The 460,501-nt window shown below is 48.7% G+C and overlaps 4 protein-coding genes and 1 long non-coding RNA gene across 11 annotated transcripts; 1 reads left to right on the forward strand and 4 right to left on the reverse strand.

Annotated features, from left to right (window-relative positions):
- Positions 1–70,695: 70,695 nt before the first annotated feature.
- On the reverse strand, positions 70,696–78,474 carry LOC148146156 (uncharacterized). Its single transcript, XR_015760797.1, has 3 exons — positions 78,401–78,474; positions 76,637–76,721; positions 70,696–71,222 (listed from the first exon to the last, which is right to left on the reverse strand). It is a non-coding gene; the product is annotated as an uncharacterized LOC148146156 (long non-coding RNA).
- A 48,051-nt stretch (positions 78,475–126,525) lies between these two features.
- Positions 126,526–190,113, reverse strand: LOC148146157 (coiled-coil domain-containing protein 183-like). Its single transcript, XM_087998697.1, has 9 exons — positions 190,032–190,113; positions 175,401–175,522; positions 174,033–174,110; positions 170,212–170,379; positions 147,693–147,797; positions 142,972–143,094; positions 138,572–138,682; positions 135,378–135,447; positions 126,526–126,653 (listed from the first exon to the last, which is right to left on the reverse strand). Exons 1-9 carry the CDS (start codon positions 190,099–190,101, stop codon positions 126,526–126,528), a joined length of 975 nt encoding a protein of 324 aa, XP_087854823.1. The 5' UTR covers positions 190,102–190,113.
- Positions 190,114–197,424: 7,311 nt separating this feature from the next.
- tmem141 (transmembrane protein 141) lies at positions 197,425–203,251 on the reverse strand. 2 transcript variants are annotated; one of them, XM_087998585.1, is made up of 5 exons: positions 202,871–203,251; positions 201,725–201,791; positions 201,548–201,631; positions 200,542–200,649; positions 197,425–198,649 (listed from the first exon to the last, which is right to left on the reverse strand). In XM_087998585.1, exons 1-5 carry the CDS (start codon positions 202,877–202,879, stop codon positions 198,567–198,569), a joined length of 351 nt encoding a protein of 116 aa, XP_087854711.1. In that variant the 5' UTR covers positions 202,880–203,251; the 3' UTR covers positions 197,425–198,566. The 2 variants fall into 2 exon arrangements, with proteins under 2 accessions (XP_087854711.1, XP_087854710.1); XM_087998584.1 differs by lacking the exon at positions 202,871–203,251 and adding an exon at positions 202,016–202,168.
- Positions 203,252–216,781: 13,530 nt separating this feature from the next.
- On the forward strand, positions 216,782–270,852 carry traf2b (Tnf receptor-associated factor 2b). Of its 5 annotated transcripts, none has more exons than XM_087998586.1 (12): positions 216,782–216,908; positions 218,931–219,230; positions 221,478–221,710; positions 227,793–227,871; positions 229,853–229,951; positions 241,974–242,135; positions 245,693–245,767; positions 246,414–246,488; positions 253,417–253,851; positions 255,380–255,557; positions 269,300–269,448; positions 270,200–270,852. In XM_087998586.1, the coding sequence occupies exons 3-12, from the start codon at positions 221,508–221,510 to the stop codon at positions 270,416–270,418; spliced, it is 1,674 nt and encodes a 557-aa protein (XP_087854712.1). In that variant the 5' UTR covers positions 216,782–216,908; positions 218,931–219,230; positions 221,478–221,507; the 3' UTR covers positions 270,419–270,852. The 5 variants fall into 5 exon arrangements, with proteins under 5 accessions (XP_087854712.1, XP_087854716.1, XP_087854717.1 ...); XM_087998590.1 differs by having other exon boundaries at positions 218,931–219,219; XM_087998591.1 differs by having other exon boundaries at positions 218,931–219,086.
- Positions 270,853–276,266: 5,414 nt separating this feature from the next.
- Positions 276,267–460,116, reverse strand: fbxw5 (F-box and WD repeat domain containing 5). 2 transcript variants are annotated; one of them, XM_087998593.1, is made up of 9 exons: positions 460,002–460,116; positions 321,275–321,491; positions 310,029–310,186; positions 308,980–309,154; positions 299,358–299,506; positions 285,189–285,654; positions 282,681–282,828; positions 282,337–282,549; positions 276,267–277,279 (listed from the first exon to the last, which is right to left on the reverse strand). In XM_087998593.1, exons 2-9 carry the CDS (start codon positions 321,465–321,467, stop codon positions 277,042–277,044), a joined length of 1,740 nt encoding a protein of 579 aa, XP_087854719.1. In that variant the 5' UTR covers positions 321,468–321,491; positions 460,002–460,116; the 3' UTR covers positions 276,267–277,041. The 2 variants fall into 2 exon arrangements, with proteins under 2 accessions (XP_087854719.1, XP_087854718.1); XM_087998592.1 differs by having other exon boundaries at positions 285,129–285,654.
- Positions 460,117–460,501: the final 385 nt, after the last annotated feature.

Below are 460,501 nucleotides of genomic sequence, written 5' to 3' on the forward strand. Positions count from 1 at the left end.
CATTCAGTCCATCTCATCCATGCCGACCAGATATTCTCATATAATCTAGTCACATTTGCCAGAACTTTGCCCATATCCCTCTAAACCCTTATTCATATCCCCATCCAGATGTTTTTTAAATGTTGTAATTGTACCAGTCTGCACGACCTTCTGTGGGAGCTCATTCCATACACGGGTCACCCTTTGTGTGAAAATGTTTGCCATTAGGCCCATCTAAAATCTTTCCCCGCTCATCTTAAACCTATACCCTCCAGTTTTGGACTCCCCTACCCTGAGGAAAAGACCTTGACTATGCATCCTATCCATGCCCCTCATGCTTTTATAAACATCTATAAGGTTACCGTTCAGGATCCGATGCTCCAGGGAAAATAGCCCCAGCCTATTCAGCCTCTGCCTGTAGCTCCAACACACTGAAACAGCTCCTGATGAATCTAAAGGACCCTGTGCCAACAACCAACAAAAGTCATACACAAAATGTACTGCAAGGACTGCAACAAATGTTACATCGGAGAGACTGGCAGGACACTAGCCATCAGGATACACAAGCCCCAACTAGCCACCAAAAGACATGACCAACTATCATTAGTATTCTTACACACAGAGAACAAGGGACACCAGTTCGACTGGGACAATACATCCATCCTGGGACTGTTACTTGACAATTGTCAGTTCAGGTCTTGATGCTGTTGGGTCTTTCTACATTTGAACAAGGACTACTTCATTGTCTGATGAGTTGTGAATGGTACGATCATTAGTGAACATCTCCACTTCTGATCTTCTAATGGAGGGAAAGTTATTGATGAAGATGGTTGGACCAAGGGCACTACCCTGAGGAACTCCTGCAGAGATGTCCTGGAGCTGAGATGACAGACCTCCACAAACCACAACCATCTTTGTATGTGGCAGGTATGATTCCAATCAGAAGAGAGATCCCCACATCTTTCCATTCTCCTCAACCCATTCCCATTGACTCCAGTTTTGCTAGAGCTTCTTTGTGCCCCACTCAGTCAAATGCAGCCTTGAAGTCAAGGGCTGTCACTCCCACCTCACCTCTGGAATTCAACTGTTTTGTCCATATCTGGACCAAGGCTGAAATGAGGTCAGGAGCTGAATGGCCCTGGCAGAACTTAAACTAAGTAGCACATGGACAGGGTGGATAGCAGCTATTCCCCTCAGTTGAAGAGTCAGGAACAAGAGGGCACAACTTGAAAGTAAAAGGCAGCAGGTTTAGAGGGGGTTTTAAGGAAAATGTTTTCACTCAGAGGGCAGTGGAGGTCTGGAATACCTATCACATTTCCGACGCCCCTCCCCCAAGTCCCTCCTCCCTATCTTTTATCTTAGCCTGCTGGACCAACTTTCCTCATTCCTGAAGAAGGGCTAATGCCCGAAACGTCGATTCTCCTGTTCCCTAGATGCTGCCTGACCTGCTGCGCTTTTCCAGCAACACATTTCCATCTCTGATCTCCAGCATCTGCAGACCTCACTTTCTCCTCTGGAATACATTGCCTGGGAGGGTTTTTGAGACAGTAAAGACTTGGTCAGCCAAAGGCCAAATTCTACGATTATATGATTCTGCCATTCTACGTTTTATTGCTGAGCAAGTTCCACTTGATAGCATTATGAAGGACTCACTTTCCTGATGATCACGGGTAGAATAATTGGGCTGTAATTGGCTGGGATGAAACTGTCCTGCTTTTGGATGGGCCTTTCCTGGACAATTTTCCACATTGTAGGGTAGGTGCCAGTGTTGTAGCTAAAGGGGTCTTTTTCAGGATGGCAGCTGGTGACTAGTTCCACAGGGATCAATATTGGGACCACAGGTATTCATATTGTACGTGAACGACCTGGGTGAAGGAAATGAGGACATTGTTGCTAGGTTTGCAGGTGACACAGTGATAGGTGGAGAGACAGGCAGTATTGAGGAAGCAGAGTGTCTGCAGAAGGATTTGGACTGGCTGGGAAAATGGGCAAAGAAGTAATAGATGGAATACAATGTAGGAAAGTGTGAGGTTGTGCGTTTTGGTAGGAGGAATAGAGATGTAGATGGGGAAAGGTTTAGGAAGTCTGAAGCACAAAGTGATTAGAAGCCCTATTTCAGAATTCTCTCAAAGTTAATATTCAGGTTCAGTTGGCAGTTAGAAAGGCAAATACAATGTTAGCATTCATTTCAAGTGGGCTAGAATACAAGAACTGAGATGTACTGCTGATGCTGTATAAGGCTCTGGTCAGACCGAATTTGGAATATTGTGAGCGGTTTTAAGCACTATCTAAGGAAGGATGTATTAGCATTGGAGGGGTCCAGAGAAGATTTATGTGAATTATCCTGGGTATGAGGGGTTTGTCATATGAGGAACAGTTGAGGAATCTGGGTCTGAACTTGTTGGAGTTTAAAAGGTTGAGGGAGAATACTGAGAGGCCTGGATAGAGTGACGATGTTTCCATGAGTAAGAGAGACTAGGACTCGAGGATAAACCTGAGAGGGAAGAGATGACCCTTTTGAAATAAAGGGCATAGGTTCAAGGTGAGAGGGGAAAGACTTAAAAGGCACAGAAGGGTCAACGTTTTCACACTCATATATAGAATGAGCTGCCAGAGAAAGTGGTGGAGCTGGTACAATTTCACCATTTAAAAGACATTTGCACAGGTACATGGGTAGAAAAGGTTGAGAGGGATATGGCAAAAGTGAGGATTGCAGATTCTGGAGATCAGACTTAAGATTAGAGTGGTGCTGGAAAAGCATAGCAGGTCAGGCAGCATCCGATGAGCAGGAAAATCGACGTTTCAGGCAGGAGCCTCAGGGTTGGAGAGATAAATTGGGGGGGGGAGCTGGGAAGAAGGGAGCTGAGAGTGCAATAGGTGGATGGAGGTGGTGTAAAGGTCAGGGAGGAGGTGGAGCGGATAGGTGGGAAGGGAGATTGGCAGGTAGGACAGCTCATGGGGACAGTGCTGATCTGGAAGGTTGGAACTGGGGTAAGGTGGGGGGAGGGGAAATGAGGAAACTGGTGAAGTCCACATTGATGCCCTGGGGTTGAAGAGTCCCGAGACGGAAGATGAGGTATTCTTCCTCCGTGCACCTGGTGGTGAGGGAGTGGCAATGGAGGAGGCCCAGGACCTGAATGACTTCGGCAGAGTTGGAGGGGGAGTTGAAATGTTGGGCCACTAGGCGGTGGGGTTGATTGGTGCGGGTGTCCCGGAGATGGATATGGGCCAAATACAGGTAAATGGCACCAGTTCAGATGAAGAAACCTAATCGGTATGGACAGGTTGAGCTGAAGGGCCATGACCTTATATATATGCTGCTATAAAAAGCCATGTGGGTCCATTGCCTCTTCTCCGACAACATCTATAATCTGAGAAAGGGTCACTGAACCCGAAACCTTAACTCTGATTTCTCTATACAGATGCTATCAGACCTTCTGAACTTTACTGGCAATTTCTGTTTTTGTTTCTGATTTCCAGCGTCTGCAGTTCTGTCAGTTTTTACATCTCTTTTCTTTCCCTGGTCTCTGTGTCCAGAAGTGTTGTTGTGGGAGGCGATGGCTCAGTGGTATTATGACTGGACTGTTAATCCAGAGATCTGAATAATATTGTGGGGACCTGGATTTGAAACCCGCCACGGCAGATGGTGCAATTTGAATTCAATAAGTATGTGGAATTACAAAACTACTGATGACCATTAGATTATTGGAAAAGCCCATCTGACTTCCCCATCTCCTTCAGAGAAGGAATCTGCTATTCTTACCTGGTCAGGTCGACATGTGACTCCAGACCCTCAACAATGTGGTTGACTCTTAACTGGGCAATAAATGCTGCCTATTCAGCAATGCCCTCAACCCGTAAATGATTAAACAAAAAGTTGTTATTGATGTCTTGGGAAGGGAGATGTGCAACAAACAGGTGGGAAATACAAAGTATGGCCAGGGATTAAGGGCCTGCAGATCTGAGTGCTGTACTGTGCATGGGTCAGTGTGTGATGTATCTTGTTTTAAAGGGCCTCAGATGCTGCAGCCCCCTCCCTCACAGGTGGAGACACTTACCCTGCTGTGGCTATGGTCAGTGCCATTTTCTTACCCATTACGTCCATTTGATTTCCAGCGTGATGGAAGGCCAGTGGCTTCCAGCCTCTCCCTTCATTCAGGGGATAGGCCAGCATTTATCACACACAGGGGGCAGTTAAGAGTCAACCAAAATTGCTGTGGGTCTGGAATCAGGTGCAGGCCAGACCAGCTAAGGATGGAGTTTCCAGTTTCCTTCCCAAAAAGTCACATCAACTAGATGGTTTTTTTTCTGACAGTTGACAAGTTTCATGGTCATCATAATTCCAGATGTTTAAAAAGTACAAGTTCCACAGTCCGCCTGATGAGATTTGAACACAGGTCCCCAGAATATTATCCAGGTCTCCAGATTAATAGTTTGCTGATAATGCCACTGCATCATTGCCTCCCCTCAAAACCAAAGTGTTCCTGACCGTGGACAAACTCCTTAGAATTGGCAACTTAGAATCCCGACAATGTGGAATCAGGCCCTTCAGCCCAACAAGTCCACACCGACCCTCCGAAGAGCAACCTACCTAGACCCATTCACCTACCCTACATTTACCCCTGACTAATGCACCTAACCTACACATCCCTGAACACTATGGGCAATTTAGCATGGCCAATCCACCTAACCTACACATTTGGATTGTGGGAGGAAACCCGAGCACCCAGAGGAAACACCACACAGACAGTTGCCCAAGGCTGGAATTGAACCTGGCTCCCTGGCGCTGTGAGGCAGCAGTGCTAACAACTGAGCCACCATGCTACCCACTATCCTGTCCTATCCTGCATTATCCTCTTTCCATCTATGTTTTACCATATCCCTCCTTACGGATATTGTTGCCCCTCTGCTTCCCAATTTCATCCCCTCTTCTCAACACCCATAGCCCCCAGTCCTGAAGAATAACCTGTAGGTGCCAGTACAGATAGACAAGGTGGTGAAGAAGGCAAACAGGATGTTTCTGTTCATTATCGGGGCATTGAATATAGGAGTAAGGTAGCCTTGGTCCAAACATACAAAACGTAGGTTAGGCCACAGATGGAATACTGTATGTGGTTTGCGACCGTATCAAAAGGACGTGATTGCACTGGAGAGAGTGCAGAGGAGATTCACCAGGATATGGCCTGGGATGGAAGATTTCAGTGATGAAGATAGACTGGCTGGGCTAGGTTTGTTCTCACTGAGATGAGGCTCAGATTGAGGTATACAAAGTTATGACAAGCATAGTCAAAGTAGATCATGAGAATCTCTTGCCCATGGCAGCTGTGCCTAAGACCAGAGGGGAAAAGCACAGCAGGTCAGGCAACATCTGAGGAGCAGTAGAATCGATGATGAAGGGCTTATGCCCGAAACGTCGACTCTCCTGCTCCTCGGATGCTGCCTGACCTGCTGTGCTTTGCCAGCACCACAATCTCGACTCTGAGCTCCAGCATCTGCAGTCCTCACTTTCTCTGAAGACCAGAGGGTACAACTTTAAGAGAAATGATTGAGAAAAGATCGGAGAAAAATCGTCTGTCACCCAAAGGATGGTAGAAATATGGAATGTGATGGCTGAGAGTGGTTTGGCAATGCTAAATTGCCCATAGTGTCCAGGCTAAGTGGATGAAGGATTACAGGGATAGGGGAGGGGTGTGGGTCTGGGTGAAATGCTCTTCCAAGGGTCAGTGTTCACTCGATGGGCTGAATAGTCTGCTTCCACACTGTAGGGATTCTCTGATTCTATAGGAGGGTGGTGGAGGCAGGTACTCTTAAAATGCCAGGTCATAGTAAACTACAGATCTAGTGCGGTGAAGTGGGATTAGTATAGTTTAGTGTTTGGTGGACATTGACATGGTCAGCCAAAGGCCGTGCCCAAACCCCAGACTGGTGCATGTACATCTCACAGAGAGGATTTAGATATAGTTCAGACAGCTAAAGAGATTAAAGAGTATTGGGAGAAAGAGGGAACAGGGTACGATGTTTCCATGTCCCCAGTCACTCGTCCACTCATCTCACTGTCCCCATTCACTCACACTCTCATCTCACTGTCCCCATTCACACACACACTCATCTCACTGTCCACATTCACTCACACTCTCATCTCACTGTCCCCATTCACACACGCTCTCATCTCAATGTCCCCATTCACTCACACTCTCATCTCACTGTCCCCATTCACACACGCTCTCATCTCAATGTCCCCATTCACTCACACTCTCATCTCACTGTCCCCATTCACACACGCTCACATCTCACTGTCCCCATTCAGTCACACTCTCCTCTCTCTGTCCACATTTACACACACTCACATCTCACTTCCCTCATTCACTCACTCCCATCTCGCTGTCCTCAGTCACTCACACTCTCATCTCACTTCCCGCATTCACTCACACTCTCATCTCACTGTCCTCATTCACTCACACTCTCATCTCACTGCCCTCATTCACTCACACTCTCATCTCACTGCCCTCATTCACTCACACTCTCCTCTCACTGTCCTCATTCACTCACACTCTCCTCTCACTGTCCTCATTCACTCACACTCTCATCTCACTTCCTTCATTCACACACACTCTCATCTCACTGTCCTCATTCACTCACACTCTCAACTCACTGTCCTTATTCACACTCACACTCCTCTCACTGTCCTCATTCAGTCACACTCTCCTCTCACTGTCCTCATTCAGTCACACTCTCAACTCACTGTCCTTATTCACACTCACACTCCTCTCACTGTCCTCATTCAGTCACACTCTCCTCTAACTGTCCTCATTCAGTCACACTCTCAACTCACTGTCCTTATTCACACTCACACTCCTCTCACTGTCCTCATTCACTCACACTCTCCTCTCACTGCCCACATTCATTCACACTCTCAACTCACCGGCCTCATTCACACACACTCTCCTCTCACTGTCCTCATTCACACACACTCTCAACTCACTGTCCTCATTCACTCACTCTCATCTCACTTCCTTCATTCACTCACACTCTCATCTCACTGTCCTCATTCACTCACTCTCATCTCACTGTCCTCATTCAGTCACACTCTCAACTCACTGCCCTCATTCAGTCACACTCTCAACTCACTGTCCTCATTCACTCACACTCTCAACTCACTGTCCTCATTCACACACACTCTCCTCTCACTGCCCACATTCATTCACACTCTCAACTCACCGGCCTCATTCACACACACTCTCCTCTCACTGTCCTCATTCACACACACTCTCAACTCACTGTCCTCATTCACTCACTCTCATCTCACTTCCTTCATTCACTCACACTCTCATCTCACTGTCCTCATTCACTCACTCTCATCTCACTGTCCTCATTCAGTCACACTCTCAACTCACTGCCCTCATTCAGTCACACTCTCAACTCACTGTCCTCATTCACTCACACTCTCAACTCACTGTCCTCATTCACTCACACTCTCCTCTCACTGTCCTCATTCACTCAAACTCTCATCTCACTGTCCTCATTCACACACACTCTCATCTCACTGTCCTCATTCACTCACACTCTCATCTCACTGTCCTCATTCACTCACACTCTCATCTCACTGTCCTCATTCACTCACACTCTCATCTCACTGTCCTCATTCACTCACACTCTCATCTCACTGCCCTCCTTCATTCACACTCTCATCTCACTGTCCTCATCCACACACACTGTCATCTCACTGTCCTCATTCACTCACACTCTCAACTCACTGTCCTCATTCACTCACACTCTCATCTCACTGTCCTCATTCACTCACTCTCATCTCACTTCCTTCATTCACTCACACTCTCATCTCACTGTCCTCATTCACTCACACTCTCATCTCACTGCCCTCAGTTACTCACACTCTCATCTCACTGTCCTCATTCACTCACTCTCATCTCACTGTCCTCATTCACTCACTCTCATCTCACTTCCTTCATTCACTCACACTCTCATCTCACTGTCCTCATTCACTCACTCTCATCTCACTTCCTTCATTCACACACACTCTCATCTCACTGTCCTCATTCACTCACACTCTCATCTCACTGTCCTCATTCACTCACACTCTCATCTCACTGTCCTCATTCACTCACACTCTCATCTCACTGTCCTCATTCACTCACATTCTCCTCTCACTGTCCTCATTCACTCACACTCTCATCTCACTGCCCTCAGTTACTCACACTCTCATCTCACTGTCCTCATTCACTCACTCTCATCTCACTTCCTTCATTCACTCACACTCTCATCTCACTGTCCTCATTCACTCACACTCTCATCTCACTGCCCTCAGTTACTCACACTCTCATCTCACTGTCCTCATTCACTCACTCTCATCTCACTGTCCTCATTCACTCACACTGTCATCACACTGTCCTCATTCACTCACACACACATCACACTGTCTTCATTCACTCAAACTCTCATCTCACTGTCCTCATTCACTCACACTCTCATCTCACTGTCCTCATTCACTCACACACACATCTCACTGTCCTCATTCACTCAAACTCTCATCTCACTGTCCTCATTCACTCACACTCTCATCTCACTGTCCTCATTCACTCACACTCTCATCTCACTGTCCTCATTCACTCAAACTCTCATCTCACTGTCCTCATTCACTCACACTCTCATCTCACTGTCCTCATTCACTCACTCTCATCTCCCTTCCTTCATTCACTCACACTCTCATCTCACTGTCCTCATTCACTCACACTCTCATCTCACTGTCCTCATTCACTCACACTCTCATCTCACTGTCCTCATTCACTCACTCTCATCTCACTGTCCTCATTCACTCACTCTCATCTCACTTCCTTCATTCACTCACACTCTCATCTCACTGTCCTCATTCACTCACTCTCATCTCACGTCCTTCATTCACACACACTCTCATCTCACTGTCCTCATTCACTCACACTCTCATCCCACTGTCCTCATTCACTCACACTCTCATCTCACTGTCCTCATTCACTCACACTCTCATCTCACTGTCCTCATTCACTCACACTCTCCTCTCACTGTCCTCATTCACTCACACTCTCATCTCACTGTCCTCATTCACTCACACTCTCATCTCACTGCCCTCATTCACTCACACTCTCATCTCACTGTCCTCATTCACTCAAACTCTCATCTCACTGTCCTCATTCACTCACACTCTCAACTCACTGTCCTCATTCACTCACTCTCCTCTCACTGTCCTCATTCACTCACACTCTCAACTCACTGTCCTTATTCACTCTCACACTCCTCTCACTGTCCTCATTCAGTCACACTCTCATCTCACTGTCCTCATTCAGTCACACTCTCATCTCACTGTCCTCATTCACTCACACTCTCATCTCACTGTCCTCATTCACTCACACTCTCATCTCACTGTCCTCATTCACTCACACTCTCATCTCACTTCTCTCATTCACTCACATTCTCATCACACTGTCCTCATTCACTCACATTCTCATCTCACTGTCCTCATCCACACACACTGTCATCTCACTGCCCTTATTCACTCACACTATCATCACACTGTCCTCATTCACTCACACACTCCTCTCATTGTCCTCATTCACTCACATTCACATCTCACTGTCCTCATTCACTCACACACTCATCACACTGTCCTCATTCACTCACACTCTCATCTCCCTGCCCTCATTCACTCACTCTCCTCTCACTGCCTACATTCATTCACACTCACATCTCACAGCCCTCATTCACTCACACTCTCCTCTCACTGTCCTCATTCACTCACACTCACATCTCACTGTCCTCATTCACGCACATTCTTCTCTCACGGCCCACATTCACTCACACTCTCAACTCACCGGCCTCATTCACACACACTCTCCTCTCGCTGCCCACATTCATTCGCACTCTCAACTCACTGTCCTCATTCACTCACACTCTCATCTCACTGTCCTCATTCACTCACACTCTCCTCTCACTGTCCTCATTCACTCACACTCTCAACTCACTGTCCTCATTCACTCACACTCTCCTCTCACTGTCCTCATTCACTCACACTCTCATCTCACTGTCCTCATTCACTCACACTCTCATCTCACTGTCCTCATTCACTCACTCTCATCTCACTTCCTTCATTCACTCACACTCTCATCTCACTGTCCTCATTCACTCACACTCTCATCTCACTGCCCTCAGTCACTCACACTCTCATCTCACTGTCCTCATTCACTCACTCTCATCTCACTTCCTTCATTCACTCACACTCTCATCTCACTGTCCTCATTCACTCACTCTCATCTCACTTCCTTCATTCACTCACACTCTCCTCTCACTGTCCTCATTCACTCACACTCTCATCTCACTGCCCTCAGTCACTCACACTCACATCTCACTGTCCTCATTCACTCACTCTCATCTCACTTCCTTCATTCACTCACACTCTCATCTCACTGTCCTCATTCACTCACACTCTCATCTCACTGTCCTCATTCACTCACTCTCATCTCACTTCCTTCATTCACACACACTCTCATCTCACTGTCCTCATTCACTCACACTCTCATCTCACTGTCCTCATTCACTCACACTCTCATCTCACTGTCCTCATTCACTCACACTCTCATCTCACTGTCCTCATTCACTCACACTCTCTTCTCACTGCCCTCATTCACTCACACTCTCATCTCACTGTCCTCATTCACTCAAACTCTCATCTCACTGTCCTCATTCACTCACACTCTCAACTCACTGTCCTCATTCACTCACTCTCCTCTCACTGTCCTCATTCACTCACACTCTCATCTCACTGTCCTCATTCACTCAAACTCTCATCTCACTGTCCTCATTCACTCACACTCTCCTCTCACTGTCCTCATTCACTCACACTCTCATCACACTGTCCGCATTCACTCACACTCTCATCTCACTGTCCTCATTCACTGACACACTCATTCTCACTGCTCTCATTCATTCACACTCTCATCCCACTGTCCTCATTCACTCACATTCACATCTCACTGTCCTCATTCACTCACACTCTCCTCTCACTGTCCTCATTCACTCACACTCTCATCACACTGTCCTCATTCACTCCCACTCTCATCTCCCTGCCCTCATTCACTCACTCTCCTCTCACTGCCTACATTCATTCACACTCACATCTCACAGCCCTCATTCACTCACACTCTCCTCTCACTGTCCTCATTCACTCACACTCTCCTCTCACTGTCCTCATTCACTCACACTCTCATCTCACTTCCTTCATTCACACACACTCTCATCTCACTGTCCTCATTCACTCACACTCTCAACTCACTGTCCTTATTCACACTCACACTCCTCTCACTGTCCTCATTCAGTCACACTCTCCTCTCACTGTCCTCATTCAGTCACACTCTCCTCTCACTGTCCTCATTCAGTCACACTCTCAACTCACTGTCCTTATTCACACTCACACTCCTCTCACTGTCCTCATTCCGTCACACTCTCCTCTCACTGTCCTCATTCAGTCACACTCTCAACTCACTGTCCTTATTCACACTCACACTCCTCTCACTGTCCTCATTCACACACACTCTCCTCTCACTGCCCACATTCATTCACACTCTCAACTCACCGGCCTCATTCACACACACTCTCCTCTCACTGTCCTCATTCACACACACTCTCAACTCACTGTCCTCATTCACTCACTCTCATCTCACTTCCTTCATTCACTCACACTCTCATCTCACTGTCCTCATTCACTCACTCTCATCTCACTGTCCTCATTCAGTCACACTCTCAACTCACTGCCCTCATTCAGTCACACTCTCAACTCACTGTCCTCATTCACTCACACTCTCAACTCACTGTCCTCATTCACTCACACTCTCCTCTCACTGTCCTCATTCACTCAAACTCTCATCTCACTGTCCTCATTCACACACACTCTCATCTCACTGTCCTCATTCACTCACACTCTCATCTCACTGTCCTCATTCACTCACACTCTCATCTCACTGTCCTCATTCACTCACACTCTCATCTCACTGTCCTCATTCACTCACACTCTCATCTCACTGCCCTCCTTCATTCACACTCTCATCTCACTGTCCTCATCCACACACACTGTCATCTCACTGTCCTCATTCACTCACACTCTCAACTCACTGTCCTCATTCACTCACACTCTCATCTCACTGTCCTCATTCACTCACTCTCATCTCACTTCCTTCATTCACTCACACTCTCATCTCACTGTCCTCATTCACTCACACTCTCATCTCACTGCCCTCAGTTACTCACACTCTCATCTCACTGTCCTCATTCACTCACTCTCATCTCACTGTCCTCATTCACTCACTCTCATCTCACTTCCTTCATTCACTCACACTCTCATCTCACTGTCCTCATTCACTCACTCTCATCTCACTTCCTTCATTCACACACACTCTCATCTCACTGTCCTCATTCACTCACACTCTCATCCCACTGTCCTCATTCACTCACACTCTCATCTCACTGTCCTCATTCACTCACACTCTCATCTCACTGTCCTCATTCACTCACACTCTCCTCTCACTGTCCTCATTCACTCACACTCTCATCTCACTGCCCTCAGTTACTCACACTCTCATCTCACTGTCCTCATTCACTCACTCTCATCTCACTTCCTTCATTCACTCACACTCTCATCTCACTGTCCTCATTCACTCACACTCTCATCTCACTGCCCTCAGTTACTCACACTCTCATCTCACTGTCCTCATTCACTCACTCTCATCTCACTGTCCTCATTCACTCACACTGTCATCACACTGTCCTCATTCACTCACACACACATCACACTGTCTTCATTCACTCAAACTCTCATCTCACTGTCCTCATTCACTCACTCTCATCTCACTGTCCTCATTCACTCACACTCTCATCTCACTGTCCTCATTCACTCAAACTCTCATCTCACTGTCCTCATTCACTCACACTCTCATCTCACTGTCCTCATTCACTCACACTCTCATCTCACTGTCCTCATTCACTCAAACTCTCATCTCACTGTCCTCATTCACTCACACTCTCATCTCACTGTCCTCATTCACTCACTCTCATCTCCCTTCCTTCATTCACTCACACTCTCATCTCACTGTCCTCATTCACTCACACTCTCATCTCACTGTCCTCATTCACTCACACTCTCATCTCACTGTCCTCATTCACTCACACTCTCATCTCACTGTCCTCATTCACTCACACTCTCATCTCACTGCCCTCATTCACTCACACTCTCATTTCACTGTCCTCATTCACTCAAACTCTCATCTCACTGTCCTCATTCACTCACACTCTCAACTCACTGTCCTCATTTACTCACTCTCCTCTCACTGTCCTCATTCACTCACACTCTCAACTCACTGTCCTTATTCACTCTCACACTCCTCTCACTGTCCTCATTCAGTCACACTCTCATCTCACTGTCCTCATTCACTCACACTCTCATCTCACTGTCCTCATTCACTCACACTCTCATCTCACTGTCCTCATTCACTCACACTCTCATCTCACTGTCCTCATTCACTCACACTCTCATCTCACTTCTCTCATTCACTCACATTCTCATCACACTGTCCTCATTCACTCACATTCTCATCTCACTGTCCTCATCCACACACACTGTCATCTCACTGCCCTTATTCACTCACACTATCATCACACTGTCCTCATTCACTCACACACTCCTCTCATTGTCCTCATTCACTCACATTCACATCTCACTGTCCTCATTCACTCACACACTCATCACACTGTCCTCATTCACTCACACTCTCATCTCCCTGCCCTCATTCACTCACTCTCCTCTCACTGCCTACATTCATTCACACTCACATCTCACAGCCCTCATTCACTCACACTCTCCTCTCACTGTCCTCATTCACTCACACTCACATCTCACTGTTCTCATTCACGCACATTCTTCTCTCACTGCCCACATTCACTCACACTCTCAACTCACCGGCCTCATTCACACACACTCTCCTCTCGCTGCCCACATTCATTCGCACTCTCAACTCACTGTCCTCATTCACTCACACTCTCATCTCACTGTCCTCATTCACTCACACTCTCCTCTCACTGTCCTCATTCACTCACACTCTCAACTCACTGTCCTCATTCACTCACACTCTCCTCTCACTGTCCTCATTCACTCACACTCTCATCTCACTGTCCTCATTCACTCACACTCTCATCTCACTGTCCTCATTCACTCACTCTCATCTCACTTCCTTCATTCACTCACACTCTCATCTCACTGTCCTCATTCACTCACACTCTCATCTCACTGCCCTCAGTCACTCACACTCTCATCTCACTGTCCTCATTCACTCACTCTCATCTCACTTCCTTCATTCACTCACACTCTCATCTCACTGTCCTCATTCACTCACTCTCATCTCACTTCCTTCATTCACTCACACTCTCATCTCACTGTCCTCATTCACTCACACTCTCATCTCACTGCCCTCAGTCACTCACACTCTCATCTCACTGTCCTCATTCACTCACTCTCATCTCACTTCCTTCATTCACTCACACTCTCATCTCACTGTCCTCATTCACTCACACTCTCATCTCACTGTCCTCATTCACTCAATCTCATCTCACTTCCTTCATTCACACACACTCTCATCTCACTGTCCTCATTCACTCAAACTCTCATCTCACTGTCCTCATTCACTCACACTCTCCTCTCACTGTCCTCATTCACTCACACTCTCATCACACTGTCCGCATTCACTCACACTCTCATCTCACTGTCATCATTCACTGACACACTCATTCTCACTGCTCTCATTCATTCACACTCTCATCCCACTGTCCTCATTCACTCACATTCACATCTCACTGTCCTCATTCACTCACACTCTCCTCTCACTGTCCTCATTCACTCACACTCTCATCACACTGTCCTCATTCACTCCCACTCTCATCTCCCTGCCCTCATTCACTCACTCTCCTCTCACTGCCTACATTCATTCACACTCACATCTCACAGCCCTCATTCACTCACACTCTCCTCTCACTGTCCTCATTCATTCACACTCACATCTCACTGTCCTCATTCACGCACACTCTTCCCTCACTGCCCACATTCACTCACAGTCTCAACTCACCGGCCTCATTCACACACACTCTCCTCTCGCTGCCCACATTCATTCACACTCTCAACTCACTGTCCTCATTCACTCACACTCTCCTCTCACTGTCCTCATTCACACACACTCTCAACTCACTGTCCTCATTCACTCACACTCTCATCTCACTGTCCTCATTCACTCACTCTCATCTCACTTCCTTCATTCACTCACACTCTCATCTCACTGTCCTCATTCACTCATACACTCATCTCACTGCCCTCAGTCACTCACACTCTCATCTCACTGTCCTCATTCACTCACTCTCATCTCACTTCCTTCATTCACTCACACTCTCATCTCACTGTCCTCATTCACTCACTCTCATCTCACTTCCTTCATTCACTCACACTCTCATCTCACTGCCCACATTCATTCACACTCTCAACTCACTGTACTCATTCACTCACACTCTCATCTCACTGTCCTCATTCACTGACACTCTCCTCTCACTGTCCTCATTCACTCACACTCTCATCTCACTGTCCTCATTCACTCACACTCTCCTCTCACTGTCCTCATTCACTCACACTCTCCTCTCACCGGCCTCATTCACACACACTCTCCTCTCACTGCCCACATTCATTCACACTCTCAACTCACCGGCCTCATTCACACACACCCTCCTCTCACTGTCCTCATTCACACACACTCTCAACTCACTGTCCTCATTCACTCACTCTCATCTCACTTCCTTCATTCACTGACACTCTCATCTCACTGTCTTCATTCACTCACTCTCATCTCACTTCCTTCATTCACTCACACTCTCATCTCACTGTCTTCATTCACTCACTCTCATCTCACTTCCTTCATTCACTCACACTCTCATCTCACTGTCTTCATTCACTCACTCTCATCTCACTTCCTTCATTCACTCACACTCTCATCTCACTGTCTTCATTCACTCACTCTCATCTCACTTCCTTCATTCACTCACACTCTCATCTCACTGCCCTCAGTCACTCACACTCTCATCTCACTGTCCTCATTCACTCACACTCTCAACTCACTGTCCTCATTCACTCAAACTCTCCTCTCACTGCCCTCATTCACTCAAACTCTCCTCTCACTGTCCTCATTCACTCACACTCTCAACTCACTGTCCTTATTCACTCTCACACTCCTCTCACTGTCCTCATTCACTCACACTCTCATCTCACTTCCCTCATTCACTCACACTCTCATCTCACTGTCCTCATTCAGTCACACTCTCATCTCACTGTCCTCATTCACTCACACTCTCATCTCACTGCCCTCATTCACACACACTCTCCTCTCACTGTCCTCAGTCACTCACTCTCATCTCACTGCCCTCATTCACTCACACTCTCATCTCACTGCCCTCATTCACACACACTCTCCTCTCACTGTCCTCATTCACTGACACAATCATTCTCACTGCTCTCATTCATTCACACTCTCATCCCACTGTCCTCATTCACTCACACTCTCATCTCACTGCCCTCATTCACTCACACTCTCATCTCACTGCCCTCATTCACTCACACTCTCCTCTCACTGTCCTCATTCACTCACACTCTCATCTCACTGTCCTCATTCATTCACACTCTCCTCTCACTGCCCTCATTCACTCACACACTCATCACACTATCTTCATTCACTCACACTCTCCTCTCACTGTCCTCATTCACTGACACTCTCATTCTCACTGTCCTCATTCACTGACACTCTCCTCTCACTGTCCTCATTCACTCACACTCTCATTTCACTGCCCTCATTCACTCACACTCCCATCTCACTGTCCCCATTCACTCACACTCTCATCTCTCTGTCCTCATTCACTCACACTCTCATCTCTCTGTCCTCATTCACTCACACTCTCATCTCTCTGTCCTCATTCACTCACACTCTCATCTCACTGCCCTCATTCACTCACACTCTCATCTCACTGTCCTCATTCACTCACACTCTCATCTCACTGTCCTCATTCACTGACACAATCATTCTCACTGCTCTCATTCATTCACACTCTCAACTCACTGTCCTCATTCACTCACACTCTCATCTCACTGTCCTCATTCACTCACACTCTCCTCTCACTGTCCTCATTCACTGACACAATCATTCTCACTGCTCTCATTCATTCACACTCTCAACTCACTGTCCTCATTCACTCATACACTCCTCTCACTGTCCTCATTCACTCACACTCTCATCTCACTGTCCTCATTCTATCACACTCTCCTCTCACTGCCCTCATTCACTCACACACTCATCACACTATCTTCATTCACTCACACTCTCCTCTCACTGTCCTCATTCACTCACACTCTCATCTCACTGTCCTCATTCACTCACACTCTCATCTCACTGTCCTCATTCACTCACACTCTCATCTCACTGCCCTCCTTCATTCACACTCTCATCTCACTGTCCTCATCCACACACACTGTCATCTCACTGTCCTCATTCACTCACACTCTTCTCTCACTGTCCTCATTCACTCACACTCTCCTCTCACTGTCCTCATTCACACACACTCTCAACTCACTGTCCTCATTCACTCACACTCTCAACTCACTGTCCTCATTCACTCACACTCTCCTCTCACTGTCCTCATTCACTCACTCTCAACTCACTGTCCTCATTCACTCACACTCTCATCTCACTGTCTTCATTCACTCTCACTCTCATCTCACTGTCCTCATTCACTCACACTCTCATCTCACTGTCCTCATTCACTCACTCTCATCTCACTTCCTTCATTCACTCACACTCTCATCTCACTGTCTTCATTCACTCTCACTCTCATCTCACTGTCCTCATTCACTCACACTCTCATCTCACTGTCCTCATTCACTCACTCTCATCTCACTTCCTTCATTCACTCACACTCTCATCTCACTGTCCTCATTCACTCACTCTCATCTCACTTCCTTCATTCACTCACACTCTCATCTCACTGTCCTCATTCACTCACTCTCATCTCACTTCCTTCATTCACTCACACTCTCATCTCACTGTCCTCATTCACTCACTCTCATCTCACTTCCTTCATTCACTCACACTCTCATCTCACTGTCATTCACTCACACTCTCATCTCACTGTCCTCATTCACTCACTCTCATCTCACTTCCTTCATTCACACACACTCTCATCTCACTGTCCTCATTCACTCAAACTCTCATCTCACTGTCCTCATTCACTCACACTCTCCTCTCACTGTCCTCATTCACTCACACTCTCATCACACTGTCCGCATTCACTCACACTCTCATCTCACTGTCATCATTCACTGACACACTCATTCTCACTGCTCTCATTCATTCACACTCTCATCCCACTGTCCTCATTCACTCACATTCACATCTCACTGTCCTCATTCACTCACACTCTCCTCTCACTGTCCTCATTCACTCACACTCTCATCACACTGTCCTCATTCACTCCCACTCTCATCTCCCTGCCCTCATTCACTCACTCTCCTCTCACTGCCTACATTCATTCACACTCACATCTCACAGCCCTCATTCACTCACACTCTCCTCTCACTGTCCTCATTCATTCACACTCACATCTCACTGTCCTCATTCACGCACACTCTTCCCTCACTGCCCACATTCACTCACAGTCTCAACTCACCGGCCTCATTCACACACACTCTCCTCTCGCTGCCCACATTCATTCACACTCTCAACTCACTGTCCTCATTCACTCACACTCTCCTCTCACTGTCCTCATTCACACACACTCTCAACTCACTGTCCTCATTCACTCACACTCTCATCTCACTGTCCTCATTCACTCACTCTCATCTCACTTCCTTCATTCACTCACACTCTCATCTCACTGTCCTCATTCACTCATACACTCATCTCACTGCCCTCAGTCACTCACACTCTCATCTCACTGTCCTCATTCACTCACTCTCATCTCACTTCCTTCATTCACTCACACTCTCATCTCACTGTCCTCATTCACTCACTCTCATCTCACTTCCTTCATTCACTCACAATCTCATCTCACTGCCCTCAGTCACTCACACTCTCATCTCACTGTCCTCATTCACTCACTCTCATCTCACTTCCTTCATTCACTCACACTCTCATCTCACTGCCCACATTCATTCACACTCTCAACTCACTGTACTCATTCACTCACACTCTCATCTCACTGTCCTCATTCACTGACACTCTCCTCTCACTGTCCTCATTCACTCACACTCTCATCTCACTGTCCTCATTCACTCACACTCTCCTCTCACTGTCCTCATTCACTCACACTCTCCTCTCACCGGCCTCATTCACACACACTCTCCTCTCACTGCCCACATTCATTCACACTCTCAACTCACCGGCCTCATTCACACACACCCTCCTCTCACTGTCCTCATTCACACACACTCTCAACTCACTGTCCTCATTCACTCACTCTCATCTCACTTCCTTCATTCACTGACACTCTCATCTCACTGTCTTCATTCACTCACTCTCATCTCACTTCCTTCATTCACTCACACTCTCATTTCACTGTCTTCATTCACTCACTCTCATCTCACTTCCTTCATTCACTCACACTCTCATCTCACTGTCTTCATTCACTCACTCTCATCTCACTTCCTTCATTCACTCACACTCTCATCTCACTGTCTTCATTCACTCACTCTCATCTCACTTCCTTCATTCACTCACACTCTCATCTCACTGCCCTCAGTCACTCACACTCTCATCTCACTGTCCTCATTCACTCACACTCTCAACTCACTGTCCTCATTCACTCAAACTCTCCTCTCACTGCCCTCATTCACTCAAACTCTCCTCTCACTGTCCTCATTCACTCACACTCTCAACTCACTGTCCTTATTCACTCTCACACTCCTCTCACTGTCCTCATTCACTCACACTCTCATCTCACTTCCCTCATTCACTCACACTCTCATCTCACTGTCCTCATTCAGTCACACTCTCATCTCACTGTCCTTATTCACTCACACTCTCATCTCACTGTCCTCATTCACTCACACTCTCATCTCACTTCCCTCATTCACTCACACTCTCATCTCACTGTCCTCATTCAGTCACACTCTCATCTCACTGTCCTCATTCACTCACACTCTCATCTCACTGCCCTCATTCACACACACTCTCCTCTCACTGTCCTCAGTCACTCACTCTCATCTCACTGCCCTCATTCACTCACACTCTCATCTCACTGCCCTCATTCACACACACTCTCCTCTCACTGTCCTCATTCACTGACACAATCATTCTCACTGCTCTCATTCATTCACACTCTCATCCCACTGTCCTCATTCACTCACACTCTCATCTCACTGCCCTCATTCACTCACACTCTCATCTCACTGCCCTCATTCACTCACACTCTCCTCTCACTGTCCTCATTCACTCACACTCTCATCTCACTGTCCTCATTCATTCACACTCTCCTCTCACTGCCCTCATTCACTCACACACTCATCACACTATCTTCATTCACTCACACTCTCCTCTCACTGTCCTCATTCACTGACACTCTCATTCTCACTGTCCTCATTCACTGACACTCTCCTCTCACTGTCCTCATTCACTCACACTCTCATTTCACTGCCCTCATTCACTCACACTCCCATCTCACTGTCCCCATTCACTCACACTCTCATCTCTCTGTCCTCATTCACTCACACTCTCATCTCTCTGTCCTCATTCACTCACACTCTCATCTCTCTGTCCTCATTCACTCACACTCTCATCTCACTGCCCTCATTCACTCACACTCTCATCTCACTGTCCTCATTCACTCACACTCTCATCTCACTGTCCTCATTCACTGACACAATCATTCTCACTGCTCTCATTCATTCACACTCTCAACTCACTGTCCTCATTCACTCACACTCTCATCTCACTGTCCTCATTCACTCACACTCTCCTCTCACTGTCCTCATTCACTGACACAATCATTCTCACTGCTCTCATTCATTCACACTCTCAACTCACTGTCCTCATTCACTCATACACTCCTCTCACTGTCCTCATTCACTCACACTCTCATCTCACTGTCCTCATTCTATCACACTCTCCTCTCACTGCCCTCATTCACTCACACACTCATCACACTATCTTCATTCACTCACACTCTCCTCTCACTGTCCTCATTCACTCACACTCTCATCTCACTGTCCTCATTCACTCACACTCTCATCTCACTGTCCTCATTCACTCACACTCTCATCTCACTGCCCTCCTTCATTCACACTCTCATCTCACTGTCCTCATCCACACACACTGTCATCTCACTGTCCTCATTCACTCACACTCTTCTCTCACTGTCCTCATTCACTCACACTCTCCTCTCACTGTCCTCATTCACACACACTCTCAACTCACTGTCCTCATTCACTCACACTCTCAACTCACTGTCCTCATTCACTCACACTCTCCTCTCACTGTCCTCATTCACTCACTCTCAACTCACTGTCCTCATTCACTCACACTCTCATCTCACTGTCTTCATTCACTCTCACTCTCATCTCACTGTCCTCATTCACTCACACTCTCATCTCACTGTCCTCATTCACTCACTCTCATCTCACTTCCTTCATTCACTCACACTCTCATCTCACTGTCTTCATTCACTCTCACTCTCATCTCACTGTCCTCATTCACTCACACTCTCATCTCACTGTCCTCATTCACTCACTCTCATCTCACTTCCTTCATTCACTCACACTCTCATCTCACTGTCCTCATTCACTCACTCTCATCTCACTTCCTTCATTCACTCACACTCTCATCTCACTGTCCTCATTCACTCACTCTCATCTCACTTCCTTCATTCACTCACACTCTCATCTCACTGTCCTCATTCACTCACTCTCATCTCACTTCCTTCATTCACTCACACTCTCATCTCACTGTCCTCATTCACTCACACTCTCATCTCACTGTCCTCATTCACTCACTCTCATCTCACTTCCTTCATTCACACACACTCTCATCTCACTGTCCTCATTCACTCAAACTCTCATCTCACTGTCCTCATTCACTCACACTCTCCTCTCACTGTCCTCATTCACTCACACTCTCATCACACTGTCCGCATTCACTCACACTCTCATCTCACTGTCATCATTCACTGACACACTCATTCTCACTGCTCTCATTCATTCACACTCTCATCCCACTGTCCTCATTCACTCACATTCACATCTCACTGTCCTCATTCACTCACACTCTCCTCTCACTGTCCTCATTCACTCACACTCTCATCACACTGTCCTCATTCACTCCCACTCTCATCTCCCTGCCCTCATTCACTCACTCTCCTCTCACTGCCTACATTCATTCACACTCACATCTCACAGCCCTCATTCACTCACACTCTCCTCTCACTGTCCTCATTCATTCACACTCACATCTCACTGTCCTCATTCACGCACACTCTTCCCTCACTGCCCACATTCACTCACAGTCTCAACTCACCGGCCTCATTCACACACACTCTCCTCTCGCTGCCCACATTCATTCACACTCTCAACTCACTGTCCTCATTCACTCACACTCTCCTCTCACTGTCCTCATTCACACACACTCTCAACTCACTGTCCTCATTCACTCACACTCTCATCTCACTGTCCTCATTCACTCACTCTCATCTCACTTCCTTCATTCACTCACACTCTCATCTCACTGTCCTCATTCACTCATACACTCATCTCACTGCCCTCAGTCACTCACACTCTCATCTCACTGTCCTCATTCACTCACTCTCATCTCACTTCCTTCATTCACTCACACTCTCATCTCACTGTCCTCATTCACTCACTCTCATCTCACTTCCTTCATTCACTCACAATCTCATCTCACTGCCCTCAGTCACTCACACTCTCATCTCACTGTCCTCATTCACTCACTCTCATCTCACTTCCTTCATTCACTCACACTCTCATCTCACTGCCCACATTCATTCACACTCTCAACTCACTGTACTCATTCACTCACACTCTCATCTCACTGTCCTCATTCACTGACACTCTCCTCTCACTGTCCTCATTCACTCACACTCTCATCTCACTGTCCTCATTCACTCACACTCTCCTCTCACTGTCCTCATTCACTCACACTCTCCTCTCACCGGCCTCATTCACACACACTCTCCTCTCACTGCCCACATTCATTCACACTCTCAACTCACCGGCCTCATTCACACACACCCTCCTCTCACTGTCCTCATTCACACACACTCTCAACTCACTGTCCTCATTCACTCACTCTCATCTCACTTCCTTCATTCACTGACACTCTCATCTCACTGTCTTCATTCACTCACTCTCATCTCACTTCCTTCATTCACTCACACTCTCATTTCACTGTCTTCATTCACTCACTCTCATCTCACTTCCTTCATTCACTCACACTCTCATCTCACTGTCTTCATTCACTCACTCTCATCTCACTTCCTTCATTCACTCACACTCTCATCTCACTGTCTTCATTCACTCACTCTCATCTCACTTCCTTCATTCACTCACACTCTCATCTCACTGCCCTCAGTCACTCACACTCTCATCTCACTGTCCTCATTCACTCACACTCTCAACTCACTGTCCTCATTCACTCAAACTCTCCTCTCACTGCCCTCATTCACTCAAACTCTCCTCTCACTGTCCTCATTCACTCACACTCTCAACTCACTGTCCTTATTCACTCTCACACTCCTCTCACTGTCCTCATTCACTCACACTCTCATCTCACTTCCCTCATTCACTCACACTCTCATCTCACTGTCCTCATTCAGTCACACTCTCATCTCACTGTCCTCATTCACTCACACTCTCATCTCACTGCCCTCATTCACACACACTCTCCTCTCACTGTCCTCAGTCCCTCACTCTCATCTCACTGCCCTCATTCACTCACACTCTCATCTCACTGCCCTCATTCACACACACTCTCCTCTCACTGTCCTCATTCACTGACACAATCATTCTCACTGCTCTCATTCATTCACACTCTCATCCCACTGTCCTCATTCACTCACACTCTCATCTCACTGCCCTCATTCACTCACACTCTCATCTCACTGCCCTCATTCACTCACACTCTCCTCTCACTGTCCTCATTCACTCACACTCTCATCTCACTGTCCTCATTCATTCACACTCTCCTCTCACTGCCCTCATTCACTCACACACTCATCACACTATCTTCATTCACTCACACTCTCCTCTCACTGTCCTCATTCACTGACACTCTCATTCTCACTGTCCTCATTCACTGACACTCTCCTCTCACTGTCCTCATTCACTCACACTCTCATTTCACTGCCCTCATTCACTCACACTCCCATCTCACTGTCCCCATTCACTCACACTCTCATCTCTCTGTCCTCATTCACTCACACTCTCATCTCTCTGTCCTCATTCACTCACACTCTCATCTCTCTGTCCTCATTCACTCACACTCTCATCTCACTGCCCTCATTCACTCACACTCTCATCTCACTGTCCTCATTCACTCACACTCTCATCTCACTGTCCTCATTCACTGACACAATCATTCTCACTGCTCTCATTCATTCACACTCTCAACTCACTGTCCTCATTCACTCACACTCTCATCTCACTGTCCTCATTCACTCACACTCTCCTCTCACTGTCCTCATTCACTGACACAATCATTCTCACTGCTCTCATTCATTCACACTCTCAACTCACTGTCCTCATTCACTCATACACTCCTCTCACTGTCCTCATTCACTCACACTCTCATCTCACTGTCCTCATTCTATCACACTCTCCTCTCACTGCCCTCATTCACTCACACACTCATCACACTATCTTCATTCACTCACACTCTCCTCTCACTGTCCTCATTCACTCACACTCTCATCTCACTGTCCTCATTCACTCACACTCTCATCTCACTGTCCTCATTCACTCACACTCTCATCTCACTGCCCTCCTTCATTCACACTCTCATCTCACTGTCCTCATCCACACACACTGTCATCTCACTGTCCTCATTCACTCACACTCTTCTCTCACTGTCCTCATTCACTCACACTCTCCTCTCACTGTCCTCATTCACACACACTCTCAACTCACTGTCCTCATTCACTCACACTCTCAACTCACTGTCCTCATTCACTCACACTCTCCTCTCACTGTCCTCATTCACTCACTCTCAACTCACTGTCCTCATTCACTCACACTCTCATCTCACTGTCTTCATTCACTCTCACTCTCATCTCACTGTCCTCATTCACTCACACTCTCATCTCACTGTCCTCATTCACTCACTCTCATCTCACTTCCTTCATTCACTCACACTCTCATCTCACTGTCTTCATTCACTCTCACTCTCATCTCACTGTCCTCATTCACTCACACTCTCATCTCACTGTCCTCATTCACTCACTCTCATCTCACTTCCTTCATTCACTCACACTCTCATCTCACTGTCCTCATTCACTCACTCTCATCTCACTTCCTTCATTCACTCACACTCTCATCTCACTGTCCTCATTCACTCACTCTCATCTCACTTCCTTCATTCACTCACACTCTCATCTCACTGTCCTCATTCACTCACACTCTCATCTCACTGTCCTCATTCACTCACACTCTCATCTCACTGCCCTCAGTCACTCACACTCTCATCTCACTGTCCTCATTCACTCACTCTCATCTCACTTCCTTCATTCACTCACACTCTCATCTCACTGTCCTCATTCACTCACACACACATCACACTGTCTTCATTCACTCAAACTCTCATCTCACTGTCCTCATTCACTCACACTCTCATCTCACTGTCCTCATTCACTCACACACACATCTCACTGTCCTCATTCAGTCACACTCTCAACTCACTGCCCTCATTCAGTCACACTCTCAACTCACTGTCCTCATTCACTCACACTCTCAACTCACTGTCCTCATTCACACACACTCTCCTCTCACTGTCCTCATTCACACACACTCTCAACTCACTGTCCTCATTCACTCACTCTCATCTCACTTCCTTCATTCACTCACACTCTCATCTCACTGTCCTCATTCACTCACTCTCATCTCACTGTCCTCATTCAGTCACACTCTCAACTCACTGCCCTCATTCAGTCACACTCTCAACTCACTGTCCTCATTCACTCACACTCTCAACTCACTGTCCTCATTCACTCACACTCTCCTCTCACTGTCCTCATTCACTGACACTCTCATTCTCACTGTCCTCATTCACTGACACTCTCCTCTCACTGTCCTCATTCACTCACACTCTCATTTCACTGCCCTCATTCACTCACACTCCCATCTCACTGTCCCCATTCACTCACACTCTCATCTCTCTGTCCTCATTCACTCACACTCTCATCTCTCTGTCCTCATTCACTCACACTCTCATCTCTCTGTCCTCATTCACTCACACTCTCATCTCACTGCCCTCATTCACTCACACTCTCATCTCACTGTCCTCATTCACTCACACTCTCATCTCACTGTCCTCATTCACTGACACAATCATTCTCACTGCTCTCATTCATTCACACTCTCAACTCACTGTCCTCATTCACTCACACTCTCATCTCACTGTCCTCATTCACTCACACTCTCCTCTCACTGTCCTCATTCACTGACACAATCATTCTCACTGCTCTCATTCATTCACACTCTCAACTCACTGTCCTCATTCACTCATACACTCCTCTCACTGTCCTCATTCACTCACACTCTCATCTCACTGTCCTCATTCTATCACACTCTCCTCTCACTGCCCTCATTCACTCACACACTCATCACACTATCTTCATTCACTCACACTCTCCTCTCACTGTCCTCATTCACTCACACTCTCATCTCACTGTCCTCATTCACTCACACTCTCATCTCACTGTCCTCATTCACTCACACTCTCATCTCACTGCCCTCCTTCATTCACACTCTCATCTCACTGTCCTCATCCACACACACTGTCATCTCACTGTCCTCATTCACTCACACTCTTCTCTCACTGTCCTCATTCACTCACACTCTCCTCTCACTGTCCTCATTCACACACACTCTCAACTCACTGTCCTCATTCACTCACACTCTCAACTCACTGTCCTCATTCACTCACACTCTCCTCTCACTGTCCTCATTCACTCACTCTCAACTCACTGTCCTCATTCACTCACACTCTCATCTCACTGTCTTCATTCACTCTCACTCTCATCTCACTGTCCTCATTCACTCACACTCTCATCTCACTGTCCTCATTCACTCACTCTCATCTCACTTCCTTCATTCACTCACACTCTCATCTCACTGTCTTCATTCACTCTCACTCTCATCTCACTGTCCTCATTCACTCACACTCTCATCTCACTGTCCTCATTCACTCACTCTCATCTCACTTCCTTCATTCACTCACACTCTCATCTCACTGTCCTCATTCACTCACTCTCATCTCACTTCCTTCATTCACTCACACTCTCATCTCACTGTCCTCATTCACTCACTCTCATCTCACTTCCTTCATTCACTCACACTCTCATCTCACTGTCCTCATTCACTCACACTCTCATCTCACTGTCCTCATTCACTCACACTCTCATCTCACTGCCCTCAGTCACTCACACTCTCATCTCACTGTCCTCATTCACTCACTCTCATCTCACTTCCTTCATTCACTCACACTCTCATCTCACTGTCCTCATTCACTCACACACACATCACACTGTCTTCATTCACTCAAACTCTCATCTCACTGTCCTCATTCACTCACACTCTCATCTCACTGTCCTCATTCACTCACACACACATCTCACTGTCCTCATTCAGTCACACTCTCAACTCACTGCCCTCATTCAGTCACACTCTCAACTCACTGTCCTCATTCACTCACACTCTCAACTCACTGTCCTCATTCACACACACTCTCCTCTCACTGCCCACATTCATTCACACTCTCAACTCACCGGCCTCATTCACACACACTCTCCTCTCACTGTCCTCATTCACACACACTCTCAACTCACTGTCCTCATTCACTCACTCTCATCTCACATCCTTCATTCACTCACACTCTCATCTCACTGTCCTCATTCACTCACTCTCATCTCACTGTCCTCATTCAGTCACACTCTCAACTCACTGCCCTCATTCAGTCACACTCTCAACTCACTGTCCTCATTCACTCACACTCTCAACTCACTGTCCTCATTCACTCACACTCTCCTCTCACTGTCCTCATTCACTCAAACTCTCATCTCACTGTCCTCATTCACACACACTCTCATCTCACTGTCCTCATTCACTCACACTCTCATCTCACTGTCCTCATTCACTCACACTCTCATCTCACTGTCCTCATTCACTCACACTCTCATCTCACTGTCCTCATTCACACACACTCTCATCTCACTGCCCTCCTTCATTCACACTCTCATCTCACTGTCCTCATCCACACACACTGTCATCTCACTGTCCCCATTCACTCACACTCTCAACTCACTGTCCTCATTCACTCACACTCTCATCTCACTGTCCTCATTCACTCACTCTCATCTCACTTCCTTCATTCACTCACACTCTCATCTCACTGTCCTCATTCACTCACACTCTCATCTCACTGCCCTCAGTTACTCATACTCTCATCTCACTGTCCTCATTCACTCACTCTCATCTCACTGTCCTCATTCACTCACTCTCATCTCACTTCCTTCATTCACTCACACTCTCATCTCACTGTCCTCATTCACTCACTCTCATCTCACTTCCTTCATTCACACACACTCTCATCTCACTGTCCTCATTCACTCACACTCTCATCTCACTGTCCTCATTCACTCACACTCTCATCTCACTGTCCTCATTCACTCACACTCTCATCTCACTGTCCTCATTCACTCACACTCTCATCTCACTGTCCTCATTCACTCACACTCTCCTCTCACTGTCCTCATTCACTCACACTCTCATCTCACTGCCCTCAGTTACTCACACTCTCATCTCACTGTCCTCATTCACTCACTCTCATCTCACTTCCTTCATTCACTCACACTGTCATCACACTGTCCTCATTCACTCACACTCTCATCTCACTGCCCTCAGTTACTCACACTCTCATCTCACTGTCCTCATTCACTCACTCTCATCTCACTGTCCTCATTCACTCACACTGTCATCACACTGTCCTCATTCACTCACACACACATCACACTGTCTTCATTCACTCAAACTCTCATCTCACTGTCCTCATTCACTCACACTCTCATCTCACTGTCCTCATTCACTCACACACACATCTCACTGTCCTCATTCACTCACTCTCATCTCCCTTCCTTCATTCACTCACACTCTCATCTCACTGTCCTCATTCACTCACACTCTCATCTCACTGTCCTCATTCACTCACACTCTCATCTCACTGTCCTCATTCACTCACACTCTCATCTCACTGCCCTCATTCACTCACACTCTCATCTCACTGTCCTCATTCACTCAAACTCTCATCTCACTGTCCTCATTCAATCACACTCTCATCTCACTGTCCTCATTCACTCACACTCTCATCTCACTGTCCTCATTCACTCACACTCTCATCTCACTGTCCTCATTCACTCAAACTCTCATCTCACTGTCCTCATTCACTCACACTCTCATCTCACTGTCCTCATTCACTCACTCTCATCTCCCTTCCTTCATTCACTCACACTCTCATCTCACTGTCCTCATTCACTCACACTCTCATCTCACTGTCCTCATTCACTCACACTCTCATCTCACTGTCCTCATTCACTCACACTCTCATCTCACTGCCCTCATTCACTCACACTCTCATCTCACTGTCCTCATTCACTCAAACTCTCATCTCACTGTCCTCATTCAATCACACTCTCATCTCACTGTCCTCATTCACTCACTCTCCTCTCACTGTCCTCATTCACTCACACTCTCAACTCACTGTCCTTATTCACTCTCACACTCCTCTCACTGTCCTCATTCAGTCACACTCTCATCTCACTGTCCTCATTCAGTCACACTCTCATCTCACTGTCCTCATTCACTCACACTCTCATCTCACTGTCCTCATTCACTCACACTCTCATCTCACTGTCCTCATTCACTCACACTCTCATCTCACTTCCCTCATTCAGTCACACTCTCATCTCACTGTCCTCATTCACTCACACTCTCATCTCACTGTCCTCATTCACTCACATTCACATCTCACTGTCCTCATTCACTCACACACTCATCACACTGTCCTCATTCACTCACACTCTCATCTCCCTGCCCTCATTCACTCACTCTCCTCTCACTGCCTACATTCATTCACACTCACATCTCACAGCCCTCATTCACTCACACTCTCCTCTCACTGTCCTCATTCACTCACACTCACATCTCACTGTCCTCATTCACGCACATTCTTCTCTCACTGCCCACATTCACTCACACTCTCAACTCACCGGCCTCATTCACACACACTCTCCTCTCGCTGCCCACATTCATTCGCACTCTCAACTCACTGTCCTCATTCACTCACACTCTCATCTCACTGTCCTCATTCACTGACACTCTCCTCTCACTGTCCTCATTCACTCACACTCTCATCTCACTGTCCTCATTCACTCACACTCTCCTCTCACTGTCCTCATTCACTCACACTCTCCTCTCACCGGCCTCATTCACACACACTCTCCTCTCACTGCCCACATTCATTCACACTCTCAACTCACCGGCCTCATTCACACACACCCTCCTCTCACTGTCCTCATTCACACACACTCTCAACTCACTGTCCTCATTCACTCACTCTCATCTCACTTCCTTCATTCACTCACACTCTCATCTCACTGTCTTCATTCACTCACTCTCATCTCACTTCCTTCATTCACTCACACTCTCATCTCACTGTCTTCATTCACTCACTCTCATCTCACTTCCTTCATTCACTCACACTCTCATCTCACTGTCTTCATTCACTCACTCTCATCTCACTTCCTTCATTCACTCACACTCTCATCTCACTGTCTTCATTCACTCACTCTCATCTCACTTCCTTCATTCACTCACACTCTCATCTCACTGCCCTCAGTCACTCACACTCTCATCTCACTGTCCTCATTCACTCACACTCTCAACTCACTGTCCTCATTCACTCAAACTCTCCTCTCACTGCCCTCATTCACTCAAACTCTCCTCTCACTGTCCTCATTCACTCACACTCTCAACTCACTGTCCTCATTCACTCACTCTCCTCTCACTGTCCTCATTCAGTCACACTCTCAACTCACTGTCCTTATTCACTCTCACACTCCTCTCACTGTCCTCATTCACTCACACTCTCATCTCACTTCCCTCATTCACTCACACTCTCATCTCACTGTCCTCATTCAGTCACACTCTCATCTCACTGTCCTCATTCACTCACACTCTCATCTCACTGCCCTCATTCACACACACTCTCCTCTCACTGCCCACATTCATTCACACTCTCATCTCACTGTCCTCATTCACTCACACTCTCATCTCACTGTCCTCAGTCACTCACTCTCATCTCACTGCCCTCATTCACTCACACTCTCATCTCACTGCCCTCATTCACACACACTCTCCTCTCGCTGCCCATATTCATTCACACTCTCAACTCACTGTCCTCATTCACTCACACTCTCCTCTCACTGTCCTCATTCACACACACTCTCAACTCACTGTCCTCATTCACTCACACTCTCAACTCACTGTCCTCATTCACTCACACTCTCCTCTCACTGTCCTCATTCACTCACACTCTCAACTCACTGTCCTCATTCACTCACACTCTCATCTCACTGTCTTCATTCACTCTCACTCTCATCTCACTGTCCTCATTCACTCACACTCTCATCTCACTGTCCTCATTCACTCACACTCTCATCTCACTGTCCTCATTCACTCACACTCTCATCCCACTGTCCTCATTCACTCACACTCTCATCTCACTGTCCTCAGTCACTCACTCTCATCTCACTGCCCTCATTCACTCACACTCTCATCTCACTGCCCTCATTCACACACACTCTCCTCTCGCTGCCCACATTCATTCTCACTCTCAACTCACTGTCCTCATTCACTCACACTCTCCTCTCACTGTCCTCATTCACACACACTCTCAACTCACTGTCCTCATTCACTCACACTCTCAACTCACTGTCCTCATTCACACACACTCTCAACTCACTGTCCTCATTCACTCACACTCTCATCTCACTGTCCTCATTCACTCACTCTCATCTCACTTCCTTCATTCACTCACACTCTCATCTCACTGTCCTCATTCACTCATACACTCATCTCACTGCCCTCAGTCACTCACACTCTCATCTCACTGTCCTCATTCACTCACTCTCATCTCACTTCCTTCATTCACTCACACTCTCATCTCACTGTCCTCATTCACTCACTCTCATCTCACTTCCTTCATTCACTCACAATCTCATCTCACTGCCCTCAGTCACTCACACTCTCATCTCACTGTCCTCATTCACTCACTCTCATCTCACTTCCTTCATTCACTCACACTCTCATCTCACTGCCCACATTCATTCACACTCTCAACTCACTGTACTCATTCACTCACACTCTCATCTCACTGTCCTCATTCACTGACACTCTCCTCTCACTGTCCTCATTCACTCACACTCTCATCTCACTGTCCTCATTCACTCACACTCTCCTCTCACTGTCCTCATTCACTCACACTCTCCTCTCACCGGCCTCATTCACACACACTCTCCTCTCACTGCCCACATTCATTCACACTCTCAACTCACCGGCCTCATTCACACACACCCTCCTCTCACTGTCCTCATTCACACACACTCTCAACTCACTGTCCTCATTCACTCACTCTCATCTCACTTCCTTCATTCACTGACACTCTCATCTCACTGTCTTCATTCACTCACTCTCATCTCACTTCCTTCATTCACTCACACTCTCATTTCACTGTCTTCATTCACTCACTCTCATCTCACTTCCTTCATTCACTCACACTCTCATCTCACTGTCTTCATTCACTCACTCTCATCTCACTTCCTCCATTCACTCACACTCTCATCTCACTGTCTTCATTCACTCACTCTCATCTCACTTCCTTCATTCACTCACACTCTCATCTCACTGCCCTCAGTCACTCACACTCTCATCTCACTGTCCTCATTCACTCACACTCTCAACTCACTGTCCTCATTCACTCAAACTCTCCTCTCACTGCCCTCATTCACTCAAACTCTCCTCTCACTGTCCTCATTCACTCACACTCTCAACTCACTGTCCTTATTCACTCTCACACTCCTCTCACTGTCCTCATTCACTCACACTCTCATCTCACTTCCCTCATTCACTCACACTCTCATCTCACTGTCCTCATTCAGTCACACTCTCATCTCACTGTCCTCATTCACTCACACTCTCATCTCACTGCCCTCATTCACACACACTCTCCTCTCACTGTCCTCAGTCACTCACTCTCATCTCACTGCCCTCATTCACTCACACTCTCATCTCACTGCCCTCATTCACACACACTCTCCTCTCACTGTCCTCATTCACTGACACAATCATTCTCACTGCTCTCATTCATTCACACTCTCATCCCACTGTCCTCATTCACTCACACTCTCATCTCACTGCCCTCATTCACTCACACTCTCATCTCACTGCCCTCATTCACTCACACTCTCCTCTCACTGTCCTCATTCACTCACACTCTCATCTCACTGTCCTCATTCATTCACACTCTCCTCTCACTGCCCTCATTCACTCACACACTCATCACACTATCTTCATTCACTCACACTCTCCTCTCACTGTCCTCATTCACTGACACTCTCATTCTCACTGTCCTCATTCACTGACACTCTCCTCTCACTGTCCTCATTCACTCACACTCTCATTTCACTGCCCTCATTCACTCACACTCCCATCTCACTGTCCCCATTCACTCACACTCTCATCTCTCTGTCCTCATTCACTCACACTCTCATCTCTCTGTCCTCATTCACTCACACTCTCATCTCTCTGTCCTCATTCACTCACACTCTCATCTCACTGCCCTCATTCACTCACACTCTCATCTCACTGTCCTCATTCACTCACACTCTCATCTCACTGTCCTCATTCACTGACACAATCATTCTCACTGCTCTCATTCATTCACACTCTCAACTCACTGTCCTCATTCACTCACACTCTCATCTCACTGTCCTCATTCACTCACACTCTCCTCTCACTGTCCTCATTCACTGACACAATCATTCTCACTGCTCTCATTCATTCACACTCTCAACTCACTGTCCTCATTCACTCATACACTCCTCTCACTGTCCTCATTCACTCACACTCTCATCTCACTGTCCTCATTCTATCACACTCTCCTCTCACTGCCCTCATTCACTCACACACTCATCACACTATCTTCATTCACTCACACTCTCCTCTCACTGTCCTCATTCACTCACACTCTCATCTCACTGTCCTCATTCACTCACACTCTCATCTCACTGTCCTCATTCACTCACACTCTCATCTCACTGCCCTCCTTCATTCACACTCTCATCTCACTGTCCTCATCCACACACACTGTCATCTCACTGTCCTCATTCACTCACACTCTTCTCTCACTGTCCTCATTCACTCACACTCTCCTCTCACTGTCCTCATTCACACACACTCTCAACTCACTGTCCTCATTCACTCACACTCTCAACTCACTGTCCTCATTCACTCACACTCTCCTCTCACTGTCCTCATTCACTCACTCTCAACTCACTGTCCTCATTCACTCACACTCTCATCTCACTGTCTTCATTCACTCTCACTCTCATCTCACTGTCCTCATTCACTCACACTCTCATCTCACTGTCCTCATTCACTCACTCTCATCTCACTTCCTTCATTCACTCACACTCTCATCTCACTGTCTTCATTCACTCTCACTCTCATCTCACTGTCCTCATTCACTCACACTCTCATCTCACTGTCCTCATTCACTCACTCTCATCTCACTTCCTTCATTCACTCACACTCTCATCTCACTGTCCTCATTCACTCACTCTCATCTCACTTCCTTCATTCACTCACACTCTCATCTCACTGTCCTCATTCACTCACTCTCATCTCACTTCCTTCATTCACTCACACTCTCATCTCACTGTCCTCATTCACTCACACTCTCATCTCACTGTCCTCATTCACTCACACTCTCATCTCACTGCCCTCAGTCACTCACACTCTCATCTCACTGTCCTCATTCACTCACTCTCATCTCACTTCCTTCATTCACTCACACTCTCATCTCACTGTCCTCATTCACTCACACACACATCACACTGTCTTCATTCACTCAAACTCTCATCTCACTGTCCTCATTCACTCACACTCTCATCTCACTGTCCTCATTCACTCACACACACATCTCACTGTCCTCATTCAGTCACACTCTCAACTCACTGCCCTCATTCAGTCACACTCTCAACTCACTGTCCTCATTCACTCACACTCTCAACTCACTGTCCTCATTCACACACACTCTCCTCTCACTGCCCACATTCATTCACACTCTCAACTCACCGGCCTCATTCACACACACTCTCCTCTCACTGTCCTCATTCACACACACTCTCAACTCACTGTCCTCATTCACTCACTCTCATCTCACTTCCTTCATTCACTCACACTCTCATCTCACTGTCCTCATTCACTCACTCTCATCTCACTGTCCTCATTCAGTCACACTCTCAACTCACTGCCCTCATTCAGTCACACTCTCAACTCACTGTCCTCATTCACTCACACTCTCAACTCACTGTCCTCATTCACTCACACTCTCCTCTCACTGTCCTCATTCACTCAAACTCTCATCTCACTGTCCTCATTCACACACACTCTCATCTCACTGTCCTCATTCACTCACACTCTCATCTCACTGTCCTCATTCACTCACACTCTCATCTCACTGTCCTCATTCACTCACACTCTCATCTCACTGTCCTCATTCACACACACTCTCATCTCACTGCCCTCCTTCATTCACACTCTCATCTCACTGTCCTCATCCACACACACTGTCATCTCACTGTCCCCATTCACTCACACTCTCAACTCACTGTCCTCATTCACTCACACTCTCATCTCACTGTCCTCATTCACTCACTCTCATCTCACTTCCTTCATTCACTCACACTCTCATCTCACTGTCCTCATTCACTCACACTCTCATCTCACTGCCCTCAGTTACTCATACTCTCATCTCACTGTCCTCATTCACTCACTCTCATCTCACTGTCCTCATTCACTCACTCTCATCTCACTTCCTTCATTCACTCACACTCTCATCTCACTGTCCTCATTCACTCACTCTCATCTCACTTCCTTCATTCACACACACTCTCATCTCACTGTCCTCATTCACTCACACTCTCATCTCACTGTCCTCATTCACTCACACTCTCATCTCACTGTCCTCATTCACTCACACTCTCATCTCACTGTCCTCATTCACTCACACTCTCATCTCACTGTCCTCATTCACTCACACTCTCCTCTCACTGTCCTCATTCACTCACACTCTCATCTCACTGCCCTCAGTTACTCACACTCTCATCTCACTGTCCTCATTCACTCACTCTCATCTCACTTCCTTCATTCACTCACACTGTCATCACACTGTCCTCATTCACTCACACTCTCATCTCACTGCCCTCAGTTACTCACACTCTCATCTCACTGTCCTCATTCACTCACTCTCATCTCACTGTCCTCATTCACTCACACTGTCATCACACTGTCCTCATTCACTCACACACACATCACACTGTCTTCATTCACTCAAACTCTCATCTCACTGTCCTCATTCACTCACACTCTCATCTCACTGTCCTCATTCACTCACACACACATCTCACTGTCCTCATTCACTCACTCTCATCTCCCTTCCTTCATTCACTCACACTCTCATCTCACTGTCCTCATTCACTCACACTCTCATCTCACTGTCCTCATTCACTCACACTCTCATCTCACTGTCCTCATTCACTCACACTCTCATCTCACTGCCCTCATTCACTCACACTCTCATCTCACTGTCCTCATTCACTCAAACTCTCATCTCACTGTCCTCATTCAATCACACTCTCATCTCACTGTCCTCATTCACTCACACTCTCATCTCACTGTCCTCATTCACTCACACTCTCATCTCACTGTCCTCATTCACTCAAACTCTCATCTCACTGTCCTCATTCACTCACACTCTCATCTCACTGTCCTCATTCACTCACTCTCATCTCCCTTCCTTCATTCACTCACACTCTCATCTCACTGTCCTCATTCACTCACACTCTCATCTCACTGTCCTCATTCACTCACACTCTCATCTCACTGTCCTCATTCACTCACACTCTCATCTCACTGCCCTCATTCACTCACACTCTCATCTCACTGTCCTCATTCACTCAAACTCTCATCTCACTGTCCTCATTCAATCACACTCTCATCTCACTGTCCTCATTCACTCACTCTCCTCTCACTGTCCTCATTCACTCACACTCTCAACTCACTGTCCTTATTCACTCTCACACTCCTCTCACTGTCCTCATTCAGTCACACTCTCATCTCACTGTCCTCATTCAGTCACACTCTCATCTCACTGTCCTCATTCACTCACACTCTCATCTCACTGTCCTCATTCACTCACACTCTCATCTCACTGTCCTCATTCACTCACACTCTCATCTCACTTCCCTCATTCAGTCACACTCTCATCTCACTGTCCTCATTCACTCACACTCTCATCTCACTGTCCTCATTCACTCACATTCACATCTCACTGTCCTCATTCACTCACACACTCATCACACTGTCCTCATTCACTCACACTCTCATCTCCCTGCCCTCATTCACTCACTCTCCTCTCACTGCCTACATTCATTCACACTCACATCTCACAGCCCTCATTCACTCACACTCTCCTCTCACTGTCCTCATTCACTCACACTCACATCTCACTGTCCTCATTCACGCACATTCTTCTCTCACTGCCCACATTCACTCACACTCTCAACTCACCGGCCTCATTCACACACACTCTCCTCTCGCTGCCCACATTCATTCGCACTCTCAACTCACTGTCCTCATTCACTCACACTCTCATCTCACTGTCCTCATTCACTGACACTCTCCTCTCACTGTCCTCATTCACTCACACTCTCATCTCACTGTCCTCATTCACTCACACTCTCCTCTCACTGTCCTCATTCACTCACACTCTCCTCTCACCGGCCTCATTCACACACACTCTCCTCTCACTGCCCACATTCATTCACACTCTCAACTCACCGGCCTCATTCACACACACCCTCCTCTCACTGTCCTCATTCACACACACTCTCAACTCACTGTCCTCATTCACTCACTCTCATCTCACTTCCTTCATTCACTCACACTCTCATCTCACTGTCTTCATTCACTCACTCTCATCTCACTTCCTTCATTCACTCACACTCTCATCTCACTGTCTTCATTCACTCACTCTCATCTCACTTCCTTCATTCACTCACACTCTCATCTCACTGTCTTCATTCACTCACTCTCATCTCACTTCCTTCATTCACTCACACTCTCATCTCACTGTCTTCATTCACTCACTCTCATCTCACTTCCTTCATTCACTCACACTCTCATCTCACTGCCCTCAGTCACTCACACTCTCATCTCACTGTCCTCATTCACTCACACTCTCAACTCACTGTCCTCATTCACTCAAACTCTCCTCTCACTGCCCTCATTCACTCAAACTCTCCTCTCACTGTCCTCATTCACTCACACTCTCAACTCACTGTCCTCATTCACTCACTCTCCTCTCACTGTCCTCATTCAGTCACACTCTCAACTCACTGTCCTTATTCACTCTCACACTCCTCTCACTGTCCTCATTCACTCACACTCTCATCTCACTTCCCTCATTCACTCACACTCTCATCTCACTGTCCTCATTCAGTCACACTCTCATCTCACTGTCCTCATTCACTCACACTCTCATCTCACTGCCCTCATTCACACACACTCTCCTCTCACTGCCCACATTCATTCACACTCTCATCTCACTGTCCTCATTCACTCACACTCTCATCTCACTGTCCTCAGTCACTCACTCTCATCTCACTGCCCTCATTCACTCACACTCTCATCTCACTGCCCTCATTCACACACACTCTCCTCTCGCTGCCCATATTCATTCACACTCTCAACTCACTGTCCTCATTCACTCACACTCTCCTCTCACTGTCCTCATTCACACACACTCTCAACTCACTGTCCTCATTCACTCACACTCTCAACTCACTGTCCTCATTCACTCACACTCTCCTCTCACTGTCCTCATTCACTCACACTCTCAACTCACTGTCCTCATTCACTCACACTCTCATCTCACTGTCTTCATTCACTCTCACTCTCATCTCACTGTCCTCATTCACTCACACTCTCATCTCACTGTCCTCATTCACTCACACTCTCATCTCACTGTCCTCATTCACTCACACTCTCATCCCACTGTCCTCATTCACTCACACTCTCATCTCACTGTCCTCAGTCACTCACTCTCATCTCACTGCCCTCATTCACTCACACTCTCATCTCACTGCCCTCATTCACACACACTCTCCTCTCGCTGCCCACATTCATTCTCACTCTCAACTCACTGTCCTCATTCACTCACACTCTCCTCTCACTGTCCTCATTCACACACACTCTCAACTCACTGTCCTCATTCACTCACACTCTCAACTCACTGTCCTCATTCACTCACACTCTCCTCTCACTGTCCTCATTCACTCACACTCTCAACTCACTGTCCTCATTCACTCACACTCTCATCTCACTGTCTTCATTCACTCTCACTCTCATCTCACTGTCCTCATTCACTCACACTCTCATCTCACTGTCCTCATTCACTCACTCTCATCTCACTTCCTTCATTCACTCTCACTCTCATCTCACTGTCCTCATTCACTCACACTCTCATCTCACTGTCCTCATTCACTCACTCTCATCTCACTTCCTTCATTCACTCACACTCTCATCTCACTGTCCTCATTCACTCACTCTCATCTCACTTCCTTCATTCACTCACACTCTCATCTCACTGTCCTCATTCACTCACTCTCATCTCACTTCCTTCATTCACTCACACTCTCATCTCACTGTCCTCATTCACTCACACTCTCATCTCACTGTCCTCATTCACTCACACTCTCTTCTCACTGCCCTCAGTCACTCACACTCTCATCTCACTCTCCTCATTCACTCACTCTCATCTCACTTCCTTCATTCACTCACACTCTCATCTCACTGTCCTCATTCACTCACACACACATCACACTGTCTTCATTCACTCAAACTCTCATCTCACTGTCCTCATTCACTCACACTCTCATCTCACTGTCCTCATTCACTCTCACTCTCATCTCACTGTCCTCATTCACTCACACTCTCATCTCACTGTCCTCATTCACTCACTCTCATCTCACTTCCTTCATTCACTCACACTCTCATCTCACTGTCCTCATTCACTCACTCTCATCTCACTTCCTTCATTCACACACACTCTCATCTCACTGTCCTCATTCACTCACACTCTCATCTCACTGTCCTCATTCACTCACACTCTCATCTCACTGTCCTCATTCACTCACACTCTCATCTCACTGTCCTCATTCACTCACACTCTCATCTCACTGTCCTCATTCACTCACACTCTCCTCTCACTGTCCTCATTCACTCACACTCTCATCTCACTGCCCTCAGTTACTCACACTCTCATCTCACTGTCCTCATTCACTCACTCTCATCTCACTTCCTTCATTCACTCACACTCTCATCTCACTGTCCTCATTCACTCACACTCTCATCTCACTGCCCTCAGTTACTCACACTCTCATCTCACTGTCCTCATTCACTCACTCTCATCTCACTGTCCTCATTCACTCACACTGTCATCACACTGTCCTCATTCACTCACACACACATCACACTGTCTTCATTCACTCAAACTCTCATCTCACTGTCCTCATTCACTCACACTCTCATCTCACTGTCCTCATTCACTCACACACACATCTCACTGTCCTCATTCACTCAAACTCTCATCTCACTGTCCTCATTCACTCACACTCTCATCTCACTGTCCTCATTCACTCACACTCTCATCTCACTGTCCTCATTCACTCAAACTCTCATCTCACTGTCCTCATTCACTCACACTCTCATCTCACTGTCCTCATTCACTCACTCTCATCTCCCTTCCTTCATTCACTCACACTCTCATCTCACTGTCCTCATTCACTCACACTCTCATCTCACTGTCCTCATTCACTCACACTCTCATCTCACTGTCCTCATTCACTCACACTCTCATCTCACTGTCCTCATTCACTCACACTCTCATCTCACTGCCCTCATTCACTCACACTCTCATCTCACTGTCCTCATTCACTCAAACTCTCATCTCACTGTCCTCATTCAGTCACACTCTCATCTCACTGTCCTCATTCACTCACTCTCCTCTCACTGTCCTCATTCACTCACACTCTCAACTCACTGTCCTTATTCACTCTCACACTCCTCTCACTGTCCTCATTCAGTCACACTCTCATCTCACTGTCCTCATTCAGTCACACTCTCATCTCACTGTCCTCATTCACTCACACTCTCATCTCACTGTCCTCATTCACTCACACTCTCATCTCACTGTCCTCATTCACTCACACTCTCATCTCACTTCCCTCATTCAGTCACACTCTCATCTCACTGTCCTCATTCACTCACACTCTCATCTCACTGTCCTCATTCACTCACATTCACATCTCACTGTCCTCATTCACTCACACACTCATCACACTGTCCTCATTCACTCACACTCTCATCTCCCTGCCCTCATTCACTCACTCTCCTCTCACTGCCTACATTCATTCACACTCACATCTCACAGCCCTCATTCACTCACACTCTCCTCTCACTGTCCTCATTCACTCACACTCACATCTCACTGTCCTCATTCACGCACATTCTTCTCTCACTGCCCACATTCACTCACACTCTCAACTCACCGGCCTCATTCACACACACTCTCCTCTCGCTGCCCACATTCATTCGCACTCTCAACTCACTGTCCTCATTCACTCACACTCTCATCTCACTGTCCTCATTCACTGACACTCTCCTCTCACTGTCCTCATTCACTCACACTCTCATCTCACTGTCCTCATTCACTCACACTCTCCTCTCACTGTCCTCATTCACTCACACTCTCCTCTCACCGGCCTCATTCACACACACTCTCCTCTCACTGCCCACATTCATTCACACTCTCAACTCACCGGCCTCATTCACACACACCCTCCTCTCACTGTCCTCATTCACACACACTCTCAACTCACTGTCCTCATTCACTCACTCTCATCTCACTTCCTTCATTCACTCACACTCTCATCTCACTGTCTTCATTCACTCACTCTCATCTCACTTCCTTCATTCACTCACACTCTCATCTCACTGTCTTCATTCACTCACTCTCATCTCACTTCCTTCATTCACTCACACTCTCATCTCACTGTCTTCATTCACTCACTCTCATCTCACTTCCTTCATTCACTCACAATCTCATCTCACTGTCTTCATTCACTCACTCTCATCTCACTTCCTTCATTCACTCACACTCTCATCTCACTGCCCTCAGTCACTCACACTCTCATCTCACTGTTCTCATTCACTCACACTCTCAACTCACTGTCCTCATTCACTCAAACTCTCCTCTCACTGCCCTCATTCACTCAAACTCTCCTCTCACTGTCCTCATTCACTCACACTCTCAACTCACTGTCCTCATTCACTCACTCTCCTCTCACTGTCCTCATTCAGTCACACTCTCAACTCACTGTCCTTATTCACTCTCACACTCCTCTCACTGTCCTCATTCACTCACACTCTCATCTCACTTCCCTCATTCACTCACACTCTCATCTCACTGTCCTCATTCAGTCACACTCTCATCTCACTGTCCTCATTCACTCACACTCTCATCTCACTGCCCTCATTCACACACACTCTCCTCTCACTGTCCTCATTCACTGACACAATCATTCTCACTGCTCTCATTCATTCACACTCTCATCCCACTGTCCTCATTCACTCACACTCTCATCTCACTGTCCTCATTCACTCACACTCTCATCTCACTGTCCTCAGTCACTCACTCTCATCTCACTGCCCTCATTCACTCACACTCTCATCTCACTGCCCTCATTCACACACACTCTCCTCTCGCTGCCCATATTCATTCACACTCTCAACTCACTGTCCTCATTCTCTCACACTCTCCTCTCACTGTCCTCATTCACACACACTCTCAACTCACTGTCCTCATTCACTCACACTCTCAACTCACTGTCCTCATTCACTCACACTCTCCTCTCACTGTCCTCATTCACTCACACTCTCAACTCACTGTCCTCATTCACTCACACTCTCATCTCACTGTCTTCATTCACTCTCACTCTCATCTCACTGTCCTCATTCACTCACACTCTCATCTCACTGTCCTCATTCACTCACACTCTCATCTCACTGTCCTCATTCACTCACACTCTCATCCCACTGTCCTCATTCACTCACACTCTCATCTCACTGTCCTCAGTCACTCACTCTCATCTCACTGCCCTCATTCACTCACACTCTCATCTCACTGCCCTCATTCACACACACTCTCCTCTCGCTGCCCACATTCATTCACACTCTCAACTCACTGTCCTCATTCACTCCCACTCTCCTCTCACTGTCCTCATTCACACACACTCTCAACTCACTGTCCTCATTCACTCACACTCTCAACTCACTGTCCTCATTCACTCACACTCTCCTCTCACTGTCCTCATTCACTCACACTCTCAACTCACTGTCCTCATTCACTCACACTCTCATCTCACTGTCTTCATTCACTCTCACTCTCATCTCACTGTCCTCATTCACTCACACTCTCATCTCACTGTCCTCATTCACTCACTCTCATCTCACTTCCTTCATTCACTCTCACTCTCATCTCACTGTCCTCATTCACTCACACTCTCATCTCACTGTCCTCATTCACTCACTCTCATCTCACTTCCTTCATTCACTCACACTCTCATCTCACTGTCCTCATTCACTCACTCTCATCTCACTTCCTTCATTCACTCACACTCTCATCTCACTGTCCTCATTCACTCACTCTCATCTCACTTCCTTCATTCACTCACACTCTCATCTCACTGTCCTCATTCACTCACACTCTCATCTCACTGTCCTCATTCACTCACACTCTCTTCTCACTGCCCTCAGTCACTCACACTCTCATCTCACTCTCCTCATTCACTCACTCTCATCTCACTTCCTTCATTCACTCACACTCTCATCTCACTGTCCTCATTCACTCACACACACATCACACTGTCTTCATTCACTCAAACTCTCATCTCACTGTCCTCATTCACTCACACTCTCATCTCACTGTCCTCATTCACTCACACACACATCTCACTGTCCTCATTCAGTCACACTCTCAACTCACTGCCCTCATTCAGTCACACTCTCAACTCACTGTCCTCATTCACTCACACTCTCAACTCACTGTCCTCATTCACACACACTCTCCTCTCACTGCCCACATTCATTCACACTCTCAACTCACCGGCCTCATTCACACACACTCTCCTCTCACTGTCCTCATTCACACACACTCTCAACTCACTGTCCTCATTCACTCACTCTCATCTCACTTCCTTCATTCACTCACACTCTCATCTCACTGTCCTCATTCACTCACTCTCATCTCACTGTCCTCATTCTGTCACACTCTCAACTCACTGCCCTCATTCAGTCACACTCTCAACTCACTGTCCTCATTCACTCACACTCTCCTCTCACTGTCCTCATTCACTCAAACTCTCATCTCACTGTCCTCATTCACACACACTCTCATCTCACTTCCTTCATTCACTCACACTCTCATCTCACTGTCCTCATTCACTCACACTCTCATCTCACTGTCCTCATTCAGTCACACTCTCATCTCACTGTCCTCATTCACTCACACTCTCATCTCACTGCCCTCCTTCATTCACACTCTCATCTCACTGTCCTCATCCACACACACTGTCATCTCACTGTCCTCATTCACTCACACTCTCAACTCACTGTCCTCATTCACTCACACTCTCATCTCACTGTCCTCATTCACTCACTCTCATCTCACTTCCTTCATTCACTCACACTCTCATCTCACTGTCCTCATTCACTCACACTCTCATCTCACTGCCCTCAGTTACTCACACTCTCATCTCACTGTCCTCATTCACTCACTCTCATCTCACTGTCCTCATTCACTCACTCTCATCTCACTTCCTTCATTCACACACACTCTCATCTCACTGTCCTCATTCACTCACACTCTCATCTCACTGTCCTCATTCACTCACACTCTCATCTCACTGTCCTCATTCACTCACACTCTCATCTCACTGTCCTCATTCACTCACACTCTCCTCTCACTGTCCTCATTCACTCACACTCTCATCTCACTGCCCTCAGTTACTCACACTCTCATCTCACTGTCCTCATTCACTCACTCTCATCTCACTTCCTTCATTCACTCACACTCTCATCTCACTGTCCTCATTCACTCACACTCTCATCTCACTGCCCTCATTCACACACACTCTCCTCTCGCTGCCCACATTCATTCACACTCTCAACTCACTGTCCTCATTCACTCACACTCTCCTCTCACTGTCCTCATTCACACACACTCTCAACTCACTGTCCTCATTCACTCACACTCTCAACTCACTGTCCTCATTCACTCACACTCTCCTCTCACTGTCCTCATTCACTCACACTCTCAACTCACTGTCCTCATTCACTCACACTCTCATTTCACTGTCTTCATTCACTCTCACTCTCATCTCACTGTCCTCATTCACTCACACTCTCATCTCACTGTCCTCATTCACTCACTCTCATCTCACTTCCTTCATTCACTCTCACTCTCATCTCACTGTCCTCATTCACTCACACTCTCATCTCACTGTCCTCATTCACTCACTCTCATCTCACTTCCTTCATTCACTCACACTCTCATCTCACTGTCCTCATTCACTCACTCTCATCTCACTTCCTTCATTCACTCACACTCTCATCTCACTGTCCTCATTCACTCACTCTCATCTCACTTCCTTCATTCACTCACACTCTCATCTCACTGTCCTCATTCACTCACACTCTCATCTCACTGTCCTCATTCACTCACACTCTCTTCTCACTGCCCTCAGTCACTCACACTCTCATCTCACTCTCCTCATTCACTCACTCTCATCTCACTTCCTTCATTCACTCACACTCTCATCTCACTGTCCTCATTCACTCACACACACATCACACTGTCTTCATTCACTCAAACTCTCATCTCACTGTCCTCATTCACTCACACTCTCATCTCACTGTCCTCATTCACTCACACACACATCTCACTGTCCTCATTCAGTCACACTCTCAACTCACTGCCCTCATTCAGTCACACTCTCAACTCACTGTCCTCATTCACTCACACTCTCAACTCACTGTCCTCATTCACACACACTCTCCTCTCACTGCCCACATTCATTCACACTCTCAACTCACCGGCCTCATTCACACACACTCTCCTCTCACTGTCCTCATTCACACACACTCTCAACTCACTGTCCTCATTCACTCACTCTCATCTCACTTCCTTCATTCACTCACACTCTCATCTCACTGTCCTCATTCACTCACTCTCATCTCACTGTCCTCATTCTGTCACACTCTCAACTCACTGCCCTCATTCAGTCACACTCTCAACTCACTGTCCTCATTCACTCACACTCTCAACTCACTGTCCTCATTCACGCACACTCTCCTCTCACTGTCCTCATTCACTCAAACTCTCATCTCACTGTCCTCATTCACACACACTCTCATCTCACTGTCCTCATTCACTCACACTCTCATCTCACTGTCCTCATTCACTCACACTCTCATCTCACTGTCCTCATTCAGTCACACTCTCATCTCACTGTCCTCATTCACTCACACTCTCATCTCACTGCCCTCCTTCATTCACACTCTCATCTCACTGTCCTAATCCACACACACTGTCATCTCACTGTCCTCATTCACTCCCACTCTCATCTCCCTGCCCTCATTCACTCACTCTCCTCTCACTGCCTACATTCATTCACACTCACATCTCACAGCCCTCATTCACTCACACTCTCCTCTCACTGTCCTCATTCACTCACACTCACATCTCACTGTCCTCATTCACGCACATTCTTCTCTCACTGCCCACATTCACTCACACTCTCAACTCACCGGCCTCATTCACACACACTCTCCTCTCGCTGCCCACATTCATTCGCACTCTCAACTCACTGTCCTCATTCACTCACACTCTCATCTCACTGTCCTCATTCACTCACACTCTCCTCTCACTGTCCTCATTCACTCACACTCTCAACTCACTGTCCTCATTCACTCACACTCTCCTCTCACTGTCCTCATTCACTCACACTCTCATCTCACTGTCCTCATTCACTCACACTCTCATCTCACTGTCCTCATTCACTCACTCTCATCTCACTTCCTTCATTCACTCACACTCTCATCTCACTGTCCTCATTCACTCACACTCTCATCTCACTGCCCTCAGTCACTCACACTCTCATCTCACTGTCCTCATTCACTCACTCTCATCTCACTTCCTTCATTCACTCACACTCTCATCTCACTGTCCTCATTCACTCACTCTCATCTCACTTCCTTCATTCACTCACACTCTCATCTCACTGTCCTCATTCACTCACACTCTCATCTCACTGCCCTCAGTCACTCACACTCTCATCTCACTGTCCTCATTCACTCACTCTCATCTCACTTCCTTCATTCACTCACACTCTCATCTCACTGTCCTCATTCACTCACACTCTCATCTCACTGTCCTCATTCACTCACTCTCATCTCACTTCCTTCATTCACACACACTCTCATCTCACTGTCCTCATTCACTCAAACTCTCATCTCACTGTCCTCATTCACTCACACTCTCCTCTCACTGTCTTCATTCACTCACACTCTCATCACACTGTCCGCATTCACTCACACTCTCATCTCACTGTCCTCATTCACTGACACACTCATTCTCACTGCTCTCATTCATTCACACTCTCATCCCACTGTCCTCATTCACTCACATTCACATCTCACTGTCCTCATTCACTCACACTCTCCTCTCACTGTCCTCATTCACTCACACTCTCATCACACTGTCCTCATTCACTCCCACTCTCATCTCCCTGCCCTCATTCACTCACTCTCCTCTCACTGCCTACATTCATTCACACTCACATCTCACAGCCCTCATTCACTCACACTCTCCTCTCACTGTCCTCATTCACTCACACTCACATCTCACTGTCCTCATTCACGCACACTCTTCTCTCACTGCCCACATTCACTCACAGTCTCAACTCACCGGCCTCATTCACACACACTCTCCTCTCGCTGCCCACATTCATTCACACTCTCAACTCACTGTCCTCATTCACTCACACTCTCCTCTCACTGTCCTCATTCACACACACTCTCAACTCACTGTCCTCATTCACTCACACTCTCATCTCACTGTCCTTATTCACTCACTCTCATCTCACTTCCTTCATTCACTCACACTCTCATCTCACTGTCCTCATTCACTCATACACTCATCTCACTGCCCTCAGTCACTCACACTCTCATCTCACTGTCCTCATTCACTCACTCTCATCTCACTTCCTTCATTCACTCACACTCTCATCTCACTGTCCTCATTCACTCACTCTCATCTCACTTCCTTCATTCACTCACACTCTCATCTCACTGCCCTCAGTCACTCACACTCTCATCTCACTGTCCTCATTCACTCACTCTCATCTCACTTCCTTCATTCACTCACACTCTCAACTCACTGCCCTCATTCAGTCACACTCTCAACTCACTGTCCTCATTCACTCACACTCTCAACTCACTGTCCTCATTCACACACACTCTCCTCTCACTGCCCACATTCATTCACACTCTCAACTCACCGGCCTCATTCACACACACTCTCCTCTCACTGTCCTCATTCACACACACTCTCAACTCACTGTCCTCATTCACTCACTCTCATCTCACTTCCTTCATTCACTCACACTCTCATCTCACTGTCCTCATTCACTCACTCTCATCTCACTGTCCTCATTCAGTCACACTCTCAACTCACTGCCCTCATTCAGTCACACTCTCAACTCACTGTCCTCATTCACTCACACTCTCAACTCACTGTCCTCATTCACTCACACTCTCCTCTCACTGTCCTCATTCACTCAAACTCTCATCTCACTGTCCTCATTCACACACACTCTCATCTCACTGTCCTCATTCACTCACACTCTCATCTCACTGTCCTCATTCACTCACACTCTCATCTCACTGTCCTCATTCAGTCACACTCTCATCTCACTGTCCTCATTCACTCACACTCTCATCTCACTGCCCTCCTTCATTCACACTCTCATCTCACTGTCCTCATTCACTCACACTCTCAACTCACTGTCCTCATTCACTCACACTCTCATCTCACTGTCCTCATTCACTCACTCTCATCTCACTTCCTTCATTCACTCACACTCTCATCTCACTGTCCTCATTCACTCACACTATCATCTCACTGCCCTCAGTTACTCACACTCTCATCTCACTGTCCTCATTCACTCACTCTCATCTCACTGTCCTCATTCACTCACTCTCATCTCACTTCCTTCATTCACTCACACTCTCATCTCACTGTCCTCATTCACTCACTCTCATCTCACTTCCTTCATTCACACACACTCTCATCTCACTGTCCTCATTCACTCACACTCTCATCTCACTGTCCTCATTCACTCACACTCTCATCTCACTGTCCTCATTCACTCACACTCTCATCTCACTGTCCTGATTCACTCACACTCTCCTCTCACTGTCCTCATTCACTCACACTCTCATCTCACTGCCCTCAGTTACTCACACTCTCATCTCACTGTCCTCATTCACTCACTCTCATCTCACTTCCTTCATTCACTCACACTCTCATCTCCCTGCCCTCATTCACTCACTCTCCTCTCACTGCCTACATTCATTCACACTCACATCTCACAGCCCTCATTCACTCACACTCTCCTCTCACTGTCCTCATTCACTCACACTCACATCTCACTGTCCTCATTCACGCACATTCTTCTCTCACTGCCCACATTCACTCACACTCTCAACTCACCGGCCTCATTCACACACACTCTCCTCTCGCTGCCCACATTCATTCGCACTCTCAACTCACTGTCCTCATTCACTCACATTCTCATCTCACTGTCCTCATTCACTCACACTCTCCTCTCACTGTCCTCATTCACTCACACTCTCAACTCACTGTCCTCATTCACTCACACTCTCCTCTCACTGTCCTCATTCACTCACACTCTCATCTCACTGTCCTCATTCACCCACACTCTCATCTCACTGTCCTCATTCACTCACTCTCATCTCACTTCCTTCATTCACTCACACTCTCATCTCACTGTCCTCATTCACTCACACTCTCATCTCACTGCCCTCAGTCACTCACACTCTCATCTCACTGTCCTCATTCACACTCTCAACTCACTTCCCTCATTCACTCACATTCTCATCACACTGTCCTCATCCACACACACTCTCATCACACTGCCCTTATTCACTCACACTCTCATCCCACTGTCCTCATTCACTCACTCTCCTCTCACTGTCCTCATTCAGTCACACTCTCATCCCACTGTCCTCATCCACTCACACTCTCCTCTCACTGTCCTCATTCACTCACATTCACATCTCACTGTCCTCATTCACTCACACTCTCATCTCACTGTCCTCATTCACTCACTCTCATCTCACTTCCTTCATTCACTCACACTCTCATCTCACTGTCCTCATTCACTCACACTCTCATCTCACTGCCCTCAGTCACTCACACTCTCATCTCACTGTCCTCATTCACTCACTCTCATCTCACTTCCTTCATTCACTCACACTCTCATCTCACTGTCCTCATTCACTCACACTCTCATCTCACTGTCCTCATTCACTCAAACTCTCATCTCACTGTCCTCATTCACTCACACTCTCCTCTCACTGTCCTCATTCACTCACACTCTCATCACACTGTCCGCATTCACTCACACTCTCATCTCACATTCCTCATTCACTGACACACTCATTCTCACTGCTCTCATTCATTCACACTCTCATCCCACTGTCCTCATTCACTCACATTAACATCTCACTGTCCTCATTCACTCACACTCTCCTCTCACTGTCCTCATTCACTCACACTCTCATCACACTGTCCTCATTCACTCCCACTCTCATCTCCCTGCCCTCATTCACTCACTCTCCTCTCACTGCCTACATTCATTCACACTCACATCTCACAGCCCTCATTCACTCACACTCTCCTCTCACTGTCCTCATTCACTCACACTCACATCTCACTGTCCTCATTCACGCACACTCTTCTCCCACTGCCCACATTCACTCACAGTCTCAACTCACCGGCCTCATTCACACACACTCTCCTCTCGCTGCCCACATTCATTCACACTCTCAACTCACTGTCCTCATTCACTCACACTCTCCTCTCACTGTCCTCATTCACACACACTCTCAACTCACTGTCCTCATTCACTCACACTCTCATCTCACTGTCCTTATTCACTCACTCTCATCTCACTTCCTTCATTCACTCACACTCTCATCTCACTGTCCTCATTCACTCATACACTCATCTCACTGCCCTCAGTCACTCACACTCTCATCTCACTGTCCTCATTCACTCACTCTCATCTCACTTCCTTCATTCACTCACACTCTCATCTCACTGTCCTCATTCACTCACTCTCATCTCACTTCCTTCATTCACTCACACTCTCATCTCACTGCCCTCAGTCACTCACACTCTCATCTCACTGTCCTCATTCACTCACTCTCATCTCACTTCCTTCATTCACTCACACTCTCAACTCACTGCCCTCATTCAGTCACACTCTCAACTCACTGTCCTCATTCACTCACACTCTCAACTCACTGTCCTCATTCACACACACTCTCCTCTCACTGCCCACATTCATTCACACTCTCAACTCACCGGCCTCATTCACACACACTCTCCTCTCACTGTCCTCATTCACACACACTCTCAACTCACTGTCCTCATTCACTCACTCTCATCTCACTTCCTTCATTCACTCACACTCTCATCTCACTGTCCTCATTCACTCACTCTCATCTCACTGTCCTCATTCAGTCACACTCTCAACTCACTGCCCTCATTCAGTCACACTCTCAACTCACTGTCCTCATTCACTCACACTCTCAACTCACTGTCCTCATTCACTCACACTCTCCTCTCACTGTCCTCATTCACTCAAACTCTCCTCTCACTGTCCTCATTCACACACACTCTCATCTAACTGTCCTCATTCACTCACACTCTCATCTCACTGTCCTCATTCACTCTCTCTCATCTCACTTCCTTCATTCACTCACACTCTCAACTCACTGTCCTCATTCACTCACACTCTCATCTCACTGCCCTCAGTCACTCACACTCTCATCTCACTGTCCTCATTCACTCACTCTCATCTCACTTCCTTCATTCACTCACACTCTCATCTCACTGTCCTCATTCACTCACTCTCATCTCACTTCCTTCATTCACTCACACTCTCATCTCACTGTCCTCATTCACTCACACTCTCATCTCACTGCCCTCAGTCACTCACACTCTCATCTCACTGTCCTCATTCACTCACTCTCATCTCACTTCCTTCATTCACTCACACTCTCATCTCACTGTCCTCATTCACTCACACTCTCATCTCACTGTCCTCATTCACTCACTCTCATCTCACTTCCTTCATTCACTCACACTCTCATCTCACTGTCCTCATTCACTCAAACTCTCATCTCACTGTCCTCATTCACTCACACTCTCCTCTCACTGTCCTCATTCACTCACACTCTCATCTCACTGTCCTCATTCACTCACACTCTCCTCTCACTGTCCTCATTCACTCACACTCTCCTCTCACCGGCCTCATTCACACACACTCTCCTCTCACTGCCCACATTCATTCACACTCTCAACTCACCGGCCTCATTCACACACACCCTCCTCTCACTGTCCTCATTCACACACACTCTCAACTCACTGTCCTCATTCACTCACTCTCATCTCACTTCCTTCATTCACTCACACTCTCATCTCACTGTCTTCATTCACTCACTCTCATCTCACTTCCTTCATTCACTCACACTCTCATCTCACTGTCTTCATTCACTCACTCTCATCTCACTTCCTTCATTCACTCACACTCTCATCTCACTGTCTTCATTCACTCACTCTCATCTCACTTCCTTCATTCACTCACACTCTCATCTCACTGCCCTCAGTCACTCACACTCTCATCTCACTGTCCTCATTCACTCACACTCTCCTCTCACTGTCCTCATTCACTCATACTCTCAACTCACTGTCCTTATTCACTCACACTCTCCTCTCACTGTCCTCATTCAGTCACACTCTCCTCTCACTCTCCTCATTCAGTCACACTCTCATCTCACTGTCCTCATTCACACACACTCTCCTCTCACTGCCCACATTCATTCACACTCTCAACTCACTTCCCTCATTCACTCACATTCTCATCACACTGTCCTCATCCACACACACTCTCATCACACTGCCCTTATTCACTCACACTCTCAACTCACTGTCCTCATTCACTCACACTCTCATCTCACTGTCCTCATTCACTCACACTCTCAACTCACTGTCCTCATTCACTCACACTCTCCTCTCACTGTCCTCATCCACACACACTCTCATCTCACTGTCCTCATTCAGTCACACTCTCCTCTCACTGTCCTCATTCAGTCACACTCTCAACTCACTGTCCTCATTCACTCACACTCTCCTCTCACTGTCCTCATCCACACACACTCTCATCTCACTGTCTTCATTCACTCTCACTCTCATCTCACTGCCCTCAGTCACTCACACTCTCCTCTCACTGTCCTCATTCAGTCACACTCTCCTCTCACTGTCCTCATTCAGTCACACTCTCATCTCACTGTCCTCATTCACACACACTCTCCTCTCACTGCCCACATTCATTCACACTCTCAACTCACTTCCCTCATTCACTCACATTCTCATCACACTGTCCTCATCCACACACACTCTCATCACACTGCCCTTATTCACTCACACTCTCATCCCACTGTCCTCATTCACTCACTCTCCTCTCACTGTCCTCATTCAGTCACACTCTCATCCCACTGTCCTCATCCACTCACACTCTCCTCTCACTGTCCTCATTCACTCACATTCACATCTCACTGTCCTCATCCACTCACACTCTCAACTCACTGTCCTCATTCACTCACTCTCATCTCACTTCCTTCATTCACTCACACTCTCATCTCACTGTCTTCATTCACTCACTCTCATCTCACTGTCCTCATTCACTCACTCTCATCTCCCTTCCTTCATTCACTCACTCTCATCTCACTTCCTTCATTCACTCACACTCTCATCTCACTGCCCTCAGTCACTCACACTCTCATCTCACTGTCCTCATTCACTCACACTCTCCTCTCACTGTCCTCATTCACTCACACTCTCAACTCACTGTCCTTATTCACTCACACTCTCATCTCACTGTCCTCATTCACTCAAACTCTCATCTCACTGTCCTCATTCAGTCACACTCTCATCTCACTGTCCTCATTCACACACACTCTCCTCTCACTGCCCACATTCATTCACACTCTCAACTCACTTCCCTCATTCACTCACATTCTCATCACACTGTCCTCATCCACATACACTCTCATCACACTGCCCTTATTCACTCACACTCTCATCCCACTGTCCTCATTCACTCACACTCTCATCTCACTGTCCTCATTCACTCACACTCTCATCTCACTGTCCTCATTCACTCAAACTCTCATCTCACTGTCCTCATTCACTCACACTCTCATCTCACTGTCCTCATTCACTCACTCTCATCTCCCTTCCTTCATTCACTCACACTCTCATCTCACTGTCCTCATTCACTCACACTCTCATCTCACTGTCCTCATTCACTCACACTCTCATCTCACTGTCCTCATTCACACACACTCTCCTCTCACTGCCCACATTCATTCACACTCTCAACTCACTTCCCTCATTCACTCACATTCTCATCACACTGTCCTCATCCACACACACTCTCATCACACTGCCCTTATTCACTCACACTCTCATCCCACTGTCCTCATTCACTCACTCTCCTCTCACTGTCCTCATTCAGTCACACTCTCATCCCACTGTCCTCATCCACTCACACTCTCCTCTCACTGTCCTCATTCACTCACATTCACATCTCACTGTCCTCATCCACTCACACTCTCAACTCACTGTCCTCATTCACTCACTCTCATCTCACTTCCTTCATTCACTCACACTCTCATCTCACTGTCTTCATTCACTCACTCTCATCTCACTGTCCTCATTCACTCACTCTCATCTCCCTTCCTTCATTCACTCACTCTCATCTCACTTCCTTCATTCACTCACACTCTCATCTCACTGCCCTCAGTCACTCACACTCTCATCTCACTGTCCTCATTCACTCACACTCTCCTCTCACTGTCCTCATTCACTCACACTCTCAACTCACTGTCCTTATTCACTCACACTCTCATCTCACTGTCCTCATTCACTCAAACTCTCATCTCACTGTCCTCATTCAGTCACACTCTCATCTCACTGTCCTCATTCACACACACTCTCCTCTCACTGCCCACATTCATTCACACTCTCAACTCACTTCCCTCATTCACTCACATTCTCATCACACTGTCCTCATCCACACACACTCTCATCACACTGCCCTTATTCACTCACACTCTCATCCCACTGTCCTCATTCACTCACACTCTCATCTCACTGTCCTCATTCACTCACACTCTCATCTCACTGTCCTCATTCACTCAAACTCTCATCTCACTGTCCTCATTCACTCACACTCTCATCTCACTGTCCTCATTCACTCACTCTCATCTCCCTTCCTTCATTCACTCACACTCTCATCTCACTGTCCTCATTCACTCACACTCTCATCTCACTGTCCTCATTCACTCACACTCTCATCTCACTGTCCTCATTCACTCACACTCTCATCTCACTGTCCTCATTCACTCACACTCTCATCTCACTGCCCTCATTCACTCACACTCTCATCTCACTGTCCTCATTCACTCAAACTCTCATCTCACTGTCCTCATTCACTCACACTCTCAATTCACTGTCCTCATTCACTCACTCTCCTCTCACTGTCCTCATTCACTCACACTCTCAACTCACTGTCCTTATTCACTCTCACACTCCTCTCACTGTCCTCATTCAGTCACACTCTCATCTCACTGTCCTCATTCACTCACACTCTCATCTCACTGTCCTCATTCACTCACACTCTCATCTCACTGTCCTCATTCACTCACACTCTCATCTCACTGCCCTCAGTCACTCACACTCTCATCTCACTGTCCTCATTCACTCACTCTCATCTCACTTCCTTCATTCACTCACACTCTCATCTCACTGTCCTCATTCACTCACTCTCATCTCACTTCCTTCATTCACTCACACTCTCATCTCACTGTCCTCATTCACTCACACTCTCATCTCACTGCCCTCAGTCACTCACACTCTCATCTCACTGTCCTCATTCACTCACTCTCATCTCACTTCCTTCATTCACTCACACTCTCATCTCACTGTCCTCATTCACTCACACTCTCATCTCACTGTCCTCATTCACTCACTCTCATCTCACTTCCTTCATTCACACACACTCTCATCTCACTGTCCTCATTCACTCAAACTCTCATCTCACTGTCCTCATTCACTCACACTCTCCTCTCACTGTCCTCATTCACTCACACTCTCATCACACTGTCCGCATTCACTCACACTCTCATCTCACTGTCCTCATTCACTGACACACTCATTCTCACTGCTCTCATTCATTCACACTCTCATCCCACTGTCCTCATTCACTCACATTCACATCTCACTGTCCTCATTCACTCACACTCTCCTCTCACTGTCCTCATTCACTCACACTCTCATCACACTGTCCTCATTCACTCCCACTCTCATCTCCCTGCCCTCATTCACTCACTCTCCTCTCACTGCCTACATTCATTCACACTCACATCTCACAGCCCTCATTCACTCACACTCTCCTCTCACTGTCCTCATTCACTCACACTCACATCTCACTGTCCTCATTCACGCACACTCTTCTCTCACTGCCCACATTCACTCACAGTCTCAACTCACTGGCCTCATTCACACACACTCTCCTCTCGCTGCCCACATTCATTCACACTCTCAACTCACTGTCCTCATTCACTCACACTCTCCTCTCACTGTCCTCATTCACACACACTCTCAACTCACTGTCCTCATTCACTCACACTCTCATCTCACTGCCCTCAGTCACTCACTCTCATCTCACTTCCTTCATTCACTCACACTCTCATCTCACTGTCCTCATTCACTCATACACTCATCTCACTGCCCTCAGTCACTCACACTCTCATCTCACTGTCCTCATTCACTCACTCTCATCTCACTTCCTTCATTCACTCACACTCTCATCTCACTGTCCTCATTCACTCACTCTCATCTCACTTCCTTCATTCACTCACACTCTCATCTCACTGCCCTCAGTCACTCACACTCTCATCTCACTGTCCTCATTCACTCACTCTCATCTCACTTCCTTCATTCACTCACACTCTCATCTCACTGCCCACATTCATTCACACTCTCAACTCACTGTCCTCATTCACTCACACTCTCATCTCACTGTCCTCATTCACTGACACTCTCCTCTCACTGTCCTCATTCACTCACACTCTCATCTCACTGTCCTCATTCACTCACACTCTCCTCTCACTGTCCTCATTCACTCACACTCTCCTCTCACCGGCCTCATTCACACACACTCTCCTCTCACTGCCCACATTCATTCACACTCTCAACTCACCGGCCTCATTCACACACACCCTCCTCTCACTGTCCTCATTCACACACACTCTCAACTCACTGTCCTCATTCACTCACTCTCATCTCACTTCCTTCATTCACTCACACTCTCATCTCACTGTCTTCATTCACTCACTCTCATCTCACTTCCTTCATTCACTCACACTCTCATCTCACTGTCTTCATTCACTCACTCTCATCTCACTTCCTTCATTCACTCACACTCTCATCTCACTGTCTTCATTCACTCACTCTCATCTCACTTCCTTCATTCACTCACACTCTCATCTCACTGCCCTCAGTCACTCACACTCTCATCTCACTGTCCTCATTCACTCACACTCTCCTCTCACTGTCCTCATTCACTCACACTCTCAACTCACTGTCCTTATTCACTCACACTCTCCTCTCACTGTCCTCATTCAGTCACACTCTCCTCTCACTGTCCTCATTCAGTCACACTCTCATCTCACTGTCCTCATTCACACACACTCTCCTCTCACTGCCCACATTCATTCACACTCTCAACTCACTTCCCTCATTCACTCACATTCTCATCACACTGTCCTCATCCACACACACTCTCATCACACTGCCCTTATTCACTCACACTCTCCTCTCACTGTCCTCATTCACTCACACTCTCAACTCACTGTCCTTATTCACTCACACTCTCATCTCACTGTCCTCATTCACTCAAACTCTCATCTCACTGTCCTCATTCAGTCACACTCTCATCTCACTGTCCTCATTCACACACACTCTCCTCTCACTGCCCACATTCATTCACACTCTCAACTCACTTCCCTCATTCACTCACATTCTCATCACACTGTCCTCATCCACACACACTCTCATCACACTGCCCTTATTCACTCACACTCTCATCCCACTGTCCTCATTCACTCACACTCTCATCTCACTGTCCTCATTCACTCACACTCTCATCTCACTGTCCTCATTCACTCAAACTCTCATCTCACTGTCCTCATTCACTCACACTCTCATCTCACTGTCCTCATTCACTCACTCTCATCTCCCTTCCTTCATTCACTCACACTCTCATCTCACTGTCCTCATTCACTCACACTCTCATCTCACTGTCCTCATTCACTCACACTCTCATCTCACTGTCCTCATTCACACACACTCTCCTCTCACTGCCCACATTCATTCACACTCTCAACTCACTTCCCTCATTCACTCACATTCTCATCACACTGTCCTCATCCACACACACTCTCATCACACTGCCCTTATTCACTCACACTCTCATCCCACTGTCCTCATTCACTCACTCTCCTCTCACTGTCCTCATTCAGTCACACTCTCATCCCACTGTCCTCATCCACTCACACTCTCCTCTCACTGTCCTCATTCACTCACATTCACATCTCACTGTCCTCATCCACTCACACTCTCAACTCACTGTCCTCATTCACTCACTCTCATCTCACTTCCTTCATTCACTCACACTCTCATCTCACTGTCTTCATTCACTCACTCTCATCTCACTGTCCTCATTCACTCACTCTCATCTCCCTTCCTTCATTCACTCACTCTCATCTCACTTCCTTCATTCACTCACACTCTCATCTCACTGCCCTCAGTCACTCACACTCTCATCTCACTGTCCTCATTCACTCACACTCTCCTCTCACTGTCCTCATTCACTCACACTCTCAACTCACTGTCCTTATTCACTCACACTCTCATCTCACTGTCCTCATTCACTCAAACTCTCATCTCACTGTCCTCATTCAGTCACACTCTCATCTCACTGTCCTCATTCACACACACTCTCCTCTCACTGCCCACATTCATTCACACTCTCAACTCACTTCCCTCATTCACTCACATTCTCATCACACTGTCCTCATCCACACACACTCTCATCACACTGCCCTTATTCACTCACACTCTCATCCCACTGTCCTCATTCACTCACACTCTCATCTCACTGTCCTCATTCACTCACACTCTCATCTCACTGTCCTCATTCACTCAAACTCTCATCTCACTGTCCTCATTCACTCACACTCTCATCTCACTGTCCTCATTCACTCACTCTCATCTCCCTTCCTTCATTCACTCACACTCTCATCTCACTGTCCTCATTCACTCACACTCTCATCTCACTGTCCTCATTCACTCACACTCTCATCTCACTGTCCTCATTCACTCACACTCTCATCTCACTGTCCTCATTCACTCACACTCTCATCTCACTGCCCTCATTCACTCACACTCTCATCTCACTGTCCTCATTCACTCAAACTCTCATCTCACTGTCCTCATTCACTCACACTCTCAATTCACTGTCCTCATTCACTCACTCTCCTCTCACTGTCCTCATTCACTCACACTCTCAACTCACTGTCCTTATTCACTCTCACACTCCTCTCACTGTCCTCATTCAGTCACACTCTCATCTCACTGTCCTCATTCACTCACACTCTCATCTCACTGTCCTCATTCACTCACACTCTCATCTCACTGTCCTCATTCACTCACACTCTCATCTCACTGCCCTCAGTCACTCACACTCTCATCTCACTGTCCTCATTCACTCACTCTCATCTCACTTCCTTCATTCACTCACACTCTCATCTCACTGTCCTCATTCACTCACTCTCATCTCACTTCCTTCATTCACTCACACTCTCATCTCACTGTCCTCATTCACTCACACTCTCATCTCACTGCCCTCAGTCACTCACACTCTCATCTCACTGTCCTCATTCACTCACTCTCATCTCACTTCCTTCATTCACTCACACTCTCATCTCACTGTCCTCATTCACTCACACTCTCATCTCACTGTCCTCATTCACTCACTCTCATCTCACTTCCTTCATTCACACACACTCTCATCTCACTGTCCTCATTCACTCAAACTCTCATCTCACTGTCCTCATTCACTCACACTCTCCTCTCACTGTCCTCATTCACTCACACTCTCATCACACTGTCCGCATTCACTCACACTCTCATCTCACTGTCCTCATTCACTGACACACTCATTCTCACTGCTCTCATTCATTCACACTCTCATCCCACTGTCCTCATTCACTCACATTCACATCTCACTGTCCTCATTCACTCACACTCTCCTCTCACTGTCCTCATTCACTCACACTCTCATCACACTGTCCTCATTCACTCCCACTCTCATCTCCCTGCCCTCATTCACTCACTCTCCTCTCACTGCCTACATTCATTCACACTCACATCTCACAGCCCTCATTCACTCACACTCTCCTCTCACTGTCCTCATTCACTCACACTCACATCTCACTGTCCTCATTCACGCACACTCTTCTCTCACTGCCCACATTCACTCACAGTCTCAACTCACTGGCCTCATTCACACACACTCTCCTCTCGCTGCCCACATTCATTCACACTCTCAACTCACTGTCCTCATTCACTCACACTCTCCTCTCACTGTCCTCATTCACACACACTCTCAACTCACTGTCCTCATTCACTCACACTCTCATCTCACTGCCCTCAGTCACTCACTCTCATCTCACTTCCTTCATTCACTCACACTCTCATCTCACTGTCCTCATTCACTCATACACTCATCTCACTGCCCTCAGTCACTCACACTCTCATCTCACTGTCCTCATTCACTCACTCTCATCTCACTTCCTTCATTCACTCACACTCTCATCTCACTGTCCTCATTCACTCACTCTCATCTCACTTCCTTCATTCACTCACACTCTCATCTCACTGCCCTCAGTCACTCACACTCTCATCTCACTGTCCTCATTCACTCACTCTCATCTCACTTCCTTCATTCACTCACACTCTCATCTCACTCCCCACATTCATTCACACTCTCAACTCACTGTCCTCATTCACTCACACTCTCATCTCACTGTCCTCATTCACTGACACTCTCCTCTCACTGTCCTCATTCACTCACACTCTCATCTCACTGTCCTCATTCACTCACACTCTCCTCTCACTGTCCTCATTCACTCACACTCTCCTCTCACCGGCCTCATTCACACACACTCTCCTCTCACTGCCCACATTCATTCACACTCTCAACTCACCGGCCTCATTCACACACACCCTCCTCTCACTGTCCTCATTCACACACACTCTCAACTCACTGTCCTCATTCACTCACTCTCATCTCACTTCCTTCATTCACTCACACTCTCATCTCACTGTCTTCATTCACTCACTCTCATCTCACTTCCTTCATTCACTCACACTCTCATCTCACTGTCTTCATTCACTCACTCTCATCTCACTTCCTTCATTCACTCACACTCTCATCTCACTGTCTTCATTCACTCACTCTCATCTCACTTCCTTCATTCACTCACACTCTCATCTCACTGCCCTCAGTCACTCACACTCTCATCTCACTGTCCTCATTCACTCACACTCTCCTCTCACTGTCCTCATTCACTCACACTCTCAACTCACTGTCCTTATTCACTCACACTCTCCTCTCACTGTCCTCATTCAGTCACACTCTCCTCTCACTGTCCTCATTCAGTCACACTCTCATCTCACTGTCCTCATTCACACACACTCTCCTCTCACTGCCCACATTCATTCACACTCTCAACTCACTTCCCTCATTCACTCACATTCTCATCACACTGTCCTCATCCACACACACTCTCATCACACTGCCCTTATTCACTCACACTCTCATCCCACTGTCCTCATTCACTCACTCTCCTCTCACTGTCCTCATTCAGTCACACTCTCATCCCACTGTCCTCATCCACTCACACTCTCCTCTCACTGTCCTCATTCACGCACATTCACATCTCACTGTCCTCATCCACTCACACTCTCAACTCACTGTCCTCATTCACTCACACTCTCATCTCACTGTCCTCATTCACTCACACTCTCATCTCACTGTCCTCATTCACTCACACTCTCATCTCACTGTCCTCATTCACTCACTCTCCTCTCACTGTCCTCATTCACTCACACTCTCATCTCACTGCCCTCATTCATTCACACTCTCAACTCACTGTCCTCCTTCACTCACACTCTCATCTCACTGTCCTCATTCACTCACACTCTCATCTCACTGTCCTCATTCACTCACTCTCATCTCACTTCCTTCATTCACTCACACTCTCATCTCACTGTCCTCATTCAGTCACACTCTCCTCTCACTGTCTTCATTCAATCACACTCTCAACTCACTGTCCTCATTCACTCACACTCTCCTCTCACTGTCCTCATCCACACACACTCTCATCTCACTGTCCTCATTCAGTCACACTCTCCTCTCACTGTCCTCATTCAGTCACACTCTCAACTCACTGTCCTCATTCACTCACACTCTCCTCTCACTGTCCTCATTCACACACACTCTCAACTCACTGTCCTCATTCACTCACACTCTCATCTCACTGCCCTCAGTCACTCACTCTCATCTCACTTCCTTCATTCACTCACACTCTCATCTCACTGTCCTCATTCACTCATACACTCATCTCACTGCCCTCAGTCACTCACACTCTCATCTCACTGTCCTCATTCACTCACTCTCATCTCACTTCCTTCATTCACTCACACTCTCATCTCACTGTCCTCATTCACTCACTCTCATCTCACTTCCTTCATTCACTCACACTCTCATCTCACTGCCCTCAGTCACTCACACTCTCATCTCACTGTCCTCATTCACTCACTCTCATCTCACTTCCTTCATTCACTCACACTCTCATCTCACTCCCCACATTCATTCACACTCTCAACTCACTGTCCTCATTCACTCACACTCTCATCTCACTGTCCTCATTCACTGACACTCTCCTCTCACTGTCCTCATTCACTCACACTCTCATCTCACTGTCCTCATTCACTCACACTCTCCTCTCACTGTCCTCATTCACTCACACTCTCCTCTCACCGGCCTCATTCACACACACTCTCCTCTCACTGCCCACATTCATTCACACTCTCAACTCACCGGCCTCATTCACACACACCCTCCTCTCACTGTCCTCATTCACACACACTCTCAACTCACTGTCCTCATTCACTCACTCTCATCTCACTTCCTTCATTCACTCACACTCTCATCTCACTGTCTTCATTCACTCACTCTCATCTCACTTCCTTCATTCACTCACACTCTCATCTCACTGTCTTCATTCACTCACTCTCATCTCACTTCCTTCATTCACTCACACTCTCATCTCACTGTCTTCATTCACTCACTCTCATCTCACTTCCTTCATTCACTCACACTCTCATCTCACTGCCCTCAGTCACTCACACTCTCATCTCACTGTCCTCATTCACTCACACTCTCCTCTCACTGTCCTCATTCACTCACACTCTCAACTCACTGTCCTTATTCACTCACACTCTCCTCTCACTGTCCTCATTCAGTCACACTCTCCTCTCACTGTCCTCATTCAGTCACACTCTCATCTCACTGTCCTCATTCACACACACTCTCCTCTCACTGCCCACATTCATTCACACTCTCAACTCACTTCCCTCATTCACTCACATTCTCATCACACTGTCCTCATCCACACACACTCTCATCACACTGCCCTTATTCACTCACACTCTCATCCCACTGTCCTCATTCACTCACTCTCCTCTCACTGTCCTCATTCAGTCACACTCTCATCCCACTGTCCTCATCCACTCACACTCTCCTCTCACTGTCCTCATTCACGCACATTCACATCTCACTGTCCTCATCCACTCACACTCTCAACTCACTGTCCTCATTCACTCACACTCTCATCTCACTGTCCTCATTCACTCACACTCTCATCTCACTGTCCTCATTCACTCACACTCTCATCTCACTGTCCTCATTCACTCACTCTCCTCTCACTGTCCTCATTCACTCACACTCTCATCTCACTGCCCTCATTCATTCACACTCTCAACTCACTGTCCTCCTTCACTCACACTCTCATCTCACTGTCCTCATTCACTCACACTCTCATCTCACTGTCCTCATTCACTCACTCTCATCTCACTTCCTTCATTCACTCACACTCTCATCTCACTGTCCTCATTCAGTCACACTCTCCTCTCACTGTCTTCATTCAATCACACTCTCAACTCACTGTCCTCATTCACTCACACTCTCCTCTCACTGTCCTCATCCACACACACTCTCATCTCACTGTCCTCATTCAGTCACACTCTCCTCTCACTGTCCTCATTCAGTCACACTCTCAACTCACTGTCCTCATTCACTCACACTCTCCTCTCACTGTCCTCATCCACACACACTCTCATCTCACTGTCTTCATTCACTCTCACTCTCATCTCACTGCCCTCAGTCACTCACACTCTCCTCTCACTGTCCTCATTCAGTCACACTCTCCTCTCACTGTCCTCATTCAGTCACACTCTCATCTCACTGTCCTCATTCACACACACTCTCCTCTCACTGCCCACATTCATTCACACTCTCAACTCACTTCCCTCAATCACTCACATTCTCATCACACTGTCCTCATCCACACACACTCTCATCACACTGCCCTTATTCACTCACACTCTCATCCCACTGTCCTCATTCACTCACTCTCCTCTCACTGTCCTCATTCAGTCACACTCTCATCCCACTGTCCTCATCCACTCACACTCTCCTCTCACTGTCCTCATTCACTCACATTCACATCTCACTGTCCTCATCCACTCACACTCTCAACTCACTGTCCTCATTCACTCACTCTCATCTCACTTCCTTCATTCACTCACACTCTCATCTCACTGTCTTCATTCACTCACTCTCATCTCACTTCCTTCATTCACTCACACTCTCATCTCACTGTCTTCATTCACTCACTCTCATCTCACTGTCCTCATTCACTCACTCTCATCTCCCTTCCTTCATTCACTCACTCTCATCTCACTTCCTTCATTCACTCACACTCTCAACTCACTGTCCTTATTCACTCACACTCTCATCTCACTGTCCTCATTCACTCAAACTCTCATCTCACTGTCCTCATTCAGTCACACTCTCATCTCACTGTCCTCATTCACACACACTCTCCTCTCACTGCCCACATTCATTCACACTCTCAACTCACTTCCCTCATTCACTCACATTCTCATCACACTGTCCTCATCCACACACACTCTCATTACACTGCCCTTATTCACTCACACTCTCATCCCACTGTCCTCATTCACTCACACTCTCATCTCACTGTCCTCATTCACTCACACTCTCATCTCACTGTCCTCATTCACTCAAACTCTCATCTCACTGTCCTCATTCACTCACACTCTCATCTCACTGTCCTCATTCACTCACTCTCATCTCCCTTCCTTCATTCACTCACACTCTCATCTCACTGCCCTCAGTCACTCACACTCTCATCTCACTGTCCTCATTCACTCACACTCTCCTCTCACTGTCCTCATTCACTCACACTCTCAACTCACTGTCCTTATTCACTCACACTCTCATCTCACTGTCCTCATTCACTGAAACTCTCATCTCACTGTCCTCATTCAGTCACACTCTCATCTCACTGTCCTCATTCACACACACTCTCCTCTCACTGCCCACATTCATTCACACTCTCAACTCACTTCCCTCATTCACTCACATTCTCATCACACTGTCCTCATCCACACACACTCTCATCACACTGCCCTTATTCACTCACACTCTCATCCCACTGTCCTCATTCACTCACACTCTCATCTCACTGTCCTCATTCACTCACACTCTCATCTCACTGTCCTCATTCACTCAAACTCTCATCTCACTGTCCTCATTCACTCACACTCTCATCTCACTGTCCTCATTCACTCACTCTCATCTCCCTTCCTTCATTCACTCACACTCTCATCTCACTGTCCTCATTCACTCACACTCTCATCTCACTGTCCTCATTCACTCACACTCTCATCTCACTGTCCTCATTCACTCACACTCTCATCTCACTGTCCTCATTCACTCACACTCTCATCTCACTGCCCTCATTCACTCACACTCTCATCTCACTGTCCTCATTCACTCAAACTCTCATCTCACTGTCCTCATTCACTCACACTCTCAATTCACTGTCCTCATTCACTCACTCTCCTCTCACTGTCCTCATTCACTCACACTCTCAACTCACTGTCCTTATTCACTCTCACACTCCTCTCACTGTCCTCATTCAGTCACACTCTCATCTCACTGTCCTCATTCAGTCACACTCTCATCTCACTGTCCTCATTCACTCACACTCTCATCTCACTGTCCTCATTCACTCACACTCTCATCTCACTGTCCTCATTCACTCACACTCTCATCTCACTTCCCTCATTCACTCACACTCTCATCTCACTTCCCTCATTCACTCACACTCTCATCTCACTGCCCTCAGTCACTCACACTCTCATCTCACTGTCCTCATTCACTCACTCTCATCTCACTTCCTTCATTCACTCACACTCTCATCTCACTGCCCACATTCATTCACACTCTCAACTCACTGTCCTCATTCACTCACACTCTCATCTCACTGTCCTCATTCACTGACACTCTCCTCTCACTGTCCTCATTCACTCACACTCTCATCTCACTGTCCTCATTCACTCACACTCTCCTCTCACTGTCCTCATTCACTCACACTCTCCTCTCACCGGCCTCATTCACACACACTCTCCTCTCACTGCCCACATTCATTCACACTCTCAACTCACCGGCCTCATTCACTCACTCTCATCTCACTTCCTTCATTCACTCACACTCTCATCTCACTGTCTTCATTCACTCACTCTCATCTCACTTCCTTCATTCACTCACACTCTCATCTCACTGTCTTCATTCACTCACTCTCATCTCACTTCCTTCATTCACTCACACTCTCATCTCACTGCCCTCAGTCACTCACACTCTCCTCTCACTGTCCTCATTCACTCACACTCTCAACTCACTGTCCTTATTCACTCACACTCTCCTCTCACTGTCCTCATTCAGTCACACTCTCCTCTCACTGTCCTCATTCAGTCACACTCTCATCTCACTGTCCTCATTCACACACACTCTCCTCTCACTGCCCACATTCATTCACACTCTCAACTCACTTCCCTCATTCACTCACATTCTCATCACACTGTCCTCATCCACACACACTCTCATCACACTGCCCTTATTCACTCACACTCTCATCCCACTGTCCTCATTCACTCACTCTCCTCTCACTGTCCTCATTCAGTCACACTCTCATCCCACTGTCCTCATCCACTCACACTCTCCTCTCACTGTCCTCATTCACTCACATTCACATCTCACTGTCCTCATCCACTCACACTCTCAACTCACTGTCCTCATTCACTCACACTCTCATCTCACTGTCCTCATTCACTCACACTCTCATCTCACTGTCCTCATTCACTCACACTCTCATCTCACTGTCCTCATTCACTCACTCTCCTCTCACTGTCCTCATTCACTCACACTCTCATCTCACTGCCCTCATTCATTCACACTCTCAACTCACTGTCCTCCTTCACTCACACTCTCATCTCACTGTCCTCATTCACTCACACTCTCATCTCACTGTCCTCATTCACTCACTCTCATCTCACTTCCTTCATTCACTCACACTCTCATCTCACTGTCCTCATTCAGTCACACTCTCCTCTCACTGTCCTCATTCAATCACACTCTCAACTCACTGTCCTCATTCACTCACACTCTCCTCTCACTGTCCTCATCCACACACACTCTCATCTCACTGTCCTCATTCAGTCACACTCTCCTCTCACTGTCCTCATTCAGTCACACTCTCAACTCACTGTCCTCATTCACTCACACTCTCCTCTCACTGTCCTCATCCACACACACTCTCATCTCACTGTCTTCATTCACTCTCACTCTCATCTCACTGCCCTCAGTCACTCACACTCTCCTCTCACTGTCCTCATTCACTCACACTCTCATCTCACTGTCCTCATTCACTCACACTCTCCTCTCACTGCCCTCATTCACTCACACTCTCAACTCACCGGCCTTATTCACACACACTCTCCTCTCACTGCCCACATTCATTCACACTCTCATCTCACTGTCCTCATTCACTCACACTCTCATCTCACTGTCCTCATTCACTCACACTCTCATCTCACTGTCCTCATTCACTCACACTCTCCTCTCACTGTCCTCATTCACTCACACTCTCCTCTCACTGTCCTCATTCACTCACACTCTCATCTCACTGTCCTCATTCACTCACACTCTCCTCTCACTGTCCTCATTCACTCACACTCTCATCTCACTGTCCTCATTCACTCACACTCTCATCTCACTGTCCTCATTCACTCACACTCTCATCTCACTGTCCTCATTCACTCACACTCTCCTCTCACTGTCCTCATTCACTCACACTCTCATCTCACTGTCCTCATTCACTCACACTCTCATCTCACTGTCCTCATTCACTCAAACTCTCATCTCACTGTCCTCATTCACTCACACTCTCATCTCACTGCTCTCATTCACTCACATTCTCATCTCACTGCCCTCATTCACTCACACTCACATCTCACTGCCCTCATTCACTCACACTCTCATCTCACTGCCCTCATTCACTCACACTCACATCTCACTGCCCTCCTTCATTCACACTCTCCTCTCACTGCCCTCATTCACTCACACTCTCATCTCACTGCCCTCATTCACTCACACTCACATCTCACTGCCCTCCTTCATTCACACTCTCCTCTCACTGTCCTCAATCACTCACACTCTCATCTCACTGCCATCATTCACACACACTGTCATCACACTGTCCTCATTCACTCACACTGTCATCACACTGTCCTCATTCACTCACACTCTCAACTCACTGTCCTCATTCACTCACACTCTCATCTCACTGTCCTCATTCACTCTCACTCTCTCTCACTGCCCTCATTCACTCACACTCTCATCTCACTGCCCTCATTCACTCACACTCTCCCCTCACTGTCCTCATTCACTCACACTCTCATCTCACTGTCCTCATTCACTCACACTCTCATCTCACTGTCCCCATTGACTCTCACTCTCATTTTTCTGCTCTTCATGCCACTTAATTCATCACTCAGCCTTCACTCTCTGGTCACCCTCTGATCAAGTTTCAATGAGAGTCATAATAAACGTGCACAACATTCCCACATTTTTGCAACAGGCACTTCCACGGCATGTTGAATCGATGTGTTATTCAATTATCTGATTATAAACTGTCAACCCCACCCCCTGTTTTGGTGGTATTTTGCCTGTCCATTTCAACCACCTGTGGGAAGAAGTTTGGATTCCTCACTTGTTCCGACACCATTTCCTTTGACTTTTACTATCAACCTTTCTATGTGTTCATCTCTCCCGCCTTCTAAAGCATTATTGACCTTGCCTTTTGGTTTCTTTTCTCACCTCCACCCTCCCAGTTTTAAATCTGTCACATCCCGGACAGTGCCCAGTTCTGGTGCCTCAGCATCGATATGAAACATTCCCTCTGTTTCTCCCTCCACAGATGTTTCCTAATCTGCTGAGTATTTCAAGGATTTTCTGTTTGAAATTCAGATATCCATCATCCACAGTGTTTTGCTGTGGTAACAAGGAAGAAGCGGTTTGTTTTCAAAGTAAATAGACAGCCGTTTATTTTCAGTGTTTGGGACCGAGCTGTTCTCACAAACCCATATCACAAATGATTTTCTTCTTGCTGACATAGCGTTTCCTGCCCTTCTTCTTCACTCTCCTCACTATCCGTGTCTTGTCTTGCACGAGAAGTTCACTCCGTCGTTTAATTTCTTCTCTTGTGAGAATACCGTCCGCTCCTGCTGCTAAAAAGTCTAAATCATCTGGAAGAGAAGAATAGCAGGATTGGACACAATTCCCAATGGTACTGAATTCTGGACTGATTACATGGTGCTCTGGACTAGTTACTGGGGGCCTGAGTGAATGGTACTAGCACCATACTTTGTTATATAGAGAATACTGAGGCTATCAGTTCTGACAATTAATCAGTTGTAAATCAATTCCAGCAGCACACCATTTGCTGTTAAAAAGGCAGAAGTCAGGAAATTTGGGAAGGTTCCCTGCTCCTCCAGATGCTGTGCTGCAACAAGAAGGTTGGCTTGGGCAGGGTAGCTTTTTGTAGACCAGTACAGACAGCATGGGCTGGCTGGCAGTAAAGTTCGCATAATAACTACAATAACAGAATCTTACTGAAACAAATGGAAGAGTGTGGAGTTGGTATACAAATGTGATAGGTAGCCACAAAATGCACATAAAAAGAAAGAGTGTGTGTCACATTCAATCATTGTAATTAGTAGCCTTATGAACGGTAATAACCCTTACAAGGCCCATGGAGAATCACTAATTAATCTACCTGTCGAGCTGTTCCCTTGGTAACAGGCAATAGCCTGCCCACCTCAAACTCATCACCTGAGCCTGGTTTGGGGCCCTCTTGTGGCACAGTGGTAACATCCCTTACTCCTGCATCGGAGGTCTGGGTTCAAGTCCACCCTGTTCCAGAGGTGTGTAATGATATCTCTGAACAGGTTGATTCAAAAAAAAAGGTAAGATAAAAAAAATAGAAAATGAGGTCAGGATGAGGGCACTGTTGTGGTACAATGGTGGTATCTCTATCCCTGGACAGGAAGTTTAAAGTCCTGCCCATTTCCAAGGTGTGTAATAACACTCTGAACCAGTTGATTAGAGAAATAGGTTAATAAAAAATTAAAAACATTAAAGAGCTGTGTTCTTCTCCTTATCTCTCCCTGGTTTGCCCTTCTGCAATTTGCATGTAAATTAAGAAAAAAAATGAGGCCTGTGTTAACGGCTTTTGTCGCGTGGTGGTAGAATATCCTTGCCTCTGAGCTAGGAGGCCTCAGTTCACATCCCATCTGCTCCAGTGGTGCATAATGATATCTTATGAAATAATAGAATCCTTACAGAATGAAAGCAGTCCACTCAGCCCATCGAGTTCACACCAACCGTCTGAAGACCAGCCCACCCAGACTTACTCTTACTCTGTACCTGTAACGCTGCATTTCCCATGGCTGCACAGCCTGAACATCCCTGGACACTCCGGGCAATTCAGCATGGCCAATTCACCAGACCTGCACAGCTTTGGACTGTGGGAGGAAACCGGAGCACCCAGAGGAAACCCACGCAGACACGGGGAGAATGTGCAAACTCCACACAGACAGTTGCCCGAGACAGGAATCGAACCCGGGTCCCCGGCGCTGTGAGGCAGCAGTGCTAACCACTGAGCCACCGTGCTGCCTCTCTGAGGAGGTTGATTAGAAAAAAGTGGAAATCAGACCCAGGTGGGAGTCTCTCGGAGTGCAGTGGTAATGTCCCTGCCTCCAAGCTATGAGCCCTAGGTTTAAGTCCCACCTGCTTCAGAGGTGTGCCAGCATGTCTCTGAACAGGAGGATTTGAAAATATTATAAAGCAAACCCAGACGCAAAAATAATACAAAGTAGACGCAGGGAATGGACTCTTGTGATCCAGCAGTAATGTCCCTACCTGGGAGCTTGGCAGCCTGGGTTAAAATCCTAGCTGCTCCAGAGGTGTGTTATAACATCTGTGAACAGGTTGATTCAGAAATAAAGCCAACCCAGTGATGGGTCTGCAGGCTGTGACAAACCTATGCCCACCACGATGAGTGGCTCTGATTTTGTGTTCAATCAGAAATGACATTCCTTTTCAGTCAAGTTTCCTTACTCATTTATAAAAGAATCCCTATAGTGTGGGAACTGGCCCTTCAGCCCAACAAGTCCATACTGACCCTCCACAGTGTAACCCACCTAGACCCATTCCCTTACCCTAGGATCCTAAATTTAGACCCAACCACTGCACTTAACCTACACATCCTTGAATACAGTGGGCAATTTAGCATGGCCAATTCACCACCCGGCACAGCTTGGATTGTGGGAAGAAACCCACACAGACACGGGGAGAATGTGCAAACCCCACACAGATAGTTGTCCGAGGCTGGAATGGAATCCAGTTCCCTGGTGCTGTGAGGCAGAAGTGCTAACCACTGAGCCACCGTGCTGCCCCTTGTTATTACATGAAGAATAGTAATTTTATTTTAGAATGAATTGAAGTTAAAAGGTCAGAAGATCTTTTCTAATACATGTCAATATACATGAAAGTATAAAAGACCCTAGAACTACAACAGATGTGCAGACTTCTCAGTGTCAGAGTGAAATTCTGAAGAATAAATGAGAAAGAACCCTATTCTATCACAATGAGATGTGAGGGGGTGAACTGTGAGCCCTATTGTGTGTCAATGGTCATGGGCCCTTTGTAAGGACAATGAAAGTCACTGAATCACAGAAGTGTTACAGTGCAGAGGTAGCCATTCAGCCCATCCTGACTACACCAGCTCCTCAAGTTAAGGTTATTACCAGGTGCCAATTTCTTGCTTTTTCCCCATATCCCTGCACACTATTTCTGACCAAATAATCATCCAACATCCTCTTTAATACCTCAACTGAACCTACCTCTACCATATTCCCGGGTAATATATTCCATTATTTCTAGACTGCATTTGAGATTTTTCAAAGAAAAGCAGAAAGGCTTGATGACGGTAACACTTTTCAAAAATATATACACAGATTTCCAAAAGGTGTTTGATAAAGTACCACACAACTCTCGTGTATGGAATGTAATAGGTTATTGCATAAAAGGTAAAGTAGCAATGATACAGTAGCAGTCGCTACAAAATTGGCTGAGAGATGTGAAACAGAGATCTAGGACCAATGGATATTTTTCGGGATGGAGGAACGTTTGCAGTGGAGTTTGCCAGTGCTTGGGACCTTTGTTCTCCCTGAAATATATTGATGATCTAGATCTTGGTGTGTGTGGGACAGTTTCAAGGTTTACGGATGACATTAAACCTGGGAAGAATTGTAGACTGGGAGGAGGACAGTGTGGTGCTCCATAAGGACATTGACAAGTTGGTGGCGTGGGCAGGTGAGGTTCAACGCAGAGAAATGTGACGTGGTGCACTTTGATCAGAAGAACATTGAAAAACAATAGAAAATACAGGGTACAACTCAAAAGGGAATGCAGGAGCACGGGGACCTCCCACAAGGGGGTTTGCAAATGGGGCCAGCCGGGTGGTGGATAATGGGAGTAGAATATTTAGGTGGTTAGTTTTAACTGGCACAGATGTGATGGGCCAAAGGGCCTTTATCTGTGGTGTGGATCTTGATGACTCCGAGGTAGCTGTGTACGTGTGTGCACAGACCAGTGAAGGTGGCAGGCAGGTAGAACGGATGTCTTAATGCTGAACTAACTCTCCGGCTCTTACAACTGTACAGATTCAATCCTTCAGATTTGAATTATTTTTGAAAAAGCCAAAAGAAAGGGGTGGTACAGTGGTTAGCACTGCTGCCTCACACCTTCAGGGACCCTGGGTTCAATTCCAGCCTTGGGCGACTCTCTGTGTGGAGTCTGCATATTCTCCAGGTGTTCCGGTTTCCTCCCACAGTCCACAAATGTACAGGCTAGTCGGATTGGCCATGTTTCTAGGGATGTGCAGGCTAGGTGGATTAGCCGTGGGAAACGCAGGGTTACGGGGATGGATGGATGTTCTTTGGAGAGTCAGTATGGACTCAATGGGCCAAATGCCTTGGCTTCCACACTGTAGTGATTCTATGAAGTGTTTTTCTTATTTTTCATCTCTTTTATCTCTCTCTGTCTCAACTGTCTGTCAACAAGCTGTTGTTTGTACATTATCTGGAAGTATGAAATACTTTAAAGCCAAGAGTGGGCAGTGATACACATTTTGTATGAAACATGAGCAAAGATGTTGCGCTGTATCCTCATGCCATTCTCCTGGAGGACATTGGGAAGAATTGGAAGGATTTGCAGTTTGATTCAGAACGAAAGTCCAAAACTGAACGACAGCAAAGGAACAGCCTTTCAGCTCTCCAAGCCTGTGCCAATCATCATGCCCTAACTAAACTAATGAACAAACCTCTGCCCTTATTCGGTCCCTATCCCTCTGATCCCTCCCTATTCATGTCACCGTCCAGATGCCTCTTAAATGTCACCAAGGTACCTGTTTCCACCACCACTTCTGGCAGTGTGTTCTGGGCTCCTACCATTCTCTGTGTGAAAAACTTCCCTCGCACACCTCCCTTAAACTTTTCCCTCTCTCACCTCGAACCTGTGCCCCCTCATAATTGAGACTTCAATCCTGGGAAAAAGCCTCAATCGACCTTAGCTATGCCTTTCATAATTTTGTAGATTTTTATCAGATCTCCTCTCAGCCACTGTCTTTCCAGTGAAAACAATCCTAAACGTTTTAACCTTTCGTCATAGCCAACGCCCTCAAGACTGGGTAACATCCTGGTGAACTTTCACTCTCTCCAAAGCTTCCACCTCCTTCTGGTAGTGTGGTGACCAAAACTTCATACAGTTCTCCAAATGTGGCTGAACAAGGGTTTTATATAGCTGCAATGTGGTTTGTCAATTCTAATAATCCATACCCCAGCTGATGAAGGCAGGCACGCCATATGTCTCCTTAATCACCTTGGCCACATGTGCTGCCACTTTTAGGGAATTGTGGACCTGCATGCCCATATCCGTCTGCATGTTAATGTTCCTAAAGGTCCTGGCATTTACAGTATAATTCACACCGAAATGCGATCCTCCAAAATGCATCATCTTGCCTTTGTCTGGATTAAACTCCATCTGCCATTTCTGTGCCCAAGTCACCAGTCTACCTATATCCTGTTGTATGCTTTCACAATCGTTGACACTATCAGCAACACCAACAATCTTCGTGTCACCTGCAAACTTACTCATCAGACCACCCACATTTCCCTCCAGATCATTTATATATGTATTACAAACAACGCAGGACCTAAGACTGATCTCTGTGGAACACCACTAGTTACCGGTCACCATTCTGAAAAACACCCTTCCACTGCTACCCTCTATGACCAAGGTGGTTTTGTATCCTTCCAGCCAACCCAACCTGAAGCCCATTGATTTTAGATCTTGTACCAAAAAGTCTGTTAAGGTGAAATATGAGCTCTCCATCCAGGGCTGAAACCATCTTTATCCCTTTAGGTCTAGACAATGAGGATTTTGCATGGTCTCACAAGCCATACTTCAGGGGCAGGGGATGAGGCAGGAGGATGAAATCATTCAACGTCGTTCCATGCATCTTCATGAAAAAAAGAATAAAGAGACAGCTCTAATTGTACATCAGCCCTCGGTCTGGGAGACTGTGTGGAACACTCACCGTGGATTTCAAAGTCATCTACATCAACCATGACATTTCTGTTCATTTCATTCTCACCAAATGTCTTCTCAATTAATTCTGTTAACTGAATTAGATAAGAGAGACAAGTTAATTCTTATCAACTTGACAAGTTAATAAAGGATAGGTTAGATAGTCAGTTTATTTTGTAATTGGTATATTTTGTGACTGGATGACTGGGATGATGTTGCAAATGTTCATATCTGCAGCTGAGATAGGTAAACTGTGTTTGACAATTAAGTCATAAAACACAGTCTCAGGCTGCACTAATCTTGAGTTTTCTGGATCTTCTAAGATGTATATTGTCTACTTTGCTGTCCTCTCCCAAGACCCAATATTGGATTCAGACACCTTGGAAGTTAGTTAGTAATGAACATTTGCTCGGTAAGATTCTACAGCTGGTTCTGAAGACTAAAACCTCCTAATCGCACACTCTCCTAAAGTTGTTAAAAACTATTACACTCTGCCCCAAACCCCTTGCTCATCTTGTGTGAAATAGTTTAAACTAATTCCCTTATGCCTTTCTGTTTAGGGGCTGTGTCCCGCTGTTTACAACAATGTCGAATGTGTCAGCAGAATCCAATTATCCATTTCCTTCAAAATCTCCAATGCGTCTCTATGTCTCTGAGATTCTTGACTTCCCCAACAATGACCTAAAGCTGGCTGAAAGGAGATTTACTGTCATTACTTTGGGATGTGGAGTTTGTAGTTATACAGCTGAGGACCAATGTATTACCTTGTCCTCCTACTCTGGAAGTCTTTTGCCCTTCTACTTTTAAAACTTCCCCATTTAGTGTATTCCTTCTGCCTACTAAAACATAAAGGGCCCAATGGCAGCACAAGTCCCTCACTCACACTGGAATTAAACATCATCAAACACCAAGTTACAATTTGAAAGTACAAGCTTTCGGAACACTGCTCCTTCATCAGGTAGCTAATCGGGCAGGACACATAGCACACAGAATTTACAGTAAAAGATCAAAGTGCCCTCGAACTGAGGCAATGTGTTACACCAACCTAAATGGCTGTTAAGTCTTTGATCACTGAGAATGGGGATGCAGGTTTTGACTGATTGATTTATAAATCCCAGAATTTCTTTCAAGTCACATCACTGAGATAACTTAAGGTTTTATCAGTATATAAAAAAACGGTGCCATCTCAGCTCAGACAATACATTAAAGGTGAGAGGTTAGAGCCTGTCTGTATCCCAACCTACAGTCAGACTGGTTCTATTTCCACAGTAGGAATTTATACAATGTTACATGGACTGACTGCCTACAGATTGTGCGCTTTTTGAACAAAATAGAATGTACCTGCAATTACAATTCAGCAAATTCAAATTCGCCCCATCGACGGGAGTGTGTGTGTGAGGGAGAGGGAAAGTGTTTGTGTGGGGGAGAGAGAGAGTGTGTGTGTGTCTCTGTGGGAGAGAGGGAGAGAGTGTATAAGTGCATGCATAATAACATACTCCCACTCTCTCCCTCACACGCACATAAGTCAGTTGTATGTCACTTTGACCTTTTACTTATAAATTCTGTGTCCTATGTATCCTGCCCCATTAGCTACCTGATGAAGGTGCACCACTCTGAAAGCTAGTATTTTCAAATAAACCTGTTGGACTATAACTCAGTGTCGTGCGATTTTTAACTTTGTCCACTCCAGTCCAACTCCGGCCCCTCTCCTCACACTGAGGACAGTTCAGACCAGGGATACAATGAGATTCACGGTAACGTGACTGCACATTACCTTCTGTTGTTCAGTTGACATCCACTCGTCAATGACGAAGTTTCTAACTTTGTTCTCCAAGAAAATTAACTTTTCCTCACAGATTTGTAACTTCTCATAGGTGTCCTGTGGTTCACCAGTAGATATCTGAGACACAAAACAGAGCCAGCTGGATTGTTTACTGTAGGTACAGTTCCATTCAGAAAAAGCAATGACCATCTTCAATAAGAGACAATCTAACCATTGCCCCTTGTCATTCAATGATGTTACCATCGCTGCGTCCCCCATTATCAACATCTTGGGAGGTACCATTGACCAGAAATTCAGCTGGCCTCACCACATAAATACAGTGGCTACAAGAGCAGGTCAGGGGCTAGGAATACTGCAGTGAGTAATTCCCCTCCTGACTCCCCAAAGCCTGTTCACCATCTACAAGGTACAAATCAGGAGTATAATGGAATACTCCCACTTGCCTGAATCAGTGCAGCTTCAACAACACTCAAGAGGTTTGACACCATCCAGGACAATGCACCCCGTTTGACTGGCACCAGATCCACAAGTATCCACTCTGTCCTTTTTTTCTAGATTAGATTACTTAGATTAGATTACTTACAGTGTGGAATCAGGCCCTTCGGCCCAACAAGTCCACACTGACCCGTCGAAGCACAACCCACCCAGACCCCATTCTCCTACATTTACCCCTACACCTAACACTACGGGCAATTTAGCATGGCCAGTTCACCTGACCTGCACATCTTTGGACTGTGGGAGGAAACCGGAGCACCCGGAGGAAACCCACGCAGACACGGGGAGAATGTGCAAACTCCACACAGTCAGTCGCCTGAGGCAGGAATTGAACCTGGGTCTCTGGCGCTGTGAGGCAGCAGTGCTAACCACTGTGCCACCATGCTGCCCACACTTTCTTCCACCGACGTTCAGTAGCACCAGTCAGTACCATCTACAAGGTGCACTGCAGAAATTTGTCAAAGATCTTTAGACAGCACCTTCCATGACCACTTCCATCTGGAAGGCAACGGCAAAAGATACATGGGACTATTACCATCTTCAAGTTCCCCTCCAAGCCACTCACCATGCTGACTTGGAAATATATCGCTATTCATTCATTGTGGCTGGGTCAAAATCCTAGAATTCCCTCCCTATTAGCATTGTGGGTCTACTTACAGCACAAGGACTGCAGTGGTTCAAGAAGGCAGCTCACCACCACCTTCTCAAGGGCAATAAATGTTTCCTGTTCAGGTGCTATTCCCCAAAACTAAAGTGCAGTAAACGCCTCATGCAGAAGAAATCAATTAAAAGTACAAGAAAGTAAATACCCCCAAAAAATGAGGGTTCTTGTGCACAGCTAGTGTCCCATCCTCTGGGACAGAAGATCTGCATAGAGAGGCATATCTTAAACTGGATGAGCAAATTGGTTCCATATGTCTTCAAAAGATGAGGGACTAGGGGTATGGGTGTGACTGGGGTTGAGACACGTATTAGCAAAACTGCACCCCAGTGAGTCAATGCGTCTATGACTGTATCCCAGTGAGAGTCAGTGTGTGTGGGACTATACCCCAGTGAGTCAGTGTGTATGGGACTATATCCCAGTGAGAGTCAGTCAGTGTGTGTGGGAGTGTACTCCAGTGAGAGTCAGTGTGTGTGGGACTATACCCCAGTGAGAGTCAGTGTGTATGGGACTATACCCCAGTGAGAGTCAGTGTGTATGGGACTATATCCCAGTGAGAGTCAGTGTGTATGGGACTATATCCCAGTGAGAGTCAGTGTGTGTGGGACTATACCCCAGTGAGAGTCAGTGTGTATGGGACTATACCCCAGTGAGAGTCAGTGTGTATGGGACTATACCCCAGTGAGAGTCAGTGTGTATGGGACTATACCCCAGTGAGAGTCAGTGTGTATGGGACTATATCCCAGTGAGAGTCAGTCAGTGTGTGTGGGAGTGTACTCCAGTGAGTTAGTGTGTGTGGGAGCCGTACCCCAGTGAGAGTCAGTGTGTGTGGGACTATACCCCAGTGAGTCAGTGTGTATGGGACTATATCCCAGTGAGAGTCAGTGTGTGTGGGACTATACCCCAGTGAGTCAGTGTGTATGGGACTATATCCCAGTGAGAGTCAGTGTGTGTGGGACTATACCCCAGTGAGTCAGTGTGTGTGGGAGTGTACTCCAGTGAGTTAGTGTGTGTGAGAGCCGTCCCCCAGTGAGAGTCAGTGTGTGTGCGACTGTGCCCCAGTGAGAGTCAGTGTGTGTGTGGGACTGTACCCCAGTGAGAGTCAGTGTGTGTATGGGAGCAGTACCCCTGTGAGGGTCAGTGTGTGTGGGACTGTACCCCAGTGAGAGTCAGTGTGTGTATGGGAGCAGTACCCCAGTAAGAGTCAGTGTGTGTGGGACTATAACTCAGTGAGTCAGTGTATGTGGGACTATACCCCAGTGAAAGTCAGTGTGTGGGGGACGATACACCAGTGAGAGTCAGTGTGTGTGGGACTATACCCCAGTGAGAGTCAGTGCGTGTGGGACTGTACCCAGTGAGAGTCAGTGTGTATGGGACTGTATCCTATTGAGAGTCAGTGTGTTTGTGGTACTATACCCCAGTGAGTCAGTGTGTGTGGAACTATACCCCAGTGAGAGTCAGTGTGTGGGGGACGATACACCAGTGAGAGTCAGTGTGTGTGGCACTATACCCCAGTGAGAGTCAGTGCGTGTGGGACTGTACCCAGTGAGAGTCAGTGTGTATGGGACTGTATCCTATTGAGAGTCAGTGTGTTTGTGGTACTATACCCCAGTGAGTCAGTGTGTGTGGAACTATACCCCAGTGAGAGTCAATGTGTGTGGGACTATACCCCAGTGAGAGTCAGTCAGTGTGTGTGGGACGGTACTCCAGTGAGAGTCAGTGTGTGTGGGACTATACCCCAGTGAGAGTTAGTGTGTGTAGAACGATACCCCAGTGAGAGTCAGTGTGTGTGGGACTATACCCCAGTGAGAGTCAGTCAGTGTGTGTGGGACGGTACTCCAGTGAGAGTCAGTGTGTGTGGGACTATACCCCAGTGAGAGTCAGTCAGTGTGTGTGGGACGGTACTCCAGTGAGAGTCAGTGTGTGTGGGACTATACCCCAGTGAGAGTTAGTGTGTGTAGAACAATACCCCAGTGAGAGTCAGTGTGTGTGGGACTATACCCCAGTGAGTCAGAGAGTGTGGAATTGTACCTCAGTGAGAGTCAGTGTGTGTGGGACCCTGTACCCCAGTGAGAGTCAGTGTGTATGGGACTATACCCCAGTAAGTCAGTGTGTGTGGGATTGTACCCCAGTGAGAGTCAGTGTGCATGGGACTGTACTCCAGTGAGAGTCAGTGTGTGTGTGTGGGAGCCGTACCCCAGTAAGAGTCAGTGTGTGTGTGACTGTGCCCCAGTGAGAATCAGTGTGTGTGGGACTGTACTCCAGTGAGAGTCAGTGTGTGTGTGGGAGCCGTACCCCAGTAAGAGTCAGTGTGTGTGGGACTGTATCCCAGTGAGAGTACCCCAGTGAGAGTCAGTGTGTGTGGGACTGTACCCCAGTGAGAGTCAGTGTGTGTGGGACTGTACGCCAGTGAGAGTCAGTGTGTGTGGGACTGTATCCCAGTGAGAGTACCCCAGTGAGAGTCAGTGTGTGTGGGACTGTACGCCAGTGAGAGTCAGTGTGTGTGGGACTGTACCCCAGGGAGAGACAGTGTGTGGGACTGTACCCTATTGAGGGTCAGTGTGTGTGGCACTGTACCCCAGTGAGAGTTAGTGTGTGTGGGACTGTACCCCAGTGAGAGTCAGTGTGTGTGGAACTATACCCCAGCGAGTCAGTGTGTGTGGGACTATACCCCAGTGAGAGTCAGTGTGTGGGGGACTATACACCAGTAAGAGTCAGTGCGTGTGGGACTGTACCCCATTGAGAATCAATGTGTATGGGACTGTATCCCAGTGAGAGTCAGTGTGAGTGGGACTGTATCCCAGTGAGAGTCAGGGTGTGTGTGGGACTATACCCTAGTGAGTCAGTGTGTGTGGGACTGTATCCCAGTGAGAGGCAGGGTGTGTGTGGGACTATACCCTAGTGAGTCAGTGTGTGTGGGACTGTATCCCAGTGAGAGGCAGGGTGTGTGTGGGACTATACTCCAGTGAGTCAGTGTGTGTGGGACTGTACCCCAGTGAGTCAGTGTGTGGCACTATACCCCAGTGAGTGTCAGTGTGTATGGGACTATACCCCAGTGAGTCAGTGTGTGTGGGACTATATCCCAGTGAGAGTCAGTGTGTGTGGAACAGTACCCCCGTGAGAGTCATTGTGTGTGGGACTATATCCCAGTGAGATTCAGTGTGTGTGTGGGACGATACCCCAGTGAGAGTCAGTGTGTGTGGCACTATACCCCAGTGAGAGTCATTGTGTGTGGGACTGTATCCCAGTGAGAGTCAGTGTGTGTGGAACAGTACCCCCGTGAGAGTCATTGTGTGTGGGACTATATCCCAGTGAGATTCAGTGTGTGTGTGGGACGATACCCCAGTGAGAGTCAGTGTGTGTGGCACTATACCCCAGTGAGAGTCAGTGTGTATGGGACTATATCCCAGTGAGAGTCAGTGTGTGTGGGACTATACCCCAGTGAGTCAGTGTGTATGGGACTATATCCCAGTGAGAGTCAGTGTGTGTGTGGGACTATACCCCAGTGAGTCAGTGTGTGTGGGAGTATACTCCAGTGAGTTAGTGTGTGTGAGAGCCGTCCCCCAGTGAGAGTCAGTGTGTGTGTGACTGTGCCCCAGTGAGAGTCAGTGTGTGTGTGGGACTGTACCCCAGTGAGAGTCAGTGTGTGTATGGGAGCAGTACCCCTGTGAGGGTCAGTGTGTGTGGGACTGTACCTCAGTGAGAGTCAGTGTGTGTATGGGAGCAGTACCCCAGTAAGAGTCAGTGTATGTGGGACAATACCCCAGTGAAAGTCAGTGTGTGGGGGACTATACACCAGTGAGAGTCAGTGTGTGTGGCACTATACCCCAGTGGGAGGCACTGCGTGTGGGACTGTACCCAGTGAGAGTCAGTGTGTATGGGACTGTATCCTATTGAGAGTCAGTGTATTTGTGGTACTATACCCCAGTGAGAGTTAGTGTGTGTAGAACGATACCCCAGTGAGAGTCAGTGTGTGTGGGACTATACCCCAGTGAGAGTCAGTCAGTGTGTGTGGGACGGTACTCCAGTGAGAGTCAGTGTGTGTGGGACTATACCCCAGTGAGAGTTAGTGTGTGTAGAACGATACCCCAGTGAGAGTCAGTGTGTGTGGGACTATACCCCAGTGAGAGTCAGTGTGTGTGGGACTATACCCCAGTGAGTCAGTGAGTGTGGAATTGTACCTCAGTGAGAGTCAGTGTGTGTGGGACCCTGTACCCCAGTGAGAGTCAGTGTGTATGGGACTATACCCCAGTAAGTCAGTGTGTGTGGGATTGTACCCCAGTGAGAGTCAGTGTGCATGGGACTGTACTCCAGTGAGAGTCAGTGTGTGTGTGTGGGAGCCGTACCGCAGTAAGAGTCAGTGTGTGTGTGACTGTGCCCCAGTGAGAATCAGTGTGTGTGTGGGACTGTACTCCAGTGAGAGTCAGTGTGTGTGTGGGAGCCGTACCCCAGTAAGAGTCAGTGTGTGTGGGACTGTATCCCAGTGAGAGTACCCCAGTGAGAGTCAGTGTGTGTGGGACTGTACCCCAGTGAGAGTCAGTGTGTGTGGAACTGTACCCCAGTGAGAGTCAGTGTGTGTGGGACTGTACCCCAGTGAGAGTCAGTGTGTGTGGGACTGTACGCCAGTGAGAGTCAGTGTGTGTGGGACTGTATCCCAGTGAGAGTACCCCAGTGAGAGTCAGTGTGTGTGGGACTGTACGCCAGTGAGAGTCAGTGTGTGTGGGACTGTACCCCAGGGAGAGACAGTGTGTGGGACTGTACCCTATTGAGGGTCAGTGTGTGTGGCACTGTACCCCAGTGAGAGTTAGTGTGTGTGGGACTGTACCCCAGTGAGAGTCAGTGTGTGTGGAACTATACCCTAGCGAGTCAGTGTGTGTGGGACTATACCCCAGTGAGAGTCAGTGTGTGGGGGACTATACACCAGTAAGAGTCAGTGCGTGTGGGACTGTACCCCATTGAGAATCAGTGTGTATGGGACTGTATCCCTTTGAGAGTCAGTGTGAGTGGGACTGTATCCCAGTGAGAGTCAGGGTGTGTGTGGGACTATACCCTAGTGAGTCAGTGTGTGTGGGACTGTATCCCAGTGAGAGGCAGGGTGTGTGTGGGACTATACCCTAGTGAGTCAGTGTGTGTGGGACTGTATCCCAGTGAGAGGCAGGGTGTGTGTGGGACTATACTCCAGTGAGTCAGTGTGTGTGGGACTGTACCCCAGTGAGTCAGTGTGTGGCACTATACCCCAGTGAGTGTCAGTGTGTATGGGACTATACCCCAGTGAGTCAGTGTGTGTGGGACTATATCCCAGTGAGAGTCAGTGTGTGTGGAACAGTACCCCCGTGAGAGTCATTGTGTGTGGGACTATATCCCAGTGAGAGTCAGTGTGTGTGGCACTATACCCCAGTGAGTCAGTGTGTATGGGACTATATCCCAGTGAGAGTCAGTGTGTGTGGGACTATACCCCAGTGAGTCAGTGTGTATGGGACTATATCCCAGTGAGAGTCAGTGTGTGTGGGACTATACCCCAGTGAGTCAGTGTGTGTGGGAGTATACTCCAGTGAGTTAGTGTGTGTGAGAGCCGTCCCCCAGTGAGAGTCAGTGTGTGTGCGACTGTGCCCCAGTGAGAGTCAGTGTGTGTGTGGGACTGTACCCCATTGAGAGTCAGTGTGTGTATGGGAGCAGTACCCCTGTGAGGGTCAGTGTGTGTGGGACTGTACCCCAGTGAGAGTCAGTGTGTGTATGGGAGCAGTACCCCAGTAAGAGTCAGTGTGTGTGGGACTATAACCCAGTGAGTCAGTGTATGTGGGACTATACCCCAGTGAAAGTCAGTGTGTGGGGGACTATACACCAGTGAGAGTCAGTGTGTGTGGCACTATACCCCAGTGAGAGTCAGTGCGTGTGGGACTGTACCCAGTGAGAGTCAGTGTGTATGGGACTGTATCCTATTGAGAGTCAGTGTGTGTGGTACTATACCCCAGTGAGTCAGTGTGTGTGGAACTATACCCCAGTGAGAGTCAATGTGTGTGGGACTATACCCCAGTGAGAGTCAGTCAGTGTGTGTGGGACGGTACTCCAGTGAGAGTCAGTGTGTGTGGGACTATACCCCAGTGAGAGTCAGTCAGTGTGTGTGGGACGGTACTCCAGTGAGAGTCAGTGTGTGTGGGACTATACCCCAGTGAGAGTTAGTGTGTGTAGAACGATACCCCAGTGAGAGTCAGTGTGCGTGGGACTATACTCCAGTGAGAGTCAGTGTGTGTGGGACTATACCCCAGTGAGAGTCAGTCAGTGTGTGTGGGACGGTACTCCAGTGAGAGTCAGTGTGTGTGGGACTATACCCCAGTGAGAGTCAGTGTGTGTAGAACAATACCCCAGTGAGAGTCAGTGTGTGTGGGACTATACCCCAGTGAGTCAGAGAGTGTGGAATTGTACCTCAGTGAGAGTCAGTGTGTGTGGGACCCTGTACCCCAGTGAGAGTCAGTGTGTATGGGACTATACCCCAGTAAGTCAGTGTGTGTGGGATTGTACCCCAGTGAGAGTCAGTGTGCATGGGACTGTACTCCAGTGAGAGTCAGTGTGTGTGTGTGGGAGCCGTACCCCAGTAAGAGTCAGTGTGTGTGTGACTGTGCCCCAGTGAGAATCAGTGTGTGTGTGGGACTGTACTCCAGTGAGAGTCAGTGTGTGTGTGGGAGCCGTACCCCAGTAAGAGTCAGTGTGTGTGGGACTGTATCCCAGTGAGAGTACCCCAGTGAGAGTCAGTGTGTGTGGGACTGTACCCCAGTGAGAGTCAGTGTGTGTGGGACTGTACGCCAGTGAGAGTCAGTGTGTGTGGGACTGTATCCCAGTGAGAGTACCCCAGTGAGAGTCAGTGTGTGTGGGACTGTACGCCAGTGAGAGTCAGTGTGTGTGGGACTGTACCCCAGGGAGAGACAGTGTGTGGGACTGTACCCTATTGAGGGTCAGTGTGTGTGGCACTGTACCCCAGTGAGAGTTAGTGTGTGTGGGACTGTACCCCAGTGAGAGTCAGTGTGTGTGGAACTATACCCCAGCGAGTCAGTGTGTGTGGGACTATACCCCAGTGAGAGTCAGTGTGGGGGACTATACACCAGTAAGAGTCAGTGCGTGTGGGACTGTATCCCAGTGAGAATCAGTGTGTATGGGACTGTATCCCAGTGAGAGTCAGGGTGTGTGTGGGACTATACCCTAGTGAGTCAGTGTGTGTGGGACTGTATCCCAATGAGAGGCAGGGTGTGTGTGGGACTATACCCTAGTGAGTCAGTGTGTGTGGGAATGTATCCCAGTGAGAGGCAGGGTGTGTGTGGGACTATACTCCAGTGAGTCAGTGTGTGTGGGACTGTACCCCAGTGAGTCAGTGTGTGGCACTATACCCCAGTGAGTGTCAGTGTGTATGGGACTATACCCCAGTGAGTCAGTGTGTGTGGGACTATATCCCAGTGAGAGTCAGTGTGTGTGGAACAGTACCCCCGTGAGAGTCATTGTGTGTGGGACTATATCCCAGTGAGATTCAGTGTGTGTGTGGGACGATACCCCAGTGAGAGTCAGTGTGTGTGGCACTATACCCCAGTGAGAGTCATTGTGTGTGGGACTGTATCCCAGTGAGAGTCAGTGTGTGTGTGGGACTATACCCCAGTGAGTCAGTGTGTGTGGGACTATACCCCAGTGAGAGTCAGTCAGTGTGTGTGGCACTATACCCCAGTGAGTCAGTGTGTGTGGGATGGTACTCCAGCAAGAGTCAGTGTGTGTGGGACTATACCCCAGTGAGAGTCAGTGTGTGTGGGACTATACCCCAGTAAGTCAGTGAGTGTGGAATTGTATATCAGTGAGAGACAGTGTGTGTGGGACCCTGTACCCCAGTGAGAGTCAGGGTGTGTGTGCGACTATACCCCAGTGAGTCAGTCTGTGTGTGATTGTACCCCAGCGAGAGTCAGTGTGTGTGTGGGACTGTACCCCAGTGAGAGTCAGTGTGTGTGTGACTGTGCACCAGTGAGAGTCAGTGTGTATATGGGAGCTGTACCCCAGTGAGAGTCAGTGTGTGTGTGGGACTGTACCCCAGTGAGAGTCAGTGTGTGTGGAAGCCGTACCCCAGTGAGAGTCAGTGTGTGTGTGGGACTATACCCCAGTGAGTCAGTGTGTGTGGGACTATATCCCAGGGAGAGTCAATGTGTGTGGGACTATACCCTAGTGAGAGTCAGTCAATGTGTGTGGGACTATACCCCAGTGAGTCAGTGTGTGTGGAACTGTACCCCAGTGAGAGTCAGTGTGTGTGTGACTATACCCCACTGAGAGTCTGTGTGTGTGGGACTATACCCCAGTGAGTCAGTGAGTCTGGAATTGTACCCCAGTGAGAGTCAGTATATGTGGGACTATACCCCAGTGAGTCAGTGTGCATGGGACTGTACTCAAGTGAGAGTCTGTGTTTGTGTGGGAGATACCCCAGTAAGAGTCAGTGTGTGTGTGACTGTGCCCCAGTGAGAGTCAGTGTGTGTGTGTGACTGTGCCCCAGTGAAAGTCAGTGTGTGTGTGGGACTGTACCCTAGTGAGAGTCATTGTGTGTGGGACTATAACCCAGTGAGTCAGTGTGTGTGGAACTATACCCCAGTGAAAGTCAGTGTGTGTGTGAAACTGTATCCCAGTGAGTCAGTGTATGTGGGACTCTACCCCAGTGAGAGTCAGTGTGTGTGGGACTGTACCCCAGTGAGTGTCATTGTGTGTGGGACTATACCCCAGTGAGAGTCATTGTGTGTGGGACTGTACCCCAGTGAGAGTCAGTGTGTATGGGACTATACCACAGTGGGGATCAGTGTGTGTGGACCTATACCCCAGTGAGAGTCATTGAGTGTGGGACTGTATCCCAGTGAGAGTCAGTGTGTGTGGAACTGTACCCCAGTAAGAGTCAGTGTGTGTGGGACTGAACCCCAGTGAGGGTCAGTCTGTGTGTGGGACTGTACCCCAGTGAGAGTCAGTGTGTGTGGGACTGTATCCCAGTGAGAGTCAATGTGTATGGGACTGTACGCCAGGGAGCGTCAGTGTGTGGGACTGTACCCCAGTGAGGGTCAGTGTGTGTGGCACTGTACCCCAGTGAGAGTTAGTGTGTATGGGACTATACCACAGTGGGGATCAGTGTGTGTGGACCTATACCCCAGTGAGAGTCATTGAGTGTGGGACTGTATCCCAGTGAGAGTCAGCGTGTATGGAACTGTACCCCAGTAAGAGTCAGTGTGTGTGTGGGACTGTACCCCAGTGAGAGTCAGTGTGTGTGGGACTGTACCCCAGTAAGAGTCAGTGTGTGTGTGGGACTGTACCCCAGTGAGAGTCAGTGTGTGTGGGACTGTACCCCAGTGAGAGTCAATGTGTATGGGACTGTACCCCAGTGAGAGTCAGTGTGTATGGGACTGTACCCCAGTGAGAGTCAGTGTGTGTGGGACTGTACCCCAGTGAGAGTCAATGTGTATGGGACTGTACGCCAGGGAGCGTCAGTGTGTGGGACTGTATCCCAGTGAGGGTCAGTGTGTGTGGGACTGTACCCCAGTGAGAGTTAGTGTGTGTGGGACTGTACCCCAGTGAGGGTCAGTGTGTGTGGCACTGTACCCCAGTGAGAGTCAGTGTGTGTGGGACTGTACCCCAGTGAGAGTCAGTGTGTGTGGCACTGTACCCCAGTGAGAGTCAGTGTGTGTGGCACTGTACCCCAGTGAGAGTCAGTGTGTGTGGGACTGAAACCCTTTAGGGTCTTCCATGCGCGAAGATGAAAGGACCACCAAGTTGTCAGGAACTTGACAGGGTCGGTATCGGAAGTTGTTACCCCTTGTGGGAGAGTCGAAGGACCAGAGGGTACAATCTCAGAATCTGCCCCAAATAAAACAGAGATGAGGAGCAACTTCTTTTCTCAGCAGGTAGTGAATCTGTGGATTCTTTATCACAGAGGTCCGTTTATACTGTGTCGTTAAGTGTATTAAAGGCCTAAATTGTCAGACTTTTCATCAATATATGTATCAAAGGTCATGAGGAAAATGCAGCAAAGTGGAACTAAAGATGATCAGATCAGCCCTGAGCTCACTGAATGGCGGAGCAGAGTTGAATGGCCTACCTCTGCTGCTAAATCTTATGGTCTCACAGCAGGAGTGTGTGGGCAGTTTTTCAACACTGTCGTTATCTCAGCTTTAAATCAACAGCAGAAAAGGTTCACCATTCACCACATAATTTTTTACCAAAAGGGTTTTGAATCCTAGGGAGAATTGGAGCTCTAAAGACTGAAATAAAAGGCTTGGCTGTTTGTTGCACCAAGGGCTCAGGAGAAATTATCACAATTGGTTCAGATTAGGGTGTTGCTGGAAAAGCACAGCAGGTCAGGTAGCATCCGAGGAGCAGGAAAATCGATGTTTCGGGCAAAAGCTCTTCACCAAGAGAATGGGGCCATTCCTGATGAAGAGCTTTTGCCTGAAATGTCGATTTTCCTGCTCCTCGGATGCTGCCTGACCTGCTGTGCTTTTCCAGCACCACCCTAATCTTGACTCTAATCTCCAGCATCTGCAGTACCCACTTCTGCCACAACTGGTTAAGTAAAGTTGAGGGTATTCACAACTTGTGATCTAATTGAATGGCAGAGCTGGAAGGACCGAATGGCCTCCTCTAGTTCCAATGTTGTCTCTTGGCCCAGTTATTGTATTGTATTATTCATTTATGGAATGTGAGCATCGATGGCTGGGTCAACATTTATTGCCTGTCCCTAGTTGCCCTTGAGAAGGTGGTGGTGAGATGCTTTTCAAACTGCAGCAGTCCATGTGCTGTGAGTTGATCCACAATACTATAAAGGAGGGAATTCTAGGATTTTGACCCAACAACAGTGAAGGAATGGCAATATATTTCCATGATTCGGAGATGCCGGTGTTGGACTGGGCTGTACAAAGTTAAAAATCACACAACACCAGGTTATAGTCCAACAGGTTTAATTGGAAGCACACTAGCTTTCAGAGCGATGCACTATCACCTGATGAAGGAGCGTCACTCCGAAAGCTAGTGTGCTTCCAATTAAACCTGTTGGACTATAATCTGGTGTTGTGTGATTTTTAACTTAATATATTTCCAAGTGAGGATGGTGAGTGCCTTGGAGGGGAACTTGAAAGTAGTGTTGATCCCATATATCTGCTGCTTTTGTCTTTCTAGATAGAAGTGGTCATGGGTTTGGAAGACACAGTCTGAGGATCTTTGGTGAATTTCTGCAGTGTATCTTGTAAATAGTGCATGCGGCTGCTACTGAGCATTGGTGGTGGAGAGGGTGGATGCTTGAGGAAGTCATGCCAAGCAAGTGAGCTGCATTGTCCTGGATGGTGTCAAGCTTGTGTGTTGTTAGAGCTGCACTCATCCAGGCAAATATTGCACCTCAGTATTATGGTTGACAGGATGGTAAATGTAACACTGAATATTTTCTTTCACAATAACGAATGGAAATGATGTTACCCAGTGGTACAGCACAGACCTCAGTGGTACCAGGAATGCCGTATAGAGTGTAGTACAAATTGTCAATCCCATTCTCAATGGACAAGAGGAGATGTTCACTGTTGCACAGCTGCGTTAACACACTCGCAAGCTTCTCCTTTTCAAGCTTCAACTGTTGTTCCGTACCCGCCTTTAAAATGGTCAGGCTGATAAGACAGAAACACAAAGAATATCACCAAACCAGTCAAAAACCACTTTGAGGCAACTTTCATTGCTGACTTGTCCTGGCTGCTCCTGAAGCCAAGAGTTTTAAATTGGAAAAGCAGTTAGGGCATTCTTTTTAACAGAGTCAATTTGTCATGTAGCTTCTCCACAGTACGGTGGGAAATTAGTGCTTATTGCAACAAAATGGAATATAGAATTTGAGTTTGATATGTTGTCACATGTACCGAGGTACAGTGAAAAGTGTTGTTTTGCATGCTCCACAGACCAATTGTACCGCTCAACGTGCATCAGGGTAACATTCCTGAGGAAGGGCTTTTGCCCGAAACGTCTATTTTCCTGCTCCTCGGTTGCTGCCTGACCTGCTGTGCTTTTCCAGCATCATTTTAATCTTAACAGAATAGATTGCAGAACACAGTTTCACAACAGCAGAAGAAGGTGCAGAGAGACAGAGACATTAACATTTGAGAGGTCTGTTGGAAAGTCTGATAGCAACAGGAAAGAAGCTGTACTTGAAGCTGTTTGGACGTGTATTCAAACTTTTCTACCTTCGGCCCAACAGAAGAGAGTATAACTGGGGTGTGAGGAGTCTTTGATTACATTGATTGCTTTCCAGATGCAGCAGGAAGTGTAGACAGAGTCAGTGGATGGAAGGCTGGTTTGCATGATGGACTGGGTTGTATTTCACAACTCTCTTTTTGCGGTATTGGGAAAGCAGTTGCCCTACCGCGCTGCGATGCAGCGAAAAAGGATACTTTCTATGGTTCATCAACAAAAACTGGGTAAGAGTTTTTGTCGACATGCAGAATTTCCCCAGCCTTCTTTGGAATCAGAGGCGTGGATGTGCTTTCTTGACCGTTGCATCCACATGGATGGACCAGGACAGACTGTTGGTGATCATCATTCCCAGGAACTTGATGCTCTTGACCATCTCCACCTCAGCACCACTGATGCAGACATGGGTGTGCCCTCCACTTCCCTTCCTCAGGTCAATCACCAGCTCCTTCATCTTGCTGACATTGAGGGAGCGATTGATGTCTTTACATAAGGCCACTAAGTACTCAGTCTCTTTCCTGTCTTCAGTCTCATTGTTGTTTGAGATTTGGTGTCGTCAGCAAACTTGTAAATTGAATTAGGACAGAATTTGACCATATAATCATCAGGATATAAGGAGCAGAGTAGGGGGCTTCTGTAGGTATGGTAGGTAGCCTTTCAGGGACCAGTGTTGAGGATTATGGTGGAGGAGGTTTAGTTGCCTATCCTTACTGATTGTGGTCTGTGGGTCAGGAAGTCAAGGATCTAGTTACATGGGGGGGGAGCCGAGACCTAGGTCTCAGGGTTTAGAAATAAGCTTATTTGGAATTATAGTGTTGAAGGCAGAGCTGTAGTCAATAAGTAGGACCCTGAAGTAGGTATCCTTGTTATTATGCATATGTGGCCAGGAAGATGGCATCTAATGTGGACCTAATGCGCTGGTAGGCGAATTGCAAAGAAGTAGGGCAATTTGATAGGCTGGAGTTGATGTGAGCCATGATGAACCACTTGAAGCACTTCATAATCATGGAGGTCAGAGCCAGTTGGCGATAGTCACTAAGACACTTTGCATGAATTTTCTTTGACACCGGGATGTTGGTGATCTTCTGGAAGCAGAAGGTGACTTCAGATCATAATAAGGAGGTTAAAAACATCCGCGAATACTCTCGCCAGCTAGTCCACACAGGATCTGAATGCACGGCCAGGAACACCATCCAGGCTGGTCGCTTTCTGTGGGTTCACTCTCAAGAAGGCCAATCTAACATCAGTGGCAATGACTGGAGGTGCATCCTGCAGTGGGAGAGGTGACATCACGTCAATGACTTTCTGTTCCAAGTAAGGTTTTAAGGTACTTAATTCCAGCTGTTCTGTGATCTCTCAAACTTTGACTCAGTTTGTAGCTTGCTCTCTCCTGAATGTCAGCCCTTAGTCTCGCTGTTTCTCTCTAACCTGAAGCATTGCCGTTCCTATATTCTGTTGGAAAAATCGACTTTAAACCTGGACTCCGCCTGAAGGCTTTGCACATTTATTAATGCATTTTCTGTTGTTAGGTCGAGTAAAGGTGTGAAATTGTCTTTTAAGATACAGATTTTAACTTTGGTGGAGCAACTGAAGGTTCAGCAGCTTTCCTGTTCCTATACATGAGGTAGAAAGAGGCAAAGAATGAGGAATAGCTGTAGTGGAAGGGAACATTATATTGTCTGTATGGAGGATATTTCTGGAGTTAGTGCTGAGGGGGAGCTTTTAAAATTCATTCATGGGACATGAGTATCACTGGCTAGGCCAGCGTTTATTGCCCATCCCTAATTGCTCCAGAGGGCAATTAAGAGTCATCCACATTACTGTGGGCTTGGAATCACATGTCGGCCACATCAAGTAAGAATGCAGATTTCCATCCCTGAAGGCCAGGAGTAAACCAGATAGGTGTTTCCGACAATTGACAACAGCGTTGTGGTTATCGTTAGGATTCTTAATTTCAGACTATTTTAGTGAGATTCAAATTCCCCCATTCACTGTGGCAGGATTCAAAACCAGATTCCCACTCTCTGGATTTAGCAATTATACCATTAGCCACTGCCTCGCTTGCAGAGACCCCTGAGACAATTCCTGAAAGACATTTCAAAACAGGTGATGAGATAACAAGGTCTGTAATCAACTTCTCACAAAGGGTTCCAGTGAGCGGCTTGTACCTGGCTATTGTCTTGTTGGGGTCAAACTTTAGCTCAGCATGTTCTAGCAGCAGATCGTCCAAATCCTTGTTCAACTGATTCCGCTTCTCCTTCCGCTGCCTGAGTTTCCACTGCAAGTAGTCACTAGTCGCACCCTGCATGTTTATTCTCTGCTCAATATCCTGTGTAAAATAAATTTCAAATCTTAATATTGTTAGCCCTCTACCATATTGAATTTGGGCTCCAACAGTCACCAAGGAGATAACAGCCTTCCCCACTGAAGCCACTCTGTTTGATTGTTTAAGTCATGGGATACAGATGCTGTTTACCAGGCCAGTATTTATTGCCCATTCCTCTTGACCTTGAGAAAGTGGTGCTGAGCAAACTTCTTAAACCGCTGCAGTGCATATGCTGCAGGTAGACACATTACGGAGGGTGGGGTCCAAGGATTGTAGCCCAGTGACATTGAAGGAATGGCAATACATTGCAAGCCACTGGCTTGGAAAAAGTGCAGATGCTGTTGTTCAAATCCATGTGCTGCCCTTGTACTGAGGAAATATCATGCTGTCATAGGGTTAGTACTGAGGGAGTACAGCACTATCAGAGGGTCAGTGCTGAGGGAGCGCTGCACTGTCATAGGGTCAGTACTGAGGGAGTGCTGCACTGTCAGAGGGTCAGTGCCGAGTTAGTGCTGCACTATCAGAGGGTCATACTGAGGGACTGCCGCACTGTCAGAGGGTCATATTGAGGGAATGTCACACTGTCAGAGGGTCAGTACTGAGGGAATGCCGCACTGTCGGAGGGTCAGTGCTGAGGGAATGCCACACTGTCGGAGGGTCAGTGCTGAGGGAATATCACACTGTCGGAGGGTCAGTGCTGAGGGAATGCCGCACTGTCGGAGGGTCAGTGCTGAGGGAATGCCGCACTGTCGGAGGGTCAGTGCTGAGGGAATGCCGCACTGTCGGAGGGTCAGTGCTGAGGGAATGTCACACTGTCGGAGGGTCAGTGCTGAGGGAATGTCGCACTGTCGGAGGGTCAGTGCTGACGGAATGTCGCACTGTCAGAAAGTCTTTTGAGGGAGTGCTGCACTGTCGGAGGGGTCAGTGCTGAGTGAGTGCTGCACTGTTGGAGGTCTCTACCAAGCAGGTATAAAAGATTCCATAGCACTATTATGAGGAAGAACAGGGGAGTTCCAATTCACTTATAACTACAGTTTCAAAATGACAATTAGCAGAAAATGTCTTCAGGAAATGATCTCTCAATTACATCCTCATCACCTTTTCTGCTGTAATCCACATTATAACGATTACGCTGTCTGATCCTGGCCACTCCACTAGTACTGTCCTCAGCTCTGCTGTTCCCCTCCAACTAAGATACAGTGTTGACAAATTTAGTTATCCAGTATCATATCTGGGTGGACTATATAAAGTATCATCATGTCCTTCTCTTCCGTCTGCCAAAGCTACTCTCTACTGCAGTTTCCTTTACAAAATGAAAATATTGTGGATGACGGAAATCGGAAATACAAACAGGAATGCTGTACTGTAAATACGCAGCATTTCCAACAGTAGTTGTAGGGAGAGACAGAATTAACATTGCAGGTCTGAAACTTCAGCTTCTCTTCTAGATTACAAACTTCTCTTTTAACCTCTTCCACCCTCCCTTCCAATATGTAAAAGGAGCTTGTCAATGGGACTGAAATGCTGCAATCAGCTGCCTCAGCCACATCCCTTCCTTCCCTGAGCTCACAGGATCAAACATCCTCTCAGGACTCCCTCTGCCTGAGCGCTGTACTTGCACCTGTCTTTAGTTTCTCTCCTGTGTTTCCTCCCATCTCCTCCAGACTGATCTCTTGTATACGACACATTTTCCTCTATTTATCGTATTCTTATTATTTATTTTTCATTCCTTTCCAAAGTCCTTGAAATATTGTTACCTCCGAAATCCATCTCCACAGGTGATCCCTCCAATCAGGTTTCCCCTCCTGCCTCAGAGTTGAAACTACATTATTAAAGTCATGGATGACATCCTGAACGACTGTTGGAAAGGTAAACATTCCTGCTTAATCCTCCTTGCCTGTCTTCAGCCTTGGACATGGTGATCATACTTTCCTTCTCTAGCAATTTTCCTCTATTGTCCAGTTTTTTTAATATAGAATTCCTACAGTGTGGAAACAGGCCCTTCAGCCCAACAAGTTCACACCGACCCTACAAAGAGTAACCCACCCATACCCATTCTCCTACCCTATATTTACCCCCAAACTTACACATCCCTGAACACTAGGGCAATTTAGCATGGCCAGTTCACCTAACCTGCACATCTTTGGACTGTGGGAGGAAACCGGAGCACCCGGAGGAAACCCACAGAGACACGGGGAGAATGTACAAACTCCACACAGACAGTAACCTGAGGCTGGAATCAAACCCGGGTAACCACTGCACTTAGCTAGATCCATTCTTACCTAACCAATTGTAGCAGAGAATTACTTGTAATCCTGCTCATGCATACCTCGGATGGCCCTCAAAGATCGATTCTTATTCCACGTTTATTTCTTAACTACATCCACGTCACTATTTCAAAACACAATGTCATACTCCAGACAAACACTAACAACACTAACTCTATCATCTCCTCACATGAAAAGATTGCTTCCCTGACAGTCAGTAAAGGTTGAGCAGATATTTCCTCCAATTAGATATTGTCACCTCTAGACTTGACTCTTCCAACACATTGAGTCATCCCCCAATTTTGTACCATCCCATACTCTGCTGCTCATGTCCTCATTCACACCCAGCACCATTCACCATCCATCCCTGTGCTTGCTGATTGATATTAGCTCCCGGTTAAACAATCTATCAAACTTTAATCTTCTCATGCTTGTTTGCAAATCCCTTTATGGCTCACCCATATCTACTTTTATGATGTCCTCCAGCCCTACAACCCTCTGAGATATCTGTTGTTCTTCCAGCTCTGGGTTTTTTCTCAACAATTCCAGTTGTATCTGCCCCACCACACTCAGCTATATTTTCAGCTGCCCAGGCTGAGGAACTTCTTTCCTAAACCTCGCCAACTCTCAAACTCCTTTACTATTGAAAGGTCAGTATCCGTCACCAAATCACCCTTTATTTACTTGTGGACAATACAGTGGCTGTGCCCAGCCAGCTTGGTATACTATGCCTAAACTGAGGAGATTCTCACCTCTTGGCTATATGAGTAGTCAGCCAATCACTACGTCCTTCACCCAACATCCCACCCCCCCCCAACCCCCCCCCCCAAAGTCCAGGGATGTAGGCCTAGTCTTTGGCTTGTAGTTTCTCCTGTGATGTTTTCACTCCAAGTTCCTCTGATTCTGACTCTGACACAGGTGGCCGGTACCAGTCTATGGCCCGTCTCTTGTGTTCGGAGCATCGCATGAGAGTCTCCTCCTCTTCTTCTGGGGGTAACGGTATCGAGACTGCATCTATCTCGGACTCTGAGGTTTGCTCGACATGAGACAGAGGGGGAGAACCAACAGTTCCTGACAGGCCTTCTGGCTGTTCTGAGGGGCCAGGTAAGTTTTGCTCTTGTCTCTTTTGCGAGGTAACAGCTTTGAGTTGATCCCTGTGTTTCTTCAGGACTGTATCACTGACCTGATCTTTGTAAGTGACGGGACCTGACCTCGCATCAACGTAGCCTCGTAGCCATACAAGACCATTTCCATAGTTCCGGCACCAAGCTTCATCCCCTGAATTACGTTGTCTCTCTCACCTCGAGGAGGCATTTGGCCATCATTGGTACTCCTGCTGGCATTTCACCCCCCCAACCCTCCCCCACCCTGCCCCATGTCTGGGAATATTAGGTTGAATCTGGTTGGGAGTCTTCTCCCCATTGACAACTCTGCTGGAGCTATCCCTGTTGTTGAGTGTGGGATGATCCTATAATCAAACAGAAACCAGGACTTGGAGATACCGGTGTTGGACTAGGGTGTACAAAGTTAAAAATCACACAACACCAGATTATAGTCCAACAGGTTTAATTGGAAGCACACTAGCTTTTGGAGCGACGCTCCTTCATCAGGTGATAGTCACCTGATGAAGGAGCGTCGCTCTGAAAGCTAGTGTGCTTCCAATTAAACCTGTTGGACTATAACCTGGTGTTGCGTAATTTTTAACTTAGAAACCAGGACAGTTTGGTATCAAGTGACATTGTAGGCTGCTTCTTTAAGCCTTCCCTCAGCATTTAGACCACTCTACCTGCAAGACCATTGGATGATGGATGGTATGGAGCCGTCCTTATGTGCTGAATGCTATTGGACTTTGGGCAGCACGGTGGCACAGTGGTTAGCACTGCGGCCTCACAGCGCCAGAGACCCAGTTCAATTCCCGCCTCAGGCAACTGTCTGTGTGGAGTTTGCACATTCTCCCCGTGTCTGCGTGGGTTTCCTCCGGGTGCTCCGGTTTCCTCTCACAGTCACAAAGATGTGCAGGTTAGGTGAATTGGTCATGCTAAATTGCCCGTAGTGTTAGGTGAAGGGGTAAATGTAGGGGAATGGGTATGGGTGGGTTGTTTTTCGGAGGGTCGGTGTGGACTTGTTGGGCCAAAGGGCCTGTTTCCACACTGTAAGTAATCTAATCTAAATATTCAGATTCCCTGCTGATAAATAACGTCCCATTGTCTGTGACCAATACTTCTGGGAGTCCATGTATTGCAAATGATGCTGGCAGCTTCTCAATCATCATCCCTGTGTTTGCCAAACGAATTATATGCCAACCACTATGAATGGGCATCCACAATGACCAGGAACACTGAGTCCAGGAAAGGACCGGCATAGTTGAAGTTAGGGCAAATGAGAAGCAACAAATAATCCAGACTACTTGCAGACCTGCAGCATTCTCGGTTATAAGGGGCTTAACTATCCAAGAGGCATCAGAACCTAAAACCTTCCAAGAGGTGACATTCCTGGTTCAGGAACGTTACCACCCCAAGCCTTCTCTAATCCTGAGATGGTATTGGTTTTATTTGGCTGTTAGAGAACTGGGGGAATTCATATCAGGGTTTTTGACAAGGTTAAGATGACATGTGATTTTCAGCTAACACTGAATGAGATTACATTAGATTAGGTTACTTACAGTGTGGAACAAGTCCACACCGACCCGCCGAAGCACACCCACCCATACCCCTACATTTACCCCTTCACCTAACACTACGGGCAATTTAGCATGGCTAATTCACCTGGCCTGCACATCTTTGGACTGTGGGAGGAAACTGGAGCACCCGGAGGAAACCCACGCAGACACGGGGAGAACGTGCAAACTCCACACAGACAGTTGCCCGAGGCGGGAATTGAACCCGGGTCTCTGGCACTGTGAGGCAGCAGTGCTAACCACTGTGCCACCGTGCTGAGAGACCGTTTGGTATGTGGGATTAATGACATAACCATGCAGAAGCGCTTACTGGCTGAAACCCAACTGGATCTCAAACAGGCACTGCAGCTGGCCTGGAGCATGAGAAAATGCAGCAAGTGGAGCATGGGAGCTATATCGTATCCCAATGGGAGTGGACTCACTCACCTCTGGGACTGAGCTTGGAGAACATCCCCTGAGTGTAGGCAATTGCAGAGCCTCACTCAGGGCATATGCTGAGCAGAGGGACCCTAGGCCAGCTCACAGCAGAACCCCACAACAAAGCCGAGCCTTGGCCAAGTGGCTACAAATTTACTTCAGGGCCAGCAAGCCATTGTCGTTGTTGCCAGTATGTGGATTCAAGACAGTAAGGGAGTCCCACAAGGCCTGACATGAGTAACATAACTGCACAGAGGCTGGTATCCCATCACCAAATCATCCTTTATTTATTTGTGCACAGTACACAGGCTATAACCAGCCAGCTCAGAGACCTATGCCTGAACTGAGGAGATTCTCATCTCTTGGTTATATATATTTTTCTCTTTCTCTGAAGAGATTCTAATCTCTTAGTTAATCTCCTGGTTCTAGGTTTTGTTTTACTCATAGTTATACAAAATATAATATAACAGTAACAAGACACAAGAGAAATAGGGACCCAAGCATGAAGTGCCTGAAATCTCACAAACAATACTACATAAAACACACATAATCTCCTGGTTCTTTCTGTTCAAGTGCAGAAAACTTTATTCGTTCAGGTTATAAGTCTGCTTGCTGAGCTGGAAGATCCGTTTTCTGACGTTTCGTCACCATACCAGGTAATATCATGAGTGAGTGTTTGGTGAAGCTCTGGTGTTATGTCACTTTCTATTTAAGTGTCTTAGTTTCTTAAAGTGAGTAATATCATTTCTGGCCCTTTTACTCAGAGGATGGTATATGGGGTCTAAATCGATGTGTTTTTGATGGAATTTCGGTTAGAATGCCAGGTCTTCAGGAATTCCTGTACGTGTCTCTGTTTAGCTTGTCCCTTGATGGAAGTGTTGTCCAATTCAAAGTGGTGTTCTTCCTCATCTGTATGTAAGGATAGCACCACGAGTGCATAAATCTTTATTTATATTCCACCACCAAGAAGAACGGAAACACCAGAGTGACCTGGCTCCATTAGTCAGCCAGGGCTTTCCCGATTGGCCTAGTTTAACAACCCCGATCAATGACCTCATAGTTAACGAGGTCAACCTGGACCCAATCACCACATCTATCCTTTATGACACTCATTAAAATCAACATCTTTAACCAAACTTCTTCAAGGTCTACTGCCTCCTTTTGGAGCCACTGATAATGCTCCTTTGAAACACAATTTATTACATCAAAGGTGCTTTCCGAACAAAATACTCCCCGCCCGTCTCGTTCAGTTAATCGATGTCGTTCTGTATATGTTTTTGGTGATGTTGTGGTATCCTGGTAAAACATTTATTACTCAAATAATGTCAATAAAGCACATTTCCTAACTTTTTTTATTGTTATATTGTCTGGAAAGAGCTAGGAACTAATTATAGGTGTCAGTGTTCCATTGGGCAATGTGCACAGCTGCATTGCAGAGTCAGCTATTGTGCACAATGTAATATCAGCCTAGGCAAATCTCCTAGCCAGAGCAACGTGACAAGATAGAATTAAACAAAGAGCTCTCATCTTTCAATGCTTTAATATTGGTGACCATTGTCATCGAGTCATAGAGTTAGAGAGATGTACAGCATGGAAACAGACCCTTTGGTCCAACCCGTCCATGCTGACCAGATATCCCACCCAATCTAGTCCCACCTGCCAGCACCTGGCCCATATCCCTCCAAACCCTTCCTATTCACATACCCATCCAGATGCCTCTTAAATGTTGCAATTGTACCAGCCTCCACCACATCCTCTGGCAGCTCATTCCATACACACACCACCCTCTGTGTGAAACTGTTGCCCCCTTAGGTCTCTTTTATATCTTCCCCTCTCACCCTAAACCTATGCCCTCTAGTTCTGGACTCCCCGACCCCAGGGAAAAGACTTTGCCTATTTACCATATCCATGCCCCTCGTGACTTTATAAACCTCTATAAGGTCACCCCTCAGCCTCCGACACTCCAGGGAAAACAGCCCCAGCCTGTTCAGCCTCTCCCTGTAGCTCAAATTCTCCAACCCTGGCAACATCCTTGTAAGTCTTTTCTGAACCCTTTCAAGTTTCACAACATCTTTCCAATAGGAAGGAGACCAGAATTGCACGCAATATTCCGACAGTGGCCTAACCAATGTCCCGTCCTGCCGCAACATGACCTAAATAAACCAAAGAAGTACACTGACAACCTACTGAGGTAGTTGGTTGGACTTGTAGTGTGGAGCACTTGCATGAATTGGAAGGTACCTGTATTCACACACATTTCTCTGTAGATAGAGAGAACATTTCAGAGAATAACTGAAGAACACCTGCAGCAATGTTCTCGAGTTGAAATGATTAATCTCCATCTACCACAACTATCTCTGCTGCCGTGACATTGACCGCCTCAACCTGTCCACCCCTCTCACTCACTCCAACCTCTCACCCTCAGAACACGCAGCCCTCCACTCCCTCCGCTCCAACCCCAACCTCACCATCAAACCAGCTGACAAGGGAGGCGCGGTGGTAATTTGGCGCACCGACCTTTACATTGCTGAGGCTAAACGCCAGCTCGCGGACACCTCCTCCTACTGCCCCCTTGACCATGACCCCACCCCCCACCACCAAACCATCATCTCCCAGACTATCTATAACCTCATCACCTCAGGGGATCTCCCATTCACTGCCTCCAACCTCATAGTCCCACAACCCCGCACCGCCCGTTTCTACCTCCTGCCCAAAATCCACAAACCTGACTGCCCCGGATGACCCATTGTCTCAGCCTGCTCCTGCCCCACCGAACTCATCTCTGCGTACCTCGACACGGTCCTGTCCCCCTTAGTCCAAGAGCTCCCCACCTAAGTTCGGGACACCACCCACGCCCTCCACCACCTCCATGATTTTCACTTCCCTGGCCCCCAACGCCTTATCTTCACCATGGACATCCAGTCCCTGTACACCTCCATCCCCCATCATGAAGGACTCAAAGCCCTCCGCTTCTTCCTTTCCCACCGTACCGACCAGTACCCTTCCACTGACACCCTCCTTCGACTGACTGAACTGTTCCTCACCCTGAACAACTTCTCTTTCCAATCCTCCCACTTCCTCCAAACCAAAGGAGTAGCCATGGGCACCCGCATGGGCCCCAGCTATGCCTGTCTCTTCGTAGGATATGTGGAACAGACCATCTTCCGCAGCTACACTGGCACCACCCCCCACCTTTTCCTCCGCCACATCGATGACTGTATTGGCGCTACCTCGTGCTCCCACGAGGAGGTTGAACAGTTCATCCACTTTACTAACACCTTCCATCCTGACTTCAAATTTACCTGGACCGACTCTTCCCTCCCCTTCCTAGACCTCTCCATTTCTATCTCGGGTGACCGACTCAACACAGACATTTACTACAAACCAACCAACTCCCACAGCTACCTAGATTACACCTCCTCCCACCCTGCGCCCTGTAAAAACGCCATCCCATATTCCCAATTCGTTCGTCTCCGCCGCATCTGCTCCCAGGAGGACCAGTTCCAATACCGTACAACCCAGATGGCCTCCTTCTTCAAGGACCGCAATTTCCCCTCAGACGTGGTTGATGATGCCCTCCACCGCATCTCCTCCACTTCCTGCACCTCCACCCTTGAGCCCCACCCCTCCAACCGCCACCAGGACAGAACCCCACTGGTCCTCACCTACCACCCCACCAAACTCCAGATACATCGTATCATCCTTCGTCATTTCCGCCACCTCCAAACAGACCCCACCATCAAGCATATATTTCCCTCCCCTCCCCTATCAGCATTCCGGAAAGACCACTCCCTCCGCGACTCCCTTGTCAGGTCCACACCCCCCACCAACCCAACCTCCACTCTCAGCACCTTCCCCTGCAACCGCAAGAAATGCAAAACTTGCACCCACACCTCCCCCCCTCACTTCCCTCCAAGGTCCCAATGGATCCTTCATATCCGTCGCAAATTCACTTGCACCTCCACACACATCATTTACTGCACCCGCTGCACCCGATGTGGTCTCCTCTACATTGAGGAGACAGGCCGCCTACTTGCGGAATGTTTCGGGGAACACCTCTGGGACACCTGGACCAACCACCCAACCGCTGAACACTTTAACTCCCCCTCCCACTCCGCTAAGGACATGCAGATCCTTGGCCTCGACCATCGCCAGACCCTGGCCACACGACGCCTGCAGGAAGAGCGCCTCATCTTCCACCTAGGAACCCTCCAACCACAAGGGATGAATGTAGATTTCTCCAGCTTCCTCATTTCCCCTCCCCCCACCTTATCTCAGTCCCAACCCCCGGATTCAACACCACCTTCTGGACCTGCAATCTTCTTCCCGACCTCTCCGCCCCCACCCCCTCTCCGGGCTATCACCCTCACCCCCACCTCCTTCCACCTATCGTATTCCCAGCGCCCCTCCCCCAAATTCCCTCCTCCCTACCTTTTATCTCAGCCCGCTTGGCACACTTTTCTCATTCCTGAAGGGCTTATGCCTGAAACGTCGATTCTCCTGCTCCTCGGATGCTGCCTGGCCTGCTGTGTTTTTCCAACACCACATTTTTCAACTCTGGTCTCCAGTATCTGCAGTCCTCACCTTCTCCCAGTATCTCTGTTTGTGCTATGGATGACTATAACCAGCAGAGAGATTCCCCTCTGATTACCAATGACTCCAGTTTTGCTAAAGCTCCTTGACACCACTGGTGAAATGTGGCCTTTATGTCAAGAGCTGTCACTCTCACCTCACCTCTCGGATTCTGCATCATTATCCGTGTTTGGACCAAGGCTGGAATGAGCTCAGGAGCTGAGTGACCCTGGCGGAACCCAACTTGTGCATCACTGAGCAGCTTATTGCTGAGCAGGAGCAGTTTAATCACATTGATGATGTCATCTTCCATCACTTTACTGATGATCCAGACTAGACCGATGGGGTGATAATTGGCCAGGTCGGGATTTATCCTGCTTTTGGTTTACAGAACACACCTGCCCAATTTTCCACATTGTTAGGTAGATAACAGTGTTGTAATGGTATGAGAACAGCCTGGCTGTGGGTGTGAATCGTCCTGGATACAAGTCTTCAGTTCTATTGCCAGAATTTTGTTAGGGCCCATATCCTTTGCAGCATGCAGTATCTCCAAATGTTATTTGCTATCACGTGGAGTGAACCAAATTGGCTGAAGACTGTCATTTATGATGTAGGGAACCTCTGGAGGAGGAGATAGATCATCCACTTGGCACTTCTGGTTGAAGTTTGTTGCAAATGCTCCAAACATGGCTTTTGCTCTATGTGCGGGACTCCCCTGTCATTGGTGTTTTGGATATTTGCAGGGCTTTCTCCTTCTCCTATTAGTTGTTTAATTGTCCACCAACGTTCATGACGAGAGGTAGCAGGATTGCAGATCGAATCCATTGTTTGTGAAATTACTTTTCTTTTAACTCACTTGTGGGAAGTGGCCATTGCTGACTGGCCAGCATTTATTACCTGTCATAAATTTGTCCTTGAATAGATGCCATCTTGATGTGCTGGAGTCAAGGTGTCGTGGGTTGACCTACAATGCCTTTAGGGAAGGAATTCCAAGATTTTGACCTAGCGACAGTGGAGAAATGGTAATTTATTTCCAAGTCAAGATGGTGAGTGGCTTGGAAGGGAAGTTGAAGGTGGAGGTGTTCCCATGTATCTGCTGCTGTTGTCCTTCTGGCTCTTTCACTTGCTATTTAAGCTGTTTGGCAAGCAAGTAGTACCTTCACCAGGTTGACACTTCATTTTCAGATATATCTGGAGCTGCTCCTGGTATTCCCTTCTGCACTCTCCCGTGAACCAGGGTTGAACCTTGGCTTGATTATAATGGCTGAGTGAGGATACGCCGGACATGAAGTTGCAGATTGTGGTTGAATACAGTTCTTCTGCTGTTGATGGCAGTATGAATGTCTCATGGATGCCCAGTCTTGAGATGTTATTTGTTTTAAGTCTATTCCATATAGCACAACAATAGTGACATACAAGATGACGGAGGGTATCCTCAATGTGAGGATGGTACTTCGTCTTTGCAAGGACTTTATACGGTGGTCACTCTTACCGACAATGTCATGGACATCTGCAGCCAACAGATTGGTGAGGATGAGGTGAAGTATATTTTTGCCTCTTACTGGTTACCTGAATAATGTGCACAGACTCAGTCTAACTCTACGCTGTCGTTTATGACTTGACAGTACAGTCAGTAGCACTGTTGTCACCGAGTCACTCTTACTGGTGAATACTGAAGTTCCTCACCCAGAATGCATTCTGTGCCCTTGTCACCCTCGGGTCTTCCTCTTCAATGAAGAGGAGCACTGTGGAAAAGCTGAGGAAAAGTGATAGATGGCAAGGGAAAATACATCCTGTTTTTCTGAGGAACGTTCTTATGGGGCTATGTTTTGGTTTCTGTGTTCCTTTATCTTTCTTCAAATATAGCAGAACAGGTGGATAAGGTGGTGAAGAAGGCATATAGGATGCTGTCCTTCATTGGGCAAGATGCTGAGTACAGAAGTAAGGATGTAATGTTGGAACTACACAAGATACTGTTCGGCCAAAGCTGGAGTTTTAGGTGCAGCTCTGGCCACAGGAAGACACTGTCGAGGTGATTTTCAAAAATGCTGCCTGTGTTTGAAAACTGCAACGATGAGGAGTGACTGGGTAGGTGAATTGTTTTCTCTGCAACAGAAGAAGTCGAGGGGTGGTTTAATTGAGGTGTACAAAATAATGAGGGGCTTGGATAAGTGGACAAGAAAACCTACTTACCCAAGTGAAGAGTTCAATTAATGGGGCACAGATTAAGGTGGTTGGGAGAGAGTTTAGAGGGGACATGAGTTAAAGGTTTTCATGTGACCAATTGCATTGGACCTGAGTTGGGTGAAGTCATCAGTCACTGCCTGTCAATGTGTTGATGCTGGAAAGGTACGCAGCCCCTGTTTATTTCTAATTGCAAATGCAGCTGAACTTTATTTTTCACCTTTCTCTGTTGTTTAATGAAAGTTGATGTTAAGAACTGATGCAAGCCTTCACAATATCTGATGCTCCTTCATTTAAACTTGACAAGTGGAGTGAGTGGTCAAATACACGATAGAGGCAGTATATGTTCGGTAACTATGAGGTTTTCCACTTTGGGAGCAAAAGCAGGCAGCTGGAATATAATTTGAATGGCTATAAATTGAGAGAGAGGAACGTGTGCAGCATTTTTGGAGCAGCAGGAGGAGCTGTGAGGGCGAGGACCGGGGGCTGCTGGGAAGGTAAATTAATCCTTTAATAACTTATCTCATGAATAGGCTGAGCGCACGCTGAGGAGGATCAGAAAAGGGACTGCTGAGGAAGTGAGGTAATATATTTGAGCAGTTGCTTTACCCAAAACACTACTTTGGTAGTGTCTCCCACCCATCCTCGTCCTCTAACCAAAGCAAAAGTTTCTGTGTGCCGATTCTGTAAGGTTCCTAGTTTTTTTTAAAATACTCTCTTTGGGAATTCAGAACAGTGGGAATGGATGTTATGAGGAATGCATGCTCCTCCTGTAGGATGTGGGAGGTAAGGGTCAACACTAGTGTTCCCACTGACTTCATCTATGGGAAGTGCACCCACGGGTCCACAGCACCTGTGTTATGGAACTGGAGCTGGAGCTGGAGCTGGATCATTCAGGAGGTGGAGGGGGTAACAGAGGAATTACAGGGAGGTAGTCTCACCTCAGTTCAGGAAAAAGGTAGATGGGTTACAGTCAGGGGACGGAAAGGGAAGAGGCAGACAGTGCAGGGAACCCCTGTGGCCGTTCCCCTCAATAGTAAGTATACCATCTTGGATACTATTAGTGGGGGATAACTTACCAGGGGAAAGCTATGGTGGCTAGGTCTCTGACACTGAGCCTGGCTCTGTGGCTCAGAAGGAAGGGAGGAGAATAGAAAAGAGCTAGTGGTAGGAGACTCAATAGTTAGAGGAACGGACAGGAGATTCTGTGGTCGCGAACAAGACTCCAGGAAGGTATGTTGCCTCCCAGGCGCCAGGGTCCAGGATGTCGAGGATCCAGTCTACAAGGTTCTGATGGGGGACGGTGAGCAGCCAGAAGTAGTGGTGCACATTGGCACCAATGACATAGCTAGGAAAAGGGATGAGGGTCTAAAAGGTGATTTCAGGGAGTTAGGGTTGGAAGCTAAAAAGCAGGATGAGCAGAGTAGTAACTTCAGGATTACTACCGGTGCCACATGCTAGTGAGAAGAGAAATAGGGAGCAAATGCAGCTAAACACGTGGCTACAGGGCTGGTGCAGGAGGGAGGGCTTCAGGTATGTAGATCATTGACGTACCTTCTGGGGAAGGTGGGACCCGTACATGAAGATGGGTTACACTTAAACTGGAGGGCACTAATGTCCTGGGCAGGAGATTTGCTGGAGCACTTTGGGAGGGTTTAAACTAGTTTGGTAGGGGGATGGGAACTAGAGCAACACATCAGAGGAGAGTTGAATGGGCAGAAGTAGAATGCAGAGAGTCTGTCAGGAAGGGTACACAGCAGATAGGGCAAAGGGATGGTTTAAAGTGGGTCTGTTTTAATGCAGAGTGTGTCAGGAATAAGAGTGATGAACTTAGAGCATGGATCGGTACTTGGAACTACGATGTTGTGGCCGTAACGGAGACATATGTTTCAGAGAGCAGGAATGGTTGCTGGATGTTCCAGGGTTTAGATCTTTTAAAAAGAACGGGAGGGGGAGTGGGGGGTTAAGAGGAGGGGGAATACTATATTATTAGAGAATGCACCATAGCTGCAGAAAGGAGGTTGTTGAGGAGAGTTTGTCTACTGAGTCAGTATGGGTGGAAGTCAGTAACTTTATTGGGTTTTTTCTCTAGACCCCCCCCCCCCATAGCAGCAGAGAGATTGAAGAACAGATTGGACAGCAGATCTTGGAAGGGTGCAGATGTAAGACTTGTTGTTACGGGTGACTTCAACTTCTCCAATATTGATTGGAAGCTCCTTCGTGCAGATACTCTGGATGGAGCCAATTTTGTCAGGTGTGTCCAGGAAAGATTCCTGACTCAAATGTGTAGGTAGGCTGTCTAGGGGGTCAGCTATATTGGATTTGGTGCTAGGCAACGAGCCAGGCCAGGTGTCAGATCTCTCGGTGGTAGAGCATTTCGGTGACAGTTACCACAACCACATCACTTTTACCATAACCATGGAGAGGGATAGCAACAGGCAGTATAGGAAGATAGGTGAAAGTGAGCACTGCAGGTGCTGGAGATTAGAGTTGAGAGTGTGATGCTGGAAAAGCACAGGTCAGGCAGCATCCGAGGAGCAGGAGAATCAACATTTCAGGCAAAAGTCCTTCATCAGGAAAGATATGGGAGCATGGTAAGATATTTAATTGGGGGAGGGGAAATTATACTGCTATTAGACAGGAACTGTGGAGTATAAATTAGGAACAATTGTTCGACATGAAATGCACAACAGAAATGTGGAGGCTGTTTAAGGAGCACTTGTGTATGTTGAATAATCTTTGTCCCACTGAGACAGGCAAGGAATGGTAAGGTGAAGGAGCCTTGGATAACAAGAGCAGAGGAGCTTCTCATCAAGAGGAAGAAGGAAGCTTACTTAAGGTTGAGGAAGCAAGGATCTAGCACAGCTTTAGAGGGTTACAGGGTAGCTAGGAAAGAACTCAAAAATGGACTTTGGAGAGTAGGAGGGGGCACAAAAAAGTCTTGGTGGGAAGTATTAGGGAAAACCCAAAGGTATTCTACACACACATGAGGAATAAGAGAATGATCAAAGAGAGGGTAGGGCCAATGAGGGATATTGGAGGGAACTTGTGTCTGGAGTCTGAAGAGGTAGGGGAGGTCCTAAATGAGCTTTTTTGCTTCAGTATTCACTAGAGAGAGGGACCTTGTTAATGGTAAGAACACCGTGGACCAGGTTAATAGTCTTGAACAGATGGATATTAAGAAAGTGGCTGTGCTGGAAATTCAGGCAAGGATCAAAATAGATCTGTCCCCAGGGCATAACCAGATATGTCAAAGGTTACTACGGGAAGCCTTGGTGATGATCTTTGCATCCTCACTCTCCACGGGGTCAGTACCGGATGATAGGAGGGAGGTGAATGTTGTTCCTCTATTCCAGAAAGGGAATAGGGAAGTCCCTGGGAATTACAGACCAGTCAGTCTTACGTCTGTGGTAAGCAAGATGCTGGGAAGGATTCTGAGAGATAGGATTAATGACTATTTGGAAAAACATAGTTTGATTAAAGATAGTCAGCATAGAATAGAATCCCTACAATATGGAAACAGGCCCTTTGGCCCAATAAGTTCACACCAGCCCTCTAAAGAGTAACCCACCCAGACCCATTCCCCCTGACTAATGCACCTAACCAAACATCCCTGGATGCTTTGGGCCACTTAGCATAGCCAATTCACCTAACCCCCACATGTTTGGACTGTGGGAGGACACCGGAGCAAACCCACACAGAGGCGGGGAGAATGTGCAAACTCCACAAAGATAGTTGCCCGAGGCTGGAATCGAACCCAAGTCCCTGGCGCTGTGAGGCAGCTGTGCTAACCACTGAGCCACTGTGCAATATAATAGATAAGCCGACTAGAGAGAGGCCATATTGGATTTGGTGCTTGGCAACGAACCAACATGGCTTTGTGAGGAGCAGGTCATGCCTCACAAGCTTTATTGAGTTCTTTGAGGATGTGACAAGTTGACGAAGGTCAAGCAGTGGATGTGGTGTATATGGATTTCAGTAAGGCACTTGATAAGGTTCCACATTAGGCTCATTCAGAAAGTTAGAAGGTATGGGATACAGGGATATTTGGCTGTTGGATACAGTACTGGCTGGCCGAAAGAAGACAGATTGTAATAGTGGATGGAAAGTATTCAGCCTAGAGGTCAGTGACCAGTGGTGTCCTGCAGGGATCTGTTCTTGGGCCTCTGCTCTTTGTAGTTTTTATAAACGACTTGGATGAAGAAGAGGAAGGGTGGGTTAGTAAGTTTGCTGATGATACAAAGGTTACAACAAAACATTGACAGGATGCAGAGCTGGGCTGAGAGGTGGCAGATGGAGTTCAACCTGGCTAAATGAAAAGTGATTCATTTTGGAAGGTCAAATGGGGTCCATGTACATGGATGTCTCAAAGTTGCCAGACACGTTATTAGGGTTGTTAAGAAGGCGTAACAGTGGAACTGAATTTAAGAGCCACGTGGTTTTGCTGCAGCTCTATAAAACCCTGGCTAGACCACACTGAATACTGTAAAAAAAAGACTGCAGATGCTGGAAACCAGATTCCAGTGGTGCTGGAAGAGCACAGCAATTCAGGCAGCATCCGAGGACAGGCAAAAGCCCTTGATCAGGAATAAAGGCAGAGAGCCTGAAGCGTGGAGAGATAAGCTAGAGGAGGGTGGGGGTTGGGAGAGAGTAGCATAGAGTACAATAGGTGAGTGGGGGAGGGGATGAAGCTGATAGGTCAGGGAGGAAAGGGTGGAGTGGATAGGTGGAAAAGGAGCTGGGCAGGTCGGACAAGTCCGGACAAGTCAAGGGGACAGTGTTGAACTAGGATAAGGTGGGGGAAGGGGAAATGAGGAAGCTGTTGAAGTCCACATTGATGCCCTGGGGTTGAAGTGTTCTGAGGCGGAAGATGAGGCGTTCTTCCTCCAGGCGTCTGGTGGTGAGGGAGCGGCGGTGGAGGAGACCCAGCACCTCCATATCCTCGGCAGAGTGGGAGGGGGAGTTGAAATGTTGAGCCACTGGGCGATTTGGTTGATTGGTGCGGGTGTCTCGGAGATGTTCCCTAAAGCGCTCTGCTAGGAGGCACCCAGTCTGTGTCCAGTTCTGGGGATGTTGCTTCTTTATAGGAAGGATGTAGATGCTTTAGAGAGGATGCAGAGGAGATTTACCAGGATGCTGCCTGGATTGGAGGGCATGTCTTATAAAGAGAGGTTGAGTGAGCTGGGGCTTTTCACACTGGAGAGAAGGAGGAAGAGAGGTGACTTGATAGAGGTGTACAAGGTAATGAGAGGCACAGATAGAGTAGATAGTCAGAGACCTCTCCCCAGGGTAGAAATGGCTGTCACAAAGGGTCATAATTTTAAGGTAATTGGAGGAAGGCATAGGGGAGATGTCAGAGGTAGGTTCTTTACACAGAGTGGTGGGTATGTGCAATGCACTGCCAGTGGTGGGAGTAGAGTCAGAGACATTAGGGACACTTCAGTTACTGCTGGACAAACACATGGACAGCAGTAAATTGAAGGGTCTGTAGGTTATGTTAATCTTAGGTTAGGATAAATGCTAGGCACAACATAGTGGACCAAAGGGCCTGTACTGTTCTATGTTCTAAGACTTGATGTCCTTATACACTAGTCATTAAAGGAAAGCAAGCAGGTGAGGCCACACTTAGAATACTGTGTCATTTGCTCTCCTTATCAGAGGAAGGATGTTCTTGCTCTCAAGGGAGTGCAGTGAAGGTTTACTAGGCTGGTTCTGGAGATGGCAGTATGAAGAGAGTCTGACTGATGAGGATTACATCCACTTCAGTTTAGAAGAGTAAGGGAGATCTCATAGAAACCAAGAAAAATCTAACAAGACAAGTGAGGATGGATCCAGAACCAAGGGTCACAGTCTGAACATACATGGTAAGCCATTCAGAACTGAAATGAGGAGAAATGTCTTCACCCGGAAAGTAGTGAGCATGTGGATTTTGCTACCACAGAAACAAGTCAGAGTTAAACCATTTGATTTCAAGGAGGCGTTGGATACAACACTTGAGGCGCAAAGTATACGAGGGAATAGCAGCAACAGGCTGAGTTGGATGGTCAGCCATGATCATAATGATTGGGAGCAGGCTCAAAGGGCTGAATGGCCTACTTCTACGATGTTTTACACTAGTATTGGTGCTATGTAAAGAACGGCTATCCTTCAGTCAGTGTCACAGCGTCATGTGGTGCATAGGGTGGCTATCCTCTCTGCCTTCCTTCATATAGCTGTAGCTGACATGAGAATTGCTGATACAGGTGACCAAGCAAACAGCTATTTTTTTGCAAACAAGTTGTTTTTAACCATTGGCAGAAAAGAAACACAATCACTAACTTAAAATTTCCTAGAATTGAAACTCTACCCTGTTTAAAAATTAAAACAAACTCAAGGAAAATAAAAATACAAACGGGCACAGAAAGAGACAAATATTACAGATTAGGAAGAGACAAAATATCAGTGAAGCAAGTTGTGAAACCAATCCAGATTACAGGCATCTGTTATGGGCCAGACAAGACTCCTCAATATATATTAAAAACATAGCCGAAACCGTAACGGTTTCTTGTTTTAAAGGTAAAGGTCAGGTGCTGTGTTCCAGATGCAATTTGATTGGTCAAGCTACTTGACATTAAGTAAAACATAATTTCTTCAAAAACTACAGTTAAAATACAACAAAAAAAAGAACATGGAATTAACAATTCTCTTAGAAAACCTAATAGCATAATAGATACAGTGACACACCCTTAATTAACACACCCTTGGCAAAACGACAAATTCAGAAAACAGATTACCTCACCTGTAATTCTCTAATCCAGGAGCAAAGAACATCGAAAGACAATTCAGAGAGATAGTGTGTGGCAGCCAGGAGAGATTCACTGCCTTCCCAATCCTGCTGAGACCCCAACAGCAACTGCGAAAAGCTAACTAAAACCCTGGATCTGTGAGAGCTTGACCACACCCATTCAGGCTGCTTCTAATGTTCCAGTTAAAAATCACACAACCACCTGATGAAGGAGCAGCGCTCCGAAAGCTAATGCTTCCAAATAAACCTGTTGGACTATAACCTGGTGTTGTGTGGTTTTTAACTTTGTCCACCTCAGTCCAACACCAGCAGAAGGCTTCACGGGTTGTTTATCTTCACATAGACTGCTTGACACCTGTCACCCAATGTCTCTCTAGAAAAAAAAAGGACAAAACACACCTCTTAAAACTACAACATCATCGCACATCAATGAGAGGTTTTCCTTCAGCTCCTTTACAATTCCTCATGACATTTTGAGGAAGACAAAAGGTTATGGACACAGGATTCATTTTATGGTTGAGTATTTGCCCTTTTATTGTCTCTGGAGGTTTCCTTTTTGATTTTTCCCTTCAAGAAGGCAATTTTCAGACAGACAGAGTCTTACTCTTTTGTGAGTGGAAGAGTAAAAGAATAAAAGAGATGTTTTCTCTTTCACAGGCTGGATGATTTTGCCGTTTTGTCCAAGCACAAAACTGTTTTCACGCACTCAGGAATTAATCAACAAGTTGTTATTAAGCTGAAGACACATTTCTGGTCCTGATGAAAAAACAATCAAAAGTTTGTCACTGGGCAAAACTGCCCTGAACACACTGGACAAAACTGCCCACATAAGGAACAGAGGTGTTTGGCATTCTACTCCACTGTTTGAATAAAAAAAATCTTATAGATACAATGCACAAGTTATTTTTTTAAATTGCAAAATTTTCTTTCCTACTCAATTGCCTTAAAGCAGTAATTTTTCACATTCCACAGTCAAGCAAAATAAAAGTGGTCTTCACAATATTTCAGAAGGTAAGCAATGTAAATTTGCACAAGAATATTTGCAACAGTTTACAGAGAGAAAATGTTAACGGATGGACACTAAGTTGTCCCTGCAAAATTTGGGAATATACAACAGTGATTCATTTCCCTGTTCAGTGACAGTACGTACAGTCCAGTACAGTGGGCTTATATAACTGCAGTGACAGTGGGTACATTCCAGTACAGTGGGCTTATATAACTGCAGTGACAGTGTGTACATTCCAGTACAGTGGTCTTATATAACTGCAGTGACAGTGTGTACATTGCAGTACAGTGGGCTGATATAACTGCAGTGACAGTGTGTACATTCCAGTACAGTGGGCTTATATAACTGCAGTGACAGTGTGTACATTCCAGTACAGTGGTCTTATATAACGGCAGTGACAGTGGGTACATTCCAGTACAGTGAGCTCATATAACTGCAGTTACAGTGGGTATATTCCAGTACAGTGGGCTTATATAACTGCAGTGACAGTGGGTACATTCCAGTACAGTGGCCTTATATAACAGCAGTGACAGTGGGTACATTCCAGTACAGTGAGCTCATATAACTGCAGTTACAGTGGGTATATTCCAGTACAGTGGGCTTATATAACTGCAGTGACAGTGGGTACATTCCAGTACAGTGGCCTTATATAACAGCAGTGACAGTGGGTACATTCCAGTACAGTGAGCTCATATAACTGCAGTTACAGTGGGTATATTCCAGTACAGTGGGCTTATATAACTGCAGTGACAGTGCATATATTCCAGTACAGTGGTCTTACATAACTGCAATGACAGTGGGTACATTTCAGTACAGTGGGCATATATAACTGCAGTGACAGTGGGTACATTCCAGTACAGTGGGCACATTCCAGTACAGTGGGCTTATGTAACTGCAGTGACAATACGTACATTCCAGTACAGTGGTCTTACATAACTGCAGTGACAATGGGTACGTTCCAGTACAGTGGGCTCATATAACAGCATTGACAGTGGATACATTCCAGTACAGTGGGCATATATAACTGCAGTGACAGTGGGTACATTCCAGTACAGTGGGCTTACAGAACTGCAGTGTCAGTGTGTACATTCCAGTACAGTGGGTTTATATAACTGCAGTGACAGTGTGTACATTCCAGTACAGTAGGTTTATATAATTGCAGTGACAGTGCGTACATTCTAGTACAGTGGTCTTACATAACTGCAGTGACAGTGGGTACATTCCAGTACAGTGGGCTTATATAACTGCAGTGACAGTGGGTACATTCCAGTATAGTGGCCTTATATAACTGCTGTGACAGTGGGTACATTCCAGTACAGTGCGCTTATATAACTGCAGTGACAGTGTGTACATTCCAGTACAGTGGGTTTATATAACTGCAGTGACAGTAGGTACATTCCAGTACAGTGTGATTATATAACTGCTGTGACAGTGGGTACATTCCAGTACAGTGGGATTATATAACTGCTGTGACAGTGTGTACATTCCAGTACAGTGGGCTTATATAACTGCAGTGACAGTAGGTACATTCCAGTACAGTGGGCTTATATAACTGCAGTGACAGTGGGTACATTCCAGTATAGTGGGCTTATATAACTGCAGTGACAGTGGGTGTATTCCAGTACAGTGGGCATTTATAAAACTGCAGTGACAGTGGGTATATTCCAGTACAGTGGACTTGTATAACTGCAGTGACAGTGGGTACGTTCCAGTACACTGGGCTTATCTAACGGCAGTAACAGTGCATACATTCCAGTACAGTGAGCTTATATAACTGTAGTGACAGTGGGTATATTCCAGTACAGTGGACTTATATAACAGCAGTGACAGTGGGTACATTCCACTACAGTGGCCTTATATAACAGCAGTGACAGTGGGTACATTCCAGTACAGTGAGCTCATATAACTGCAGTTGCAGTGGGTATATTCCAGTACAGTGGGCTTATATAACTGCAGTGACAGTGCATATATTCCAGTACAGTGGTCTTACATAACTGCAATGACAGTGGGTACATTTCAGTACAGTGGGCATATATAACTGCAGTGACAGTGGGTACATTCCAGTACAGTGGGCACATTCCAGTACAGTGGGCTTATGTAACTGCAGTGACAATACGTACATTCCAGTACAGTGGTCTTACATAACTGCAGTGACAATGGGTACGTTCCAGTACAGTGGGCTCATATAACAGCATTGACAGTGGATACATTCCAGTACAGTGGGCATATATAACTGCAGTGACAGTGGGTACATTCCAGTACAGTGGGCTTACAGAACTGCAGTGTCAGTGTGTACATTCCAGTACAGTGGGTTTATATAACTGCAGTGACAGTGTGTACATTCCAGTACAGTAGGTTTATATAATTGCAGTGACAGTGCGTACATTCTAGTACAGTGGTCTTACATAACTGCAGTGACAGTGGGTACATTCCAGTACAGTGGGCTTATATAACTGCAGTGACAGTGGGTACATTCCAGTATAGTGGCCTTATATAACTGCTGTGACAGTGGGTACATTCCAGTACAGTGCGCTTATATAACTGCAGTGACAGTGTGTACATTCCAGTACAGTGGGTTTATATAACTGCAGTGACAGTAGGTACATTCCAGTACAGTGTGATTATATAACTGCTGTGACAGTGGGTACATTCCAGTACAGTGGGATTATATAACTGCTGTGACAGTGTGTACATTCCAGTACAGTGGGCTTATATAACTGCAGTGACAGTAGGTACATTCCAGTACAGTGGGCTTATATAACTGCAGTGACAGTGGGTACATTCCAGTACAGTGGGCTTATATAACTGCAGTGACAGTGGGTACATTCCAGTATAGTGGGATCATATAACTGCAGTAACAGTTTGTACATTCCAGTACAGTGGGGCTATATAACTGCAGTGACAGTGCGTGCATCCCAGTACAGTGGGCTTATATAACTGCAGTGACAGTGGGTACATTTCAGTACAGTGGGATCATATAACTGCAGTGATAGTGGGTACATTTCAGTACAGTGGGCATATATAACTGCAGTGACAGTGGGTACATTCCAGGACAGTGGGATCATATAACTGCTGTGACAGTGGGTAAGTTCCAGTACAGTAGGGTTATATAGCTGCAGTGACAGTGCGTATATTCCAGTACAGTGGGCTTATATAACTATAGTGACAGTGCATACATTCTAATACAGTCGGAAAATATAACCGCAGTGATATTGGGTACATTCCAGTACAGTGGGCTTATATAACTGCTGTGACAGTGGGTACATTCCAGTACAGCGGGATTATATAACTGCTGTGACAGGGTGTACATTCCAGTACAGTGGTCTTACATAACTGCAGTGACAATGGGTATGTTCCAGTACAGTGGGCTTATATAACAGCAGTGACAGTGGGTACATTCCAGTACAGTGGGGTTATACAACTGCAGTGACAGTGCGTGCATCCCAGTACAGTGGGCTTATATAACTGCAGTGACAGTGGGTACATTCTAGTACAGTGGGATCATATAACTGCAGTGACAGTGGGTACATTCCAGGATAGTGGGATCATATAACTGCTATAACAGTGGGTAGATTCCAGTACAGTAGGGTTATATAGCTGCAGTGACAGTGCGTATATTCCAGTACGTGGGGTTATATAACTATAGTGACAGTGCATACATTCCAATACAGCCGGCAAATATAACCGCAGTGATATTGGGTACATTCCAGTACAGTGGGCTTATATAACTGCAGTGACAGCGTGTACATCCCAGTACAGTGGGTTTATATAACTGCAGTGACAGTGCGTACATTCCAGTACAGTGGTCTTACATAACTGCAGTGACAATGGGTATGCTCCAGTACAGTGGGCTTATATAACAGCAGTGAGAGTGGGTACATTCCAGTACAGTGAGCATATATAACTGCAGTGACAGTGGGCACATTCCAGTACAGTGGGGTTATATAACTACAGTGACAGTGGGTACATTCCACTACAGTGGGCTTATATAACAGCAATGACAGTGGTTACATTTCAGTACAGTGGTCTTACATAACTGCAGTGACAGTATGTACATTACAGTGGGATTATATAACTGCTGTGACAGTGGGTACATTCCAGTACAGTGGGCATTTATAACTGCAGTGACAGTGGGTAGATCCCAGTACAGTGGGATTATATAACTGCAGTGACAGTGCGTACATTCCAGTACAGTGAGCATATATAACTGCAGTGAGAGTGGGTACATTCCAGTACAGTGGGTTTATATAACTGCAGTGACAGTGCGTATGTTCCAGTACAGTGGGTTTATATAACTGTATTGACTGTGTGTACATTCTAATACAGTGGGTTTATATAAATGCAATGTCAGTGAGTACATTTCAGTACAGTGGGCTTATATAACTGCAGTGACAGTGGGTGTATTCCAGTACAGTGGGCATTTATAAAACTGCAGTGACAGTGGGTATATTCCAGTACAGTGGACTTGTATAACTGCAGTGACAGTGGGTACGTTCCAGTACACTGGGCTTATCTAACGGCAGTAACAGTGCATACATTCCAGTACAGTGAGCTTATATAACTGTAGTGACAGTGGGTATATTCCAGTACAGTGGACTTATATAACAGCAGTGACAGTGGGTACATTCCACTACAGTGGCCTTATATAACAGCAGTGACAGTGGGTACATTCCAGTACAGTGAACTCATATAACTGCAGTTACAGTGGGTATATTCCAGTACAGTGGGCTTATATAACTGCAGTGACAGTGCATATATTCCAGTACAGTGGTCTTACACAACTGCAATGACAGTGGGTACATTTCAGTACAGTGGGCATATATAACTGCAGTGACAGTGGGTACATTCCAGTACAGTGGGCACATTCCAGTACAGTGGGCTTATGTAACTGCAGTGACAATACGTACATTCCAGTACAGTGGTCTTACATAACTGCAGTGACAATGGGTACGTTCCAGTACAGTGGGCTCATATAACAGCATTGACAGTGGATACATTCCAGTACAGTGGGCATATATAACTGCAGTGACAGTGGGTACATTCCAGTACAGTGGGCTTACAGAACTGCAGTGTCAGTGTGTACATTCCAGTACAGTGGGTTTATATAACTGCAGTGACAGTGTGTACATTCCAGTACAGTAGGTTTATATAATTGCAGTGACAGTGCGTACATTCTAGTACAGTGGTCTTACATAACTGCAGTGACAGTGGGTACATTCCAGTACAGTGGGCTTATATAACTGCAGTGACAGTGGGTACATTCCAGTATAGTGGCCTTATATAACTGCTGTGACAGTGGGTACATTCCAGTACAGTGGGTTTATATAACTGCAGTGACAGTGCGTATGTTCCACTACAGCAGGAGTACATAACTGCAGTGACATTCCAGTACAGTGGGCTTATATAACTGTATTGACAGTGCGTACATTCCAGTACAGTGGGTTTATATAACTACAGTGACAGTGGGTACATATCAGTACAGTGGACATATATTACTGCTGTGGTATTGGGTACATTCCAGTAGTGGGATTATATAACTGCAGTGACAGGCGTACAGTCCAGTACAGTGGGCTTATATAACTGCAGTGACAGTGGGTACATTCCAGTACAGTGGGCTTATATAACTGCAGTGACAGTGGGTACATTCCAGTACAGTGGGCTTATATAACTGCAGTGACAGTGGGTACATTCCAGTACAGTGGCCTTATATAACTGCAGTGACAGTACGTGCATCCCAGTACAGTGAGCTTATATAACTGCAGTGACAGCAGGTACATTTCAGTACAGTGGGCTCATATCACTGCAGTGACAGTGGGTACATTTCAGTACAGTGAGGTTATATAACTGCAGTGACAGTGGGTACATTCCAGTGCAGTGGTCTTATATAACTGCAGTGACAGTGGGTACATTCCAGTACAGTGGGCTTATATAACTGCAGTGACAGTGGGTACATTTCAGTACAGTGAGGTTATATAACTGCAGTGACAGTGGGTACATTCCAGTATAGTGGGTTTAGTTAACAGCAGTGACAGTGGATACATTTCAGTACAGTGGGCTTATCTAACAGCAGTAACAGTGCGTACATTCCAGTAAAGTGGGCTTATATAACTACAGTGACAGTGGGTACATTCCACTACAGTGGCCTTATATAACAGCAGTGACATTGGGTACATTCCAGTACAATGGGCTCATATAACTGCAGTGACAGTGGGTACATTCCAGTACAGTGGGCTTATCTAACAGCAGTAACAGTGCATACATTCCAGTACAGTGGGTTTATATCACTGCAGTGACAGTGGGTACATTTCGGAACAATGGGGTTATATACCTGCAGTGATACTGGGTACATTTCAGTACAGTGGGTTATATAACTGCAGTTACAGTGGGTATATTCCAGTACAGTGGCCTTATATAACTGCATTGACAGTGGGTACATTCCAGTACAGTGGCCTTATATAACTGCAGTGACAGTGGGTACATTTCAGTACAGTGGGCGTATATAACTGCAGTGACAGTGGGTACATTCCAGTATAGTGGGCTTATATAACTGCTGTGATACTGGATACATTCCAATACAGTGGGCTAATATCACTGCAGTGTTAGTGGGTACATTTCAGTACAGTGGGCATTTATAACTTCATTGACAGTGGGTATATTCCAGTATAGTGGGCTCATATAACTGCAGTGACAGTGGGTACATTCCAGTACAGTGGGCGTATATAACTACAGTGAGAGTGGGTACATTACAGTACAGTGGGCTCATATAATTGCAGTGACAGTGGATACATTCCAGTATAGTAGGCTTGTATGACTGCAGTGACAGTGAGTCCATTTCTGTACCGTGGGCATATATAACTGCAGTGACAGTGGATACATTCCAGTACAGTGGGCTTATATAACATATTGACAGTGGGTACATTCCAGTATATGGGCGTATATAACTACAGTGACAGTGGTACATTCCAGTACAGGGGGCGTATATAACTGCAGTGACAGTGGGTACATTTCAGTACATTGGGGTTTTATAACTGCATTGACAGTGGGTACATTCCAGTACAGTGAGCTTATATAACTGCAGTGACAGTGGGTACATTCCAGTACAGTGGGCTTACAGAACTGCAGTGACAGTGGGTACATTCCAGTACAGTGGCCCTATTTCAGTACAGTGGGCATTTATAACTTCATTGACAGTGGGTATATTCCAGTACAGTGGGCTTATATAACTGCAGTGAGAGTGGGTACATTCCAGTACAGTGGGCGTATATAACTGCAGTGAGAGTGGGTACATTCCAGTGCAGTGGGCTCATATAATTGCAGTGACAGTGGATACATTCCAGTATAGTAGGCTTGTATGACTGCAGTGACAGTGAGTACATTTCTGTACCGTGGGCATATATAACTGCAGTGACAGTGGGTACATTCCAGTACAGTGGGCTTACATAGCTGCAGTGACAGTGGGTACATTCCAGTACAGTGGGCTTACATAGCTGCAGTGACAGTGGGTACATTCCAGTACAGTGGGCTTTCAGAACTGCAGTGACAGTGGATACATTCCAGTACAGTGGGCTTTCAGAACTGCAGTGACAGTGGGTACATTCCAGTACAGTGGACTTACATAACTGCAGTGACAGTGGGTACATTCCAGTACAGTGCGATTATATAATGGCAGTGACAGTGGGTACATTTCAGTACAGTGGGCTTATATAACATCATTGACAGTGGGTACATTCCAGTATATGGGTGTATATAACTGCAGTGACAGTGGGTACATTCCAGTATATGGGCGTATATAACTGCAGTGACAGTGGGTACATTTCAGTACAGTGGGGTTTTATAACTGCATTCACAGTGGGTACATTCCAGTACAGTGAGCTTATATAACTGCAGTGACAGTGGGTACATTCCAGTACAGTGGGTTTATATATCTGCAGTGACAATGTGTACATTTCAGTACAGTGAGCATATATAACTGCAGTGACAGCATGTACATTCCATTACAGTGGGTTTATATACCTGCAGTGACAATGTGTACATTTCAGTACGGTGGGCTTATATAACTGCAGTGAGAGTGGGTACATTCCAGTACAGTGGCTTTATATAACGGCAGTAACAGTGCGTACATTCCAATAAAGTGGGCTCATATATCTGCAGTGACAGTGGGTACATTCCAGTACAGTGGGTTTATATCACTGCAGTGACAGTGGGTACATTTCGGTACAATGGGGTTATATAACTGCAGTGATAGTGGGTATATTCCAATACAGTGGCCTTATATAACTGCATTGACAGTGGGTACATTCCAGTACAGTGGGGCTATATAACTGCAGTGACAGTGGGTACATTCCAGTACAGTGGGCTTATATAACTGCAGTGACACTGGATACATTCCAATATAGTGGGCTTATATCACTGCAGTGATAGTGGGTACATTTCAGTACAGTGGGGCTATATAACTGCAGTGACAGTGGGTACATTCCAGTACAGTGGGCTTATATAACTGCAGTGACACTGGATACATTCCAATACAGTGGGCTTATATCACTGCAGTGATAGTGGGTACATTTCAGTACAGTGGGGTTATATAACTGCATTGACAGTGGGTACATTGCAGTACAGTGGACTTATATAACTGCAGTGACAGTGGGTACATTCCAGTACAGTGGCCCTATTTCAGTACAGTGGGCATTTATAACTTCATTGACAGTGGATATATTCCAGTACAGTGGGCTTATATAACTGCAGTGACAGTGGGTACATTCCAGTACAGTGGGCTTACATAGCTGCAGTGACAGTGGGTACATTTCAGTACAGTGGGCTTATATAACATCATTGACAGTGGGTACATTCCAGTATATGGGCGTATATAACTACAGTGACAGTGGTACATTCCAATACAGGGGCGTATATAACTGCAGTGACAGTGGGTACATTCCAGTACAGTGGGCGTATATAACTTCATTGACAGTGGGTACATTTCAGTACAGTGGGGCTATATAACTGCAGTGACAGTGGGTACATTCCAGTACAGTGGGCTTATATAACTGCAGTGACACTGGATACATTCCAATACAGTGGGCTTATATCACTGCAGTGATAGTGGGTACATTTCAGTACAGTGGGGTTATATAACTGCATTGACAGTGGGTACATTGCAGTACAGTGGACTTATATAACTGCAGTGACAGTGGGTACATTCCAGTACAGTGGCCCTATTTCAGTACAGTGGGCATTTATAACTTCATTGACAGTGGATATATTCCAGTACAGTGGGCTTATATAACTGCAGTGACAGTGGGTACATTCCAGTACAGTGGGCTTACATAGCTGCAGTGACAGTGGGTACATTTCAGTACAGTGGGCTTATATAACATCATTGACAGTGGGTACATTCCAGTATATGGGCGTATATAACTACAGTGACAGTGGTACATTCCAATACAGGGGCGTATATAACTGCAGTGACAGTGGGTACATTCCAGTACAGTGGGCGTATATAACTTCATTGACAGTGGGTACATTTCAGTACAGTGGGGCTATATAACTGCAGTGACAGTGGGTACATTCCAGTACAGTGGGCTTATATAACTGCAGTGACACTGGATACATTCCAATACAGTGGGCTTATATCACTGCAGTGATAGTGGGTACATTTCAGTACAGTGGGGTTATATAACTGCATTGACAGTGGGTACATTGCAGTACAGTGGACTTATATAACTGCAGTGACAGTGGGTACATTCCAGTACAGTGGCCCTATTTCAGTACAGTGGGCATTTATAACTTCATTGACAGTGGATATATTCCAGTACAGTGGGCTTATATAACTGCAGTGACAGTGGGTACATTCCAGTACAGTGGGCTTACATAGCTGCAGTGACAGTGGGTACATTTCAGTACAGTGGGCTTATATAACATCATTGACAGTGGGTACATTCCAGTATATGGGCGTATATAACTACAGTGACAGTGGTACATTCCAATACAGGGGCGTATATAACTGCAGTGACAGTGGGTACATTCCAGTACAGTGGGCGTATATAACTTCATTGACAGTGGGTACATTTCAGTACAGTGGGGCTATATAACTGCAGTGACAGTGGGTACATTCCAGTACAGTGGGCTTATATAACTGCAGTGACACTGGATACATTCCAATATAGTGGGCTTATATCACTGCAGTGATAGTGGGTACATTTCAGTACAGTGGGGTTATATAACTGCATTGACAGTGGGTACATTGCAGTACAGTGGACTTATATAACTGCAGTGACAGTGGGTACATTCCAGTACAGTGGCCCTATTTCAGTACAGTGGGCATTTATAACTTCATTGACAGTGGATATATTCCAGTACAGTGGGCTTATATAACTGCAGTGACAGTGGGTACATTCCAGTACAGTGGGCTTACATAGCTGCAGTGACAGTGGGTACATTTCAGTACAGTGCAATTATATAATGGCAGTGACAGTGGGTACATTTCAGTACAGTGGGCTTATATAACATCATTGACAGTGGGTACATTCCAGTATATGGGCGTATATAACTACAGTGACAGTGGTACATTCCAATACAGGGGCGTATATAACTGCAGTGACAGTGGGTACATTCCAGTACAGTGGGCTTACATAGCTGCAGTGACAGTGGGTACATTTCAGTACAGTGGGCTTACAGAACTGCAGTGACAGTGGGTACATTCCAGTACAGTGGACCTATATAACTGCAGTGACAGTGGGTACATTTCAGCACAGTGGGCTTATATAACTTAATTGACAGTGGGTACATTCCAGTATAGTGGGTGTATATAACTACAGTGACAGTGGTACATTCCAGTACAGTGGGCGTATATAACTGCAGTGAGACTGGGTACATTCCAGTACAGTGGGCTTATATAATTGCAGTGACAGTGGGTACATTCCAGTATAGTGGGCTTGTATGACTGCAGTGACAGTGAGTACATTTCAGTACAGTGGGCTTACATAGCTGCAGTGAGTGGGTACATTCCAGTACAGTGGACTTATATAACGGCAGTGACAGTGTGTACATTCCAGTACAGTGGGCATATATAACTGCAGTGAGAGAGGGTACTTCCAGTACACTAGGCTTATATAACTACATTGACAGTGGGTATATTTCAGTGCAGTGACGTTATATAACTGCAGTGACAGTGGGTACATTCCAGTACAGTGGTCTTACATAACTGCAGTAACAGTGTGTACATTTCTGCACAGTGGGCGTATATAACTGGAGTGACAGTGGGTACATTTCAGTACAGTGGGCTTATATAACTGCAGTGACATTGGGAACGTTTCAAGTCGTGGGTTGAAGTCCCACTTACTCTGGAGCAGTGCTGTACCATGTGTGCTCTAGGCTGCAGTGTAATTTCCCTCAGTCCATGCCTGCAAATGGCAGTTTTGAATGAAGAGCTGATATCGAAAGGACCTTGGCATACAGTGGTAATGTCTCTACACCTGGGCTAAAAGGTCATGGTCCAAGTCCCTCCTATTACAAGGTGTGCCTAAACAGGGTGATTAATAACATATGAATTGATTTCTGCTTGGGAAGGGAGCTGATCTGGAAGAGAGTGGAATAGTTCGGGTTAGGGTTCGCTATTGCATTTACGCTGGGCTGTGAAGTTAGTACAAACAAATGTGAAAGACAGACCGGCTCCTATTTCATGCAGCAGAATGAGAATTAGTTTTATTATCATATGTTCTCAAATGAGTATTGTGAAAAGTTTACAAGTTGTCACTTATGTGTAAAGGTACCCAGGTACAGATTCTTCAGCACAAATTATTCGGGGGAAAACATTAGAAAATTAAGGCAATGACAAGTCCAACATTACGGATCATAGGAATAAATTTTAAAAATGATGAAATAAAAAGTTCTTCCAACCCAGTCCACGTCGACACCTCACCTCTTGTCCACACCAGGCCTTGATTCCAGACCATGTTGGGCTTCACCTTGAGGCTCTCAAAGCTGGGAGAACGCTCTGGATTGACCTTGAGTCTGGAAGTCCACGCTGAGACCATGTTACGCCGAGAGACCAGGTGGCTGGGCAACCAACATGCTGGGTCAAGAGGCTGCCACGCTGGGTCCACAGCGCATTAAAAACAATGTGCTTACCTGCTCCCCTGCTGTGAGCTCTCCAGGTTCCTCCAAATTCAGCTGTGAATTTCACTGTTTGGTAATTTTTCCTGGACACACTCTGATGTCCAGAGACACTTGAACTCAAACAGCAAAGGCAGTAACTGTGCAGATTCACTGCTGTGTCAGACAGCAGTGTTGGCTTCATTCTCGGACCGTGTGGTCTCTACCTTTGTCTGTCTTCCTCCTTTTACAAGTGCTGCTGTTGTGATCTTTTTTTCCCTCAAACTTCCAAAACAATGCAACAACTTATAAAACAGTAAGTGCTGCTCCTGAAATTTGAGGAAATCGCATCCAACACCTAAAATAGCTTTAAAAAAGGAGCAGTTCTTACAGCCACAAATTTTTCCCATCCTCCATCTTAGTCAGAATTGTCCTGTGCATTTATCACATTTACCTGTATCTTTGAGCAGGTCATTAGTTCCTTCAGCTTGTTGATTTCACTGATGACTGTAATTTCAGCTCCAGTATGAACGCGGCTTCCATATTCTGTGGAACAAAGAAACCATGCCTAAGATTGGACTCTCCACAGATACTGCAGACCTACTGAGTTCTCTCTTCATTTCTGTTTTTGTTTGTTTGAGGAATTACTTTTGTTATTCCTGTCTCAATGCTAAATGTGAGGTTATCCATTTTGGAAGTAAAAATAGCAGAGCAGTGTATGATTTAAATGGTGAAAGATTGCAGCATGCTGTTGTGCAGAGGGACTGAGGAGTGCTCGTACATGAACCGCTAAAAGTTGATTTGCAGGTGCCACAGATAATCAGGAAAACAAATGGAAGACTGGCTTTCATTGCTAGAGGGATTGAATTTAAGAGCTGGGTGTACAAGGTGTTGGTGAGGCCACACCTGGAGTATTATGCGCATTTCTGATCTCCTTACTTGAGGAAGGATATCTTGGCTTTGGAGGAGGTACACAGAAGGTTCACCAGGTTGATTCCAGAGATGAGGGGGTTACCCTATGAGGAGAGGTTGAGCTGCCTGGGACTGTACTCGCTAGAATTTAGAAGAATGAGAGGGAATCTTAGAGATATAAAATTACGAAAGGGATAGATAAGATCGAGGCAGGCAAGTATTTTCCGCTGGTGGGTGAGACTAGGACTACAGGACATGGCCTCAAGATTAGGGGGAGTAGATTTAGGACAGAGATGAGGAGGAACTGCTTTTCCCAGAGAGTAGTGAATACTTGGAATTCTCTGCCCAAGGAAGCGGTAGAGGCAGATTTATTAAATATATTTAAGGCAAAGTTGGGTGGGTTTTGCATCGTAGCGCAGTTAAGGGCTATGGGGATAATGCAGGTAGGAGGAGCTGAGAGGATGGATAGATCAGTCATGATCTTAATGAATAGCGGAGCAGGCTCGATGGGCCAAATGGCCTACTCCTGCTGCTATTACTATTACTATGAACTGATGAATTCTTCCTACATAACCATTTCTAGTTCATTAAAATGGACAGATGTTGCTAATTCTGATTTTACTTTGGGACTAAAATCCCAAAGGGGATCTTGTGGTACAGTGGTAGAGTCCCGACCTTAGAGCCAAGAGGCCTGAGTTCAAGCCCCACCTGCTCCAGAGGTGTGAATAGCATCTCAGAACGTGTTGATTTGGAAAGAATCGGCCGAAAATACCAATTGGAAAGATCATGGATAATAGCCGGAGAAGACGTTGATTGGGAAGTCTTTAGCAATTTAAGAAGTTTTGGCAGGGCAGTTTGGGCGGCACGGTGGCACAGTGGTTAGCACTGCTGCCTCACAGCGCCAGAGACCCGGGTTCAATTCCCGCCTCAGGCGACTGACTGTGTGGAGTTTGCACATTCTCCCCGTGTCTGCGTGGGTTTTCTCCGGGTGCACCGGTTTCCTCCCACAGTCCAAAGATGTGCAGGTCAGGTAAATTGGCCATGCTAAATTGCCCATAGTGTTAGGTAAGGGGTAAATGTAGGAGTATGGGTGGGTTGCGTTTCGGCGGGTTGGTGTGGACTTGTTGGGCCGAAGGGCCTGTTTCCACACTGTAATGTAACCTAATCTAAAAAGTTCAGACTCATAGAGGGCATGACCTGTTCCATTCAGGAACTCTTCACCTCACAGGCTTGTTGCAGTGATACCAAAACCTGAGCAATGGTGCAATTGCTCGACTATTAATCCAGAGACCAAGATAACGTTTTAGGGCTGCCTTTGGCAGATGGTAGACATTTCATTCAAAGTTTTTGTTGAATTTAGTGTCTAATGACGACCACAAAACTGTTGTCAACGGTTGGAAAAACCTATCTGGTACATTAATATCCTTTAGGAAAGGAATCTGTTCCCCACATCTGATCTGGCCTACATGAGACCCCAGACCCACATCAATATGATTGACTCTTATCTGCCCTCGATGGAATTAGGGATGGATAATAAATGTTGGCTTCGCCAGCAACACTTACATCCTGTGAATCAATAAATTAATCGGAAATAAACTTCCAGGTTAAAGGCCATTAAATGTCAGGGCTCACTCAGTTGGGATGAGGATGGACCCTGTAACTGAGTCACATAGTCATAGAGATGTACAGCTCGGGAACAGACCCTTCAGCCCAACTCGTCCATGCCAACCAGATATCCTATATTAATCTAGTCCCATTTGCCAGCACTTGGCCTCTATCCTTCTAAACCCTTCCTATTCTTTTAAGTGTTGTAATTGCACCAGCCTCATTCCACATACAATGGCAGCTCATTCCACATACACACCACCCTCTGTGTGAAAAAGTTGCCCCTTAGGTCCCTCTTAAATCTTTCCCCTCTTACCCTAAATTTATGCCTTCTATTTCAGGACTCCCCCAACCCAAGGAAAAGACGTTGTCTATTTACCCTATCCATGGCTCTCGTGATTTTATAAACCTCTTTAAGGTCACCCCTCAGCCTCCGACGCTCCAGGGAAAACAGTCCCAACCTGTTCAGCCTCTCTCTACAGTCCATCCCACCAACCCTGGCAATGTCCTTGTAAATCTTTTCTGAACCCTTTCAAGTTTCACAACATCTTTCTGATAGGAAGGAGACCAGAATTGCACACAATATTCCAAAAGTGGTCTAACAAACTTCCCATACAGCTGCAACATGACCTCCCAACTCCTGTACTCAATACTCTGACCAATAAAGGAAAGCATACCAAATACCTTCTTCACTATCCTATCTACCTGCGACTCCACTTTCAAGGAGCTATGAACCTGCACTCCAAGGTCTCTTTGTTCAGCAACACTCCTTAGGACCTTACCATTAAGTGTATAAGTCTTGCTCTGATTTGCTTTCCCAAAATGCAGCACCTCACATTTATCTAAATGAAACTCTATCTGCCGTTCCTCAGCCCATTGGCCCATCTGATCAAGATCCTGTTATAATCTGAGGTAACCTTCTTCGCTGTCCACTACACCTCCAATTTTGGTATCATCTGCAAACTTACTAAGTATACCTCCTATGTTCACATCCAAATCATTTATGTAAATGACAAAAAGCAGTGGACCCAGCACCGATCCTTGTACACCTCTGGTCACAGGCCTCCAGTCTGAAAAACAACCCTCCACCACGACCCTCTGTCTTCTACCTTCGAGACAGTTCTGTACCCAAATAGCTAGTTCTTCCTGTATTCCATGTTATCCAAACTTCCTAACCAATAAGGAACCTTGTCAAATACCTTACTTAAGTCCATATAGATCACTTCGACCGCTTTGCCCTCATCCAGCCTCTTTGTTATTTCTTCAAAAAACTCAATACAGTTTGTGAGACATGATTTCCCACGTGCACAGCCATGCTCACTGTTCCTAATCAGTCCCTGCTTTTCCAAATACATGTAAATCCTGTCCCTCAGGATTGTCTCCAATCAGTGGCCACTACTGATGTCAGGCCCACCAGTCTATAGTTCCCTGGCTTTTCCTTACCGCTCTTCTTAAACAGTGGCATTATGTTATCCCAACTTGCAGTCTTCCAGCACCTCACCTGTGGCTATCGATGATACAAATATCTTAGCAAGAGGCCCAGCAATCACTTCTCTAGCTTCCCACAGCTAGAGATACTGGGGATTTATTCTTCCTCTGTAATATGGACATTTTTCAAGATGTCACCATCTATTTCCCCACATTCTATATCTTCCATGTCTTTCTCCACAGTAAACACTGATGCAAAATACTTGTTTAGTATCTCCCCTGATTTCATGAGATTCCACACATAGGCTGTCTTGCTGGTATTTGATGGGTCCTATTTTCCATCTTGCTACCCTTTGTACTTAATGTATTTATAAAATCCCTTTGGATTCGCCTTAACCCTAATTGCTAAAGATATCTCCTGTCCCCTTTTTACCCTCTTGATTTCCCTCTTAAATATACTCCTATTGCCTTTATACTCTTTCAAAGATTCTCTCTATCTCGTGCTGTCTATACCTGACATATGATTCCTTCTTTATCTTGACCAAACCCTCAATTTCTCTAGTCATCCAGAATTCCCTGCACCTACAAGCCTTTCCTTTCACCCTTAAGGGAACATATTATCTCTGGACTCTTGTTATCTCAGTACTGAAGGCTTCCCATTTCCCAGCCGTCCTTTTATCTGCGGACATCTGCCCCCAATCAGCTTTTGAAAGTTCTTGCCTAATACTGCCACCAATTTAGAATTCAACTTTTAAATCCCATTTATCCTTTCCCATCACTATGTTAAAACGAATAGAGTTATGGTCAGTGGCCCCAAAGTGCTCCCCCACTGACACCTCAGTCACCTGCCCTGCCTTATTTCCCAAGAGTAGGTGAAGTTTTTCACTTTCTCTAGTCAGTACATCCACATACTGAACCAGAGAATGTTCTTGTCCACACTTAACAAATTCCTCTCCATCTAAACCCTTAACACTATGGTCGCCCCAGTCTATGTTTGGAAAGTTATAAACCCCGCCATAGCCACCCTATTATTCTTCCAGATAACCGAGATCTCCTTGCAAATTTGTTTCTCAATTTCCTGCTGACTATTGGGCAGTCTTTAGTACACTCCAATAAGATAATCATTCCTTTCTTATTTTTCAGTTCCTCCCAAATAACTTCCCCGGATGTATTCCCAGGAATATCCTCCCCAGGTGCAGCCTTTATCCTTATCCTTTATCAAAAACGGTTCCCCCCACCCCCGACTCTCTTGCCCCCTTCCCCCCTCTTCCAAACCCCCACTCCCTTTCTGTCCTTTCTGTAGCATTTATATCCTGGAACATTAAGCTGCCAGTCCTGCCCATCCCTGAGCCATGTTTCTGTAATTGCTATGTAATTGCCAGTCCCATGAACCTAACCATGCCCTGAGTTCATCTGCCTTCCGTGTTCGGCCTCTTGTTTTGAAATGAATGCAGTTTAATTTACCTCATTCTCTACTTTGTCCCTGCCTGCCCTGACTGTTTGACTCGTTCCTTTTCCCAACTGATCTCTTTCCTCACTATCTGTCTGAGTCCCACTCCCCCACCTTAAATCCTCCCAAGCAGCTCGAGCAAATCTTCCTGCCCGTGTATTAGTCCCCTTCCAATTCAGGTGCAATCCATCCTTCTCGTACAGGTCACTTCTATGCCAGAAATGATTGCAATTCTTCAAAAATGTGAACCCTTCTCCCCTGCACCGGTGTCTCAGCCACGCATTCATCTGCTCTATCCTCCTATTCTTATCCTCACTAGATTGTAGCACAGGAGTAATTCAGATATTACTACCCTCGAGGACCTCCTTTTTAAATTCTTGTTTAACTTTCTGTATTCTCCCTTCAGAATCTCATCCTTTTCCTTTCCTATGTCGTTAGTTCCAATGTGAACAACGACCTCCTGATGTCTCTCTCTCTCCTCTGAGAACGTTCTGCACCCTCTCTGAGATATCCTTAATTCTAGCACCAGGGAGGCAATACACTCTTCTGATTTCTCAAATTTGGCTGCAGAAATGTCTGTTCGTGCTTCTAACTAGAGAGTCCCCTATCACAATCGATCGCTTGGAACCTGACATATCCCTCAGATCCCATAGTAAAACAGAACGTGGTCTGGAAGTGTTGGCACACCATGGGAGAACTTCTGCAACATGATGTGTGGTCAAGAGGGATATGGGCCGGGTGCTGGCAGGAGGGACTAGATTGGGTTGGGATATCTGGCCGGCATGGACGAGTTAGACGAAGGGTCTGTTTCTCTATGACTCTATAACTCTGCAATCATTACAAACAATGGTGACCCTGAAGCCACAGGGTCATCCATTACACTATCTCCCCATTTCTCAAGGAATGGAAAAGCATATGTCCAAGGATAACTGCTCCTGTTGTTGTTGTAGCTACCTTTGACTAAAGTTGACAAAATGGCCCCCTGGGACTTTTTAGCTGATACAAGATGGCCGAAAGACATTGGCAGCTACATATAGCTAACTTTCACAGGCAGACTTGTGATGTCCATACAGAATTACTAGATAAGATCATGAAAGCTCCCTTCAGTATCCTAAAAGTGTACAGATGAGAAGAAAAGACAGGGAATTTAATCAGATTTTTGCAGACAGTTCTAAAGACATAAACATTTTGAAAAAGAATATCCTTAAAAGGATTAGATTAGATTACTTACAGTGTGGAAACAGGCCATTTGGCCCAAAAAGTCCACACCGACCCTCGGAAGAGCAACCCACCCAAGACCCATTCCCCTACATTTACCCCTTCACGTAACACTACGGACAATTTAGCATGGCCAATTCACCTGACCTGCATATTATATGGACTGTGGGAGGAAACCCACGCAGACACGGGGAGAATGTGCAAACTCCACACAGTCAGTCGCCTGAGGCGGGAATTGAACCCGGCTCTCTGGTGCTGTGAGGCAGCAGTGCTAACCACTGTGCACCGTGCGGCAATAAGTAAAATTTCTGCTCTGTCAACTGAGGCAAAAACAGTAAATGGTCAGGTTGTAAGTTTGCTCACTGAGCTGGTAGATTTGTTCTCAGATGTTTTGTCACCATGCTAGGTAATACCATTAGTGAGCCTCCAATGAAGCACTGGTGTTATGTCCCTCTTGCTTTTTGTGTGTCTTGGTCTGTTGTGGTGGGTGAAATCACTTTTGGCTCTTTTTCTGAGTGGATGGTAAATGGGGTCCAAATCGATATATTTGTTTTCAGTTTGAATGTATTATTAGTATCCTTACACACAGACGAAGACGGACACCAATTCGACTGGGACAATACATCCATCCTGGGACAGGCTAAACAAAGACACACATGGGAATTCCTAGAGGCCTGGCATTCAAACCAACCAAGATACGTAAATAGGAAGTGGGACAGAAAGCCAGCGCTTCACCGGAGGCTCACTGATGATGTTACCTAGCATGGTGACAAAACGTCTGAAAACGAACCTTCCAGCTTAACGAGCAAACTTACAACCTGAGCCACAAACCTTCTCAAAAATCGCAAACAGTAAATGGTGTAAACACAAGTAAAAGAGCAAAAGAGCCTGTAAAGCATGGAAAATAAATAATTGCTGCTTAAGTACAGATCAGTGCATCCAAAGATCAAGGGAAAAATGGCAGTGACAATTTATAAGATAATAGCGACAGTGACATCATGACCTTGAGAATCCAAATAAGTTTCTTTTAATGACTTGTTAAGTTGTGCAAGTAATTGAATTTCACTCTCATCAATGGAATTCGAAAACATGCTGTCTTATTTACTAAAAAGATCTAGTTTGAAATAGAGACAGTAAGATTTATAAAGAATTAACCTTCTGGTTTAAAACCAATGTTTAGCATGGAAATAGCAGGGGTCGTAAAATGCAGCAACTAGGAGACAGTGAGCACTGCAGATGCTGGAGGGTCAGAGTCAATATAGTGTGTCGTAGGAAAAGGCACAGCAGGTCAGGCAGCATCTGAGGAGCAGGAGAGTTGACATTTTGGGCAGGATTCTGCCTGAACAGTTGATTCTCCTGCTCCTCGGATGATGCCTGCCCTGCTGTGCTTTTTCCTACGACACACTTTATCAACTCACAAAATGAAGCTACAAGGCAGAAAGACTGTATTTGTTTGTTCTCCCAGGTTCAAGTGAAAGAGAAGCCGACTCATCTTCCGCCTAGGAACTCTCCAACCACAAGGGATGAATGCGGATTTCTCCAGCTTCCTCATTTCCCCTCCCCCCACCTCGTCTCAGTCCCAACCCTCGAACTCAGCACCACCTTCCTAACCTGCAATCTTCTTCCCGACCTCTCCGCCCCCACCCCCTCTCCGGCCTATCACCCTCACCTTAACCTCCTTCCACCTATTGCGTTCCCAACACCCCTCCCCCAAGTCCCTCCTCCCTACCTTTTAACTTAGCCTGCTTGGCACACCCTCCTCAATCCTGAAGAAGGGCTTATGCCCGAAACGTCGATTCTCCTGCTCCTTGGATGCTGCCTGACCTGCTGCGCTTTTCCAGCGACACATTTTTAAGCTCTGATCTCCAGCATCTGCAGTCCTCACTTTCTCCCAGTTTGTTAGCCTTGTTAAAGAACTACAACATTAGGCGTAACTATGTAACTTTATATTAGAACTGAGATAACAAATTTTATATCAGTCTGTAGAATTTAGCATGCTTTTGTATCATTTGTAATAAGGTTAGTCGAGATTTTGGAAGAGTTCTTAGTGGTAAGAAAGTATCCGGTTTTTTTGGCAATTAACATGATGCAGCTGACGAATGTCTGGAAATTTGTATAAGTGTCAGATGCATTGTAAGATCCAAAAGACAGATGATGGCGGTATCTGTTGAATATTAGGAGGTCCATAGATTTGTCCATCATTGATTGTGCATTTATAGGATTGGACGTATAGATTTGGGGATGTGGCTAAAAATGACATCAATGTTGCATGTAATTATTGTAATGCACAATGTATAGAAATGCTGTACATTGTTCAAGGAACCAGAGCATCCTATAGGGGTCCTCTGCCACACAGCAAAGTAAAGAGCTTTGAATAAAGGTCGATTTGTCCTCCTCAACATGGGACACAGCACTCCCCTTTGATATCTCCCTCCAACATTGCAACTGTCGGATATTATTGGACTGAGTCAAAAGTAGCAGCAATGTAGTAGGGAAAAGAAGATTTCAGGGCTGTCTCTCTCGGGTGGTTAAGACATTATTTCACATGCAACTTCATAATTACATTATCCAGTATTAATATAATTCCACTCATATACTTAATAAAATAACAAACACAGATTATCTGATATTTAACATAATTCTCGATCTTTTGTTACCTGTAACACTTTTTCTTGATTTTAATCCACCAGCTGATGACTGTCCAGATCTGAGCGAGGAAGCATCAATCTAAATGGGATTAGATCATTCATGAGAAATATTTATAGTATGTTACATTTATTATTTCAGAGAAAAACAGGCTTGGGTGAACTTGCTACTCTGCCACAATCTAATCTGTACTTCAACTACATTGTTCCAACTGTCTTCAATTGTCCTAGATACCCACACACAAGATTCTATATTGTCAATGTTCACATTGTAATTGCCCACAGCACCCTTTGCCTTCAGGGAAGTAGGTACAGGAGGCCATTCAGCCCCTTGAGTTGGATCTACCATAGAGTCATACATCATGGAAACAGACCCTTCAGTCAACTAGTCCATGCTGACCATGGTCCCAAATTAAACTAGTCCCATGTGCCTATGTTTGGTCCACGTCCCTGTAAACCTTTCCAATTCATGAATTTATTCAAATGTCTTTTAAATTTTGTAACTGTACCTGCATCCACCACTTTCTCTGGTAGTTCATTCTACACATGAACCACTTTCTGTGTAAAATGGTTACCCCTTATGTCGTTTTTAAATCTCTCTCCTCTCACTTTAAAAATATGCCCCCTAGTGTTGAACTCATCCATCCGAGGGAAAAGACCTTTGTAAATAACCTTATCTATGTCCCTCATAATATTATAAACCTCAATATGGTCACCCCTCAACTTCCGACACTCCAGTGAAAGCAGTCCCAGCCTTTCCAGGCTATTTTTATATCTCAAACTCTCCATTCCTGGCAACACCTTGGTAAATCTTTTCTGAACCCTCTCCTGTTTAATCATATCCTTCCTATAACAGGGAGTACTCCAGAACTCCAGTACTCCAGAACTGCACGCAGTACTCCAGAAAAGGCCTCACCAATGTCCTGTACAACCTCAACATGACATTCCAACTCCTATACTCAAAGGTCTGAGCAATAAAGGCAAGTGTACTAAATGCCTTCTTAACCATGCTGCCTACCCATGACAGAAATTTCAAAGAATTATGTACCTGAACCCCTTGGCCCCTCTATTCTACAACACTATCCAAGGTCCAACCATTAATTAAAAAAAATCACATGACACTGAGATATAGTTCAACAGGTTTATCTGAAACTGCAAGCTTTCAGACCACTGCTCCTTCCTCAAGCAGCTGGTGAGAGAGAATACATTGGACACAGAACTCATAAGTAAAAGACCAAAGGCAAATGTATTAAACAAACCTAGATCGTTATTAAGTCTTTGATCAGTAATAATGGAGATGCAGGTTTTGATTCATTAATATGTAAATCCCAGAATTTCTTTCAAGCCAAAGCCCCGAGACAAGTTAAGGTTTATCAGTAGAAAGGTGACATCTCAGATCAGGCAATGCATTTTGGGTGTGAGGCCTTGTTTCAAGTCTGTTTGTGTCTCAACCTGGAGTCAGACTGGTTTTATTTCCAAAGTAGGAATTTATAAAATGCCACATTTATACAGACACTTACAGACTGTCTACAGATCATGTCCTTTTTGAACAAAATAGAATGTATCTGCAAATGTAAATTCACTCCATAGACTTAAGTGTGCATGCACATGCATGTGTGTGTGTGTGCACGCTTGAGAGAGTGTGTGTGTGTGTGTGAGGGAATATGTGTGAGTGTGCGTGTGTACATGCATGTGAGTGTGTGTGCTTCAGAACGAGTGTGCGCGAGTGTGAGGGAGTATTCACCTGTGAAAGTGAGTATGAGAGTGTGAGTGGATGTGCATGTCTGAGAGAATGTGTTTATGAGAGAGGGTCTGTGTGTGTGTATATGTGTCCATGTGTGAGAGTGTGTATAATGTGGTAGGGTCACCTGTAGTGTGACATGAACCCAAGGTCCCAGTTGAGGCCAATCATATGGGTACCGAACTTGGCTATCAGCCTCTGTTCGGCCACTCCACATTGTTGCGTATCCCGAAGTCCATCTTGGAGGATGGTCACCCAAAGATCCGAGGCTGAATGTCCCTGACTGCTGAAGTGTTCCCCGACTGGGAGGGAACACGTCTGGCAATTGTTGCGCCGTGTTCATTCACCCCGTGGTTGTAGCGCCTGCATGGTTTCACCAATATGCCATGTCTTGGAGTATCCTTGCCTGCAGTGTATGAGATGGATAACATTGGCCGAGTTAGCTGAGTATCTGCTGTGCATGTGGTGGGTGGTGTCCCCACATGTAACAGTAATATCCATGTCTAGGCTTTGACATGTCTTGCAGAGGTTGCCATGACAGGGTGGCATGGTGTTGTGATTGGTGTTATATTGAAGGCTGGGTAATTTGCTGTGAACGATTGTTTGTTTAAGGTTTGGCGGTTGTTTGTAAACAAGAAGTGAAGGCACAGGAAAAATCTTGGCAAGATGCTCATCATCATCGACACATGCATTACCGGCTGTGGAGAACACGGTCTCTCTCTCCCTCACACATACATATAAGTCCATGGGGTGAATTTGCATTTGCAGATTTGTATTTGCAGATACATTTTATTTTGTTCAAAAAGCACACAATCTGTAGGCAGTCCATGTGACATTTTATAAATTCCATTTTGAAAACAGAACAAGTCTGACTCGAGGTTTGGATACAGAAAGATTCTAATCTCACACCATTAATGCATTATCTGAGCTGAGATGTCACTTTCTTTTTATATACTAATAAAACCTTAAATTATCTCGGGGCTGTGACTTGAAAAAAATTCTGGGATTTCCATATTAATCAATTGACACCTGCATCCCCATTCTAAGTGATTTAAGTCTTAACAGCAATCTAGGTTTGTTCAATATATTGCATCAGTTGTACGACACTATGATCTTTTGCTATAAATTCTGTGTCGTATGATCCAGCCCCACTAGTTACCTGATGAAGGAGCGGCGCTCTGAAAGCTAGTCCTTTCAAATACACCTGTTGGACTATAACCTGGTGTCGTGTGATTTTTAGCTTTGTCTACCCCAATCCGACACTGGCACCTCCATATCATGTCTAAAAATGGCTCTTGTATGGCAGTGGTAGTGTCCTTAACTTTGAACCAGGAGACCTGGGTTCAACTCTCACCTGTGCCTGTGAGGTATGCAGTAACATCTCCGAACAAATTGGTTAAAAAACATTCTTTAAAAAGACACAGTCCAAGACACAGCAGCAGAAGCAAACGAATGCTATCCTTACACGTTTCAGTGCATATTTTTCTAAGTTCAGTAGCTTCCTCCTATTAGAAAGTAAGGTTTCTCGCTCTTTCTTCTCCGTACTGTATGACTTCTCCAGAACATCCAATTCAATCTACATACAGCAGAAATAAAAAGTAAACAACTGCAGCTTAACACAGCGGCTGAAAGTTTTTGGGATCGTCAGTTATTAGGAAAATTTTTTGGTCTATTATAAAGGATGTAATAGCAGAGCATTTGTGAAGTGCATATACAATCAAGTACAGTCAGCATGGTTTCATGAAGGGTAAATAATGCCTGACAAATTTACTGGACTTCTTTGAAACGAACAGGACAGATAAAGGGGAAGGAGTGGAGATAATACATTTGATTTTCGGAAGTCATTTGATAAGGTACCACAGATTATTCCAATTGTTCCACAGAAAGGGCACAGCAGACATGTGGAGACTGTTTAAGGAGCAGTTGCTGCGAGTGATGCATGCATTTATTCCTGAGACAGGTAAGAAGGGGTAAGATTAAGGAACCTTGGATGACGAGAACAGAGGAGCTTCTCATCAAAAGGAAGAAGGCAGCTTACTTAAGGTGGAGGAAGCAAGGATCTAGCACAGCTTTAGAGGATTACAGGCTTGCTAGAAAGGAGCTCAGAAATGGACTGAGGAGAGCCAGGAGGGGGGCACTGAAAAGGCTTGGCGGGAAGGATTAGGGAGAACTCAAAGGCATTTAATTCATACATGAGGAATAAGAGAATGATCAGGGAGAAGGTAGGGCCGATCAGGGATGGCTGAGGGAACTTGTGCATGGAGTCTGAGCAGATAGGGGGAGCCCTAAATGAGTTTTTTGCTTTGTTTTTTCACTAAGGAAAGGGACCTTGTTGTGAGTGAGAACTTTGAGGAGCTGGGATACAGGCTTGAACAGGTCAAGATTGATGAAGTTGATGTGATAGAAATTTTGGCAAACATTAAGATTGGTAAGTCCCCAGATTTATCCTAGGTTGCTCTGGGAAACAAAAAAGGAGGTTGCTCAGCTGCTGGTGAAGATCTTTGCTTCCTTACTCTCCACGGGAGTCTTACCAGAGGATTGGAGGGAGGTGAATGTTGTTCCTCTTTTCAAGAAGGGGAATAGGGAAATTCTGTGCTGTATTTTTCTATGTTCTACAGATTGGGCTACTTAATACGGTAAGAGCCCATTCTGTTGGAAGCAGTACATGAGCATGTATAGAGTACTGACTAACTAATAGAAGACAGAGACTTGGGATAAGGGAAGCATTTTGGGGATGGCGATCTTGTGGAGAGCACCACCAAGCGCAGTGCTAGGGCCACAGTTATTTACAATATGTATTTATGATCTGAATGAGGAATGTACTGTGGCCAGGTTTGTGATCACACAAACGTAGGTCGGAAAGCAAGTGGTGAGGGTGATATGAAGAGTCTGCAGAGGGATGCAGTCAGATTAACCACGTGGACAAAGATTTGGCAGATAGAATATAATGTGAGGTTATACATTTTTGCAGGAAGAACAGAGGAGTAGAATATTGTTTAAAAGGACAAAGACTGCTGAAAACTGCATAACAGAGGGATTTGGGAGTCCCCATGCATGAATCACAAACAAACTGGCATCCAAGTTCAGTGGCTGGTAGGGAAGGAATGTTGGCCTTCAAGTTTCAAAGGGAATGAAATATAAAAGTTGGGAAGTTCTGCTAAAGCTATAAAAGGCACTAGTCAGATCAGAACTCGAATACTGTGAACCGTCTTGGTCCTCTTATCAAAGGAAAGATATACCTGCATTGGACGCAATCCAGAGAAGGTTCACTAGGAGGATACCAGGTATGGAGGCCTTATGAGGAGAGGTTGAGTAGGTTGGGCCTGTAAATTTTGGAATTTCGAAGAATGAGAAGCAATGTTATTGAAACATACAAGATTCTTAGGGGACTTGATAGATTGTTTCTCCTTGTGGGCTTCTCCCGAGGGTATTGTCTCAGAATAAGGGGTCACCAAAGAGGAATTTTGTCTCTCAGACAGAAGTGAACCTATGAAATTCTTTTGCGTACAGGGCTGTCAAGGGTGAGTTGTTAAGTATGTTCAGGGTTAAGACTGATGCATTTTTAATCAGTAAAGGAATCAAAGGTTATAGGGAAAAGGCAAGGAAGTGATGTTGAGGATTATCAGATCTTATTAAATAGTTGAGTAGCTCTGAGTACAGAGATTAGCTTTTATTTGTCATTTCTACCATAAACAACTGATACAGTAAAAACGAGACAGAGTTCCTCCAGGACCAAGGTGCTACATGGACAGCACAAACTACACAATCGTTCACAGGGCGACATAAACTGCAAAACACGCAAGTCACAGTGTAATAAGAGAAAGATAATTAATAGACATTGTTCAAGCAGCAATTCAAAGTCGTGCAAACAATTTCATATGAAAAAGAGTCTGATCATATAGCGTTAAGGAGTCTGACGGCTTGAAGGAAGAAACTATTACAGTCTGGCCATGAGAGACCAAACGCTCCGGTATCTTCTGCCAGATGGCAGGAGGGAGAAGAGTTTGAGTGAGAGGTGTGTAGGGTCTTCCACGATTCTCTGAGCCTTTCAGATGCAGTGTGTGTTGAAAATGCCTGTAATGGTGGGCAGAGAGACCCCAATGATCTTCTCAGCTTGTCCTCACTATCCATTGTAGGGTCTTACAATCCAAGACAGTGGAATTCCCAAACTATGCTGTGATGCAGCATCTGAGGGTACTCTCAATTAACTCTCTATAGAATGTGGTGAGGATGGAGGGGGGAGGTGTGGGAGGTGGACTATACAGAAAGGAGAGGTGCTGTTGGACTTACTCGGCTATGGAGCTGGTGTTCAGGGTCCAGGTGAGATTGCCTGCCAGGTGGATGCTCAGAAATTTGGTTCTCTTCACGATCTCCACAGGGGAGTGATCGCCCCATGCCCTCCTAAAGTCAACAACCATCTCTTTTGTCTTGTCCACGTTCAGAGACAGGTTGTTGGCTCTGCACCAGTCCTATAGCCGTTGTACCTCCTCTCTGTGTGCTGACTCGTCGTTCCTGCTGATGAGACCCACTACAGTCGTGTCTTCGGTGAACTTGATGATGTGATTCGAGCTGTGCGTTGTGTGTCAGCAGGGTGAACAGCAGTGCAGCAGACTTGTGGGCTCAGCAGCCCACTTCTGTCTTACGTCTTCTGGTTTTGTAGGTTCTATTGCAATTGCAAGATAGTAATTTTGGAAATTGAGGCTGATGGTATGAATGGCTGGATGTAAAAGGGGCATAGCAAGGCTTTAGCCCAGAAATCTTAGCTGGAATCCCATTTCATTTTCCACTTATGCAATTGTTTGGACATAGCCACATGAGCCGCATATCAAAGTCTTCTGGAGCAAGCATCCAGTGAGGAGGAATGCAGGACGATTACAAGTACACAGACTTACTTAGAGGGCAGATATTGTTTAAAGCTCAGCATTATGAGAGAGTCCATTCTTGGGAAAAGGAAAAGTGCAAAAAGTCTAAATGTCTGAATTGTTAACAGAGAAACAGATGAGTGACTTCGGCCATAAAATTGGAGTGCTGGCACAAGAAGAAAATGGAATTCAAAACTCTTACAGAAAACATATAAAAGCAAAGAGACAAAGCAAAATTGGCAGAAGACATTGATGAGACCTGAATATTGTGCACAATCCTGAGCATCAGGTTCAATAGAACACTGTTATCTTAACTGTGCCATACGTGCACTTAAGAGTGTTTGACAGGGACAATGAAGAGAAAATTTTACTGTGTTTAATCCAATGCTGTGCCAGTCCTGGCTGAGTTTGATGGGGACAGTGTAAAGGATCTTCACCCTGTATCTAACCCCATGCTGTCGCTGTATTGGCTGGGTTTGATGGGGACAGTGTAGAAGGAGCTTTATTCTGTATCTAACCCCATGCTGTACCTGTCCTGGGAGTGTTTGATGGGACAGTGCAGAGAAAGCTTCACTCTGGGGAGGAAGACAGTGGTGTAGTAACAACACCACTGTACTAGTAATCCAGAGGACCAGATTAACGCTCTGGGAGTATAAGCTCAAGCCCCAACACAGTATGTGGAATTTGAATGTAATTAATTAATCTGGAAGAGAAAGCAAGGCTCACGGCAGTTGAGCATCAGAATTATCATCAGTTGTTGTAAAACCTTATCTGGTTTACTATTTTCGTTTAAGGAAGCAACTCTGCAATCCTTACCTTTTAGAGTCTACACATGACTCCAGCTCCACAGCTCTGTGGTTTACCTTTAAATGGAGCATACAAGGCACTTTGTTCAAGAGCAATTAGGAATGAGCAACAATTAGCAACTTTGCCAGTAATGCCAAAGTCCACTGAAAGAATATCAGGAGCATGCCTGTTGTGTCGTAGGATTTCTGGTCCTTACCCACATGTTCTTTCGGGCTTCTGCAGCTTCTCGAGACACCTGGGCTAATGCAGTGAGCTCAGCTTTGTGTGCATCCACAATCGCACTGAAGCTGTCCACTCTCTGAGGTATATATGCTGCATCCTGAAACCATATAACAACAATAACACAAAATCTGGAGTCATAAATAACCACTCAATTCATCATGTCTTCTGAGATAACAGATCACAGCAGAGGAAAGGAACAAAGTCATTAGGGCATTGTTAGTTATATGTTGGGAGTGGGGGAATCAATTTTAAAGCTAGTCAGTAGATACAACAGGTCTTAATTTCTTCAAATTTCCCAGACTAATCATTAACATCAAGGAGGAGAAAGTGAGGACTGCAGATGCTGGAGATTAGAGTCAAAGAGTGTGATGCTGGGAAAGCACGGCAGGTCAGGCAGCATCCGAGGAGGAGGAGAGTTGACATTTCGAACATCAGGAAAACCTGGAGTAATAAGTAGACACGCAATGCATCTTTTCTCCTGAGATAACAAGCAGAGAAAAGGAATAAAGTCATCAGCAGGATGAAAACAGAATCCACATAGTAAAGGGACAATGATGAAGGGCTTATGCTTGAAACGTTGACTCTCCTGCTCCTCAGATGCTGCCTGACCGGCTGTGCTTTTCCAGCACCACACTCTCGACTCTGATCTCCAGCATCTACAGTCCTCACTATCTCCCATTTGATTATAACCTTACTGCGAAGCCTCTTCCAAGGATGCCTACCTTGAAGAAGTTCTCCTCCTCCCCTAACCGTTGAGATCAGTCTGAAGGGTCTGACTTGAACACACAGCTATGGATGTCTTCAGAGGTGTCAGAAGTAATTGCCCATCAGAAATTCAACTTCAGATGCAATTCTATTCACTCCACACAACATCAAGAAATGGTTGGAGACACTGGATACTGTCAAGGCTACGGGCCCTGACAACATTCCAGAAATAGTACTGAATATTTGTACTCCAGAATTTGCCATGACTCAAGCCAAGCTGTTCCAGTCCGGCTACAATAGTGGCATCTATGTGGGAGATTCCAACAATGCGAAAGATTCCCCATGTATGTCCTGTGGACAAAAAGCAGGACAGATTCAACCCAGCAATCATGCCCCATCATTCTACACTTGAACATCAGCGAACTGATGGCATGTGGCAACAATAGCGCAATCAAATGGTAATGACCTGCTCACTGATGTACAGTTTGGCTGCTCAGCTCCTGACCCCATTACTACCTCGGTTCAAACATAAATAAAAGAACAGAATATTCTAGAAGTGAGGTGAGACTGACTGCCCTTAACAACAACGCCACCTTTGATGGAGTGTGACATCAAAGAACCCGAGCAAAACTGGAGCCAAAGGAATTTGAGAAAATCCTTTCAACTGTTTGAATCATACCTGGCACAAAGGAAGATGGTTGTTGTGGAGGACAATCAACTTAGTCCTAGGATAATCTCTGCAGGCGTTCCTCAGGCTAACGTCCCAGGTCCAACCATCTTCAGCTTCTTCAGTGATATTTCCTCCATCGTAAGGTCAAAAGTAGGGATGTTTGCCGTTGATTGCTCAATGTTCAGCTTCTTTCAGAAAGCCTGATGTTGAAACATTCCATTTCCAAATTCAGCAAGACTGGGACAACATCCACATTTGATGATTAGTTGCAAGTAACATTCTCACCATGCAAGTGTCAGACAATGGCCATCCACCATTACAAACATGAGAGAATCCATTTATTATTCTTTGGTGTTCATTTAGCATTACCATTACTGAATCCCCCACTAACAACATTCTGGGGGTTACAAATGAGCAGAAACCATATTTATAACCATATTTATATGGATTCTAGCTACAAAAGCAGGTCAGAGGTTGACAGATCTGTGGCAGACAACTCACTTCCTGATTCCCTAAGCCTATCCACCATCTACAAGGTACAAATTAGGAATATGATGAAATATTCGACAATTGTCTGATAGTAGATTGTAGGTTGTAGCTAGATAGCACTCAAGAATTTTGCCGCAATCCAGGACAAAAAGTCTGTTTGGTGCGCACACCATTAACCACTTTAACATTTATTCCCTCCACACTGACACTCAGTGTGTACTATTAGATGCACTGCAGAAATTCACCAAGACTCCTCAGATAAAACCTTTTATGACCACCAACATCTAAAAGGCTAAAGGCAGCAAATACACAGAAATACCATCACTTTCAAGTTCCTCTCCAAGCCAAACATCCTAACTTAGAAATATATTACTGTTCCTTCAGTGTCATTGAGTTGAAATCCTGAAACGTCATCTCTAGCAGCATTATAAGTGTTTGTACACATCAATTCGGGATGGGCAATAAATGTGAATTCACCTAGCAACATACATATCACATGAAGGAACAAAAATAAAGACATTAACTCATATCAATGACGGTCAACATAGTTTCCATCACCAAGAGGAACAGCAGAGCAATTTTTCCTATTTCTTCCCCTGATTGGCCTTGAGCTTTTCATCAGCTTCTTCACCTTTCCCCTAGACAGTACTTTAACGCAACCCATAAGACAACATTGCAGGACCTATATGCTGAAGCTTCCTCCTTGTTTGAGATTAACTGAATGAGCTATACAATCGTGGATCACTGCAGTGTTCAAGACATCTCGCAGCAGAGTGTATCTGTACTAAGTGAATTTTAAAGACATTTGCAGACATATTGGAAGCATCCACTTATGATCAAGATTAGATCTCAATTAATCACAGCGAAGTTTGGAGCTCAAGATTGTGCAAGTCATTGTCAGCTGCCTGTCTCACTTCAGTCTATCTTGGTATTCTTGGCCAGTCATGACAAGGTTGTAGAGGTCTTCAGCACAAAAAAATGCCTTTTGACCCATCAAGTATGTGCATCTTGAAATATAAATTTGTCACCTCACCGTGGTAGGTCTGACTCTTGCTCACGTGACTCTTAGCTTTCTGGAGAAAAAATGGAGGAAGCAGTCTTTTCAAAGTGACTTTAGCCAACTTGTTACGGACATCAATAATTACTATGGAGTCACCGATAGTTCTTTTAACTTTTAAACATATTGATAGTCTTTGGTATCTTCCAAAACACTTGGGACATGTGGGACAATGTTAATCATTTGGAGGTGACACTACATAAAGCAAACACAAGAATTATGCTGAATGTTATAATGTTAGAGATCTACAAACTGAATAAATTAAGGGAGAGCAATCTGTAACCTACAAACCTGGAAATAGTAGGAAGTGATAGTAGGAAGATGAACATTACTCTGAAGTAAATCACTCATAAATTGGGTACAGACTACCTAGCTAAACGTAAATTTTCTTTGGGGGGGGTGTGGGGTGGCATCCAGCAACGATAACCTGTAACTCATGGAAGGTGACAGGAGAACTTCAGCAAACAGAAGAGGAGATACAAGCCCAGTAAGCCAGAGGTCATGAGCAGGCATCCCATTGTCAATCAATTGAATCCATTGCCTTAATTTATCATTCTTTATGATTAACTTAATAAATTTCAACCAGACCCAACCAATGTCAGTGACAAATCTTTCCCCACCAATACTATACCCCAGTGTTACACAAAGACAGACCTGATGCACCTGTACTGTACCTCAGTGTTATATGGTCACAGACCTGTGTTAGCAAGTCAATGTGCCCATCAGAACTGTACCTCGATGCTGCGGTGGTAGACCCATCCCCACCAGACCTTCTTCACACATACCATATCCCAGTGTTATATAATGAAAATGTGTTGCTGGAAAAGCGCAGCAGGTCAGGCAGCATCCAAGGAGCAGGAGAATCGATGTTTCGGGCATGAGCCCTTCTTCAGGAATGATTCCTGAAGAAGGGCTCATGCCTGAAACGTCAATTCTCCTGCTCCTGGGATGCTGCCTGACCTGCTGCGCTTTTCCAGCAACACATTTTCAGCTCTGATCTCCAGCATCTGCAGTCCTCACTTTCTCCTTATATAATGAAAGATCCAATCCAATCAGCACCATACCATAGTGTTATACAGTGACAGGCCTGCCCACCAGTACTGTACGCTAGTGTTATGCAGTGTCAGACCTGCCTTTTCAGTCCTATGCCCCAGTGTTATACAATGACAGACCTGTCCCCACCAGCACCATGCCCAGTGTTCTATGATAGACAAGCAGGAGGCTGGAAGAACACAGCAAGCCAGGTGCCATCAGGAGATGGAGAAATCAACATTTCGGGTATAACCCTTCTTTGGAAATGGAGATGGGGATATGGGGAATTGCAGATAAAGGGAGGGGGGGAGGGTTTTGGGTGGGGAGAGGAGTAGAATGGTGAGGTGGTGATAGGTGAATACAAGTGGTGGGGACAACCTGGTTGGTCGATGGGGGGGGGGGGGGTGGTGAATCTGGTTGGTAGCTGGAAGGAAGGGTTGGCAGATGGAATGGAAAGGAAGTGGGGCTGGGAAGAGAGTCAGGGAATGGTTGGGAAGGTTATGCTGTGTTGTACAGTGACAGACTGATCCCCACTAGTACAGAAACCTATTTTACATTGGTCAAGTTTGGAGGGACAAAATATTTAACTGTTCTTGTTTCTTTTCTTCATGATGCAAGTTGCAACAACAATATGTTAGTATTTAGCAAAGAGATGGAGGTGTCTAACTGGCTGCAGCTGGCACAGGCTACACTGACCATTGGAAATGGGTTGAAATCCCGGGCTGCACTGTGGTTTACTCACCCGCTGCAGACACTCCAGGATGTTTTGATACATTTGATAAATCTGTTTTGCAACCTGCACTTTAGTATCCATCTTCTCTATCTTATTCTCAATCTGACGAATAATCTATAAACAAACAAACAGATCTTAGTGTTTCTTCTACAAAGTGCATGTAAAAAGAAGCAACTAGAGATAGTGAGGAAAAGAAAGGTGGTTTGGAACGCTGAGAGGATTGAAAAATTTGAGTAGTTATCTGGTTGGTATTCTGGCAATCAAGATTCAGAATAGTTTTTGTTGAGTAAAGGCTTCAGGGATTATAGGACCTAGTCAGGTGGAGTAACAATACAGATTAACCTGATCTCTGTAAATAGCAGACAGGGCTAGAGAGCTGAATTAAATATTTTGATCAGATGTTTGATAGTTTTCTCAGTATCTGAACTTGAACATGCAAAGGACAGGATGTCAGCCATTTGTTCAGGTAGCATGGACAGGAGACACTGACAGTGGGCAGTCAGGATGGTTGGATTTCAGGTTTGCACCTCATGTACTTTGTTGTGAGATAAACATATATTGAACGTTTAAGCACAATTTTTTTCAAACAAAAAAACGATTATACAAGCCCAAAAATGACTGACAGTATAAATTTAGTAGGCGAAAGTGGAGACTGCAGATGCTGGAGATTAGAGTCGAGATTAGAGTGGTGCTGGAAAAGCACAGCAAGTCAGGCAGCATCTGAAAAGCAGGAGAATTGACATTTTGGGCAGGAGCCCTTCATCAGGAATAAATTAAGGGACTGAGAAATCCCTTTGAGGATTACATACATTCTATTGAAATATGCACCTGAAAAGTGTCAAGGAATCTTTACACAGCAACACTTGAAAGGGAGAGTTGCCATTCAAAAACTAGACAGTGATCCCCTGTGACTACAGGGGTTATTAGAGTTTGTAAGCAGTAATGTAAGCAGTTCTGGATTCCCACACTATAAAAGTAATGTGATTGAATTGGAGACGGGGCTGGTGAGATTTACCAGGATGTTGCCTTGGCTGGAGAGTTTTGGTTATGAAGAGAAATTTGATCTATTGGAGTTGCTTTCCTTGGAGCAAAGGAGACTGAGAGGGGGACATGATTGAGATGTTAAAATTATGAGGGGCTTAATCAGGAAGAAACCTTGGTGGAGGGAGCAATGACCAGGGGGCATAGATTTAAGGTAGGGGCAGTCAGTTTAGTGAACATGTCAGGAAAATACTTAATCACCCAGAAGGTGATGATAATCTGGAACTCATTGCCTGTAACGGTGGTGGAGTCAGAGACCCTCCTAACACTGATGATGTCTTTAGCATATGTGTTTGCAATGCCAAAGCATACAAAGTTATGGGTCAAGTGCTAGAAAATGGGATTACAATAGTTAGGTAGTTGATTTTGATTGGCACATATTTAATGAACCAAGGGATCATTTTTCTGTGCTGTCGACCTCTGTGACTATGAATGTCTCTCTCTCTCTCAACAGAAAGTAATCTTCTATGGTTTGTTTCCCAAACTGTAGACATGAGAAAGGTAGTTCTGGGCAAAAGGTATCTTTATGTTTTCCTCTTCCAAGAATACACAAGAAGTGTGATTTAATACCAATTGCAATCCCTGGTGTTTTGGCAGTGGTTCCCAACTTTTATAGTGTCAAGGTACACTTTAATGAGACAATTTTATGGCTCAACCACTTTGATTGATTCTAAACAGAACACTGACTGCATTTATTATGGTTACAGTATTTCTAAAGACATTTGTAATATAATACACAAATAAGCAAACGTAGGATCAGAAGCAATAATATTTCAAATCCACCACAAGGTGGTAATCCTCGGACAGGCTTGAGAGTTCCATTGATCCTGAGAATGATGCTGTCTGGTGTTCTCAACTCCTGGAAGTGCCACCTATGACAGTAAGATCAGAGCAGAGGAACCAGACAAAACACAGTTCAAAATAAGTCCTCAACGGCGATCCAGGCAGAAGATCTTCATGTGATAGCAATGGCTGGGATGGTGGACGATGGCTCTGGCAATAAATAGGGAGATCCACTGTGTTGAGGTTTCTGCCAAGGGTCATGTGACTGCTGATGTGCAATAGCACTTCCACATTAAAAGATGTCCTGCACAAGGTGTCTACCTGCGGGAATTCGACTTCCCAAATACACACAACACAAGCCCTGTGGTGATTAGCCAGAGGTGGCAGGGATATGATCATGAGATCTGGAAGTCCTTAGCTTCGGACCGGCAAGTAGGCAAGTAAATAGAATTTAACTCTGTCATTTCACTCTTGGAATAGGAACAGGAGAGTGTATCAGCAGCTTTATTCATGATTGAGCAGCCCTCTTCAGGGTCCAGTCTGCGCACCCTGCATGTGTAAGGGGCGAGAAGAGCTAGAAGCATAAAGTCATAAAGCTATACAGTATAGAAACAGATCCTTTGGTCCAACTCATCCAGGCCAATCAGATATGCTGCCCTAAAAATAATCTGTTCCGTCACCAAACATGCTGGAAAAATGCACCCAATGGACTCATGTACTGTGGTCTGGAAACTAAAGTCAAACTCGTTCTCAAAACTTGGAATGTATAAACCTCATGTATAAATGGGCAAAGCAATTGTGTGCAATGAAGAACTGCACTTGTGGCCTGTGATCACAGGCACTTCAACACTGACATCACTGTCCTGCAGGAGACTTGAAGAGCAGCTGAAGGGCAACTCAGCGAAGGAGGGACTGGTGACACCTTCTTCTGGAGAGGAAAACCCAGAGGATCAATCAGAAGAATTGGTTCGCTATCAAGAATGAACTCATGAACCAAGATTAGTATAGATTACTTACAGTTGGCCCTTCGGCCCAACAAGTCCACACCGACCCGCCGAAGCGCAACCCACCCATACCCCTACATTTACCCCTTACCTAACACTACGGGCAATTTAGCATGGCCAATTCACCTGACCTGCACATCTTTGGACTGTGGGAGGAAACCGGAGCACCTGGAGGAAACCCACGCAGACACGGGGAGAATGTGCAAACTCCACACAGTCAGTCGCCTGAGGCGGGAATTGAACCCGGGTCTCTGGCGATGTAAGACAGCAGTGCTAACCACTGTGCCACCGTGCCGCCCAAACTGCCCTGCCAAAACTTCTTAAATTGCTAAAGACTCCCTGTTGGTGTCAATGATCATTTCATGATTCCAACTGTCACTTGCTAAGAACTAGCAGGCTACTGTGTGACTGTCTATGATGCTACAGATGACTCTAAAGAAGACTCCTATTCCACCCTTGTCACCATACTAACCAATATCCCAAAGGAAGATACAATGATTTTCCTTTGACACCTCAATATCAGGGTTGGAAGATACCCAACTCTGAAAAGGAACCATCCGAAAGGAAGGATACAGTACTGGAATTGCCATTCCAATAGGATTCTAGAGTTCACAAAATGTGTGGAACACCAGCTGGTCATCACCGACATAGTATTCCACCAAAAAAACAAGTTTAAGATTCCTTGGAGGTATCCATGATCAAAATGCTGACACACGATCGATCACATTAGCTTTCAATCCCAAAACCGGAAGGATGTCTCCATTACCAAAGCGATGAATAGTGCAGATGACTTCTGTTCAGGCCACCAGCTCGTCGATTCTTCAATGTCTATCAAATGCCACCAAAAGCAGCGAAAGACAAAGAAACTGTTTAGAAAAAAGCTCAAAATTGAGTGGCTTCAAGAGCTGAACTGATTAGCGAAGTTTCAGCAATGCTTTCACCAAAATCTCCAAAGTGTTCATTTTACCGCGTGGATGAAATCTGGAAACAGCTGAAGACAGTTATTGTCTCATGCCATGAAGAAACCACTAGCTACAAGATCAGGAAATATTAAGACTTGTTCAACAAGAATGTCCACATCATCCAAAACCTCATTCACAAGAAGAGGAAAGCTCTCCATGTCTGGCAAAAAAATAACACCAACGAGGCAAAGAGGACAGCTTGTCAAACAGCAAAGCTGGAGTTACATAAAAGGTCAAGGGATATCAAGAATCTGTTGTGGATTGAGAAAGTTAAGGAGCTGCAAGTTCTTGCTGACAAACACAATACCCAAGGTTTCCTCAGTTCCATCAAGGCAATGGTCTCAGTGAGACAGCATTTTGGCGATAGTGATCACAACTCCTTGACCTTTACTATAGTCACAGGAGCAGACGGTATGGGAAAGTATTTAATTGGGGGAGGGGGACTTACAATGCTATCAGGCAGGAACTGTGGAGCATAAATTAGGAACAGATATTCTCAGGGAAATGCACAACAGAAATGTGGAAGTTGTTTAGGGAGCACTTGCTGGATAGGTTTGTCCCACAGAGGCAAGGAAGGGATGGTAGGGTGAAGGAACTGTGGATGGAACATCCAGTCAAAAGGAAGAAGGCAGGTTTCTCAAGGTTGAAGAAGGAAGGATCAGAGAGGCTCTAGAGGGCTAGGAGGTAGCCAGGAAGGAACTGAAAAATGGACTTAGGAGAACTAGAAGGGGGCATGAAAAAGCCTTGGCAGGTGGGATTAAGGAAAACCCTAAGGTGTTCTACACTTGTGTGAGGAACAAGAGGATGGCCAGAGTGAGGGTAGGTCCGATTAGAGGTAATGGAGGGAACTTGTGCCTGGTGTCGGAGGAGGTAGGGGAGGTCCTTAATAAATATTTTGCTTCAGTATTCACTACTGAGAGAGGCCTTGTTGTTTGTTAGGACAGCGTGAAACAGGCCGATATGCTCAAAAAGGCTGATATTAAGGAGGAGGATGTGCTGGAAATTTTGAACAACATAAGGATAGATAAGACCCCTGGGCCAGATGGGATATATCCAAGGTTACTACAGGAAGCAAAGGAAGAGATTGCTGCACCTTTGGCTCACTGTCCACTGGAGTAATACCAGATGATTGCAGGGTGACAAATGTTATTCCCTCATTCAAGAATGGGAATAGGGATAACCCTGGGAATTATAAACCAATCAGTCAGTCTTACATCTGTGGTGGGTAAATTATTGCAGAGGATTCTGAGAGACAGGATTTATGATTATTTGTGAGGGCAGGTCATTCCTCATAAGCCTTATTGAATTCTTTGAGGATGTGACAAAACACATTGATGAAGGTGGAGCAGTAGATATTGTTATGAAGTGTAGGCATGTACCTTACCTTTAAAAGAGTTGAAAAGCTGGCAAAGACTGACTGCAGGTACAGAGTGTGCTGAAGAAGTTAAAATGTAACATTTGACTGTAAACCCAATAGTGTAGCTGAGTTGCCATGGTACACAACAAATTCGAATTTGGCCAATCAGTTTAAAATATGCCCCAAGATACCAAAATCCAATCAAATTTGAAATGCAATATTTTGATGACATCAAGCCAATGAGATGGTCTGATGCTTTGGGGGAATAAAATTGGGCATTTTGAGCAGTTAGCCAGAATGGTAAAGAGCACCCACAGATTTGCTCACTGAAAGGTACCTGTTCATATGAAAGACCTGTGAAGCAGAATACTGAAGAAAAGATGACAGAGGAAAATCTACAGAGGAAGATACAAAGAGAAGATTTGACAGCTGGCTGGTTTTGAAGTTTGAATTTTTTAAATAAATTTTCATCGGGGCTTTTATCAGACTAGAATTATAGAGTGGGGAGGTTAACTAGGTTTAAGAGAAAGGAGTTGAAATAGTTGTTAAGAAATAAAATTGGTAAGTTTTTTCTTCAAATAGTGATATTTGGGATAATTCTTTGTCACTCAAAGTTATGGCGCGAGGTGAGCTTTTCCGTGTGTCTGGTTTAAATTTGCAGAGGGGTTTACCCCATGTCGCAACAATGTGGTGTACAAGGATTTTAGGAAGGCATTTAACATAGTTCCCCATGGTAGGCTCATTCAGAAAGTAAGGAGGCATGGGATAGAGGGAAATCTGGCTGTCTGGATACAGAATTGGCTGGCCCATAGAAGACAGAGGGTGGTGGTAAATGGAAAGTATTCAGCCTGGAGCTCGGTGACCAGTGGTGTTCCACAGGGATCTGTTCTGGGACCTCTGCTCTTTGTGATTTTTATAAATGACTTGGATGAGGAAGTGGAAGGGTGGGTTAGTAAGTTTGCTGATAACGCGAAGGCTGGTGGAGTTGTGGATAGTGTGGAGGGCTGTTGTAGGTTGCAACAGGACACTGATAGGATGCAGAACTGGGCTGAGAAGTGGCAGATGGAGTCCAACCTGGAAATGTGTGAAGTGATTCATTTTGGAAGGTCAAATTTGAATGCAGAATACAAGGTGAAAGACAGGATTCTTGGCAGTGTGGAGGAACAGAGAGATCTTGGGGTCCATGTCCAGAGATCTCCCAAAGTTGTCACCCAGCTTGATAGGGTTGTTAAGAAGGCGTGTGGTGTGTTGGCTTTCATTAGCAGGGGGATTGAATTTAAGAGCCACAAAATTATTCTGCAACTCTATAAAGTCCTGATTAGACCACACTTGGAATATTGTGTTCAGTTCTGGTCGCCAAATTATAGGAAGAATATGGGAGCTTTAGAGAGGGTGCAGAGGAGATTTACCAGGATACAGCCTGGACTAGAGGGCATGCCTTATGAAAAAAGGTTGAGGGAGCACGGCCTTTTCTCATTGGAGTGAAGATGGATGAGAGGTGACTTTATAGAGATGTACTAGATGCTGAGAGGCATAGATAGAGTGGATAGCCAGAGACTTTTTCCCAGGGCAGAAATGGCTATCATGAGGGGGCATACTTTTAAGGTGATTGGAGGAAGGTTTTGGGGAGATGTCAGAGATAAGTTCTTTACACAGACAGTTGTGGGTGAGTGGAATGCACAGCCAATAGTGGTAGTAGAGTCAGACACATTAGGGATATTTAAGCAACCTTGGATAGGCACATGGATGATAGTAAAATGAAGGGTATGTAGGCTAGTCTGATCTTAGAGTAGGATAAAAGGTCGGCACAACACTGAGGGCTGAAGGCCCTGTCCTGTGCTGTACTGTTCTATGTAATATATGGATCCAACACCCTGGGCCTCAAACTGGTGCACAGTAAAGAGACAGAGAAAACATCAGCTTCTGATGGAGAGAACATTTCAAAGAATTCCTAAACTGCAGTGCAATCACTGATGAGGAGGTTGTTGAGGAACTACCTCAACTCCCCATCAAAAATGATCTTGGATTCCTACTGAGTGTGGCACAAGTTGAAGCACCCCATTTGACACATGGAAAATGGGAAATCTGCAGGAGTAATTGGAGATATTTAAACATGGACAAGCAAAGCTTGTCATCTCCATCTCCATCAATTGTTCCTGAACATCTGGGACAAATAAGAAATCCCTGATAATCTCAGGAATGCTGCTTTCACTATTGTCTTTAAGAAAAGAGACAAAATGGACTGTGGGGAAACACTGAGTAATCTCCCTACTTGCCAACTAGGAAGATCATTTCCCAAATCCTCGCTCGGCATTTTTAGCAACTCCAAGAGAAATGCAGGAACAACTCCAATCAAACTACACGGCCTTCATTGATCTGACTAAAACTTCAGACTCAATCAATTGGAAGACTCTGTCATGGAAGACCCTGTCAAAGATCAGCTGTCCAATGAAATGTATCAACATTCTCCATCTCCTCCACGACAAGATGTCCTCACTGATGTAATATGACAGAATCCTTTGAGATCAAGCAGGGATGTGTCATCAGCACCACCCTTTTCTTTACCTTCACTGCAACCATTCTTCATCTTGTCAAGACAAGCTTTGCAGTGACATGGACATTTTCTGTCGGATGGACAACCTTTCAACCTCAATCGGTTGCAGTCCAAGCGAGAAAACACCATCAGCCTCGTTTGTGCAACTTCAATATGTGGATGACGACATCATCTCCACGCTCTCAGAAGAGAACCTTCAAGCTTTGCTTAGCGCCTTTGTGGAAGCATACCTAAGAATTGGTCTCAGCCTGAACTTCAAGACGACTCAATGCTTAACCAACCTGTCCCAGGTCAAATTCTGGTCCATCCATCCATTAAGATCAATGAAGAAATCCTCCCAAACATGGAACATCTTCCTTATCTGGAAAGTTACCTCTCATCTGAGGCTGATATCCATGTCGAGATTCAACATCACATTCAATCTGAATGCTGTCTTCAGACATCGAAGGATGAGAGTCTTCAAAAACTGTGAAATCCTTGCTGATACCAACATTCTTATGTATATCCTTTGGACTCTTCTTTATAGCTCAAAACTTGGACTATGTATAGATGCCTTCTCAAGACCCTTGTGAAGTACCATCAACACTTTCTGAGATGGACTCTCCACACCAGCTGCAAGGACAAGCATACTGACATCAGTATCCTTCCAATAGCCCCAACCAATAGCAGCTGGTAGCACCAGCACAGAGGCCATGATCATCCAAAACCAACTCCGTTGAGTTGGCCACCTTCTTGGGATGCCCGAGTTACAACTGCCAAAGCAAATCTTCACACAGCTCAGGCACGCTCTCAAATGACAAGAGTTCAAAGGGAGCATTTCAAAGACTCCCCGAAGGCTTCCCTCAAGAAATGTATGGGAGACCCTTGTTTAGAAGTAGAATTAGAATAAGAATCTCTACAGTGTGGAAACAGACCCTTTGGCCAACAAGTTCCACACCAACCCCCCCCCCAAAGAGTAACCCACCCAGACCTATTCCCATAGCCCATATTTGCCCCTGACTAATGCACCTAACCTACACATCCCTGAATACTACGGGCAATTTCCCACGACCAATTCACCTAACCTGCACATCTTTGGATTGTGGGAGGAAACCGGAGCACCCGGAGGAAACCCACACAGACACAGGGAGAATGTACAAACTCCACGCAGACAGTCGCCTGAGGCTGGAATCGAACCCGGGTCCCTGGCGCTGCGAGGCAGCACTGCTAACCACTGAACCACTGTGCCGCCTTAGAAGAGACCAATTTGGCGAAAACCGATGTAAGAAGAGGCACAATTCTTTGAGAATACCCGGCAGCAAGAGGAAGTGCAGAAAAAGAACTGGAGAAAGGAATACTAATAATCTCAGGGCCAAGGACCAATTCCACCTGTCCAATATGTGTCGGGGATGCAGCTCTAGGTTCTGGCTCATCTACCATATAAGGACCCACAGATCCCATGACCAGTGACATAGAATTTCCTCGGTAGTCAATTAAATTCATACGATTACGAGGACCATTTCAAATCCACTGGCAAAAACACACCGTCTTTGACTGCAAGCAGACACATTTGCAAAATCTATTCAACTCAACTATTTCTAACTGTTCATGAACAATGGATCATAGCAAAGTACAACAATTGCAATTTATCAGATTAGTAGGAGTCCTGCTCGTGCTGGTGTGCACAGAGCCTTTTGAGCTGGACAGGAATTGAAGAGAGGGCCACCCGCAGATCTTGCTCCTCGAACAAGTGCTACTTCTTGTTGTTTTTCATGTACAACACTGCTGAAACTGGTCGCTCCCAGAGGTTTGTTGTTGCAAACAGCAAGAGTACAGGAACAGCATTGTCAGAGATAGTCAGATATTCAGCCAGACCATGGAGAAAGACACCTCTCCAAACTTCAGCTTCATCATGTGGTCAATCCGTAGCTCTGTGTATTCCTCTTCCTCTTTTGACACCAGCTTTTGTGATAATGACAGTGAACCAAATGGTTCACGTATCTAGTCAGAGTCTTCCACATTTGCTATGTGGAGTTAGAATTTGAATTTCTCTTGCAGTGCTTTGAGTTGTTCGAATATGAGGCTGTGCATCCTCACAGCTGCACCGGCTGTTGACAATGTTGGTGGGAACATCTCCAGTGAACCCCCTGAAACTGCCTCTTGCCAAAGGCCCAGTTTTGCCCTGAAACCCTGAAGTTAATCAATGATGGTGAGGATCGTCTCATTCTTTCCACTACATGTTAGCATTCAGATGGTTGAAAATGTCTGAGAGGCATGCCAGCTTTTCCTGCCTGCAATTATCAGATAGGAACTTTTTATACATTGTTGAAAACTCTCTCAGTTCTGTCCGGAGTTCATGAATATTGGAGAGAATCTTTCCCCATAATAGCCATTGCACCTCACTGTGTAACAGTAAACTCTGATGCTCTGCTCCAACTCTGCATACAAAAAGAGTGAACAAATCTGAACTTGTGATTTCCATAACTTGCTCTGGGTTTGTACGTCAGGAACTTATTGACCAATCCATTGATTTTCTCCCAGTCATTGAGGCTGCTCCATCTGTACAAATGCTCCAACACAGGCATATTTGTTTTCCCTCAAAAAGCTGTCTGTTCCCCAGAGTACTTCTTCACCAGTCACATGGTAGCTCCTTACAGAGGAAACATGTTCTGAATGGAGTTACCATCAACATCTCAGCAGCTGGTAATGTCCACCACTGGGTAACTAGCCTCTTGAGCTTTATCCAATATCTACACACACTTCATCAGATATTGGATCTGCTTGACATTTTCTTCTCTAAACCTCTTGAAGTACTGAGTATGTCTGTTCACAAGAGATGAGTGTTTTTGCCCATTAATAGCATCTTAACATACTTGGTACCATCGTAGTGTTTGCTAGTTTCTCTCAGCAGATGAGACATTCAGGTAAAGGGCAAATGGCATTTCCTGTCCATGAAAAGTCAAAGGTCAGCTAGCTCTCGCTGTACTGTCTCTGAACAGTTCTTGCTTTTTTTCAGATGTTTCATCAACTGATTTAGCAGAGCAATTGCCTTTTTTGACAATAAACTTATCCATTTCTTCTTAAAATCTAAGGCATAGATAAGTGGTGCAAGGTCAAAGAATACCAAAAATATTCACTTTAAAATCTGTGCTAATGTGGAAATGTGTTCAGACAGGCAAGCCTGTTCAACAGCTGTTTCAATCGCCTCTTTACAGCAGACATGCAGTTTCTTCAACTAGGCAAAAGTGAGGACTGCAGATACTGGAAACCAGAGTCTAGATTAAAGTGATGCTGGAAAAGCACAGCAGTCAGGCAGCATCCAAGGAGCCTAGATTAGACTCATGCAGTTACTTCTCATTACCAATCTCTCGCGAACAAGTATGATTGTCCACTGAGGAAATTTCTTCTCATAACGAATGTTTGGTCTTATGTAAGCGCAGGTGCCAAATCCCTGCAGCAAACTGGTTGAAAATCTTTGTTAGCGTGCTGATGTGCTAGTTTGCTCATTTCAAGTTCAAGTTCCACTATGCTAAATTGTGCAGTGAAAGGTACAGCTAAGAACTTTGTATATATACAGGTAAAAAGAAATATAGTCTCTCTCTGATTGCTTAATGCTAGTCGTCAGCAAAGCCACTACTGCCAGAAATCAGACAACTCAATGGACCCGACAGTGGAACCAAACATCTGCAAATAACTAGGAGGAGAAAGTGAGGTCTGCAGATGCTGGAGATCAGAGCTGAAAATTTGTTGCTGGAAAAGCGCAGCAGGTCAGGCAGCATCCAGGGAACAGGAGAATCGACGTTTCGGGCATAAGCCCTTCTTCCTGCTTCTCCTGTTCCCTGGATGCTGCCTGACCTGCTGCGCTTTTCCAGCAACACATTTTCAGATCTGCAAATAACTAGTCAACTGCCAAGGTCAGTTCAATAATCACCCATCTCAGATGAGCCAAAGCCTTCTTTTGACTTTTTGGATGAACTTCTTTGAGTTCCTTCGGCTTTCTGGATGGACTTCTCGTTTCTAATCTGTGTGCATGAGAATTATGATTTATTATCTTCTTGTGTGGTGTGGTAGCTAATAAATGCACTCTTTCATAACCCAAGAAAACCTGGTTAAATTTGCTGTAAGACCTTAATGCATTGGGATGGGAAAAGATATCCATGAGGGAAGGGGTCATTTCTAAAGTAACCATGCTGTGACCAATGAAAGGAGGAACTAAATAAAGAAGGGAAGTCAGATCATCACTCCTCACCCAGGTCTTTAAACGTCTGGGCTATTCCATCAGCAACTGTAATGAATTGGGGATCATTGACTGGAATCAAATCCAGCCATTCCTGAAGAAGGGCTTACGCCCGAAACGTCGATTCTCCTATTCCTTGGATGCTGCCTGACCTGCTGCGCTTTTCCAGCAACACATTTTCAGCTCTGATCTCCAGCATCTGCAGACCTCACTTTCTCCTGGAATCAAATCCAAACAACTTGGAACTCTGGCAGCAGATGTAATAATGCAAGGCCCTGATATTTGCCCTGGGATAATCCAGGATTTTAACAAGATGTTCTGCTTCAAGCAAACAGAAAGACTGGTTTCCAACACATCATTAAAGGCATAATGTCCCTGCTGCTTACAAGCTGCAGGGGTGTCTATTGGAAGCTAGATTGCATACTGGTAAGGAAACTAGGCAATAATTAATTCCAGTAACAGAAATAGAAGTTGCACGATTCTGTCTGTGATCTGGATCTACAAGGGAGGGAGGCATTAGTGGTGAATGAGGGGCCAGGAAGTCAAGATGATGAAGGCGATAGGGCTGTGGAGTAGCTAAAGCAAATAACATGGGGAATAGCTCAGATTAAAGGCTGAGTGAGAATAAAGAAGCAATGATTTTGGCAAGGTAAGCAATGAGGTGCTCAAATGAGTAAAGATCCAGTGAAACAGCTCAGAGTAAGTGGCATGGTAGGTCAAACAGAGAATGTGGAAAATGTAGCTGGGTCGGATTGTCTTGGTGAGAGAGACAGAATTGACAGGCCAACTAAGTGTTGGAATGTAGCACAGTATAGCACAACAACAGGCCTTTTGGCCCGCCATGTCCATACAGACCATGATGCTATTCCAAACCAATCCCATCTGCTAGAACATTGTCCATATCCTTCTAATCTTTGCCTGTATAAGACTTTGGTCAGGCCACAGTTGGAGAACTGTGTGCAGTTCTGTTTGCTGCACCACAGGAAAGATGTGGAGACTTCCAAGACCGTGCAAAAGAAGTTTACCAGGATTTCTCCTGGACTGGAGTGTCCTCACTTTAAGAAAAGGTCGGACAAACTTAGATTGTTTTTGCGAGAGCCTCGAACGCCGAGGAGTGACCTGCAGCGTAGAAAGCACGCTACCTGGATGCATCGCAACTTGGTATGGCAACTGCTCAAAACTGCAAGAAATTACAGAGGTGTGAACACAGCCTGCCCATCTCACAAACCTGCCTTCCATCCATTAACTCTGTCCATATGTCTTGTTGCCTCAGGAAAGTAGCCAGCATCATCAAAGACCCCTCCCACACTGGTTCTACTCTCTTCCACTCTCTTCAATCGGTACAAAAGTTTGAAAACACATACAACAGATTCAAGAACAGCTTCTCTCCGCTGTTATCAGACTTTTGTATGGAATTCTCATGTATTAAAGTTGATCTTTCTCTGCACCTTCTCTGTAGCTGTAACACTATATTCTGCATTCTGTTCTATTACCCTGATGTACTTATGCAAGATGTGATTTGACTGGACAGCACACAAAGTAATACTTTTCACTGTTTCTCAATACATGTGACAATAATAAATCAAAATCAATCATCTTTGTCATTTCCTCAAAAAAATCGAATCAAGTTTGTGAGATATGACCTCCCCTGCATAAAGCCATGCTGATTATCCATAATAAGTCCGTTCTTTTCCAAATCCCAAGTAAATCCGGTCCCTAAGAATCCTCTCCAAACATTTCCCACCACTGATGTAAGGCTCACTGGCCTATAATCAGCATTTTCATCCAAGGTAGGGAGGCGATACTGATAAAAGATGTGATATTTTCAGGGAGATGTAGAAATGATGGGACAGAGGTAGTTGCAAATTAGAGGTAGCTAGAAGAAATTCACTTAGTGGTCTGGGTAGCTCATTATCGGAAAATATTCAAGCATTGGACAAGGAGAAGAATAAAAGTTCACAAGAATGCTATCAGGCGCAATAAATCATAGATATGAACAATCAAACCATATGGAAATTTCTGTTGGCCTGGACGTGAAATGTGGATGAACTAGCTAGTTTCAACATTACAAATGCTTGAGAAATAAATAGTGGCGGTTAGTTTCCACTGTGATGTTCAGTCACAAGGGGACACAGATTGACTGATAGTCACAAGGGACAACAGCCATGTGAGGACATAAAATGAGAAACAGTCACAAGAATCCCAAGTGGGCGGCACGGTGGCACAGTGGTTAGCACTGCTGCCTCACAGCGCCAGAGACCCGGGTTCAATTCCCGACTCAGGCGACTGACTGTGTGGAGTTTGCACATTCTCCTCGTGTCTGCGTGGGTTTTCTCCGGGTGCTCCGGTTTCCTCCCACAGTCCAAAGATGTGCAGGGTCAGGTGAATTGGCCATGCTAAATTGCCCATAGTGTTAGGTAAGGGGTAAATGTAGGAGTATGGGTGGGTTGCGCTTCGGCGGGGCGGTGTGGACTTATTGGGCCGAAGGGCCTGTTTCCACACTGTAAGTAATCTAATCTAATCAACTAGTCAGGGAGTAACAGTCATAAAGGGACACAGACCAACTGTGTCTTGGTGGGGGGAGGGGGGGGGTCAACAGAGGCTCAGTAGCTCACTCCCCATCCTGTCACCCTCTAAAATTCTGTAATATGGGCAGCAGAGTCTGCCTTGACTCACGGATTAGTGAGATCCCTCACTTGAGTGGGAACTGCCTAAAGTATTTCATAGAATAGATTCCCTACACTGTGGGAATCTGGCCATTCGCCCAACAAGTCCACACCAACTGTCCGAAGAGCATCGCATCTAGACCGATTCCCCTACCCTATTACTCTACATTTCCCCCGACTAATGCATCTCACCTGCACATCCTGGGCAATTCAGCATGGCCAATTCACCTGACCTGCACATCTTTGGACTGTGGGAGGAAACCCATGCAGACACGGGGAGAAAATCCACGCAGACACGGGGAGAATGTGCAAACTCCACACAGATAGTCACCTGAGGCTGCAATCGAACCCAGGTCCCTGGTGCTGTGAGGCAGCAGTGCTAACCACTGAGCCACCATGCTGCCCAAACGAGGGAAATGAGGAAAGGGGAAGGAATGGGATCTGAGTAGATTGGCTGTAGCTGATAAGCATGAACTGAAGCCTCCCTCCTGTGCTGACATACTCATCAGTAACCTTTTTTTTTGTGTGTATTATAGAACCATGCATTGACATGCATTTTCCCAATTCAGAAGGCACACTACTTTCAAAATTAACTGACCACTTCACATTCTCTCCAACTACCACCTCAACTCTTCCAAAGGTTTTAGCAGCTCCACTCTATCCCAGCATTCCCTGGATGAAACACGTCCATTGTGCTCCTGTCACAGAACCAAATCCCCATGAATCAAAGTCATGGAATAGTATCTTTAAATACCAACAGCCAAGTCTGTGGCATCACGGTTGGCTCTGCTGAACAGCAGTGGAGGAAAAAGACTGGGACAGCTTTAGTGAAAGGGGACTTGATTGTAAGGGGAACTGACAGGCAGTCTGTGGCTGCAAGTGAGACTCTCAAATGGTGTGTTGCCGCCCTGGTCAGGGCTGTCTCGGACCAGCTGCAGGGCATTCCAAAGGGGGATGGTGAACAGTCAGCAGTCATGGTACATGTCAGTACCAACGATATGGTGGAGCACATTAAAAGCCGGGGAGGCCAGTCAAAAGTATAGTGTGCGTCAGAGATTGCTTCAAAAAGAAATTAGGAAGGCAAAGAGGGGCCATCCAGTCTCCCCAATGTAGAGGAGACCGCATTGGGAGCAACGGATACAATAAATGATATCTTTGTGAGATAGGAACAAGGAAAACCCCAAGTATATGTAAGTATATTTAGAGGAAAAGGATTACCAAGAAAGGGAAAGATTGGGAGCTATCAGAGTACAAAGGAGCAACCTATAGGTGGAGCCAGAGGTCCCGGGTGAAGCCTGAAGTGAATATTTCTCATCTGTATTTCCAAAGAACAAAGACGTTGCAGTGGAGATTTCAGTCAGGATAGTGAGGTTTCAAAGTATATTCAGATTAATAAGGAGGAGATATTCAATGTTTTAGCGGGTACACATGTGTATAAATGGAGCTGCTGAGGTTTATCCTAGGCTGCTATAGGAGGTGAGGGAGGTAAAAACAATGACTGCAGATGCTGGAAACCAGAGTCTAGATTAGAGTGGTGCTTGAAAAGCACAGCAGTTCAGGCAGCATCCGAGGAGCAGGAAAATCGATGTTTCGGGCAAAAGCCCTTCATCAGGAATACAGGCAGAGTGCCTGAAGGGTGAAGAGATAAATGAGAGGAGGGTGGGGGTGGGGAGAAAGTAGCATAGAGTACAATAGGTGAGTGGGGGAGGGGATGAAGGTGATAGGTCAGAGAGGAGGGTGGAGTGGATAGGTGGAAAAGAAGATAGGCAGGTAGGACAAGTCATGGGTGCAGTGCTGAGCTGGAAGGTTGGAGCTGGGGTGAGGTGGGGGAAGGGGAACGGAGGAAACTGTTGAAGTCCACATTGATGCCCTGGGGTTGAAGTGTTCCGAGGCGGAAGATGAGGGGTTCTTCCTCCAGGCGTCTGGTGGTGAGGGAGCGGCGGTGAAGGAGGCCCAGTACCTCCATGTCCTCGGCAGAGTGGGAGGGGGAGTTGAAATGTTGGGCCAAGGGGCGGTGTAGTTGATTGGTGCGGGTGTCCCGGAGATGTTCCCTAAAGCGCTCTGCTAGGAGGCGCCCAGTCTCCCCAATGTAGAGGAGACCGCATCGGGAGTAACGGATACAATAAATGATATTGGTGGATGTGCAAGTAAAACTTTGATGGATGTGGAAGGCTCCTTTAGGGCCTTGGATGGAGGTGAGGGAGGAGGTGTGGGCGCAGGTTTTGCAATTCCTGTGGTGGCAGCGGAGGGTGTCAGGAAGGGAGGGTGGGTTGTAGGGGGGCGTGGACCTGACCAGGTAGTCATGGAGGGAACGGTCTTTGTGGAAGGCGGAAAGGGGTGGGGAGGGAAATATATCCCTGGTGGTGGGGTCTGTTTGGAGGTGGCGGAAATGTCGGCGGATGATTTGGTTTATGCAAAGGTTGATAGGGTGGAAGGTGAGCACCAGGGGCGTTCTGTCCTTGTTACGGTTGGAGGGATGTTGTCTGAGGGCTGAGGTGTGGGATGTGGACGAGATGCGTTTGAGGGCATCTTTAACCATGTGGGAAGGGAAATTGCGGTCTCTAAAGAAGGAGGTCATCTGGTGTGTTCTGTGGTGGAACTGGTCCTCCTGGGAGCAGATACGGCAGAGGCGGAGGAATTGGGAATACGGGATGGCATTTTTGCTGGAGGTAGGTTGGGAAGAGGTGTAATCCAGGTAGCTGTTGGTGGGTTTGTAAAAAATGTCGGTGTCAAGTCAATCGTCATTAATGGAGATGGAAAGGTCCAGGAATGGGAGGGAGGTGTCAGAGATGGTCCAGGTAAATTTAAGGTTGGGGTGGAATGTGTTGGTGAAGTTAATGAATTGCTCAACCTCCTCGCGGGAGCACGAGGTAGCGCCAATGCAGTCATCAATGTAGTGGAGGAAGAGGTGGGGAGTGGTGCCGGTGTAATTATGGAAGATGGACTGTTCTACGTAGCCAGCAAAGAGACAGGCATAGCTGGGGCCCATACGGGTGCCCATGGCTATCCTTTTGGTCTGGCGGAAGTGGGAGGATTTGAAGGAGAAATTGTAAGGGTGAGGACCAGTTTGGGAAATTGTTAAGGGTGAGGAGACTGCTAGGGTCCTCGGGGAGATATTTAATACATTGCTGGTCACAGGTGAAGATCCAGATGTCTGAAGGACAGCTAATGTGGTTCTTTTTTTCAAGGAGAGTGGCAGGGATAGGCCAGGTGGACCAGTTATTCTGATAGGAATGGTAAGGAAATTATTAGCAAAAGTTCTGAGGGACAGGATTAGCTAACACTTGGAAAGGTAGGGTTTGATCATGGATTTGTGAGAGGGGGACTTACTTACGTGTAGAAACAGGCCCTTTGGCCCAACAATTCCACACCGACCCGCCGAAGCGCAATCCACCCAGACCCAATCCCCTACACTTATCCCTTCACCCAACACTACGGGCAATTTAGCATAGCCAATTCACCTAACCTGCACATTTTTGGACTGTGGGAAGAAACCGGAGCACCCGGAGGAAACCCACGCAAACACATGGAGAATGTGCAAACTCCACACAGTCAGTCGCTTGAGGCGGGAATTGAACCCGGGTCTCTGGCGCTGTGAGGCAGCAGTGCTAACCACTGTGCCACCATGTCGCCCAAACTGTACCTAATTAATTTAATTGAGTTTTTTGAAAAGGTGACTTGATGTTTGATGAGGATAATGCAGTTGATGTGGTTTACATGGACTTCAGTAAGGCCTTTAGTGAGGTCCCACATGGAAGGCTGATCCAAAAGGTAAAAAGCCAATGTAAGTTGGCAAACTATTTCCAAAACTGGCTTACCATTAGGAGGCAAAGGATAATGTTGGAGGATTGTTTTTGTGATTGGAATCCTGTGACCAATGGCGTACTGCTGGGACCCTTGCCATTTGTTATGCACAGTAATGATTTGGGTGAGAATGGAGGAAATCTAATTAGTAAGTATAATTAGCAGATGATTGGAGGTGTTGGTAGTGAGGCTACAGTCTGATATTAATCAACTGGTAAATTGGGACAGCAATGGCAGATGGAATTTAATTCTGATAAGTAAGAGGTGATGAATTTTGGAAGGTCTAATAAGGGGAGACAATACATAATAAATGGTGGGTCCCTAGGGAGTACTGAGGAACAAAGAGACCATGGTGTACAAGTCCATGGATCCCTGAAGGCGGTCAGTGCAGGTACATTCAACAGGGCGAAGAACATCGGAGCAAGGAAGTCTTGTTACAACTTTATAATATGTTGGCTTGGCCACAGGTGGAATACTGAGGGTAGTTCTGGTCACCACATTATCAGAAAGATGGGTTTGCAGTGGAGAGGGTGCAGAGGAGATTCACCAGGAATTTGGCAGAGTTGGGAAGTCTTAGTCATGAATAGAGATTGGACAGGCTGGGTTTGTTTTCCTTAGAGCAGGTGAAGCTGAAAGCAGACCTGATTGAGGTATACAGAACGAGAAGAGGCATGGACAGAGTAGATCATGAGAATCTTTGCGGAAGTGTCTCAGACAGAGGGAATAAGTTTAAGGTTAGGAGGTGGATTAGAGGAGACAAGGAAGAAAAACCTTTTCACCTAGCGGATGGTAGAATTAAGGAACGTGCTGCCTGAGAGAGTGGTGGAGGTAGAAACTCTTACAACATTTATGAATCGTCTGGATTAGCACTTAAAATGCCGTGCCACTGTAGGCTCTGGACCAAGAGCAGATAAATGGGATGAGTATAGTTTGGTGTTTGTTGGTCAGCATAGACATAGTGGACTGAAGGATCTGTTTTGATGCTGTTTAACTATGACTCTATCAAACATTTCATGTCTTTGTGCCTCTTGTCCACAATTAGACTCAGTGATGTTGGGGTCTCCTGGTACCACACTAACAATCACTTACAATGTTTCATGACCTCAGCTAAACCCCAACGGTCCAATCTTGAACACTTCATCTTTAGTATTTACGTCTGAGGCCCAGGTGATGTTATCCAGAAGCTTAAAGGGATTTTTCACTAAGTCCATGATGAACCTCCCATCAATCTTACCTCCTCTGTCAACTCACGCCTTATTTATTAAAGTCTTTCAAACTGCATCTCCAATATTCCTTAACTCAATCATTTTAAGCTGGAAGTTTTTGTTGCAAACGTTTCGTCCCCTGGCTAGGCGACATCATCAGTGCTTGGGAGCCTCCTGCGAAGCGCTTCTTTGATGTTTCCTCCGGTGTTTATAGTGGTCTGTCCCTGCCGCTTCCGGTTGTCAGTTTCAGCTGTCCGCTGTAGTGGTTGGTATATTGGGTCCAGGTCGATGTGTTTGTTGATGGAGTTTGTGGATGAATGCCATGCCTCTAGGAAATCCCTGGCTGTTCTCTGTCTGGCTTGCCCTATGATAGTAGTGTTGTCCCAGTCGAATTCATGTTGCTTGTTGTCTGCATGTGTGGCTACTAAGGATAGCTGGTCATGTCGTTTCGTGGCTAGTTGATGTTCATGTATGCGGATTGTTAGCTGTCTTCCTGTTTGTCCTATATAGTGTTTTGTGCAGCCCTTGCATGGTATTTTGTACACTACATTCGTCTTGCTCATGTTGGGTATCGGGTCCTTCGTTCTGGTGAGTTGTTGTCTGAGCGTGGCTGTTGGTTTGTGTACCGTTATGAGTCCTAGGGGTCGCAGTAGTCTGGCTGTCAGTTCCGAGATGCTCCTGATGTATGGTAGTGTGGCTAGTCCTTTTGGTTGTGGTATGTCCTCGTTCCGTGGTCTTTCTCTTAGGCATCTGTTGATGAAGTTGCGCGGGTATCCGTTTTTGGCGAATACCTTGTATAGGTGTTCCTCTTCTTCTTTTTGCAGTGTGTTGTGGCCCTTTTGAATAGTGTCCTGATGCAGCTTCGTTTGTGTGTGTTGGGGTGGTTACTTTCATAGTTTAGGACTTGGTCTGTGTGTGTGGCTTTCCTGTGTACCCTTGTAGTGAATTCTCCGTTCGGTGTTCTCTGTACCATCACGTCTAGGAATGGGAGTTGGTTGTCCTTTTCTTCTTCTCTCGTGAATCGGATTCCTGTGAGTGTGGCGTTGATGATCCGGTGTGTTTTTTCTATTTCCATGTTTTTAATGATTACAAACGTGTCATCGACATATCTGACCCAGAGTTTGGGTTGAATTTGTGGTAGGACTGTTTGTTCTAACCTTTGCATAACTGCCTCTGCTATGAGTCCCGAGATTGGTGATCCCATGGGTGTTCCGTTGATTTGTTCGTATATCTTCATCAATATCTCAGTCATTGTGTCATCAAAACTGCTTCCTTTCACATCGAAAACATTGACTATCTACAGTCCAGACCTCTACTGCTCTCTAAATCATAACTTTATGAATTACAGATGGAATTCTGTCTAAGCCTCTCTAATTGGCTAACCTCTCTGATTTTATTAAATACAAATGTCCTCTCCCATAAACACCATTAATCAGTCACTGCCATCACTAAGCTCCACTGACTTCCTGACAATTGATATTCAGAACTCTCAATGTGCTCTTCCCCCTCTCTCACCTCGTGCACCTGCTGACAGCATCTCCTGCCTACTCTCCACAATTGAAACTGTGCTTTCAGATTCTACCTATACCCCATCCTTGCCATCTGCAACTCCATATTCCTTCTTTCTTCACTCCCTCCCTCCTTACAAACACCTCCTCCTCTGCTTGTTTATTCAGTTGTCACCGTATGTAGCTCTAAGAATTAGAACTTGTTCACCCTACTTGGGCATTTTCCTCCAAGTTTCATTTCATCATTCCCACCTCCAAAATAGCTGACATTCTTGCCATATGAAATAACTCCACAGAGGCCGGTATCCCATCACCAAGTTACCATTTATTTACACGTAGACAGTCCTTGACATGAATCCAGCTCTCTCAGAGTGAACAGAACCTCTGACACTCCTGTTTATGTCTGCCAGCCAGGGTTCCCTGATTGGACCAGATTAACAGCTCCAATATGGGAACTCACATTCGACAAGGTCCATCCTTGTTACAATCACACCATAAGTCACCATCCTCTTCATCCTTACAGTGTATTGTACATACCCTAGTCGGACAGTGAACAGCCTCTTGGTTTTATCATTCCAAATCACAGCATCATAGAATCCCTAGAGTGTGGAAACAGGCCATTCAGCCCATTGAGTCCACACCAACCCTCCAAAGAGCATCCCATCCAGACTCACTCTTCTACCCTATCCCTGCAACCTTGCATTTCCCATGGCCAGTTCATCTAGTCTGCACATCCATTAATTCTATGGGTAATTTAGCATGGCTAATCCACCTAACCTACACATCTTTGGATTGCTATTTGATATTTTAGTAAAAGTCTGGGTGGGGTAAGAATGCATGCAAACTAGCAGTGATATCTCTCATAAACATGTTTAAACAAAGATTGAGAATTACCTGGAAGAAAAGCTAAAAGAAAAAAAATGAAGGAGTGTGTCATGTAAGAAAAACAGAATTTCAAACTGAGTAGGATTTTTATTTTGTTTTTCAAAAATCAGCTTAATATTGAGCTTGCGCATCAGATTGTTCAGATCGATGGTATCGGCATACACTGTTTATCTTGATTACAATAGTATCTTGGAGATTAATCTTCAATTCTGAAATAATCCTTCAGTGTTACATTTGTGTTAGCAACTGTCTAAGATATATATCACCCTGCACCTTACATTCTTCACTCTGTAAAGATATATCTCTATACCGAATATACATTCCTCTGTACCTAACATTTACCTGTAAACATAAATCACTCTGTAAATAGACATCCCTCTGTACCTAACATACATCCCTCTGTACCTAACATACATCACTCTGTACCCAACGAGCAGTATTTCCAGTTCATGTTAATCTGCACCTTTTGACATAGTGATACAGATGCACTGATTGACAAGGGAGATGAAGGGATCAATGTTTAAAATATGAAGGAAAGTGTACCTGAAGATCATTGTGCTCTCCTGCGTCAAATTGCGTCTCCTTTTTAACTGACCTCAACGTTTGCATAAGGTCCATCAAAATCTTTTGACGTTTCTTAACCTCATAGCAGTTCAGATTGTAATGGTTCACTGTGTCATACAAATGTTTACTTAGCAACTCTTTGGAACCCTAGAAGGTCAAAAATGCAGTGAGTTAGAAATCCAGAAATTGGGATATATGGTAGCAAGTTTAATACAGTTACAGGTTAAATAAACCTCAATAAACCTCAGGCTGTACGTTTGCTCGCTGAGCTGGGAGGTTTGTTCTCAGACATTTCATCACCATACTAGGTAACATTATCAGTCAGCTTCTGATGAAGCATTGGTGTTCTATCCTACTTGCTATTTATGTGTCTGGTCAGTTGTGGTGGGTGATAGATTTGGACCCCATTTACCAACCTCTCAGAAACATAACTGGAAGTGATATCAAAAGTTCACCAAAGAGGAAGAGAACAACAACAGACTCCCCTTCCTAGACATCACAGTGCAATGAAAAGCCAACGGCTACAGACCAATATCTACAGGAAAGCCACACACGCTGACCAGATACTTAACTACAGGAGCAATCATCCTAATACCCACAAACAGAGTTGCATCAGGATATTATTTAAATAGGTCGAGGTATATCAGGAATAAAAGAATGATGAAAGAAAGATTAGGGCCAATCAAGGACAGTAGTGGGAAGTTGTGAGTGGAGTCCAAGAAAGTAGGGCAAACGCTAAATGAATATTCTTCGTCAGTATTCACACTGGAAAAAGACAATGTTGTCGAGGAGAATATGGAGAAACAGGCTACTAGATTACATGGGATTGAGGTTCACAAAAAGGAGGTGTTAGCAATTCTGAAAAATGTGAAAATAGATAAGTCCCCTGGGCCAGATGGGACTTATCCTCGGATTCCCTGGGAAGCCAGGGAGGAGATTGAAGAGCCTTTGACTTTGATCTTTATGTCATCATTGTCTACAGGAATAATGCCAGAAGACTGGAGTATAGTATATGTTGTTTCCTTGTTCAAGAAGAGGAGTAGAGACAACCCTGGAAATTATAGACCATTGAGCCTTCCTTTGGTTGTGGGTAAAGTGTTGGAAAGGGTTATAAGAGATAGGATTTCTAATCATCTAGAAAGGAATAACTTGATTAGGAATAGTCAACACGGTTTTGTGAAGGATAGGTTGTGCCTCACAAACCTTATTGAGTTCTTTGAGATGGTGACCAAACAGGGTAAAGCGGTTGATGCAGTGCATATGGACTTCAGTAAGGCGTTTGATAATGTTCCCCACGGTAGGCCATTGCACAAAATATGGAGACATGGAACTGAGGATGATTTATGGATTGGATCAGAAATTGGCTAGCTGAAAGAAGACAGAGGGTGTTGGTTGATGGGGAAATGTTCATCCTGGAGTTCAGTTACATGTGGGGTACCACAAGGATATGTTTTGGAGTCACTGCTTTTGTCATTTTTATAAATCACCTAGATGAGGGCATTGAAGGATGGGTTAGTAAATGTGTGGATGACATTAAGGTTGGTGGAGTTGTGTAAATTGCTGAAGAATGTTGCAGGTTACAGAGGGACATAGATAATCTGTAGAGCTGGGCTGAGAGATGGCAAATGGAGTTTAATGCAGAAAAGTGTGAGGTGATTCACTTTGGAAGGAGCAAAAGGGATAAAGAGTACTGGCCTAATGGTAAGATTCTTGGTAAGGTAGACGAGCAGAGAGATCTCTGTGTCCAGGTACATAGGTCCCTGAAAGTTGCCACCCAGGTTGATAGAGTTATAAGGCGGCGTGAGCTTTTCTTGGTAGTGGGATTGAGTTTCGGAGCTATGAGGTTGTGCTGCGGCTGTACAAAATTCTGGTGCGGCCGCACTTGGGAGTATTACATACTGTTCTGGTCACTGCATTATAAGAAGGATGTGGAAGCGTTGGAAAGGGTACAAAGGAGATTTACCAGGATGTTGTCTGGTATGGAGAGAAGGTCTCATGAGGAAAGGCTGAGGGACCTGAGGCTATTTTCATTAGAGAGAAGGTTAAGAGGTGACTTAATTGAGACATATAAGATAATCAGAGGGTTAGGGAGGGTGGACAGTGAGAACCTTTTTCCTCGGATGGTGATGGCTAGCACGATGGGATATAGCTTTAAATTGAGGAGTGATAGATAGGACAGATGCCAGAGGTAGTTTCTTTACTCAGTAGGGGCGTGGAATGCCCTGCCTCCAACAATTGTAGACTCGCCAACTTTAAAGGCAATTAAATGTTCATTGGATAGACATATGGACAAGAATGGAATAGTGTAGGATAGATGGGCTTCAGATTGGTTCCACAGGTTGGCGCAACATCGAGGGCCGAAGGGTCTGTACTGCACTGTAATGTTCTATGTTCTAAATGAGCCACAACACACTGCAGGAACTACAAGAAGCCAAAGAAAAACACCTATACAACGTATTCAGAAACAACGGTTACCCGATAAGCACAGTGCGCCAATTTCTGCACAACAAACTTAAACAAGAAGACACAACGCACCCAGAGACTCTAGCTACCCTGCCATACATCAAAGAGATCTCCAAGATGATGACCAGATTACTCCGGCCCCTCAGCATCATGGTCGGCCACAAACCTACCATCACACTGAAACAGCTGCTGATGAACTTAAAGGATCCTGTGCCAACAACCAGCAGAACAAATGTCACACACAAAGAACCCTGCAAGGGCTGCAGCAAACATTACATTGGACAGACAGGCAGGAGGACTAGCCAGCAGGATACACGAGCACCAACTAGGCACCAAAAGGAGGTGGAAGAGCCAAAGCTTTTTCACACAGAGGGTGTTAATTGCCTGGAATGCACTGTCACAGGAGGTGGTAGAGGTGGTATACAATAACAATGTTTAAGAGATATATTGACAGATTTGTGAATAGGTACGGAACGGAGGGATATGAGCAGTGTAGAGGTAAAAGGTTGTTAGTTTAGAAAGGCATCATGTGTTGGTGTAGCTTTAGTAAGCCAAAGACCCTATTCCTGTGCTGTACTGTTCTTCGTTAAGTCGTGGCACCCTGTATTACAGATATATCATTACATACCATGTCCTATGTTCTATATGACTTGACGACAAAGATTGGTACACCATTTCAAGAACCTGGGGACTTGTGTAGCTTATCAGTTTATTCCAAGTGCAAACCCAAAATGGAGGCAAGTCATCTGTCCTTTGTGTTTTACTGATAAATTTAAGCGAGAAGCTGTTCTGAATTTTGTTCCAATTGTTAATGCTTTTGTGCAATTATCAGTGTAACCGTGTCAATGATACTGAGTGCTGTGTGTTTTATGTGCCACACCCTGTGAAAGCAAAACAAACCCAAAGGTGAATGGTAGTCATACCTGGCACATTGCGTCACTGGTCATAAACAAGTTCCTCAGTCAATCAGTGACAGGAGAATTACATACATCCTCAAAGAACAAACTATTTCAAAGCTATGTCAGGGGAAGAGGAACTGGATCCATCACTGCTGCATAATTCTATGAGAGTACAGACTGAAATGGGGAATACTGAATCTTATTCTCAGTAGCCTCTTTGTCAAATTCTTACTTTGGGAGTAGAGTCTTTGATTTGTCATCAAATCCACTGGTATGTCAACTGTGCAGCACAAACATGGACTGAAACAAGAACTATTTGAAGCCTATACAAAGATTGTGCACCAAGTGTGAATGATGTGTTTGCCCATGCTCTACTGGGAATCTACTGGGAGTGAGATTGGCGCTGATGCGTGGAATTAAATGGTCTGACTGTAATACCTCAATGGTCGCTTTTGCTAAGCAGAGTCTCAATTCCTTTCGATCCTCACATTCTCGACTAATGATGTTTTCGACCACCTGCAGGAAAAGTAGAGAGAGTGAGGGAAGGACCAAATGCTTAAAACTATCTCAATCTTATTCAAAAATGTACCAGACCTTGAAATTCCCTGTTAAGTAAAAGTGAGGAGATCTATAGATCCTAATGAACATTCCTCAGTCTCCCAGATCACAGCACTGGAATAATGTCATTGCTCTGCACGAACCCACATTGTTTCATCTTCAACTGCACACTGCAACAATGAGGGCTAAGCTCACAAGCTAATGGCATTGTCCATTATTCCAACAGAATGGTCAGACTGAGCAGGAACCTCTCACTGACAGTAGCTGAATAACTCCAATAGGTGGAAGACTGACAAGTATGAGAAGACAAGCAGTGCAGAAGAGAAAATCCAATGTGGGGATGTTCCTGACTCACTGTACTGAAGCACCGGACAATTGGAGATGAGATTTCACTAGGGCAGCACGGTGGCTCGGTGGTTAACACTGCTGCCTCACAGCACCAGGGACCTGGCTTTGATTCCAGTCTCCCTGTGTCTGTGTGGGTTGCCTCTCGATGCTCCAGTTTCCTCCCACAATCCAAAGATGTGCAGGTTAGCTGAATTGGCCAAGGGATCTGTACGTTAGGTGCATTAGTCAGGAGTAAATGTACAGTACTAGGGTGGTGGAACAGGTCTGAGTGGGTTACTCTTCGGAGGGTCGGTGTGGACTTATTGGGCTGAAGGGCCTGTTTCCACACTGTAGGGATCTATTCTATGATTATCCATAACAGAGGACACAGTACGTATTGTGCCTCCCGTATGGTGTTTAGTTGACAGTGCTAGTCACTGCGATTGGCTGCAGTGGTTAGTGACAGCAAGTTTACTGCTCTTGCCTGTAACATGTTGAGAGAGATGGTCGGAAGGACACAATGGGTAAGTGAATGGCTCTCTGATGGCCGTGGAGAAAGTGAGGACTGCAGATGCTGGAGACCAGAGTTGAAAAATGTGGTGCTGGAAAAACACAGCAGGTCAGGCAGCATCCGAGGAGCAGGAGAATCGACGTTTCGGGCATAAGCCCTTCTTCAGGAATATCTTCCTGAACGGCTTATGCCCAAAACGTCAATTCTCCTGCTCCTCGGATGCTGCCTGGCCGGCTGTGTTTTTCCAGCACCACATTTTTCATCTCTGATGGCCATACCATGGTGAGTGAGCAATCTTTCATTGGCCTATCAATCACATTTATACATGTTAGGTTCAACATGACCTTTTTTATTCCAGAAATATACTTCATTGATAAAATTTACGGCTACTTATGTGACATTTCACTCACCCGATCAGCTTTCTGAAATTTAATGCTCTCCTGCATGACCTCCTTGCGCATTTGCCCAAGTTTCTCTGCATTTTGCGCAATCTCTTTTTCTGCTGTTTGGTAATAAGCATTCTTGTATTTCTCTGAAAATGAATTCAAAAGCATCAATGGATCATCTCATTGATTGTGGAGAAATCTAGAATGTTCTGCTCCACAATATTCTGAAGCAGACAGATCAATTTTTATTCAACCATTGCAATGGCAATTCAGAGAAGTCGGTTTGTTTACGAGGCACTGATTACTCGGTGAATATGTGGAGAAATAACGTGGAACCGCAAAACTATAAAGGGCTTAGTAAGTAACAAATTGAACGTTGACTGGGATTGAGGGGCATATTCTATGTACAGAGGACAGGGACCAATTGATGTAGAGGAAAGTGGCTAGGGTTTCTGGGCACATTTTGTCTGCTTGTTTGGGTTTGTTGCAGAGAAATTGACAGACTGTGTTTATTGGGTGGCATTCTTTTTGAATACCTACATCAAAGACATCTCGGAAATGACTGCCAGACTACTCACACCTCTTGGCATCATGGTAGCCCACAAGCCCACCAACCCACTAAAACAGCAGCTAATGAACTTAAAAGACCCTATATAGATAATAAGCAAAACAAACGTCATTTACAAAATACCTTCAAAGTTTGGGAGAAGATTTGTAGCTCGGGTGCTCATTGTTGTGGTTCTGTTCGCCGAGCTGGGAATTTGTGTTGCAGACGTTTCGTCCCCTGTCTAGGTGACATCCTCAGTGCTTGGGAGCCTCCTGTGAAGCGCTTCTGTGATGTTTCTGAATCACTATAAATGCCGGAGGAAACATCACAGAAGCGCTTCACAGGAGGCTCCCAAGCACTGAGGATGTCACCTAGACAGGGGACGAAACGTCTGCAACACAAATTCCCAGCTCGGCGAACAGAATTACAAAATATCTTGCAAGGACTGTAACAAACACTACATTGGACAAACAGGCAGAAAACTAGCCACCAGGATACATGAGCATCAACTAGCCACAGAAAGACATGACCCACTCTCACTAATATCCTTACATATGGATGAGGGAGGACATCACTTTGACTGGGAGAACACATCCAGCCTAGGACAAGCCAAACAGAGACACGCACGAGAATTCCTAGAAGCATGGCATTCCAACCGGAACTGCAACTCAACAAACACATCAATTTGGATCCCATCTACCGCCGTCTGAGAAAAAGAACAGGAAGTGACACCACCAACACAGGAAATGACATCACCACAGGAAATGGCACCACCAACCCAAGAAAACTAAACACATAAATAGAAAGCGGGACATAACACCAGTTCTTCACCAGAGGCTCATTGATGATGTTGCCTATTATGGTGATGAAATGGCTGCAAACGTTGTACTCTTTTAAGTGCCTCGTAGGTTTATAAACAAATAAACTGCTTGATCGATTGGCTCCAATGGTAGATTCCATCACAGTGATGTTAACCTTCAATCAGTCAATGTTATTTTGACTCTTGCTCCCTTTATGTTGAGAGTGTGGGGTTGTAGATGGTGTCTTCAAGTAAGTTTCATTTCACGGTATGGGAATGCCAGAGAGCATCTGGTCAAACAAGTTGAGGAGCTGCTGTTAGTATCTGGGTAGGCAGCGTGCCTGATGCTCATACTAGGACTGTATTTCTGCCAAGAATGAAAAACCTCCCAGTGTTGTATCCTAACCCTGGTGGTTACTAAGATGTGAGCTGTATCAGAGTCAGCACTAAGGCATCTGTTTGTGTTGAGAATGTAGCTCAGAGAGACATGTCTGGTGATGGTCAGATCTAGCTGGTTCCAATGTCTTGAATTTCAATATCCCCAGAACACCTTGTTGCAGCTTCCAAAAGAAGGTGCTAGTTACACAAAGCTCATGGTAGCAGCAAAGCTCAAATTGCCTCCGTTTTCATTTATCTTTCCAAAGTCATGATGTCAGAAGCAGGAGGGTCAGGCTCCATGTTCCTCTCTCATTCCTGCACTGAAATCCCGTTATAGTTAAGGCTGCTTACTAATTTAGGAATTCTGCTGTTAGCAGTGTCAAACTGCTCTGTCACCAACATTTCTTTCTACATTGCACCTTTTGCAAATGGGGAAACGGTTATGGTCACTATCCACTTTATGCCCCATAGCAACACCCTGACTATAGAGAGTCTGACTTTTTTCAGTTCTCTAAGATGGATGTATATCAGTCCCTGTGCCAATCAAGGTCCAGCTCCTCACACTGCATGATCAGTGTTCCCTTTCTAAGGTTGAGAATGCCTGTTGACACCCTGAAACGATTCTCAGTAAACATGTGCAAAACATAATTGTGGAGAACCCCCGTTGGTACTGACAACGACATCATTTCATCTACTTGCTCATATTTATTGGGCTTTTTTCTGGGGCGGGGCAGTGCAGACCTTTCTGCATGTGTAATGTAAACCCTTCAGGGGTGTCAGAAAGTACACCCTTCTGAGTGTGTGTCCTTGCATCCCAGTCCTGATGAGTGTAAGACTGAAAGCTTCATCTTTGTGAGTTATTTTTAAAGTAAAAGACTTTTGTTCTACCAGGCAGTTAAAGATTACTGAGGTGGTGAGTGTGTATACGGTCAGGAAACTGTGCGCAGAAATCCTCGGATTTTATGAGGAGGTGGTCACTGGAAATCCTGTCAATGGCATGCATTTAAAAACTGGACCCATAGCATAAAGAAGGCTTTATCAGCTGTGATGCATGAATGAGTTCACCGTTAAAGGTAATATGGCACAACAGCGACTAGAACCTGACTCAGGCAATGGATCCCTACCATTTCCACTACTCTCCACATCAGCCAAACAGAGAAACCAGATTATCATCTAAATATGGAGACAGGTATTGTGTGCAAAACACTATACTGCAATTCCTTGTTCAGGGAAAACAGTGTCAGTCTTCCTAACTCCACACCATTTTCACCTGGTGTTTTTTGGTTCTGGAAGGCTATTGGTACAAAACATATGCAAACTTTTTCCAGATCTTCGGAATTCCTACAGTGAGGACCACTGGAGAAAACTACTTCCTCTCAGCCCTTAAAAAGGGCACCGGGAAGAGGTTGTGGTCACTTGGGAAGCCTCTTTAGGAGCTAGAAACATTCTGTAACATAGGCATAAAATGTCAGTGCTAGACACGGAGTGATAATGAGTGTGTTTTACTGCAGTGATTCAGATTAGGATTACCCTGAGAAGGCATTTGACCTTGACAATGACCAGCATGCATGACAATACTTTACATTTGTTGGAGCTGTGATAATTCACTTTAAAAAAAAGTTTTGAAAAGTCATTCCAGCCTCTGCTATCAGCTAATGTGATGGGATTTATATCAACAGATAGCTCCAGCTGTTTAAAAAAAACCCTGCCTCTGAAAGTGGAAAAATGGTTCTGTGCTTGCTTCATTAATTTGCAGGCACACGAGTTTGAATTGGAAATGTATACCATTCTGTGTATCAGTTTCAAGCAACACAGCTGTACGTTTTTATGACATCTGTAGTCATTATGAATGCTCAGCTCAGTTTCCAAGTTACTATTAGGTTCAGTTCAGCAGGTCAGTCCCTGATTACTAATGTAATGTGTTTACTGCTTGGATGAAGAGAGCTAGTGTGCTTTTTTGCCTTTGTGCTAGTTTGTTTCCCTTCTCATCCTGGATAACATAAAGACAGCTAATATGCAAGTTTCTCCCTGTCAATATACAGCTCTCCCTAATGATAAGGCACAAAAACTGTTCCTCATTATTAACTCCATTATGTTCAGAGAGCTGAAGGCAAAGGGAGTAAAGCTTGACTAAAGATATGGAATGGATCCCAAAGGTGACAAAAGTCTAAATATATCACTTTTCCGACAACGTCTGCAGCCTGTTCAGCACCGAACACAGTGCTGTGCACTTCTTTGGATTCAACGGAGGAGGTTGAGAGGGCACTCCAATGTTTGCAGAGCCGAAAGGACAGAGCATTGCAGTTTTACTGCACAGCAGGAAAACACAGGAGTCAGCAGGTATGACCTGGCATTGAGAACAGCCTATCCCCAATGACAGACAGGACTATCAGCTCCTACTGGTCAGCCAGCACCCACCTTGTGTCAGATAGCCACTGATGAATGGCCAGTGACTTCAATGCTTGCTTGAACTGAGAGCCACGGCCCAACAAGAGTAAGGAATACACCAAACAAAGAGGAAGATGTTGATTAGGTTGGAATATCTGGGTCTGTTTCCATGCTGTACATCTCTATGACTTGCCGGTGGAGGTGGGTATGATCAACACTGAAATTGAGGAGCAGAACTCTGTCAGAGTTTCTTCCCAACAACAGCCCAGGCTTATCAAAATCAGATAGAGCATAAACATTCCACATGCATCTAGCAGGGAGGGAGTTCATAGGAAATGTGGAGACTTCGCTGTAAGGAGCTTGTTATTTACAGTTATAGAAACCCGCCCACAAATGTTTCAAAACATGTTCCTTTCATCCGTGTCTTGACTGAAGCAGTTAGCTTCATGGGGATCTCCGCTTCAACATGTTGTATCCCCTTCAACCCTGCTTTGCAGAGGCGACAGGCCAGTTTACAAGCAGTTGGCACTGTTTTCAGCAGAATCCCTGAATTAGTAAGCAGCCTTAAATACAGGAGGTTTCAATGCATGAACAAGACAGGAACAGGGGGCCTGACCCTACTGCCTGTGACACCAGGGCCTTGCAAAGATAAGTGAAAAGTGACACAATTTGAGCTGTGCTGCTACCATGAGTTTGGCAGAAACACAGTCTTCATATCAGCATCAGGCACAATGCCAGTCCAGACAGTTAAAGTCATCGAGATCTACAGCACTGAAACAGACCCTTCAGTCAGATATTCAGAATAAATGTAGTCCTATTTGCCAGCACCCAGCGCATAACCTTTCCTAATCATATACTATCCAGATGCCTTTTAAATGTTGTAATTGTATTAGCCTCCACCACATCCTCTGGCAGCCTATACATGCAGCACCCTCTATGTGTAAAAGTTGCCCCTTAGGTCTCTTTTTGCCTCTCACCCTAAACCTATGCCCTCTAGTTTTGGACTCCCCCTATTCGGAACAAAGACCTTCCCTATTTACCCTATCCATGTCCCTCATGATTTTATAAACCTTTACAACCCTTGAACAGATAATCTCTAGCATTCCCATGCAGAAGTGAAATGAAAATTACTTGAAGACACCACCTACTGCTTCACTTTCTCAACAGGTAGGAAGCAAGAGTCAAAGCACTCGGACTGATTGAAGGTTAACACAGAATCTGCCATTGGAGGTTAACAATCAAGCAGTTTCTTATTTGTTCACAAACCTAATAGGCACTTAAAGGAGTACAATATTTTAAGACTGTAAAGTATTTTTACTTTGTGTAAAAAGAACAGGGTCCCATATTTTAATATATGTAACTTCTAGTCTGAGTGAGTGAGTCACACTGTGAACCTGATTGTCTTAAGTTGATATCTGGGATAATCCTTAGCATGAGAGGGTGTCGGGGTGGGGGGGTAGGTAGAGAGAAAGGAAAGAATGTATTTAGATTAGACTAGATTACTTACTTTGTGGAAACAGGCCCTTTGGCCCAACAAGTCCACACCGACCCTCCGAAGAGCAACCCACCCAGATCCATTCCACTACATTTACCCCTTCACCTAACACTATGGGCAATTTAACATAGACTTTCACCTAACCTGCACATTTTTGGAATTTAGGAGGAAACCGGAGCACCCGGAGGAAACCCACACAGACACAGGGAGCTATTTATTTGGAGCTAAAGAAATTCTAGAGGCCACTGTTTGGTTGGGATGAAACGACTCTTGGATAGGCACATGGAAGTTAGTACAGTGAAGGGTATGTAGGTTGGTCTGATCTCAGAGTCAGATAAAAGGCCAGCACAATGAGGGCTGAAGGGCCTGTGCTGTACTGTTCCATGTTCTATATAAAGAAGACTTGCATGGAAATCATGGTGAGTGGACAAATCCATAGTATTATCTTAAGGACTAGGAAAGTAATGGTGTAAAGAGCAGAGAGGGGGACAGGTTTCTGATATATATTCAGGAGCATTTTCTTGGCTAGTACATGTGTCACCCCATTTTGAAAGACCTGATCTAGTCTGGGGAATGAGGGAGTCCTCAATTGGATCAAGTGTCATTTCAGGGTACATTTAGGAAACAGTGATCACAGCACTAAAATCTAAAGATTAGTATTCGAGGAGAATATGGGACAAGCTAGAGGAAAAATATTTGATCTGTGGTGAGCTTATTTCAGGGGCTGTCAAATGAATCTGTCACAAGTGAAATCAAAGATTGGCAGATAAAACTGTAATGATAATGAACTTAAGAAATTAGATTCCCTACAGTGTGGAAACTGGCCCTTCGGCCCACCAAGTCCACACTGACCCTCCGAAGAATAACCCACCCTGACCCATTTCCCTCTGACTAAAGCACCTAACACTATGGGCAATTTAGAATGGCCAATTCACCTGACCTGCACATCTTTGGACTGTGGGAGGAAACCCATGCAGATACAGGGAGAATGTGCAAACTCCACGCAGACAGTTGCTCAAGGTTGGAATCGAACCTGGGACCCTGGTGCTGTGAGGCAGTAGTGCTAACCACTGAGCCACCGTGCCAGTGTAATAAGTTGTAGGAGCCCCTTGGCTGCTAAAACACAGATAAGTTGCTAAGTTGGCCAAACAGTAAGGGATGCTGGGTACATTGGCCAAGTAAAACTCTGAAATCACAAAGCCCGCACACCAGACACCATAAGACATAGGAATGGAAGTAAGGCCATTTGGCCCATCAAGTCCACGCCACCATTTAATCATGGCTGATGGGCATTTCAACTCCACTTACCCGCATTCTCCCTGTAGCCCTTAATTCCTTGTGACATCAAGAATTTATCGATCTCTGCCTTGAAGATATTTAGCGTCCCGGCCTTCACCGCACTCCGCGGCAATGAATTCCACAGGCCCACCACTCTCCGGCTGAAGAAATGTCTCCGCATTTCTGTTCTGAATCGACCCCCTCTAATTTTAAGGCTGTACCCGCGGGTCCTAGTCTCCCCGCCTAACGGAAACAATTTCTTAGCGTCCATCCTTTCCAAGACACAGTGCAAACACAGCAGCCAGATGTTAATTACATTACGACAATGTAAAAGACAACAGTTATCCTGGTCAGACATATCCCCAACAACTGATCCACTAAACTTCCACTTTGGAAGGTTGAACTTATGCAGAATATATAGATCGAGGCAGGATTCTCGGAAGTGTGGAGGAACAGAGGGATCTTGGGATCCATGTCCATAAATCCCTCAAAAGTTGCCATCTAAGGTGATAGGGTTAAGAAGGCATTTGGTGAGTTAAGGGGGGGGGATTGAGTTTAAGAGCCACGAGGTTATGCTGCAGCTCCACAGAGCCCTGGCTAGACCACACTTGGAATATTGTGTTCAGTTCTGGTTGCCTAATTTTGGGAAGGAGGTGGAAGCTTTAGAGAGGGTGCAGAGGAGATTTACCAGGATGCTGCCTGGATTGGAGGGTGTGTCTTATGAAGCAAGGTTGAGGGAGCTAGGGCTTTTCTCATTGAAGCAAACTTGATAGAGATGTACAAGACGATAAGGGGCATTGATAGAGTAAATAGCCAGCTACTTTTTCCACCAGGGCAGAAATGGTTATCACAAGGGTGTATAATTTTAAGATAATTGGAGGAAGGTTTAGGAGAGATGTCAGAGGTAGGTTCTTCATGCGATAGTGGTGGGTGTGTGGAATGTACTGCCAGCAATGGTGGTAGAGTCAGAGACATTAGCGACATTCTTGGATAGGCACATGGATGATAGTAAAACGTAAGAGACGTAGGTTCGTCTGTTCTTAGAGTAGGATAAGAGGTCGGCACAACATCGAGGGCTGAAGGGCCTCTACTGTGCTGTACTGCTCTATGTAAACGTCGGATGTGTCAGAAAGGCACCAGGTCCTGCTACACAAAGAGACAAACAGTAGCATGCTATCCAAGTGACTGACACAGTTTCGAACGATTAAGTGTATCGCCCTGATTGGCCAGAACTATAGAAGGATCCAGGAAACCATCTAAAAGGTACAGAAAACAGGGTTCACCTGCAGACCTTCTGCTTGAATCATTCAAACTCTCCCGAGCAGACCAGGTGACCATCCAGGACAGAGATAGAGAGAAAGAGAGAGAGAGAGAGAGAGAGACACGATGTAAATCTATAAGAGATTCAAGAAGTATTGTAATTTTAAGGGGCCAAATAGGATTAGAGATAGTATGTTTAGTATCAAAGGTTATTGTAACTTTGTTCCTAATAAAGTTGGGACTGTTTTGCATTAATATGGTTTGTGTTCGTATTGATTTGACCGCTTTGGTATTATGGGACACCTGGGAAAGTTTAAGGTGAGACTAGACAACAAAGTCTACAAATGCCAATACTAAAACCAGCTTCCAGGCAAGGTTCCTGGAGTTATGATTCCAGACAGAATATTCCTATTTGTCAAGCTCCGAGGTGAGCAGGAATGAACAGGCTCCCCTTCTTTCTCACCCGAGTCCCTGGGTTGGTCACAACAAGGTTAGTTTAAAAAGTATCCCCCTTCTTTGTCAGTACTTTCACCCATACCCAAATGAGTTTTTCTTAAAAGAGAGACAATTTAAGGTTTGTGAAAAGATTTGTAGCTGGGGTGCTGGTTGCCATAGTGGTGAGTATGTTCGCCGAGCTGGCAAGTTGATTTGCAGATGTTTTGACCTCCGTCTGGGTGACATCTTCTGTGCTTTGGAGCCTCCTGTGAAGCGCTGTTGTACCCTGTCTTCGGAATTTATTTGGTTCCGTTCCTGCTGCTTCCCGTTGTCGGTTCCAGTTGTACGTTGTAGTGGCCGATATACCGTATTGGGTCCAGGTCTATGTGCTTGTTGATGGAGTCCATGGATGAATGCTATGCTTCTAGGAATTCTCTGGCTGTCTTCTGTTTGCCTTGTCCAATGATCATTGTGTTGAACTTGTGGTCCTTGTCATCTGTGTGTATGGCTACTAGCGAGAGCTGGTTGTGGCGTTTACTGACTCGTTGGTGTTCATGGATGCGGATATGTAGTTGTCTGCCTGTTTGTCCTACATGGTGTTTCGTGCAGTCTTTGCATGGAATCTTGGAATTTACGTTTGTCTTGCTTGCAACGCTAGCTTCCATTAAAAAAAATCTCAGAATTGACAGCCAGACTTCTGTGACCACAGGGATTCATGAAAACCCATAAACCGACAGCTATGCTCAGACAACAACTCCCCAGGACAAAACACCCTCTACCCATCATATGCAAGCCAAATGTCATTTACAAGATTCCATGCAAAGAGTACACAGAACAGCATATAGGACAAATTCGACTGGGAAGACACAACGATCATAGCACAAGCCAAACAGAGGAGAGCCAGAGGATTTCTAGAAGCATGATATTCATCCACAGACTCCATCAACAAGCACATAGACCTAGACTCAATATACCAGCCATTACAACGAACAACTCGAACTGGCAGCAGCAAGAATGGAACCAAATCAATTCCAGAGGACACAGTGCAGCAGTGTTTCACAGGAGGCTCCAAAGCACTGAGGATGACACTTAGACAGGGGATGGAAAGTCTGCAAATCAATTTCCCAGCTCGGTGAACATAACCACAACTACGAGAGACAATTTAACCAGCACATTGCTGGAGAAACTCAGCAAGTCAAGCAGCAACTGTGGAGACAAAATCGAGTCCATGTTTCACTTCCAGTGACCCTTCTTGAGAACACAATTTAACCAGGCTTTCTTGAGTTAACAAAAGAACAAGTTTATTTGTTACCAAGCGCGAGAAGAAATAATAACGCAACAGATATGCACACAGATTTAAAGGAAGTAGCAAGTTCAAAAAAAAGTTATAAGATGTTCAGGCCAGTAGCTGCACTGTTCGTGAAGACTAAATCTGAGAACACTGACAGTTGACCAGTCAATTTCAAGATTCCTGGCTTTGTAGGTCGGTTAAAATATGTTGGTTCTGTTTCCTTTTAAACTAGCTTTCTAAGTGGCTTCCAGCATTCAAAGGAAGAGAGTCTTTTGCCCGCAACGCAGGAGTGACTGCGTTGCAACTATGACCTTCACAGCACACTTGTGCTCAAATCCAGGCTCGGCCACGTGAGTACCTTAGCCCACTGGTACACACAGAGCAGGGATAAAACTCCCTTTTAACCCCTGTATTTTTAAAATGCAAACATCTCTCATTGCGACTGCTGTTGTTTTTCCCCAACAAAGTCACAGTCCGAGCTACCTATAGTTTAGTTTGTACTGCATTTCTCCTTTTGATGTTTTTTGATAGATTGATTTATTTATTGTCACTTGTACTGAAGTACAGCAAAAAGCTTTCTTTACAAGTCATACAGACAGACCACAGTAAGCAAGGATGTACAGAATAAAAGATTTAGACAGAGGCCTACAGATAACATTGTACAGGGTGTACAAGAGAGAGCAATATAAGCAAGATCAGCATTATTTGAGGCTACATTTAGTAGTGTAATAACAACCGGGAAGAAATTGTGATGCATGTGTTCAGGCTTCTGTATCTTCTGCCTGATGGAAGAGGTTGTAGGAGATCATTACTGGGGTGCAAAGGGTCTTTGATGATGTTGGCAGCCTTTCCACGCCAGAAAGCCATATAAATGAAGTCCATCGATGGAAGGTTGCCTCCTGTGATGGCCTGGGCTGTGTACACTACCTTCTGTAGTTTCCTACAATCCTAGGCAGAGCAGTTGCCGTACCACACTATAATCTAATCTTAAAAAAAAAATCCATAGCTGCCTGTTCCCTCACGGGCTCTACCACAAGCTGCTCCAGATAAAATCTCATAGACATTCCACAAGTTCCTTTCCTTGAGATCTGCTAATTGTCCCAGTCCATCTGCATTTGGAAGTCCCTTTGACAACTGTAGTAATCTGTTTCTTACAGGGCTTTCCGATAGGCCTTGGATTTATTTTCTTCCTCACATCCTGACTACTGTCAGGAGGCCTGTACATACTTCCCAACAGAGTATTATTTTCCTGCAGTTCCTCATCTGTGCCCACACAGATTCTATGCCTTCCAACCCCATATTACTTCTTGCGATCGCTTTAAATTCATTTCTTACTAACAAGGCAACCCCCATCCCCTCTACCCATTCTTTTGATAGGACTCATATCCTTGAATATTTATAGAGTCATAGTTTCATACACACGGAAACAAACCCTTTGGTCCAACTCATCCATGCTAAACAGATATCAGAAACTGATCTAGTCCCATTTGCCATCATTTGGCCCATAAACCCTTCCTATTCATGTACCCATCCTGATGCCTTTTAAATGCTGTAATTGTACCAGTTTCCACCATCTCCTCTGCTTAGTCCATACACACACCATTCTCTATGTGATAAATTTGCCCCTTAGGTCCCTTTTAAATCTTTCCCTTCACCTGAAATCAATGCCCTCAAGTTTGGATTCCACTACGCTGGGCAAAAGACCTTGGCTGGTCACGCTATCCATGCCCCTCATGATTTATAAACCTCTATAAGGTCACCCCTTCATCCAAAGCTCCAGGGAAAATAGCCCCAGCCTCTCCCTATAGCTCAAACCCTCCAACCCCAGCAACATCCTTGTAAATCCTTTCTGAATGCTTTCAAGTTTAACAACATTTTTCCTACAACAGGGAGACCAGACTTGCACACAGTATTCCAAAAGTGTCTAATGTTCCGTACAGCTGCAACATGACCTCCAAACTCCTATAGTCAATGCACTGTCCAATTTAGGCAAGCATGGTAAAGGCCTTGTGCAACACCCTGTCTATCTGTGACTCCACTCTCAAGGAACTATGCACCTGCACCCTCAGCTCTCTTTGTTCAGCAACACTCCCCAGTGCCCTACCATTACCTGTGTAAATCCTGCCCTGGTTTGCCTTACCAAAATGCAGCACCTCACATTTATCTGTATGAAACTTCATCTGCCACTCCTTGGTTTATTAAAGTCCTGTTGTACTCTGAGATAAGCTTCTTCACTGTCCACTACATCACCAACTTTGGCATCATCTGCAAATGTACTAACCATACCTCCAAGATTCACATCAAAATCATTTATATAAATGAGAAAAGCAGTGGGTATCCCAGTATCCTGAAAATCATTGATATCCTTGAGGCACAATGTAGTTCCCAGCCCTGAGCCTCTTGCAGCCACACCTCTGTGATGTCCACAATATCAGACCTGCCACAAACTCGTTTATCTTGTTTCATATACTGTATGCATTTAATTAAGTACAACACCCTCAGTCCTGCATTGACTCTCCTGCTTCTTGTAGTTCAGTTTACCTGCTGCGCCTAAGTTAAATTCCTGACTCTTTCCATGTTCTTCCCACTACTTGTTCTAGAAACATTGCTAACCTCTGCTGAGCTCTCCCACCCTTTAATTTTTTTGCATAACTTTCCATACAACTGAACCCCCTTACTATTTAGTGTAAAGTCCTAGCTTTGTGATTCTGGTCCCAGTCTGATTCAGGATCCCATCAGAATAGCTCCCTCCTTCCCCAGTACTGGTGCCAATATGCCAGGAATTCAAACAGGTTTCTCCCACACCAATCTTTGAGCAGCATGGTTCTCTCTTTAATCTTGTTGACCCTTTGCCAATTAGTTCATAGCTCAGGTAGTAATCCTGAAATTAGTACCTTTTTTTGTTGTGCTTTAATTTGGCCCCGAGTTGCTCATATTCCCTCAGCAGAACCTCTTTCTCCCTATAAGACCTTACAAACAAGATGCAAAAAAAGCTAGCAAACTACACTGCTTCTCTCTGCACCGAATTGCTATGCTGCCTCCAAAGTTCCCAAACATATCCTCACTTGGGCTGTCTCTCACTTTGGATGCGATCCCACTTTCCTGACGGAGAGAAGCTTACTAGTTGTGTGCATTCACCAGGCCCTCTCTCAGATAGGGTTGACATGAGCTGAAAGGACTCACGTTAGTTAAGCTTTAATAGTAATCAGACTGACAGAGCAGTTTTATCCCTGCTCTGTGTGTACCAGTGGGCTAAGGTACTCCTCAGTCAGCTACCCAGATTATTTTTCACCAATCGTTATGCTGTGATTGTTGTAACAAACTCAAGAACTGTGATTGCTGGAGATCTGAAACAAACTAAAATAGTAGATGCTGGAGAAACTCTGGAGAGAAAACAGTTAACATTTTAAATCCAATGAGCCTTCTTTAGAAGAATTCAGGTGCAAGGTTTCTGGAGTCAAGAACGTGATCTCTGATAACGTTACCTCAGGTCCAGTATGGCCACTTCCCGAGCAGGACTATTTACATAACGTTATTGATTCGAGAAACCCTGCATCAGAACTCCTCTACTAAAGGCTCATCGGATTGAAAGCATTAACTGTTTTCTCTCTGTAGATGATTATAGACCTCCTGAGTTTTTCCAGCATCTTCTGTTGGGAAAGTAAATCTTAGCAGGACTTACACAGTCAATGGTAAGGTCCTAGGGAGTGTTGCTGAACAGAGAGGCCTTGGAGTGCAGGTTCATAGCTCCTTGAAAGTGGAGTCGCAGGTAGATAGGATAGTGAAGAAGGCATTTGGTATGCTTTCCTTTATTGGTCAGAGTATTGAGTACAGGAGTTGGGAGGTCATGTTGCAGCTGTACAGGACATTGGTTAGGCCACTTTTGGAATATTGCATGCAATTCTGGTCTCCTTTCTATCGGAAAGATGTTGTGAAACTTGAAACGGTTCAGAAAGAATTTACCAGGATATTGCCAGGGTTGGATGATTTTAGCTATAAGGAGAGGTTGAATAGGTTGGGGATGTTTTCCCTGGAATATTGGAGGCGGAGGGGTGACCTTATAGAGGTTTATAGAATCATGAGAGGTGTGGATACAGTAAATTGACAAAATCTTTTCTTTGGGGTGGGCGAGTCCAGAACTAGAGGGCATAGGTTTAGGGTGAAAGGAGAAAGATATAAAAGAGACCTAAGGGGCAACCTTTTCACACAGAGAGTGGTACGGGTATGGAATGAGCTGCCAGACGATGTGGTGGAGGCTGGTACAATTGCAACATTTAAGAGGCATTTGGATGTGTATATGAATAGGAAGGGTTTGGAGGGATATGGGCCGGGTGCTGGCAGGTGGGACTAGATTGGGTTGGGATATCTGGTCAGCATGGACGGGTTGGACCGAAGGGTCTGTTTCCGTGCTGTACATCTCTATGACTATTTGTCTCTCCACAGATGCTGACATAGACGCAGATGTAGAAACTAGGATTAGGAGGGGGGTGGGGGTTCATGGAAGCTGGGCAGGGTCAGGGTAGGGTGAAGGATGAGCTGGGGTGGTCCGGGTGTGCTTAGGGATGAGTCGGGGCAGAGGGGTGGGGGTCACAATGAGCTGGGGACTGGGGAGGGGCTGGGGTTCTGGATGGGGTGGGGTTAAAGGGTGAGCTGGGATGGCTGGGCCTTGTATGGTCTGGACTGTTAGGGTGAACAGTGTCGAGTGGGGTATATTAGGGGTGACCTGGTGGGATTGGGGCAGAGACAATGGTGAATCCCCCACCGTCGAGCTCAATGAACTTTACCTTCCAGGTAGATTTTATTCCGCAATTGAACTATCTGGTCGCGACTGTTCCATTGCTTAAAGCACTCCATGCCTGCAGCACACAGCCGCAGTAATATCAGGATGAATACTGCTAACAGCCCCTGACAAGGACCACACTCACAACCTCCACCTCACCCTACACCCGCTCGAATGGCCGAGAGCCGCCTTCTCCCGCCTTTTATACCCGGCACACGTCACACTGCCAGCTCTCTGAGCGCACAATGCCCGGCTCGCGGGAGCGCGCGGGGCCACAGCAGGGAGGAGGCGGGGTTACACCAGGGGTGGGCGGGGCTCACAGCCGCGATGTGGGCGGAGCCTCTCCGGGGCTGGGGGTTCACATCGGGGAGGTGGGCGGGGTTCACATCGGGGAGGTGGGCGGGGTTCACATCGGGGAGGTGGGCGGGGTCTCTCCGGAAAGGGGGGCGGGGTTCACACCGGCAAGGTGGGCGAGGTCGCTCCGGGAAAGGGCGGAGTCTCTCCGGGAAGGTGGGCGGGGTCACTCCGGGAAGGGGGGCGGGGTTCACACCGGGAAGGGGGGCGGGGTCTCTCCGGGAAGGTGGGCGGGGTCCATCCGGGAAGTGGGCGGGGTTCTCACCGGGAAGGTGGGCGGGGCCACTCCGGGAAGGGGGCGGGGTTCACACCGGGAAGGGGGCGGGGTCTCTCCGGGAAGGGGGCGGGGTTCACACCATCGAGGCGACGGGAGCCCTCCTGCTGAGTGGAGGGGGCGGATCTCACGCAGGAGAGGGAGACATGGCTAACACGAGGGACGGCGGGATTCAATCAGGCGAGGGGTCGGGGGTCACATCGGGAGGGACTCTGCCATGTGGGAAGAGGGTAACCTCCAGAGGGGGGCGGGGCTCCTTCCGGGGATGGGGCGGGGCGTATTCCGGGCAGGGGGCGGGCCTCATCCGGGGAACGGCGGGGCACTCAGTGCGAGGGGCGGGGCTCAGACTGGGGAGTGGGCGGGCCTCTGCCGCCTCGGGTCTTTCCGAAGTGGCGCTGCTCTCCTCTAGAGGGCGCCATTGAGCCCTTGCGGAGCTGCCTGCTTTATGGGAGTGAGAGAGCTGGCAGTGTAGCACTCCTGTTTCACAGCCCTTTATATGGCTTTTATATGGTTAGAAAATTCCTTTTGAAAGTTGCAATGAATCAGTCTCCACCATACTCTCAGGCAGTACCTTCCAGATCACACATATGCTCAGCCCTGATTAGATTTTGTCTTAAACCATCAGCAGCACATAGATCATCTTCCTATGACCAAAATTAAGTTCCACACTTGTCCACATTTTACACTCTGTCATCCTGTTGGCCATTTACTGAACCTATCTCTTTGCAGCCTCATTATGTCCGCTCTATCACTCATTTTACCACCAGATTTGGCATAATCCACAAATTTAAAAATATTACTTTCTGAATTATTAACGCTGATTATTAGCAGCTGATGCTCCAGCATTAATCCTTGCAACAATCTGCAGTATGTCAACATGTAAATGCCACCACTCTGATCAGTCAGTGCAACTGATCCTCAGAAAATGTGGATATATTGCTTCTAACTCCAGAAACTCTTGTCTTGACAATTAACCCTTACTTGGAGAAAGTGAGGTCAGCAGATGCTGGAGATCAGATCAAAAAGTGTGGTGCTGGAAAAGCACAGCAGGTCAGGGAGCTTCCAAGGAACAGGACAGTCAACGTTTCGGGCATAAGCCCTTCATCAGAAATTTGGGGGTGGGGGGTGGGAGGGTGCGGGTGGGGTTGAACTGGGACTCCAAAACCTGTGCCCACATCTCCCCCCTCCCCTCTCCAAAGGATCCTTCCACATCTGACAGACATTTTCCTGCACATCCACACACCTCATCTACTGTGCCTGTTGCTCTCGATGTGGTCTCCTCTACAATGGGGAGACAGGATGCCAACTCATGGAATGTTTCAGGGAACATTTCTGGAACACACCCACCAAACTACCTCACTGCCCTGTGGCCGACCACTTCAACTCCCCCTCCCATTCTCCTAAGGACATGCAAGTCCTGGGCCTCCTCCACTGCCAAATTCAAGCCACCTAACGCCTGGAGGAAGAACACCTCATCTTCTACCTTGAGACCCTCCAACCATACAGCATGAATGTCAACTTCACCAGTTTATCTCCCCTGCCCCACCTCATCACAGATCTAACCCTCCAAATCGGCACCGCCCTCTTGAACTGTCCTACCTGTCCTTCACACCTGTCCGCTCCAGCCTCTCCTCTGACCTATCACTATCACTCCCCACCTGCATCTGCCTTCCCTCTCCACCCCACCCCCATCCTCCTATTTATCTCTCAGCCCTTCTCCCCTCCCATCACCCCACCCCCACATTCCTGACAAAGGGCTTATACCTGAAACGTTGACCCTCCTGCTCCTCAATTGCTCCCTGACCTGCTGTGCTTTTCCAGCACCACAATTAACCCTTACTGCAACAGCTTGTCAAACATCTCTTGGAAATCCTGCTTCCATGATCTTGCTGGACACTGTAGTCACTCTCCACTCTTTAAGCCTCCAAATATTAGCCTTTCTCCAATCACCAACTTCCCAGTTGTGGCCTTTTCCCACTGCCAGACTTGACCTATACATGTCTTCACTCCCCTGGCCTTGCGTTTCTGTTCAACATCCAGATTCAACCTGAAGCTGTAACTCTAATGTCAGGGAAGTGAGAATCAACGAGATGTAGGAACTGGAATAGGCCATTCAACCCATTATAACATTTTCCTCTGAGAATTGAGAATCTTTGGAATTCCCTTCATCAAGTTTTTGCCCAGTCAAACATATCCCTCTGCAGACTCTTTATGTCATCCTTACCACTTCCAAATTTATTAATTAAATGTTGTTGCGATGATGAGATTAGACCAGAATGTATGACCAGAACATTAGCCTGGTCCTCTAGAATAAAAGCTTTGGGACTTGTACAATTCATGTCATTTTTTAAGAGAAACTCCATCCTGACACAGTCTCTTGATTTGCTCTGCAATTGACACTAATTGTTGTACATTTAGGAATGCTCAACATAGCAACAAGCCTGATTCGATAGGTTGCAGTTTAACACAGATTGTGACAGGAAAGTGACAGACAGAAGCAAGCAACACCTCCTGAAGGTGGAGACTTGGAAGTCAACATCAACAGATGTGAAGCTGGAAGAGCACAGCAGGTCAGACAGCATCCGAGGAGCAGGAAAGTCAACGTTTCAGGACCGAGACATCGACCTCCTGAAGTTAGCTGCATCAAACTTTTTCTCTTTCCCTTTTCTCTGTAAAGTTCAACTCTCCAATTATATGTCAAAAGATTTGTGAAGGTTTGTAGCTCGGGTTGAGGTTTAGGGTGTAGGCTTGCTCGCTGAGCTGTAGGTTTGATATCCAGCCATTTCATTACCTGGCTAGGTAACATCATCAGTGGCGACCTCCAAGTGAAGCGAAGCTGTTGTGTCCTGCTTTCTATTTATATGTTTGTCCTGGATGGGGTTCCTGGGGTTTGTGGTGATGTCATTTCCTGTTCATTTTCTGAGGGGTTGATAGATGGCAGATAGACAGATCTAGATGCCATCTATCAACCTCTCAGAAAATGAACAGGAAATGACATCACCACAAACCCCAGGAACCCCATCCAGGACAAACATATAAATAGAAAGCAGGAGACAACAGCTTCGCTTCACTTGGAGGTCGCCACTGATGATGTTACCTAGCCAGGTAATGAAACGTCTGGATATCAAACCTACAGCTCAGCGAGCGAACCTACACCCTAAATGTCAAAAGATAGAAATCTACATTGAGATGCTGAAATAAAGAACTCTCAAACACAAACAAAGATCCCAGTACAACTCACAACCAAGTGAACTGTAGACTGATTCTCACTGTGCAGAGTATTGAAATATCAGCCCATAGAACCATGAAGTCATCCAGCACGGAAACAGACCCTTCAATCCAACTCCTCCAAACTCAACTAGTCCCGTCTAATTTTGTGATTTTGGTCAGATGTTACAGAACTGTGTTCCCTTATCTTCTTCCTTCCACACATATTTGTGTTTTTCTGTTTGTGTGTCTATCTCCACCTGTGTTTCTCAGCAATTGAGTGCCTGCTCATGTATTTCTAATATGTGAAGGTCTGCTTTAAAAGGAGTAACATTTGAGATACATAGATTAGAAATCCTATTATTTTACTGTTCTGGTTAATGTTAAAAGTGTTGCAATAATTAATTATGTTTTATTGTTGCTGAAGGAATCTGGTGTGGTTTGTTCCTATCCTGGGTGGCAATCAGAGACAAATTCTGAGTATTTTAGTATTTTATTAAATCTGAGATCATTCTGGGGATACTACAACTTGATTTCCAGCACTTCCCCAGTGAGTCGTGATGCTTTCCTCATTGGCCCAGTATGTAGAATAGGGGAAACACCATTTAACAGGCCAGGAAGATCAGCAAAGCTGCCTATATATGGAACCACAGGAAATGGGTGAAATACAGAACGACTATTTTGCATCAGTGATTATCGTTGAGAAGGTTATGAAGCTAGGAACTTGAGGGAAATAAACAGCAATATTTTGAAAAGTGTCCATATTACAGAGGAGGAGGAGCCGGATGTCTTAAGAAGCACAAAGGTGGATAAATCCCCGGGATAGATTACGTGTAACCTAGAAGTCTGTGGGAAGCTAGGGAAGTGATTGTTTGATTGTTGGTCCCCTTGCTGAGATATTTGTATCATCGATAGTTACGGGATATAGTTAGTGTTGGAAGATTAGAGGTTGGATAACATTGCGCCACTATTTAAGAAAGGTGGTAAGAAAATGCCAGGGAACTCCAGACCACTGAGCCTGACATCGGTGGCATGCAAGTTGTTGGAGGGAATCCTGAGGATCATGTATTTGGAAAGGCAAGGACTGATTAGGGATAGTCAACTTAGCTGTGCGTGTGGGAAATAGTGTCTCACTATTTTGATTGAGTTTTTTGAGCTGACAAGGAGGATTGAGGAAGGCAGAATGGTAGATGTGACCTATATGGACTTCACTAAGGCATTCAATAAGGTTTTGCATAACAGACTGGCAAATAAGGTTTGATCACACAGAATACAAGGTAAAAACAATGACTGCAGATGCTGGAAACCAGATTCTGGAATAGAGTGGTGCTGGAAAAGCACAGCAGTTCAGGCAGCATCTAAGGAGCAGGAGAACCGATGTTTCGGGCAAAAGCCCTTCATCAGGAATACAGGCAGAGTGCCTGAAGGGTGGAGAGATAAATGAGAGGGTGGTGGTGGTGGGGAGAAAGTAGCATAGAGTACAATAGGTGAGTGGGGATGGGGATGAAGGTGATAGGTCAGGGAAGAGGGTGGGGGGAGGTAGCAAAGAGTACAATGGGTGGATGGGGGTGGGATGAAGGTGATAGGTCAGAGAAGAGGGTGGAGTGGATAGGTGGAAAAGGATAGGACAGGTTATGGGGACGGTGCTGAGCTGGAAGTTTGGAACTGGGGTGAGGTGAGGGACGGGGAAATGAGGAAACTGGTGAAGTCCACATTGATACCCTGCACCACGCTATTCCAAGGAGAATACAAGGAGAACTAGCCATTTAGATTTTAAAAAAGACTCGAAGGTAGGACACAGTGGGTAATGATGGAGGGTTGTTTTTCAGACTGGAGGACTGTGACCAGTGGTGTGCCACAAGGATCAGTGCTGGGTCCACTACTTTTGGTCATTTACATAAATGATTTGGAAGTGAATGCAAGAGGTATGGTTAGTAACTTTGCAGCTGACACCAAAATAGGTGGTGTAGTGGACAGCAAAAAGATTACTTTGGGACCTTGATCAGATGGGCTGAAGAGTGGCAGATAGAGTTTAATCTACATATATGCGAGGTGCTATATTTTGGTAGGAAAAATCAGGGCAGGGCTTATACACTTAATGGCAAGGTCCTGGGAACAAAGAGACCTTGGAGCGCAGGTTCATGGTTCCTTGAAAGTAGAATCGCAGGTAGATAATATGGTGAAGAAGATGTTTGATATGCTCACCTTTATTGGCCAGGATGTGGAGGTGCCATAGTTGGACTGGGGTGGACAAAGTTAAAAATCACACAACACCAGGTTTTTGCTATATATTCCGTGTCCTATAATCCTACTCCACGAGCTACCTGACAAAGGAGCAGCACTCAGAAGGTCTGTACTTCAAAATAAACCTGTTGGACTATAACCTGGTGTCATGTGATTTTTAACTTTATTGGTCAATGCATTGAGTATAGGAGTTGGTCATTCTCTGACAGTACAGGACATTGGTTAGGCCACTTTTGGAATACTGTGTTCAATTCTGGATTCCCTGCTATAGGAAAGATGTTATGAAATTTGAAAGGGTGCAGGAAAGATTTACAAGGACGGTGCCGGGGTTGGAAGGTTTGAGCTATAGGGAGAGGCTGAATAGGCTGAGGTTATTTGCCTTGGAGCTTTATGGGCTAAGAATGACCTTATAAGAGTTTATAAAATTATGAGGGGCATGGATAGTCAAGGTCTTTTTTCCCAGAATTGGGGAGTCTAAAACTAGAGGGCGTAGGTTTAAGGTGAGAGGAGAAATATTTAAAAAGAAACTAAGGGGCAACTTTTCACGCAGACAGTAGTGCATATATAAAAGGAGCTGCCAGAGGAAGTGGTGAAGGCTGGTACAATTACAAAATTTAAAAGCATCAAGATGGGTATATGAATAGAAGGAGTTTGGGCCAAATGCTGGCAAATTTCGTGCTGTACATCTCTATGACTCTAAATGGGACAAGGTTAATTTAGGATTATCTGGTCAGAATGGACGAGTTCAACCGAAGAGTCATATAACACAGAAACAGACCCTATGAATCATAGGGTTACATAACTTAATGGAGAAAGTGAGGACTATAGATGCTGGAGATCAGAGCTGAAAATGTGTTGCTGGAAAAGTGCAGCAGCATCCAAAGAGCAGGAGAATCGACGTTTCGGGATTCCTGAAGAAGGGCTCATGCTCAAAACGTCGATTCTCCTGCTCCTTGGATGCTACCTGACCTGCTGCGCTTTTCCAGCAACACATTTTCAGCTTACATAACTTAATGCTTGTTATTACATTATGCAGTTAGCTATAACAGTCATTTAATACTATATGTTCTGACATATATCGTTATGCTATAGATTACAACATTCCATGATTATATTGTCTAACAATTCTCTCATCTCTTGAAGAATCAAGATTGAAACCTGGTGTTTCCATGATCCAACAATCAATGTGCAGACTCCCATTCCTTGCCTCATTGGTGACCAATGTGCAACAGATATTCTGTTACCAAAACATTAATTACAAAGCAAAGAGATAATATTGTCAGTCAAGATGAAAGGATGAACTGCAACACAGTAAAACTTGTCTCTTTATATACATTTATTGTGTTAAACAATTCAATACCCTACTCAGGATACCTGCCATCCAATAGAACAGTCATGTCATTTCGTGCAGCATTGAATTGCCCTTATATAACATTGGTCTGCAGTTCCACAGAAGCATTAACAACTAAATTCTGACACATCAAATGACCAACAGCTTAAAAGAAAGGGATGTAATGACACAGAGAGGGAGATACAGAGACTAAGAGGCTATGTCAGGGAATTCTGGTACTTTGGCTATAGGCAGCTGTAAACAATATTCCCATTGGTGAATGGATTAAAATAAAGGCTGCCGAGGGAACAGAATTAGGGGAAAACCAAGGACTCTGAAGGTATTGAATACTTTGGATCATTTGACAGCAGGGTTGAGAATTTAAAAGAAATCACTTCAGTGTTTTTTACATAGGACTCACATCACCATCATGTTCTGCCCAATTGCAGATCTGAACAGAAGATTTTTACAGCCACTTGCTTCTGAAAAAAGTCATGGTGGATTCCCTTGTTTTCTTCCCATTTCTTATCTTCAAAGTACCTTATCCTCTGACCAACATCCTCAGTGAGAAGATAACTAGTACTGGGGTGGAAAGTTTAAAGTAATTTGGCAAGAGGTTGAGCCCCAAAATTTGATATTATAAAGTAGAAACCAGGACAAGGCTTGCACTATACAAAGTGCACTTCATAAGGGTTAGTGAGTGGCTGTGCAGATAGCCACGTGAGGACAGCATTGTGGTTATCTGTCCCTCAGGGAGACGGGCTTTTGTTGTGGGTCTTCATGTGACTGAACAGACCACGCATGAGCTCAGTAGCAGCAAGCAGAAGAAAAGGCGAGATTGGAGGAGCTGTCCCTCGGAGATTCAATCACTTTCACGTACATTTCTCTGATCGGTCGCTCCAGTAATTGAACCGTTTTTTTCAGGGTTCCTAGGGTGCATTCACTTAATGCCTTTGTGTATTTTCACTCATGACTCGATGAGGTACTAAAATAACACCTTCAGGAAGAGATAAACAGAAGTAGGGCGTGGAACGAAAGTGAAATGAAAATGGTTTACTGTTTAAGCTGGAGTAAAGCAGGGAACATTTCCTCTTCCTGCACATTACTTGAATGAGGTGACAACTCAGCAATTAATCCATTATGTCTCCATATCGAGTTTTTTTTCTTCCAATGTCAGTGCTTTCCACAGAGCCATTATTTTGATCCTTTGTAACTGCAAAGACAGGAGAATTACGGAACCATGCAGTACAGTTGACCATCTTGTTTGTGTTTGAACCAGCTAATCAAATAGTCTTACACCCTTGCAAACTTAAAGTAGTAGCTGATTGCCATGGGCGCGGATTATTGCTGGAACTTCAACTATTTACAATCTGTTTTAATGACCTAAGATCATAAGACATAGGAGCAGAAGTTAGGCCATTCAGCCCATCATGTCTGCTCTGCCATTCAATCATGACCGATACATTTCTCAACCCCATTCTCCCCACAACCCTTGACAATCAAGAACCTATCTATCTTCGTCTTAAATACACTCCATGACATGGCCTCCACAGCCTTCTGTGGCAACAAATTCCAAGTGGGCGGCACGGTGGCTAGCACTGCTGCCTCACAGCGCCAGAGACCCGGGTTCAATTCCCGCCTCAGGCGACTGACTGTGTGGAGTTTGCACGTTCTCCCTGTGTCTGCGTGGGTTTCCTCCGGGTGCTCCGGTTTCCTCCCACAGTCCAAAGATGTGCAAGTCAGGTGAATTGGCCATACTAAATTGCCCGTAGTGTTAGGTAAGGGGCAAATGTAGGGGTATGGGTGGGTTTCGCTTCGGCGGGTCGGTGTGGACTTGTTGGGCCGAAGGGCCTGTTTCCACACTGTAATGTAATCTAATCTAAAAAAAAAGATACTTGGAGAAAGGGATGGACTGTATTGTGTCCAAACTGGTTGACAATACAAAGATCAATTGGAAAGCAAGCTATGAGCAGGGATATAATGAGTGTGCAAATGGGTTAAGTAAAAACATGGCAGATTGAAGTATAAAAATGTGATCTTTCAGTAAGAATTGAGCATGTGAATATTATTTAAATGGAGACTGTACAATGCTGCAGTCCAGAGGGATCTGGGTGCACTTGTTCATGAATCACAAAAAGTCAGCATACAAGTAAAGCAAGTAGCTAAAACTAATGAGATGTTGGCCTTTGTTACAGGGAGAATGGAGTGTCAAAATAGGGATGTATTGCTACAAGTTTACTGAACAATTGCAATAACTACAATGGAATACTATACACAGCTTTAATCTCCTCATTTAAGTTGGATCATGTTTCCATTGTCGAATGTGATGCTGGAAAAGCACAGCAGGTCAGGCAGCATCCGAGCAGGAGAATCATAAGCTCTTCATCAGGAGCCCTTCATTATGTCTGAAACATAGATTCTCCTGCTCCTCGGTTGCTACCTGACCAGCTGTGCTTTTCCAGCACCACACTCTCAACTCTGATCCCCAGTCCTCACTGTCTCATGTTTCCATTGGAAACAGTTCACAGAAGGGTCTGGACTGATTCCTGGAATAAAGAGGTAGGGTTGAGCAGGTTTGGCCTATTTAATCTCAATGTGATGTACAGATGTCCAAGGGTGCTTAAGTGCACCCAGAGTTCCATAAGCTGTCACATTTTGGATAGCCCCTTGTGTGAGTCCTTATGAAATTCCTTTTAAGTCCACATAAGTATCATCACTTATCTATCAGATGTGAAATCAAAATGTTTCTCCAGCTTAGTCAGATATCCTCTCGTATATCCTGCTGATTCACTGATTAGCTCATACTTATCCAAATGCTCAGTCACTCTGTCTCTGATGATAAATTCCAGTAACTCCACCAAAACTAACTTGGAAATGAAAAGTCTTTAATTCTTGGTTATTGTCTTTCCTGTCTCAAACATAGTGACTAAGGTGAAAAGCCAGTTTAACTCATTGCCTCACCTAAGTTACAATCAGGCTTACCTTTGTTTAAAACTATATCTTTTTATATATCTCAAATAAAAACACTTTTCCTCCTTCCCGTGAGAATACAGGAAAGCTTTCCCACACTCGGCGCAGTTTTATTCTCACGCTTTTCCTTCTCACCTTCATCAGGGCGATGTGGTATTGTTCCAGTCTCAAGGTAAACCCACAGATTTGAGCACTTCTGAGTCTCTAGGCGTGTCACTACGTAACTCATCAGTGAACCTGCCACTGTGCAAAAGGAAACAGTAATTTATTAAACAATGACCAAGTGTAGCCTGTCCACAAAAGGAGGAATAAATTAAACCCAGCCATGATGGCACAGTGGTTAGCACTGCTGCCTCACTGCGCCAGGGACCCGGGTTCAATTCCAGCCTTGGCTGACTATCTATGGAGTTTACACATTCTCCCTGTGTCTGCATGGGTTTCATCTGGGTGTTCAGGTTTCCTAACACAGTCCAAAGATGTGCAGCTTGGGTGGATCGGCTATGCTAAATTGCCTGTAGTGTGCAAGGACGTGCAGGTTAGGTGTATCGGCCATGCTAAATTGCCTGTAGTGTGTAGGATAGATGGGTTAGCCAGGGGGAATGCAGGGTTACAGGGATAAGTTTGAGGCGTGGATCTGGGCAGGATGCTTTTCAGAGAGTTGGCGTGGGCTTGATGGGCCAATGGCCTGCTTCCACACTGTAAGGATTCTATGAAAAACTGATGTATTAGTCTCCTGTCTATGATCAGAAAGTATGATTGACAGCACATTGATCAGCAATTACCTGCCCCACTGCCAGGTGCCTGTTGCTCTCACGGTGGTCTCCTGGTCAATACCTAGGCTTTAACCAAACTTTGAAACAAATAGTTGGTCATTTATCTAACTGCTGTTTGTGGGACCTCTGGAACTGGTTGATCAATGTAGCAAGTAAGTAAATATTAGCTGCGAGGTGCTTTCATTGATCTGGGGGACGCTGTTATTTTCATTTCTAAAAGCACCAGGACAAGTATCTACGTTGCAGAAACAGTCCCAGGCAAAACTGAAGCTTCCCAGGAAGGCAGCAATGCAGCAAGAGTTACTAATTAATTTGCAAACTTGTGCAATGCAATATTACTCAGTATGAGAGCCAGTACTGACACTAACCTACAGACAGCAAAACGTTCCATTGCAATGGGAAAGGGAGCTTCTTACTCAGCAATCTCTGCGTGACAAACACCCCACTGGTACCTGCAGAGGTTTTATCAAGAAAAGTAAAGTTTAAAACCATGAACTCAGGGTCCTCAAGTGCGACATCGTGAAGTTTCAAAATTGCATAATTACCTAATATAAATGTGCCGATGCCCTTCATGAATGCGTGCGACTGGCAAGCAGCATATTCCTGAAGAGCCTGCAGACGAAAGGAGGGGTGTTATTAGCTGGAGGTACAGTGAGAGAGCCTGGAGTCACACACCGCAAAATAACTACAGACCCACAGCGCAAGCAGCAGCTCACACAAAATGCTGCACCAGCCCAGCTCACCCTCCACAGGTTACCATGCAAGACCCCTGCTGTGGGGTCTGTCAAGCCTCCCCTGACCAGGCTGGCCGGAGGGGAGGGGAGGGGGGTCTTTACCGGGTGCTTCGCGGCCACCGAGTCCTCCAGCCGGCGGACACCCAGATTCACCATCTCCCGGTCCCAGCGAGAGAGACTAATCCCGGCCTGGAATCTCACAGGGATCCTGGAGTTTTGGGGAAGGGATCCTGGAATTTGGGGGGGAATCCTGGAATTGGCGGAAGATCCTAGAATTTGTGCGGGGTGGGGAATCCTGGAGTTTGGGGGTGGGGGGTAGGGATCCCAGAATCTGTGTGTGTGTGTGTGTGGGGGGGGGGGGGAGATCCTGAAATGGGGGGGGATCTTGGAGTTTTTAGGGGGGAGTCCTGAAATTTAGATGGGATCCTGGAATTTGTGGGGGATCCTGGAATTTTTTGGGGGGGTAGATCCTGGAATTTGTGTGTGTGGGGGGGGGGAAGATCCTGGAATTGAAGGGGGATCCTGGAGTCTGGGGGGGGGGGGGGGGGGATGAATGTCGTGGAGTTTGGTAGGGGATCCTAGAGACTGTGGGGGGTGGGGAGAGATCCTGGAGTTTGAGGGACGGGAGTGAGGAGGGGATTCTGGAATCTCGAGGGGGGGGGGGTCCTGGATTGTTGGGAGGGGTGAGCAGTGGGTATCCCTTGAGTTTGAAGGTGGGGGTTAGGATGGGGTGAGAACCTGGAGTCTGAGGATAGGTCTTGGGGGCTGTATGTGTTGTCTGAGCTGATCCTGAGTCTTAGGGAAGGTGGGGAAACCCGGCCTGGATTATAGAGAGAGGATCCTGGAGACGATCATGCAGGGTGGGGATGCTGGAATTGGGGTGGGAGGTGAAGAGAATCTGGCATGATTCCGGGGAGGGGGGAATTGCCTTTGTGCCTCTCCAACTCCTCCTCTTACCTCTTCCATAGGCTGAGATAAAGGTTCCCTGACTGTTAGAAACGAAAATCGCTTCTCAATAATCGCTCTAGACAAATTCAGGAAAACAAAGTTTTATTAACAAGTCAAGTCTGCAGAGTCGGGCACCCTTAAAGAAAAGGCGCGCAGAGGCTTACAAAGTTCTCGTTTAAATACAGTATAAGCTCCTCCCCTCTATAGCTCCAAAGAGCCACGAGGTTCACATTTTTAAAAGAAATCATTATTTTAAAGTCTGTAACAAATGTCTCCAGACCCTCCCCTCCCTGGCTCTAATGAGCTATAAGGTTCACATTCCTAAACTGTCACGATACTCCAATTTTCACCCTTATCTCAAAGTCCGCAACAAATGTCTTCAGAGTCTCTAGAGTTGTTGTTTTTCTCACCCCGTAGTCTCATTAGTCAAAGACCTATTCTTCTTTGTCTGTCTAGGGTCTTATCAGCAGATGTTTTCTGCATTAATTTGTAACTGATGTCTTCTCGAGTCGTTTCGCTATCCTCAGTCTTATCAGCCAAGGTCTCATTCTTCCCTGTCTGTGTTCATCAATCAAGGGCCTGTTTGTTCTTACTTTGCAGCTTGAATTGTTAGACACTATTCTACTTTTAAATATATAAAATGTTAAAATGTTCTAAAGGAAACACAAGCTTTGCACATCTACTTTTGAGTATATAAAATGTTCTAAAGGAAACACAAGCTTTGTCTTTTCTGTGGTTCAGGCACATCTTAAAGTTCAAACCAAAATCACTTCTCACAATTCCACCCTTTTCTTTCTTTAAGATGTGCCTGACCAAGATAAACCCCCCTTTTCAAGGGCCCGGGAAATCCTAGGTCTTTCGCAGTAACATCACTTTAAGTTCCCGCGTCCCATGTTGTGGAACCACCACTGCCTGGAGTCGGGAAATATTTTTCTGAATTAAAAACTGAATACAGGGAGTTAGGCAGGGTAATACGAGAAGAAGAATCATGCCTCCCCCAACCACCAGCAACGCTGTGCGCCACCAGCTACCACCTAGGAGACCATCCCACCATCCGATGCCACTAAGAGGACGCCAAGATTGTACTGGCACATGGGCCAATCTCCGGATTTCATCGGAAATTTTCAGAACCGCTTTACCATTATCGTCAATTTCTAGACAGCAGTTTGTCAGGTTAAATTTCCCGCACACACCCCCCTCCGAGGCCAACAGATAATCCAAGGCAAGTCGGTTTTGATATATAGCAGCCCTCATCTGATCCTGCTGCTGAGCCAACAGCTCTAGGGCCAGGGCAGTCCGGTTAGTAATGACCTCTACGACTGCTTGGAGCCTGATAATTCGATTTAGCATATAGATAGGAGTACGATATCCCCATGATCCGTCCTGTGCCCAAGTAGCCGGCCCATAGTATTCAATAATCCGGGCCGGTGGCCACTCATCCCCCCAATCACCGACTTGGATATCCCTTGGCGACCTACGCAGGGAGTCAAAGAGTTTAACTCCCAAATCATCGCCTTCCTCCCGGGGTAATAGGAAGAACGCAGGTCGTATTAGACCCAGGAAGCATACCCCAGCCCATCCCATGGGCAGTTTGGAGTATGCCTGATTACCGCATATCCAAAATAGGCCATCTGGAGCAGGCCCTCCCTGCCTCACAACGTCATCCCACAACTCCTTTACCCCAGGGACGCCCTCATAAGGACCAGGACCACTGCAATTCCAGTATTCGGATTGTTGACCCCGTGGCAGAGTCTGGACAGGATTATTCCAGCATTGATTCCCCTGACAACCACCGCTCCACACTCTTTTCATGCCATCGGAAGGGTCAGCACTGAGCTCGTAAGAGGAGGAATCAGAACGTAACCGAATGCAATTTTGATGATCTCGGTTTGCAATGTACCAAGCAATATTCTCAGGCCACCATACTCGCGTGGTTGCATCCAATATATTCTGACAGGGGCTAATCCCTACCTTCACGGTCCCCTTGCCTTCAATACAGAACTGGCCCTCAGGGCTGTTTGTCAGTCTCCACCCCTGGCTTTTTCTGTCGTTGTCACGAGTCCAAGTGGTTTGCAGCAATTCCCCTATGTCTAAGCTTTGACCAGTCCACGGCCATTGTTCCGACATATGCGGCCCCCCACAGACCCAGCAATTGCTAACATTTAAAACAGTGGCTATTCTAGAGGTGAGATCAATAAACAGGTTTTGTGTAACATCAGGGAGTTTAATCTGTCCTTCTACCTCTTCGTATACAGATGGCACTTTAGGGAGCACGACCGTTCCCTGTCGGTCTTGCTCTTTCCCCAACCCCCGATCAGGGATCTGTATCTTGGTCTCCTTGACTCTGTCAACCTGCTCCCTGAGCAACACGGAGGATAGGTCCCGCCTCCCAGTTTTGCTAATACACACCCAGCGGTCATTTATAGGGCATCCATGGATTTTGCCACCGTATCCTTTATTATATACCTGATAATAGGGTCTCCCATCCTCCCAACATTCATGGCGTGCACTCACATCGTAACACCTATCGTCCACATAGGAATGGGACACAAATGATCCCGAATAGATTCGAATCCCAAGTCTTACTGTAGTTCGACATTTGTCACATCTCCCCTCACCCTCCCCCACATACAGGAGTAAACTGATCAATATCACCACCAATACAGTCCAAGTAGAGTTCATTATTGCTGTCTTTTCAGTTTTACCACCAACGGCTTGTCCCCTTGCTCGCATGTCCAGGTGCTTTCTTCTTCAGGCGGAACGGGCCCCTTTATCCTTGATGCGTGGACCCACCCTTTTTCTTTCGTTCGAACAGCTGCCTCAGTTGTTAACAGAACCAGGAACGGTCCTTCCCACCGCGGCTGGAGCTTTTCGGCCTTCCAGGTCTTAACAAGTATCCAATCTCCGGGCTCCACCTTATGCAGGAGGAAGTCGAGCGGCGGAGTCTGAGCCAGGAGACCTTTCCTTCGGAGTTCTGCAAAAGAACGGGATAAGGCCAGTAAATAGGTTCGGATAAATACATCCCCCCCTTGTAGAGTGGGACATCCATCAACCTTACTCCAATACGGTAATCCGAAGAGCATTTCATAGGGGGAAACCCCGACATCTCGGCGAGGTGCCGTACGTATCCTCATTAGGGCAATGGGCAGACACTTTGGCCAGGGTAACTTAGTTTCTAACATCAGCTTAGTCAATTGGGTCTTGAGCGTGCCATTCATTCTCTCAACTCGACCCGAACTCTGAGGATGCCAGGGTGTGTGGAATTTCCATTGGATGCCCAGGGCATTACAGATCAAATGGTGTAGCTTAGAAATAAAATGCGTCCCGCAATCGGAGTCAATAGATTCCATTATGCCATATCTCGGGATTATGTTCTCTAACAACAGTCGGGCCACGGTTGGTGCATCGTCTTTGGCAGTTGGGAAAGCCTCTACCCAGTGAGTGAAATGGTCTACTATTACTAGCAGATATTTCCATCTCTGTACTGGGGGTAATTCTGTAAAGTCAACTTGGATCCTCTGAAATGGCCTAATCGCTAGGGGCTGACCACCAGCTGGCATAGAACGCATGGTTTTCTGATTAATACGCCGGCAAGTGGGGCATCCGACTACCTCTTGTTGGGCTAATGTGTATATCCCCCTGCATACATAGTCTCTCAGGATTGTGTCACACATGGCTTGCACCCCCCAGTGGGTCTGATGGTGTAATCGGTGCAGAATACCCCGGGTGATCTGTTTGTTCAGTACTTGTCTCCCATCAGGAACCGTCCACTTCCCGTTAGTTTCTAGCCGGGCACCCAATTGATCCATTTTATCAATCTCCCCCTGGGTGAAGACGGGTTGTTTAGCGAGCCCTTCCCTCAATGGTATTAATGTTAATAATTGGACGGCTTTTTCGACCGCTGCCCACTTGGCTTCCTCATCTGCCAGCCGGTTTCCCACCGCTTCCGGTGTCGACCCCTTCTGGTGACCGGGTACATGGACTACTGCGAGTTCTGTAGGCAACGCCAGGGCTTCCAACGTTAGGCTGATCATTTGTTCGTGAGCTAATTCTTTTCCCCGGGAAGTTATCAATCCTCGCTCTTTCCAGATTTTCCCGAAAGTATGAACGATTCCGTATGCATACTTTCAGTCAGTATATATGGTCCCCACTTTCCCTTCCAATAACTTCAGGGCCCTCTGGAGGGCGTACAACTCACAGGATTGGGCTGACCACTTCCCGGGCAGTCGTCCAGACTCAATCGTCCGTTTCGTTGCACCATCTATAACAGCATAGCCACTGTATCGTACTCCACTGATGCACCGGGAGGACCCGTCGATATACAGTTCCTGTCCCTCACCCAGCGGGGCTTCTTGCAGGTCCTCTCGGCTTTTGGTCTGCAAGTCCACAAATTCCACACAATCATGCTCCTGTTCCCCGTCTGCAGGACGTCCGTACAGAAACTGGGCTGGGTTGCAACTGAGATCTTTTGCAAAATTGAGATCGTTCCCGGTCATCAAAATCGTCTCATACTTTAGGATGCGAGAGTCTGTTAACCAGCGGTGAGCCTTCTGAGCCAGTATGGCACTAACCGAATGTGGGGAGTATACTGTGATCCTTCCTCCAAAGGTAAGTTTTCGGGCCTCTTCTACTAACATTGCCGTAGCTGCCACTGCCTGTATACAGGTCGGCCATCCACGTGACACAGGGTCTAACATTTTTGACAAAAATGCAACCGGCTGACGTTTCCCTGCCCGCAGCTGAGTGAGCACACCCTGGGCAATTCCGCCGGCGCTATTAACATATAACTGGAACGGTTCCTTCAGGGTGGGTAAAGCCAATACCGGAGCTCGAATCAGTTTATTTTTAATAATATTAAATCGCTGCTCCTCCTCATCTGACCAGTCCACCTTTTGTCCTTCTTGTCCCAGTTTGTCGTACAAAAATTTTACTAAAGTGGTGTAACTTTCAATCCATATCCGGCAATACCCTACTAGTCCCAGGAATTGCCTGACTTCCTTCTTCGTCCTGGGTATTGGCATACCCGTAATTCCTGATATTCGTTCTGGCGTGATACGGCGGTGCCCCTTACTGACTTGATGGCCCAGATATCTTACTTCTCGCTCCACAAACTGGAGTTTTGTCCTGGAGACGCGTAGACCCTGTTTCCCCAGGAAGTTCAACAGGGCAACGGTGTCTGCTCGTACCTCCTCGTCTCTTGGTCCTGAGAGTAAGAGATCATCGACATATTGGAGCAATTGATTCTCCGCGTTACACTGAAATCCTTCTAAGATCTGCTCCAGTATTTGTCCAAACAAATTGGGTGACTCCGTGAATCCCTGCGGCAAGACCGTCCATCTTAACTGTCGCTTTCGTCCTGTGAAGGGATTCTCCCATTCAAAGGCAAAAAGGTTCCGACTTTCTTCGTCAAGGGGGCAACTCCAAAAAGCATCCTTCAGATCTATTACGCTGAACCATTCATGTTCGGGGGGAATTTTACTCGTTAACGTGTAGGGATTAGGTACCACCGGGTATCTAGCCTGGACTACTTCATTCAACCCCCGCAAGTCTTGCACCAGCCTATATGTCCCATCCGGCTTTCTCACAGGGAGTATTGGAGTATTGAAAGGGGACATACATTCCTCCAGTAGTCCATCTGTGATTAATCTTTCTATCACAGGTTGTAACCCTTCCCGTCCTTCCATAGCAATCGGGTACTGTTTCCTTCTTACCGGGCCTCTTCCTGGTAACATGGTGATTTGGAGAGGTTTGATGTTTAGACCCCCTCTGTTCCCCTCTCGGTACCAAACTCCCGGGTCTATTTGTTGATCATCTTCTTCGGTGAGGGCGAACAACCTTACCACCATTTCCCCGTTACTTGGTACCGTTCCGATCCCTAGTTTGACCTGCAAGTCTTTTCCTAACAAATTAAACCCCGCCGATGGCAGTAGAAGGAAGTCTCGTTTAGTAGTTCTGTTTTCATACCCAATTTCCATGTCCTCCACTACTGGGACTTGCAATGTCTTTCCTCCAATGCCAGAAACCCCCATAACTGTTCTTCCTGCTCGGGTGCCGGGGGGTATTTGGATTATACTTGATCTTTCGGCTCCCGAGTCCACCATAAATGTGATCTCTGACCCTTGGGGCCCTACTTTCAAGTTTACCAGGGGTTCCTGTCGATAGTCCTTTTGCCCCAAGGGTAGGAACCCCCAACCTCCCTAATCTTCCTCCATCAGGGCGTACGACCGCACTTCCCGCTTGTAGCGGGGGCACTCTCGCTTAAAATGTCCCTCTTCATTACAGTAGTAACATCTGAGTATCCTCCTCGTTTCCCTGTCGCGGCCTCGAGTTCCTCCACCCTTCCTTTGTTCCGGCCATGGTCCTCTTTTCCTCTGCTCTTGCCATGACTCTCCCCTTTCCTGTTCCTGCCACGGCTCCCCCTTTTCCCTCCTTCCAGCTGTCACTTGTTGCGCCATCTGCATCATTATCTTTGTCGCCTTCTTTTGCTTCTCATCGTCCCTTCTCACAAACACCTTCTGTGCCTCCCATAGTAGTTCACTCAGAGGTTTACTATCCCAATCATCCATTTTCTCTAACTTCTTTCGTATGTCCGGCCAGGCTTTTGATACAAACTCTACCCGTATGAGTTGTTGTCCCACTTCCGTCTCAGGGTCCACACCAGCGAACTGCTGCAAGTTCTTCCTAATTCTGTCTAGGAAGTCTGTAGGGGTTTCCTCCGGGTTTTGATGATTCCCAAAGGCCCTGGTAAAATTGTGCCCCTTCGGGGCTGCCTGCCTTATTCCTTTTATCCAATATTCCCGCATGTGCCTCATGTTGCGTCGTCCTTCTTCCGTTTGCTTATCCCACCCGGGGTCGGTGAAGGGAAATTTCTGCTCCCCTCCTGTTCCTCCCTCTCTCTCCCAGACCAACAGCGCAGCTTGTCGTATCATCTGTCGCTCCTGGCTAGAGAACAATGTTCCCATGATGGAATACATCTCATCCCACGTGTAAGTATTTGGCCCCAGGAACTGATCTAATTGTTCAGCCAGGCCCATGGGGTCCTCCAGTAGGCCCTTCATCTCCCTCTTGTAATTCCGTACTTCAGTACTCGTTAAGGGGACGTTCACATATCCCGTCCCTCCTTCCGCGCCTCCCATGGGCACTTCCCGGAGTGGATTCTTTCTTGCAATCGGGACAGAGTTTTGTCTGTGACTCTTTTCAGCTTGAGATCTAGTCTGTACTCCTGAGGCACCGGGTGGTCCCACCCCGCTTTCTTCCCCTTCCCCTGAATCGTCGCCACCCGAAGGACTATTTTGCGGGGCAGACGGGGTCACATAGGGCGGCGGTAAGTGATCTAAAGGTTCCCATTCTTTCTGCCCTTTCGAGTCTTCATTGGTTAACTTCATTTTGCAAGATAGTGCGACTGGTAGCCAACAAAGGGCGTAATCACTTTCCCCCCGAGTAACATTAGGCTTCGAATTGACATATAAAATTAGAGCTTGCCGGACCCAGTCTTCATCAGTGCCGAATTTAGGCCACCACACTGAGTCTCCCTGAATAGGTTTTTGGGACCACGTTTGACAGTATCTCACCATCTTCTTTCTAGATTTTCCTTTTCTCCTACCCTGATCCCAATTATTTAACATCATTCCTAACGGACTATCGTCAGGTACCCCGGGGTATTTTTCATTGTCTACGCTCAAGCCTATCTTTCCCTTATTCGCCTTGGATCCCTTATTTCCCATTGCCGAGGACTTTGTAAAATCGGAGATTCCTGTATTATCCCGTGATAATCTATCACTATTTAGCCAATTCCTGGACCTTCAGTCCCGTGATCGCCCAGGTCCCTTTGCAGGCACCCCCGGTCTTTGGATTCCTGTGTCCCACGTCTCTGTAGAAAAATCTACAGGCACTCCGCAGGTCCACGTTCCTCTGCAAACACGGTCTCTGCAAAATCTCGCACAGACGAGCCCCGGTCTCTAGATTCCTGAGTCCCACGTCTCTGTAGAAAAATCTACAGGCACTCCGCAGGTCCCCAGTCCTCCGGAAAGACGGTTCCCGCAAGTCTGTTCTTACCTGGGTTCGGTGCACCGAAATTACTCGATCGTTAACCGTCCCCACTACCTCAGGTACACCCCTCCTTTGTTCTCCTGAGCCTTCCGGATATCACTCGCTCAAGCCGCGCGGGGCGACAAGCAAGGAATCAGGGACTGCTGAACTCAGCAGGGTGCACCTTCTCCGATATCCTTCCTCAACTCCCCTTGCGGCCGGAGTGTTGATCCCGGATGACGAGCCCCCAAGTTTGTTAGAAACGAAAATCGCTTCTCAATAATCGCTCTAGACAAATTCAGGAAAACAAAGTTTTATTAACAAGTCAAGTCTGCAGAGTCAGGCACCCTTAAAGAAAAGGCGCGCAGAGGCTTACAAAGTTCTCGTTTAAATACAGTATAAGCTCCTCCCCTCTATAGCTCCAAAGAGCCACGAGGTTCACATTTTTAAAAGAAATCATTATTTTAAAGTCTGTAACAAATGTCTCCAGACCCTCCCCTCCCTGGCTCTAATGAGCTATAAGGTTCACATTCCTAAACTGTCACGATACTCCAATTTTCACCCTTATCTCAAAGTCCGCAACAAATGTCTTCAGAGTCTCTAGAGTTGTTGTTTTTCTCACCCCGTAGTCTCATTAGTCAAAGACCTATTCTTCTTTGTCTGTCTAGGGTCTTATCAGCAGATGTTTTCTGCATTAATTTGTAACTGATGTCTTCTCGAGTCGTTTCGCTATCCTCAGTCTTATCAGCCAAGGTCTCATTCTTCCCTGTCTGTGTTCATCAATCAAGGGCCTGTTTGTTCTTACTTTGCAGCTTGAATTGTTAGACACTATTCTACTTTTAAATATATAAAATGTTAAAATGTTCTAAAGGAAACACAAGCTTTGCACATCTACTTTTGAGTATATAAAATGTTCTAAAGGAAACACAAGCTTTGTCTTTTCTGTGGTTCAGGCACATCTTAAAGTTCAAACCAAAATCACTTCTCACACTGACCATCCTATTAGCTGAGAAATGGACTATCAACTTATAGAGGAGGAATATAAAAAGGTGTCAACACAAGAAAGTCTGTGCGAGCTTTTAGAATTCTGCTCATGAATAAACATCAATCATGCGATGTTTATTAAAACAGAATTGAACACAGAACATAGAGCAGTGTAGCACAGTACAGGCCCTATGGTCCGAGATGTTGTGCCAGCGTTTTAGCCAACTGTTAAGATCTGACTCATTGGATTAGTGAGGACTGTAATTGTGTTGTATCATTTGTTCACACAAGACCCGGAATACACAGCAGGCTACATGTGCAAGAATTAGATAAATGTTTATCTATAAATATTTGAACAGGCATATGGTCAGGAACGAATTATTATTCTTCCTGTGAAACTATGGTGTCCTTAGTAGTAGTAGAGAGAACTTCAGACGAACCCTCATATCAGTTAATACAGTATGTCCAGTTCTGCAGAAAGTCGCTGGACTCTATTTTCTCTCCACAGGTGCTGCCAGGTCTGCTGACCTTATCCAGCAATTTCTGTTTTTGTGTGTAATATGTTCAGTACTGAATAATCAGTGTACCATTTTATACACAGGCATGTTGATGTATTTTATATCAAACAGATTATATATGAGAATTTGTGACTGTCTTTCAGGTACAGTTCCTGCCCCCATTTCGATTTTGTAAGTAATATTTGAGATGAACCTGTTATCACATAATGAGTGTCACAGAGATGATCTATATTAATAATCCACTCGGGGCACAATTTCAAAAGTACTATAGACTTAAACACTTAATGGTAAGGTCCTAGGGAGTGTTGCTGAACAAAGAGACCATGGAATGCAGGTTCATCGCTCCTTGGAAGTGGAGTCACAGGTAGATAGGATAGTGAAGAAGGCGTTTGGTATGCTTTCCTTTATTGGTCAGAGTATTGAGTACAGGAGTTGGGAGGTCATGTTGTGGCTGTACAGGACATTGGTTAGGCCACTGTTGGAATATTGCTTGCAGTTCTGCCTTCCTATCGGAAAGATATTGTGAAACTTGAAAGGGTTCAGAAAAGATTTACAAGGATGTTGTCAAGGTTGGAGGGTTTGAGCTATAGGGAGAGGTTAAATAGGCTGGGGCCGTTTTCCCTAGAGCGTCAGAGGCTGAGGGCTGACCTTATAGAGGTTTATAAGATCATGAGGGGCATGGATAAGAGAAATAGACAAAGTCTTTTCCCTGGGGTGGAGGGAGTCCAGAACTAGAGGGCATAGGTTTAGGGTGAGAGGGGAAAGATTTAAAGAGACCGAAAGGGCAACTTTTTCACACAGAGGGTGGTACGTGTATGGAACGGGCTGTCAGAGAAAGTGGTGGAGGCTGGGACAAGTGCAGCATTTAAAAGGCATCTGGATGGGTATATGAAAAGGAAGGGTTTGGAGGGATATGGGCCGGGTGCTGACAGGTGGGACTAGATTAGGTTGGGATATCTGGTTGGCATGGACGAGTTGGACCGAAGGGTCTGTTTCCGTGCTGTACGTCTCTATGACTCTATGACAAAATTTAGAGTCTTTGACTGTGAGAATGATAATGATAGATTTCAAATGGACATAATACAGCCGATACAATGGCAGTTGGAATTTAGAGCATATACACGTGAAGTGATACAGTTTGATAGGAAAGTCAAAGCCATAGAAATGTGACCATGCTGTCACTTTAAATAGGTTATTTTGTCCTTGGGTTTTTTTTGAAGAGAGGTTGTAAAGGCAGAGGCTGAAGTATCTAGTTTAACAATGGAATGGGCATGACTGGTTCTCCCAGTTCAGCTTTTGTTTTAGTTTGTTTTAGCTGCAACAGTCATAAGATGTGTGATTCATGGGCAGTTGTAAGCATCAGTAAAGAATTCCTCTGACCTCCATCAGAAATCTCTGTCTGGATGCTGCTCCCTCCTGCCTGTAACAATCTTTGAATATACCTTTTTTGCTGAGGTGTGTGTTTATGGGATGTTACTATATTGGAGCAGTTAATTAATTAAGTTGCTGTATTGAGTTCGGTTAAGTTTGCCAATAGTTAAGTTATTCTAAATTCTGCTTTCTTTTGTTTGTATTTCAACTGCAGTGTTTAAATAAATTGTTTTGCTTAAAGTTTAGAAGTTTAACCAATTGCATCACACCTGGAATATTCACTTCACATCTGCTTTTAAAATAAAATATGTTAGGGTCGAGGCTACCTTCTTAAAATATTTTGAGGGAGTCTGGCCTGGTCCATAATAGAGAATAAAGGGAATGATTCTAAAAGATATATAGAAACATAGGGATTGGGGATAAACATGAGTAAACTAATGGTGGCAGGATAAGTTGAGAATGTGCTTTGAAATGTGTATATCCTAGTGTTCATGAATGGGGCAGTCGAGTACAAAACCACATGAGGTAACCAAGAGGATAGATTAGGGTAGGGCAGTGGATGTTGTCGACATGGACTTCAGTAAAGCCTTTGACAAGGTCCCACTCAGCAGGCTAATCGTGAAGGTTAGGACACATGGGATCCAAGGAGAGCTAAAATCTAGATTCAAAATCGGCTTGATGATAGGAAGCAGAGGGTGATGATTGAAGGTTGTTTCTCGGACAGGAGGCCTATGACCAGTGGTATGTCACAGAGGTCAGTGCTGGGACCTTTTGTTATTTGTTATTTACATAAGTGATCTGGAAGTGAATGTACAAGGCATGATTAGTAAGTTTGCGGATGATACAAAATTAGGAGGTATCGTTGATAGCGAGGAAGCTTGTCAAAAATTACAGAGGGATCTTGATCAGATGGGGAAGTCGGCTGAAGCTTGGTAAATGTAATTCAATACAGGTAAGTGTGAGGTATTAGACTTTGGAAAGTCAAACCAAGGTAGGACTTATTCAGTAAATGGCAAGGTCCTGAGGAGTGTAGTGGAACAGAGGGACCTAGGTGTATGAGTACATTGTTCATTCGAAGTGGCGTCACAGGTAGACAGGGTGGTGAAGAAGGCATTTAGCATGTTGGTCTTCATCAATTAAGGCATTGAGTGTAGGAGTTCGGTTGTCATGTTACAGTTGTATAAATCGTTGGCAAGGCTGCAATTGGAGTACTGTGTACAGTTTTGGTCACCCCGTGATAGGAAAGACACAGTTAAATGGAAAGAGTGCAAACAAGATTTACGAGGATGTTGCCAGGACTAGTAGGCCTGAGTTATAGGGAAAGGTTGGTCAGGATAGGACTTTATTCCTTGGAACGTAGGAGAATGAGGGGTGATCTTATTGAAGTGTATAAAATCATGAAGGGCGTCGATAGGATGAATACATATAGTCTTTTTCCCAGGGATAGGGAACTGAAAACTACAGGGCATAGATTTAAGGTGAGAGCAGAAAGATTTAAGAAGGACCTGAGGGGCAAACTTTCCATGCAGTGAGTGGTGCAAATGTGGAATGGGCTGCCAGAGAAAATGGTTGAGGCAGGTACAATAGCAACATGTTAAAAAACATTTGGATAGGTACATGGATGAGAAGGGTTTACAGGGATATGGACCAAATGTAGACATTGGGAACTAGCTGAGTTGCCACCATGATCAGCATTGAGCAGTTTGGGCCGAAGGGCCTGTTTCCATGCTGTGTTACTCCAGGACTGTATGTGAAACTTATCAATTTTGAGGGCCATGGACAATTTGGGGTGACTGGGTTTTTGAAGGTGTTGGTTTATCTGGAGATTTGGAGGACATGGGGGTGCAGGTTTTGGGGATTGGTTAGTTTGGAATTTTGGCATCTATTTGCAGAAGATCGCTCGATGTTTTCATTGAGCTGTCGGTGCTTTGGGGTGTCTTTGTTTCAAAGGAAATATACTTGATTGTGGGTCTTGATTGTTACGGGAGAGTTGGTGTTTTGGGAGACTTGTGGATTATCATTTTTTTGCGATCATTATCCTGTTTTTGAAATTTATTGAGATTGAGCTAGTTTGGGGGCATTGTTGGATTTTTTTGGGAATTGTTGATTGTTATGGGATTATTATCTGATTATTGAGATTCTGAGCAGGTTTGGGGGGATAGTTGGGTGTGGTTTTGGGACTATTAATTTGTTTGATGGTATTGTTGATTGTTGTGGGGATTATTAGCTGTTTTTGGGATTATTATCCGGTTCATGGGTGGATTGTGGGGTGTTTTGAGCAGATTGTTGATTGTTGTGTGGATTATTAGCTGTTTTAGGGATTATTATCTGGTTCAGGGATGGATTGTTGGGTGTTTTTAGGGGGGTTGTTGATTGTTGTGTGGATTATTAACTGTTTTTGGGATTATTATCCGGTTCATGGGTGGATTGTGGGGTGTTTTGAGCAGATTGTTGATTGTTGTGTGGATTATTAGCTGTTTTAGGGATTATTATCTGGTTCAGGGATGGATTGTTGGGTGTTTTTAGGGGGGTTGTTGATTGTTGTGTGGATTATTAACTGTTTTTGGGATTATTATCCGGTTCAGGGGTGGATTGTTGGGGTGTTTTGAGCAGATTGTTGATTGTTGTGGGGATTATTAACTGTTTTTGGGACTATTATCCGGTTCAGGGATGGATTGTTGGGTGTTTTTAGGGAGTTGTTGATTGTTGTGTGGATTATTAACTGTTTTTGGGACTATTATCCGGTTCAGGGATGGATTGTTGGGTGTTTTTAGGGAGTTGTTGATTGTTGTGGGGATTATTAGCTGTTTTTTGGGATTATTATCTGGCTGTGGGGGATTGTTGGGATGTTTTGAGCAGATTATTGATTGTTGTGGAGATTATTAGCTGTTTTTTGGGATTATTATCTGGCTGTGGGGGATTGTTGGGGTGTTTTGAGCAGATTGTTGATTGTTGTGGGGATTATTAGCTGTTTTTTTGGGATTATTATCTGGCTGTGGGGGATTGTTGGGTGTTTTCAGCAGGCTGGTTGATTTCCCCCTCCTCCAGTGCCTGAGCCCCGGGCCTGGGTTTTGTCTCCGCCCCGCTCTCAGGCTCCGCCCTGGGCTTTGTGCACATCGCCCAGAGAGAGCGGCCTGCAGCGGGCGGTGAGTGTGCTCCCGATCCCAGCGCCAGCCTCGGGGGGCACGGGCTACCCTGCAGCACCCGGGACCCGGGCCTCGGGCCGGCTCCGCGCTGTCCCTCACCCAGGCTCAGGCTCAGGCTCAGGGCCGAGGGCCGAGGGCCGGGAACGGCCCCGAGAGACTGCCCCAGGCCCAGGGACCCGGGGGAGCAGGGAGCTCCGACAGGGAGTGGAGTGGGATAAGGAGGAGGGGGTGAGGTGATCAGGGTGGGGGAGTGGGGTGTGAGGGTCAGGGAGGGGGTGGGGTGAGGTGATCGGGGTGGGGGAGTGGGGCGTGAGGGTCAGGGAGGGGGTGGGGTGCAGGGGGGGTGAGGTGATCGGGGTGGGGGAGTGGGGTGTGAGGGTCAGGGAGGGAGTGGGGGTGTAGGGGGGTGAGGTGATCGGGGTGGGGGAGTGGGGTGTGAGGGTCAGGGAGGGAGTGGGGGTGTAGGGGGGTGAGGTGATCGGGGTGGGGCGTGGGGTGTGAGGGTCGGGGAGGGAGTGGGGGTGCAGGGGGGTGAGGTGATCGGGGTGGGGGAGTGGGGTGTGAGGGTCAGGGAGGGAGTGGGGGTGTAGGGGGGTGAGGTGATCGGGGTGGGGGAGTGGGGTGTGAGGGTCAGGGAGGGAGTGGGGGTGTAGGGGGGTGAGGTGATCGGGGTGGGGGAGTGGGGTGTGTGGGTCAGGGAGGGAGTGGGGGTGCAGGGGGGTGAGGTGATCGGGGTGGGGGAGTGGGGTGTGTGGGTCAGGGAGGGGGTGGGGGTGCAGGGGGGTGAGGTGATCCGGGTGGGGGAGTGGGGTGTGAGGGTCAGGGAGGGAGTGGGGGTGCAGGGGGGTGAGGTGATCGGGGTGGGGGAGTGGGGTGTGTGGGTCAGGGAGGGGGTGGGGGTGCAGGGGGGTGAGGTGTTCGGGGTGGGGGAGTGGGGTGTGAGGGTCGGGGAGGGGGTGGGGGTGCAGGGGGGTGAGGTGTTCGGGGTGGGGGAGTGGGGTGTGAGGGTCGGGGAGGGGGTGGGGGTGCAGGGGGGTGAGGTGTTCGGGGTGGGGGAGTGGGGTGTGAGGGTCAGGGAGGGGGTGGGGGTGCAGGGGGGTGAGGTGTTCGGGGTGGGGGAGTGGGGTGTGAGGGTCGGGGAGGGGGTGGGGGTGCAGGGGGGTGAGGTGTTCGGGGTGGGGGAGTGGGGTGTGAGGGTCGGGGAGGGGGTGGGGGTGCAGGGGGGTGAGGTGTTCGGGGTGGGGGAGTGGGGTGTGAGGGTCGGGGAGGGGGTGGGGGTGCAGGGGGGTGAGGTGATCCGGGTGGGGGAGTGGGGTGTGAGGGTCAGGGAGGGAGTGGGGGTGCAGGGGGGTGAGGTGATCGGGGTGGGGGAGTGGGGTGTGTGGGTCAGGGAGGGGGTGGGGGTGCAGGGGGGTGAGGTGTTCGGGGTGGGGAGTGGGGTGTGAGGGTCGGGGAGGGAGTGGGGGTGCAGGGGGGGATGAGGTGATCGGGGTGGGGGAGTGGGGTGTGAGGGTCGGGGAGGGAGTGGGGGTGCAGGGGGGTGAGGTGATCGGGGTGGGGCGTGGGGTGTGAGGGTCGGGGAGGGAGTGGGGGTGCAGGGGGATGAGGTGATCGGGGTGGGGTGTGAGGGTCGGGGAGGGAGTGGTGTGAAGCTGAGGTGGGATGGGGTGGGGTGGGGTGGGGAGGAGTGTGAAGATTATTGACCAGATCATGGAAATTGGGAAAGGCTGAAGTGAGTCTGTGAATGGAGACTGCCCGGTCATGGTTTTGGACAGATTTGTTGTAGTTTAACTAAAGGAGATTGATTATGGAGAAACGATGTGATAGCACATAGACTGTGAGGGTATTATTTTCTGATGATATCCCTAAGACAGGACTGAGCTTTATAATGGTGGCCCTAACTATCGGTGCTTGTTCCTGCAAATTTATTGCCAGCCTTTGGATAAGAGACAATCAGACTTTAGTTCATTGTGGTTTGAAGACAAACCATCTGGTTCTCAATTGTTTTACATGTGTGTCTAGGTCCATGCGAATGTGTCACAACACATAAATTATGACTTCAGTAAACTACAACCTTGGTGCTGAGGGCAACCAGACTGGAAGGTTTTGAAGAGCTTCTGAAGAATTGGGCACATTGCTGACAAATGACTCAATGTTCAAGGACCTGAAGACAGAACGGTAATCTAGAAGACACAGTTCTAAAGGAATAGTGGATGTGTTCTGATTGTGGGTTCAGGTGGAGTTTTGTGGTGTGGGGATATTGACGTCTGAGGATATGGACATTTAACACCACGAGAGCCCAGAAAGGGAGGTGAGTAGAAGGTGAGTCGAGTATATTATTCAGGTTTGAAGGGTATGTGGAGGGAAGGAAAGGGAAGAAGCTGCAAAATGTTGGGGGTGCAGGTTTGAAATGGGTTGAAGGGGTTTGGGGCCAGTCAAGAGATTTTTTTTGATCTTTTGATAGGATGAAAAAGAGAGCTGGTGTTCATGCTTTGGGCAGAAGGTGCAGCTGAGGATAGGTTTACAGTTGTTGAAACGAAAGAACCCGAAGTTTGAGAGATGCCTCGGTTGATTCAGTGGAAATGGAGGCAAATGTCAATAGCAGCAAAGATCAAGATTGACAGAGGGCCTGAAGTGGAATGTTATTGTGTTAGACCAATATGAGATTTGTGGCAATCATTCTCTACAGGGTTAAACTGTGGGGAGAAGAATTGGATTGTTGGAGAGAAGTCAGGCGGGAAAAAGAAGAAAATAGAGATATCAGTAACCAAGATCACAAAATAATAATATTGTGAAAGACAAATGTTGGGGCACAGTAAAGCTCCCCATAACTGGTCTGTATCAAACACTGTTTTAAATTGAAAGTCAATTACTTTTAACACACTGTCCCTATCAAACACTCCCAGAACCAGGTCAACACAGGGTTAGATACAGCATAAAGTTCCCTCTCCTCTTTTAAACTGGAAGTAAACTGAAAGTGAAGTTCTCTCGAAACTACCCGCATTAATAATCCTGGGAATTACAGATCAGTCAGTCTTAGGTCTGTGGTGGACAAAGCACTGGAGAGGATTCTGAGAGACAGATTTATGATAACTTGGAAAACCATAGTTTGATTAAAGATGGTCAGCATGGCTTTGTGAGGGGTAGGTCATGCCTCACAAACCTTTTGAATTCTTTGAGGATGTGGTAAAAAACATTGATGAAGGTAGAGCAGTGGCTGTGGTGTACATGAATTTTAGCAAGGCGTTTGATAAGATTCCCCATGGTAAGCTCATTCAGAAAGTAAGGAGACAGGGATACAGGGAAATCTGTCTGTTTGGGTACAGAATTGGCTGGCCCACAGAAGACACAGGGTGATGGTAGATAGAAAGCATTCAGCCTGGAGCTCGGTGACCAGTGGTGTTCCTCAGGAATCTGTTCTGGGACCTCCTCTTTGTGATTTTTATAAATGACTTGGATGAGGAAGTGCAATGGTGGGTTAGTAAGTTTGATGGCATGATGGTTGGTGGAGTTGTGGATAATTTGGAGGGCTGCTGTAGGTTGCAACAGGACATTGACGGGATGTAGAACTGCACTGATAAGAGGCAGATGGAGTTCAACCTGGAAAAGTGTGAAGTGATTAACTTTGGAAGGTTGAATTTGAATGAAGAATATAGGTTCAAAGGCAGGATTCTTGGCAGTGTGGAGGAACAGAGAGATCTTGGGGTCCACGTCCAGAGATCTCCCAAAGTTGCCACCCAGCTTGATAGGGTTGTTAAGGCGTGTGGTGTGTTGACTCTCATTAGCAGGGGGATTGAGTTTAAGAGCCGCAAGGTTATGCGGCAGCTCTATCATGCCTTGGTTGGACCACACTTGGAATATTGTGTTCAGTTCTGGTCACCTCATTATAGGAAGGATGTGGGAGCTTTAGAAAGGGTGCAGAGGAAACTTACCAGGATGCTGCCTGGACTGGAGGCCGTATCTTTTGAAGAGCGGTTGAAGAAGCTAGGGCTTTTCTCATTGGAGCGAAGAAGGATGAGGGGTGCCTTGATAGAGGTGTACAAGATGATGAGAGGCATAAAACGAAGAAGCATAATTTTAGGGTGATTGGAGGAGGGTTTAGAGGAGATGTCAGAGGTAGGTTCTTTACACAGAGAGTGGTGGGTATGTGGAATGCATTGCCAGGAGTGGTGGTGGAGTCAGAGACATTAGGGACATTTAAATGTCTCTTGGATAGGCTTGGATGATAGTATAATGAAGGGTATGTAGGTTAGTCTGATCTTAGAGTAGGATAAAAGGTTGGCACAACATTGGGGTCCAAAGGGCCTGTACTGTTCTATGTTCTATTAAACATTCCCAGGAAAGGGATAGCATGGGATTAGATAGAGTAGAGATCCTTCTTCTATAAATGACTGTAGTTCTGTGAGGGGAAGTGTTGTGTTAACCAGACACAAGCCAGATTTGGAAGAATAGAATGTAGTCTAAAGTTTTGCACAGTTTAATTGAACTCAGTTTATTCATGTTTGCTCTGGTGCCACATCTTTCAAATCTACTCAAGTTAAAAATCTTTTTATTTCTTCCATTTTCCAGGAAAACTGACAGTTGAGGAGCTTATAACACATGGCAGCAAGGAGTGAGAGGAGCCCACCAAACTCATTAGAATCCCAAGCTGCGGGAAATCTGAGTGGTTTTCCAAAAGAACTTTTGGCAACAAAAGTCGAGGGGAAGTACCTGTGCTTTGAGTGTCACGGAATTCTCAGGAAACCATTCCAGGCACAATGTGGTCACCGTTATTGTGCATCCTGCTTGAAGACGATTGTCAGGTAAAAGACTGCAAGTTGCTGATTCCCAAACCTGCATTGCTGAAAAAAAAACCTCTCACAGCAGTTTGGAGATATTAGAAAAAGTTCTGTTTTCTTCCCTTCTTACCCCAGCTTAATTCTTGCTGACACCGTTCAGTCCCGGTGTCATCCAGTAAATAAACTCTAGACTCTTTGACTGTACGAACATCAGGTGAAAAGTCCTGTTACCTGTAGTCTTAAGACTGAAGAATAAAAGTCCCTATTTCTGGCTTATTGTATCAACGTCATGCACATTCAAATTCATTAGGTTTCCCTGGATTTTACGTCAACTCTATGACTCTGTCCCAAACTGCTCCATTTCTTCTAGTTTTCCACACCATTAGTGGTGTGATCTTTTGCATCCAGCTCTATTCTTTCCTCTAACTGACCTTATAGAGGTTACTAAAATCATGAGGGGCCTGGATAAGGTGAATAGCAAGGGTCTCTTCCCTAGGGTGGGGGAGTTACTTTGTACTAATTACCCATAGTAGAGGTTGAGGTTAAATGCAGATACAATGAAAAGAAGTAAATTGAGGGCAGAAACTAAACAGGTTGACCGAAAGGAAAAAAAATGGAGGAAAATATAAGATTTAAGACAAAGTCCAGGACCAGTGTTAACTTTTTTTTAAAAATATGTATAGCCCTTTTATTTTTGCCTGGCTGTGCACACTTGTTAATTTAGAAAGTCTGGGTTAAATAGAGACTCTGGTTGCTGCGAGACCACACAGCTTGGAGGGAACGCTAATATGGTTCAGATTAGCACCAACACCACAGGTTCTGTTGCTGTCCCAGTTGAGGTAGATTTGGGGCCTGTCTCCTTGCTTTTGTTCTGAGAGCGAGGCTATGGTGAAACATGACTGACAAAAACTGCCAAGCTCGGATCTTCCAATTCCTCCATCTCCGCTGCGTCTGCTCAGACTGCATCCCTTTTCCACCCGGTATTCTGCGAGACCTCCATCCTGTTCTCCAAATTCCTCAGCTTCCGCCGCATCTGCTTGGATGAGGAGATATTCCACTCGTGAACATCCCAGATGTCCACCTATTTCAAACAACATGCCTTTCCTCCCTCTGTCATCCAGACAGCCCTCCGCTGCACCACCTCCATTTCCCGTTCCATTGCTCTAAATCCCCATCTCCCAATGCAATAAAGACAGAGACCCCTTTTGTCCACCCTACCAATCTCCACATTCAATGCATTACTCTTAAACACTTCTGCCAACTGTAACTAGACCCCACCAGCAAGAACATCTTCCCCTCCCACTCCTCTGCCTTCTGCAAGGACCATTCCCTTTGACAGGTCTTGGTTCGCACAACTGTCCCACTTGGCACCCCCCACCCCCCCAACCGAACCCCCCCCCGGGTACTTACCCTGCAACCAGAAAAGATGCAAAACCTGCCAGTACCCCAGCCCCCTTTACCTCCATCCAGGACCTCAAACAGTCCTTCCAGGTGAGACAGAGGTTCACCTGCCTCTCTTCCAACCTCGTTTACTGTATCAGGTGCTCCTGATGTGGTCTTCTCTACATCAGGGAGACCGAACGTAAACTTCGGGAATGGTTCACCAAGCATCGCAACCGGGCCCGCTGCACCTCCCAGTCACCGCCATTTTAATTCCCCTATCACTCCCTTTTGGACATGACCATCCTTAACCTCCTCCATTCCACATTGAACCAAACCGCAAATTGGAGGAACAACACCTCATCTTCTGCCTGGGCAGCATACAGCCCGGAGGACTCCAATTTCAAATAACCTTCCTTCCCAGCGCCTCCCCCTCCCTTCCCAACCCCTCCCTGCCACCAACCGGATTCTTTCCTTCCATTGAGCAACCAGCTAGTACCCTCTACCTGTCTTCACCTATTCCCACTTCACCATCCAGCCTCCCCACCCCTTTTATCTGCAGCTCCCCTTACACCCACCCCCAGTTCTGAAGAAGGGTTATACCTGAAATGTTGACTTCGTGGGCGGCACGGTGGCACAGTGGTTAGCACTGCTGCCTCAGAGCGCCTTAGGCGACTGACTGTGTGAAGTTTGCACGTTCTCCCCGTGTCTGTGTGGGTTTCCTCCGGGTGCTCCGGTTTCCTCCCATAGTCCAAAGATGTGCAGGTTAGGTGAATTGGTCATGCTAAATTGCCTGTAGTGTTAGGTAAGGGGTAAATGTAGGGGTATGGGTGGGTTGCGCTTCGGCGGGGCAGTGTGGACTTGTTGGGCCGAAGGGCCTGTTTCCACACTGTAATGTAATCTAATCTAAAATCTAATCTAATCTAATCTCCACCTCCTGATGTTGCCAGGCTTGCTGTGTTCTTCCAGCCTCCTGCTTGTCTACCTTGGATTCCAGCATCTGCAGTTTTTCTGTCTATTGAGACATCGGAAAGCAATCCAAGGACTGTCTTTAGGCAGAACACGGATAAAGGGGAGTAAAGTATTGATGTGTCAGAAATCTTCCAAAACAATTTTGATTCAGGAATTGAAAATTGTAGGCCATTCAGCCCGTCAAGTGACCCTGCCATTTAATATGATCACCATAACCCTGTATGCCACAGTAATTTGAAATGTATCAATCTCCACATTAAACATCCTCAGAGTTCAATTCTCTGTGAGAGAGAATTCCAAAGATTCACAACAATGAGGAAAATAATTTCTCCTCGTCTCTGCACTATGTGGTTATTTCAACCTGTGTCCCTTGGTTTTAGCCCCCCCCCTCCCCACCAAGCCAGAGGAAACATAGTAGCTGCATTTACCGTGCCTATCCCGTTAAATCACTGTAGATGAACTACCTGAATGTTTAGAGAAGTACAATTCCCTCACTAGAGAACTAGTATAGATTGTAAAGTGTTAACTCCTGTCCAGAGAAGCCAGTTGAATCTTTTGGTAGAGTGATTAACATGATTAGTAAAGGAATGCTTGTATGCATGAATGTTATTTATATGAACTTCCAGAAGGCATTCTAGAAGTTCTTAAAAGAGACTTTGAACTCAAAATTGAGAGCATGTGTGCCTGGAGGTAACCTTTGGTTTGGGGGTAGGAGGCTAATGGGAATGTTTTGAGTAGCAGGCACAAATTAGTGCAGATCTTGGAGTCTGTACTGACAACAAAAAGTGCTGGGTATCACAGTGGGTCAGGCATCAGTGGAAAGAGAAAGAGAGAGAGAGAAAGCAAGCTAATGTTTCAAGTCCACATGACTGTTTATCAGAGCTGACATGGTGCGGAGGGGACAGCATTTGTGCGATAGTGTGTGGGTGGAGTGCTGGGGGAGGAAGGGTGCTGACAGTGCAGGTTAACTGATCGGACTGTGGGAATGGCAGGACAATGGTGAGTCTCAAGTGTTAAATTGGAAAGAACAGCTTGAGTGGGAGTAGGAGAGAGGATACATGGTGACAGAGAATACAACAAGTAAAGCTAAAATGAAGGGAAGAAATGCCAGTGAGTTCACAATCTGAAGGTGTTGAACTCCATATTAAGTCCAGAAGGTTGTAAAGCGCCTGGTCTGAAGATGAGATGTTGCTCCTCCAGCTTGTGTTGTGATTCGCTGGAACATTGCGGAACGCCAAGAGCAGACAAGTGGCATGTGAGCAGAATGCTGTGATAAGATGATCAGGAGGTCAGGGTCATGCTTGTGCACAGAACAGAGGTGTCCTGCAAAGCAGTCACCCTCTCTATGATTGGCTTCTCCTGTGTAGAGTCGACCATATTGGGTGCAGCTAATTAGAGGAGGTACAGGTGAAATGCTACTTCACCTGGTGTTGCTGGGATTATAATTCTCCCTGTTTTCCATGAGCCAGGATGTGACATCATCAATGCTATGACATCACTCCTATATTACAGGAGGCTTGGAAGGTTCTTCCACAATTTTGAACCATATTCTTCCTGGCCTGGGTGACTGATGCACTTTAAATACTGCCAAACATTTGAGCACCTCTTTGTTTTTATCTTATTCCTCATTTTATTTCATTTCAGGTATGATATTTCATGTCTTGACCAATCAGAGTCATCCAGCCTGGGTTAAATTTAAACTTGGCAATTAAGTGTCAGGCATCATCCAGTTGGTGCATTTCCCCATGGCAACATCTTTCAGTCATAGTTCACTTGCCAACCAATAGTATGCTCTTGTCATTCAGTATAAAACCACTGGCCCTGTGGGCCTGGGGCACAGCAGTAGCGCGTCTAACTCCAGATCAGACCGTTGTGCGTTCAAATTCTGTCAGGCTCGCTGAAGCTTAGTTCCTTGTATTTCAAATCAAGCAAGGAGTTCGTTCACTCCGGGTATCTGTTGAGCCAAGTCTTCTTTCTGGAAGCTTTCGATCACAAGTGAAGTTTTATTTTGATTTAATCCCTGCCCTCCCCTTCACTGTTTGATCACACAGCATTGCCCTTTGATGTGAAGGGCACTGCTTGTCACTGGCCACTCGGGTGTTTCCTTTCTTCCTGGTGGTGGAAACTGAATAAAGATTCGTGCACCTTGTGTCTCTCACTATGTCTCACACCTGCACACACACAACATGGTGCTGGGGAAAAAATAAGCACTACCGCAGTTAGGCGAAAAACAAAACAAAAAAAAATTAAAATAAAATAAAACCGCTGTCCCCCTTTACACCGGTAATTCTTATGCATTGTCCTGGTGAGTGTACGATGAAAAGCTTGACAAAATACCTTTTGTTCAGAAGCACTCAATGTCTGTATTACCAAATCGTCATGTATTTTTAATCTCATTAATTATCTAATAATATCCATTTACCGTAAGTTTGAAATTATTTTCCTTGCTAAAAACTCATTTAGTTTATTGACCATGCCTCTGTCTCCAGCATTACGTCTCTGTTTGACTTTGAAGGACAATCATAAATGTGAACCGCAATGGACTTGAACAATAGATAATCTGCTGCTTTCAAAATTACTCTGCAGGGTGATACTTTGCCATTGTAGACCATTAGGTGCCTGTGACTAATTGGAAATCTCGGTGCAGCTGGTTAGGATATTAGTAATATCTTCCATAAGCCTCAGGCATTTTAAACATCCCCATGCCTTAAGTTGCACCAAGTCCCGTTCCCAAAGCCTTTACACTTCCTACTCTGTTTCCTTCTTTAAGATGTTTGGTGAGATGATCAGATATAAAGCAGACTGCAAGTCTTTTTGATCGTGAACTCAAACTATGAATGCTTTGCTGCCTTGGTTACTGCATAGTGATGAATACTCTTAAGTAATGTGCCTGTAATTGCATTGTGAGAGTATACATTAAGCATTTTACTGAAACAAATATTGAACTCCAATAAGATTGGACCATTGATCAAACACAAATTGCTGTGTTGAGACAAGCTGTCAACACTCAAGATTGCTGCTCTGTTGAAAGAACAAAAGATGAAAGTACCGATTTCAGTAATGTGCAGATTTAAAGTTATCATTGTTAGAAAGCACAGATGACTAATCCTGTCGAAGTGCTCCTGCAGTTTCCAAAGTTGCAATGTGTTACTGTTGGGCAAGTTAGAGCTGCTAACTCATGTGAAATCCTCAACAATAACTTATGGGGCACCTTCAGTAAATCCTAAAGCATTTCAGAGTATTGCGAAGTAATATCCTTCTGAGTCTCCATGCAATATGTTAGGTAGATGGTCTATATTGAAGAGGAGGGTATTTATGTGATTGGAGCGGGGTTTGACAAGCGCAAGTGCTCATGAACGATGTGTTTTAATGAAGGGAAGTGGGGGAAGAGATTGTTTTTGGAAGGGGCGGTGTGTTCGGTGGGCACACCTCTGGTTTGTGTACATTTGTTGTGGGAAATGTGTGGGTATTTTCTATTGTGGAGAGGTGGTCTGACGTCTCTTGAGTGTGCTTGGAAAGGGTTATTTTAATTTTTTGGCGAGGGCAAAACTGTGTGCAAGGTATCCTAAAGTGCCAGAGTGACACCTTCTACTGCCCCTGAACAACTGCTGATGTCTGGTGAAGAATGGGTGCAGATGTAAAAGAACGAGGCAGCAGGAGCCAGCATCTCCAGGCAAAGGGGAATTATGGTTGGGGAGAAGGAATCCTGATGCTGCTTTATTGGGATTGTTGATTTCTGTGTTTTCTTTTCCAGTACTGGCTCACAAAAATGTGCAGCTTGCATCCAAGAAGACATTTATGAAGAACCGTTGTCTGTTCTGGATGCCAGCTCAGTAAGTAATGGCCCACCAAGATTTGAATGCTGCAAACAATAAACATTTGAAGAGTTGCTAGAAAACCTAGGATTATGGACAACATTCTGCATGGGTGTCCCAGTCTGTCTCAGAGAATGAGTCTCCAATACAATGGACTGGGTAATGGAGAGTACAGTGCGATAGTAACAGATTGAGGAGAAGCCCGTCCAGCTCATGTGTCAACATTAGATTAGATTAGATTCCCTACAGCGTGGAAACAGGTCCTTCGGCCCAACCAGTCCACACCGACCCTCCGAAGAGTAACCCACCCAGACCCATTTACCTCTGACTAATTGATCTAACACTATAGACAATTTAGTGTGGCCAATTCACCTGACCTGCACAGCTTTGGATTGTGGGAGGAAACCAGAGCACCCGGAGGAAACCCACGTAAGACACTGGGAGAATGTGCAAACTCCACACAGAGAGTCGCCCGAGGCTGGAATTGACTTTTATTATTGGCATTATTCCCTCAATGCATCTTTCATTACCCTGAATCTCAAAGTTGATAAGCTTCCACTTGGGTCGAAATTCTGCTCTGCAAACTGATCAGTTTTCTGTAAAACAGTTCCTCTTGCATTTCCTATTTAGAATTTTCTCTTTTTGTAAGGATCAATATGGAGCAAACTGGCTGTACATAATGTTGGTCTGTGACATCATTTGGGACTATTTTCTCCTCAGTTCAGGAATGTATCTGTCTCTATAATCACCTGCATTCCTACAGGGTCCTGTCCTAAAACTCTAGTTTCCTCTGATTCTCGCTGACTATTCCCAGTCTAACCACCTAACCATTCACCACTCTGTTCGCTGCTATACCTTCACTTCCTATTTTGAAATTCTCTCCTTCCGTCTCTTCAACTCTGTTTCCTCTTTTAAGATTGACATCTTTGCCGAAGTTATTGGTTATCATCTTGATTTTTCTCCCTTTTGGTTCCATGTTCATTTTCCCGACTGGAGCCCTCCGAGCATTTTGGGGCATTGCTTCCACATTAAAGCTGCTGTGTTATTTGGAGAAAGTAACCAAGCGAATATGATTAGGAGCGAGGGTTACCTCTGTTTCTGGGTAATGTTTGATTGAGAATCGAGAGGTTTGTCAAAACAGCTTGTTTTTTTTCCTGTTGCTGGTGTTGACCTTGGAATGGGGTGAATCAGAAAGCATTGATCCCCAGCTTCCCAGCCAAGTCTTCCTTTATTCAGTTGATGGGAGAGCAGAAGCTTTAATCTGCTGACAATAACCTGAGCTAAGACTGTGTGTTGACAAAAGGGAAAGTTACTTTTACACTGAAGTAGACGAGTAGGCCCATCATTGAGTGGAGAAGTGTGGGGGAATGATTAGAAGTTTTGAAGTAAATCAGGTTAATTTTTAGCTTCGTTGTATATTGGCATCAAGCTGAGTAACAGCAGCAACAGTTTGTAAACTTGCTGTGTATTCTGCTGTGTATGTAGTTGTTAAGATACATTGTTCAGGCTATCCTGTTCGATCCATCTGGAAGCTGTTTTGCTGTTTCAGGATTTCCCACATACCCTAGATGCTGCTGGCTGACCTGCCTTGATTTCTTTCCCACTATTGGGAGCCTAAAATTTGGGAATTTTAATATAACATATCCAATAGAAAATTCAGAAGAGTGATTAAAATCTACAACTCAATGTAACATGAATTAATTAGGGTGAATACCTACTTCTCGAGTGCTAGGTAAACACTTGTGCAAAGGATTAGAAAAATGTGCTCATCACTAAGTGGCACGCGATGGAAGAAGATTAATGAGGAAGATGAACATTGTTTATGTGTATGTTTGTTTTTATGCCTGTTCAATAATCTGTTTGAAAAAAATGTCAAGTGGTGCCCTTTAATCTTTTAGCCACTGATCTCCCCGTTTCAACAGTCTTGACTCAGCTGACTGGATAAAGTAACCTGAACAAGTGACTGAACTCCCCCTTGTATTCTTCTTTCTTTGCTTAGGCTTTCCCCGACAATGCAGCTCGCAGAGAAGTGGAAAACCTGCCTGCAGTTTGTAACAATGAGAGTTGTACCTGGAAAGGCACTGTTAAGGAGTATGAGGTGAGAAGAAAGATTCAACACAAAGGCGAGGAATCTTCAATGAAAACTAAAGGAAGGGGTTCCTTGGATACCTTGTTCTGAGCTGGCAGGGAGTTAGAATATCAAGCAGAGTTTCTCCTCATTGTTGTCACGTGTACCTAAGTACGGTGAAAAGTTTTGTTTTGCGAGCAGCACAGGCAGATCATAGCAAACAAAGGCATACAGATTATAGGGCGCTTTACACAGAATGAGGCACACAAAGCAAGATCGTTGAATTTGAACTTAGAGATCATTGAGTCATGCAGATGTCCAGCACGGAAACAGACTATTTGGTTCAACTCTTCCAATGCCAATCAGATATCCTAACATAATCCATTCCCATTTGCCAGCACCCGGCCCATGTCCATCTAAACCCTTCCTATTCATATAGCCATCCAGATGCCTTTTAAATGCTGTAATTGCACCTCCAACACATCCTCTGGCAGCTCATTCCATACAAGTACCACCCGCCAGGGGAAACAACCCCAGCTTAGGGACCAGCAGGTTCATAGCTCCTTGAAAGTAGAATTGCAGGTATAGGAGAGTGAAGAAGGCATTTAGTATGCTTTTCTTTATTGGTCAGAGGATTTAGTACAGGAGTTGGGAGGTCATGTTGCAGCTCTACAGGACATTGGTTCGGCCACTTTTGCAATATTGCATGCAATTCTGGTCTTCCTATCGGAAGGATGTTGTGAAACTTGAAAGGGTTCAGAAAAGAGTTACAAGGATGTTGCCAGGGTTGGAGGATTTGAGCCACAGGGAGAGCATCTGAGGCTGAGGGCGACCTTCTAGAGGTTTACAAAATCATGAGGGGCATGGATAGGATAAATAAACAAGGTCTTTTCCCTAGGATAGGGGAGTCCAGAACTAGAAGGCATAAGTTTAGGTGAGAAGGGAAAGAGCTAAAAGGAACCTAAGGGATAACTTTTTCATGCAGAGGGTGGTGCATGTATGGATTGAGCTGCCAGAGGAAGTTGTGGAGGCTGGTACAATTACAACATTTAAAAGGCATCTGGATGGGTATATGAATAGGAAGGGTTTGGAGGGATATGGGCCGGGTGCTGGCAAATGGGACTAGATTAGGTTAGGATATCTGGTTGGCATGGACGAGTTGGATCAAAGGGTCTGTTTCTGTGCTGTGTATCTCTGACTATTCAGCCTCTCCCTGTAGTTCAAATGCTCGAACACTGTCCACTCAGCAGTCTAATAACAGCAGGGAATAAGCTTGTATTGAACCTGTTGGTGTGTGCGTTGAAGCTTCTGTATCATCTGTCTGATGGAAGAGAGCATTACCGGGTGAGAGGGGTCTTTGATGATGTTAGAAGCCTTTTTGCGGCAATGAAAATGTAATTGGAGTCATGGATGGGAGTTTGGCTTCCGTGATGGTCTGAGCTGTGCACACAACGTTCTGTAGTTTCTTATGGTCCTGGGCAGAGCAGTTGCCAGACTAAGCCATTATGCATCCGGATGGAATGCTTTCTGTGGTGCATCTGTAAAGGTTGGTGAGGGTCCTTTATAGACATGCTGAATTTCCTAAATCGCCTGAGGAAGAAGAGGCATTGTTCTGCCTTTTGGAACGTCGCATTTACATGTAAGGTCCAAGATGTTTTGTTGATTATCGTCACTCCTTGGAACTTGATGCTGTTCATCACCTCAGCTCTGTTGATGTAGATAGGGGTGTGTCATCCTGCAGTCAATGATCAGTTCTTTTCATTATCATCCATTGCTGGTTCAGTTAGCAAACCTGGACCTGGGCTAAGGTTAGAATTAAGTTGACATAATGCTTCAAATTTCCCTTTCATGAATCACTCACTGTACAACACACGAAGGAAATGTTCCTCCCATCCTGGAAATGTCTCATCTCTGGAGATTTACATCAGGAGAATCTTTTTTTAAAGAACTGCAAAATTTAAGAGAAGTGGGAGAGAGTAATATGGAGCAGAGTTGTTGGGCTTGTAGCAGAGAACCAAACTGATTGTAAAGTACAGCAAAGGTTCAACATGGGGAATATGAAGGGAAACGAGAGCACATGATAGCTAACCTAAAAGGAAACTCCTTTTATGTAAATCTATAAAGAACATAATGGTAGTCAGGTTGTGTGTGGCTGGAAAAAAGGCTTTTGTTGAAGTATTTTGTCTTATACTTGTCAGGACAACTCACAAGAACACCAATTCATGGGGAAAGTCAATGTTTATACTACCCAAAAGGCAAATGCTCATTGGTTCGCGAGTGGATTCTGTTTGGTATATGTGTTACTATGGAGACTGTACCAGTTAATGATGATTGACTATTTACCATCTGGCTTTGTTTAAACCTTGTGGTTGATTCTGGTCAGGGATTGCTGTGAGGAATGAACCAGTAAATGGGCTGTTACCTATATTAGGAGAAAGTGAGGACTGCAGATGCTGGAGATCAGAGCTGGAAAAGCGCAGCAGGTCAGGCAGCATCCAAGGAGCAGGAGAATCGACGTTTCAGGCATAAGCCCTTCACCTGCTCCTTGGATGCTGCCTGACCTGCTGCGCTTTTCCAGCAACACATTTTTCAGCTCTGTTACCTATATTGTTAAGTTGAAATAGATGCAGTGTGTGTATGCGTTCTTTCTTTCTATCTGCAAACAGCAGGGCCGTATATAATAATTTATGTTGCATTCAGTACGTGTGAGACAGCCACACAACAAGTCTGACTGACCATCCTAACTTGGTTGTAATGTAATTCTTCACGCACTCAGGATTATCCATTGAATGTCATCCATGCTAAAACATTGGTCACTACATTGCATGTTTTGCAAACGTAGGCGAGTTTGGTATGGTCAATACTTTGCTTGTTGTGAATAGCTGAAGGGGTGTGCAGTTGAAATCTGCCAGTGTCTAGATTAGAGTAGTGCTGGAAAAGCACAGCAGGTCAGGCAGCATCCGAGGAGTAGGAAAATCGACGTTTCGGGCAAAAGCCCTTCATGAGAACTGAAGGCACTCCAGTGGGGAGAGATAAATGAGAGGGGTGAGAGGATGGGGAGAAGGTAGCAAAGAGTACAATTGGTGAATGGGGGTGGGGATGAAGGTGATAGGTCAGCAAGGAGGGTGGAGCAGATAGATGGGAAGGAAGATTGGCAGGAAGGACAGATCATGAGGACAGTGCTGATCTGGAAGTTTGGACTGGGGTAAGGTGGGGGGAGGAGAAATGAGGAATCTGGTGAAGTCCACATTGATGCCCTGAGGTTGAAGTATTCCGAGACAGAAGATGAGGTGTTCTTCCTCCAGGCATCAGGTGGTGAGAGAGCGATGGTGGAGGAGGCCCAGGACCTGCATGTCCTCAGCAGAGTGGGTGGGGGAGTTGAAATGTTCGGCCATGGGGCGGTGGGGTTGATTGGTGCGGGTGTCCCGGAGATGTTCCCTAACGCGCTCTGCGAGAAGGTGTCCAATCTTCAGATGAGAACACCTCATCTTCTGCCTCGGAACACTTCAACCCCAGGGAATCAATGTGGACTTCACCAATTTCCTCATTTCCCCTCCCCCCACCTTACCCCAGTCCAACCTTCCAGCTCAGCACTGTCTTCATGACCTGTCCTACCTGCCAATCTCCCTTCCCACCTATCCGCTCCACCCTCTTCTCTGACCAATCACCTTCATTCCCACCCCCATCCACCTATTGTACCCTTTGCTGCCTTCTCCTCACGTCCACCCCCCTCTCATTTATCTCTCCACCCCGGAGGCTCCCTGCCTTCAGTCCTGATGAAGGGCTTTTGCCTGAAATGTTGATTTTTCCTACTCCTCGGATGCTGCCTGACCTGATGTACTTTTCCAGCACCACTCTAATCTAGACTTTGATTTCTTGCATCTGCAGTCCTCACTTTTGCCCTGTTGCAATCTGCCAGTCTTTGGGATGCATGGTCTCAATATCTGGCATCAAATGAGCACTGAAATCATATACCACAATTCTCATTTGTGTAATAGATAGAAATCACCTTGGCATCGCATCCCACCACCAGTCATGTTACTAATACATAGTGGCAGCGTGAAATGTCTTCCGGGATAATCTGAGGAAGACTATGCACTTTTCAGGACTAAGAGTGACTGCCTTCTCTGAGTTTGCATGATATACAGGGAGAAATGGTCTGAGCAGAGTAGCCATTGTTGCAGGATGTTTTGATGTGCCCTAATTCAGCAAGACGTTTGCAAATGAATTGAGGCCCCCATTTACAATGTGACTTCTGAGCTACTGTTTTTTGTCAAAGATCAAGTGAGGCTGACTTGGAAACAAGAAATGGAGATCTTCCTGTGGAGGTCGAGGGCTGGTGGTGGGCTTAAATAAATACCATGGCAATGTCCTCTCCCCTTGTGAAGACGGATGCTATCTCAGTAAAGGGTGAATAAATTGTGATATCAGAAGGGGTAAATATAGAAAGAGATGAAATAATTGGCCGTGTTTGAAATGAAGCCAACCAGTCAGTTGGGATGCATTTTAAGTTACTGAGATGGGAATTCCAGAGACTCTTGACTGAAATCTTCCAGTTCTCCTTGGATATTGAGTTGGTGCCAGATGGATTGGAAATGATTGACCCCTGTTTGAAATAGGAAACGGGGATTAACTATAAACTACAGACCAGATAGCATCATGTGGGTAATGTGGAACTCTAATCCAGGGCAAAATGGATTGGCCTTTAGAGAAGTATGGGCTAACGTGTGCCAGTGAGCCTGGGTGTGTGAAAAGCAAATTGTTTGACTTGACCAGGTTGTTTCAGGGCAGTGTGGTTAGAGTTGTGTACATGTGGATTTTCAAAAGATGTTTGGGCATAATACCATATAAAAATTTGTTCACAACATAAAAACAAATGTGATTGAAGGGCCTTTGGCAGCTTATTTTAAAATGAGGGGAGGGAAAGAAAGTAATGGTTGTTTTGGCAGGAGTATCTATTTTTATTATTAGCGTGTACTAATTTGGATATGTAGGGCCCAATTCCAAAGTTTGCAAAGTGATGAAGGAGCGACAGGTTTTTCAAGGCTAGAGACAAACAAGTGAAATGGGCCAGCCACACTGCAACTGTAGAGAGCTTTGGTTCGGCCACACAAGGTGAATTATAATGCAGACAAGCATAAAAGGATACATTTGATGGGTGAAATGAAGCAAGGAATAAAAACTAAATATAATATAAACAAACTGTCAAATAACATGAACAAAAACCTTATTGAAGGGCTTCAGGATCAGGGAGACTTGTGTGTTTCTGTACACAAATCTTCACAGGAGAGTTTGAGAAAGCTGTGGGGGAGGAACAAAGAACAGTACAGCACAAAGCCTTCGGCACATCAAGTGCATGCCACCTTTCTAAACTAAAAACCTTTTTTGTCTCTACTCGGTCGTCACCCCTCTTACCATTGGCTATTTGTATGTCTGTCAAGATGTTTTTTAAATATTGCTATTGTATCTGTTTCTACCACCAACCCTGACTGTGCCTTGGAGGCACTTACCACCCTTTGTGTCAAGAAATTTTGCCAGTCACATCTGTTTGAAAATTAGTCACCTTTACCTTTAAACGTATATCCCCTTGTAATTGTCATTGACTCCAACTCTCCATTCTATCTGTGTCTGTCATAATTTTGTAAACTTCTGTCATGTCACCTCTCAGCCGCTGATGTTTAAGTGAAAGCAAATCAAGTTTGGTCAATCTCTCCTCATAGCTCATACCCCTCCAAGCCAGGCAACTTGCTGATTAAACAGTGTTTGGACCCTTTCCAAAGTCTCTACATCCTTCTGGTGATGTGGCAACCAGAACTGTAAAATATTCTGAATGTGGCCGAACCAAAGCTCTCTACAGTTGCAGTGTGGCTGGCCAATTTTTATACTCTGTGCCCTCACTGATGAAGGCAAGTATGCTATATGCCATACCACTTTATCCATTTGTGTTGCTACCTTCAGGGAACTGTGGATCCCTTTGAATGGTAATACCGCTAAAGTTCTGCCATTTACAATCTACTTTCCTCCTGCACTAGACCTTCCAAAATACATCACCTTGCATTTGGATTAAACTCCCATCTACCATTTCTCCATGTGGGGATCCTCAGTTTTATGAACAGAGGAATCGAGAATAGAGAGGTAAAGCCTGGGTTAGCCATTAACTGGAGTATTATGCTCATTCTGGGCATCCCACTCTATAAGGCCTTGACACCCTTCCTGGAGGGTTGTGTAGAACTGGGTGGAATGAGCCCAGGGAAGGGGGAGCTTGTGTGGAGAGAATGTGTCTTTTCTTAGAACAGAGAAGTTCAAGGAAGGTTTCCTCGATTGGTTCCAAATTTTGAACAGTTTTGATGAAGTCAGTAAGAAGAGACCAGTTCCACTTGGACGGGCACCAAATTGAAGGAGATTGATGAAAAAAAATCAAAGGTGACACATCTCATTATAAAGTAAGCATCTGTGATAGGGGAAAGATAAGTCCATGGAAGGGCGGTAAATTGTTGCTGGCTTTATCAAAGTGGCCTAACAGGCTGAATGGCCACCTCCTGTATCATTTTATGATTCTAAGATGCATTTGTATAGTGCCTAGACCTTGAAGCACCCAGAGTGTTTTTCTTAGAGTTGCTAAGTTTATAGCAATTTGAGAGATTGGTTAAGGTTAAAGATGTGATCTAAAAGATGAGAGGGGGGAGGAGTATGAAAATCAAATTCTAGAGCAGGATGCCTTGTTAGCAAAAGAAAGGTGGGGTGTACAAGTGGTCTGAGCTACAGGAACATCTGGTCTTGGGGATTGGAGGGTGAGTTATCAGGACTGGAAGAGGTTAGAGATTCAGCAGATATTGGAAAAGGAGGGTTTTAAACACTTTGTGAGTTGGGAGTGACAGTTGTTTTTGGTCAGTGATGATGTGGAGGTGCTGGTGTTGGACTGGGGTGGACAAAGTTTTAAAAAAAATCACACAACACCAGGTTATTGTCCAACAGGTTTACTTGGAACTACTAGCTTTCAGAGCGTTGCTCCTTCATCAGGTGTTGTGTGATTTTTAACTTTGTTTAGTGAGGTCTGGTGCTGGATGAATGGGACATGAAGAGGGATTTTTATTCTAAAAATAGACATTAGGTGATCTGCAATTTAAGAGCGAGAAACCAGGAACCTGATGAGCAGGACAGTGGAATAGTTGAATCTGGAGGTCAAAAAGAGATTTCAGCAACAGAGTGATGGTGGTGGACAATGTTATGAAGATTATAGGAAGTAGTCTTTGTCACGGAGAAGATGTGAAGTTAGTAACTCAGGTCATGGCTGAAGAGGAAGCGAAAATTGAATTGCAGGTTGGAGGGAAGGAAGAATTCCAAGTGACCAGAGAACTCATTACAGGATCCGTGTTTTGCACAGATATGTAAGAGTATAACCATATGATTTACATTTTCATAAAACTTTCAGGGTTTCTGGGAATGTGTTGGTTCTGTTGTTCTGATTTTAATTTCCTTGTAAGATGAGTATAAGTTCCATTTTTGAGTTCTGTGTTCATTACCATTGGGAGGGGATTGATGTCTGTTCATTTCCAAACCAAGATGAAATCCAAGATTGTAGCTAGGGACTGTCAGTAACAATTATTGTGGGTTTTTTTAGTTTCAAGTTTATTCTTTTGTTACTAATAGTTTGAACTTGAAACTTTACTGTCTTCATGGCACAAATGATTACGTAGAATTAATCTCTCTAGTTATTTGACTGCAAGAAACCACCGTGAGAATAGAAAAATGGCCAAACAGAAACGAGAGAGTTAAATGGCAGGAAATCAGAATAATGAAAATCGTAAAGACAAGGAAGTGAGGGATGATGCCTGTGAGAAAAGACCGTTGTCAGAAGGCAAGATCAGAGATCTGACACCAAATAGCTGACAGGAAATTCCAAATCAAACCTTTGGATTCTGTCAGATTATTGTAATTCTTATGAGGGACAGATTATTTGCCTGTCGCGTGAAGCGAACACATTAAAAATTCTATGGAATTTTGAGGGAGGCGTGAGAGAAAGCTAGGGCAAACGATGCTGCAGAAATGAAAAGAAGGATTAGAGAGGTTTAAAGTGAAAATATAAATGGTAAAGAATTTGATCACACCTTAAGAGAATTGTTATCAAAGTGCAGAACTACTTGGGGATGGTTGAGGAATTTAGTTACGAGGATGATAAAATACTGAGTATTCTTACTTACAGATGGGAATGTTCACTAGAGATCCATGTAAGACACAACAAATAGCAAATGGAATGGATTTATAATGGAATCGAATGGTCAGCACTGGTGCTGAATGGATGATTGAACTCAGCGGGCTTCCCTCAGCTTTGTTGAGTAAAACATGAGGATAACAGTAGAACACCACTGTAAGAGAGAGAGTGACAGACTCATAAACTGGATCACTAGTTAGGTCACAAACTGGTTACTTAATGTTGGTTATGGATAACGTCTTTCCATTCAAAAGCAAGTTAACAAAACATTTCACTATCCCTGACAAATGTTCATATTTCTAAATGTTTACTAAGTTGTTTGACAAATGTCATGTTTTTGAACTGAGCTGTTGTGTACGGAGTGAGTTTTGAGAAGACTTGTAGCTCAGGTTGAGGTTCTGTGTGTAGGTTTGCTCATGGAGCTGGAAGGTTCATTTCCAGAAGTTTTGTCACCATACTAGGTTAACATCTTTAGTGAGCCTCCGAATGAAGCACTGGTGGTGTAGCCTACTTTCTGTTAAAATGTTTGCATTTCCTTGGGTTGTGTATGGATTTTGAGGAAATGTTGAATCAGGCTGTGAGGACTGGACAGTAAGTGGCATTCTTTTGTGTTATAGCAGTGGATAGCACTGCTGCCTCACAGTGCCAGGGACCCAGGTTCAATTCTCAGCCTTGGGTGACTGTCTGTGTGGAGTTTGCACATTCTCCCCGTATCTGCGTGGGTTTCCTCTGGGTGCTCCGGTTTCCTCCCACAGTCCAAAGATGTGCAGGTCAGGGTGAATTGGCCATGCTAAATTGCCCATAGTGCTAGGTGCATTAGTCAGAGGGAAATGGGTCTGGGTGGGTTACTCTTCGGAGGGTCGGTGTGGACTGGTTGGCTGAAGGCCTGTTTCCACTCTGTAAGGAGCCTAATCTAAACGTCTGCACTGCAAACAGGTTCCATAAATGCAACCCAGCAGTCAGTATCGAATCTGTTTGCTCTCCCCTCTCCAGAAGGCATTGCTTCATGAATAGGTTGAGTATTTTAGTATTTCTCCCAGCAGCCTCCACTTTGAGTACAGGTAGTGTGATGAGCATAATCCCCGACAGGAATTATCACACCTCAGCTTTCATTGTAATTGCCTGACACAGACATGTGCACAATCCAGCAGAGTTTATAGGATGGTGTTTTGTGGGTGGGGACCCCACTTGAACATTCAGTCACTGGGAAGATCTCGGTAGATCTGTGAAGGTTTAAGATTTCAAACGATTTACCTTTTTCACTGTTGGTACCGCACAATGTCCAAAGGAATGACACTTATATTGAATTAAAACGGAGACCATTTAATCTGAATGACTTGGTTATTCATTCCCTGTGAGGAGAAAGTGAGGTCTGCAGATGCTGGAGATCAGAGCTGGAAATGTGTTGCTGGAAAAGCGCAGCAGGTCAGGCAGCATCCAAGGAGCAGGAGAATCGACGTTTCGGGCATAAGCCCTTCTTCAGGAAGCCCTTATTCATTCCCTTTATAAACCTAACAAGTGGAAATTCTTCACCTTGATCAGAGAATCCCTACAGTGTGGAAACAGGCTCTTCGGCCCAACAAGCCCACACTGACCGTCTGAAGAGTAACCCACCCCGACCCATTCCCCTACCCTATTACTCTACATTTACCCCTGACTAATGCACCTAACCTACACAAATCTGAACCCTATGGGCAGTTTAGCACGGCCAATTCACCTGATCTCTAAATCTTTGGATTGTTGAAGGAAACCAGTGCACCCGGAGGAAACCCACATAGAATGTGCAAACTCCACATAGAGTAGTCACCCGATGCTGGAATCGAACCCAGGTCCCTGGTGCTGTGAGGCAGCAGTGCTAACCACTGAGCTACCCTGGTTTTAATTTTGGTTTTCCATTGATTGTTGTTTGAGCATGCTTATTGTACCCTACAGCACAGGTGAGCCTTCATTCAGAGTCCATGCTGCCATCTCGCAGTGGTTGGGGTGGTGACCTATCTGGGGGTGTATTTATGACTAGGTGAGTGCAGTGTGTAAGGGTGAACATGAGGGGCCCAATGTTGATTTGCTGAACAGAGGTACAGGAGATATTGGTTTCTCTTTGTCTTGGTGCTTGTCATTAGGAAACGAAAAGGCAGGATTCCAGCTGGCAATGCCCCTCCCAGGGAGGTATTCCTGTAGGCTTGAGGTGAGAATGAGATCAGGATTAATTGCAGTTCTCCCATGTTTCAAAAGCTTGTGTGTTTAGGCTGTTTAACGTATGATCACCACACCCAGCATTAATAAGTTAGCACCTTTTAGAGGTGAGGGAGGAAAAGCAAAATGTTAAGTAAGATTACAGGAGGTGATTTCTGCACAACCTGCAGTGTTTTACCCACTGAGCTGCTGTTTGTGTTATAGAGCAGGTCCTATTGGGTAAACATCAGGTGTTTGGTTGATAGAGACTGATAGAAGTTGAAGGTTGTGTCTAAATGGAGTAAGATTCTGACAGAGGCCAGTTATAATGTTGACATCGCTTTAAATCCAGAAACCTTATTGGAATAGGAATTGGACTGCTTCATGCTCCAGCCTCTGTTTCTGTGCAGTTACACAGACTTGAGTGCAGCAATAGTTTGTGCAAACCCAGCTGCCACCACTATTTATTCAGTGGTTTGTTTGATCAGTGCGGCAGATCTTGCTTGGAAAGTCCCTGAGAGTCTACAACAACTCTGACATTTTAAATAGCACGGGACAGTGGAAAGTCCCAAACATTTGCTGCTGTAAATGGGGTTACTGATTGTGGGGGATACTACCAATAGTAACAATAATATGTTTTTGAATGTAATTTGCTGATTTTCCTCACAGAACTGCTGATTGGGTTTCAAGAGTGCTATTTCATTTCTGTTTTTTAAATCTCATCTGAATGTCCAAATGAAATGGTTGCAATAATTTACACCAGTGCTTGAGTTCAGAATGATAGCACTCCCAGGACAGGGAGAGCTTGGGTTTACATACAAAGTAAAGCTGCCTCTACTCTGTTAAACTGAAAGTAAAGCTGCTGGAAGTGATTAATGGCTAAAGGATGAGGTTAGATACAGAGCAAAGTACCTTCTGTTCTTTTAAAGTGAAATTAAAGCTTCATCTACATTGTCCTCAGCAAACACTCCCACGGCAGGTACAGCACAGGGTCAGAGTGGAAGTCTCCCATTAAGCTGTCTCCCTCAACACGCCGATGACAGATATAGCACTGGGTTAGTTACCATGTGAAACCCAGTACCTTTTTGAAGTTAATTGTTTTTGTATTCTCATATTGTTTCGTTTGAGAATGGCTGAAGTAGTTGGAAGGATGCCCTAGGTAACTACAAGTCTGTTAAGCCTTAATATGAGTGTTCCCATCATCTACGAGCAGCTTTATCCCAGGTGGTAGAGCAGTTTTGTATGTTAAGGTGAATTTATTGTTCCTCACATCAGACCACAGGATTAAGGGGGATGAGGAGGTTGTGTGAGTATTCTGCTGAATGTTTCTCCACTTGCTGGGACCCTGTTGAGATGTGAATATTCTGCTTGGGTTGTTGCTGCTGAAAGCAGAGTGCTGAAGATTCCCATGTGACCTCCTGTTGAGCGGCACAACGAAGTATTAAAGGTCAGAGTGGGGAAGGGTGTGACAATTCTGGTAATTCATGGTGACTGACTTCACGTTGGAGGGAGGAAGGGAGGTTGATGACTAAAGACCATGTGGATGGCGTGTCAACCCATAATGGAAGAAACAGTACATCCAACGGGGAGGTGCCTGACCTTTTAGTTCCCCTGTTGTTGCAGTCTTGTTAACTGTCCCCATTATCTATTGCTGATGTTGTGTTGCAGGCTGACCACGAGGGAAGATGTGAGTACACATTAACGCCTTGTGAAGCGTGCAGCAGGATGGTACGCCAACTCGACATGTCCCGCCACCTGGAGCGAGAGTGCCCCGAAAGGAACCTCAACTGCAAATTCTGTAAATTATTGTTTCACCACAAGGATATTAAGGTGATTGATCTTCTGACCAGAATTAATTCCATTCATTAGGACAACGTATTGGTAATTGATGCTGACAACAGAGAGCGAAAGGGCCCTCTTGTGGTGCAGTGGTAGTGTCCCTACCCTGGACCAGGAGGCCCTGGTTCAGTCCCAACTGATCCAGAGCATTGTAGTTACATCTCTGAACAGGTTGGTTAGAAAAATAGTAGCTGCGTGTTTGTTTTATTTAAACTAATGTGTGTCTTTCCTGTGGTAGTAATTAAATGGGTCCCAGTCCCATCCTCCTTTAAAATAGAGGAATCTTACCCTCATGGCTATTTACTCTTTGCCCTTTACACTGGGACAACCAAATCCATTCTATGGTGTTCAGAGCCAACAGGTGGGTGAGCTCAGTGTAGAGCTGGGCCAGTCTGATTTGTCAGAGTTGCAGCCAATCCCTTTGCTGACCTGGACTTAAGTTTCTTAAGTAAAATACTTTTAGTGTTGGTTCCCAATCCCAACAAATGAACTTTTTCTCCTTATGGATATAGCTGTGAATTCTCTGCATCTTCTTGGGATCTGCTCTGATGAAAGTTTCCGTCTTGACTAATTTACTGATCTCTGTTGTTTAGTATCTGGATTGCAAATGCAGAGACATTGAGCTAGAATTAGTGGGAACAGATTCAGTGTGGTTTAACTGGCACCATATTCTTAGTAATGGGTACTGAGCTGGCTCAAGTTGGACAGGGCGGACTTAAATGTCCTTACTCCAGCAGATGCAAAGAGGCAGTCAAATCTGACTGCTGCTGTCAGACAGCAAGCTGCAGCCATTGCGAGTGAGATAATAGATGATTCAGAAACCCAAACCTCTATTTTTGACAGCCGGTCATTTCCTGTGTCTCAGTCCTTCACCGTATGAGAGCAATAACAGACTGAATGTTGACTGAAGGCCAGCATACAGGAGAGCTGTCACTTTCAAGAGAATGTATTCCAATGCTCAGGATAGCTGATCATTCACCAACTCTGGTCATGGGGATTGTTGTATTAAACAATTCACTAATCAACATCACATGCCGTACTACATCCTCTTTCTGATCATCTGCTCTCACTCCTGAACGTGCAATCTGACACTGGCCTCAGACTCCATCGTGTCAGAAACTCTACCGTAGTTAGCTCCGTCTCCCCAGTAATTTCTGTTTCACTTCCAGGTCTGAAGTAAACGTTCAAACATAGGTACACACAGCAAGCTGAAGGAGGCAACATACAGGCAAAGTAGTCCCATTGATGTATTCGTTACCCCAGCAGGAGAATTCTGTCATGAAGCCAAAGGGATTTTAATAATGAGATGAAAGAGGAAATTTGGAAGTGTTTTACTGTATATGTTGCTGTTCCACTCACTCCTGATGATGTTGTGTCTGATAAAGGGCAGGAAATACAAAGGATCACCCACCCAGGAGTTATTGCTTAGTGTGTTGGATCTATTCTGTTCAGTTATTCAAAGAAGCAATTAGCTTTTGTAACTTGCTTTGTGAACTCATGGTTCTAAAGGCTATTCTGATAAGAATATCTCAAGTCCGATAATCAGCTGATTAGCTAAACTGAAACTGGATTTTCACAATGGACAGAGGTCAGAAATATACAATATGAGAAAGAATGTTACAAGCAAAAAGGTCACAGCATCATGGCATATTGCATCACAAACAGCATTCTACCCATTGACCCTGAAATGATCTTTATCTCCTGCTGTTACTTCCTGCTCCTTACATTTATAATTTCCAAATCGTTTATACTTGCTGTATGAATTGTTAGGAGCTCAAAGAGTGTTAAGAAAATAGGATTTCAGAGCAAGAGTGGGCCTGGTTATCATGGCTGGTTTGGTTATGATCTCAACACTTTGCTGTCTTTAACTCACTCCCAATAATCTTTGATTCCCTTGTCTATCAAAAAGCTATCTAACATGGCCATGAATAAATTAAATGATCCAATTTCTACAGTTATGCAGGGAAGATAATTTAACGCATTACTGATCGTGAGAGGAAAAGGAATCTGCTCACCTCTCTTAACAGTGAGAGCTTTTGTTTTTAAACCTAGTCTCACGTTAGATTCCGGGAGGACATCATACATGTCAAGTCCCCCAGGATCTTGTATGTTTTAATAAGGTCACCTCACATTCTTCGAAACTTCATTGACTATCAGTCCTACTTGATCATCTTTATTTTGAAGAGAGGCCCTAGGGTCTCGGAATGAGTGCTGAACCTTCTCTGAACTGGTTCTAACACAATTATGGCCTTTTGCAAATGAGGAAACCGAATCTGTACCCAGTACTGCAGGTGTGGTAGGATTGCAGCCACATTTCTCTACATTTATTTTCCATTCCCCTCGTAATAAATATCTAAATTTCCATTTGTCTTTTGAATCACTTGCTATACGTGCATGCTGACATTTTATATTCCTGGACCAATCGTGACCCTTTCTGATTGGTTCTTTGTGTTCACCCTGCTTTCTCTCTCCCTCTCCCTGATATCATTTACTTTATGTGGGTGGGCCTGCTTTCTCTCTTCCTCTCCCTGTGTGAGTGCATGCTGCTGACAATCTCCCTCTCGCTGCTTTTCCTTGTGGCAATGGATATGTCTGTGTCTGTTTTCGCTCATTCTCTTACCACCCTGCCATCTCTATTACTCGGTGTGGATGCACACTGCTCTTTCTCTCTCTGATCATATTCCGTGGTGGATGCCTATGTTTCTCTCTCCCTCTGTCTGTCTGTCTCTCTCCCTCTGTCTGTCTGTCTGTCTCCCTCTGTCTGTCTCCCTCTGTCTGTCTCCCTCTGTCTGTCTCCCTCTGTCTGTCTCCCTCTGTCTGTCTCCCTCGCTCTCTGTCTCTGTCTCGCTCTCTGTCTCTGTCTCGCTCTCTGTCTCTGTCTCGCTCTCTGTCTCTGTCTCGCTCTCTGTCTCTGTCTCGCTCTCTGTCTCTGTCTCGCTCTCTTTCTCTGTCTCGCTCTCTTTCTCTGTCTCTCGTTCTCTGTCTCTGTCTCTCTCTGTCTCGCGCTGTCTGTCTCTCTTTGTGTCCTCCACCTCTGTTCGTGTGCACACTGCTCTCCCAGCCACTTGGCAGCAAGAAGCTGAACCCTGGAGAGGCTGTTTGTGCTGTTGTGTCTCAGCGCTGGAGACTCCTTGACTTTGTAGTTTTCCTGGGTGTTCTGGGTCAAGAGGGAGAGATGACCTTGTTCTTGCTGCCAAGTGGTCTGAGTTGAAGGTGAGTTGAGGACATACTCAGGCCTGAGCCTCCAGGTTACCCAACTGTTGCACTCACTGTGGGATTCAACATACTGTCTAGGAATCAGATGGGATGTTGATGAACCATTTCTGATTCTGAAGTTGGTGGGCCTGCTGAGAGTGATGGTTTGCAGCTGTTCGACAAGGCATCTCACCACCATTTTCTCAAGGACAGACAGCAAATGCTGGCCAGCCCATTGATGCCACATCCCACAAATAAATATTTTTAAAAAAGGACTGCTGTTTGAATCCAGTAACAGCACTATAGCTACAGAATAAGTTACTGAAAGTGTCATTTCTGGTTGCCCCTCACAGGCCCATGATGAAATCTGTTCCAAGTTTCCGTTAACATGCGAATGGTGCGGAAAGAAAAAGATTCCAAGAGAAAAGGTAAAGTGTGTGTTTGAAACCAATCAGGAGGCAGGAGGACAGTCCGAAAGTTAGAGTTGGTTAACAGTGCTGCGATGTTTACACTGCACGTGTGTGCAATGTATAAAAGAAATGATTTGGTTGTATTTCTCCCTCCCCTCTGATGAAAGCCTGATTCTCCCTCTTTAACAGCCATTGGCTCAATTAACAGTTTACTCAGACCAAGCACCTTGCACACTTCAGTGAACTTGCCTATTTTGGGGCAGTTTCCTATGGCCACATGCACTAGAACTCAATTAAAACTTAGTAACCAGCGAGACTTTTGTCCTTTAGCTTCTATTTTAACCTATGACAATTAGATTTTCCTGCTCCTCGGATGCTGCCTGAACTGCTGTGCTTTTCCAGCACCACTCTAATCCAGAATCTGGTTTCCAGCATCTGCAGTCATTGTTTTTACCTAGTTAGATGAAAGTGCAGTTTCAAACTCGTTATTCCGGCAGAGTGCTTACAATGAAGGAAATGGACGTTTCTTTGTCAGTGATATTTGGAACTATATTTCAGGGCTTTGACTGACAGTCAGCATGTGGCCAGGCAGGTGTATATGTGGAGGAGCAGTTTCATGTAATGCTGATCTTCCAGTGTGTTTATTGTATGTTCCTCTCCACAGTACTTGGATCATACTCGGACATGTGGGAAGGTGAAGTTCCCTTGCCGCTTTAGCGTGATTGGCTGTGAAATAACTGTAAGTGCACTAAACAGTTTTCTATCTATTGTAAAATAGATACAGGATGATTAATAATTGAGATGGATTCAGAGCAATGTGTTAGTTAATACTGTTTACCTCTGAGGGCTGTGCTGATATTCACAGAATCATACAGAAAAGGCCCTTCAGCCCATCAAGCCTACACCAACAAAGCTGCCACTATAAATGCGCTAATCCCAATTTCCTGCAGTTGTTCAAAAACTATGCCCTCTTGTGATTAACCAACCTGCTTTCTATTCACCCTGGCCATGCCCCTCATAATCTTATACACCTCAACCATGCTTTAAAGAAAACAATCCAGCCTGTCCAGTCTCTTCTGAAAGCTCGATTGTTACATTCCAGACAACATCCTGGTGAACCTCCTCTGTACCCCTGTAGTACTATCACATCCTTCTAGTAGTGAGGTGCCCAGACCTGCACACAGTACTCCATCTGTGGCCTAACCAATGCTCTGGACAATTCCAACATTATCTTCTTGCGGTTTTGCCTTCATTAGTCGTGGCATAAGGTATGTGCTCCATATGCCGCCTTAACTATCCTAATCATGTGCTGTGCCAACTTCAGGGATCTGTGAATAATTACACCAAAATCCCTCTGTTCCTCTGAGTTACCCATTGTCCTGCCATTCATTAAATACATTCCTCATCTTGCTGCTTCCAGAGTGTATCACCCTCACATTTCTCAGGGTTAAATACCATCTGCCACTGGCCTGCCCATCTGACCAAACCATTTATATCTCTCTGTAACCTACAGCTATCTTCTTTGCTATTAACCACTCTGCCAATCTTTGTGTCTTCTGCAAATTTGTTTAACGTTCCCCTCACATTTTCATCTGTATAAATTTTAAATATATATTTCAAACAATAATGGTCCCAGTACTGATCCTTGTGATATAACGCTGGACATCAGACTCCCGTCACTCAAACAGCCTTCTCCCACTGTGCTTTGTTCCTATTACTGAACCAGTTTCTGATCCATCTCACCAAGTTTCCCAGAATTCCATGTGCTTTAACCTTCTCAATCAGTCTGCTGTGTGTGACCTTGTCGAAGGTTTTGCTAAAAGCCACATCAACTACAGCAGCCGAACTTCCTTCATCCACATACTTGGTCACATTTTCAAAACATTCTAACAAATCTGTTAGGCATGACCTCCCTCTGACAAAGCCATGCTGACTCTCCGCAATTAACCCAGGCCTTTCCAAGTGGTTATTAACTTGTTCTTTCAGAATTTTCTCCAATGTTTCACGACACTGATATGAGAATCACTGGTCTGTAATTTCCTGGTTTATTTATACCACCCCTTTTAAAATGTGGAACCACATTAGCCAACCTCCAGTCCTCTGGCACTAGCCCCTTGGCCAGAGAGGAATTAAAAACTTGTTTCAGAGTTGCTGCAATTACCTGATTTGTCTCCCACAGCAGCCTGAGATGCAACTCATCTGGGTCCGGGGATTTGTCTATTTTTAAGCCTGACTGAGCCTCCAATATCTCTCCGTTTCCTGTGTCGAACTGTTCCTCACAGTCCCTTTTCCTGAATTCCGTATCTACATTCACCTTTTCCAGAGTGAAGACCAAAGGGGAGTATTTATTCAGGTCCTTTCTGATATCTTCTGACTCCCCACACAGATTGCCCCTTGATCCCTAATGGACCCAACTCTTTCCCTGGTTAGCCTCTTTCCTTTAACATATTTATAAAATATCTTGGGATTCTTCCTAATCCTGTTCACAAGTCCCTTCTCATGCTCCCTTTTTGTCCTTCCAATTGCTTTTGTAAGTTCCTTCCAGCACTTCCGGTGTTCCTGTAGGGCTGCACCCTTTGGACTTGCTAAAAGCCCTACTGCTCTCCTCTATCTAGTCCTGAATTGTCCTAAATACCCAGGATTCTCTGAAGTTATTGTTCCTACATTTCCCTCTAAAGAGTACATGTTGGATTTGTACTCTTCCCCAGCTACTTTTTGGATGCCCCCCAGTTGCTCCACTGTAGACTTACCTACTGTGGCTACATCCTGCTTTATTTTAATAAAACCTGCCTTCCCTCAGTCTTTAGCAGGCCATCTTTCTCCATCTCCAGAATAAAGTTGAACGGTACCGTATTGTGGTTGCTATCACTTAAACGTTCTCCGACTGCCACGTCAAACACCTGACTGGCTTCTCTCCCCAGAACCAGATTCAGCACTGCACCGTCCCATGTTGGGCCATCTACATATTGATACAAAAAAAAAACTCGCTTGGATGCATTTCAAGAAGTCCGCCCACTCTAAAACCTTAACACTTTGACTATCCCAATTTATGTTGGGAAAATTGAAATCCCCGAGTATAATTGCTCCTCTGTGTCTCACTCATTCCCACAATGATGGGTGGCCTTCATTTATCATACTAATGTCCAGATTATCTCATCTGTAGATAACCTGACCATGCCTAGCACAATGGCCCTTGGAACCTGGGCTTTTCTTTTACTATTGTGAAAGTTCTGTGTTTCACCGTGCCATCAGGGTTGTTGCATGTACCATGCTGGAGATTGTAAACGCAGCAGTCACGTCACATGGCTAATAGATATTCACTGTATATTGCTGTAATGTTAATTACATTAAATTGCTCGGTATTAATTTAATGTACAAGCAACTTGTATGAGAGGTTGATTGGAGACACACGATATGTATTGTGCCTCTTGTCAATAAAAGTGTAAATGTAAAAATATTAGTTTCCAGTATTTCATCCTCCATCTCACTGGGAGCTTCAGTGGTGCATGGACTCTAGTGCGGAAAAATGTGTTGCTGGAAAAGTGCAGCAGGTCAGGCAGCATCCAAGGAGCAGGAGAATCGACGTTTCGGGCATAAGCCCTTCTTCAGGAATGAGGAGGGTGTGCCAAGCAGGCTAAGATAAAAGGTAGGGAGGAGGGACTTGGGGGGAAGGGCGTTGGGAACGCGATAGGTGGAAGGAGGTTAAGGTGAGGGTGATAGGCCGGAGAGAGGGTGGGGGCGGAGAGGTCAGGAAGAAGATTGCAGGCCAAGAAGGCGGTGCTGAGTCTGAGGGTTGGGACTGAGATAAGGTGGGGGGAGGGGAAATGAGGAAGCTGGAGAAATCTGCATTCATCCCTTGTGGTTGGAGGGTTCCTAGGCGGAAGATGAGGCGCTCTTCCTCCAGGCGTCGTGTTGCCATGGTCTGGCGATAGAGGAGGCCAAAAATCTGCATGTCCTTGGCAGAGTGGAAGGGGGAGTTAAAGTGTTCAGCCACGGGGCGGTTGGGTTGGTTGGTGCAGGTGTCCCAGAGGTGTTCTGTGAAACGTTCCGCAAGTAGGTGGCCTGTCTCCCCAATTTAGAGGAGGCCACATCGGGTGCAGCGGATGCAGTAAATGATGTGTGTGGAGGTGCAGGTGAATTTGTGATGGATATGGAAGGATCCCTTGGGGCCTTGGAGGGAAGTAAGGGGGGAGGTGTGGGCGCAAGTTTTGCATTTCTTGCGGTTGCAGGGGAAGGTGCTGGGAGTGGAGGTTGGGTTGGTGGGGGGTGTGGACCTGACGAGGGAGTCGCGGAGGGAGTGGTCTTTCCGGAATGCTGATAGGGGAGGGGAAGGAAATGTATCCCTGTTGGTGGGGTCCGTTTGGAGGTGGCGGAAATGACGAAGGATGATACGATGTATCTGGAGGTTGGTGGGGTGGTAGGTGAGGACCAGTGGGGTTCTGTCCTGGTGGCAATTGGAGGGGCGGGGCTCAAGGGCGGAGGAGTGGGAAGTGGAGGAGATGCGGTGGAGAGCATCATCAATCACGTTTGAGGGGAAATTACGGTCTTTGAAGAAGGAGGCCATCTGGGTTGTACGGTATTGGAACTGGTCCTCCTGGGAGCAGATGCGGCGGAGATGAAGGAATTGAGAATATGGGATGGTGTTTTTACAGGGGGCAGGGTGGGAGGAGGTGTAGTCTAGGTAGCTGTGGGAGTTGGTCGGTTTATAGTAAATGTCTGTGTTGAGTCAGTCGCCCGAACTAGAAATGGAGCGGTCTAGGAAAGGGAGGGAGGAATCTGAGACAGTCCAGGTAAATTTGAGGTCGGGGTGGAAGGTGTTGGTAAAGTGGATGAACTGTTCAACCTCCTCGTGGGACTCTAGTGGCAGGTCACTGGTCTCAGCAACTGCTCTGTCTTTGACCATACTCCATGTTGTCCATGTCTGATTACACTCCTGATTTGAGGATTATTGGGGTTTTGAAGGGTCAAAGTTGAACTGGTCACTGTAGTTGATCTAACCCCAGTCCTGTTGCTGTAGTCACGGTGCTGAGAGTGGATGGTGAAGTTCAGTTTCTGGTCAGTGCTGTTGGCTGAAATGACAATGATGCTGGTGTATGACAGGCAGATGGTTTGCTTTTCCCCAGTCTGAAATGATTGAACAACTCAGTCTGGGTGGTGTCCAGCCTCCTCCATATCCAGAAGTTGGTTTCTGTATTGTGGTGCTGTTCTGGGAAATCTAAATTCTTCAAAAACTTCCTTATCTTAAGATTGAAACTGAGTAGCCCCAAACTTGTTTCATTCCTCTTACTGAGGTAGCAACTCCATTGTGTGTGTGCTGCACATGTCAGTATCTCAGTGAACAGACTGTGGTTGTATTGGAACCCTGCAGTACAGTCAAAGATAGAACTTTTTTTTAAACTAAAAGGATCTCTGTTTTGCATGCAGAGCTGGTGTGACTCTCCCTATAGGAGGAATTAAAATCCTGATTGCAGTCAGCTAGTTTCACACACTCCAACTATAGTAATTGCTGACATTTGTAATATAGGGGAGCTGATCGGAGAGTCCCTACAGTGAGGAAACAAGCAACTTGACACGACATGCCTACACCAGCCCTCCAAAGAGTATCCCCTCCCAGACACATTCCCTATTACTCTACATTTACCCTGACTAATGCACCTAACCTACACACCCCTGAACACTACAGGCAATTTAGCATGGCCAATCCACCCTAACCTGCACATCTTTGGATTTTGGGAGGAAACCGGAGCACCCGGAGGAAACCCATGGAGACACGGGGAGAATGTGCAAACTCCACACATACAGTCGCCCGAGGCAGGAATCAAACCCAGGTCCCTGGCGCTGAGGCAGCCGTGCTAACCACTGAACCACCGTGCCGCCCCAAAAGCATGTTCTTAAGTGAATTGGCCTGAAGCCAGTTGGAGTAATCTCACTGATACATTATCTACTGTAGGTATGTGAACAGGGTGTATCCTGTCTGAAATATCTTGCCTCTCCCTTATCCTCTAGCTGCCTGCTGGGAAGATTGTCAGACACAGGCTGTCATGGGTCAGCTAGTAGGTGTGTATTTTGTTTGAAGTTAGCTGGGAGTACTGGAGGACTGGAAAGTTTTGGTGCTCTTAGCTTTTAACCTCTATGAAGGGAACAGAAATTCTCAAGTGAGAAAGTGATGCTTAAGCTATACAGAGGCTTGCTCAGATCCCCCTCTAGAGGACCTGTCCCCCTCTGGAGGACCTGTTCTGGGCATCTCCCCTCTGAACAGATATTTTAACTTGAGATAGCTCCTGCACAGATTGACCAGTGTCACGTCATGAAGACAGTTTGTACAAATGTGGCTCCTATTTGTTTGCATTTAAAAGGTTGAAGTGCAATTTAGTGTTTAGGATGGCAGAAATTTGATTAAATAGACAAGGAAAACATATTTCCTCTTGTGGAGGAGACCGAATTGGGACATGGAACCTTCAGACTACGCTGAGGTCATTTGGGTGAAGTCCAAAATCACTGCTTCCCACAACGGGGCTGAAATTCTACAGCTGTCTTAAGTGCCAGCAAACGCTGGGCATAGTTGAAATTTTAAAGACTGCAATTGATACTCTAACCGAACAAAACTCTCCTGAAGGAATATGGAGCAAAGGAGGATAGGTGGAGTTTGAGATATAGATCAGAAAATTCTAATTGAACACAGAACAGACTTAAGAGATGGAATTACCACTTCCTGTTCCCCTGCAGTATTGCTCTGTCTGTGGACTTACCTGCTCTATTCACCGGCTTTGTTTATTTTCTACATTACACTGTAGAATGTGGGCTTTTGGAGTTGGACAGTGTGTTTTCTTCTTCATGTGCATCAGGATCTAACAGAGAACAATTAGGCTTCTTCTAAATTATTCCTTATTTTTCAGTTCTGCAGAGATCTCCGCACACCGAGCGGCACTGCTGGTTTACTAACCTGCTGTTTACTTTCTGTACACAATCTGCAATGGTTTAGCTAGATTTTTATCGTGGCTGTGCAGTTGATTTGAGATCAACAGGGTTTATGAGGGTTGCCAACAAGATTGAATAACTGAAGGATACTTGACACAAATTCCTCAAAACTAACAATCTGAGACACACATTGCACTTCGATATAAACCCCAAGTGAGTGTAAGGTACTTCTCATAGCATTTAGTGAGCTCGATGGGTTTAACGCCAGTTGACAGTAGTTTCTGTTGGATTACGTTGGTTTCTTATTTTAATCACAGTTTTATCATTTGTAGTCAAATTTCCTGTCTGCTGTGATGGGATTCCTAAACCCGTGTCGCCAGATCATTAACCTAAGCTTTAAGATTACTAACTAGTTTATTGACATTGTCACTGTCTTCCCTCAGTCACTTGTCGCCAGGGTTTTTGATGCCTTCTGGTGTTTGGATGTAGATGTCATTGAGATGGCCCTTTCTGAATGCTACCTTGCCGAGTGTTCAGCAACCTGTCAGTGTGGCTTCATTTCAACCGCCCACTATGCTGTACCCACTCTGCGTGTTGCGAGAGGCAGACTCTATTTGCTGTTGGACATGGTGTAATGTTTTCTCTGAAGGGAGGTTGAGATCCTTGTGAGTGCTGTCCGGTGCAATGTGGCTTTGCTACCCTGTGAGTGTTGGGTGTTGTTGACAAATGTTTCTATTGATCCTTGCCAGGCTGAGAAGGAAAAGCTGGCTGAGCATGAGAACCAGTGTGTGGTGGACCACATGCAGATGCTGCTCCAACATGTGATGGGAATACGGAGTGCTGTGGAAAGCCTACAGCCTCTGCACCTGCAGCAGGCCAAGCTCAAGGTCAACCAGCTCTTTACCTCTGTTCGTGAAATGGAGGAGACTCTGGGACCATTCCGATCGATCGCTCTTGGTGAGAGAGGCTCCTCCTCTCCTGGTGGGGACCTGGCAAAAGCTTACTTGTCAGAAAGCTTAGAAGATGTGCAAACGCGATGTGCAGCTCTGAAGCACAAAGCTGAAACATTCGAAAACATTGTCTGTGTTCTTAACCGTGAGGTGGAACGAGCCTCTGTGAGCATGGTAGCTTACGAACAACAACACAAACTGGACCAGGAGAAGATTGAAGCCTTACAAGCAAAGGTGGGTGAACTGGCACATCCAGACTAACCTCCCGAGAAAATACAGGCAGTGAGCAGCCTGTAGCATATACCGTGTGCAGAAGCTGCATACCTCAGTGCTTCCCACGACTACAATACGGTGCGAAAGGCCAGCACTCCCCCCAATGTTTTACACAAGGGCTCCTTTGTGCGCAGCAACAGTGTGTGACCGCAGTCACTCAAACCGTGAGAGAATGCAGGACCTGGTGGAGCAGGGCCCATGGATCAATGTCTGACTGCTTACCCACATAACTGTACAGGATCCTGAAATAGTCCCCCCACCCCCAGCCCAATAAATGCATCTTAACCCATTCATCAAAATTCTGCTTAGCTAAGATAAATGATAGCTCTGTCACTGTATAACACTGGGGCGCAGTGCTGATGGGTATTCCAAAATGTTACCACACAACGGTGAGACAGTGACAGGCCTGTCCCCACCAGGACTGTACCCCAGTGTTATACAGTGACAGGCCTGTCCCCACCAGGACTGTACCCCAGTGTTATACAGTGACAGGCCTGTCCCCACCAGTACCGTACCCCACTGTTATACAATGACAGGCCTGTCCCCACCAGTACCGTACCCTAGTGTTATATAGTGACAGGCCTGTCCCCACCAGTACTGTACCCCAGTGTTACACAGGGACAGACCTGTCCCCACCAGTACAGTACCCCAGCGTTATACAGTGACAGACCTGTCCCCACCAGTGTTATACAGTGACAGACCTATCCCCACCAGTACCGTACCCCGCTGTTATACAATGACCTATGTGGGCGGCACGGTGGCACAGTGGTTAGCACTGCTGCCTCACAGCGCCAGAGACCCGGGGTCAATTCCCGCCTCAGGCGACTGACTGTGTGGAGTTTGCACATTCTCCCCGTGTCTGCGTGGGTTTCCTCCGGGTGCTCCGGTTTCCTCCCACAGTCCAAAGATGTGCAGGTTAGGTGAATTGGCCATGTTAAATTGTCCGTAGTGTTAGGTAAGGGGTAAATGTAGGGGTATGGGTGGGTTGCGCTTCGGCGGGTCGGTGTGGACTTGTTGGGCCGAAGGGCCTGTTTCCACACTGTAAAGTAATCTAATCTAATCTAATCTAACCTGTCCCCACCAGTATTGTACCCCAGTGTTATACAGTGACAGACCTGTCCCCACCAGTACTGTACCCCAGTGTTACACAGTGACAGACCTGTCCCCACCAGTACTGTACCCCAGTGTTATACAGTGACAGACCTGTCCCCACCAGTACTGTACCCCAGTGTTATACAGTGTCAGGCCAATCCCCATTAGTACTGCACCTTGTGTTTTAGAGCGACAGAATTTTCCCCTCCAGAACCATTATTCCGCTCATAATGCTTTCTCCTTGCAAGTTTTGAAGGACAGGATGTCATGTGTTTCCTCCCCACATTCACTTTACATGGAGTGAAATATCTTCGAATGAACCTTAGTTTGTGACAACCTTACACCTTATCCTATGGTATTTATGTCATGGATCTGCATGGCTGTTCCTGTCATTCAGGTGCGTCAGATGGAACACGCTACAGCCTTGAAAGACCTGTCTATAGCACAGTTGGAACTGAAGCTGCAGGCACTGGAGTACAGCACTGACAATGGAATCTTTATCTGGAAAATATCCGATTTCAGTCGAAGACGACAGGAAGCTAAAACCCAACGATCGCCTGCTATATTCTCCCCAGGTAAGTTCCGTGTTGTCAAATTACTTACAGAGAGCAATCTGATGCTCGCTACATTCAGGCGTAATGTCTTTTGTTATGGTCTGTGATGCCTGGGAGGTCAGTGGTTGAAAAATGGATGCTGGGACCTCAATTGTGACTATGTTGGAATTTGGAAATTTGAGAGGAACAGAGAAGCAGAGAAACATGGGTGTAGTGAGCAGGTGTTATTTTTCGTGCATGGAATCCTGTGTCGGTCAGACTTTGGTGAATGTTTAGCAGTAAGGATTTCCCTTCCACTGGAGAAAGGGTGGTTTGCTGCTTTCCCCCGTCTCTCAATTGCTTTTCCATCAAGACCAAGGCCTGGCTATTTTGGCAGATGTGGTTGATGCTGAAACAGGGGCTTTCTCTGCTTTTGCCCCTTGCCACAAACCACATGGTGTTACCACTGGACAGTCTCTGCCAAATGTACTAAATACTTGCAAGCATTACTTGCATGCCATAGTGGCCTGTGCTTTGCCCTTCCAACATCTGGCCCTATACTGTGAGGTCAGCAGAGTTTATCACGAGAAGAGCTGGATAGAACGTGGAGCAAGAGGCTGTCGATCCAGTGAGGATTTCCTAGCAGTGATTTGGCTTCATTTCAGTAAAAGGGCATTACATAAAATCATAGAAGATAAGATCTGGAGTAGGCCATTCAACCCTTTGAGCCTGCCCCTTCATGCTATTCAATACGACCATCCAATTCATCCTGCTTTCTCCCCATACCCTTCAAATATTTTCAATGAGTTAGATATAGTTCTTAGGGTTAAAGGTGTCTTAGCGTTAAATATTTTGACCTCACCATTTTCTGCGGTGGAAAATTCCGCAGACTGTTCACTCTCTGGGTGAAGAAATGTCTATCGTCAGGTTCCCTCTGGTAATCTGTAACACTGTAATTGACCTCTTCATCACGGTCAACAGCCATGGAGTGGCTCTGCATCGCTGCCAGACGTTCCTAAGTAACCTTCAAGGTGCTTCTTCTCATCTTCTCTAAGGTGAGAGTTGCCTGTCAACCTTTGGATATTAATGAGTAGAACTGGCCATGAAGTTGTGCATCTGCTTCCTGCCTTGCCTGTGATTTACTATTCCACTTCTCCCCACCGATACAGGAATTCCACTTCTCCCCACCGATACAGGATAGTGCTGATCTCCATTTAAGAGGGAGTCTGATGTATGACCATCTCTGATCTGCCTGCCCACTTCTATCTAACACACCTAGTGTACACAGGAAAAACAGACTTCTAGGGGCTGCAGCAAATATAATTGGCCTGGGTATTTCTAAACTACCTTCAACTCTTATTGCTCAGAACAGTTGTGTGCAGCACTCGGAGAATGTGGAACATGTTGCAATTTTTGTTCTTTTAAAACAATCCAAACAGACAACTAATTTTCAATGTTCTTCGAACAGGATGCCCCTTTTTGAAAACTTATGATAATTTCTTATGAAAAGGCATGTTTCCCTAAGACATAGTCGTGGAGTCATACAGCACAGAGACAGACCCTTCAGTCCAACTCATCAGCACTGACCAGACATCCCAATCTGACCTGGTCCCATTTGCCAGCACTTGACCCTTATCCCTCTAAGCCCTTCCTAATCATGAACCCATTTTTTTAAATGTTGTAATTGTACTAGCCTCCTCCATTTCCTCTGGCAGCTCATTCCATACACGTACCACCCTCTGGGTGAAAACATTACTCAGAATACCTTCTAAATCTCCCCCCACCTTAAACCTATGCTCTCCAGTTTTGGACTCCCACACCCTAGGCAAAAAAGACCTTGACTATTTACCTGATCCATGCCCATCATGATTTTAAAACCCCTATAAGGTCAGTCCTCAGTTACTGATGCTCCAGGGAAAATAGCCCCATTCTATTTAACCTCCTTATAGCTAAAACCTTCTAGTCCCGGCAACATCCTTACAACTGAATGTATTTTATTCAGAATATTAGGCAAGTATTGCTTTCAATGATGCTAGTGTTTCAGCCGCTAAGGTGCTTATAACTCCCCTTTTTAATTTCCTGGCTTCCCATGCCACTGGACAACATTTAGGATTCCTTCACCAAGAATATGATAAACTCCGCCTTACCGGAGGATCCATCCGGGAGACTGGCATGTGAAGCTTCACTAAAAATGGCAAAATCGATAGCTTCCGGATCATCCAGGGCTGGAACTTGATGCCAGTCTGAGTGTTCCATTGGGAAGGAATAAAGTCTAGTCTGAGTGTGCCATCACTTGAACTGACCAGTCAAACTTTTTAACTGGTCTACCTGACCTTGGATGTCAGACTATCTTTCTGTGAGGATCTGGTTTAATTTATTGGGATGTGATTGTCATGTTCAGTGTAAGATTCCGATCCGCAGTCACTCCCGATTTATTCTGCTTGATATCTAATCTTACGTATTTAAAGCATCTCGAAGCCTGACTACCGACCTTCCTTAAAAAAGTTTTATTTATCACCTATTGTCCGCATTCTCCAGTTTCTACAGGTTGCAATCACAAACGTCAAGGTGCTTGGGAAGTTGCAAAACCTGTCTGGGTTTGCTTTTAACTGAACGCAATCTGCTTTCAGTACAATAGACCTGCCTAAGGAATACCACCCACACTTAAAAAACATGTTTATTGTTGACTGATGTATTAATTGCCACAGTTTGCCTTCTGTATTGTTAGCTTCTTTAGCTAACCTTTGACGTTTTCTCCCTTATGAAACTGAAGCTTTTATATCCATCAATTTACATTCCCAGGAATATGTCACTAAAACAGCTAAGAAAATGTCTGGCTCCCTTTTCCTGCCATAGGGAAATTATTTTTATTCATCTATGGGTTGGGGTGTCGCTGGCTGGTCAGCATCCTCGTTGCCCTTGAGAAGGTGATGGTGAGATGCCCCCTTGAATCGCTGCAGTCGACGTGTGATAGGTTGACTAGCAATACTATTAGGGAGGGAATTCTGAGATTTTGACCAAGCGACAGTGAAGGAATGGCAATATATTTCCAAGTCAGGATGGTGAGTGGCTTGGAGGGGAACTTGCAAGTGGTGGTGTCTCTATGTATCTGCTGACCTTGTCCTTCTAGATGGAAGTGCTTGTGGGTTTGGGAGGTGCTGCCTGAGGATCTTTGGTGAATTTCTGTAGCATTGAAGAACAAAGAACAAAGAAAACTTACAGCCCAGGAACAGGCCCTTTGGCCCTCCAAGCCTGAGCTGATCCATATATACTGTCTCAACCTGTCGGTCAATTCCTAAGCATCTGTATCCCTCTGCTCACCACCTGCACATACATCTGTCCAGACGCATCTTAAATGAATCCACCGTGCCTGCCTCTAACACCTCTGTTGGCAACGCGTTCCAAACACCCACCACCCTCTGTGTGAAGTACTTGCCGTGTGTATCCCCCTGAAACTTTCCACCTCTCACCTTGAAAGCATGACCTCTCGGTATTGAATCCTTCATCCTGGGAAAAAACTTATCTCTCTATCTACCCTGTCTATACCTCAATCAGGTCCCCCCTCAATCTCCTTTTTTCTAATGAAAATAAACCTAACCTACTCAACCTCTCTTCATAGCTAGACCTTCCATACCAGGCAACATCCTCATAAACCTTCTCTGCACCCTCTCCAAAGCGTCCACATCCTTTTGGAAATGTGGTGACCAGAACTGTACACAGTGTTCTAAATGTGGCCAAACCAATGTCTTGTACAATTTTAACATGATGTGCCAGCCTTTATACTCAATACCCCGTCCAATGAAGGCAAACATACTATATGCCTTCTTGACCACTCTATCCACCTCTGCAGCAACCTTCAGGGTACAATGGACCTGATCTCCCAGATCTCTCTGCTCATCAACATTTCCCAAGGCTCTTCCGTTCATTGTATAATTCGCTCGAGAATTAGTCTTACCTAAATGCATCACCTCACATTTGTCTGGATTGAAATCCATCTGCCACTTTTTCCACCCAACTCTCCAGTCTATCGATATCCTCCTGTATTCTTTTGACAGTCCCTAATGCTTTCTGCTACTCCACCAATCTTTGTGTCATCTGCAAACTTGCTGATCATACCAACAGTGCCCTTTTCCAGATCATTTATGTATATTACAAACAACAGTGGCCCCAACACTGACCCCTGTGGAACACCACTGGTCACCTTTCTCCATTTCGAGAAACTCCCTTCAACTACTACTCTCTGTCTCCTGTTGCTCAACCAGTTCTTTATCCTCCTAGCTAGAACACCCTGCACACCATGTGACTTCACTTTCTCTATTAGTTTACCATGGGGAACCTTATCAAACGCCTTACTAAAGTCCATGTATATGATATCAATCAATAGCCCTTCCTTCATCTATCACCTTGGTCACTTCCTCGAAGGACTCTATTAAGTGGTAAGGCACGATCTCCCCCACACAAAACCATGTTGCCGATCACTGATAAGCCCATTCTTTTCTAAATATAAATAGATCCTATCCCTCAGTATCCTTTCCAGCAATTTTCCCACCACCGACATCAGGCTCACTGGTCTGTAGTTACCCAGAATATCCCTACTACCCTTCTTGTACAGGGGGACAACATGAGTAACCTTCCAGTCCTCCGGCACCTCCCCTGTATTTAAGGATGCCACAAAGATATCTGTCACGGCCCCAGCTATTTCCTCTCTCGCCTCCCTCAGCAACCTGGGATAGATCCCATCCAGTCCTGGGGATTTGTCCACCTTAATAATCTCCAGCCTACGCAACACATCTTCCCTACTTATGCCAACGTGTTCCAGACTAATCAAACTTCTTTAATCTCAACATTCATCATGTCCCTCTCCTCAGTGAACACTGATGCAAAGTAATCATTCAGAATCTCATCCATTCTCTCAGGTTCGGCACACAGCCTTCCTTCATTATCTTTTAGGGGACCAATCCTTTCTCTTGTTACCTGCTTGCTTCTTATATAAGAATAAAATGCGTTGGGATTCTCCTTAATTCTGCTTGCTAAAGCCATTTCATGAGCCCTTTAAGCCCGCTTGATTCCTCGTTTAAGACTTGTCCTACTCTTCTGATATTCCTCCAGGGCCCGTTCTGTTCTTAGCTGCCTAGACCTTATGTATGCTCCCCTTGGCTCGTCGTACAATTTCTCCTGTCGTCCATGGTTCACGAATCTTGCCTTTCCCATCCTTTGCCTTCAACAGGACATGCCTGTCCTGCACTATCTTTAAAAATCTCCCACATATCAAATGGGATATTCAAATAGCTGTGTCCAATCCACATTTCTGAGTTCCTGCCTAATTTTGATATAATTGGGCTTGGCCCAGTTTAGTACTCTTCCCTGAGGACCACTCTCATCTTTATCTACGAGTATTCTAAAACGTACAGAATTGTGGTCATTGGTCCCAAAGAAATCCCCCATCGCAACTTCTACCACCTGTCCTGGCTCGTTCCCCAGTACCAGGTCCAATATGGCCCCTTCCCTCATCGGGTTATTAACATACTGCTCTTGAAAACTCTCCTGGACGCTTCTTACAAATCCTACCCCATCCAGACCTCTGACGCTATGTTCATCCTAGTTAATGTTGGGAAAATTTAAATCTCCCATCACCACTCTCTATTGCCTCTACATCTTTCCATAATCTATTTACTTATTTGTTCTTCTACCTCACACTCACATTGGGAGGCCTGTAATACAGCCCCAACAATGTAACTGCACCATTCTTATTTCTCAGCTCCACCCATAACGCCTCACTGCCCACGACCTTCATAGTGTCCTCCTTTAGCAAAGCCACGATATTATCCCTGACCAGCAATGCAACTCCACCCCCCCCCCTTTTACTTCCCCCTCTGTCCTGTCTGAAGCATCTATATCCTGGAACATTTAGTTGCCAATAATCATGGTTGAAGGAAGGGCAAATCTCTGTGATTGCAATAACCTCATACTCCCAGGCACCAATCCAAGCTCTAAGTTCGTCTGCCTTACACACTATACTCCTTGCATTAAAGTAGATGCACTTCAGGCCACCAGTTCTTTTGCGCTTATCCGCTGTCTGCCTACTCTTCCCTTTGTAAGGATCATGAAGATAGCATTAATAGTCTCCAGTCTCCACCTCACTGCCTATTTGTTTTCTGTTCTGGTTCCCAGCCCCCTGCCACATTAGTTTAAAACCTCCCCAACAGCAGTAGCAAAAACTCCCCCCAAGGACATTGGTTCCACTCTGGTTCAGACGTAGACCGTCCATTTTGTAATAGTCCCATCTTCCCCAGAACAGGTACCAATGTCCAACAAATCTGAACCCCTCCCTCCTACACCATCTCTCAAGCCACGTATTCATCCTGCCTATGTTTTCATTTCTACGCTGGCTAGCACCTGGCACTGGTAGTCACCCCGAGATCACTACCTTTGAGGTTCTCCCCTTTAACTTTTCTCTCTTAGCTCCCTGACTTCATCTTTCAGGACCTCTTCTCGTTTCCTACTTATATCGTTGGTGCCTGTATGCACCACGACAACTGGCTGTTCACCATCCCCTTTTTAGAATGCTCTGCAGCTGATCGGTGACATTCCTGCCCCGAGCACCTGGGAGGCAACATACCATCTGGGAGTCCCGTTTTCGGCCACAGAACCACCTACCTACTCCCCTCACAATAGAATCCCCTATGACTATGTCCCTACGAGTCGTTTTCCCGCCCTTCTGAACAGCAGTGCCCACCATGGAGCCATGATCTTGACAACTGCTGCCCTCCCCTGGTGAGCCATCTCCCCCAACAGTTTCCAAAACGGTATACCCAGTTTGGAGGGAGATGACCGCAGGGGACACCTGCACTGCCTTCCTACTCTTTTTCTGCCTTTTGGTCACCTATTCACTGTCTCCCTCAGCAACTCTAACCTGCAGTGTGACCAGTTCACTAAACATGCTATCCACCACCTCCTCAGCATCGCGGATACTCCACAGCGAGTCCATCCGCAGCTCCAGAGCCGCCATGTGGTCAAACAAGAGCTGCAGCTGGACACACTTCCTGCAAGTGTAAGAGTCAGGAACATCAGCCACGTCCCTGAGCTCCCACGTCAAGCAAGAGGCACATGCCACGTGTCTAAGGTCCCTCCCATTGTAAGCTTAGCTTTATATGAACTAACTAAAACCGGGCGGCACGGTGGCACAGTGGTTAGCACTGCTGCCTCACAGCGCCAGAGACCCGGGTTCAATTCCCGACTCAGGCGACTGACTGTGTGGAGTTTGCACGTTCTCCCCGTGTCTGCGTGGGTTTCCTCCGGGTGCTCCGGTTTCGTCCCACAGTCCAAAGATGTCAGGTGAATTGGCCATGGGAAATTGCCCTTGGTATTAGGTAATGGGGTAAATGTAGGGGAATGGGTGGGTTGCGTTTTGGCGGGTCGGTGTGGACTTGTTGGGCTGAAGGGCCTGTTTCCACACTGATTAGATTAGATTTTTAGATTAGATTACTTACAAACCGCAATTAAATATATGAAAAAGAACGATAAGAAAGAAAAAAAATCCTTATCTTACAGAGACTTTTTCTTCCGGTTAGAGGAGGGGGCAGGAGGGAGATACTACATGCGTAGTATCTCAGGTTTAGCCACTGCCCAAATATAAATTAAGCCCTTACTCTTCCCAGCAGCCCTTGCTTCACCTCCCCTTCTCTCCTCACCGCTATCTGTATGATGTACCTTGTACATCAACACTAATTTTGATAACCAGGTCTCTCTTTGAAAGCCTAAGCCACTAGTCTAGCTTTATCTTAGGCATCCACCTTGACGATATGTATATCGGTGTGATAAACATGGCTGTCCCATATGTAGACCTTCTGTATTGTGTTTAATTCATTTGTGGGACGTGGGTCTCGTTGTCTGGCCGGTCTCCAGTTGCATTATATATCAAATTCTTTCCAGCTTTCCAACTCTTTTGTTTTTAATTTGGTATCCTTTATCAACTTCTCAATTATTAGTAGCTGTTAAACGTTCTTAATTGTGAGGAGTTCAAATTCCCCTGAGACTCCCAGGCTGTTCCTCAGCCCTTGTTCTTATCAAGCAATGTTCTCTGCTCCTTCTCTGATTTCACTGGAGAATACAATAAGATCTCCCTGGGTTATGACTCTTGACCTTTGCCCAAGGCCATGTTTACTTCCAGGTCCAATTTCAGAACTCATATTTTCTGATCTTCCACATCTTTTACAATCCCATGAATTAGAGTCATTAGAGTCATACAGCATGGAAATGGACCATTCGGTCCAACTAACCCATGCTGTCCACAATCCCAAACTAAAGTAGTCCCACCTGCCTGCTCCTGGCTCATGTCCCCCCAAACCTTTCCTATTCATGTACTTTATCGAAGTGTCTTTTTAATGTTGGAACTGTGCCCGATTTCCTCAGAAAGCTCATTCCCACACAAACCATCCTCTGTGTGTTAAAAGAAAATGCCCCCGATCTTGAAATGCCTCCATCCTAGGGAAAGCTACCTACCATTAACTCTATCAATGCCTCTTGTGATTTACATATAACCTGTGTTTATGTTTGCTGATGGCTTTCCCTGCTTTCCCTTCAGTGATAGCAATCCCCTGTTCATCAGCCTGTCTGGCATGGGTGTTACCTTTAGGCTATTGCTCAAAGTCAGTACCATGAGGATCATTAGCCCTATCTCGTTAATCAGTATCATTTTGCCCATACTCTGTCAATCCCTCATCTGCTGTAATCTGCTTATGGGATGTGTATATCAAGTGCATCATGCCTCCTCACTTTCTCAGACTTGTTCATATTCTGTAAGAGTGTATCTGTGCCAGTGATCTGCAAGGAACACACACTGACAGCCTGATTGCTTGGATGTGAATCACTGGTTTTTCTCCCCACCACTTCCTATGATGTAAAGTGACCTTTGTGCTCTCCTCTTTTATGATCTATGGGCCGGCACAGTGGCTCAGTGGTTAGCACTGCTGCCTCACAGCACCAGGGACCTGGGTTTGATTCCACCCTCAGGTGTGGAGTTTGTACATTCTCCCCGTGTCTGCGTGGGTTTCCTCGGGGTGCTCCAAAGATATGCAGGTCAGGGTGAATTGGCCGTGGTAAATTGCCCCATAGTGTTAGTTGCATTAGTCAGAGGGAAATGGGTCGGTGTGGACTTGTTGGGCCAAAGGGTCTGTTTCCACACTGTAGGGAATCTAATTTAATCAATATCCCATCCCCTTGCCTAAACTATATTTCTGATGGCTTTATACAAAATTTCCTCTGAAATCTCACCCTTTTGTCCTGTTTACAGGGCATTTGAATGCTCAGTAAAATTGGAGTTAGTGTTTGAAAAAAGAATACAACTGAGATGGTCTCTCAATACCAAAGAATATTTTGGATTTTTCTCAAACACCAGCCGATATGGATTGTAGCCCCAACAGTTTGCAGCAAGTTCTTTGCAAGGATCGCGTGTGACAAGGCAGAGTTTAGATTTTCAGGAAGAGACTAGCTCCACTTAGTACTCAGAGTCTACCCATGTTCAACACCTTCGTGCTTACCCGTAAATCTCTGGATCACCCTGAGTTATTAATCTCCAAATACATTGCTTTCAACCTTTATAGATTCTTCACTAGAAAATCATCTAGCTTCTCAAATTTATCAAAGTTTGACCATTTCTTTAATACGTCAACTTTCTTAAATTTTTTCCATAAATTTGAATTGAATTTCCAAACCATCCTCCATGTCAGACGTTTGAGGCTGGAGTTCCAGGTATAAAGATTCTTGGCCCTGCTTTTCTTTAGAAGCATCAGTGCCAAGGCCGTGACCTGTTTCTTCCCGTGACGAGGAAGTAACCCCTGTCATTTCTCTACCTCATTGTCAGGTCAATCATGAGGTCTGGTCTCACAAGGCACTGATGGGGAAAACCTATTCAGACATGTTTGGAGAAGAATAACTAATTCCAAATGCAAAGTAACTCAAATCACAACCTTTTGTCTGAAGGAAATCTTAGTTTCCAATGTTTAGGCAGCCACCCTGTGCTGCCGCTGTTAATCGCTTCTAACCCAAGCTGCTCAAACGGAAATGGAGAGACCTGGACTGGTCCAGTCAATAAATTCTCTTCACAAAGTTCCCTTGTGCTCTCTCTACCCCAGCTCTTCCTCCTGTTAACACTCTAAAACAGTTGATTCCACGAAAAATGATTTTTACGACATACCTTTGTAGCTATCACATCCTGAGGTGGATCTTGACCTGGTCCTTCTTGCCCAGAGATAGTGACACTGCCCTGCACCACAAAACCCACAGGTTCCATGTTTTAAGTATCCAGCTATCAATTATATCCTGATTCTCACCTTAGCATCAATTACTTGCTATACTAACACAACTGTTATGAAGCAGTGTCCTATCTGTGGACCAGAAGGTCCAGGTTTGAGTTTTGTCCAGCACAGAGGTATGTCGGCATATGACAAAATTGGTAATTTTTAAAAAAAATAAAATCAACCTTTCATTACTTTCAACATGCACTCCTTCCATCACCAATGCTCAGTGACAGCTGTATGTATCCCACTGCAGCAGCAGCTCCCCAAGCGTCCTCAGCTTCCAAATCCATGATCTCTACCACACAAGATGAAAGGCAGTAACAAATGGGAACACCCACAACGTCCGCTCCAATTATTTGACAAAGAACAAAGAAAGTTTACAGCCCAGGAACAGGCCCTTCGGCCCACTAAGCCTGTGCCAATCCAAATCCCCTGTCTAAACCTATCACACAATTCCTAAGCATCTGCATCCCTCTGCTCCCCTCATGCATCTGTCCAAACACACCTTAAATTAATCTACCATGCCTGCCTGTACCACCTCTGCTGGCATTCCAGGCACCTACCACCCTCTGTGTGAAGTACTTGCCGCGTGTATCCCCCTTAAATTTTTCACCTCTCACCTTGAACGCGTAATCTCTCGTTATTGAATCCTTCACCCTGGAAGAAGCTTGTCTCTATCCACCCTGTCCATACCCTTCATGATTTTGTAAACCTCAATCAGGTCCCCCCCCTCAATCTCCCTTTTTCTAATGAAAACAATCCTAACCTACTCAACCTGTCTTCATAACCACCCTGACCTGGAAATATATCACAGTCCCTTCACAGCCGTTGTATTGTTCACTCCTTCAGTCGCGGACTGTCTTGCTGTGAATCCATGGCCTTTAATGATGGCTATAATGTTGGAGATTTTATACTATTGGAATGAAGTGAATGTTTACCAAGTAGAATTTAAGTAGTGCACTTTTTTGTTTACTTGACTTATTGAGACATCAGAAAGACCACTCTGTGGAAGCTAGATGTGAAGTTCACTTTTTTTTAAAACCAGCTGAGAAAGCTTTCCAATTGGATGCAAAATTGCGTCCTGCCAGTAAGCCAAAGAGTTGGTGACGGGTTGTTTTACAGACTGAAGGCTTGTCACTAGCCTTCTCGGTGTTCCACAGGGAACGGTGCTGGGTCCACTTCTGCTTGTCATCTATATTCTCATCTCAATCATTCATACAAAAGGCATGGTTAGTCAGTTTATGGATGACACCAAAATTGATGGTGTAGTGGACGGTGAAGAAGATTATCTAAGATTACAAAGAGACTTTGATCAATTGGGGTAATGGGCTGAGGAGTGGCAGATGTTTGTTTCTCCAAAATGCAATATCTTGCGTTTATCCAAATTAAACTCCAAGGGCAAGTGTTATCTTTGAAATGCAAGGCCCTACTTTTAATTGTATAAGTTCATGAATCAGAAATGTTTCAAGGGATATCGAACAAATGCAGGCCGATGGGTCTAGTTTAGTTTATGGTCAGCCTGGACTGGTTGGGCCGAAGGGTCGGTTTCTGTGCTGTATGACTCTAAGCAAAGATGTCAAGTATCTTTCTCGCTGTCCACTGTGCATCCAATACACATCAAACACTCCCAGGACTGGAACAGCACCAGGTTCGGCACAGAGTAAAGCTCCTTCCACAATACCTGTATCAAACACTCCAGGAACAGTTACGACTTTACTCTGGGTTAGATACAGAGTTCCCTCACGTTATCCCCGTTAAACACTCGTAACCAGGAAGAATTCTTTCTTTATTTAAGCCAACTCCATATGTGTTTCCTGACACCATTGTAACAGGGGAATTCCATTCAGTCCTTTTAAGTTAATGACAAACAGGTTCAAACATAGTTCTTGTGCAAGGTTTTTTTTTCTATTAACAGAACTTGCAACAATCTCTGGCTTTAATGATCTATTTGAGCCATAGCTGAACCTTTGGGGAGAAATTCCATACCTGCTGTGTGGAAAGGTGCTTCCTCCAAGATCAGTTCAGTGAATGCCAGTTCTCTGCCCATCCCCAACTCCTCTTCTCCATATATTTATCCAACTCTGTATAGAAGCTTGACTCTGCGTGCCCAGAGAGAAATGTACTGACTTATCTACTGACTCTGTGCAATACCTTGTTTTACAATGTGTCTCTGAAGTACCTGGGACATTTCACTGTGTTGATGGCAATTAACAGATTGGAGGTATTGTTCTTCCTTGTATCATCATTTCCTCATTTGTCTTCTGTTTCTTGAACCTTCCACCAATTAGCTCTGTCCTCATTCCTCATGATCTGGAGATGCTGGTGTTGGACTGGGGTGGACAAAGTTTAAAAAAAATCACACAACACCAGGTTATAGTCCAACAGGTTTATTTGGAACCACTAGCTTTCAGGTGGCTGTCCTGCTGAAGGAGCGGCGCTCCAAAAGCTAGTGCTTCCAAATAAACCTGTTGGACTATAATCTAGTGTTGTGTGATTTTTAACTCATTCCTCATGATTTTGAACATCTCAGTAAATATCTCAACCTTCTCCTCCAAGAGAAACAGTCCCACCTTCTCCAATCCATCCACATTGCTGGCTCCAGTGATGAGGACCCTCATTCTTGTGAATTTTTAATGCACTCCTTCAAATTTTTATTAAAATGCAGTGCCCAGAGCTGGCCCCTAAAGAGTCATCTGAGGCTAGTGTTTTCTGAAGGTTCACCATAAGCCTCTGTCTCTATACTCCATGCTTCAATTACAAAAGTTCGAGTTGGCTTTGTAACCACTTTTTTTTCAAACTGTCCTGCATCTGTCAGCACTTTCTCCACAGATATCCCCTGGTCCCTTTGCTGCTGAGCCCCATTTAGATTTTGGTAAGAAGAACGAGATAAAATGAAGATTACAATTCGATCACTTCACACTGCTCTGCATTAAGAGTTCATTTGCCACCTGTCTATTCATCGGGTCTGATATTGTCCTCCTCTTGGTTGAGGAGAAAGCGAGGGCTGCAGATGCTGGAGATCAGAGCTGAAAATGTGTTGCTGGAAAAGCGCAGCAGGTCAGGCAGCATCTAAGGAGCAGGAGAATCGACGTTTCGGGCAAAAGCCCCAAGTTTCCTGAAGAAGGGCTTGTGCCCGAAACGTCGATTCTCCTGTTCCTTGGATGCTGCCTGACCTGCTGCGCTTTTCCAGCAACACATTTTCAGCTCCTCTTGGTTGACCCAAGTTTGTCATTAATACAACTGAGAAATGCAGACATCCTCTTACCAATCGCTGGCAATCATGTTGTTTACAGACTGGAAGGAAGTTTGACTTTCTTGTACTCTTGCTGTCACTCAGCCAGTCACATTTGAGCTTTATTGCAGTTACATTCCTTTACCTTAGGCATTCTACATTTAAGTATAGCATTGGCTGCCAGTACTGTGTACTTCCTGGTCTCTGTTCCTGGATCTCCATTTGATATTAAATGTTTGTTCCTTGTTGTGCAGCTTTCTACACCAGTAAATACGGCTACAAGATGTGCCTGCGTGTCTATCTGAATGGTGATGGGGTGGGCCGTGGAACCCACATGTCTCTTTTCTTTGTTATTATGAAAGGAAACTACGATAGTTTGCTGAGGTGGCCTTTCAAGCAAAAGGTGGGTTTATGTTCTCATTGGCCAGTGGCTGCAGGTAGTGACCCGGGGTTAAATGTTCTTGTATTCTGCATGCAGGTCCTGGTATAGATACCAGGGTTCAGTGTTCACCATCGCAGTATTGGTAAAAGGTGAGTACTAGAGGATTGGGGTCTGCTGAAGAGGAGCTGAAAATGTGTTGCTGGAAAAGCGCAGCAGATCAGGCAGCATCCAAGGGGCAGGAGAATCGACGTTTCGGGCATAAGCCCTTCTTCAGGAAACGTCGATTCTCCTGCTCCTTGGATGCTGCCTGACCTGCTGTGCTTTTCCAGCAACACATTTTTCAGCTCTGATCTCCAGCATCTGCAGTCCTCACTTTCTCCTCTGCTGAAGAGGAGGGTTGCTGGCGGGAGGTAATGATAATGCAGTCTGTCACCCACGGTTTGGGGGGTGGGGGTGATATGGATGGCGGGGGTAATGCCTGTTCCTGAGAGATGGCGGTGGAAGCTGGGGTTGGAGTTGGTCACTGTGGGAGGAGCAGAGGTGGACAGTGGTGAGTTTCAGTTTCTTAAATGCAGAGGAATTCTGCCAATATTTGTCACTCTGCCAACATGAGATAAAGATGGCAATGTGAGTTCAGTAATGAGTTACTGATGGTGGGATCTTGCTGTGTACAGTTCAGCTGTCGTCTCTTGTTCATGGCCAACACTGGCCACACGTTGGAATGATGATCTCGGTGGCTGTTTTGAATCTCCAGTGTTCTCTTCCCCTGCAGGTGACTCTGTTGCTGTTGGACCAGACTAACCGTGAGCACATCATCGATGCGTTCAGACCGGATATCAGTTCCTCCTCATTCCAGAGACCGGTCACCGAGATGAACATTGCCAGTGGGTGCCCACTTTTCTGTCCACTTAGTAAACTAGACAGCAAGAACAATTACTCACGTGAAGACTGTATTTTTATCAAAGCCATCGTGGATTTAACTGACCTGTAACAGACCTTTGATCAGACACTGGAATGGGCTGCTGTCCATTGTACAATGCAGCAACAGTTTACCATCCCAGTGGCACTGTCCCACATTCTTTGTTGCTGGGTCATTATTCTGGAGTAGATCAAGCCACTGCCATTAAACTAAGTAATGGCTGGTCTGTACTTCTATCATTAGCAGATGGCAATTATCTTCTTCATTGTACCCTTTGTTAATTGCATAGTAGGCCAGCATAGTGGTTAGCACTGCTTCCTCTCAGTGCCAGGGACCCAGGTTCGACTCCACCCTCAGGCGACTGTGTGGAATTTGCACATTCTCCCTGTGCTCTAGTTTCCTCCCACAGTCTAAAGATGCGAAGGTTAGATGGATTGGCCATGCTGAATTGCCCACAGTGTCCAAGGATGTGTAGGTTATGTGGATTAGACATATGAAATGTAGGATTATAAGGATGGGGGGGGGGGGGGGGGGGGGGGGCTCTGGGTGGGATACTCTTCGGAAGGTCAGTGTGGGCTCGATAGGTTGAATTGCCTGTATCCGCACTAGATATTCTATGATTGTAATCAAATGAGTGTGTAGCCAGTTCTGCAATCTATACTGTTACTGGTTTGTATCTCCCCATTGCAAGAGCTTCTTGTTTATTGCAGACTTTTCAAAAACAGGAGGATCTTTCTTTCACAAACACAGTTTGTGACCATTAAGATGAGAGAGAGCAGTTTGAGACAAGGTGCAGTGGATGTACCTTTACAACTTGCCTCAGCAAGGGGAAAGGCAGTCAGTGACGCAGCATATCCTCACAACAAGGCTGGGATTCTGCTCGGCAGGGTGAGCTGGGAGTGAGTAGTTCCCTGCGGGAGAGGAAGAGCAGCTCTCCTTGTCGTCCCTGTTCCCACTCTTCAGCCACATAGTGAGCTGCAGAGTTAACCTGAAAGAGGTCACAGTTCCCTGTGGTCATGGATTCACCTGCTGAGCCAAGTACACAATGTGCTCCTTCCAACTTCTCACTAATGCAATCTTATGCAGTTGGTGCATTGCACCCAGAGCTGAATTTTCACATTGACTGCAGCCAGTCACAACGTGGAGAGTGGGGCTCACGCTAAGACCACCTGGACAGTGCCCATTAATAATGAGGTGGCGTCTCTAACCCTGAGCTGTGCAACGAGTTGACCATTTAACTGTGAAGGTCTTGCCTTGGCAGTGATGTGCACCGTGGAGGTAACACACTTAAGAAGACAGGATGCAGTTGCCAACAATTCCCAAACCACTGAGCTCATACTGGAAGCCAGAAGCTTGACTCAGCAATGCTCAGAATCCCTCCATCAGGACTTTGATTGCTGGTTGTGTTCATTTACCCTTTTATATCGTAACAGCCTCTAGCTCATAATAATTTATAATGTTTTGCATATAAAATAAGTTTTACACAGTAGCAATGAATTCTAAGAGATAAAGTGGCTACTGAGAATAAATGGAGGTCTAAGAAACTTAATTCCTTCTGATGTCTCTGGATGGGCCAAGGCTTCAGTATGGAAGAGTTTCAGCATGCTCCACCAAGTGAGTTCAGCTGAGCAATGAACAGGCAACAAACCGGTCTGATCCTGATCTGAGGGGGAAAGAGGAGGTTGTCAGCTGGTGTTTGGTGGGGCCTCTGTTGTGGATCTCAGCAGAAAGGGAGAGACCTCATTGGTTGTAAGAATGGGCAAGTGTCCAATACGACCTGGCTCACTATTGCTTACCTTGTCCTTTAAGTTGTGTGTGGTACCATTGGCCAATGCATGATGAATTGCTATTGGTCAGAATGTACAGTGTTAGGTGATCATGTGAGCTTGGTGAGTCAAGATACAGGGAGACTTCGCGTTCAGGAAAAAAATTACCATAAATCCATTCATGTTAATTGGGAACATTTCCAACTTTTCCATCGGGTGAATCTGTGGTTTTTGGAAAGTTCCCGTTAGGCCAGAATATGACCATTGATACTCACTCGGTTGCCTGCCGTAAACCACATGGACGAAGTATCATGAGTCTCCAACCTTGGGATACTCCGCGATCAGTCCTGATGTGAGGGATTGCTGACCAAGTGGCACTGCTTCTACAGCTTCACCTTTGAATTTGACTGTTTGTAGGGATTCGCAATGTTTTCTACATGAACTGCTGCCCCTGTCCGTAGTTGTATGATGACTGAGAGGACATTGTGTTTGAGGTGTGATTGATGGAAAATGTAATTAAATTGAGCAGTGAGTTTGAGTTCTGCAGATTTCCAGCCAGGTGAGTGACTGTGAAACACATGCTGGTTCTTGCAGGCAGTATGTAGGAATGTATGTATGTTTTCAGGGAAGCAGTGGACTGAACAGAGCTGTCAGTTCAGTGCCACTCTGTTACTTTGTGATATGGAAGCCAGGAGCAGGGGTAGGCTGTGGTATTGTGTATTAAAGAGGTGGGGAGCAGGGGTAGGCTGTGGTATTGTGTATTAAAGAGGTGGGGAGCAGGGGTAGGCTGTGGTATTGTGTATTACAGAGGTGGGTAAACAACAGCTGGACAATCCATTGTGAGATCAGAAAGCAGGGCTGAGAGTTTAATGTCGCTCCGTGTAGGAGTGGGTTAGGTGTAAAATTGTGCAACTTAGTTTAGAGGCAGGGGAATGGGTCTGCATCAAATCTGTGAACTGCTATTAAAATAGAATCCCAGTAAAAGCACCACAGCTCCATCTCTTGACAACCCAGCAACGTCCTGTTGCTGAAATGTGTGGGCCACGCTTCCTCATTGGAGATAGGAGGATCTGTGGGTAGTGGGAACAATGCTCCATTTCCTCCTGGAGATTCAGGAGTGAATGGTCTATAAGAACATGTGCTTTATTCAGAATGGATTGTCTCTGTTATCGTGAGGAACAGTTTATGGCGAGTTGATAGGGGTCAGACATATTTAATAGACTCAAGCTTCTTAAAACTGAAGTCAAGATCCAATGGTATTCCTTCAGGCCTGAAGGCTCTTGTCAGTTGACTTCCTGGATTTTGTATGCAGCAGCTTTCCTTAACTTAAAATTATTTAGCTGTAATATTAATGAGGGAATGTGCTACTTTCTCAACTACTCTATCTTGCAGTTAGGGTTAGCATATTGACAGGACTGTTAACGAACAATGGCATTAGTTAAAAAGGGTTTGAGTGTCAAACTATATCAAACGCAACAAAATTGTGGGCAGAGATCCTTACTGTTTGGCCAGTGCTAACTGATGGAAATCTCTGTAATGGGTGGATGAAACCAAAAGCACAGTGCCACAAACATTCCAGGCTCCAGTGACAGTGAAAGCAGGACTGAGAGAGTCTCCAAGCTGGGCTCCTGGTATAACACAGGAAGCAGCAGGTCATTGAAATAAATGAGATGCTGTGCTTTTATTGGTTTATTATTAATGCTAATAAAATAAAAACTGAAATAAATGAAGATGTGGTGCTTTTATTAAACAGTTGGCAATAGGACGATGCTGAATTGTATTACGTGGGCCACACATCCTGCCATTGAAGATAATGGGAGCTTGTGTGTGGATCTGTGGGAGCATTATCCCTTCACTCCTTATAGACCATTTCCTCCTGGGGATTCAGAACATGTGCTTTATTCAGTATAGATTAGGTCTCTGTTATTGAGAGTAATAGTTTAAGGCTAGTTGATGGGGATCAGACCTATTTAATGGACTTGAGCTTCTTTAAACTCATGTGTGTGTACATGAAAGAGAGAGAGACCTGTATGCTATGGGTGTGAGGGAGAAAGAGACTTGTACACTGTGTGAGAGAGAGGGAGATGTGTATGTGTAGAATTATATGCACAGTGTATGTAGGATGTGCATCTGTTGCTTTCAAGGTATGTGCTCTCGCTGTACATGATAGTACTTTCTGTTAGTTGCTGATCTGCACATATCACTGTGAGCACTATAAAGAAAATTGATTTACTTTCATTAAACCAATTTAAGTGATTTAATTGTACCATTAGCCAAATGTCGTCATTGTTGCTGAATATTAGATTTTATTTATTAAGCAGTTCAGGACACTCTCCAGGATTGGGGCATCTGGCGAAAACCAATTTAGAAAAGCCAGTTGGATTGTTTGATTTTTGTGTAAACTATTTTCCATCACTCAACATAATACAGAGAGATGGAAGTGTTCCTCAAAGAACATGAGTGTAGTTGCTGCTCCATACCCACCTCCTTGTGGCATATCAGTTAGTTTTCTCTCATGTTGCTTTTAAACCAAGTTACACATTCTGCCTAATAATGGCCTCAGGGTTTGGTTTCCCACTTTTCCGACATGTCCTCAGCCTTCTCTTGAAACTAAAATAACCTCAGCCTGTTCAGTCTTTCCTGTTCGACGCACAATAAAAAGTGTAATTATATACTTTGCCTAACATGGAGCAAGTCCTTCCCAGTGAAGGATTGGGAGTCATTCCCCAGTGTATGATGCTGGTGGGTGAACCAAAGGTTCAGGTGTCATTAAAACCAGCTGGAACTGGCAGAGGACTAGAACAGGACACAAACATGGCATTGTTTTTAACTATGCAAGTATTTATTTTTCACTTCATACAGAACATTGTGCTACATGCAATGCATGGCTGGGACTAAGAACCTGGGTCAATGACTTTTTTGGGTTGGTGGTTGGAGTTTAAAATATAGTCGAGAACAACAGTTGCTAAGAATTTTCAGGTGCTCTTTAAGGCAACAGGAAGTTAAACTGGAATTTCTCACTTCATTCATGGCTGCGAGAAGTGTAATTACTCATAATTTTTGTCTGATCAGGCATTGTCTGTGCTTGGGAAACATTGGTGCACTCTAAGAGAATGTGCTATTTCAACTTAAATGGCAGATTGATTAAAAAGGAGTAATAGTAACTTCTGCTATTTCAGCTGAACATCTTCCATTTGCTTAACAGACCAACGGATGAGGTCCAGTCTATGAACGGAAATTGCCCAGGCTTCCTGTTCCCTTTCATCACTTCAGGAACACTAGCTAACTTCTTAAAAATAGTTGGTGGGTTTAGTGTGGTGTTACTACAGTGACATCAGGTGTAAGTGTTGCTGTCATTTACAAATCATTCCCACTTACCTGGAGAAGGTGACTGCTCGTAGATCAGGAGTTAGTGTTGTCAGTTCATCAACTTTTACTGTTTTTAATTTTAGTTCTTGTTCAGAATTTACTGTAGTGAGGTCATTGAAGTTTATTCTGAGGATCAGTATGTCTGGGATTGGCTATCCTGGTTAATTATATTTGACTTGTTGCTATATAGATCATAGCTGAGTGATGAACAGCTGACATTGAAGCAGGATGCTGTGGGACTAGTCACACAGAGGCCAGAGTGGACAAGGATGACATATTTCTGTCCCAGCTGTTATTTTTAATGTTGTTAGAAGTGACTGTGAAGCTGTTAGATTGCTATTATAGAAAGGAGTAGACTCCTTGGCCTGGCCTTAGCTCACTACCACACTATTCTTTGATGAATTTTTTTAGATTAGATTATTAGATTACATTACAGTGTGGAAACAGGCCCTTCGGCCCAACAAGTCCACACCGACCCGCCGAAGCGAAACCCACCCATACCCCTACATTTACCCCTTACCTAACACTACGGGCAATTTAGCATGGCCAATTCACCTGACCCTGCACATCTTTGGACTGTGGGAGGAAACCGGAGCACCCGGAGGAAACCCACGCAGACACGGGGAGAATGTGCAAACTCCACACAGTCAGTCGCCTGAGGCGGGAATTGAACCCGGGTCTCAGGCGCTGTGAGGCAGCAGTGCTAACCACTGTGCCACCGTGGATCTTGAAAAATAAACCTATGTTAATGTTGAACAAACTAAATGAATGAACAGCCACAAGTCTCAGGGGAGCACCTACTGTTTAATGAAAATTTAATTTCAATGTAGATTCTCAAATTGCCAAAAATCTTGATTTTGCTACTTTGCTCTGGTCTGATCATTAACTTGCTCAGTTGGTACCACAATCATTCTGGTGCTATAAGCTTCTTTAGACACAAGGGACAACACATAAACTCTCACCATCTACATTAACAAATTCTCCAAGGTGGAAACTGAGCTTGGCAGACAGGTCTGTGTCTCAATCAAATAAACAGACCCGGTTCAGTAACCAGCCCATAGCTTTGACGTTGTCACAGCAACTTTAAACCACGTGAGAAAATGTCTTCCTGAATCTGTTCACGGATAGAGAATATAAAGATTTTTATATTAGAATTACAACAAGGCAAAGTCAATTTTAAAAGCAGAGTTGTAGCCCTAAGGAAGAAGCCCCAGCCCAAGAAATCAGGGTGGTTGTGTTGTCTGTGATAGTGCATGAGGTGAACGTTTAGCTCAGTGTTGGATGAGGGTTTGGTAGCTGATGGTTACTCACTGAATTGGTGGCACAATTCTGTGAGGCTGAGCCAACTCACCAAACAAGGAACTGGAGGTGAATCAGCTGTAACCTGGGTCATATCACCCAAACGTGTGAGCAAACACAAATAGAGGGACAAGGAGGATACTCACAGTCAAATAAACACACGATTGAACATTCTCCCCTCCACTTGCACATTTCCTGAAGGCAGGAATTCCAATACTGGACAGACTGAGCGAGAACACAGCCAGTTGAGATCTACCAAAGTCATTTCTTACTCAGCCAGAAGAAAGAGAGTTTCTTGCGATTGGGTTTGCTGCTGACAATGCGGAGGACGCGGGGCGAGCGCCAAACCTTCAAGGTGCAGTCGTCACTGGCCGTGATCAACATCTCCTGGTCCACGGGACTGAAGGCAACAGAGTTCACCACATCATCGTGCTGCAGCTTGGCCAAGCAGATGTTGTAGTGTCTGTCCCAGATGTAGCCATGCCGGTCCTCAGCACCACTGCCAGATAGAGACAGATACAACGTCAAGAAACAACCCCTCACTGACCCATCCCACCCGACACCGGGCCCGACCCCTCACTGACCCCTGCACCCCGATACCGGGCCCGACCCCTCACTGACCCATCCCACCCGACACTGGGCCCGACCCCTCACTGACCCCTGCACCCCGACACCGGGCCCGACCCCTCACTGACCCATCCCCCCCCGACACCGGGCCCGACCCCTCACTGACCCATCCCCCCCCGACACCGGGCCCGACCCCTCACTGACCCATCCCCCCCCGACACCGGGCCCGACCCCTCACTGACCCCTGCACCCCGACACCGGGCCCGACCCCTCACTGACCCATCCCCCCCGACACCGGGCCCGACCCCTCACTGACCCATCCCCCCCCGACACCGGGCCCGACCCCTCACTGACCCATCCCCCCCCGACACCGGGCCCGACCCCTCACTGACCCCTGCACCCCGATACCGGGCCCGACCCCTCACTGACCCATCCCCCCCCGACACCGGGCCCGACCCCTCACTGACCCATCCCCCCCGACACCGGGCCCGACCCCTCACTGACCCATCCCCCCCCGACACCGGGCCCGACCCCTCACTGACCCCTCCACCCCGACACCGGGCCCGACCCCTCACTGACCCCTGCACCCCGATACCGGGCCCGACCCCTCACTGACCCCTCCCCCCCGACACCGGGCCCGACCCCTCACTGACCCATCCCCCCCCGACACCGGGCCCGACCCCTCACTGACCCCTGCACCCCGACACCAGGCCCGACCCCTCACTGACCCCTCCACCCCGACACCGGGCCCGACCCCTCACTGACCCATCCCCCCCCGACACCGGGCCCGACCCCTCACTGACCCATCCCCCCCCGACACCGGGCCCGACCCCTCACTGACCCATCCCCCCCCGACACCGGGCCCGACCCCTCACTGACCCATCCCCCCCCGACACCGGGCCCGACCCCTCACTGACCCATCCCCCCCCCCGACACCGGGCCCGACCCCTCACTGACCCATCCCCCCCCCCGACACCGGGCCCGACCCCTCACTGACCCATCCCCCCCCGACACCGGGCCCGACCCCTCACTGACCCATCCCCCCCCCGACACCGGGCCCGACCCCTCACTGACCCATCCCCCCCCGACACCGGGCCCGACCCCTCACTGACCCATCCCCCCCCGACACCGGGCCCGACCCCTCACTGACCCATCCCCCCCCGACACCGGGCCCGACCCCTCACTGACCCATCCCCCCCCGACACCGGGCCCGACCCCTCACTGACCCCTCCACCCCGACACCGGGCCCGACCCCTCACTGACCCATCCCACCCGACACCGGGCCCGACCCCTCACTGACCCACCCCCCCGACACCGGGCCCGACCCCTCACTGACCCCTCCACCCCGACACCGGGCCCGACCCCTCACTGACCCATCCCACCCGACACCGGGCCCGACCCCTCACTGACCCATCCCCCCCGACACCGGGCCCGACCCCTCACTGACCCATCCCCCCCCCGACACCGGGCCCGACCCCTCACTGACCCATCCCCCCCCCCCGACACCGGGCCCGACCCCTCACTGACCCATCCCCCCCGACACCGGGCCCGACCCCTCACTGACCCATCCCACCCGACACCGGGCCCGACCCCTCACTGACCCATCCTCCCCGACACCGGGCCCGACCCCTCACTGACCCATCCTCCCCGACACCGGGCCCGACCCCTCACTGACCCATCCCCCCCGACACCGGGACCGACCCCTCACTGATCCATTCCCCCCCCCGACACCGGGCCCGACCCCTCACTGACCCATCCCCCCCCCCGACACCGGGCCCGACCCCTCACTGACCCATCCCCCCCCGACACCGGGCCCGACCCCTCACTGACCCATCCCCCCCCCGACACCGGGCCCGACCCCTCACTGACCCATCCCCCCCCCCGACACCGGGCCCGACCCCTCACTGACCCATCCCCCCCCGACACCGGGCCCGACCCCTCACTGACCCATCCCCCCCCGACACCGGGCCCGACCCCTCACTGACCCCTGCACCCCGACACCGGGCCCGACCCCTCACTGACCCCTGCACCCCGACACCGGGCCCGACCCCTCACTGACCCCTCCACCCCGACACCGGGCCCGACCCCTCACTGACCCATCCCCCCCCCGACACCGGGCCCGACCCCTCACTGACCCATTCCCCCCCCCCGACACCGGGCCCGACCCCTCACTGACCCATCCCCCCCCCGACACCGGGCCCGACCCCTCACTGACCCATCCCCCCCCGACACCGGGCCCGACCCCTCACTGACCCCGTACTGACCCCTCCCCCGACACTGGGCTGGACCCGTACTGACCCGACCCCCCACTGACCCATCCCCCGACACCGGGCTGGACCCTGTACTGACCTATCCCCCGACACCGGGCTGGACTCTGTACTGACCCATCCCCCTGACCCCTCTCTGACCCCATCCCCTGACACCGGGCTGGAACCTGTACTGACCCATCCTCCCGACCCCTCACTGACCCCGTACTGACCCATCCCCCGACACTGGGCCGGACCCCCCACTGACCCATCCCCCCGACACCCAGCCCGACCCCTCACTGACCCATCCCCCCGACCCCTCACTGACCCATCAATCAACACCGGGCCCGACCCCTCACTGACCCATCCCCCGACACCGGGCCGGATCCCATACTGACCCCTCCCCCCAACACCGAGCCCGACCCCTCGCTGACCCATCCTCCCAACACCAAGCCTGACCCCGTGATGACCCATCCTAACACCGGGCCCGACCCCTCACTGACCCAAGCCCACGACACCGGCCCCGACCCCTCACTGACCATTCCCAACACCGAGCCTGACCCGTCACTGTCCATCCCCCTGCACACAGCAGCAGTATGTACTGTGGTGGATCTGGCTGAGGTGTTGGTGATGGAGGGTGTGGATGTGGTCTATCGGTAAAATGCACTGCAGAAATTCACCAAAGATTACACAGCACCTCCCAAACCCAGCTGCTTACACTGAGAAGGACAAGGGCAGGAGTGACATGGGAACATGATCACCTGCAAGCTCATCTTCCAGTCTCTCACCATCCTGACTTGGAAATTTATCGCTGTTTCTTCACTGTTGTTGGGTCAAACTCCTGGAATACTCTCCTAAGGGCATTGTGGGTCTACTTCAGGAAGGCACCTCACCATTACCAAATGATGGTCAGATTTCCTCTTATTGGAGATGGTCATTGCCTGGCATTTGCGTGGTGCCAATATTAATTGCCACTTTTCAGCCCAAGTCTGGATATTGTCCGGATCTTGCTGCATTTAGACATGGACTGCTTCAGGAATGGTGCTGAAAACTGCCGCCATTAGTGAATATACCCACTACTGATCTCATTAATGAAGGGAAAGGTCATGAAGCAGCTGAAGATAGTTGTGCCTAGGACACTATCTGCAGGAGTTCCTCAAGGTAATGGCTCCCAGCCACAATGGACTGGGCATACTTGAAGATTGTTGAATATCAGTCAATCAAATCCTTTTGATTTCTATTGACTACAAGGTGGCAATTAAACGGCATTTCAGCAAGCAGGGAATAATGGAGCCCTATCAAAACTGTAGAGTCATTCAGCATAGAAACAGGCCCTTCAGCCCATTGGTATTAGTCGACATAGTGTAGTTTGTCTAATTGCATTTATCTGCATTTGGTCCATAGCACTTAAAATGCCTGTGCATAGTATACTCAGGTACTCGCAAGACTACCTCCACCAGCCTCTCAGACATCACATTTCATATTTCTATCCTCCTCTGGGTGATCACTGTTTTCTCAGCTCTCCTCTCAACCACTTGCTCCTCACGTTAAAGCTGTGCTCTCTCTGATCGGAGATCCATCTGTCACGTGGCAGCAATTATCACAACTCTCTCTGTCTCTGCTTCTCAGCATTTTGTCTAGTCGATCAGATCCCCTCTGCTCCAGGGAAAACAAACCCAAGCCATCCCGCCCAGCCGGAGACATTCCATTCCAAGCAACATCATGGTGAATCTCGATTGCACTAGAGTGTATGCAGACATGTCCTTCCAATAGTGTGGTGACCAGAACTGCACACAGTATTCCATAATGTTGTATCAAGTTGGAACAAGACTTCCTTGTTCCTATATTCTATACCCCAGATAAAGAAGGCAAGTTCCCTATATGCTGCCTGCTGTACAAGTCCATTGATCTCTGAAAAACACAAAGTTCCTTTGTTCCTCAGTACTCCCTACAATTTATGTGTATAACCTTCCTTTTTGGAGATGTAATAATGTATCACCTAATACTTACCAGAACTACATACTACCTGCCACTGCTCTGCCCAATTAATTAACTCATCAACGTCAGGGTGTCCTCTTCACTATCAACACCACCATCAATTTTCATGTCATCTGTAAACTTAATTAATTATAACTTCTACATTCACATCCAAGTATTATAACAAAGGTCCCAGCAGTGAACCCTTTGGTACATTTCTGCTATCAACCTAGTAATGGGGAAAATTACCAAACTACAGTGGTGTAGCTGTCCTAGAACAGTTTGGCTAGGGGCCTAAGTTAACCAGAATGATGGCATGGCCCACAGGCCGTGCTATCCCCAGTGTGATCAGGTGAGTTTTCACATCAACACGGTGACCTGGATTGGCTTCAGAGTGAGAATTATGAACGGGTGGACCCCAGGATGTTGCTCGGCTGAAATACAGCCTTGGTGATCCCACCTTCAAGAAACATGCAGAGGAGACAAGATTAGCTCTGCCTGAGAACAGGTATAACTCCCTCAGCCAAACCGAGGTAGTTGTACCAAGCTACACAGGTGTTGTTACTGAGTCAGGGCCTGGCGACCATCCCCGAGTTAATAGAGATATGGATTCTTCCTTGTGACTCTCACTACCCTGACTGTACCAGCCCTTTCTCCCACTCCTCCTGAAGGATGAGCAGCCATTGTGGTAGAGGAGATCAGGCTGCAGCATCTGTGGAATCTAAAGAGAGGCTCAACAGGGGCAAATCAAAACCCAATCCGTTACCTGGCAACGTAATCTCTGCTGACATCCAGGAAGATGAAGAAGCACTCGTCATTGGGGGTGTAGGCGGTGTGTGCCCTCAGAGTCTGAGTGATTTCCCGCATTGTCTTCAAGTCAAACACATGGATATCAATCTCCTCGGCAATGGGTGGAGGGTTCATCGGATCACTGATGATACAGCCTTTGGGCCAGGCTCGACTGTTCACGTATAAATACCTGTGAGAAAGAAGAATGCAGTATCAGAACCACAAAGCGGTGAGTAGTCGAGGAGCTGATGTGCAAGCTGGTGTCTCTAATATGATTCACAGTCTTTGTATGCTTTGGCAGAATGGAGAGGGAGGACTGACCTGTGATCTGGAGACAGACCCATGCCTATGATGTGACCGTGGACATCAATCGTGTAGTCCAATGCATCAAAGAACTCGTTGGAGCTTCGTTCTTCTCCTAACACAGGTCCTGATGTCGTCATATGTTGAGGCAAAATTTGTTTAATACCTGCAATGACAAGAGTCACAGAGTCCTTCAGCATGGAGACAGGCCCTTTGGCCTGAACTGCTCCATGTCGACCAAAATCTCCATCCATCCACGCTAACCCCATTTCCCTGCACTTGACCCAACTCCTTCTAAACCTTCCTATCCATGTATTTGTCCAAATGCCTTTTAAATGTTATTAATGTATCCGTCTCATTCACTTCTACTGGCAGCTCATTCCATATGTTTACCACCCTCTGTGTAAAATAGTTGCCGCTCAGGTTCCCTTTTATACTTTCCCCTCTCACCTTTTATTAAACTGACTAGTTTGGTCCTGTTCCATAATTATTTTGGGACCAGTGACCATTGAAACTTAATAGAACTAAGTGCTCTCCCGCTGTCACCTGTCCTGCCCAATTTCCCAAGTGCGGGTCGAGTTTTGTCTCTTTCTGAATAGAACCCTCCATGTACTGCTTGAGGAAACTTCCCTGAATGTACTTAACAAATTCTACCCAATCTAAGCCCTTATCGCTATGGCAGTCGCAGACAGAGTTTTGACAAATCCAGTGAGATAATCAGTTCTGGGGAAAATAGTTCTTGGGATTTGGGTTTGAACCGCACCATAGTAAGTGGTGAAATTCGAATTCAATAACTAAAACTTGGAATTAAAAGCTGGTCTCACTGCACCTATTAATGGACGCCATTGTCAGTAGTTATAAACACCAATCTGGTTCACTGATATCTTTCTGAAGAAGAATGGCAGCATTTCTTCCCTTACAGACCTACATGTGACTCCAGACCCACAGCAATGTAGCTGACTCTTAACAGCCCACTGAACTGGCTGAGCAAAACACATAGTTCTAGACCAATGAAGGATGGACGATAAATGCTGACCCAGACAGCAACACTCATAAACCGTTAACAAATACAAATCAATTCAAAACGAGGGACAAGTATGCCCAGTACATTTGTTTCCACATGCTCCTTGGATGTTTTGACTGGGCAGAGACAAGATTATTTGGTATCTCACTTGATATCTGATAATACCAACCCTGTTCCTCTCCTTTGCCCAACATCCAAACTATAGACTTCAAAAAAATAAGGATCAAAAAGCTCCCTTTCAGATGCTCTGGTTTTCTCCCACAGTACAAAGACGGGACTAGATTGTGTTGGGATATCTGGTTGGCATGGACGAGTTGGTCCAAAGGGTCTGTTTCCATGCTGTACATCTCTATGACTCTATGCGCAGATTAGGTGGATTGGCAGTGGGAAAGCAAGATTGTGGGGAAGGATAGGTCTGGGTGGGATGCTGTTCAAAGGGTCAGTGTGGACTCAATGGACTGAAAGGCCTCTTTCCCTACTGTAACACTGAATAAATCATAGCTGTTCTGTTCTGGGCACTGCACGTTCGGAAAGATGTGAGGACATTGGAGCAAGTGCAAAAGAGAATGACAAGAATGGTTCCAGGGCCGAAGGATTTCAGCGAGGAGGCTAGAGTGGAGGAGCTGGGACCACTTTCTTTGGAGAAGGTCAGTTCGAGGTGTTCAAATCAGTGTGGAAAGTGAGAAACCCATTGGTGGAAGGATCGAAAAGCGAGGCCGCAGATTCGGGTGATTGGCAAAAGGAGCAATGCTGACATCAAGACCAATGTCTTCCTGCAAGAAGTGGTTAGGATCAGAGATGCAGAGTCAATGAAGCTCTCACAGAATCCCTCCAGCATGGAGGAGGCCATTCAGCCCATTGAGTCTCCACTGACCCTCCAAACAGCATTCCACCCAGACCCACCCCCCCCCACCCAATCCCGTAACCCCACATTTCCCATGGCGAATCCACATGGCCTGCATATCCATGGACACTGTGGGCAATTTAACATGGCGAATCTACCTAACCTGTTCCATCTTTAGACTGAGAGGAAACCGGAGTACATAGAGGAAGCTCATGTAGATACAGGAAGAACATGCAAACTCCACACCGTTGCCCAAGAGTAGAATTGAACCCAGGTCCCCGTCACTGTTAAGCAGCAGTGCTAACCACTGTGACACCAAGCCACTCCTTTCAAAGCAGTATTTGACCAATTTCTGAAGAGGAAACATTGGTGAGGTTACAGGGAATTGCAGAGCACTGGCACAAATACAATGGGCTAAATTGTCCCCTTATGTGCTGTAACCACCCTATGATATTATTTACCCCTCTCTGTTACCTACTTTACAATGGTCCTTAAAATCTACCTCACTGCTTGAACATCTCCACATCTGTTTTAGTCAAATGTTATTTCACCATTGTTCCTTCCTTGGGACAGTGCTGTATAAATGCAAGCTGCTCACCATCACACCACCAAAACCCGTACTGGTGACCAAGAGCTCGCCGCGGGAGTTGGTAGCTACCTATTTGATGGGGAGTATATGTAAGGCTTCCTGTGGTGAAGATCAAGTACTTTTTGTCTGGATTTGTCTGCTGTTCCGATAGGAGACTCATGTCTGCTGGCTTCGTTTTGGCCTGTAGAAAAAGTTTTGCCACCCTTGCTTCAATTTGTTTTTCATCCATTAGGGGCTGCTCCCCATCGGAGAATACATTCCCATCTCTCTGTTCGCCATCCTGGCTGCTGACCATGACCTCTCCTGGGCTCTCACTCCTGTGCTTTGCTCTGGTGCACACCTCGTCCTCGCTGTCACTGCCCAGGTCAAACACTTGGGGGCTGGAGTCACTCGGCTGCTCCTCGGAGCCCAGCAGCAGGTCGGGAGTGTTGTGGCGGCTGCAGTCTGCCACCATGACAGTTCGAATGGTGCTGGCGTTCAGATTCTGTAGCTGAAACAGCCTCTTCACCACGTTTATATTCTCCGATTCGATATCCTAGAGTGAGGTAGAATATAGCATTAAGACTCAAGATAAACAGGCAACATGCTAGCCCTCAGCACTCAGACCTCAATGTTACACACGGGCCAAAGCAGAACACGGTGGGTGCTGGAATTGGGCAACAGAAACAGGAAATGCTGGGAGTTCAGCCTTTTGGGAGAACTAGTTCTGATGGGGAGAAACAGACAGTGCATGTTTGAGCTGCTCCACCTTGCATCAGAACACTAAAGAAACACAGTTATGAAAAGTATTGGACAGGAATGAGCCAGATCTCTATCAATAGATGCAGTGGACCACACAGGGGGTGTTTTTAGGGGAGCACTGAAGTGCAAAGACATGGAATTAAAATGAAGAATTGCAAATTCTGGAGATCTGAAACAAAACAAAAACAGAAATAGCTGTTGAAACTCAGCAAATCTTGCAGCATCTGGGAAGAGGGAAACAGCGTTTCACGTGCTCTTCAGAACTCAACTTCAAGGGTCACTGGACTCAAAAACCTAACTTTGTTTTCTCTCCACACACCTGCTGAGTTTCTCCAGCAATTTTTGTTTTTGTGCAGAGGCTCAGGAGGGTCCTGGGTGACCAGAGAATACGGTGCCAGTGATGGAAGATACGGTACGAGTTATGGAGAATACGGTGCCAGTGATGGAAGATACGGTACGAGTGATGGAGAATACGGTGCCAGTGATGGAAGATACGGTACGAGTTATGGAGAATACGGTGCCAGTGATGGAAGATACGGTACGAGTGATGGAGAATACAGTGTCGTGATGGAGAATACAGTGCCACTGATGGAGAATACGGTGCTAGTGATGAAGAGTACAGTGCTGTGATGGAGAATACGGTGCTGTGATGGAGAATACGGTGCTAATAATGGAGAATACAGTGCCGTGATGGAGAATACGGTGCCAGTGATGAAGGGTACGGTACCAGTGATGGAGAATACAGTGCCAATGATGAAGGATACGGTACCAGTGATGGAGAATACAGTGCCAGTGATGGAGAATACAATGCCAGTGATGGAGAATACAGTGTCGTGATAGAGAATACAGTGCCAGTGATGGAGAATACAGTGCCAGTGATGGAGAATACAATGCCAGTGATGGAGAATACAGTGTCGTGATAGAGAATACAGTGCCAGTGATGGAGAATACAGTGCCAGTGATGGAGAATACGGTGCCAGTGATGGAGAGTACGGTGCCAGTGATGGAGAATACAGTGCCAATGATGGAGAATACAGTGCCAGTGATGGAGAATACGGTGCCAGTGATGGAGAGTACGGTACCAGTGATGAAGAATACAGTGCCAGTGATGGAGAATACAGTGCCAGTGATGGAGAATACAGTGCCAGTGATGAAGAATACAGTGCCAGTGATGGAGAATACAGTGCCAGTGATGGAGAATACGGTGCCAGTGATGGAGAACACGGTGCCAGTGATGGAGAATATAGTGCCCTGATGGAGAATACGGTGCCAGTGATGGAGAATACGGTGCCAGTGATGGAGAATACGGTGCCAGTGATGGAGAGTACGGAGCCAGTGATGGAGAATACGGTGCCAGTGATGGAGAATACGGTACCAGTGATGCAGACTGTTCACAACTAGGAAACCTCAACCTGAAAAGTTTACTCTCCGCGGCAGAATTGTCAAGCATAGAAAAAGGCCTTTCAGCCTATCATACCAATGCTGTTCAAAAACAACCCCCGACAATTCTAATCCTGTTTTCCAACTCTTGGCCCATAGCCCTGTGCGCCTTGGCATTTAAATACTGACTAACAGTTATGAGGGTTTCTGCCTCTACCATATTTACAGGCAGGGAGTTCCACATTCCCTTTTCTTTCTCCCTCTCATGTCTTTTAAACTGAGTGCCCCCTGCCCTGAATATATGCTCCCTGGTCAATGAGCCTTCTATCAAGGGGAAAGGTTACTTCCTGTCTACCCTATCTATGCCCCTCAAACCTTCAAATATTTCAATCATGTTTTCCTCGGAGCAGAGCAGACCGAAGGGGGACTACCTCAGCCAGTCCAAACTCTCTTCACAACTGAAACTCTCCAGCTGAGTCAATCTCTTCTTGACCTTTCCAGTGCTATCATATCCCTCCTATAACGTGCATTTCAGAACCACAGACAGTACTCTAACCCCAGTGATTTCTCTCTGTAATTGCTTCCCTGGTCCTTGGTCCCTTGCCTGGCCTCAGGTGTTCACTGCACTCACAGCACTGCCACCACTCAGGAGGGAACCTCCTTCGAATTGCAGATCAATCCTGAAATAGGACATTGAATCTGTATTCTCCATCACTGGCACTGTATTCTCCATCACTGGCACCGTATTCTCCATCACTGGCACTGTATTCTCCATCACTGGCACCGTATTCTCCATCACTGGCACTGTATTCTCCATCACTGGCACCGTATTCTCCATCACTGGCACTGTATTCTCCATCACTGGCACCGTATTCTCCATCACTGGCACCGTATTCTCCATCACTGGCACCGTATTCTCCATCACTGGCACTGTATTCTCCATCACTGGCACTGTATTCTCCATCACTGGCACCGTATTCTCCATCACTGGCACTGTATTCTCCATCACTGGCACTGTATTCTCCATCACTGGCACCGTATTCTCCATCACTGGTACCGTATCCTCCATCACTGGCACTGTATTCTCAAAACATCATTTCAGTCAGGACAACAGTCTCAACCTTTTTATTACTGTGATGCTGCTAACCACAGCATGATTATCTCAGGTCAACGTCTTAGTCTCAGGATGCTGGCAGTGTTAGAAATGGAGAAAAGTGTTGTTTTGGCAGATATAGAAAAAGCATACAGAAAAGGGGTACAGCAAGAGAACTATTAACTCTGAAAAGTAGAGATACTCTTCCCTAAACACCTGCAGTGTGGTTAATTAAATACTAACTTTGGTGTGTAAGTATTATAGCAAATAAGTTCTTTTTAAAAATTACGTTTTCAGCAAAAAGCTGAGATAACCGAAATGCTTGGGCTACACAAAATGATACAAGTTAATGAAATGTCCGAGGATGGAATGTACCAGCAGAAATGATACAAAATGTTAAACCAGATCTTTCCCAGCACTTACAGGGAGGAAGGTTGCCAGCCTGGGGAAGGGGGCAATGGGCGTGGAGCATAGATGGGCAGAGGCAAAATACTAAGAGAGATTGGGTAATGCAGGAGTCTGGAGAGGTGACCTCACGCAGCTCAAAAGTATAACTGTAGTAGTTTGAATAATCATCACTTCAATTGCTCTCTGCAATTGGGGTCCTTTCTTGCAAGATCGTAGAATAAATCGTCTTGTTTCCAGCTTTGGTGGTCTCGTCTAAATTTTATTGAATTTTGTTTCTAACAGCAGGAACCTGGTTGAAACGACATTAATTACTGCCCACATCTGTACTGTTCCCCAGTGTCATAGAGAGACAGGTCCCAACCCAGTATTGTACCGCAGTGTTATAGAGACAGACCTGTCTCCACTAATACTGTATGGTTAGCAAATTTAATAGAACATAGACCATTACAGTGCAGTACAGACCCTCAATGTCGCACTGACCCGTGGAATCAATCTGAAGCCTATCTAACCTACACTGTTTGATTTTCATCCATATCTTTTAAATGGTCATTGGATAATGTCCTTAAAGTTAGCAAGTCTGCTACTGTGCAGGCCGTGTGTTCCACACCCCTACTACTCTTGACAACTTTAAGTACATTTAAGTTGGTGAATCTACTACCATTGCCGGCAAAGCATTCCATACCCTCACTACTCTCTGAGTAAAGAAACTACCTCTGACATCTGTCCTATATCTATCACCCCTCAATTTAAAGTTATGTTCACTCGTACTAGCCATCGCCATCCCACGAAAAAAGCTTTCACTGTCCACCCTATCTAACCCTCTGATTATCTTATATGTCTCTATTAAATCACCTCGCCACCTTCTTCCCTCTAACGAAAACAGCCTCAAGTCCCTCAGCCTTTCCTCTTAAGACTAGTAAATCCTAGTAAATCTCCTCTGCACCCTTTCCAAAGCTTCCACATCCTTCTTATAAGGTGGTGACCAGAACTGTACACAATAATCCAAGTGGGGCCGCCCCAGAGTTTTGTACAGCTGCAGCATAACCTCATGGTTCCGGAACTCAATCCCTCTATTAATAAAAGCTAAAACACTGTATGCCTTCTTAACAACCCTGTCAACCTGGGTCGCAACTTTTAAGGATCTGTGTACCTGGACACCGAGATCTCTCTGCTCATCTACACTACCAAGAATCTTACCATTAGCCCAGTACTTTGCATTCCGGTTACTCCGACCAAAGTGAATCATCTCACACTTGTCCGCATTAAACTCCATCTGCCACCTCTCAGCCCAGCTCTGCAGCTTATCGATGTCTCTCTGTAACCTACAACATCCTTCGTCACTATCCACAACTCCACCGACCTTCGTGTCGTCTGCAAATTTACTAACCCACCCTTCTACACCCTCATCCAGGTCGTTTATAAAAATGACGAACAGCAGTGGACCCAACACCGACCCTTGCGGTACACCACTGGTAAATGGACTCCAGGATGAACATTTCCCATCAACCACTACCCTCTGTCTTCTTTCAGGAAGCCAATTACTGATCAAACTGTTTTATCTCCCACAATCCCATTCTTCCGCATTTTGTGCAATAGCCTACTGTGGGGAACCTTATCGAACGCCTTGCTGAAATCCATATACACCACATCAACTGGTTTACTCTCATCTACCTGTTTGGTCACCTTCTCAAAGAACTCAATAAGGTTTGTGAGGCACGACCTACCCTTCACAAAACCGTGCTGACTATCCCTAATCAAATTTTCTTTTCTAGATGATTATAAATCCTGTCTCTTGTAACCTTTACCAACACTTTGGTTGTGGGTAAAGTAAGGCTCACTGGTCTATAGTTACCAGGGTTGTCTCTACTCCCCTTCTTGAACAGCAGAGCCACATTTGCTATCCTCCAGTCTTCTGGCACTATTCCTGTAGACAATGATATTTAAAGATCAATGACAAAGGCTCGGCAATCTCCTCCCTGGCTTCCCAGAGGATCCTAGGATAAATCCCATCCGGCCCAGGGGACTTACCTATTTTCACACTCTGAAGGATTTCTAATACCTCCTCCTTGTGAACCTCAACCCCACCTAGTTTAGTAGCCTGTATCTCAGTATTCTCCTCGACAACATTGTCATTTTCTAGAGTGAACACTGTCGAAAAATATTCATTTAGTACTTCCCCTATCTCCTCTGACTCCACAACTTCCCACTACTATCCTTGATTGGCCCTAATCTTACTCTCGTCATTCTTTTATTCCTTAAATACCCATAGAAAGCCTTAGGGTTTACCCCGATCCTATCCGCCAACAACTTCTCATGTCTCCTCCTGGCTCTTCTGAGCTCTCTGTAGGTCTTTCCTGGCTACCTTGTAACCCTCAAGTGCTTTAACTGAGCCTTCACATCTCATCCTAACATAAGCGTCCTTCTTCCTCTTGACCAGAGATTCCACTTCCTTCATAAACCACGGCTCACGTGCTCTACAGCTTCCTCCCTGCCTGACAGGTACATACTTATCTAGGTCACACAGGAGCTTTTCCTTGAATAAGCTCCACATTTCTAATGTGCCCATCCCCTACAGTAAAGTAAACATAACAGAATTGTGATCGCTATCACCAAAGTGCTCACCTACTTCCAAGTCTAACACCTGGCCGGGCTCGTTATCCAGTACTAAATCTAATGTGGCTTAGCCCCTTGTTGGCCTGTCTACATACTGTATCAGGAAGCCCTCCTGCACACACTGGACAAACTGACCCACCTATAGTACTTGTACTATAGTGTTCCCAGTCAATATTTGAAAAGTTGAAGTCCCCCATGACAACTACCCTGTCTCTCTCACTGCTATCCTCTCCTCTACATCGCTGGAACTATTCGGAGGCCTATAGAAAACTCCCAACAGGGTGACTGCTCCTTTCCTGTTTCTAACCTCAGCCTGTACTGCCTCAGTTGACGAGTCCCCAGACATCCTTTCTACAACTGCAATACTGTCCTTGACCAACAATGCCACACCTCGCCCTCTTTTATCATCTTATCTGTTCTTACTGAAACATCTAAATCCTAGAACCTGCAACAACCATTCCTGTCCCTGCTCTAACCATGTCTCCGAAATGGCCACAACATCGAAGTCCCAGGTACCAACCCATGCTGCAAGTTCACCCACCTTATTCCGGATACTCCTGGCGTTGAAGTAGACACAGTTCAAACCAACTTCTTGCTTGCCGGTGCCATCTTGTGTCCCTGAAACTTGATTTTGGACCTCCCTACTCTCAACCTTTCTATACTCGAACTACAATTTTGGTTCCCATCCCCTTGCTGGATGAGTTTAAACCCACCCCAATAGCCTTAGTGAATATTCCCCCCCCAGGATATTGGTACCCCTCCGGTTCAGATGAAGACCATCCTGCTTGTAGAGGTCCCACCTACCCCAGAAAGAGCCCCAGTTATCCAAGAATCCAAAACCCTCCCTCCTGCACTATCCCTGTAGCCACGTGTTGAACTTTACTCTCTCCCTATTCCTCGCCTCACTAGCACGTGGCACGGGCAACAAACCAGAGACAATAACTCTGTTCGTTCTAGCTCTAAGCTTCCATCCTAGCTCCCTGAATTTCTGCCTTGAATCCCCATCTCTCTTCCTACCTATGTCGTTGGTGCCTATGTGGACCACGACATGGGGCTACTCTCCCTCCCCCTTAAGGATCCCAAAAACACGATTAGAGACATCACGAACCCTGGCACCTGGGAGGCAACACACCAACCGTGAGTCTCTCTCGTCCCCACAGAATCTCCTATCTGTCCCCCAACTATGGAGTCCCCAATGACTACTGCTCTGTTCCTCTTCTCCTTTCCCTTCTGAGCAGCAGGGACAGACTCTGTGCCAGAGCCCTGTACCCTACTGCTTTCCCCTGGTAAGTCCCCCCCCCGCTCCCCAACAATATCCAAAACAGTATACTTGTTGTTGAGGGGAATGGCCACAGGGGATCCCTGCACTGCCTGCCGGTTCCCTTTCCGTCCCTGACTGTAACCCATCTACCTTTTTCTTGTACCTTAGGAGTGACTACCTCCCTGTAACTCCTCTCAATAACTCCCTCTGCCTCCAGAATGATCCGAACTTCATCCCTGCTCCAGTTCCCTAACATGGTTGACAGACTAATATGACAGACTAGGAGAAAGTGAGGACTGCAGATGCTGGAGATCAGAGCTGAAAAATGTGTTACTGGAAAAGCACAGCAGGTCAGGCAGCATCCAAGGAGCAGGAGAATCGACGTTTCGGGCATGGGTCCTTCTTCAGATCTGCCCATGGGGTGGCATGGTGGTTCAGTGGTTAGCACTGTTGCCTCACAGCACCAGGGATCCAGGTTCGATTTCAGCCTCAGGCGACTGACTGTGTGGAGTTTGCACATTCTCCCCGTGTCTGCGTGGGTTTCCTTCGGGTGCTCTGGTTTCCTCCCATAATCCAAAGATGAGCAAGTCAGGTGAATTGGCCATGCTAAATTGCCCATAGCGTTAGGTGCATTAGTCAGAGAGAAATGTGGGTGGGTTACTCTCTGGAGGGTCAGTGTGGACATGTTGGGCCAAATGACTTGTTTCCACACTGGAAAGAATCTAATCTAATATCACCATTAGGCCCCAGTGTTATATCTGTCTCCTCCAGTACTGCAGAGTCCTGTTTGGAGAGGAGGTGATCTATACCCCAGTTCCTGAGTTATCGTCAGTTTGACTGCATCGACAGTGAGACTTCCACCAGCCCATGGTTACAATGCACTGATCCCAGAGACTGCAGTAGACACCTCCCTCTAGTGGCTGTAGTCTACATTCCTGGTTGCCTGAGATTACACAAACAAACTGCTGAAACTGTACAGAACATTATTTCAAGCGATTCAGATCATAAGAACTGCGAGGAAGGTGAAATCAAACACACAGAATACAGCACTGCAGGGTTTCTCAGTGACTGTGAGTTAAGTGGGCTGCAGCACAGCTCTCGTTAACAAACTGATAGGTCCAAAGGAGATCAGTGGATAGAGAATAAATACAGAGCCAGTCTGGACAGGAATGAGAATCACAAGACAAACATGTAAAAGCATTTTCAGGAAGATTGAGAGAAGAAAAGGAGAGATGAAAACAAGATTAACAAATGATCATAGACAGTGTAAAAGAATAGAAACTGAAAACAGTGCAGAAATATGCAGTGCAAAGGAATGTACACATGCACTCACTTGTGGCACAGATACTCACAAGGAAACATTCACATTTGAAGATACGCGCACAATTCCTCAAACCTATATGTACACATTCCTCAGATTATAAACAGATTGCAGTGTGATATTAGCAGATTTTGTGTCAGTTTGTTCACTATGGCCTGGAGTTTCCAAACAGTGACAAATATACTCAGATTGGTGGTGGGGTCCATTTGGAGGTGGCGGAAATGACGGCGGATGATGCGCTGTACATGGAGATTGGTGGGGTGGTAGGTGAGGACCAGTGGGGTTCTGTCCTGGTGGCGGTTGGAGGGGCGGGGCAAAAGGGCGGAGGAGCGGGAAGTGGAAGAGATGCGGTGGAGGGCATCGTCGACCACGTCGGGGGGGAAATTGCGGTCCTTGAAGAAGGAGGCCATCTGGGTTGTACGGTTTTGGAACTGGTCCTCCTGGGAGCAGATGCGGCGGAGTCGAAGGAATTTGGAGAATGGGATGGCGTTTTTACAGGGGGCAGGGTGGGAGGAGGTGTAGTCCAGGTCGCTGTGGGAGTCGGTCGGTTTGTAGTAGATGTCCGTGTTGATTCGGTCGCCTGAGATAGAAATAGAAAGGTCGAGGAAGGGGAGGGAGGAATCTGAGACTGGCCAGGTGAATTTGAGGTCGGGGTGGAAGGTGTTGGTGAAGTGGATGAACTGTTCAACTGGCCAGGTGAATTTGAGGTCGGGGTGGAAGGTGTTGGTGAAGTGGATGAACTGTTCAACCTCCTCGTGGGAGCACGAGGCGGCGCCAATACAGTCATCGATGTCGCGGAGGAAAAGGTGGGGGGTAGGGCCAGTGTAGTTGCGGAAGATGGACTGTTCCACATATCCTACAAAGAGGCAGGCATAGCTGGGGCCCATGCGGGTGCCCATGGCTACTCCTTTCGTTTGGAGCCAAATTTCCCGTAGTGTTAGGTCTGGGTGTGTTGCTCTTCGGAGGGTTGGTGTGGGCTTGTTGGGCCAAAGGGCCTGTTTCCACACTGTAAGTAATCTAATCTAATCTAGTCTGCTTGAAGCTTGTCCTGTCTTGTCCCTGCTGCAGGTTTACGGATTCTCCTCAGCCCAGCTTTCCTAGAAATCCAGGGTACGTCAATGGCCCTAGGGAATTCGACAGGCAAAATCGACGTTTCGGGCAAAAGCCTTGGGCCTCCTCCACCGCCGCTCCCTCACCACCAGACGCCTGGAGGAAGAACGCCTCATCTTCTGCCTCGGAACACTTCAACCCCAGGGCATCAATGTGGACTTCAACAGTTTCCTCATTTCCCCTTCCCCCACCTCATCCTAGTTTCAAACTTGCAGCTCCGCACTGTCCCCTTGACCTGTCCGGACTTGTCCGACCTGCCCAGCTCCTTTTCCACCTATCCACTCCACCCTCTCCTCCCTGACCTATCACCTTCATCTCCTTCCCCACTGACCTATTGTACTCTATGCCACTCTCTCCCCACCCCCACCCTCCTCTAGCTTATCATTCCACGCTTCAGGCTCTCTGCCTTTATTCCTGATGAAGGGCTTTTGCCCGAAACGTTGATTTTGCCTGTCCTCGGATGCTGCCTGAATTGCTGTGCTCTTCCAGCACCACTGATCCAGAATCTGGTTTCCAGCATCTGCAGTCATTGTTTTTACCTAGGGAATTCGACCACAGCGCAGTGCTGTTGGCGCAGACAGGATCGATCCCCTTTTTATGACACTCACTGACAACTAGGTAGTTTAAGTCCAGTGTAATGTTAGTGAAGGAGTGAGGTGGCGGCTGGGCAGGTTTTATTTATTTGTTAGTGGATGTGGGTATTGCTGGTGAGGCCAAGATTAATTGTCCAGAGGGCAGTAAAGAGTTAGTACATTTCTGTGGGTCTGGAGTCATGTGTAAGCCAGATGAGGCTAGGGCAGCATTTTCGTTCCCTAAAGATTCTTGCAATAAAAAAAATTTGGAATTAAATAAAAACTAGCCAGATGATGACAATGAATTCATCTGGTTCACTAACGTTCCCTAAATACAGAAGGAAACATCAATGTGCCAGATGTGTTCATTGTCATCATTCAGCTAGTTTTATTTAATTCCAGATTTTATTTATCAAATTCAAATTTCAGCACCCTCCACGGTCAAACCCATGTCTGCTGGGTTTCTGGATTACTGGTCTCGTGACATTACCAGGTTGGCAGGGGGTAGATGAGAAGGGTGTTGGCTGAGAGGAAGGTCAGTTCTAAAGTTGCCCAAAAGTTGAACTGATCTTTTTCAAACAGTGTGAGACAAGTGGACTGACAGATTGCTGAAGGATAAGCCAATGGTAAACTAGGAGGAGGCACTAAACAGTGAGATCCTTGGCCCCTGCAGACATAAAATGGGACCGTCAAATCTAGATGTCTAGAGAAATACAGGTGAAGGTTAAACAGAAAAATGAAGTATATGCTAGTCACACATAACACTGCAGTTAGCCTAGAGGAGTGCAGAAAGTGCAGGGATTAAGTGAGAAAAGAAATATATATTTTTTCCCTGTTTTTGATTTCCTTATCTACTGGTAAAACATCTTTGGGTTTTCCTTTATCTTGCTAAAGAACAAGAGGAGAATTCAGGAAAGAGTGGGACCTATCAGAGATGAAGAAGGGAACGTGTGTGAAGACACAGAGATATGGGAAGAATTTTAAATTAATTTTTTGTCTCTGTATTCACAAAGGAAAGAGTTGATGGAGATATAGTAATGCAAGAGGAGCAGTGTAAAATATTGGACAAAATAATCATGATGAGAGAAGGTATGTTACAGGAATTAGAATCCTTGAAAGTGGAAAGTTGCCAGGGCTTGATGGATTATTCGCTATGATGTTGAGGGAGGACTGGGAGGAAATTGGAAAGGACATCTGGGTGTCTGTGGGTCAGCATGGACAAGATAGGCTGAATAGGCCCCTTTGTGCTCTATCACTTCTATGGTTCGATGACACTCGTGACTGATCAGAACCCCGAAATACCATCAACTCATTAACTTTTAATTCCACAATGTGCTTTTGAAAAGTGATGTGCCACATCCGAAAAATGACTGCAGATGTAAATTTAGTCACTGTTTGGAAAAATCCTGTTTGGAGTTGTAGAATGCTGTACCTATAGATTGTTGGAAAAAACCTTAGAGAGAATAAAAGGAAGAGAGAACGAAGGAACTGACTACCTACCCCCTCTGCAAGTCACTCCTGCAGAGTTTTTATGGTTTGGCTTTCCATGATTATACGAAGCAGGGGTTACAAACTACCTGTATTGCTAATCTGTGTGTGTTAATGGCCTGATGTTCTACTGCATGGACTAGTGTGCTGTGGGGGTCACAGCTTTAAGAACAGCCATTTAAACACCCCTGCATTGTTGGAAAATATTGTCTCACTCTGCCACTGCAAACAGGAATTAGGACAAAAAAGTCTCAATCAACCTACACACCAACCGAACCACGCGGCCTGTGAGGAGCTGTAGCTGGTCACACTTGCTGCAGACATAGTTGTCAGAGACACTAGACTGCTCCCTATCTCCCACATCTGGCGGGAGTATACAACTATCCTAACTGCCATCTCTGACCCTCCACAATTAGACAAAGAATGGAATCTTACGTTACCTCATTGCTGATCGCCCTCTTCACCAAAGCCCACACTTTAACCTCCATCAGCATTTCAACTACAAAGGAGCCGTTCTCAAAATGGCCACTCTACTAGAGCTTGCCTCCCTTTTATTTGCTCCAGGGCGGCCGAGGACTTCTCCTAGAAACCTCCTCAGTGGCTTCTCAGCAGTGCCCTGTTAGATGCCCTTGCACCGCTAACACCAGCTCTTCTGCACTCCCCTCCTTGGTTGAGTGACTAAGCCAAGTCCTCCCAGAATTCTCCTCACTCACTGATCAGCAGCACCCTCAATGAACTGTGGCAGTTCTAGAAGACAACTCACTCCCACCTTTTCAGGGGTAATCAGCATGGGCAACCCAGCCAGCAATACCTTTATCATGTGAATGAGTAAAAACGGCACAAAATGGAAATGTGTGAAAATGGCACTTTGGTAAAGTCAAGTAAAATTCAAGTTTGTGAGTTTAAAGTGTATCTCCTATCCAAAATTGTATCCGCACCAAAGTAGTGAGACTTCTTGAATAATTGTTTTTCATACAGTATGGAGGTGTCTCCCACAGCTCAACGATTTGGAATTAAGTATCGAGGGAGAAATTTCAAAGTTTGGAGATATTACAAATCTTGGAAATATTATAACCAATGAGAAGGATGGCAATAAATTTCTGTGAAACAGGCTGGTGAGCTGGGCATTTAGCAGATAAAACGTAATGCATAGAAGCTGAAATAATTTGACAGAAAGCATAAGGAGACGCAATATGAAACATACAATTCTAAAGATATAAAATCAAAGAAACCTGGGCGTGTTGAGTTTTAAATGGGGCAGGACAGATTGAAAAGGCTGTTGAAAGTGCAGATGGTCTTACTGAGAGAGGCACAGAATGCAAAAACAAGGAGATAATGCTAAGCCTTGATGAAATGTGGTCGAGTTACAGCTGGGGATTGTGTGAGTTACGGACCCCTCAATTAAAGGTACGGTATACATCTTCAACTTCATAACATTACCATCCTTCTTAAGAGAGAGGGAATGCTGTTATGCACTGAGAGCATGTTATTCATGTCCTCCACTGTGAAGACAGATACAAAATACCTGCTCAATGCCTCGGCCATTTCATCACATCCAGTAACTAAATGCCCCTTCTCATCCTCTAAAAGACCACTTTAGCCACTCTTTTTTGTTTTATATATTTACTTTCTCAAACATACATGCAGTGGCTGATATACACACAGTTGCTCACAAATGCACATACTCAAACATACACTCACCTGCACATGCACACGCTGTCACATACATGCAGTTGCTTGCAACCCCACGCACTCACTCATGTACACAAATTCAAGTCCACTCACTCATGTACACAAACAGCAGCAGCTTGTCATGCACTATGGAAATGGCGTTCCCTATTCCTTTGGTATATCTTGTGAATTGTCTTGATTAGTACAAGATAGAAAGCTTTGACTGGATGTGTGTTTTTTCAGCAATACTCTGTAGAATACTTGCTTACTCTATCATACTTTCCCTCTCCCTAAAGCTCTCTATTAAATTTGCTTCCCCTACCATTCTCACTTGAGATCTCAATGATACTCACCGCTTCCATGCTTTCTGGGTCTCCCTCTCAGGCTCTGCAAAGCCCAATGCTCTCTCTGACACAGTCACTTGTTAAGTCTCTGTCATGCTCATTTGCACACTCTGAATTCCTACATTTGGCATCGGAGAGACACAGTAATATACTACTCCTGTCAACGTATTGGCTTCAATTTGAAAGAAGGTTAGGTTTAAAGGGATGACGGTGGCAAAGTGCTAATGTGTACTTACTTGGTAGGCCTTGTTTAACCACAACACTGAGCAGGACGTCATATTCCCAATCCAGTGTAGATTCCCAGAGATCAGATGTGTTTCATTTAACCAACAACCAAAGACATCATAGGGTTTATTCCTCACTCTGGACAGCAAGGTGAAGTCATCTGAAAGGAGAGATTACCCAGAGCAGGTGAAATTAATATTGCTTACAGACTCAAACAATGTCACAACAAGGAAGACACAGGAAAAGGGCTGTTTCATTCGCTAGCCTCTCACTCATGCTTTTCCCGTTTTCTGTGCAAATGTTTCCTTTTCAAACATTTTTCCAGTTACGTTACAAACATTATTCCTGAATCTCCTCCATTTGAGGCAATGCATTCCAGCTGCAAACTTTGAATAACTTTCAGAAACTGCTGCAATATATTTCACATTTAACATTTCTTGGATGACTTCAGTTTTGAAGGATTGCAGAAAAAGGACTTTATTTCAAGTTTAATGGATATTGAAGATCCAAATTAGGAACGCCAATCTTGATCTTTATGCTCAAGTCTGGAGTGCGTCTTAAACCCCCAAACCTTCAAGATGACAGTTCTCTGAACTGAGGCAAAGCTGATACGTACAGCTATAATTAATGAATCCTCATTTTTTTTCAAATGTCATTTAATATTTTTCTTCGATTGATCTGTTCTTTTATCCATTCACAGGATTCAGTGTTGCTGGCTGTGACAACATTTAGTCTCCATCTCTGATTGACCTGGAGAAGTTAGTGGTGCTGGAAATGTGTTGCTGGAAAAGCGCAGCAGGTCAGGCAGCATCCAGGGAACAGGAGAATCGACGTTTCGGGCATAAGCCAAGAAGGGCTTATGCCCGAAACGTCGATTCTCCTGTTCCCTAGATGCTGCCTGACCTGCTGCGCTTTTCCAGCAACACATTTCCAGCTCTGATCTCCAGCATCTGCAGACCTCACTTTCTCCTCAGAAGTTAGTGGTGAGCTACCTTCTTGAACTGCTGCAGTCTAAATGAATCCCTAACACTGACTTTCGGATGACTGTTGGCATTTGTTGAGTTTCCCCCTCTCACTTCATGTTGAACAGGGTTTAACACTTGCAGTTTTCCGGTTCCCCAGCACTCAACCCAAATCCAAAGAAGATTATGGTCAGACTCTCAGCAGTTACCGCCCTGACTTTATAGAATTGAGGCAGAGGACTAGCCGTGGTCATATTGTTTACAGAAGCAGACCAGAGGGGCTGAATGGCCTCCTCCTGCTCCTAATTCAGACATTCTGAACTCCCATCAGCAAACTAAGATGTAGTCATCTGGACTTGGTCTAATCTCAACTTTCAGTAGTGCCCGATCTTTACCATGTTTTATTTCTTGATGGCCTACTCTTAAACTGCGGAATCCAACTGCCCCCTGCTGCAATTTCTTTTACTTACCAATTCTTCTTTCCTTTGTTTGTATTTTAATTGTAGTATAAGAATAAAGTGTGTTTTGAACAAGTAATATGGGGCGGCACAGTGGCTCAGTGGTTAGCACTGCTGCCTCACAGCACCAGGGACTCAGGTTCAATCCCAGCCTCGGGTGACTGTCTGTGTGGAGGTTGCACATTCTCACCGTGTCTGCGTGGCTTTCCTCCGTTTTCCTCCCACAGTGCAAAAGATGTGCAAGTCAGGTGACTTGGCCATGCTGAAATGCCCAAAGTGTTCACGGATGTGTAGGTTAGGTGCATTAGTCAGGGGTAAAAAGGATAATAGGGTAGGAGAATGGGTCTGGGTGGGTTACTCTTCAGAGGGTCTGTGTGGACATGTTGGGCCGAAGGGACTGTTTCCACACTGTATTACCAATCGAATTATATCAAACACAGCACCTTATACTTGCCTTTAAATAAAGGTTTAAGATCTAGGCTATCTCCTTGATGTATTTGAAGAGAGCTTGGTCTGGTCCATAACACTGCCTAAAAGCCTCTTAAATATTGTGCATAAGTGTATAAACGATTCTTGCACTTCATGTCACCCTGGTACTGTACCCCAGTGTTATACAGTAACAAACCTGTCCCCACCAGTACTGTATCCCAGTGTCATACAGTGACACACCTGTCCCCATCAGTACTGTACCCCAGTGTTATACAGTGACAGACCTGTGCCCACCAGGACTGTACCCCAGTGTAATACAGTGACAGTCCTGTCCCCACCAGTACTGTACTCCAGTGTTATACAGCGACTGACCTGTCCCCACCAGTACTGTACCCCAGTGTTATACAGTGACAGTCCTGTCCCCACCAGTACTGTACTCCAGTGTTATACAGTGACAGACCTGTGCCCACCAGTACTGTACTCCAGTGTTATACAGTGACAGACCTGTCCCCACCAGTACTGTACCCCAGTGTTGTACAGTGACAGTCCTGTCCCCACCAGTACTGTACCCCAGTGTCATACAGGGACAGACCTGTCCCCACCAGTACTGTACCCCAGTGTTATACAGTGACAGTCCTGTCCCCACCAGTACTGTACTCCAGTGTTATACAGTGACAGACCTGTGCCCACCAGTACTGTAACCCACTGTTATACAGTGACAGACCTGTCCCCACCAGTACTGTACCCCAGTGTTATACAGTGACAGACCTGTCCCCACCAGTACTGTACTCGAGTGTTATACAGTGACAGACCTGTGCCCATCAGTACTGTACCCCAGTGTTATACAGTGACAGACCTGTCCCCACCAGTACTGTACCCCAGTGTTGTACAGTGACAGTCCTGTCCCCACCAGTACTGTACCCCAGTGTCATACAGGGACAGACCTGTCCCCACCAGTACTGTACCCCAGTGTTATACAGTGACAGACCTGTCCCCACCAATACTGTACCCCAGTGTTATACTGTGACAGACCTGTCCCCACCAGTACTGTACCCCAGTGTTATACAGTAACAGACCTGTGCCCACCAGTACGTTACCCCAGTGTTATACAGTGACAGACCTGTCCCCACCAGTACTGTACCCCAGTGTCATACAGGGACAGACCTGTCCCCACCAGTACTGTACCCCAGTGTTATACAGTGACAGACCTGTCCCCACCAGTACTGTACCCCAGTGTTATACAGTACAGACCTGTCCACTCCAGTACTGTACCCCAGTGTTATACTGTGACAGACCTGTCCCCACCAAATGACCATTAGATATACGAGCAGAATTAGGTCATTTAGGTCATTATATTTACTCTGCCATTTGATCATGGCGGATATGTTTCTCAACCCAATTCTCCTGCCTTTTTCTCATTACCCACAATTCCCTGATTAAAAAGAATCTATCCATCATAAAGTCAATCAATGACTTTCGTCTCTACAGCCTTCTGTGGCAAGGAGTTTCACAGATCCATCACCCTAACATTGAAGAATTTCCTCCTTATCTCATCTCTAAAAGGTCATCCCTTAACTCTGAGGCTGTGCCTTTGCGTCCTGGTCCCTCCTATTAGTGGAAATATCTCTACATTCACTCCATCCAGGCCTCTCAGTATTCTGTAGGTTTCAATCAGATCCCCACCTTCCGTTGAGTACAGACCCAGAGTCCACAACTGTTCCTCATATCTCAAGCCCTTAATTCCTGAAATCATCCTTAGATTGAGAGCCTAAAACCACCTTCAATCTGTTCGCCCCTGATTTATCTAAACTCCATTGAGAACAGACCCAGAGTTGTCAACCACTCTTGCATATTACAAGCCCTTCATCCTGGGACCTTGCTTGTAAGACTTGTATGGACCCCATCCAATGCCAGCACAACCTTCCTCAGATAGGGAGCCCAAAACAGCTCACCATTCAAACTTCTGACCACAGCCATACAAACCCTCAGTAGTACATCTCTGCTCTTGTATGCCAGCCCTCTCAAAACCACATCTATGGTGGGTAAGTTAATTGAGAAGATTCTGAGATGATATACAGGCATTTGGACAGACAGAGTTTGATTGGGAGTAGTCAACATGGCTTTGTGCATGGGAGATCATTCCTCACAAATTTGTTCGAGCTTTTTGATGACATGACCAGGAAGGTTGATGAGGGCGGTAGATGTAGTTTGTATGGATTTCAGTAAGGCCTTTGATAAGGTTCCACATGGCAGGCTGCTCTGGAAGGTGAGATCACATGGTATCCAAGGCGAGATCACATGGTATCCAAGGCAAGCTGGCAAACTGGATACACAACTGGCTTGATGGTAGGAAGCAGAGGGTAATAGAGGAAGGATGCTTGTCGGACTGGAGGTCTGTGACTAGTGGAGTGGCTCAGGGGTCGGTGCTGGGCCCATTGCTGTTTGTTATCTACATCAATGATTTGGATGAGAATGTACAAGGCAGGATTAGTACGTTTGGTGATGACACTAAAATAGGTGGGATCATGGGCAGTGAGGAAGGTTATCAGAAATTGCAGCAGGACCTTGATCAGCTGGGGAAGTGGGCCGAGAAATGGCAAATGGAGTTTAATAGAGAGAAGTGTGAGGTTTTGCATTTTGCAAAGTCAAATCAAGGTCGGAGTTTTATGGTGAGTGGTAGGGCCTTAAGGAGTGTAGTGGAACAGAGGGATCTTGGAGTTCAGGTGCATGGTTCTGTGAAATGGAGTCCCAGGTAGACAGGGCAGTGAAGAAAGCTTTTTTGCACACTGGCCTTCATCAGTCAGGGCACTGAATATAGAAGTTGGGAAGTTATATTGCAACTGCACAGGACATTGGTGAGGCTGCACTTGGATTATTGTGTTCAGTTTTGGTCACCTTATTATAGGAAGGATGTTATTAAACTGGAAAGAGTGCAGAAGGAATTTGCAAGGATGTTGCCTGGACTCAACGACCTGAGTTGTAGGTAGAGATTGGATGAGCTCGGATCTTTTTCTTTAGAGAAGAGGAGACTGTAGGGGCGGGGATCTCATATAACTGTGTCAGATCATGAGAGGCATGGATAGAGTGAATGCACTCAGTCTTTTCCCCAGGATTGGGTAATTGAGCACGAGAGGGCATCAGTTTAAGGTGAGTGGGAAAAAGAATAAAAGGGAACCTGAGGGGCAGCTTTTATGCCGATGGAATGAACTGCCAGCGGAAGTGGTTGAGGCCGGTACATTAACAACATTTAAAAGGCATTTGGACAAATACATGGATAGGAGAGGTTTAGAAGGAGATGGGCCAAGTGCAGGGAAATGGAGTTAGCGTGGATGGATATTTTGGTCGGCATGAACCAAAGAGCCTGTCTCCATGCTTTGGGATCTATAACTCAATGAGTGCTAACATTGCATTTGCCTTCCTAACTGCCTACTGAACCGGCATGTTAACCATGAGAGAATCCTGAACAAGGAGTGTTATACAGTGACAGACCTGTCTCCACCTGTACTGTATGCCAGTTATATACAGTGACAGACCTGTCCCTACCAGGACTGTACCCCAGTGTGATACATAGAACATAGAACAATACAGCACAGAACAGGCCCTTCGGCCCACGACGTGTGCCGAACATTTGTCCTAGCTTAAGCACCCATCCATGTACCTATCCAATTGGCACTTAAAGTTCGCCAATGATTCTGACTCTGCCACTCCCACAGGCAGCGCATTCCATGCCCTCACCACTCTCTGAGTAAAGAACCTACCCCTGACATCTCCCCTATACCTTCCACCCTTCACCTTAAATTTATGTCCCCTTGTAACACTCTGTTGTACCCGGGGAAAAAGTTTCTGATTGTCTACTCTATCTATTCCCCTGATCATCTTATACACCTCTATCAAGTCACCCCTCATCCTTCTCTGTTCCAATGAGAAAAGGCCTAGCATGCTCAACCTATCCTCGTACGACCTATTCTCCACTCCAGGCAACATCCTGGTAAATCTTCTCTGCACCCTCTCCAAAGCTTCCACATCTTTCCTAAAGTGAGGCGACCAGAACTGCACACAGTACTCCAAATGTGGCCGAACCAAGGTCCTGTACAGCTGTAACATCACTTCACGACTCTTGAATTCAATCCCTCTGCTAATGAACGCTAATACACCATAGGCCTTCTTACAAGCTCTATCCACCTGAGTGGCAACTTTCAAAGATCTATGAACATAGACCCCAAGATCCCTCTGCTCCTCCACCTTACTAAGAACCCTACCGTTAACCCTGTATTCCGAATTCTTATTTGTCCTTCCAAAATGGACAACCTCACACTTGGCAGGGTTGAACTCCATCTGCCACTCCTCAGCCCAGCTCTGCATCATATCTAAGTCCCTTTGCAGCCGACAACAGCCCTCCTCAATATCCACAACTCCACCAATCTTCGTATCATCTGCAAATTTACTGACCCACCCTTCGACTCCCTCTTCCAAGTCATTAATAAAAATTACAAACAGCAGAGGACCCAGAACTGATCCCTGCGGAACTCCACTTGTAACTGGGCTCCAGGCTGAATATTTGCCATCTACCACCACTCTCTGACTTCGACCGGTTAGCCAGGTTTCTATCCAACTGGCCAAATTTCCCTCTATCCCATGCCTCCTGACTTTCCGCATAAGCCTACCATGGGGAACCTTATCAAATGCCTTACTAAAATCCATGTATACTACATCCACTGCTCTACCCTCATCCACATGCTTGGTCACCTCCTCAAAGAATTCAATAAGACTTGTAAGGCAAGACCTACCCTTCACAAATCCTATCCCTCAGTACCCTTTCCATTACTTTGCCTACCACCGAAGTAAGACTAACTGGCCTATAATTCCCAGGGTTATCCCTATTCCCTTTTTTGAACAGGGGCACAACATTCGCTACTCTCCAGTCCCCTGGTACCACCCCTGTTGACAGTGAAGACGAAAAGATCATTGCTAACGGCTCTGCAATTTCCTCTCTTGCTTCCCACATAATCCTAGGATATATCCCGTCAGGCCCGGGGGACTTGTCTATCCTCAAGTTATTCAAAATGTCCAACACATCTTCCTTCCTAACAAGTATCTCCTCTAGCTTACCAGTCCATTTCACACTCTCCTCTTCAACAATACGGTCCCTCTCGTTTGCAAATACTGAAGAAAAGTACTCATTCAAGACCTCACTTATCTCTTCCGACTCAATACACAGTCTCCCACTACTGTCCTTGATCGGACCTACCCTCGTTCTCGTCATTCTCATGTTTCTCACATACGCATAAAATGCCTTGGGGTTATCCTTGATCCTATCCGCCAAAGATTTTTCATGCCCTCTCTTAGCTCTCCTAATCCCTTTATTCAGGTCCCTTCTGGCTATCCTGTATCCCTCCAATGCTCTGTCTGAACCTTGTTTCCTCAACCTTATGTAAGCCTCCTTCTTCCTCTTTACAAGACATTCAACCTCCCGCGTCAACCAAGGTTCCCTCACATGACCATCTCTTTCCTGCCTGACAGGTACATACATATCAAGGACACGTCGTATCTGTTCCTTGAAAAAGTTCCACATTTCCAAGACATCCTTCCCTGACAGCCTGTGCTCCCAACTTATGCTCCTCAGATCCTGTCTTACAGCATCGTATTTACCCTTCCCCCAATTGTAAAACCTACCCTGTTGCACGCACCTATCTCTCTCCATAACCAAGGTGAAAGTCACAGAATTGTGGTCATCATCACCAAAATGTTCACCCACTAACGAGCCCATCACTTGCCCCGGTTCGTTACCAAGTACCAAATCCAAAATGGCCTCCCCTCTGGTCGGGCAATCTACATACTGAGTTAGAAAAGCTTCCTGTACACACTGCACAAACACCGCCCCATCCAATCTACTTGATCTAAAGAGCTTCCAATCAATGTTTGGGAAGTTGAAATCACCCATGACTACTACCCTGTGGCTTCTGCAACTTTCCAAGATCTGTTTCTCCACATCTCCGCTGCTATTGGGGGGCCTATAGTAAACACCCAACAAGGTGACTGCACCTTTCCTATTTCTGACTTCAGCCCATACTACCTCCAAAGGCAGATCCCCCTCGAACTGCCTTTCTGCAGCCGTTATACCATTTCTCATTAGCAACGCCACCCCCCCTCCTTTTTTACCACCCTCCCTAATCTTACTGAAACATCTGTAACCAGGAACCTCCAACAACCATTCCTGTCCCTCTTCTATCCACGTTTCCGTGATGGCCACAACATCGTAGTCCCAGGCACTGATCCACGCCTTAAGTTCACCCACCTTATTTCTGATACTCCTTGCATTGAAGTATACACACTCTGTGTCCGCAAGTACTCCCTGTCAGTGCTACCTTCTCCATTATCCCTACATTCTTGGACATCCTGACAAACAGCTAGCCTACTTGCTGGACTACAAGTCCGGATCCCATCCCCCTGCCAAATTAGTTTAACCCCCCCCAAAGAGTGCTAGCAAACCTACCCCCCAGGATATTGGTGCCCTTCTGGTTCAGGTGCAACCCGTCCTGCTTGTACAGGTCCCACCTTCCCCAGAATGCAGTCCAATTGTCCAAATACCTGAAGCCCTCCCTCCTACACCATCCTTGCAGCCACGTGTTCAACTGCACTCTCTCCCTATTCCTTGCCTCACTGTCACGTGGCACCGGCAACAACCCAGAGATGGCGACTCTGTCCATCCTAGTTTTTAGCAGTGACAGACTTGTCCCCACCAGTACTGTACCCCTGTGTTATATAGGGACACACCTTTCCCCACCAGTACTGTACCCCAGTGTTATACAGGGACAGACCTTCCCACCAGTACTGTACCCCAGTGTTATACAGGGACAGACCTGTCCCCACCAGTACTGTACCCCAGTGTTACACAGGGACAGACCTGTCCCACCAGCACTGTACCCCAGTGTTACACAGGGACAGACCTGTCCCACCAGTACTGTACCCCAGTGTTATACAGGGACAGACCTGTCCCACCAGTACTGTACCCCAGTGTTATACAGGGACAGACCTGTCCCCACCAGTACTGTACCCCAGTGTTACACAGGGACAGACCTGTCCCACCAGCACTGTACCCCAGTGTTACACAGGGACAGACCTGTCCCACCAGTACTGTACCCCAGTGTTATACAGGGACAGACCTGTCCCACCAGTACTGTACCCCAGTGTTATACAGGGACAGACCTGTCCCCACCAGTACTGTACCCCAGTGTTACACAGGGACAGACCTGTCCCACCAGCACTGTACCCCAGTGTTATACAGGGACAGACTTATCTCCACTGAAAGAAGGTCCAGCACTGTATTCTCGATGTGAAATACATCTATTTGGCTTCATCTTGCTCTAATTTCATATATTTTTGATATTGCATCATTCCCTTGTCTTCAGTAGAGACCAAGTCTGAAAGGTTTAATATGCGCACTTGCATTCTCCTGAATGCAGAAGATTAAGGGTATTGATATTGAGTTGTGTATTTAATAGGCCCTTGTAATTCTGTCCTGCAAAAAGACAGTGAATAAGAAAGAGGAACTGCAGCTTTCAAGACTGAGATCAACAAATGTTGTTTTTGAAGGAATATGGATCAAAGATGGGTCAATGGAGTTTTGTCCTGATCATCCATCTTGTTATTGAATGGGTAACAGGCTTTCAGAAAGCAATGGCCTCCTCCTGTTCCCATTTTGGTCAAAATATGTTTCCCAAGGCTCAGTGTTTTTTCTGGTATTGCTGAACCCACTCATTAACATTATGCTGGCAGAGAGGTACCTAGACTGAAGACTGCGATTTCACCAGACGATGAGCTGTGAGGCCCAATGTAGACTCCAGAGACAAGGAGGAGGGTGTCCTCAGCATTGAACTGGGAGAACTGGGTATAGCTCCAATTGTAGGGGCGCATATTGGCACTGTGCAACACTGAAATCTCCAAATCATTGCTCCACACCTGAAAGAAACAATGAAAACAACACTGAGGATGCCATCTAACAGCCAGAGTTCCTGTTCAACAGAATGAGCTCAGGCACTTACAGGTTTGTAATAAAACACCTTACAATGTATTACCTAAAAGTACGACAGTAATGGCTGAAAATAGGCTGTGTTGGGTAGCAACCGATGTGAAATATAGACAAGTTGTCATCACATATAGGCAACATTCCCTACACAATAGAAATGAAAATAAATCTGGGCAGCCAATGGATTCTGAGAAACATCATCTGAAAAAGATTGAGGCGAGACTGCATCGTACTGAACAAGAAACAAGATAGACAGGAAACTAGACGTTGCTTGAACATTTCAAACAATGTCCGGGACTACCGACATGTGTTTATCCAAAACCAGTATATACCAAAAACTACATTCGGAACAAATTGAAATAGTCATTCAATAACGTAACAATGGTACAGACTGCAAAGACAGAGAGAGAGAGAGAGATTGTAAAGACACAGTAAGAGAGGTTACAAAGACACAAAGGTCATAAACTCACAGAGCAAGAGATTTTAAATGCCCACAGAGGGTGAGAGAGATCATCAACTCTGACAAAGCGAGAGAAGACAGAAATCATAAACTTTGAATGAAGTTGTAAACTTGAGAGTAAGAGAGGTCATAAACTCACACGGAGTGAGAGACCGTAATTTCAGAGTGCAGGATGTGAAGTCAGAGTGAGAAAAGTTGTAAAGTCAGTGAGAGAGGGTACAAACTCACACAGACTGACAGAGGTCAGAAAGTTATACAATGAGATGGAGGTCTTAAATTTATAGAGTGACAGAGGTTGTAAAATTACACAGTGAGACAGGTCATAAATTCAGACAGAGAGATCTCACCTTGACAAAACAGTCCTTGGAACAGGATCCAAATAAGTAGCCATTGTGAGAGAAACTGACATGTAAGACTTGGTCACGATGTTCCTTCAAGGTCTCCACTTCCACACATGGAATTGTGTCGTACAGTCTCTGAAATTCACCCAGCCATGAAACTGCAGCTAGAAGAAGCAAGATATTAGCATTGAGTGGTGTTAGCCTGTGGCAATAGAAGGTATTCCGATATCTGTTTTAGTTGAACATCTATTTCCTTCCTGTACCCTGCCTGTAAACTCTAAGCAGCTACCTGTGGGGATGGTGTGAGAGAAATACACCTGTGGCACATTGGTGAAGGTGGCATTTCCTCATGAAAGCTGGCACGAGTCACAGTGTTAGGCAGTGCAGTGTTTTGCGATCAGAGTCGAAGAGTGTGTTGCTGGAAAAGCACAGCAGGTCAGGCAGCATCCGAGGAGCTGGACAGTCGATGTTTCGGGAAGGGCTTATGCCCAAAACATCGTCTCTCCTGCCCCTCAGATGCTGCCTGACCTATGTGCATCTGAGGTCCTCACTTTCTCCAGTGTTTTGCTGTGCTCAGAATCAGGGCTAGAATAAATATCCCAGCATTCGCACAAGAGCTGATGAGTACAATGTCATTGATGAGGTTCATATAGACTTCCCAAAAACATTTGCTCATAGAAAGAACAAGAACGAGAGGGCATTGATAGAAAGTGATGTCAAAAGAAGCAAGGGTAATGTGAGAACAGATTTCTTCACTCAGCAAGTTGTGAGGGAGTACACTGCCTGGAAATGTGGTGGAGGCAGGTAGAATTGGATGGTTATTTGGACAGAAGTGAGAAAACAGAGTATGGCATTAAGTAATGGAGCTAGTTCAGGCATGACGGGCTGAATGATCTCCTACCGCACCATAACAATTCTGTGATTTGATAAAAAGTTGCAATTAGTCCCGAGTGTCATGAAGTAAAAGGGCCAGTAGCAACACAGATAAGAAATTGGTTGGGTGACAGGAAATCTTAGAGTGGCAAACAGTTGTTGTATGGACCAGGGAAATTTTATATCCGGATTTTATATATTCGTTCATGAGATGTGGGCATCGCTGGCTCGCCCAGCATTTACTGCCCATCTCTAATGGCCCCCATTAGCAGCCAACCATATTGCTGTGGGTCTGGAGTCACATGGAGGTCAGGCCAGGTAAGGATGGCGGTCTCCTTCCCTAAAAGACATTTGTGAACCAGATTGTGCTTTTAATTGAAGGTAGTTTATATCTTTTTTTTAAAGAATGTGACTACCTTTGATTGTCACTCCAAATTTTTACTGAATTCAAATCTTACCATCTGTCATGCTCTGATTCAAACCTGGATCCCCAGAGTATTCTGGATTACTAGCCTAGATCTCCCAAAGATTGGGATTAGGCCCAATTTTATAGACTATTAGGACCCTTCTTTATATATAAATCAATGACCAACATCTTAGTTTACGGAACACAATTTGAAAATCTACAGATGACAAAAGAATTGCAAGCATTGTGAACTCTGAGACCAATGGGGATTAACTTCAAAAGGACACAGCTGGGTTGGTGGACAGGCAGCAGATGAAATTTATACAAAGAAGTGTGAAATGATTCATTTTGGTAAGAAGAATGCGGAGAGACAATAAGAAACAATTGATACAATTCTTAAAGGAGGTGCAGGAACAGAGGGCTGTTCATGTGTATAAATTATAAATGGTTCAGAGAATGGTTCATAAAGCATACAAGATCCTGAGCTGCATAAAAAGAGGGACAGTACAAAAACAAGAAAATGATACGAAATCTCTGTAAACCTGTGCTTTAAACTCGAATGGATGGGATGAGCCAACAATCAAAGTGAATTGATACAATAGCATTGTGGATGGCATGGTGGCTCAGTGGTTAGCACTGCTGCCTCACAGCACCAGGGTCCCAGGTTCAATTCCAGCCTTGGGTGACTGTCTGTGTGGAGTTTGCACATTCTCCCCGTTTTTGCGTGGGTTTCCTCCGGGTGCTCCGGTTTCCTCCCACAGTCCAAAGATGTGCAGATCAGGTGAACTGGGCATGCTAAATTGTCCATAGTGTTAGGTGCATCAGTCAGAGGGAAATGGGTCTGGGTGGGTTACCCTTTGGAGGGTGGGTGTGGACTTGTTGGGCCGAAGGGTCTGTTTCCACACTGTAAGTAATCTAATCTAAATTTACAAACTCTCAAGGACCTAAATATTACATCCTTATAGAACCTGGATGGTAATTTGGACCTGAGCAGAATACACAACAGAGCTACGGGACTGGGTAGACGTTACTGTGTATGTGAAGCCCACATTATAATGAGTTCATCTCGAGACTTTCACAACAATACTGTGGGACCATAGCTTAACTTGACTGCTGGCTGGAAGAACCCACCTCCCCTTTGTGGGGGAGGATAGATGGTGTTATAACTCACACAACGTCCAAAACCAATGAGTCCACCAGCAGATGGAATAGCTAGGGTAGGGTACGACAACCCAAACCATGATGTCATCATGATACTACAGCCATTTTCAAAGTGACTTAGAATGTTTCAGGAACATTCCCTTTTTGTCTATAATATGTCACAATAACAAAATGCTACACAATGGGTTAGACAACAATTTGTAAAAATGATTAGAGATTCTAAGCTCAGAATTGCCCTGGAAATTAGTTAAAAATCACACAACACCAGGTTATAGTCCAACAGGTTTAATTGGAAGCACACTAGCTTTCGGAGCGACGCTCCTTCATCAGGTGATAGGTGCGTCGCTCTGAAAGCTAGTGTGCTTCCAATTAAACCTGTTGGACTATAACCTGGTGTTGTGTGATTTTTAACTTTGTACACCCCAGTCCAACACCGGCATCTCCAAATCCTGGAAATTAGGGTAGGCCAGAAGTCTAAATATAGAGGGAGGAGAAGCCTGAATGGGAGTACTAGTGGGTTGTTCAGAAGTGCTAACTCTGCCCTCAACTGAGGGAATACGTATAGATTACATAAGTACACCTCCTGGGCGTCCAAGGGTTACAGTACAGAAGATAACACAGTTGAATGTGTGGCTGAAGAGCTCGTATAAGAGGGAGGGTTTCAGACATCTGAATCGTTGCGATCTCTTCCAGGCCATGTGGGGCCCAGACAAGAAGAAAGGTTTGCACCTAAACTGGACAGGCACCAATACCATCGCAGGAAGTTCCTTTAGTGCCACTTGGGAGGGTTTAAACTAATATGGCAGGAGATTGGCAAACAGAACAGCAGGTCACAACATGTGGAGTGATCGAGGAGAAAGTCAATGTTAGGTCAACTAAGTCAAATAGGAAGAACAGGCAGGGTCAGGTTAATGAACACAGCAGGACGAGTGGTCTGAAGTATATTTAATGCAAGAAATATAACAGGTAAAGCAGATGAGCTTAGGAGAGACAGTGAGGACTGCAGATGCTGGAGAGTCAGAGTTGAAAGTGAAAGCTGGAAAAGCACGCAGGTCAGGCAGTATCCGAGGAGCAGGACAGTCGACATTTCGGGCTTAAGACCTTCATCAGGCCCACTCCTCGGATGCTGCCTGACCTGCTGTGCTTTTCCAGTGCCACACTTTTTATGACTCGAGATGAGCTTAAAGCCTGATTTAGTAATGGGACAATCACGTGGTAGCCATTATAGTAACGTGATTGAGAGAAGAGTAGGACTGGCCAATTGATGCACCGGGGTTTTGATGTTTCAGGCATACCAGACAGGACTGTAAAAGGGGTATGGGAATTCCATTACTGATGAAGGAGATTGTAACAGTTATGCTGAGAGAGACATCCTGGAGGGCTCATCCAGACAGGCCATATGGGGACAACTCTGGAATAAGAAAGGTGCAATCACCAAGATAGGGTTATACTATAGGCCTCCTAATACTCAGTGGGAAAATCATGGAAAGATTTTAAAACCCAACAGGACTGGTAGTAAGTAATTCTAACTTCCCCAATATTGACCAGGACTCCTTTAGTGCCAAGGGCTTAGACGGGCAAAATCTGTTAAGCATATCATAGAACATAGAAAGGTACAGCACAGAACAGGCCCTTTGGCCCACGATGTTGTGCCGAGGTTTAGTCCTAATGTAAAATATAATAACTTAACCTACGCACCCCTCAACTCACGGCTATCTATCCAGGAAGGTTTCTTGAAATAATATGTGCAGAATCCAAATAGGAAAGGGGCAGTACTAGACCTTATTTTGGAGAGTGAGCCTCGCCAGGTGGTTAAAGTTTCAGTGGGGGGACATTTTGGGAACAGAGATCATCAAGCTGTAAGTTTTAACATGGTTATAGATAATGAAAAGGCTGGTCCTTGCATGAAAGTGCTAACTTAGGGGAAGGATAATTCCGTCAGTATTAGGCAGGAACTGGAGAAGTTAGGTTGGAGTGGCTGTTTGAGGGTAAATCTGACATGTGGAAGTCTTTTCAAGGCCAGCTAATCAGAGTTCAGAACTGGCATGTTCCTGTGAGGATGCAAGATAAGGGTGGCAAGATTCAGGAATTTCAGATGACAAGAGATATTGAAAGGGTTAGTCAAAAAGAGAAAGGAACCATATATAAGGTTTAAGAAACTGAAATCAAACACGACCATTTAGGATAATAAACAAGACAGAAAATAAATTAGAAATTAGGAGGGCGAGGAAGGAAGGCCCATGAAATGTCCTTGGCAAATAGGGTTAAGGAAAATCCCAAGGCATTTTATACATATATTAGGACCAAGAGGCTAACAAGGGAAAGGGTAGGTCCACTCAAGAACAAAGGAGGGAATTAATGCATAGAGCCAGAGAAACTGGGTGAGGTCCTGAAACAGTACTTCACATCAGTATTCACCGTTTCTGCAGCAGCAGTGGGGGTGGTGAGAATGAGGATCAGGGGCTGCTGGGAGTGTAAATTAATCCTTTAGCTGGGGCTGTTTTCCCTGGAGCATCGGAGGCTGAGGTTTACAAAATTGAGGGGCATGGATAGGGTAAATAGGCAAAGTCTTTTCCTTGGGGTTGGGGAGTCCAGAACTAGAGGGCATAGGTTTAGGGTGAGAGGGGAAAGATATAAAAGAGACCTACAGGGTAACTTTTTCACACAGAGGGTGGTACGTGTATGGAATGAGCTGCCAGAAGTGGTGAAGGCTGGGACAGTTGCAACACATTTAAGAGGCATTTGGATGGGTATAAGAATAGGAAGGGTTTGGAGGGATATGGGCCGGGTGCTGGCAGGTGGGAATAGATTGGGTTGGGATATCTGGGCAGCATGGACGGGTTAGACTGAAGGGTCTGTTTTCATGCTGTACTCTCTTTGACTCTAATTACTTATCTCCAGAACAGGTGGAGTGCACGCTGAGCAGGAGCGGACACGGGACTGCCGAATAAGTGAGGTAATATATTTGGGTGGTTGCTTTACCCGAAACACTACTAAGGTAGTGTCTCCCACCCATCCACCTCCTCTAACAATAAAAAAGGTTCTGTGCACCGATTTGGTAAGGATCCTAGTTTATTTTTCAATAGTTTCTTTGGGAATTCAGAACAGTGGGAATGGATGTTAGGGCAGATGCATGCTCCTCCTGTAGGATTTGGAAGGTAAGGGTCACCACTAGTGTCCCCACTGACTTCATCTATGGGAAGTGCACCCGCCTCAAGCTCCACAGAAACTGCGATAGGGAACTGGAACTGGAGCTGGAGCTGGAGCTGGGTGAACTTCAGGTCATTCAGGAGGAGGAGGGGGCAATAGAGAGGAGTTACAGGGAGGTAGTCACACCTCAGGTACAGGAAAAAGGTAGATGGGTAACAGTCAGGGGACAGGCAGACAGTGCAGGGATCCCCTTTGGCCGTTCCCCTCAATAATAAGTATACCGTTTTGGATACTGTTAGAGGGGAATGATCTACCAGGGGAAAGCTATGGTGGCTAGGTCTCTGGTACTGAGCCTGGCTCTGTGGCTCAGAGGGGAAGGGAGGAGAATAGAAAAACGCTAGTGGTAGGAGACTCAATAGAGGAACGGACAGGAGATTCTGTGGTCATGAACAGGACTCCAGGAAGGTATGTTGCCTCCCAGGCGCCAGGGTCTGGGATGTTTCAGATCCAGTCTATAAGGTTGTGATGAGGGACGGTGAGCAGCCAGAAGTCGTGATGCACATTGGCACCAGTGATATTGCTAGCAAAATGGATGAGGGTCTAAAAGGTGATTTCAGGGAGTTAGGGTTGGAAGCTAAAAAGCAGGATGAGCAGAGTAGTAACCTCAGGATTACTACTGGTGCCATGTGCTAGTGAGGAGAGGAACAGGGAGCAAATGCAGCTAAATACGTGGCTACAGGGCTGGTGCAGGAGGGAGGGCTTCAGGTATGTAGATCATTGAGGGGAAGGTGGGACCTGTACATGAAGGACGGGTTACACTTAAACTGGAGGGCACTAATGTCCTGGGCAGGAGATTTGCTGGAGCACTTTGGGAGGGTTTAAACTAGTTTGGCAGGGGATGGGAACCAGAGCTATAGATGAGGTGGAAAGGTGGGTTAGTAAGTTTGCCGATGACACAAAGGTCAGTGGTGTTGTAGATAGCGTCAAGGGCTATTGCAGACTACAACAAGACACTGACAGGATGCAGAACCGAACAGAGGAGTGGCAGTTGGAGTTCAACCTGGATAAATGCGAAGAGATTCATTTTGGAAGTTCAAATTTGAATGCTGAATACAGAGTTAAAGACAGGATTCTTGGCAGTGTGCAGGAACAGCGGGATCTTGGGGTCCGCATACATAGATCCCTGAAAGTTGCCATACAAGTTGACAAGGTTGTTAAGAATGTGTACTATGTTTTGGTTTTTATTAGCAGGGACATTGAGTTTAAAAGCCGCGAGGTTTTGCTGCAGCTCTACAAAACCCTGGTTAGACCACATTTGGAATGTTGTGTCCAGTTCTAGTCACCTCATTATAGGAAAGATGTAGATGCTGTAGAGAGGGTGCAGAGGAGATCTACCAGGATGCTGCCTGGATTGGAGGGCATGTTTAAGAGAGGTTGAGTGAGCTTGGGCTTTTCACACTGGGGAGAAGAAGGGAGAGAGGTGACTTGATAGAGGTGTACAAGGTAATGAGAGACATAGACAGAGCAAATAGCCAGAGACCATTCCCCAGGGCAGAAATGGCTGTCATGAGGGTGATTGGAGGAAGGTATAGGGGAGATATCAGAAGTAGGTTCTTTACATAGAGAGTGGTAGGTGCATGGAATGCACTGCCAGTGGTGGGAGTAGAGTCAGAGACATTAGGGACATTTAAGTGATTGCTGGACAAGCACATGGACAGCAGTAAATTTAGGGGTGTGTAGGTTAGGTTGATCTTAGATTGAGATAAATGCTCAACGCAACATCATGGGCCAAAGGGCCTGTACTGTTCTGTGTCCTACAGGAACATGTGTTCATGATATAGAGAGGGTATGTTGATATTAGCATAGAATAGGACAGAACAGAAGAATAGCATAGAACGGAATCCCTACAGTGTGGAAACAGGCCATTCGGCCCAACCGAAGTCCATACCGATCCCCTCTAAAGCACCTAACCTACACATCCCTACAAATATTCTGGTGCATTTCAATATTAAGGAGGATGTTAGATGTCTTGAAAAACATTACGGTAGAAAAATCGCTTGTGCCTGATGATATTTATCCCAGGATAATGAAGGTGGGAAAAGAGGAATTCCTGGCCCCTGCAGAGATCTTTGTATCCTCTTCAGCCACAAGTGGTGTCCCAAATGACTGATGACTAGCCAATGTTGTTTCTTTATTTAAGGAGGACAGCAGGGATCATCCAGGAAATTACAGGCCATGTTGGGAAGCCTTGTCTCACAGACCTGATTGATTTTCTTTGACAAAGTAACAAAATTTACTGATGAGGGTAGAGCAATGGATATTGTCCACATGGACTTTACTAAAGCATTTGATTCAAACATCAGGTTGAAACTCGAATGCAGCTGCCAGCAGAGAATGTTTTTCTTTTCGCAGACTCAAACAGAGTGGATTTTTTGTCACAGGGAGGAGTGTTCACTCCTTCCTTATAAATACTGAAATTGTACCTTTCGTTTGATTCAGCATGAATTCTTAATCTTGGAGTTGATTGGAAAACCATGACCCATGTTAATTTCTGATTAGCAGATGCAAATGAATTGCAATCATGTGGTTAGCACTGCTGCCTCACTGTCCCAGGTTCGATTCCAGCCTCAGGTGACTGTGTGGAGTTTGCACGTTCTCCCTGTGTCTGCGTGGGTTTCCTCCGGGTGCTCCGGTTTCCTCCCACAGTCCAAAGATGTGCAGGTCAGGTGAACTGGCCATGCTCAATGCTCATAGTGTTCACAGATGGATAGATTAGACAAGGGAAAAAGCAATAGTGTAGGGGAATGGATCTGGGTGGGATACTCTTCAGAGGATTGGTGTGGTAAAAACAAGGACTGCAGATGCTGGAAACCAGATTCTAGATTATAGTGGTGCTGGAAAAGCACAGCAGTTCAGGCAGCATCCGAGGAGCAGGAAAATCGACATTTCGGGCAAAAGCCCTTCATCAGGAAGAGAGGCAGGGTGCCTGCAGGGTGGAGAGATAAATGAGAGGCAGGTGGGGGGGCAGGTGGGGGTGGGGGTGCGGGTGGGGGAAGATAGCAAAGAGTACAATGGGTGAATGGGGGTGGGGATGGAGGTGATAGGTCAGAGAGGAGGGTGGAGTGGATCGGTGGAAAGGAAGATAGGCAGGTAGGACAGGTCATGGGGACAGTGCTGAGCTGGAAGGTTGGAGCTGGAGTGAGGTGGGGGAAGGGGAAATGAGGAAACTGGTGAATTCAGATACATGTGATTACATAAGCTTGAATAAAAGCGCTGAAAAAAATGGAGTCTCATCTGATGACTGTGGGTGGGGGGCACTGAACTTCCATTTGAATCTCTCTATTGCCTCCATTGTCTCTCCGTGTAACCTGTACATACTCATTTCCTGCTCCTTTCATTCTATCTTGGATCGTTTATTACCTGTCCTCTTGAACACCTTTTCTCAACACTTCCTCTTTCTACCTCCTTTCCTATTTTCAAAACTGGGAAATACATCTGTTTGACTAATTCTTGCTTCCAACCCAACTTGGAGTTTTGCTCATCTACTTTTGCAATATCACAGACAGCAGGTTTATTCAAAAACAATTAAATGGCTAAGTTAATAATGGGAGGGTGAATGCTTCCTTGAGAACACTAGAAACCATATGCGAAGCAACCAGTTAGCCCAAAAGCTCCTGGTGACCAGCTGCTTTGAGACAATTTGGGAACTAACCTTTCTTACTGTGCACTAACGGTACACAAGTTCAAAAAACGTTAAAGGGAAGGAAAGAAATCTAGACAAACTGCCATTTAACGTCTGGGGTAAGAGGCAAATTCACTCCAGATCAGGAAAAAGACTTGCAATCATACAATATCTTTCGTAACCTCAGAACATCTCTGAGGTTGTTACACAAATTTAATGCTCACGGGCAACGAAAATAGAAGCTGCTGAAAAAGCTCAGCAGGTCAGGCAGCAGCTGTGAAGAGAAACCAAAGTTCATGTTTTGAGTCCGGTGATCATTCCTCAGAACCCAAAACGTTAACTCGGATTTCTCTTCACAGATGCTGTCAGACCTGCTGAGCTTTCCCAGCAACATCTGTTCTTGTTTCTGGCTTACAGCACCCGCAGTTCTGTTGGTTTTTATTTAATGCTCAAGGGATTCAACATGAGCGGGGAGTAAGGACTGATTTGAAAGCATGAATGAAAAGGTGGTTTTTGGGACAGAGGGTACAGTACTAGAAGGACTGGTGTTGAGCCCTTAGCAATTTTCAGAATAGCCCTTACCTATCTGCATGTAAGACATCTAAATTTGCTTACTATACACACCTCCATTGGAAAATTGAGGATGGCACAGTGCCTTACAATGCGAGGGACCCATTTCAATTCCAGCCTTGGGTGAACATGAGTGTGGAGTTTGCACATTCTCTCCATGGCTGTATGGCTTTCTGCCACGTCCTCCAGTTTTCTCCCACAGTCCAAAAATGCGCATGTTAGGGGGATTGACCATGCCAATTTGCCCTGTAGTGTCCAGGGATGTGCTGATTGGGTGAATTAGCCATGGGAAATATGGAGTTACGGGGAGACGGAGCTATGGGGGGCACTGGGTCTGGGTGGGACGCTGTCCCGAGTGTCAATGTGGATTCGATGTGCCGAGTGGCGTCTCTCCACACCGTAAGGATTCAGTGAAAGGAAGCCGGAGACTGCAGAGACATACAGACAAGGGAAGTGACATATAGACTGGAAGGTGACAGATAGAGGACAAAGTGGGCAAGTAAGAAATTAACAACTATATGAAGAGAAATGGAAAGGCAGAATATTTTTTAAAAAGGTGCAAAACTATTAAATTTGGCATTCACAGGAATTTGGGTGCATCACAGAAATGGAAGATACATCTTCCATTTCTGTGATGCACCCAATTGGGCGGCACGGTGGCACAGTGGTTAGCACTGCTGCCTCGCATCGCCAGAGACCCGGGTTCAATTCCCGCCTCAGGCGACTGACTGTGTGGAGTTTGCACGTTCTCCCCGTGTCTGCGTGGGTTTCCTCCGGGTGCTCCGGTTTCCTCCCACAATCCAAAGATGTGCAGGTCAGGTGAATTGGCCATGCTAAATTGCCCGTAGTGTTAGGTAAGGGGTAAATGTAGGGGTATGGGTGGGTTACGCTTCGGCGGGTCGGTGTGGACTTGTTGGGCCGAAGGGCCTGTTTCCACACTGTAAAGTAATCTAATCTAATCTCAACTTCGTTCACAGGCTAATTTGAAATTAAAATATTGAAAAATCAGCCACGTGAGCTCTTCTTGCAATCCATGCTTCTAGAGTTCTCATTCCAGCTGCTTGGACAAGGACCACTTCAGAAAACTACATGCAGCAAGGATACCAAAGGCATATTCGTCCTGAGTGCAAGATGTGAAGTCAGGAAGCCTTGCTGTAATTCTATAAGGCTTTATTGAGATCAAATCTGGAGAACTGTGCTCAGGTTTGGCCTATTACCTGAGAAAGGTAGAATATACTGGCCTCAGAGGCGAGGTTGAGGTCAAAGGTCAGTTGTTACCATATTGAATGGCGGAGGCTCAAGAAGCACTGAAGCATTCCCTCCTTCGGTTCTGAAGGCAGGTGTTCAACAACGTATGACACACTTGCGAATGCACACTGTCCAGCAGGACAAATAGACAAACAGACAAACCTGGGTGACGAGGCACTGAGCGATTCACATTGTAGTAACGATAAAAGAGGTCCTTCCAGAGAAATTCGTCGCGGGACACCCCATACCACTGCCTGCATGTGGTGCCAGCTGCGAGGACGTCTTGATGTTCCAGCTTCAGGAAGACTTCAAGGAGAACAGTGTCTGGCAACTGGGGGAGGCCCCCTCCCTCCATCCTATCATTCTGAGCTCATGGACACTGAAAAGAAAATCATCAGGAAAAGAATGAAAACGCAAAATGCTGATTCAGGAACCATTCCTATATTGCAATACCCTTTGAGGGTCAAACAAACCACACCTTACACAGCAACTCAGCAACATTTCTGGAGCTCTGGATTTTAAAATATTTATTTTGAGATCACTGGCAAGGTCAGGATATGTTATCCATCCCTCACTGTTCTTCAGCTAAGTGGTTTGCTCGGTAATTTCACAACTAGTTAAGAATCAATCACATTACTATGGGTTAACACTGTCTCAGTGACCTTACCACGACACTACCGTCTCAGTGACAATATCAGTGATAGATTCAGAAGGTCAACAAAGAGACTCTGCAATGGTGCCTACACAGAAACCCACAGCTGCACAGTGCAGAAACAGCAGGGATAAAGAACGTAACCATCTGGGAGACAGAAATATCTACAGTCCATAGCAGCCTACACCAAGATATAGAACATAATTTCAAAGTATTCACAGATAAAACACAAAAAAAACACTCTACCTGTTGAACTAGTTGACCACCAAGTGTAAGAAATACATCTGATCCCAGTATGTCAGCGAAACACGGAACCGTCAGTGTCGCAGCGCAGGACGGAACCGTCAGTGTCGCAGCGCAGGACGGAACCGTCAGGATCAGAGCGCAGGCCTGAACCGTCAGTATCGCAGCACAGGACGGAACCGTCAGTGTCGCAGCACAGGACGGAACAGTCAGTGTCGCAGCGCAGGACGGAACCGTCAGTGTCGCAGCGCAGGACGGAACCGTCAGTGTCGCAGCGCAGGACGGAACCGTCAGTGTCGCAGCGCAGGACGGAACCGTCAGTGTCGCAGCGCAGGACGGAACCGTCAGTGTCGCAGCGCAGGACGGAACCTTCAGTATTAGAGCGCAGAACTGAACCGTCAGTGTCGCAGCGCAGGACTGAACCGTCAGTGTCGCAGCGCAGGACGGAACCGTCAGTATTAGAGCGCAGAACTGAACCGTCAGTGTCGCAGCGCAGGACGGAACCGACAGTATCGCAGCGCAGGACGGAACCATCAGTGTCACAGCGCAGGACAGAACCATCAGTGTCGCAGCGCAGGACTGAACCGTCAGTGTCGCAGCGCAGGACGGAACCGACAGTATCGCAGCGCAGGACGGAACCATCAGTGTCACAGCGCAGGACTGAACCGTCAATGTCGCAGCGCAGGAATGAACCGTCAATGTCGCAGCGCAGGACTGAACCATCAGTGTCTGAGCGCAGGACAGAACTGTCAATGTCGCAGCGCAGGACTGAACCATCAGTGTCACAGCGCAGGACAGAACCATCAGTGTCGCAGCTCAGGAATGAACCGTCAATGTCGCAGCGCAGGACTGAACCGTCAGTGTCGCAGCGCAGGACTGAACCGTCAGTGTCTGAGCGCAGGACGGAACCGTCAATATCTGAGCACAGGACGGAACAGTCAGTGTCGCAGCGCAAGACGGAACCGTCAGTATCAGAGCGCAGGACTGAACCGTCAGTGTCGGAGCACAGGACGGAACCGTGAGTGTCGCAGCGCAGGACTGAACCGTCAGTGTCACAGCGCAGGACTGAACCGTCAATGTCGCAGCGCAGGACTGAACCGTCATTGTCGCAGCGCAGGACTGAACCGTCATTGTCGCAGCGCAGGACTGAACCGTCAATGTCGCAGCGCAGGACTGAACCATCAGTGTCTGAGCGCAGGACAGAACTGTCAATGTCGCAGCGCAGGACTGAACCGTCATTGTCGCAGCGCAGGACTGAACCGTCATTGTCGCAGCGCAGGACGGAATCGTCAGTATCGCAGCGCAGGACGGAACCGTCAGTGACGCAGCGCAGGACTGAACCGTCAGTATCGCAGCGCAGGACGGAACCGTCAGTGTCGCAGCGCAGGACGGAACCGTCAGTGTCGCAGCGCAGGACGGAACCGTCAGTGTCGCAGCGCAGGACGGAATCGTCAGTGTCGCAGCGCAGGACGGAATCGTCAGTGTCGCAGCGCAGGACAGAACCATCAGTGTCGCAGCGCAGGACGGAACCGTCAGTGTCGCAGCGCAGGACGGAACCGTCAGTGTCGCAGCGCAGGACGGAACCGTCAGTGTCGCAGCGCAGGACGGAACCGTCAGTGTCGCAGCGCAGGACGGAACCGTCAGTGTCGCAGCGCAGGACGGAACCGTCAGTGTCGCAGCGCAGGACGGAACCGTCAGTGTCGCAGCGCAGGACGGAACCGTCAGTGTCGCAGCGCAGGACGGAACCGTCAGTGTCGCAGCGCAGGACGGAACCGTCAGTATCGCAGCGCAGGACGGAACCGTCAGTGTCGCAGCGCAGGACGGAATCGTCAGTGTCGCAGCGCAGGACAGAACCATCAGTGTCGCAGCGCAGGACAGAACCGTCAATATCTGAGCACAGGACAGAACCGTCAGTGTCACAGCGCAGGACTGAACGGTCAGTGTTGCAGTGCAGGACGGAACTGTCAGTGTCGCAGCGCAGGACTGAACCGTTAGTGTCGCTGAGTTGGACTGAACCATCAGTATCGCAGTGCAGGACTGAACCGTCAGTGTCGCAGCGCAGGACTGAACTGTCAATGTCGCAGCACAGGACTGAACCATCAGTGTCTGAGCGCAGGACAGAACTGTCAATATCTGTGCACAGGATGGAACCGTCAGTATCGCAGCGCAGGACTGAACCGTCATTGTCGCAGCGCAGGACGGAATCGTCAGTATCGCAGCGCAGGACGGAACCGTCAATGTCTGAGTGCAGGACTGAACCGTCAGTATCGCAGCGCAGGAAGGAACCGTCAGTGTCGGAGCGCAGGACGGAACCGTCAGTATCTGAGAGCAGGACGGAACCGTGAGTATCTGAGCACAGGACAGAACCGTCAGTGTCGCAGCGCAGGACTGAACCGTCAGTGTCGCAGCGCAGGATGGAACCGTCAGTGCCGCAGCGCAGGACGGAACCGTCAGCGTCGCAGCGCAGGACGGAACCGTCAGCGTCGCAGCGCAGGATGTAACCGTCAGCGTCGCAGCGCAGGACGGAACCGTCAGTGTCGCAGCGCAGGACTGAAGTCAGTATCAGTGCGCAGGACGGAACCGTCAGTATCGGTGTGCAGGACAGAACCAGCAGTGTCGCAGCGCAGGACAGAATCGTCAGTATCTGAGTGCAGGACAGAACTGTCAGTGTCGCAGCGCAGGACTGAACCGTCAGTGTCGCAGCGCAGGACGGAATCGTCAGTATCGCAGCGCAGGACGGAACCGTCAGTGACGCAGCGCAGGACTGAACCGTCAGTATCGCAGCGCAGGACGGAACCGTCAGTGTCGCAGCGCAGGACGGAACCGTCAGTGACGCAGCGCAGGACGGAACCGTCAGTGACGCAGCGCAGGACTGAACCGTCAGTATCGCAGCGCAGGACGGAACCGTCAGTGTCGCAGCGCAGGACGGAACCGTCAGTGACGCAGCGCAGGACTGAACAGTCAGTATCGCAGCGCAGGACGGAACCGTCAGTGTCGCAGCGCAGGACGGAACCGTCATTGTCGCAGCGCAGGACGGAACCGTCATTGTCGCAGCGCAGGACTGAATCGTCAGTGTCGCAGCGCAGGACGGAACCGTCAGTGTCGCAGCGCAGGACTGAACCGTCAGTGTCGCAGCGCAGGACGGAACCGTCAGTGTCGCAGCGCAGGACGGAACCGTCAGTGTCGCAGCGCAGGATGGAACCGTCAGTGTCGCAGCGCAGGACGGAATCGTCAGTATCGCAGCGCAGGACGGAACCGTCAGTGTCGCAGCGCAGGACGGAATCGTCAGTGTCGCAGCACAGGACAGAACCGTCAGTGTCACAGCGCAGGACTGAACCGTCAGTGTCGCAGCACAGGACAGAACCGTCAGTATCGCAGCGCAGGACTGAACCGTCAGTGTCGCAGCGCAGGACAGAACCGTCAGTGTCACAGCGCAGGACTGAACCGTCAGTGTCGCAGCACAGGACAGAACCGTCAGTGTCACAGCGCAGGACTGAACCGTCAGTGTCGCAGCACAGGACAGAACCGTCAGTATCGCAGCGCAGGACAGAACCATCAGTGTCGCAGCGCAGGACGGAACCGTCAGTATCGCAGCGCAGGACGGAACCGTCAGTGTCGCAGCACAGGACAGAACCGTCAGTGTCGCAGCACAGGACGGAACCGTCAGTGTCGCAGCGCAGGACGGAACCGTCAGTGTCGCAGCACAGGACAGAACCGTCAGTATCGCAGCGCAGGACGGAACCGTCAGTGTCGCAGCACAGGACAGAACCGTCAGTGTCGCAGCACAGGACGGAACCGTCAGTGTCACAGCGCAGGACGGAACCGTCAGTGTCGCAGCACAGGACAGAACCGTCAGTATCGCAGCGCAGGACGGAACCGTCAGTGTCGCAGCGCAGGACGGAACCGTCAGTGTCGCAGCACAGGACGGAACCGTCAGTGTCACAGCGCAGGACGGAACCGTCAGTGTCGCAGCACAGGACAGAACCGTCAGTATCGCAGCGCAGGACGGAACCGTCAGTGTCGCAGCACAGGACAGAACCGTCAGTATCGCAGCGCAGGACAGAACCATCAGTGTCGCAGCGCAGGACGGAACTGTCATTGGCGCAGCGCAGGACGGAACCGTCAGTGTCGGAGCGCAGGACGGAACCGTCAGTATCTGAGCACAGGGCAGAACCGTCAGTGTCGCAGCGCAGGATGGAACCGTCAGTGTCGCAGCGCAGGACGGAACCGTCAGTGTCGCAGCGCAGGACGGAACCGTCAGTATTGGAGCACAGGATGGAACTGTTAGTATTGGAGCGCAGGACGGAACCATCAGTATCGCAGCGCAGGACAGAACCGTCAGTATCGCAGCGCAGGACGGAACCGTCAGTGTCGCAGCGCAGGACGGAACCGTCAGTGTCGCAGCGCAGGACGGAACCGTCAGTGTCGCAGCGCAGGACGGAACCGTCAGTGTCGCAGCGCAGGACGGAACCGTCAGTATTGGAGCACAGGATGGAACTGTTAGTATTGGAGCGCAGGACAGAACCATCAGTGTCGCTGAGTTGGACTGAACCGTCAGTATCGCAGCGCAGGACTGAACCATCAGTGTCTGAGCGCAGGACAGAACTGTCAATGTCGCAGCGCAGGACTGAACCGTCATTGTCGCAGCGCAGGACGGAATCGTCAGTATCGCAGCGCAGGACGGAACCGTCAGTGACGCAGCGCAGGACGGAACCGTCAGTGACGCAGCGCAGGACTGAACCGTCAGTATCGCAGCGCAGGACGGAACCATCCGTGTCGCAGCGCAGGACTGAACAGTCAGTGTCGCAGCGCAGGACGGAACATTCAGTGTCGCAGTGCAGGACTGAACCGTCAGTGTCGCAGCGCAGGACGGAACCGTCAGTGTTGCAGTGCAGGACGGAACAGTCAGTGTCGCAGCGCAGGACGGAACAGTCAGTGTCGCAGCGCAGGACGGAACAGTCAGTGTCGCAGCGCAGGACGGAACCGTCAGTGTCGCAGTGCAGGACAGAACCATCAGTGTCGCAGCGCAGGACGGAACCGTCAGTGTCGCAGCGCAGGACTGAACCGTCAGTGTTGCAGTGCAGGACGGAACCGTTAGTGTCGCTGAGTTGGACTGAACCATCAGTATCGCAGTGCAGGACTGAACCGTCAGTGTCGGAGCGCAGGACAAACCATCAGTGTCGCAGCGCAGGACTGAACCGTTAGTGTCGCTGAGTTGGACTGAACCATCAGTATCGCAGTGCAGGACTGAACCGTCAGTGTCGCAGCGCAGGACTGAACTGTCAATGTCGCAGCACAGGACTGAACCGTCAGTGTCTGAGCGCAGGACAGAACTGTCAATATCTGAGCACAGAATGGAACCGTCAGTGTCGCAGCGCAGGACTGAACCGTCATTGTCGCAGCGCAGGACGGAATCGTCAGTATCGCAGCGCAGGACGGAACCGTCAGTGACGCAGCGCAGGACTGAACCGTCAGTATCGGAGCGCAGGACGGAACCGTCAGTATCGCAGCGCAGGACGGAACCGTCACTGTCGGAGCGCAGGACGGAACCGTCAGTATCTGAGAGCAGGACGGAACCGTCAGTGTCGCAGCGCAGGACGGAACCGTCAGTGTCGCAGCGCAGGACGGAACCGTCAGTGTCGCAGCGCAGGACAGACCCGTCAGTGTCGCAGCGCAGGACAGACCCGTCAGTGTCGCAGCGCAGGATAGAACCGTCAGTAATGGAGCGCAGGACGGAACCGTCAGTGCCGCAGCGCAGGACGGAACCGTCAGCGTCGCAGCGCAGGACGGAACCGTCAGCGTCGCAGCGCAGGACGGAACCGTCAGCGTCGCAGCGCAGGACGGAACCGTCAGCGTCGCAGCGCAGGACGGAACCGTCAGCGTCGCAGCGTAGGACGGAACCGTCAGCGTCGCAGCGCAGGACGGAATCATCAGCGTCGCAGCGCAGGACGGAACAGTCAGCGCGCAGCGCAGGACGGAACCGTCAGTGTCGCAGCGCAGGACTGAAGTCATTATCAGAGCGCAGGACGGAACCGTCAGTATCGGTGTGCAGGACAGAACCAGCAGTGTCGCAGCGCAGGACGGAACCGTCAGTGTCGGAGCGCAGGCCTGAAAGGTCAGTGTCGGAGCGCAGGCCTGAACCGTCAGGATCGCAGCGCAGGCCTGAACCGTCAGTGTCGCAGCGCAGGACGGAACCGTCAGTGTCGCAGCGCAGGACAGAATCGTCAGTGTCGCAGCGCAGGACGGAACCGTCAGTGTCGCAGCGCAGGACGGAACCGTCAGTGTCGCAGCGCAGGACGGAACCGTCAGTGTCGCAGCGCAGGACGGAACCGTCAGTGTCGCAGCGCAGGACAGAATCGTCAGTGTCGCAGCGCAGGACGGAACCATCAGTGTCGCAGCGCAGGACGGAATCGTCAGTATCGCAGCGCAGGACAGAACTGTCAGTGTCGCATCGCAGGACTGAACCGTCATTGTCGCAGCGCAGGACGGAATCGTCAATATCGCAGCGCAGGACGGAACCGTCAGTGACGCAGCGCAGGACTGAACCGTCAGTATCGCAGCGCAGGACGGAACCATCAGTGTCGCAGCGCAGGACTGAACAGTCAGTGTCGCAGCGCAGGGCGGAACCGTCAGTGACGCAGCGCAGGACTGAACAGTCAGTATCGCAGCGCAGGACGGAACCGTCAGTGTCGCAGCGCAGGACGGAACCGTCATTGTCGCAGCGCAGGACGGAACCGTCATTGTCGCAGCGCAGGACTGAATCGTCAGTGTCGCAGCGCAGGACGGAACCGTCAGTGTCGCAGCGCAGGACTGAACCGTCAGTGTCGCAGCGCAGGACGGAACCGTCAGTGTCGCAGCGCAGGACGGAACCGTCAGTGTCGCAGCGCAGGATGGAACCGTCAGTGTCGCAGCGTAGGACGGAACCGTCAATATCTGAGCACAGGACAGAACCGTCAGTGTCACAGCGCAGGACTAAACCGTCAGTGTTGCAGTGCAGGACGGAACTGTCAGTGTCGCAGCGCAGGACTGAACCGTCAGTGTTGCAGTGCAGGACGGAACTGTCAGTGTCGCAGCGCAGGACGGAACCGTCAGTGTCGCAGCGCAGGACGGAACCATCAGTGTCGCAGCGCAGGACGGAACCGTCAGTGTCGCAGCGCAGGACGGAACCGTCAGTGTCGCAGCGCAGGATGGAACCGTCAGTGTCGCAGCGCAGGATGGAACCGTCAGTGTCGCAGCGTAGGACGGAATCATCAGTGTCGCAGCGCAGGACTGAACCGTCAATATCTGAGCACAGGACAGAACCGTCAGTGTCACAGCGCAGGACTGAACCGTCAGTGTTGCAGCGCAGGACTGAACCGTCAGTGTCGCAGTGCAGGACGGAACTGTCAGTGTCGGAGCGCAGGACAGAACCATCAGTGTCGCAGCACAGGACTGAACCGTTCGTGTCGCTGAGTTGGACTGAACCGTCATTGTCGCAGCGCAGGACTGAACTGTCAATGTCGCAGCACAGGACTGAACCATCAGTGTCTGAGCCCAGGACAGAACTGTCAATATCTGAGCACAGAATGGAACCGTCAGTGTCGCAGCGCAGGACTGAACCGTCATTGTCGCAGCGCAGGACGGAATCGTCAGTATCGCAGCGCAGGACGGAACCGTCAGTGACGCAGCGCAGGACGGAACCGTCAGTGACGCAGCGCAGGACTGAACCGTCAGTGTCGCAGCGCAGGACGGAACCGTCAGTATCGCAGCGCAGGACGGAACCGTCAGTGACGCAGCGCAGGACGGAACCGTCAGTGTCGCAGTGCAGGAATGAACCATCAGTGTCGCAGCGCAGGACGGAACCGTTAGTGTCTGAGCGCAGGACGGAACTGTCAGTGTCGCAGCGCAGAACTGAACCATCAGTGTCGCAGCGCAGGACGAAACTGTCATTGGCGCAGCGCAGGACGGAACCGTCAGTGTCGCAGCGCAGGACGGAACCGTCAGTGTCGCAGCGCAGGACGGAACCGTCAGTGTCGCAGCGCAGGACGGAACCGTCAGTATTGGAGCACAGGATGGAACTGTTAGTATTGGAGCGCAGGACGGAACCATCAGTATCGCAGCGCAGGACAGAACCGTCAGTATCGCAGCGCAGGACAGAACTGTCAGTGTCGCAGTGCAGGACGGAACCGTCAGTGTCGCAGCGCAGGACGGAACCGTTAGTGTCGGAGCGCAGGACAGAACCATCAGTGTCGCTGAGTTGGACTGAACCGTCAGTATCGCAGCGCAGGACTGAACCGTCAGTGTCGCAGCGCAGGACTGAACTGTCAATGTCGCAGCACAGGACTGAACCATCAGTGTCGCAGCGCAGGACAGAACTGTCAATGTCGCAGCGCAGGACTGAACCGTCATTGTCGCAGCGTAGGACTGAACCATCATTGTCGCAGCGCAGGACGGAATCGTCAGTATCGCAGCGCAGGACGGAACCGTCAGTGACGCAGCGCAGGACGGAACCGTCAGTGACGCAGCGCAGGACTGAACCGTCAGTATCGCAGCGCAGGACGGAACCATCCGTGTCGCAGCGCAGGACTGAACAGTCAGTGTCGCAGCGCAGGACGGAACATTCAGTGTCGCAGTGCAGGACTGAACCGTCAGTGTCGCAGCGCAGGACGGAACCGTCAGTGTCGCAGCGCAGGACGGAATCATCAGTGTCGCAGCGCAGGACTGAACCGTCAGTGTCGCAGCGCAGGACTGAACCGTCAATATCTGAGCACAGGACTGAACCGTCAGTGTCACAGCGCAGGACTGAACCGTCAGTGTTGCAGTGCAGGACGGAACTGTCAGTGTCGGAGCGCAGGACGGAACCATCAGTGTCGCAGCGCAGGACTGAACCGTCAGTGTCGCAGCGCAGGACTGAACCGTTAGTGTCGCTGAGTTGGACTGAACCATCAGTATCGCAGTGCAGGACTGAACCGTCAGTGTCTGAGCGCAGGACTGAACTGTCAATGTCGCAGCGCAGGACTGAACTGTCAATGTCGCAGCACAGGACTGAACCGTCAGTGTCTGAGCGCAGGACAGAACTGTCAATATCTGAGCACAGAATGGAACCGTCAGTGTCGCAGCGCAGGACTGAACCGTCATTGTCGCAGCGCAGGACGGAATCGTCAGTATCGCAGCGCAGGACGGAACCGTCAGTGACGCAGCGCAGGACTGAACCGTCAGTATCGGAGCGCAGGACGGAACCGTCAGTATCGCAGCGCAGGACGGAACCGTCACTGTCGGAGCGCAGGACGGAACCGTCAGTATCTGAGAGCAGGACGGAACCGTCAGTGTCGCAGCGCAGGACGGAACCGTCAGTGTCGCAGCGCAGGACGGAACCGTCAGTGTCACAGCGCAGGACAGACCCGTCAGTGTCGCAGCGCAGGACAGACCCGTCAGTGTCGCAGCGCAGGATAGAACCGTCAGTAATGGAGCGCAGGACGGAACCGTCAGTGCCGCAGCGCAGGACGGAACCGTCAGCGTCGCAGCGCAGGACGGAACCGTCAGCGTCGCAGCGCAGGACGGAACCGTCAGCGTCGCAGCGCAGGACGGAACCGTCAGCGTCGCAGCGCAGGACGGAACCGTCAGCGTCGCAGCGTAGGACGGAACCGTCAGCGTCGCAGCGCAGGACGGAATCGTCAGCGTCGCAGCGCAGGACGGAACAGTCAGCGCGCAGCGCAGGACGGAACCGTCAGTGTCGCAGCGCAGGACTGAAGTCATTATCAGAGCGCAGGACGGAACCGTCAGTATCGGTGTGCAGGACAGAACCAGCAGTGTCGCAGCGCAGGACTGAACCGTCAGTGTCGCAGTGCAGGACTGAACCGTCAGTATCGCAGCGCAGGACGGAACCGTCAGTGTCGCAGCGCAGGACGGAACCGTCAGTGTCGGAGCGCAGGCCTGAAAGGTCAGTGTCGGAGCGCAGGCCTGAACCGTCAGGATCGCAGCGCAGGCCTGAACCGTCAGTGTCGCAGCGCAGGACGGAACCGTCAGTGTCGCAGCGCAGGACTGAACCGTCATTGTCGCAGCGCAGGACGGAACCATCAGTGTCGCAGCGCAGGACGGAATCGTCAGTATCGCATCGCAGGACAGAACTGTCAGTGTCGCATCGCAGGACTGAACCGTCATTGTCGCAGCGCAGGACGGAATCGTCAATATCGCAGCGCAGGACGGAACCGTCAGTGACGCAGCGCAGGACTGAACCGTCAGTATCGCAGCGCAGGACGGAACCATCAGTGTCGCAGCGCAGGACTGAACAGTCAGTGTCGCAGCGCAGGGCGGAACCGTCAGTATCGCAGCGCAGGACGGAACCGACAGTGTCGCAGTGCAGGACTGAACCGTCAGTGTCGCAGCGCAGGACTGAACCGTCAGTGTCGCAGCGCAGGACGGAACCGTCAGTGTCGCAGCGCAGGACGGAACCGTCAGTGTCGCAGCGCAGGACGGAACCGTCAGTGTTGCAGTGCAGGATGGAACCATCAGTATCGCAGCGCAGGTCTGAACCGTTAGTGTCGCTGAGTTGGACTGAACCATCAGTATCGCAGCGCAGGACTGAACTGTCAATGTCGCAGCGCAGGACTGAACTGTCAATGTCGCAGCGCAGGACTGAACCATCAGTGTCTGAGTGCACGACAGAACTGTCAATATCTGAGCACAGGATGGAACCGTCAGTGTCGCAGCGCAGGACTGAACCGTCATTGTCGCAGCGCAGGACGGAATCGTCAGTATTGCAGCGCAGGACGGAACCGTCAGTGACGGAGCGCAGGACTGAACCGTCAGTATCGGAGCGCAGGACGGAACCGTCAGTGTCGCAGCGCAGGACTGAACTGTCAGTGTCGCAGCGCAGGACTGAACCGTCAGTGTTGCAGCGCAGGACTGAACCGTCAGTGTCACAGCGCAGGACGGAACCGTCAGTGTCACAGCGCAGGATTGAACTGTCAGTGTCGGAGCGCAGGACTGAACTGTCAGTGTCGCAGCGCAGGACGAAACCGTCATTGTCGCAGCGCAGGACTGAATCGTCAGTATCGCAGCGCAGGACGGAACCGTCAGTATCGCAGCGCAGGACGGAACCGTCAGTGTCGCAGCGCAGGACGGAACCGTCAGTGTCGCAGCGCAGGACGGAACCGTCAGTATTGGAGCACAGGACAGAACTGTCAGTGTCGCAGCGCAGGACTGAACTGTCAGTGTCGCAGTGCAGGACGGAACCGTCAGTGTCGCAGTGCAGGACTGAACCGTCAATATCTGAGCACAGGACTGAACCGTCAGTGTCACAGCGCAGGACTGAACCGTCAGTGTCGCAGTGCAGGACGGAACTGTCAGTGTCGGAGCGCAGGACAGAACCATCAGTGTCGCAGCGCAGGACTGAACCGTTCGTGTCGCTGAGTTGGACTGAACCATCAGTATCGCAGTGCAGGACTGAACCGTCAGTGTCGCAGCACAGGACTGAACCATCAGTGTCTGAGCGCAGGACAGAACTGTCAATATCTGAGCACAGAATGGAACCGTCAGTGTCGCAGCGCAGGACTGAACCGTCATTGTCGCAGCGCAGGACTGAACCGTCAGTATCGCAGTGCAGGACTGAACCGTCAGTGTCGCAGCACAGGACTGAACCATCAGTGTCTGAGCGCAGGACAGAACTGTCAATATCTGAGCACAGAATGGAACCGTCAGTGTCGCAGCGCAGGACTGAACCGTCAGTATCGCAGTGCAGGACTGAACCGTCAGTGTCGCAGCGCAGGACTGAACCATCAGTGTCTGAGCGCAGGACAGAACTGTCAATATCTGAGCACAGAATGGAACCGTCAGTGTCGCAGCGCAGGACTGAACCGTCATTGTCGCAGCGCAGGACTGAACCGTCATTGTCGCAGCGCAGGACGGAATCGTCAGTATCGCAGCGCAGGACAGAACCGTCAGTGACGCAGCGCAGGACTGAACCGTCAGTATCGGAGCGCAGGACGGAACCGTCAGTATCTGAGCACAGGACGGAACCGTCAGTGTCGGAGCACAGGACGGAACCGTCAGTGTCGCAGCGCAGGACTGAACCGTCAGTGTCGCAGCGCAGGACGGAACCGTCAGTGTCGCAGCGCAGGACGGAACCGTCAGTGTGGCAGCGCAGGACGGAACCGTCAGTGTCGCAGCTCAGGACGGAACCGTCAGTGTCGCAGCGCAGGACGGAACCGTCAGTGTCGCAGCGCAGGACGGAACCGTCAGTGTCGCAGCGCAGGATAGAACCGTCAATAATGGAGCGCAGGACGGAACCGTCAGTGTCGCAGCGCAGGACGGAACCGTCAGTGTCGCAGCGCAGGACGGAACCGTCTGTGTCGCAGCGCAGGACGGAACCATCAGCGCGCAGCGCAGGACGGAACCGTCAGCGTCGCAGCGCAGGACGGAACCGTCAGTGTCGCAGCGCAGGACGGAACCGTCAGTGTCGCAGCGCAGGACGGAACCGTCAGTATCGCAGCGCAGGACGGAACCGTCAGTGTCGCAGCGCAGGACGGAACCGTCAGTATCGCAGCGCAGGACGGAACCGTCAGTGTCGCAGCGCAGGATAGAACCGTCAGTAATGGAGCGCAGGACGGAACCGCCAGTGTCGCAGCGCAGGACGGAACCGTCAGTGTCGCAGCACAGGACGGAACCGTCTGTGTCGCAGCGCAGGACGGAACCGTCAGCGCGCAGCGCAGGACGGAACCGTCAGCGCGCAGCGCAGGACGGAACCGTCAGTGTCGCAGCGCAGGACTGAAGTCAGGATCAGAGCGCAGGACGGAACCGTCAGTATCGGTGTGCAGGACAGAACCAGCAGTGTCACAGCGCAGGACGGAACCGTCAGTGTCGGAGCGCAGGCCTGAACCGTCAGTATCGCAGCGCTGGCCTGAACCGTCAGTGTCGCAGTGCAGGACGGAACCGTCAGTGTCGCAGCTCAGGACGGAACCGTCAGTGTCGCAGCGCAGGACGGAACCGTCAGTGTCGCAGCGCAGGACGGAACCATCAGTGTCGCAGCGCAGGACGGAATCGTCAGTATCGCAGCGCAGGACGGAACCGTCAGTGTCGCAGCACAGGACAGAACCGTCAGTGTCGCAGCGCAGGACTGAACCGTCATTGTCGCAGCGCAGGACGGAATCGTCAGTATCGCAGCGCAGGACGGAACCGTCAGTGACGCAGCGCAGGACTGAACCGTCAGTGTCGCAGCGCAGGACGGAACCGTCAGTGTCGCAGCGCAGGACGGAACCATCAGTATCGCAGCGCAGGACGGAACCGTCAGTGTCGCAGCACAGGACAGAACCGTCAGTGTCGCAGCGCAGGACTGAACCGTCATTGTCGCAGCGCAGGACGGAATCGTCAGTATCGCAGCGCAGGACGGAACAGTCAGTGACGCAGCGCAGGACTGAACCGTCAGTGTCGCAGCGCAGGACTGAACCGTTAGTGTCGCTGAGTTGGACTGAACCATCAGTATCGCAGTGCAGGACTGAACCGTCAGTGTCGCAGCGCAGGACTGAACTGTCAATGTCGCAGCGCAGGACTGAACCATCAGTGTCTGAGTGCAGGACAGAACTGTCAATATCTGAGCACAGGATGGAATCGTCAGTGTCGCAGCGCAGGACGGAATCGTCAGTATTGCAGTGCAGGACGGAACCGTCAGTGACGCAGCGCAGGACGGAACCGTCAGTGTCGCAGCGCAGGACGGAACCGTCAGTGTCGCAGCGCAGGACTGAACTGTCAGTGTTGCAGCGCAGGACTGAACCGTCAGTGTCACAGCGCAGGACAGAACAGTCAGTGTCACAGCGCAGAACTGAACCGTCAGTGTTGCAGTGCAGGACTGAACCGTCAGTGTCGCTGAGTTGGACTGAACCATCAGTATCGCAGTGCAGGACTGAACCGTCAGTGTCGCAGCGCAGGACTGAACCGTCAGTGTCGCAGCGCAGGACGGAACAGTCAGTGTCGCAGCGCAGGACGGAACCGTCAGTATCGCAGCGCAGGACGGAACCGTCAGTATCGCAGCGCAGGACGGAACCGTCAGTGTCGCAGCGCAGGACGGAACAGTCAGTGTCGCAGCGCAGGACGGAACCGTCAGTATCGCAGCGCAGGACGGAACCGTCAGTGTCGCAGCGCAGGATGGAACCGTCAGTGTCACAGCGCAGGACTGAACAGTCAGTGTCGCAGCGCAGGACGGAACAGTCAGTGTCGCAGCGCAGGACGGAACAGTCAGTGTTGCAGTGCAGGACTGAACCGTCAGTATCGCAGCGCAGGACGGAACCGTCAGTATCGCAGCGCAGGACGGAACCGTCAGTGTCGCAGCGCAGGATGGAACCGTCAGTATCGCAGCGCAGGACGGAACCGTCAGTGTCGCAGCGCAGGATGGAACCGTCAGTGTCGCAGCGCAGGACTGAACCGTCAGTGTCGCAGTGCAGGACGGAACCGTCAGTGTCACAGCGCAGGACGGAACCGTCAATGTCGCAGCGCAGGACGGAACCATCAATATCTGAGCACAGGACAGAACCGTCAGTGTCGCAGTGCAGGACAGAACCATCAGTGTCGCAGCGCAGGACTGAACCGTTAGTGTCGCTGAGTTGGACTGAACCATCAGTATCGCAGTGCAGGACTGAACCGTCAGTGTCGCAGCGCAGGACTGAACTGTCAATGTCGCAGCACAGGACTGAACCGTCAGTGTCTGAGCGCAGGACAGAACTGTCAATATCTGAGCACAGAATGAAACCGTCAGTGTCGCAGCGCAGGACTGAACCGTCATTGTCGCAGCGCAGGACGGAATCGTCAGTATCGCAGCACAGGACAGAACCGTCAGTGTCGCAGCGCAGGACAGAACCGTCAGTGTCACAGCGCAGGACTGAACCGTCAGTGTTGCAGTGCAGGACGGAACTGTCAGTGTCAGAGCGCAGGACAGAACCATCAGTGTCGCAGCGCAGGACGGAACCGTCAGTGTCGCAGCGCAGGACGGAACCGTCAGTGTCGCAGCGCAGGACGGAACCGTCAGTGTCGCAGCGCAGGACGGAACCGTCAGTGTCGCAGCGCAGGATGGAACCGTCAGTGTCGCAGCGTAGGACGGAATCATCAGTGTCGCAGCGCAGGACTGAACCGTTAGTGTCGCTGAGTTGGACTGAACCGTCAGTGTCGCAGCGCAGGACTGAACTGTCAATGTCGCAGCGCAGGACTGAACCATCAGTGTCTGAGTGCACGACAGAACTGTCAATATCTGAGCACAGGACGGAACCGTCAGTGTCGCAGCGCAGGACTGAACCGTCATTGTCGCAGCGCAGGACGGAATCGTCAGTATCGCAGCGCAGGACGGAACCGTCAGTGACGCAGCGCAGGACGGAACCGTCAGTGACGCAGCGCAGGACTGAACCGTCAGTGTCGCAGCGCAGGACGGAACCGTCAGTGTCGCAGTGCAGGAATGAACCATCAGTGTCGCAGCGCAGGACGGAACCGTTAGTGTCTGAGCGCAGGACGGAACTGTCAGTGTCGCAGCGCAGAACTGAACCATCAGTGTCGCAGCGCAGGACGAAACTGTCATTGGCGCAGCGCAGGACTGACTCGTCAGTATCGCAGCGCAGGACGGAACCGTCAGTGTCGCAGCGCAGGACGGAACCGTCAGTGTCGCAGCGCAGGACGGAACCGTCAGTGTCGCAGCGCAGGACGGAACCGTTAGTGTCGGAGCGCAGGACAGAACCGTCAGTGTCGCAGCGCAGGACAGAACCGTCAGTGTCGCTGAGTTGGACTGAACCGTCAGTATCGCAGTGCAGGACTGAACCGTCAGTGTCGCAGCGCAGGACTGAACTGTCAATGTCGCAGCACAGGACTGAACCATCAGTGTCTGAGCGCAGGACAGAACTGTCAATGTCGCAGCGCAGGACTGAACCGTCATTGTCGCAGCGTAGGACTGAACCATCATTGTCGCAGCGCAGGACGGAATCGTCAGTATCGCAGCGCAGGACGGAACCATCCGTGTCGCAGCGCAGGACTGAACAGTCAGTGTCGCAGCGCAGGACGGAACATTCAGTGTCGCAGCGCAGGACGGAATCATCAGTGTCGCAGCGCAGGACTGAACCGTCAATATCTGAGCACAGGACTGAACCGTCAGTGTCACAGCGCAGGACTGAACCGTCAGTGTTGCAGTGCAGGACGGAACTGTCAGTGTCGGAGCGCAGGACAAACCATCAGTGTCGCAGCGCAGGACTGAACCGTTAGTGTCGCTGAGTTGGACTGAACCATCAGTATCGCAGTGCAGGACTGAACCGTCAGTGTCGCAGCGCAGGACTGAACTGTCAATGTCGCAGCACAGGACTGAACCGTCAGTGTCTGAGCGCAGGACAGAACTGTCAATATCTGAGCACAGAATGGAACCGTCAGTGTCGCAGCGCAGGACTGAACCGTCATTGTCGCAGCGCAGGACGGAATCGTCAGTATCGCAGCGCAGGACGGAACCGTCAGTGACGCAGCGCAGGACTGAACCGTCAGTATCGGAGCGCAGGACGGAACCGTCAGTATCGCAGCGCAGGACGGAACCGTCACTGTCGGAGCGCAGGACGGAACCGTCAGTATCTGAGAGCAGGACGGAACCGTCAGTATCTGAGAGCAGGACGGAACCGTCAGTGTCGCAGCGCAGGACGGAACCGTCAGTGTCGCAGCGCAGGACGGAACCGTCAGTGTCGCAGCGCAGGACAGACCCGTCAGTGTCGCAGCGCAGGACAGACCCGTCAGTGTCGCAGCGCAGGATAGAACCGTCAGTAATGGAGCGCAGGACGGAACCGTCAGTGCCGCAGCGCAGGACGGAACCGTCAGTGTCGCAGCGCAGGACGGAACCGTCAGTGTCACAGCGCAGGACAGAATCGTCAGTGTCGCAGCGCAGGACGGAACCATCAGTGTCGCAGCGCAGGACGGAATCGTCAGTATCGCAGCGCAGGACAGAACTGTCAGTGTCGCATCGCAGGACTGAACCGTCATTGTCGCAGCGCAGGACGGAATCGTCAATATCGCAGCGCAGGACGGAACCGTCAGTGACGCAGCGCAGGACTGAACCGTCAGTATCGCAGCGCAGGACGGAACCATCAGTGTCGCAGCGCAGGACTGAACAGTCAGTGTCGCAGCGCAGGGCGGAACCGTCAGTGACGCAGCGCAGGACTGAACCGTCAGTATCGCAGCGCAGGACTGAACCGACAGTGTCGCAGTGCAGGACTGAACCGTCAGTGTCGCAGCGCAGGACGGAACCGTCAGTGTCGCAGCGCAGGACGGAACCGTCAGTGTCGCAGCGCAGGACGGAACCGTCAGTGTCGCAGCGCAGGACGGAACCGTCAGTGTCGCAGCGGAGGACAGAACCGTCAGTGTCGCAGCGCAGGACGGAACCATCAGTGTCGCAGCGCAGGACTGAACCGTTAGTGTCGCTGAGTTGGACTGAACCATCAGTATCGCAGTGCAGGACTGAACCGTCAGTGTCGCAGCACAGGACTGAACCATCAGTGTCTGAGCGCAGGACAGAACTGTCAATATCTGAGCACAGAATGGAACCGTCAGTGTCGCAGCGCAGGACTGAACCGTCATTGTCGCAGCGCAGGACTGAACCGTCAGTATCGCAGTGCAGGACTGAACCGTCAGTGTCGCAGCACAGGACTGAACCATCAGTGTCTGAGCGCAGGACAGAACTGTCAATATCTGAGCACAGAATGGAACCGTCAGTGTCGCAGCGCAGGACTGAACCGTCAGTATCGCAGTGCAGGACTGAACCGTCAGTGTCGCAGCACAGGACTGAACCATCAGTGTCTGAGCGCAGGACAGAACTGTCAATATCTGAGCACAGAATGGAACCGTCAGTGTCGCAGCGCAGGACTGAACCGTCATTGTCGCAGCGCAGGACTGAACCGTCATTGTCGCAGCGCAGGACGGAATCGTCAGTATCGCAGCGCAGGACAGAACCGTCAGTGACGCAGCGCAGGACTGAACCGTCAGTATCGGAGCGCAGGACGGAACCGTCAGTGTCTGAGCACAGGACGGAACCGTCAGTGTCGGAGCGCAGGACGGAACCGTCAGTGTCGCAGCGCAGGACTGAACCGTCAGTGTCGCAGCGCAGGACGGAACCGTCAGTGTCGCAGCGCAGGACGGAACCGTCAGTGTCGCAGCGCAGGACGGAACCGTCAGTATCGCAGCGCAGGACGGAACCGTCAGTGTCGCAGCGCAGGATAGAACCGTCAATAATGGAGCGCAGGACGGAACCGTCAGTGTCGCAGCGCAGGACGGAACCGTCAGTGTCGCAGCGCAGGACGGAACCGTCTGTGTCGCAGCGCAGGACGGAACCGTCAGCGCGCAGCGCAGGACGGAACCGTCAGCGTCGCAGCGCAGGACGGAACCGTCAGCGTCGCAGCGCAGGACGGAACCGTCAGTGTCGCAGCGCAGGACGGAACCGTCAGTATCGCAGCGCAGGACGGAACCGTCAGTGTCGCAGCGCAGGACGGAACCGTCAGTGTCGCAGCGCAGGACGGAACCGTCAGTGTCGCAGCGCAGGACGGAACCGTCAGTATCGCAGCGCAGGACGGAACCGTCAGTGTCGCAGCGCAGGACGGAACCGTCAGTGTCGCAGCACAGGACGGAACCGTCAGCGCGCAGCGCAGGACGGAACCGTCAGCGCGCAGCGCAGGACGGAACCGTCAGTGTCGCAGCGCAGGACTGAAGTCAGTATCAGAGCGCAGGACGGAACCGTCAGTATCGGTGTGCAGGACAGAACCAGCAGTGTCGCAGCGCAGGACGGAACCGTCAGTGTCGGAGCGCAGGCCTGAACCGTCAGTATCGCAGCGCTGGCCTGAACCGTCAGTGTCGCAGTGCAGGACGGAACCGTCAGTGTCGCAGCTCAGGACGGAACCGTCAGTGTCGCAGCGCAGGACGGAACCGTCAGTGTCGCAGCGCAGGACGGAACCGTCAGTGTCGCAGCGCAGGACTGAACTGTCAATGTCGCAGCTCAGGACGGAACCGTCAGTGTCGCAGCGCAGGACTGAACAGTCAGTGTCGCAGCGCAGGACGGAACCGTCAGTATCGCAGCGCAGGACGGAACAGTCAGTGTCGCAGTGCAGGACTGAACCGTCAGTATCGCAGCGCAGGACGGAACCGTCAGTGTCGCAGCGCAGGACGGAACCGTCAGTGTCGCAGCGCAGGACGGAACCATCAGTGTCGCAGCGCAGGACAGAACCATCAGTGTCGGAGCGCAGGACGGAACCGTCAGTGTCGCAGCGCAGGACTGAACCGTCAGTGTCGCAGTGCAGGAATGAACCATCAGTGTCGCAGCGCAGGACGGAACCGTTAGTGTCTGAGCGCAGGACGGAACTGTCAGTTTCGCAGCGCAGAACTGAACCATCAGTGTCGCAGCGCAGGACGAAACTGTCATTGGCGCAGCGCAGGACTGAATCGTCATTGTCGCAGCGCAGGACTGAACCGTCAGTGTCACAGCGCAGGACAGAACCGTCAGTGTCGCAGCGCAGGACAGAACCGTCAGTGTCGCTGAGTTGGACTGAACCGTCAGTATCGCAGTGCAGGACTGAACCGTCAGTGTCGCAGCGCAGGACTGAACTGTCAATGTCGCAGCACAGGACTGAACCATCAGTGTCTGAGCGCAGGACAGAACTGTCAATGTCGCAGCGCAGGACTGAACCGTCATTGTCGCAGCGTAGGACTGAACCATCATTGTCGCAGCGCAGGACGGAATCGTCAGTATCGCAGCGCAGGACGGAACCATCCGTGTCGCAGCGCAGGACTGAACAGTCAGTGTCGCAGCGCAGGACGGAACATTCAGTGTCGCAGTGCAGGACTGAACCGTCAGTGTCGCAGCGCAGGACGGAACCGTCAGTGTCGCAGCGCAGGACGGAATCATCAGTGTCGCAGCGCAGGACTGAACCGTCAATATCTGAGCACAGGACTGAACCGTCAGTGTCACAGCGCAGGACTGAACCGTCAGTGTTGCAGTGCAGGACGGAACTGTCAGTGTCGGAGCGCAGGACAAACCATCAGTGTCGCAGCGCAGGACTGAACCGTTAGTGTCGCTGAGTTGGACTGAACCATCAGTATCGCAGTGCAGGACTGAACCGTCAGTGTCGCAGCGCAGGACTGAACTGTCAATGTCGCAGCACAGGACTGAACCGTCAGTGTCTGAGCGCAGGACAGAACTGTCAATATCTGAGCACAGAATGGAACCGTCAGTGTCGCAGCGCAGGACTGAACCGTCATTGTCGCAGCGCAGGACGGAATCGTCAGTATCGCAGCGCAGGACGGAACCGTCAGTGACGCAGCGCAGGACTGAACCGTCAGTATCGGAGCGCAGGACGGAACCGTCAGTATCGCAGCGCAGGACGGAACCGTCACTGTCGGAGCGCAGGACGGAACCGTCAGTATCTGAGAGCAGGACGGAACCGTCAGTATCTGAGAGCAGGACGGAACCGTCAGTGTCGCAGCGCAGGACGGAACCGTCAGTGTCGCAGCGCAGGACGGAACCGTCAGTGTCGCAGCGCAGGACAGACCCGTCAGTGTCGCAGCGCAGGACAGACCCGTCAGTGTCGCAGCGCAGGATAGAACCGTCAGTAATGGAGCGCAGGACGGAACCGTCAGTGCCGCAGCGCAGGACGGAACCGTCAGTGTCGCAGCGCAGGACGGAACCGTCAGTGTCGCAGCGCAGGACAGAATCGTCAGTGTCGCAGCGCAGGACGGAACCATCAGTGTCGCAGCGCAGGACGGAATCGTCAGTATCGCAGCGCAGGACAGAACTGTCAGTGTCGCATCGCAGGACTGAACCGTCATTGTCGCAGCGCAGGACGGAATCGTCAATATCGCAGCGCAGGACGGAACCGTCAGTGACGCAGCGCAGGACTGAACCGTCAGTATCGCAGCGCAGGACGGAACCATCAGTGTCGCAGCGCAGGACTGAACAGTCAGTGTCGCAGCGCAGGGCGGAACCGTCAGTGACGCAGCGCAGGACTGAACCGTCAGTATCGCAGCGCAGGACTGAACCGACAGTGTCGCAGTGCAGGACTGAACCGTCAGTGTCGCAGCGCAGGACGGAACCGTCAGTGTCGCAGCGCAGGACGGAACCGTCAGTGTCGCAGCGCAGGACGGAACCGTCAGTGTCGCAGCGCAGGACGGAACCGTCAGTGTCGCAGCGGAGGACAGAACCGTCAGTGTCGCAGCGCAGGACGGAACCATCAGTGTCGCAGCGCAGGACTGAACCGTTAGTGTCGCTGAGTTGGACTGAACCATCAGTATCGCAGTGCAGGACTGAACCGTCAGTGTCGCAGCACAGGACTGAACCATCAGTGTCTGAGCGCAGGACAGAACTGTCAATATCTGAGCACAGAATGGAACCGTCAGTGTCGCAGCGCAGGACTGAACCGTCATTGTCGCAGCGCAGGACTGAACCGTCAGTATCGCAGTGCAGGACTGAACCGTCAGTGTCGCAGCACAGGACTGAACCATCAGTGTCTGAGCGCAGGACAGAACTGTCAATATCTGAGCACAGAATGGAACCGTCAGTGTCGCAGCGCAGGACTGAACCGTCAGTATCGCAGTGCAGGACTGAACCGTCAGTGTCGCAGCACAGGACTGAACCATCAGTGTCTGAGCGCAGGACAGAACTGTCAATATCTGAGCACAGAATGGAACCGTCAGTGTCGCAGCGCAGGACTGAACCGTCATTGTCGCAGCGCAGGACTGAACCGTCATTGTCGCAGCGCAGGACGGAATCGTCAGTATCGCAGCGCAGGACAGAACCGTCAGTGACGCAGCGCAGGACTGAACCGTCAGTATCGGAGCGCAGGACGGAACCGTCAGTATCTGAGCACAGGACGGAACCGTCAGTGTCGCAGCGCAGGACTGAACCGTCAGTGTCGCAGCGCAGGACGGAACCGTCAGTGTCGCAGCGCAGGACGGAACCGTCAGTGTCGCAGCGCAGGACGGAACCGTCAGTATCGCAGCGCAGGACGGAACCGTCAGTGTCGCAGCGCAGGATAGAACCGTCAATAATGGAGCGCAGGACGGAACCGTCAGTGTCGCAGCGCAGGACGGAACCGTCAGTGTCGCAGCGCAGGACGGAACCGTCTGTGTCGCAGCGCAGGACGGAACCGTCAGCGCGCAGCGCAGGACGGAACCGTCAGCGTCGCAGCGCAGGACGGAACCGTCAGCGTCGCAGCGCAGGACGGAACCGTCAGTGTCGCAGCGCAGGACGGAACCGTCAGTATCGCAGCGCAGGACGGAACCGTCAGTGTCGCAGCGCAGGACGGAACCGTCAGTGTCGCAGCGCAGGACGGAACCGTCAGTGTCGCAGCGCAGGACGGAACCGTCAGTATCGCAGCGCAGGACGGAACCGTCAGTGTCGCAGCGCAGGATAGAACCGTCAATAATGGAGCGCAGGACGGAACCGTCAGTGTCGCAGCGCAGGACGGAACCGTCAGTGTCGCAGCACAGGACGGAACCGTCAGCGCGCAGCGCAGGACGGAACCGTCAGCGCGCAGCGCAGGACGGAACCGTCAGTGTCGCAGCGCAGGACTGAAGTCAGTATCAGAGCGCAGGACGGAACCGTCAGTATCGGTGTGCAGGACAGAACCAGCAGTGTCACAGCGCAGGACGGAACCGTCAGTGTCGGAGCGCAGGCCTGAACCGTCAGTATCGCAGCGCTGGCCTGAACCGTCAGTGTCGCAGTGCAGGACGGAACCGTCAGTGTCGCAGCTCAGGACGGAACCGTCAGTGTCGCAGCGCAGGACGGAACCGTCAGTGTCGCAGCGCAGGACGGAACCGTCAGTGTCGCAGCTCAGGACGGAACCGTCAGTGTCGCAGCGCAGGACGGAACCGTCAGTGTCGCAGCGCAGGACTGAACTGTCAATGTCGCAGCTCAGGACGGAACCGTCAGTGTCGCAGCGCAGGACTGAACAGTCAGTGTCGCAGCGCAGGACGGAACCGTCAGTATCGCAGTGCAGGACTGAACCGTCAGTATCGCAGCGCAGGACGGAACCGTCAGTGTCGCAGCGCAGGACGGAACCGTCAGTGTCGCAGCGCAGGACAGAACAGTCAGTGTCGCAGCGCAGGACGGAACCGTCAGTGTCGCAGCGCAGGACGGAACCGTCAGTGTCGCAGCGCAGGACGGAACCGTCAGTGTCGCAGCGCAGGACGGAACAGTCAGTGTCGCAGTGCAGGACTGAACCGTCAGTATCGCAGCGCAGGACGGAACCGTCAGTGTCGCAGCGCAGGACGGAACCGTCAGTGTCGCAGCGCAGGACGGAACCATCAGTGTCGCAGCGCAGGACGGAACCGTCAGTGTCGCAGCGCAGGACGGAACCGTCAGTGTCGCAGTGCAGGACGGAACCGTCAGTGTCGCAGCGCAGGACGGAACCGTCAGTGTCGCAGCGCAGGACGGAACCGTCAGTGTCGCAGCGCAGGACGGAACCGTCAGTATCGCAGCGCAGGACGGAACAGTCAGTGTCGCAGTGCAGGACTGAACCGTCAGTATCGCAGCGCAGGACGGAACCGTCAGTGTCGCAGCGCAGGACGGAACCGTCAGTGTCGCAGCGCAGGACGGAACCATCAGTGTCGCAGCGCAGGACGGAACCGTCAGTGTCGCAGCGCAGGACGGAACCATCAGTGTCGCAGCGCAGGACGGAATCGTCAGTGTCGGAGCGCAGGACGGAACCATCAGTGTCGCTGAGTTGGACTGAACCATCAGTATCGCAGTGCAGGACTGAACCGTCAGTGTCGCAGTGCAGGACTGAACCGTCAGTGTCGCAGCGCAGGACTGAACCGTCAGTGTCACAGCGCAGGACTGAACCGTCAGTGTTGCAGTGCAGGACTGAACCGTCAGTGTCGCTGAGTTGGACTGAACCATCAGTATCGCAGTGCAGGACTGAACCGTCAGTGTCGCAGCGCAGGACTGAACTGTCAGTGTCGCAGCACAGGACTGAACCATCAGTGTCTGAGCACAGGACAGAACTGTCAATATCTGAGCACAGAATGAAACCGTCAGTGTCGCAGCGCAGGACTGAACCGTCATTGTCGCAGCGCAGGACGGAACCGTCAGTGTCGCAGCGCAGGACGGAACCGTCAGTGTCGCAGCGCAGGACGGAACCGTCAGTGTCGCAGCGCAGGACGGAACCGTCAGTGTCGCAGCGCAGGACGGAACCATCAGTGTCGCAGCGCAGGACTGAACTGTCAGTGTCTGAGTGCAGGACTGAACCGTCAGTATCGCAGCGCAGGACGGAACCGTCAGTGTCGGAGCACAGGACGGAACCGTCAGTGTCGGAGCACAGGACGGAACCGTCAGTATCTGAGCACAGGACAGAACCGTCAGTGTCGCAGCGCAGGACTGAACCGTCAGTGTCGCAGCGCAGGACGGAACCGTCAGTGTCACAGCGCAGGACGGAACCGTCAGTGTCGCAGCGCAGGACAGACCCGTCAGTATCACAGCGCAGGACTGAACCGTCAGTGTCGCAGCGCAGGACGGAACCGTCAGTAATGGAGCGCAGGATGGAACCGTCAGTGTCGCAGCGCAGGACGGAACCGTCAGCGTCGCAGCGCAGGACTGAACCGTCAGTGTCGCAGCGCAGGACGGAACCGTCAGTAATGGAGCGCAGGATGGAACCGTCAGTGTCGCAGTGCAGGACTGAACCGTCAGTGTCGCAGCGCAGGACTGAACTGTCAATGTCGCAGCGCAGGACTGAACCATCAGTGTCTGAGTGCACGACAGAACTGTCAATATCTGAGCACAGGATGGAACCGTCAGTGTCGCAGCGCAGGACTGAACCGTCATTGTCGCAGCGCAGGACGGAATCGTCAGTATTGCAGCGCAGGACGGAACCGTCAGTGACGGAGCGCAGGACTGAACCGTCAGTATCGGAGCGCAGGACGGAACCGTCAGTGTCGCAGCGCAGGACTGAACTGTCAGTGTCGCAGCGCAGGACTGAACCGTCAGTGTTGCAGCGCAGGACTGAAGTCAGTATCAGAGCGCAGGACGGAACCGTCAGTATCGGTGTGCAGGACAGAACCAGCAGTGTCACAGCGCAGGACGGAACCGTCAGTGTCGGAGCGCAGGCCTGAACCGTCAGTATCGCAGCGCTGGCCTGAACCGTCAGTGTCGCAGTGCAGGACGGAACCGTCAGTGTCGCAGCTCAGGACGGAACCGTCAGTGTCGCAGCGCAGGACGGAACCGTCAGTGTCGCAGCGCAGGACGGAACCGTCAGTGTCGCAGCGCAGGACGGAACCGTCAGTGTCGCAGCGCAGGACGGAATCGTCAGTATCGCAGCGCAGGACGGAATCGTCAGTATCGCAGCGCAGGACGGAACCGTCAGTGTCGCAGCACAGGACAGAACCGTCAGTGTCGCAGCGCAGGACTGAACCGTCATTGTCGCAGCGCAGGACGGAATCGTCAGTATCGCAGCGCAGGACGGAACCGTCAGTGACGCAGCGCAGGACTGAACCGTCAGTGTCGCAGCGCAGGACTGAACCGTCAGTGTTGCAGTGCAGGACGGAACCATCAGTGTCGCAGCGCAGGACTGAACCGTCAGTGTCGCAGCGCAGGACTGAACCGTCAGTGTTGCAGTGCAGGACTGAACCGTCAGTGTTGCAGTGCAGGACTGAACCGTCAGTGTCGCTGAGTTGGACTGAACCATCAGTATCGCAGTGCAGGACTGAACCGTCAGTGTCGCAGCGCAGGACTGAACTGTCAATGTCGCAGCAAAGGACTGAACCATCAGTGTCTGAGTGCAGGACAGAACTGTCAATATCTGAGCACAGAATGGAACCGTCAGTGTCGCAGCGCAGGACGGAATCGTCAGTATTGCAGTGCAGGACGGAACCGTCAGTGACGCAGCGCAGGACGGAACCGTCAGTGTCGCAGCGCAGGACTGAACTGTCAGTGTTGCAGCGCAGGACTGAACCGTCAGTGTCACAGCGCAGGACAGAACAGTCAGTGTCACAGCGCAGAACTGAACCGTCAGTGTTGCAGCGCAGGACTGAACCGTCAGTGTCGCTGAGTTGGACTGAACCATCAGTATCGCAGCGCAGGACTGAACCGTCAGTGTCGCAGCGCAGGACTGAACCGTCAGTGTCACAGCGCAGGACAGAACAGTCAGTGTCACAGCGCAGGACTGAACCGTCAGTGTCGCAGCGCAGGACTGAACAGTCAGTGTCGCAGCGCAGGACGGAACAGTCAGTGTCGCAGTGCAGGACTGAACCGTCAGTATCGCAGCGCAGGACGGAACCGTCAGTGTCGCAGCGCAGGACTGAACCGTCAGTGTCGCAGCACAGGACTGAACCATCAGTGTCTGAGCACAGGACAGAACTGTCAATATCTGAGCACAGAATGAAACCGTCAGTGTCGCAGCGCAGGACTGAACCGTCATTGTCGCAGCGCAGGACGGAATCGTCAGTATCGCAGCGCAGGACGGAACCGTCAGTGACGCAGCGCAGGACTGAACCGTCAGTATCGGAGCACAGGACGGAACAGTCAGTGTCGCAGTGCAGGACTGAACTGTCAGTATCGCAGCGCAGGACGGAACCGTCAGTGTCGCAGCGCAGGACGGAACCGTCAGTATCTGAGCACAGGACAGAACCGTCAGTGTCGCAGCGCAGGACGGAACCGTCAGCGTCGCAGCGCAGGACTGAACAGTCAGTGTCGCAGCGCAGGACGGAACCGTCAGCGTCGCAGCGCAGGACGGAACCGTCAGTGTCGCAGCGCAGGACGGAACCGTCAGTAATGGAGCGCAGGATGGAACCGTCAGTGTCGCAGCGCAGGACGGAACCGTCAGCGTCGCAGCGCAGGACGGAACCGTCAGCGTCGCAGCGCAGGACGGAACCGTCAGCGTCGCAGCGCAGGACTGAACTGTTAATGTCGCAGCTCAGGACGGAACCATCAGTGTCGCAGCGCAGGACTGAACAGTCAGTGTCGCAGCGCAGGACGGAACCGTCAGCGTCGCAGCGCAGGACTGAACCGTCAGTGTCGCAGCGCAGGACGGAACCGTCAGTAATGGAGCGCAGGATGGAACCGTCAGTGTCGCAGCGCAGGACGGAACCGTCAGCGTCGCAGCGCAGGACGGAACCGTCAGCGTCGCAGCGCAGGACGGAACCGTCAGCGTCGCAGCGCAGGACTGAACTGTTAATGTCGCAGCTCAGGACGGAACCGTCAGTATCGCAGCGCAGGACTGAACAGTCAGTGTCGCAGCGCAGGACGGAACAGTCAGTGTCGCAGTGCAGGACTGAACTGTCAGTATCGCAGCGCAGGACGGAACCGTCAGTGTCGCAGCGCAGGACGGAACCGTCAGTGTCGCAGCGCAGGACGGAACCGTCAGTGTCGCAGCGCAGGACGGAACCATCAATATCTGAGCACAGGACAGAACCATCAGTGTCACAGCGCAGGACTGAACCGTCAGTGTTGCAGTGCAGGACAGAACTGTCAGTGTCAGAGCGCAGGACAGAACCATCAGTGTCGCAGCGCAGGACTGAACCGTCAGTGTCGCAGCGCAGGACTGAACTGTCAATGTCGCAGCACAGGACTGAACCATCAGTGTCTGAGCACAGGACAGAACTGTCAATATTTGAGCACAGAATGAAACCGTCAGTGTCGCAGCGCAGGACTGAACCGTCATTGTCGCAGCGCAGGACGGAATCGTCAGTATCGCAGCGCAGGACGGAACCGTCAGTGACGCAGCGCAGGACTGAACCGTCAGTATCGGAGCGCAGGACGGAACCGTCAGTGTCGCAGCGCAGGACTGAACCGTCAGTGTCGCAGCGCAGGACTGAACCGTCAGTGTCGTAGCGCAGGACTGAACCGTCAGTGTCGCAGCGCAGGACTGAACCGTCAGTGTCGCAGCGCAGGACTGAACCGTCAGTGTCGCAGCGCAGGATAGAACCGTCAGTAATGGAGCGCAGGATGGAACCGTCAGTGTCGCAGCGCAGGACGGAACCGTCAGCCTCGCAGCGCAGGACGGAACCGTCAGTGTCGCAGCGCAGGACGGAACCGTCAGCGTCGCAGCGCAGGACGGAACCGTCAGCGTCGCAGCGCAGGACGGAACCGTCAGCGTCGCAGCGCAGGACGGAACCGTCAGCGTCGCAGCGCAGGACTGAAGTCAGTATCAGAGCGCAGGACGGAACCGTCAGTATCGGTGTGCAGGACAGAACCAGCAGTGTCGCAGCGCAGGACGGAACCGTCAGTATCGCAGCGCAGGACGGAACCGTCAGTGTCGCAGCGCAGGACGGAACCGTCAGTATCGCAGCGCAGGACGGAACCGTCAGTGTCGCAGCGCAGGACTGAACCGTCAGTGTCGCAGCGCAGGACTGAACCGTCAGTGTTGCAGTGCAGGACGGAACTATCAGTATCGCAGCGCAGGACTGAACCGTTAGTGTCGCTGAGTTGGACTGAACCATCAGTATCGCAGTGCAGGACTGAACCGTCAGTGTCGCAGCGCAGGACTGAACTGTCAATGTCGCAGCTCAGGACGGAACCGTCAGTGTCTGAGCGCAGGACAGAACTGTCAATATCTGAGCACAGGATGGAATCGTCAGTGTCGCAGCGCAGGACTGAACCGTCATTGTCGCAGCGCAGGACTGAACCGTCAGTGTCGCAGCGCAGGACTGAACCGTCAGCGTCGCAGCGCAGGACGGAACTGTCAGTGTCGCAGCGCAGGACTGAACCGTCAGTGTCGCAGCGCAGGACTGAACCGTCAGTGTTGCAGTGCAGGACGGAACTGTCAGTGTCGGAGCGCAGGACAGAACCATCAGTGTCGCAGCGCAGGACTGAACCGTCAGTGTTGCAGTGCAGGACGGAACTGTCAGTGTCGGAGCGCAGGACTGAACCGTTAGTGTCGCTGAGTTGGACTGAACCGTCAGTATCGCAGTGCAGGACTGAACCGTCAGTGTCACAGCGCAGGACTAAACCGTCAGTGTTGCAGTGCAGGACGGAACTGTCAGTGTCGGAGCGCAGGACTGAACCGTTAGTGTCGCTGAGTTGGACTGAACCGTCAGTATCGGAGCGCAGGACGGAACCGTCAGTGTCGCAGCGCAGGACTGAACCGTCAGTGTCGCAGCGCAGGACTGAACCGTCAGTGTCGCAGCGCAGGACAGAACCGTCAGTGTCGCAGCGCAGGACAGAACCGTCAGTGTCGCAGCACAGGATAGAACCGTCAGTAATGGAGCGCAGGATGGAACCGTCAGTGTCGCAGCGCAGGACGGAACCGTCAGCCTCGCAGCGCAGGACTGAACCGTCAGTGTCGCAGCGCAGGATAGAACCGTCAGTAATGGAGCGCAGGATGGAACCGTCAGTGTCGCAGCGCAGGACGGAACCGTCAGCCTCGCAGCGCAGGACGGAACCGTCAGTGTCGCAGCGCAGGACGGAACCGTCAGCGTCGCAGCGCAGGACGGAACCGTCAGCGTCGCAGCGCAGGACGGAACCGTCAGCGTCGCAGCGCAGGACGGAACCGTCAGCGTCGCAGCGCAGGACTGAAGTCAGTATCAGAGCGCAGGACGGAACCGTCAGTATCGGTGTGCAGGACAGAACCAGCAGTGTCGCAGCGCAGGACGGAACCGTCAGTATCGCAGCGCAGGACGGAACCGTCAGTGTCGCAGCGCAGGACGGAACCGTCAGTATCGCAGCGCAGGACGGAACCGTCAGTGTCGCAGCGCAGGACTGAACCGTCAGTGTCGCAGCGCAGGACTGAACCGTCAGTGTCGCAGCGCAGGACTGAACCGTCAGTGTTGCAGTGCAGGACGGAACTATCAGTATCGCAGCGCAGGACTGAACCGTTAGTGTCGCTGAGTTGGACTGAACCGTCAGTGTCGCAGCGCAGGACTGAACCGTCAGTGTTGCAGTGCAGGACGGAACTATCAGTATCGCAGCGCAGGACTGAACCATCAGTGTCGCTGAGTTGGACTGAACCATCAGTATCGCAGTGCAGGACTGAACCATCAGTATCGCAGCGCAGGACTGAACCGTCAGTGTCGCAGCGCAGGACTGAACTGTCAATGTCGCAGCACAGGACTGAACCGTCAGTGTCTGAGCGCAGGACAGAACTGTCAATATCTGAGCACAGGATGGAATCGTCAGTGTCGCAGCGCAGGACTGAACCGTCATTGTCGCAGCGCAGGACGGAATCGTCAGTATTGCAGCGCAGGACGGAACCGTCAGTGACGTAGCGCAGGACGAAACCGTCAGTATCGGAGCGCAGGACGGAACCGTCAGTGTCGCAGCGCAGGACTGAACTGTCAGTGTCGCAGCGCAGGACTGAACCGTCAGTGTCGCAGCGCAGGACTGAACCGTCAGTGTTGCAGTGCAGGACGGAACTGTCAGTGTCGGAGCGCAGGACAGAACCATCAGTATCGCAGCGCAGGACTGAACCGTCAGTGTCGCAGCGCAGGACTGAACTGTCAGTGTCGCAGCGCAGGACTGAACCGTCAGTGTCGCAGCGCAGGACTGAACAGTCAGTGTCGCAGTGCAGGACTGAACCGTCAGTGTCGCAGCGCAGGACGGAATCATCAGTGTCGCAGCGCAGGACGGAACCGTCAGTGTTGCAGTGCAGGACGGAACTGTCAGTGTCGGAGCGCAGGACAGAACCGTCATTGTCGCAGCGCAGGACTGAACCGTCAGTGTCGCAGCGCAGGACTAAACCGTCAGTGTCGCAGCGCAGGACGGAACTGTCAGTGTTGCAGTGCAGGACGGAACTGTCAGTGTCGGAGCGCAGGACAGAACCGTCATTGTCGCAGCGCAGGACTGAACCATCAGTGTCGCAGCGCAGGACTAAACCGTCAGTGTCGCAGCGCAGGACGGAACCGTCAATATCTGAGCACAGGACAGAACCGTCAGTGTCACAGCGCAGGACTAAACCGTCAGTGTTGCAGTGCAGGACGGAACTGTCAGTGTCGGAGCGCAGGACTGAACCGTTAGTGTCGCTGAGTTGTACTGAACCATCAGTATCGCAGTGCAGGACTGAACCGTCAGTGTCACAGCGCAGGACTGAACCGTCAGTGTCGCAGTGCAGGACTGAACCGTCAGTGTCACAGCGCAGGACTGAACCGTCAGTGTCGCTGAGTTGTACTGAACCATCAGTATCGCAGTGCAGGACTGAACCGTCAGTGTCGCAGCGCAGGACTGAACTGTCAATGTCGCAGCACAGGACTGAACCGTCAGTGTCTGAACGCAGGACAGAATTGTCAATATCTGAGCACAGAATGAAACCGTCAGTGTCGCAGCGCAGGACCGAACCGTCATTGTCGCAGCGCAGGACGGAATCGTCAGTATCGCAGCGCAGGACAGAACCGTCAGTGTCACAGCGCAGGACTGAACCGTCAGTGTTGCAGTGCAGGACGGAACTGTCAGTGTCGGAGCGCAGGACTGAACCGTTAGTGTCGCTGAGTTGGACTGAACCATCAGTATCGCAGTGCAGGACTGAACCGTCAGTGTCGCTGCGCAGGACTGAACTGTCAATGTCGCAGCACAGGACTGAACCATCAGTGTCTGAGCGCAGGACAGAACTGTCAATATCTGAGCACAGGATGGAACCGTCAGTGTCGCAGCGCAGGACTGAACCGTCATTGTCGCAGCGCAGGACTGAACCGTCATTGTCGCAGCGCAGGACGGAATCGTCAGTATCGCACCGCAGGACGGAACCGTCAGTGACGCACCGCAGGACGGAACCGTCAGTATTGGAGCGCAGGACGGAACCGTCAGTGTCGCAGCGCAGGACTGAACCGTCATTGTCGCAGCGCAGGACTGAACCGTCAGTGTCGCAGCGCAGGACGGAACCTTCAGTGTCTGAGTGCAGGACGGAACCGTCAGTGTCAGAGCGCAGGACGGAACCGTCAGTGTCAGAGCGCAGGCCTGAACCGTCAGTGTCAGAGCGCAGGACGGAAACGTCAGTGTCGGAGCGCAGGACGGAACCGTCAGTATCTGAGAGCAGGACGGAACCGTCAGGATCTGAGCACAGGACGGGACCGTCAGTGTCGCAGCGCAGGACTGAACCGTCAGTGTCGCAGCGCAGGACGGAACCGTCAGTGTCGCAGCGCAGGACGGAACCGTCAGTGTCGCAGCGCAGGACGGAACCGTCAGTGTCGCAGCGCAGGACGGAACCGTCAGTGTCGCAGCGCAGGACGGAACCGTCAGTATCTGAGCACAGGACGGAACCGTCAGTGTCGCAGCGCAGGACTGAACCGTCAGTGTCGCAGCGCAGGACGGAACCGTCAGTGTCGCAGCGCAGGACGGAACCGTCAGTGTCGCAGCGCAGGACGGAACCGTCAGTGTCGCAGCGCAGGACGGAACCGTCAGTGTCGCAGCGCAGGATGGAACCGTCAGTGTCGCAGCGCAGGACGGAACCGTCAGTGTCGCAGCGCAGGACGGAACCGTCTGTGTCGCAGCGCAGGATGGAACCGTCTGTGTCGCAGCGCAGGACGGAACCGTCAGCGCGCAGCGCAGGATGGAACCGTCAGCGCGCAGCGCAGGACGGAACCGTCAGTGTCGCAGCGCAGGACTGAAGTCAGTATCAGAGCGCAGGACGGAACCGTCAGTATCGGTGTGCAGGACGGAACCGTCAGTGTCGGAGCGCAGGCCTGAACCGTCAGTATCGCAGCGCTGGCCTGAACCGTCAGTGTCGCAGTGCAGGACGGAACCGTCAGTGTCGCAGCTCAGGACGGAACCGTCAGTGTCGCAGCGCAGGATGGAACCGTCAGTGTCGCAGCGCAGGACGGAACCATCAGTGTCGCAGCGCAGGACGGAACCGTCAGTGTCGCAGCGCAGGACGGAACCATCAGTGTCGCAGCGCAGGACGGAATCGTCAGTATCGCAGCGCAGGACGGAACCGTCAGTGTCGCAGCACAGGACAGAACCGTCAGTGTCGCAGCACAGGACAGAACCGTCAGTGTCGCAGCACAGGACAGAACCGTCAGTGTCGCAGCGCAGGACTGAACCGTCATTGTCGCAGCGCAGGACGGAATCGTCATTGTCGCAGCGCAGTACGGAACCGTCAGTGACGCAGCGCAGGACTGAACCGTCAGTGTCGCAGCGCAGGACGGAACCGTCAGTGTCGCAGCGCAGGACTGAACCGTCAGTGTCGCAGCGCAGGACAGAACCGTCAGTGTTGCAGTGCAGGACAGAACCATCAGTATCGCAGCGCAGGACTGAACCGTCAGTGTCGCAGTGCAGGACAGAACCGTCAGTGTCACAGCGCAGGACTGAACCATCAGTATCGCAGCGCAGGACTGAACCGTTAGTGTCGCTGAGTTGGACTGAACCATCAGTATCGCAGTGCAGGACTGAACCGTCAGTGTCGCTGAGTTGGACTGAACCATCAGTATCGCAGTGCAGGACTGAACCGTCAGTGTCGCAGCGCAGGACTGAACTATCAATGTCGCAGCAAAGGACTGAACCATCAGTGTCTGAGTGCAGGACAGAACTGTCAATATCTGAGCACAGGATGGAACCGTCAGTGTCGCAGCGCAGGACGGAATCGTCAGTATTGCAGTGCAGGACTGAACCGTCAGTGACGCAGCGCAGGACGGAACCGTCAGTGTCGCAGCGCAGGACTGAACTGTCAGTGTTGCAGCGCAGGACTGAACCGTCAGTGTCACAGCGCAGGACAGAACCGTCAGTGTCACAGCGCAGAACTGAACCGTCAGTGTTGCAGTGCAGGACTGAACCGTCAGTGTCGCTGAGTTGGACTGAACCATCAGTATCGCAGTGCAGGACTGAACCGTCAGTGTCGCAGCGCAGGACTGAACCGTCAGTGTCACAGCGCAGGACTGAACCGTCAGTGACGCAGCGCAGGACTGAACTGTCAATGTCGCAGCTCAGGACGGAACCATCAGTGTCTGAGCACAGGACAGAACTGTCAATATCTGAGCACAGAATGAAACCGTCAGTGTCGCAGCGCAGGACTGAACCGTCATTGTCGCAGCGCAGGACGGAATCGTCAGTATCGCAGCGCAGGACGGAACCGTCAGTGTCGCAGCGCAGGACTGAACTGTCAGTGTTGCAGCGCAGGACTGAACCGTCAGTGTCACAGCGCAGGACAGAACCGTCAGTGTCACAGCGCAGAACTGAACCGTCAGTGTCGCTGAGTTGGACTGAACCATCAGTATCGCAGTGCAGGACTGAACCGTCAGTGTCGCAGCGCAGGACTGAACCGTCAGTGTCGCAGCACAGGACTGAACTGTCAATGTCGCAGCTCAGGACTGAACCATCAGTGTCGCAGCGCAGGACTGAACAGTCAGTGTCGCAGCGCAGGACGGAACAGTCAGTGTCGCAGCGCAGGACTGAACCGTCAGTATCGCAGCGCAGGACGGAACCGTCAGTGTCGCAGCGCAGGACGGAACCGTCAGTGTCGCAGCGCAGGACGGAACCGTCAGTATCTGAGCACAGGACAGAACCGTCAGTGTCGCAGCGCAGGACTGAACCGTCAGTGTCACAGCGCAGGACGGAACCGTCAGTATCGCAGCGCAGGACGGAACCGTCAGTGTCGCAGCGCAGAACAGACCCGTCAGTATCACAGCGCAGGACTGAACCGTCAGTGTCGCAGCGCAGGACGGAACCGTCAGTAATGGAGCGCAGGATGGAACCGTCAGTGTCGCAGCGCAGGACGGAACCATCAGTGTCGCAGCGCAGGACTGAACCGTCAGTGTTGCAGTGCAGGACGGAACCGTCAGTATCGCAGCGCAGGACAGAACCGTCAGTGTCGCAGTGCAGGACTGAACCGTCAGTGTCGCAGTGCAGGACAGAACCGTCAGTGTCGCAGCGCAGGACGGAACCGTCAGTGTCGCAGCGCAGGACGGAACCGTCTGTGTCGCAGCGCAGGATGGAACCGTCTGTGTCGCAGCGCAGGACGGAACCGTCAGCGCGCAGCGCAGGATGGAACCGTCAGCGCGCAGCGCAGGACGGAACCGTCAGTGTCGCAGCGCAGGACTGAAGTCAGTATCAGAGCGCAGGACGGAACCGTCAGTATCGGTGTGCAGGACGGAACCGTCAGTGTCGGAGCGCAGGCCTGAACCGTCAGTATCGCAGCGCTGGCCTGAACCGTCAGTGTCGCAGTGCAGGACGGAACCGTCAGTGTCGCAGCTCAGGACGGAACCGTCAGTGTCGCAGCGCAGGATGGAACCGTCAGTGTCGCAGCGCAGGACGGAACCATCAGTGTCGCAGCGCAGGACGGAACCGTCAGTGTCGCAGCGCAGGACGGAACCATCAGTGTCGCAGCGCAGGACGGAATCGTCAGTATCGCAGCGCAGGACGGAACCGTCAGTGTCGCAGCACAGGACAGAACCGTCAGTGTCGCAGCACAGGACAGAACCGTCAGTGTCGCAGCACAGGACAGAACCGTCAGTGTCGCAGCGCAGGACTGAACCGTCATTGTCGCAGCGCAGGACGGAATCGTCATTGTCGCAGCGCAGTACGGAACCGTCAGTGACGCAGCGCAGGACTGAACCGTCAGTGTCGCAGCGCAGGACGGAACCGTCAGTGTCGCAGCGCAGGACTGAACCGTCAGTGTCGCAGCGCAGGACAGAACCGTCAGTGTTGCAGTGCAGGACAGAACCATCAGTATCGCAGCGCAGGACTGAACCGTCAGTGTCGCAGTGCAGGACAGAACCGTCAGTGTCACAGCGCAGGACTGAACCATCAGTATCGCAGCGCAGGACTGAACCGTTAGTGTCGCTGAGTTGGACTGAACCATCAGTATCGCAGTGCAGGACTGAACCGTCAGTGTCGCTGAGTTGGACTGAACCATCAGTATCGCAGTGCAGGACTGAACCGTCAGTGTCGCAGCGCAGGACTGAACTATCAATGTCGCAGCACAGGACTGAACCATCAGTGTCTGAGTGCAGGACAGAACTGTCAATATCTGAGCACAGGATGGAACCGTCAGTGTCGCAGCGCAGGACGGAATCGTCAGTATTGCAGTGCAGGACTGAACCGTCAGTGACGCAGCGCAGGACGGAACCGTCAGTGTCGCAGCGCAGGACTGAACTGTCAGTGTTGCAGCGCAGGACTGAACCGTCAGTGTCACAGCGCAGGACAGAACCGTCAGTGTCACAGCGCAGAACTGAACCGTCAGTGTTGCAGTGCAGGACTGAACCGTCAGTGTCGCTGAGTTGGACTGAACCATCAGTATCGCAGCGCAGGACTGAACCGTCAGTGTCACAGCGCAGGACTGAACCGTCAGTGACGCAGCGCAGGACTGAACTGTCAATGTCGCAGCTCAGGACGGAACCATCAGTGTCTGAGCACAGGACAGAACTGTCAATATCTGAGCACAGAATGAAACCGTCAGTGTCGCAGCGCAGGACTGAACCGTCATTGTCGCAGCGCAGGACGGAATCGTCAGTATCGCAGCGCAGGACGGAACCGTCAGTGTCGCAGCGCAGGACTGAACTGTCAGTGTTGCAGCGCAGGACTGAACCGTCAGTGTCACAGCGCAGGACAGAACCGTCAGTGTCACAGCGCAGAACTGAACCGTCAGTGTCGCTGAGTTGGACTGAACCATCAGTATCGCAGTGCAGGACTGAACCGTCAGTGTCGCAGCGCAGGACTGAACTGTCAATGTCGCAGCACAGGACGGAACAGTCAGTGTCGCAGTGCAGGACTGAACCGTCAGTGTCGCAGCACAGGACTGAACTGTCAATGTCGCAGCTCAGGACTGAACCATCAGTGTCGCAGCGCAGGACTGAACAGTCAGTGTCGCAGCGCAGGACGGAACAGTCAGTGTCGCAGCGCAGGACTGAACCGTCAGTATCGCAGCGCAGGACGGAACCGTCAGTGTCGCAGCGCAGGACGGAACCGTCAGTGTCGCAGCGCAGGACGGAACCGTCAGTATCTGAGCACAGGACAGAACCGTCAGTGTCGCAGCGCAGGACTGAACCGTCAGTGTCACAGCGCAGGACGGAACCGTCAGTATCGCAGCGCAGGACGGAACCGTCAGTGTCGCAGCGCAGAACAGACCCGTCAGTATCACAGCGCAGGACTGAACCGTCAGTGTCGCAGCGCAGGACGGAACCGTCAGTAATGGAGCGCAGGATGGAACCGTCAGTGTCGCAGCGCAGGACGGAACCGTCAGCGTCGCAGCGCAGGACGGAACCGTCAGCGTCGCAGCGCAGGACGGAACCGTCAGCGTCGCAGCGCAGGACGGAACTGTTAATGTCGCAGCTCAGGACGGAACCATCAGTGTCGCAGCGCAGGACGGAACCGTCAGTGTCGCAGTGCAGGACGGAACCGTCAGTGTCGCAGCGCAGGACGGAACCGTCAGTGTCGCAGCGCAGGACGGAACCGTCAGTGTCGCAGTGCAGGACGGAACCATCAATATCTGAGCACAGGACAGAACCGTCAGTGTCACAGCGCAGGACTGAACCGTCAGTGTTGCAGTGCAGGACAGAACTGTCAGTGTAAGAGCGCAGGACAGAACCATCAGTGTCGCAGCGCAGGACTGAACCGTCAGTGTCGCAGCGCAGGACTGAACTGTCAATATCTGAGCACAGAATGAAACCGTCAGTGTCGCAGCGCAGGACTGAACCGTCATTGTCGCAGCGCAGGACGGAATCGTCAGTATCGCAGCGCAGGACGGAATCGTCAGTATCGCAGCGCAGGACGGAACCGTCAGTGACGCAGCGCAGGACTGAACCGTCAGTATCGGAGCGCAGGACGGAACCGTCAGTGTCGCAGCGCAGGACTGAACTGTCAGTGTCTGAGTGCAGGACTGAACCGTCAGTATCACAGCGCAGGACGGAACCGTCAGTGTCGGAGCGCAGGACGGAACCGTCAGTGTCGGAGCGCAGGACGGAACCGTCAGTATCTGAGCACAGGACAGAACCGTCAGTGTCGCAGCGCAGGACTGAACCGTCAGTGTCGCAGCGCAGGACGGAACCGTCAGTGTCGCAGCGCAGGACGGAACCGTCAGTGTCGCAGCGCAGGACGGAACCGTCAGTGTCGCAGCGCAGGACAGACCCGTCAGTATCGCAGCGCAGGACTGAACCGTCAGTGTCGCAGCGCAGGATAGAACCGTCAGTAATGGAGCGCAGGATGGAACCGTCAGTGTCGCAGCGCAGGACGGAACCGTCAGCGTCGCAGCGCAGGACGGAACCGTCAGCGTCGCAGCGCAGGACGGAACCGTCAGCGTCGCAGCGCAGGACGGAACCGTCAGCGTCGCAGCGCAGGACGGAACCGTCAGCGTCGCAGCGCAGGACGGAACCGTCAGCGTCGCAGCGCAGGACTGAAGTCAGTATCAGAGCGCAGGACGGAACCGTCAGTATCGGTGTGCAGGACAGAACCAGCAGTGTCGCAGCGCAGGACGGAACCGTCAGTATCGCAGCGCAGGACGGAACCGTCAGTGTCGCAGCGCAGGACGGAACCGTCAGTGTTGCAGTGCAGGACGGAACTGTCAGTGTCGGAGCGCAGGACAGAACCATCAGTGTCGCAGCGCAGGACTGAACCGTTAGTGTCGCTGAGTTGGACTGAACCATCAGTATCGCAGTGCAGGACTGAACCGTCAGTGTCGCAGCGCAGGACTGAACTGTCAATATCTGAGCACAGAATGAAACCGTCAGTGTCGCAGCGCAGGACTGAACCGTCATTGTCGCAGCGCAGGACGGAATCGTCAGTATCGCAGCGCAGGACGGAATCGTCAGTATCGCAGCGCAGGACGGAACCGTCAGTGACGCAGCGCAGGACTGAACCGTCAGTATCGGAGCGCAGGACGGAACCGTCAGTGTCGCAGCGCAGGACTGAACTGTCAGTGTCTGAGTGCAGGACTGAACCGTCAGTATCACAGCGCAGGACGGAACCGTCAGTGTCGGAGCGCAGGACGGAACCGTCAGTGTCGGAGCGCAGGACGGAACCGTCAGTATCTGAGCACAGGACAGAACCGTCAGTGTCGCAGCGCAGGACTGAACCGTCAGTGTCGCAGCGCAGGACGGAACCGTCAGTGTCGCAGCGCAGGACGGAACCGTCAGTGTCGCAGCGCAGGACGGAACCGTCAGTGTCGCAGCGCAGGACGGAACCGTCAGTGTCGCAGCGCAGGACAGACCCGTCAGTATCGCAGCGCAGGACTGAACCGTCAGTGTCGCAGCGCAGGATAGAACCGTCAGTAATGGAGCGCAGGATGGAACCGTCAGTGTCGCAGCGCAGGACGGAACCGTCAGCGTCGCAGCGCAGGACGGAACCGTCAGCGTCGCAGCGCAGGACGGAACCGTCAGCGTCGCAGCGCAGGACGGAACCGTCAGCGTCGCTGCGCAGGACGGAACCGTCAGCGTCGCAGCGCAGGACGGAACCGTCAGCGTCGCAGCGCAGGACGGAACCGTCAGCGTCGCAGCGCAGGACGGAACCGTCAGCGTCGCAGCGCAGGACGGAACCGTCAGCGTCGCAGCGCAGGACTGAAGTCAGTATCAGAGCGCAGGACGGAACCGTCAGTATCGGTGTGCAGGACAGAACCAGCAGTGTCGCAGCGCAGGACGGAACCGTCAGTATCGCAGCGCAGGACGGAACCGTCAGTGTCGCAGCGCAGGACGGAACCGTCAGTATCGCAGCGCAGGACTGAACCGTCAGTATCGCAGCGCAGGACAGAACCGTCAGTGTCGCAGCGCAGGACGGAACCGTCAGTGTCGCAGCGCAGGACGGAACCGTCAGTGTCGCAGCGCAGGACGGAACCGTCAGTGTCGCAGCGCAGGACGGAACCGTCAGTGTCGCAGCGCAGGACTGAACCGTCAGTGTCACAGCGCAGGACTGAACCGTCAGTGACGCAGCGCAGGACTGAACTGTCAATGTCGCAGCTCAGGACGGAACCATCAGTGTCTGAGCACAGGACAGAACTGTCAATATCTGAGCACAGAATGAAACCGTCAGTGTCGCAGCGCAGGACTGAACCGTCATTGTCGCAGCGCAGGACGGAATCGTCAGTATCGCAGCGCAGGACGGAACCGTCAGTGTCGCAGCGCAGGACTGAACTGTCAGTGTTGCAGCGCAGGACTGAACCGTCAGTGTCACAGCGCAGGACAGAACCGTCAGTGTCACAGCGCAGAACTGAACCGTCAGTGTCGCTGAGTTGGACTGAACCATCAGTATCGCAGCGCAGGACTGAACTGTCAATGTCGCAGCACAGGACGGAACAGTCAGTGTCGCAGCGCAGGACTGAACCGTCAGTGTCGCAGCACAGGACTGAACTGTCAATGTCGCAGCTCAGGACTGAACCATCAGTGTCGCAGCGCAGGACTGAACAGTCAGTGTCGCAGCGCAGGACGGAACAGTCAGTGTCGCAGCGCAGGACTGAACCGTCAGTATCGCAGCGCAGGACGGAACCGTCAGTGTCGCAGCGCAGGACGGAACCGTCAGTGTCGCAGCGCAGGACGGAACCGTCAGTATCTGAGCACAGGACAGAACCGTCAGTGTCGCAGCGCAGGACTGAACCGTCAGTGTCACAGCGCAGGACGGAACCGTCAGTATCGCAGCGCAGGACGGAACCGTCAGTGTCGCAGCGCAGAACAGACCCGTCAGTATCGCAGCGCAGGACTGAACCGTCAGTGTCGCAGCGCAGGACGGAACCGTCAGTAATGGAGCGCAGGATGGAACCGTCAGTGTCGCAGCGCAGGACGGAACCGTCAGCGTCGCAGCGCAGGACGGAACCGTCAGCGTCGCAGCGCAGGACGGAACCGTCAGCGTCGCAGCGCAGGACGGAACTGTTAATGTCGCAGCTCAGGACGGAACCATCAGTGTCGCAGCGCAGGATGGAACAGTCAGTGTCGCAGCGCAGGACGGAACCGTCAGTGTCGCAGTGCAGGACTGAACCGTCAGTATCGCAGTGCAGGACGGAACCGTCAGTGTCGCAGCGCAGGACGGAACCGTCAGTGTCGCAGCGCAGGACGGAACCGTCAGTGTCGCAGTGCAGGACGGAACCATCAATATCTGAGCACAGGACAGAACCGTCAGTGTCACAGCGCAGGACTGAACCGTCAGTGTTGCAGTGCAGGACAGAACTGTCAGTGTAAGAGCGCAGGACAGAACCATCAGTGTCGCAGCGCAGGACTGAACCGTCAGTGTCGCAGCGCAGGACTGAACTGTCAATATCTGAGCACAGAATGAAACCGTCAGTGTCGCAGCGCAGGACTGAACCGTCATTGTCGCAGCGCAGGACGGAATCGTCAGTATCGCAGCGCAGGACGGAATCGTCAGTATCGCAGCGCAGGACGGAACCGTCAGTGACGCAGCGCAGGACTGAACCGTCAGTATCGGAGCGCAGGACGGAACCGTCAGTGTCGCAGCGCAGGACTGAACTGTCAGTGTCTGAGTGCAGGACTGAACCGTCAGTATCACAGCGCAGGACGGAACCGTCAGTGTCGGAGCGCAGGACGGAACCGTCAGTGTCGGAGCGCAGGACGGAACCGTCAGTATCTGAGCACAGGACAGAACCGTCAGTGTCGCAGCGCAGGACTGAACCGTCAGTGTCGCAGCGCAGGACGGAACCGTCAGTGTCGCAGCGCAGGACGGAACCGTCAGTGTCGCAGCGCAGGACGGAACCGTCAGTGTCGCAGCGCAGGACAGACCCGTCAGTATCGCAGCGCAGGACTGAACCGTCAGTGTCGCAGCGCAGGATAGAACCGTCAGTAATGGAGCGCAGGATGGAACCGTCAGTGTCGCAGCGCAGGACGGAACCGTCAGCGTCGCAGCGCAGGACGGAACCGTCAGCGTCGCAGCGCAGGACGGAACCGTCAGCGTCGCAGCGCAGGACGGAACCGTCAGCGTCGCAGCGCAGGACGGAACCGTCAGCGTCGCAGCGCAGGACGGAACCGTCAGCGTCGCAGCGCAGGACTGAAGTCAGTATCAGAGCGCAGGACGGAACCGTCAGTATCGGTGTGCAGGACAGAACCAGCAGTGTCGCAGCGCAGGACGGAACCGTCAGTATCGCAGCGCAGGACGGAACCGTCAGTGTCGCAGCGCAGGACGGAACCGTCAGTGTTGCAGTGCAGGACGGAACTGTCAGTGTCGGAGCGCAGGACAGAACCATCAGTGTCGCAGCGCAGGACTGAACCGTTAGTGTCGCTGAGTTGGACTGAACCATCAGTATCGCAGTGCAGGACTGAACCGTCAGTGTCGCAGCGCAGGACTGAACTGTCAATATCTGAGCACAGAATGAAACCGTCAGTGTCGCAGCGCAGGACTGAACCGTCATTGTCGCAGCGCAGGACGGAATCGTCAGTATCGCAGCGCAGGACGGAATCGTCAGTATCGCAGCGCAGGACGGAACCGTCAGTGACGCAGCGCAGGACTGAACCGTCAGTATCGGAGCGCAGGACGGAACCGTCAGTGTCGCAGCGCAGGACTGAACTGTCAGTGTCTGAGTGCAGGACTGAACCGTCAGTATCACAGCGCAGGACGGAACCGTCAGTGTCGGAGCGCAGGACGGAACCGTCAGTGTCGGAGCGCAGGACGGAACCGTCAGTATCTGAGCACAGGACAGAACCGTCAGTGTCGCAGCGCAGGACTGAACCGTCAGTGTCGCAGCGCAGGACGGAACCGTCAGTGTCGCAGCGCAGGACGGAACCGTCAGTGTCGCAGCGCAGGACGGAACCGTCAGTGTCGCAGCGCAGGACGGAACCGTCAGTGTCGCAGCGCAGGACTGAACCGTCAGTGTCGCAGCGCAGGATAGAACCGTCAGTAATGGAGCGCAGGATGGAACCGTCAGTGTCGCAGCGCAGGACGGAACCGTCAGCGTCGCAGCGCAGGACGGAACCGTCAGCGTCGCAGCGCAGGACGGAACCGTCAGCGTCGCAGCGCAGGACGGAACCGTCAGCGTCGCTGCGCAGGACGGAACCGTCAGCGTCGCAGCGCAGGACGGAACCGTCAGCGTCGCAGCGCAGGACGGAACCGTCAGCGTCGCAGCGCAGGACGGAACCGTCAGCGTCGCAGCGCAGGACTGAAGTCAGTATCAGAGCGCAGGACGGAACCGTCAGTATCGGTGTGCAGGACAGAACCAGCAGTGTCGCAGCGCAGGACGGAACCGTCAGTATCGCAGCGCAGGACGGAACCGTCAGTGTCGCAGCGCAGGACGGAACCGTCAGTGTCGCAGCGCAGGACGGAACCGTCAGTATCGCAGCGCAGGACTGAACCGTCAGTATCGCAGCGCAGGACAGAACCGTCAGTGTCGCAGCGCAGGACGGAACCGTCAGTGTCGCAGCGCAGGACGGAACCGTCAGTGTCGCAGCGCAGGACGGAACCGTCAGTGTCGCAGCGCAGGACGGAACCGTCAGTGTCGCAGCGCAGGACAGAACCGTCAGTGTTGCAGTGCAGGACGGAACCATCAGTATCGCAGCGCAGGACTGAACCGTTAGTGTCGCTGAGTTGGACTGAACCATCAGTATCGCAGTGCAATACTGAACCGTCAGTATCGCAGTGCAGGACTGAACCGTCAGTGTCGCAGCGCAGGACTGAACCGTCAGTGTCGCAGCGCAGGACGGAATCGTCAGTATTGCAGCGCAGGACGGAACCGTCAGTGACGTAGCGCAGGACGGAACCGTCAGTATCGGAGCGCAGGACGGAACCGTCAGTGTCGCAGCGCAGGACTGAACTGTCAGTGTCGCAGCGCAGGACTGAACCGTCAGTGTCGCAGCGCAGGACTGAACCGTCAGTGTTGCAGCGCAGGACGGAACTGTCAGTGTCGGAGCGCAGGACAGAACCATCAGTGTCGCAGCGCAGGGCGGAACTGTCAGTGTCGCAGCGCAGGACTGAACCGTCAGTGTCGCAGCGCAGGGCGGAACCGTCAGTGTCGGAGCGCAGGACAGAACCATCAGTGTCGCAGCGCAGGACTGAACCGTCAGTGTCGCAGTGCAGGACAGAACCGTCAGTGTCGCAGCGCAGGACGGAACCGTCAGTGTCGCAGTGCAGGACAGAACCGTCAGTGTCGCAGCGCAGGACGGAACCGTCAGTATCGCAGCGCAGGACAGAACCGTCAGTGTCGCAGTGCAGGACTGAACCGTCAGTGTCGCAGTGCAGGACAGAACCGTCAGTGTCGCAGCGCAGGACGGAACCGTCAGTGTCGCAGCGCAGGATGGAACCGTCAGTGTCGCAGCGCAGGACTAAACCGTCAGTGTCGCAGCGCAGGACGGAACCGTCAGTGTCGCAGCGCAGGACTAAACCGTCAGTGTCGCAGCGCAGGACGGAACCGTCAGTGTCGCAGCGCAGGACGGAATCATCAGTGTCGCAGCGCAGGACGGAACCATCAGTGTCGCAGCGCAGGACTAAACCGTCAGTGTCGCAGCGCAGGACGGAACCATCAGTGTCGCAGCGCAGGACTAAACCGTCAGTGTCGCAGCGCAGGACGGAACCATCAGTGTCGCAGCGCAGGACTGAACTGTCAATGTCGCAGCACAGGACTGAACCGTCAGTGTCTGAACGCAGGACAGAACTGTCAATATCTGAGCACAGAATGAAACCGTCAGTGTCGCAGCGCAGGACCGAACCGTCATTGTCGCAGCGCAGGACGGAATCGTCAGTATCGCAGCGCAGGACAGAACCGTCAGTGTCACAGCGCAGGACTGAACCGTCAGTGTTGCAGTGCAGGACTGAACCGTCAGTGTCGCAGCGCAGGACTGAACTGTCAATGTCGCAGCACAGGACTGAACCGTCAGTGTCTGAACGCAGGACAGAACTGTCAATATCTGAGCACAGAATGAAACCGTCAGTGTCGCAGCGCAGGACCGAACCGTCATTGTCGCAGCGCAGGACGGAATCGTCAGTATCGCAGCGCAGGACAGAACCGTCAGTGTCACAGCGCAGGACTGAACCGTCAGTGTTGCAGTGCAGGACGGAACTGTCAGTGTCGGAGCGCAGGACTGAACCGTTAGTGTCGCTGAGTTGGACTGAACCATCAGTATCGCAGTGCAGGACTGAACAGTCAGTGTCGCAGCGCAGGACTGAACTGTCAATGTCGCAGCACAGGACTGAACCATCAGTGTCTGAGCGCAGGACAGAACTGTCAATATCTGAGCACAGGATGGAACCGTCAGTGTCGCAGCGCAGGACTGAACCGTCATTGTCGCAGCGCAGGACTGAACCGTCATTGTCGCAGCGCAGGACGGAATCGTCAGTATCGCACCGCAGGACGGAACCGTCAGTGACGCAGCGCAGGACTGAACCGTCAGTATTGGAGCGCAGGACGGAACCGTCAGTGTCGCAGCGCAGGACTGAACCGTCATTGTCGCAGCGCAGGACTGAACCGTCAGTGTCGCAGCGCAGGACTGAACTGTCAGTGTTGCAGCGCAGGACTGAACCGTCAGTGTCGCAGCGCAGGACGGAACCTTCAGTGTCTGAGTGCAGGACGGAACCGTCAGTGTCAGAGCGCAGGACGGAACCGTCAGTGTCAGAGCGCAGGCCTGAACCGTCAGTATCTGAGCGGAGGACAGAACTATCAGTGTCGCAGCGCAGGACTGAACAGTCAGTGTCTGAATGCAGGATGGAACTGTCAGTGTCGCAGCGCAAGACAACCGTCAGTGTCGCAGCGCAGGAAGGAACCGTCAGTGTCTGAGCGCAGGACGGAACCGTCAGTATCGCAGCGCAGGACAGAACCGTCTGTGTCGGAGCGCAGGTCTGAACCGTCAAGTGTCGGAGCGCAGGACGGAACCGTCAGTGTCGCAACGCAGGACTGAACCGTCAGTGTCGCAACGCAGGACTGAACCGTCAGTGTCGCAATGCAGGACGGAACCTACAGTGTCTGAGCGCAGGACGGAACCATCAGTGTCGCAGCGCAGGACAGAACCGTCAGTGTCTGAGCGCAGGACGTAACCGTCAGTGTTGCAACGCAGGACTGAACCGTCAGTGTCGCAATGCAGGACGGAACCTTCAGTGTCTGAGCGCAGGACGGAACCGTCAGTGTCGCAGCGCAGGACTGAACTATCACTATCTGAGCACAGGCCTGAACCGTCAGTGTCGGAGGGCAGGACTGGACCGTCAGTGTTACAGCGCAGGCCTGAACTGTCAGTGTCGGAGCGCAGGACTGAACTATCACTATCTGAGCACAGGACTGAACCGTCAGTATCGGAGCGCAGGACGGAACCGTCAGTGTCGCAGCGCAGGACTGAACCGTCAGTGTCTGATCAGTTTCGAAAGTTCCCAAGGTTATGTTGCCTGCCTGGTGTCCAGGTTCAGCATATCCCATTTGTGCTCCAGGGGAACTTGGAGTGGGAACTGAAAGATCCAGTTCTCTGGTCCAGGACGGAACCTTCAGTGTCTGAGCGCAGGACGGAACCGTCAGTGTCGCAGCGCAGGCCTGAACCGTCAGTATCGCAGCGCAGGACTGAACTATCACTATCTGAGCACAGGCCTGAACCGTCAGTGTCGGTGGGCAGGACTGGACCGTCAGTGTTACAGCGCAGGCCTGAACCATCAGTGTTACAGCGCAGGCCTGAACCGTCAGTGTCGGAGCGCAGGACTGAACCATCAGAATAAAAATGTAAATGGGAACAGTATAGTCAGGAGGTACAGACACTTCTGTGTGGTCAGTTTCGAAAGTTCCCAAGGCTATGTTGCCTGCCTGGTGTCCAGGTTCAGCATATCCCATTTGTGCTCCAGGGGAACTTGGAGTGGGAACTGAAAGATCCAGTTCTCTGGTCCATGTAGGTATCAATTATACAAGGAGAAACACATTCAAATTGGGGATATGAGCAGCTAAGGGCAAATAAAGAAGCAAAATGAAAAAGGAAATAATCTCTGAATTACTACCTGAGCCATAACCTAAATGGGACAGAGTCTCAGATTACAGAGGTAAACGCATCGCTCTAAGTTTGGGATGGAAGGATCTGTTCCGATGGGGCAGGCTCCACCTGAATCATGCTGTGTCCAGATTCCTGATGAATCACATAACTAGAATTATACATCAGCCTTTAAACTAAATAGTGCGGGGGGGAGGTTTAGTAGCATGGAAAATTATGGAAAAAAATTAAAGGGGAATGGGCTCAGGAGAAGTTATTAAGGTTTCTTGAACAAGTAATAGCAGGGTCAGGAAGGTAACTTCAGGCAGAGCAGATAAGGGACAACTATGAGAATGGAGGAAGTTAACACAGGATTAATGGTGTTGTTCTTAATACTCAGAGTATATGAAACAAAGTAAATAAGCTTGTGGCACAGACTGAAATTGGGGGCTATGATGTAGGTGTTTTCACAGACACGCGGCTGCAAGGGGTCAGGGCTGGGAACAAAATATGTATTCTATCGAGAAGGCAGGCAACTGGCCAGAGGAAGAAAGAGATTGCTATTAGTAAGAAGTTAAATTAAATTGATAAAGAGAAGTGATTTTTTTGTTGAAAGGTGTAGAATCTGTGGGCTAGAGTGGAGGAAACACAAAGGAAAAAAAGACCCTAATGGGCACCACGTTCAGACCTCCAAGCAGTAGTCAGGACGCGGGTCAGAAAATAACACACAAGATTAAAAAACGCACATAAGGAGGACACTATTAAAAGACATTAATCGTGGGGGGTTTCTATACGCAGGTCGGCTGGGAAAATTGGGCTGAAAGCTTATCCCAAGATCAAGAATTTGTGGAATGTCTAATTTTTGGAACAGTTTGTGGTAGACCCAATTAGGGAACAGGCTTGGATTTGGTGATGTGTAATGAGGCAGACTTGATCAGAAAGCTGAAGGTGAAGGGACTGTAAGGGGGCAGTGACCATGATAGGACAGATTTCACCCTGCAGCTTGAGAGGGAGAAGCTGGAATCAGATCTAAATGGGATTACAATGGAGTAATGACAATGATATGAGAGAGGAGCTGGCCAGGGTTGATTGGAAGGGAAGATGGTGAAGCAATAATGACAAGGCTTTCTGGGAGTAATTCAGGAAGCAAAGCAGAAACTCATCCCAAGAAGAAGAGGAAAGATTGTCAGGGGAGGATGTGACAACCATAGCTCACATGGGAAGTCAGGGACAGACATAAAAGCAAAAGAAAAAGCATACAGTGTGGTGAAGATTAGCAGGAAACCAAGTTGAAATATGAGGCAAGCTAGCTAGTAATATAAAAGAAGATTGCAAGATTCTTTTCGATATATAAAAGTTAGGAGAGAGGAAAGAGTGGATATTGGATTGGTGGAAAATGAGACTGGAGAGGAAGTAATGGAGAACAAAGAAATGGCAGAGGAACTGAACAAGTACCCACAGTGGAAGCACACCAGAACTTCAAGAGAGTCGTGCGCAGATGTGACAGCAGAGACCATCGCGAAGGAGAAATTCCAGGGAAGCTGGAAGGTCTGAGGGTGGATAAATCACCCGGACCAAATGGACTGCACTCCAGGTTTCTGAAGGACACAGCTGAGGAGAATGTGGAGGCATTGATGTGATCTTTCAGGAATCACTGAAATCAGGGAGGCTCCCAGAGGACTAGAAAATGGCTAAAGTAACACGCCTGTTTAAAATGGGAAGGAGGCAGAAGATAGAAAATTATAGACCGGTTAGCCTGCCCTCAGTTGTTGGGAAGAGTTTGGAATCTATTATTCAGAATGAGATTGTGGAGTACTTGGAAGTGCATATTTAAAAAGGCTCAGACAGCACAGCTTAGTCAAGGGAAGGTCATGCCTTATAAATATGTTAGAATTCTTTGAGGAGATAATGAGCAAGTTGGACAAAGGAGAGCTAGTGGATGTGATCTATTTGGATTTCCAAAAGGCCTTTGAGAAGGTGTCGCACAGGAGGTTTCTAAATAAGATAAGAGCTAAAGATGTTAGAGACAAGGTACTGGCATGGATAGAGGACTGGCTGATTGGCAGCAGGCAGACATAGAGAACATAGAAGAATACAGCGTAGTACAGGCCCTTTGGCACTCGATGTTGCGCCGATTCAAGCCCACCTAACCTACACTAGTCCACTATCCTCCATATGCCTATCCAATGCCCGTTTAAATGCCCATAAAGAGGGAGAGTCCACCACTGCTACTGGCAGGGCATTCCATGAACTCACGACTCGCTGAGTAAAGAATCTACCTCTAACATCTGTCCTATACCTACCACCCCTTAATTTAAAGCTATGCCCCCTCGTAATAGCTAACTCCATACGTGGAAAAAGGTTCTCACGGTCAACCCTATCTAAACCCCTAATCATCTTGTACACCTCTATCAAGTCACCCCTAAACCTTCTTTTCTCCAATGAAAACAACCCCAAGTGCCACAGCCTTTCCTCATACGATCTTCCTACCATACCAGGCAACATCCTGGTAAACCTCCTCTGCACCCGTTCCAGTGCCTCCACATCCTTCCTATAGTATGGCGACCAAAACTGCACACAATACTCCAGATGCGGCCACACCAGAGTCTTATACAACTGCAACATGACCTCAGGGCTCCGGAACTCAATTCCTCTACCAATAAAAGCCAGTACGCCATTTGCCTTCTTCACCGCACTATTTACCTGGGTGGCAACTTTCAGAGATCTGTGTATATGGACACCAAGATCCCTCTGCTCATCCACACTACCAAGTATCTGACCATTAGCCCAGTACCCCATCTTTTTGTTACTCTTACCAAAGTGAATCACCTCACACTTACCTACATTGAACTCCATTTGCCACCTTTCCGCCCAGCTCTGCAACTTATCTATATCCCGCTGTAACCTGACACATCCTTCCTCACTGTCAACAACTCCACCGACTTTCGTATCATCCTCAAACTTGCTCACCCAACCTTCTAGCCCCTCCTCCAGGTCATTTATAAAAATGACCAACAGCAATGGTCCCAAAACAGATCTTTGCGAAACACCGCTAGTAACTGCACTCCAAGATGAACCTTTACCATCAACTACTACCCTCTGTCTTCTTCCAGCCAGCCAATTCCTAATCCAAACCTCCAACTCACCCTCAATGCCATACCTCCGTATTTTTTGCAGTAGCCTACCATGGGGAACCTTATCAAACGCCTTACTAAAATCCAGATACACCACATCTACCGCTTTACCCTCGTCTACCTCCTTAGTCACCTTCTCAAAGAATTCAATCAGGTTTGTGAGGAATGACCTGCTCTTCACAAAACCATGCTGACTATCCTTGATCACATTATTCCTATCCAGATGTTCACAAATCCTATCCCTTACAATTCTCTCTAAGACTTTGCCCACAATAGAAGTGAGACTCACCGGCCTATAGTTACTAGGATTATCCCTACTCCCCTTCTTGAACAAGGGAACCACATTTGCTATCCTCCAGTCTACTGGCACTATTCCTGTAGACAACGAGGACATAAAAATCAAGGCCAATGGCTCTGCAATCTCCTCCCTTGCTTCCCAGAGAATCCTAGGATAAATGCCATCAGGCCCAGGGGACTTATCTATTTTCACCCTTTCCAGAATTTCCAACACCTCTCCCCTATATACCTCAAAGCTGTCCAGTCTAATTAATTGTGACTCAATATTCACGTCAGCAACAATGTCCTGTTCCTGAGTGAATACTGACGAAAAGTATTCATTCAGTGTCTCCCCAATCTCTTCAGCCTCCACACGCAACTTCCCACTACTATCCTTGACTGGACCTATTCCTACCCTAGTCATTCTTTTATTCCTGACATACAGTGGGATCTTTTTCAGAATTGCAGCTAACGATACATGGATTTCTACATAGGGCAGTGTTAGAACGACATCTATTCATGTGATGCATAAACGATCTGGCCGAAAGAAGTAAGGGCATTGTAGATGACACAACGGCAGTTGGAGGGGCAGGCAATGTTGAGGAAGGAGGAAGACTGCAGAAGGGCTTGGATAGAATAGCTTTGTGGGCAAAGAAGTTGGACACAATGTGGGAAAGTCTTATGTTGTGCACTTTGGTCGGAAGAATAAATGGAGAAAGGGCTCAGAAATGTGAACACAAAGAGACTTAGAAGTCTTCGTTGAGGATTCTCTCAAGGCTAACATGCAGGTTCAGTGGGCAGTTAGGTAGGCAAATGAAATATTTGCATTAATTTCAACAGGGATAGAATACAAAAGCAGAGATGTACTACAGAGGCTGTGTAAGGCTCTGGTCAGACTGCATTTGGAATTTTGTGAGCAGTTTTGGGTCCTGTTTCTACACAAGAATCTGCTGGTGTTGAAGGGTGGAGAGGAGATTTACAAGAATAAAAGGTGATTAAGGGCTTGTCAAATGAAGAGCAATTGTGGACTGTGGGTCTGTTCTTGATGGAGTTAGAAAGATGAAGGAGGATCTCACTGAAACTTAACAGAATACTGAGGCCTGGATAACATGGACATGGAGATCATGTTTCCACCAGTAGGAGAAACACCTGAGGGCACAGCCTCAGAGTGAAAGGAGAGATGGAGAGGAATTTCTTCAAGTACGGGGTGATAAATCTGTGCTACCCTGCCAAGGAAGGCCATGCCAGTGAGTGCATTTAAGTAAAAGATAGATAGGTTCTTGATCAGTAAGCGCATCAAGGGCTACAGGGAGAAAGCCAGAGATTGGATTCAGAAACATTATCAACCACGAATAAATGGATACACAGACTTGACAAGTAATCTGCTCCTCTATCTTATGGCACTCTACAAGTGAGAGATATGTCCCCACAAGTACTGTACCCTAGTGTTAAACAGTGACTGACCTGTTCCCGCCTGTCCTGCATCCCAGTGTTATAGAGTGACAGACCTGTCACCACCAGTACACAAGTGTAAAACGTGGGCGGCACAGTAGCACAGTGGTGTGTGGAGTTTGCATATTCTCCGTGTCTGCGCCGGGTTTCCCCCGGGTGCTCCGGTTTCCTCCCACAGTCCAAATAATGTGCAGGTTAGGTGAATTGGCCATGCTAAATTGCCCGTAGTGTTAGGTGAAGGGGTAAATTGTAGGGGAACGGGTGTAGGTGGGTTGCTCTTCGGAGGGTCGGTGTAGACTTGTTGGGCCGAAGGGCCTGTTTCCACACACTGTAAGTAATCTAATCTAACTCTAATGTTATATATGACAAATTCCTATTCTCACCCCACTGTACCCCAGAGCTATACAGTGACAGAACTATACCAATACAGATAAACGAATACTATGTCAGACAGTTATACTTCTGTCCCCACCAGACTACAACCCCAATGTTATACAGTGACAGACCTGCCCATCAGTACAGTACTCAAGAGTTATATTGTGACAGACTCATCCCCACTGGGACACAAACCCAATGATATACAGTGACAGACGTGTCATCATCAGTACTTAACTAAACTGTAAGTGAGAGACAGAGTTGTCCCAACCAGTACACAACCCTGATGTTAAACACTGACAAAACTGTCGATATCAGTCCTGTAGCCCTGTGTTAAGGAACAATATCATGTCCGCACTAATATTAAGGAGTGAAAGACCGGTCCCACCAGTAATGAAATCCAGTGTTATACAGTAATAGATCTGTCCCAACCAGGACTGTATCCCAGTGTTATACAGTGACAGGCCTGTCCCCAACAGTAGTATACCCCAGTGTTATACAGTGAGACCTGTCCCCACCAGTACTGCACCCAAGTGCTATAAAGTGACAGACCTGTCCCCACCAGTACTGTACCGCACTGTTATATAGAGACAGATCCGTCCCCCACCAGTACTGTACTGTACCCCACTTTTATATAGAGACAGATCTGTCCCCCATCAGTACTGTACCCCAGTGATATACAGTGACAGACCTGTCCCCACCAGTACTGTAGCCCAGTGTTATACAGTGACAGACCAGTCCCCACCAGTACTGTAGCCCAGTGTTATACAGTGACAGACCGGTCCCCACCAGTACAGTACCCCAGTGTTATACTGGTCATTGTTTTTACCTCGTTGATTTTAACCCTACAGCGAATCCTCTTGCAAGGATGCCTGCCTTGAAGACGTTTTCCTCCTCTCTCGACAAGAATCTCAGGAAGTCCCTCTCCCACTGCAACTCCCAGGTCATTTCCTCTGCCCTGAAGCTCTTCAACCATGTCGTGATGCGACTTTCTCCCCACCCCCACCCTCCTCTAGCTTATCATTCCACGCTTCAGGCTCAATGCCTTTATTCCTGAAGAAGGGCTTTTGCCCGAAACTTCGATTTCGCTGCTCCTTGGATGCTGCCTGAACTGCTGTGCTCTTCCAGCACCACTAATCCAGAATCAAGTTTCCAGCATCTGCAGTCATTGTTTTTACCCACCAGTACTGTACCCCAGAGTGATACAGTGACAGACCTGTCCCCACCAGTACTGTACCCCAGTGTTATACAGACACAGACCTGACCCCACCAGTACTGTAACCCAGTGTTATACAGACACAGACCTGTGTCCACCAGTACTGTACCCCATTGTTATACAGTGATAGACCTGTCCCCACCAGTACAGTACCCCAGTGTTATACAGTGACAGACCTGTCCCCACCAGAACTGTACCCCAGTGTTATACAGTGACAGACCTGTCCCCACCAGTACTGAACCCCAGTGATATACAGTGACAGACCTGTCCCCACCAGTACTGAACCCCAGTGTTATACAGTGACCGACCTGTCCCCACCAGTACTGTACCCCAGTGTTATACAGTGACAGACCCGTCCCCACCAGTACTTTATACCAGTGTTAGACTGTGACAGACCTGTCCCCACCAGTACTGTACCCCACTGTTATACAGTGGCAGACCTGTCCCCACCAGTACTGTACCCCAGTGTTGTACTGTGAAAGACCTGTGCCCACCAGCACTGTACCCCAGTGTTATACTGTGACAGACCTGTGCCCACCAGTACTGTACCCCAGTGCTATACAGTGACAGACCTGTCCCCACCAGTACTGTACCCCAGTGTTATACAGTGACAGACCTGTCCCCACCAGTACTGTACCCCAATGTTATACAGTGACAGACCTGTGCCCACCAGTACTGTACCCCAGTGCTATACAGTGACAGACCTGTCCCCACCAGTACTGTACCCCAGTGTTATACAGTGACAGACCTGTGCCCACCAGTACTGTACCCCAGTGTTGTACTGTGACTGACCTGGGCCCACCAGTACTGTACCCCAATGTTATGCAGTGACAGACCTGTCCCCACCAGTACTGTACCCCATTGTTATACAGTGAGAGACCTGTCCCCACCAGTACTGTAACCCAGTTTATACTGTGACAGACCTGTCCCCACCAGTACTGCACCCCAGTGTTATACAGTGATAGACCTGTCCCCACCAGTACTGTACCCCAGTGTTATACAGTGACAGACCTGTCCCCACCAGTACTGTACCCCAGTGCTATACAGTGACAGACCTGTCCCCACCAGTACTGAACCCCAGAGTAATACAGTGACAGACCTGTGCCCACCAGTACTGTACCCCAGTGTTACACAGGACAGACCTGTCCCTACCAGTACTGTACCCCAGTGTTATACACAGACCTGTCCCCACCAGTACTGTACCCCAGTGTTATACAGTGACAGACCTGTGCCCACCAGTACGGTACCCCAGTGTTGTACTGTGACTGACCTGTGCCCACCAGTACTGTACACCAGTGTTATACAGTGACAGACCTGTCCCCACCAGTACTGTACCCCAGCGTAGTACAGTGACACACCTGTCCCCACCAGTACTGTACCCCACTGTTATACAGTGGCAGACCTGTCCCCACCAGTACTGTACCCCAGTGTTGTACTGTGATTGACCTGTGCCCACCAGTACTGTACCCCAGTGTTATACAGTGACTGACCTGTCCCCACCAGTACTGTACCCCAGTGTTGTACTGTGACTGACCTGTGCCCAAAAGTACTGTACCCCAGTGTTATACTGTGACAGACCTGTGCCCACCAGTACTGTACCCCAGTGTTATACCGTGACAGACCTGTCCCCGCCAGTACTGCACCCCAATGTTATACAGTGACAGACCTGTGCCCACCAGTACTTTACCCCAGTGTTATACAGTGACAGACCTGTGCCCACCAGTACTGTACCCCATTGTTATACAGTGACAGACCTGTCCCCACCAGTACTGTACCCCAGTGCTATACAGTGACAGACCTGTCCCCACCAGTACTGAACCCCAGAGTAATACAGTGACAGACCTGTGCCCACCAGTACTGTACCCCAGTGTTACACAGGACAGACCTGTCCCTACCAGTACTGTACCCCAGTGTTATACACAGACCTGTCCCCACCAGTACTGTACCCCAGTGTTATACAGTGACAGACCTGTGCCCACCAGTACGGTACCCCAGTGTTGTACTGTGACTGACCTGTGCCCACCAGTACTGTACCCCAGTGTCATGCAGTGACAGACCTGTCCCCACCAGTACTGTACCCCATTGTTATACAGTGAGAGACCTGTCCCCACCAGTACTGTATCCCAGTGGTATACAGGGTCAGACCTGTCCCCACCAGCACTGTATCCCAGTGTTATACAGTGACAGACCTGTGCCCACCAGTACTGTACCCCAGTGTTGTACTGTGACTGACCTGTGCCCACCAGTACTGTACCCCGGTGTTATACAATGACTGACCTGTCCCCACCAGTACTGTACCCCAGTGTTGTACTGTGACTGACCTGTGCCCACCAGTACTGTACCCCAGTGTTATACAGTGACAGACCTGTCCCCACCAGTACTGTACCCCAGTGTTGTACTGTGACTGACCTGTGCCCACCAGTACTGTACCCCAGTGTTGTACTGTGACTGACCTGTGCCCACTAGTACTGTACCCCAGTGTTATACAGTGACTGACCTGTCCCCACCAGTACTGTACTCCAGTGTTATACAGTGACAGACCTGTGCCGACCAGTACTACACCCCAGTGTTATACAGTGACAGACCTGTCCACACCAGTACTGTACCCCACTGTTATACAGTGACAGACCTGTCCCCACCAGTACTGTACCCCAGTGTTTACACTGGCAGACCTGCCCCACCAGTACTGTACCCCAGTGTTGTACTGTGACTGACCTGTGCCCACCAGTACTGTACCCCAGTGTTATACTGTGACTGACCTGTGCCCACCAGTACTGTACCCCAGTGTTATACTGTGACAGACCTATCCCCACCAGTACTATACCCCAGTGTTATACAGTGACAGACCTGTCCCCACCAGTACTGTACCCCATTGTTATACAGTGAGAGACCTGTCCACACCAGTACCGTTCCCCAGGGTTATACTGAGACAGACCCGTCCCCACCACTGTTGTACCCGTGTTATACAGTGACAGACCTGTGCCCACCAGTACTGTACCCCAGTGTTATACAGTGACAAACCTGTGCCCACCAGTACTGTACCCCAGTGTTATACAGTGACAGACCTGTCCCCACCAGTACTGTACCCCAGTGCTATACAGTGACACACCTGTCCCCACCAGTACTGTACCCCAGTGTTATACAGAGACAGACCTGTCCCCGCCAGGACTGTACCCCAATGTTATACAGTGACAGACCTGTGCCCACCAGTACTGGACCCCAGTGTTATACAGTGACAGATTGTCCCCACCAGTACTGTACCGCAGTGCTATACAGTGACAGACCTATCCCCACCAGTACTGTACCCCAGTGCTATACAGTGACAGACCTGTCCCCACCAGTACTGTACCCCAGAGTTATACAGTGACAGACCTGTGCCCACCAGTACTGTACCCCAGTGCTATACAGTGACAGACCTGTCCCCACCAGTACTGTACCCCAGTGTTACACAGGACAGACCTGTCCCTACCAGTACTGTACCCCAGTGTTATACACAGACCTGTCCCCACCAGTACTGTACCCCAGTGTTATACAGTGACAGACCTGTGCCCACCAGTACTGTACCCTAGTGTTGTACTGTGACTGACCTGTGCCCACCAGTACTGCACCCCGGTGTTATACAATGACTGACCTGTCCCCACCAGTACTGTACCCCAGTGTTGTACTGTGACTGACCTGTGCCCACCAGTACTGTACCCCAGTGTTATACAGTGACAGACCTGTCCCCTCCAGTACTGTACCCCAGTGTTGTACTGTGACTGACCTGTGCCCACCAGTACTGTACCCCAGTGTTGTACTGTGACTGACCTGTGCCCACTAGTACTGTACCCCAGTGTTATACAGTGACTGGCCTGTCCCCACCAGTACTGTACCCCAGTGTTGTACTGTGACTGACCTGTGCCCACCAGTACTGTACCCCAGTGTTATACTGTGACTGATCTGTGCCCACCAGTACTGTACCCCACTGTTATACAGTGACAGACCTGTCCCCGCCAGTACTGCACCCCAATGTTATACAGTGACAGTCCTGTGCCCACCAGTACTTTACCCCAGTGTTATACAGTGACAGACCTGTGCCCACCAGTACTGTACCCCATTGTTATACAGTGACAGACCTGTCCCCACCAGTACTGTACCCCAGTGCTATACAGTGACAGACCTGTCCCCACCAGTACTGAACCCCAGAGTAATACAGTGACAGACCTGTGCCCACCAGTACTGTACCCCAGTGTTACACAGGACAGACCTGTCCCTACCAGTACTGTACCCCAGTGTTATACACAGACCTGTCCCCACCAGTACTGTACCCGAGTGTTATACTGTGACAGACCTGTGCCCACCAGTACGGTACCCCAGTGTTGTACTGTGACTGACCTGTGCCCACCAGTACTGTACCCCAGTGTCATGCAGTGACAGACCTGTCCCCACCAGTACTGTACCCCATTGTTATACAGTGAGAGACCTGTCCCCACCAGTACTGTATCCCAGTGGTATACAGGGCCAGACCTGTCCACACCAGCACTGTATCCCAGTGTTATACAGTGACAGACCTGTGCCCACCAGTACTGTACCCCAGTGTTGTACTGTGACTGACCTGTGCCCACCAGTACTGTACCCCGGTGTTATACAATGACTGACCTGTCCCCACCAGTACTGTACCCCAGTGTTGTACTGTGACTGACCTGTGCCCACCAGTACTGTACCCCAGTGTTATACAGTGACAGACCTGTCCCCACCAGTACTGTACCCCAGTGTTATACTGTGACAGGCCTGTGCCCACCAGTACTGTACGCCAGTGCTATACAGTGACAGACCTGTCCCTACCAGTACTGTACTCCAGTGTTATACAGTGACAGACCTGTGCCGACCAGTACTACACCCCAGTGTTATACAGTGACAGACCTGTCCACACCAGTACTGTACCCCACTGTTATACAGTGACAGACCTGTGCCCACCAGTACTGTACCCCAGTGTTTACACTGGCAGACCTGCCCCACCAGTACTGTACCCCAGTGTTGTACTGTGACTGACCTGTGCCTACCAGTACTGTACCCCAGTGTTATACTGTGACTGACCTGTGCCCACCAGGACTGTACCCCAGTGTTATACTGTGACAGACCTGTCCACACCAGTACTGTACCCCAGTGTAATACAGTGACAGACCTGTCCCCACCAGTACTGTACCCCAGTGTTGTACTGTGACTGACCTGTGCCCACCAGTACTGTACCCCAGTGTTGTACTGTGACTGACCTGTGCCCACTAGTACTGTACCCCAGTGTTATACAGTGACTGACCTGTCCCCACCAGTACTGTACCCCAGTGTTATACTGTGACAGGCCTGTGCCCACCAGTACTGTACGCCAGTGCTATACAGTGACAGACCTGTCCCTACCAGTACTGTACTCCAGTGTTATACTGTGACAGACCTGTGCCGACCAGTACTACACCCCAGTGTTATACAGCGACAGACCTGTCCACACCAGTACTGTACCCCACTGTTATACAGTGACAGACCTGTCCCCACCAGTACTGTACCCCAGTGTTTACACTGGCAGACCTGCCCCACCAGTACTGTACCCCAGTGTTGTACTGTGACTGACCTGTGCACACCAGTACTGTACCCCAGTGTTATACTGTGACTGACCTGTGCCCACCAGTACTGTACCCCAGTGTTATACTGTGACAGACCTGTCCACACCAGTACTGTACCCCAGTGTTATACAGTGACAGACCTGTCCCCACCAGTACTGTACCCCATTGTTATACAGTGAGAGACCTGTCCACACCAGTACCGTTCCCCAGGGTTATACTGAGACAGACCCGTCCCCACCACTGTTGTACCCGTGTTATACAGTGACAGACCTGTGCCCACCAGTACTGTACCCCAGTGTTATACAGTGACAGACCTGTGCCCACCAGTACTGTACCCCAGTGTTATACAGTGACAGACCTGTCCCCACCAGTACTGTACCCCAGTGCTATACAGTGACACACCTGTCCCCACCAGTACTGTACCCCAGTGTTATACAGAGACAGACCTGTCCCCGCCAGGACTGTACCCCAGTGTTATACAGTGACTGACCTGTCCCCACCAGTACTGTACCCCAGTGTTGTACTGTGACTGACCTGTGCCCACCAGTACTGTACCCCAGTGTTATACTGTGACAGGCCTGTGCCCACCAGTACTGTACGCCAGTGCTATACAGTGACAGACCTGTCCCCACCAGTACTGTACCCCAGTGTTTACACTGGCAGACCTGCCCCACCAGTACTGTACCCCAGTGTTGTACTGTGACTGACCTGTCCCCACCAGTACTGTACCCCAGTGTTGTACTGTGACTGACCTGTGCCCACCAGTGCTGTACCCCAGTGTTATACAGTGACAGACCTGTCCCCTCCAGTACTGTACCCCAGTGTTGTACTGTGACTGACCTGTGCCCACCAGTACTGCACCCCAGTGTTGTACTGTGACTGACCTGTGCCCACTAGTACTGTACCCCAGTGTTATACAGTGACTGACCTGTCCCCACCAGTACTGTACCCCAGTGTTGTACTGTGACTGACCTGTGCCCACCAGTACTTTACCCCAGTGTTATACTGTGACAGGCCTGTGCCCACCAGTACTGTACGCCAGTGCTATACAGTGACAGACCTGTCCCCACCAGTACTGTACCCCAGTGTTATACTGTGACTGACCTGTGCCCACCAGTACTGTACCCCAGTGTTATACTGTGACAGACCTGTCCACACCAGTACTGTACCCCAGTGTTATACAGTGACAGACCTGTCCACACCAGTACTGTACCCCAGTGCTATACAGTGACAAACCTGTCCCCACCAGTACTGTACCCCAGTGTTATGCAGTGACAGACCTGTCCCCACCATTACTGTACCCCATTGTTATACAGTGAGAGACCTGTCCACACCAGTACCGTTCCCCAGTGTTATACTGAGACAGACCCGTCCCCACCACTGTTGTACCCGTGTTATACAGTGACAGACCTGTGCCCACCAGTACTGTACCCCAGTGTTATACAGTGACAGACCTGTGCCCACCAGTACTGTACCCCAGTGTTATACAGTGACAGACCTGTCCCCATCAGTACTGTACCCCAGTGCTATACAGTGACACACCTGTCCCCACCAGTACTGTACCCCAGTGTTATACAGAGACAGACCTGTCCCCGCCAGGACTGTACCCCAATGTTATTCAGTGACAGACCCGTGCCCACCAGTACTGTACCCCAGTGTTATACAGAGACAGATTGTCCCCACCAGTACTGTACCCCAGTGCTATACAGTGACAGACCTATCCCCACCAGTACTGTACCCCAGTGCTATACAGTGACAGACCTGTCCCCATCAGTACTGTACCCCAGAGTTATATAGTGACAGACCTGTGCCCACCAGTACTGTACCCCAGTGCTATACAGTGACAGACCTGTCCCCACCAGTACTGTACCCCAGTGTTACACAGGACAGACCTGTCCCTACCAGTACTGTACCCCAGTGTTATACACAGACCTGTCCCCACCAGTACTGTACCCAAGTGTTATACAGTGACAGACCTGTGCCCACCAGTACTATACCCCAGTGTTGTACTGTGACTGACCTGTGCCCACCAGTACTGTACCCCAATGTTATACAGTCAGAGACCTGTCCCCACCAGTACTGTACCCCAGTGGTATACAGGGTCAGACCTGTCCCCACCAGTACTGTACCCCAGTTTATACTGTGACAGACCTGTCCCCACCAGTACTGCACCCCAGTGTTATATAGTGACAGACCTGTCCCCACCAGTACTGTACCCCAGTGTTATACAGTGACAGACCTGTCCACACCAGTACTGTACGCCAGTGTTATACAGTGACAGACCTGTCCCCACCAGTACTGTACCCCAGTGTTATACAGTGACAGACCTGTGCCCACCAGTACTGTACCCCAGTGTTGTACTGTGACTGACCTGTGCCCACCAGTACTGTACCCCAGTGTTATACAGTGACTGACCTGTCCCCACCAGTACTGTACCCCAGTGTTGTACTGTGACTGACCTGTGCTCACCAGCACTGCACCCCAGTGTTATACTGTGACAGACCTGTGCCCACTAGTACTGTACCCCAGTGCTATACAGTGACAGACCTGTCCCTGCCAGTACTGTACCCCAGTGTTATACCGTGACTGACCTGTCCCCACCAGTACTGTACCCCAGTGTTGTACTGTGACTGACCTGTGCTCACCAGCACTGTACCCCAGTGTTATACTGTGACAGACCTGTGCCCACCAGTACTGTACCCCAGTGCTATACAGTGACAGACCTGTCCCCACCAGGACTGTACCCCAGTGTTATACGACACAGACCTGTCCCCACCAGTACTGTACCCCAGTGTTATACAGTGACAGACCTGTGCTCAACAGTACTGTACCCCAGTGTTATACAGTGACAGACCTGTGCCCACCAGTACTGTACCCCAGTGCTATACAGTGACAGACCTGTCCCCACCAGTACTGAACCCCAGTGCTATACAGTGACTGACCTGTCCCCACCAGTACTGTACCCCAGTGTTGTACTGTGACTGACCTGTGCTCACCAGCACTGTACCCCAGTGTTATACTGTGACAGACCTGTGCCCACCAGTACTGTACCCCAGTGCTATACAGTGACAGACCTGTCCCCACCAGGACTGTACCCCAGTGTTATACGACACAGACCTGTCCCCACCAGTACTGTACCCCAGTGTTATACAGTGACAGACCTGTGCCCAACAGTACTGTACCCCAGTGTTGCACAGGACAGACCTGTCCCTACCAGTACTGTACCCCAGTGTTATACACAGACCTGTCCCCTCCAGTAATGTACCCCAGTGTTATACAGTGACAGACCTGTGCCCACCAGTACTGTACCCGAGTGTTGAACTGTGACAGACCTGTGCCCACCAGTACTGTACCTCAGTGTTATGCAGTGATAGACCTGTCCCCACCAGTACTGTACCCCATTGTTATACAGTGAGAGACCTGTTCCCACCAGTACTGTACCCCAAAGGTATACAGGGTCAGACCTGTCCCCACCAGTACTGTACCCCAGTGTTATACTGTGACAGACCTGTCCCCACCAGTACTGCACCACAGTGTTATACAGTGACAGAAGTGTCCCCACCAGTACTGTACCCCAGTGTTATACTGAGACAGACCCGTCCCCACCACTGTTGTACCCGTGTTATACAGTGAAAGACCTGTGCCCACCAGTACTGCACCCCACTGTTATACAGGGACAGACCTATCCCCACCAGTACTGTACCCCAGTGTTATACAGTGACAGACATGTCCACACCAGTACTGCACCCCAGTGTTATACAGTGACAGACCTGTGGTAAAAACAATGACTGCAGATGCTGGAAACCAGATTCTGGATCAGTGGTGCTGGAAGAGCACAGCAATTCAGGCAGCATCCGAGGACAGGCAAAATCGACGTTTCGAGCAAAAGCCCTTCATCAGGAATAAAGGCAGAGAGCCTGAAGCGTGGAGAGATAAGCTAGAGGAGGGTGGGGGTGGGAGAGAGTGGCATAGAGTACAATAGGTCAGTGGGGAAGGAGATGAAGGTGATAGGTCAGGGAGGAGAGGGTGGAGTGGATAGGTGGAAAAGGAGCTGGGCAGGTCGGACAAGTCCGGACAGGTCAGGGGATCGAGTTTCTGGAGGTTAGAAGCTAGGATGAGGTGGGGGAAGGGGAAATGAGGAAACTGTTAAAATCCACATTGATGCCCTGGGGTTGAAGTGTTCCGAGGCGGAAGATGAGGCGTTCTTCCTCCAGGCGTCTGGTGGTGAGGGAGCGGCGGTGGAGGAGGCCCAGCACCTCCATATCCTCGGCAGAGTGGGAGGGGGAGTTGAAAGGTTGAGCCACTGGGCGATGTGGTTGATTGGTGCGGGTGTCTCGGAGATGTTCCCTAAAGCGCTCTGCTAGGAGGCGTCCAGTCTCCCCAATGTAGAGGAGACCGCATCGGGAGCAACGGATACAATAGATGATATTAGTGGATGTGCAGGTAAAACTTTGATGGATGTGGAAAGCTCCTTTGGGGCCTTGGATGGAGGTGAGGGAGGAGGTGTGGGCGCAGGTTTTACAGTTCCTGCGGTGGCAGGGGAAAGTGCCAGGATGGGAGGGTGGGTCGTAGGGGGGCGTGGACCTGACCAGGTAGTCACGGAGGGAACGGTCTTTGCGGAAGGCGGAGAGGGGTGGGGAGGGAAATATATCCCTGGTGGTGGGGTCTGTTTGGAGGTGGCGGAAATGTCGGCGGATGATTTGGTTTATGCGAAGGTTGGTAGGGTGGAAGGTGAGCACCAGGGGCGTTCTGTCCTTGTTGCGGTTGGAGGGGTTGGGTCTGAGGGCGGAGGTGCGGGATGTGGATGAGATGCGTTGGAGGGCATCTTTAACCACGTGGGAAGGGAAATTGCGGTCTCTAAAAAAGGAGGCCATCTGGTGTGTTCTATGGTGGAACCGCTCCTCCTGGGAGCAGATACGGCGGAGGCGGAGGAATTGGGAATACGGGATGGCATTTTTGCAAGAGGTAGGGTGGGAAGAGGTGTAATCCAGGTAGCTGTGGGAGTCGGTGGGTTTGTAGAAGATGTCAGTGTCAAGTCGGTCGTCACTGATGGAGATGGAGAGGTCCAGGAAGGGGAGGGAGGTGTCAGAGATGGTCCAGGTAAATTTAAGGTCAGGGTGGAATGTGTTGGTGAAGTTGATGAATTGCTCAACCTCCTCGCGGGAGCACGAGGTGGCGCCAATGCAGTCATCAATGTAGCGGAGGAAGAGGTGGGGAGTGGTGCCGGTGTAATTACGGAAGATCAACTGCTCTACGTAGCCAACAAAGAGACAGGCATAGCTGGGGCCCATACGTGTGCCAATGGCTACCCCTTTGGTCGCCAACAAAGAGACAGGCATAGCTGGGGCCCACCCCACCAGTACTGTACCCCAGTGTTATACAGTGACAGACCTGTCCACACCAGTACTGTACCCCAGTGTTTACACGAGCAGACCTGTCCACACCAGTACTGTACCCCAGTGGTACACAGGGTCAGACCTATCCCCACCAGTACTGTACCCCAGTGTTACACTGTGACAGACCTGTCCCCACCAGTACTGCACCCCAGTGTTACACTGTGACAATCCTGTCCCCACCAGTACTGCACCCCAGTGTTATACAGTGACAGACCTGTCCCCACCAGTACTGTACCCCAGTGTTATACACAGACCTGTCCCCTCCAGTACTGTACCCCAGTGTTATACAGTGACAGACCTGTGCCCACCAGTACTGTACCCGAGTGTTGAACTGTGACAGACCTGTGCCCACCAGTACTGTACCTCAGTGTTATGCAGTGATAGACCTGTCCCCACCAGTACTGTACCCCATTGTTATACAGTGAGAGACCTGTTCCCACCAGTACTGTACCCCAGTGGTATACAGGGTCAGACCTGTCCCCACCAGTACTGTACCCCAGTGTTATACTGTGACAGACCTGTCCCCACCAGTACTGCACCACAGTGTTATACAGTGACAGACCTGTCCACACCAGTACTGTACCCCAGTGTTATCCAGAGACAGACCTGTCCCTACCAGTACTGTGCCCCACTGTTATACAGTGGCAGACCTGTCCCCACCAGTACTGTACCCCAGTGTTATACAGTGACAGACCTGTCCCCACCAGTACTGTACCCCAGTGTTATACAGTGACAGACATGTCCACACCAGTACTGCACCCCAGTGTTATACAGTGACAGACCTGTGCCCACCAGTACTGTACCCCAGTGTTATACAGTGACAGACCTGTGCCCACCAGTACTGTACCCCAGTGTGATACAGTGACAGACCTGTCCCCACCCGTACTGTACCCCAGTGCTATACAGTGACAGACCTATCCCCACCAGTACTGTACCCGAGTGCTATACAGTGACAGATCTGTCCCCACCAGTATTGTACCCCAGTGTTATACAGTGACAGACCTGTGCCCACCAGTACTGTACCCCAGGGCTATACAGTGACAGACCTGTCCCCACCAGTACTGTACCCCAGTGTTGCACAGGACAGACCTGTCCCTCCCAGTACTGTGCCCCAGTGTTATACACAGACCTGTGCCCACCAGTACTGTACCCCTGTGTTGTACTGTGACTGACCTGTGCCCACCAGTACTGTACCCCAGTGTTATGCAGTGACAGACCTGTCCCCACCAGTACTGCACCCCATTGTTATACAGTGAGAGACCTGTCCCCACCAGTACTGTACCCCAGTGGTACACAGGGTCAGACCTGTCCCCACCAGTACTGTACCCCAGTGTTATACAGTGACAGACCTGTCCCCACCAGTACTGTACCCCAGTGCTATACAGTGAGAGACCTGTCCCCACCAGTACCGTTCCCCAGTGTTATACTGTGACAGACCCGTCCCCACCACTGTTGCACCGTGTTATACAGTGACAGACTTGTGCCCACCAGTACTGTACCCCAGTGTTGCACTGTGACTGACCTGTCCCCACCAGTACTGTACTCCAGTGTTATGCAGTGACAGACCTGTCCCCACCAGTACTGTACCCCAGTGTTGTACAGTAAGAGACCTGTCCCCACCAGTACGGTACCCCAGTGTTATACAGGGACAGACCTGTCCCCACCAGTACTGTACCCCAGTGTTATACAGTGACAGACCTATCCCCACCAGTACTGTACCCCAGAGTTATACAGTGACAGACATGTCCACACCAGTACTCTACCCCGGTGTTATACTGTGACAGACCTGTCCCCACCAGTACTGTACCCCAGTGTTATACAGTGACAGACCTGTCCCCACCAGTACTGTACCCCAGTGTTGTACTGTGACTGACCTGTGCCCACCAGTACTGTACCCCAATGTTATACAGTCAGAGACCTGTCCCCACCAGTACTGTACCCCAGTGGTATACAGGGTCAGACCTGTCCCCACCAGTACTGTACCCCAGTTTATACTGTGACAGACCTGTCCCCACCAGTACTGCACCCCAGTGTTATATAGTGACAGACCTGTCCCCACCAGTACTGTACCCCAGTGTTATACAGTGACAGACCTGTCCACACCAGTACTGTACGCCAGTGTTATACAGTGACAGACCTGTCCCCACCAGTACTGTACCCCAGTGTTATACAGTGACAGACCTGTGCCCACCAGTACTGTACCCCAGTGTTGTACTGTGACTGACCTGTGCCCACCAGTACTGTACCCCAGTGTTATACAGTGACTGACCTGTCCCCACCAGTACTGTACCCCAGTGTTGTACTGTGACTGACCTGTGCTCACCAGCACTGCACCCCAGTGTTATACTGTGACAGACCTGTGCCCACTAGTACTGTACCCCAGTGCTATACAGTGACAGACCTGTCCCTGCCAGTACTGTACCCCAGTGTTATACCGTGACTGACCTGTCCCCACCAGTACTGTACCCCAGTGTTGTACTGTGACTGACCTGTGCTCACCAGCACTGTACCCCAGTGTTATACTGTGACAGACCTGTGCCCACCAGTACTGTACCCCAGTGCTATACAGTGACAGACCTGTCCCCACCAGGACTGTACCCCAGTGTTATACGACACAGACCTGTCCCCACCAGTACTGTACCCCAGTGTTATACAGTGACAGACCTGTGCTCAACAGTACTGTACCCCAGTGTTATACAGTGACAGACCTGTGCCCACCAGTACTGTACCCCAGTGCTATACAGTGACAGACCTGTCCCCACCAGTACTGAACCCCAGTGCTATACAGTGACTGACCTGTCCCCACCAGTACTGTACCCCAGTGTTGTACTGTGACTGACCTGTGCTCACCAGCACTGTACCCCAGTGTTATACTGTGACAGACCTGTGCCCACCAGTACTGTACCCCAGTGCTATACAGTGACAGACCTGTCCCCACCAGGACTGTACCCCAGTGTTATACGACACAGACCTGTCCCCACCAGTACTGTACCCCAGTGTTATACAGTGACAGACCTGTGCCCAACAGTACTGTACCCCAGTGTTGCACAGGACAGACCTGTCCCTACCAGTACTGTACCCCAGTGTTATACACAGACCTGTCCCCTCCAGTAATGTACCCCAGTGTTATACAGTGACAGACCTGTGCCCACCAGTACTGTACCCGAGTGTTGAACTGTGACAGACCTGTGCCCACCAGTACTGTACCTCAGTGTTATGCAGTGATAGACCTGTCCCCACCAGTACTGTACCCCATTGTTATACAGTGAGAGACCTGTTCCCACCAGTACTGTACCCCAAAGGTATACAGGGTCAGACCTGTCCCCACCAGTACTGTACCCCAGTGTTATACTGTGACAGACCTGTCCCCACCAGTACTGCACCACAGTGTTATACAGTGACAGAAGTGTCCCCACCAGTACTGTACCCCAGTGTTATACTGAGACAGACCCGTCCCCACCACTGTTGTACCCGTGTTATACAGTGAAAGACCTGTGCCCACCAGTACTGCACCCCACTGTTATACAGGGACAGACCTATCCCCACCAGTACTGTACCCCAGTGTTATACAGTGACAGACATGTCCACACCAGTACTGCACCCCAGTGTTATACAGTGACAGACCTGTGGTAAAAACAATGACTGCAGATGCTGGAAACCAGATTCTGGATCAGTGGTGCTGGAAGAGCACAGCAATTCAGGCAGCATCCGAGGACAGGCAAAATCGACGTTTCGAGCAAAAGCCCTTCATCAGGAATAAAGGCAGAGAGCCTGAAGCGTGGAGAGATAAGCTAGAGGAGGGTGGGGGTGGGAGAGAGTGGCATAGAGTACAATAGGTCAGTGGGGAAGGAGATGAAGGTGATAGGTCAGGGAGGAGAGGGTGGAGTGGATAGGTGGAAAAGGAGCTGGGCAGGTCGGACAAGTCCGGACAGGTCAGGGGATCGAGTTTCTGGAGGTTAGAAGCTAGGATGAGGTGGGGGAAGGGGAAATGAGGAAACTGTTAAAATCCACATTGATGCCCTGGGGTTGAAGTGTTCCGAGGCGGAAGATGAGGCGTTCTTCCTCCAGGCGTCTGGTGGTGAGGGAGCGGCGGTGGAGGAGGCCCAGCACCTCCATATCCTCGGCAGAGTGGGAGGGGGAGTTGAAAGGTTGAGCCACTGGGCGATGTGGTTGATTGGTGCGGGTGTCTCGGAGATGTTCCCTAAAGCGCTCTGCTAGGAGGCGTCCAGTCTCCCCAATGTAGAGGAGACCGCATCGGGAGCAACGGATACAATAGATGATATTAGTGGATGTGCAGGTAAAACTTTGATGGATGTGGAAAGCTCCTTTGGGGCCTTGGATGGAGGTGAGGGAGGAGGTGTGGGCGCAGGTTTTACAGTTCCTGCGGTGGCAGGGGAAAGTGCCAGGATGGGAGGGTGGGTCGTAGGGGGGCGTGGACCTGACCAGGTAGTCACGGAGGGAACGGTCTTTGCGGAAGGCGGAGAGGGGTGGGGAGGGAAATATATCCCTGGTGGTGGGGTCTGTTTGGAGGTGGCGGAAATGTCGGCGGATGATTTGGTTTATGCGAAGGTTGGTAGGGTGGAAGGTGAGCACCAGGGGCGTTCTGTCCTTGTTGCGGTTGGAGGGGTTGGGTCTGAGGGCGGAGGTGCGGGATGTGGATGAGATGCGTTGGAGGGCATCTTTAACCACGTGGGAAGGGAAATTGCGGTCTCTAAAAAAGGAGGCCATCTGGTGTGTTCTATGGTGGAACCGCTCCTCCTGGGAGCAGATACGGCGGAGGCGGAGGAATTGGGAATACGGGATGGCATTTTTGCAAGAGGTAGGGTGGGAAGAGGTGTAATCCAGGTAGCTGTGGGAGTCGGTGGGTTTGTAGAAGATGTCAGTGTCAAGTCGGTCGTCACTGATGGAGATGGAGAGGTCCAGGAAGGGGAGGGAGGTGTCAGAGATGGTCCAGGTAAATTTAAGGTCAGGGTGGAATGTGTTGGTGAAGTTGATGAATTGCTCAACCTCCTCGCGGGAGCACGAGGTGGCGCCAATGCAGTCATCAATGTAGCGGAGGAAGAGGTGGGGAGTGGTGCCGGTGTAATTACGGAAGATCAACTGCTCTACGTAGCCAACAAAGAGACAGGCATAGCTGGGGCCCATACGTGTGCCAATGGCTACCCCTTTGGTCGCCAACAAAGAGACAGGCATAGCTGGGGCCCACCCCACCAGTACTGTACCCCAGTGTTATACAGTGACAGACCTGTCCACACCAGTACTGTACCCCAGTGTTTACACGAGCAGACCTGTCCACACCAGTACTGTACCCCAGTGGTACACAGGGTCAGACCTATCCCCACCAGTACTGTACCCCAGTGTTACACTGTGACAGACCTGTCCCCACCAGTACTGCACCCCAGTGTTACACTGTGACAATCCTGTCCCCACCAGTACTGCACCCCAGTGTTATACAGTGACAGACCTGTCCCCACCAGTACTGTACCCCAGTGTTATACACAGACCTGTCCCCTCCAGTACTGTACCCCAGTGTTATACAGTGACAGACCTGTGCCCACCAGTACTGTACCCGAGTGTTGAACTGTGACAGACCTGTGCCCACCAGTACTGTACCTCAGTGTTATGCAGTGATAGACCTGTCCCCACCAGTACTGTACCCCATTGTTATACAGTGAGAGACCTGTTCCCACCAGTACTGTACCCCAGTGGTATACAGGGTCAGACCTGTCCCCACCAGTACTGTACCCCAGTGTTATACTGTGACAGACCTGTCCCCACCAGTACTGCACCACAGTGTTATACAGTGACAGACCTGTCCACACCAGTACTGTACCCCAGTGTTATCCAGAGACAGACCTGTCCCTACCAGTACTGTGCCCCACTGTTATACAGTGGCAGACCTGTCCCCACCAGTACTGTACCCCAGTGTTATACAGTGACAGACCTGTCCCCACCAGTACTGTACCCCAGTGTTATACAGTGACAGACATGTCCACACCAGTACTGCACCCCAGTGTTATACAGTGACAGACCTGTGCCCACCAGTACTGTACCCCAGTGTTATACAGTGACAGACCTGTGCCCACCAGTACTGTACCCCAGTGTGATACAGTGACAGACCTGTCCCCACCCGTACTGTACCCCAGTGCTATACAGTGACAGACCTATCCCCACCAGTACTGTACCCGAGTGCTATACAGTGACAGATCTGTCCCCACCAGTATTGTACCCCAGTGTTATACAGTGACAGACCTGTGCCCACCAGTACTGTACCCCAGGGCTATACAGTGACAGACCTGTCCCCACCAGTACTGTACCCCAGTGTTGCACAGGACAGACCTGTCCCTCCCAGTACTGTGCCCCAGTGTTATACACAGACCTGTGCCCACCAGTACTGTACCCCTGTGTTGTACTGTGACTGACCTGTGCCCACCAGTACTGTACCCCAGTGTTATGCAGTGACAGACCTGTCCCCACCAGTACTGCACCCCATTGTTATACAGTGAGAGACCTGTCCCCACCAGTACTGTACCCCAGTGGTACACAGGGTCAGACCTGTCCCCACCAGTACTGTACCCCAGTGTTATACAGTGACAGACCTGTCCCCACCAGTACTGTACCCCAGTGCTATACAGTGAGAGACCTGTCCCCACCAGTACCGTTCCCCAGTGTTATACTGTGACAGACCCGTCCCCACCACTGTTGCACCGTGTTATACAGTGACAGACTTGTGCCCACCAGTACTGTACCCCAGTGTTGCACTGTGACTGACCTGTCCCCACCAGTACTGTACTCCAGTGTTATGCAGTGACAGACCTGTCCCCACCAGTACTGTACCCCAGTGTTGTACAGTAAGAGACCTGTCCCCACCAGTACGGTACCCCAGTGTTATACAGGGACAGACCTGTCCCCACCAGTACTGTACCCCAGTGTTATACAGTGACAGACCTATCCCCACCAGTACTGTACCCCAGAGTTATACAGTGACAGACATGTCCACACCAGTACTCTACCCCGGTGTTATACTGTGACAGACCTGTCCCCACCAGTACTGTACCCCAGTGTTATACAGTGACAGACCTGTCCCCACCAGTACTGTACCCCAGTGTTATACAGTGACAGACCTGTCCCCACCAGTACTGTACCCCAGTGGTACACAGGGTCAGACCTATCCCTAACCAGTACTGTACCCCAGTGTTATACAGTGAGAGACCTGTCCCCACCAGTACTGTACCCCAGTGTTATACTGTGACAGACCCGTCCCCACCAGTACTGTACCCCAGTGTTACACTGTGACAGACCTGTCCCCACCAGTACTGTACCCCAGTATTATACTGAGACAGACCCGTCCCCACCACTGTTGTACCCGTGTTATACAGTGACAGACCTGTGCCCACCAGTACTGCACCCCAGTGTTATACACAGACCTGTCCCCTCCAGTAATGTACCCCAGTGTTATACAGTGACAGACCTGTGCCCACCAGTACTGTACCCGAGTGTTGAACTGTGACAGACCTGTGCCCACCAGTACTGTACCTCAGTGTTATGCAGTGATAGACCTGTCCCCACCAGTACTGTACCCCATTGTTATACAGTGAGAGACCTGTTCCCACCAGTACTGTACCCCAAAGGTATACAGGGTCAGACCTGTCCCCACCAGTACTGTACCCCAGTGTTATACTGTGACAGACCTGTCCCCACCAGTACTGCACCACAGTGTTATACAGTGACAGAAGTGTCCCCACCAGTACTGTACCCCAGTGTTATACTGAGACAGACCCGTCCCCACCACTGTTGTACCCGTGTTATACAGTGAAAGACCTGTGCCCACCAGTACTGCACCCCACTGTTATACAGGGACAGACCTATCCCCACCAGTACTGTACCCCAGTGTTATACAGTGACAGACATGTCCACACCAGTACTGCACCCCAGTGTTATACAGTGACAGACCTGTGGTAAAAACAATGACTGCAGATGCTGGAAACCAGATTCTGGATCAGTGGTGCTGGAAGAGCACAGCAATTCAGGCAGCATCCGAGGACAGGCAAAATCGACGTTTCGAGCAAAAGCCCTTCATCAGGAATAAAGGCAGAGAGCCTGAAGCGTGGAGAGATAAGCTAGAGGAGGGTGGGGGTGGGAGAGAGTGGCATAGAGTACAATAGGTCAGTGGGGAAGGAGATGAAGGTGATAGGTCAGGGAGGAGAGGGTGGAGTGGATAGGTGGAAAAGGAGCTGGGCAGGTCGGACAAGTCCGGACAGGTCAGGGGATCGAGTTTCTGGAGGTTAGAAGCTAGGATGAGGTGGGGGAAGGGGAAATGAGGAAACTGTTAAAATCCACATTGATGCCCTGGGGTTGAAGTGTTCCGAGGCGGAAGATGAGGCGTTCTTCCTCCAGGCGTCTGGTGGTGAGGGAGCGGCGGTGGAGGAGGCCCAGCACCTCCATATCCTCGGCAGAGTGGGAGGGGGAGTTGAAAGGTTGAGCCACTGGGCGATGTGGTTGATTGGTGCGGGTGTCTCGGAGATGTTCCCTAAAGCGCTCTGCTAGGAGGCGTCCAGTCTCCCCAATGTAGAGGAGACCGCATCGGGAGCAACGGATACAATAGATGATATTAGTGGATGTGCAGGTAAAACTTTGATGGATGTGGAAAGCTCCTTTGGGGCCTTGGATGGAGGTGAGGGAGGAGGTGTGGGCGCAGGTTTTACAGTTCCTGCGGTGGCAGGGGAAAGTGCCAGGATGGGAGGGTGGGTCGTAGGGGGGCGTGGACCTGACCAGGTAGTCACGGAGGGAACGGTCTTTGCGGAAGGCGGAGAGGGGTGGGGAGGGAAATATATCCCTGGTGGTGGGGTCTGTTTGGAGGTGGCGGAAATGTCGGCGGATGATTTGGTTTATGCGAAGGTTGGTAGGGTGGAAGGTGAGCACCAGGGGCGTTCTGTCCTTGTTGCGGTTGGAGGGGTTGGGTCTGAGGGCGGAGGTGCGGGATGTGGATGAGATGCGTTGGAGGGCATCTTTAACCACGTGGGAAGGGAAATTGCGGTCTCTAAAAAAGGAGGCCATCTGGTGTGTTCTATGGTGGAACCGCTCCTCCTGGGAGCAGATACGGCGGAGGCGGAGGAATTGGGAATACGGGATGGCATTTTTGCAAGAGGTAGGGTGGGAAGAGGTGTAATCCAGGTAGCTGTGGGAGTCGGTGGGTTTGTAGAAGATGTCAGTGTCAAGTCGGTCGTCACTGATGGAGATGGAGAGGTCCAGGAAGGGGAGGGAGGTGTCAGAGATGGTCCAGGTAAATTTAAGGTCAGGGTGGAATGTGTTGGTGAAGTTGATGAATTGCTCAACCTCCTCGCGGGAGCACGAGGTGGCGCCAATGCAGTCATCAATGTAGCGGAGGAAGAGGTGGGGAGTGGTGCCGGTGTAATTACGGAAGATCAACTGCTCTACGTAGCCAACAAAGAGACAGGCATAGCTGGGGCCCATACGTGTGCCAATGGCTACCCCTTTGGTCGCCAACAAAGAGACAGGCATAGCTGGGGCCCACCCCACCAGTACTGTACCCCAGTGTTATACAGTGACAGACCTGTCCACACCAGTACTGTACCCCAGTGTTTACACGAGCAGACCTGTCCACACCAGTACTGTACCCCAGTGGTACACAGGGTCAGACCTATCCCCACCAGTACTGTACCCCAGTGTTACACTGTGACAGACCTGTCCCCACCAGTACTGCACCCCAGTGTTACACTGTGACAATCCTGTCCCCACCAGTACTGCACCCCAGTGTTATACAGTGACAGACCTGTCCCCACCAGTACTGTACCCCAGTGTTATACACAGACCTGTCCCCTCCAGTACTGTACCCCAGTGTTATACAGTGACAGACCTGTGCCCACCAGTACTGTACCCGAGTGTTGAACTGTGACAGACCTGTGCCCACCAGTACTGTACCTCAGTGTTATGCAGTGATAGACCTGTCCCCACCAGTACTGTACCCCATTGTTATACAGTGAGAGACCTGTTCCCACCAGTACTGTACCCCAGTGGTATACAGGGTCAGACCTGTCCCCACCAGTACTGTACCCCAGTGTTATACTGTGACAGACCTGTCCCCACCAGTACTGCACCACAGTGTTATACAGTGACAGACCTGTCCACACCAGTACTGTACCCCAGTGTTATCCAGAGACAGACCTGTCCCTACCAGTACTGTGCCCCACTGTTATACAGTGGCAGACCTGTCCCCACCAGTACTGTACCCCAGTGTTATACAGTGACAGACCTGTCCCCACCAGTACTGTACCCCAGTGTTATACAGTGACAGACATGTCCACACCAGTACTGCACCCCAGTGTTATACAGTGACAGACCTGTGCCCACCAGTACTGTACCCCAGTGTTATACAGTGACAGACCTGTGCCCACCAGTACTGTACCCCAGTGTGATACAGTGACAGACCTGTCCCCACCCGTACTGTACCCCAGTGCTATACAGTGACAGACCTATCCCCACCAGTACTGTACCCGAGTGCTATACAGTGACAGATCTGTCCCCACCAGTATTGTACCCCAGTGTTATACAGTGACAGACCTGTGCCCACCAGTACTGTACCCCAGGGCTATACAGTGACAGACCTGTCCCCACCAGTACTGTACCCCAGTGTTGCACAGGACAGACCTGTCCCTCCCAGTACTGTGCCCCAGTGTTATACACAGACCTGTGCCCACCAGTACTGTACCCCTGTGTTGTACTGTGACTGACCTGTGCCCACCAGTACTGTACCCCAGTGTTATGCAGTGACAGACCTGTCCCCACCAGTACTGCACCCCATTGTTATACAGTGAGAGACCTGTCCCCACCAGTACTGTACCCCAGTGGTACACAGGGTCAGACCTGTCCCCACCAGTACTGTACCCCAGTGTTATACAGTGACAGACCTGTCCCCACCAGTACTGTACCCCAGTGCTATACAGTGAGAGACCTGTCCCCACCAGTACCGTTCCCCAGTGTTATACTGTGACAGACCCGTCCCCACCACTGTTGCACCGTGTTATACAGTGACAGACTTGTGCCCACCAGTACTGTACCCCAGTGTTGCACTGTGACTGACCTGTCCCCACCAGTACTGTACTCCAGTGTTATGCAGTGACAGACCTGTCCCCACCAGTACTGTACCCCAGTGTTGTACAGTAAGAGACCTGTCCCCACCAGTACGGTACCCCAGTGTTATACAGGGACAGACCTGTCCCCACCAGTACTGTACCCCAGTGTTATACAGTGACAGACCTATCCCCACCAGTACTGTACCCCAGAGTTATACAGTGACAGACATGTCCACACCAGTACTCTACCCCGGTGTTATACTGTGACAGACCTGTCCCCACCAGTACTGTACCCCAGTGTTATACAGTGACAGACCTGTCCCCACCAGTACTGTACCCCAGTGTTATACAGTGACAGACCTGTCCCCACCAGTACTGTACCCCAGTGGTACACAGGGTCAGACCTATCCCTAACCAGTACTGTACCCCAGTGTTATACAGTGAGAGACCTGTCCCCACCAGTACTGTACCCCAGTGTTATACTGTGACAGACCCGTCCCCACCAGTACTGTACCCCAGTGTTACACTGTGACAGACCTGTCCCCACCAGTACTGTACCCCAGTATTATACTGAGACAGACCCGTCCCCACCACTGTTGTACCCGTGTTATACAGTGACAGACCTGTGCCCACCAGTACTGCACCCCACTGTTATTCAGTGACAGACATGTCCACACCAGTACTGCACCCCAGTGTTATAGTGACAGACCTGTCCCCACCAGTACTGTACCCCACTGTTTACACTAGCAGACCTGTCCCCACCAGTACTGTACCCCAGTCTTATACAGTGAAAGACCTGTCCCCACCAGTACTGTACCCCAGTGTTGTACTGTGACTGACCTGTGCTCACCAGCACTGTACCCCAGTGTTATACTGTGACAGACCTGTGCCCACCAGTACTGTACCCCAGTGCTATACAGTGACAGACCTGTGCCCACCAGTACTGTACCCCAGTGTTATACAGTGACAGACGTGTCCCCACCAGTACTGAACCCCAGTGCTATACAGTGACAGACCTATCCCCACCAGTACTGTACCCCAGAGTTATACAGTGACAGACCTGTGCCCACCAGTACTGTACCCCAGTGCTATACAGTGACAAACCTGTCCCCACCAGTACTGTACCCCAGTGTTACACAGGACAGACCTGTCCCTACCAGTACTGTACCCCAGTGTTATACACAGACCTGTCCCCTCCAGTACTGTACCCCAGTGTTATACAGTGACAGACCTTTGCCCACCAGTACTGTACCCGAGTGTTGAACTGTGACAGACCTGTGCCCACCAGTACTGTACCTCAGTGTTATGCATTGATAGACCTGTCCCCACCAGTACTGTACCCCATTGTTATACAGTGAGAGACCTGTTCCCACCAGTACTGTACCCCAGTGGCATACAGGGTCAGACCTGTCCCCACCAGTACTGTACCCCAGTGTTATACTGTGACAGAATGGTCCCCACCAGTACTGCACCACAGTGTTATACAGTGACAGAAGTGTCCACACCAGTACTGTACCCCAGTGTTATCCAGAGACAGACCTGTCCCCACCAGTACTGTACCCCACTGTTATACAGTGGCAGACCTGTCCCCACCAGTACTGTACCCCAGTGCTATACAGTGACAGACCTATCCCCACCAGTACTGTACCCGAGTGCTATACAGTGACAGACCTGTCCCCACCAGTATTGTACCCCAGAGTTATACAGTGACAGACCTGTGCCCACCAGTACTGTACCCCAGTGCTATACAGTGACAGACCTGTCCCCACCAGTACTGTACCCCAGAGTTATACAGTGACAGACATGTCCACACCAGTACTCTACCCCGGTGTTATACTGTGACAGACCTGTCCCCACCAGTACTGTACCCCAGTGTTATACAGTGACAGACCTGTCCCCACCAGTACTGTACCCCAGTGTTATACAGTGACAGACCTGTCCCCACCAGTACTGTACCCCAGTGGTACACAGGGTCAGACCTATCCCTAACCAGTACTGTACCCCAGTGTTATACAGTGAGAGACCTGTCCCCACCAGTACTGTACCCCAGTGTTATACTGTGACAGACCCGTCCCCACCAGTACTGTACCCCAGTGTTACACTGTGACAGACCTGTCCCCACCAGTACTGTACCCCAGTATTATACTGAGACAGACCCGTCCCCACCACTGTTGTACCCGTGTTATACAGTGACAGACCTGTGCCCACCAGTACTGCACCCCAGTGTTATACACAGACCTGTCCCCTCCAGTAATGTACCCCAGTGTTATACAGTGACAGACCTGTGCCCACCAGTACTGTACCCGAGTGTTGAACTGTGACAGACCTGTGCCCACCAGTACTGTACCTCAGTGTTATGCAGTGATAGACCTGTCCCCACCAGTACTGTACCCCATTGTTATACAGTGAGAGACCTGTTCCCACCAGTACTGTACCCCAAAGGTATACAGGGTCAGACCTGTCCCCACCAGTACTGTACCCCAGTGTTATACTGTGACAGACCTGTCCCCACCAGTACTGCACCACAGTGTTATACAGTGACAGAAGTGTCCCCACCAGTACTGTACCCCAGTGTTATACTGAGACAGACCCGTCCCCACCACTGTTGTACCCGTGTTATACAGTGAAAGACCTGTGCCCACCAGTACTGCACCCCACTGTTATACAGGGACAGACCTATCCCCACCAGTACTGTACCCCAGTGTTATACAGTGACAGACATGTCCACACCAGTACTGCACCCCAGTGTTATACAGTGACAGACCTGTGGTAAAAACAATGACTGCAGATGCTGGAAACCAGATTCTGGATCAGTGGTGCTGGAAGAGCACAGCAATTCAGGCAGCATCCGAGGACAGGCAAAATCGACGTTTCGAGCAAAAGCCCTTCATCAGGAATAAAGGCAGAGAGCCTGAAGCGTGGAGAGATAAGCTAGAGGAGGGTGGGGGTGGGAGAGAGTGGCATAGAGTACAATAGGTCAGTGGGGAAGGAGATGAAGGTGATAGGTCAGGGAGGAGAGGGTGGAGTGGATAGGTGGAAAAGGAGCTGGGCAGGTCGGACAAGTCCGGACAGGTCAGGGGATCGAGTTTCTGGAGGTTAGAAGCTAGGATGAGGTGGGGGAAGGGGAAATGAGGAAACTGTTAAAATCCACATTGATGCCCTGGGGTTGAAGTGTTCCGAGGCGGAAGATGAGGCGTTCTTCCTCCAGGCGTCTGGTGGTGAGGGAGCGGCGGTGGAGGAGGCCCAGCACCTCCATATCCTCGGCAGAGTGGGAGGGGGAGTTGAAAGGTTGAGCCACTGGGCGATGTGGTTGATTGGTGCGGGTGTCTCGGAGATGTTCCCTAAAGCGCTCTGCTAGGAGGCGTCCAGTCTCCCCAATGTAGAGGAGACCGCATCGGGAGCAACGGATACAATAGATGATATTAGTGGATGTGCAGGTAAAACTTTGATGGATGTGGAAAGCTCCTTTGGGGCCTTGGATGGAGGTGAGGGAGGAGGTGTGGGCGCAGGTTTTACAGTTCCTGCGGTGGCAGGGGAAAGTGCCAGGATGGGAGGGTGGGTCGTAGGGGGGCGTGGACCTGACCAGGTAGTCACGGAGGGAACGGTCTTTGCGGAAGGCGGAGAGGGGTGGGGAGGGAAATATATCCCTGGTGGTGGGGTCTGTTTGGAGGTGGCGGAAATGTCGGCGGATGATTTGGTTTATGCGAAGGTTGGTAGGGTGGAAGGTGAGCACCAGGGGCGTTCTGTCCTTGTTGCGGTTGGAGGGGTTGGGTCTGAGGGCGGAGGTGCGGGATGTGGATGAGATGCGTTGGAGGGCATCTTTAACCACGTGGGAAGGGAAATTGCGGTCTCTAAAAAAGGAGGCCATCTGGTGTGTTCTATGGTGGAACCGCTCCTCCTGGGAGCAGATACGGCGGAGGCGGAGGAATTGGGAATACGGGATGGCATTTTTGCAAGAGGTAGGGTGGGAAGAGGTGTAATCCAGGTAGCTGTGGGAGTCGGTGGGTTTGTAGAAGATGTCAGTGTCAAGTCGGTCGTCACTGATGGAGATGGAGAGGTCCAGGAAGGGGAGGGAGGTGTCAGAGATGGTCCAGGTAAATTTAAGGTCAGGGTGGAATGTGTTGGTGAAGTTGATGAATTGCTCAACCTCCTCGCGGGAGCACGAGGTGGCGCCAATGCAGTCATCAATGTAGCGGAGGAAGAGGTGGGGAGTGGTGCCGGTGTAATTACGGAAGATCAACTGCTCTACGTAGCCAACAAAGAGACAGGCATAGCTGGGGCCCATACGTGTGCCAATGGCTACCCCTTTGGTCGCCAACAAAGAGACAGGCATAGCTGGGGCCCACCCCACCAGTACTGTACCCCAGTGTTATACAGTGACAGACCTGTCCACACCAGTACTGTACCCCAGTGTTTACACGAGCAGACCTGTCCACACCAGTACTGTACCCCAGTGGTACACAGGGTCAGACCTATCCCCACCAGTACTGTACCCCAGTGTTACACTGTGACAGACCTGTCCCCACCAGTACTGCACCCCAGTGTTACACTGTGACAATCCTGTCCCCACCAGTACTGCACCCCAGTGTTATACAGTGACAGACCTGTCCCCACCAGTACTGTACCCCAGTGTTATACACAGACCTGTCCCCTCCAGCACTGTACCCCAGTGTTATACAGTGACAGACCTGTGCCCACCAGTACTGTACCCGAGTGTTGAACTGTGACAGACCTGTGCCCACCAGTACTGTACCTCAGTGTTATGCAGTGATAGACCTGTCCCCACCAGTACTGTACCCCATTGTTATACAGTGAGAGACCTGTTCCCACCAGTACTGTACCCCAGTGGTATACAGGGTCAGACCTGTCCCCACCAGTACTGTACCCCAGTGTTATACTGTGACAGACCTGTCCCCACCAGTACTGCACCACAGTGTTATACAGTGACAGACCTGTCCACACCAGTACTGTACCCCAGTGTTATCCAGAGACAGACCTGTCCCTACCAGTACTGTGCCCCACTGTTATACAGTGGCAGACCTGTCCCCACCAGTACTGTACCCCAGTGTTATACAGTGACAGACCTGTCCCCACCAGTACTGTACCCCAGTGTTATACAGTGACAGACATGTCCACACCAGTACTGCACCCCAGTGTTATACAGTGACAGACCTGTGCCCACCAGTACTGTACCCCAGTGTTATACAGTGACAGACCTGTGCCCACCAGTACTGTACCCCAGTGTGATACAGTGACAGACCTGTCCCCACCCGTACTGTACCCCAGTGCTATACAGTGACAGACCTATCCCCACCAGTACTGTACCCGAGTGCTATACAGTGACAGATCTGTCCCCACCAGTATTGTACCCCAGTGTTATACAGTGACAGACCTGTGCCCACCAGTACTGTACCCCAGGGCTATACAGTGACAGACCTGTCCCCACCAGTACTGTACCCCAGTGTTGCACAGGACAGACCTGTCCCTCCCAGTACTGTGCCCCAGTGTTATACACAGACCTGTGCCCACCAGTACTGTACCCCTGTGTTGTACTGTGACTGACCTGTGCCCACCAGTACTGTACCCCAGTGTTATGCAGTGACAGACCTGTCCCCACCAGTACTGCACCCCATTGTTATACAGTGAGAGACCTGTCCCCACCAGTACTGTACCCCAGTGGTACACAGGGTCAGACCTGTCCCCACCAGTACTGTACCCCAGTGTTATACAGTGACAGACCTGTCCCCACCAGTACTGTACCCCAGTGCTATACAGTGAGAGACCTGTCCCCACCAGTACCGTTCCCCAGTGTTATACTGTGACAGACCCGTCCCCACCACTGTTGCACCGTGTTATACAGTGACAGACTTGTGCCCACCAGTACTGTACCCCAGTGTTGCACTGTGACTGACCTGTCCCCACCAGTACTGTACTCCAGTGTTATGCAGTGACAGACCTGTCCCCACCAGTACTGTACCCCAGTGTTGTACAGTAAGAGACCTGTCCCCACCAGTACGGTACCCCAGTGTTATACAGGGACAGACCTGTCCCCACCAGTACTGTACCCCAGTGTTATACAGTGACAGACCTATCCCCACCAGTACTGTACCCCAGAGTTATACAGTGACAGACATGTCCACACCAGTACTCTACCCCGGTGTTATACTGTGACAGACCTGTCCCCACCAGTACTGTACCCCAGTGTTATACAGTGACAGACCTGTCCCCACCAGTACTGTACCCCAGTGTTATACAGTGACAGACCTGTCCCCACCAGTACTGTACCCCAGTGGTACACAGGGTCAGACCTATCCCTAACCAGTACTGTACCCCAGTGTTATACAGTGAGAGACCTGTCCCCACCAGTACTGTACCCCAGTGTTATACTGTGACAGACCCGTCCCCACCAGTACTGTACCCCAGTGTTACACTGTGACAGACCTGTCCCCACCAGTACTGTACCCCAGTATTATACTGAGACAGACCCGTCCCCACCACTGTTGTACCCGTGTTATACAGTGACAGACCTGTGCCCACCAGTACTGCACCCCACTGTTATTCAGTGACAGACATGTCCACACCAGTACTGCACCCCAGTGTTATAGTGACAGACCTGTCCCCACCAGTACTGTACCCCACTGTTTACACTAGCAGACCTGTCCCCACCAGTACTGTACCCCAGTCTTATACAGTGAAAGACCTGTCCCCACCAGTACTGTACCCCAGTGTTGTACTGTGACTGACCTGTGCTCACCAGCACTGTACCCCAGTGTTATACTGTGACAGACCTGTGCCCACCAGTACTGTACCCCAGTGCTATACAGTGACAGACCTGTGCCCACCAGTACTGTACCCCAGTGTTATACAGTGACAGACGTGTCCCCACCAGTACTGAACCCCAGTGCTATACAGTGACAGACCTATCCCCACCAGTACTGTACCCCAGAGTTATACAGTGACAGACCTGTGCCCACCAGTACTGTACCCCAGTGCTATACAGTGACAAACCTGTCCCCACCAGTACTGTACCCCAGTGTTACACAGGACAGACCTGTCCCTACCAGTACTGTACCCCAGTGTTATACACAGACCTGTCCCCTCCAGTACTGTACCCCAGTGTTATACAGTGACAGACCTTTGCCCACCAGTACTGTACCCGAGTGTTGAACTGTGACAGACCTGTGCCCACCAGTACTGTACCTCAGTGTTATGCATTGATAGACCTGTCCCCACCAGTACTGTACCCCATTGTTATACAGTGAGAGACCTGTTCCCACCAGTACTGTACCCCAGTGGCATACAGGGTCAGACCTGTCCCCACCAGTACTGTACCCCAGTGTTATACTGTGACAGAATGGTCCCCACCAGTACTGCACCACAGTGTTATACAGTGACAGAAGTGTCCACACCAGTACTGTACCCCAGTGTTATCCAGAGACAGACCTGTCCCCACCAGTACTGTACCCCACTGTTATACAGTGGCAGACCTGTCCCCACCAGTACTGTACCCCAGTGCTATACAGTGACAGACCTATCCCCACCAGTACTGTACCCGAGTGCTATACAGTGACAGACCTGTCCCCACCAGTATTGTACCCCAGAGTTATACAGTGACAGACCTGTGCCCACCAGTACTGTACCCCAGTGCTATACAGTGACAGACCTGTCCCCACCAGTACTGTACCCCAGTGTTACACAGGACAGACCTGTCCCTACCAGTACTGTGCCACAGTGTTATACACAGACCTGTCCCCACCAGTACTGTACCCCAGTGTTATACAGTGACAGACCTGTGCCCACCAGTACTGTACCCCTGTGTTGTACTGTGACTGACCTGTGCCCACCAGTACTGTACCCCAGTGTTATGCAGTGACAGACCTGTCCCCACCAGTACTGTACCCCATTGTTATACAGTGAGAGACCTGTCCCCACCAGTACTGTACCCCAGTGGTACACAGGGTCAGACCTGTCCCCACCAGTACTGTACCCCAGTGCTATACAGTGAGAGACCTGTCCCCACCAGTACCGTTCCCCAGTGTTATACAGTGACAGACCTGTCCCCACCACTGTTGCACCCGTGTTATACAGTGACAGACTTGTGCCCACCAGTACTGTACCCCAGTGTTATACTGTGACTGACCTGTCCCCACCAGTACTGTACCCCAGTGTTATACTGTGACTGACCTGTCCCCACCAGTACTGTACTCCAGTGTTATACAGACACAGACCTGTCCCCACCAGTACTGTACCCCATTGTTATACAGTAAGAGACCTGTCCCCACCAGTACTGTACCCCAGTATTATACTGAGACAGACCCGTCCCCACCACTGTTGTACCCGTGTTATACAGTGACAGACCTGTCCCCACCAGTACTGTACCGCAGTGTTATACAGTGACAGACATGTCCACACCAGTACTGCACCCCAGTGTTATAGTGACAGACCTGTCCCCACCAGTACTGTACCCCACTGTTTACACTAGCAGACCTGTCCCCACCAGTACTGTACCCCAGTGTTATACAGTGAGAGACCTGACCCCACCAGTACTGTACCCCAGTGTTATACAGTGACAGACCTGTCCCCACCAGTACTGTACCCCAGTGTTACACTGTGACAGACCTGTCCCCACCACTACTGTACCCCAGTGTTACACTGTGACAGACCTGTCCCCACCAGTACTGCACCCCAGTATTATACAGTGACAGACCTGTCCCCACCAGTACTGTACCCCAGTGTTATACACAGACCTGTCCCCTCCAGTACTGTACCCCAGTGTTATACAGTGACAGACCTGTGCCCACCAGTACTGTACCCGAGTGTTGAACTGTGACAGACCTGTGCCCACCAGTACTGTACCCCAGTGTTATGCAGTGATAGACCTGTCCCCACCAGTACTGGACCCCATTGTTATACAGTGAGAGACCTGTTCCCACCAGTACTGTACCCCAGTGGTATACAGGGTCAGACCTGTCCCCACCAGTACTGTACCCCAGTGTTATACTGTGACAGACCTGTCCCCACCAGTACTGCACCACAGTGTTATACAGTGACAGACCTGTCCACAACAGTACTGTACCCCAGTGTTATCCAGAGACAGACCTGTCCCTACCAGTACTGTACCCCACTGTTATACAGTGGCAGACCTGTCCCCACCAGTACTGTACCCCAGTGTTATACAGTGACAGACCTGTCCCCACCAGTACTGCACCCCAGTGTTATACAGTGACAGACCTGTGCCCACCAGTACTGTACCCTAGTGTTATACAGTGACAGACCTGTGCCCACCAGTACTGTACCCCAGAGTTATACAGTGACAGACCTGTTCCCACCCGTACTGTACCCCAGTGCTATACAGTGACAGACCTATCCCCACCAGTACTGTACCCGAGTGCTATACAGTGACAGATCTGTCCCCACCAGTATTGTACCCCAGAGTTATAGTGACAGACCTGTGCCCACCAGTACTGTACCCCAGTGCTATACAGTGACAGACCTGTCCCCACCAGTACTGTACCCCAGTGTTACACAGGACAGACCTGTCCCTACCAGTACTGTGCCCCAGTGTTATACACAGACCTGTCCCCACCAGTACTGTACCCCAGTGTTATACAGTGACAGACCTGTGCCCACCAGTACTGTACCCCTGTGTTGTACTGTGACTGACCTGTGCCCACCAGTACTGTACCCCAGTGTTATGCAGTGACAGACCTGTCCCCACCAGTACTGCACCCCATTGTTATACAGTGAGAGACCTGTCCCCACCAGTACTGGACCCCAGTGCTATACAGTGAGAGACCTGTCCCCACCAGTACCGTTCCCCAGTGTTATACTGTGACAGACCCGTCCCCACCACTGTTGCACCCGTGTTATACAGTGACAGACTTGTGCCCACCAGTACTGTACCCCAGTGTTACACAGTGACAGACATGTCCACACCAGTACTGCACCCCAGTGTTATACAGTGACAGACCTGTCCCCACCAGTACTGTACCCCAGTGTTATACAGTGACAGACCTGTCCACACCAGTACTGTACCCCAGTGTTTACACTAGCAGACCTGTCCCCACCAGTACTGTAGCCCAGTGGTACACAGGGTCAGACCTATCCCCACCAGTACTGTACCCCAGTGTTATACAGTGAGAGACCGGACCCCACCAGTACTGTACCCCAGTGTTATACTGTGACAGATCCGTCCCCACCAGTACTGTACCCCAGTGTTACACTGTGACAGACCTGTCCCCACCAGTACTGCACCCCAGTGTTACACTGTGACAATCCTGTCCCCACCAGTACTGCACCCCAGTGTTATACAGTGACAGACCTGTCCCCACCAGTACTGTACCCCAGTCTTATACAGTGAAAGACCTGTTCCCACCAGTACTGTACCCCAGTGGCATACAGGGTCAGACCTGTCCCCACCAGTACTGTACCCCAGTGTTATACTGTGACAGAATGGTCCCCACCAGTACTGCACCACAGTGTTATACAGTGACAGAAGTGTCCACACCAGCACTGTACCCCAGTGTTATCCAGAGACAGACCTGTCCCCACCAGTACTGTACCCCACTGTTATACAGTGGCAGACCTGTCCCCACCAGTACTGTACCCCAGTGCTATACAGTGACAGACCTATCCCCACCAGTACTGTACCCGAGTGCTATACAGTGACAGACCTGTCCCCACCAGTATTGTACCCCAGAGTTATACAGTGACAGACCTGTGCCCACCAGTACTGTACCCCAGTGCTATACAGTGACAGACCTGTCGCCACCAGTACTGTACCCCAGTGTTACACAGGACAGACCTGTCCCTACCAGTACTGTGCCCCAGTGTTATACACAGACCTGTCCCCACCAGTACTGTACCCCAGTGTTATACAGTGACAGACCTGTGCCCACCAGTACTGTACCCCTGTGTTGTACTGTGACTGACCTGTGCCCACCAGTACTGTACCCCAGTGTTATGCAGTGACAGACCTGTCCCCACCAGTACTGTACCCCATTGTTATACAGTGAGAGACCTGTCCCCACCAGTACTGTACCCCAGTATTATACTGAGACAGACCCGTCCCCACCACTGTTGTACCCGTGTTATACAGTGACAGACCTGTGCCCACCAGTACTGCACCCCACTGTTATTCAGGGACAGACCTGTCCCCACCAGTACTGTACCCCAGTGTTATACAGTGACAGACCTATCCCCACCAGTACTGTACCCCAGTGTTATACAGTGACAGACATGTCCACACCAGTACTGCACCCCAGTGTTATAGTGACAGACCTGTCCCCACCAGTACTGTACCCCACTGTTTACACTAGCAGACCTGTCCCCACCAGTACTGTACCCCAGTGTTATACAGTGAGAGACCTGACCCCACCAGCACTGTACCCCAGTGTTATACAGTGACAGACCTGTCCCCACCAGCACTGTACCCCAGTGTTACACTGTGACAGACATGTCCACACCAGTACTGTACCCCAGTCTTATACAGTGAAAGACCTGTTCCCACCAGTACTGTACCCCAGTGGCATACAGGGTCAGACCTGTCCCCACCAGTACTGTACCCCAGTGTTATACTGTGACAGAATGGTCCCCACCAGTACTGCACCACAGTGTTATACAGTGACAGAAGTGTCCACACCAGTACTGTACCCCAGTGTTATCCAGAGACAGACCTGTCCCCACCAGTACTGTACCCCACTGTTATACAGTGGCAGACCTGTCCCCACCAGTACTGTACCCCAGTGCTATACAGTGACAGACCTATCCCCACCAGTACTGTACCCGAGTGCTATACAGTGACAGACCTGTCCCCACCAGTATTGTACCCCAGTATTATACTGAGACAGACCCGTCCCCACCACTGTTGTACCCGTGTTATACAGTGACAGACCTGTGCCCACCAGTACTGCACCCCACTGTTATTCAGGGACAGACCTGTCCCCACCAGTACTGTACCCCAGTGTTATACAGTGACAGACCTATCCCCACCAGTACTGTACCCCAGTGTTATACAGTGACAGACATGTCCACACCAGTACTGCACCCCAGTGTTATAGTGACAGACCTGTCCCCACCAGTACTGTACCCCACTGTTTACACTAGCAGACCTGTCCCCACCAGTACTGTACCCCAGTGTTATACAGTGAGAGACGTGACCCCACCAGCACTGTACCCCAGTGTTATACAGTGACAGACCTGTCCCCACCAGCACTGTACCCCAGTGTTACACTGTGACAGACATGTCCACACCAGTACTGTACCCCAGTCTTATACAGTGAAAGACCTGTTCCCACCAGTACTGTACCCCAGTGGCATACAGGGTCAGACCTGTCCCCACCAGTACTGTACCCCAGTGTTATACTGTGACAGAATGGTCCCCACCAGTACTGCACCACAGTGTTATACAGTGACAGAAGTGTCCACACCAGTACTGTACCCCAGTGTTATCCAGAGACAGACCTGTCCCCACCAGTACTGTACTCCAGTGTTATACAGACACAGACCTGTCCCCACCAGTACTGTACCCCATTGTTATACAGTAAGAGACCTGTCCCCACCAGTACTGTACCCCAGTATTATACTGAGACAGACCCGTCCCCACCACTGTTGTACCCGTGTTATACAGTGACAGACCTGTGCCCACCAGTACTGCACCCCACTGTTATTCAGGGACAGACCTGTCCCCACCAGTACTGTACCCCAGTGTTATACAGTGACAGACCTATCCCCACCAGTACTGTACCCCAGTGTTATACAGTGACAGACATGTCCACACCAGTACTGCACCCCAGTGTTATAGTGACAGACCTGTCCCCACCAGTACTGTACCCCACTGTTTACACTAGCAGACCTGTCCCCACCAGTACTGTACCCCAGTGTTATACAGTGAGAGACCTGACCCCACCAGCACTGTACCCCAGTGTTATACAGTGACAGACCTGTCCCCACCAGCACTGTACCCCAGTGTTACACTGTGACAGACCTGTCCCCACCAGTACTGTACCCCAGTGTTACACTGTGACAGACCTGTCCCCACCAGTACTGCACCCCAGTGTTATACAGTGACAGACCTGTCCCCACCAGTACTGTACCCCAGTGTTATACACAGACCTGTCCCCTCCAGTACTGTACCCCAGTGTTATACAGTGACAGACCTGTGCCCACCAGTACTGTACCCGAGTGTTGAACTGTGACAGACCTGTGCCCACCAGTACTGTACCCCAGTGTTATGCAGTGATAGACCTGTCCCCACCAGTACTGGACCCCATTGTTATACAGTGAGAGACCTGTTCCCACCAGTACTGTACCCCAGTGGTATACAGGGTCAGACCTGTCCCCACCAGTACTGTACCCCAGTGTTATACTGTGACAGACCTGTCCCCACCAGTACTGCACCACAGTGTTATACAGTGACAGACCTGTCCACAACAGTACTGTACCCCAGTGTTATCCAGAGACAGACCTGTCCCTACCAGTACTGTACCCCACTGTTATACAGTGGCAGACCTGTCCCCACCAGTACTGTACCCCAGTGTTATACAGTGACAGACCTGTCCCCACCAGTACTGCACCCCAGTGTTATACAGTGACAGACCTGTGCCCACCAGTACTGTACCCTAGTGTTATACAGTGACAGACCTGTGCCCACCAGTACTGTACCCCAGAGTTATACAGTGACAGACCTGTCCCCACCCGTACTGTACCCCAGTGCTATACAGTGACAGACCTATCCCCACCAGTACTGTACCCGAGTGCTATACAGTGACAGATCTGTCCCCACCAGTATTGTACCCCAGAGTTATACAGTGACAGACCTGTGCCCACCAGTACTGTACCCCAGTGCTATACAGTGACAGACCTGTCCCCACCAGTACTGTACCCCAGTGTTACACAGGACAGACCTGTCCCTACCAGTACTGTGCCCCAGTGTTATACACAGACCTGTCCCCACCAGTACTGTACCCCAGTGTTATACAGTGACAGACCTGTGCCCACCAGTACTGTACCCCTGTGTTGTACTGTGACTGACCTGTGCCCACCAGTACTGTACCCCAGTGTTATGCAGTGACAGACCTGTCCCCACCAGTACTGCACCCCATTGTTATACAGTGAGAGACCTGTCCCCACCAGTACTGTACCCCAGTGGTACACAGGGTCAGACCTGTCCCCACCAGTACTGTACCCCAGTGCTATACAGTGAGAGACCTGTCCCCACCAGTACCGTTCACCAGTGTTATACTGTGACAGACCCGTCCCCACCACTGTTGCACCCGTGTTATACAGTGACAGACTTGTGCCCACCAGTACTGTACCCCAGTGTTACACAGTGACAGACATGTCCACACCAGTACTGCACCCCAGTGTTATACAGTGACAGACCTGTCCCCACCAGTACTGTACCCCAGTGTTATACAGTGACAGACCTGTCCCCACCAGTACTGTACCCCAGTGTTTACACGAGCAGACCTGTCCCCACCAGTACTGTCGCCCAGTGGTACACAGGGTCAGACCTATCCCCACCAGTACTGTACCCCAGTGTTATACAGTGAGAGACCTGACCCCACCAGTACTGTACCCCAGTGTTATACTGTGACAGACCCGTCCCCACCAGAACTGTACCCCAGTGTTACACTGTGACAGACCTGTCCCCACCAGTACTGCACCCCAGTGTTACACTGTGACAATCCTGTCCCACCAGTACTGCACCCCAGTGTTATACAGTGACAGACCTGTCCCCACCAGTACTGTACCCCAGGCATATACAGTGAAAGACCTGTCCCCACCAGTACTGTACCCCAGTGTTGTACTGTGACTGACCTGTGCCCACCAGTACTGTACCCCAGTGCTATACAGTGACAGACCTGTCCCTGCCAGTACTGTACCCCAGTGTTATACAGTGACTGACCTGTCCCCACCAGTACTGTACCCCAGTGTTGTACTGTGACTGACCTGTGCTCACCAGCACTGTACCCCAGTGTTATACTGTGACAGACCTGTGCCCACCAGTACTGTACCCCAGTGCTATACAGTGACAGACCTGTGCCCACCAGTACTGTACCCCAGTGTTATACAGTGACAGACCTGTCCCCACCAGTACTGAACCCCAGTGCTATACAGTGACTGACCTATCCCCACCAGTACTGTACCCCAGAGTTATACAGTGACAGACCTGTGCCCACCAGTACTGTACCCCAGTGCTATACAGTGACAAACCTGTCCCCACCAGTACTGTACCCCAGTGTTATACTGTGACTGACCTGTCCCCACCAGTACTGTACCCCAGTGTTATACTGTGACTGACCTGTCCCCACCAGTACTGTACTCCAGTGTTATACAGACACAGACCTGTCCCCACCAGTACTGTACCCCATTGTTATACAGTAAGAGACCTGTCCCCACCAGTACTGTACCCCAGTATTATACTGAGACAGACCCGTCCCCACCACAGTTGTACCCGTGTTATACAGTGACAGACCTGTGCCCACCAGTACTGCACCCCACTGTTATTCAGGGACAGACCTGTCCCCACCAGTACTGTACCCCAGTGTTATACAGTGACAGACCTATCCCCACCAGTACTGTACCCCAGTGTTATACAGTGACAGACATGTCCACACCAGTACTGCACCCCAGTGTTATAGTGACAGACCTGTCCCCACCAGTACTGTACCCCACTGTTTACACTAGCAGACCTGTCCCCACCAGTACTGTACCCCAGTGTTATACAGTGAGAGACCTGACCCCACCAGCACTGTACCCCAGTGTTATACAGTGACAGACCTGTCCCCACCAGCACTGTACCCCAGTGTTACACTGTGACAGACCTGTCCCCACCAGTACTGTACCCCAGTGTTACACTGTGACAGACCTGTCCCCACCAGTACTGCACCCCAGTGTTATACAGTGACAGACCTGTCCCCACCAGTACTGTACCCCAGTGTTATACACAGACCTGTCCCCTCCAGTACTGTACCCCAGTGGTATACAGTGACAGACCTGTGCCCACCAGTACTGTACCCGAGTGTTGAACTGTGACAGACCTGTGCCCACCAGTACTGTACCCCAGTGTTATGCAGTGATAGACCTGTCCCCACCAGTACTGGACCCCATTGTTATACAGTGAGAGACCTGTTCCCACCAGTACTGTACCCCAGTGGTATACAGGGTCAGACCTGTCCCCACCAGTACTGTACCCCAGTGTTATACTGTGACAGACCTGTCCCCACCAGTACTGCACCACAGTGTTATACAGTGACAGACCTGTCCACAACAGTACTGTACCCCAGTGTTATCCAGAGACAGACCTGTCCCTACCAGTACTGTACCCCACTGTTATACAGTGGCAGACCTGTCCCCACCAGTACTGTACCCCAGTGTTATACAGTGACAGACCTGTCCCCACCAGTACTGCACCCCAGTGTTATACAGTGACAGACCTGTGCCCACCAGTACTGTACCCTAGTGTTATACAGTGACAGACCTGTGCCCACCAGTACTGTACCCCAGAGTTATACAGTGACAGACCTGTCCCCACCCGTACTGTACCCCAGTGCTATACAGTGACAGACCTATCCCCACCAGTACTGTACCCGAGTGCTATACAGTGACAGATCTGTCCCCACCAGTATTGTACCCCAGAGTTATACAGTGACAGACCTGTGCCCACCAGTACTGTACCCCAGTGCTATACAGTGACAGACCTGTCCCCACCAGTACTGTACCCCAGTGTTACACAGGACAGACCTGTCCCTACCAGTACTGTGCCCCAGTGTTATACACAGACCTGTCCCCACCAGTACTGTACCCCAGTGTTATACAGTGACAGACCTGTGCCCACCAGTACTGTACCCCTGTGTTGTACTGTGACTGACCTGTGCCCACCAGTACTGTACCCCAGTGTTATGCAGTGACAGACCTGTCCCCACCAGTACTGCACCCCATTGTTATACAGTGAGAGACCTGTCCCCACCAGTACTGTACCCCAGTGGTACACAGGGTCAGACCTGTCCCCACCAGTACTGTACCCCAGTGCTATACAGTGAGAGACCTGTCCCCACCAGTACCGTTCACCAGTGTTATACTGAGACAGACCCGTCCCCACCACTGTTGCACCCGTGTTATACAGTGACAGACTTGTGCCCACCAGTACTGTACCCCAGTGTTACACAGTGACAGACATGTCCACACCAGTACTGCACCCCAGTGTTATACAGTGACAGACCTGTCCCCACCAGTACTGTACCCCAGTGTTATACAGTGACAGACCTGTCCCCACCAGTACTGTACCCCAGTGTTTACACGAGCAGACCTGTCCCCACCAGTACTGTCGCCCAGTGGTACACAGGGTCAGACCTATCCCCACCAGTACTGTACCCCAGTGTTATACAGTGAGAGACCTGACCCCACCAGTACTGTACCCCAGTGTTATACTGTGACAGACCCGTCCCCACCAGAACTGTACCCCAGTGTTACACTGTGACAGACCTGTCCCCACCAGTACTGCACCCCAGTGTTACACTGTGACAATCCTGTCCCACCAGTACTGCACCCCAGTGTTATACAGTGACAGACCTGTCCCCACCAGTACTGTACCCCAGGCTTATACAGTGAAAGACCTGTCCCCACCAGTACTGTACCCCAGTGTTGTACTGTGACTGACCTGTGCTCACCAGCACTGTACCCCAGTGTTATACTGTGACAGACCTGTGCCCACCAGTACTGTACCCCAGTGCTATACAGTGACAGACCTGTGCCCACCAGTACTGTACCCCAGTGTTATACAGTGACAGACCTGTCCCCACCAGTACTGAACCCCAGTGCTATACAGTGACTGACCTATCCCCACCAGTACTGTACCCCAGAGTTATACAGTGACAGACCTGTGCCCACCAGTACTGTACCCCAGTGCTATACAGTGACAAACCTGTCCCCACCAGTACTGTACCCCAGTGTTACACAGGACAGACCTGTCCCTACCAGTACTGTACCCCAGTGTTATACACAGACCTGTCCCCTCCAGTACTGTACCCCAGTGTTATACAGTGACAGACCTTTGCCCACCAGTACTGTACCCGAGTGTTGAACTGTGACAGACCTGTGCCCACCAGTACTGTACCTCAGTGTTATGCAGTGATAGACCTGTCCCCAACAGTACTGTACCCCATTGTTATACAGTGAGAGACCTGTTCCCACCAGTACTGTAACCCAGTGGTATACAGGGTCAGACCTGTCCCCACCAGTACTGTACCCCAGTGTTATACTGTGACAGAATGGTCACCACCAGTACTGCACCACAGTGTTATACAGTGACAGAAGTGTCCACACCAGTACTGTACCCCAGTGTTATCCAGAGACAGACGTGTCCCCACCAGTACTGTACCCCACTGTTATACAGTGGCAGACCTGTCCCCACCAGTACTGTACCCCAGTGCTATACAGTGACAGACCTATCCCCACCAGTACTGTACTCGAGTGCTATACAGTGACAGACCTGTCCCCACCAGTATTGTACCCCAGAGTTATACAGTGACAGACCTGTGCCCACCAGTACTGTACCCCATTGTTATACAGTGAGAGACCTGTCCCCAGCAGTACTGTACCCCAGTGGTACACAGGGTCAGACCTGTCCCCACCAGTACTGTACCCCAGTGCTATACAGTTAGAGACCTGTCCCCACCAGTACCGTTCCCCAGTGTTATACTGTGACAGACCCGTCCCCACCACTGTTGCACCCGTGTTATACAGTGACAGACTTGTGCCCACCAGTACTGTACCCCAGTGTTGCACTGTGAATGACCTGTCCCCACCAGTACTGTACTCCAGTGTTATGCAGTGACAGACCTGTCTCCACCAGTACTGTACCCCAGTGTTATACAGACACAGACCTGTCCCCACCAGTACTGTACCCCAGTGTTATACAGTGACAGACCTGTCCCCACCAGTACTGTACCCCAGTGTTATACTGAGACAGACCCGTCCCCACCAGTACTGTACCCCAGTGTTATACTGTGACAGACCCGTCCCCACCACTGTTGTACCCGTGTTATACAGTGACAGACCTGTGCCACCAGTACTGCACCCCACTGTTATACAGGGACAGACCTGTCCCCACCAGTACTGTACCCCAGTGTTATACAGTGACAGACCTATCCCCACCAGTACTGTACCCCAGTGTTATACAGTGACAGACATGTCCACACCAGTACTGCACCCCAGTGTTATACAGTGACAGACCTGTCCCCACCAGTACTGTACCCCAGTGTTATACAGTGACAGACCTGTCCACACCAGTACTGTACCCCAGTGTTTACACTAGCAGACCTGTCCCCACCAGTACTGTACCCCAGTGTTATACAGTGAGAGACCTGACCCCACCAGTACTGTACCCCAGTGTTATACTGTGACAGACCTGTCCCCACCAGTACTGTACCCCAGTGTTACACTGTGACAGACCTGTCCCCACCAGTACTGCACCCCAGTGTTACACTGTGACAATCCTGTCCCCACCAGTACTGCACCCCAGTGTTATACAGTGACAGACCTGTCCCCACCAGTACTGTACCCCAGTGTTATACACAGACCTGTCCCCTCCAGTACTGTACCCCAGTGTTATACACAGACCTGTCCCCTCCAGTACTGTACCCTAGTGTTATACAGTGACAGACCTGTGCCCACCAGTACTGTACCCCAGTGTTATACACAGACCTGTCCCCTCCAGTACTGTACCCCAGTGTTATACACAGACCTGTCCCCTCCAGTACTGTACCCCAGTGTTATACAGTGACAGACCTGTGCCCACCAGTACTGTACCCGAGTGTTGAACTGTGACAGACCTGTGCCCACCAGTACTGTACCCCAGTGTTATGCAGTGATAGACCTGTCCACACCAGTACTGGACCCCATTGTTATACAGTGACAGACCTGTCCCCACCAGTACTGTACCCCAGTGTTATCCAGGGTCAGACCTGTCCCCACCAGTACTGTACCCCAGTGTTATACTGTGACAGACCTATCCCCACCAGTACTGTACCCCAGTGTTATACAGTGAGAGACCTGACCATACCAGTACTGTACCCCAGTGTTATACTGTGACAGACCCGTCCCCACCAGTACTGCACCCCAGTGTTACACTGTGACAATCCTGTCCCCACCAGTACTGCACCCCAGTGTTATATAGTGACAGACCTGTCCCCACCAGTACTGTACCCCAGTCTTATACAGTGAAAGACCTGTCCCCACCAGTACTGTACCCCAGTGTTGCACTGTGACTGACCTGTCCCCACCAGTACTGCACCCCAGTGTTACACTGTGACAGACCTGTCCCCACCAGTACTGCACCCCAGTGTTATACTGTGACAGACCTGTCCCCACCAGTACTGTACCCCAGTGTTGTACTGTGACTGACCTGTGCCCACCAGTACTGTACCCCAGTGTTATACAGTGACTGACCTGTCCCCACCAGTACTGTACCCCAGTGTTGTACAGTGACAGACCTGTCCCCACCAGTACTGTACGCCAGTGCTATACAGTGACAGACCTCCCCCTACCAGTACTGTACCCCAGTGTTATACAGTGACAGACCTGTCCCCGCCAGTACTGTACCCCAATGTTATACAGTGACAGACCTGTGCCCACCAGTACTGTACCCCAGTGCTATACAGTGACAGACCTGTCCCCACCAGTACTGTACCCCAGAGTTATACAGTGACAGACCTGTCCCCACCAGTTCTGTACTCTAGTGCTATACAGTGACAGACCTGTCCCCACCAGTACTGTACCCCAGTGTTACACAGGACAGACCTGTTCCTACCAGTACTGTACCCCAGTGTTATACAGTGACTGACCTGTCCCCACCAGTACTGTACCCCAGTGTTGTACTGTGACTGACCTGTGCCCACCAGTATTGTGCCCCAGTATTATACTGTGACAGACCTGTGCCCACCAGTACTGCACGCCAGTGCTATACAGTGACAGACCTCTCCCTATCAGTACTGTACCCCAGTGTTATACAGTGACAGACCTGTCCCCGCCAGTACTGTACCCCAATGTTATACAGTGACAGACCTGTGCCCACCAGTAATGTACCCCAGTGTTATACAGTGACAGACCTGTACCCACCAGTACTGTACCCCAGTGTTATACAGTGACAGACCTATCCCCACCAGTACTGTACCCCAGTGCTAAACAGTGACAGACCTGTCCCCACCAGTACTGTACCCCAGTGTTATACAGGGACAGACCTGTCCCGACCAGTTCTGTATCCCAGTGTTTTCCAGGGACAGATCTGTCCCCACCAGTACTGTACCCCAGTGTTAACCAGTAACAGACCTGTCCCCACCAGGACTGTACCCCAGTGTTATACGACACAAACCTGTCCCCACCAGGACTGTACCCCAGTGTTATACAGACACAGACCTGGCCCCACCAGGACTATACCCCAGTGTTATACAGGGACAGACCTTTGCCCACCAGTACTGTACCCCAGTGTTATACACAGACCTGTCCCCACCAGTACCGTACCCCATTGTTATACAGTGACAGACCTGTCCCCACCAGTACTGTACCCAGTGTTATACAGTGACAGACCTGTGCCCACCAGTACTGTACCCCAGTGTTATACAGGGACAGGCCTGTCCCCACCAGTACTGTACCCAGTGTTATACAGTGACAGACCTGTCCCCACCAGGACTGTACCCCAGTGTTATACAATGACAGACTCGTCCCCACCACTACAGTACCCAGTGTTATACAGTGACAGACTCGTCCCCACCAGTACTGTACCCCAGTGTTACACAGTGACAGACCTGTCCCCACCAGTACTGTACCCCAGTGTTATACAATGACAGACTCGTCCCCACCACTACAGTACCCAGTGTTATACAGTGACAGACTCGTCCCCACCAGTACTGTACCCCAGTGTTACACAGTGACAGACCTGTCCCCACCATTACTGTACCCCAGTGTTATACAGTGACAGACCTGTGCCCACCAGTACTGTACCCCAGTGTTATACAATGACAGACCTGTCCCCGCCAGTACTGTACCCCAATGTTATACAGTGACAGACCTGTCCCCACCAGTACTGTACCCCAGTGTTATACAGTGACAGACCTGTGCCCACCAGTACTGTACCCCAGTGTTATACAGTGACAGACCTGTCCCCACCAGTACTGTACCCCAGAGTTATACAGTGACAGACCTGTGCCCACCAGTACTGTACCCCAGTGTTATACAATGACAGACCTGTCCCCGCCAGTACTGTACCCCAATGTTATACAGTGACAGACCTGTGCCCACCAGTACTGTACCCCAGTGTTATACAGTGACAGACCTGTGCCCACCAGTACTGTACCCCAGTGTTATACAGTGACAGACCTATCCCCACCAGTACTGTACCCCAGTGCTGTACAGTGACAGACCTGTCCCCACCAGTACTGTACCCCAGAGTTATACAGTGATAGACCTGTCCCCACCAGTACTGTACTCCAGTGCTATACAGTGACAGACCTGTCCCCACCAGTACTGTACCCCAGTGTTACACAGGACAGACCTGTTCCTACCAGTACTGTACCCCAGTGTTATACAGGGGCAGACCTGTCCCCACCAGTTCTGTATCCCAGTGTTTTCCAGGGACAAACCTGTCCCCACCAGGACTGTACCCCAGTGTTAACCAGTAACAGACCTGTCCCCACCAGGACTGTACCCCAGTGTTATACGACACAGACCTGTCCCCACCAGGACTGTACCCCAGTGTTATACAGACACAGACCTGTCCCCACCAGGACTGTACCCCAGTGTTATACAGTGACAGACCTGTGCCCACCAGTACTGTACCCCAGTGTTATACAATGACAGACCTGTCCCCGCCAGTACTGTACCCCAATGTTATACAGTGACAGACCTGTCCCCACCAGTACTGTACCCCAGTGTTATACAGTGACAGACCTGTGCCCACCAGTACTGTACCCCAGTGTTATACAGTGACAGACCTATCCCCACCAGTACTGTACCCCAGTGCTATACAGTGACAGACCTGTCCCCACCAGTACTGTACCCCAGAGTTATACAGTGACAGACCTGTGCCCACCAGTACTGTACCCCAGTGTTATACAATGACAGACCTGTCCCCGCCAGTACTGTACCCCAATGTTATACAGTGACAGACCTGTGCCCACCAGTACTGTACCCCAGTGTTATACAGTGACAGACCTGTGCCCACCAGTACTGTATCCCAGTGTTATACAGTGACAGACCTATCCCCACCAGTACTGTACCCCAGTGCTGTACAGTGACAGACCTGTCCCCACCAGTACTGTACCCCAGAGTTATACAGTGATAGACCTGTCCCCACCAGTACTGTACTCCAGTGCTATACAGTGACAGACCTGTCCCCACCAGTACTGTACCCCAGTGTTACACAGGACAGACCTGTTCCTACCAGTACTGTACCCCAGTGTTATACAGGGGCAGACCTGTCCCCACCAGTTCTGTATCCCAGTGTTTTCCAGGGACAGACCTGTCCCCACCAGGACTGTACCCCAGTGTTAACCAGTAACAGACCTGTCCCCACCAGGACTGTACCCCAGTGTTATACGACACAGACCTGTCCCCACCAGGACTGTACCCCAGTGTTATACAGACACAGACCTGTCCCCACCAGGACTGTACCCCAGTGTTATACAGGGACAGACGTTTCCCCACCAGTACTGTACCCCAGTGTTATACACAGACCTGTCCCCACCAGTACCGTACCCCATTGTTATACAGTGACAGACCTGTCCCCACCAGTACTGTACCCCAGTGTTGTACTGTGACAGACCTGTGCCCACCAGTACTGTACCCCAGTGTTGTACTGTGACAGACCTGTGCCCACCAGTACTGTACCCCAGTGTTATACAGGGTCAGACCTGATCCCACCAGTACAGTACCCCAGTGTTATGCAGTGACAGACCTGTGCCCACCAGTACTGTACCCCAGTGGTATACAGGGTCAGACCTGTCCCCACCAGTACAGTACCCCAGTGTTATGCAGTGACAGACCTGTCCCCACCAGTACTGTACCCCATTGTTATACAGTGAGAGACCTATCCCCACCAGTACCGTTCCCCAGTGTTATACTGTGACAGACCCGTCCCCACCACTGTTGTACCCGTGTTATACAGTGACAGAACTGTGCCCACCAGAACTGTACCCCAGTGTTATACTGTGACTGACCTGTGCCCACCAGTACTGTACCCCAGTGTTATACAGTGACAGACCTGTCCCCACCAGTACTGTACCCCAGTATACAGTGACAGACCTGTCCCCACCAGTACTGTACCCCAGTGTTATACAGTGACAGACCCGTCCCCACCAGTACTGAACCCTAGTATTACACAGTGACAGACCTGTCCCCACCAGTACTGTACCCCAGTGTTATACAGTGACAGACCTGTCCACACCAGTACTGTACCCCAGTGTTATACAGTGACAGACCTGTCCCCACCAGTACTGTACCCCAGTGTTGTACTGTGACAGACCTGTCCCCACCAGTACTGTACCCCAGTGTTGTACTATGACAGACCTGTGCCCACCAGTACTGTACCCCAGTGTTATACTGTGACAGACCTGCGCCCACCAGTACTGCACCCCAGTGCTATACAGTGACAGACTGTCCCCACCATTACTGTACCCCAGTGTTATACAGTGACAGACCTGTCCCCACCAGTACTGTACCCCAGTGTTATACAGTGACAGGCCTGTGCCCACCAGTACTGTACCCCAGTGTAATACAGTGACAGACCTGTGCCCACCAGTACTGTACCCCAGTGTTATACAGTGACAGACCTGTGCCCACCAGTACTGTACCCCAGTGTTATACAGTGACAGACCTGTCCCCACCAGTACTGTACCCCAGTGTTAGACAGGGACAGACCTGTCCCCACCAGTACTGTACCCCAGTGTTATACAGGGACAGACCTGTCCCCACCAGTACTGTACCCCAGTGTTATACAGTGAGAGACCTGACCCCACCAGTACTGTACCCCAGTGTTATACTGTGACAGACCTGTCCCCACCAGTACTGTACCCCAGTGTTACACTGTGACAGACCTGTCCCCACCAGTACTGCACCCCAGTGTTACACTGTGACAATCCTGTCCCCACCAGTACTGCACCCCAGTGTTATACAGTGACAGACCTGTCCCCACCAGTACTGTACCCCAGTGTTATACACAGACCTGTCCCCTCCAGTACTGTACCCCAGTGTTATACACAGACCTGTCCCCTCCAGTACTGTACCCTAGTGTTATACAGTGACAGACCTGTGCCCACCAGTACTGTACCCCAGTGTTATACACAGACCTGTCCCCTCCAGTACTGTACCCCAGTGTTATACACAGACCTGTCCCCTCCAGTACTGTACCCCAGTGTTATACAGTGACAGACCTGTGCCCACCAGTACTGTACCCGAGTGTTGAACTGTGACAGACCTGTGCCCACCAGTACTGTACCCCAGTGTTATGCAGTGATAGACCTGTCCACACCAGTACTGGACCCCATTGTTATACAGTGACAGACCTGTCCCCACCAGTACTGTACCCCAGTGTTATCCAGGGTCAGACCTGTCCCCACCAGTACTGTACCCCAGTGTTATACTGTGACAGACCTATCCCCACCAGTACTGTACCCCAGTGTTATACAGTGAGAGACCTGACCATACCAGTACTGTACCCCAGTGTTATACTGTGACAGACCCGTCCCCACCAGTACTGCACCCCAGTGTTACACTGTGACAATCCTGTCCCCACCAGTACTGCACCCCAGTGTTATATAGTGACAGACCTGTCCCCACCAGTACTGTACCCCAGTCTTATACAGTGAAAGACCTGTCCCCACCAGTACTGTACCCCAGTGTTGCACTGTGACTGACCTGTCCCCACCAGTACTGCACCCCAGTGTTACACTGTGACAGACCTGTCCCCACCAGTACTGCACCCCAGTGTTATACTGTGACAGACCTGTCCCCACCAGTACTGTACCCCAGTGTTGTACTGTGACTGACCTGTGCCCACCAGTACTGTACCCCAGTGTTATACAGTGACTGACCTGTCCCCACCAGTACTGTACCCCAGTGTTGTACAGTGACAGACCTGTCCCCACCAGTACTGTACGCCAGTGCTATACAGTGACAGACCTCCCCCTACCAGTACTGTACCCCAGTGTTATACAGTGACAGACCTGTCCCCGCCAGTACTGTACCCCAATGTTATACAGTGACAGACCTGTGCCCACCAGTACTGTACCCCAGTGCTATACAGTGACAGACCTGTCCCCACCAGTACTGTACCCCAGAGTTATACAGTGACAGACCTGTCCCCACCAGTTCTGTACTCTAGTGCTATACAGTGACAGACCTGTCCCCACCAGTACTGTACCCCAGTGTTACACAGGACAGACCTGTTCCTACCAGTACTGTACCCCAGTGTTATACAGTGACTGACCTGTCCCCACCAGTACTGTACCCCAGTGTTGTACTGTGACTGACCTGTGCCCACCAGTATTGTGCCCCAGTATTATACTGTGACAGACCTGTGCCCACCAGTACTGCACGCCAGTGCTATACAGTGACAGACCTCTCCCTATCAGTACTGTACCCCAGTGTTATACAGTGACAGACCTGTCCCCGCCAGTACTGTACCCCAATGTTATACAGTGACAGACCTGTGCCCACCAGTAATGTACCCCAGTGTTATACAGTGACAGACCTGTACCCACCAGTACTGTACCCCAGTGTTATACAGTGACAGACCTATCCCCACCAGTACTGTACCCCAGTGCTAAACAGTGACAGACCTGTCCCCACCAGTACTGTACCCCAGTGTTATACAGGGACAGACCTGTCCCGACCAGTTCTGTATCCCAGTGTTTTCCAGGGACAGATCTGTCCCCACCAGTACTGTACCCCAGTGTTAACCAGTAACAGACCTGTCCCCACCAGGACTGTACCCCAGTGTTATACGACACAAACCTGTCCCCACCAGGACTGTACCCCAGTGTTATACAGACACAGACCTGGCCCCACCAGGACTATACCCCAGTGTTATACAGGGACAGACCTTTGCCCACCAGTACTGTACCCCAGTGTTATACACAGACCTGTCCCCACCAGTACCGTACCCCATTGTTATACAGTGACAGACCTGTCCCCACCAGTACTGTACCCAGTGTTATACAGTGACAGACCTGTGCCCACCAGTACTGTACCCCAGTGTTATACAGGGACAGGCCTGTCCCCACCAGTACTGTACCCAGTGTTATACAGTGACAGACCTGTCCCCACCAGTACTGTACCCCAGTGTTATACAATGACAGACTCGTCCCCACCACTACAGTACCCAGTGTTATACAGTGACAGACTCGTCCCCACCAGTACTGTACCCCAGTGTTACACAGTGACAGACCTGTCCCCACCAGTACTGTACCCCAGTGTTATACAATGACAGACTCGTCCCCACCACTACAGTACCCAGTGTTATACAGTGACAGACTCGTCCCCACCAGTACTGTACCCCAGTGTTACACAGTGACAGACCTGTCCCCACCATTACTGTACCCCAGTGTTATACAGTGACAGACCTGTGCCCACCAGTACTGTACCCCAGTGTTATACAATGACAGACCTGTCCCCGCCAGTACTGTACCCCAATGTTATACAGTGACAGACCTGTCCCCACCAGTACTGTACCCCAGTGTTATACAGTGACAGACCTGTGCCCACCAGTACTGTACCCCAGTGTTATACAGTGACAGACCTATCCCCACCAGTACTGTACCCCAGTGCTATACAGTGACAGACCTGTCCCCACCAGTACTGTACCCCAGAGTTATACAGTGACAGACCTGTGCCCACCAGTACTGTACCCCAGTGTTATACAATGACAGACCTGTCCCCGCCAGTACTGTACCCCAATGTTATACAGTGACAGACCTGTGCCCACCAGTACTGTACCCCAGTGTTATACAGTGACAGACCTGTGCCCACCAGTACTGTACCCCAGTGTTATACAGTGACAGACCTATCCCCACCAGTACTGTACCCCAGTGCTGTACAGTGACAGACCTGTCCCCACCAGTACTGTACCCCAGAGTTATACAGTGATAGACCTGTCCCCACCAGTACTGTACTCCAGTGCTATACAGTGACAGACCTGTCCCCACCAGTACTGTACCCCAGTGTTACACAGGACAGACCTGTTCCTACCAGTACTGTACCCCAGTGTTATACAGGGGCAGACCTGTCCCCACCAGTTCTGTATCCCAGTGTTTTCCAGGGACAGACCTGTCCCCACCAGGACTGTACCCCAGTGTTAACCAGTAACAGACCTGTCCCCACCAGGACTGTACCCCAGTGTTATACGACACAGACCTGTCCCCACCAGGACTGTACCCCAGTGTTATACAGACACAGACCTGTCCCCACCAGGACTGTACCCCAGTGTTATACAGGGACAGACGTTTCCCCACCAGTACTGTACCCCAGTGTTATACACAGACCTGTCCCCACCAGTACCGTACCCCATTGTTATACAGTGACAGACCTGTCCCCACCAGTACTGTACCCCAGTGTTGTACTGTGACAGACCTGTGCCCACCAGTACTGTACCCCAGTGTTGTACTGTGACAGACCTGTGCCCACCAGTACTGTACCCCAGTGTTATACAGGGTCAGACCTGATCCCACCAGTACAGTACCCCAGTGTTATGCAGTGACAGACCTGTGCCCACCAGTACTGTACCCCAGTGGTATACAGGGTCAGACCTGTCCCCACCAGTACAGTACCCCAGTGTTATGCAGTGACAGACCTGTCCCCACCAGTACTGTACCCCATTGTTATACAGTGAGAGACCTATCCCCACCAGTACCGTTCCCCAGTGTTATACTGTGACAGACCCGTCCCCACCACTGTTGTACCCGTGTTATACAGTGACAGAACTGTGCCCACCAGAACTGTACCCCAGTGTTATACTGTGACTGACCTGTGCCCACCAGTACTGTACCCCAGTGTTATACAGTGACAGACCTGTCCCCACCAGTACTGTACCCCAGTATACAGTGACAGACCTGTCCCCACCAGTACTGTACCCCAGTGTTATACAGTGACAGACCCGTCCCCACCAGTACTGAACCCTAGTATTACACAGTGACAGACCTGTCCCCACCAGTACTGTACCCCAGTGTTATACAGTGACAGACCTGTCCACACCAGTACTGTACCCCAGTGTTATACAGTGACAGACCTGTCCCCACCAGTACTGTACCCCAGTGTTGTACTGTGACAGACCTGTCCCCACCAGTACTGTACCCCAGTGTTGTACTATGACAGACCTGTGCCCACCAGTACTGTACCCCAGTGTTATACTGTGACAGACCTGCGCCCACCAGTACTGCACCCCAGTGCTATACAGTGACAGACTGTCCCCACCATTACTGTACCCCAGTGTTATACAGTGACAGACCTGTCCCCACCAGTACTGTACCCCAGTGTTATACAATGACAGACCTGTGCCCACCAGTACTGTACCCCAGTGTTATACAGTGACAGACCTGTGCCCACCAGTACTGTACCCCAGTGTTATACAGTGACAGACCTGTCCCCACCAGTACTGTACCCCAGTGTTAGACAGGGACAGACCTGTCCCCACCAGTACTGTACCCCAGTGTTATACAGGGACAGACCTGTCCCCACCAGTACTGTACCCCAGTGTTACACAGTGACAGACCTGTCTCCACCAGTACTGTACCCCAGTGTTATACAGTGACAGACCTGTCCCCACCAGTACTGTACCCCAGTGTTACACAGTGACAGACCTGTCCCCACCAGTACTGTCCCCGTGTTATACAGGGACAGACCTGTCCCCACCAGTACTGAACCCCAGTGTTTCACAGTGACAGACCTGTCCCCACCAGTACTGCACCCCAGTGTTACACAGTGACAGACCTGTCCCCACCAGTACTGTCCCCATGTTATACAAGGACAGACGTGTCCCCACCAATACTGAACCCCAGCGTTTCACAGTGACAGACCTGTCCCCACCAGTACTGCACCCCAGTGTTACACAGTGACAGACCTGTCCCCACCAGTACTGTCCGCGTGTTATACAGGGACAGACCGGTCCCCACCAGTACTGTCCCCGTGTTATACAGGGACAGACCCGTCCACACCAGTACTGTATCCCCGTGTTATACAGTGACAGACCTGTCCCCACCAGTACTGTACCCCAGTGTTATACAGGGACAGACCCGTCCACACCAGTACTGTATCCCAGTGTTATACAGGGACAGACATGTCCCCACCAGTACTGTACCCCAGTGTTATACTGTGACAGACCTGTCCCCACCAGTACTGTACCCCAGTGTTATACAGTGACAGACCTGTCCCACCAGTACTCTACCCCAGTGTTATACAGTGACAGACCTGTCCCCACCAGTACTGTACCCCAGTGTTATACAGTGACAGACCTGTCCCCACCAGTACTGTACCCCAGTGTTATACAGTGACAGACCTGTCCCCACCAGTACTGTACCCCAGTGTTATACGACACAGACCTGGCCCCACCAGTACTGTACCCCAGTGTTATACAGGGACAGATCCGTCCACACCAGTACTGTATCCCAGTGTTATACAGGGAAAGACATGTCCCCACCAGTACTGTACCCCAGTGTTATACGACACAGACCTGTCCCCACCAGTACTGTACCCCAGTGTTATACAGTGACAGACCTGTCCCCACCAGTACTGTACCCCAGTGTAAAACAGTGACAGACCTGTCCCCACCAGTGCTGTACCCCAGTGTTATACAGGGACAGACCCGTCCACACCAGTACTGTATCCCAGTGTTATACAGTGACAGACCTGTCCCCACCAGTACTGTACCCCAGTGTTATACAGGGACAGACCCGTCCACACCAGTACTGTATCCCAGTGTTATACAGGGACAGACTTGTCCCCACCAGTACTGTACCCCAGCGTTATACTGTGACAGACCTGTCCCCACCAGTACTGTACCCCAGTGTTGTACTATGACAGACCTGTGCCCACCAGTACTGTACCCCAGTGTTATACTGTGACAGACCTGCGCCCACCAGTACTGCACCCCAGTGCTATACAGTGACAGACTGTCCCCACCATTACTGTACCCCAGTGTTATACAGTGACAGACCTGTCCCCACCAGTACTGTACCCCAGTGTTATACAGTGACAGGCCTGTGCCCACCAGTACTGTACCCCAGTGTAATACAGTGACAGACCTGTGCCCACCAGTACTGTACCCCAGTGTTATACAGTGACAGACCTGTGCCCACCAGTACTGTACCCCAGTGTTATACAGTGACAGACCTGTCCACACCAGTACTGTACCCCAGTGTTAGACAGGGACAGACCTGTCCCCACCAGTACTGTACCCCAGTGTTATACAGGGACAGACCTGTCCCCACCAGTACTGTACCCCAGTGTTACACAGTGACAGACCTGTCTCCACCAGTACTGTACCCCAGTGTTATACAGTGACAGACCTGTCCCCACCAGTACTGTCCCCATGTTATACAAGGACAGACGTGTCCCCACCAATACTGAACCCCAGCGTTTCACAGTGACAGACCTGTCCCCACCAGTACTGCACCCCAGTGTTACACAGTGACAGACCTGTCCCCACCAGTACTGTCCGCGTGTTATACAGGGACAGACCGGTCCCCACCAGTACTGTCCCCGTGTTATACAGGGACAGACCCGTCCACACCAGTACTGTATCCCAGTGTTATACAGTGACAGACCTGTCCCCACCAGTACTGTACCCCAGTGTTATACAGGGACAGACCCGTCCCCACCAGTACTGTACCCCAGTGTTATACAGTGACAGACCTGTCCCCACCAGTACTGTACCCCAGTGTTATACAGTGACAGACCTGTCCCCACCAGTACTGTACCCCAGTGTTATACAGTGACAGACCTGTCCCCACCAGTACTGTACCCCAGTGTTATACAGGGACAGACCCGTCCACACCAGTACTGTATCCCAGTGTTATACAGGGACAGACATGTCCCCACCAGTACTGTACCCCAGTGTTATACTGTGACAGACCTGTCCCCACCAGTACTGTACCCCAGTGTTATACAGTGACAGACCTGTCCCACCAGTACTCTACCCCAGTGTTATACAGTGACAGACCTGTCCCCACCAGTACTGTACCCCAGTGTTATACAGTGACAGACCTGTCCCCACCAGTACTGTACCCCAGTGTTATACAGTGACAGACCTGTCCCCACCAGTACTGTACCCCAGTGTTATACGACACAGACCTGGCCCCACCAGTACTGTACCCCAGTGTTATACAGGGACAGATCCGTCCACACCAGTACTGTATCCCAGTGTTATACAGGGAAAGACATGTCCCCACCAGTACTGTACCCCAGTGTTATACGACACAGACCTGTCCCCACCAGTACTGTACCCCAGTGTTATACAGTGACAGACCTGTCCCCACCAGTACTGTACCCCAGTGTAAAACAGTGACAGACCTGTCCCCACCAGTGCTGTACCCCAGTGTTATACAGGGACAGACCCGTCCACACCAGTACTGTATCCCAGTGTTATACAGTGACAGACCTGTCCCCACCAGTACTGTACCCCAGTGTTATACAGGGACAGACCCGTCCACACCAGTACTGTATCCCAGTGTTATACAGGGACAGACGTGTCCCCACCAGTACTGTACCCCAGCGTTATACTGTGACAGACCTGTCCCCACCAGTACTGTACCCCAGTGTTATGCAGTGACAGACCTGTCCCACCAGTACTGTACCCCAGTGTTATACAGTGACAGACCTGTCCCCACCAGTACTGTACCCCAGTGTTATACTGTGACAGACCTGTCCCCACCAGTACTGTACCCCAGTGTTATACAGTGACAGACCTGTCCCACCAGTACTGTACCCCAGTGTTATACAGTGACAGACCTGTCCCCACCAGTACTGTACCCCAGTGTTATACAGTGACAGACCTGTCCCCACCAGTACTGTACCCCAGTGTTAAACAGTGACAGAACTGTCCCACCAGTACTGTACCGCAGTGTTATCCGACACAGACATGTCCCCACGAGTACTGTACCCCAGTGTTATACAGTGACAGACCTGTCCCCACCAGTACTGTACACCAGTGTTATACAGTGACAGACCTGTCCCACCAGTACTGTACCCCAGTGTTATATAGTGACAGACCTGTCCCAACCAGTACTGTATCCCAGTGTTATACAGGGAAAGACATGTCCCCACCAGTACTGTACCCCAGTGTTATACGACACAGACCTGTCCCCACCAGTACTGTACCCCAGTGTTATACAGTGACAGACCTGTCCCCACCAGTACTGTACCCCAGTGTTATACAGTGACAGACCTGTCCCCACCAGTACTGTACCCCAGTGTTATACAGGGACAGACCCGTCCACACCAGTACTGTATCCCAGTGTTACACAGGGACAGACCTGTCCCCACCAGTACTGTACCCCAGTGTTATACTGTGACAGACCTGTCCCCACCAGTACTGTACCCCAGTGTTTTGCAGTGACAGACCTGTCCCACCAGTACTGTACCCCAGTGTTATACAGTGACAGACCTGTCCCCACCAGTACTGTACCCCAGTGTTATACTGTGACAGACCTGTCCCCACCAGTACTGTACCCGTGTTATACAGTGACAGACCTGTCCCACCAGTACTGTACCCCAGTGTTATACAGTGACAGACCTGTCCCCACCAGTACTGTACCCCAGTGTTATACAGTGACAGACCTGTCCCCACCAGTACTGTACCCCAGTGTTATACAGTGACAGACCTGTCCCACCAGTACTGTACCGCAGTGTTATACGACACAGACATGTCCCCACCAGTACTGTACCCCAGTGTTCTTCAGTGACAGACCTGTCCCCACCAGTACTGTACCCCAGTGTTATACAGTGACAGACCTGTCCCCACCAGTACTGTACCCCAGTGTTATACAGTGACAGACCTGTGCCCACCAGTACTGTACCCCAGTGTTATACAGTGACAGACCTGTCCCCACCAGTACTGTACCCCAGTGTTAACCAGTAACAGACCTGTCCCCACCAGTACTGTACCGCAGTGTTATACGACACAGACATGTCCCCACCAGTACTGTACCCCAGTGTTATACAGGGACAGACCTGTCCCCACCAGTACTGTACCCCAGTGTTATACAGTGACAGACCTGTCCCACCAGTACTGTACCCCAGTGTTATACAGTGACAGACCTGTCCCCACCAGTACTGTACCCCAGTGTTATGCAGTGACAGACCTGTCCCCACCAGTACTGTACCCCAGTGTTATACAGACACAGACCTGTCCCCACCAGTACTGTACCCCAGTGTTATACAGTGACAGACCTGTCCCCACCAGTACTGTACCCCAGTGTTATACGACACAGACCTGTCCCCACCAGTACTGTACCCCAGTGTTATACGACACAGACCTGTCCCCACCAGTACTGTACCCCAGTGTTATACAGACACAGACCTGTCCCCACCAGTACTGTACCCCAGTGTTATACAGAGACAGACCTTTCCCCACCAGTACTGTACCCCAGTGTTATACGACACAGACCTGTCCCCACCAGTACTGTACCCCAGTGTCATACAGTGACAGACCTGTCCCCACCAGTACTGTAACCCAGTGTTATACAGACACAGACCTGTCCCCATCAGTACTGTACCCCAGTGTTATACAGACACAGACCTGTCCCCACCAGTCCTGTACCCCATTGTTATACAGACACAGACCTGTCCCCACCAGGACTGTACCCCGGTGTTATACGACACAGACCTGTCCCCACCAGTACTGTACCCCAGTGTTATACAGACACAGACCTGTCCCCACCAGTACTGTACCCCAGTGTTATACAGTGACAGACCTGTCCCCACCAGTACTGTACCCCAGTGTTATACGACACAGACCTGTCCCCACCACTACTGTACCCCAGTGTTATACGACACAGACCTGTCCCCACCAGTACTGTACCCCAGTGTTATACAGACACAGACCTGTCCCCACCAGTACTGTACCCCAGTGTTATACAGTGACAGACCTGTCCCCACCAGTACTGTACCCCAGTGTTATCCAGTGACAGACCTTTCCCCACCAGTACTGTACCCCAGTGTTATACGACACAGACCTGTCCCCACCAGTACTGTACCCCAGTGTCATACAGTGACAGACCTGTCCCCACCAGTACTGTAACTCAGTGTTATACAGACACAGACCTGTCCCCATCAGTACTGTACCCCAGTGTTATACAGACACAGACCTGTCCCCACCAGTCCTGTACCCCATTGTTATACAGACACAGACCTGTCCCCACCAGTACTGTACCCCGGTGTTATACGACACAGACCTGTCCCCACCAGTACTGTACCCCAGTGTTATACAGACACAGACCTGTCCCCATCAGTACTGTACCCCAGTGTTATACAGTGACAGACCTGTCCCCACCAGTACTGTACCCCAGTGTTATACAGTAACAGACCTGTCCCCATCAGTACTGTACCCCAGTGTTATACAGTGACAGACCTGTCCCCACCAGTCCTGTACCCCAGTGTTATACAGTAACAGACCTGTTCCCATCAGTTCTGCACCCCAGTGTTATACAGACACAGACCTGTCCCCACCAGTCCTGTACCCCAGTGTTATACAGACACAGACCTGTGCCCACCAGTTCTGTACCCCAGTGTTATACAGTGACAGACCTGTCCCCACCAGTTCTGTACCCCAGTGTTATACAGACACAGACCTGTCCCCACCAGTACTGTACCCCAGTGTTATACAGTGACAGACCTGTCCCCACCAGTACTGTACCCCAGTGTTATACAGTGACTGACCTGTCCACACCAGTACTGTACCCCAGTGTTATACAGTGACAGACCTGTCCCCACCAGTACTGTACCCCAGTGTTATACAGTGACAGACCTGTCCCCACCAGTACTGTACCCCAGTGTTATACAGAGACAGACCTGTCCCCACCAGTACTGTACCCCAGTGTTATACAGTGACAGACCTGTCCACACCAGTACTGTACCCCAGTGTTATACAGTGACAGACCTGTCCCCACCAGTACTGCACCCCAGTGTTATACAGTGACAGACATGTGCCCACCAGTACTGTACCCCAGTGTTAAACAGTGACAGACCTGTGCCCACCAGTACTGTACCCCAGTGTTACACAGTGACAGACCTGTCCCCACCAGTACTGTACCCCAGTGTTATACAGTGACAGACCTACCCCACCAGTACTGTACCCCAGTGCTATACAGTGACAGACCTGTCCCCACCAGGTCTGTACCCCAGTGTTATACAGTGACAGACCTATCCCCACCAGTACTATACCCCAGTGTTATACAGTGACAGACCTATCCCCACCAATACTATACCCCAGTGTTATACAGTGACAGACCTATCTCCACCAGTACTGTACCCCAGTGTTATACAGTGACAGACCTATCCCCACCAGTACTATACCCCAGTGTTATACAGTGACAGACCTATCCCCACCAGTACTATACCCCAGTGTTATACAGTGCCAGACCTGTCCCCACCAGTACTGTACCCCAGTGTTATACTGTGACAGACCTGTCCCCACCAGTACTGTACCCCAGTGTTATACAGGGACAGACCCGTCCACACCAGTACTGTATCCCAGTGTTACACAGGGACAGACCTGTCCCCACCAGTACTGTACCCCAGTGTTATACTGTGACAGACCTGTCCCCACCAGTACTGTACCCCAGTGTTATATAGTGACAGACCTGTCCCAACCAGTACTGTATCCCAGTGTTATACAGGGAAAGACATGTCCCCACCAGTACTGTACCACAGTGTTATACGACACAGACCTGTCCCCACCAGTACTGTACCCCAGTGTTATACAGTGACAGACCTGTCCCCACCAGTACTGTACCCCAGTGTTATACAGTGACAGACCTGTCCCCACCAGTACTGTACCCCAGTGTTATACAGGGACAGACCCGTCCACACCAGTACTGTATCGCAGTGTTACACAGGGACAGACCTGTCCCCACCAGTACTGTACCCCAGTGTTATACTGTGACAGACCTGTCCCCACCAGTACTGTACCCCAGTGTTTTGCAGTGACAGACCTGTCCCACCAGTACTGTACCCCAGTGTTATACAGTGACAGACCTGTCCCCACCAGTACTGTACCCCAGTGTTATACTGTGACAGACCTGTCCCCACCAGTACTGTACCCAGTGTTATACAGTGACAGACCTGTCCCACCAGTACTGTACCCCAGTGTTATACAGTGACAGACCTGTCCCCACCAGTACTGTACCCCAGTGTTATACAGTGACAGACCTGTCCCCACCAGTACTGTACCCCAGTGTTATACAGTGACAGACCTGTCCCACCAGTACTGTACCGCAGTGTTATACGACACAGACATGTCCCCACCAGTACTGTACCCCAGTGTTCTTCAGTGACAGACCTGTCCCCACCAGTACTGTACCCCAGTGTTATACAGTGACAGACCTGTCCCCACCAGTACTGTACCCCAGTGTTATACAGTGACAGACCTGTCCCCACCAGTACTGTACCCCAGTGTTATACAGTGACAGACCTGTCCCCACCAGTACTGTACCCCAGTGTTAACCAGTAACAGACCTGTCCCCACCAGTACTGTACCGCAGTGTTATACGACACAGACATGTCCCCACCAGTACTGTACCCCAGTGTTATACAGGGACAGACCTGTCCCCACCAGTACTGTACCCCAGTGTTATACAGTGACAGACCTGTCCCACCAGTACTGTACCCCAGTGTTATACAGTGACAGACCTGTCCCCACCAGTACTGTACCCCAGTGTTATGCAGTGACAGACCTGTCCCCACCAGTACTGTACCCCAGTGTTATACAGACACAGACCTGTCCCCACCAGTACTGTACCCCAGTGTTATACAGTGACAGACCTGTCCCCACCAGTACTGTACCCCAGTGTTATACGACACAGACCTGTCCCCACCACTACTGTACCCCAGTGTTATACGACACAGACCTGTCCCCACCAGTACTGTACCCCAGTGTTATACAGACACAGACCTGTCCCCACCAGTACTGTACCCCAGTGTTATACAGAGACAGACCTGTCCCCACCAGTACTGTACCCCAGTGTTATACAGTGACAGACCTTTCCCCACCAGTACTGTACCCCAGTGTTATACGACACAGACCTGTCCCCACCAGTACTGTACCCCAGTGTCATACAGTGACAGACCTGTCCCCACCAGTACTGTAACCCAGTGTTATACAGACACAGACCTGTCCCCATCAGTACTGTACCCCAGTGTTATACAGACACAGACCTGTCCCCACCAGTCCTGTACCCCATTGTTATACAGACACAGACCTGTCCCCACCAGGACTGTACCCCGGTGTTATACGACACAGACCTGTCCCCACCAGTACTGTACCCCAGTGTTATACAGACACAGACCTGTCCCCACCAGTACTGTACCCCAGTGTTATACAGTGACAGACCTGTCCCCACCAGTACTGTACCCCAGTGTTATACGACACAGACCTGTCCCCACCACTACTGTACCCCAGTGTTATACGACACAGACCTGTCCCCACCAGTACTGTACCCCAGTGTTATACACAGACCTGTCCCCACCAGTACTGTACCCCAGTGTTATACAGTGACAGACCTGTCCCCACCAGTACTGTACCCCAGTGTTATCCAGTGACAGACCTTTCCCCACCAGTACTGTACCCCAGTGTTATACGACACAGACCTGTCCCCACCAGTACTGTACCCCAGTGTCATACAGTGACAGACCTGTCCCCACCAGTACTGTAACCCAGTGTTATACAGACACAGACCTGTCCCCATCAGTACTGTACCCCAGTGTTATACAGACACAGACCTGTCCCCACCAGTCCTGTACCCCATTGTTATACAGACACAGACCTGTCCCCACCAGTACTGTACCCCGGTGTTATACGACACAGACCTGTCCCCACCAGTACTGTACCCCAGTGTTATACAGACACAGACCTGTCCCCATCAGTACTGTACCCCAGTGTTATACAGTGACAGACCTGTCCCCACCAGTACTGTACCCCAGTGTTATACAGTAACAGACCTGTCCCCATCAGTACTGTACCCCAGTGTTATACAGTGACAGACCTGTCCCCACCAGTCCTGTACCCCAGTGTTATACAGTAACAGACCTGTTCCCATCAGTTCTGCACCCCAGTGTTATACAGACACAGACCTGTCCCCACCAGTCCTGTACCCCAGTGTTATACAGACACAGACCTGTGCCCACCAGTTCTGTACCCCAGTGTTATACAGTGACAGACCTGTCCCCACCAGTTCTGTACCCCAGTGTTATACAGACACAGACCTGTCCCCACCAGTACTGTACCCCAGTGTTATACAGTGACAGACCTGTCCCCACCAGTACTGTACCCCAGTGTTATACAGTGACTGACCTGTCCACACCAGTACTGTACCCCAGTGTTATACAGTGACAGACCTGTCCCCACCAGTACTGTACCCCAGTGTTATACAGTGACAGACCTGTCCCCACCAGTACTGTACCCCAGTGTTATACAGAGACAGACCTGTCCCCACCAGTACTGTACCCCAGTGTTATACAGTGACAGACCTGTCCACACCAGTACTGTACCCCAGTGTTATACAGTGACAGACCTGCCCCCACCAGTACTGCACCCCAGTGTTATACAGTGACAGACATGTCCCCACCAGTACTGTACCCCAGTGTTAAACAGTGACAGACCTGTGCCCACCAGTACTGTACCCCAGTGTTACACAGTGACAGACCTGTCCCCACCAGTACTGTACCCCAGTGTTATACAGTGACAGACCTACCCCACCAGTACTGTACCCCAGTGCTATACAGTGACAGACCTGTCCCCACCAGGACTGTACCACAGTGTTATACAGTGACAGACCTATCCCCACCAGTACTATACCCCAGTGTTATACAGTGACAGACCTATCCCCACCAATACTATACCCCAGTGTTATACAGTGACAGACCTATCTCCACCAGTACTGTACCCCAGTGTTATACAGTGACAGACCTATCCCCACCAGTACTATACCCCAGTGTTATACAGTGACAGACCTATCCCCACCAGTACTATACCCCAGTGTTATACAGTGACAGACCTATCCCCACCAATACTACACCCCAGTGTTATACAGTGACAGACCTGTCCCCACCAGTACTGTACCCCAGTGTTATACAGAGACAGACCTGTCCCCACCAGTACTGTACCCCAGTGTTATACAGTGACAGACCTGTCCCCACCAGTACTGTACCCCAGTGTTATATAGAGACAGACCTGTCCACACCAGTACTGTACCCCTGTGTTATACAGTGACAGACCTGTCCCCACCAGTACTGTACCCCAGTGTTATACAGTGACAGACCTATCTCCACCAGTACTGTACCCCAGTGTTATACAGTGACAGACCTGTCCCCACCAGTACTGTACCCCAGTGTTATACAGTGACTGACCTGTCCACACCAGTACTGTACCCCAGTGTTATACAGTGACAGACCTGTCCCCACCAGTACTGTACCCCAGTGTTATACAGTGACAGACCTGTCCCCACCAGTACTGTACCCCAGTGTTATACAGAGACAGACCTGTCCACACCAGTACTGTACCCCAGTGTTATACAGTGACAGACCTGTCCCCACCAGTACTGTACCCCAGTGTTATACAGTGACATACCTGTCCCCACCAGTACTGTACCCCAGTGTTATACAGAGACAGACCTGTCCACACCAGTACTGTACCCCAGTGTTATACAGTGACAGACCTGTCCCCACCAGTACTACACCCCAGAGTTATACAGTGACAGACCTGTCCCCACCAGTACTGTACCCCAGTGTTATACAGAGACAGACCTGTCCCCACCAGTACTGTACCCCAGTGTTATACAGTGACAGACCTGTCCCCACCAGTACTGTACCCCAGTGTTATATAGAGACAGACCTGTCCACACCAGTACTGTACCCCAGTGTTATACAGTGACAGACCTGTCCCCACCAGTACTGTACCCCAGTGTTATACAGTGACAGACATGTGCCCACCAGTACTGTACCCCAGTGTTAAACAGTGACAGACCTGTGCCCACCAGTACTGTACCCCAGTGTTACACAGTGACAGACCTGTCCCCACCAGTACTGTACCCCAGTGTTATACAGTGACAGACCTGTCCCCACCAGTCCTGTACCCCAGTGTTATACAGTGACAGACCTATCCCCACCAGTACTGTGCCCCAGTGTTATACAGTGACAGACCTGTCCCCACCAGGACTGTACCCCAGTGTTATACAGTGACAGACCTGTCCCCACCAGTACTATACCCCAGTGTTATACAGTGACAGACCTATCCCCACCAATACTATACCCCAGTGTTATACAGTGACAGACCTATCTCCACCAGTACTGTACCCCAGTGTTATACAGTGACAGACCTATCCCCACCAGTACTATACCCCAGTGTTATACAGTGACAGACCTATCCCCACCAGTACTATACCCCAGTGTTATACAGTGACAGACCTGTCCCCACCAGTACTGTAACCCAGTGTTATACAGACACAGACCTGTCCCCATCAGTACTGTACCCCAGTGTTATACAGACACAGACCTGTCCCCACCAGTCCTGTACCCCATTGTTATACAGACACAGACCTGTCCCCACCAGGACTGTACCCCGGTGTTATACGACACAGACCTGTCCACACCAGTACTGTACCCCAGTGTTATACAGTGACAGACCTGTCCCCACCAGTACTGTACCCCAGTGTTATACAGTGACAGACATGTGCCCACCAGTACTGTACCCCAGTGTTAAACAGTGACAGACCTGTGCCCACCAGTACTGTACCCCAGTGTTACACAGTGACAGACCTGTCCCCACCAGTACTGTACCCCAGTGTTATACAGTGACAGACCTGTCCCCACCAGTACTGTACCCCAGTGTTATACAGTGACAGACCTATCCCCACCAGTACAGTACCCCAGTGTTATACAGTGACAGACCTGTCCCCACCAGGACTGTACCCCAGTGTTATACAGTGACAGACCTATCCCCACCAGTACTATACCCCAGTGTTATACAGTGACAGACCTATCCCCACCAATACTATACCCCAGTGTTATACAGTGACAGACCTATCTCCACCAGTCCTGTACCCCAGTGTTATACAGTGACAGACCTATCCCCACCAGTACTATACCCCAGTGTTATACAGTGACAGACCTATCCCCACCAGTACTATACCCCAGTGTTATACAGTGACAGACCTATCCCCACCAATACTATACCCCAGTGTTATACAGTGACAGACCTATCTCCACCAGTACTGTACCCCAGTGTTATACAGTGACAGACCTATCCCCACCAGTACTATACCCCAGTGTTATACAGTGACAGACCTCTCCCCACCAGTACTATACCCCAGTGTTATACAGTGACAGACCTATCCCCACCAGTACTGTACCCCAGTGTTATACAGGGATAGACCTGTCCCCACCAGTACTGTACCCCAGTGTTATACAGGGACAGACCTGTCCCCACCAGTACTGTACCCCAGTGTTATACAGTGACAGACCTGTCCCACCAGTACTGTACCCCAGTGTTATACAGTGACAGACCTGTCCCCACCAGTACTGTACCCCAGTGTTATGCAGTGACAGACCTGTCCCCACCAGTACTGTACCCCAGTGTTATACAGACACAGACCTGTCCCCACCAGTACTGTACCCCAGTGTTATACAGTGACAGACCTGTCCCCACCAGTACTGTACCCCAGTGTTATACGACACAGACCTGTCCCCACCAGTACTGTACCCCAGTGTTATACGACACAGACCTGTCCCCACCAGTACTGTACCCCAGTGTTATACAGACACAGACCTGTCCCCACCAGTACTGTACCCCAGTGTTATACAGAGACAGACCTGTCCCCACCAGTACTGTACCCCAGTGTTATACAGTGACAGACCTTTCCCCACCAGTACTGTACCCCAGTGTTATACGACACAGACCTGTCCCCACCAGTACTGTACCCCAGTGTCATACAGTGACAGACCTGTCCCCACCAGTACTGTAACCCAGTGTTATACAGACACAGACCTGTCCCCATCAGTACTGTACCCCAGTGTTATACAGACACAGACCTGTCCCCACCAGTCCTGTACCCCATTGTTATACAGACACAGACCTGTCCCCACCAGGACTGTACCCCGGTGTTATACGACACAGACCTGTCCCCACCAGTACTGTACCCCAGTGTTATACAGACACAGACCTGTCCCCACCAGTACTGTACCCCAGTGTTATACAGTGACAGACCTGTCCCCACCAGTACTGTACCCCAGTGTTATACGACACAGACCTGTCCCCACCACTACTGTACCCCAGTGTTATACGACACAGACCTGTCCCCACCAGTACTGTACCCCAGTGTTATACAGACACAGACCTGTCCCCACCAGTACTGTACCCCAGTGTTATACAGTGACAGACCTGTCCCCACCAGTACTGTACCCCAGTGTTATCCAGTGACAGACCTTTCCCCACCAGTACTGTACCCCAGTGTTATACGACACAGACCTGTCCCCACCAGTACTGTACCCCAGTGTCATACAGTGACAGACCTGTCCCCACCAGTACTGTAACCCAGTGTTATACAGACACAGACCTGTCCCCATCAGTACTGTACCCCAGTGTTATACAGACACAGACCTGTCCCCACCAGTCCTGTACCCCATTGTTATACAGACACAGACCTGTCCCCACCAGTACTGTACCCCGGTGTTATACGACACAGACCTATCCCCACCAGTACTGTACCCCAGTGTTATACAGACACAGACCTGTCCCCATCAGTACTGTACCCCAGTGTTATACAGTGACAGACCTGTCCCCACCAGTACTGTACCCCAGTGTTATACAGTAACAGACCTGTCCCCATCAGTACTGTACCCCAGTGTTATACAGTGACAGACCTGTCCCCACCAGTCCTGTACCCCAGTGTTATACAGTAACAGACCTGTTCCCATCAGTTCTGCACCCCAGTGTTATACAGACACAGACCTGTCCCCACCAGTCCTGTACCCCAGTGTTATACAGACACAGACCTGTGCCCACCAGTTCTGTACCCCAGTGTTATACAGTGACAGACCTGTCCCCACCAGTTCTGTACCCCAGTGTTATACAGACACAGACCTGTCCCCACCAGTACTGTACCCCAGTGTTATACAGTGACAGACCTGTCCCCACCAGTACTGTACCCCAGTGTTATACAGTGACTGACCTGTCCACACCAGTACTGTACCCCAGTGTTATACAGTGACAGACCTGTCCCCACCAGTACTGTACCCCAGTGTTATACAGTGACAGACCTGTCCCCACCAGTACTGTACCCCAGTGTTATACAGAGACAGACCTGTCCCCACCAGTACTGTACCCCAGTGTTATACAGTGACAGACCTGTCCACACCAGTACTGTACCCCAGTGTTATACAGTGACAGACCTGTCCCCACCAGTACTGCACCCCAGTGTTATACAGTGACAGACATGTGCCCACCAGTACTGTACCCCAGTGTTAAACAGTGACAGACCTGTGCCCACCAGTACTGTACCCCAGTGTTACACAGTGACAGACCTGTCCCCACCAGTACTGTACCCCAGTGTTATACAGTGACAGACCTACCCCACCAGTACTGTACCCCAGTGCTATACAGTGACAGACCTGTCCCCACCAGGTCTGTACCCCAGTGTTATACAGTGACAGACCTATCCCCACCAGTACTTTATCCCAGTGTTATACAGTGACAGACCTATCCCCACCAATACTATACCCCAGTGTTATACAGTGACAGACCTATCTCCACCAGTACTGTACCCCAGTGTTATACAGTGACAGACCTATCCCCACCAGTACTATACCCCAGTGTTATACAGTGACAGACCTATCCCCACCAGTACTATACCCCAGTGTTATACAGTGCCAGACCTGTCCCCACCAGTACTGTACCCCAGTGTTATACTGTGACAGACCTGTCCCCACCAGTACTGTACCCCAGTGTTATACAGGGACAGACCCGTCCACACCAGTACTGTATCCCAGTGTTACACAGGGACAGACCTGTCCCCACCAGTACTGTACCCCAGTGTTATACTGTGACAGACCTGTCCCCACCAGTACTGTACCCCAGTGTTATATAGTGACAGACCTGTCCCAACCAGTACTGTATCCCAGTGTTATACAGGGAAAGACATGTCCCCACCAGTACTGTACCCCAGTGTTATACGACACAGACCTGTCCCCACCAGTACTGTACCCCAGTGTTATACAGTGACAGACCTGTCCCCACCAGTACTGTACCCCAGTGTTATACAGTGACAGACCTGTCCCCACCAGTACTGTACCCCAGTGTTATACAGGGACAGACCCGTCCACACCAGTACTGTATCCCAGTGTTACACAGGGACAGACCTGTCCCCACCAGTACTGTACCCCAGTGTTATACTGTGACAGACCTGTCCCCACCAGTACTGTACCCCAGTGTTTTGCAGTGACAGACCTGTCCCACCAGTACTGTACCCCAGTGTTATACAGTGACAGACCTGTCCCCACCAGTACTGTACCCCAGTGTTATACTGTGATAGACCTGTCCCCACCAGTACTGTACCCCAGTGTTATACAGTGACAGACCTGTCCCACCAGTACTGTACCCCAGTGTTATACAGTGACAGACCTGTCCCCACCAGTACTGTACCCCAGTGTTATACAGTGACAGACCTGTCCCCACCAGTACTGTACCCCAGTGTTATACAGTGACAGACCTGTGCCCACCAGTACTGTACCCCAGTGTTATACAGTGACAGACCTGTCCCCACCAGTACTGTACCCCAGTGTTAACCAGTAACAGACCTGTCCCCACCAGTACTGTACCGCAGTGTTATACGACACAGACATGTCCCCACCAGTACTGTACCCCAGTGTTATACAGGGACAGACCTGTCCCCACCAGTACTGTACCCCAGTGTTATACAGTGACAGACCTGTCCCACCAGTACTGTACCCCAGTGTTATACAGTGACAGACCTGTCCCCACCAGTACTGTACCCCAGTGTTATGCAGTGACAGACCTGTCCCCACCAGTACTGTACCCCAGTGTTATACAGACACAGACCTGTCCCCACCAGTACTGTACCCCAGTGTTATACAGTGACAGACCTGTCCCCACCAGTACTGTACCCCAGTGTTATACGACACAGACCTGTCCCCACCAGTACTGTACCCCAGTGTTATACGACACAGACCTGTCCCCACCAGTACTGTACCCCAGTGTTATACAGACACAGACCTGTCCCCACCAGTACTGTACCCCAGTGTTATACAGAGACAGACCTGTCCCCACCAGTACTGTACCCCAGTGTTATACAGTGACAGACCTTTCCCCACCAGTACTGTACCCCAGTGTTATACGACACAGACCTGTCCCCACCAGTACTGTACCCCAGTGTCATACAGTGACAGACCTGTCCCCACCAGTACTGTAACCCAGTGTTATACAGACACAGACCTGTCCCCATCAGTACTGTACCCCAGTGTTATACAGACACAGACCTGTCCCCACCAGTCCTGTACCCCATTGTTATACAGACACAGACCTGTCCCCACCAGGACTGTACCCCGGTGTTATACGACACAGACCTGTCCCCACCAGTACTGTACCCCAGTGTTATACAGACACAGACCTGTCCCCACCAGTACTGTACCCCAGTGTTATACAGTGACAGACCTGTCCCCACCAGTACTGTACCCCAGTGTTATACGACACAGACCTGTCCCCACCACTACTGTACCCCAGTGTTATACGACACAGACCTGTCCCCACCAGTACTGTACCCCAGTGTTATACAGACACAGACCTGTCCCCACCAGTACTGTACCCCAGTGTTATACAGTGACAGACCTGTCCCCACCAGTACTGTACCCCAGTGTTATCCAGTGACAGACCTTTCCCCACCAGTACTGTACCCCAGTGTTATACGACACAGACCTGTCCCCACCAGTACTGTACCCCAGTGTCATACAGTGACAGACCTGTCCCCACCAGTACTGTAACCCAGTGTTATACAGACACAGACCTGTCCCCATCAGTACTGTACCCCAGTGTTATACAGACACAGACCTGTCCCCACCAGTCCTGTACCCCATTGTTATACAGACACAGACCTGTCCCCACCAGTACTGTACCCCGGTGTTATACGACACAGACCTGTCCCCACCAGTACTGTACCCCAGTGTTATACAGACACAGACCTGTCCCCATCAGTACTGTACCCCAGTGTTATACAGTGACAGACCTGTCCCCACCAGTACTGTACCCCAGTGTTATACAGTAACAGACCTGTCCCCATCAGTACTGTACCGCAGTGTTATACAGTGACAGACCTGTCCCCACCAGTCCTGTACCCCAGTGTTATACAGTAACAGACCTGTTCCCATCAGTTCTGCACCCCAGTGTTATACAGACACAGACCTGTCCCCACCAGTCCTGTACCCCAGTGTTATACAGACACAGACCTGTGCCCACCAGTTCTGTACCCCAGTGTTATACAGTGACAGACCTGTCCCCACCAGTTCTGTACCCCAGTGTTATACAGACACAGACCTGTCCCCACCAGTACTGTACCCCAGTGTTATACAGTGACAGACCTGTCCCCACCAGTACTGTACCCCAGTGTTATACAGTGACTGACCTGTCCACACCAGTACTGTACCCCAGTGTTATACAGTGACAGACCTGTCCCCACCAGTACTGTACCCCAGTGTTATACAGTGACAGACCTGTCCCCACCAGTACTGTACCCCAGTGTTATACAGTGACAGACCTGTCCACACCAGTACTGTACCCCAGTGTTATACAGTGACAGACCTGTCCCCACCAGTACTGCACCCCAGTGTTAGACAGTGACAGACATGTGCCCACCAGTACTGTACCCCAGTGTTAAACAGTGACAGACCTGTGCCCACCAGTACTGTACCCCAGTGTTACACAGTGACAGACCTGTCCCCACCAGTACTGTACCCCAGTGTTATACAGTGACAGACCTACCCCACCAGTACTGTACCCCAGTGCTATACAGTGACAGACCTGTCCCCACCAGGACTGTACCACAGTGTTATACAGTGACAGACCTATCCCCACCAGTACTATACCCCAGTGTTATACAGTGACAGACCTATCCCCACCAATACTATACCCCAGTGTTATACAGTGACAGACCTATCTCCACCAGTACTGTACCCCAGTGTTATACAGTGACAGACCTATCCCCACCAGTACTATACCCCAGTGTTATACAGTGACAGACCTATCCCCACCAGTACTATACCCCAGTGTTATACAGTGACAGACCTATCCCCACCAATACTACACCCCAGTGTTATACAGTGACAGACCTGTCCCCACCAGTACTGTACCCCAGTGTTATACAGAGACAGACCTGTCCCCACCAGTACTGTACCCCAGTGTTATACAGTGACAGACCTGTCCCCACCAGTACTGTACCCCAGTGTTATATAGAAACAGACCTGTCCACACCAGTACTGTACCCCAGTGTTATACAGTGACAGACCTGTCCCCACCAGTACTGTACCCCAGTGTTATACAGTGACAGACATGTGCCCACCAGTACTGTACCCCAGTGTTAAACAGTGACAGACCTGTGCCCACCAGTACTGTACCCCAGTGTTACACAGTGACAGACCTGTCCCCACCAGTACTGTACCCCAGTGTTATACAGTGACAGACCTGTCCCCACCAGTACTGTACCCCAGTGTTATACAGTGACAGACCTATCCCCACCAGTACTGTACCCCAGTGTTATACAGTGACAGACCTGTCCCCACCAGGACTGTACCCCAGTGTTATACAGTGACAGACCTGTCCCCACCAGTACTGTACCCCAGTGTTATACAGTGACAGACCTATCTCCACCAGTACTGTACCCCAGTGTTATACAGGGACAGACCTGTCCCCACCAGTACTGTACCCCAGTGTTATACAGTGACTGACCTGTCCACACCAATACTGTACCCCAGTGTTATACAGTGACAGACCTGTCCCCACCAGTACTGTACCCCAGTGTTATACAGTGACAGACCTGTCCCCACCAGCACTGTACCCCAGTGTTATACAGAGACAGACCTGTCCACACCAGTACTGTACCCCAGTGTTAGACAGTGACAGACCTGTCCCCACCAGTACTGTACCCCAGTGTTATACAGTGACAGACGTGTCCCCACCAGTACTGTACCCCAGTGTTATACAGAGACAGACCTGTCCACACCAGTACTGTACCCCAGTGTTATACAGTGACAGACCTGTCCCCACCAGTACTACACCCCAGAGTTATACAGTGACAGACCTGTCCCCACCAGTACTGTACCCCAGTGTTATACAGAGACAGACCTGTCCCCACCAGTACTGTACCCCAGTGTTATACAGTGACAGACCTGTCCCCACCAGTACTGTACCCCAGTGTTATATAGAGACAGACCTGTCCACACCAGTACTGTACCCCAGTGTTATACAGTGACAGACCTGTCCCCACCAGTACTGTACCCCAGTGTTATACAGTGACAGACATGTGCCCACCAGTACTGTACCCCAGTGTTAAACAGTGACAGACCTGTGCCCACCAGTACTGTACCCCAGTGTTACACAGTGACAGACCTGTCCCCACCAGTACTGTACCCCAGTGTTATACAGTGACAGACCTGTCCCCACCAGTCCTGTACCCCAGTGTTATACAGTGACAGACCTATCCCCACCAGTACTGTGCCCCAGTGTTATACAGTGACAGACCTGTCCCCACCAGGACTGTACCCCAGTGTTATACAGTGACAGACCTGTCCCCACCAGTACTATACCCCAGTGTTATACAGTGACAGACCTATCCCCACCAATACTATACCCCAGTGTTATACAGTGACAGACCTATCTCCACCAGTACTGTACCCCAGTGTTATACAGTGACAGACCTATCCCCACCAGTACTATACCCCAGTGTTATACAGTGACAGACCTATCCCCACCAGTACTATACCCCAGTGTTATACAGTGACAGACCTATCCCCACCAATACTACACCCCAGTGTTATACAGTGACAGACCTGTCCCCACCAGTACTGTACCCCAGTGTTATACAGAGACAGACCTGTCCCCACCAGTCCTGTACCCCAGTGTTATACAGTGACAGACCTGTCCCCACCAGTACTGTACCCCAGTGTTATATCGAGACAGACCTGTCCACACCAGTACTGTACCCCAGTGTTATACAGTGACAGACCTGTCCCCACCAGTACTGTACCCCAGTGTTATACAGTGACAGACATGTGCCCACCAGTACTGTACCCCAGTGTTAAACAGTGACAGACCTGTGCCCACCAGTACTGTACCCCAGTGTTACACAGTGACAGACCTGTCCCCACCAGTACTGTACCCCAGTGTTATACAGTGACAGACCTGTCCCCACCAGTACTGTACCCCAGTGTTATACAGTGACAGACCTATCCCCACCAGTACTGTACCCCAGTGTTATACAGTGACAGACCTGTCCCCACCAGTACTGTACCCCAGTGTTATACAGTGACAGACCTATCCCCACCAGTACTATACCCCAGTGTTATACAGTGACAGACCTATCCCCACCAATACTATACCCCAGTGTTATACAGTGACAGACCTATCTCCACCAGTCCTGTACCCCAGTGTTATACAGTGACAGACCTATCCCCACCAGTACTATACCCCAGTGTTATACAGTGACAGACCTATCCCCACCAGTACTATACCCCAGTGTTATACAGTGACAGACCTATCCCCACCAATACTATACCCCAGTGTTATACAGTGACAGACCTATCCCCACCAGTACTGTACCCCAGTGTTATACAGGGATAGACCTGTCCCCACCAGTACTGTACCCCAGTGTTATACAGTGACAGTCCTGTCCCCACCAGTACTATACCCCAGTGTTATACAGTGACAGACCTGTCCCCACCAGTACTATACCCCAGTGTTGTACAGTGACAGACCTGTCCCCACCAGTACTATACGCCAGTGTTATACAGTGACAGACCTGTCCCCACCAGTACTGTACCCCAGTGTTATACAGTGACAGACCTGTCCCCACCAGTACTGTACCCCAGTGTTATACAGTGACAGACCCGTCCCCACCAGTACTGTACCCCAGTGTTATACAGTGACAGACCTGTCCCCACCAGTACTGTACCCCAATGTTATACAGGGATAGACCTGTCCCCACCAGTACTGTACCCCAGTGTTATACAGTGACAGACCTATCCCCACCAGTACTGTACCCCAGTGTTATACAGTGACAGACCTGTCCCCACCAGTACTGTACCCCAGTGTTATACAGAGACAGACCTGTCCACACCAGTACTGTACCCCAGTCTTATACAGTGACAGACCTGTCCCCACCAGTACTGTACCCCAGTGTTATACAGTGACAGACCTGTCCCCATCAGTACTGTACCCCAGTGTTATACAGACACAGACCTGTCCCCACCAGTCCTGTACCCCATTGTTATACAGACACAGACCTGTCCCCACCAGGACTGTACCCCGGTGTTATACGACACAGACCTGTCCCCACCAGTACTGTACCCCAGTGTTATGCAGACACAGACCTGTCCCCACCAGTACTGTACCCCAGTGTTATACAGTGACAGACCTGTCCCCACCAGTACTGTACCCCAGTGTTATACGACACAGACCTGTCCCCACCAGTACTGTACCCCAGTGTTATACGACACAGACCTGTCCCCACCAGTACTGTACCCCAGTGTTATACAGACACAGACCTGTCCCCACCAGTACTGTACCCCAGTGTTATACAGTGACAGACCTGTCCCCACCAGTACTGTACCCCAGTGTTATCCAGTGACAGACCTTTCCCCACCAGTACTGTACCCCAGTGTTATACGACACAGACCTGTCCCCACCAGTACTATACCCCAGTGTTATACAGTGACAGACCTGTCCCCACCAGTACTATACCCCAGTGTTGTACAGTGACAGACCTGTCCCCACCAGTACTATACCCCAGTGTTATACAGTGACAGACCTGTCCCCACCAGTACTGTACCCCAGTGTTATACAGTGACAGACCTGTCCCCACCAGTACTGTACCCCAGTGTTATACAGTGACAGACCCGTCCCCACCAGTACTGTACCCCAGTGTTATACAGTGACAGACCTGTCCCCACCAGTACTGTACCCCAATGTTATACAGGGATAGACCTGTCCCCACCAGTACTGTACCCCAGTGTTTTCCAGTGACAGACCTATCCCCACCAGTACTGTACCCCAGTGTTATACAGTGACAGACCTGTCCCCACCAGTACTGTACCCCAGTGTTATACAGAGACAGACCTGTCCACACCAGTACTGTACCCCAGTCTTATACAGTGACAGACCTGTCCCCACCAGTACTGTACCCCAGTGTTATACAGTGACAGACCTGTCCCCATCAGTACTGTACCCCAGTGTTATACAGACACAGACCTGTCCCCACCAGTCCTGTACCCCATTGTTATACAGACACAGACCTGTCCCCACCAGGACTGTACCCCGGTGTTATACGACACAGACCTGTCCCCACCAGTACTGCACCCCAGTGTTATACAGACACAGACCTGTCCCCACCAGTACTGTACCCCAGTGTTATACAGTGACAGACCTGTCCCCACCAGTACTGTACCCCAGTGTTATACGACACAGACCTGTCCCCACCAGTACTGTACCCCAGTGTTATACGACACAGACCTGTCCCCACCAGTACTGTACCCCAGTGTTATACAGACACAGACCTGTCCCCACCAGTACTGTACCCCAGTGTTATACAGTGACAGACCTGTCCCCACCAGTACTGTACCCCAGTGTTATCCAGTGACAGACCTTTCCCCACCAGTACTGTACCCCAGTGTTATACGACACAGACCTGTCCCCACCAGTACTGTACCCCAGTGTCATACAGTGACAGACCTGTCCCCACCAGTACTGTAACCCAGTGTTATACAGACACAGACCTGTCCCCATCAGTACTGTACCCCAGTGTTATACAGACACAGACCTGTCCCCACCAGTCCTGTACCCCATTGTTATACAGACACAGACCTGTCCCCAACAGTACTGTACCCCGGTGTTATACGACACAGACCTGTCCCCACCAGTACTGTACCCCAGTGTTATACAGTGACAGACCTGTCCCCACCAGTACTGTACGCCAGTGTTATACAGTAACAGACCTGTCCCCATCAGTACTGTACCCCAGTGTTATACAGTGACAGACCTGTCCCCACCAGTACTGTACCCCAGTGTTATACAGTAACAGACCTGTTCCCATCAGTTCTGTACCCCAGTGTTATACGACACAGACCTGTCCCCACCAGTACTGTACCCCAGTGTTATACAGACACAGACCTGTGCCCACCAGTTCTGTACCCCAGTGTTATACAGTGACAGACCTGTCCCGACCAGTTCTGTACCCCAGTGTTATACAGACACAGACCTGTCCCCACCAGTACTGTACCCCAGTGTTATACAGTGACAGACCTGTCCCCACCAGTACTGTACCCCAGTGTTATACAGTGACTGACCTGTCCACACCAGTACTGTACCCCAGTGTTATACAGTGACAGACCTGTCCCCACCAGTACTGTACCCCAGTGTTATACAGTGACAGACCTGTCCCCACCAGTACTGTACCCCAGTGTTATACAGAGACAGACCTGTCCCCACCAGTACTGTACCCCAGTGTTATACAGTGACAGACCTGTCCACACCAGTACTGTACCCCAGTGTTATACAGGGACAGACCTGTCCCCACCAGTACTGCACCCCAGTGTTAGACAGTGACAGACATGTGCCCACCAGTACTGTACCCCAGTGTTAAACAGTGACAGACCTGTGCCCACCAGTACTGTACCCCAGTGTTACACAGTGACAGACCTGTCCCCACCAGTACTGTACCCCAGTATTATACAGTGACAGACCTGTCCCCACCAGTACTGTACCCCAGTGTTATACAGTGACAGACCTATCCCCACCAGTACTGTACCCCAGTGCTATACAGTGACAGACCTGTCCCCACCAGGACTGTACCCCAGTATTATACAGTGACAGACCTATCCCCACCAGTACTATACCCCAGTGTTATACAGTGACAGACCTATCCCCACCAATACTACACCCCAGTGTTATACAGTGACAGACCTGTCCCCACCAGTACTGTACCCCAGTGTTATACAGAGACAGACCTGTCCCCACCAGTACTGTACCCCAGTGTTATACAGTGACAGACCTGTCCCCACCAGTACTGTACCCCAGTGTTATATAGAGACAGACCTGTCCACACCAGTACTGTACCCCAGTGTTATACAGTGACAGACCTGTCCCCACCAGTACTGTACCCCAGTGTTATACAGTGACAGACCTGTGCCCACCAGTACTGTACCCCAGTGTTAAACAGTGACAGACCTGTGCCCACCAGTACTGTACCCCAGTGTTACACAGTGACAGACCTGTCCCCACCAGTACTGTACCCCAGTGTTATACAGTGACAGACCTGTCCCCACCAGTACTGTACCCCAGTGTTATACAGTGACAGACCTATCCCCACCAGTACTGTACCCCAGTGTTATACAGTGACAGACCTGTCCCCACCAGGACTGTACCCCAGTGTTATACAGTGACAGACCTATCCCCACCAGTACTATACCCCAGTGTTATACAGTGACAGACCTGTCCCCACCAGTACTGTACCCCAGTGTTATACAGTGACAGACCTATCTCCACCAGTACTGTACCCCAGTGTTATACAGTGACAGACCTGTCCCCACCAGTACTGTACCCCAGTGTTATACAGTGACTGACCCGTCCACACCAGTACTGTACCCCAGTGTTATACACTGACAGACCCGTCCACACCAGTACTGTACCCCAGTGTTATACAGTGACAGACCTGTCCCCACCAGTACTGTACCCCAGTGTTATACAGAGACAGACCTGTCCACACCAGTACTGTACCCCAGTGTTATACAGTGACAGACCTGTCCCCACCAGTACTGTACCCCAGTGTTATACAGTGACAGACCTGTCCCCACCAGTACTGTACCCCAGTGTTATACAGAGACAGACCTGTCCACACCAGTACTGTACCCCAGTGTTATACAGTGACAGACCTGTCCCCACCAGTACTACACCCCAGAGTTATACAGTGACAGACCTGTCCCCACCAGTACTGTACCCCAGTGTTATACAGAGACAGACCTGTCCCCACCAGTACTGTACCCCAGTGTTATACAGTGACAGACCTGTCCCCACCAGTACTGTACCCCAGTGTTATATAGAGACAGACCTGTCCACACCAGTACTGTACCCCAGTGTTATACAGTGACAGACCTGTCCCCACCAGTACTGTACCCCAGTGTTATACAGTGACAGACATGTGCCCACCAGTACTGTACCCCAGTGTTAAACAGTGACAGACCTGTGCCCACCAGTACTGTACCCCAGTGTTACACAGTGACAGACCTGTCCCCACCAGTACTGTACCCCAGTGTTATACAGTGACAGACCTGTCCCCACCAGTCCTGTACCCCAGTGTTATACAGTGACAGACCTATCCCCACCAGTACTGTGCCCCAGTGTTATACAGTGACAGACCTGTCCCCACCAGGACTGTACCCCAGTGTTATACAGTGACAGACCTGTCCCCACCAGTACTATACCCCAGTGTTATACAGTGACAGACCTATCCCCACCAATACTATACCCCAGTGTTATACAGTGACAGACCTATCTCCACCAGTACTGTACCCCAGTGTTATACAGTGACAGACCCATCCCCACCAGTACTATACCCCAGTGTTATACAGTGACAGACCTATCCCCACCAGTACTATACCCCAGTGTTATACAGTGACAGACCTATCCCCACCAATACTACACCCCAGTGTTATACAGTGACAGACCTGTCCCCACCAGTACTGTGCCCCAGTGTTATACAGAGACAGACCTGTCCCCACCAGTACTGTACCCCAGTGTTATACAGTGACAGACCTGTCCCCACCAGTACTGTACCCCAGTGTTATATAGAGACAGACCTGTCCACACCAGTACTGTACCCCAGTGTTATACAGTGACAGACCTGTCCCCACCAGTACTGTACCCCAGTGTTATACAGTGACAGACATGTGCCCACCAGTACTGTACCCCAGTGTTAAACAGTGACAGACCTGTGCCCACCAGTACTGTACCCCAGTGTTACACAGTGACAGACCTGTCCCCACCAGTACTGTACCCCAGTGTTATACAGTGACAGACCTATCCCCACCAGTACTGTACCCCAGTGTTATACAGTGACAGACCTGTCCCCACCAGGACTGTACCCCAGTGTTATACAGTGACAGACCTATCCCCACCAGTACTATACCCCAGTGTTATACAGTGACAGACCTATCCCCACCAATACTATACCCCAGTGTTATACAGTGACAGACCTATCTCCACCAGTCCTGTACCCCAGTGTTATACAGTGACAGACCTATCCCCACCAGTACTATACCCCAGTGTTATACAGTGACAGACCTATCCCCACCAGTACTATACCCCAGTGTTATACAGTGACAGACCTATCCCCACCAATACTATACCCCAGTGTTATACAGTGACAGACCTATCTCCACCAGTACTGTACCCCAGTGTTATACAGTGACAGACCTATCCCCACCAGTACTATACCCCAGTGTTATACAGTGACAGACCTATCCCCACCAGTACTATACCCCAGTGTTATACAGTGACAGATCTATCTCCACCAGTACTGTACCCCAGTGTTATACAGTGACAGACCTATCCCCACCAGTACTATACCCCAGTGTTATACAGTGACAGACCTATCCCCACCAGTACTATCCCCCAGTGTTATACAGTGACAGACCTATCCCCACCAGTACTGTATCCCAGTGTTATACAGTGACAGACCTATCCCCACCAGTACTGTACTCCAGTGTTGTACAGTGACAGACCTATCCCCACCAGTACTATTCCCCAGTGTTATACACTGACAGACCTATCCCCACCAGTACTATACCCTAGTGTTATACAGTGACAGACCTATCCCCACCAATACTACACCCCAGTGTTATACAGTGACAGACCTGTCCCCACCAGTACTGTACCCCAGTGTTATACAGAGACAGACCTGTCCCCACCAGTACTGTACCCCAGTGTTATATAGAGACAGACCTGTCCACACCAGTACTGTACCCCAGTGTTATACAGTGACAGACCTGTCCCCACCAGTACTGTACCCCAGTGTTATACAGTGACAGACATGTGCCCACCAGTACTGTACCCCAGTGTTAAACAGTGACAGACCTGTGCCCACCAGTACTGTACCCCAGTGTTACACAGTGACAGACCTGTCCCCACCAGTACTGTACCCCAGTGTTATACAGTGACAGACCTGTCCCCACCAGTACTGTACCCCAGTGTTATACAGTGACAGACCTATCCCCACCAGTACTGTACCCCAGTGTTATACAGTGACAGACCTGTCCCCACCAGGACTGTACCCCAGTGTTATACAGTGACAGACCTATCCCCACCAGTACTATACCCCAGTGTTATACAGTGACAGACCTATCCCCACCAATACTATACCCCAGTGTTATACAGTGACAGACCTATCTCCACCAGTCCTGTACCCCAGTGTTATACAGTGACAGACCTATCCCCACCAGTACTATACCCCAGTGTTATACAGTGACAGACCTATCCCCACCAGTACTATACCCCAGTGTTATACAGTGACAGACCTATCCCCACCAGTACTATACCCCAGTGGTATACAGTGACAGACCTATCCCCACCAGTACTATACCCCAGTGTTATACAGTGACAGACCTATCTCCACCAGTACTGTACCCCAGTGTTATACAGTGACAGTCCTGTCCCCACCAGTACTATACCCCAGTGTTATACAGTGACAGACCTGTCCCCACCAGTACTATACCCCAGTGTTATACAGTGACAGACCTGTCCCCACCAGTACTATACCCCAGTGTTATACAGTGACAGACCTGTCCCCAACAGTACTGTACCCCAGTGTTATACAGTGACAGACCTGTCCCCACCAGTACTGTACCCCAGTGTTATACAGTGACAGACCCGTCCCCACCAGTACTGTACCCCAGTGTTATACAGTGACAGACCTGTCACCACCAGTACTGTACCCCAATGTTATACAGGGATAGACCTGTCCCCACCAGTACTGTACCCCAGTGTTATACAGTGACAGACCTATCCCCACCAGTACTGTACCCCAGTGTTATACAGTGACAGACCTGTCCCCACCAGTACTGTACCCCAGTGTTATACAGAGACAGACCTGTCCACACCAGTACTGTACCCCAGTCTTATACAGTGACAGACCTGTCCCCACCAGTACTGTACCCCAGTGTTATACAGTGACAGACCTGTCCCCACCAGTACTGTACCCCAGTGTTATACAGAGACAGACCTGTCCCCACCAGGACTGTACCCCAGTGTTATACAGTGACAGACCTATCCCCACCAGTACTATACCCCAGTGTTATACAGTGACAGACCTATCCCCACCAATACTATACCCCAGTGTTATACAGTGACAGACCTATCTCCACCAGTACTGTACCCCAGTGTTATACAGTGACAGACCTATCCCCACCAGTACTGCACCCCAGTGTTATACAGTGACAGACCTATCCCCACCAGTACTATACCCCTGTGTTATACAGTGACAGACCTATCCCCACCAATACTACACCCCAGTGTTATACAGTGACTGACCTGTCCCCACCAGTACTGTACCCCAGTGTTATACAGAGACAGACCTGTCCCCACCAGTACTGTACCCCAGTGTTATACAGTGACAGACCTGTCCCCACCAGTACTGTACCCCAGTGTTATACAGTGACAGACCTGTCCCCACCAGTACTGTACCCCAGTGTTATACAGTGACAGACATGTGCCCACCAGTACTGTACCCCAGTGTTAAACAGTGACAGACCTGTGCCCACCAGTACTGTACCCCAGTGTTATACAGTGACAGACCTGTCCCCACCAGTACTATACCCCAGTGTTATACAGTGACAGACCTGTCCCCACCAGTACTGTACCCCAGTGTTATACAGTGACAGACCTGTCCCCACCAGTACTGTACCCCAGTGTTATACAGAGACAGACCTGTCCCCACCAGTACTGTACCCCAGTGTTATACAGTGACAGACCTGTCCACACCAGTACTGTACCCCAGTGTTATACAGTGACAGACCTGTCCCCACCAGTACTGTACCCCAGTGTTATACAGTGACAGACATGTGCCCACCAGTACTGTACCCCAGTGTTAAACAGTGACAGACCTGTGCCCACCGGTACTGTACCCCAGTGTTACACAGTGACAGACCTGTCCCCACCAGTACTGTACCCCAGTGTTATACAGTGACAGACCTGTCCCCACCAGTACTGTACCCCAGTGTTATACAGTGACAGACCTATCCCCACCAGTACTGTACCCCAGTGTTATACAGTGACAGACCTGTCCCCACCAGGACTGTACCCCAGTGTTATACAGTGACAGACCTATCCCCACCAGTACTGTACCCCAGTGTTATACAGTGACAGACCTATCCCCACCAATACTATACCCCAGTGTTATACAGTGACAGACCTATCTCCACCAGTACTGTACCCCAGTGTTATACAGTGACAGACCTATCTCCACCAGTACTGTACCCCAGTGTTATACAGTGACAGACCTATCCCCACCAGTACTATACCCCAGTGTTATACAGTGACAGACCTATCCCCACCAGTACTATACCCCAGTGATATACAGTGACAGACCTATCTCCACCAGTACTGTACCCCAGTGTTATACAGTGACAGACCTATCCCCACCAGTACTATACCCCAGTGTTATACAGTGACAGACCTATCCCCACCAGTACTATACCCCAGTGTTATACAGTGACAGACCTATCTCCACCAGTACTGTACCCCAGTGTTATACAGTGACAGACCTATCCCCACCAGTACTATACCCCAGTGTAATACAGTGACAGACCTATCCCCACCAGTACTATACCCCAGTGTTATACAGTGACAGACCTATCCCCACCAGTACTATACCCCAGTGTTATACAGTGACAGACCTATCTCCACCAGTACTGTACCCCAGTGTTATACAGTGACAGACCTATCCCCACCAGTACTATACCCCAGTGTTATACAGTGACAGACCTATCCCCACCAGTACTATACCCCAGTGTTATACAGTGACAGACCTATCTCCACCAGTACTGTACCCCAGTGTTATACAGTGACAGACCTATCCCCACCAGTACTATACCCCAGTGTTATACAGTGACAGACCTATCCCCACCAGTACTATACCCCAGTGTTATACAGTGACAGACCTATCTCCACCAGTACTGTACCCCAGTGTTATACAGTGACAGACCTATCCCCACCAGTACTATACCCCAGTGTTATACAGTGACAGACCTATCCCCACCAGTACTGTATCCCAGTGTTATACAGTGACAGACCTATCCCCACCAGTACTGTACCCCAGTGTTATACAGGGATAGACCTGTCCCCACCAGTACTGTACCCCAGTGTTATACAGTGACAGTCCTGTCCCCACCAGTACTATACCCCAGTGTTATACAGTGACAGACCTGTCCCCACCAGTACTATACCCCAGTGTTATACAGTGACAGACCTGTCCCCACCAGTACTGTACCCCAGTGTTATACAGTGACAGACCTGTCCCCACCAGTACTGTACCCCAGTGTTATACAGTGACAGACCCGTCCCCACCAGTACTGTACCCCAGTGTTATACAGTGACAGACCTGTCCCCACCAGTACTGTACCCCAATGTTATACAGGGATAGACCTGTCCCCACCAGTACTGTACCCCAGTGTTATACAGTGACAGACCTATCCCCACCAGTACTGTACCCCAGTGTTATACAGTGACAGACCTGTCCCCACCAGTACTGTACCCCAGTGTTATACAGTGACAGACCTGTCCCCACCAGTACTGTACCCCAATGTTATACAGTGACAGACCTGTCCCCACCAGTACTGTACCCCAGTGTTATACTGTGACAGACCTGTCCCCACCAGTACTGTACCCCAGTGTTATACTGTGACAGACCTGTCCCCACCAGTACTATACCCCAGTGTTATACAGGGATAGACCTGTCCCCACCAGTACTGTACCCCAGTGTTATACAGTGACAGACCTATCCCCACCAGTACTGTACCCCAGTGTTATACAGTGACAGACCTATCCCCACCAGTACTGTACCCCAGTGTTATACAGGGATAGACCTTTCCCCACCAGTACTGTACCCCAGTGTTATACAGGGTCAGATCTGTCCCCACCAGTACTGTACCCCAGTGTTATACAGTGACAGACCTGTCCCCACCAGTACTGTACCCCAGTGTTATACAGTGACAGACCTATCCCCACCAGTACTGTACCCCAGTGTTATACAGTGACAGACCTATCCCCACCAGTACTGTACCCCAGTGTTATACAGGGATAGACCTGTCCCCACCAGTACTGTACCCCAGTGTTATACAGGGTCAGATCTGTCCCCACCAGTACTGTACCCCAGTGTTATACAGTGACAGACCTGTCCCCACCAGTACTGTACCCCAGTGTTATACAGGGTCAGATCTGTCCCCACCAGTACTGTACCCCAGTGTTATACAGTGACAGACCTGTCCCCACCAGTACTGTACCCCAGTGTTATACAGTGACAGACCTGTCCCCACCAGTACTGTACCCCAGTGTTATACAGGGATAGACCTGTCCCCACCAGTACTGTACCCCAGTGTTATACAGGGTCAGATCTGTCCCCACCAGTACTGTACCCCAGTGTTATACAGTGACAGACCTGTCCCCACCAGTACTGTACCCCAGTGTTATACAGTGACAGACCTGTCCCTACCAGTACTGTATCCCAGTGTTATACAGTGACAGACCTGTCCCCACCAGTACTGTACCCCAGTGTTATACAGTGACAGACCTGTCCTCACCAGTACTGTACCCCAGTGTTATACAGTGACAGACCTGTCCCCACCAGTACTGTACCCCAGTGTTATACAGACACAGACCTGTCCCCACCAGTACTGTACCCCAGTGTTATACTGTGACAGACCTGTCCCCACCAGTACTGTACCCCAGTGTTATACAGACACAGACCTGTCCCCACCAGTACTGTACCCCAGTGTTATACTGTGATAGACCTGTCCCCACCAGTACTGTACCCCAGTGTTATACAGTGACAGACCTGTCCCCACCAGTACTGTACCCCAGTGTTATACAGTGACAGACCTGTCCCCACCAGTACTGTACCCCAGTGTTATACAGTGACAGACCTGTCCCCACCAGTACTGTACCCCAGTGTTATACATTGACAGACCTGTCCCCACCAGTACTGTACCCCAGTGTTATACAGTGACAGACCTGTCCCCACCAGTACTGTACCCCAGTGTTATACAGAGACAGACCTGTCGTGTCCCAGTCTCTATTTTCTCTTCACTCTGACCCCAGGCCCCGGCTGCGGCCTGCTCTTGTTAATGTTGTTGGGTTGAGTGCCGAGCGCCCGATGACAGGCTGTTCAGGAGAGCGCTGCATCATCGATCACTTCTGCATGCGGGCGGGCGTGTTTATTCTCCGGTTCTCAGACTATCCACCGGGGAAACACAGGCTGGAGGGTGTGGAATAACTACTGCAGTGTCAAAGTGTCAGAGGTGAGGGTGTGGGCACTGTCAGACGGTCAGTACTGAGGGAGTGCCGCACTGTCGGAGGGTCAGTGCTGAGGGAGCGCCGCACTGTCGGAGGGTCAGTGCTGAGGGAGTGGGCACTGTCGGAGGGTCAGTGCTGAGGGAGCGCCGCACTGTCGGAGGGTCAGTGCTGAGGGAGTGCCGCACTGTCGGAGGGTCAGTGCTGAGGGAGTGGGCACTGTCGGTGGGTCAGTGATGAGGGAGTGCCGCACTGTCGGAGGGAC

Source organism: Chiloscyllium plagiosum, unplaced genomic scaffold (assembly GCF_037043375.1).
Source record: "Chiloscyllium plagiosum isolate Xiang-an unplaced genomic scaffold, Cpla_swu_hap1 HiC_scaffold_21, whole genome shotgun sequence".
Lineage (NCBI taxonomy): Eukaryota > Metazoa > Chordata > Chondrichthyes > Orectolobiformes > Hemiscylliidae > Chiloscyllium > Chiloscyllium plagiosum.

Coding starts and splice junctions, on each gene's coding strand:
- fbxw5 (XM_087998592.1), bottom strand. CDS start 321,467: ATGGAGGGAGGGGGCCTCCCCCAGTTGCCAGACACTGTTCTCCTTGAA. Junction 309,155..310,028: donor CCAAGGACTGTTTTGTCAAG/GTGAGATCTCTC, acceptor TGTTTCTTTCAG/GTGTGGAGCAATGATTTGGA. Junction 282,550..282,680: donor GGTCTGTCTCCAGATCACAG/GTCAGTCCTCCC, acceptor TCTTTCTCACAG/GTATTTATACGTGAACAGTC.
- LOC148146157 (XM_087998697.1), bottom strand. CDS start 190,101: ATGGAGTGCTTTAAGCAATGGAACAGTCGCGACCAGATAGTTCAATTG. Junction 174,111..175,400: donor AATTTCAGAAAGCTGATCGG/GTGAGTGAAATG, acceptor CTTTTCCTGCAG/GTGGTCGAAAACATCATTAG. Junction 170,380..174,032: donor TAGCAAAAGCGACCATTGAG/GTATTACAGTCA, acceptor TTGACCTTCTAG/GGTTCCAAAGAGTTGCTAAG.
- traf2b (XM_087998586.1), top strand. CDS start 221,508: ATGGCAGCAAGGAGTGAGAGGAGCCCACCAAACTCATTAGAATCCCAA. Junction 227,872..229,852: donor CTGTTCTGGATGCCAGCTCA/GTAAGTAATGGC, acceptor TTCTTTGCTTAG/GCTTTCCCCGACAATGCAGC. Junction 253,852..255,379: donor TTGAAGCCTTACAAGCAAAG/GTGGGTGAACTG, acceptor CCTGTCATTCAG/GTGCGTCAGATGGAACACGC.
- tmem141 (XM_087998584.1), bottom strand. CDS start 202,069: ATGGTGAATCTGGGTGTCCGCCGGCTGGAGGACTCGGTGGCCGCGAAG. Junction 201,792..202,015: donor CGGTGGCCGCGAAGCACCCG/GTAAAGACCCCC, acceptor TTTCGTCTGCAG/GCTCTTCAGGAATATGCTGC. Junction 198,650..200,541: donor ACCACATCGCCCTGATGAAG/GTGAGAAGGAAA, acceptor CTGTCTTTGCAG/TTACAAAGGATCAAAATAAT.